A 550,042-nucleotide genomic window follows, 5' to 3' on the forward strand; every position below is an offset into this window, starting at 1 on the left:
TGGATCTGGGCACCCAAGGGTGGTCTCTCCTGGGAAAGACACTGTGTTATAGGAGGCAGCGGTATAGGTTTGGCTCTTACGTCACCTAATGCCCAGGAACAGGAGGATTTTGGGTGCATGGGATGGCTTGAGCTGCCTGGGTGGTCCTTTCTCTGGTTAGCAATCTCATGTTCCAGAAAGCAAGGAACCAGCAGGAGCCCCACAGGCTTTGCCACTGTGCCCTGAATGTTTCATGAAAATCGCTGGTCAGATGCAACAGGTAGCCCCAGAAGGATTGCCCTAGGTCCTCCTGCCCCACCCGCTGCTCCCCTGGCTCAAGGCAATGCTGAGATAACTTCCGGGTTAGCGCCATCGGCTAATGGCGGATTCCCTCCGAGCTCCGGAGGGAATCGGCTCCGCAGGAGTTGGGTCTTGCCGCGGCGGCGACGCGGGGACCCTCAGAAATCACAGGCGGTGAAGCCTGTGAACTTGGTGACTTGGCGGGCAGCATTTGCGCCCCCCGACCCGTGAAGGAGCCTTTTTAATGGCTTCGGAACGGGGGAGGGGTGAGCGGCGCAGTGCTGAGAGTCAACTGCTTCTCCTGCAGAGTGAAGCCGCATGCCATGGTCGGAGAGCGCTGACTTCTTCTTGTGAACAATTGGACTTTAAAAGCAACAACCCGTGAGTAGTACGGAAATTGGATTTACAAAGAATTTTTTTTTTTTTTTTTAATTAGGCACGATCGGGGAAGGCGCAAACAGGAAGTCCGTCTCCCCGGCTTGTAAATAATCTAAAGCAAGGATCAGCTAACTAAGGTTGAGAGAATTTTTTCTTGTTTATTGGGTAAAAGACATTAATTTCACGATTTGGCAGTATAAGTAATTTTACTGGAGGATAAGAGCTAATTTTGGAAGCTGAAGTGCCACCCCCCCGGACCCGGCAGTGATCCGCGAGAGAGCCTGTTGAAGAGGTATTGAAGAGTTTGACAGCTGTCAAATTAGCTGTCAAGGCTGAAAAAGAGAACTTTGTTTCTGTTGTCTCTGCTGGTTATATTTGTTACAATTTGGTTATAATTTGTTGAAAACAAGGAAGAATTGATACAAACTAACTTGACTTTTGGATTTGAACTGGAAGGAATTTTTAAGTAACCAAAATCCCTCTAGAGGGGGTTTTGGGACATTACAAGAATGGCTGAAGGAGGGAAAATACATGCTAAATTGGACAGAGTTTTTGTTCTCTTGGGAAAGTTACAAGGCCAAATTGATGTTTTGGCTACAAATGTTGCAACTCTGGATTTAACAGTAAATAAACTCATTGAATTTGATAAGGACTTGACTCAGGAAGTCCATGCAGCTGGTCAAGAAGAGAAACTTGAGAACTTTGAGAGTGTGGAGAAAGAGATATATGTTGTTCCTGAGGAAAAGGAAGGAGGAGCTGTAATGCTGCAGATGACAAAGGAGAGCCAGAGGCCTGACATGATGGCTACAAAGGAAAATAAGAACTTGATGTTGAAAATCTGGTTTTAATTGGAGATTGAAGAATGGAGAGATCTCCTTATGTGGAGATCTGAAGATCCAAGGATTACAAATCTGATTAAGGTGGAAGTTGGAGCTTTGGGGACATTTGGACTTGAAAGGAGTAAGAAACAAGATTCGGGCTCCACTTTTAAGTATGGAGGTCTGGCTGGAAGAAACATGGATCCCATTCGGCTAGAGCTTCTCTGAGATCTGGTGTTTAATATTAAGGACTATCAAAAAAACCGGCAGAGAGGAATTGAGAGAGAATTAAGAGCCTCGGACGTGAGATCTCCAAGCTGATAGTAGATTAAGACTGATGGACATTTGTTGGGGATTGAAACCGGGAAAGGGGGGGGGTGGAGTTTGGGGATCCAAAGGGTGCATAATTACAATCTGTTTTTGCTTTTACTCTGTTTTGCTATTCGTATGAAAATTGGGGAAGTCGTGGAAGGGAATTTGGGTCAACTTTAGAAAGAGGTTTTAAGAATGAGTATTGATATATAAATATTGATGTTTATAAGGTAAAATTGGCTTCTTTTAAAATGAACTAAATAGAAAAAGGTCAAAAATTGGGGATAAGAACTTGTTGAACTAACAATTTGAATTGGAATATAAGAAGGGGAGGTGTGGGGAACTCAGGGAAATATGTTATAGAAAAATAAGGATTGTAAACTTTATGTGTTTTTAACTTTTTTTGTTTTTTGATTTTTTAATGTATTAAAGTGGAAAATTTCAATAAATATCTTATTTTTTAAAAAAAGGCAATGCTGAGATAGGGGCAGGAACCTGTACAGAGGCCACTTTGAGAGAGGGGTCAGTGAGCTCCCCCTTCGTCCAGTGTAGGGTGGCTTTCTCAGCCCTACATGAGCCCCACCCCATCCAGAAGACAGAGGGTGCTAGAGAGGAATGTGTGTGTGTGTGCCTGGCTATGCGCAACACACATGCACATGCACATAGAGATGGGAGATTGACTCGAGGAGCAGCCTGTTTTATCTTAAGCAAGGTCACCATGGAAACCACAAGCAGAGTGGGGAAGACTTGCCAAAACGAAGGCATGGGAGAGGTGGGGGGGGGAGGCTAGCAGGAAGGAGCCCTCATGGGTGCCAAGTGGAAGGGGTAGCGCAGGCAAGGGCGAGGGTGCCCTCTAAGGTGGTGAGGGGGGAGCAGGAGAGCTGTATCTCAAGTGTGGCCATAGCTGGCAGGGCATCCCTAGCTGGGGTTATGCACCTCTAGCCTCTGAGGCCAACTGGGCACCAAGCCTTGATGCTGGATCAAGTGGTCTGGGCATGCTGTGTGCCAGCTCCTTCAACGAGAGCCCAAGCACAGCTGAACCCCACTGCCCTGAGATGGGAAATGCCCACAATGGTGCCCCTGTCTTTTCAGGATCCTAGATCCTTTGCAAGGACTGAAAACAGCCCCTCAGTCCTGCGCAAGCTGTTCGCAGCTGCTTCAGGAAACGGTGTGTGTTTGTAACCATCCATCGCTGCTTCACCTGCTTCCCCTGGGAATGAGAGCCAACCTTGTCTGTTTGCTTTGAATCTTAGCTATGTGGGAACTGATTGAGGGCAGTGAGATCATGGGTGTTTGGCGATGGCTACTGGACCCACCAGGGATGCGGGTGGCGCTGTGGGTTAAACCACAGAGCCTAGGACTTGCTGATCAGAAGGTCAGCGGTGATGGGATGAGCTCCCGTTGCTCGGTCCCTGCTCCTGCCAACCTAGCAGTTCAAAAGCACATCAAAGTGCAAGTAGATAAATAGGCACCGCTCTGGCAAGAAGGTAAACGGTGTTTCCGTGCGCTGCTCTGGTTTGCCAGAAGCGGCTTAGTCATGCTGGCCACATGACCCAGAAGCTGTACGCCGGGTCCCTCGGCCAGTAAAGCGAGATGAGCACCACAACCCTAGAGTCAGCCATGACTGGACCTAATGGTCAGGGGTCCCTTTACCTTTACTGGACCCACCAGCCTTTTTTGCTGCCAGTGGGGATGCCCAAGAACCAGCATTTTAAGAGCCCGTGTGCTGTAGTGGATAGAGTTTTGGACTACTACAACCTGGGATAGCTGGGTTCGAATCCATGATTGGCCATGAAACTCACTGGGTGACACCTTGGCCAGCCACCATCTCCTGCCTGAACCTACCTCTCAAGGTTGTGGAGATGATGAAAACCAGGCAGGAGGACCCTGAGTGGCACCTTGAGCCCCTTGAAGGGAAGGGTTGGTAGGGCATAATTGCCACAGAGAAAGAAACAGGAGCCAGGACCCCAGTCAAGCTTGCAAAAATCTATCATTTGCCCGACAATAAATGTTGGAAATGCAAGGAAACTGAAGGTACATTCTTTCACCTTTGGTGGACGTGCCCTAGGATTAAGGCTTTCTGGGAAATGATATATAATGAATTGAAAAAGGTATTTAAATATACCTTTCTGAAGAAACCAGAGGCCTTTCTTCTGGGCATAGTCGGCCAATTGGTGCCAAAGAAGGATAGAATTTTCTTTATGTATGCTACAACAGCAGCAAGAATACTCATTGCAAAATATTGGAAGACACAAGATTTACCCACTCTGGAAGAATGGCAGATGAAGGTGATCGACTACATGGAATTGGCGGAAATGACTGGCAGAATCCGAGACCAGGGAGAAGAGTCGGTGGAAGAAGATTGGAAGAAATTTAAAGACTATTTACGGAAATATTGTAAAATTAATGAATGTTAGAAGGATGTTGGATAGAAAATAAGTGGTTTCCAGCTGTAATGCTTTAAGAGATATGGAAAAAAAAGGTTTACAAATGGGTTAAAGTTTAATGGTAAGGATTTGCTGAACTAACAAACTGAACTGGAATTCAAAAAAGGGAGGTATGAGGAGGTCTGGGGAAATAAGCGTAAGGAAGATATGTTATGAAAATTAATGTGTTTTTAACTGTTTTTATTTTGTATGTTTCTTTTTATTTTTCATCTTTTTTGTTATACTTTAAAAACTTTAATAAATATCTTTAAAAAAAGAAACAAAGAAAGAAACAGGAGCCAGGAGCCCATGAACTAGGGAGCCCCTTTCTGCTCTCAGGGAGAATCTGCTTGACCCAGGAAGACTCAGTTCAGAGGAGAATTGGCCCAGCACTGTGCACTTCCTCTGTATCCAGGCAGCCGAGCCAGCAGCTGTTCTCCCAATTCAGTCCCCAGCAGCTTGGCTTGCCGTTTGCCACCCTTTTGGCTGAGCTCATTTCCTGTTGCTTTGCTCATGTCTGTTTTTAGCTCTGGCTACGCACCCTCTGACCTTCCATTCAAATGGCACAATGCGAAAAGGCGGGGAGGGGGAGAGAAGGTGGGGGGCAGAAACAAGCAGGGAGACGGACTCCTTGGCCAAAGTCCTCTGACATACCTTTGCCCCCAAATGACATAATAAATGACTAAGGTGGGCCCATCTCTCCCAGAGCTGCTGCTGGGTCTCTGAAGTGGGGCCTTCTCCAGACCTGTGTTCTTTTGGGACGTGGGTGATGCTGTGGTCTAAACCCATGAGCCTCTTGTGAGAGCCAGTGTGGTGTAGTGGTTAAGAGCGGTGGACTCGTAATCTGGGGAACCGGGTTCGCATCTCCGCTCCTCCACATGCAACTGCTGGGTGACCTTGGGCTAGTCACACTTCTCTGAAGTCTCTCAGCCCCACTCACCTCACAGAGTGTTTGTTGTGGGGGATGATGGGAAAGGAGAATGTTAGCCGCTTTGAGACTCCTTCAGGTAGTGATAAAGTGGGATGTCAAATCCAAACTCTTCTTCTCTTCTTCTTGGCTTACCAATCAGAAGGTCGGAGGTTCAAATCCCCATGACAGAGTGAGCTACCCTTGCTCTGTCCCAGCTCCTGCCAATCTATCAGTTTGAAAGCACACCAGCGCAAGTAGATAAATAGGTACCACTGCGGCGGGAAGGTAAACAGCATTTCCTCGCACTCTGCCTTCTGTCATGGTCCTCCATGCACCAGAAGTGGATTAGTCCAGCTGGCCACATTACCTGGAAAGCTGTCTGTGGACAAACTCCGGTTCCCTTGGCCTGAAGGTGAGATGAGCGCCGCAACCCCATAGTCGCCTTTGACTGGACTTAACCGTCCAGGGGTCAAAGAAAGAAAGAAAACTCAGGGATACCAGGGATTCAACCCGCCAACTTCTGCACATTTGAAAGGGCTGATGCTCATCAAGTCATTGAATCATAGAGCTGAAAGGGAGCCTGGGGGTACTCTAGTCCAAGCCCCTGTGATGCCAGAATCTCAACTAAAGCATCCTTGATAGATGACCACCCATCCTCTGCTTTAAAACATTCCGTGAAGGAGAGTCCAGTGGCAAAACACCTGCCGTGCATGCAGAAGGTCTCAGATTCAGTCCCCAACGTCATCTCCAGCCAGGTCTGGGGGAGACTCTGAGAGCCAAGGGTAGACAATCCTGAGCTCAATTGTGATGGCCTGGGACTCGGGCTCAGACTTGGAACCAGAGGAGTCTCAGTCTTCACCGGATCCTTTGCCTCAGGCGGCATCTGAACCTAGTCTGGGGTCTGATTCTGAAGAGCCCCAGTATGCACTGTTCCCCTGCAACAAGCACCAGCTGGGCCGAGTCAGGGGCCTGAGCCTGCCCTGGCTCCAGATGCGGGGATTACCTCGTTGCCTCCAGCTGGGCCATCGCTTACAGCTGCTCCACTACCTGTTGGGTCAGGGTAGGCTGAGGCGGCCTCTCGGTCCAGTAACCCACCGACATCTCCCGAGCTGCAGAGACTGAGGTCTGAGAGAAGGAGAGACCTGAGTACTTGCAGGAGGAGTGCTCGCCTTTGGGCAAGACAGGGAGGTGAGTCACCGGGGGATCAGGGCTGGCCGTTACCCCGACAAAGATAAAAGGCTATCGGACCCCACCCCAGGTTGTGGGAGCAATGTTGCTGTTTGCCAGAACCTGCCTGTGATCCTGTGCCTGACCTTGCTTGGTTTCCTGCCTTGTGTGCTGCCTTGGCCCTGTTGGGCTGATTCTTCTCGGAACCCTTGGATTCGGGACTGGACCTGGACAGTGTGGCTCAGGCTACCCCCGGGCCCAGCACATCCATGAACCAATGGCCTGAGTCAGCTTCCTATGTCCCTATGGCTTCAAGGAATTGGCTTCCTTCTGCCTTGGCAGTAGATAAGCAGAACAAAGTGAACAGAGTCTTCTTGCCAGGTAGAATTTTTTAATAACCACAGTGAGGGATAACGAACATCTCCTTCTAATTAAGGCCACCCCATCCTGCTCAAACCACGTCACCCCTACATCTGTTAACCCTCTCCCTTCCAGTATTTCTTCTCCTAGCTGCTCTACATCCAGTATTTCCCAGCTTCTGCCTTCTGAACTATGCCCCTCTGCAAACCACTGTTCTAAATCTATACTGTCCTCCTGCCCCTGGGAGAACAGCCATGCCTCCTCATTATAGACCTCCTCAGCATGGTCCCTGACACTATTTGGGAAGGGCCATAGGGCAGAGCATGTGTGATGAATGCAGATGGTCCACGTTGGGCTGTTGGGAATTTCGGAGGGCCATAGCTGGTCAATGGAGACAATCCCGGGTTAACCAATGGTCTGGCTAAGGGCTCATCCATACGTGTTTGCTTCATGATTTGTAGACATGGGTCTGAGAGGATTTTGCTGGATCAGAGCAAACAGTGATCGGGTTTTCTATGGACTGACGTTTGTTCCGATTCAGTGGTAAACAGCAGGTTTTCGTAGGGAGAGTGGCAGGACAAAAAAAACAACAAAAAACTATTGGATCCATGCCTGGAAATCATGGGACAAATGGAATAAATTGCAGGACGAAGGAAAGTATGGACGAGCCCTAAGTACAGTGGTTCTCAAACTTTTTCTTCTCTGGGCCACACTTTCAGAATAAAAATTTGCTCATGCCGCACTGAATTCTTTATTGATAAGAGATACACTGGAAAACAAAACTAAGCAACTCCTAGCAGTGTTTGATTTGTAATGCAGAACACAACTGCTTTATAATACAATCACAAGACACCCAGAAAACATAAAATGCAGATACAAAAGAACAGGCATAATTTTCAAAATATAATTATAAACAAGCCTCTTACATATGCACCTTAAGTAGGTCTGCAAACTCAGTGAGAGATGGCAACTTGCTTTGGCAGAGTAATCTCCTTTACATTAGGTTTAATCTGAGAAAGAAGAAACTCGAATCTCCTCAACAACCCAAAGAAGCCTTTCTGTTTTCTGATCTTTCCTATGTGTCAGAGTTGAAAATTCCTGGAGAACTGTAGAAAAATAGCCAAGGCTCTGGAAAAGAAGCCTGGATACTGTTTCTGGTTGTGTGTGTCTGTCTATATATATATACATATACACCGTATTTTTCGCTCTATAAGACGCACCAGACCACAAGACGCACTTAGTTTTTGGAGGAGGAAAACAAGAAAAAAAATATTCTGAATCTCGGAAGCCAGAACAGCAAGAGGGATCGCTGTGCAGTGAAAACAGCAATCCCTCTTGCTGTTCTGGCTTCTGGGATAGCTGCGCAGCCTGCATTCGCTCCATAAGATGCACACACATTTCCCCTTACTTTTTAGGAGGGAAAAAGTGAGTCTTATAGAACAAAAAATACGGTATATATTGTATAAAGGTGCAAAGCCCTGCTTTCGCACCCTGTGAAACACAAATGCGCAGAGTTTTTTTTTAAAAAACTGGGCAATGGCACGCCACCCGCTCATGCTCCCGAGCCTTCCTCGGTCTCCTTCCCCCTCCCCCTTTGTTTTGACAGATCAGGGGATGCTCTGGAGTCACAGGTGGGCGGCCGTTGCCCAGGAGGGGCCAGCCTGGTAGTGCAGTTGGCTCTGGCTGGCTTCAGGAGCTGCTGACTGCTGTGGCACCCACCATTTCCCCTGTGCCATGGCAGCGAGCAGCTCCGGAAGCCAGCCAGAACCAGCTGTGCTACCAGGCTGGCTCCAGGCTGCTGAGGCTGCCGCTGCCACATTTCCTGGGGACAGATTTGCAAATCTGGGGACTGTTCCCAGGAACCCTATTCTAGATGGGTCTGACCCAGCACAGCACTTCTTACATCCTTATGACGTAAATGGTGCTGTATAAGAACATAGCACACTCATGGCTTTGGGACAAACTGCAGGGATCTATGGGGGGAAATGTTGTGGTCCGATCCTGCTGGCACATGGGCCGCCGAAACTCCAAAAGGTGTGTTTTCCCGTCATCTCGATGTGTGTGTGCATTTTAAATAAATGTCACCGATGTGGGTATAATGCTGTGTGCTGTGCAAGTCTATCTCCAAAATACGGACATTTGAAGTATTCCAAAATTCAGCCTAGTTGCTCGATGGGGAGACACAGAACTGGCGCATTGTACCAGCCGAGCAGTTGTGTCGTTAAGAGGATATGCACCAGTATTATGTGCCCCGGCTCCTCTAGGAAATGGGTTACACAGAGAGAAAATAGTGGCTGCTCCTAGGAAATCAATATAACTCTGGGGTTGCTTACATAATCCGCACTCAAGAGGCTGTTACCTCGGATTTGTTCTCCTGAGATAACAGGCTCTGTTTGCCCAGATGTGGAATCCTGTGGTGTCTGGAGCCCTGCCTCCTTGCCAGTCTTCCTCAGGCTCTTCCAGATGACCTGTTTACTGAGCATGCATCTTGACTTCTTTGCACAAAATGTGTGCAGGGGCTATACAGTGCCACTGTCGATTGAGCATGCATCCTGACTTGTTTGCAAAGGTCACCATTACCCCACTCTTCCCACGGCATTTTCCCTCCCACAAAAAAACTTTTTTGAAAGAGTGGGTTTGTTGCCCAAGAGTGCCAAGCTCACCTTTAACAGTGCAGCCTCCATAATTCCCCAGTACAGTGGTGCCTCGGGTTAAGTACTTAATTCGTTCTGGAGGTCCATTCTTAACCTGAAACTGTTCTTAACCTGAAGCACCACTTTAGCCAATGGGGCCTCCTGCTGCTGCCAGAGCATGGTCTTGCTGCTGCTGGATAGCTCTGCTGGTAGACCGTGAGACTCTTAATCACATGGTTGTAGGTTTGAGCCCTGCGCTGGGCAAAAGATTCCTGCATTGCAAGGGGTTGGACTAGATCAGGCACGTCCAGCTCCCAAGATACTGCAATCTACTCCCAGTATATATAAAAAAGGCAGTGATCTACACATTGGCATTTGGGGGAGGGGAGGGGAGGGTTGACCAGAGTTGTCAAGCTTTTTTTGGGGGGGAGTTATTGAGTTTTTTGGGGACAGCGTTTCACAGAGTTAATGTGCTTCTTTTAGGGGGGTTTGCAAAAAATACGCTCATACAATTATCCACTGCTTAAAATAGCACGCAGCGCTCCACCCGCCAGCAGACAAACGACTGCCAGTCTCCTTAACCACCTCAGCCTCCAGCACCAGGGAAGGAGGGAAAAGTCAGCGCACCACGCCCTCTAATTTGGGTCCCGCAATCGACAGCAAGCACCCCAGAGATCTACCTGTAGATCACGATCGACTGGTTGGACATGCCTGGACTAGAATCATAGAATCATAGAATCATAGAATCATAGAATCATAGAATCATAGAATCATAGAATCATAGAGTTGGAAGAGACCACAAGGGCCATCGAGTCCAACCCCCTGCCAAGCAGGAAACACCAACAGAGCACTCCTGACATATGGTTGTCAAGCCTCTGCTTAAAGACCTCCAAAGAAGGAGACTCCACCACACTCCTTGGCAGCAAATTCCACTGTCGAACAGCTCTTACTGTCAGGAAGTTCTTCCTAATGTTTAGGTGGAATCTTCTTTCCTGCAGTTTGGATCCATTGCTCCGTGTCTGTTTCTCTGGAGCAGCAGAAAACAACCTTTCTCCCTCCTTTATGTGACATCCTTTTATATATTTGAACATGGCTATCATATCACCCCTTAACATCCTCTTCTCCAGGCTAAACATGCCCAGCTCCCTTAGCCGTTCCTCATAAGGCATCGTTTCCAGGCCTTTGACCATTTTGGTTGCCCTCCTCTGGACACGTTCCAGTTTGTCAGTGTCCTTCTTGAACTGTGGTGCCCAGAACTGGACACAGTACTCCAGGTGAGGTCTGACCAGAGCAGAATACAGTGGCACTCTGACTTCCCTTGATCTAGATGCTATACTCCTATTGATGCAGCCCAGAATTGCATTGGCTTTTTTAGCTGCCGCGTCACACTGTTGGCTCATGTCAAGTTTGTGGTCAACCAAGACTCCTAGATCCTTTTCACATGTACTGCTCTCAAGCCAGGTGTCACCCATCTTGTATTTGTGCCTCTCATTTTTTTTGCCCAAGTGCAATACTTTACATTTCTCCCTGTTAAAATTCATCTTGTTTGTTTTGGCCCAGTTCTCCAATCTGTCAAGGTCGTTTTGAAGTGTGATCCTGTCCTCTGGGGTGTTAGCCACCCCTCCCAGTTTGGAGTCATCTGCAAATTTGATCAGGATGCCCTTGAGTCCATAATCCAAGTCGTTGATAAAGATGTTGAATAAGACCGGGCCCAAGACAGAACCCTGTGGCACCCCACTAGTCACTCTTCTCCAGGATGAAGAGGAACCATTGATGAGCATCCTTTGGGTTTGGTCAGTCAGCCAGTTACAAATCCACTGAGTGGTAGCATAGTCAAGACCGCATTTTACCAGCTTCTTTACAAGAATATCATGGGGCACCTTGTCAAATGCCTTGCTGAAATAAAGGTAGGCTACATCCACTGTGTTCCCTTCATCTACCAGGCTTGTAATTCTGTCAAAAAATGAGATCAGGTTAGTCTGACATGACTTATTTTTCAGAAATCCATGCTGACTATTGGTGATCACAGCATTCCTTTCTAGGTGCTCACAGACTGTTTGCTTAATGATCTGCTCCAGAATCTTCCCTGGTATTGATGTCAGACTGACTGGGCAGTAATTATTTGGGTCCTCTCTTTTCCCCTTTTTGAAAATAGGGACAACATTTGCCCTCCTCCAGTCTGCCGGGACTTCGTCTGTTCTCCAGGAATTCTCAAAGATGACTGCCAGTGGTTCTGAAATCACATCTGCCAGTTCTCTTAATACTCTTGGATGGAGTTCATCTGGCCCTGGAGACTTGAAGACATCTAGACTAGCCAAGTATTCTTGTACTATCTCCTTAGTTATTCTGGGCTGTGTTTCCTCTGCTGAATCCTTTGCTCCAAATTCTTCAGGTCGGGCATTGTTTTCTTTATCGGAGAAGACTGAGGCAAAGAAGGCATTGAGGAGTTCAGCCCTTTCTGTGTCCCCTGTTTGCATTTCACCATCTTCTCCTCTGAGTGACCCCACTGTTTCTTTGTTCTTCCTTTTGCTACGAACATACCCATAAAAGCCTTTTTTGTTGCTTTTAACCTCTCTAGCAAGCCTGAGTTCATTCTGTGCTTTAGCTTTTCTGACTTTGTGTCTACACGTGCTGGCTATTTGTTTGAATTCCTCTTTGGTGGTTTCCCCCCTTTTCCATTTTTTGTACACATCCTTTTTTAATCTTAACTCAGTTAAAAGTTAAGATTAAAAGTTAAGACTAGATGAACCAGATGCCTGTGAGGAACCTGCAATTGCCGCATAGGAGCCCTCCGTCCTCCATTAGTTTCCATTGCTGCCTCCGGTTGTGAAGGCAGAGCATAGACATTATGGCTAGTAACCTTGGATGATGGTCCTCTTCTCCATGGATTTGTCCCGTCCAGTTTGGAAGTCCTCCACCTTGGGGGCCATCGCTGCTTCCCCTGTGGCAGGGAGTTCCATAGCTCAACTCTGTGCTGCTTCCTGTGATCTGTCCTGAATCTTCTGTTACGGAAATTACGGTGGGGGGCAGATCTTTAAAATTGTTAAATGTTACAAATATTGTGCCTGAATGTATGCTTTTGACTTGACAGCTCAGAGAAGTTACCTAGCTTTAAAAATCATATAAAATCAACTCCTTTGCCAGTTTCCTCTATTCCACTGCCAATTTGCTTCATTGGCCAAGGACTTGTAAACCACTCAGTCCACACCATAATCCCTCAAGTGGGAGGTCAAGTACTCACAGGAAGGTACTCATAGGTGTCAATCGCTGGGCAAAGGCGCTCCTCCGGACTTGCCCAGGTGGCAGACTATGTAAACCAAGTTCTATTGTTCTTTTGTAGTAGGTGTTTAGAATGTACTTCCCAATACATATCCTGTATTTGCCTGTTCCCCTGACACATTCCTCCTATGTGAATCATGTATAACCCTCCCCTTTTCTGATGTAGCAATGATGTAGTGATGATGCTCCACGAACTGCATGCTGGGATAAGATAGAAACTTTTAAAAGTCCTTGTCACCCCATCCTCGGGGTTCAATTCCTCTTTGAACCTCTTGCGCAATAAACTTTGGTCTACAGCTATTTGCTCCGGTTGGTGGAATCCTTCCTTTATTCCGCAGGGACCCACGGGCTCTGCCCGACCAGCTGGGTGGCTGAGCAGCCTCGCACCTAGATTTTTCCGTAACACTTCCAGCATTCAGCATGGCAGCCTTTACAGGGGCATCTTTGGAGTTTGTTTATCAGGTGACGTGATGGGGGTGAGCACAGGTGTACACACCTGGGAGGGGTTTTGCTTTCTCTCGGTTTCTGGTTTGCATATTGTTTTGGCTATTGTGAATGAAGAATGTTCCCCTTTTCAGTAGAAGCAAACAGCATCCACTTCTTCCCCCTGACCCTTATGCACATGCACACAGATGCACAGACCATTTTGAGGGGTCCAGGAAGAGACATCCTGGCAGGCTCCTGGGTCAACTTCCCCTTCTAGCCTCCTTTGTTCTCTCCATGTTTGCAGCCCTGATCAGGGCGACTTCCTCCCCAAGGTCTCTTCCTGTCCTCCCAGAGTGGATGGCTGACGTCATCCATATCTCCCGAGTGACTCAGTTCCCTCCCCCACCCCCAGGTGGCTTTGTCTGTGCACATCCGGTCCTTCACAAGGCTTGCCGTCATCTCCATGAACTGCAGCCCTGCTAGTCTCTTGCCTGAAAGAACAAGGTGGCTGCGTCGCCCACTTCTCAACTCTTCACCAGGAATCGGGCTTCTTCGGAGCCAAGCTGTGCCTTCTGCCCTGCAGATAAACCTCCTTGTAATCCAGGGCCCCTCCAAATAAATGTCCTTTTAAAATTTTTATTATTATTATTTATTTATTCCATTTAAACATATATAATCACATCATTATTATCCATTTTACTTCTTTGGCTCTTTAGAGCCTGTTGATTTCCTTCCCTCCCACCTCTTAGTTTTCAAAACTAACCTTTATATCACAGAGTTTCGTATATTTTCCAGTTCTAGTATAACTCATTACTAAATACCTCAAAATTTAATTTCTCAAAAAATTCTCATTACAAGTCTTCAGATAACCCTACCAGTGTTGTTAATTGCTTACAACAATCTTTCAAATATTGTATGAATTTACTCCAGTCCTTTTGGAACACTTGATCGCGCTGGTTTCGGGTTTTTCCCATCAGCTTCGCCAGTTCCATCATCTTCACATGCCACTCTTCTTTCGTTGGTACTTCTTGTTGTTCCATTTTTGGGCTAAAAGGATTCTTGCCGCAGTGGTTGCATACATGAACAGTCTTTTATCTTTTTTTGGTATCTCTTCACCTACTATACCCAGTAAAAAGGCTTCTGGTTTTTTAACAAAAGTGTTTTTAAACAGTTTCTTTAACGCATTATATCATTTCCCAGAAAGCCTTTACCTCTTTACAAGTCCACCACATGTGGTAAAAGATACCTTCCTTTTCTTTGCATTTCCAACACTTGTTAGATCTCCAAATGCCCTTTCCATTGTGCATTCATGATGAGCTGTGCTCAGGATGGTGTTGGGGTAGTTATATGTGATTCTGCGTTCAAGACAGTTTACACTTGGAAAAGTTACATGGATGTCTGTGTGCCACCTCCAAAGTCAGACAGAGAGGGCAACATGCCCTCTTTCTGGGCTTCTCATGGTCATTTGACTGGTCACTGTGGAGAAGTATAGAGGGTTTTTGAAATATACTCGGAGTCGAGTGTGAATTTTGTGCTCTTTATTCAGCTCATAGTAGCAATGAATGAATCTTTCATCCAAACGTCTAGCTATATATACATTATTTACACAATGGGCCCCACGTGATTGGCTAATTCCGGGCTGCTCCTGTAGGCCAATCAGGTTGCAGATTCACCTCCTCCAGAAGCCTGATTGGCTGCTCCTGCAGGCCAATCAAGTTGCTGATTCACTTCATTCAGGAGCCTGATTGGCTGCTCCTGCAGGCCAATCAGGTCCCTGATTGGGTGGCTCCTGCGGACCAATCAGACTGCTGCATTCTGGATCCTATTGTTCTAGGATTCAGCTCAGTACAGAACACCTTTGTCCAGGACTTTGTCCCCTTCCCACCATAAGTGGCTGGTCTTGGCCCCTGGCCTCTGCCTGCAAGTGTCACAGGCTTCACACATTACTTTGATCTTCAGTGCAGGCAACCCCACACCTCCCTGGTGCTCCTAAGACATTTATTTTTTTATTTTTTTAAAAAAATCCATTTTATGGACCTCTTATTACACACAGACCCTGAAGCAGTTTGCCTGGGTTGTTTGCTCTGACAGACGGGCAGGCTGAGAACTTCCTCCTCGTTAGGGAGCCCAGCTAAGTGAAGATATCTCAGAGGGTGGCACAAACATCAAGGAACAATAATTTGTGGCATTGCCTCCTTGCAACAATTGGGTGTTGGAACCTTTGTTAACGGAGAAATCCGAGGGCTCCCTTGGACAAAAAACAAGGACACCAGCCAGGAATAGCAGAGCAAAACAGCAGCCAGTAGGCTTGGTCTTTATTGAAGACTGTCGCGACAGGACTTCCACCTGCCACCAGGTGAAACAAGATGGAAGCCCAGAACAAAAGAGGACCCCAACTTTTATTAGTTACTAATCTCCTGTTATGTACTGAGTTGAATAGCATCCAAACTGCAGCAGTCTGATTGGTCCTAGAACAATAGGATCCAAAAGGCAGCAGTCTGATTGGTCCTAGAACAATAGGATTCAGAATGCAGCAGTCTGATTGGTCCTAGAACAATGCAGCAGTATGATTGGTTGGCAGGAACCACCCAATCATGCTCCAGATAGAAGTGAATCCACAACCTGATTGGCTTACAGTAGAATTCCAGAATTAGCCAATCATGTGCAGCCCATTGTGTAAATAATGTATATAAAGCAGATACTTTGAGGGGACATTCATTCATTCCTCCTCACCACTATGAGGTGAATAAAGAGCATGAAATCACTTTGCGACTCTGAGTATATTTCATCTCCCAAGCTACACCCCTAGAACTACATCACAACTGCATCATGACTACATCATTGACACATCACAAACAGGAGAGGTTGAGGGATGAGTTGTGGAGGTAACCTGAGTGTCCTGTCACCTGGCTGGTTCATCTTTCCCCCTCCCCATGAGTTATTTCCAGAGGACAAAGGGGAGCTTGCAGTTTCCTGCCCCCAGAGGGAAGATCTGATCATTGTCCTTTGTTCCAGTCCATGTTGAATCCACTCCCATATGCAAGTCCTTTGTGACCTTGATGGTCTTCTGTCTGGGACCATCAAGGTTGTCATGCCAACTGGGTAGGGCTCCTGAGTACGTGTTGGTATGCTTAAGGGAATATGGCCATCCTGTATCAAACCATCCTTCCTTCATGTAGCAAAATAAAAGTGGACCGGTGTAAATCCGATATACGGTTGATTTACTATGAATTTATAACAGAAACGTCGCGTATGTCGTGTGTGTGTGTGTGTGTGTGTGTGTGTTGTGCTTGTACAAACTGAATGATGGGGGGGGGGGTTCTGCGACACCTTCCACAGGAAAGGGGCAGAAGCATGCTGTCAAGAGAAGTGGGCACCCCTCTTCAGTGCCACAGGGAGCTTTCCCTCTTATTTTTCCTAGGCCCATAGTGAGGGCCCCGAGAATGTGGCTCTTGGAAGAAGCAGCTGCAGAAATGCATGGCTCTCTCTGAGCCTCCTGCATTATTATCTTGCTGTGTGTCAAGCACAGCAAAGAGTGAGCTGGGTCCATTGGCCAGCAGACCTACCGCCTCTGCCTTTTGAGTGGGGGCACCACGGTTTCAAAGCACTCCTGCCCCCCTTTGAAATATGCCCTCTTGACTCTGCCTTTATTCCGATCCGTTTTTATCTTCAATCTGCTTCCTGCATGATATTTCCTGGGCAATTAAGGTGAGCGCAGAGAGGGGTGGGTTTGATGTGCACTTTGCAAGACTGCTGATCCTTTGCAAGCAAATTTAAGGGAAGCATCACAGGCCTCAGGTTGTTGCGTTGCAACACACAGTTCCCGGCAAGGCCTCAAGGTAAGGTAGGGGACACTTTGCTAAACCTGAGCTGCCAAGTTTTGATTAGCAGGCTAAGGAGGAACAGGGTGAAATAAGAAGAGATGCTTATGCAGGGATTCTGGGAATGAGGTGTGACCTCAGGAGGAACCACAGTTGCTAAGGCTGGGCTCTGGGCCATTGCCATGAGCCTGCAGCAGGGAAAGTATTGCAATACCCAAAGGTTGCAAGAGCAGCACAATGAGGCTGGATGGACTTGGCTCCTTTGCTGTGACCTGTGAGCTGCTAACCTGTGGGGTGGGGAACGAGGGTGTGCAGGCAGCAGAACAGGACAGCTTCCATTTTAAGGAGAAAAGTTGGGTTCCTTTAACTGAAATTGAGGTGCTTTTGCTCTTGCTGTATCTCTGTGCTCTTGATTTAAAGGCAGAGTGTCTCTGCTGTGCAATTCGAGGAGGAGGAGGTCTGGCAAGGCTTTTCCCGCCAAGCTGGAGGTCTGGGGGCTTTTCAGCTCAGCTGCCTTAGAGCAAGAGGAAGTCACAATCACGGCTCCGGAAAGCTGTCCAGATACTTTATCCGGCCTGCATCCTGAGACAAGAGGCCCTGACAACAGCCAGATCTTCCTCTCCTTCACCCAGTCTCCAGCATTGGCCCCTCCCCTTTGACTTGCAAATGCCACATGGCCAGGACTGAGCTCTATGTTATCTTGAATCATGCAGTTGGAAGGGACACTGAGGTTCATCCAGTCCAGCCCCAGCCCCCGTCCCTCGCTGCAATGCAGAAATAGGCAGCTGTCCCTTATGGGGATTGGACTTACAACCTTGGTGTTATCAGCCCCTTGCCGTAATTAGCTGAGCCATCCAGCCATCCAATAGGACTTACCTGTCCTGGGAATTCCAAACTCTGCTTAGTACTGTATCTCCAGTCCACCTGGAAGGAGGAGCAAGTGCTTGGTTTTGCTGCAGTCCTTCAGGAGCTGGAGCCAAAGGAAAGCCCTCTGATTCTGAAGGTGCTCTAAGAAAGAGCCCTGATGACCCAGCCATTGAGATCCAGTTCCGCCATGGATGAATTCAGCAATGTGAAGATGTGCCTGAAAGGAATCACAGTGCCCGCCAAAGATCCCAGAAGCCAGTGGGGTGGTGGAGCAGGATTCTCAGGGGTTATGGGTGGAGCTTCAGTGTTTTTGGCTCCTTGACCAGCAAAACCAGGATAAATTGTACAAAAACATGCACACAATTGCCACTTACTCCCAGTTGTGGAGCTGAGCTTTTCCTTGATCATTGTGCCCCATTTGCCTGAGGCGTGGTCAGCAGGTTGACTCTCCAGTTGTCGTCTTCTTCTTCTTCTTCTTCTTCTTCTTCTTCTTCTTCTTCTTCTTCTTTAGGCAAACTAAGGCCTGGGGGCCAGATCCGGCCCAATCACCTTCTCAATCCGGCCCACGGACGGTCCGGGAATCAGTGTGTTTTTACATGAGTAGAATGTGTCCTTTTATTTCAAATGCATCTCTGGGTTATTTGTGGGGCAGAGGAATTAGTTCACCCCCCAAATATATATATATATATATATATAGTCCGGCCCCCCAAAAGGTCTGAGGGACACTGGACTGGCCCCCTGCTGAAAAAGTTTGCTGGCCCCTGTTCTCCTTCTCCTTCTTCTCCCTCTCCCTCTCCCTCTTCCTCTTCATTGAATTTTTATGCTGCCTTATACCTGGAGGTCTCAGGGCAGTTCACAGAATAGAATAAGACATAAAACCACAAAATAAGTAATCGAAATAAAAACAACAACCCAATAACCCCTCCCCCTCCCCAAAAACCCACATTTTAAAAGGACATAGGATCCTCACAACATTTAAAGTAAGGCAGAAGCCACTCGTTGGAGTCAACCCTCCTGGGGGCCACTAACCCCCACCAGACCTGCTATTGCTGCCTTTCCAGGTGGGCAAATATGCCACAAAACGTGGGTGGAACTGGGAAGAGGGAAGTGGGGTGTGCCTAAGAGTCTGGTGTGCGCCTTTTTTATTTTCATTTTCCTGGCAGGGAGGCAAGCGGGCTGGAGGAAGGAAGGAAGGGGGCTGAGCTGGGAGCTGCAGCTCTCCTCTCAGAGCCCATCCTGAGTCCAGAGGGAAGCTGGACTCGGAGTGTGAGCCTCTGCAAGGTAAGGGACGGGACTTTTGCAGGACTGGGAGGTGGCGGCGATGCAAGGACAGGGGGTCCGTGTAAGGCTGCTGTAGTGCTGGGCTTGTTGGACCCGGAGCCTTGCAGCTTCCCTTGTTTTCTCTAGGGAAAGCTCACTGCAAATGGCAATTGTCAGATAAAAAATATTGGGGCGGCAGGGCGGGAAGTGAAACTGCCAAGATCGTAATGCTGCTGTACAAATCCATGGAGAGAGCATGCTTGGAATACGGTTCTGGTTTCCTCACTTGTTGAAGGATGCTGTAGAGATGGGAGACATCTAGAGAAGGTCAGGGAAATTGACCAAGAGGATGGAGCAGCTATTCCCTTGTGACAAAAGGTTGCAAAACGTGGGCCTTTTAATGCAATGAGGTTTTGAAGCAATGAGGTAGAGGGAACGTTCTTTCACATGTGGTGGACTTGTAAAAGGGACATGGGTGGCTGCTGCTTCTTCTTTGGCGATCCCTCGTAGCCGAGTAAGATTGTCTTCCATGAACACGGTTTTAACAGTGAGTCTGTAAGTGACTGTGGAGGCCAATTCTGGATCCACACGTCCTTCCACAGTGGGGACATTGGTTTCCGGATGGGAGTTGATCACGGTGTGGATTTGCCAAGCGTGCCTTCCTCTTAGCACGTTTCTCCCTTGCGTCCTGAGTTTGAGTGTCTTCAAAGCCCATGACACCTTTGGTCAAGGCTGCTCTCCAACTGGAGCGCTCACAGGCCAGTGTTTCCCAGTTGTCGGTGTTTATACTAAAATTTTTAAGATTTGCCTTGAGACAAATCTTCCCCACAACAGGGTGAGCTCCCGTTGCCGTGTCCAAGCTCCTGCCAATGGCGGGAAGGTAAATGGCGTTTCTGTGCACTCTGGTTTCCGTCACAGTGTTCCACCACAAGCGGTTTAGTCATGCTGGCCACATGACCTGGAAAACTGTGGACAAACACCGGTTCCCTTGGCCTGAAAGCGAGATGTGTGCCACAACCCCATAGTTGCCTTTGACTGGACTTAACCGTCCAAGGGTCCTTTACCTCTTTACCGAACTTGTAAAAGGATAAAAGAGTATTGGGAAATAATCCATAATGAACTGGGGGAGGGAATGTTTAAAAGTACTTTTCAAAAACAACAACAACCCTCCCCCCCAAAACCAGAGTCCTTTCTGTTGGGGATAATTCAGACTGAAATTCCCAGGTGTCAAAAAAGGTTATTTATTTATGCCACTACTGCGGCCCGCGTTTTGTAAGCCCCAAAATGGAAAACGAACGAGGTCCCAACCAAAGAAGATTGGCAACTTAAGTTGACGGAAATTCGCAGCTTGCAGGTTTAACTTATAGAATCAGAAAACAAGGTGAACATACGTTCAGAGAGGATTGGAAGACGTTTATTGAATGTATGGGAAATAATTGTGGACAGCTGAAAACGCTGGCAGCATTAAGATAACTTCAACAGTGTAAATATGTTTTGATGGCTGCAATAATGGAATACTGAATGGTATAGTTTTTGTAAAATATACAGGGATTTAAGATATGTAAAATGAACCATGGAAAGAGAAGAAGGGAAGTCACTGATATTTTAAGGATGTAAAAATGAGTATTTAAAACTGTAAAACAGAAAATGTAATAATATATATATCTCCAGACAGGCAGCACCTGTTCCCTTTGGGTGGGCTTGGCTCAGGGCAGGTCATCTTTGGCAATGCAGAAGGCATTGGGGAATAGTTCAGAACAGGATTAGTGGTTCCTGGGAGAAAAGGTGAGGTTCCAAGTGGTGTTTGCCTGCGCCAAATCTCTTGACCCTGGGCTTCAAGGTGAGCAACAGCCTCCCACATGTGTGGTGACCCTCAGCAGTTTGCTCCCTGTGGGTTTATGGCAGGGCCGGCTGGCCCATGACGTGGACAGAGGCGACCACCTCAGGAAGCCAAATCCCATGGGTGGCACCCGCACAAGCACCCTGCCCACCCCAGCTGCCCCTGCTGCCCCTGGAGAAGCTTGTGTTTTGTTGTCACCTATACAATAGCTCATGACGCGGGTGGCGCTGTGGGTAAAAGCCTCAGCGCCTAGGGCTTGCCGATCGAAAGGTCGGCGGTTCGAATCCCCGCGGCGGGGTGCGCTCCCGCTGCTCGGTCCCAGCGCCTGCCAACCTAGCAGTTCGAAAGCACCCCTGGGTGCAAGTAGATAAATAGGGACCGCTTACTGGCGGGAAGGTAAACGGCATTCCGTGTGCTGCGCTGGCTTGCCAGATGCAGCTTTGTCACGCTGGCCACGTGACCCGGAAGTGTCTGTGGACAGCGCTGGCCCCCGGCCTCTTGAGTGAGATGGGCGCACAACCCCAGAGTCTGTCAAGACTGGCCCGTACGGGCAGGGGTACCTTTACCTTTACTTATACAATAGCTCAGTCAATAGAGCATGAGACTCTTAATCCCAGTTGTCACGGTCCGGTTCACGGGCGATCGAAGTCCTGGCAGGGGACGTCGGGACCGGGGGCAAGATGGCGGGGTGGGAGCAGGAACGGGGGTCCAGAAGCCAGGATTCAGGAAGCCAAGAGTCCGAGAGTCAGAGAGCTGGGAGTCATGAAGTCAAGGGTCTGAGGATCAGGAATCAAAGGCAGGAAGTGTGTTGCTGTGGCAAAGAGCCAAAGGAAAAATGCTGACCTTATATCCCTTCCCAGCTCTTGCCACCAGGTGCAGTCAGTTACCAATCGGCCTCACCTGTGTGGCTGCACCTTGCCTCTTAGGAAGGCCCCAGTCCTGCAAAGTCCTACTGGTCCCAGGGCCTGGCTCCTGCACGCACACCTGACACCAGGCTTGTGGGTTTGAGCCCCATGTTGGATGACATATTTCTGCATTGCAGGGGGTTCCCTAGATGACCCCTGGTGACCCCTTCCAAGTCTACAGTTCTGTGAGGACACTTGATTTGTTTTTGATGTACCCAGTTTAAAGATGCATCTTTGCTTTTGGTCTCGACGATGACAGGAGAAGGTAATTGAATGACATTTATCTTACGTGTTGGTGCAACAAGAAGGTGTGATGAAATCAATGTTAAAAGTGGCCCCCCCTTCTAATTAGAGTTTGCTTTTATTACTTAACCTGAAAATTACTTTCCCCTTCCTTCAACAGCTGCCAAAAGACAGGTGCAATGAGCTTTGGATAACAGGCAACTATTTTTTTAAGATTATTGAGTTAACTAGCTAAAAGGCAGATGATTAACTCTGTCTTGCTCAGTTGATTCCCTCTGAGTGTTGTGAAACTTCAGCTTCCGTCTCCCTTGACCATGGGTTGTGCCAACTGGGGCCGATGAGAGTTACAATCCAACAGCATCTGGAGGGCACCAGGTTGGGGAAAGCTGGCTTGCTCATCTGTTGGTTCACTGCCCTTGTACCAACAAGAGCTTCACGCAAATTCCTTGCTGTGCATCGTTAGGTCTGTGGAGACTCCATTTCCAGAACCATGGCTGGGTTCAGCGCAAGGTCTGTGCTCTTTGCATGCAGCATTTAAGTCCAATTGAAGTGAAGCCAAACACCAAGAGGTTGGGTATTCTGGAGGGAGACTCAGCAAATATTGTTCTCAAAGAGCCAAGTAAAATAACACGCGCTGGAAATGACTTTTGTTGTCGCACGCCTTGCCAGAAGCAGCCGTAACCTTTTCACGTGGTGTTTGCTGGGGCCCAGATCTTCTCCTATGAATTACTTCTGTGCTCCCAAAGGCTTTTCGCGGCTGACCGAGGTTCTTGGTTTACTCTGTGTGGGAGAAAGTGTGTGTGTGTGTGTGTGTGTGTGTGTGTGTGTGTGTGTGAGAGAGAGAGAGAGAGAGAGAGAGAGAGAGAGAGAGAGAGAGAGAGAGAAGAGATTGGAGGATACACTTTTGGTCCTTATTCTCTGTACTTTGTGTCAATTTGCTGGTCGACGCAACTGCCTAAGGAACACAAAACAATGGTGTGCAGATCCAGAAGGGTTGTCCCTTGTCAAGAGATTTTTGGAGGGTGGTCAATTGGGCTTCCTTGCAGATTGTTTAGGCATCATATCAGTGCTGCCTGGATAGCTCATTTGGTTAGAGCATGGTGCTGCAGGTTCGATTCCCCGTACGGGACAGCTGCATATTCCTGCATTGCAGGGAGACTAGCTGATCCTTGGGGTCCCTCCCAACTCTGCAATTCTATGAAAAGCCTTGGGTGTCCACGCTGGCTTCTGAGAGATTTTCTGATTTCTTTGTCAGGTTCAGGAGGGTTCTAATGATGTCAGGCCCCTAGCTTTCAAAGGGGATTCAAAAAATAAAATAAAATTAAAAAGGATTGGAAAGCTTGCTGTTGGAGAACAGTGTTTAGCTGTGCAAACTGTGTGGCAACTCCATGCCTCTGAGGCCAGTCTGCTCTGCTCGTGGGCTCCCCCTAAGTTTGTTCTGAAGAGACAAGGCACGGCCGCACAGGTGAGGCCAGTTGGTAACTCACAGAACCTGGTGGCAAGAGCCGGGAAGGGATATAAGGCCAGCATTTCCCTTGGCTCTTTGCCACAGCAACACGCTTCCTGCCTTGCTGCGTTTGGCTTCTTGACTTCCGGCTCTCTGACCCTTGACTTCTTGACTCCTGGCTTCCTGACTCTTCTTCCTGCTCCTACTCTTCCATCTTGCCCCCGGTCCCACCGTCCTCTGCCAGGACTTCAACCACCCGTAAACTGGACCGTGACAGTTTGCTGTGGCCAACCTATGACCTGGCCAGGGTGCAAAATGAACGGAGCCCAGCCCATAGATCTCACCACTGTGCTGCAGAACCTCCACGGCAGGTAGCTATGCTCCAGGGGGAGGTTCAAACACTTCAAGCGGCCCCTGCTGCGGCTCCAGCCCAATGTGCTCCCCCCCCGCCCCATCACTGGAGAGGTTCAGGGGGGAGCGTGGGGCCCTTTGAGGCTTTGTAAGCCAGTGCCGGGGACACGGGTGGCGCTGTGGGTAAAAGCCTCAGTGCCTAGGGCTTGCCGATCGAAAGGTTGGCGGTTCGAATCCCCGCGGCGGGGTGCGCTCCCGTTGCTCGGTCCCAGCGCCTGCCAACCTAGCAGTTCGAAAGCACTCTCGGGTGCAAGTAGATAAATAGGGACCGCTTACTGGCGGGAAGGTAAACGGCGTTTCCGTGTGCTGCGCTGGCTCACCAGAGCAGCGATGTCACGCTGGCCACGTGACCCGGAAGTGTCTCCGGACAGCGCTGGCCCCCGGCCTCTTAAGTGAGATGGGCGCACAACCCCAGAGTCTGTCAAGACTGGCCCGTACGGGCAGGGGTACCTTTACCTTTACCTTTAAGCCAGTGCCGGCTGATGTTTGCCTCTTGTGGAGCAGACTTTCCCACCCCACGGAGCCAGGAGTGCTTTATGCTCAGTCTACTCATGGGCACAGCACTTTCTTGGGTCACTGTATACCTTGAGGCTGACGACCCTCTGCTGGGGAATTTGGATGACTTCATTGCTGCCCTGGAGGGCATTTTCAGGGAGCTGAATTGCGCCCAGATGGCTGAGATGGCCCTGCAGAACCTCCAGCAGGGGGCTCGCCCAGTTACCGAGTACAGTGGTACCTCGGGTTACATACGCTTCAGGTTACATACGCTTCAGGTTACAGACTCCGCTAACCCAGAAATGGTGCTTCAGGTTAAGAACTTTGCTTCAGGATGAGAACAGAAATCGTGTTCTGGCGGTGCGGCGGCAGCAGAAGGCCCCATTAGCTAAAGTGGTGCTTCAGGTTAAGAACGGATCTCTGGAACGAATTAAGTACTTAACCCGAGGTACCACTGTACGCCGCAGAGTTCCGTCGGTGGGTTGCAGACACCCTGTGGAATGAAGCTGCCTGTCGGTTCCACTTCCATCAGGGACTTCATCCCCGCATTAAGGATGAACTGGCACGGGTGATCCCCCCAGCAGCCCTGACGGACTTTATCACGTTGTGTATTAACATTGACACGCACCTGTCCGAGAGAGATTCCGAGCGCCGATCGAGGGAGTCCCTGGGGTCCAGCGCTGCAGTGGGGCTGGAAGAGGAGCCCATGCAAGTAGATGCGGCCCAGACCGTGACACCATTCCCCCGTTGAACAGGTCTCACTGTCCAGCAATCTGTCTGCTCAGTGATCAAGCATCTGCCCCAATGAGAATCCCATGGTCAGCTACAACAGCAGCAAGGATACTCATCGCAAAGTATTGGAAGACGCAAGATCTACCCACTCTGGAAGAATGGCAGATGAAAATGATCGACTGTATGGGACTGGCAGAATTGACGAGCAGAATCCGTGACCAGGGAGAAGAGTCGGCTGAAGAAGATTGGAAAAAATTTAAGGACTATTTACAGAAACATTGTAAAATTTAAGAAAGTTAGATGGTGTTGGATTGAAACTGAGAGGTTTCTAGCTGCAATAATATATAAGAACATAGATGGGGAAAAGAAAGGGTTTGAAAAATAAGGTAATGTTATAAGCTGTAATGCTTTAAATGAAGGATTTGCTGAACAAATAATCTTAATTGGGATACAAGAAGGAGAAGTATGAGGAGGTCTGAGAAATTTGTTATTTAAAAGTATGGTTTATGAATTTTATGTCTGTGTTTAATGTTTCTGTTTGTTTTGTTTGTTTGTTTGTTTAAAAAATTGGAAAATTTAATAAATATTCTTTTTTAAAAAAAAGAATCCCATGGTCAGGACCCAAGCCCAAGAGTAGCGTCCAGCAGCTGGCATTCAGAAGCCTCGCTGCTCCCGACTGTGGAGGCAGAACAAATCCATCAAGGTTAGCAGCCATTGATAGCCTTACCCTCCATGAATTTGTCTAATCCTCTTTTAAAGCACTCTTCGAATGCCTGAAGGGCTCTCTGGCATAGAATGGGGAAAATATTTCTTCTCTGCAAATCAAGAGGGTAGTGCTAAATTTAATGGATCTGAGTTACAGGGAGGTTGATCTCGGTTTAGCAACAGGAGAACTGTCTTAGCGCTCGTCCGGACTTCCTATTGTGCCACGTTCCTAGGCACAGGTCAGCGCTTTAAAGCACCCTGTCTGAGTGCCTTAAATTTTTGCCTTAGTCCTTTTCCTGCAAAACCTGCTTTTTACTGCAAATGGCAGTCCGTGGGGAACCTAAGAGCATTTAAACCAAGGCATCAATGAGTTGGAGGGACGAACGGATGGGCTCTCTCCACTGTTGGAGGTCTTCAAGCCTCTGTTGGAGATGCTCTGGACTTCCTACATGGAGCAGGAGCCTGGGCCCCTTCTGAAGACCCCCCTCCCCCTGAGGGAGACCCCACAGGGAGGCAGTTGTACCCCAAGGAGGAGCAGCTCAAGTAACCATTTCTAATGGAAGTTTAACAAGGCATTTTCGAAAGGCAAAAACAGGATGAGTGGTTTAGCAGGGCCAGTGATATATCCCCAGTAAATTGGGATGGTTAAGCATAATGCTCTTAAGGTACAGCCATCCAAATGGATCATTTTGCTCATTTAATTTGCAAGCTCTGTTAGCTTGGGAAAGAGCAGCACCCTGGAGATGTCTGTGCTGTTTCAGAAGGCGGTGCCCCCTTGAACACAGGCAGCAGGTTGATGTTGTGAGAGCTCTGGGGATTTGCATGCTGTAATCATCAAGATCCCTGGAGCTGATGGGTGTTGTAGTTCAAAATCTGGAGGCAATGGGTTGGGGGGAAGGCTGCATTCGGAGGTGATGATTGTCTTGGTTTAAGTCACTTCTGCATTGCAGGGGGGTTGGATGACCTCGGGGTTCCCTTCCAGCTCTATAATTCTATGATTCATTCAGGCCTGTTAAATTCATGTATAGCTTCCACTTTTAAAAATGATGTTTTCCCCAGGGGAAAGCTGCAGGGCAAGTCTGGACGAGCCCTAAAACAATCTCAGCGACCTCTGATCACACCAGGGCTCTTCCTCCAGCCTCCCTTTCTTCACCATTACTGTGATTGCCTGGGTCTCAGGCTCGGACTCAGAGCCATACGAGTCTCAGTCCGCACCAGATCCTTTGCCTCAGGCATCATCTGAACCAAGTCTGGGGCCTGATCCTGAAGAGTCCCAGTCTGCACAGGTTCCCCTGCAACAAGCACCAGCTTACACGTAAATCTGGCACTGGGGCTGACCGTGACAGGATCTTGCCCAAGCCCCCACCTTCCCCAGTGTTATGTACTGAGTTGAATAGGATCCAAAAGGCAGCAGTCTGATTGGTCCTAGAACAATAGGATCCAAAAGGCAGCAGTCTGATTGGTCCTAGAACAATAGGATTCAGAATGCAGCAGTCTGATTGGTCCTAGAACAATGCAGTAGTATGATTGGTTGGCAGGAACTACCCAATCATGCTCCAGATAGAAGTGAATCCACAACCTGATTGGCTTACAGTAGAATTCTGGAATTAGCCAATCATGTGCAGCCCATTGTGTAAATAATGTATATAAAGCAGGTACTTTGAGGGGACATTCATTCAGTGGCGTAGCGTGGGTTGTCAGCACCCGGGGCAAGGCAAGTAATTTGCGCCCCCTAACCCGTGGATTTGCGCCCCCTAACCCTACAAATCTATGCCTATGAATGATGGTCCCCCTCTCTCTCTCTTTCTCATATTCCAATTGATTCCCATTTCCGCCGATCGATCCCCGAAGCTCTCACCCAGCGAAATTCGTGCGTAATTATGCTTTGTCATCCCTAATCCTGCCGCTTCCACCGGGAAATCATGACGGTGCATTTCTCCTCTCCAAACTTTCCCCGGCCTTTGCCGGCCAGCGCAGCGCTTTTGGCTACGAGCTCCCCTCCTTCTCTGCCCGCTTCCGACCCCACCTCCCCGTCCAGCCTCCCTACCTCCTGAAAAAAGGCGCCGGCGCCGAGCAGGACACCCCCCGCGGCCATTGGAGAGAGGCGGGGCCGAGGGAGGCGAGCCAATGGGTGAGGCGGGGCGGGGTAGGTGGCCACGGGGGCGGGCGCTGCCGCAGTCCTCGGGTGGGCAAGGTAGGAGCAGGCGGAGGCTGGCCGGCCGCTCTGACAATAGGGGCAGGCCGAGGGCACGACGCGGCTGGGCCCTCTGGACTCGCGCCCCCCCAGATGTTGCGCCCGGTGCGGCTGGCACCCCTGGCACCCCCCACGCTACGCCACTGCATTCATTCATTCCTCCTCACCACTATGAGCTGAATAAAGAGCATGAAATCACTTTGCGACTCTGAGTATATTTCACCCAGACCTGGAGCCGTCTTTGCAACCAGCCGTTGCTCATGGGGAGGAAGGCTTTGGGTGGGGGAATGGCGGCCCTGACTCTGATTCAGCTTCCGGAGGGTCTCCGCTCTCCCTTTCCTTTTCTCGGAAAGTTTCGATGTCACAGAGTGCTTGAAATAGGTTCCAGGGAGTGCCTGGGAAGTCCCGGTGCTCAGCTGAGCCAGGCAGCCTTTGGATAAATGGGTCTTTGCGTGTGTGTCTCTTCCATGGAAAACCCCACAGACTCTCTGGCACCCCAAAATGCCCTTCTTTCCTCTTTCGCCTCCTTTCGCCACCTGCTAGCTTTCACAGTGGCGGCTGTGGGAAGCCAGAGACCACCCTGAAACTGCATTTGAAAGCTTAGCATTCATAGAGCCATAGAACTGTAGAGCTGTGGGAGGGACCCAGGGGTCATTTAGTTCAAAGCCCCTCCTCTGCAATGCAGGAATCCCAACAAAAGCATAAAAGCAGGCTGGTCTTTGGACAGCAATATTTTAGCATGAGCAGGAGTGCCTTACCTACGGTTACCAGATTTTTTTCAATGAATCGGGGACACTGTTGTTGTTTTTTTTAAGCTGAGTAGCAACAGGGAGTCAGTAGGGGGGATGGTGAGGCAAAAGACCCTGGGCCCAAGCACACATGCATATTGTATAAAGGCGCAAAGCCCTTCTTTCACACCCTGTGAAACATAAATGCGCAGAGTTTTTTAAAAAATTGGGCAACTGCGCACTGCCTGCCCGTGACTCCCAAACCTTCCCCAATCTCCTGCCCCCTTTCCCCTTCCATTTTGAGAGATCGTGGGTGGGTGGCCGTTGCCCAGGAGGGGCACAAGGTGTGTGGTATCTCTGCCAGGCAAGTGCGGCTATTCACTTAGAAATGAAGATCCCCTCAGTGGAGCTAGTTATATGGAGGAGAGTTTTGATTTATTAGATATCCCTATGGCATAAACTCCTGAACCACTATCTCATTCAATGCATGTGGCGAGATGACTTCACAAATTTGTGGTCAGGAAAAATCCATGCCAAATTGCTGTCCTATGAGATTTCGCCCACTGAATTGCTCAAACTGGATCTAAATGTGGCAAAAAGGTGTATAAATCAAAGGCTGGATGATGTGGAGCTATACCAAAATTTCGTAGCTGGTGGTGGAGCCTGCTCGCCGTTAAATTTCGGCATAACCCCTATCTACCGCGCTCCGTCCTACTTAACTTCGCTTATGGCCACGTCTCACCGATATGCCTTCATTAGAGCTAGGTTCAATGTCTTTCCAACAAACGTGCTGAGACATAGATTCACCAAGGGCCAAGTCCCTTCTATGTGTGTTTGTGAAATGAAAACATCTGAATCTCTACATCATGTCATGTTTATCTGCCCTTTGTACAGTACAGCCCGTGCTAGTATACTAAACTCCATAATCCAGCCTATGGCTGACAAACCAGTAGACCTACAGCTTGTCTGGGTTCTTCAAGATGTGGATCCTTATATTACCCTACAGGTTGCTAAATTCCTAACAGCCGTCCTCTCGTACAAGAGATGGAATGGAATGTTAGCTGATTATTGATAGGTATAAGAATTTTCTATAATGACATCAGATATTGATTTTAGTGTAGTGCCTAAAATTTTAAATCTTAATCTTAAACTTTTTTTTTTATGAACGGCTAATATCTGTCCTTGTGAGTTGTGAACTGTGTTATACTACTTGTGGTTTGTACGAGTCCGCTGTTTTATTTGATTTGTTTTGTTGTGTTGTGTTTCATGATGGGCGTAAAGCCGAATAAACATTTTGAATTCTGCCAGGCAAGGTGCAAAGCCCTTCTTTTTCACCCTCTGAAACATAAATGTGCAGAGTTTTTAAAAAAACTGGGCAACGGCAACTCCTAAGCCTCCCCCGATCAGTCAAAACAAAGGGGGCAGAAGATCTGTGCCACTGGACATTCCCAGTACAGCACACAAGACACATCATATGAGGATTCCGGCGGGGGAAAATGGCAGGTGCCACAGCAGTGAGCAGCTCCTGAAGCCAGCCAGAGCCAACTGTGCTACCAGTCTGGCTCCGGGCTGCTGAGGCTGCCGCTGCCATGTTTCCCGAGGGCAGATTTGCAAATCTGGGGACATTCCAGGGACGGAATTTGTCCGGGGACAGATTTGCAAATCTGGGCCTGGGAACCGGGGACGCTGCAAAGTCCCTGCTGGACTTGCCTCTACGATGCCTGAGTCCTGAGTGTCTCCTTCTCTGCAGAAGGTCACAGCCCAAATCCTCTCTGGTGAAAAGGGTCAAGTAGCAGGAAACCCTGCGCTGCAGGGGGTTGGATTAGATGACCGCTGGGGAACCCCTTCTAACTTTCCAGTTCTGTGATCCCGTGAAACCCTTCTTCCTGACACCCCCAGGAAGAAGAAGAAGAAGAAGAGGAAGAAGAAGAGGAAGAAGAAGAAGAAGAGGAGGAAGAAGAAGAGGAAGAAGAGGAAGAAGAGGAAGAAGAAGAAGAAGAAGAAGAGGAGGAGGAGGAGGAGTAGTTTGGATTTGATATCCCGCCTTTCACTCCCTTTAAGGAGTCTCAAAGTGGCTAACATTCTCCTTTCCCTTCCTCCCCCACAACAAACACTCTGTGAGGTGAGTGGGGCTGAGAGACTTCAAAGAAGTGTGACTGGCCCAAGGTCACCCAGCAGCTGCAGGTGGAGGAGCGGAGACGTGAACCCGGTTCCCCAGATTACGAGACTACCGCTCTTAACCACTACACCACACTGGCTCAGTCAGCACAGACCATGTTGTGTTAGGTCAGCTGCCCCCAAACCTGGTGCCCACCAGCTGTTTTGGACTACAGTTCCCTTGAGTCCTGCTAGACGGAGTGTTTCTCAACCTGTGGGTCCCCAGATGCTGTTGGACTACAACTCCCATCATCCCTGACCACTGCTCATGCTGGCTAGGAATGATGGGAGTTGTAGTCCAACAACATCTGGGGACCCACAGGTTGAGAAAGACTGTGCTAGAGACAAAAACACTTGCAGGGCACCTGGCATAAGTCAGATTCTGATGCTCTGCCTTGTTTTCTGCAGCCATTACTGACACTCAGGCAAGCCCAGCATGGTCAGGGGCTGGAGATCCGCCTCACCCAACCTGGCAACCTTCAGGTGTTATGGATAGTTAACCTGTGGAACTCCCTCCCACGGGAGGCAGAGACGGCCAGCTACTTGGATGGCTTTAGAAGAAGGTTGGACCAATTCATGGAGGAGGAGAGGGCTGCCAAGGGCTTCTAGCCAGGATGCCTATGCCTATACTGGACTAGGTGGGCCATGGGCCTGATCCAGCAGGTTCTTCCACGGAGCATGCACAAAGTGCCCATCCCTTCAGATTCCAATAGCAACAATCAGTTCCTTCCAGGCCAGACTCTGTAACTTCCTGGTGAGCCGGAGACCAGCAGCAATCTCCTGCAAGAGGCAGGAGGGAAACGGACAAATATTTCAGTGGGGGTCGGGAAAGGGGCAATGCCCCCCCTCCCCTAAGGCCTGGTCTCTCTTCACCCAGGGATCCATCCCTCCGTCTTTGCCTGCTAGCCTGCCTTCCTGCTTGGCCCTGCTTGGCTGCAGCCTGGAGAGGCTTCCAACAGCCAGCTCTGAACTTTTCCTGCTTCTCTCTCCCGCCCCCCCATCACACATACCCCCGTTGCCATGACAACACTTTAAACTAACACTCTGTTCCCCAGGCTGCCGAGGGGGCTGAGTTCGCAGCAGAAAATTTATCTTTCTGGTTTCTTTCCTCTCCAGACACTCTCTCCCCCTCCCTCTCTCTCTCTCTTTCTCTCTCTCTCCCCCCCCCCAACTCCATCCGCCCCCCCTGTTCCCTCCCTCCTTCCCTTACTCTCCAGCAAGCGAGGGAGCAAGCAAGCGCTGCTATGGTTGCTCAGGTCCTGACAGTCCACCCCAGAACTGCCACTGGTCTCTCCTCCAAAGGTAAGTGTCCCTCCGGGCAGGAGGGCTCCAAACGGCTCCTTGGCACACTGTGGGGGCACCTGCCAAACTCTGGGCAAAGAGGCGGAAGCAACATGTGTGGGCACTGGAGAAGCAGAGGGCGGAATGGGGCCAACTCACTCACCGCCAGAAGAAAGTGAGTGGCGTGCGATGGGGAGGAAGGCAAGGTGGGCATGGAAGAGTCAGAAGACCCCCGGTCAGCATGTGAACTCCTGAGAGTGGACACAGAGTGTTCTGCACCGGGATGGCAGTTGCAGCTGGGCAGGCAGGCAGGCAGGGGGAAGAGTGTGCCAGGGAGAGGGTGCCTGGCACAGGATGCCCAGGGGGACATGCACGGGGTTAGCAGGAGTGTGCAAAAAGTAGGAAGTACTTTTGCGTTAGTGTGCCAGCCGGAAGTGCACTCGGGAAAGTGTGGCAAGGTGAGAGTGAGGGAGACGTGCGCTAGGATGACTCAAGTGTTGTGGCTGCACAACGAGGGTTGTGCCAACATATGGGCGCAGGGGGTCAGCTCCGTGCCCTAGTGAGAGAATCGGCATGTGGGTGGCAAGGGCTTGTGGGAGGCTGTACGCCTGTGTGAGTTGCAGTATCAATGTGCGATCGCACACTGGCACACCCTCTCTGTGCCCAGTGGACCCGCGTCTAAGTACTTCTTCTTCTGCGATCCCTCGTAGCCAAGTAAGATTGTCTTCCATAAACACAGTTTTAACTGTGAGTCCGTAAGTGACTGTGGAGGCCAATTCTGGATCCACACGTCCTTCCACAGTGGGGACATTGGTTTCCGGGTGGGAGAGAAGCCTAAGGAAGATAAAATTATCCTCCTGGGGGATTTTAATGCAAGAGTTGGGTGAGATTTCATCTCGGTACAGGGGAGTGGTGGAAGAGTCCTGGAGGTGGGGACTAATGCCCCCCTCTCTCTGGGTCCACATCTGTATGAAAGAGTAGCATGTGTGGGTCACAGGCCTATAGAACAGCAGGTGTGACTTGCACTATACAGAGAACCTCTCCTGCCCCTGCTGACCTTGGTTTTAGGGCTGTCTAGGGCATGAAGGAAGGACTCAGAATGCCTGTGGCAAGCTGGGAAATGTAGTCCGCCACATCTGGCACTGTTGCACTCCTCCTTGTGGCAAGAGAAATTATTGGGGAAAGGGTGAAACACCGATGGGAGGCAGGTTGAAGCAGACGGCAGCTTGAGGCTGCTTTGGCTCTCCTCTGGAAAATGCCCTTGTCAGACGTGACCAGCCGCCTTGAGCCCTGCTGGCAGGTTGGCACTCGATGTGGGAAGTTTTAGGAGAGCTTTGTGGGGTTCGGGGTTGGGCTGGGCTCAGCTGGCAGGCAGGCAGGCAGTGTTGCACAAGGACTGAACGATGGTTCTGCTAGGAAGGTGTGTTCTGTTGACCTTGCACGGTGTGGTGCTTTAATTTTGGCAGGTGTGGCTTGTTTTCATTCCAGCATTGCCCCTTGGTTGGGTGGAGGATGCCCAGATCCTGATCTGCAAATGAAGTAGACAAATCTAATGTTTGCCACCACCATTATTATCACATTTACACCCCACTTTTCCTTCAAGGAGCTGAAGGTGGGGAACATAGTTCTTCCCCTCTCCATTTTGTCTTCACAACAACCTTGTGAGGTAGGTTAGGCAAAGAAAGTGCAACTGGCCCCACGGTCACCCAGTGAGCTTCATGACTCTGTTAGGGTTTCAAGCCCAACCTGCCAGCACCCCACATTCCGGCTGCTATAATAAAAGAATAATAAAATTTTATTTATATCCCGCCCTCCCCAGCCAAAGCCGGGCTCAGAGCGGCTAACAACAATAAAAGTAACACAGCATTCTAAAATCAGTTCATTTTAAAATCAATTCAAAATCAAATAATACCATCCTGGCAAAATACAAATGGGCTGCTCAGCCAGTTTCAGGAAGGGCCTTAGCTGGTTTGCTTTTAAGGGTCATGGTTAAGGAGTACGATAAGCATGCAGTCAAAAGGTCACTTTCTTGTTGCTCCAATAGCAGGTTCTTCCTTCTTCTTTTTTGGAAATGCCCCATCCAGCCAGTGACCCTTCCTGGAATGGGAATCACAGGAAAAACAGCCTCGCATTGGGTCCAGGGCCTGTATGATGATAATGATAATGATAATGATAAATAATTTATTATTTATTCTCCCACCCATCTGGCTGGGTTTCCCCAGCCACTCTGGGCGGCTTCCAACAAAATATTAAAATCAAACATTAAAAGCTTCCCTAAACAGGGCAGCCTTCAGATGTCTTCTAAAAGTCTATACTAATTTATTTGTTTGCCTTGAGACAGTCTTTATTTTTTTAAAAAAAATATTTTTATTAAACAATTTTTTATACAAACAAAACATACATAAACAAACAAAGGACAACAGAACAAAAAAAAAAAAAAACAAGTACCATTTCATGTCCTAATTTCTTAAACCTTTCTTCTTCGACTTCCTCATGCCTCCCATTTCTGTATTCCAAATTCTAGTCAATTGCTCAGCAAATCTTCCCTTATTTTACTATAAATTTAAGCTAATCATTCTTATTCTCCTTGTCTTAACCATTACTAATAGTAACCATTTACTTTAGTCCAACATCATTCTAACTGTCGTTGATTTTGTAGTATTTCTTTAGATAGTCCTTGAACTTTTTCCATTCTTCTTCCGCTGCTTCTCTTCCCTGGTTTCGGATTCTGCTCGTCATTTCTGCCAAGCCCATGTAGTCCATCACCTTCATCTGCCATTCTTCCAGTGTGGGTAGATCCTGTGTCTTCCAGTACTTTGCAATGAGTATTCTAGCTGCTGTTGTAGCATACATAAAAAAAGTTATATCTGTCTTTAACACCCCTTGGCCGACAATGCCCAAGAGAAAGGCCTCTGGTTTCTTAGGGAAGGTATATTTAAATACCTTTTTCAGTTCATTATAAATCGTTTCCCAGAATGCCTTAATCTTCGGGCACGTCCACCAGAGGTGAAAGAATGTGCCTTCCTTTTCCTTACATTTCCAACATTTATTGTCAGGCAAATGGTAGATCTTTGCAAGCTTGACTGGGGTTATGTACCACCTATAAATCATTTTCATAATATTTTCTCTTAAGGCATTACATGCCGTGAATTTCATCCCGGTGGTCCACAACTTTTCCCAGTCAGCAAACAAAATATTATGACCAATGTCCTGAGCCCATTTAATCATAGTTGATTTAACCATTTCATCTTGTGTATTCCATTTCAGCAGCAAATTGTACATTTTTGACAAGTTCTTAGTACTGGATTCTAACAATTCAGTCTCTAATTTTGATTTTTCCACCTGGAAGCCAATTTTACTGTCCAATTTAAACACTTCGTTTATTTGATGATAGTGCAACCAATCTCTCACCTTCCCTTTTAATTTCTCAAAACTCTGCAATCTCAGTTTGTCCCCTTCCTTTTCCAAAATTTCCCAATATCTTGGCCACTCCGACTCCATATTTAACTTTTTAACTGCCTTGGCTTCCATTGGCGACAACCACCTTGGAGTTTTATTTTCCAGCAAATCTTTATATCTGACCCAGACATTTAATAGTGCTTTTCTGACAATATGGTTTTTAAAACTTTTATGCGCTTTAACCTTGTCATACCACAGATATGCATGCCACCCAAAAATATTGTTAAAACCTTCCAAATCCAAAATGTCTGTGTTTTCAAGAAGCAGCCAATCTTTTAGCCAGCAGAAAGCTGCCGCTTCATAGTACAGTTTAAGGTCTGGCAGGGCAAACCCCCCTCTTTCCTTTGAATCCGTTAATATCTTAAATTTTATTCTGGGCTTCTTGCCCTGCCAGACAAATTTAGATATGTCTTTCTGCCACTTCTTGAAACAGTCCATTTTATCCATTATTTGTAATGCTTGGAACAAAAACAACATTCTTGGCAATACATTCATTTTTATAACTGCAATTCGACCTAACAAGGAAAGCTTCAAGTTTGACCAAATCTCCAGATCTTTTTTCACTTCTGTCCAAGTTTTTTCATAATTGTCTTTAAATAAATTCACATTCTTAGCTGTCATGTTTACACCCAGATATTTCACTTTTTTAACCACAGTCAACCCCGTCTCATTCTGAAACCTTTCTTTTTCAATCTGTGTTAAATTTTTCTCCAATACCTTAGTCTTTAACTTATTCAATTTAAATCCTGCCATTTGACCAAACTCTTGAATTATTTCCAAAACTCTTTTCGTACTAGCTTCTGGCTCCTGTAAAGTAAGTACTAGGTCATCTGCAAATGCTCTCAATTTATATTGTTTAGCTCCGACCTGAACCCCTTTGACCAACTGGTCCTTCCTAATCATATTAAGCAAAACCTCCAGGACCGATGCCTTGAGACAGTCTTTAAACCTCTTTTGTTGACCACCAGCATTACGCTTTCCATTTCTAAGTTCGGAAGAGAGTAGTTTCTTTGGAAGACGATAATAAGGCATCCGCACAACATGACCAGTCCAGCGAAGTTGACGTTGAAGAATCATTGCTTCAACACTGGTGATCTTTGCTTCTTCCAGTACACTGGCATTACTTCGCCTGTCTTCCCAAGTGATGCATAAATTTTTTTGGAGACACTGTTGATGGAATCTTTCAAGGAGTTGGAGGTGATGTTTATAAGTGGTCCACGTTTCACAAGCGTACAGTAAGGTTGGTAGTACAATAGCTTTGTAAACAAGCCCTACAGGCCCTTTTGCAAGGGATGGACCAGTGGCTACGTCAACCCTCGTCAATCCCCGTGCAATTGCAGGTGAATGGAGAGGGGCAATGATTTCCCATCTTGGTAATCTTGAGAGATCTCTAGGGGGTTCTGCTCAGCCACTGTAGGGCAGAGGCCCCTCTGTTGAGACTGTACCGTTCACAGGACTCTGCTTAAAAAAAAGACCCTTTCCTGGTGGACCTGTCCCTGAACTGGCCCACGTGCTGCCGACACTTGTTCCTATGTGATCACAGCCACAAGGCAAATGCATTCCACACTCACAAACCCCGTTCCTCTTGCAGGCATCTCAAGAGGTCTCACTCTGACCATGGGTTGTGGTCAGAGAGCAAACAACTGGCAGGTGGACGAACTTAACCAAAGGCCCACTTCTGACCGCAGTTGCATGAAGCGGCGTGGCCTGAGGTGGCCCATGCGAGGGTCACGCTGCCCCCTTCCCGGAGTGTCTCTGCTATGTCACCAACTGCATTCTGAAGATTCCCAGCTGCATAGTTGCAACCCGTGCAGGAGAGGCGTAAACGGGCGCTGCCCGTCACTTCTGAAAGCATCCCCTGGACTTGCCCCGTAATCTTAGCCTGCGTCTCTGGTCGCCACGGGAGACACTGTTATCGGAGAAGGAAGGTTCGCGGGGAGGCTCGGGGAGGTCATTAAAGATTGAAAACGTCGCCGTTGTTCATTCCCCCCCTCTGGGTTCGCCACCGACGAGTCTGCGGTGGCCGTGCAAAGCGCTTGGGGCAGATGCGAGACTGGTAAGAGGCTGGCAGCCCCGTGGGGTGCTGAGTGTGTGACTTTCCACCCATATCCTCTTCCTGCCTCCTGCCCCACCTGTAATTGTAGCTCTTGCTCACGCCCAGCATCTTCCGCTCGGTGCCCACAGCCCCCCACTTGGGGGAGAGGTTCCTTTGCAAGCTGCCTGGCAAAGGGGTCTCTCTGTTCAGACCTGTTTCCCACCCCCTCCTTGGTCTTCTCTTTCTCTGCTCCTTCCCATCCTGGGGGCGGCTTTCCATAAAAAGCCCAGCAGTGTGCCGCGTGGCTGTTCCAAAGGCAGAGCTGAATAAAGGGAGCAGAAATGTTCTGCCCCCTCCCCTATAAAAGGTAGCAAGCTGCATGGAAATGCCAGGCTTCCCTTGCAGCCTGGCCTCAAAGCAAAATTAACTCTTTGGATGGGATGCAGGGAAACACAGGGAAAATATTTTAAGGCAAAAGGGGTGGGAGGGGAGAAACATCATTTTTTTCTCTGGAGGGAAAACGCCGCCTGCGCCATGTCTTAAAAATATGGCAATATTTGCAGCATTTACTTGACTATCAGTTGTTGTTGTTTTAGTGTGGAGAGCCAGTGTGGTGTAGTGGTTAAGAGCGGTAGTCTCGTAATCTGGGGGACCGGGTTCGCTTCCCCACTCCTCCACATGCAGCTGCTGGGTGACCTTGGGCTAGTCACACTTCTGTGAAGTCTCTAAGCCCCACTCACCTCACAGAGTGTTTGTTGTGGGGGAGGAAGGGAAAGGAGAATGTTAGCCGCTTTGAGACTCCTTAAAGGGAGTGAAAGGCGGGATATCAAATCCAAACTCTTCTTCTTCTTCTAGTGAAATTGTAGGGCACTCTTGGGAGAAGCAGTTTGTCTAGACCCATCCCAGTCTGGGCTCAGGTCTGGTTTGGGGACGGAATCAACTTTGGCTGCCCTGATAGATGACCTGTAATGGGGCAGAGACAGGAGAAAATGTAACCCAGCTGGTCCCCCTTGATCACGTTGAGGCCTTTACCGCCCTTGGTGCTCTAGCATCCCTCTGGAGAAGATTTGGAGCTTGGGAAGTTGTGAGCGCAGCTTTGCCATGGTTTCTGCTCCTCCCTGCAAGGCTGCTGCCAGAGTGGCTTAGGATGACAGTGGCCCGATCCCTCGGCTTCTGGGTTGTGGGCTGTCACAGGTTGCATTCTGACCCTGGCACTGTGTGGCATCTATATGATGCCATTGAGAGCAGTCAAGGCATCTGGAAATGGTGGTGGAGGTCACCAATATGCTGCAGATACCCAGTTTTATTTCTCTACCAAATGCATCCGGTGAGGCTGTGCAGGTCTTGGGCTGATGCTTGGATGCAGGGGCTGAATCTGGATCCTGACAAAATAGAGGCACTGGGAGTGGATGTGCTCAGGTCTGGGAATTGGGGAGGTTGCCTCTTCTAGATGGGGCTGCCCTGCCTCTGAGGGACCTGGTGCACAGTCTGAGGGTGCTTCTGGAGCCATGAAACTGAAGTGGCCTCTGTGGCAGATCTGTGGCAGATCCAGCTGGTTTGCTAGCTCTGGCTGTTTCTAGACAAGGAGAGCCACCCTGTGGTCCTGAATGGGGTAACTGTGCCCCTGAAGGACCAGGTGTGCAGCCTGAGAGTCATTTTGGACTCCCAGCTGTCCATGGAGGCGCAGGTCAGTTCTGTGTCCAGGGCAGCTTTCTACCAGCTCCATCTGGTACACAGGCTGAGACCCTCCCTGCCCCAGACTGTCTCGCCAGAGTGGTGCATGCTCTAGTTATCTCCTGCTTGGACTACTGCAATATGCTCTACATGGAGCTGCCTTTGAAGGTGACCCAGAAACTACAACTAATCCAGAATGCGGCAGCTAGACTGGGGACTGGGGGGTGGCTGCTGAGACCATATAACACTGGTCCTGAAAGACCTACATAGGCTCCCAGTACGTTTCTGAGCACAATTCAAAGTGTTGGTGCTTTAAAACCCTAAACAGCCTTGGCCCAGTATAGCTGAAGGAGTATCTCCATCCTCATTGTTCAGCCCAGACACTGAGGTCCAGCTCTGAGGGCCTTCTGGCAGTTCGCTCGCTGCGAGAAATGAAGTTACAGGGCACCAGACAGAGGGCCTTCTTGGTGGTGGCTCCCTCCCTGTGGAACGCCCTCCCATCAGATGTCAAGGAAATAAACCACTATCTGACTTTTTGAAGACATCTGAAGGCAGCCCTGTTTAGGGAAGTTTTCAATGTTTGATGGATTTATCGTGTTTTTAATATTCTGTTGGGAGCTGCCCAGAGTGGCTGGGGAAACCCAGCCAGATGGGTCGGGTATTAATAATAATAATAATAATAATAATAATAATAATAATTTATTATTATTATTTTATTTTAATACTGGGCTACGGTTAGGCTTGTCTCCAGGGCTCCCTACCAAGAACATAGGACACCACTTTCAGGTACTTGCATGGGCTTACAAAAGGCCTATAGAACCTGCTCAGGTTTGGGGTTGGCAGCCCGGCAGCCCTGGAGCAGGGAAAGCCTAGAGGGAGAGAGAAAACGCGTCCTTTGTTGTTGTTTAGTCATTTAGTCGTGTCCGACTCTTCGTGACCCCCTGGACCAGAGCACGCCAGGCACTCCTGTCTTCCACTGCCTCCCGCAGTTTGGTCAAACTCATGCTGGTAACTTCAAGAACACGTCCTTTACCCCTTCCTTATTCTGCGTCTGAAGAGCATCACATGCCCCCTGTTCCAGAGTCCTCCTTTTGCAGGGCAAAGATGCCTCATTTTGTGCCAGGTCCAGCTTGTGCTACTGAGTTCATTCACAGAGTCCACAATGAGTGTGGCACTTTGCAGAAGGCGAGGCCCTGCTGCCCCGGGAGGCTGGCAATCAGAATGTTCAATATAGGGGGAATTAAAGAGGGAGTTGGAAAGGGCTGGTGTGCATTCTGAGCTTCGCGTGTCTCAGGCAGGGATGAGATGGGGTTTTGCTGGAGGCTTTGTAGAAAAGGTGGACATTGTGGAAACCCAGAGAGAGAGAGAGAGAGCACAGCGTGTCTGAGCTGGCAAGACCCTGCCCTCGAGGCGCCAGCCATGGGTGGCTCCCCTCCTCCGGAAGAACGGCTGTTCTCATTCCATTGAAGTGGTGGCTGCAGCTTCCTGCCCGCGATCCTCCACCTTTTTTTAGATACTCTGGGGGCCTTGAAGAATGTCAGGAAAAGCTGCCGCCAAGCCAGCGCTGGACCCAGGCTGCATTGTTTAAGGGAGGCCAGGAGCTGTATCCAGCCAGGCTGGGCCTTGGCCAAAGGTCTTAGGAGGCTTGTTGTTGAAATCCCACCTGCTCTGCCCTGCCAAGCAGCCTCCTCGACCCAGGACTGGTCCAAGAGGGCTCTGGCTTCATGGGCAATCTTCTCTTTGTGCACTGCCATGGCCTGGTCTGAGGATTATGGGTCAGCATCCTTCAGGGCAGGGATGGGAGGGATCCTGGGGCGGCAAAATGCATCTTGAAGACTGGGGTGGGCAGCCTCTCATCTCCCCCAATGACATTTATTGGTTTCAGGGAAATGCAACTAGCAATCAAAGAGGATCTTTGCTTTGCATCTTCTGGGGAGCGGTGAGAGGGCTTCTTTTCCTTCCTCTTCTGAAACCTGGTGAAAAACTGGCTTCTCATTGTGCCCTCCGTCCCACCCACCGCGAGCGACACATGCACCCTTCTCGGCTACAGGCAGAAGCGACCAGCGAAACCACGATGTTTACATTTCAGGGGTTGCATTTGCTCAGATAATCTAATTCTCTGCTAAAAGTGGGAGCTTTGTTATGGAGGAGTTTGACATTATTAACGGTTTCGGGCTGAGAAATAGGCATATAAGCTCTTCTTTATTATTCCGTTATGTTTGTCACTTGTGTAAATTAGACAGCTCCTGCTTAGCTTGCTGAAAAAAGCAACTAATTAAGAAACTTGGCTAAACCTGAATTGACAGGTAGTTCAGGCCGAGAGTCTTGCAAAATCTGTAAACCGGGACAGAATTATGTTGGCGCATCGTGAGGGAGCCAAGGGCAGAGCGGATCTCTCTCTCTCTCTCTCTCTCTCTCTCTCTCTCTCTCTCTCTCTCTCTCCACTTTCTCTTTCCCTCTGTGTAACAATTGCTTCCTCTTACGTGAGCATTTGTTCTCCGATGTGATGCATTTCAGTTTGAATTTACTCGTGGCTGGCTGAGTGTCATACATTAAAGGGAGGAGGAGGAGGTTGGAGAGGAAGTGGAGCTTAAGGAAAGAGGGGTTTTGGTGCTTCTGTGGAGGCCGCAGGTCTGTGAGGGACAGAGAAGCATGACTGTTCTCCCTTCAAGGTCTGGATATCACCCATAATGGAAGGCAGCCTGGCATCAGATGCCAGGGTAGGACTGGGGTTTAGTTGGTGTCCTGGGCCTGGGGGTAACCCATGAAACGTGGTCCAGGACCGGTCCAGAATCTGAAGGTTCCGCTGGGAGTCAGTCCCACAGGGCCAAGGCAGGACACGAGGCAGGAAACTAGGCAAGGACAGGTACAGGATCTCAGGCAGGATCTGGCATACAGCAATGTTGCTCCTGCAACCTGGGGCAACAGCCTTTGTTAAGAGCAGTAGACTCGTAATCTGGGGAACTGGATTCGCATCTCTGCTCCTCCACATGCAGCTGCTGGGTGTCCTTGGACTAGTCACACTTCTCTGAAGTCTCTCAACCTCACTCACCTCACAGAGTGTTTGTTGTGGGGGAGGAAGGGAAAGGAGATTGTGAGCCACTTTGAGACTCCTGAAGGGGAGTGATAAAGCGGGATATCAAATCCAAACTCTTCTTCTTTTATCTTTGTTGGGGTAACGGCCGGTCCTAATCCGCCGGCGACTCACCCCGCTGTTTCACCCGAAGGCGAGCACTCCTCCTGCGAGTACTCAGGTCTCTTCTTCTCTCAGACCTGAGTCTCTGCAGCTTGGGAGATGTTGGTGGGTTACTAGACCCAGAGGCCGCGTCAGCCTCCCCTGACCCAACCGGTAGTGGAGCAGCTGTAAGTGATGGCCCAGCTGAAGGCAACAAGGTCATCCCTGCATCTGGAGTCAGGGCAGGCTCAGGCCCCTGACTCGGCCCAGCTGGTGTTTGTTTCAGGGGAACCTGTGCAGACTGGGACTCTTCAGGATCAGGCCCCAGACTTGGTTCAGATGATGCCTGAGGCAAAGGATCCAGTGCAGACTGAGTCTCCTCTGGTTCTGAGTCCGAGCCCGAGTCCCAGGCCATCACAGTTGGAGCCAGAGCCCACCAGGGGTTCTGTAAGCTCAGACCTGCAACTCGTTTCCATGCCAAGGCTCTGCCCAGGTACATGGAGGGTTAATTATGAACGATGGCAGTGCTTCTGACCATGTGCCAATGGCTGTTCCCTCCCTGCAGGATAGCCAGAGTCCACCCACAGGTCACTGGGATTAGCCAGCAGGGCTTTCAGATTGGAATTCCAGGCAGCTTCCAGCCCTGGCAAGATTCTTTTTCAGAAATCAACCCTTCTTGGGAACTCTAGACGTAGCCTTACAAGCATAGTCTCAGTCCTCCTCATTAAGGCTCCTCTTCCAGGTACCAAAGAACAAAATATTGAATAAAACCCATTCATCCTTTCTTCTCCTGGGGCTTCCACGAGAAACCATGGATGATTCCGATAGTAACTTCCGCAATACATTTTCATAGGGACACCCTGCCCATCCTGATTTTTATTTTTTAAATCAGTCGGGGTTTCCCAGAGTTATTGGCAGATGCTGAACAATTTAATTAAAGCACATCGAGACTGCAACTCATTTAGGATGTGGTAGGAAGCCGCAATTTGGACATGCATCACTGTTGAACCATTCACAAGCTCAGTGAGGTGTGTTAAGGTCCCCTGAAAAGAAAATAGCCAAGGATCCCGCCATATTGAAAGATGGCTTTCAGGGAGATTAAAACATGCTGGCTTGAAAGGCCTCGAATTGTGGAGATCCTGGCTATACAAGAGACCAGCGCTGGTAGTTCTGCCCTGCTGGTTCTTCTTGCTCAGACACCATCTTCCAGATTTGTTCCATGATCAGGCCTTTCTGTGCAGGAGCAAACTTCATCCTGCAAAACCTTTGCCTCTTTGCCTTGAAAAAGCGCTTGAGTAGCCTGGGAAAAGCCGCTCACTGGCTCTAAATCGGAACAAACTTTTATGCTCCAGACCACCCTGAGGTCTTTGGATGAAGAGCGGCATACAAATTCAGTAAATAAATATGCAATAAATAAATAAATGGCAAACTGCAGAAAACTTGATTGCTATTTGCTCTGATTGAGCGCTAAAGAGCAATTTCCCTGGGGGAAAGCAGTGGGACAAGACCTCTGGGTCCAGGGCAGTATATAAATTCAATAAACAAATAAAATAAATAAATAAATTAGTCTTTGCATATGTTGAATTGCACCTGCCATTTTAATGCCCATTGATGCAGTTTGGAGAGGTCCTTTTTGAACTCCTCACAACCCCTTCCTGTCTTTATGATCGTCCCTTGAGACCCTCCTTCTCTGTGACAGCAGAGAAATCTCTCGTTCCCGGAGATCCTTTTAGAGGTTTCACTGCCGGCTTCTGCTTTTAGCGCCTCTCTCTCTCTTCCTCTCTGCTTCATCATCTCTCTAAATCTGTGTTCGCTTGGTTCTTATTTTGCTGTCTTGTTTCATGTAAAGCACCCAGAATACCAGCCGCTACATGAAGAGGTGGTGGCTGTTGTAAATAGGCTGCTGTTCTTGTGCTGGAGACATAGCAAGAGGTAAACTGGGTCCATCTTGCTTCTGAAGACCCTGCAGGGAAGGAGATCAGTTTCTCCAGTAAGGGCTGCTTCCTGACAGCCTGGGAGATGGGCTAGAGCAGCCTTCCCCATCTGGTGCCCTCCAGATGTTTTGGACTTCAGCTGTTATCACCTCCAGCTGGCACAGTCATGCTTCCATCAACCTCAGGCAGTATCTGGAGGGCATAAGGATGGGAAAGGTTGGGTTGGAAGAAAGGTGGGTGAGCAGGATCGTGCCTTCTACACATCTGCCCAACTTGTCCAGGGCCTGTGGTGGAATCACTGAGATAAAGGGCTTACCCTCACTTGCTCTCGTTCTGCTGCTTTCCCCTGGGGAAAGCTGCTCTTTAGTGCTCAATTGGAGCAAACAGCAATTTGGGTTTTCTGAATTTTGCCATTTGTTCCCATTCAGAGCTAAAGAGTGGGTTTTCCCTGGGGAAGTTGCTGGGCCAGGGGAAAATTGCTCAGATCCGTTCCTAGAAAGGACAGGTCAAGCAGAAAACCCCTCAGACACGTCCTTTCTAGGCACGGGTCAAGCAGAAGTGTGGACAAGTGCAGAGTTACAATAAGGGGTGCCCAAAAGGAATTTGGGGGGCACATTGCTAAAACAGTGAAGACCAACAACAAAAATGCAAAGAAAGATCTGTGTTGGGTTGTGATGAGAGTGAACTAGATCGGTGGGGTATAAACAATAAAATTATTAATTATTATTACTTGTTCTGAAGTGATCTGCTATGCACAGCTAAGCTAGGGGATTGGCTCCCACAAGAAATGCCGATGGCCACCAACTTTTGGGTGGCTTTAAAAGAGGATTAGACAAATTAACGGAGTGGAATAAAGCTCTCAGCAGCTACTGGCTGTGCTGGCTATTCTGCCTCTGCTGTCGGAGGCTGCATGCGCCAAGATCGCCAGCTTCTGGGCATTGCACATGGTCCGAGTGCTGCTGTGCTCAGGTGCCGCCCAGTGGGGCTTCTCGTTGGTCACTGTGGGAAGAGCATGCTGGACTCGATGGGCCCCGCTGTGGCCTGATCCAAATGTAGGCCTCTTCTGCTGTTCTTGTGTATTGAGTCCAAAGAATGCCGCAGAGCAACGAAGCTGTGTGCTACTTAAATTTTAATTGTGGAGATGAAGGGAGAATGAAAGCGAAGATGCCTCTGGCTGTGTGAGAACCCACAGCGGCAGGCGCTGCAGCTGGCAGAATGCATGGAGCTCGCAGGGGGCGTGCAAGAGCATCAACGGCTGTTGCAGGTGCTCCTGAGAGGTGGCCATCATGAGCAGCAGAACCCAAAGGTTCTGGATACTGGCAACAGAAACTCATTTGGGTTGCACCCCCCACTAGTTCCTAGCACTCAGGAGCCTCATCTCCTGGTCATGTTTCCATGATTCTGCCATGCCAGCAGGACAAAGCCAATGCAAATGGACCTTTCCTTAGGATTGACGAATAGGGGAACAGAAAACCCTCTTGCAGTGGGGGGCTTGCAGGGTGGTGTCACAAGCTGACAGCATCCGTTTCTTTATTTGCTTATTCGTGTATTGCATTTATATCCCACCTTGCCTCCAATAATAAGAATAATAATAAAATTTAATTTATATCCCGCCCTCCCCAGCCAAAGCCGGGCTCAGAGCGGCTAACAACAGTAAAAGTAACACAGTTTACATAAAATCACAATCATTTAATAGAAATACATTCTAAAATCAATTCATTCTAAAATCAATTCAGAGTCAAATTAATGGCAACCATTGGGCTAGAGTTCTATGAGGATTACAGAAGGAGAGAGGGGGTCAGACAGTGCCTTGGTCAAAGGCCAGGCAGAACAGCTCTGTCTTGCAGGCCCTAGGAAAGATGTCAGGTCCCGCAGGGCCCTGGTCTCTTGGGACAGAGCGTTCCACCAGATCGGGGCCACGGCCGAAAAAGCCCTGGCTCTGCTTGAGGCCAGCCTAACCTCCCTGTGGCCCAGGACCTCCAAGATGTTTTTGTTTGAAGACCGTAAGGTCCTCCGTGGGACATACCAGGAGAGGTGGTCCCATAGGTACGAGGGTCCTAGGCTGTATAGGGCTTTAAAGGTTAAAACCAGCACCTTGAATCTGATCCTGTACTCCACCAGGAGCCAGTGCAGCTGGTATAGTAATGGATGAATGTGATCCTGCGGCAAGGACCCCGTAAGGAGTCTCGCACAGCATTCTGCACCCACTGGAGTTTTTGGGTCAGTCTCAAGGGCAGCCCCACGTAGAGCGAGTTACAATAATCCAGTCTGGAGGTGACCGTCATGTGGATCACAGTGGCTAGGTGAGGTCCAAGGAGCTCGAAGTGGCGTACTGAGTTCTCTTCCTTCCCACTTTGTCCTCCGAATAACCCTGCAAGGTAGGTTAGGCTGAGAGTCAGTGACTGACTCCAACGTCACCCAGTCAGCTTCATGGCCAAGTGGGGATTCGAACCCTGCTCTCCCAGGTCCTAGGCTGACATTGCAACCACTGCACCACACTGGCTCTGAGGGCATATTGGATAATTCACAAAATTCAGCAAAATCATCATCTTATCTGGCCAGTTGTGCCGAGTGTGAATGTTCCCCATCTTGTTCAACGCTGTCTGCTTTGACCAGTAGCAGCCCCAAGGTTTGGGTCTTATTTTAGCGAGTTTAGCGAGAGCATAGCCACTTACCCCAACCTGGTGCCCTACAAGTCTGGCTGGGGCTGATGGGAATTACAGTCCAGAGAGCACCTGAAGGGCGCCACTTTGGGTGAAGCCATCCCATGCCCTCTGTTCCCTTTCAATAAATGCGCACCTAGCTAGAGCCTAGTGTGCCTCTGGGAAGGTTTTAAAATGCACCCAGAACTGTCATCACATGCTGGATGTTTTCCTTCATATCGCAACACCAGCTCATCTGCATAATTTATACTCCTCCGAAGAGATTTAATCTATCGGTTCCAATAATAAACTCGTAAATCTCCCTCCCAGTTAGGAGGAGCCGGATAACGACAAGATGCATATGAAATAAGCATTTAATTTATTACCCACACGGCCCCCTGGGTGGATTAATGCCTCGGACGCTGGATCTTTGGGTTTCATCTAAGCCAAGGGGACAGAGAGAGTAATTTGCCTATTTGTCTCCAAAGCCATTATGTGGTCCGGAGGACTTGATGCGCTGTCAGGTGTGTGCACGAGAGAGTCGGGGAGTGTGAGCTCAGGGTCTAGCGCTGTCCTTGAGGCCAGAGTCCTATTTGCCTGCTGCTGCCTGGAGTGGGGGGGTGGAATAACTCCATTCCACCAGATGGGTGGAGGAAATATTGGGCATTTGAGCATAGATGCCTCCCCCAGGGCCTCCTCTTCCTGTGCCTCAACCACAGACTCGGACCCGAGAGCCCTGATTTTTCACCCAACCATCTCCCCACCCCCAACCCTATTCATTTATGATTTATTTGACGCATTTCTTACAAGGCTCATGGAGCAGATTCAAGGTCAGTTTTTAAAAAGGGACAGGTCTTGCCTTCTGCCAAAAAGACACAGCACAAAAGGAGAAAGGCACGGGTAGGGAAGAGGAAAAAAGCCAACTCAGGTACCAGGGCCTGGAGTTACAGTTCTTACAATGAGCAGCTAGGGTAGAAAGGGTTCAGGAAGCTTGGTGACAGAGGAGGGAGGGCAGGAAGGTTTTCCCTCTGCAAAACCAACAGAACAGATCTGCTTCACGTCCCGCTGTCTGTCTCTGCTGCAGCCTCTTCCCACCTTCATCGCTGCACCTTTCAGAAGTCACTCACCCAAGGGCATGTGGGCAGTGGAGTAGCATGAGGGTGCCAGGTGGCCCGTGGCCCTGGGTGCACATTTTGAAGGGCCTGAACCAGGCACCCCCATGCAGGCTCCCCCAGCTCATCGGGGCCCAGTGATCCTCTCCGCCTGCGAAGGGCTGTGTTGACCAGCCGGGATCCCCCCAGCACAGGCAAGCAGGCAGACAGGCAGCTCAGCGGTGCTTATTCAACACATCCTGTGTGCTGACGGCTGCAAGCCAGGGAGCTGAGTGCAGGTGTATATCTCTCCCACCTGGCTAGGATCGAGCTTACAGCGTTGTGGTAGCAAGACACTGTTTGGCGATAAAAGGTAAAGGGACCCCTGACCATCAGGTCCAGTTGTGGCTGTCTCATCTCGCTTTATTGGCCGAGGGAGCTGGTGTACAGCTTCTGGCGAACCAGAGTAGTGCGCGGAAATGCCGTTTACCTTCCGCCGGAGCGGTACCTATTTATCTACTTGCACTGACATGCTTTTGAACTGCTAGGTTGGCAGAAGCAGGGACCGAGCAACGGGAGCTCACCCTGTCGTGGGGATTCGAACCGCCGACCTTCTGATCGGCAAGTCCTGGGCTCTGTGGTTACAGATGCTTAAAAAAGGATGTCCTCAGAATACGGATGTGCATTTTGCGTGGTAAAGGGAAATGCATGTTTAGAAAAGCGTACTCCCGGTGCTTATCTTGTGAGGCAAGCCTCTGCCACCCGACAGGGCAGAAGGTGCTTGCGTGTGTGTTTTTGCTGGCTACATGCTATCCGAAAGACTCCTCCGTCTCTTCATGTCTCCAGCCTGCAGCCAGAGGGCAGCTCCAGACTCCTGTTTCCCACGTTCATGAATACAGGGTAGGGGGTGAAGTAGGAGAGGTTCCCCCCCCCACCCTAGATGCTGGGGATGGCAGACAGCCTGGGCTCGGAGACCCTACCTGTTGCTATGGCAACCGTGCTGCAGGAAGCTCCTGCCTGCCTCAGGGCCCCGCTCTGGTGCTGCTCGATGGAGCGCCTGTTCCCTGCCTTCTGCGCCATAGGAAGTTGGGCCTTGTGTCTGATGAGTTCTCCGAGGAGACCTGCCGGGGGCAACCTCAATGGAAGGCCCCCAAAGCAGCTCCCGGAGCGTGTCCATTGAGTCACCCAGGCAGTTCAGAAGAACAAGAGGTTTGACACCCCAAGAATGGGGCAGCGGATGTTGTTTCCTCTCTGTTTTGCTCACCAGGCACATAATGATTCTTCTCCTCCTGGGATCCTGGCTCTTTTTGGCCAGAAGTGACAAGAGAAGCCATGGCAGCTTGAGGACTCGTTTCCTAGAATGCCAGAGTTCGGAGGGACCAAGAGGGCCATTTTGTCCCTTGAAATATACTCGGAGTCCAGAGTGGATTTCGTGCTCTTTATTCAGCTCATAGTGGTGAGGAGGAATGGAAGTTCCCCCAGAATGTCTGCTACATATATACATTATTTACACAATGGGTCCCACGTGATTGGCTAATTCCAGGATTCTCCTGTAGGCCAATCAGGTTGCGGATTCACTTCCACCTGGAGCTGGATTGGGTGGCTCCTGTGGACCAATCAGACTGCTGCATTCTGAATCCTATTGTACTAGGACCAATCAGACTGCTGCATTCTGAATCCTATTGTACTAGGACCAATCAGACTGCTGCTTTCTGAATCCTATTGTTCTAGGACCAATAAGACTGCTGCCTTTTGGATCCTATTCAACTCAGTACATAACATCCCTGAACTGCAGGAATTTTCTGCCCAGCCTGGGGCTCAAACCCATAAACCTTAGATTAAGAGTCTCATACCCTACTGACTGAACTATCCCAGGTCAAAAGGGGGGCTTGAGCGTGGCAAGGGCATGGAGCATGGATGAAGGCCAAGGCCCTTTCTCCCTTTCCTCCAGGAATGTAGGAAGCTGAGTTAGGGCTCAGCCACACTTTCGTTGGTGCCATGATTTCTTGGCACACGTCCATCTTCGGATGCGTCTCCCATCGCTTCGAAATGCAAATCCCATTTATTCCTCCCGTTCCTGATCCAGGAAGGGACTTAGGTGTGAGGAATGTGCTCATGTGCAGAGATCTCCTGAGTCGGGGGAAACCTGGAATCAAAAGTGGCCCATTTGTACCTGCCTTGGTGGAAAAATCTTGTTAATTAATTAGAGGTTTAAAAAATTAAAGAATCATTTGGGAAGTTTATTGCAGCCGTTTTAAACCGCAGTTACGCAAGGGTCACAGGAAGGAAGGTAACTGTCTTGCGGCACCTTAAAGACCATTTATTGTAGTCTAGCTTGTTTGTCACACTCCAGTGCTTTCCCTTTTACTCTCCTGTCTTCTTTCATACCTGAGTAGTGGCGACTCCATACTCCACCCCCACTGAAAATACTTTCACAGCACTGGCCTGTCCAGTGGACTAGCTGAGTGATATTTTGGCTCTTGGGGGGCTTGTTGTTTAGTCGTTTAGTCATGTCGGACTCTTTGTGGCCCCCTGGACCAGAGCACGCCAGGCACTCCTGTCTTCCGCTGCCTCCCACAGTTTGGTCAAACTCATGCTGGTAGCTTCGAGAACACTGTCCCACCATCTTGTCCTCTGTCGTCCCCTTCTCCTTGTGCCCTCCATCTTTCCCAACATCAGGGTCTTTTCCAGGGAGTCTTCTCTTCTCCTGAGGTGGCCAAAGTCTTGGAGCCTCGGCTTCAGGATCTGGCCTTCCAGTGAGCACTCAGGGCTGATTTCCTTCAGAATGGAGAGGTTTGATCTTCTTGCAGTCCATGGGACTCTCAAGAGTCTCCTCCAGCACCATAATTCAAAAGCATCAATTCTTCGGCAATCAGCCTTCTTTGTGGTCCAGCTCTCACTTCCATACACCACTACTGGGAAAACCACAGCTTTAACTTGCCTTTGTTGGCAAGGTGATGTCTCTTTTTAAGGGGGCTACTATGCCTTTAATTAGGCTACTATGCCTTGGGGGTCTACTATGCCTTTAATTAGAAGCTCCTTCATTTTGGCTCCTTCCTCTCTTTACTACCTGTTCAGCATGGCCAGGGCATTCATAGTAAACTGATGCTCAACTTTCCTTTAATTAGTCATTTCCTGTTAACCCACTGGCTGAGAAGGGAGGGGGGAGCTTTAATTACTACTTTCCCTCGCTTTGCACTGAGATGTAGTGTTGCTGAGGCAACTGGGCCCAGACTCCCTCGCATCCCAATGTGCATCTGATGAAAATAATGTAGTGCAGATATCCACATGCAAAGGTGCATCATCGTGTGCGGCGACGGCGGGGGGTGTTGGTTGCCGTGACAATGGAGGCGAGTCCCCTCTCCCTTGCCTCTGCCCTAGAAGCAGTTAAGGGGAGCGGTGACTGCCAACATTTCCCAGAAATGTGCAAAAGATCAGGCATCTCTCAGGCATTACTGGGTGCCAAACCCCCCCCCCTTCCACTTTGGCAACTTTCTCAGCAAAAACTGAGCGCAGCCTTCTTTTTATCTGTAAAAATCACAGGTAGAAAGGCATCAATGCGCAGTCCGAGAAAACAGGGTGTGTCCCAGTGCACTGATGGTTTTGGGTGGGTGTGCCAACTGAGTCAGGGCCCAGGAAAGGATGTGAGAACCTTGTGGCAAGTGAAAGGTAAAAAGGTTTTTATCCAAATGCAATTTTGGTTTAAATGCAGTGTAAGGTAGTCTCTGTGGGAGTATAAAGGTAAAGGGACCCCTGACCATTAGGTCCAGTCGTAGCTGACTCTGGGGTTGCGGCGCTCATCCCGCTTTATTGGCCGAGGGAGCCGGCGTACAGCTTCCAGGTCATGTGGCCAGCATGACTAAGCTGCTTCTGGCGAACCAGAGCAGCGCACGGAAACGCCGTTTACCTTCCCACCGGAGTGGTACCTATTTATCTACTTGCACTTTGACGTGCTTTCAAACTGCTAGGTGGGCAGGAGCAGGGACCGAACAACGGGAGCTCACCCCGTCGTGGGGATTTGAACCGCCGATCTTCTGGTCGGCAAGCCCTAGGCTCTGTGGTTTAACCCACAGCCAGTGGCGTAGCGTGGGGGGTGCCAGGGGTGCCGGCCGCACCGCGCGCAACATCTGGGGGGGCGCGAGTCCAGAGGGAAGGGACAAGTTCCTTCCTCCGCCGGGCTCCCCGCCGCCACCGCCAGCCTTGCGCCCTAGCGCGCGCGCGCCCCCCGCCGCTGCTGCGGCTGCGCTCCACTCACTGCTCGCAGGAGGAGCAGCCGCTGCAGCAGCGCCGCCGCCGCTACCGATGCCTGGCTGGGCACTGGCAGCCTCCGCACCCCGCCGCCGCCGCCGCCATCCCCTCGGCCCAGCCACAGCTGCTTCTGCTGACTGGAAGGGAGGAGAGCTCCGAGGGGCCTTGACACGCCCTGCCCTCCCCAAAACCCTCCGAGAGGAAGCCGGCGGGCGGGCGAGGGTCTCCCAGCGGAAGGGGGTGCTGCTGGCTCCGGCTCTCAGCGCAAGTCTCAGCCGCGGGGGGGGGGGGCGAGGACGGAGCGCGGCTGGAAGCCCCTGGACCCGGCCGGGAGGAGGAGAGGCACTCGCCAAGCCCGGATCTGGAGCGCCTCGGAGCGCGGGCTCCACCTACAGCCCAAGGAGAGGAGGGGGCGGGGAGGTGCCTGAGGGGAGGGGGCTTCGGCTGCCTCAGCTCGCGGGGGCTCCGCAAATAATAAATTTAATAAATTCCTGCTGAGCCTTTGGGGGGGTCCTTGGCTCCTTCGCTCACCCCCAGCCCCAGTGGCGTAGCGTGGGGGGTGCAGGGGGGGCCGGCCGCACCGGCCGCAACATCTGGGGGGGGGCGCGCTCGTACTCGAGTGCTAAAATCCACGGGTTAGGGGGCGCAAATTACTTGCCTTGCCCCGGGTGCTGACAACCCACGCTACGCCACTGCCCACAGTGCCACCCGCATCCCTCTGTGGAAGTATATTGTATTTAATTATGGGGTATCAGAGTTTTTAGGGGTTAACCAGGCTGGGATAGCTGGGATAGCAGGCTTGTTGGTTTTTGAATGTCTGATGTAGATTTTTTCAATCTTGTTGTATTGGACAATGACAATAAAGATTATCGTATCGTATCGTAAAGGACCCCTGGACGGTTAAGTCTAGTCAAATGTGAATATGGAGTTGCAGCGCTCAGCTCACTTCAGGCTAAGGGAGCCGGCGTTTGTCCACAGGCAGCTTTCCGGGTCATGTGGCCAGCAAGACTAAACCACTTCTGGCGCAACGGAATACAGTGACAGAAGCCAGAGCACATGGAAACACCGTTTATCTTCCCTCCAGAGAGGTACCTATTTATCTACTTGTGCTGGTGTGTTTTTGAACTGCTAGGTTGGCAGGAGCTGGGAGCAATGGAAGCTCACCCCATCGTGGTGCCTGCCTGTTTCCTGCTTCCTTTGTGCTGCCAAGGCAAAAGCAGCTCACTACGTGGGGACAATCCTCTACGGCCTCTTCACCAGTGAAATGGATTCCTCCCCAGCCTTGGGCAGCTGGGGGACAGCTTCATTTGTTTGTGTGCCTGATAATAAATCAGTTTAGAGCATGGCAGTGAGTGGCTAGTGAGTGGCTAGATAAGGAAGACACCTCCCATTGGGTCCCATGGCATTAGAGTGACCGCTTGCACATTGCCCAATACAAAATAGGAAGGAGAATGAAAGGGGGAACACATTTGCATACAATTTGCGTATGTAAACATGTTGAAATAGATCCAGGGAAAGGGAGGTAGCTCAGGGGAGGAGCATCTGCTTTGTGTGCAAGAGGTTGCAGGTTTGATTCCTGGCATTTTCCTGGCTCCTACTGAATTTTTTTTTTTATTATTATTCCAGCAGGCTTTTGATTGATTTCTGATTTTATAGTTTTAGCTCATTTCTACTCTCTTGTACATTATTTCAAGATGACTGTGATTAAGCGGGATCATTGAAATAAATAAATACATTTCCAGGTAGGGCTAGGAAAGACCCTATCTGGAGCCCTGGAGAGCTGCTGTCAGTAGCCAATAATGCATTTTAAAAGAAAGAAAGAAAGAAAGAAAGAAAGAAAGAAAGAAAGAAAGAAAGAAAGAAAGAAAGAATTGCTTTAGTCTAAATAGAATTGTGACACCTCTCACTGTGCTGGGGAAGACTGTGTCCAGGTGCTTGCTGAGCCTGTTGCAATTCCAAGTGCCTCCTGCCCACCTGCCTTAGGGGTCTTGGTCTTCCCACTGGGCTAGAGAGCCCTTCAGATAGAAGACACGCCCAAAGAGGTCATTCAAATGTAGGACTGTACAGCGGGACATGTCGGCCCTCTTGGTTTCATACCCCTCCATGCACAGTCTGAGTGCTTTATAAGTGGCCGTTTTGGGAGAGATTCTGGCTGCAACTCTTGGGCTCTACTGTCCCCCCTCTGGACCACTCTCTCTCTTGTGCCCAGTGGTCATCTCCATGTGGGAAGGAAGCACCCTCCCAGGGGAGGGCTCTGTTTCTTGCTGGCAGGTTGATGCTCCAAGAACTCAACTTCTTCCTAGGGCAGATGCAAACTGAGCTTTGCATTGTGGGAAGGTTGTTGGGTCCCCCAGGGCTGGAATTGCCTTTGGTTTCTTTCGAAATGTCTTGGCTTTCTGAGAAGCTGTCTTTTCAGTTAAAAGCCGGCGGTCGATGGGGGTGAGGAGACGGAGCGAGATGGATCAAGCTTGTTTGCTGTTGCTCTGGAGAGGAGGACCCGAACCTGTTGTTGCAAATGACAAGAAGGGAAATTCGAACTAAACCATAGCAATAACTTTCTGACAGTAATAGCTGTTTGACAGTGGAACGGTCTCCCTCAGGAGGTTGTGAACTCTCCTTCCGTGGAGGTTTTTAAGCAGAGGTGGGATGGCCATCTGTCACAGATGCTTTCATTGAGATTCCTGCATGGCAGGGGGCTGGACTAGATGACCCTTGGGGGACCTGCCAACTGAACAATTCTACGATTCTGTGAGAAGAGCTGGGCATAGTCTCCAGGCCAGGTTTCAAATGTATCCAGTAAATGTGGTGGAGCACCTTCATGCCACCTTATGAATCTGGGCTTCTATAAGCATGGAGATGATTGCTACTGACTTGATTTGACTGCTCCCTTCTGATTCTTCAACATCAACTTTGTTGGACTGGTCATGTTGTGCGGATGCCTGATGATCGTCTTCCAAAGCAACTACTCTATTCTGAACTTAAAAATGGAAAGCGTAATGCTGGTGGTCAACAAAAGAGCTTTAAAGACTCTCTCAAGGCAAATTTAAATAAATGTAGTATGAACACCGGCAACTGGGAAACGCTGGTCTGCAAGCGCTCCACTTGGAGAACAGCCTTGACCAAAGGTGTCATGGGCTTTGAAGACACTGGAACTCAGGACGCAAGGGAGAAATGTGCCAAGAGGAAGGCACACTTGGCAAACCCTCACCATGATCAATTCCCGTCCAGAAACCAATGTCCCTACTGTGGAAGGATGTGTGGATCCAGAACTGGTCTCCACAGTCACTTACGGACTCACTGTAAAACCATGTTTATGGAAGGCAATCTTACTCGCCAAAGAGGAGAAGAGAAAGAGGCTCCTTGTGTTGCTTTGGGAACTGCCCCATTTCAGCAGGGTCTCCCCCCCCCATTGCCTCTTGCCCCCTTCCCCTTGGCTGCCACCCTGCTGCCCTTCTACATGGCATCCTCTTGTCTAATCTTCCCTCCTGTGCTGTTGCTGCCACTGCCAAGACTCGCTTTGCAGCCCAAGCGCTGCTTGTAGAAATTCCAAGTCATGCATTTTTAATTTCCTACAAGACAGCCGCCATCTTGCCTGCCTTGCAGGGAGAGGGAGGGGACAGAACATGGCTGGAGTGTGTGTGTGTGTGTGTTTGCACGCGTCTAGTTTGGATCTGCAGCACAGAGAAGTGGCAGAAGCCTTCTCAAAGCTCAGTCTCCCCCTTGCTGACTGCAGCCCTGGGGAAACTCTAATCTCATCCAGGCTCTAGCAGATCTTCCCCATGGATGTGGCAGGGAGTGTGCTGGACCGCAGCATGATGCTTGCAGGTTCCCACGGTGCATAGGTGCTGGGAGAGGAGCAAGTGTCAGGATAATGGTGGCTTCCCCACTCCCTCCACCTCCTGTGGATTTTCTGCTTGTTTCAGCCGACCTGGAACTCTGTTTGATGTGCTGAGCAGCAGGTAAAAAAAGGAAAGAGTGCATCTGAGCATGCACAGGGTACCTTCCGGGACGGAGCACATCCACACACTCTGACTGCTGTGCAGGGAGTCCCAAGGCTGGCTCTTCTTTAGGGCTGGGGGCTCTGTTCACTTTAGCAACAGCAGAGGACCAGGAATCAGCAGGTGGAGCTTTTCCTGGTACTGAGGGGGCTGCAACAGGTCATGCATCAGCTGTTGATTGACACCTGCCTATCTTGCATCTGCTTAACACACTGAACCTCTGCTCCCTAGGAAAGGGGGCAGCCCTTAACTAACTGACTGCTGGGGTGGGGAACAGGTGGGTGAGGCTGATGGGAGTCATAGTCAAAAACACCTGGAGGGCACCAGAATGAAGAAGGCTGGTCTCCGTTACCCATCTGTACATCTTAAATTAGGCTACCGTATCTCTCTGTTCTGCAATACTTTCATTATGCAAAGAGCTTTCCAGTCTGGGATGCATTTATGGTCACAGCATTTGAATCCATCAGCTAAGGTGCTTCTCGGGTGAAGATTCCTCTTTGCTCCCCATCCCAGTCACTGAATCTGTGCCACTAGTTGCTCAGAAAAGCACGCGGTCCGTGCAATAACAACGTAAGCTCTGTGTGCCAAAACAGACATTGTGCTCTGGTGCTACAGACCATCTGCAGCTCGTTTCCACATGCCTCCCCTCCCACTAAGTATGCATGTTCTCAAGGATATGAGGGAAGTGGACACTCTGGCATGGGCAGGGAGGGAGAAGAAGACCCTTGGGTCCTTGGCATCCCTTCTCTACTAGGATTGACTCAGCCAAGGTCCGGTTTACACAACCGAATTAGTCCCTTGAGAATGTGGACTCAGAGGTTCAGTGCAGATTGCAGTAGCGTAAGACGCCATGTCTGGTGCCAGTGCATCCGGCTAGGCAGCTGTGGGCAGCCTTTGGCCTCAAAGATGTTGTTGAACGACACATCGGCCCTTGGCCATTCTTGCTGGGGCTGGTGGGGATTCTTCAGCAGCGTTTGGGGCACCAAAGCTTCCCCACTCCTGGACTAGATGATCTGGAGGGTCTCTCTGCTAGCTCTTTGTCGATTTTTAGGTCCTCTGAATAGGGACCAGGTCCTGGTTGGGCATTCTGCACGGTGCCTAGCAGGCGACTGGTGCTGGTACCAGAAGGAAAGCACAATGCCTGCATAGCCTTTGAGGATTCTCTGTAGCTCAGCGGTAGAGAGTCTGCCTTACAAGCTGAAGGCCTCAGGTTCAATCCCCGGCATCTCCAGTAGGGATGGGAGAGACTCCTGCCTGAAATCTTGGAGAGCTGCTACCAGTCAGTGTAGACAATGCTGATGTAGAAAGCCAAAAGGGTCTGACAATGTAAGGAAGCTTCCTATGTTCCTTCTGTGCACACTTAACTTTTGGGCATCTCTTTCAAGCCAGAGGTGTGAGATTTAATCTCCATATCTGAACGTTTTGAGTTTCTTTGCTCTGAGCGTTCCCCACAAAAACCTGCTCTTTAAAGCTGGATTGGAGCAAACGTCAATTCAGGTGTTCTGTGGATTTCTGTTTGCTCCAATTGAGCTTTAAAGAGCGGGTTTTTGTGGGAAAGCACCAGAGCAAAAATAAAAAGGGGGGGTCCTTGGACACAGAGCTTTAACGTGTAGACCAGGGGTGTCCAACAGGTCGATCGCGATTGACTGGTTGATCCCCGGGAGGCTCTGGTCGATCCTGGTCGATCGCGGGCTCCTTTTCATTTGCGGTGGAATAAGAGCATCTGGCCTCGCCCCGCCCTCTATTTTTGCATGATTGCTGGAACGGAAGACGGCGTTTCCGTTGTGAGCCAGATTGTTTCCCTAGTGATCTTTTAGTGAGCGGCTTTTGACATTTTCCTCTGCATCACTGGACCTTTCTTCTTAAAAATTGCTCAGCAACTTTGCCCTGAACCCCCCCCCCAATAAAAAGGTGTAGATCACTGCCAGGTTTTTATTCTGTGAGTTGATCACAGTCTCTTGGGAGTTGGACGTCCCTGGTGTAGACCATGCCTGGAAAGAGGAGAGGAAAAGGACACGTGGGTAAACCCTGGTGGGTGTTTAAAAGTCTACCCATTTCTGCAAACTGCAAAGTGGCACCATTTGGCAGGCCGTTTTGCATCCTTCTTTCCATTTACACCCACTCACACCGGCCTTGAGGTTGCAGCTGTGGACATTACGTCAGCACTGTTGAGAAGAGGACTTTTGCCTGCCTGCGTTTCTCAGAGAGCATTAAATCAGCTATCTTCAGATCCTCTCTTTCTCTCTTCCCAAAGGCCCTTGCCCTCCACTGGCTCCTTGGCTTATGTGCCATTTTACTGACCCAGTTACAGCCTGCATCTTGGAATCTGTATTATTAGACTGCCAGAGTTGGCAAGCAAGGGTTAGCCTGCCTTGTGGAAGAATTTAAGACTGTGTGTGCCTATGAGCAAGGGAAAATTAAGTGGAGCCTCCATGTTCGGAAACAATCTACCTCCGGATATCAGAATGTGGGGACAAACAACTGGGGAGGGCTTCCGGGTCATGTGGCCAGCATGACTAAACCGCTTCTGGAGAACCAGAGCAGCACACGGAAATGCCGTTTACCTTCCCGCTGGAGCGGTACCTATTTATCTACTTGCACTTTGACGTGCTTTCGAACTGCTAGGTTGGCAGGAGCAGGGACCGAGCAACGGGAGCTCACCCCATCACAGGGATTCGAACCGCTGACCTTCTGTTCGGCAAGTCCTAGTCTCTGTGGTTTAGACCACAGCGCCACCATTGTGTGTGTGTGTGTGTGTGTGTGTGTGTGTGTATGAGAGATCCATGCGATGGTCACCTCCAGGCTTGACTACTGTAATTCGCTCTATGTGGGGCTGCCCTTGAAACTGTCCCAGAAACTCCAGTGAGTGCAGAATGCTGCAGCGAGGCTCCTCACGGGGTCTCTGCCATGGGAGCATATTCACGCAGTGCTTTTCCAGCTTTATGCTGTTTTATGCAGTTTTTAAGTCACATGTTTTATATTTGATGTTAGTGGCCCTGAGACCGGTTGTTAAACCCGGAAGGGTGGGGTATAAATAAGATATTATATTATTATTATATATAAACATAATAAAACATTAAACATTCTTAAAAACACTTCCCCATACAATACAACTTGGGGGTTGGATAATTCCAAGATTTCCCCAATGAAAATAGGGACATCCTAAGGAAAAGTGGGACATTCCAGGATAAAATCAGTAACTGGGGCGCCTTCTCTAAATCAGGGACGTCCCTGGAAAATAGGAACCCTTGGTGGGTCTGGCAGTGTCTGGCCCACGGTCACACCCGAGCCGGGCCAGATTTCGGTTTGATGAGGCCCTCAGCTCCTGAAGGTAATGGGGCCCTTTATATGTCCAGCTGTCCTTTGTCAACAACAAATTGTCACTGTTTTTTGTGTTGAATATATGCTATGTGGTAATTGATGGACCTAATAGGTATCTAAAGCCATTTGCACATAACAAAATATTTATTTTATCAAAGTAATACACTAAACAGAACACTCTTGCTGTATGTAGGTTTTATTTTATTTGGTTTATATTTCGGAAACGTACATCCAGGTTTTTTCCCCCCTTTAAATTTTTAGGAGGCCCCCAAGAGAGTGGGGCCCTAAGCTATACCTTGTTTAGCTTATACCTTAATCCGGCAATGCACCCAAGTGGGGATTTGAACCTTGATCTCCCAGGTCCCAGTCTGACACCTCTGTGCAAGGTAAAAAGGTAAAGGGACCCCTGACCATTAGGTCCAGTTGTGGCCGACTCTGGGGTTGCAGCGCTCATCTTGCTTTATTGGCCGAGGGAGCCGGCATACAGCTTCCGGGTCATGTGGACAGCATGACTAAGCTGCTTCTGGCAAAACCAGAGCAGTGCATGGAAACGCCGTTTACCTTCCCACCGGAGTGGTACCTATTTATCTACTTGCACTCTGACGTGCTTTCAAACTGCTAGGTTGGCAGGAGCAGGGACCGAGCAATGGGAGCTCCCCCCCCCCCCCGTTGAGGGGATTTGAACCGCTGACCTTCTGATCGGCAAGTCCTAGGCTCTGTGGTTTAACCCACAGCGCCACCCGCGTCCCACACCCTGTGCAAGGTGGGCAGATCTTAATACAATATTGCAGGTGGAAGGCTGCCTAGCAGAAATAAGATTTGACCCAAGGAGACTCCCAGAACTTGGCCTTTTGCACTGGCTCTGCCACTGGGACAGAGTTTTGTGCTTTGTGATAAAGGTGGTTCAGGTGATCTCTCCTGCCCCCCCCACCCCAGGGATGGAGATGGCTGAGAGTGGGAGGGGCCAGGGAGGGAGAGGAGAGGAGATTAGCTGCTCAAGTCCAGACAAACAGATGGAGGCTCCTTGATCCTGATTAGCATAGCTGGGCTCACTCCAGGCAACTGCTGGAAGGTGGCTTGGGTTGGGCAAAAAAGCCCTCTCTGACCCACGCCCTGCCCTTGCCACATGCACAATGCTTTGTCTGGCCCCCCAAGAGATGGACGATGCACCTGGGAGTCTGGAGAAGACGCCCTCCTTGGCCGCACGGTGACATCTGCAGGTCAGTTTCATGTCCTTTGGTTTCTGAAGGAGGGATTGGCCCTGTCCACTCTCAGGTGGAGAAAGGGAGTGGGGGGGGGGGCGTCTGGGCTGCCTTGCTGAGGGGGGTGGGTTTGGGCTCTGGGCCTCTGCTCACGACTGCCCTTTGGTCCCTGGGTGCTGGCCGGGGTGTGATCATGTCAGGGCTGGCTAGCTGCCCCAGCCCTAGCCGATTCCAGATGGTCATTTCACAATAGATCTCTTCTCCCCCACACTAAAATTTCTACACCATTTGATTGTAAAAAAAAAAAAACCCCTCTCAGTTTACAAAAAGGATAAAATGATACAACTATCCGCAAGAAGAATTAGCAACAACAGTTTAAGACTTTCAGAGAGTTAACATGAAACGGAAAACAGATTAAAACCCGCACCAGCTTTTAAAAGCGTCGAACCAGGCTTGTTGAAACTAAAACGCTTTTAGCAGGGGCCCCATCCATAGCACCTGCTGTAAGCAAACAAACACATGCCGCAGATCCTCCCGGCCACCTATGCCATGGCACCACTGCTTTTGCTCTCTCGTGAGTCTCATCCAGGCAGAGATTTGAGGCAGAGGAATGTCTGGCAAAGTGTAATGTGGGGTGTGCTTCTGCAGGTTGTCTTACTCATTCAGACAAACAGACATCATTTTATTTCCACGTCTCTTTTCCGCAGTTCAAGGGACACGGGTGGCGCTGTGGGTTAAACCACAAAGCCTAGGACTTGCCGATTAGAAGGTCGGCGGTTCAAATCCCCACGACGGGGTGAGCTCCCATTGCTTGGTCCCTACTCCTGCCAACCTAGCAATTCGAAAGCACACCAGTGCAAGTAGATAAATAGATAATGGTCAGGGGTCCCTTTACCTTTCTGCCGTTCAAACCATGCTCAAGGAGGCTTACAGCATGGGAAAAAACTACATAACAAAAGTCAGAAACAGCAAATAAAACTTTGTGCCTGAGGATCTGAGAAGTTGGAACGTTTGGGTAGGACCGAGGGAGCAGGGCTCCTTTGGAAGTCCCTTTGAGTTCCCTTTCATTACAAAAAAACAAACCCTGACAAATAAGTGCAATAAATAATAATTAATACTAATGAATGCGCCAGAGAGGACTGTATGAGGGAGCATAATTGGGGACTGGTGCAGTGAGCAGGGGTATATTTGGGGAGTCGGGGGAGCCCTGAGGCTGAAATATTCTGCAGCTGCTGCCTCTACTTTTCCAGAGGGTTTTCTGGAACTAGGGGCTGAATCTGAATCTGACACTTTCTGAATCTGAAATTCTCCAAAATCCAAATTCAGCGCCAGATGGTGCTTCCTGGGGTAAAGCAACCCTTTTGCAGAAACGAACATGTAACCTCAAGCTTCCTTCCACGTTGCTATGGAAGTATCTATTTGATTTGGCCGTCTCCGTATTCTGCTTTGTGTTGTAATGCTCTTTTTCATTTGTTGCCTGCCTTGAGCCTCTAGGATAGCCATTTATTTATTTATACCCCACCTTTCTAACAAACAGAGCAGGATATATGTTTCCAATAAATATTAGAAAGAGGAAGCCCTTGTTTGTTGCTGTTGTTGAATTGCCTTTAACTGCTCACATCTGAACCCCTGAGACCGGGATCATGTTCCTAAGTTAAAGTTCTGCACTCTCTCTGAAATACCCACCTCTCCAACTGCTGTTAGGAACCCTCCGCTCTCCCAGGGAGAGGGTCTGCGCCATGTTTTCTGTTTGGCAGAAGAGATGTATTGACGGTAAGGTTGCCTCGTTGGTTGGGTGCTTGGGGACAGGAAAATGGGCTTCCTGCAAATCATTCCTAGGAAGAACGCTGTGTTCCAGAAGAGTTGTGGAAATAATAATAATGTTGTTGTTGTTGTTGTTGTTGTTTAGTCGTTTAGTCGTGTCCGACTCTCTGTGACTGCATGGACCAAAGTATGCCAGGCACTTCTGTCTTCCACTGGCTCCTGCAGTTTGGTCAAACTCATGCTGGTCTCTTCGAGAACACTATCCAACCATCTCGTCCTCTGTCGTCCCCTTCTCCTTGGGGCCTCCATCTTTCCCAACATCAGGGTCTTTTCCAGGGAGTCTTCTCTTCTCATGAAGTGGCCCAAAATATTGGAGCCTCAACTTCAGGATCTGTCCTTCCAATGAGCACTCAGGGCTGATTTCCTTTAGAATGGATGCGTTTGATCTTCTCGCAGTCCATGGGACTCTCAAGAGTCTCCTCCAGCACCAGAATTCAAAAGCATCCATTCTTCGGCGATCAGCCTTCTTTATGGTCCAGTTCTCACTTCCATACATCACTACTGGGGAAACCATGGCTTTAACTATACGGACCTTTGTTGGCAAGGTGATGTCTCTACTTTTTAAGATGCTGTCATAATAATAATAATAATAATAATAATAATAATAATAATAATTATTTATTTATATCCCGCCCTCCCCAGCCGAAGCCTGGCTCAGAGGGAGAATGCCTTGTGGGGAATCTGGTGGCCATCCAGTCTACCCCCTCTTGTCGCGAGGCAAGACTAGAGACCATCCACCAACCCCTGCCACCCACACCGCAAACAGGGAGCAGGTGGTTGTGCCGCAAGAGGTGTTTGCAGGGACAAGAACTCCTAAGGATGGCTGCAAGTGAGCTATGGGGAGGGCAATACCTAGGTAAAATCGGGACCCCCCGAGGATCATCTAATCCAGCCCCCTGCAATACAGGAATCTTTCACCGAATGCCGGGCTCGAACTCAAGAGGCTTTGGAGAACTGTTTTTGAGGAAAGGGCTGGTGCTGTGCTGTTTTTTGTTGTTGCTATCGGCTGTGTTTTTAACAGATCTGTTTTACATTTTCAAAATTCTATTTGTGTTTAATTACCGTATTGGCTCGAATAGAAGCCGCACCTGAATATAAGCTGCACCTTTAAAATTCATGGAGGGGGAAAAAAGACAATACCCAAATATAAGCCGCTCTCTTAAAATTCCGCAGGCACTCACACCCGTCCCCTTTTACTGCATGTCTGTTTCAGCAGCGATATCGTAAAAGCCAATTTTTGTAAGGTCGCGAATTTAAGCCGCATTTGAACTTTTCATGGTGGGAATTTGGGGGGGGGGGAGTGAGGCTCATATTCAGGCCAATACGGTACATCTTAACAATGGCATTTTCTATGTTATTAGCTTTTCCTATTTTACCAGCATAAGCCGCCTTGAGTCCCAGGGTGGAAAAAATGAGGGATATATAAATATTATACAGTGGCACCTCGGGTTATAGATGCTTCAGGTTACATACGCTTCAGGTTACAGGCTCCGCTAACCCAGAAATAGTGCTTCAGGTTAAGAACTTTGCTTCAGGATGAGAACGGAAATCGTGCAGCACCAGCGGGAGGCCCCATTAGCTAAAGTGGTGCTTCAGGTTAAGAACAGTTTCAGGTTAAGAACGGACCTCCAGAATGAATTAAGTTCTTAACCCGAGGTACCACTGTAATAATAATTTCCTGACATCTGCAGGTAGGACTGAGAATGGCCCGTTTGGTACCCTGGAGAGAGCTTCTGAAAATCGGTGTGGACAGCACTGGGCTAGATGGAGCAGTGCTCTAACTCCCCTATTATAATTCAGAATAAAAACTGCTGCTTCCCACAGGACATGTCTGGTTAAAAAAAGGAAAGTCAGGGCCAAAGAAGAAAATAAAGAATAGCCTGGACATTTTCTGAAAATAGTTGTTTTTGGGGGGTGGGGGGCTTGGTGGAAAGACCCCCCCAACTGGGGCAGGCCCCCTTTCCCCGAGTTTTCTCCGCTGTGATGCTGCACCCGGGTTCCCATGGTTACGCAGGTTAGTGTGTTAACTGATGTTCCTATGGCTACAGAGGCAGCTTTTGCTCCACACGGTTCCTGTGCCAAGAAGATGCACTGAACATGTTAAAAGACCCCCTCCCCACCCACCCACCACTTGCCAAACCTGAACCCCCCCCACAGCGCACTGGGCCATGCCTCCTCTCACAGGTCAGAGGACAGGTGTCCTGCCAGTGGGGCAGCCTAAGGACCACAGGTTGGGGTAGGGAATTACTGTACTGGCACAATTTTGCTGGCCGCCTGCCCTCCAGTCATGGCTTCCTGGTGGCATCCTGCCCCCATGACACTGGCGGCCTGACCCTGGCATTCCCAGTGAGGCCTTGCGGCAGCCATGTTTGTGCATACCACCCTTTGAGTGACATCCGCTGCCTTTTAACAGCTGCAGAGACATTCAACAGGTAGGGCATTCTTTTTAGCATAATGGTAGATGCAGAGCTTGGGGAAGCACTCACTTAAGTCAGAAGCGGCAAGCTGGTCCCTTTAGCTGGGAACAGCCGAGAGGAAAATATGCCCCCTTTCTCCTCCACCTCCATAAGTTTGGTCAGTACCGGTGTTCCTCTGTGGCTCACCGGTAGAGCAGCTGCCTTGCATGTCGAAGGTCCCACATTCATCCCCCAACAGCATCTCTGAGGAATATCCCTTCTCTGAAACCTTCACTGGAGGGTTTTTTAAGAGGGATTAGGTGGCCACCTGCCAGGGAGGCTGCAGTTGCGATTCCTGCATCACAGGGGGTTGGACTAGATGGCCTTTGGGTGTCCCTTCTATAAAGTCCTGGAGATGCACTACTGGAAAGTGAAGACGGCTGGCTTTCTGCTGATGCATTGGAAGCCGGTGGCCTGCTTTGTCCAGCATCCTGTTTTCAGATTGGCCAACCAGGTGGACCAGTAGTCTAAGCCTAAGGAAGCTTCCTTTGTGCTGGGACTCTGTTTTCACAATGCCAGGAGTGACAGGATGCCGGCCACTCTGAGGCAGAGTCGGATATTAAAAGGGCCACCCTGGAGGGGTGGAGGGGAGTGCTATTGCCACCACCGCTTCCTGGTAAGCCAGAAGGGCCCACTGGTGTCACAGGGACCCCAGCCCCTTCCCCCTGGAGTCCCCTTTTCCCTGTTGCTCAGCACCCACCCTCTCCCCCACCCCGAGCACTAATCCTGCCATTGTTCCGCAGGCAGATTTCTCTAGAGTGGCATCTTCTGCCAACTATGGAGCCAGTGCCAGATTTACGTATAAGCTAAACAAGCTATAGCTTAGGGCCCCACTCTCTGGGGGGGGGGGATTTAAAGGGGGGAAAAACTGGATGTACATTTCCAAAATATAAGATAAAAAAACAAATAACATAAAACCTACATACAGCAGCAGTGTTTTGTGTTGTGTTGGCTTCTATGATGTACGTAATGGGTCCCACCTGCTAGCCTGCTCCCCAAAATATCACTGGTTTGCTCATTTCTATATATAGGGTGCCTACATTCTGCATGGACTGAGTGCATGGCAACATGTACAAATGGCTTGAGATACCTATGAGGTCCATAAATTACCATATAGCATATATTCAACACAAAAAACAGTGACAATTTGTTGTTGACAAAGGACAGCTGGACATAGAAAGGGCCACATTCCCTTCAGTAGCTTAGGTAAAGGGATCCCTGACGGTTAAGTCCAGTCGCAAACGACTCTGGGGTTGTGGCACTCATCTCGCTCTATAGGCCAAGGGAGCCGGTGTTTGTCCGCAGACAGCTTCTGGAACATATGGCCAGCATGACTAAGCCGCTTCTGGCGAACCAGAGCAGCACACGGAAACGCCGTTTACCTTCCCACCAGAGCGGTATCTATTTATCTACTTGCACTTTGAGGTGCTTTCGAATTGCTAGGTTGGCAGGAGCAGGGATGGAGCAACGGGAGCTCACCCCATCGCGGGCATTTGGACCACCGACCTTCTGATTGGCAAGTCCAAGAGGCTCTGTGATTTAGACCACAGCGTCACCTGGGTCAGTAGCTTAGGGCCTCATCAAACCTAAATCCGGCCCTGGACGGAGCCCCTGTTTCTTCAAAGGCTTAGGGGAAGGCACACCCTTGTACCTGATGTTCTGTGCCCAGTTTCCACCTGCAAACAAATCTTCTGTGAAAAGGCACTTAGCTTGAGTGCGGGGCTGGAGAACTGCAGCCCAGAACCCGCTCAGCTGCTCTGGAGTTCCTCTTCTCCCTTGCAAAACAGGAAGTGTGGCTGACAATTCCTGGAAAAAGCTGGCACATGTGTGTGGCAGAGAGAGTCTCCTCGGAGAGTGAAATGTAGCTGTGCAGGGGAGACTTGGCTGGAGGGAAACTGAGGGACTGCTGTATTAGGGAAACCAACGCCAAGATGCAGAGAACTGGGGCTGCACTGTGTCCCTTCAACCTCTAGGTGGCACCACCCATGTGGCAGCAGGCCATGTAATGGACTGGATTAGAAAGTCCACATGGGGGAATTAGGAAACTGCCTGATGCTGAAGGCTGAGCCACACACATTTCCCTAAGTGCTTTCTAGGGACAGCTCCACACTTTTCCTCCCCGTGTCTGTGTGTGTGTGTGTGTGTGTCTGTGTGGGTTTTTTTGCCCTGCTGGTTTCCCCGCAAACCCCCACGCTTTAATGCTCTCATCAATCTGCGGGAAATCCATATTGCTGTTTGTTCCGATTCAGCATTAAAGAGCAGGTTTTCCTGGGGAAAGAGGGGCGAAGAAAAAAGCACTCGGACACAGTCTGAGAAAGCACAGGCCTTTGCCTGGTAAGCGCCGGGCAAAAGTGTGGGTGAAAATTAACTCTCAAAATATCAGCAAACAACATAAACTCTCTCTTAACAATTCAATAAATTCTTACTAAGCTATAATCAATAAAATAGCAGCAAGTCACAATCATAAAATACCTGTATAAAGAAACAATGACACACAATGTATAAAATTATTGTCGTTCTTTAAATCCCTGTTTCACTTGCCCCTCCCTTCCCTCTCTGGCCTGCCCCGTATTTTACGTTGAATTTGTAAGCTCCTCGGGGCAGAGGCCTCTTCTGGCGTCATCGTTGTTCGTTCCGGTAAAATATAGATAAATGGAGAAGTGGGTTGGAAACAGTTGTGAGATCATGTGTTGCTGGAATGGTAAGGCGTGAATCTGATCCCTGCAATTGGTGTCTCATTGCTGGACGTAGCCAAGCCCTGTTGGCTGTTTACAGTATGGTAGCGCAGCAGAGAGCTTGCTGGGGAGACCATGCATTAAAAAATAAAGGACTCAAAAATAACTTAAACAAGGCTTTAATAAGAAAAACAAAAACTCCTTTTACACTAAATACAATAACAACCAAACCAGACCCAACCACCAACCCATCCCCCAGGGTAATGGGAGAGCTAGGTGCTGCTCCTTATATACTACACCCAAATGCTGACACACCTTAATCAAATACAACTCAGCAGCACCTGCTATGTTTCACAGCTGTAAAGCTGGCTCTCGTTATCTTGCTCTGGCCCTTGCTCTGGCCCCTTAAAGACATACACATCGGGTGGAACAATGATGAACCTTTACATTTAAAGAAACCATTCAACATTCAACAAGCCCAGCAAGGCCTTGGGATGACTTGCCGCTCTTCCTGCAAAACAGGAAAATGAACTCAGGAATTTCCTCTCCGCTTTGGAAGACCAGGCATATCTGAGGCCCTTTGGGAATTAGCTTGTTGCAGTTTGAATACAGAATGAGTCAGGATGTGCCCTGGTAAGGCTGGAGTTGGGGCGTGTGGCTTGTGGAGTCCTCTACAGTTTCCAGGATCAGAAATGAAGAGGCAGGAGGGGGAGGGGGGAGGTAGCACAGGGCGAGCGGAAGAGGAGGAGGAGGAGGCTTCGCACCTTGAACCACCCAGGACAAAGCACTGCAATGGATGTTGCAACGTGGTTCACACCTGGCTTGAAGAACCACAGAGACATCCTTCTCGTTTCTTGAAAGAGAACTCTTGCTTCTGGGTCACAAGCAAACAATTATTATTACCACTTTATATGCCAGTTAATGCCTCAACAGTGGTGTACAAAATAGAAAAACTGAATACATGTGTTATGTACTGAGTTGAATAGGATCCAAAAGGCAGCAGTCTGATTGGTCCTAGAACAGTAGGATTCAGAATGCAGCAGTCTGATTGGTCCACAGGAGCCACCCAATCCAGCTCCAGGTGGCAGTGAATCCGCAACCTGATTGGCCTACAGGTGAATCCCAGAATTAGCCAATCACGTGGGGCCCATTGTGTAAATAATGTATATAAAGCAGACATCCTGGGGGAACTTCCATTCCTCCTCACCACTATGATCTGAATAAAGAGCATGAAATCCACTCTCGACTCCGAGTATATTTCAACATGAAACCAGTTAAAAGCCACAATTAAAATACCAAGCAATATAGCATCTTGAAAACACAACGGTAAAAACAGCCAAATCCAAATCAAGGGATTAGGGAAATGCTTGTGTAAACAGGTGTGTCTTCGAGAGCTGGATGGGCCTCTGGCGTTCACACAGAGGGCATTCAGTAGACCCTGTACAATCAATGGCAAAGTCTACCTTTCTGTTCTCACAAGCTGATAATTGTTGGGCCATGTTGGGCCATGTCGTGAATATGGAAGAAGGTGGTGGGTTCAACCACAGAGCCTAGGACTTGCCGATCAGAAGGTGATGAGCTCCCGTTGCTCGGTCCCTGCTCCTGCCAACCTAGCAGTTTGAAAGCACGTCAAAGTGCAAGTAGATAAATAGGTACCACTATGGTGGGAAGGTAAATGGCATTTCTGTGCACTGCTCTGGTTCGCCAGAAGTGGCTTAGTCCTGCTGGCCACATGACCCAGAAGCTGTGCGCCGGCTCCCTTGGCCAGTAAAGCGAGATGAGCGCCGCAACCCCAGAGTCGGTCACGACTGGACCTAATGGTCAGGGGTCCCCTTTACCTTTACTAGCGAAAAATTTAAACTGTTGGCATGGGAAGCAGCTGTCTGAAAACCCTTGTTTTGTACAGGCACGCTCTTCAGAGAGGCCAGGACTAGCTGAGGCTGTCAGATGAGCCTGTGACCAACTGCAAGCCCAGGTTGGGTGAAGTATAATGCATTAAACCCCCCAGAGGCAGGGCACCTAAGGACCACAAGTGAAACCTGGAGATGAGAGCTGCAGATGATGCTAAAATAGGGCAGGGGTCGGTGCAAATGCTGCGTGCTGATGCCCTCATGATGAAAATCCATGTGTCTTCCGTATACAGAAGGTGGGTGGACCTGCATGTTTGACGGGGTCATGTCTGAATGCATCCAGAGTCCCGGCGGTGAAGGGGGGCCGTGGGCCCAAGCACCTCCGTACCTGGATCAAGGAGCCAGCGTTCTCCTTGGAAGGGAAGGAACTCTGGGTCCCCTTCTCCCTGCAGATCAGGTGGGCGAGATGCTGCCAAGATGCCTGCCACGCTTTTATTCCCATTTGCTCACCCCCCTCCTCCCTCGCAATGCCTTTCTCCTCGCTATTCACTCCCTTTCTCTTTCTCTTACTCACTCATTCACACACTGCTTTTTCAGTCCGCTTCCTCTGTCTCCCTCCTGGATCTGTGTCCTTGACTGAACTGCCTCGTTTAAGGCCTGAGGATGAAAGTGTGTGTGTGTGTGTGTGTGTGTGTGTGTGTGTGTGTGTGCAAGCAAGAGAGACAATGTGCAAATCTACAGGCCTGCAGAGCGGCAGCCTGGGCTTGCCATTACTCTCCCCGGTCACACCTCCAGCCAAGGGGGTTCTGTAGCGCAGCCAGTCCCAGCTTGCCGGGGCTCTCCATCCTCTCCTCTCCTGCCATGTGGATTCCTGATCCCTCCTTTGTCCACCCACGGGCCAACAGAGTGGTTTATCTGCCACCATAATTTTTGAATTATGGTACTAGAGGAGACTCTTGAGAGTCCCATGGACTGCAAGAAGATCAAACCTATCCGTTCTGAAGGAAATCAGCCCTGAGTGCTCACTGGAAGGACAGATCCTGAAGCTGAGGCTCCAATACTTTGGCCACCTCATGAGAAGAGAAGACCCCCTGGAAAAGAGCCTGATGTTGGGAAAGATTGAGGGCACAAGGAGAAGGGGACGACAGAGGATGAGATGGTTGGATGGTGTTCTTGAAGCTACCAGCATGAGTTTGACCAAACTGCGGGAGGCAGTGGAAGGCAGGAGTGCCTGGCATGCTCTGGTCCAGGGGGTCACGAAGAGTCGGACACGACTAAACAACTAAACAACAACAACATCCACCGCCTCCCATGCTAGATTCTTCCAGGTAGTTGCTAGATTCTTCAGCAGCGCATTTTGCAAAAGCAGCCGATGTCTCTTGGTGATCTGCCAGCGGGCAGGTGCGGCCTTTGGGGAGAGAAAGAGAGAGCTCTGGGAAGATGGCTGAGGGCTCTGGCTGGGGGCCAAAACTGTGTCGCTCAGTCAGCAGAGGAGGGAGGTCTCTCGGCTATCAGTGGCGCATCATTGTTTGCTGTCGGGAAGATGAGGCAGCAGCTGTTGCCTAACCACAAGCCCCAGCGAGGCATGCCTTGCCAAAGAGCTGCTCTGGGTCAGGAGGCAGGAGTTGGGAAGCCCAGGGAGTCACCACCACAGCATATGCCCATGTTCCCCACCAACCCCTCTTCTGTGGCTGCAGTGGTAGAGAAGCACTTTTGAGCTTGAGGGCCACATTCCCGCCTTGTTAACCTTCCAAGGGCCACATGGCAGTGGTGGGTGGGGCCAGAGGCAAAAGCAGGCGGAGCGGCAAATGTACAATTTCCACATTCCTGCCGTTCTCTGGTTTCAACTTCCTCCACCCTCGCACCCACTCCCTCTGTGCTTCATCCCAGCAACAGAGAGGCATCAGAGTTCCAAGGGCATGTTCTAGCCAGGCAAAGTCATTCCGGAAGGATGCAAAGCAGGGCCGGTGAGGGAGGATTGTGTCCTGGGGAGAGGCTGGCCACACTTGACCTCGGGGCCTGAGGTTCTCCACCCCATTCGAGGTCTTCAAGAGACCTAATAGGGATGTGGGTGGTGCTGTGGGTTAAACCACGGAGCCTAGGACTTGCCGATCAGAAGGTCGGCAGTTCAAATCCCCGTGACGGGGTGAGCTCCCATTGCTCGGTCCCAGCTCCTGCCAACCTAGCAGTTCGAAAGCACATCAAAGTGCAAGTAGATAAATAGGTACCGCTCTGGCGGGAAGGTAAACGGCATTTCCGTGCGCTGCTCTGGTTCGCCAGAAGCGGCTTAGTCATGCTGGCTCCCTCGGCCAATAAAGCGAGATGAGCACCGCAACCCCAGAGTCGGCCACGACTGGACCTAATGGCCAGGGGTCCCTTTACCTTTAATATATTGATCATGTCAGTAGCCCAAATCATCTGCCTTTGGAGGTGATGGAAGGGAAACATTGGCGTGAGAAGTGCCAGCCTGATCCAGGCTATGCATAATAATAATAATAATAATAATAATAATAATAATAATAATAATAATAATTTATTATTTATACCCCACCCATCTGGCTGGGTTTCCCCACCCACTCTGGGCGGCTTCCAACAAAACACTAAAATACAATAACCTATTAAGCATTAAAAGCTTCCCTAAACAGGGCTGCCTTCAGAACCCCAGACCTCACTTAGGGACCAGACCAGGATGGCAACCAGCCTCCCAAGGTCCTGCTTGGCTCTTCCTCACACACAGGTGTATGTGGTTGCAGGTCCAGGGACCCTCAGGGCAGAGACGGGGGAAAGTAGTGGCAGCAGCTGAGCTGCAAAGAACTCACTCCGGGCTGGGTGTCCGGAATGGCAATATTATATGGACCAATGTACCAATTAGAAGGTGGCTGAGAAGAAGCACCTGATGGTGACTCAGTATCTCCTTAACGCTCCATGCTTTGACAGCTCTACAGGGCCTTGCCTGATGGGGAAACTTCTGGGTACGCCGATTGCCCGGGGATCGGATCCGGCAAGTGTGACTCTGGGTTTGGGTGGCTCGGCTTGTGGCTGACGCTGCGTTGCCACTGTCTCCATCAAGCAAGCGCTGTTATCCGCCCGCTGACGAGCCGCAATTGGCAGGCCTTTGGCTTTTAATCAGTTGCGCATCCCTGGTGACCCACTAACCTTGGCAGGAAGAGGGAATGAAAATCAATTGGCTGTGGAATTACCCATCAAGCTCCGTCATGTGCTCTGTAACCGGGCGTGATCAATGCTCTTGCCAGCCCCAAGCCCCCCTGTCCTTGCAGTGCATGGAGTCTCCAGCCCCTCTCATAGTGGGGAGGGACCATGCGGACAATCTCCTGCATTAGGGGGTTGCAGTAGTAGCAGCAGCAAACTTGGAGGGATGCGCATAATGAGCCATTCGTGCTTCCTGCAATGACTGGCGCCACTGTTTCAGACCTCACTTGCCCACACGTCACAAGCTGTCATGGAACAGTTCTGCAAAGTCCTTCCTCCAGCCCTCACAGCAGCCAAAGGAGCCCCAAAAGTGAGGCTGAGCCCAAATGGGGCATGCTTGCGGGGCGTCCCCCAGTGGAGGAAAGGGGTCTCCTGTTGCTCCTGCTTAGGACCCTGCTCCAATCTCTGCACATGCTCCCTTGCCAAACCCTTCTCCTGGAATGGACGGACATCTCCCTGCTGCCCTTCCCTTCAAGACACACACACACACCTCTCTCCTTCTCCTCCTCCAGCCATTTTGCCCCAGCTCCTTTGCTCCACAGAGCAATGCTTGGCCTAAGAGCTCTTTCCTCACCTTACTCGGCAGGCCTTTGTTGCCACCTGCCTCTCTGGCCCCTCACTTGTCAGCCCCCCTCCCCCCTCCCTCGCCTCTTCATCTAAGGGTGTTTTCACACATGACACTCAAAACACTTTCTGCCTATCTGAATTTGGTGACGCGGTTGCCAAACTGGCCAGGAAGGAGAAGGCATGTGATTCCGTTTCCGAGGGGGTCTCTTTCTGCTTTCAGTCCTCCCACGTTTGCAGTGTTCAGTGAGGCAGGACGGCTCGGAGGTGCTTTTTAGTGGTGAGTGTGAAAACCGCCTAAAAGGGCACCAACCCTCCTGGGCAGAGATTTAAAGCGGTGAACCGAAGCCCACTTAAGTCAGGTTCACTGGAACCTGTTGGACATAATGCCAATGCAATCGGGATGTGTTTGGCTTCCGGACGACGTGTTTGTTGAGCATTCATCTTGACTTGCTCAAAGTTTGCAGGGAAGTTGCGTGGCGTTCCGCTCTGCTTTGTGTTCGGTTCTGGACAGCATCTTGCACTTGGGGCGATGGTTGCCAACGACAACAGGCCAGCCACTCTTCCTGGAGGGGAAATCCTAAGAATGTAAGACAAGCTGGCTGGGTCAGGCCAGAGGTGGCTCATTGAAAGGAAACGCTGTTTACCTTCCCGCCGGAGTGGTACCTATTTATCTACTTGCACTTTGACGTGCTTTCGAACTGCTAGGTTGACAGGAGCAGGGACCGAGCAACAGGAGCTCACCCCGTTGCAGGGATTTGAACCGCCGACCTTCTGATCGGCTCTGTAGTAGTAGTAGTAGTAATAATAATAATAATAATAATAATAATAATAATAATATCTTTATTGTCATTGCCCCCTCTCAGGGACAACGAAATTACTTTAGATGTCTTTAAATTGTGCTCTTATATCAAATTTCCTTTTTTGCGTATACTGTAATGTTTTACTGTTGCTATGGCCATTGGCTAATGTGAATAAAGTTTTATCTTATCTTATTCATATCTCTTCTTTTGGAAACGGGCCAGTAAGACTCTGCTTCCTCAGAGCCTTCACTGCAAAGCTCTTTGAAGCCAAGAAGAGACCACATGTGGGCTTCTCGCTGCCTCTCCCAGAGAGGTCATCCGGTCAGCCTGCATGTTTGCACAAGCGTTTCTGCCCAAGAGGGTGGTGTGTCTCCTTTTTGTCCCAGTACCTATGCTAGGAAACGGGCGCACTGCAGTCCAGCAGACCTTTGAGCACTGGCGGCCCCTCACTGGGTTTTTGGCAAGAGCAGTGCAGTGCTGCTGGCAACGGGCGCTTGAGGACAAGGTCAGGCAGGTAGCAGCTGGGCCTGTGCCAACCGAGTGGCAAAGTGAGTGGGCCTTTCTGGCCAATGAGCGGTGATCATTGGGAGGCCTTCTGGCCCGTCCCCTGCAGGGGCTGTGGTGGCAGATGTGCCCCTGCCCAGCCCACTAGGGTTGGCACCTCCCAGGAAGGGCAAGGGAAGTTATTCATTGAGAGTTCTGCATTCCGCCTAGCCTGCTGAGAGCTTCAAGGCCGGTGTTTCTAAGCTGCCCGTCTCTCTCACTGTTGGGTCTGCCCACTTTCACGGTGCCCACCTCCCGGGCATGCCTGTCTTCCGGAATGGCTGAAATTGGAGGCAGTTCTCCCTCCCCTAAGGTCAATCAGTAACTCTTCTCAAGCAAGCCGGGAGGGACTTGCGGCAGCTCTGGCGTGGAGGTTGGTCATTGTTTGTGCATGTTTTCTTTGGAAAGCTGTGGAGGGACATCTTGAGGAGTCGAGGAGGGGAGTGTAAAGGGTCAGGAAGTTCAGAATCCAGCGCATGAGCAGCCCCAACGAAAGAAAACTCTTCTTTTATTGAGCAGCTTCATTGAATTTCTCTGTGCTCACTTGTCTGTGTAGTTAGAGGCCCAGGCAAATGACTTTGAATGCAGGCAAGTGCTGCGTTCTCTACAACCGCTAGGCAATGCTACCAAATTTGACTTTTGCAAAAACAACAGCAGCAGCAACTTGGTGTATCACCTAAAACGAGCCTGTAGCTTGCTCTTGCAACCCCTGCAATGCTCCTCTTTAAGGTTCTCTGCCTAACAAGGAATCTCTGCTTTAATTTTTCATGGCTCGAGGCAGATCTGTATAATTGCTGCATTTTAGATTTCCAAAAAATGGGGCAGCAGCCACAAGGCGTTTCTTTGCCCCAGGAGTCCTAGGTACAATTTGGAGCCGACATAACGTCTAGTAGAACCTAGTCGGGTCTTCTTCATCTTGCTGTGCTTCATCCTAAGAAATGGACAGAAGACACACTTTGCTGCTTTAACCCTGAAAGCTTGCTCACAGCACTGTGCATTTGGCTTGGCGGAGCTACTGTTTACTTTAGTTTTATTTATTTATTGAATCTGTATGGCGTCCTTTATCTGTAGATCTCAGGGCGGTTTGCAACATAAAAATACAGCATAAAAAACCCCACAAATTGCATAATAAAAGCAAAACCAAACCTATTGCGTCCCCCATTAAAGGTATTGCCTAAGGGTGATGGATTTTGGGTTTTTTTCCTTAGCAATCAGCATGACTTCCTGCTGTTCTTGTTGTTTTGTCAGTTTGCAGGTCTGTTGAATCTGCCCCTTGGTGGCCCCCAACCTATGCCAGTGGGTTTAGAGGAGTCAGTGGGTTTTGAAGAGGGATTTGAAGGAAAGCAGAGCTTACCTGAGGGACGCGGGTGGCGCTGTGGGTTAAACCACAGAGCCTGGGGCTTGTCGATCAGAAGGTCGGCGGTTAGAATCCCTGCGACGGGTGAGCTCCCGTTGCTCGGTCCCTGCTCCTGCCAACCTCGCAGTTCAAAAGCATGTCAAAGTGCAAGTAGATAAATAGGCACCGCTCTGGTGGGAAGGTAAACGGCGTTTCCATGTGCTGCTCTGGTTGGCCAGAAGAGGCTTAGTCCTGCTGGCCACATGACCCGGAAGCTGTCTGCAGACAAACGCCGTCTCCCTTGGCCAGTAAAACAAGATGAGCGCCGCAACCCCAGAGTCGGCCACGACTGGACCTAATGGTCAGGGGTCCCTTTACCTTTACCTTTTAGAGCATACCTGACCAGGGAGGAAGCTCCTCCTGGAAGCGCCTTGAGGAAGATTGGGCCAAGTCAGGGCTCATCCATATTTTCCTTTGGCCTTGCTCTTTCCAGGTACAGAGCTGCTCTTTAAAGCTCTGTGTCCAAGCGGTCCGCCCCCATGAGCCTTCCCTGTGAAAACCAACTATTAAACCCCCATATTTTATTGCTGAATTGGAGCAAATGGGAACCAGGTTTTCTACGGATTGCCATTTGCTCTGATTCAGTGATAAAATGCAGGTTTTCCTGGACTCGTGGCCCAAGAGACAATTATCAGCGGCGAGAGACAAGGCACTCTGCACTTGTGCTAAACAGTATGATAAAGTCCTCGCCCAAGAGACGTGGAACACATTTGCAAGATATCACTAAAACCGCATGCCCTTTTTATTGACTTGAGCTCGTGTGGTTATACGTCACGACCCGACTTCCTATGCTCTTTGTTCCTGGGTGGACCTACTGCTTCGCTTCCAATTAGTGTGTTCCCTGTGTTCTGGTTTTGTTTTCAGTCTCACTTTGGTTGTGCTATCGCACAAGAGTGCTCTCCAGATGGCAACAATGGGGCAATATGGAGTAAGCATCACTGGAAAACCAATGCGAGGATATGGGGCTGGGCTGGCGTGTACCCGCCACTAATAGCAAATTGTGGAATCCACCCACCAAAGACTAGTCCATATTTAATCCTGGTCTCAGAGCAAACTCTGGTGCCGTGCTGCATCGCAGGAGTTGGACTGGATGACCCTCGGAGACCCCTTCCTACTCCACAATTTTATGATTCTATGATTTTCTCTGCTTGCTGAAGGGCCATTGAGATGGGAGTTCATGGCGGTGAAAGGAAAGCAAGTGAGGGCTTGGCAATATTTTAATTAATAATCTGGCGGGTGGGAAAAGTGGCCCTTAGCACCTTGCAACTCTCTTCCTGGAGTGTGTTTACCTGCCTGAAATGTGTTTTTGCCTCCTTGGATAGAGGATAGAGAGGAGTGGATGAGAAGATGTAGAAAACTAGCCAACTGCACATAGGTGAATGCTACACTGAGTGCCTAACTGTCAGGCTCTGGGGACCCGTCTTCTCTGCCCTTCCCTGCCCCCCCCCCGGCCATAGATAAGCTGGACAAAGCGAAAAGAGACCCTTACCATTTAAAGAGTCTTTGTGATGGCCTTGGACCTGGGCTCAGACTCGGAGCCAGAGGAGTCTCAGTCCGCACCAGATCCTTTGCCTCAGGCATCATCTGAACCAAGTCTGGGGCCTGATCCTGAAGAGCCCCAGTCTGCACAGGTTCCCCTGCAACAAGCAGCAGCTGGGCCAAGTCAGGGCTCTCTGGCCGCAGGCTCCCCATCGAATGAGGGACGCTAATGTAGCACATCTGATATGCACAGAGAGCATGCTGATCATGCAAATTGTGCGTCGCCCAGGCTTGGAACTGTGATATGGAAATGTTGCACACAGTTGGGGGTTGTGCATTTGGAATGCGTCCACAAGGCAGCTTCTGGAGTGCCCGCTGGGGCAAACCCAGGATTGTGAGGAACACGGGACATTCCTGCACTGCCACATCCCCTGAATGGGGCACCATGAACTGGCTGACGTGCTCCCGCTCCAAAGGTCACACATGGAACGCTCCAGCTGCAGAGTCTTGCTCAAGCCTCCATCCTCTAAGCTGCTGGGTTCCTCCAAACACCTTTTTTGTTTGTTTGTAGGCATAGGAATCTAAGAAGAGCCATGCGCCTGGATCAGGCCAAAGGAGGCTCATCTGGTCCGGCATTGTATACTCAGTGTGGCTAACCAGGTGCCCCAGAGGGAGGCTGAACATAGATGAGCCTACTAAGGTAAAGGTAAAGGGACCCCTGACCATTAGGTCCACTCATGGCCGACTCTGGGGTTGCGGCGCTCATCTCGCTTTACTGGCTGAGGGAGCCGGTGTACAGCTTCTGGGTCATGTGGCCAGCATGACTAAGCCGCTTCTGGCGAACCAGAGCAGCACATGGAAACGCAGTTTACCTTCCCGCCGGAGTGGTACCTATTTATCTACTTGCACTTGACATGTTTTCAAACTGCTAGGTTCGCAGGAGCTGGGACAGAGCAACAGGAGCTCACCCCGTCGCGGGGATTTGAACCACCAACCTTCTGATCGGCAAGCCCTAGGCTCTGTGGTTTAACCCACAGCGCCACCCGTGTCCCAAGATGAGCCTTCTAGATCAGGTCAAAGGGAGCCCATATCGTCCAGCGTCCTCTTCTCCCAGTGGCCAACCAAATGCCCCATTGGGAAACCAGCAAGCAGTCCTCTCTCCTCCTGCAATTTTCAGCGATTGGGATTCAGAAGCATTGCTGCCTCTGACGTTGGAGGTAGACCACAGACACTGAACCCTCTCCTGCCCCAGTCAGGTAGCTGCTGCCAGCTCAAGGGAGTTGCTGCCATTTACGGCTCCGCTGCTGCTGCAGCCAGTGCTCAGCTGAGATTGGAGCAGAACGCTTTGCCGACCAGCTTAGCTCTGGGCAAGCTTCGCAAGATCTCAGCTGATTAATAAGTCGATTTCAGATAGCAATGGCTGAACCCGGGCTGCGAGAGAACTGCGAGAGCCACGTTTACCTTTCCTTTGCACTTTCCAGGCACGATCCACACTTTCAGGCTCTGTGTCCGAGTGCTGTTTCCCCTCTAACACCCACTCTTTACTGCGGAATTGGAGCAAACAGCAATCCGCAGAAAACCCAAACAGCTGTTTGTTGTGCTTAAGCTTTAAAGAGTGGGTTTTTGCAGGGAAAGCTCCAGGGAGAAGAAAAGAGCAGTTGGACATGGAGCTTGAAAGCACCTGGCCTGTGCCTGGAAAGCGTGGGGCGAAAGTTAAGTCTGGTCAAATTTGATTTTGCACATTATGAGATGCAAGTGCTCTTGCAGCTCAGTCTTAGCAAAGTTTTCTAATGAACTCCTTTGCCAGGTAGCTCAGCACAACAGACTGGGATTGGGCCCCACAGAGTTGAATGAATAGGGCTTAAGAATCTATTTAAGATGATGAAGGGAACTAAAGTAAATATTGGAATGTCTTCTATACTGTCCTTGAGTTTCATCTCAGGTCAAAGCAGAGCAGGCAGCAGGCTAGGGAAGCAAAAGCTGCCACTTTTTTAGTGAAGCTGAATGCTGGAGGATTTGAGACGGATAAAAGAAATGCTGTTTTCACATAGTGCATTATTAAACTGTGGAACTCCCTCCCACAAGGTAGTGAAAACCACCAACACGGATGGCTTTAAGAGAGGATTAGACAAATTCATGGAGGAGGAGAGAACTATCAACCATGATGGCCACGCTGTGCCTGCGTGGTTGCTGGAAACCCTGCGAAGGGAGAGGGCTCTTGTTCTTGGGTCTTGCTTGGGGGTTTCCCAATAGAGGCATCTGCTTGGCCACTGTTGAAGAAGATGCTAGATGAAATGATGATGATGATTGTCAGGAGACTGCCATTGGAACAGGGGAGGGGGGCAGGGGAATACAGAGAGGCAGCCACCTTTCTCCAACCCGGTGCCCACTGGATCAGACTCAGGCAGTGTGGTTGAAGCTGTGTAGTCAAAAGCCTTTGAAGCGCACTAGGTTGGTGAAGGTTTGTGCAGGCGAACATTGGTGTAGAAATGCAGGCTGTGGATTGATTAACAGCCAAAGGCTTGGTTGAAGAGCAATGTTTTTGCCGAAAGATATGAGGAGAGCATGCCACAAATGGGGAGCCACTGCAAAAAAGGCCCTGTTCTCATGCTATCACTCTCTGGAACTCTCATGGAGGAGGCACATGAAGAAGGGCCTCAGAAGATGATCGCAGGGTCTGGGTTGGTTCCTCTGGAGAGAGGCAGTTCTTGAGGCATTGTGGTCCTGAGCCATTTAAGACTTTATGGGTCAAAACACATGCATTTACTCAGGCAGTTAGTTAAATGAGCTGGAACGAAGGAGGAGTCTACTGAGGCTGATGTTGATTTGCTTGTGATTGTTTTGATTAGTTTTTTGGATGGTTTTTCTTGTTGAATATGTATTAAGAGTTACTGTCCTAAGCCACTCTGGGATTGATTTTAATAAAGAGCGGGCTAAAAGGCCTCAAATGAATGAATGAAATGAAATGAGCACTTTGAATTGGGGCCGGAGGCTACATGGCAGTCAGTGCAGTGGGGCCAGGATCAGTGCAATAAGCTCAAACCGTCTTGCCCCACTGAGCAACCTGGCTGCCGAATTCTGCACCAGCTGAAGTTTCTGAACAGACTTCAGAGGCAGCCCTACATAGAGCAGTGCTGCCTGCCGAGGGGGGCTGGCCCTATTGACAATCGGGGCTCAGCACCCCCTCCCTCTCTTCTTGCTCTTGCTCTTGGGCCTTTCTTCTGGGGATATTTTTGCCACCTCTCTTGCGCTTCTTCCCACCTTCCTTGATGTCCTCCTGAGCCGAAGAGCCTTTAGAAGGAAGATCTCCTTTGTGAGTCATTCTTCCCTTCTGTGCCCCAACTTTCTCCCTGGCCTTCCTTGCTCCCCCAACCCGCTCGCTTGGCCCAGTACTGCCACGAAGTCTTTTGCTGTTGCAGCTGGTGAAACTCTTCCATGCTGCGCCTGAGAGCCGCGGAAATGAATGCGAGCAGGATTGCAGCGTCTGCAGGAAGGCAAAGCGGCAGAAACAAAAGGGGAGAATCTCCTTAGTTGCCAGCTATTGAAAATCTAGGCCTTTTCACTCCCATCTCCACACTCTGCGTCTTTTCAGATCTTTCTCAGAGGCAAACCTGGCTTTGCCTCTGGAAGAAGGCTCCACAGGGGGCCTCGGCCAGTCTGGGCTCTCTGACAGCTGCACCTAGGCGAAGCAAACACTCATTTGTCACATTCACACTTTGCACTTTTGGGTGCGCTCTTGCAGGGCTGGGGATCATAAAATCTGTGAAGAGACACTTCAGCTCATAAACAGCCCCTCCCAATAGAGTGGATATGTTAATATTTGTGCCCAGTCATTAGGAAGCCTTGTGATATAATCCACTGGTAAATTTGGGTGCTGGTGTCTGAAACATTGCCAAAGAAAATAAGGGCTTTTTACTAGATGTGCAACCGGATCCAGTGTGCTTACTCTGAGGAAAGGTCTATTCTCACCTGGGCAAATGTGTTCTGTGAGCTGTAGGGTTCTAGCCTTAGATCTCAGCAAGCCAGCAACTCAGGTTTAGCAAAGTTAATTTTAAAAAAATAAATTGGCAGTATTTCAGAGCCTGAATCAAACCGTTTTAGACTGCTGAGGCATTACCCCTGCCTGAATTTGCTTCAGACATTTGGATTTGATGAGTTGTTTTAGAAAGTATGGAACTTAGCCCTTGTTTTTGAATTTAAAGGCAGTAAGTATCTGCTTGCAATACTTCATTACTTTTGCACCACGTCCGTTGTGAAACCCCTGATTGCCAAGAACTGGTCATGCTGGGAGGCGGCCGGGTGGGAATTATAATCAGAAGGCCATGTTTTGCAAGCTCATCCACACTTAACTTTTGCCCTGCTCTTTCCAGGCACAGGCCTGTGCTTTAAAATGACACATCCAATCTGTTTTCCTTTTCCTTTTGCTCTGGTGCTTTCCCCTTGGGAACCTGCTCTTTAATGCCAAACCAGACCAAAGAGCAATGCAGGCTGCCACTGACTGGTTAAGAGCCGGTTTCCATGGGGGAAAGTGCTGGGATGGAAGAGTCATGGGTTGAGGAGGAGAGCATACCCAAAGGAAAGGGTAAACTTCTGGGCTGCCGTGTGGAGCCCTCACTCAATCTGTGCATTGGCACAGTTGACCTGAGGGAGCTGAACCTCAAGAGCCAATGACTTGAAAGAGGCAATGGAGTTGGGGGGGACGGACTCGTACATGGGCCTGGGGGAGCAGTGTATCTACAGGGATCATCCAGACACACCAGGATTCTTTATGACTCCTGGATTCGCAGCTCCCTAATGCTAGGTGAGTTGGGGCTGACTCTGGTGACAAGTTCCTCTGTGCACTCTGCACTTGCTCAGCAGAACTCTTGTCCTGAGCGTTGTCTCCTGCCTTTGGGTACCCCGCCTTCTGAAAAGCAGTTCCTGTCCTTTTGCTGCACTGTTTTGCGGCCCCACAGGTGTGTGCCCCAGGACCCCTTGCAGTGTTGCAGAGCATGCTGGGGGCGCAGCTCTCAATGCCCTTGCCTCTTGCTCTCCCAGAATCCTTCCTGATGTTGCAAAGGATTCCAGGAAACGCCTCTTCACTTGCACGCAGCTTGCTCAGGGGCTGGGGAGCGTGTATATGCTTTGCTTCCCAAATCAGTTGACTCTCTGACACGGAGGGATTCTTTTGTCCCGGGGCCTTCCTTTTCTGCGGCCAATTTCCCATTTCCTAAGTTCATCAGCAACAGCGAAGGGTTGCCAATTGCCGGCGCAGCATTAGGGCGGCATGGCATCCTCCAAGTCGTGAGCTTCCTTTTTTTTTTTTTTTTTTGGCTAAACACCGTGCTAGTGAAAAGCACATGCTCGACTGGGCGGCTTTCTCGGGCACCAGGAAATCTCCCTGACGACGCAAATTGCCCAATGCAGTTCAGAAATTCCCAGAAAGTCCACATCGCAGCTTTGGCAGGGATGGGAACAATTGCTGGCAGGGTTTTAATGTGTGTATATCTGTTCTTTCTCTCTTCCCCACCCCACTCCCGTTTCTCTCTCTTTCCCTCCCACGCCGTGCAATCATTCCCCACACTACCCCTGCCCCTCTCTTTTTTGCCCTGCCCTGGCATGGGGCGCTGTGGCCCCCTCCTCCCCTTGTGGCCCTTACCTGTGTGCCCATTTCTCTGTGCATGGCCTTGTGCGCCCATTCGGCTGCCCTGCTTGCCCTCCTGCCCGGTGCCTCCTTTCCCTGCCCCCTTTGCGCCCCCTTCCTGATGCCCCATGGCTCCCCGTTGCTGCTGCCGCGTACCCCTTGCCCCCCACCCCGCCCCCCGCTGCTGCTGCTGCCCTTCCTGCCTCCACCCCACCTGTGTGCTTGTGCCCCAGGAGTGTGATGTGCTTTCCTTAGTTTCCCTGCCTACTCTCCGTGCTCTCACCCTCGCCCACTCTCACGCACGCTCGCCGCCGCCGCCGCACACTCCTCTGGCGCACAGAGCATGCCTCTTAGTCCAGCGAGCAGCAAACATGAGACTCCGGAGCAGCAGCAGCAGCAGCAGGAGAAAGCAGAGCAGCAGCATCAGGAAGAGGAGGAGGAGGAGGACGACGAGGACGACGAGGAGCAGCGGCGGCAGCAGCAGCATCCTCCTCCTCCTGCGCTCCAGCACCACCAGCTCTGCGTTGTCAACGGCGATCCCGGGGAGAGCAGCGCGGCGGAAGGCAGCCTCAAGGAGGAGACCCTGTATGATACCATCAAGCCCCCCGCCACCGCCGGCCCCGGCCCTTGCTCCGACAAGCTGGCATCACCGCCCGGGCGGATGGACGAGCCGGCGCCCAATGCCCTTGTCGTGCGCATCGGGATCCCAGACCTCCAGCAAACGGTGAGTGCTTCTCGCTCTGCTCGCCTTGCGCGCCTCGGACCGGGGAGGGAGGCTGCAGGCTCGGCCGCCGGCCTGGTCCCCGCACGCCGGAGGGACACCCGGGGCTGGCGGTGGGGTGGGGGGCAGACCCGCCGGAGGCCCCAGAGATGCGCAAGTTCCCCGGGATGGGGCAGCGAGAGCCGCCTCCGCCTCCTGCTCGCCTTCCGCTGCCTGTGGAATGGCTGGCGAAACTTTTACGGCAACTGCAGTCTCACGAGGGGGGTGTGGGATGGAGAGGGGGTGGGGAGGTGACCAGCCCCACTGGGATTTCCCTGCTCTCCTGGCAGGCGGCACCCTCCGCCTCCGAGATGCCCCTTTCTCCAGGCAGGAGGGTGCTCCGCAGCCTGGGCGAGGGGGTGCCCCCACCCAGGTTTTGGTTCCAGTGATGGAATGGGCGGGTGGGTGGGGGCTGGGGTGGGGAGCAGGAGAGAGAGCGGAGCGTTTCCTGGAGGACCGGCTTGCATCTGAGCGGCACGGAGAGATAGAGATAGAGGCTGGGGCCATATTGGAAGGCCCCCTCCCAGTCGAAGCAGGATGGGGCTCAGGGCGGAGTAGGAAAAGGCCCCTGCGCTTTTGCTCTCCCAAGGGGCCAACAGCCACCCGCTTCTGCCCCAAACAGCTGAGGGAGAATGTTGATGGATGGGCAGAGGGTGCCCAGCTGCCCTGAGAGGAGTTCTTGAAAGGGGGGGGAGAGATATGCAATGGGGGGTGGCTGTCCCACTCCAGAGCTGGGGGTGGTGTTCATGTTTTTTGTGTGGCTGGACTTCTACAACTGTTTCTGAGCATTTTGAAGAAGGGACAGTTTGCCTGTCCTAGCAAACTGAAGAGGGTGTATTTGTGGCCCTGAGAAGCTGGGCTGTGTCTTCTTCTCTTTTTTTTGGGGGGGGGGGGGTGTCCATCCTTCTATGCTGCTGATGAGGGATGTGCTTTCTGTGGGGCCAAGCTTCCAAGGGTCTGGCAGCTCGTCTGCTGATCCTGTGGGGTGTTTCTGTTGGATGGTTGGGGGCTTAGAGGGAGCGCCTTCTCTTCTTCTGTGGGGCTTTGGGCTATCCTCCCCACACCCCACCCCGGCTCTGGCCACATCTATTCTGTGGGGACTGTGCCAGATCTATGGGGTGGGGAATGTGTGTGTGCCCTTTGAGGCGAGTTGCCTGTCCTGTGCAGATTTCGGACCCACTGAAGATCCGTGGGGCTGCCCTATTGGTGGTGTTGGTGTGATACGAAGGCAGAGGGGTCCCTGCATGTGCCTCCTGTGATCTTGAGACCCCTGATCTGTGGGGGGCTCTACAGGTTCCCACACAAGGACCCGAACATCCCAGTCCCTGGTTCTTGACAGCCTTCTCTCCCCCCAGATGCTGATGGGTGGAGTGGGGGGGGGACACACACGGCTCAGCCCCCTCTGCTTCATGGGTGGGTGATGGTGGGGGTGAATTTCTCTTTGCACCATCTGGGTGGGAATGCAGAGGTGATGGGGAAGGAGAATGTTTGGGGTGATGTATGCTGATCTTGGTTGTGGGGGCTGGGGTGGGGGTAGGAGCTCCCTGAGGCTCCTTTTGGCTGACCCAGAGAGGAGAGCCTGCCCCCCATCCCCCACCCCTTTGCTTGGCTTCCTTACAGAGCTGCTCTCAACAGGGTTGGGGAGAAAACCGGCAGCGGTACAAACCATCAGGTGGGCTTCCTAGAACTCACCTGGTAGAGGCAGCAAAGGAAAGGAGCCTGGAAATGAACGGAGGGCTGTGGTTTTGCTGCACAGCCAGATGCAAGAGCAGAGAAGAGGTTTTTGGGGAGGTGGGGTGATGCTTGGGGGGGGGGTCCACTTTGCCGCCAGCCAGCCCCTCCTCAATCTCCTCCTGCTCAGCAAAGCTCTTCCTGCACTTACCTGGTCTTCTTTCACATGCCTATCCCTTCCCACCCCCCACCCCCACTCAAAACTGCCCCCCCAGCTGGTTAGCTGCCTCTGCTAGGAAGCAGAATGCCTATTCCTGGCTCAGAGTTCTCCTGAGGGTGGAAATAAGAGAGGGAGGATATCTGTTCCGGGTGGCATTGCCTTTGGGTGCTGTGAATTTGGGTGCCGTGAATTTGGGTGAAGGCAGGGATTCTTACGAGGGGTTCTTTGTTGCTGCTCAGCTGCCGTGGGGACTCTCTGCCACTTGGAGGCTCTCCAAAGTCACAGCTTGAGCATAGTTTGGAAAAGTTATTATGATCCCTTCTTCCTGGAACAAACATGGGGTGGTGAGGTTTTGGCAAAAGTCTTATTGGCTGAGGATGGCTTCGAAATGGCAGCCATCCAAGGAATGTGGCAAATATTCCCCCCCCTTTTTTTAATCAGAAAGTGGCATTATGAGTGAGTTCGGGATCAAAAACAGCATTTGCACCCTGCTTTTCTTGTGTCCGTTTTATGATATTCTTGCAGGGAACCAGGCAGAGGGCCTTCTCGGTGGTGGCGCCCGCCCTGTGGAACGCCCTACCATTAGATGTCAAGGAAATAAAGAACTATCTGACTTTTAGAAGTCATCTGAAGGCAGCCCTGTTTAGGGGAGTTTTTAATGTTTGATGTATTTATCGTGCTTTTAATATTCTATTGAAAGCCGCCCAAAGTGGCAGGGGAAACCAGATGGGTGGGGTATAAATAATAAATTATCACCATCATCATCACAACAGCCTTCCCAGGTAGGCCAGAAGTTTTTATTAGTGCCATTTTTGACCCTCTCCCTCTCTAAAAGTACACAATGCCCTAGAGTTCCCTTTCAGAGGGAAGAAGGAGATGCTGGAACAGCGCAGTTTTTAAAGCAGAGGTTGCATGGCCATCTGTCATGGATGCATTTGTTGAGATTCCTGCATTGCAGGGGGTTGGGCTGGATAACCCTCAGGGTTCCCTTCCAACTACGATTCCATGATTCTAGGTGGGGAAGGAGACATTGTCAGCAATGAAGGCAAAGACAGACCTGTTCAGTGCCAGCTCCGGAGCCCCTCAGGCCATGGGCACACTCCAAATAAATTACAGTCATACCTTCATGTTACGTTCTTTCAGGTTACGTCCTGTGGTGACCCAGAAGTACTGGAAACGGTTGCTTCTGGGTTTCGCCGCTCGCACATGCGCAGAAGCGCTAAATCACGCTTCGTGCATGTGCACAAGCGCCAAATCACGCCACGCACCTGCGCAGATATGGTGCTTCAGGTTGCGCTCTTTTCATGTTACGAACGGGCCTCCGGAACGGATCCGGTTCGCAACCAGAGGTACCACTGTATGAATCTCTCTTCAGGGCAAGGAAGCATGAAGGAATGTGGCGAGCACAGTAGTGTGGAATTGGCCATTTGGCTGCCTTTGCCACCAAGCTGTGGTGTGCGCACGGTCTGTGATAAGCAGAGAAGAACTGGGATGTTTGGCCCATGGGGGAGAGGTTTTGGCAAGTGGGAGGTTTGAGCAGGGCGCTCAGTCCTCAGAAGGACAGAGCCGGCCACTGAGGGAGGTGCTGCTAACTCTGCCATGGCTCACCTGAGGCTCTCCAGCTGTTGCTGGACTCCAGCTCCCATCAGTCCCGGCCAGCACTCAGGACTGCTGGGAGTTGTAGTCCAACAATGTCTGGAGTGTAACAGGTTCCCTGTCCCTGAGTGGGAAGACACAACCCAGCAGGCTTGGAGGATGAGGGGCATTTTGATCAATTTGCCATCAAAACTGGCTATTTGTGTGGGTGGAAAGTTTGGGCACAGCTTTGGTGTGCCTGTTGGAGGTGGTGGTTGGAATCGTCCCGGCAAACTGCCCCATCCCGGAAATAAATTCCCTGTTTGCTGCACGGAGGGAGCAACCAAGCAAGGCATGGGTGAGAGGGTGGCAGTGCCAGCGGGGCTTGGCTAAGCCTTGCTTTCATGGGATGGCTGCCTTCTCTGCCCTATAGCTTCAACTTGAGCAAAGCCCTTAACCTTAGCAGTGAAACCAGAGGGTGGTGCCACAGAGATGCCCTGGGAAATGGGGAGCCAGGAAGAGAGGAGGGAGCCTCAAAGTGTAATTGACTTGCTACCGACAAGTGCTAGCTGGCCTTCTGCTGCGGATCCGGAGGCCATTTAGGTCTGTGCCCCAGAGCCTCCCCTCTATGGGGTTAAGTTTCTACTTTGTACCCCCATCAACTCCAAGTAGGAGTGGGAGAGACCCCTGCCTGAAATCCTGGCGAGCCACGGCTGCCAATCAGTGTGGACATTTGTTATTGTTGTTTAGTCGTTTTTGACTCTTCGTGACCCCCTGGACCAGAGCACGCCAGGCACTCCTGTCTTCCACTGCCTCCTGCAGTTTGGTCAAACTCATGTTTGTAGCTTCGAGAACACTGTCCCACCATCTTGTCCTCTGTCGTCCCCTTCTCCTTGTGCCCTCCATCTTTCCCAACATCAGGGTCTTTTCCAGGGAGTCTTCTCTTCTCATGAGGTGGCCAAACTGATCTAGACTGACCAATGGGGCCTAGATTGGGATAAACCAGTTTCTTACATTCCTTTTTTATATATATATAAAAAAATATATTGATTTTCCAATACAAAACATCCAGTTAATATATCCAATCATAATACTCCAATTAAAATAAAAAAGACCAAATTATAGTCCCAAATTATAATTATTAATTTTTCAGAGCTCCCCACAGTCTGGATCTCTGAAGCGTATCTCCACATCTCAGTCCTGCTACTCCTCATTGTTTCCATATTTTCCAAATCTCGATTTTGACGCTTTATGATTCTCCGTCCCTGAGTTCACGATTCTCAATCATCTGCTTCTTACATTCCTGAGACTGGACATGTTGCGCATGTTTGCGCACGTTTGGGGGCTGAGGCTCTGCAGTTTCTTGGATCCTGCAGTGTGCTGCCCTCCCCTCAGTGTGGAAGCAGGTGTGTGTGTGTGTGTCCTCACGTGATTTGATCTACACAGGTATCCAGGCCAGTGGGCATCTCTGGGGCTCCTTGAGGATGCTTGCAGAGCTGGGGCAGGGCCTGCCTGCTCTGCCAGTTGCAGGGGGCTTCTGTTGGCTGGGGGTTATTTCCTGCTTCACCCACCCTTGCCACAGAGGGCTGGGGGGGGGGACTGGCGCCAGCAGCTCCTCGGCTCACAGGGAACTGGGTGTGCTGAACTGGGAGCCCAGCAGGAAGCTGTGCCAGATGTTTAGCATGCATGCAAGACTGCTGGGTGACATCAGGGAGGGGTGGGAGTTGTGTGCGCCGATGCTCCCAGCTGTGCTCCGGCAACTCTTGGGGGGGGGGCTTCCGTCAGTACAGCGCAACGTTGCCGGCTTAGAGGGCGAATGGCACCCCCCACCCTCAGCAGAAACGGCTTGGAGCTGTGGGGTCCTAGCAGCCACGTTGGAGCGACTCCTGTGCAGGCAAGGCCTCCAGAGCAGCATCCCCCAAGCTGGTGCCCTCAGCTGTTTCGGACTACAACTCCCATCAGCCCCAAGCAAGCTGATGGGAGTTGTAGTCCAAAACTTCTGGAGAGTAGCAGGTTGGGTAAATTTGCCATGGGTGTCCAGGACTGGCACTTTTCTGGCCCTTGCTTTGATGTGTGTGCCGGAGATCGCTGGAAGAGACTTGCGCTTGCTTATGGTACAGTTGATGGGCATTGCCCAGGTCAGGAGTAGTTGCCAAATTTGGGGGGGAGGGTGGAAGGAGAAGAGTTTGCTCATCGGTTCAGATTGGCCAGTGACCTCAAGTGTTTTTCATTTTCATTTTTTTTTTATAATATGGATTTATAAAAGCACAAAATACAGAACTGAAGAATAGAAGGAAAAAGTGAAAGGAGAAAAAATATTCCATCAATCCATAATTCCATTCCATCGACTTCCCATCCATCCTTCCATGGCTCATCAAAGTTTACCATTCCTGCTGCACATTCTATTTTTTCTAACTATTTAAACATTCAAATTCTTCTCATTATAAACTATGAATGCTTAGCTTATGCCAAACCAACAAAAGTTCTAACATTTTTGCAATGGTTTTTTTAGGTAGTCTGCAAATGGCTTCCATTCCTCTTTAAAACTTTTCTTGCTCTTTAATTTTGCTGGCTAAGCTTGCTCATTCTGCATCTTCCATTAATTCCATCTGCCACTCCTTCTTGGTAGGGACTGTTTCCTCTCTCCATCTTTGTGCATATGGGATTCTCGCCATAAACGGCCTTAGCCCAGTATACCTGAAGGAGCGTCTCCACCCCCATCCTCCATCCCAGACACTGAGGTAAAGCTCTGAGGGCCTTCTGGCAGTTCCCTCACTGCGAGAAGCAAAGTTACAGGGAACCAGGCAGAGGGCCTTCTCGGTGGTGGCGCCCTCCATGTGGAACACACTCCCATCAGATGTCAAGGAAATAAACAAGTATCCAACTTTTAGAAGACATCTGAAGGCAGCCCTGTTTAGGGAAGTTTTTGATGTTTGATGTACAGTGGTATCTTGGGTTACAGACACTTCAGGTTACAGACTCCGCTAACCCAGAAATAGTATCTCGGGTTAAGAACTTTGCTTCAGGATGAGAACAGAATTCGTGCGGCAGCAGCAGGAGACCCCATTAGCTAAAGTGGTGCTTCAGATTAAGAACAGTTTCAGGTTAAGAATGGACCTCCGGAATGAATTAAATTCTTAACCAGAGGTACCACTGTATTTGTCGTGTTTTTAATATTCTATTGGGAGCCGGCCAGAGTGGCTGGGGAAACCCAGCCAGATGGGCTAGGCATAAATAATAAATTATTATTATTATTATATGGACTCTCCCTCATTGGAAGTTTTAAAGTAGAATTTGGATGGCCAAGGATTCTTGAGCCGTGATTCCTGCATTGCAGGGGGCTGGACTAGATGACTTTAAGGGCCCATACCAACTCTAGAATCCTACCATTCTGTGATTGGCTCTGTGCTGGTTCTTGCCGTGTGTGGCTCACATTTCCCGGTGTTCTTCAGCAGCTGTGCTGTGCAAGTTGTTGTCAGTTTCAGAGTGGTGATTGTACATTTTAGCCATTGCACACCCAGAGGTGATGTTGCAGAGTATAGGAAGGGAGGTCTGGGGTGTGTGTGCTCCACTGCCCCCCCAGCCCCTCCAGGGCCATCACTGGCATCCTGATAAGAGCTGAGCCAGTACAAGGGCGTCCGTCTAGGAACACTGAATGTAGGTCATGCCGAAGGAAGACAGCCTGGATCCTGGAAAGCGGCAAGCAAGGAAGAAATGGAGAGGAGGAGGAGGATCGGGCTGGATATCAGGGGAGGTTTTTAATCAGCCCAGAGCATCACCATTGAAAAGGATCAGGTTGTGGAGGCAAAGAGCCTGGTCCCTGCCAGGAAGGAGGTTCATCAAGCAAAGTGCCCCAGAGCCACGGGGACGGTGGGTGGAGGACGAACGGCTATGTGGGCACCACGAGATTCGTGACCTAGCTGATGTGAACCAGGAGCTCCTCAACCAAGACCCCACTTTTGGAAAACACTTTGAATCACATCTGTGTGTGCTGCTGCCCATTCAGATTGGGACCGCTGCACTGGGGGAGAGTGATGATGGAAACCCACACGAGGGGCAGAACTGGGTTTTATTTTACTCGGGTCAAAGACCCAGTTGGGGGCACACACACACCCTTGCGTGTTTGCGTGCGCGCACACACACAGGCAGGCTGGCAGCCTGAATGGAGCTCCTCTGGAGGCTTCACCTGGCTAGCCCCTCCCCAGCTATGGTTCTGCCCTCCCCACATCATTTTCTTAATTAAAAGTCTTTCCACCCCCCCCAAAAAAAAATCTATTGCATTTGCCCCATGGGTACCTAAATGGTACCTGTATCTTTTTGCCCCATGGGCAATTATCAGCTTTTGGGTAGGGGGGGGATTTTGCTTGTTTCAGGGTTAAAAGGGTTAAAAGTCCCATCGCCATGGTTTCCATTGAAACAACCCCCCAGCTATTAACACTTTTAAAGGGGAAACATCCCACTTGCCCAGCTGCTTCCCCCTGGGAAAACCCATCTTTAGTGCCAAATTGGAGCAAAGGTCCATCCCGGGTTTCTTAGGGTTGATGTTTGTCTCATGCATAGAAAGCATGGGAGAAGCGGAAAACTGCTTGTACCCCTGCTTTTCAGGCATGGCGCAAGGGGAAGTGTGCATGAGCCCTCAGAGGTGACGTGATATGGTGCCAAAGAAGGATAGAACGTTCTTTATGTATGCAACAACAGCAGCAAGAATACTTATTGCAAAGTATTGGAAGACACAAGATCTACCCACCCTGGAAGAATGGCAGATGAAGGTGATGGACTATATGGAATTGGCGGAAATGACTGGCAGAATCCGAGACCTGGGAAAAGAGTTGGTGGAAGAAGATTGGAAGAAATTTAAAGATTATTTGCAGAAACATTGTAAAATTAATGAATGTTAAAATGATGTTGGATTGAAAATAAGAGGCACTAGCAACAAAGTTAATGAGAATTTGCAAAAATGAGTTGATAATGGATGAAAATATAGAGTTATAAAATGTTAAGATATAGAGTTAAGATAAATGAAAGAGGGTAAGGATTTGCTGATTTGATTATTTAAATGGGAATACAAGAAGGGGAGGTGTGAGGAGGTCAAAGAAACAAGCAAATGAGTTTTAAGTTATGAAAAATGGAATTGTTTTTAATTTTTCTTATTTTTTCTTTGCTTTTGTATGTTGTATCTTTATTTTTTATTTTTTATTTTATTATGTGTTTCTGTATTTATGTTTTTGTAAATCTTCAATAAATATTTCTTTAAAAAAAAACCAGAGGTGACGTGCTAGAGGTTTATAAAATGACGCTTGTCAGGGAGAAAGGGGAGAGAGAAAAGTTTTGCTCCTCATCTCATATCACTAGAACCAATGGCCATCCAATGAAGCCCAGATAAAAGAAAGGACTTGTTCATGCAGCACATAGTTCAACTGTGGAACTCCCTGCCACAGGAGGCAGCGATGGGCATCAACTTGGATGGCTTTAAAAGAGGGCTAGTCAAATTCATGAAGGATAAGATTCTCAGTGGCTACTAGACATGATGGTTCTCTATGTTCTACCTCCACTCTTGGAGGCAGTTGCCATTCCTGCATTGCACGGGGGTGGGCTGGATGACCCTCGGGGTCCCTTCCAACTCTAGAGTTCTATGATTCTAATTGCCAGTTGCTAGACGTCCAGCAGGGAGTGCTGTTGCTTTCAGGTTTCTTGGGTGCTGGATTAGACAGGTCTGCTTTGCCCTGATCCAGCTGCCTCCAGGCTCCTCTTAGCTTCTCAGAAACATTAGGAACAGACAGAATGAGACCAACAGTTTCTCTCTGAACTAGTTTCAGAAAGGGCGACAGCTGGACCCCTTCATAATTTGTGCCTAGCTCAACCTGGGAGGGAATCCTATATTTCATTCCTTGGTTGCCTTCAGGACAGGCCCAGCTGAGGGATTCCTTCTTAAGATCTCTGGTATTTTGTGTGATATCTGTGCCTTCAGGGGTACATTGGATGGGGTGTCTTTTTTCCTGCTACGGTGGCCTGATCCAGAGTCTGGTTTTGCTTTCAAAGTGGTGCTGAGGAGGCTGCTGAGCGCTGCCGTTCCTATGCCACATGGTGTATGGAGATATGCCAGGGCAAACCTTTTTGACTGGCACCTATGACTGGCACCTAAGTCTTCCAGATTCTGGGTTTGTTCCTGTTTTTGGTTTGCACATTTCGTTCTTGTAATGCAGCCTGGCCAAACCTAGGAGGTAAAGGGTAAAGGGACCCCTGACCATTAGGTCCAGTCGTGACTGACTCTGGGGTTGCAGCGCTCATCTCGCTATATTGGCCGAGGGAGCCGGCGTACAGCTTCCGGGTCATGTGGCCAGCAGGACTAAGCCACTTCTGGCGAACCAAATGCCGTTTACCTTCCCACCAGAGTGGTACCTATTTATCTACTTGCACTTCGTGCTTCTGAACTGCTAGGTTGGCAGGAGCAGGGACCGAGCAACGGGAGCTCACCCTGTCGCGGGGATTCGAACCGCCGACCTTCTGATCATCAATTCCTAGACTCTGTGCTTTAACCCACAGCACCACCCGTGTCCTAGGAGAATGTTGCATAAATTTGCAAGAGGGCCTTGCTTTGTTGACGGAGCTCAAGCAAGCTCCGGGAAGTAAGGTGAGGCTGTTTCTGGGCACAGAGTTAGGTAAAGTTTCTGACTGGGAAACTTTGAGGGCTTAAATCTTCGCCATCGAATCTGGTGGGGCTGATTCGGCTCGGTAGGTTCTGCTTACAGTTGGCAGTGTGGCAGTATGAAATACGCTATTGAGCATCACAGCAAATCTTGAAATTAAATCATTGTCATGACTAATCCACAGCAAATGAATACTTACTCACTCAGGTGAGTTGAGTGGGGTGAACTTAGCTGTCACAAATGATGTGCTGGAACAAAATAAATAAGATGTGAGGAACAGTGAAAGAGGAAAGAAAAGAGCTGGTGTGAGAGGTTGGGGTTGAGAGGGTGAGAAATTCCATCTATCTGTTGGCACCACGGGGAAGGAGAGACCAGATCAGAGTGCTTTGCCCCAAGAGCCCATCACCCAGGGCTGCTATTCACATTTCCGACATTTAAAAGAGATTTGATGAGAGTGGGGAGATCTGCTTGGAAATTGGCTCCCTGTGGGAGACCTTGTGCTCTTTCCCTGCAAATACTCCAGCATGTCATTTCTCTTGATCATGGGGGGAAATCCCAAGAGGAAACGCCTCATGAGTTTAACTTCGCAAGCAAAAGCTCAGTGGGCACCTAATGGTATTGGGTGAAAACTCAAAAATCTAGGACTGAAGGACACAGGAAGGCAGCCCCAGCGCTGTGGGCGGATGTGCATGAGTTATGCAAAGTCAAAAAAAGACAACTGCACTCCAGTTGTCCACCAATATTGAATTTTTTTAAAAAATGCATAATTGATGGTAATTGCAGGATTTGCTTTTCTTAGAAGCTGGGAGTATTTTGGCAAGCACTGGTGAGGCAAAGGGCAAAGATATTTTGAAGGACTTGGGCAGGGACGCAAGTGCCCCAAAGCCTCCTGGAAGCTGCATCTTGATTATTATTATTATTATTATTATTATTATTATTATTATTATTTATTTGTACCCCGCCCATCTGGCTGGGTTTCCCCAGCCACTCTGGGCAGCTTCCACAAAGACCAAAAATACACTAAGATGTCACACATTAAAAACTTCCCTGAATAGGGCTGCCTTAAGATGTCTTCTGAATGTCAGGTAGTTGTTTATCTCTTTGACATCTGGTGGGAGGGAGTTCCACAGGGTGGGCGCCACCACCGAGAAGGCCCTCTGCCTGGTTCCCTGTAGCTTTGCTTCTCGCAACGAGGGAACCGCCAGAAGGCCCTCGGCGCTGGACCTCAGTGTCTGGGCAGAACGATGGGGGTGGAGACACTCCTTGAGTTCCAATTGCACTTTGTCCAAGACTTGCCTGGTAGTCATGAGGTCTAGAATCTTATTTCTGCCCTCCTCTCCCCCTGCCCTCATAACCTGGGGAGGTTTTTAGGGATCGTGCGTATGCATTAATTGAAGACAATTCAGGCTGTGAGGTGACCTAGTCTACGTCACTATACCCAGACCATATCCTTCATGTTACAACAACAGCTCCTTCCATAGTCTCACATGAGAGTTTGGGTTTGATATCCCGCTTTATCACTACCCTAAGGAGTCTCAAAGCGGCTCACATTCTCCTTTCCCTTCCTCCCCCACAACAAACACTCTGTGAGGTGAGGGGGGCTGAGAGACTTCAGAGAAGTGTGACTCCGCGTAATCCACATCTTTTTAATCATCCAATTTGTCATCTATTAAATACTCTTTATCTATTTCATCTGTGCTGGATTTAAATGAGACCTGCTAAGCTATGCATTTGTCCATGCGGGTTCTTGAAATAGTCAATAACCATTGTCCATACCTCCTTATATTCATTTTCTCTTATTCTGTTTGTCAGACCAGCCAGTTCAGCATATTCAAACGTTTTACTCAGCCATTCTTCCTTAGTACTAGACTTGTTCTCCAGCTTTGTGCCCATAAGGTTCTAGCTGTGGAGGCGGCGTATAGTAGTAAACTCTTTCGTTTTTTGGGGGACCTCTGTTGTTCCCATCCGCAAGAGGAAAATCTCAGGTGTCATTGGGAATGTTTTTTAAGTTTCTTTTTTAATTCATAATATGCACTTGCCCAATATTCCTTAACTATTTTACAGGACCACCACGTGTGAATAAAAGATCCCTCAATTTCATACACTTCCAACATTTACCGTCTTCTTTTTTAGACCATTTCTGGTGGGTGTTAAATACCATCTGTGAGCCATTTTCACCATGTTTTTGTTTATCGCATAACATGCCGTAAGATTCATATTTATTTTCCATGACACTTTTTTTTCTTTTCAGGGTGACTATGTGCCTCTATAAACCAGGCTGCAAACAGAGCATGCGCTTAGAGCGCATTGACTTCTTAAAGAACCGAGGGAGCTGTAGCTTGTGAGTGCTAGGAATTGTATCTTGGTGACATTCCCAGGATTCTTTGGGGCAGCCATGTGCTTTTAATGCACGGTGTGTCTGTGGCCCCAGCTGCCGGGAATTTGAGTTGCTGTTGTGTCCATGTCCTTGTCCTTGCAGGTTTCCTACTGTCATTTGGGTGGCCACTGAGAACAGGATACCGGACTTGGTGGGCCTCCTTTGGCTTGATCCGGGAGCCCGGATCTTCTTACATTCCTAGGGTTGGCCCCTGCAGCAGAGACTGGCCAGAGCTCTTCAGCTCAGATTCGCAGGTGCCATTTCTGATTCCCACGTTGCCATATGGCAAGCTGTTTCTGTTTTGAGCGACAAGCGATCGGAGCCGTTTCTTTTGGGTTAGCAGTGGAGAAACTGGCCTGATTTACTCAACGTAACACCAAATGGTTAACTAAACTAGGCTAACGACCAACCTTTAAAATGGTCTGTTAACATTCCAATAACTCATCCACAGAATTGGCAAAGAAAATTGCATTTAATGCAACACTAAGCATCTTCGGCACTCTGGGCAGCTGAATAACCCTGGAAAAGCAGAGACAGAGAGGAGATATGATAGCCATAGTCAAATATCTTCAGGGCTGTCACATGGAAGAGGGAGCAAGCTTGTTTTCTCCTGCTCTGGAGGGGAGGAACCAAGCCAATGGCTTCAAGTGAGAAGAAAGCAGATTCCAACCAAACATCAGGAAGAACTTTCTGAGGGCAAGAGCTGTGCGGCCATGGAAGGGACTCCACTGAAAGGTGGTGGACTCTACTTCATTGGAGGTTTTTAAGCACAGGTTGGATGGCCATCTTTTAGGGATGCTTTAGCCGAGATTCCAGCACTGCAGAGGGTTGGACTAGATAACCCTAGGGGTCTCTTCCAACCCTACATTTTTATGGTTCTATGATGCCTTTAGGTCCTTCTTATCCAAGAGCCTTGTGGCTTACAATACTCTCTGGATGACAATTTTTGAAGAGTTAACTGTTTACATTCTCAGAATGCATGTGGGGAATTTGGGGCATGTGTGTGTGTGCTTCCATATTGGCCAGAGGTGAGGATGTGGTCCTCCCCTCACAAGACTCCTGAGAGCTGCTTTGCCATTTATGTGGCTTCTAGTAACAACTGAGCCCCCAGCAGTAAGAAGGGTGCCATTTTATTTCTGCTTTCCTCCGTGCTGCTTCGAAAGAGGAGTGCGGAAATAGTCCGCTGGAAAAATAATGTGCTGGGTGAACCAGCTACGAAGCGTTGTGTTTTGGGTGCGAGGAGTTATCGCTGCTCTCCACTCATGGACTCCCCTGCCCTGCGACCCCAACTACTTTGATCTGTAGCCTGTCCAAAGCCCAAAGGAATTTGGAAATCCCCTCGCTGTTCCCCTTATGCACTAGACTGATCCCATGTGCATGTGTTTGTATGTGTGCGCACCGTGAATCTGCCGGAATGTGGAATGCAGGATTAAGCCACCAACTTGTGGTTTTTGGTTTGTTTGATTTTTTTTGGGGGGGGGGGGAGCACAACAGAACAAGGCTGGTTTCTTCTCTTTCTGGCAGCAAAGGAATGCTTGGAAACGTGTGTGGGTGATTCCTGCTGAAAGGAACCCCGGAAGCCAGAGGGATGGGTGCTGAGCAAGGCTTCCAGGCAGGGGGGCAGAGTCACCTGGGTGCTCCCAGTCTGTCACACTTTTGCTGGTGGTTTTCACTCACATACAGTGGTACCTCTGGTTACGTACTTACCGTATTTTTTGCTCTATAAGACTCACTTTTTCCCTCCTAAAAAGTAAGGGGAAATGTGTGTGCGTCTTATGGAGAGAATGCAGGCTGCGCAGGTATTCCAGAAGCCAGAACAGCAAGAGGGATTGCTGCTTTCACTGCGCAGCGATCCCTCTTGCTGTTCTGGCTTCTGAGATTCAGAATATTTTTTTTCTTGTTTTCCTTCTCCAAAAACTAGGTGTGACTTGTGGTCTGGTGCGTCTTATAGAGCGAAAAATACGGTAATTCATTCCGTAGGTCCGTTCTGTAACCTGAGTTACCACTGTAGTTTCTTTGGAAGACGATCATCAGGCATCCACACAACATGACCAGTCCAACAAAGTTGATGTTGAAGAATCATTGCTTCCACAGTGGCAATCTTCACTTCATCCAGTACACTGATATTAGTTTGCCTGTCTTCCCAAGTGATGTGTAAGATTTTTCGGGGACACCGTTGATGGAATCTTTCGAGGAGTTGGAGATGGTGTTTATAAGTGCTCCATGTTTCACAAGCATACAGTAGGGTTGGTAGTACAATAGTACACAGAGGCTGGGAGGGGCCTCTGGTTTCCTGCCTTATTTGCATTTCATAAAATGTATCTACTATAGTAGTACCTCGGGGTAAGAACTTAATTCGTTCCGGAGGTCCGTTCTTAACCTGAAACTGTTCTTAACCTGAGATACCACTTTAGCTAATGGGGCCTCCTGCTGCCGCTGCACGATTTCTGTTCACATCCTGAAGCAAAGTTCTTAACCTGAGGTACTATTTCTGGGTTAGCGGAGTCTGTAACCTGAAGTGTATGTAACCTGAAGTGTATGTAACCTGAAGTGTATGTAACCTGAGGTACCACTGTATAGGCAAATCAGTTGGCGCCATTAATGCCAGTTTGGTGCTCTTGCCCAACAGACCCGCTTCCCCCGCAAAAAGCAGATAATGATGATGATGATGATAATAATAAATTTATTATTTGTACCCCGCCCACCTCGCTGGGTTTCCCCAGCCACTCTGGGCGGCTTCCACAGAGACCAAAAATACACTAAAATGTCACACATTAAAAACTTCCCTGAACAGGGCTGCCTTAAGATGTCTTCTGAATGTCAGATAGTTGTTTATCGCTTTGACATCTGGTGGGAGGGCGTTTCACAGGGTGGGCGTCACTACCGAAAAGGCTCTCTGCCTGGTTCTCTGTAGCTTTGCTTCTCGCAATGAGGGAACCGCCAGAAGGCCCTCGGCGCTGGACCTCAGCGTCCGGGCAGAACGATGGGGGTGGAGACGCTCCTTCAGGTATACAGATGCTTTGTGATAAGGAAAGAGAGGGGGAAATTTATTGGAAAATGCTGTGCTTTATTTGACATGATGCCATCTAACCGCTCCGTGGACAAATTGGGATGAATCAGGTCACCTGAAAGTGCCCCATGTCCCTCTTTTGCCTTCCCAACAACGACCAAACCAGGACACTTTCAGCAACAGGGGGAAGCTTGCAAAATGAATTATGCACAAAGGACAACGCGGAAATCTGCTCCATTTGCATAATTCATGCGGGTCACAGAATCCAGCTTTCCTCGGCACCAAATCTTTCCCTATTTTTAGTCTACACAGCCATCTCCTGGTCACTGCGCGAGAGCTTCTGTGGAGAGAGCTTTTGCTTGCTGTCTCTGCAGAGGTGTAGCCCTCGTGGACCAGCACCGAGTTCCGGTTTGGCCGCAGAGGCCTGGCACAAAACTCTGTAAATCAGGAAGCAAATTGGCGACATGGTGTAGTAGATTAGCAACCATCTGTCCCAAGACAGCCGTCCTCTGTGCTGATGGAAAGGGGGTCCCCTGCTGGACAGAGTTGGGGGAGAACGTCAAGGAAGAAACAGGTGGTGGCAGCAGCGAGGAGTTTGACGCCCCCTTCCTACAAAGAATTGCAGCAATGGAAGAGCCAGGTTTGGGGGTGGCTACAGTTTTTCCTCCGGCAAAGGAGGTTTTTGAAATATACTCAGAGTAGAGAGTGGATTTCATGCTCTTTATTCAGCTCATAGTGGTGAGGAGGAATGGAAGTTCCCCCAGAATGTCTGCCTTATATACATTATTTACACAACGGTCCCCACGTGATTGGCTAATTCCGGGATTCACCTGTAGGCCAATCAGGGTGAGGATTCACTTCCACCTGGAGCTGGATTGGGTGGCTCCTGTGGACCAATCAGACTGCTGCATTCTGAATCCTATTGTTCTAGGACCAACCAGGCTGCTGCATTCTGGATCCTATTGTTCTAGGACCAATCAGACTGCTGCCTTTTGGATCCTATTCAACTCAGTACATAACAGTTTGCATGACATTCGTCCTCAAACTCTGTTCAGTGGGGCAGGCCAGGACCATATCTTACCCAGGACACCTGTTGCTTGTGGGTCTGTCTGTGGTCCAAGGCCCTGGGGGGCGCGACACTCAATTTGTGCCCCCTCCACTGTTCCCACTGCACTCGGCACCAGTGACACTTTCGTCTCAGTTGGGGGGGGGGGACATCTACAGCCTCCTCTAATCTAGTCCAGCATCTTCTGTTTCGTTGCCAGAGATCTCTTTGCCCACAGGTGGCAGGAGCTGAGTCTGGTGGTTTTTGCCTGCAGTGGACGTGCTTCACCCCTGAGCTCTAACCAAGGACATGGAAAGGAATTGGTGCTGAGTGTGATTCCAGGTTATGCATTTGTGGCTGTCCCTGGATGTGTGCTCCTTGGGGAGGCCCTCCTGGATTGCAAGGTGGGTGTATGGATCAGAGGACTTGCGTGGGAAGGCAGAGAGCCTGGCGATGAAGTTCCAATCTCTGCCTAGAGGAGGTATCAAGCGGTGTGTGTGTGTTTCAAGGCAATGAAAGGAGAGTGTTCCCTCCCCCCCCCCATCTGAATGAAAAAAGGAAAGCAGCTGGCTGAGTGGAACATGAAGAGGTGTACTTTCTCTGAGCAACTGTGTGTGCAAGTACAGACTCTGTGTCTGTCTCTGTGTGCACGCACACACACACCAGGGGGGCAGAGCTGTCATGCTGCTCCTTGCAACTTCAATAATAATAATAATAATAATAATAATAATAATAATAATAAATCTTTATTTATACCCCGCCCTTCCCAGTTCAAAAAACTAGGCTCAGAGCAGCTAACAGCAAATTTAAAACACTTAATTGATGCTACAAAAAAACAGCATAAAATACGGTATAAAATATGAATAACAATAAAATCAAAAATCAATTTAGGGGGGATATCCATCCAATAAACATTAGATGATCACCAGGGCTAGCTGGCTGAATTGGTCCTACTTGGGCCAGTGAGGAGACCAGGGGAGAATTAGCTGTGGGATCCCAGAGCGGGTAATCTTCATAAAAAGGGGAGGGGGAGGGAAGGAAGGGGAATAAAAGATCAGGCTAAGTTCAAATTGAAAGCCAGGCGGAATAGCTCTGTCTTACAGGCCCTGTGGAAGGAAGTTAAATCCTGCAGGGCCCTGGTCTTATGGGACAGAGCATTCCACCAGGTCGGAGCCATCACTGAAAAGGCCCTGGCCATGGTGGAGGGTAGTCTGACTTCCTTAGGGATCTCTAAACTATGGTTATTCATGGACCTTAAGGTCCTCTGCGGGGCAGACCAGGAGAGGCGGCCCCATAGATACGAGGGCCCTAAGCCAGCTCCACACCCAGAAAGGTATTTGCAGGTAGGCCTCAGAAGGGAGCTGAAGGCTGAGCCTGGGCCCCCGTGCTTAGAAAGGGAGGCTTTAAGCACACAAGGAGTGCCTGCCTGCTGGGTCAGGCCAACCGAGGCCCACCTAGTCCAGCCTCCTGTTCTCCCAGTGGCCAGCCAGGTGTGCCAGTGGGGAGCCTGACAGAAGGGCCTGAAGGCGAGAGCGGCAGCAACATGCTCCCCACCTGTAGTTCCGACCGTGGCGGCTGAGCAGAGCCACCTTAGCTCCTTGCATGGGAAACCCCCAGGAGAGATGCTGCAAGAGAGTGGCCTCCAAGTATCACAAAGCAAAGCAAGGTTTTAAGAGTAAAAGGAGCATCTGAGCGTGTGCAGAGTGCTTCCCCCCCCCACCGATGCAGAAAACACAGCTGAACCTCCTCCCCACTCCCAAAGTGCTCATGTGCACATGGGTTGGTGCAGGCTCATCTCATGCGCAGGCGCTTTTAGCTGAACCCTGTCAGAGCGTTTCTCATCCATCCATGTGGCTGTGTTTGACGGGATGCATTTGCACCGTGTGTTATGGTCTCCTCTCGTTTCGTATTTCTCCACCCTCCACGAGGCACGCACAGAGGCATTTTGTTGACTTGTTACTTAAGAATCACCCCCCTAAGATGCAAGTACTGTGGTTTTGCAAATAATAATAATAATTTATTATTTGTACCCCGCCCATCTGGCTGGGTTTCCCCAGCCACTCTGGGCAGCTTCCAACAAAGATTAAAAATACATTAAAATGTCACACATTAAAAACTTCCCTGAACAGGGCTGCCTTCAGATGTCTTCTAAATGTCAGGTAGTTGTTTATTTCCTTGACATCTGATGGGAGGGCGTTCCACAGGGCGGGCGCCACCATCGAAAAGGCCCTATGCCCGCTTCCCTGTAGCTTTGCTTCTCGCAGTGAGGGAACTGCCAGAAGGCCCTTGGTGCTGGACCTCAGTGTTTGGGCAGAACAATGGGGGTGGAGACGCTCCTTCAGGTATACTGGGCCAAAGCCATTTAGGGCTTTAAAGGTCAGCACCAACACTTTGAATTGTGCTCGGAAACGTCCTGGGAGCCAATGCAGATCTCTCAGGACCCGGTGGCCGCTCCCAGTCACCAGTCTACCTGCCGCATTCTGGATTAGTTGTAGTTTCCGGGTCACCTTCAAAGGCAGCCCCACATAGATTGCATTGCAGTAGTCCAAGCGGGAGATAACTAGAGCATGCACCACTCTGGCAAGACAGTCTGCGGGCAGGGAGGGTCTCATCCTGTGTACCAGGTGGAGCTGATAAAGAGCTGCCCTGGATACAGAACTGACTTGCGATAAAAGGAACTTCCGGGTTGGCGCTTCCGGCAATGGTGAAGCTCCTCCGATCGGGAGGAACTTGCTCTGTGAAAAGCAGGGTCTGATCGCCACGGCGAAGGCGGAGACCCATTGAAATCACAAGCGGGAGAAGCTTGTGAACTTGGGATTCGGCTGGCACCTTTTGCGCCTCCCCTACTCACGGGGAAACCCGGTTTCGGGGATCCGGAGTGACGTGGGGTGAGTGGTGCGGTGCTTTGAATCGACCGCTTCTTTCACAGAGTGAAGCCGCATTGCTGTTGCTGGAGAGTGCTGACTTTTTCCTGTGGACAATTGGATTTTAAACAACTACCCGTGAGTAGAACGGAAAATTGGATTTTTAAATACCTTAATTTGGCACCGAAACGGGAAAGGTCTTAAACAGGAAGTCCGCCTTCCCCTTTTGTAAATAGATGGAAGCAAAGACGTTATAAGCTAAAGCCTTTGAAAGCTTTTGGCAAAGGATTAAATTTTCATCGGTTAAAACTACAAAACCCCCCTTGGAAGTGGGAGAAGAGGGGGGTATTTTGGACTTAGTGAGCCTGCAGGAGAGAGTGAAAAACCAAATTACCACTGCTCCGAACCTGGAAAGGGCTGCCAGAAAGAGTGAAGTTTTGGGAGAGTTCATTGACTGTGAACAAAACATTTTTGACAGCTAGTTAAATAAGAGAAAGAGACTGTTTCCATTGTCCTCTTCTGCGTTTAAAAAGGAGGAAAAGTAACTGGAAATTGAAACTATTTCTATGGCTTGAATTGTGTCTGAAAGGAATGATACAAGTGGAGACTGTTTCCCTCTAGAGGGAGTTTTTGAAACTGTTACAGGAGTGCAACTGGGGAATCACCAGCTGCAAGATAAGTTATTGTGAGAACCAGAGATTGACCTTGGACCACTCAAAATGTTGACAGGAGAAGCCATTGTGACGGTATTATGCAAGATAAGCGACTCGCTGGAACGGATGACATGTCTTTTAAAATTGACAATTTGGATCAAAAAGTGACTTAATTGGAGTCAAAAAGTGAGCACCAACACAGAAATAATTCAGGACTTGGTACAAGAATTTACTTTGGCAGGACAAATTGTGGAGGAGAAAGAGAAAGCTGTGGTTGTTGAGCCTAAAGTAATACAAGCGGGATCCTCCGTCTTACAGAAGCAAATTGAGGATTATAAGTTGAGGCCTTCTATGATTGAATCTAGAAAAAGCCAGATTTTGAGGATTGGATCCCGGCTTGGACGGAAGAAGGAAAGTTGGAAAGATCCCTCTATGCAGGGATTAACTGACTTTTGGGACATGGACTTGGGTCTGGAGGAGATTGGAGTTCTGGGGGCCTTGGGATTTCGAGGAATTTTGAAACATGTCATGAAACATCTTATAGACCTCAGCTTCAACCATGGAAATTGGGCTGACCTGCCTGGAAGGAATAAAAGCATCGTTAGGTTGGAGTCTTCCCGAGACCTGCTCTTTGACATTAAAGAATATGAAGAAAACCTGCAGAAGGGACCTGGAAAAGAGTTAAGAGCCTCGGACATAAGATCTCCAGGTTGATGGACTATATGGAACTGACAGAAAGGACTGGCAGAATCCGAAACCAGGGGGAGGAGATGGTGGAAGAAGATTAGAGAATTTAAAGTTTATATATAGAAATACTGTAAAATTAATGAATGACAGAAAAACGGTGGAAAGAAATTCTATGGCCTTAGCAGAAATGTTATAAGGAGTTAAGCGTATATAAGTATTTTAGTTTTAATGATAAAAAATATGTCAAGATATTTATAATATGACAGAAAATAGAGAAAGATGGAAAGGATTTGCTGAAACAATTAATAGAAGTGGATACAAAAAGGGAGGTGAGAGGAAGTCGAGGAAACAAGGGAATGAAAGACAGAGTATGGAAAAGGTGGGTTGTATGTTTTTAAATGGTTATTGTTTTGTTTTGTTTAGGGTTAAGGTGGGTTAGGGTTATGTTTTGTTTAGTTTAATGCGTTTAGGTTGTGTTTTGTATTGTTTATATATTGTATTGTATTGTTTTTGCTTTCTTTCTTTGTTTTTTCTCCTTTGTTTTTTTTTTCCTTTTTCTTTTCCTTTTCTGTAAACTTTAAAAGTAATAAATATTTTTTTTTAAAAAAAAGGGTACAGAACTGACTTGCGCCTCCATGGACAGCTGTTTTGCTTTTTTAAAGTGTGTGTCGCTACCCAGGAGCACCTTTGTCAAGGGATGTAGGAGGTGTGGTGATCAATGGCGTCCCCACTCCCCCCATGTGCTTCAGTACATACACAGCTGGATAAAATGCAAGTTTGGTGCCGTGGTTAGAGTGTCAGACTATAAATAATTTTTTATTTGTACCCCGCCCTCCCCGGCCGGAGCCGGGCTCAGGGTGGCTAACATCATGAAACTAAGACAGTATAGAAAGAATGTAAGAACATAAAAACAGGCAATCAGTTAGTTAAAATACATCTTAAAATTAGTTCAGAGCAAATTAAAATCTGGACAGATGGTAGTCCACAGGTAAAATTGAGAGTGGTTAATATTCTCCAGGGCCAACTGTTACCACTGGTCTTATAAAGGACCTGTGAGTGGGCTAGGAGGCCTCTTTAATGCTTGTTCTTAGACAGAATGAGAAGAATCAGACCGAACCCCGACCAAAGGCCTGGCGGAACAGCTCCATCTTGCAGGCCCTGCGGAAAGATGTCAAATTCCGCAGGGCCCTGGTCTCTTGTGAGAGAGCGTTCCACCAGGCCGGGGCCACGGCTGAAAAGGCCCTGGCTCTGGTCGAGGCCAGTCTAATCTCTCTGGGGCCTGGGATCTTCAGGGTGTTATTATTTGCAGACCTTAAGGTCCTCTGTGGGGCATACCAGGAGAGGTGGTCCTGTAGGTACAAGGGTCCTAGGCCCGTAAGTACGAGGGTCCTATGACCTGGGAGAGAGCAGGGTTCAAATCCCCACCTCAGCAATGAAGCTCACCTTGGGCCAGTCACTCACTCTCAGCCTAACCTACCTCACTGGGTTGTTGTGAGCATAAAAAGAGGAAGGGGAGAACCACGTACAACACATTGAGTTTCTTAGAGGAAAGCTGGGATATAAATGTAAATGTTTCACATTAGCCCCTGCCCCTGCACTTACTGCATAGTTCCCCCATTGGGAAAACCCAAATTAAATATGGGGGAAGTGTGAGCTGCCACCTGGACGAGGCAACTTGACAAATGTGCACACCTTGGAGGCACAGAATTCGCTTTGAGTCACCGTGTGTGCAGAGCCAAAATTACCAAATTTGCAGCTCTGATGGTGGATTGCTTCAGACGGCGGAGCCTCTAAGGCAGCCTCTGAATTGTAAGAATGAGCTTGCGCAGCCCTGAGAGGGTTGGCAGCGCCAAACAGCAGACGCAAAATTCAGTTTTGATACATGCAAAGAGAAGCACGCAAGGAGTTTTGTGCATGGCGGGGTTTCGAATCAGCTATTACCATTTGCCAGGGAGGGGGAGAGAGAGAAGAGAACTCGGAGTAATTACTAATTGCTCTCGGTTCACATGCTGCAGCAATCCAGAATGCCAACAGGCAGTTAGGGGAAGTAAATGGGATGCTATGGAAATGTAGCTCCTTCATTATTCATCAGTGATGCACCCATGGACTGAATACTTTGTGTGCAATTCTGGTCAGTGTCCTTCCAAGAGGATATAATCACAGGAGAAAGGTGCTGAGAGGAGCCTCAGAAGCAGGTGGGGAGAAGGCTGTGCAGATGAAGGGTTTATGTTATGTTACAGGAAAAAAATTCTGGGTGTGGGTTTACTGCGCTGCCCAGCTCGTCGGGGTGCTATTCCCCACGGGTCTCTCCTGGTCAGCAAAATAAGGAATCTCCAGCCAAGTAAAGAAGCAAATCAGCGGTCAGTAGTAAAGGGACCCCTGACCATTAGGTCCAGTCGTGGCTGACTCTGGAGTTGCGGCGCTCATCTCGCTTTACTGGCCAAGGAAGCCGGCATACAGCTTCCAGGTCATGTGGCCAGCATGACTAAGCCACTTCTGGCAAACCAGAGCAGCGCACGGAAACGCTGTTTACCTTCCCGCCTGAGTGGTACCTATTTATCTATTTGCACTTTGACATGCTTTCAAACTGCTAGGTTGGCAGGACAGCGGTTAGTAGAACTGATCTTTATTGTTGCAATGAGGTTGACAAACACAATCCTGAGCATGGGGTTGCATGAACTTTTAAAACTTCCCCCCTCCAATAATACATTTCCAGATACACCACCGACACATCACCAACGTGTCACCAGGAAGGAGGGAGGAGGGGATCTTGTGCAGTAACATGGGTCCATCATTCAGATTCACCAAGAGAACAATAAAACTATTTACACCTGTCCATGCCCTTCAGCCTTCCCAAGGATGGGCTTTGGGAACACCTGGCCTCAGCAAACCCATCAGCGGATGTCCATTGTTTCCCTCAAGAGAGGGGTGCTGTGTACGGGACTCTGTGCCCCAGGGATTATGGAGGAGTCATTAGCCATTGGAACCAAGGAAATGGGTCAAACCGTTGAATTTTGGCAATTATTTGATTCTGTATTGGATAGTCAGAGGAAACAGTACGATACATGGTATCTGCTTATTGCTACAGTTTTATAGACTACTTTTTAGAGGCTGTGGTGGGGACTTGGGATTTGGGGGAAGTCGTTTAACTGAAACACACACCCACACCCCTGCCACACATACACCGTTCCTGGTTTTAGCAGTTAAGACCTGTTTTTGCGCATTGCAAGGAAGAGGGCAGAAATTTCTTTCCATGCTTCTTTGCTTCTGAATGGGCATTTCTGGGCATACTTGCCATGTGACATAGGACGCTCCCACATATCTCTCTCTCTCTGTGTATTTAACACTGACTGGCAGCAGTAGTTCTCTGGGGAATGGGGCAGGCGACACTCCCATCAATTCCTGGAGATTGCAGGGGTTGAATTTGGGGCTTTCTGCATGTAGAGCAACTGATCTACCCCAAGCTACAGGCCTTCTTCATTTGTCACAAGTACACACTCGCATGCGCCACAGTTTTAAGCCCCCCCCCCAAGGGCATTCAGTGAAGGTAATGTTGTGCCTGGCAGCAGCATACTGCAAACTTGAAGGCAGCATAGTTCCCCAGCACACAGCAAATGGGTAACTTGTGGAACTCTTTGCCACCAGAATCAGCAGTGGAAAAGAGTCTTTCTAATTCTGAAGTAGAGCCCATATGATCATTGCTGCAAAATAAGCTCAAGACATCTTGTCTCTTTCTCGTTGAGTTGCATCTGAGCCTAGAGTTGCTGGAGGTGGCAAATGCATGACCTGGGTTGCTGCGATTATGCTTGATGTCTGCTGTGGTTTCCCTTCAGCCCTTGGACCTGTCTGATGCAGGATACTGGCGTCTGGGTGAACCATCAGTTTGAGACAGGCTGAACAGTTTGCATTTGGGGGGGGGATGAGAGTAATCTCTGTTCTTTCCTGGCATGGAAAGAAATGGGAAGGATTTTGCTCTTAAAGAGAGAGAAAAGAAAGAAAAGGAAGAGAGAGAAAAGAAAGAAAAGGAAGAGAGAGAAAAGGAAGAAATTCCCAAATGTTTGTGTATTTGCCTGAAGACTGAGTTGAGCCTCTTCAAAGTCCAGACTCTGCCTTGAGCCACTTGCGCAGCTGTGTAAAAATAGCCCAATCTCTTGGGCAGTCTTGAGAGGCAGTAGGACCACCTGCTGGGGGAAGAGAAGGATCCAGGCGATAAGGGCAGGCAGACCTTTCAGGACCTTGGAAAGCTCCCTCTGAAGGTAGACGTTGCTTTGACAACCAAGCACCTACAGAGCAAAGCCGGCCTGCCAAGCACCCAAATCTCATTCCTTTGCTAACAGCTACAAGGGACGTGGGTGGCATTGTGGGTTAAACCACAGAGCCTAGGGCTTGCCGATCAGAAGGTCAGCAGTTCGAATCCCCGCAACGGGGTGAGCTCCTGTTGCTCGGTCCCAGCTCCTGCCAGCCTAGCAGTTCGAAAGCACGTCAAAGTGCAAGTAGATAAATACCTTCTGGCGGGAAGGTAAACGGCGTTTCCGTGTGCTGCTCTGGTTCGCCAGAAGCAGCTTAGTCATGCTGGCCACATGACCCGGAAGCTGTACGTCAGCTCCCTCGGCCAGTAAAGCGAGATGAGCGCCATAACCCCAGAGTCATCCGCAACTGGACCTAACGGTCAGGGGGCCTTTTACATTTACCAGGAATTTTATGGGCATATGTGTGCTTGTGCGTGCATGTGCGCGCATGCACGTGCACACACACACCCCTTCCCTACCTCAATGGCCCCTAGGTATTTTGGACTACCACTCCTGACAGCCCCAGGTAGCACCTATGCATATATACATGCATTTATTTATGTTTGTATTACATGTATCTCTTGCCCTTCCTCCAAGAAGCCTAGAGTATCATTTGCGGCCCTCTCCCCTTGCTATAGTCCTCACATGGCAGCATGACCTCTGTGGTCACTGTGTGGGCTCAGGTATTCCCTCTGCTGGAAGATGACAGGAGAGCTGGAAAGGTGTCAGAGCTGTGGGTCCTGAAGAGCATGGCCAGTTCAGTGTCAGGTAGCCTCTTCCTGTGACGCTTCCTCCCTTGGACTGGCCTTTGAGGTCGGTGAGATTCTTGAGGCAGACTCTTCCGACCTTCACCAGCTGAGGCTGCCTCTGTCTCATAGCATCCCTGTCCAAGGCATCTGGACTTGGGAAGTGACCATGGTCCCTTCCAGCTCTCTAGCTCTACTGGGACGCACTAAATAAGGGGGGAGAGTTTGGCTTCAGGGGGGTCCACAGAGGAGCAACTGGGGTTCTTGTGAAAGCAGTGTGGTCGTCCTAAGGCAGCCACGAGGACTTGTCAGGCTTAGGCCTGTGCCAGGACAACCCTCTTGGACTGGATGCTTCCTGGCATCTGGTGGCCCCACGTGAGACCAGGATGCTGGACTGGATGGGCCATTGGCCTGATCTTGCTGGCTCTTCTTAGGTCCTTATGTTCTGTGTGCAAGTTCAGTGCCTCTGATGCAAAGGGCTGCTAATTCAGGAGAAGCTGGGAGGCCTCTGGAAGAGAGTAGAAATGTCATTCTGTGCTCCTGGATGAAGTCTCATAAAGTTGCAAGGGACCTCAGAGGTCAACTTGTCCAACTCGGTGCAGTGTCTTTGGTGCAGGATGCGACTACAGCATCCCTGAGAGGTGGGCCACCTGAATCTTGCTGAATCCCTCCAGGCACATGGCTCTGCCAACAGTTAAAATAAGAAAATCTCCCCTGAATGGCATGCAATCTAAAATCATGTCTCTTCTTAACGTTCTCTTCTCCAGGCTACTTCACGCACTGCAATAATAATAATAATAATAATAATAATAATAATAATAATAATAATAATAATTTATTATTTATACCCCACCCATCTGGCTGGATTTCCCCAGCCACTCTGGAAGGCTTCCAATAAAATACTAAAATACAATAACCTATTAAACATTAAAAGCTTCCCTAAACAGGGCTGCCTTCAGATGTCTTCTAAAAGTTTGGTAGTTATTTTTCTCTTTGACATCTGATGGGAGGGTGTTCCACAGGGCGGGTGCCACTACCAAGAAGGCCCTCTGCCTGGTTCCCTGTAACTTGGCTTCTCGCAGCGAGGGAACCACCAGAAGGCCCTCAGCACTGGACCTCAGTGTCTGGGTAGAACGATGGAGGTGGAGACGCTCCTTCAGGTATACTGGACCGTTTAGGGCTTTAAAGGTCAACACCAACACTTTGAATTGTGCTCGGAAACGTACTGGGAGCCAGTGTAGGTCTTTCAAGACGGGTGTTATATGGTCTCGGCGGCCGCTCCCAGTCACCAGTCTAGCTGCCGCATTCTGGATTAGTTGTAGTTGTAGTCCAAGTGGGAGATAATTAGAGCATGCACCACTCTGGCGAGACAGACAGCAGGCAGGGAGGGTCTCATCCTGTGTCCCAGATGGAGCTGGCAGACAGCTGCACTGGACATAGAATTGACCTCCACCTCCATGGACAGCTGTGAGTCCAGAATGACTCCCAGGCTGCGCACCTGGTTCTTCAGGGGCACAGTTACCCCATTCAGGACCAGGGAGTCCTCCACACCCACCCGCCTCCTGTCCCCCAAGAACAGTACTTCTGTCTTGTCAGGATTCAACCTCAATCTGTTAGCCACCATCCATCCTCCAACCGCCTCCAGACACTCACACAGGACTTTTACCGCCTTCACTGGTTCCAATTTGGAAGAGAGGTAGAGCTGGGTATCATCCGCATACACTGCAAGGACCAGTGGTTCTTCTCCTGCTTCAGCTCAGCAGCTCCAGCACTGCTGCACTAGCTCCGGCATGGGGCTCAGCCCCTCCACACCTCCCAGCCAATGCATTCGGGTTTCACTCCATTGACCCATTTTGTACGGTAACGGTAGGCAATGGGATGGATTTGTTTTGACAGCGCTGCTGTTCTGCGTGCTTCTGCTGTCATTGGTGAGGCTGTTATCTGCTCGGAGTTTGTGAGCGCAGAAACATGGCTTCCCTCCTTCCCCTTGGCCTTCTAAAGCTGAAGAGCTCTTCCCTCACCCCCCCACACCTTCCCTGAAGGGGCCTGGTGGAGCAGTCTCAGCTGTGGATCCCGCTTCCGGCCGTGTAGGCGCAGAGCGGATTGAAGCAAGGTGGGGAAAGCAGAGGCCTAAGTGAGGGGAGTCCTTCCATCTTGGGTGAAGCCAGACTCATTCTACTGAATCAGGGCAGAAAGGTAGCCGTGTTGGTCTGCCATAGTCAAAACAAAAAATTTTTTTCTTTCCAGTAGCACCTTAAAGACCAACTAAGTTAGTTCTTTGTATGAGCTTTCGTGTGCATGCACACTTCTTCAGATACACTGAAAGAGAAGTTGCCAGATCCTTCTGTCCTTCAGCTCTCTATATTGGACAAACAGGCCAAACCTTACGCCAAAGAATAAACGGACATAAATCGGACATCAAGAATCACAAGACAGAGAAACCAGTAGGAGAACACTTCAATCTCCCAGGACATTCTATACAAGATCTCAAAGTAGCTGTTTTACTACAAAGGAATTTCAGAAATAGACTGGAAAGAGAAGCTGCTGAATTGCAACTCATTACCAAACTTAAAACCATGGAGAGACCTGGTCTGAACAAAGACATTGGATTCTTATCTCATTATACATGACAAAGCCATTTTTCACCTTCTCACCCCTTGCTTTTTCCTGTAAGACCTATTGCAGTCGTTAAGAGTCGTCAACAGGCTCATCACAGCTATCTGCCAATCACCCATTCCCACCACCCTTCTGAGGAATACCCCTCCCCACCTTCTCACTATACAGAAGGATCTGGCAACTTCTGTTTCAGTGTATCTGAAGAAGTGTGCATGCACACGAAAGCTCATACCAAGAACTAACTTAGTTGGTCTTTAAGGTGCTACTGGAAAGAAAAAAAAATTTTGTACTGAATCAGGGGTGGACTCTAGATGTTGCTGGACTACAACTCCCATCATTCCTGGTCATCTGAGGACCTTTCGGTTGGACTGATGCTAAATATCAGCAGCAGCTCTGGAAGTAATGATGACCAAGTGGGGGCAGAGAGGAAAGGGGTCAGAAAGGAAGGTGATGCAGGAGGACTAAGAGGGTGCAGAATGAGCTATAAGGATGAAGGAAACTGGCCATTTGGGGGCAGGGGGAGGGTACGAGTGAAATCTTAAAGCGGACTAAAGGACAGGAGATGAGCGACGATACACTGAGAGGCATGTTGGGCAGAGGAGGGAAAATACAGAACAAGAAGCCTTTTTTACTTGGAGCCTCTGGGTCAGGAGAGAGGCTCTTGTGGAGCTGAGCCACAGGACCTCCAGAGCCAAGGGCTGCAATTAGCCCAGAGGGAAGTTGCCCTGTGGAACTCCCTGCCACAGTTTCTAATTTGTAAGTTTTACTTTCTATGGAAAGGCACATGATGAATATTGCAGAACTTAATAAAGAAGCATCCTGTGGCCTTCTAGCAGCAATTGCCCAGTGGTCCAGGCCAGTGAAGAGAGCCCTGAGGTTGGCCCTGGAGACCTGATGGGAGAGAACCAGGTGGAGGAAGAGAAGAACAAAGGAAGGGGGTAGTAGCAGGAATAATAGCAAGAAGGAGGAGGAGGAGGAGGAGGAGGAGGAGGAGGAGGAGAAGTAGTCATGGCATTTTGCAGGGGGTCAAGGTTCTTTCTGTGCATTATTATATTTTACATCAGGTGGTTGTTGTTGTTGGTTTTTTTAAAAAAAATACAAACTGCATAGGCTGCTCAAATAAAAATGAATTGATCTCAGCAGTGCATGCAACAATTTGGTAAGGCAGGGCAGTGTTGCTTATCCCAGCCTCCACCAACCGGGTGCTCTCCAGATGTACTACAACTCCCATCAGCCCCAGAGAGCCCTGACCTTGCTAGCTGGGGCTGATGAGAGTGCAGCAACATCTGGAGCCCAACAGATGTTTCCTCTAGTGGCTTGCTGGAATGTTACCTATGTATTCCCCGTGCACACACCTGTTGGAGGAAATCGCAGCAGGATTTAAAGCAGGAAGATGGTGTGCATGTAGAGGTGACCACCCCCAGTGCCAATGCGCACACATGCATGCTTCCCTTTCACGCCCCCGCCTCCCTGATCATTTGGGACAATTCCTGACTTTCCTGGTTTGGCTGCCTGGAGGTTTCATGGGCATTTGAACTAGGAGTTTCCTCCTGGCTCCCAGCAGACCCTTTTAGTTGCTCTGTTATTCAGTGAACTGCACCCCCCCCCAGCAGTGAAAGTCAACCCCCCCTCAAAAAATAACCGTGTACCCGCAAAGCAGCATCACATAATCTCCAGGCTCAGCCTGTCAGATGCTCGGCTACGCAGCGATCCCAGAAATCATGCTTCAGAGGGAATATTAATCACAATGAAAAAATAACGAGGAAGGGAAGATGAGAATATATTAGCCGCCAGAAAGAGGGTGCTCACTTGGAGGATAGAAACAAACTGAGTGTTTATCTGGTAGGCAGAGAGAAAGAGAAGCCGAGACTGAGCTGGCCAGAGGGCATTTCACAGGAGTGGCTGGGTGGTATTATTAATTAGAATGAATGAATGGATAAATTAATTAATTGTATTTCTTACTTGTCCTAGGGCAGGTTGCAGCATATAAAAATACAATTAGCACAGTTGGGGGGGGGACACCACCTCCATAACCCCTGGATCATAATTCACAGAACAGGGAGGATACCCAAAATAACTTCTTTGGTTTTCAAAGGACAGGAGCTATAAAGAGTGGGAGAAGGTTCCACATTCTGGGGGCCACCACCAAACAGTCCCCTTCAGCAGCTGTGATCCCTAAACCTCTGAAAGTAGCAGAACCACTAGTAGGGTTTCCTCCACTGATCTTAATTCCCTGGGCTGGGGTAGATGACATGGATGCTCAGGCGAGCACTCCACAAGAAAACGGAACCCAGTTTGGCTCAGAAAGGGAGTGAGCCAAAGGGGCTTCATCCTGTAGAAAATGATCCAGTGGCTTCTCAACAGGGCAGCCCCTGTCAAGCTGGCATCCTCCAAGAGGCCATGGACTACAGTAGAAGATGCCTGCGACTCATAGGCACAAGTATAGAACTGCAGTCCTGGAATCTAGTTGAGGTTTCCCCAGGCCAACTCCCAAACGTGCAACAAGATAAGATCAGCAATAGCTGCCGGCTGGCAGTAAGGAGAATGCCAGGCATTTATAAAGCATGTTTTGAGTGTTCCAGAGGTATCACATAACTTCCCTTTCTGCAATCTTCCTAACAAACCTGTAAGGTTATAATTATCCCCCCGTTGCGGATGGGAAGGGGTGGGATAAGATTATAGCAGCTTGGCTCAAGCCACCTAGCAAGAGCACGATGGCGACAAAGCACCGTAGCTCAGTGGCAGAACACCTGTTTGGCATGCAGAAGGCCCCAAGTAGATCTGGAAAGACCTTCCTCCTGCCTGAGAGCTGCTGCTGCTGCTGGCCAGTGCAGACAGTCCTGAGCTGGGTGGACCAAGGGTCTCACTCGACATAAAGCAGCTTCCTAGGGGAGTCAAAGTGCAGGCTGGAAGGAGGCTGAAAGGCTGAGAAGACCCCAGAGCACAGCATGTTGTGTAAGGAATGTTCAGGAAGATGGATTTGAGCTGCTCGCCTGTCGTGTTATGTGGAGCAGCTACTCAGCTGAAGGCTGGAGCAGAGCCAGAGAGCAGAAGCTGAGACAGGATGATAGAATTGTCTCCTTCCAAAGAGCACAGCCCTTATTTTAGAACCCCTAATGAAAAGGTACCGTATTTTTTGCTCTATAGGACGCACCCGACCATAGGACGCACCTTGTTTTAGAGGGGGAGAACAAGAAAAAAAATTCTCCCCCTCTCAGCTCAGCACCCCTTCAGCGAAGCGGCAGGAGAAACTGAGCCCCTTCCAGTTCTCCTCCCGCTTCGCTGAAGGGGCGCTGCGCAGCTCTCCCTCTCTGCTGAAGCCAGGAGAGTCTTGCTCTCCCAGCTTCAGCAAAAGGAACCCGAAGCCTTCGGAGTGCAGCGCGAGTTCCCGCTGTGCTCCAAAGGCTTCAGGCGGCTATCCCTGAAGCCTGGAGAGTGAGAGGGGTCGGTGCGCACCCTCTGCGCTACGGAGGCTTCGCGTTGCTATCGCTGAAGCCAAGGAGCTTGCATTCGCTCCATAGGATGCACACACATTTCCCCTTAATTTTTGGAGGGGGAAAAGTGCATCCTATAGAGTGAAAAATACGGTATCTTTAAACGTGGACAGAAGCTGCGGGCCTCTTTCCATTTCCGAAGGGCCTCCCCAAAGAATGGCACCCTCTCAGCTCAGCATCTTCTGTGCTAAACAGGAAGCCGCCCAGATGGGACCCATCAAAGTTTAGGTACCTTATTATTTGGGCTGCCTGTTGATTGAGTGACACCTGCTCTGTCATCTGTGCCACTGGCCACCCGTTGGAACTGGATGGTTATGCCCATTTCAGTAAACATTAAAGCCAGTTTTCCACATATCCATGTCATATTTTTATCTGTTTATTTAACACGCTTCTCATGGAAATTTGCCAGCATTTCACTGCAAATTTCTCCTAATATAGCTATTTTTGTTTCCAGTTTCCCCCTAATGCACACATGTTTGCAAAGCAATTTCCCCTAATGCATAATGCATTGTTGCATGCTGTGCACACTAAAGACATGCGTTTTCCCACATGTGTTACTTGGCTGGAGAACTGCTCTGCAAAATCTGGAGAACTGTGGGTTTGAAGGGTGCCTCATGGTCTGGGAAAGTGCAAATTGGGCAGGTTTGCCTATAAATGAGAACTGAATTGAATTCTGCCCTCCACTCATCCCTACTGGCCATGCCTACAGACAGGAAGTGGGGCACCAGAGCAAGGCTTAGAGTTGCCATCTTTGAGGTGAGCTCAGCATTCTGCTCCTGTCACTGCCCCCACCACCAGGGTCACGCATCAAGCAGGACATATTTGTAAAAAGGTAAAGGGACCCCTGACTATTAGGTCCAGTCGTGGCCGACTCTGGGGTTGCTGCGCTCATCTCGCTTTATTGGCCGAGGGAGCCGGCGTACAGCTTCCGGGTCATGTGGCCAGCATGACTAAGCCGCTTCTGGCGAACCAGAGCAGCGTACGGAAACGCCGTTTACCTTCCCGCTGGAGCAGTACCTATTTATCTACTTGCACTTTGACATGCTTTCGAACTGCTAGGTTGGCAGGAGCAGGGACCGAGCAACGGGAGCTCACCCCATCACGGGGATTCGAACCGCTGACCACCTGATTGGCAAGTCCTAGGCTCTGTGATTTAACCCACAGCACCACCTGTGTCCTGGACATATTTGTAGGGGGACCCAAAAGGGCAGGGAACTGAGAGGTGCACCCCGACTTCCTTGCACAGCCATAGCCTGGCACCAGCTCTCTGTGAGAGCTCTCCCTTTCTTCTCAGTGTTTTCTTCACCATTTCCCCACACTACTGTGTGCAAGTAGTTTCCCTCTGGCCTTATCCAGGGATCCTCTTTTAAACCCAAATAGTGCGCAGGAAGGCCAAGAGCACTGATTCCCTGACATTCCTGTAGAAGGCCAGCAAACAGCAGCGAAGAACTTATTGTCTGAGAGGGGGAGAGGGCTGTCTTTTGCCATTTCCAGGAGCCAAGGGGAGAATGTGCACAGTCAAGAGTCTTTTCTGTTTGGAGCTGTGCCCTTTGTCCTTACTCTGGAGGAGACCTGTGCTGCAATGTAGCAGGTTGCATTCGGGCACCTGCCGCATGCCGCCAGCTCTCTAGGGTGCGTCCTTGTTTGTCAAAGCAAGTTTCTAGATCTCAGCATCTGAATTGAGTGCCTTGCAAGAGGGTGTTATGCTGCGATGGCATCCCTGGTGGCCATGAACAAACTGCTTGCACAGACCACGTGAAGTCTACTTCATTAATTCGTTACAGAAGCAGGCATCCTGCTGCAGCCCTTGGGCTCAGTATTCCCCTTTGACGGCTGTGTGATGTGGAGAAGATGAAAAGGGAATGTAGCCCATGAGAGTCCAAACTGTGCAAAGCAAAGCATAGAGTGTTCTCCAAAGAGTGCAGTTTGGGGGTGGCAGACGGACAGGGAGTTGGGAAAGAGAGGGGGGAGGGGGGACAGATGCAAGTTCATGTGAGAAGCGTGGGAATGTTCAGGGTGGCAGGAGAGAATATATTGTTCATTCATATCCTTCCTAACTTGCACTTGCAAGTTCTTTTACTTAGCAGAGTTTAGATTCCCTTTTCTTACATGCACAGCAGATAGCTGGTTGCAGGCTCTTGTGAGCCTTGTACAATTCAGTCTGTCAGATCGAATTGTATGCTTCTGGTAAGTTTCCTTTAATCCCTCTTAAAAAGAATAAAGACATGACAATCTTATTCAAAGTCAATAAAACAAGTTTACTCACATCAGTTCACAGCTGGATTCCTGAAGGCAGACTTGGTTACAAATATGTACATGTGGATCTACCCCATATGGGGGAATAATCCCAGTGCTTCTGTTAGCTGAGAGCTAGCAGAGGAGTCCTAGCTAAAAAGCTGGTCAAATGAAGAAGGAAGTCAAAAAGAGGGAAGGGTGCTGCGTGACTTGTCCTTTTGTTACCTGGACAGGTAAAGTCACGCCCACCTTCTGTCACATGCAAAAGGAAGGATGCTCCAGCCAGGAGGAAACAGGAAGTTTTTGACTGGCTGGACTAAACATTTCCTCACATGTCTTCTCTAGCATTACAAGGAATGTTGTACTAGACTGCTCTCGGTGGATTACATCCCACAGGAGGCTATGCAGCAGAGGGTCGCCCTCCCCACCTGTGCTGGAAGGGCAGCCCAAATGACCAGAGAAGGGAAGGAGAAAAACGTTTGTGGCTTTATAGTTTAGGAACTAAGGATGATTGAAAGGCACGGGGTGATGATTGTGGTTTGCAAAGTGAAGTGTGGTGTGCAGAAAGTCTATAGAGCAGCCTTTCTCAACCTGTGGGTCCCCAGATGTTGTTGAATTACAACTCTTATCACCCCTAGTTGCAAGGCCAGAGCTCAGGGATGATGGGAGTTGTATTTCAACAACATCTGGGGACCCACAGGTTGAGAACTGCTGCTATAGAGGAAAGTTTTTTTCCTCCCTCTATTTTAGAAAACCGGAACTTGGAGCGCTCCCACACACACCTGGTAGGAGATTCTGGCCAGGCCAAATGAAGCTCTGATTCATGAAACAAACTTACGGGATTTGCTGCTATGAGATGTGGTGAAGGCAACAGAGTGGGATGGCTTCAAGGGAGAACTCCGTGGAGAGGAGCAGCAGGAGGAGTTGATCTGTCAATGGCTGCATGGAGCCTCCATGTGCAATGGCAGTCTACCAAAGGGGTCAAAGAGCAGGTGGGGGGAGGGGAGCTATTGCCTTCATGATCTGCTTGGGGGCCTCACAGAGGCACGTGGCTGACCACCACTGCAAATATTTGATCCGGCTGCAGGACAAAGTCCAGGCTTTGCGGCACTTTGCATGGGGTGGGGACCTGTTCTCTGGTGATCCTGGTTGCCATGTTGGCTGTGGCTTGAGCAAGGCCTTGCTGGACAGCGTTTGCATAGTGGGCTTAGCAATGGGACCCCTGCTTTGGAAGACTGGGAGAGTGATGGTGCAGTTAGTTTCAGTGCGTGTATTTTTGGCAAAATCCGTAGGGCTGTCAGCGGTTCCTAGCCATCATGGCTCTACTCTGTCTCCACAAATGGAGGCAGCAATGCTTTCAAACACCAGTTGCTCGAAACCGTAGGAAGGGAGAGTACTGCTCTTCTGCTCGGATCCTGCTCATGGGTTTCCCTTGTGGGGGGGGCATCCAGTCAGCCACTGGGAGAGCCAGATGCCCAACTAGAGGGGCCCCCTTTGGCCAGACCCAAACATTCTTACAAAACGCTCGTGTTTTCCAGGCGCTTTCTCCTGATTTCCACACACAAATCGCCGCCCCCCATCCTGCATCCCCCCCAGCGATTGCGATGGATGAGGCCCCCCCATGTGTGTGTGGGGGGGGAATGGATGCTTTATGACACCCTCTTTAATTTCGTGATGACAGCCCATTTTCCCCCTGCAGCCCCCCTGGCTCATTCCGAGTGGAAGATGGATGGTGCAGAGAGAATGAGGCAGCTGTTCGGCCTTTCTTTGCATCTCCCTAATTTGCTCGGCAGCCTGCCTTACGCTTCATTTGCCGGATGCCGTCCAAATGCAGCGCCGTGGAAGTGCAACCGAAGGCTGCTTTTTGGCGCCCGTCAGCCAGGGATGATAAGGCCAGCTGCTTCCCATGTGTGTGTCCTGGATGCAGGCACCCAGTGGCATAGCGGGGGGGTTGCTGCCAGCCGCTCCGAGGCTTCCTGTCTCCAAGTAACTTTCCACCTAGGTGTCTTTGTTTCCTGAAGGGAGAGTGGGACGTTTCTGGAGTCAGGAAAAAGGGGCTTGTGGTGTCCATGGGAACACACAAATCTGTTGACTTCTCTTTCATTTTGCCTCTCTCTATATATATTTTTGCGGCTTTTACATTATTTATTTTCAAAATGCAGAAGAACCATCATTTCCACCTTCTCCCATCCCAGCAATCGGAACACCGTAACATGTACCATTTCAGATCCACGTATTTCTTGCCTTCCAAAAGCTCTGCTATTTGATCCAATGCTGTCCTTAAAGGGTTTGGCTGCAGAGGAATTGATATTCCCATGTCGGCCTCTTTCCCACAACCTCAGGAAGGCTGAGCCACATCATGTTCCTCATCTTAAATTCACTTATTCACAGCAACTTTCAGTTTGTTTGTCTTTTCTCAAGAAGATTCACCAGCTATTAAGTGCAAACTTCTCTTAATGCACACAAGTTTGTATGCCATTTTAACTAACGTGAATGTTTTTTTTAAAGCAATTCCCTCCAATATATACGTTTTAATGCACACTCCCCTCCCCCAATAAATGCATTTTTGTGCATGTTGTTTGACTGAAGGAAGGAATCACTGAATTCAGAGAAGTGCAAGTTCTGAAGGATGATTGTGTTTTGATTTGTGTTTTGGTTCAAGAAGTGCAGGTTGGATAGTTGCTGGCTATAATGCAAACAAAATCAAATTTTTCCCTCATCCCTGAGCATCAGAAGGGTTTGTGAGCTGAGAGTGTGCATGTATGTGTGAACCTCCCTTCTTTGCAATGTTCTACCCCCAATTTTCAGCTTTCTTTTCTTTCTGAAGAACACATACCGGTATTTCTAGTCCCCCCCCCCCCCCTGTAGAGATATAAGGGGGAAAATTCTGCCCATTCACTCAGTAAACATCCAAAAAACCACGACCAGAATATGGGCCTCCTATTGCAAGATGCTACTATCAAAGTTTTTCTTTTTGAAAAACACCATTTAGTTTAAGATTTTGCACACAGTGCAGCTGTGTTGTGGTAAATGCAAAGAGTTTTGCTTTTCTGCATTTCCTAGACAGGTATAATAATAATAATAATAATAATAATAATAATAATAATAATAATTTCATTTATGAATTTCTTCCCATGGGGCATCCTGAAGCAATCTACAGTATAACAGAGACATATATGAAACAGTTACATATTGTTATGGAAATAACAAGGGGGGCACATCTTTAAAGTTGTTGCAATGTTACAAATATTATGCCTGAATGTATCCTTTAACTTGACAGCTCAGGGAAGATACCTAGCTTTATAAATTCGTAGAAAATCCATACTTTAACCGACCCTCCTCATTCCAATGCCATTTTAACCCTAAAAGAAAGGGGAATTTGGGCTACACCTCCCTCTATGAACCAAGAAGCAGGAAGTCATGTAGGCAGCAGGAACACAGCTGTCAACTTTCCCCTTTTTTAAAGGGAAATTCCCTTCTTCCGAATAGGATTCCTCGCAAGAAAAGAGAAAAGCTGACAGCTATGAGCAGGAATAGGGCATTCTACCATAATCCCCCAAGCATGAGAGCACAGACACGGCCCCCCACCCAGGGAGTGACCAGGTGGCCAACGCCACGCTAGACATCCGCAGAGGCAGTTGAGCAAGTCAGGTGTTCTGAAAGCCCATCTCCAGACAAGTCCTGAGGGCAAGGAGATGTCAAGAGTTTATTGTTCTTCCGGTGATGGGGACTTAAGAGGTATTGGGGAAGGTGTCTGATAAAGGGACCTCATGTTGAACTTGTGTCACCCTTGTATTACTTGGCTGGAGCTTCCTTCTTTTACTGACTGCATGGACCCCCAGGGGACTTGCACCCCGACCAGCTGGGCTGTTGAGTAGTCTCTCATCCAGGAATTTCCCCCTACCCCATAACAATATATACAAAACAATTGATATAGAAAGGCATTCCCTAGAAAGCACAGGAAAAGCAGAAAACGGCTTGGACCAGCTTTTTCTAGGTCAGCCTTTTGAACTACAACTCCCATCACCCCTAGCTAGCAATGCCAGAGCTCAAGAATGATGGGAGTTGTAGTCTAACAACATCTGGGGACCCACAGATTGAGAACCGCTGTTCTAGGTAGAGCAAAAATGTGGACGAGCCCTGGGTGGTCCCTCTTTGGCCTGAACTTGCTGCTGTGGGGCTCTTCTTCTGTTCTTGTGAATGATTTGGGGGGGGTGGAGGACATATTCAGCCAGGCGAGGGGTTCAGGGATCCTGCCACTAACAGTGTGCTTCATCCTCTCAGACCGTCTTCACAGCGGCAGGATAAGATCCATTTGCCCTGCTGAATCTGCTGTTCCGTGGCGGCCTCTTCATTTGACTCCTTGACAGAAACGGGAAATGCCCAATGGGAGCAGGCTCGGCCAGGGCTGCAGGAAAGGGAAAATAAAGAGCAGGCGAAGAGAGAGGGAGATGAGCAGAAAGCAGGGGTTTTTTCTGAAGGGAGGGTGTTGTGTGTCATTGTGATCAAGAGCGTTAGGAGATGAGTGTGTTTCTGGAAACAAGCTGTTAGAAATCTGGCCGGCTTGCTCTTCCAGCGATGATTTATTCCTTAGCTCACAACACCATGGCAGCTTTGGGTGTGGTAAGTTCCCCATGTGAGTAGTGGCAAAGGAATAGGGTGGGGGGCAGTCTGCCCCAGGTGCCATCTCTAAGGAGGGTGACAAGAAGACACCCAATGGGGGGGTTGACTCACCGGCCCCGGGTGGAGATGCTCCTTCAGGTATACTGGACAGAGGCCATTTAGGGCTTTCAAGGTCAGCACCAACACTTTGAATTGTGCTCGGAAACGTACTGGGAGCCCATGTAGGTCTTTTAGGACCAGTGTTATATGGTCCCGGCAGCTGCTCCCAGTCACCAGTCTAGCTGCCGCGTTCTGGATTAGTTGTAGTTTCCGGGTCACCTTCAAAGGTAGCCCCACATAGAGCGCATTGCAGTAGTCCAAGCAGGAGATAACCATAGCATGCACCACTCTGGCGAGACAGTCCGCGGGCAGATAGGGTCTCATCCTGCATACCAGATGGAGCTGGTAGATAGCTGTCCTGGGCACAGAATTGACCTGTGCCTCTGTGAGTCCAACTGTGAGTCCAAAATGACTCCCAGGCTACGCACCTGGTTTTTCAGGGACACAGTGGCCCCATTCAGGACCAGAGAGTCCTCCACACCAGCCCGCCCCCTGTCCCCCAAGAACAGTACTCCTGTCTTGTCAGGATTCAACCTCAATCCATTAGCTGCCATCCATCCTTCAACCGCCTCCAGGCACTCACACAGGACCTTCACAGCCTTCACTGGTTCCGATTTGGAAGAGAGGTAGAGCTGGGTGTCATCCACATATTGATGATCCTTGGAGGTCCTGAAAGAGCACCCCCTCTGTGTGTGGGAATGAGCGTGCAAGAGCAGAGAGCGGGGGACAGGGCTAGGGGGATTCACGATTGTGCAGCCTCCCTCCTCTCGATACTGGCTCTGCCTAGAGGACAGTGTGAGCATAATTGAGCCATAACTCAGTGTTACTGGAGAAAACCTGGGCCGTAATGTGAGGAGCGGCACTGCAGCTCTATATCACAGCCCTCTCCAGGGGAGATTATTTTTATTAAAATCTGGGTTGATGGCAAACGCTGAGATTAACTTCATCCTTAATGGATGGCTCCCTGTGGATGCTGGTGAGCGCTGCCTCTCAAGGCTCCCTTCTGTGCACTGGGGCTCAGCTGCTGGGGCTTTCTTGCCTAGTGAGTTGGACACAAAAGACTCTCCAAAGATCCCCTGGAGCAGCAGTTTCTCCAAACTAATTAGAGGGTTGTTGCAGAGAAGAAGTAGCGCCCAAACGAAACGGGCCTGGATGAAACAACAGATGCTACTGAAAGGCAGGCTGGGAGTCAAACAAAGCTAGACTCTCCCTTGCCCACCATGAACATTAAGCAGAGAAGGAAAAGAAAAGATGAGGAAGGTATCTCCTTCAAAGGATTTCCTCCTTCAGCTGCAGAACAGGAGGAAATGGAGAAAGGCTGGAGCCATGAGCTACTCTGCCCGGCTCTGGGAACCGTGTTTTATGGAGGATGTTGTCCACGCAGTGCATGTCTCAAGGAAGGTGACCAGGATGGGGATGAGGAGCTTAGAAGCTCTGGGAGCATCTCCACCCCCATCGTTCTACCTGGACACCGAGGTCCAGCGCCGAGGGCCTTCTGGCCGTTCCCTCACTGGGAGAAGCCAAGTTACAGGGAACCAGACAGAGGGCCTTCTCGGTAGTGGCACCCACCCTGTGGAACGCCCTCCCACCAGATGTCAAAGAGAACAACAACTACCAGACTTTTAGAAGACATCTGAAGGCAGCCCTATTTAGGGAAGCGTTTAATGTTTGATGCATTACTGTATTTTAATATCGTGTTGGAAGCCGCCCAGAGTGGCTGGGGAAACCCAGCTAGATGGGTGGGGTATAAATAATAAATTATTATTATTATTATTATTATTATTATTATTATTATTATTATTATTATTGAAGTGCGTGAAGTACCCTGGAGAAGAGAACGTTAAGAAGAGACATGATTTTAGATTGCATGCCATTCAGGGGAGATTTTCTTATTTTAACTGTTGGCAGAGCCATGTGCCTGGAGGGATTCAGCAAGATTCAGGTGGCCCACCTCTCAGGGATGCTGTAGTCGCATCCTGCACCAAAGACACTGCACCGAGTTGGACAAGTTGACCTTTGAGGTCCCTTGCAACTTTATGAGACTTCATCCAGGAGCACAGAATGACATTTCTACTCTGTTACACCCAAGAAGGAAGTTTTCAGATGCTGGCAACAGCTAAGGGGGGGGGGGGAAGGGTCAGATGCTGGTTATTGTTTTTGCCGTTGGAGCTGCAAATTTAGGAGAGACTGCAAACCCTTTTGGGTCAACCTTGGAGGAAACTTTGTGCAGGGGAAATGAATCCAATGCATACATGAAAATCGTGGGCATTTGGTTGAGACATGGCATGGCTGTATTGAGTTAGGAGTTGAAAGGAATTGGAAGAAATGCCTGCTCTCTCATGGAAAACTTCCATTCTCTTGCCGGATTGTATCTGGTGCGAGTCCTGTGAGCCTCTATCTCTTGGCTTGGAAGCTTGAGTTCTGCTCCGCTGGGAACTGTGCTGAGTCTGAGCTATTTGGAAGCCCATCTCGCCTGGCCACAGGGTTGAAATTTGCCACAGGGTTGAGATTTGGGCTGCGGACTGTAAATCAGGCAAATGGGGTGCGTGTATCTATTTAGCTTAGCTAGGCTGCAAAGGCGCTGAAAGCACACAGATTCCAGAGCTTTACAAGATGTTTTAAGAAAACGCAGTTAGGAACTGATTGAACAAGAGGCCCCAGTGAGGAGGAACATCCTTTGTTCATTTCGCAGGCAGGTGTTGCCTTGCAGGCCTGAAGAGTCAGCCTGAGCTATTCAGCTTCCTCCACGTTGGCTGTGCTTGTTATATCAATTCTTTGCTACCCCACATCTCCAGCTTACGGAGACTGTGGCGAAGGTTTAACAGTTTAGCTGCTCTCGTTTGGTTGGCGGACTGGGATGAACCCTAACCATAACATTGCTGCGAGGTTCTGTTCTTTGACGACACCTTCCAATCAGCGGCGGAGCAAATCGATTGGGCCCCTGGGGCAGTGCGCACACCCTGCACCCAAGGCAGAGCCAGCCGGGGCAGGATGCTCTGTGGGGCCACCAAGGAGTCTGCCTGCCTCCTCCCACGCAGCTGCCCTACAGCTGAGGGGAAGGCAACAGGTGGACTGTCTGGGGCAGTGCAGAGACTGCGGGCGCCCAAACCACCGCGTCACTTGCAGGAGAGACACGTGGCTCAGGCGTGGTGCAGGCCCCGTGGTGAGTGCCGCCCAGCATTTTGTCACCCCCCTCAGTGGTGACACCTGGGGTGGCCTGCCCCCACCACACCCCCTTCCTCTACCCCTGCCCATGCAATGCACATCCGTCTTGCCTTGCCTCTTGGAAGAGTCCTCTGAGCTGCCCTTCCTGTTGCCTTGCTCTAATCGGCTCAAAGTTCAGAAGCAAAGCACACGTTTTGCAGGCGGGGGGTCCCCGGCTCTGAATCCTGGCAGCATCTCCAGCAGAAAGGATCAGGCAGTAGCAGCAGCAGTGTTGGGAAAAAGACGCTTCTCTGCTGAGAGAATCCAGAGATCTGCTGCCGGTTTGACTAGACTACATGGACCAAGGGTCTGACTCAGCTCCCTACATTTCTCACATGATGGCATCAGCTGGCCGCAGCTCCGCTCCCGGGTCAGGCCTGATGCAGGGGGCAGAGGTGGTGGAGAGCCCCCTGTGCTGCTTTGAGATGCTAGGATCAGACAGTCTGACCCAAGCCACGCAGGGCTGCCAGGGTGGACTGAGTGCGCCCTGATGTTATCAGACCAAAGAATAGACATAGGGACTGAATTGGTATCTGGCTCTGCCACAGAGTCTGGTCCTTGCTTCGGTACCTCTCTGACCTGTTGCTGTTGGTGAATGCATAATAGTAATTGAGGATAACCTTTTCATGCATAGGATCTGGGGGTCTTAGTAGACCACAAGCTGAACATGAGTCTGCAGATGATGCAGCAGCAAAAAAGCCTAATGCTATTCTAGGTTGCATCCACAGAAGTCTAGTGTCCAGATCAAGAGAACTCATAGTACCACTCTGTTCAGCCTTGGTCAGATCACACATGGAATCCTGTGTCCAATTCTGGGCTCCACAATTTAAGAAGGATGTTAATAAGCTGGAAGGTGTGCAGAGGAGGGTGACCAAGATAACCAAAGGTCTGGAAACCAAGCCTGATGAGGAATGGTGGAGGGAGTTGGGGGTGACTAAAGATTAGGAAGAACTTTTGGACGGTAAGAGCTGTTTGACAGTGGAACGGACTATCTGGGAAGTGTGTGGGCCCTCCATCCTTGAAGAATTTTAAGCAGAGGTTGGATGGCCACTTGCTATGTGTTCTTTAGCTGTGATTCCTTCAGTGAGGTGGGCAGCAGCTGCCATCACTCATTCCAGGCAAATTCACAGAGAATATGACTGTCAGCAGCTGTGAGCCATGAAAGGATCTCCCAGGAAGCAGAGCCCTGGTAACTAGAGAGCAGCCTCTCCCATAGAATCTGCTCCGCTGTAGTTCCTTGTTTCTTTTGAACGGGAATATGGTGTGTGAGAGAGAGAGAGAGAGAGAGAGAGAGAGAGAGAGAGAGAGAGAGAGAGAGTTCTATCTGGCGTTTGCAGGGTTTGATGTGGGTGATCCTCTGGGCACAGATCATGTTCGATATGTGGGGAAGTGGGAAAGGACACATGTAGCCTTGTTCCAGAATCATGTCGAGGCTTCATTGCAATCAAGTCGTATATCAATCTTGTGAAACACACACACATGTTTGGGAGGGAGATGTGCTGGTTTCTGATGTCCTGATCTGGGGAGCAGGAATGTGCTGCCTGGTAAAGGACGGAGCCTGTGCTGTGCCTCATTGCTGCTTCTCCTGTCTCTGCCCAGGGGTGTGGCACTGCCCAGATGGCCCATTCCAGCTTAGATTCTCTGTGTGTGCGTCTCCGGACACCAAAATGAGGCATTTCTAAGCCAAGCAAAGGGGTCTTTAAAAATTGACAGGTGGCATGGATTATAATGATGATGAAAATGAAGATGAAGATGATGATAATTTATTATTTATACCCCGCCCATCTGGTTGGGTTTCCCCAGGCACCCTGGGCGGCTTCCAACAGGAGATTAAAACATCAGTCATTTAAAAACTTCCCTAAACAGGGCTGCCTTCAGATGTCTTCTAAACATCAGATAGTTGTTTATCTCTTTGACATCTGATGGGAGGGCGTTCCACAGGGCGGGCGCCACCACCGAGAAGGCCCTCTGCCTGGTTCCCTGTAACTTTGCTTCTCCCAGGGAGGGAACCGCCAGAAGGCCCTTGGAGCTGGACCTCAGTGTCCGGGCAGAACGATGACGGTGTAGACGCTCCTTCAGGGATACTGGACCGAGGCCGTTTAGGGATTTAAAGGTCAACACCAACACTTTGAATTGTGCTCGGAAACGTACTGGTAGCTTCCCTCAGTGGCAGGCAGGAGGCAAAGAGGGAAAGGGGATTGTTTGCTGCCTTAAAAAGCCACCAGCTCCTTGCACATGAAGGTGTTTAGAGCCAAGAAACTTGTGCAGAACTTGCTCACCAGGCTCAGATCAGGGGGCCAGATGCAAAAAAGGATGAAGCTCTCGGAACTTTAATAGCTGCTTATTAAAGGAGGAAACTTCAGCAGGTAAAGGTGGTGTTTTTTGTAAGGAACTGCAAGAGGGGATCACATAGTGAAATAGCGATACGCTGTCATGCTGGTTATGCCTGCCGAAATTCCATCTTGCTCCCAGCTACTCAGAGTGCAGGAGTAGCTTCTGTCCCCTGACACATCTGGGCACCTGAGCTCAGAGCGAGGATTTCTACAAAAGCCCCCTTCCTCCCTTGAAAAGAACGGAGGCTGCATGTTGTTTCCCGCCCTGTACCTTTGCGTTGTGATCCATTTCTTTCTTTTTTACGGTTGAAGCAGGAAGAGAGGGGGAAGCAGCCCCAGAAAATAAAATCTCAAAGTCCTTGTACACCCGGCGTATTGCTGTTGCAATCTCAAATTCCCTCTTACGCTTCGCAACTGAAACTTTGCATCCTTCTAAGTATGATTGGCATAACTCTTCCTTTCTGTTGGAAGAGCAAAAAGGAAATGTAATACTGTGCCTTGTTCAGCTAATCTCGTCTTACATTAGTCACTTAGCGCTCATAAACGCTTGTCTATTTTCTTTGAAACCCAGCAGTTTACAGATGCCTCCTTCTGAGTGTTGGGAATCCATACTTGAACAGGGCGAGGAGGCAGAAAACCCACCAAGGGACTTCCAAGCTGCCTGGCTGGGTCAGTTCAAAGGTCCATCTCGTCCAGAGGTGGCCAGTCAGGTGACTCAGGAACGACCCCCAAGCAGAACTAGCCACACAACTGACTTTTGGTCTCCCACTTTTCCTACCCAGAGGTCGACTGCCTATGAATATGGAAGTTCCATTTTTAGCTGCCCTGACTAGCAGCCGTGAATGGATTTGCCCACTGATTTTCTCTAATCCTTTACGCCAGAGCTTTCCAGACATTTCATGCTGGTGACTTTTTAGACGTGCATCATTTTGCAGCACAGTATTGTCAGGTGGTGGTGGAGGAAGGGGGGTGTTTGGGGTGTGGGCTGCCCCGGGTTTCATCACTGGGGTGGGTGTGACAAAATGACAAAAATATGAGTCTTTGGTTTTTTAAAAAATGGGCTCATGGAACTTTTTAAAAATTCATTTTCCATTTTAACAATCCAATCCAATCACATTAAATATTCCAAATTATACAAATACATATCAAATAATCAAAATATTCTGCAAAATTATAAATTTTGTAATGGGACTTCCCATGCTTCAAGTTCGGAGGCTTCTGATCATCTCATATCTCTACTGCTTTTCATAGTCATGGTTCACAAAACTTTTTAGTTCAATCAAGAAACTGAACGAAACGCGGCTGGCACTGGGCACCACACCACGGGGTCCAGCACTTACCATGGGGCCTGAAGCATGCCCGAGCCACGCATCTTTCCTGGGAGTGACGTGGTGGATTGGGCACCTACAAGATCCGTGCTGCCTAAAACAGCAGTGTGAGACTTGTGGCTGCCCACCACCCCTCCCTTGGCTGCCCTACAGCTGAGGGCGAGGCGGCGGAGAGGCTCCACGCAGCACACCCCACCCCCATGGCTGGCTTGCCCCCAGCTGCAGGACACGCGTACCGCACCCGGTGGCCGAGCGGCTAGATACACCGCTGCAGTCGTACTTTGGTTTTCAAACAGCTTAGTTCACGAACAATTTGGAACCGGAAGTAGGTGTTCCGGTTTGCGAACTTTGCCTTGGAAGCCAAACGTCCGGCGCAGCTTCCGTGGCTGCTCCTGCAGCCAATCGGAAGCTGCACCTTGGTTTCCGGATGTTTCAGAAATTGAACGGACTCTCAGAATGCATTCTGTTCAAAAAGCAAGGTACTACAGTGGTACCTCGGGTTAAGTACTTACTGTAATTCATTCCAGAGGTCCATTCTTAACCTGAAAATGTTCTTAACCTGAAGCACCACTTTAGCTAATGGGGCCTCCCGCTGCCGCTGGAGCACGATTTCTGTTCTCATCCTGAAGCAAAGTTCTTAACCCGAGGTACTATTTCTGGGTTAGCGGAGTCTGTAACCTGAAGCGTATGTAACCTGAAGCGTATGTAACCCGAAGTACCACTGTACTGTAATTCAGTTTTACTAGCGAACCAGAGGTTAAACGAACCCCTTTCCAGCCCTGGGAACGTTCGTGTGACAAACCTACACACTGCGGCTGACACACTAATGTGTTGCAACACACGGTTTGGAAAGCTCTGCTTTACGCACACATTTAGCCATCATGGCATCATATGGCAATGAATTTTCTCTATTATAAACTCCCTCTCCTTTTAGTTCTTTCTCACCCCACTGCAGGTTCATTTCCTTGGACTGACTCCAAGCTCCTGTGTGTTGAGACTGCGAGGAGACATCCTCTCTTTACTCTCTCCACACCACTCACAGATTTATACACCATTCCTCCTTTGAGAGGCCCCTTACCCATCGTTCATCAGTGCGCTGGGCATGTGCAGGGGCACAATTGTTCCTGCGGCAAGCTAGACAGCTCAAGCCCCTTCCTGACTAGGGACACACATCAGGGCTTGGCTGGCAAGGGGACCCAGAACCTCTCTTTTGTGTAGGGATGAGGTGCTGGGGTGACTGCCCACAGCTGCCCAGTGTTAAGCTGGCAAGCAAAGCAGAGGTGAATGCTCCAGCAGCCAAGGTGTGGCTTGGAGCCTGCTGCATAATGTGGCATCATGTTGCTTCACCTATTAAGAAACCTGCACAGCCTTGTGTCCAATTTGATTTGTCTCACCTTCGTGCCTCTTTTCCAGCGACCCTGTTGCTGTGCTCGGAGGAGGCTGCCTGAGAAGCGGGCCAGTCCTTAGCCTTGGCCCTCCTCACCCCAAAGGCTGGTCCTGAGTGTCAGGAGCTCAGCCTACACTCAAGTAGGACCCTGGCAGAGACACATGCCTGACTGGAATGTTCTCTCCCTCCTGGAAGATCATTCAGGAGCTTCAAAAGCTTTCTTCAGCCCGAACATCACAGACACCGATGCCAACAGACACCAGCACACTTAGGGATCCGCAGAGTTTATATGTAAATAAAGTAGATTAGCCAAAATGCTGAGTTGCTGAGGTCTGTTACGCAACTCAGCATTTTGGCTAATCTACTTTATTTACATATAAAAACACACAGAGCACTGCAACATGGCTCCCTCTCTCTCTAGCATCAGGTCAACCAAAGGCCTGGTTAAAAAGAAACATTTTTGCCTGGCGCCAAAAGGTGTATAGTGAAGGCGCCAGGCGAACTTCCCTGGGGAGAGCATTCCAGAGAAGGGGAGCCACTGCAGAGAAGGCCCTGTTTTCATGTTGCCACCCTCCAAACCTCTCGAGGAGGAGGCACACAAAGAAGGGCCTCAGAAGATGATCTAAGGGTCCGGGTAGGCTCATATAGAAAGAGGCAGTCCTTAAGGTATTGCGGTCCTGAGCCGTTTAAGGCTTTATAGGTCAAAACCAGCACTTTGGATTGGGCCTGGAAACTAATCGATAGCCAGTGTAGTTGGACCAGGATTGGTGTAAAATGCTCAAACCATCTTGCTCCAGTGAGCAACCTGGCCGCTGAATTCTGCACTTTATAAAATATCAGCAAAACATCCATATGAGTAAAATGTCCCATCGTAAAATCAGGGGAGCTGCGTAAAAAGCTGCAATGATAAAATACATAACAGAAGAAGCAGAAATTCCCTGATGATGCTGTGCTAAGACTTGGGAGGGGAGAGTGTGGATTTCTGGGGCAAAAGAGGCTTCCTTGGCCTCTTCTAGGCCAGCCACCTAGAAGCTGGTTGGCTGCACAGCTCTGTGAAAGGACTTCCAGAACGGGGATCCACCACCGAAAAGGCCCTGCCATGTGGCAGGCAGGGTGGCATGCCTTATTTACAGTATGGCGTGATTTAATTGGGACGGTACACTTTTGGTATAGTAATCCAATAATGGGGCATCCCTGGATCCAATTATATGAGGCATCGCTGGATCACCTGACCAGCTAAGTCAAAACAAGGAATTACTCAACCCCTGATGACTCAGCAGCCGTATGTCTGAACCAGCTCAGCTGTGTTTGAGACGCTCTGAAAGCCCCATCCGCAGGGTTGGGTCGATGAAATCTCAGTCATACACAAACATCCTCACTCGATACTAGTTTTATCACAGGAAATGATGAGGGCTTTTTAGCTTAGCGGAGGGTGGGAATGGTGAGTAAGCGAGGAGTATGTTAAAGGTATATAAAACCACGTAATGTGTGGAGAAAGGTTTGTCCTCCCTCTCTCGTGACGCTAGAACTTGGAGGATGTGCAACGAAGCTGAGTTTTGGAAGTTTCATCATAGGAAACAGAAAATACCGTATTTTTCGCTCTATAGGACGCACCCAACCATCGGACGCACCTTGTTTTAGAGGGGGAGAACAAGAAAAAAATAATCTCCCCCTCTCTGCTCAATGCCCCTTCAGCAAAGCGGCAGGAGAAACAGAGCCCCTTACAGTTCTCCTCCCGCTTCGCTGAAGGGGCGCTGCACAGCTCTCCCTCTCTGCTGAAGCCAGGAGAGTCTTGCTCTCCCGGCTTCAGCAAAAGGAACCCGAAGCCTTCGGAGCGCAGCGCGAGGTCCCACTGCACTCCAAAGGCTTCAGGCGGCTATCCCTGAAGCCTCCCTCTGCGCTTTGGAGGCTTTGTGTTGCTATCGCTGAAGCCAAGGAGCCTGCATTCGCTCCATAGGACGTACACACATTTCCCCTTAATTTTTGGAGGGGGAAAAGTGCGTCCTATAGAGCGAAAAATACGGTACCTATTCAACGTGAAATAGTTAAGCTGTGGAATTCACTGCTGCAAGGAGTCACCGACTTCTTTGGGTTAGTGGGCAGCTTTGGAATAACGGAAGACTGCTTTGTGTGTGTGGCAAAAAGCAAAATAGCTGCGTTCTCTGTGTGTTTGGGTTTGTGTGTGATAAGACCTTTCTTTATCCAGGACCTTGAAGAGTTGTTTCCACTTGCAGTTCTATGTCCAGTTCTGGACACCACAGTTTAAGAAGGATGTTGACAAGCTGGAAGTTGTGCAGATGAGGGCAGATGAGATGGTCAAGGGTCTGGAAAACAAGCCTGATGAGGAGTGGTTGAAGGAGCTGGGTATGTTTTGCCTGGAAAAGAGGACACCGAGAAGAGATAGGAAAGCCATCTTCAAATATCTCAAGGGCTGTCCCATGGAGGAGGGAGCAAGCATGTTTGTTCCTGCTCCAGAGGGAAGGACCCAAGCCAATGGCTTCAAGTGAGAAGAAAGGAGATTCCAACCAAACATCAGGAGGAACTTTCTGATGTCAGGAGTTGTTTGAAAGTAGAATGGTCTCCCTTGGGAGGTGGTGGGCTCTCCTTCTCTGGAGGTTTTTAAACACAGGTGGGTTGGCCATTTGTCAGGGATTCTTTAGCTGAGACTTCTGCATTGCAGGGGGTTGGACTAGATGACCCTCGGGGTCCCTTCCAATTCTACAGTTTTATGATTCTGTTTCAGAAACAGACATGGGCCAGTGTTCTAACTGGGAGCCAGAGGGAACAACCTCCCCCAATTTAACACTCTTTGGATATTTTTGGACTACAACTCCCATCAGTCCCAGTTGGCATGGACGTACAACGCTGGGGCAGATGGGAGCACAGCGTGCCTGGCTGGGGCTGATGGGAATTGTAGTCCAAAACATCTGGAGGGAACCAGGTTGGCGAAGGCTGGTATGCATCATCTCTGCCTGCTCAATGCAACATGTGGCAGAGCCCTTCTCACTCTCATTTCGCACACAGCATAAATCTGAAGCACACTTAAACTCTAGTGGCTGAACCGAAGGTTACTTACAGAGTTTTTATTAATGTTTGGTGGGTGTGATGGCACAGGTCAGAATTAACGACGAGGCAATAATAATGGAGAGAAATAACTGATTATCCACAAGCATTTACCTGGAGGGTGGGATGTTGTTTGTGCAAAATAAATTAAGAAATAATGTTGTGCGTGCGTATATGAAAAGAGATTAAAAAGAAAAGGAAACTGGTTGTTGTTTTTCTAATGAGAGAGAAAGATTATGGTATATATTGGAGGATGAGCTCAGAGGCATGGAGGAATGAAATAAGCAGTTGCGGGTTGGAATCCTATGACTTGGGAATATGTCCTATTGAGCTCAGCACAACTCGCTTCTAAGCAAATTTTCATAGGATGCTTGAGAGACGAGCTGTAGCTCAGCAGTAGAGCCCCTGGTTTCCATGCAGAAGGTTCCAGGATCAGACCCCAATGGCATCTCCAGTTGTGCTGGGAGGCAACCCTTTGGCTGAAACCCAGGAGAGTCACTGCCGGTCAGTGTGGGCTGTATTGCCCTGGATGGTCAAAGGGTCTGACTCAGCATTGTAAGGCACCTTCCTCTGTTCCTACAGCTGGCCTGCACACCTCTCTTGTGAAACCCTAAAGGCACAGAAATTCACAAGACCCCGTGCTTTGGGGTGGCTGCATTGTGTTGGATTTCGCCAGGCGTTTGTGGGTTGTTCCCAGATCCAATGATAGACATTGACTTATCCACCTTTTGCCCCACGTAGGTCCAAGCTTTAAAGCTTCCTTGTCTGAAGGCTCTTCTTTGCACCCCTGAGCTTTCCCTATGAAAACCTGCTCTTTAACGCTCAATCAGAGCAAATGGCAATTCGGGTTTGCCATGGATTGCCATTTGCTCCAATTGAGCATTAAAGAGCGGGATTTTGCGGAGAAAGCTCCAGAGCAAAAAAAGGGGGGTGCACTCAGAAATAAAGCATGAATAAGCCCTTTCTTCAGTGAGACCTGGACCATAAAGAAGGCTGATCACCGAAGAATTGATGCTTTTGAATTCTGGTGCTGCAGGAGACTCTTGAGAGTCCCATGGATTGCAAGAAGATCAAACCTCTCCATTCTGAAGGAAATCAGCCCTGAGTGCTCACTGGAAGGACAGATCATGAAGCTGAGGCTCCAAGACTTTGGCCACCTCATGAGAAGAGAAGACTCCCTGGAAAAGACCCTGATGTTGAGAAAGATGGAGGGCACAAGGAGAAGGGACGACAGAGGACGAGATGGTGGGACAATGTTCTCGAAGCTACCAGCATAAGTTTGACCAAACTGCGGGAGGCAGTGGAAGACAGGAGTGCCTGGCGTGCTCTGGTCCAGGGGGTCACGAAGAGTTGGACACGACTAAACAACAACAAGTCCATTCTTTTGACAAACCAAGTTGCAGGTTATTCTGTTTGACTGTAGCAGGAGCCATGCCAATCTTCATTGCAGAGTACCCGGGGCACACTCCACCCCTTGTCTCCATGACCTTTGCATCGTCAACCCCCCTGCATTGCAGCTGAGTGGCAGCTTGCCCACGACATCCCCTGCCCTGCGCATACCCCCTCAGGCCAGGAGGACTTCCCCGTGGCTTGTTTTCCCTCTGCGTGGGCTCCAGCGGCTTGTGGATGAGTCATGCTTCATGCCTTCATTCCTTTTCAAGCGAGCCGCCACCTGGGGCCACCCGAAATGTGTTAGAAGGAGGCCCCAGGCTGATCATCACACCCACCTGTAGGCTAATTACAGAGAAAAGGTTTCTCTTCGACAAGACGTGTTTTTCCCACAAGGTCAGGGCTGAGCGGAGTTGATCCTGTCGTTGCCAGATACATGTCGGCACAGCCTGCTCATCTTCCTGGCACTCTTGTGCACAGTGCTATATGCAGGGCATATGCAGTGTGTGGGAAGATGCTCCATCCTTTGATTCCTGACAGGCGGAGGCATAAACATCAGGGCATCTGCCTGTCCACTGTAAGAACAGAATGCTCTGCTAGGTGGGCCATAGGTCGGATCCAGCACCCAGACTCTTATGGTCAGTCTCTCAGTGACCAAACATGGGGAAAGGGGGGACATGAATCTGTGCAGAGAAGGGTGACCAAGATGATCGATGGTCTGGAAGCCAAGCCTTATGAAGAACAGTTGAGGGACTTGGGCATGTTTAGCCTGGAGAAGACGAGACCAAGAGATGGTCAGGTCTCCATCTTCAAATATCTGGAGGATTGCCATGTGGAAGATGGAGCAAGCTTGTTTTCTGCTGCTCTGGAGCAGGCACCCCCAAACTCGGCCCTCCAGATGTTTGGGGACTACAACTCCCATCATCCCTAGCTAACAGGACCAGTGGTCAGGGATGATGGGAATTGTAGTCCCAAAACATTTGGAGGGCCGAGTTTGGGGATGCTTGCTCTGGAGGGTAGAACCCAGACTAATGGATTCAGGTGACAAGAAAGGAAATAGCTCAGTTGGTTAGAGCATGGTGCTGATAATGCCAAGGTTGCAGGTTTCATTCCCATATGGGACAGATGCATATTCCTGCATTACAGGGGGTTGGACTAGATGACCCTTGTGGTCCCTTCCAGCTCTACAGTTATATGATTCTATATGAAATTCTGACTGAACACTGGGATGAAATTTCTGAGGCTGGGAGCCGTTCAGCAGTGGAACAGACCTCCTCAGAAAGTGGTGGGCTCTCCTTCATGGCAGGTTCTTAAGCAGAGTATGGGGGGGGGGAATCTGTCAGGGATTTTCCAGTTGTGATTCCTGCACTGCAGGGGGTTGTCTGGATGACCCTTGGGGGTCCCATCCAACTCTACAATTCCTTTATTCTATGCTGGTGGCAGGCCCTACCCCCCAATGAATTCAGGGTGGAAATCCCCAGGCCTCCAAGAACAGCTTTCCCCAGGCCGCTCCTCTCCAGATATTCTGGACTAGGATGGGCAGGATCCTTGACTATCTGTCACACAGTCTGAGGCTGATGGGAGTTGCAGTCCAAAGCATCTGGAAGGCAGCAGGATGGGGAAGACTGCAAGGAACATTTCTAGGGTGGGTGGGTGGGTGGGTGGGTGTAAAATAGACAGACAGACAGACCACCTTGATCTGAGTATACCCAGAGAGCTGGCTACCCCCAGGGTTAAAGAGCAATGTTTCCTGGGTTGGGGGAACTAGCATTCTTCATCTTAGAGGTGCTCTTAGAGCAGGGATCAGCAAACTTTTTCAGCAGGGGGCCAGCCCACTGTCCCTAAGACCTTGTGGGGAGCCGGACTATATTTTGGAGGAGGGCGGGAAGAATTCCTATGTCACACAAATAATCCATAGATGCATTTTAAATAAAGCACACATTCTATTCATGTAAAAACACCAGGCAGGCCCCACAAATAACCCAGAGATGCATTTTAAATAAAAGGACACATTCCACTCATGTAAAAACATGCTGATTCCCGGATCGTCCATGGGCTGGCTGGGTTGAGAAGGCGATTGGGCCGGATCTGGCCCCCGGGCCTTAGTTTGCCTACCCATGTCTTAGAGGGTCTTTGCAGTGTGTGTCTGTATATTTTTCTTTTTCTTTCTTTCTCTCTCCCCCTCTCCCCCGCCCTCTCTCTCTTTCTTCAGTGAATGTTACCAGGCTCTCTGGGTTTAGAACTACTTTGCTTCAGGAGATGCTGTTTAACATCTGCACCAGCTCCTGCTGTTGGAATAGAAATCATGTCACTGTTCCTATGAAACATGAATATATCATCTGACTTAAAGAAAAATAGATGAGAAATATTTATAGAACAGGGCCTGCTCCCCTTTTTTCTGCACGGTGGTGCCTTTTGCATACACCACACTTAAAAGCCTCCTTTCTGCCGCCGCCTACCCTGGCCCAATATATTCACAGGAATCAGAAAGGGAAGATTTATCCAAAGACTCTCTGTAAAAAAGGGGCTGCCTGTCTGAATGTGGAAGCCACACTTGTTTTGCATGACAAAGGAGTCTGTTGAGCTTTGCAGTGGTGACACCCACATCTCACAAGGAACCCCCCCCCCATGTGACTTGCATTGCTAATGCCGGTCATTGCTCCCAGGGGAGAGTTTCTCCCTGTCACCCGAGTGCCACCACCGAGAAGGCCCTCTGCCTGGTTCCCTGTAGCTTTGCTTCTCACAGTGAGCGAACCGCCAGAAAGCCCTCGGAGCTGGACCTCAGTGTCTGGGCAGAACGATGGGGGTAGAGATGCTCCTTCAGGTATACTGGACCGAGGCCGTTTAGGGCTTTCAAGGTCAGCACCAACACTTTGAATTGTGTTCGGAAACGTACCAACCCCCTGCAATGCAGGAATCTCGACTGAAGCATCGCTGACAGAAGGCCCTCCAACCTCTGCTTAAAAACCTCCAAGGAAGGAGAGCCCACCACCTTCTGAGTCACCTCTGCACCATTGTTGGAAGGTGCAGGATCCTTGCAGTCCATTTGCATCCATCCACTCTCATCCACACTGATAGAATATTTGGTGGAGGAAGTGATCGTTTCGGGCTGGGAGGCAAGCATTGGGTAGTTTCGGGGGGGGGCAGCAGCAGTTATTGTATTATTTATCACATTCCTGTCCCTCCCTTTGTCTAAGGGAGGCTTGGGGTGGGGTACATGGCTCCCCCCTCTCTCTTATCCTCAGAACAGCCCTGTGAGGCAGGCTAGGGGGAGGGAGAGAGAGAGTTGCCAAGCCCAGGACACGCAGTGAGTTTCATGGCTTGGCCTGAATTTGGACCCGTTGACTCTTTTTCAGCCACCCCTACCCAACTGACCCCACCCCTGACATTCTGCGGGCATGTTTGAAGGGCTGGCTTGACCACCCCCCTGCACTTGGATTCACAGCTGTCAACTTTTCCCTTTTCTTGCGAGGAATCCTATTCGGAATAAGGGAATTTCCCTTAAAAAAAGGAAAACGTTGACAGCTACGCTTGGGTTTGGCGAAGCAGCGCCGTCTGCTTCTGTGGTGCTTTCCGGAGCCCAAGACGGCATCTTCCTGCCCTGAAAGGCTGGTGCTCCCCCCACACCCAGGATCTCCAGGATCCAGTGGGAGGATCCTGCGAAATCCACTGCCTGCGAACTTGAAACGTAGCCCCTGAGAACCAAAGCAGAAGAGCGCAGCCTTTAACGGTTGCTGAGGAGAAGGAATCCTCCTGTTTTGCTTTTAACGGGTCCCTTTAATTGTTGCGCACCCGGAGTCCTTGGGATAGGGGGGCTGAGATGCACCGGGTGCTTTTTGACCAGTTCCTGAGGCTGCTAGGCGCCTCTCCAGCTAAGCCTCTGCTCCTCCACCTGGAATAACTTCGCTCTGCAACGAGCAGATCCCTCCTCCTCGTCTCGACATCTGGGCTGGGAGTTGCTTTCCCCCTCGCTGGATTAACCTGAATACGCCCTGGGTGCATTTCTGGTTTACCTCCCTCCCTCCGCTCCCTGCATCCTCCTCCACCAGTGCCAGGATTCTCATCTCTCCTGGTCCCACTGGGCTGCGTCCCTGTTTTCATTGACATGAGAAAAATTAGAGACTGCGCGACGAGCGTCTTGGGCCGTATCTTCCCGACTTTGTCTATTGCGCCCAGTGATGTTCTTTGCTCTCAGAAGGAAGGAAATGTTGCTCATTTTTCAAGTCCGTGTGTGTGTGTGTGTGTGTGTGTGTGTGTGTCTGTGTGTCTGTGTGTGTGTGTGTGTGTTAACCTTATGTGGAGCCAGTCATAAAGGTCTCCTCTAAAGCAAACATTCTAGAGATAAGGGCTTTTTCTTGGTAATGGTTTAACGTTTCATTCATGAATTTAACTTATTTTTTTCCCCTCGGGTGGCCTGGCACTCTCTGCCAGCTGATTTCTGTTCTCCCTGCCTTGGTGCTTGTGGTGTTCTGGGTTCTGCTGGGCGATACTAGGCATGGGCTGGCAGGTGAGGGCAGGTCCTGGCATTGTGGGGGCTGAAGAGGTGGCCCTGGAGACCCGCTGGGTACCTTCCGGTGCTCTGAATTCTCGAGGTTGGCCTTTGGCTCTCAAGATGGCGGGGGGGGGGTCTGCTTTGGGCAAGCCTTTCTCCCCCCCCCCCACCAAAAAAAAGTCAGGCCCTGCGGCAGCTCGGCTTCGTGAGGCTACGACCTCCCGGGTGTTCTGTTTGCGTGCGCGTGTTGGTGAGGCTGCTTCCAAGTTAATTTGAATCGAATTTATAAGGAACACTCTGTGAGTCAGCGTGGGCACTTTATTAAAATCCAGATGGGCAGCCGCTACCCGCCCCCCCGCCCCCCCCCGCCACTTTCTCTCCAGCAGTTCGTGATTACATCAAACGAAGGCAGGGGGGAAATAACCAAATTTGTTGGCGTGATTAGATCCCACACCTCCTCTGTCCTCCCTCAAGCTGCTTCATTTATGAAGCAGGCTTTGCCAACCTGGTGCCCCCTGGGCGCTTCGCTCCCTATCCGGAGACCCTCAGCGCCTGAGGCTGGTAAGAGCCACCGCCCAAAACATCTGCAGGGCACCAGGTTAGCAAAGGCTGGTTTCTGCAGCTCTGATTTGCTCCTGATCTGGGGAAGGTGGACGCCTCCCACCCCAACGCTCAGGAGGCCTTTATTGATCAGCAACAGGAGGCTGGGAGCATGCACAGCTCACCTGCCCGGCTCTCTCGCCACCAGGCTCAGGTGTGCCCACCGGCTTTGGCCCGCTGGGTTGATTAAGCCTCCCCTTCCTCCAGGGACTCCGTGGCGCACGGCCGAGAGTGGCAACGTGCGCCTCCTGGCCGCACGCTTGATTCCAGCAGGACCCGGGAGGTGCCGGAGCGGGAGGGCTGTTTTGTGGGCACTTTCCGCTTCCAAGTATCCAGATGGAGCCGTTTTGAATTCCAGAGAGACCAAAACGCGGCTTTAATTGCTTCGCGGAAGCAGGGCCTTAATTTAAACCGTGTCCTGCCAGAGAGCGTTAATCGCCCGGACTTTCCCCTTTTTGTTAGCTTGTTAAAGAGCCTGCCTTAAATATGCAGTTCAGCAGCCGGCTTTCTTTCGATTCAGCATTAATTCCGCCCCGCTCCTCACGTATTAATGATCGCAGCTCTCCCTCTGCCCCTGAATGTATTAGCAAAAAAAAGCCCTCCGTATTTCTCGTACACACTGTTGGTGCTGCGGGAACGCCAAACCCCGCACCCCGCTGCCTCCCATTTTGGGGCTGTGGTTACCTTTCCCCTGCAGTGCAGCTGAGTTAATCGCAGGGTTAAAATGGACCAAACACTGTCATTGGTACTTAGCATTCACTCCCGCTGCCCCTCTCGGGGGGAGCACACGGTTTCTGTATTGACAGGGGGAATTTTAGCCTCTCTGTGTGCAATAGCTGTTTCCCAACATTCTGGCTGTTTATCGTGCTTTGAACTGGCAGGAGTGAGGAGAAGTAAGCGAGTTTTCTAGTACACAGAATCTGGCTTCGGAGGGAGCAAGGCGGGGCGGGGGGGGGGCACAAATAAGCAGCTCTACAGAGTTGCCAGTTGTCTTTGTCCACGGAGTTTTCTTGGCAGGGATACTGGAGTGGCTTGCCGGTTCCTGCTGCAGGTGGATCACGTTTGGTCAAAACTCTCCATTATGACCTGTCCATCTTGGGTGGCCCTGCACGGCATAGCTCATAGCTTCTCTGAGTTATTCAACCCCCTTCGCCACAGCAAGGCTGCTTCTTGGGAGAAAAGCAATGACAAACCAGGACAGCATCTTAAAAAGCAGAGACATCACCTTGCCAACAAAGGTCCGTATAGTGAAAGCTATGGCTTTCCCAGTAGTGATGTATGGAAGTGAGAGCTGGACCATAAAGAAGGCTGATCGCTGAAGAATGTATGCTTTTGAATTATGGTGCTGGAGGAGACTCTTGAGAGTCCCATGGACTGCAAGAAAATCAAACCTGTCCATTCTGAAGGAAATCAGCCCTGAGTGCTCATTGGAAGGACAGATCCTGAAGCTGAGACTCCAAGACTTTGGCCACCTCATGAGAAGAGAAGACTCCCTGGAAAAGACCCTGATGTTGGGAAAGATGGAGGGCACAAGGAGAAGGGGACGACAGAGGATGAGATGGTGGGACAGTGTTCTCAAAGCTACCAGCATGAGTTTGACCAAACTGCGGGAGGCAGTGGAAGACAGGAGTGCCTGGCGTGCTCTGGTCCAGGGGCTCACGAAGAGGCGGACACGACTAAACGACTCAACAACAAAGCAACAACAACACAAAGTTGCCAAGCTGGGGCAGAGAGCGCATCTTTGATTGTCATCATTGCGACCCCGTGTCCCCAAAAGAAGTAGACTTTCGAAGTAAGGAGAGGAGTGCTTCAGAGCAGAGGGCCCAAACCAACAGATTCGAGTTACTAAAATAATAATAATAATAATAATAATAATAATAATAATAATAATAATAATAATAATGGAGATTCTGGCAGAACCTTAGGGCGAAATTCCTTAGGGTAGGAGCCATTCTCCCCCACCCCACTTCCTTTGTTGCCATATCTTGAAGAGCAAAGAAGAGGACAGCCTGAGCCGCTGCCAGCCCAAGATGGGGAAAGAGGTGCACACAGGGCCGCCACTGCCGTGCCCACATGCCTCTTTCCCCAGCTCGGTTTGGCAGCAGCCGTGGCATGCAGAGCAGCCTCCCCCAAACAAAAAACATTTTCTTTAAATGTAAAAATCCACCCTGATGGGCATGTTGGCCCCGCAAAACAGGACATGTCCAGGTTTTTCCGGATGTATGGCAACCCTCCTGTTGGAGGGCCATGGATGCTTTAGTTGAGATTCGTGCATTGCAGGAGCTGGGCTAGAGGTCCCTTCTGACTCTACAATTCTGTGATTCTGTTGCATGCACCTTTCAGCAGGAGCTGCATCTTAGACCTTCTTTCTGCGTGTGATGCCAGCGTGCTCCACTCTCTCTGAGCTGTGACCCCTTCCAACTTTGCATCTGGTCCTGTCACATTGGCTTTCACGGAGCCTGTGCAACTGAAAGAAATCTGTTGCGCTTTTAATTCAATAAACACCTTGCAGAACTTTTCTGCAGGGTGCCAGGCAGGCTCCAAACCCAAAGGCTCCCCCCCCCAGTGGTTCATAATTAGTACGGGGGGGGGACACACCCCACACCCCACATTGATGAAAGGCTCCTCTATTCATTAGAGCAGCTGTTTCTCCTTTGATCACCCATCAGTGGGCTGTTGAAGAACAAGCAGGCGGCTTCAGTGAACAGAGGAGACCTTGACCGTCCTCTTGCATGTCGGAGTATATATAGATATATCTAAAACGTACTTTATCAAACAAACATTATGGGTGTGAATGTAATTGTCAAAGTGTCGATAGTGCACATATTAGTTTATGTCCTTTGATGTTCAGTGTTGAGTTTTATAGGGAATCTTAACACATAGAAAAGTTATTTGCAGAGGGTGCACACACACACTCACACTCACACAAACACAAACACACACAAACACACACTATACAGTTCCCCTGCCTTCCTCAGCCTGGTGCCCTCCAGAACTCTTAGCCCCTTACACTGTCACTATTTTTGGGTGGGATTCAGCCACAACCTGGCAAATCCAGGCTGCACAACTGAAGCCAGCTTGAAAGCTCTTGCGAAACAAAGCGACTCCCCGGAAGATTTCCTTCTTTTTCCGGTAAGGGAAAGGACAGCAGAACACTCTGGGAATGAGGAGCGGACGCTTCCTTTGATGCTGGCTGTGGCTGATGGGAGCTGTAGTCCAAAGTATCTTGAGAGCGCTGGGTTGGGGAAGGCTGCTTTCGTCAGCAAAGAGCAATTACCTCAAGCCAGTGAACCAAGCCACTTGCAACACCCCACCTGGAGTCCTGTGTCCATTTCTAGGCATTGAAGACATAAGAAGGATATTGACAATCTGCAGACAGAGCAAGGAGACAAGGATGATCAGGGGTCTGGAAACCAAGCCTGATGAGGAACGGTTGAGGGAGTCAGGTATGTTTAGCCCAGAGAAGAAGAGACCGAGAGCTGTCATGAGAGCCATCTACAAATATTTTAAGGACAGAGCAAGCTTGTTTTCCACTGCTCTAGAGGGGAGGACCCAAACCAATGGATGAAAGTGATAAGGAAGGAGGTTCTGACTAAACATCAGGAGGAACTTTCTGATGGTAAGAGCTGTTTGACAGTGGAACAGTCTCCTTTGGTAGGTTGTAGACTCTCAGGAGTGCATGCAGGAGCCAGGCCCTGTGACTAGTAGGGCCTTGCAGGACTGGGGCCTTCCTAAGTTTGTTCTGAAGAGGCAAGGTGTGGCTGCACAGGTGAGGCCGATTGGTAACTCACAGCACCTGGTGGCAAGAGCTGGGAAGGGATATAAGGTCAGCATTTCCCTTTGGCTCTTTGCCACAGCAACATGCTTCCTGCCTTGCTGTGTTTCCTGATCCTTGGACCTTGGCTTCTTGACTCCTGGCTTCCTGACCCTTGGACCCTTGGCTTCTTGATCCCTGGCTCTTTGACCCTTGGACTCCTGGCTTCCTGACTCCTGGCTTCTGGTTTCTCATTCCTGCTCCCACCCCGCCATCTTGCCCCCGTTCTGACATCCTCAGCTGGGACTTCGATCACCTGTAAACCAGACCATAACATAGACTCGCCTTCCTTGGAGGTTTTTAAGCAGGGGTTGGATGGTCTTCTGTTATGGATGCTTTAGCTGAGATACCTGTATTGCAGGGGGTTGGACTGGATGACCCTCGGGGGTCCCTTCCAACTCTACAGTTCTATGATTCTGTGATGAGGGACAATCCCACCTCTTCGCTCTGGGAAACCTGGGCTGAGGAAGTCCCTTTTTGGCACTGCAACGGCAATCTGCTGAGATTTCCAAAACGGAAATGTTGGGATGGCAGCTGTTCTCCATGCTTTTCAACCCTTTCATTCCTCAATGTAAGAATCGGCAGCTTTTCGGAAGAAGGGCGAACCAGCTCCCCCCTCCCCTCCCCACCCCCAGATAATATGGGTTTTAAAAGCAAGCTGGTCAAGCACTCCCAAGGCAGGCGGTCACCTGGGGTCGGCCATATTGTCCAGGCTGGTTGGCTAATTAGGCAGCTCCCTGCACCCAAGTGCTCTCTGCCACTGAGCCGCTGCCTTCACCAGTCATTTAGCATTTAACGAGGGCTCAGATCTCGCAAGACAGCCCTGCCAGGCGGCCTTTGATGTCCGCTCATTTGCTGGCAGTGATTGTCGGTGTTCGGAGGCCGGGAGATTCTGCTGGCACCCCTGTGACAAAGGCTTTGCCTTTTAAAAGAGGCATAATGCAGAACCCTTACCAGAATGAGAAGCAAAGGGAGAGAGGCATGGTTGGCCCGTGTGGCACAATTTCCCACCAGGAAGGGGGGAGTGCTCCATCGCAAAAGGGTGTGATGGCTTGGGATTCGGACTCAGAGGCTGAACCTGAGGAATCCCAGCCTGCACAGGAGTCCCCGCCTCCAGAACCAGCTGAGCCAGGGCTGGGGCCTGAGCCTGAAGGGTCCTCACCTGTGCTGGATCATCAGGTGCAGGCACCAGCTGAGTCTGCTCTGGCTCCTGAGGTGATGGAAGACCCATTGCCTGCAGGTGCTCCACTCTCAGCCCCGTCAGGGGAAGAGGAGGTTGCCTCTGGGTCCGGTAACCCGCCAGCCTCTCCTGAGCTGCAGAGGCTCAGGGCAGAGAGGCGGAGGGAACTAAGTTCCCATAGGAGGAGTGCTCGCCTCCAGGGCAGGAGAGGCAAGTCACCTGTGGACCGGGGCCGCCCTATGCCTCGGGGCAGATAAAAGGCAGCCAGCCCCAGTCCCAGGTTGTGGGAGCAACATTGTTGGTAGCCTGTTCCTGCCTGCACCCTGACCTGCTCTTCTGCCAGAGTTCCTGACCTCACCCGACTCCCTGTCTTGGATCCCATGCTTCAGCTTTGACGGACAGCCTCCATACTGAATCCTCGACCTCGGACTGGACTCAGACCTCGCCGCATGGATAACCCTCGGGACCAGCACAGTGAGGCTCCTGATTCCCAAAAGGCCAGAGTGGCAGTGTTTTGCTGTGCCCATTGACCCTCCCACTGGGAGGCTCTTGAACCCCCTCCTGCCCACTGCCATGGAAGAGCAGCAGAGGCTCTGGCAAAGGCCTTTGCCCTCATGGCAATGGCTTGTGACTTGGATCGCTCCTGGGAGAGAGCAGTTAAGGTGCACGGTGGGAGACTGGCAACATCGCCTTGCCCAAAACGTGTCCACTTGTCAGGAATGAGCCAGCTCCCAGTGAAGGTTTGCAGCCAACGAAAGAAAGCAGCCAGGAACAGAAAGAGTTAACTTCCGTGCAGGATGAACAGCAACTGGTGCCAACTCCCCCGCCCCTTGGAATGCCGGGTGATAATCGAACTGCTGAGAGCGGGCGGGAACCCAGCCAAAGCTCTCGGGAAGTTCAGAAAGGCCCAAACAGAGATGGAAGTAGTTTGTCAGAAAGGGAGGAGGGGGGAGCTGATCCAATCCCTCCTCAGAGTCGCCTAAGGGGAGGGCTGTTGGACCGGAAAGAAAGCAAGCAACGTAAGATGCGAAGGTTCTCCATTTTCAGTAGAAACTGGAAGCAGTCTTCAGAAGGGTCATCTTGACTGATGATGTCAGAGGCTGTGTTAGAGCGGCTGGAGCTATCTGTTTGTTTTGACAGTAAATCAACCTTTTTAATTAACTATGATTACTGTGCTATCAAGCAGGGAACCTGGACTCCTGACACCACTTGACCGCTTTGATCGGGGAGGGGGGAAAGGTAGCAGAGAAATGGACTACAGTAGGGAAGGGTAGCTATTTCTCTGTTCCAAATTGTGCCTCCCACATTAAGGTTCCCCTATGGGGGGGCAGATCAGAATTGCCACATTTTAAAAAACAACAACACATTTTTATTTATTTTTATTGATTTTACAATTACAAAGTACAAATAAACACACACTAGGAAAGATATATATACACACAAAGAGATTCTTTGAATCTTGGGACTCCCCCCCCCCCAATTCCCTCTATTTTAAGAACCTGCGCCTGCATATTCATCAGTACTCCAGTGTTATATCAAACCACATTATCCATAGTATTTTTACACTACAAGTGAATCAAGACCCTGCTCTTGTTTCCATCTGCTTACAGTGACCACTGTGGTCACCACTACAGAATTGCCACATTTTGAAGCAGGGGGTCGTGGGAAAAGAGAACAGAGACATGGCAGATGGGGACAGGATTCAGGAGCCTCCTTCCATCTCTTCGCCACCCCAAGTCACCTTCCCTACAAAGCTGCCATTCTACTCTGTGAAAAGCAAGAACGGTGGTGCCGTCCATCTCAGACATTTGCGCATAATGCTCAGCTAGCTTTCTTCCTTTTCCCAACTCCTTGTGGCAGAAGACAGCAGCACCATCCCGGCCTCAGCCTCCCTGCCCTCTCTGTCCTTGTGCAGCAAAGAACTCCCTGGAAACGGAGGGCTGCCCTGCCTCTCCCATGCCCTGAATCTGTCAAGCCGTCCTCTGCTGGCACTTTGAGGGGTGCTTGGCCCCTCTGCGCCCGTCAGCGGCTGTGACAGCCTGCGCCCCAATTTGTGCAGCTAGAGTAAAGAGGCTGCTGGCTGCCAACATCTTGGATTTTCTTTTAAGATGAGCTTCTTGCAGATGGCAGGAGGGGGCCAATTTATGCTTAGGCTAACTTGCCACAAAAGAGCACAAACCAGCCTCACAGCTTTGTGGGGAAAGGTATTTCTTGTAATATTTTGGAACAACAAGTTGTGGGATAGTGTCCAACCTTATGCCACGTTCAACCTGCTGCAACAGGACTTCATAATAATAATAATAATAATAATAATAATAATAATAATAATAATACCTTTATTGTCAATGTACAACTTTAAGGTACAACCTGTGTACAATGCTTTTTGGTTAATTTTGCTTATTAATAAAATAAAATTATTATTCTTTTAAAGAAAAGTTCTTTATCAGGGGCTTGCTTGGGGCTAGGAGGCCCCAAAGAGCCACACCTCCAGAGGAGGTTTGCAAAAGGACCTCCTGGCTGCAGGGTGCGGTTCCTGCCTCACTTTTTGTTCTTGCGGAAGGCCAAGCATTGTGGGAATGTTCAGGGTGGCAGGAGAGGATATACTGTTTATTAATATCCTTCCTAACTTGAGCTAGCAAGTTCCTGTACTTAGCAGAGTCCATTCCCCTTTACACAACAGAAAACTAGTTGCAAACTCGTGTGAGTTTCTTAAGACAATACACAATTCCATCTGGCTTGTCCAGATTGAAATGTGTTCTAATATTTTCCTGGTGAGACCCCTTGAATCCCTCCTAAAAGAATAAAGGCACCACAGTCTTATTCATAAGTGAAATATACTCAGAGTCGCAAAGTGATTTCATGCTCTTTATTCAGCTCATAGTGGTGAGGAGGAATGAATGAATGTCCCCTCAAAGTATCTGCTTTATATACATTATTTACACAATGGGCTGCACATGATTGGCTAATTCCGGAATTCTACTGTAAGCCAATCAGGTTGTGGATTCGCTTCTATCTGGAGAATGATTGGGTAGTTCCTGCCAACCAATCATACTGCTGCATTGTTCTAGGACCAATCAGACTGCTGCATTCTGAATCCTATTGTTCTAGGACCAATCAGACTGCTGCGTTTTGGATCCTATTGTTCTAGGACCAATCAGACTGCTGCCTTTTAGATCCTATTGTTCTAGGACCAATCAGACTGCTGCAGTTTGGATCCTATTCAACTCAGTACATAACAATAAGCAATAAAAAGTAAGTTTGCTCATGATCAGGCAAAGCACAGTGTGATCCCTGAAGGCAGGCCTTAGGCTTAAAGTCACAAACATGTACAAACAGGTTTACCCCATAAAGGAGATGACCTGGGGGACTGCTTGGCTGGCAGCCAGCAGTTCAGTCCAGGAAGTTTGCAGGATGAAAGGAAGATGGAACAGAGAGAGAGCGGCAGCATGCCTTGTCCTTTTACCTGGACAGGTTAGGTCACGCCCACCCACTAGTCATATGCAAAAGGAAGGATGCTCCAGGCCAGGAGGAACAGGAAGTTTCAGCTGCCTGGACCAAGCATCCCCTTGCATGTCCACTCTAGCAAAACAAGGAATGCTGTACTTGACTGCTCCCAGTGGATGACATCCTACAGGTTTGTCAAGGCAGCTGGAGACCTTTGGTGTGTCAGCTGCTTCCACTGTGTCTACCAATGAGGTGGCTTTGTGTAGGGGAATTGTAGGGGATGCATCTCAGAGGGGAAGGACCCCTTGAAGGCTTGCAGATGATTGTCCCTCACATCCTGAGGACCAACATAAGACCGAGTCACCGAGATGGGGTGTTGTGGGGTGCTTCCACCCCCATGTTAAAAAATACTTGCCTGTGAAGTAATTGCGGCCACAGGAGTGGAGCATGATTTTTTTTCCACAATGTTGACCGTTCCTCGACAGGGGCTTGTGGGAAAGAGTCTGGCAGGGGTGGCGAGGAGAGAGCAGGTACACCATGAGTGTTGCAGATAAGCACCAGCCTTGCCGCCTCCTCTTGCCTTGTTCACAACCCTCAGAGTTGGTGAGAATTTCCAGGTGCCAAATAGGGTGGTTTTTGCTGGGCTTGGGCAAAAGAGGCCTTTTCAAAAACATCCGCAGAAGCCTTCTGCAAGGATGTGTGAGTGGGCAAAACTTCAGGATGCAAGTGGTCTTTTGTCAAAGCTGATCTGGGGGTGAGGTTGGGGGACACAGGCCTGCCAAATTATTATTATTATTTATTAAAGGTGCTGAGCACCATTGCCAGACTTCCCAATCTCCTGGATTTCTGGGGAAGCTTCACGAAGAGTAACTGCTCCACTGGATGCATTATGGAAGCAGTTAGTCCGATCAGCGCACATCCCTTTGTATTATTCATTTTGATTCTAAATTCAGAGCGTCCCCCACATCCTGTCCTGGGCTTTCAGTAGAAATAGATCTTTCACTTTGTGATGTAGCAATCAAGTACCAGAAAAGCATTTTCTCTAGCTGCTCCCCCTCCTGAGCACCAGGGATGGGATCATGGGCTGCATTTCCATCCCATTTTTGGGTCAGGTGGGGAGAGGCATGGTTGTGGCTTCTTGTGGGCAGAGGAGGCTGGCAGCACTTGCAAAACATGCTAAGCAATGACTGCTGTGCACAACCACCTCCTGCAATGAAAGGGCTTCAAACCGTTGGGGGTTGAAGGCAGCTGCCCATGTTTCCAGAGCAAGGCAGAGTAAGGTGTTCATTTCCTGAAACCAGGGTCTTGGGCTGGTTTGAGACATGGAGAAAGAGCAGCTGCAAAAGACAAAACAGTTATCATAATTAAATAAGTTAATACCAAGAAATGAAAAACATTTCAAGAAGGCAGTTAAGGAAAGAAAAAAATGACTCAAATTGAGGTGGTGGACGGAAGTCAATACAAAAGACTAGAGTACTTGGGTTTGATAATTCAGAATAATAACCATAGGTTATTGGTGGAGAGAAAGATATTTAGTTGTTATTGTTTAGTCGTTTAGTCATGTCCGCCTCTTAGTGACCCCCTGGACCAGAGCACGCCAGGCCCTCCTGTCTTCCACTGCCTCCTGCAGTTTGGTCAAACTCATGCTGGTAGCTTCGAGAACACTGTCCCACCATCTCATCCTCTGTCGTCCTCTTCTCCTTGTGGCCTCCATCTTTCCCAACATCAGGGTCTTTTCCAGGGAGTCTTCTCTTCTCATGAGGTGGCCAGAGTCTTGGAGCCTCAGCTTCAGGATCTGTCCTTCCAGTGAGCACTCAGGGCTGATTTCCTTCAGAATGGAGAGGTTTGATCTTCTTGCAGTCCATGGGACTCTCAAGAGTCTCCTCCAGCACCAGAATTCAAAAGCATCAATTCTTCGGCAATCAGCCTTCTTTATGGTCCAGCTCTCTCTTCCATACATCAGAATAATAACCACAGGTTGTTGGTGGGGCGAAAGATATTTAGTTATTATGTATTTTTATGCATTTGTTTATTCTTAGTTTTAGTTTGAATTTTGGATGGAATCTTTCTGTGGATGTATGTAAAGCAAAACTCAATAAAAATTATATTAAAAAGAAAAGAAAGAAAGAAAGAAAGAAAGAAAGAAAGAAAGAAAGAAAGAAAGAAAGAAAGCGAGCAGCTGCCTCTAGCTTGTGTTGAGAAAGGTAGACTCGAATCTACCTTGTTTGAAAAACTCAGGACAGCTTAAAAGAAGGTCCTTCTTCAAGCCGTGCACAGTCCAACTATGGATCTCCCTTCTGTAGGAGGCAGTCATGGCCACCAACTTGCTTGACTTTAATAGAGGATTGGACAAATCCATGGAGGAGAGGGCCATGCGTGGCTATCAGCCATGATGTGATTCCAATGCTCTGCCAGCAGTGCTTCTGAAACCACAGGAGGACCCTTGTGCTTGACTCCTGGTTTCTGGCTTCCCATCATGGCCATCTTGGTTGCCAGTGTGAGAAGAAGATGCTGGACTAGGTGGGCCATTGGCCTGATCCAGCAGGACTCCTTCTTATGCTCTAGACTGAAGTCTCAAATTTTAACATACGATACCAGATGAAGAACGACAGTGTACTGAGATCCCTTCCTTAATCCCTCACGCACTTCAGAAGAGGCTACAGGGTATCCCTCCTTTGTTGGCATCACCCTTGGGCAGCGTCCGCTGAAGCAGAAAATGTGTCCCTCAAGCAGTTTTCATTAAAAAGCATTAGCAACATTTTGCCTGCTGGGACCTCACCTGTTCTCCAAGAATCCTCAAAGATTATAAACACAGGTGCTGAGATTACATCCACAAGCTCCCGTTGTGGGCAGCTCATCAGACCCTGGAGATTTGAATTTATCTAAAGTAGCCTGGTGTTCCCTTACTACCTCTTTGCCTATCTTAGGCTGCAGCTTCCTCCTTACATCATTTATTCATCATTATTATCACCAGGTTGGACATTGCTTTCCTTTTGGGCGAAGACAGAGCAGTTCCATCTCTTCTCTGTCACCCAGTAGCACTTCTCCATCTTCTCCATGCAGAGGACCTACAACTTGCTTGTTCTTCTTCTTGCTTCGAAGATAGCCAAATAAACTTCTTTTCCAACCTTACTTGCAAGCCGGAGCTGATTCTCAGTTTTAGCCCTCCTGACCTTCTCCCTGAAACTATTGGCTACACGTGTGTACTCCTCCTTTGTTATTTCCCCTTTCTCCCGTTTCTTATACAAGCCCTTCTAACATCTCAGCTCATCTTTAAGCTTCTAATTTAGCCACACCAGTTTCTTTAGATGCCTCTTGCTTTTCTTTCTCATTGGAATTGTCTGCATTCAGAATTTCAGTGTTTCTCATTTTAGAAACTCCCATCCAACTTGGACTCTGTTCTCTTTGAGTATTTCTGGCCACGGGATCACACCCAGTAGCTCCTTCAGCTTTTTGAAATTGGCCTTCTTAAAAGTCTAGACTGCAACTCCAACTCCAACTACACTCAGCTTTTCCTTTGCTCTGTATCCTGAAACCCAGGAGAATATGAGCACTTCCTCCAAAGTTTCTGAGCCCTTCCACTTCATCTATCAGTTCCTCCCTATTGGTGAGGACCAGGTCCAAGGTAGATGATCCCCTTGTTGTTTCTTCCATCTTCTGGGAAATGAAATTGTCAGCAAGGCAACGGAGGAATTTGTTGGACCTTACATTCTTGAGTCCCAACAAATATCGAGGAAGTTGAAGTCCCCCATGATTACTATTTCTCTCCTTTTTGAATGTTGGGTAATCTGCTCTAGGAAGACATCATCCAAGTCTTCAGTCTGGCTTGGCGGTCTATAGCAGACACCCACAGTAAGGTCACTGTTGTTCCTCTCTCCTACAATTTTTACCCCTATACAGTGGTACCTCGGGTTACATACCCTTCAGGTTACATATGCTTCAGGTTACAGACTCGGCTAACCCAGAAATAGTACCTCGGGTTAAGAACTTTGCTTCAGGATGAGAACAGAAATCATGCTCCGGTGCCACGGCGGCAGAGGGAGGCCCCATTAGCTAAAGTGGTGCTTCAGGTTAAGAACAGTTTCAGGTTAAGAACGGACCTCTGGAACGAATTAAGTACTTAACCTGAGGTACCACTGTAGTCTCAATCTTCCTTCCATGCTCTAGATCATATAATGCTACTCCTTCTCCCTTCTTGTTTGTTCTATTTCCTCTGAGTAGGTTATATTTCTCAGTTCCTACATTCCAGTCATGTGTCTCATCCCACCAGGATTTAGTAATGCCTCCTAGGTCCTATTTGCCATCCTGAATGAGCTCAAATTCGTTGTGTTTTTTCCCATGCTCTGTATGTTAGTATAGAGACAACGGATACTATTTATCTCTTAATATTTCCTCACAACATGTTGGGAGCCAGGCCCACCTGCACAGGTAATCGCTGTGCATTTCAGACTCTGGGGACGCTCTTTCTGCCTGCCCTGAAAAGGATCGCCTGCTGTTTTGTGTGCAAAGGGAAGGGCAGTTCATTTCGTTCTCTCCCAATAGCTCGTTTTTTCAGCCTTAAGTTTATTTCTCCACATTTCAACATCCTTTCTATAAGATAAATGAATATATTTAATAATCCCTCATGAAAATTCATCAGCATTTAAATTAGAATTTCTCTTAATATGCACATGTTTGTTTGCAATTTTGCTTGATCCTATTTTGTTTAGCCTACCCAGATATTTAGAATGCTGGTTCATGTTTTAATTTGTTTTTCGTTTATTGTTGAGTTTAATAATTTTTTTTGGACGCTTTAAGTAATTGTTGTTCATTCTGTTTAAACAGCAATGTTATTTGTCTTATCTTTTTCGTCAACCACTTGAAAGTTTTTTATGACAAAGTGTATGGATTTTATGAAATAAGTAAATAGGCTAACAATGTAGCTGTTTAAAACTGTTTTTATAGATAATTTTATGGTCCGTCAAGGACAGGGAAGATGCTGACAAGTGTGCACTGGGGGAAGTGGGGCTGGCGTCTGACTCGGGAGAGAGGGGCAGTGACTTGTGGGCGACTGTACCGGCCAGAAGGCGAGAGCTGGAGAAGCTTCACAGCTGGAGGGTGGAGCGCAGGATGGGTCAGAAGAAGAGGAGGAAGAGGCAGGTCAGGCAAATGAAGGGCTGGAGGCTTCCCCATCCTCTCCTGCACCACTGTCTCCCAGAACCAGGAGGGGACTGAAAAGGGAGGAGCAGAGGCAGTTTCCAGGCAGGCATAGTCTCTGGCTGCGTGCGTGCAGCCCATTGGTAGAAGGTTCCTAAGCTGGCGGGGGGGGTGGACCTCCTTCTGCTGCAACTGCTCCATAGGGTACAGACCTGGGAATAGCTCCCTAGACTCTTAACATGGGTAGGCAAACTAAGGCCTGGGGGCCGGATCCAGCCCATTTGCCTTCTAAATCCAGCCCGCAGACAGTCCAGGAATCAGCATGTTTTTACATGAGTAGAGTGTGTGCTTTTATTTAAAATGGATTTCTGGGGTATTTGTGGGGCGTAGGAATTTGTTCATTTCTCCCCCCCCCCAAAAAAAATATATAGTCCAGCCCCCCACAAGGTCTGTGGGACAGTGGACCGGCCCCCTGCTGACCCCTGCACTAAATTGATGTGTGTGGTATCTGGAGCCATGGAAACTACAGTTAAGTGTCAGCTTTGTCCTTAAAAAGTTAACAATCTTCCATTTGCATTCCTTTGTGTGAGGAGACCCTTGACATTGTTTTATTCTTTTCGTAAACCACGTTGAGGTTTTTTCCCTCTACAATAAAGTGACATATAAATTTAACGAGGCAAATAAATAAAAATAAATAATGTGCACGTTTTTGCAAAGCGGGTTCCCCTAATATAATGCATTTTTAGTTGGGAGATTTTTTGTTTGTTTGTTTTTTAACTTGCATATGTATTTTAATGCACACTCCCTCCCCCACTCCAACGCAATTTATTTCTGCGCACTTTTGCTGGAGAACTGCATTGCAAAATGCAGGCAAGTGTGGCTTTTGAAGGATAGCTGTGCTTCACTTTGCATATTGGTTCAAGAAGAGTGAACATGGTGGCTTCTCATTAAAATGCAAACAAAACCCAATGCCTCTCCCTCTCCCTGCCCACATTTTGTACCAATTGCCTACATTTGCTCAGCAGTGTCTCTCTCTGTCTCTCTCTTCCCCTTGACAGAAGTGTATGCGTCTGAACCCCGATGTCCCCGTCTGGGTCTCCAAGCAGCGCATCCTCTGCACCTTGAACCACAGCCTGAAGGACGTGCTGAACTATGGCCTCTTCCAGCCAGCCTTCAACGGCAGGGCTGGGAAGTTCCTGGACGAAGAGCGGCTGTTGAGGGAGTACCCCCTGAACCCGGACACCCCGGTCCCTTACCTGGAGGTACCGACCTGCAGACCTGCCTCGTTTTCCGTAGCTACCACCCCCAGCCCCACTTGGGCCTGGCTTGGGGCATGGGGGCCATGTTGAGCTGGGGTGGAAGAGAAACAACAGGGGTGCAGTCCTTCTCCAGAGAGCAAGCTTCTGAATGGCATGGGGATTGCCAGCCGTTGCTCACTGGCGGAGGAAGGGGGGGGCAGGGGGAGCGTACTGCACTGGATCCTGGTGGAGTACAGGATCAGGTTTAATGTGCTGGTTTTAACCATCAATTTCCTAGAATCATAGAATCTTAGAGTTGGAAGGGACCCAGGGGTCATCTAATCCAACCGCCTGCAATGCAGGAATCTCAGCTTCATTTATTTCTATGTATTGCAATGTATGGATGACTGTCAGAGAAGCTGACAGAAGTCCAAATAGAGTTAAATTTGTGAAATTTTGATAAGATTGTATATTTGTGTTGAAAAAATAAAAATTACTTTTAAAAAAAGAAAAAGAAAAGTGCCCCAGTGTCCAGAATCTTCCACTAAGAAATTGTGCCACAACCCCAAACCTTCCCTTGACTCGTGGACTCAGCCACTGTGATCCACACAATGGTCACCTCCAGGCTGGATTATTGTAACTCACTCTACGTGGGGCTGCCCTTGAGACTGAGCCAGAAACTCCAGTGGGTGCAGAATGCCGCAGCGAGGCTCCTTATGGGGTCCTTGCCGGGGGATCACATTCACCCAGTCCTATACCAACTGCACTGGCTCCCAGTGGAGTACAGGATCAGGTTTAAGGTGCTGGTTTTGACCTTTAAAGCCCTCTATGGCCTAGGACCCTCGTATTTACAGGACTGCCTCTCCTGGTATGTCCCACGGAGGACCTTACGGTCTTCAAACAAAAACATCTTGGAGGTCCTGGGCCATAGGGAGGTTAGGCTGGCATCGACCACAGCCAGGGCCTTTTCGGCCATGGCCCAGATCTGGTGGAACGTTCTGTCACAAGAGACTAGGGCCCTGTGGGACTTGACATCTTTCTGCAGGGTCTGCAAGACAGAGCTGTTCCACCAGACCTTTGGCCAAGGCACAGTCTGACGCCCTCCTTTGGTAATCCTCATAGAACTCTAGCCCAATGGTTGCCATTAATTTGAGTCTGAATTGATTTTAAAATGAATTGATTTTAGAATGCTGTATTACTTTTATTGTTGTTGGCCACTCTGAGCCCGGCTTCAGCTGGGGAGGGCGGGATATAAAAAAAAAAAAATATTATTATTATTACCCCGGCACCATGATCCTGGTGGGGTTCCATCACAGCTGCCCCTCCGCGCTGGGCACCACGCCCCCGCAGGCAGCGCACCATGCCCCCAGGATGCGCCCCAGCCACGCCCACGCCTGCTCCCCGCCCCCCCCCGGTGCTGGAGCATGAAGCTCCACCACTGCCTTTGCTAGAATACCTGGCTCCTGGTGGTCTTACTTGTGAGTAGGTGGGAGGTTTCTTCAGGATCAGGGCCTAAGAGGACAAGTGCATGGGCATAAAGTCCAAAATGCAAGCGAAAGGTTCAAGACAGGGAAGGGACGTCGGTCAATGGCTCAGCACCCACTTGGCATGCATTGTTTTTTAAGGATTGTTTCTTCCCTATAGGATGTGGGTGGCGCTGTGGGTTAAGCCATGGAACCTAGGACTTGCTGATCAGAAGGTCAGTGGTTCAAATCTCCGCGACGGGGTGAGCTCCCGTTGCTCAGTCCCTGCTCCTGCCAACCTAGCAGTTCGAAAGCACATCAAAGTGCAAGTAGATAAATAAGTACTGCTCTGGTGGGAAGGTAAACAGTGTTTCCGTGCGCTGCTCTGGTTTCACCAGAAGCGGTTTAGTCATGCTGGCCACATGACCCGGAAGCTGCACGCTGGCTCCCTCGGCCAGTAAAGTGAGATGAGCGCCGCAACCCCAGAATCATTCGCGACTGGACCTAATGTTCAGGGATCCCTTTACCTTTACCTTTTCTTCCCTATGTTTTTAGCTGTTCCTGTTTTTATCTATAAGCCACCTTGAGCCCCTGTCAGCAGAAATGGCAAGGTTGTTGTTCTTGACATCTGTCTGTCCTGAGAGACAACAGAATGTGCCTCCGGAGCATAAGGCTGGGCTGTGTGTATGGAGGTCCTGAGCTATCCAAAGGACAGGACCCTCCTCTCGACCTGGCTGATGGGCTCCCAAGGAAGCAGAGCAAGACATTTGGCTCCAGCTTGGCTGCAGGAGTTGCTGGAAGGAGGTGTGCAGGACACCATCCAACCATCTTAGAGACTCCACTCTGGATTTGTGTGTGGTTTACTCCCAAGCCATATCTTCTCCCGAAGATATTCCACAAGGCAGTGGAGGTTTAGGATGAGAGTTTTCCTTCTCCTAGATGGGCTCCCTTCCCAGGCTGACAAGCCCCATCTTAATAATAATAATGTGGAAAGATGTCAAGTCCCACAGGGCTCTAGACTCTTGTTCCACCAGATCGGGGCCACGGCTGAAAAAGCTAGCCTAACCTTTCTATGGCCCAGATCTCCAAGATGTTTTCGTTTGAAGACCGTAACGTCCTCCGTGGGACATACCAGGAGAGGCGGTCCCGTAGGTACGAGGGTCCTAGGCCGTATAGGGCTTTAAAGGTTAAAACCAGCACCTTAAACCTGATCCTGTACTCCACCGGGAGCCAGTGCAGCTGGTATAGTACCGGGTGAATGTGATCTCACAGCAAAGACCCCGTAAGGAGCCTCGCCACGGCATTCTGCACCCACTGGAGTTTCTGGGTCAGTCTCAAGGGCAGTCCCACGTAGAGCAAGTTACAATAATCAAGTCTGGAGGTGTCTGTCGCGTGGATCACAGTGGTTGAGTCCATGAGTCAAGGGAAGGTTTGGGGTTGTGGCACGACTTCTTAGTGGAAGATTCTGGCCACTGGGGCACTTTTCTAGCCCATACATTGCAACAAATAGAAATAAATGAAGCTGAGATTCCTGCATTGCAGGCGGTTGGACTAGATGACCCCTGGGTCCCTTCCAACTCTTAAGATTCTATGATTCTAGGAAATCGATGGTTGACCCCATTGCTGTACCGGAGGTCAGGCTGGGTGCTCTCAGTAACCACTTACTTGGACCTCAAAGATCTATTAAAATCCCATTTAGAAATACTGGCTTAGCATTTAATTCTTGCAGCAGAGGCCCTGTGGGTCACCTTTGCCCATCCTGGCCTGTGATCTTTTGCCTCCAAAAGCAGCTGCACCATGTGGTCTAAATGTAGATGTGTGGGATGCATCTGGTGCCTTGGCACCCGACAAATGTTGCCACCCCAATCAGATTTGGGCATGAAATATACTCGGAGTCAAGAGTGGATTTCATGCTCTTTATTCAGCTCATAGTGGTGAGGAAGAATGGAAGTTCCCCCAGAATGTCTGCTTTATATACAGTGGTGCCTCTGGTTATGTACTTAATTTCTTCTGGAGGTCCGTTCTTAACCTGAAACTGTTCTTAACCTGAAGCACCACTTTAGCTAATGGGACCTCCTGCTGCCACCATGCCGCTGCCGCACGATTTTTGTTCTCATTCTGAAGCAAAGCTCTTAACCCGAGGTAATATTTCTGGGTTAGCGGAGTCTGTAACCTGAAGCATCTGTAACCTGAAGTATATGTAACCCGAGGTACCACTGTAAATTATTTACACAATGGGCCCCATGTGATTGGCTAATTCCGGGATTCTCCTCTAGGCCAATCACTTCTGGATTCACTTCCACCTGGAGCTGGATTGGGTGGCTCCTGTGGACCAATCAGACTGCTGCATTCTGAATCCTATTGTTCTAGGACCAATCAGACTGCTGCATTTTGGATCCTATTGTTCTAGGACCAATCAGACTGCTGCATTTTGGATCCTATTCAACTCAGTACATAACAGGGGGATTGCAGCTGTTTCCCACCAATTTAACGCAGGCACCCACTTCCCCCCCATATCTTCCCCGCTCCCCAAATCCCTTTCCAAAAGCAGATGCTGCAGAACTTCTCTGCAAGCCTCAGGTATTGGTGTGTGTGTGTGTGTGTGCTAATGTTAGGCATGTCTTTTAGCAAAAGAGATCAACGCTTTCACACCGGAGTCCCTCAAGAGCTCCTTGGTGAATGCCAAGCGGGCCCAGCAGCCTGCTCCTTCTCTGATTTGTCAGTTAGTTCTAAAATGCCAACCTTTGCCACCTCTTCTTCACATAGCTCTTCAGGTACGCTGCTTCAAAAACAATGAATCACCACCGAGCTAAATTTAGGAAAGGGAGGGAGGGAGGAGAAGAGCTGGATGGGTTTTTGTGCTTGGAAAATGGGAAGGACGGACTGATGCCAGCCACACAGGACCTGCTCAGGGCCCCAAACACTTTCACAGGACTCTTCCTGGATGGGGGCTAATTTTTATCTCTCTCCCATGACAACTGGAAGTTTGGTCTTCCTTCCTTCCTTCCTTCCTTCCTTCCTTCCTTCCTTCCTTCCTTCCTTCCTTCCTTTCTCAAAAAGCTCAGTTCACAGGAAGTTAAATCCTACACAGTATTCCATGCTGAACTGATTTCTAAGCACAGGTCCGAGATACTTTCCATTTGCCCCACCCCTTTTCTGGGGAACACCCATTGTTTACTGCTGAATCGCAACGCAGGTCAGTTGGTTTTTCTGTGGATTAAACACTTCCTCTTGTCCTGCTGCTTTCCCCCAGGGAAAACCGCTGTTTTGCCCTCCATCAGAGCAAGTGGCAATCATGTTTTCTGCAGGTTGCTGTTTGTTCCCATTCCACGCCAAAGAGCAGCTTTTCCCTGGGAAAGGAGCAAGGTAAGGGAGAGGCTGCTTGCAGCTGACCCGCTCAGAGCCATGATTTCTAGACCCGAGACAGGCGGATGTGTGGGGTATCCCTCAGCAGTCAACAGCAGGTTTTCCCAGAAAAAGCGGTGGAAAAAAGAAAAACCTCTCAGACCCACGCCTAGAAATCACGGACCAAACGGAAGTGTGAATGAGCCCCGTGTTGGATTTGGACCAGTTCCCTGTGAACATGGTTTTAACCTATAAATCCCCAGGCCCAACAGACCTAACCATTTTCCCCCTTCCTCTGTGCCCGCCCAGGTGAATGGACTTGCCCGTTTTCCCAACTCTCAGTATGGATTGTGTTTGCTCTGGTGGGAGAGAGGGTGACACTAGAATTCCTCTACCCTGGCAATTCATCAGAGCCCAAGAACATTCTTAGGAGAGTACTGACTTCTTCTCTGAGCCTTTTTACAGCCAAGATTGAGCAGGCATGGAGTGATTCGGTCCTACTCATACATTACTTTTTTAAAAAATAATGGGGGTGGTTCCCACGTCCAATTTTAAAGCTCTGTGTCCAAGTGCCCTTTTCCCTGTGAAAACCCGTTCTTTGAAGCTGAATTGGAGCAAACAGCCATTTGGGTTTTCTGCGGATTGATGTTTGCTCTGATTCAGCTTTAAAGAGAAGCTTTAAATCTCTGAATCTGAAAAAAGGGTGCTCAGAGAGAGCTTTAAAGTGTGGACCTGTGTGAAAACAGCGGAGGAAAGGTAAGCATGGATAAGCTCTGAGCTTTGGAGCTGCTGTTATATCCCCCAAGATTCGGGGAAAGAACTTGCAATGCTTCCAAAGGGAAGGAACTGAACCAAGATGGTGAGCCGCCGAATACCTTCTCCTGGGAATCGCAGGTGGGGAGAGGTCCTGCTTGTGGACTTTCCATTCAGGCACCTGGTTGGACAGTGGGAGAACAAGATGCTAGACTAAAGCCCACACACCGCTTGGTCCTGATCCTGCAACTGGGCTTTCTTGACATTCTTCAATGCCTCTGAAGGCTGTGGGCTGCCCTTGGCACAGGGCCTGTTTTGGCGATTTGTGGGTGACGCTCCTTTCTCCCCTCTGCTCTTGTTCTCCAGTTCCGGTACAAGAGGCGAGTTTACATCCAGAGCCTGCTGGACGACAAGCAGTTTGCCAAGTTGCACACGAAGGTAAGAAGAGACCGCCATCCTCAAGGCGAGCAGAGGAGGCCCTTGCACGTGACCCAGCCCCTGGTAGTCTGGCCATTCCTTTGAGATGGTGATTTCCCAATTCCTGAGTCAATGGGAAGGTTCCCTCACCCCTCCCTCCTTGCAGAGAAAACGTTTGGTCAGTTTGGGAGTCAAAATGGTTTCAGGGCTGTTTTCCTGGCTGTTTTCCAGACATGTGGTTTATATATTTATGTACGTGTTTGCTTGGTACATTTATGAACATTTATTATATATCTAAGACCTTATTTTCTTTATTTCAAGACACATTCATAGCTACTACCCAGCATGGTTTTATCCTTTTGAGTACCAGTTGCTGGAAACTATGGGAAGGCAGAGGGCTAATGTGCTCGGATCCTGCTTTCAGGCTTCTCATAATGGGCACCTGGTTGGCCTATGTGAGAAGAACAGGATGTTGGACCAGCTGGGCCACTGGCCTGATCCAGCAGCAGGTTCTCATTACGTTCTTTTATCTACACTGGCTGGCAGCTGTTCTCCATGGTTTCAGACCAGGGCAGGTTGGAGACATTCCTTGCCCGACCTGGAGATCCCAGGAATTAAATGTGGATTTGTTTTCATGCAAAGCAGGCAATCTGTTTTCATGCAAAGCAGGGAAGCGGTGGCGCTGTGGGTTAAACCACTGAGCCTCTTGGGCTTGCCGATCAGAAGGTCGGCGGTTCGAATCCCAGCGACGGGATGAGCTCCCGTTGCTCGGACCCTGCTCCTGCCAACCTAGCAGTTTGAAAGCACGTCCAAGTGCAAGTAGATAAATAGGTACCGCTCTGGCGGGAAGGCAAACGGCATTTCCATGCGCTGCTCTGGTTCGCCAGAAGCGGCTTAGTCCTGCTGGCTACAGGACCCGGAAGCTGTACGCTGGCTCCCTCGGCCAGTAAAGTGAGATGAGCGCCGCAACCCCAGAGTCGACCACAACTGGACCTAATGGTCAGGGGTCCCTTTACCTTTAGGCAATCTGCCACTGAGCAGCAGCCCTTCCATTGGAGAGTGCCAGTCAGACGCCTCCCTGGTCTTCAAGCCATGGACTGCCTAAGAGAGGGCTCCAACACTTGGCCCCATGAAGTATGCCTCAGCTGCTGAAGTCATAAAATGATGCCCGTTCCCCCTTCTCCCCTCCTGCCTGCACCCCTCCCTTTTGCTCACAGCAGGGCCGCTCAATTTGGCCGCCGGCTCCAGGGGTGCCGGCCTGGTTTCTGGCGCTCTTGTGCAGGGAGAAGGAGGGGGAGAGGGCCTCTGAGGTTTCAGTCCATCTAGGAAACAGCAGCTGTTGGGCGGAGGGGGAAAGGCTGCAGATGGAAAGCTGGGAGAGGGAGAGAAATGATGATCTCTCCCCGCTGCCCCCCCCCGCCCTGTATGTCCAGATGGATCCCTCCAACCCACCCAGAGGCATCCAGCAGGCAAGATCATAGACTAGTGCACTTGGAAGGGACACCCAGGGATCATCTAGTCCAGCGGTTCTCAACCTGTGGGTCCCCAGATGTTTTTGGACTACAACTCCCATCATCCCTAGCTAGCAAGGCCAGAGCTCAGGGATGATGGGAGTTGTAGTCCAACAACATCCGGGGACCCAAAGGTTGGGTCTGCTGCTGTAGAGCCTGGCAGGAAGCTTGTTGTCCTTGTGGCCGAGGCCACAAACCGATTGGGTTGGTCCCTTGTCCGTTCCAAGGGTTGAGGACCTGCTGGACTAAATCCCGATCTTGTTTTGTTAGAAAGAGCCTTGCAGAATCGGGCCAAAGGGGCACATTTGGCCTGGCCTTCTGCCTCTAGCAATGGCGAGCCCTCACCTTGAGGAAGCTCCAGGAAGTACCAGAGTGATGTTCATCCCAAGGGAAGGCTGGCTTGTTTCTCTCCTGCCTCCGAAGCAGCTCACGTCTGGTGCTCTGAGCTCCTTGGAGGAAAAGGCAGGAGAAGCCCTGCAGATGTACAAATACCAGCCTTCGGAATTTTGAAGAGTTGGCCAGCGGAGCCTCTTGCCACCCTTCCTCGTCGGTCTTTTTGTGTGTGCATGAGCAATATCGCAGAGCAGCCTTTATTTTATTTTGCAAGGAGCTGTCTTTGCTCCGTGCGGTTGGCAGTGTGCTCCCCCCTCCGCCCCCTGCAATTCCCTCTGATTGGGTTAAGATAGCAGTTTTCATCTGTGCCCTTTTGGCAACGAAAGCAGCCTTCAGAAAATGATTGCAAAGTGGCACTTGGTAAGCAGCCGCAAATATTGACTTGGTCTGTGGACGGCTTCTGTGCAGTTCAGAATACTTTGAGACTCCGTTCCGTTCAATGAGCGTTATCTTGGTGCGGATACAAATCTTCTGCAGAGTTAATTACCTCTAGGCCAGTGTGAGCCATTTTGAACTTCTCATCATGAGTCAGAGGAGATAGCTTGATACCCTCTATAATTAAGGAAATGTTGTTAGTAAAATCATCACAGAATTGTGGGGTTTTTTTGAAGGCTTGCGATCCCTGGAGGTGCTTTTAGGAGCACACTTTGATTTCCACTGCTGCAATTCTGCACAAGGAAACCCAGCTCTCCTTTTAAGCAGGCTGTGCGGGTGGCGCTGTGGGTTCAATTGCAGAGCCTAGGGCTTGATGATCAGAAGGTCGGCGGTTCAAATCCCCATAACGGGGTGAGCTCCCGTTGCTCGGTCCCTGCTCCTGCCAATCTAGCAGTTCGAAAGCACACCAAAGTGCAAGTAGATAAATAGGTCCCGCTCCAGCGGGAAGGTAAACGGCGTTTCTGTGTGTTGCTCTGGTTCGCCCGAAGCGGCTTAGTCATGCTGGCTACATGACCCGGAAGCTGTACACTGGCTCCCTCAGCCAGTGAGATGAGCGCCGCAACCCCAGAGTCGGCCACGATTGGACCTGGAATCATAGAATCATAGAATCCTAGAGTTGGAAGAGACCACAAGGGCCATCGAGTCCAACCCCCTGCCAAGCAGGAAACACCATCAGAGCACTCCTGACATATGGTTGTCAAGCCTCTGCTTAAAGACCTCCAAAGAAGGAGACTCCACCACACTCCTTGGCAGCAAATTCCACTGTCGAACAGCTCTTACTGTCAGGAAGTTCTTCCTAATGTTTAGGTGGAATCTTCTTTCCTGCAGTTTGGATCCATTGCTCCATGTCTGCTTCTCTGGAGCAGCAGAAAACAACCTTTCTCCCTCCTCTATGTGACATCCTTTTATATATTTGAACATGGCTATCATATCACCCCTTAACCTCCTCCAGGCTAAACATGCCCAGCTCCCTTAGCCGTTCCTCATAAGGCATCATTTCCAGACCTTTGACCATTTTGGTTGCCCTCCTCTGGACACGTTCCAGTTTGTCAGTGTCCTTCTTGAACTGTGGTGCCCAGAACTGGACACAGTACTCCAGGTGAGGTCTGACCAGAGCAGAATACAGTGGCACTATTACTTCCCTTGATCTAGATGCTATACTCCTATTGATGCAGCCCAGAATTGCATTGGCTTTTTTAGCTGCCACATCACACTGTTGGCTCATGTCAAGTTTGTGGTCAACCAAGACGCCTAATGGTCAGGGGTCCCTTTACCTTTACCTTTACACTTTTGTGATGGCTAAAGGTGCAGAAATCTCTGAAGAATGTCTCACGGAATGGGGAGCGTCATGTGGCAGCGATGTGAGCCAGTGTCTGGATTGTGACCTGTCCATGGATATGCTGAATGGAGCAGACCTTGCTGCTCTTTTCAGGAGGGGTTTTCAATTGGGTTTTGAAACAGTTTCTCACCGTGGTTCTGCTTGAGGCTGGGCAATGATGTCTAGCAAAGGCCTGATCTTTCCAGGAGCTTCTGTTCCCTTCCATAAGGAAAGCCTGACAGCGAGAATCCAGGCAATGCTGTCCCCCAGAGACTTGCCTGTGACAGAGGACATAGGTCCATCTTAGGGCTCAGCCACACTTAAGTTTTGCCGCACAGTTTCTAGACCCAGGCCCACACAGGTCCATGTCTGAGCTCTTTTTAAATTTCCCCTGCCACTTTTCCCACTCTCAAATGCTGAATAAAAAAACTACATATGATTTATTATTTATTATCATTATTTATTAAATTTATATTTATTGGTCCTGCCAGCTAGGAATGATGGGAACTGTGGTCTTTTAGAAGACATCTGAAGGCAGCCCTGTTTAGGGAAGCTTTTAATGTTTGATAGATTATTGTATTTTAATATTTTGTTGGAAGCCACCCAGATGGGTGGAGTATAGATATATTATTATTATTATTATTATTATTATTATTATTATTATTATTATTATCCAAAAGCAGCTGGAGACCAGTTTGGGAAGCCCTGCTAGGCTGTATTACTCACTTTAGAGCCCTATTATATGGCTTGCTTAGTTAATCTTCTGGTACTGGGATTAAATAAGATCTCATTATATACCATTTCATTACAGTCATACCTTGGATCTCAAACACCTTGACTCCTGAACAAATCGGCTCCCGAACGATGGAAACCCAGAAGTGAGTGTTCTGGTTTTCAGAAGCTGAATGTCCAGTGTGGCTTCCGATTGGCTGCAGGACGCTCCCGCAGCCAATCAGAAGCTGCGCCTTGGTTTTCAAACGGTTCTGGGAGTCAAATGGTCCTGGAACGCATTCTGTTTGAGAACCAAGGTACGACTGTATATTTTTCCAGAACTTCACGTGCAGATCTCAGGGCACACCACAACATAAAAATACAATACGAGTGGCACAGATTTCTGGTGGTGTGTAACAGTGTATTTCCCCAGTTGGTTAAAGCATTGAAGCTCTTTGAGGGAGGTTGATGTCTGATATACGGCAGTGCGGCAGCTCAAGTCTAGCACCACAGAGCCCCATCCTGCCTGCGTCCCAGAGGTCCCTTGGGCTAGCCGCTCTCTTAACCCAGCCTACTTCGCAGGGTCGTTGTGACGAGGTGACTCTGTGGGCCACCTTGAGCTCCTCGGAGTAGAGGCAGGGACAAATGAAGCAAACCGGCAAAGAAGCGCGTTCTGCTGCTGGGATGATATCGATCCTGCTGTGGCTGCCTCTTTCATGACACTGTTTTATTGATCTGAATGTCTTGTCGTTGGCTGCTTTGGAGGAAAAGCAGGACAGCATTTTTTAAAAAATAAACAAATGACTAAATGAGAGGGAGGGCATTGTCTCCACACCCCCCCCAGCCCCAGCCCATCCTTTTCTGGGCTCTCTGTCCTCTGGAACCTCACATGGTGTTGAGTTTCAGCCTTTGGAGCTGATGGCAGGTGGTTGGCAGTTGCCCCCTTCCTTCTGGGTCAGGCAGCACCAGAGGGGCCGTTCGGGACAGCTGGCCTGAGAGAGGAGAGAGAGGCAGAGGTCTGGCCGGGCGAGGGGGGAGGCAGGAAGGGAGGAAAGACGCAAACGTCTCCTGCAACAGCAGCAGCAGTGAGGGGCTTGCAGAAGGGTCATTTGCAAAGCTGGCCATGGTGCATCCCCTCAGCACAGCCGCTGCTGTTTTGCTTGGACGGAGGGAAGGTTGTGGAATGTGTGTGTGTGTGTGCCTGACAGTGAGCATTTGTGTGCGTGTGTGTCCGTCCGGGTGTGAGCTCTACGCCCTGTCCTCAAGCCAGTGTGGAGATGAGCGAGGGACAGAGTCAGCACCGTGGGGAGGAAGATGGGCGCCTCTCTGGGAAGGAAACCGACCCCGCGGGGAGACCAGGAGCAAAAGCCGAGGCGTGGCAGGTCCAGAGCCAAAAGCAAGGTACCCCACCCTCACTTAGCCACACACTCTGGGTTTCACCTTCCTCACTGCCACTCCGTTGGTGGGGAAAGGGATGGGGACTTCCTCCAGGCTGCCTGGGCTGGCCTCCACTTTTGACACGTGGCCTTGCTGTGGGCGTGCGTTGGCCATTTGTGCCCCTCCGCTGCCCTCCAGCTGGATTTCTGCCCTTGGCTGATAACTAGGGCACTGTTCTCTCGCCCCTGGGGGTGGAAGGGTGCTAGCAGGATGGAAATGAAGCTAACTTCTGCACAGAGGCTGGTTCTCAGCCACCGTTAAGGGTGGCAGAGTCACAGGGCATGCATGGATTGGAGCCTCAGGGCACCAGTTTGCCGGCAAATTGTTCTCTGCAGCCGCTCTGAAATGTCCTCAGGCTCCGGGGGCTGGACGAGGGGACCTGGGGGTCCCTTCCAACTCTCTAGTTCTGTGATTCCGTGCTGCAAGGCCCGATCGCTCCTGTTTTGAGCAAAGCCTGTGGGGGGCGGGAAGCAGACTTTTAGCCTCATTCTCCAGCATGGCCTTGCGGCCTCTTACTATTTCATGGGTATTTCATTGTTCAACACTGTCTGCTTCACACTGGGGGGTGCAGTGGAGGGGGGAGCAGGGGGAGGGGGCAGGATACGAACCTGCATCTTATCCTGGAGTCTCAGCCCATGGAGATGACACCTCGGAACCTGTGCGGATCCTTGGTGCGCTGGCGCAGGAGTCAATCTGGGGTGGTGGTCTGCGAGGGGCTCTGTCCCCAATCCTGAGGCCAGACTGGGTTTCTCCACCCAGAATAGAGGCTCCCCCCCTCCTCCTTTGAGATTTCCCTGCTGGGGTGGCAGCTAAAGACACCTCTCTCTCTCTCTCTCTCTCTCTCTCTCTCTCCCTCTCTCTGGGTTTTTCTTTCTTTTTCATTGTGCGTCAGGGAATTGATTATCTGACAGCTCGTGGTGGCAAACAGATGAGATGCACCTACTTGCTTGCTGTTTAACCTCAAGCTTCCTCCGTGACAGCAGGCGGGCTGGATTGGGGGGGGGCTTGTCCTTGGACACCTGTGGGCAGGGGCTGCACCGGTGGTGGTGGGCTTCAGCCCACCTGCAGCTTCCCTTCCGCACACACAGATCCTGTCCCTGTCCTGGACTTTCCTGCCTTGCCAGCTGGTGATAATTCCTGAAGGGCAGTTGGAGTCAGTTCCCTGCAAGAAGAACATCTCATTTCCTCCCTTCCATTGCAGTTTGGGGGAGAGAAAAGGAGCCTCTGCTACATGCACTCCTTCTTTCCTTCCTTCCTCTGTTTCTCTCCCTCCCTCTTTCCTTTTTGTAATGAGCTGGATCCCCCCGCCCTGCCCTTTTCTGGAGGCTGTTGATTTTCCTTACAATTCCTTCCTAATGGAGGATAATGGGCTGCTTCGCCAAGGGCCACCAGCTGGGCAGCTGTGAGCCAAACACCCCCACAACATCTCCACCCCCCATTCCAGCCCCTCCTTTCATCTACCAGCACATTCTTGACTATTAACTCCATATTCCGACTTTGGCAGCCGCCCCTCCAAGCACACTTAACAGAGTTGTCTGCTGACGCCAAGCAGTTTCGTGCAAATGAGATGCGATCTGGGCCAGCCTGCCACAGTTACCTGGAGCCCAGAGAAGGCCTGAGAGGTGCCCTGAGGGTCTCAGCACCCCTGGGTGGGGGCCAGGAACACAAGAGTCAGCCTGGCCAATTGCTTACTAACCCTTAATGCACCAAATGATTTGTAGCTGTGTCAAAATGTGTCCGTCTGAATTCTGAGTGCCAAAATAGAGTTTATCTGTGCAAGGAAGAAGGAGGGGGCCCTGAAAAGCCTGTTCACCTTCTGCCCCACCCTGAGCCTCACCATGTACTCAGTGCTGTTATTTCCTCCTCCGCTGAGGCGTTGATGCCACCTTTTCACAAATTGCCATATTCATTCTTGGATGAAGGAATTGAGGGGATGCTCAGCAAATTTGCAGGTGGCACCAAACTGGGAGGGGCAGCTAATGCCGCAGAAGACAGAATCAGAATTCAAGATGACCGGCAACAGATTGGAGGACTGGGCACAAAATGGTTTTCAATAGGGAGAAATCAAACGTCAGGTTCTTTGCTTAGGCAGGAAGAACCAGATGCACAAATATAGGATGGAGGACATCTGGTTTGCCAGTAGTACATGTGGAAAGGATCTAGGGGTCTTGGTGGACTACAAACTTAACATGAGCCAACACTGTGATGCAGCAGCAAAAAAGGCGGATGCTATTCTAGGCTGCATCAATTCCAGATCAAGGGAAGTCATAGTACCAATTCTGTGCACCACAATTTGAGAAGGCTGTTGACAAGCTGGAAGGTGTGCAAAGGAGGGCAACCAAGATGATGTGTGGTTGAGCTGGGGATCCTGGTTTTCAGGCAAGCTCTGCTGCAGCTGTGGGAACGAAAGACACGGCAAGGCTTCTCTCACCTTGCTTCTCACCAGCCGAGCTGCAGCGGAGCACAGACCATTTCCCTGGCGTTCAGCTGACCCGCTCATAACTCTTTCCTCGAAGCCCGGAGATAAATCCCAGGTTGTGATGGGAGCGATCGGTAATTCTGGCATGGCGCCTTCAGCGTTCACGAACTATTAGGCCTCCATTCTTGTGAAAGAGCAATAAGGGGCAGCCTTCATGGATGAGGTTTGCTATTTCCCTCCTCATTGCAGGCTCTGCTCCTGTTTCTGCTGCACTGGGGGTCTCCCACTCGCCGGCTTCTTGTCTTTACCGCTGCGTATTTCACCGGAGTTTTTTTACTGTGAGCGTTCCTCGGCCTGCCTAGTACCAAACTACCAACCCTTCACATTGCTTCTTCCTAACGTGAATGGATGCAATTGTGGTAGCCACAAAAAAAAGGACAACCAATATTAGTAAAGGGAAGGGGTTTTTTATACGGCCTAGGACCCTTGTACCTACGGGACCGCCTCTCCTGGTATGTCCCATGGAGTACCCTACGGTCTTCAAACAAAAACATCTTGGAGATCCCAGGCCACAGGGAGGTTAGGCTGGCCTCGACCAGAGCCAGGGCTTTTTCAGCTGTGGCCCCGATCTGGTGGAACGCTCTGTCACAAGAGACTAGGGCCCTGCGGGATTCGACATCTTTCCGCAGGGCCTGCAAGACGGAGCTGTTCCACCAGGCCTTTGGCCAAGGCACAGTCTGACCGCCTCCTTCGGTAATCCTCATAGAACTCTAGTCCAATGGTTGCCATTGATTTGATTCTGAATTGATTTTAGAATGAATTGATTTTAGAACGCTGCGTTACTTTTATTGTTGTTAGCCGCTCTGAGCTTCAGCTGGGGAGGGCGGGATAAAATAAATTATTATTATTGTTATTATTAAGCAGAGATTGGGTAGCCATCTGTCATGGATGCTTTAGCTGAGATTCCTGCAGTGCAGGGGGTCGGACTGAATGACCCTCAGGGGTCCCTTCCAACTCTATGATTCTGATTCTGCCTCTGACTATCAGATGCTGAGGGCAAACACTGGAGGTGACACTTGGTTGTCCTTGTGCCCTCCTCAGTCTCTCTCTTTCTTTCTCTGTGTGTGTCTGGAGGAACCTGGCCAGCTGTTTATGGGCAAGGCGGCCCTTTTTGACCCAGCAAGCCTGTTTTTAAGAAGTCAGTTGAGGCAGTGCAAGGGTTAAACCAGAATCCAGGACGGACCGAAACAGATGTCCGTATTCCAAGGCACTAAATCGCCAACAGTACAGCCAGTGGAATTGCAGGGAGACTAAGGTGCAGGGGAGATTGCAAAATAATGGCAGGTAACGCCACTAACGCGTCAAACGCCGTAAGCAAAATATAAGATTGAGAGGGAGGTGAGAGAAATAAAGACAAAAGGGCAGGGATGCAGCGGTTGGAGGAGGGTGCATTGATGAAACTGGGAAATCCGTGAAATACAGAACATCAGGCAAAGCCAGGTAAGGAAAGGAAAGAAACTTTTTTTAAAAGAAAGAGGCAGGAAGGTGGGATGCAAACTCTTAGCGGCGACGCAGCCCTGATGAGCCAGCTCTGCCTTCAGAGGGTTGTGGTGCTGGGATTTTATGGGAAGGCAGGAGTGTTTCCCATAAAATCCTGATTGGAAGCAAGCGTGTGGGCGGTCAAGTGAAGTGTCAATGGGCACTCAATTGAAGACTTGTCCAGTCAATGATTTCCTTCCTTCCTTCCTTCCTTCCTTCCTTCCTTCCTTCCTTCCTTCCTTATTTCATTCCACCTTTCATGAAATTAAAAGACGCCTGCTTCTTGGGAGAAAAGCAATGACAAACCTAGACAGCATCTTAAAAAGCAGAGACATCACCTTGCCAACAAAGGTCTGTATAGTTCAAGCTATGGTTTTCCCAGTAGTGATGTATGGAAGTGAGAGCTGGACCATCAAGAAGGCTGATCGCCGAAGAATTGATGCTTTTGAATTATGGAGCTGGAGGAGGCTCTTGAGAGTCCCATGGACTGCAAGAAGATCAAACCTCTCCATTCTGAAGGAAATCAGCCCTTTTAATGTACAGTCATACCTCAGGTTACAGATGCTTCAGGTTGCGTTTTTTTGGGTTACGGACCGCCAAAACCCAGAAGTACCAGAATGGGTTACTTCCAGGTTTCGGTGGTTGCACATGCGCAGAAGTGCTAAATTACGCTTTGCGCATGTGCAGAAGCATCAAGTCGCAACACGCGCATGCACACAGATCATGTTCACAACCCAAGCGTCCACTGTATAACACGCTGCAAATGACCATAATTTTTCCCATCCTGAAAATTGTATATTGTGCCCAAAGTCCCTTGCCCAAAAATATTTTGATTTCTAACACACCCTTTGACATAGCCCTGGTGTTTCTCACTGCCATCCAGTTAACTCAGGCATTTGATCCCTAAACCGCGTGCATCAGGCAGACCCCATCATACAGTTGGCAACAGGTTCTCATCCCTTGGCTTTATTTAGACCAAGTTGGGCGGAGAAGCTGGAGGGTGTCTAAGTTAGTCATGCAGGACAGAATGCCATTGGTTACACTTCCATGAACCCCCATGAAACCTGATTGCTTGCTTGCTGAGTTTATAAATTCATAAGTCTCTCTCTCTCTGGTTAAAGGAAAATACATGAAGCATTGCACATGAAATATGCAAAACGATGAACAATAGAGGCTAGCAATCATGGCATAAAAAGCACACTTCGCTCAAATGAAACGTCTAAAACCCACTTCCCAGTGGCATCCCTATAAACACGGACTGGAGAATGGGAGCCAAGGAAACCGCACTCTCATTTGCTGCTGAAACTAAAAGCCAGCCAGAGGAGCCTCTTTGGGGAGGGTGTTCCAAAACAGGGGGGCCACTACGCATTATTCTGGTGTGAACAGAATTGGACTGTGGAGGAGGAGGAGAGCAGTTGGAGGAAATGGGAGTGGCTACAGAATGTTGTGGGTGGCACTGTGGGTTAAACCACAGAGCCTAGGACTTGCTGATCAGAAGGTCGGCAGTTCGAATCCCCGCAATGGTCCCTGCTCCTGCCAACCTAGCAGTTCGAAAGCACGTCAAAGTGCAAGTAGATAAATAGGTAGAGCTCCGGTGGGAAGGTAAACAGCGTCCTTTACCTTTACCTTTTACAGAATGTCTACAGAATGGCTCCCTACCCAGCTCTACATCTCTTAAATCAGAACCAGTGAAGGCAGTGAAGGTCTTGTGTGAGTGCCTGGAGGCGGTTAGAGGATGGATGCTGGCTAACAGATTGAGGCTAAATCCTGACAAGATAGAAGTACTGTTTTGGGGGACAGGGGGCGGGCTGGTGTGGAGGACTCCCTGGTCCTGAGTGGGGTAACTGTGCCCCTGAAGGACCAGGTGCGCAGCCGCCTGGGAGTCATTCTGGACTCACAGCTGTCCATGGAGGCGCAGGTGAATTCTGTGTCCAGGGCAGCTGTTTACCAGCTTCATCTGGTACGCAGGATGAGACCCTACCTGCCCACGGACTGTCTCGCCAGAGTGGTGCATGCTCTGGTTATCTCCCGCTTGGACTACTGCAGTGCGCTCTATGTGGGGCTACCTTTGAAGGTGACCCGGAAACTACAACTAATCCAGAATGCGGCAGCTAGACTGGTGACTGGGAGCGGCCGTCGAGACCACATAACACTGGTCTTGAAAGACCTACACTGGCTCCCAGTACGTTTCCAAGCACAATTCAAAGTGTTGGCGCTGACCTTTAAAGCCCTAAACGGCCTTGGCCCAGTAGACCTGAAGGAGCGTCTCCACCCCCATCATTCAGCCCAGACTTTGAGATCCAGCTCCGAGGGCCTTCTGGCAGTTCCCTCCCTGCGAGAAGTGAAGTTACAGGGAACCAGGCAGAGGGCCTTCTCAGTGGTGGCGCCCACCCTGTAGAACGCCCTCCTGTCAGATGTCAAGGAAATAAACATCTATCTGACTTTTAGAAGACACCTGAAGGCAGCCCTGTTCAGGGAAATTTTTAATGTTTGATGTTTTATTGTGTTTTTAATATTTTGCTGGGAGCCGCCCAGAGTGGCTGGGGAAACCCAACCAGATGGGCGGGGAATAAATAATAAATTGTTGTTGTTGTTGTTGTTGTTACTGTTACCCCTCCATAGAATCCTTCACTGATGCCAAGAGATATCAGTGGCACAGCCAGCTCCCATTTTACAAGGACTCTCAGGGGACAGGCCAGGGCTCCCCTGACAGTTCCAAGTGGCTGCCTTAGGACCTCTTCTCCCTGCAAATGGAAGCGGAGTTCAGGTCATGAGAAGAGGCAATAATTGACCATACACATTGACTGTACCAGGCAGTGTGTGTGTGTATGTGTGTGTGTGCTTCTATAATGTGTGCAGCAGCATGCTATGCAAGGCCTGCGACCAAAGGCAAGGTATCACCCTACAGGTGACAGCGCTGACACAGCCGAGAGGGTAATTGGGTCCGTCCGTCGGTTTCCTTTTCTTCCCGGCTCCCTCGTTTGTTCCTTGCAAGACTGCAGAAATCTCTCAGAGACTTCATCGAGCAGCTTGCTGTCAGCTTCAGTGGAATGGAATGTACGGTTTGATTCCAGCTCATCTGGAGCTGCCATATGGAGTAACACGAGAAAAGGATTCCGCACGACTGCCTTGTTTATTTTGCTGCTGCTCTCCAGATTTTCGCTTTGGCCCAAGATCCTCCTTCGCTCCTGACACAGTTTCAATAGCATTTGACCCGCCGGACGCTGACAAGGTCACAAGAGGCAAAGCTCTAATGTTACACACAAACAGGATCTCTGTTGGGGTAACATCTGGAGGGGGTTTCTCCAGGGGGTTCTCTGTTGACCAGAGACCCGGCTCCTCTCTGCTGCTCCTTTCACAGGTTTGTGGGACATAATTTCGGAATTGTGTAACCGAAGCATCCAAGGAAAGCCAAGACTGGCCTTTGAAAGCCTTGCCAAGTTTCCCACCCTCAAGGAGGAATGATGTCCCAGCTGGGGCTCAAGGATGATGCCATCAGGCCAAAAGGGAAAGGGTGTGTTTTTATAAGGGGCGCCGGCAGAACACAGCGCATAGATCAGGTTTATTTCTGTGCCGCAAAAGCTGGCGCATGATGCAGCCCTTGAAACAACACTCCAGACGCCGGCGCTTGGGGAAAATCTCTCCAGCAGATCAGCGCTCCTTAGAGCCGAGCCAAATTGGTGTCAGCGTGAGCCTCTGAACATTTTCCTTAAATGAAAGCTGTTTACGGGCTTTGCAATTAAGCAGTCATATCTCTATCCTGGTCTTCTTCCTGCTGTCTGAGAGGTCACCCTCATTATGAGGCATCATCTTTCTCGCGATCAGAGAGAAGTGCCTTGAAAACGGGCAAAGTTGTGAAAAATAAATAAATGGGCTGCCTTCCCTGGGGAACAAACCGCTTGTACGTTTGCCTCTGTTGCCTTCTAACTGGGACTCCTGACAACTTTTGTAACACATGCTGGAAGTTAGTTAGTCACTAACAGCTCGATCCTGCTTAGAGATGCAAGAAGGCAACAGTTTCTTTTTCTCCCAGAATCGGTGCTGTTTCTGTGCTGTTACAACAAAAAAAAATTTTCCTTTCAGTAGCACCTTAAAGACCAACTAAGTTAGTTCTTGGTTTGAGCTTTTGGGTGCATGCACACTTCTTCAGATACAGTGTGCATGCACACGAAAGCTCATGCCAAGAACTAACTTAGTTGGTCTTTAAGGTGCTACTGAGGAAAAAAAATTTTTGTTTTGACCATGGCAGACCAACACGGCTACCTTTCTGTAACTGTGCTGTTACAGTTTGACTTCTGCTAAAACCTACATTGCTTGCTCTGCTCCCCACTCATCCACAGCCCCAGGAAAACCAGTGGTTTAGCACTGAACTGGACCACCGAAGATTGCCATTTGTTCCAATTTAGCTCCAAAGAGTGGTTTTTAGGGGGGAAACATCAAGGCAAAGGCAAAACCACACAAGCGGAAGTCTGGACCAAACCTGAGGGGTGATGTGTTTGCATTCTTCAAATAGCTTTCCCATGGAAGGTGGACCAACCTTGTTTTCTGCTGCTCCAGAGGGCTCCTTAGCCAGTGGTTTCAAATGACAAGGAAGGAGATTCTGACTAAGCAGTGGGAATAACTTTCTGACAGTAAGAGCCATTCCACAGTAGAGCAGACAACCTCGGGAGACGGTGGGCTCTCCTTCCTTGGAGGTTTTTAAGCAGAGGTTGGATGGCCATCTGCCAAGGATTCTTTAGAATGCGACTCCAGCATTGCAGGGGGGTTGGACTAGATGTCCTTTGATGTTTCTTCCAATTCTACGATTCCATGATTCTGTGACTCTTGGTGAATGCCACTTATATTTGCTTGCATGATATCTGCTCTAATGCTTCTCCCAGACTTGTCTGAGCAAATATTTCTATAGTTTGTTTTTTATTTTTTAAGCAAGCCATAATAAAATAATAATAATAATAATAATAATAATAATAATAATAATAATAATAATTTCAGAGTCCCTGAATCCTTGGCTGCCTGCAGCTCTTGTGCCCCCAAAGGCTGACGGCTCCTTTCTCTGCATGCTGCCCTTTTGCAGAGGCTCTAGCAGGAAGCAAATTAATTTCCAGAAGCTGTTTTAGTACTCCGAACATTTCATGAGCCAGCTCTTCAGCGGTGGAGCCCTGCCAGGCCAAGCAAAGGACGGAATTGGCCCTCCGCTCCTTCCCTGGTTGGCGAGGAGTGAGCCGAGGACTGCTGGTGTTTTAACTCTTGCCCCATAAGACTGGATCGGATTGTGGTCAGAGTGTGACCCTGAGGGCATCAATCAATAGGGAAGAGGCCCTTGGTCAGAGAGAGTGGACCAGGGGGCACAGTTGGCATGGGCCAACTTTCTCCCGCAAGAGGCAGAAGCCAAACTGCAGTGACTTTGCTTGGATTCCTGGATTGGCTTCCAGGCTTTTAAAGCTAAAACAGCAGGGCTTCTGTTTTCCAGGGAATGGAAGGTTGTTTCAAAGAGCGTTCACTGCTCACGGTACATTTGTCCTCTTCTGCTTCTGGTCAATGGACTTGGCAGGTTTTGGAACTGGTTTGAAGTCCTGCGCCGCCTCTTCTTGACGTGGGATGAACATGGGGCGAGAAGGAACAGACAACCTCACCTGCCTTTGTTGATCAGGTGCCCTTCAGATGCTCTGGACCACAGTTCCCACCAGCCTCAGAGCTATTCTGGCTGGGGCTCTTGGGGGCATATGGATGTTCTACACTGTGGGAAGCAAAATCTCTTCCCAATTTCACACCCTGGAAAACTAGAGTCTCCTTAGCAGATCAATTGATGCAGGGAGTGCATGCCTTGAAGGTAGAAGGTTCACGGGTAGAAGGGACATGTGGTCTAAACCACTGAGCCTCTTGGGCTTGCTGATCAGAAGGTCGGCGGTTCGAATCTCCATGATGAGCTGAGCTCCCGTTGCTCTGTCCCAGCTCCTGCCAACCTAGCAGTTCGAAAGCATGCCAGTGCAAGTAGATAAATTGGTACCACTGCAGTGGGAAGGTAAACGGTGTTTCCTTGTGCTCTTGTTTCCATCACGGTGTTCCGTTGCACCAGAAGTGGTTTTGTCCTGCTGGCTACATGACCCGGAAAGCTGTCTGTGGACAAACACCGGCTCCCTCAGCCTGAAAGTGAGAGGAGCGCCGCACCCCAGAGTCGCCTTTGATTGGACTCAACAATCCAGGAGTCCTTTACCTTTTCTTCTTCTTCTTCTTCTTCTTCTTCTTCTTCTTCTTCTTCTTCTTCTTCTTCTTCTTCTTCTTCTTCTTCTTTACCTTTAGAAGGTTCAAAAGCCTTTGGGACAACGGTAGATGCAACTGCAGCAAGGCTCGGGGGCCAGATATATCTGTTCAGGTCTCTCTACTTGGCCCTCAGAAGTCTCCCCAGGCCACACCTGTCCTCAATTGCCCCTCTCTCCCCAGACACACACAGACACACACCCCAGCCACATGGCTCTGTGGACTGCACCCTTTCCATCAAACAAGCCTGCAGCTGCTTTGCAGACGAAGCTTGTCTGCCCTCTGAATTTCCAGTGCTGCTGCCTTTGGTTTGTTATGAATTTTTTTAATACGGAGTGTCTCGAGAGTTTGAGGCTGCCTCTCCCTTCCCCTCCATCCTTGCATGCCGGCTGGGGGCCGTAGGGGAGGCGAAAGGCATCTCAATTGTCAGGGATTCTCGGGTTCTGCTAAGTGTACAGGGCCAGAGCGGTGGCAACTGAGAGTCAGCTCCCCAGGCAGAGATGTAGTGTATTATTGACAGATCGCCCTCATGTCCACGGCTGATGGGAGAGCAGAGGGGCAGCAGCAGGCGTTCCCAGAGCCAGATTGATCGGCCTGAGATTGATTGGTGCGAAGGGATGTGCGTGTGTGTTTGTGTGTGTGTCCGTGCGACAAGCAAGCAGAGTTCCTGATTACACGATTCGGGATTGGAGGGAAAACATCTCTTGCCCTGCTTTCGCGCTTCTCCATCTCTCTCTTCTCCCTCATTTAAAACATCTTTAAAAATAATCAAAGGGGAATCTTGCAAAGCAGCAGGCATGTTCCAGAAGAGTAGCCATGTTTATCTGCAGTAAAAACTACAAGGAAGGAATAAACACATATTCTTTATTCGTGACACCAAAGCCATTACAGGAAAAGAAAACAAAATATCACATAGAACATGATAAAACACATTATGTGGTTAAAATAATGATTGAAACGAGGCATTATGTCGGATAAGAGTTTGCTCCCATGAAGAATTTAGCTTACCATCCCTGCAAACTTTTCTCCTTAAAGTTGCCGCTCTAAAGACAAACAGGCCACTTTTTTTCAGAGGTGTAGCAGGGGCCTGTCCCCTAAAAAGTTGGCCCAATCGATCTCCCAATTGGTAGACCCCAAAATTTTAAGCATGTGGACTAAAGCCACGTCTGGGGACCCTCTGGGATTAGGGGTCCTGAAGCTCAAGCTTCATTCATTCCATAGTGGATCCATTGGGATCCACTTGCAAGGGAAGGATTGCTCTTCCCAGGTCCACCCAATGTTGGCTCAATGTGATTCCTCCCCACAGATCTGGGGCCTGGAGGGGAGGCATCCAGACCCTGTGGACCTCAAGGTCAGCTTTCCACAACCTGTTCTTTCTGGAATCAGAAGGTGCAGAGGGGCGAAAAAGGAGTCATGTTGATACTGAAAATAAAAGCCCTGCACCAAGTTGTTAAGGAAAAAAATTCCTACTCAACAGCCCAGCTTGTCAGGGTGCAAGTCCTTCGCTGGTCCATGTGGTCAGTAAAAGAAGGAAGTTCCAGCCAAGTAATTTGGAGCAAAACAGCGGTCAGTAGACCACGATCTTTATTGTTGTGCAACAGGTCCCCACAGGAGCAAGAACCCCAAGCATGGGGTGACCTCCTCTTTGAAAACTTCCCTCTTTTCCCCAGAATACACTTTGAGCAGCATCATTGATACATCATCACTACATCACTTTGTTGTTGAGTCATTTAGTCGTGTCCGACTCTTTGTGACCCCCTGGACCAGAGCACGCCAGGCCCTCCTGTCTTCCACTGCCTTCTGCAGTTTGGTCAAACTCATGCTGGTAGCTTCGAGAACAGTATCCAACCATCTCGTCCTCTGTCGTCCCCTTCTCCTTGTGCCCTCCATCTTCCCCAGCATCAGGGTCTTTTCCAAAGAGTCTTCTCTTCTCATGAGTTGGCCAAAGTCTTGGAGCCTCAGCTTCAGGATCTGTCCTTCCAGTGAGCACTCAGGGCTGATTTCCTTCAGAATGGATAAGTTTGATCTTCTTGCAGTCCATGGGACTCTCAAGAGTCTCCTCCAGCACCATAATTCAAAAGCATCCATTCTTCGGCGATCAGCCTTCTTTATGGTCCAGCTCTCACTTCCATACATCGCTACTGGGAAAACCATAGTTTTGACTATACGGACCTTTGTCAGCAAGGTGATAGCATGTCACAAATGGGGAGGGGTCTACAAGGGTGACACAAGTTCAACATTAGGTCCCTTTATCAGACACCTTTCCCAACACCTCTCAAGTCCCCATCACTGAAGAACAATAAAACTTTTGACATCTCCTTGCCCTCAGGACTTGTCTGGAGATGGGCTTTCAGAACACCTGACTTGCTCAACTGCAGGGGTTGGCAAGGTTTACCTCGCCTGGGCTAGTTCACTCCAGCGGAGATCTCTCTGGGGACTGGATTGCACGGACGCATGAGTGCGCACACCCGCGATTTCCGGCGTCTGCGCAGACACGATTTTCAACTTCCTGCACCGCAGAAGTGAGTCCCCATGCTGTGGTGCACTGCTTTAGCGGGCAGCTCAGTTCAGGGGCGGCTTGTGGGCCGGTTAAACGACCCCTGTGGGCCACTTGTGGCCCATGGGCCTTAGGTTGCCTACCCCTGCTCAACTGTCTCTGTGGATGTCTATTGTTGCCCCCTTGGTCACTTGCTGGGTGTGTGACCCCACCCCGTCATTTCTGTAACAAAATGAAGGAAATGGTGACTCTGACATACAAAGCCCTTCTTATAATTTTGCAGGAAAATGTAAGCAATCCACTTTAAATTCTTTAATTGCAATGCTTTAGCAGCCAGCAGCTTTTAGGAAAAAGGTGTGGAGTGTTTATTCCTTTATTAGAAATGGAGCCTTACCCTGCAAGCCTAAGCAGTTTTACTCAGAAGTAAGTCCCACTGAGTTTAATAGGATTTACTCTCTGGTATGTTCCTGATGATTTTCGCAATTTTTCAAGCAGCTCAGAGGTAGAAATTTATTGTATTCCATTTACCTGTGGAAGGTGTCGCACACGACCCCTTCCCTCACACATTTGTTCTTGACAAGAATCCTGCGAGGTAGGCTAGGCTGAGGTTGTAACTGGCTCAAGGTGACAGACGTATATGTGCAAATGATGTATGTGGGTGCGGGAGATCAGACATGGGAGAAACGTCCTGAGGTAGTGCAGAAGGTCCCTATTTTCATCAGAGAAATGTTGGAGGGTATGGGAGGGGTTTTTTCTGCAGCAACAGCCAGATTCTGCTGCCAGGTCTGAGATGGGAGGAAAAGGCTTCAGGGTTTAGTAAATAATTGCATACCTTGTAATCACAAAGAATATTAGGAGAAGAAGGAAATTTAATTAAATATCAATTGCATATCTTTGGAACGCATATAAATTATAGATGCATATTTATATGTAAAATTAGTGGTGAGCTGCATTAGAATATCAGAAGCAGTTGGATTTTTTTTCCAGCACCAGCAACTTTAATGAAAATCCACAACTCCTCAGCAAAATGCATAATAATAAATTAATAACTTTTTAGTGTGTCGGCTCATGACTTAGCCTCTGGGATATTCCCTCGGTGGGTCTCTCTGGCTGAGAGCTGGCGGGCAAGTGGGCAAGCGGCAGGCCACCACATGTTGGAAAGCAAAGCGACGTTGTCATAAAACCACTGTGCATATTGTGAAGTTAGCATCTATTTGTCTCTTGTTCCGTTTCTATCCTGCCTCTTCCTTCAAGTGGGCCGAGGCAACATCCGTGGTTCTCCCTGCTCCTCGCAACAACCTTGTAAGGCGGTTTAGGTTGAGAGGCAGTGACTGCCCCTTAAAATCTGAGTGTGGCTTTGAACCCTCGTCTCTCCCAGCTCCTAATCTGACACTCTTAAGCACTGCAGCACAATAGCATATGTGATACTTTAAGAAAAGTTTAAGAAAGTTTCTGCCTTTGGTGGGTGTGGCAATCACACAGGGCCCCCGGACGTTTGACGGTCTATTGACCCTGTGCCACCACTGTGATTGCCTTTTCCGCTGCCACCATCCAGTTTCTCACGGGGGGACACGGAGTCCAGACAGTTGTTAACATAAACAAATAATCAAGTTCATTTTTAAATGCAGGAACAAGCTTATGGTTTCAAAACAAAAAAATTTTTTTCCTTCCAGTAGCACCTTAAAGACCAACTAAGTTAGTTCTTGGTATGAGCTTTCGTGTGCATGCACACTTCTTCAGATTCTTTCCAGTGTATCTGAAGAAGTGTGCATGCACACGAAAGCTCATACCAAGAACTAACTTAGTTGGTCTTTAAGGTGCTACTGGAAGGAAAAAAAATTTTTTGTTTTGACTATGGCAGACCAACACGGCTACCTATCTGTAACTGGACTTATGGTTTCAGTTAGTTTTTCTTCACAGTTTCTTAATCTTAGTTCCTAACAACTTCAAACTGATTATTCCCAACTATCTATCTGACTCCACCTAACAATTCCTCTCACTCTCTTACAATACAACTCTACCCACCCACTGCCTATCCCTCCCTCTTCCTTCTTCAACTCCCAAACCTCAACTCCAACTCAACTCACTTTCAAAACCTCCCACTCTAACTTTTATTCCCCCCCTTGCATTCTTACTAGCCAATCACATCACACCTATTTTAACCCTTTCCTTATGACCCACCCTAGGAGGAAACCACCACAGTGGGCCTTTGTCTGTGGGCCTTTGTGGATGGCACCCATAAGCAGCCCCCGGCTAGATCAGGCCAAAGGCCCACCCAGTCCAATGCCCTCTTCTCATTGTGGTCAAGTTGTGGAGGACTCCCTGGTCCTGAATGGGGTAACTGTGTCCCTGAAGGACCAGGTGTGCAGCCTGGGAGTCATTCTGGACTCACAGCTGTCCATGGAGGCGCAGGTCAATTCTGTGTCCAGGGCAGCTGTCTACCAGCTCCATCGGGTATGCCGACTGAGACCCTCCCTGCCTACAGACTGTCTTGCCAGATTGGTGCATGCTCTGTTTATCTCCCGCTTGGACTCCTGCAATGCGCTCTACGTGGGGCTACCTTTGAAGGTGACTCAGAAACTACAACTAATCCAGAATGCGGCAGCTAGACTGGTGACTGGGAGCGGCCGCCGAGACCATATAGCACCAGTCTTGAAAGACCTACACTGGCTCCCAGTATGTTTCCGAGCACAATTCAAAGTGTTGGTGCTGACTTTTAAAGCCCTAAACGGCCTCGGTCCAGTATACCTGAAGGAGCGTCTCCACCCCCATTGTTCAGCCCGGACACTGAGGTCCAGCTCCGAGGGCCTTTTGGCACTTCCCTCCCTGCGAGAAGTGAAGTTACAGGGAACCAGGCAGAGGGCCTTCCTGGTGGTGGCGCCCGCCATGTGCAACGCCCTCCCACCAGATGTCAAAGAGGAAAACAACCACCAGACTTTTAGAAGACATCTGAAGGTAGCACTGTTTAGGGAAGCTTTTAATGTTTAATAGATTATTGTATTTTAATATTAAGATGGAAGCCTCCCAGAGTGGCTGGGGAAACCCAGCCAGATGGGCAGGGTATAAATAATAAATTGTTGTTGTTGTTGTTGGAAACCAGAAACCAGGCAGGATTCGAAAACAGGAGCCCGCTCTCCTCCAGTGGTTTCCAACTGGTATTCAGAAGCATGGCTGCCTGGGCCACAGCAGAGCCAAAGTGGCGAGTAGCCATCAATAGCCCTTTCCTCGAGGATCTTTTTCATTTTTATTGATTGATTGATAATAATTTTTGTTAGCTTTCAATTACAGTCCAATAATAGCCTCATTATAACAATGCCAAATCATAATATCATTACTAATACCAATCATTCAGATACCAAATTACCGTATTTTTTGCACCATAACACTCACTTTTTTCCTCCTAAAAAGTAAGGGGAAATGTCTGTGCGTGTTATGGAGGGAATGCCTACGGGTGGCATGCCTACGGATTTTCCTCCTCTAAAAACTATGTGCGTGTTATGGTCGGGTGCGTGTTATAGAGCGAAAAATACGGTATATAATTTAGGTGCCCCCCCACGTGCTAGAATTGATGGTTTGATGGTTTGCAGTCATACCTCGGGTTGAATGTGCTTCAGTTTGAGCGCTTTTGGGTTGTGCTCCACGGCAACCCGGAAGTAATGGAACGTGTTACTTCCAGGTTTTGCCACTCGCGCATGCACAGATGGTCAAAATGACGTCATGCGCATGCGCAGAAGTGGTGAATCACGAACCTGCGCATGCGCAGACGCAGGTTGCGTTTACTTCAGGATGTGAATGGGGCTCTGGAATGGATCCCATTCGTATCCAGAGGTACCACTGTACTTTATTTCTGCGTTTTCAAGATCTTATTAATTTCAATTACACTCCAGTCAAAATAGCAATCCCTTCTACAAAAACTGCAGTATTAACAACTTCCATTTGTATTGACACATTGTTGTTGTTATTGTTGAGTCCTTTAGTCGTGTCCGCCTCTTCGTGACCCCCTGGACCAGAGCACGCCAGGCACTCCTGTCTTCCACTGCCTCCCGCAGTTTGGTCAAACTCATGCTGGTAGCTTCGAGAACACTGTCCAACCATCTCGTCCTCTGTCGTCCCCTTCTCCTTGTGCCCTCCATCTTTCCCAACATCAGGGTCTTTTCCAGGGATTGACCCATATATATATATATATATATATATATATATATATATATATCCACTTTTAAAACTAAATTTTAAAAAATCCTTCCAGTAGAACCTTAGAGACCAACTAAGTTTGTTATTGGTATGAGCTTTTGTGTGCACACTTCTTCAGATACCAATAACAAACTTAGTTGGTCTCTAAGGTGCTACCTCCCGCAGTTTGGTCAAACTCATGCTCGAAGCTACCAGCAGGAGTCTGACCAAACTGCGAGAGGCAGTGGAAGACAGGAGTGCCTGGCGTGCTCTGGTCCAGGGGGTCACAGAGAGTCAGACACGACTGAATGACTCAACAACAAGGTGCTACCGGAAGGAATTTTTTAATTTTATTTCACCTACAGCAGACCAACACGGCCACCTACCTGTAGCTTTTAAAGCTGTCCAAGTTGGTAGCCATCACTGCCTCCTGTGGCAGGGAGTTCCGTAGTTTCACTCTGTGCTGCTCTTTCTTTCTTTCTTTCTTTCTTTCTTTCTTTCTTTCTTTCTTTCTTTCTTTCTTTCTTTCTTTACCTGTCTGGCTGCCACTGCCTTTGTAGAGATGGCTCCCCTGCCCCTTCCTTTGTCTGCCCCAAGAGAGATGCAGCCTCTGTCTTGCACCCCACGGGCTACTTCCATCCTCGCCCCCCGCTCTTCCCTTTCCAAGATGCTCTTTGCAGAACAGCACAGGCTTCCGCCGGGCTTTGGACGCTGCCCTGAGCTTTCTCCCTGTGGTTTCGCCTTTCCCTTGGCTGGAGATCAGAGGAGGAGCCAGCAGCAGGGAGTCCCTTGCCAAGCAGGCAGCAGGGCGCATGGGACGGGGGCCAAGGCTCTGGAGTTGCGCAGGAGGGCTGCTCGCCTCTGTCTGAGCGCCTGCTGAGCCTCAAGAACAGCTGGAACGGATTGCAATTCTAGAATCAGAGCACGGGCCAGCCCTCCCAAGCCTTTCCGCTACAGAATCATAGCATTGCAGAGTCTGAGGGAACCCCAAGGGACATCTAGTCCAACCCCCTGAAATGCAGGAGTCTCAGCCACAGCTTTCCTGACCGATGGTCATTCAACCTCTGCTTCAAAACCTGCAAGGAAGGAGAGCCCACCACTTTCCGAGGGAGAGCTTTCCACTGTTGATCAGCTCTTACTGTCAGAAAATTCTGGTGTTTAATAGGAATCTACAGTCATACCTCATGTTACGTTTGCTTCAGGTTGCGCATTTTCATGTTGCATCCCTCAGGTATCCGGAAGTACCGGAGAAGGTTACTTCCGGGTTTCGTCCCTCACGCATGCACAGAAGCGCAAAATGATGTCACGTGCATGCGCAGAAGCGGCAAATTGCGACCCACACACACGCAGACGTGGGTTGCGTTCTTTTCAGGTTGCAAATGGGCCTCCAGAATGGATCCTGTTTGCAACCAGAGGTACCACTGTACTTGTAACTTGAAGCCATTGGTTCGGGATCTAGTTTCAGGAGCAGGAGAAAACAAGCTTGTTCCCTCTTCCATGTGACAGCCCTTGAGATATTTGCAGAGGGCTATCATATCTTCTTTCAGTCTCCTCTTATCCAGGCTAAACATACCCTAATCCCTCAACCATTCCTCATAAGGCTTGGTTTCCAGACCCTTGATCGCCCTCCTCTGCTCACGTTCCAGCTTGTCAACATCCTTCTTAAATTGTGGTGCCCAGAACTGGACACAGGACTCCATGTGAGGCCCTGACCAAGGCAGGACACAACGGTTCATGTGCGGCTTGTGATGCCCACATGTTCCAAAACAAAACATCTGCAGTGGCATGTTAGAGCTGCGTTTGCACAGGATAATCTCGGAGCCTTGCCCAGAGGCTCCGAAGGAAGATGCCCATGGTGTAGTTGGCCTTGCAAGGGGAAGAAAGCACAATTCTAGAACACCAAAGTGGTGAGGGAGAGATTTTGAAAAGCTGTGTTCCATCAACCCTGAGAGCTGTTCTTTGGTGTCCAGGGAGCAAGGAACACACACTGTGATGGCCTGGGATTCGGACTCAGAGGTTGAACCTGAGGAATCCCAGCCTGCACAGGAGTCCCCGCCTCCAGAACCAGCTGAGCTGGGGCTGGGGAATGAGCCTGAAGGGTCCTCACCTGTGCTGGATCCTCAGGTGCAGGCACCAGCTGAGTCTGCTCTGGCCCCTGAGGTGATGGAGGATCCATTGCCTGCAGGTGCTCCACTCTCAGCCCCGTCAGGGGAAGAGGACGTTGCCTCTGGGTCCGGTAACCCTCCAGCCTCTCCTGAGCTGCAGATGCTCAGGGCAGAGAGGTGGAGGGAACTAAGTTCCCACAGGAGGAGTGCTCGCCTCTAGGCCAGGAGAGGCAAGTCACCTGTGGACCGGGGCCGCCCTATGCCTCGGGGCAGATAAAAGCCAGCCAGCCCCAGTCCCAGGTTGCGGGAGCAACGTTGTTGCTAGCCTGTTCCTGCCTGCACCCTGTCCTGCTCTTCTGCCAGAGTTCCTGACCCCACCCGACTCCCTGCCTTGTACCCAGCTACAGCTTTGATGGACAGCCTCCATACGGCACCATCGACCTTGGACTGGACTCGGACCCGCCTCTCGGTTAGCCCCCGGGACCAGCACACACACCTTCACTCAGCCACCTTCCAGCAGCCATCTCAAAGTCACTTAAATGGAGTCATCCACATGCCAAGCTGTCTAATTGGGGTGGTGGGCAGGGCACGGCAAGCTAAATACATGAGCAAAGCCCTCCATCTGCCCATGTTCTCCTGGGGAGAGGCGTACCAGTGAAATCTGCGCAGGAGCCTGAAGGCAGAAGGTGCCGCTGGCAAGCAAAACATGGTCAAGAGCGACTCCCACCGGCTGGCCCCCGATGAAGAGGTGCCTTGAGGGGTCTGATCTTGTCTGTCTGAGTGCTTTTGATTTGAGAGGCAGCCGTGGGGAAGATTGTGCCACTTAAGAGTGGTGGTTCTAGCTGCAGCGCCATGCGAACAAGGGATATAAATAAAAGGAGGCAGCCCCTGCGACGTCTTCTGGCAGATCCGCAGATGTCCTGTGGTCCCCCCAGAGAAGCTGTTGCTGAGAGGCAAGAGGCCGGAAACAGATTGCTAGTCTTGGTTGTTTAGTTGTACAGCAAATGTCCGCAATGACAGGAGAATGGGGAAGCTTCTTCTGGCGCATGGTACAAATTCACTGGAAGTACAGGGAGATGTATGAGTGCCATCAATCACCCAGTGGTTGTGAGAATGTTCAGGCTTGCAGGAGAGGATATATTGTTTATTATTATCCTTCCTAACTTGTGCTAGCAAGTTCCTTTATGGAGCAGAGTTACACCCCCCTTTTTTTTTACATGCACAGCATGTTGCAGGCTCGTGTGAGCCTCTCAATCTGTCTCAGATTGAATTGCACGTTCCTGGTAAGTTCCCTTGAATCGCTCTTAAAAACATGAAGATGCCACAATCTTATTCAAAGTCAATAAAAGAAGTTTACTCACATCAGTTCAGAGTTGGATTCCTGAAGGTAGACTTAGTTACAAATATGTACGTGTGACTCTACCCCATATGGGGGAATAATCCCAATGCTTTTGCTAGCTGAGCGCTAACAGAGGAGTCCTAGCTGAAAAGCTGTTCAAACGAAGAAGGAAATCAAAAAGAGGGAGGTGTGCTGCGTGACTTGTCCTTTTGTTACCTGGACAGGTGAGGTCACGCCCACCTTCTATCACATGCAAAAGGAAGGATGATCCAGCCAGGAGGAGCAGGAAGTTCCGACTGGCTGGACCAAACATTCCCTCACATGTCTTCTCTAGCATTACAAGGAAAGTTGCACTTGACTGTCTCTCATGGATCACATCCCACAGTGGTCGTGGGAGACAGCATCTTGCCAACAAGCCATATTTTTCTGCATGCACAACTGGTATGTGAGGGCCCTCATCTATGCGCTCTAAGGCTGCGTGCAATTTAAGGCTCCAGTGTGCTCCCCTCACAGGTGTTTTAAACCATGTGCACATGGCAATTGCCACAATCCGTATCTCCCCTGTAGTTTCATGAGAAATGTTTCTTGGCACGTTTCCCCTCAAAGCAGCTTCCATCCGATTCGAAAACATCAGCCACCTTAAGCTGAGGCGCGTACATTTGAAAAAGCTGCTCTCGGGGCCGGCCCACCCATGAGGCAAGGTGAGAGGGCTGCCTCAGGCGGCAGAATCCACAGGAGCAGCAGATCCCAATGGAGCTCTTCATTTCCCCCTCGTTCTTGATTTCCACTCACCCCTTCTTCCCTAGCAGGGAGCGGGCAGCATTTTTGCCTCAGGTGCTAAAATGTCTGCGAGGGCAAGTGCTGTTTGATAGTGGAACAGACTCCCTCGGAAGGTGGCCGATTCTCCTTCATTGGAGGATTCTAAGCACAAGGTACCTGGCCATCTTTAGCTGTGATTCCTGTATTGCAGCAGGTTGGACTAGATGACCCACAAGGTCCCTTCTACAATTCAGTGACTCCATGAAACGTAACTTGAAATGCAACGAGGGGCAGGAAATAGCATTGTTAGATTTCAAGCTGCTAATATACATGTATCGATGATGATGATGATGATGATGATGATGATGATGATTATACCAGCCTTCTTCTGAAGACCTTTCTTTTTCTTCTTCTTCTTCTTCTTCTTCTTCTTCTTCTTCTTCTTCTTCTTCTTCTTCTTCTTCTTCTTCTTCTTCTTCTTCTTCTTCTTCCTTCCTCGGCGATCGCTCATAGCCGAGTAAGATTGTCTTCCATAAACACGGTTTTAACAATGAGTCCGTAAGTGACTGTGGAGGCCAATTCTGGATCCACACGTCCTTCCACAGTGGGGACATTGGTTTCTGGGTGGGAGTTGATCCTGGTGTGGATTTGCCAAGCGTGCCTTCCTCTTAGCATGTTTCTCCTTTGCGTCCTGAGTTCGGGTGTCTTCAAAGCCCATGACACCTTTGGGAAAGGCTGTTCTCCAACTGGAGCACTTGCAGGCCAGTTTTCCCCAATTGTCGGTGTTTATACTACATTTTTATATATATATTTGCCTTGAGACAGTCTTTAAACCTCTTTTGTCGACCACCAGCATTACACTTTCCATATTTAAGTTCAGAAGAGAGTAGTTGCTTTGGAAGACAATCATCAGGCATCCACACAACATCACCAGTCCAACAAAGCTGATGTTGAAGAATCATGGCTATAAAATGAGAACACAAAATACATAACAAAAACAAACCCAAAGCTATAAGTGTTTAGTGAGTCTATAAATGTTGTAAATCAGCGTTAATACGTCTTTCTTCTGGGGTTTTCTGACCGCAGGCGAATTTGAAGAAGTTCATGGAATATGTGCAGACGCTGAATGTGGAGAAGGTCAGCAGGCTGCTGGAGAAGGGACTGGACCCCAACTTCCACGACCCGGATAGCGGAGGTGAGAAGAGGGATGTCTGCAAGGAGAGGCTCTGGGTGGTGCTTGGTCAAGGGAAGCTGGAGGGGGGGTCAGGAAAGCAAGAAGGAAAAGGACCAGGCAGGGGCTTAGCTCAGGGGTGGGGAGCCTCAGACCCTGAAGCTGAATGTGGCCCTCAAAGCCTCCATTCTTGGCCCTTGGGACTCTCCCCAGGCCACAGCTCTTACTGGCCCTGCTTTGCTGCCCGACTCCTTGTGGGATGAGCTCCTGCACTCTGTTCATGCCTCTTGCTTGCCTAGGTGGGGGGGACAGAGGGGTCTGGGGGTCTGCATGTAGAAACCAGCCTAGTGTTCAGAGTAAAGATGACACATGCTGCTCTTCCTGCTTCTGTCTGTGGCCCTGCCCACCATTCCCGTGTGGCCCCCAGAAGGTTGCTGAGAAGGGTGTGTGGCCCTCAGGCTGAGAAAGGTTCCTCCGCCTCTGGATTAGCTCAAAGCTGTGCTGGTTTCCTTTACAATAAACAAAGCAATAGAGTCCTTTCTGTTGGGGATAATTCAGACTGGAATTCCCAGGTGCCCAAAAAGGTTGTTTAAGTATGCAACAACTGCGGCCCATGTTTGGTTAGCCCAAAAATGGAAAACAAGCGAGGTCCCAACTGAAGAAGGATGATAACTAAAGTTGACAGAACATGCACAACTCGCAGACTTAACCTATAGAATAAGAGAACAAGAAGAACATACGTTTAGAGAAGATTGGAAAACATTTATTGAATACAGTGGTACCTCTACTTACAGATGCAATCCGTTCCGGGGTGTCGTTCACACCCCAAAAAGTCCGTAAGTAGAGCGCCACTTTTGTGCATGTGCGTGACTCAATAGAGCACTCCTGCACATGCGCAAAGCATGCAGAATGCTTCTGTGCATGCAAGCGCAGCGAAACCCGGAAGTATACACTTCTGGGTTTGCCACGTTTGCAACCCGAAAATCCGCAGCCTGAACCTAACGCAACTAGAGATATGACTGTATATGGGAAATAACTCTGTACAGCTGAAAATGCTGGCAGCATTAAGATAAATTCAACAGTGTAAGCAAGCTTTGATGGATGCAATAAGCAGGCATGTCCAACAGGTAGATCAGTTATCTCCCCCCCCCCAAAAAAAGGGGAAACAATAACTGTGGCTTCCTAAAAAGCTCACCAACTTTAGTCCATCCAACAACAATGGTTAGATCACTGCGAGTTTTTTTATGCTATGAGTAGATCGCAGTCTATCAGGAGTTGGACGTCTGAAATATACTCAGAGTCGCAAAGTGATTTCATGCTCTTTATTCAGCTCATAGTGGTGAGGAGGAATGAATGAATGTCCCCTCAAAGTATCTGCTTTATATACATTATTTACACAATGGGCTGCACATGATTGGCTAATTCCGGAATTCTACTGTAAGCCAATCAGGTTGTGGATTCACTTCTATCTGGAGCATGATTGGGTGGTTCCTGCCAACCAATCATACTGCTGCATTGTTCTAGGACCAATCAGACTGCTGCATTCTGAATCCTATTGTTCTAGGACCAATCAGACTGCTGCCTTTTGGATCCTATTGTTCTAGGACCAATCAGACTGCTGCCTTTTGGATCCTATTCAACTCAGTACATAACAACGTCCCTGTGTGGAATGCTGAATGCTATAGTTTTTGTAAAATATGCAGGGATTTGTGATATGTAAAATGAACCATGGAAAGAGGAGAAGGGAAGTCATTGATACCTAAAGGATGTAAAACGAGTATTTAAAATTGTAGAACAGAAAATATAATAAAAAATATGTTAAAAAATATAAGAAACTAAACTAAATCCCTTAGATGTTGGAAGATCTGGAGCCCAGAAGTCCTGGGTCTCCCCTTTCCTGTCGGGAGGTGAGACTAGCTGACACCAGCTCTTTCCTCCAGGGGTTTTCTCTACCAGGCTGTGGTCAGATCTTGCTGAACTCCCACCAGCATCTCGCAAGCATCTGTTTGGCAACTGCGAGAACAGGATGCTGGACTGAACAGGCTTCCTTTGGCCTCATCCAGCAGGCTCTTCCTCTGTTTTTTTTCCCATTGGTCAGTGTGACCAATGGCCAGGGATGGTGGTGGCTGCATTGCAGCAGCATTGGGGGGGCACCCTTGCTTCCCACCCCTCCTTCAAAGGTCCCATTGAGGAATCTCTAGTGGGTGCGGAAGGGGGCAGGAGGCCACGGCGAAGGGACCAAAGGAGGCGCGGGCTTAATAAGCAATAAGGGCAAGCTTAACAAACTTCATTTAGCCCTTTAAGGAGACAAAATGCGTTATGTATAATTTAAGCAAATGGTTAGCTGGCCCGATATTGCTGCCTGTTATATTTATGAAGCAAAAGCGTGCAAGTTCCCTGCTCGCACCCGAACAACAATTAATTACCGAGAGATGCAGTGCTGGAGCGGAGGGGGACGATCAGCACACACCGCAACGTTGGTCGATCTCCTTGCCAGTTGGCAAACAGGAGAAAAATAAAATAAAAGCCGAAAATAGAAACCATCAATATCTCCTTATCTGGGACTGTGGAGTTCAGCCTTGCTGTGCAGAATCGCTTCACGTGCCACCAGTGCCATTTGGCTGGGCGTCTGGAAAAAGGAGAGAGTTCTGTTGGGATCTTTCGTTCCTTGTCCCTTTCATTTTCTGTCCTCTCTACCACTCAGCAGCTGGGAGAAAGGATCAAGCCCTGTCCCCAGAGTGTCTCCCTCTGCCACTCCCAGCCTCCTCTAAAGGAGAGATGAGGAGAGGCCTCAGCTTGGCTCAGCTGGCAGCGTCTTCAGGAAGGACTGGGGAGGAATCTAGACACACACAAAAAAACGCTGTGAAAAAGCTTTAAAAAAAAGTTTTGAAAAATATATCGAATTTGCCATAAGCTCACCATTGCCATCTCATGTCACATTTGTATAATGCACTTAAAATACACTTAAAACATTATATTTGCAGCTGTATAGCTGAGTCCTGAGAAAGGTTCCCTGCCTGCAGCGGCGTTCCGAGGGGGGGCAGGGGCGCGGTCCGCTCCGGCTACCATTCCGAAGGGGGTGACAGAATGCTGACCCCCAAATGGCGATACCCCCCCCCCCCCGAGGCATGCGCCGTTTGCTGCACACACCCGGGATTCGCGTCATGCACTGTGGGCAGTGGGCCACGCCCCCTGGGATGAGCGCCGCAGAAGTCTAGGGTCCAGATGAAGGGAAGTCATAAAGGGAAAGGTGCCCCTGACCATTAAGTCCAGTCACGGACGACTCTGGGGTTGCACACTCATCTCGCTCTATAGGCCGAGGGAGCCGATGTTTGTCTGCATACAGCTTCCAGGTCATGTGACCAGCTTGACTAAGCTGCTTCTGATGAACCAGAGCAGCACACAGAAACGCCGTTTACCTTCCTGCCGGAGTGGTACCTATTTATCTACTTGCACTTGATGTGCTTTCGAACTGCTAGGTGGGCAGGAGCAGGGACCGAGCAACGGGAGCTCGCCCCATTGCGGGGATTCAAACCGCCGACCTTCTGATCAGCAAGGCTTTGTGGTTTAGACCACAGTGCCACCCGCGTCCCAGGGAAGTTATGGTCCCACTCTAGTCTGCCTTAGTCAGACCACATCTGGAATACTGTGTCCAGTTCTGGGTGCCACAATTTAAGAAGGATGTTGATAAACTGGAAGATGGGCAGAGGAGGGCAACCAAGGTGATCAAGGATCTAGAAACCAAGCCTTGTAAGGAATGGTTGAAGGAGCTGGGTGTGTTTTGCCTGGAGAAGAGGAGGCTGAGAGGAGATATGATGTATCAAGGACTGTCCCATGGAAGACGGAGAAACTTTGCAATTCCATGATTCTCCTTTCCAAGCGGGAGGTGGCAAGGCCCTTTTGCCAGGAAAGGAGCCGTTGGGTTGCTGTGGCTACAAAGCCAGGTCTCCAACATTTTGCATGCGCTTCAGAGATTTCATGCTCCCGTACTGAATCCTCAAATGACCCACCAAAAATATCAGGCTTTCTCTAGCGAGAGAGAGATTCTGCCCTTGGATTTATCCATCCCAGTGTCATTCAAAGCCAGACTATCCCTCCAGGCTCCTGAGAGCTTTCTGACTCCCCAAGTGCAGAAGGGATCTTAGCGGCTTGTTGGGGTTTTGGGAAAGGTCGGGTTCAGAGGCTCCGGACGAGATGCTGAGTCCACAGCAGGCCGGGGCGGCTCTGTGCTCCATTTCTGGCATGCAGAGGCTTCAGGGGACTTGCAGCTGTGAGCTCATAAACCTTTATGGGCTGGAAATAATCCAGCTTCTGCTGCTGTTTGCACCTCACGCTTTGTGCAGGAAGGGAGAAACGCTGGGATGGAAAAGGCTTTTAGGAGATGTGATTTGTTGGAGTGAGGTTTCTGTTCCTCTGCCTACCTTTCAAGTGAAGACCCAGGGAGATGGGCAGTGGGTTGATTATTTACCATTATTATTATTACTATTACTACTATTATTATTATTTTGGGGAGAGGCATCCCAGCTCTGCAAAAGACTTAAGTCCCAAACTGAAAAGCTGAAGATCACTAATGCCTAACTCCACTCTAGGGACGCGGGTGGCACTGTGGGTTAAACCACAGAGCCTAGGACTTGCCGATCAGAAGGTCGGCGGTTCGAATCCCCGCCACGGGGTGAGCTCCCATTGCTCGGTCCCTGTTCCTGCCCACCTAGCAGTTCGAAAGCACGTCAAAGTGCAAGTAGATAAATAGGTACCGCTCCGGCGGGAAGGTAAACGGCGTTTCCGTGCGCAGCTCTGGTTCACCAGAAGTGGCTTAGTCATGCTGGCCACATGACCTGAAAGCTGTACGCCGGCTCCCTTGGCCAATAAAGTGAGATGAGCGCTGCAACCCCAGAGTCAGCCATGACTGGACTTAATGGTCAGGGGTCCCTTTACCTTTTAACTCCACTCTGGCTTTTCCCCCAAAGATAAAGCCATCACAGCAAACTGCAACCCTGAGCAAAACTTTCCCCTCTCTGTTCCAATTAACATTTGTAAAAAAGCCTGAAGCATTTTTGTTAGGGATTGTAGGGAAAGACCTGCCAAGGAAATTGAAGAACATATTCATGTATGTGACAACGGCGGCAAGAGTCTTAATAGCACAAGGATGGAAGAATGAAGAAATCCCGACAAAAGAACTGTGGCAAGGGAAACTGATGGACTATGTGGAACTGGCGAAACTGACACATAAATTGCGTGGAAAGGACAACTGTGATTTTAAAGAAGAATGGGAACCTTTTACAAAGTATTTAAAGAAACAACCAAACGAACTGGTCTCCTTGGCAGGTTTTGAATAAACAAACACAAAATTATTATTGGTAATGTACAGACAGATACATTAAGGATCATTACAATTTTATAATATGCAGAGAATAACATGTGCTCAAAAACCAGAGAGAGGAGCTGAGGGAAGTCCGGGAGGGGTGGTAGGGTGGGATTTCTTAGGGAGGGAAAATCGGGGGGCGGGGAATGAGGATATTTGATAAATTGTTATGTTGAAATTTTTAATAAAAACTATTTTTTTAAAAAAAGGGTGGTGCGGGTGGTGCTGTGGGTTTAACCACAGAGCCTAGGACTTGCCGATCAGAAGGTTGGCGGTTCGAATCCCTGTGATGGGGTGAGCTCCCGTTGCTCGGTCCCTGCTCCTGCCAACCTAGCAGTTCGAAAGCATGAAGTGCAAGTAGATAAATAGGTACCGCTCCGGCGGGAAGGTAAACGGCATTTCCGTACGCTGCTCTGGTTCGCCAGAAGCGGCTTTGTCATGCTGGCTACATGACCCAGAAGCTGTACGCCGGCTCCCTCGGCCAATAAAGCGAGATGAGCGCCACAACCCCAGAGTCGGCCACAACTGGACCTAAGGGTCAGGGGTCCCTTTACCTTTACCTATTTTTAAAAAACAAAAACTTTCCCCTCTCAGACAAACTCTCCTGTGTGTGTGTCTGTGAGAGAGAAGGAAGGGGGAAGAGAGGGAGATCTTGAGCAAAGCCTCACTGGATGGCTGTGTTCTGCCTCTGCCGCCCTTTGAATGATAGCTGCTCAGAATTGCAGAGATCTTCGGCTGTTGCACTCAGGTGCTGCTTAATTTTGGGGGTTCTCTTTGGGGCATCTGACTGGCCATTGTGAGGCAGGATGCTGGCCCAGAGGGGCCCCCTATGGTCAGATGAGACAGGGCTCTTCTGATGAGCAGGAAAAAATGGCCTGGGAGGAGTGGGGTTAGCTGCCCCTTCTAACTTTGGGTGACAAACCCAAAACTGCAGTTTTCCATGGCTGCATTTTCATTTTGCTTTTCAATGGGGGGGTGCCCGAGTGGCTGAGCATCCCACACACTTTGAGAATTAGTCACCTGAGCTTCTGAGCTCCACCATCCTGACTTTCTGCTTTTGTTGCCGGGGGTGGGTGGGGTGGAGGGAGATAGATGAACTCAATGAGAGGGGGCATCTGAATTACTTCCACCTGTGAGCAGGAGACTGCTAGGCCTGTGGGAATGTTCAGGGATGCAGGAGAGGATATATTGTTTGATTATAGCCTTTCCAACTTGCGTAAACAAGTTCACAATTTAGCAGAGTAACATTCCCCTTTTTAAACTTGCAGCGGATGCATTTGCTCAGGCTCGCTTAAGCCTCTATAATAACTGTTCTGGTATTTCCCCCTTATTCCCTCATAAAAGATAAGATACAACACAGCCTTCTATAAAAGTATAAAAAGAGTTTACTTACATTCTGCTCACAATCGGATCCCAGAAGGCAGACTTAGCTTCGAAAAGTAACATACACCTGGAAACTATCTCATAAGGAGACAGTCCCTCTGTCCTCTCTTGGCTAAGAGAGCATCTTTGGCTAAGCAGATGTTGCTTCTTCGATGCATGTAGTCAAAGAGAGAGAGATGGCTGTCCTGCCCTGTGCTTTTGTCATTACCTGCACAGGTGAGGCCACGCCCACCTCTAGTCACATGCAGAGGAAGTCTGTCCCAGCCCAGAAGGAAACAGAAAGTTGACCTGCTGGCTGGACAAACATTCCTCCCCATGTGTAAACATGTCCACTCTAGGAATGTTGTACTTGACTGCTGTTGTGTTTCACATCCCACAAGGCCAACCCCCATGCAGAGGAAATGCCCCCACAAGAATGAAACAGCTTCACTTCAGACACGTTTAGCAAACCACCCCAAGGCTAGCCAGCAAGACATGGATGCAAACATCTGTTGCACTTTGCTTTAAAGAATAACGAAAACTGATGCACTTATTTCCTACTATTCTTTCGGAAACGCCACTGGTCTCCCCTCCATGCCCAAAGACCTCCTGATATTTCCAGACTTTACTGTGCCCCTGGGGCAAATCCTGCTGCCCCTGTTGGTGTCAGGATGTGCCCAGTTAAAGGATATGAAGCAGCATCTGTTGGGGGTGCTTTGGGAGGTTTCCTTCCAATTCCTGCTTGGACCAGGTGATCCCTCCAAGCGATCCAATAGCTCACCCTCTTTTAGTGCTCACTTGACAACTCTCAGCCTCTCTCTCTGAGGAGGAAGAGCCATAGCTCAGTGATGCAGAGCACCTGCAAAACCAGGTGGGTCTGAGCATCTTCCTTGCCTGAAGCCCTGGAACTAGTCCTTTTTAAATATATTTTTATTGGTTTTTTCATCATTTTATACATCTTAACATAACCATTTCAAACATTAAAGTACAAGGTTCTTGAACCTTCGGACCTCTTTCGCTCCCTCCATGGGTTCGACGTTAAAAATTAAATATTTGCTGCGTCTTTTACCCTTATCCATCTGTTAAATAACCATAATTATCCAAAATATTTCCACATTACAAGTGTCATTGCATCCCTGTCACAGATTTTAGCTGTTTAAAGTGGTCTTTTAAATAAATTACAAATTTACTCCAGTCTTTAGAAAATACTTGATCTTCCTGGTTTCAGATCTTCCCCGTCAGTTTTGCCATCTCTGCATACTCCATCAGTTTCGCCTGCCATTCTTCTTTTGTTGGTACTTCTCCTTCCTTCCATCTCTGGGCTAGAAGCATTCTCGCTGCTGTCGTTGTGTACATAAAAAGTCTTTTGTCTTCTCTTGGTAACTCTTCACCCATTATACCTAGTAAGAAGGCTTCTGGCGATTTGACATGTATTTTTGAACATTTTCTTTAATTCATTATATATCATTTTCCAGTATGTCTTTACCAATGTACATGTCCACCACATAGGGTAAAAAGTGCCCTCTTTCTCTTTACATTTCCAAGACAGTTTTGAACTTGTTTTGTACAGTTTAGCAATTTTACTCGGTGTTAGATACCAGCAATGAACTGGGACCAGTCCTGACCTGTCTGCAGCTCCTTGCTCTCTCTCCCATCCCAGACCCAACTGTTTCCCAGCAGAAAGAGCAGGAGATCTAGGGCAGGTCCCGGCAGGAGGGGAGGGGGCGGGTTTCAGCGGGATGGGGGCTGCGAAGCAAGCCCACCCCTCCTCAGTTGTGGGGATGGGCCAAGAGTTCATGGGGCGCTTCTTCCGAACGCGTTTCTCAGATGTGCACCTTCTCTTTCCTGGGGCGGGGTGGGGGCCTCTCCAGAATGCCCCCTGACGATGGCCGCCCAGCTGGAGTACTGTATCGACATGATCAAAGCCCTGAGGAACGGAGGTGCCCACCTGGATTTCCGGACGCGAGAGGGCATGACGGCTCTGCACAAAGCCGTCCGGTGCCGGAATCACACTGCCCTGATGGTGAGTTTGCCTGGAGCCGCTTTCCTGTTCCTCCTGCTGCTCTCGGTTTGCTTTACTTATTAGCCCCCCCCCCCAATTCCACCGCGCCTCCTCTCCCCCTTATGAGTTTGCCACCCCTGGGCAGAGGGTCTTGGAGCTGACTGGCCTCCCTTGCATCTGCCCAGCACCTCTGCCTAATCTCGTGCTTTTTTGGGATGGGAGGTTTCCACTCACCATACTGGGGGCCACATTCCTGTGTCTGGGGGTGTCACAACTGTGGGAATGTTCTGGGGCACAGGAGAGGATATATTGACTAATTATATCCTTATCCAACTTGTGCTAACAAGTTCCCAAAATATCAGCAGAGTTTATAGACATTCCCCTTTAAGTTCGCAACGGTAACGCTTGCACAGGTTCGCTAGAACCTCTATAATAATTACTCTGGTAATTCCCCCTTTTGTTCCCTCTTAAAATACAAGACACAACACAGTCTTTATAAAAGTATAAAAGAGTTTACTCACGTTCTGTTCACAATATGATCCCAGAAGGCAGACAGGCTTAAAAAGGTAAAATACATTTAGAATCTATCTTGTAGCAAGATAGTCCTTATCTCCTCTCTTGGCTGGGAGCCAAGAGAGCATCCTTAGATGTTTCCTCATCGAAAGAAGATGGCAGAGAGAGAGAGATGGCTGCCTGCCCTGTGCTTTTGTCATTTACCTGCACAGGTGAGGCCACACCCACCTCTGGTCACATGCGGAGGAAGTCCGTCCCCAGGAAGTTTACCTGCTTGCTAGACAGACATCCCTCCCCATATTCTAACATGTACACTCTAGGAATGTTGTCATTGACTGCTCCTGTGTTTACATCCCACAACAACTGGCTGCTTTGCAGGTTCTGGATGTTCTTGGTGGGTGGGGGGAGGTAAGCATGGGGAGGTTGCTTAGCACCAGCCTAGCACACTGCCCCCGAACGGGATGGGGGCGACTGCCTTGATTCTCATCGCCGCATCCTGCTTGCTCCTCCCGTAGAGACTGGAGACCGCTCTCCCTTGCCCTGTAGAGGCGGACCATCCAGCACTGAGTTAACCTATGGAACTCCCTGCCACAAGAGGCAGTGCTGGCCACCCACCTAGGTGGCTTTAGAAGATGATTAGTCAAATTCAAGGAGGAGGAGAGAGCTACCAGTGGTTACTTGCCAGGATGGCTCTGCTCTGTCTCCAGTGCCAGAGGCAGCAATCCTTCTGAATCCCAGTTGCTGGAAAACACAGGAGGGAAGTTGCCATTTTGGGGTTTGCCTTGGGCACCAGCATGTCTTGGGCCGGCCCTGCCATCCCCTTAATAAAATTGGGGATGTGGAAATGAAGCTCTGAGGCCCACTAGGGCGATCTGACGGTGCGCACTGCACCATTTACATGTCCGTCATCATCACCGTCGTTTATTTGCACGCCGCCTTTCTGTCGCTTGAAACCTCGCTCAAGGCGGCTTACAGCATGCAAAGATTTGCACGGCTGCAAAAATATATTGTGAAACTATAACGAAAGTGGTCATGAGCGGCAAACTGAAACAGAAAAAAGGTGCACAGCAAAATTAAACAATCCCCATGCAAGTCATAATAAGACGAAAGATGCAAAAATTAAAAGAACAACAGCAAAATCAACATCTCCAAGATTAAGTTATGAATTCCCCCCCCCCAAAGAAAATACACCAACTCCAAGAATGGTGATGATGGTTCATATAACACATTTTATGCATTCATGAAATGCTCTGTTTACATTAAGTCAGTAATGTGTGCAACGTTCTTGTATGGTAGGCCACTTTAGTCTTCCTGGGCCGCAAATGGGGATCTGATGCCAATAGAGATTTTTCCTTGCCTAAAGCCACCAATTGAATTCATTTCGGGACTTGGAGAAGGGAGACCACCTTTTCTCACACCCTGAGCCATGCCAGGAAACCAACTCTTGCCACTTCCACCTCATGCCCAGGCATTCCTGGACTGCAACCCGCCTCCCTCCAAATTCCTAGCGGTGCTCCTGCAGGTCCTGGAACGGCGCCCTGGCATTTTGGGTGTGTGGTCTGCCTCTGCCCCGCCCCCTCGCCTTTCTTGCGCCGAGAGGTCCAGCAACCACTGACCGACACCCCCTGCCTGCCTGTGACTGTGTTTGCGCAGACGCTGTTAGACCTGGGTGCCTCTACAGATTACAAGGACAGCCGTGGATTAACGCCTCTGTACCACAGTGCCATGGTTGGAGGGGACCCCTACTGCTGTGAGCTCCTCTTGCACGACTACGCCAAGGTGGGCTGCATCGACGAAAACGGCTGGCAAGAAATCCATCAGGTGAGGCTGCAAGGCGGCTGCAGGTGGGTGGGTGGGGAGGCTAGCACCCTGGGGGGGGCTCAGCCCCCACGCAGTTGCCTGGTGGAATAATAATAATAATAATAATAATAATAATAATAATAATAATAATTTATTATTTATACCCCGCCCATCTGGCTGAGTTTCCCCAGCCACTCTGGCCGGCTCCCAATCAGTGTTAAAAACAGCACAGCGTTACATATTAAAAACTTCCCTGAACAGGGCTGCCTTAAGATGTCTTCTGAATGTCAGGTAATTATTTATCTCTTTGACATCTGATGGGAGGGCGTTCCACAGGGCGGGCACCACTACCAAGAAGGCCCTCTGTCTGGTTCCCTGTAGCCTCACTTCTCGCAATGAGGGAACCGCAAGAAGGCCCTCGGCGCTGGATCTCAGTGTCCGGGCTGAACGATGGGGGTGGAGACGCTCCTTCAGGTGGAAGAAGCCCCACGTTGGGGAAAGTGAGGTAGCTGCTACACTGGGTTATGGTGGCATTTTGGAGCAGGAGGCCATTGGCTCTGCTTGGCTCTGCTTTTCCGCAACACTTGAGTCTGGAGAGGCCATACATCATCTGGGCTGTTGTCTGGGGTGGGGTGGATGAAGGCCAATAAACTGAACTTGATGGAGTTGTGATGATTGTTCCCATGTCCAGGAAACTGACTGGTTGCCCGTTCTGGATTGGGTTGACCTCCCTCTGAAAAAACACAGTGGCAGTTTGCAGGCTGCTCCGAGATCAATCTTTGTCACCAGAGGCTCAGTTAGCCTCAGAGGCCGGGAGTGCCTTTGAATGGTTTTGGCTGGCACGTCAACCATGGCTGTCCTTGGGACTGGGAGAATCTGACCTTAGTGGAAGGCAGCCCCATGATGTTTGGCCCATGATACGAAGCACAAGGAGCCTCCATTGTCTCCCAGTACGTTTCGAAGCACAATTCAAGGTGTTGGTGCTGACCTTTAAAGCCCTAAACGGCCTCGGTCCAGTAGACCTGAAGGAGCGTCTTCACCTCCATCGTTCAGCCCAAACACTGAGGTCCAGCACCGAGGGCCTTCTGGCAGTTCCCTCCCTGCAAGAAGTGAGGTGACGGGGAACCAGGCAGAGGGCCTTCTCGGTGGTGGCGCACGTCCTGTGGAATGCCCTCCCATCAGATGTCAAGGAAATAAACAACTATCTGACTTTTGGAAGACATCGGAAGGCAGCCCTGTTTAGGGTCGTTTTTAATGTTTTATGTTTTACAGTGTTGTTATTATTATTATTATTATTATTATCATCATCATCATCATCATCTTGGGGGATCCCCCTCACCCCCCCTGCCCCCCACCAAAATAACACATTTCTAAAGTGTTATTTCAACTATGGAATCATGTCTGCAAAATGCGGCATAGATGATTCAGAATAAGTAATTCAATGTTGGAGGAAGGCAAGCCTGTGGTGTGTGTGTGTGTTTCGGAGGGTGATGGTGGAGGGCCATGGAGAGTGGGGGGCACGGTTGATGTGGTTTGTTGAGTCCAGCACTTGCTGCTGTCTCCCGTCTGACCAACCACCTGAACTGAGACTTCTCTGCCCCCCTTCCTTCCTTCCCCAAACAGGCCTGTCGCTATGGGCATGTTCAACACCTAGAGCACCTTCTTTTCTATGGGGCGGACATGACCGCGCAGAACGCATCTGGGAACACAGCTCTCCATGTCTGTGCTCTCTACAACCAGGTGAGTCCTGCCTCCCCTCTCTCTGACCTTGGGCCCCCTCCCCTGGCAGATCAGCCCTTGAAGGGGATCAAGAGCCCTCCTCCTTCTGCACCCATGCAGCTACCCATGGAGTTCTGCAGGCAGGCAGGTTGGAATAGATGAAGCTTGGGGTCCCTTCCAACGTGACAATTTTGTGATTCTGCATCCCTTTTGCCTGCATGAAGGGAAAGGGGTGTTCAAGGGGGTTCTTCCCAGCTGGCCCTCCTCAAGATTCAGCTCCAGGATATGCAGAGCAGTTTAAAGGAAACCACTGAGTGCATTCCCCTTACGACTTGAAAGTGTAGCTGAAGCTGAGTCTTGGGTCCAGGGATTCCAAGTCAGCAGAGGTTCAAGCCTACTCTGCAAGTGCTGACACCTCTCCTTCTTTCCCAGAAAGTAAAATACTTGTTCTCAAACCTTTTCAGGGAACACTCCCTCCCCCCCAGTTCCAGAAACTCATCCTCTGTGCCCCCAACCCTACCCTACCCTACCTCGGGTTACAAACGCTTCGGGTTACGTGCTTTCAGGTTGTGGACCACGGGAAACCCAGAAGTTCCTCGGCCTCTGACTCGGCTCTGAATTGCCAGTCTGGCAGTGCAGGCTGTTCCCATGTTTCTCCCCCACCCAAAAAATAAAAATCAAAAAAAATCAGGAGAGTTCACTCTGCCTTTCTTTTTCCCCTGCCAGGAAAGCTGCGCTCGGGTCCTTCTCTTCCGCGGTGCAAGCAAGGAGATCCGGAACTACAACAGCCAGACAGCATTCCAGGTAGGAGAGCCCAGCAGTGGGGCCAGGGAAAGGGTCTCTGCCTCCTGGGCTGCCCTCCCACTCCCACCCTTCCATGTCTCCCTCGGAAGGTGCGGCAGAGGCCCCCCATGTGGGTTCTTGCCCATCCGTGCCATCGGCCTCCTCTCTTGGGGGGGCCAACCGCGCAGGCAGCAAACGGAAAGGGAGGCAGTATTTGCCCAGGAGGGAGAGGCATGCTAAGAATGGGAGTTTTATCGGGGAAGGGGCCAGCCAGATCTGCGCCCCTTGGCAGAAATCCTATAGAGTCAGCGGTGCCTCGGACCCACCCTGCTTACTGTGGGGCGAGGGAAGAAGAACCACACTCTAGAGCAGAGCTGGACCCTCCTGCAGACGCTATAGGGCACCCCACCACAACAGGCAGCAGGGTGAGCATTTGGGCCACACCCAGACTCAGGGTATTTTATTGAGGTAATAGCAACAATAAGTAATAATAATAATACAATATTTATTTATACCCTGCTCATCTGGTTCCCCAGCCACTCTAGGCAGTTTACAGCAAAATATTAAAATACAATAATTCATCAAACATTAAAAACTTCCCTAAGCAGAGCTGCCTTCAGATGTCTTCTAAAAGTCAAATAGTTGTTTGTTTCTACGGGGCGGGAGCCACCACCAAAAAGGCCCTCTGCCTGGTTCCCCATAATCTCACTTCTCACAGGGAGGGAACCGCCAGAAGGCCCTTGGAACTGGACCTCAGTGTGTGGGCAGAATGATGGGGGTGGAGATGCTCCCTCAGGTATACTGGGCTGAGGTCGTTTAGGGCTTTAAAGGTCAGCACCAACACTTGGAATTGTTCCTCTCAATTATAATTATAATAATGCATCTCAAAGCTCATCCTCAATGGCTGCCAATTAACTATCTGGCTAAGGGCTTACCTCACAGCTTTCCTTCGGTTTACTGCTGAATCTGAGCAAACATGGATTGGGTTTTCTCCAGATTGGCGATTGCTCCAATTTAGCACTAAAGAGCGGCTTTCCCAGGTTGGGGGAGGGGAGGGGAAATGGCAGGGCCAAGTCAGAAACCCACTTGGATCTGAGTGCAGAAAGCATGGCATAAGGCTTGAAGACTTGCAAGACTCACCTTGAAGACTTGCAAGGAAGGAAATTTTTGCCAAAAAACCATGTCTGCATCCTCAATGCACCCCACCCGGGCAACCTCACCATGCCACAGGTGACCTTCTCTGCGGCTAACAGCAAGGAGCCTCATTCTGTACCCCTACAATTTAAAGCAACTACTCCCTTCCCTTCTTATTCTCAGAGGAAAGAGTGAAAAGGTCCTTCTTATCTAGGGGGCGGGTTGCTTCCAAATTGGCGGGTTTTGTGGTGGGGGAGATTGAATTATTCAACATTTATTACAAACCACTTAGAGGCTTTTATTGCAATCAAGGTTTTAAATATATACGGATAGATGATAGATAGATGATAGATAGATATAGATAGATAGATAGATAGATAGATAGATGATGATAGATAGATATAGATGATAGATAGATAGATAGATAGATAGATAGATAGATAGATAGATGATAGATAGATAGATGATAGATAGATAGATAGATAGATAGATGATAGAGATAGATAGATAGATAGATTAGATGATAGATATAGATAGATAGATAGATAGATAGATAGATAGATAGATAGATAGATAGATATAGATAGATGATAGACAGTCTTGTTTGTCTTTCTGGAAGACAGATAGATGATAGATAATAGATAGATCTATCTATCTAACAAGACAGTCTTGTTAATTGTTCTGGAAGACAGATAGATAGATGATAGAGAGATGGAGAGATGATAGATAGATATAGATAATGGAGGGGGGGGGAGAGGGAGAGGGAGAGAGATACCAACAAGCAAGCATGTCATTGATGCAATAACAACACATTGGCGTGGATTTACCCTGGCCTGTCTGCACATAAGGCTGCTTCACTCATTGTTCTGCAATGCTTCCCCAATGTTACTGCGTTGTTTCTTGTTCCTGCTGGCCAAGGAAACAGAGAAGGGGCAATGGGGAGTCATGTTCCCCCAGGAGAACATGAGAAGAGGCTACCGGATCAGGCCAATGGCCCATCTCGTCCAGCATCCTGTTCTTCTCACAGTGGCTGAGCAGGTGCCTCAGCTTTGAAGCCCACAAAAGCAGGATCTGAACACAAGAACAACTCTCCCCTCGCGTGGTCTCAACAACTGCCATCCAGAAACATTAGCCATCCATAGCCCTCTACTCCTCTGTGAATTTTCCTAATCTTCTTTTGAAGCCACCCAAGTTGCTGGCCATCACCGCCTCCTGTGGCAGGGAGTTCCATAGGTTAACTGTGCTGTGCAAAGTGCCTCCTCCCCACCACCACCTTGACCCCAAACCTGCTAGAGCAAGAAGGGCAGGACTCACCTTCTGTCAGGAGTGCGTGCAGGAGCCAGGCCCTGTGACTAATAGGGCTTCGCAGGACTGGGGCCTTCCTAAGTTTGTTCTGGAGAGGCAAGGTGCAGCTGCACAGGTGAGGCCTATTGTTAACTCACAGTACCTGGTGGCAAGAGCCGGGAAGGGATATAAGTCAGCATTTCCATTTGGCTCTTTGCCACAGTGACTCATTTCCTGCCTTGCTGCGTTTGGCTTCTTGCTTCCTGATCCTCGGACCTCGGCTCCTTGCTTCTCAACCCTTGGACCCTTGACTTCATGACTCCTTGCTTCTCAACCCTCGGACCCTTGACTTCATGACTCCTTGCTTCTCGACCCTCGGACCCTTGACTTCGTGACTCCTTGCTTCTCGACCCTCGGACCCTTGACTTCGTGACTCCTTGCTTCTCGACCCTCGGACCCTTGACTTTGTGACTCCTTGCTTCTCGACCCTCGGACCCTTGACCTTGTAACTCCTTGCTTCTCAACCCTCGGACCCTTGACTTCATGACTCCTTGCTTCTAGACCCTCAGACCCTTGACTTCGTGACTCCTTGCTTCTCGACCCTCAGACCCTTGACTTCGTGACTCCTTGCTTCTCGACCCTTGGACCCCTGACTTCGTGACTCCTTGCTTCTCAACCCTCGGACCCTTGACTTTGTGACTCCTTGCTTCTCAACCCTTGGACCCCTGACTTCGTGACTCCTTGCTTCTCGACCCTCGGACCCTTGACTTTGTGACTCCTTGCTTCTCGACCCTCGGATCCTTGACTTTGTGACTCCTTGCTTCTCGACCCTCGGACCCCTGACTTTGTGACTCCCTGCTTCCTGACCCTCAGACCCCTGGCTTCTGGACTCTCGTTCCTGCTCCCACCCCGCCATCTTGCCCCCGGTCCCGACGTCCTCAGCTGGGACTTCAATCGCCTGTAGACTGGACCTTGACACCTTGCCTAAAGGTCTGGGGTGGGCAGCCGCCCTGTTTTGATTGCACTTTCAGCCAGTCAGAAAGTCCTAGGAAAAGCGGAGCGCTGAGCTCAATTTGGGCATTGGAAAGCTGTTTCTCCAGCCTCTGGTTCCTCATTCCTGTCTTCCCATTGTGAGTCATGAAATCTAGTTTAGGAGGCAGTTTCTGACAATGTCTGAAAGAGCTGCCTCTCATCTCCATCCCAATCTTGGGCTCCTTTGGCCCAGGATGGAGGCCACCCCAGGGTGCCCAGTGAGGCCAGTGGCCCTCTTGGCTTGGGCATGGAGGGGCAGGTGACAATGGAGAAGCCACAAGACCTGCGCTTTGGAGATGGCCCCCTTCACGCATCCCCCCGGTTCTGCTTTGGCATGCCGACAGCGTGAGTGATAAATCCAGGGCTATTTTTATCGCAGGCCTTTGTCAGCAAGTCTCCCGTGGGAAGGGCAGCAAGAAGCAGCAGCAGGAGGAGCAGGATTCGCTTCGCCAAGGAAGGATCTCTATGACTTAAGGAAGGGCACAGGCCCTGACTCTTCCTCAGATGCCTGGAGAGTGGGCTGATGGGGTAGACTTTGCGCAAGCTGCAGCTCAGGAGCACTGTTTGTGCAATGGCGCCGCTGAGGAGCCCCATGCTCTGCTTCCAGAGCTCAGCTTTGGCATGTGTGAATAGGGGGTGCCCCTGGGTCCCTGACCCCCAACTGGAGCTCCTCTGAGCACCTGCAAGCTGGACCCTACCCAGAGCAGCTCTCCCACAACCAGACCTTGCCATAGCTGAAAGTTGTGACTCCCAAAGGAGCTTGTGGCATGCAGTGTGTTTCAGAAGCCGAGCACAAATGTTGGGGCAGCCGAGAGCTCCTGAACCATTTCCAAGTCTGCATCAGCCTAACTTGTCGGAGGCAGCAATTTTGTTTCTGAATGCCAGTTGGTGGAAACCAAAGAAGAAGAGAAGGCTCTGGTGCTGGTGTTCTCCTTGCAAGTTTGCCCAAAGTGCATTCTGGCCGGCCGCTGTGAGAGCAGGATACTGGACTGGAAGGGACACGAGTCAGCAGGGCTCTTCTTAGGCTCTTTATGCCCAAGCACTTGTGAGTCAACAGCTTATGCTGCTTCTGGCATTTCAGTGCCCTGTGTTCTGTGCAAACAAGGGAAGACCATGAGATCCCTCTCCAGGTGAATAAGATGTCAGGCTGTAAGCCCAGGGGAGCTCTTGGTGAGTCATGGCTGCTTAGAGCAAGACCGGCCTGGATGGACCAGAGGGAGAATCCTGCATAGGGTCTGGAATCTTAAGCCTGACGAAGAACAGTTGAGGGAGGTGGGTTTGTTTAGCCTGGAAAAGAGGAGACATGAAAGCCATATTCAAATATCTTAAGGGCTATAATATGGAAGGTGGAAGAAACTTGGTTTCCGACCCAAACCAATGGATTCAAATGGCCAGAAAGGACATTCTGACCCAACGTCAGATGGGAAGAGCCCTTTGGCAGCGGAATGGACTCCCTTGGAAGAGGGACTGTCCTTCATTGGAGGTTTTTCAGCAAAGGTTGAGTGACAGCTGTCATGGATGCCTTAGTGGAGATTCCTGCACTGCAGGGGGTTGGACTAGATGATCCTTGGGGGCCCTTCCAACCCTACAGCTCTTATGATTCTGTGAAGTGGGCACTTCTGCAGGCGCTGGCCTGTCTGTCTCATTCTGCTTCCACTTCCTTGGTGGTGATCAACATCTGACCGCCTCCGCCTCCCCCGCTGCCAGGGATTCATCTGGCCTCTCCATCTCTGCTAATGTGTGCCATTTTGTGAGTTTCCATTACGGTGGCAGCATTTCATGGTCTTCTGCATCCATTTCATACTTGAGATCAGACTGCTGCATCTTGGATCTGTTTCAGTTCCATTTTGTCAGAAGCAATTATTAACAGCCCTCCCTCTCTTGTCCCTCCCCCCGCCTTTGTGGACTCCAGAGGAAAGAAGCAGCTGAACTTTCATCCTGTTTCTCAGCTCCCTCTGGGGTCTCTGTTGGGTCCTGTCGAGAGGATGTGGCAGCCGTCAGGGAATGACAGATCCGTACATTTGTAGACCACTCTTTCAATAAGTTCCAGGGTGCCATCCCTGATCACAGAATTGTATAATTGTAGAGTTGGAAGGGACTGTGAGCGTAATCTAGCCCAACCGCCTGAAATGCAGAAATCACTGCTAAAGACTCCCCGAAGGACGCCACCCAACCTTTGCCTAAAAACCTCCAAGGAGGGAGAGTCCATCACCTTTTGAGGTCGTCTGCTCCACTGTCGAAAGTTCTTCCTAATGATCAATCAGAATCTCCTTCCTTACAGTTTGAATCTGTTGGTCTGGCTCCCTCTGGAGCAGCGAAAAACAAGCTTGCTCCATCTTCTAACTGACAGCCTTTGAGGTATTTTAAAGTGGCTCTCATATCTCCAAAAGGGACGCAGGTGGGGCTGTGGGTTAAACCACAGAGCCTAGGACTTGCCGATCAGAAGGTTGGCGGTTCGAATCCCCGCGACGGGGTGAGCTCCCGTTGCTCGGTCCCTGCTCCTGCCCACCTAGCAGTTTGAAAGCACGTCAAAGTGCAAGTAGATAAATAGGTACCGCTCCGGCGGGAAGGTAAATGGCGTTTCCGTGCGCTGCTCTGTTCACCAGAAGCGGCTTAGTCATGCTGGCCACATGACCCGGAAGCTGTACACTGGCTCCCTTGGTCAGTAAAGCGAGATGAGCGCCGCAACCCCAGAGTCGGCCATGACTGGATCTAATGGTCAGGGGTCCCTTTACCTTTACCTCATATTCCTCTCAGTCTCTTCTTTTCCAGGCTAAACCTACCCAGCTCCTTTAACTGTTCCTCATCAGTCTTGGTTGCCAGACCCTTAATCATCTTGGTTGCCTTCCTCTGCACGCCTTCCATCTTGTCAACATCCTTCCTAAATCATGGTGCCCAGAACTGAACACAGTATTTCAGATGTGGTCTGATCAAGGCAGAAGAGAGTGGGTCTTTGACGACCTGGACACTAGACCTGTTGAGGCAGCCTAGAATAGCCTTACCCTTTTTTTGTTACTGCATCACTCTGTTGACTCATTGTGCTTGTAAGTGGAACAGGAGACTGAGGAGAGGGTACCTGGACCAGTGTCACCTGGGGGGTTTTATGACTGTGGTCCCATCCACACTTCTGCCTAGAAAGCATGGGTCCAAGCAGTTTTCTGGCACAAGTCTGAGCTGTTTCAAGGCACAAGTCTGAGCTGTTTTCTCCTTGCCCCAGCACCCTTGCACGAGCTCCTTAGTATTGCATCAGAAAAAACATCAATCCTGAGGAAACCCGAATTGCCATTTGCTCTGAGTGCTAAAGAGCAGTTTCCCCGAGGGAAACCAGTGGGATGAGAGGAATCATGGATAGGCCCTGGGTTGGGATTTAAAACCCAGGTCTTCCTCATCCAGGTCCAGCACTGTAACCCATGCACAACACTGTGCCTCATGCCGCAATAAACCCACTGCCAGCCTTCCCAACACAGGACCCTCCAGATGGTGTTTATTTAGGGAACTCAGGGAACTCATTTGCACCTGTTGATCTGCCCACATCCCAGAAAATGCCTGAGTTGGGCTTGTGGGGCCATTGCCATGCCCCATATCTCTTTGTTCCCTGTTCTAGGTATCAGGGCAGCAGAATGGGTGAATCAGGGCATCACTGTGTTCTTACATGAGTAGAATGTGTCCTTTTATTTAAATTCATCTCTAGATTATTTGTGGGGCCTGCCTGGTGTTTTTACATGAGTAGAATGTGTGCTTTTATTTAAAATGCATCTTTGGGTTATTTGTGGGGCTTAGGGATTTGTTCATTCCCCCCCAAAAAATATAGTCCGGTCCCCCACAAGGTCTGAGGGACAGTGGGCCGGCTCCCTGCTGAAAAAGTTTGCTGAAACCTTGCTTGGGGATCATAGCCACCTCTTCATCCCTGTTCAGAAAGGACATCATTGCAAAGGCTTTGGAAGACCTTTGCCTTCTAGCTTGGCAATTCTGATGGGGGAATGAAATTGCAGACTATGCTCTGGGGAGGGTGCAGGAGCATGCAGAGTTCATTAAGGGATGAGAAAGTAAAAGGGTGCTGCTGCAAGTGGCCTACCTTACAGGGTCGTTGTAAGATTTAACAATATAAATTTCTCTAGTCCTTAATTTTGCTTAAAAAAACCTTGACACATCTGGATTCGCAGCCCCACCTGACTCCTGTTCTTTGTCCTCTTCCCTCGTTTCAGGTGGCCATAATTGCGGGGAATTTTGAACTGGCCGAAATCATCAAAACCCACAAAGAGTCCGACGTTGGTGAGTGAGAGTGTTTGGCTTTTCCCGCACTTCTTATCTCCTTGTGCAGCTGAGAGGCCCTTTGACCATCAATGGTGGGAGGTTGGGGCATGACAGTTGTGGTCCTTGTGCCAGGCCAACCCCTGGCCAAGAGGGCCAAGGAGGAGATGCCAGGAGGACCAGAGAACTTGAGAAAGGGCCAGCCTGGCTACCTTGTTAACACTGCCCTGCTTGGAAACGTCTCCCTGGTTTCCCTGAAGTGACCTTGAGTTGGCAGCTTAAGGGCACCTACCCATTGAAGTGGATGAGAGGTGGAACATCACCCTTGGAGATTTTTGTCCCATGACTTCTGGGTTTCCTGGGGGTGGGGAGCCCCTTGATCAGGAGACTCGCCACCCTGCAGTGGATTTTGAACCGGTGACCTCCTTGGGAATCTCTGGCAGCGAGTCTAGCTCTGCCATAAAGTCCTCTCTGGAGTGCCAGCCTGGGCCTGTTTCCCTGGTCATTCTGGGAAGGAGAGGAGCCAGCTTGGGCTAGGTTCTCCACCACGGGCCCTTTGTGGGGCACAGATGCCACGCAACCTGCCCACCTCTCCTTTGCCACCCAGCTGCCAAAAGAAGGGACCTTTTGCATTCCTTGTGGGGCTGCAATGCAGACTGGATACCTCTGGAACTTCTGGCCTAGCCTGTCTAGTGTGTGGAGGGTGACTCTGGGAGGAGGAACAGAAGGTGACAAGGTGGCATCTTTTTATCTTGTGGTTGGCTTGAGGTAGGCGATTGGCTGTGCCTCTTCGGGGTGTCTTCTGCCTTGCTCCCCACACCCCTTCCATCTCATATGCAGCTCCTGAGAATGCATGCAATGATCTGCCTCTGGGGTGCAGCTACATTTAGAATGGCTTTTGCTCTTCTGGGCTCCCGCTTGGCAGAGACTGAAGGAAATGATCAGGGGAAGGTGGGTGCATCTCGCATAGAAGGGAGGCTGGAGGAGACACAGGCTTTTCAGCTTGGGCAGAGGAAATTCAATGGCAGGAGACAAGAGAGCATTGCATGAAATGATGAGCAGCACAGAAGGAGGAATCCGGGAGCAAACGGTTCATTTCTGTGGGAATGTTCAGGGATGTGGGAGAGGATATATTGTTTGATTATAGCCTTTCCAACTTGTGTTAACAAGTTCACAATTTAGCAGAGTAACATTCCCCTTTTTTAAACTCACAGCGGATGCGTTTGCTCAGGCTCGCTTAAGCCTCTATAATAACTGTTCTGGTATTTTCCCCTTATTCCCTCATAAAAGATGAGACACGACACAGTCTTCTATAAAAGTATAAAAAGAGTTTACTCACATTCTGTTCACAATCGGATCCCAGAAGGCAGACTTATCTTAGAAAAGTAACATACACTTGGAAACTATCTCGTAAGGAGACAGTCCCTTTGTCCTCTCTTGGCTGGAAGCCAAGAGAGCATCTTTAGCTAAGCAGATGTTGCTTCTTCGATGTATGTAGTCAAAGAGAGAGAGATGGCTGCCCTGCCCTGTGCTTTTGCCGTTACCTGCACAGGTGAGGCCACGCCCACCTCTAGTCACATGCAGAGGAAGTCTGTCCCAGCCCAGAAGGAAACAGAAAGTTGACCTGGTGGCTGAACAAACATTCCTCCCCATGTGTAAAACATGTTCACTCTAGGATGTTGTACTTGACTTCTCTTGTGTTTCACATTGCACAATTTCTGAGTCACGGCAGCTGCTGTGCTGGGTTGCACCAAGAGACCAAACCAGCGTCTGGCTCCCAACCAGTATGTGGGCTGCCCCTCTCATGACTGGGAGGTGACAAAATTCCCTCTGCATTGAGAACAGCACCTTCAGACCAAGGTGAAGGCTTCCAACTACGTCTTCTTCTTGACAGGCTAGCTTTCTGCAGGCGTGGCATTTTTGTTTCAAACGGAGGGGTGTCCCATCAAGGGAGCCCCCACACCACAGCCTGGAGGAGTGCAGTCCAGATGACAGGCAAGGAAGTTCATTCAGACAGGAGCTTTGCAACCTCAAGGCCTCTGGAGTTTTGTACTCAGGCGGAGACGAAAACCCCAAGCTTGTCTCTCCTCCCTTTCCAGGGAGTTGCTTCGGTTTCCCGCGAGAGAAGAATGGCAGTTTCTTGAGCACCTATCAGGCGCAGGATCAGAGGCAGAGAGCAGGGCCCATTAACAAATGAAAGGGAGATTACATTAATGAGAATTGTCAAATGGCTTGGCTACCAAAACCGACTTATTTAATTTTGTTCCATTGAGAGGGCGGAGGCGGCACGAGATCAATTAAAGGCGGAAAGGCTGCCTTGGCGAGAGGTGGCTATCAGTCCAAGTAGGTCAAATAGCACTGGGGGGGGGGGGAAGGGAGGGTGAGAGGGACTGGGAGCGGGCAGGCGGGCAGCGGGTCCAGATGGCCAGCTCCTGCAAGCCAAGGGAATTGGCGAAGGAACAGCCTGAAGCGAACCCTCAGAAAGGTTCTTGAAATGCCTGCAGAGAAGTGGGATTAGGAGCCAAGGAAGGGCCTGCGGGGCTTGGAGGGGCCAGGTGGCAAGGGAGGGGGGACAGGCCACATCCAGACCTGTGCTGGGCACCTCATCCCAGCTCCTGGGAAGGTGAAGGCAAGGGCAGGTATCAGGGCCAGGAGAAACACCTGCGAGGAGCGGGGACTGAGTTGGACTCAAAGTGCCATTTGCAGGGCTGGGCATCCATTGGCATTGCCAAGGTCATGGCTGTTTCTGCCAGTGGCATGACCCCCTCCCAGTGGTTGAAAGGTCCATTCTCCCAGCAGATCCCTCCTTTGGCCAGTGCTGGGGGAGGGGTGCTCAAGGAAGGCCACGGCCAAGCCCTGATCGGCGCTGTGCTTCTGCACTCAGCACAGAAGTGATAATATTTATTTCCTGTACTTTTCGAACACATAGAGGAACTTGCAGGGCCACTAAGTGTTTGTGTGTGTGTGTTTGCAAGAGTGTTTTGTGTTGTGTATTACTTTGATAAAATAAATATTTTGTTATGTGCAACTGGCTTGAGATACCTATTAAGTCCATAAATTACCATATAGCATATATTCAACACAAAAATCAGCGACCATTCGTTGTTGACAAAGGACAGCTGGACATAGAAAGGGCCCCGTTACCTTCAGGAGCTTAGGGCCTCATCAAACCTAAATCCGGCTGAAATATGCTTGGAGTCGAGAGTGGATTTCATGCTCTTTATTCAGCTCATAGTGGTGAGGAGGAATGGAAGTTCCCCCAGAATGTCTGCTTTATATACATTATTTACGTGATTGGCTAATTCCGGGATTCTCCTGTAGGCCAATCAGGTTGCAGATTCACTTCCACCTGGAGCTGGATTGGGTGGCTCCTCTGGACCAATCAAACTGCTGCATTCTGAATCCTATTGTTCTAGGACCAATCAGACTGCTGCATTCTGAATCCTATTGTTCTAGGACAAATCAGACTGCTGCCTTTGGGATCCTATTCAACTCAGTACATAACAGCAATAATGAAATGGAGAGCAGTGAAATTTAAAATGCAGCGTAACCACACAAAGGTCCTTGACTAAGCCTCTTACTCCTTGGCCATTGGAGCCTGCTGGCCTCTGTGCCTCCTGCGGATTCTCCCAGCCTCTGAGGAGACAGGTAGCTGCAATCTCGTGGTTGTGGAATCCCTCCTGAAACCATGTGCTCCTTAAAAAGATCCGTTCAGAAAGCTGCCACCAAAATCAGGGAGAGAGGGGGACAAAGTCAACACAACGGCTTTCCAGCTAAGGTGATCTGCCCCTCCCTGCCAGTTCTTGGAACTCCAGACAAGCCTTCTTGGGGTGACCTCTACTTAGTGCAGCAGATACGGTATATGAGGACCTGGCAGAGCAGCCTGGGATCATAGTCTCTCAGACTGGCCTACCTCACAGGGTTATTTTGAGGCTAGAATAATAAAAATAATAATTTATTATTTATACCCCACCCATCTGGCTGGGTTTCCCCAGCCACTCTGGGCAGCTTTCAACAGAATATTAAAATACAGTAGTCTATTAAACATTAAAAGCTTCCCTAAACAGGGCTGCCTTCAGATGTCTTCTAAAAGTCTGGTAGTTGTTTATTCCTTTGACATCTGGTGGGAGGGCGTTGCACAGCGCAGGTGCCACCACCGAGAAGGCCCTCTGCCTGGTTCCCTGTAGCTTTGCTTCTCGTAAGAAGGGAACCGCCAGAAGGCCCTCAGAGCTGGACCTCAGTGTCCGGGCAGAACGATGGAGGTGGAGACGCTCCTTCAGGTATACTGGACCGAGCCCGTTTAGGGCTTTAAAGGTCAGTACCAACCCTTTGAATTGTGCTCGGAAACATACTGGGAGACAGTGTAGGTCTTTCAAGACCAGTATGTGGTCTTGCCGGCCGCCCCCAGTCACCAGTCTAGCTGCCGCATTCTGGATTAGTTGTAGTTTCTGGGTCACCTTCAAAGGTAGCCCCACATAGAGTGCATTGCAGTAGTCCAAGCGAGAGGTAACTAGAGCATGCACCACTCTGGCGAGACAGTCTGCAGGCAGGGAGGGTCTTAGCCTGTGTACCAGATGGAGCTGGTAGACAGCTGCCCTGTACACAGAATTCACCGGCACCTCTGTGGACAGCTGTGAGTCCAGAATGACCCCCAGGCTCCGCGCCTGGTCCTTCAGGGGCACAGTTGCCCCATTCAGGACCAGGCTAGAACAGAGAGCGTTCTGGTAGAACCACAATGAGCTCTTTGGAGGAAAGGTGGGATAGAAATCATAGCACCATAGAGTTGGAAGGGAAACCCGGGGGCCATCTAGTCTGACCCCCTGCAATGTGGGAATCACAATGCAGCAGGATCCGTACAAGGCAATTTTCTATGTTGCTTCCTGTCGTCTGATGCAGTGATGTGGCTCTTTGGTTTGCAGTCAGAACCAGATCATCCACTCGGCCTGAGCCCTTTGTGCGCCACTGTTGGCCGTGTGCTTCATGTGCCTCGCCCCATCCCACGGGGTCAATCTCTCCCACGTCTTCCGAGGCCCATCCTGGCTCTGGCGATGTGACGTCCCCTCCTTCCCAGGGTTGACGATTCTCACGGCTGCTCTTGATCACAGGGAACGCTCCTTCTTCCCTTCCTCGTTTGAACTTTGTTCTCTTCATCTTCCAGTCGCTGGATCTTAGCGATGCTGTTTCCTGCCAGATAGCTGTAAAAGGAAAAAAAGCGCCCATATCCAAAAGCTGACCTCTCGCTTGAGTGGCGCCTTTTCTCCGCATGGGTAATGAGAGGCTCTGTTCCAGCTGCCACTTGACCTTCTCCTGGATACGCTCATGGCTCAGAGCTGCTGCAGGCTCTGTAGGACTCAGGTTTTGCAGACCGAGAGAATCAATCTGCCAACTGCCTTCCGAATTCCTCCACGAATCTGCCGCCCGTCCCGCTTCCTCCCTGCCCTTCACAGAACCGGCCGCGGTGCTCATTATGCTATTCCCAGCTCTGAATGCAGAGGTCATTCCATATGTGCACATGCAGCTGGAAAGCTAGCAACGGTTGCCTGCAATTAGAAAACAACCCCATCAGTCCTTCACGGCCATTTGCAGCCCTCTTCCCTCAGTTCCACCTGAAGTCCTTTCCCCTAAAGAACCAAGAGACTTGTGGCACCTTCAGGATTAGCACATTTGTTTTATCTGCTTTTATTTATTCCATACACATCCCACCTTGGTTTCCTAGGAGCTCCGGGGGGGCTAGGTGGTTCTCCCCCTCTTCATTTAATCCCTACAGCAACCCTGTGAGGGTAAGTTTGGCTGAGAGACAGCAACTGGCTCAAGGTCATTCCTCGTGAGCTTAATAATAATAATAATAATAATAATAATAATAATAATTTATTATTTATACCACGTCCATCTGGCTGGGTTTCCCCAGCCACTCTGGGCAGCTCACAACAGAATTTGTTGTTGTTGTTTAGTCATTTAGTCGTGTCCGACTCTTCGTGACCCCCTGGACCAGAGCACGCCAGGCCCTCCTGTCCTCCACTGCCTCCCGCAGTTTGGTCAAACTCATGCTGGTAGCTTTGAGAACACTGTCCCACCATCTCATCCTCTGTCGTCCCCTTCTCCTTGTGCCCTCCATCTTTCCCAGCATCAGGGTCTTTTCCAGGGAGTCTTCTCTTCTCATGAGGTGGCCAAAGTATTGGAGCCTCAGCTTCACGATCTGTCCTTCCAGTGAGCACTCAGGGCTGATTTCCTTCAGAATGGAGAGGTTTGATCTTCTTGCAGTCCATGGGACCCTCAAGAGTCTCCTCCAGCACCATAATTCAAAAGCATCAATTCTTCGGCGATCAGCCTTCTTTATGGTCCAGCTCTCACTTCCATACATCACTACTGGAAAACCATAGCTTTAACTATACGAACCTTTGTTGGCAAGGTGATGTCTCTACTTCTCAAGATGCTGTCTAGGCCTGTCATTGCCCTTCTCCCAAGAAGCAGGCGTCTTTTAATTTCGTGACTTCTGTCACCATCTGCAGTGATCATGGAGCCCAAGAAAGTAAAATCTCTCACTGCCTCCATTTCTTCCCCTTCTATTTGCCAGGAGGTGATGGGACCAGTGGCCATGATCTTCGTTTTTTTGATGTTGAGCTTCAGACCATATTTTGCGCTCTCCTCTTTCACCCTCATTAAAAGGTTCTTTAATTCCTCCTCACTTTCTGCCATCAAGGTTGTGTAATGATAATAAAAAAAGCAATAAAACATCAGACATTAAAAACTTCCCTAAGCAGGGCTGCCTTCAGATGTCTTCTAAAAGTCAGATACAGGTAGGTAGCCGTGTTGGTCTGCCATAGTCAAAACAAAATAAAAAAATTCCTTCCAGTAGCACCTTAGAGACCAACTAAGTTTGTTCTTGGTAGGGGCTTCTGTGTGCATGCACACTTCTTCAGATACACTGAAACAGAAGTCACCAGACCCTTATATATGGTGAGGAAGTGGGGAGGGGTATTACTCAGAAGGTTGGTGGGAGATGGCTGATTGGCTTTTATCTCATTATACATGATAAAGCTATTTTTAGCCATCTCACCCCTTGCTTTTCCTGTAAGACCAATTGCAGTCGTTAACAGTCAACAGGTTCACCACACCTATCAGCCAATCATCCATTCCCACCACCCTGAAGTGACAACATAGCAGATTCTTCCTAAATATTAGGAAGAATTTTCTAAGGGTAAGAGATGTTTGGTGGTGGGATGGCCTCCCTCGGAAGATGGTGAAGGTTCTTGAAGGTTTTTAAGGATGGCCGCCTGTCAGGGATTCCTTAACTGTGATTCCTGCTTTGCAGGGAGTTGGACTGGATGACCCTTGGGGTCCCTTCCAACTCTATGTTGTTGTTGTTGTTGTTGTTGTTGTTGTTGTTGTTGTTGTTGTTGTTGTTTGTTGTTTAGTCATTTAGTCGTGTCCGACTCTTCGTGACCCCCTGGACCAGAGCACGCCAGGCACTCCTGTCTTCCACTGCCTCCTGCAGTTTGGTCAAACTCATGCTGGTAGCTTTGAGAACACTGTCCCACCATCTCATCCTCTGTCCTCCTCTTCTCCTTGTGCCCTCCATTTTTCCCAACATCAGGGTCTTTTCCAGGGAGTCTTCTCTTCTCATGAGGTGGCCAAAGTACTGGAGCCTCAGCTTCACAATCTGTCCTTCCAGTGAGCACTCAGGGCTGATTTCCTTCAGAATGGATTTTTTCTTCAGAATGGATAGGTTTGATCTTCTTGCAGTCCATGGGACTCTCAAGAGTCTCCTCCAGCACCAGAATTCAAGAGCATCAATTCTTCGGTGATCAGCCTTCTTCATGGTCCAGCTCTCACTCTATGTTTCTGTGTTTCTATGATTCTCGGATATGGCCTCTTCCTGCCACATGCAATTTACCACCCGAAATAGCTTCTTCGGGCTGAAGACTCCTCACCTGCAGCCCCGTCTTCTTTCCTGGCCTCCCTCTCACTTAAGCACCCCTCTCCCTCCATCGCTTTGGGCCTTGCTCACTGCCAGATTTGCCACACCTTGGGCTGCGCTTGACTCTGGGAGCTGCTACGGAAGGATGGAGATTGAAGGGCTGCAGGGCTGAGAGTGTGACGGGGGGGGGCAGCTGCAAGAGTCTGAAAGCGCCTGGAGCCCCTGCGAGAGAAGCTTTGTGCAGGACCTGGACCTCTGCAGCTGAATCACTCAGCAGCGTGACAAGCTGTTCCCACTGCCTCAGTGCACAGTCACGTGCAGGATGTGTCCTTGACAGGAGTGGCCAGCATGGAGGGACTCCTTTAAAAGCCCCCCTTCCCCTTTTGCAAAGCCGTTGGCAATCTGCTTCATAATCAAGGGCGAGAAATAGATCTTTATTATTTCACAGTTAGGAGTACTCGTGGACATAGCATGAAGCTCGATGCTGGAAGATTCAGGACAGGTTTTAAAAAGTTACCTTGTGACAGTTAACTCTGCAAGTGAGACACCTTTACTCTGAGGGCTACTTTGAATTTGGAACTGTTGTTTCCCTCCTTTGTAAAAAGGGGGACTTTGGAAAATCGGAAGGACTTTATTGTATCATTACCGATTATTACTGTGTCCCCCTAGAGGAATCTTGAAATTGTTGTAACCAGCCAGGGGATTTTCCACTCCTGACTGGTTTGGGAAATTTCCATAGCAAAACAAGTTCGGACTGTGGGATCGACCTTGACTTCCAGACTTTAGATAAAGGGGTATGGCAGACTTGCTTCAAGAAAAGAGAACAAGATCGGGAAAGGTTAGACAACAGCAGACTACTGGAACGCAGCAGCGTAGAGCATCGGTACCTGCCCCTGCATCTGCACTTGCCCCTTCTGTACCACAAGGGAAAGATTCTGTACAAGGGAAAGATCCTGTGCAAGTTGGGCCTAAAGGAATGGCTACTGAAGAGGGATTTACTTCAGTATTAAATAAAATTTTTGAAAGTTTGGAAAAATTAAGTAACCAAGTTACTGAAGCGACTACTAAAATTGACCAGAACACTTCTAGCCTTAATAATTTGGGGCAGAAGGTAAATTCTAACACAGAAGCTATCGAAAGACTATTGCAAGAATCCGCTTCGAACCAAAAGACAGCTGAGGAAGCAAAGGAAAAAGTGCTGGCGGTAGAGGAAAAGATTTCACCTATATGCAAAGAGCTTAAGGACCACAGGTCGCTTCTGTCTATGATTGAACTTAAGGAAAAACAGATTAATCTGAGAATTAGGTCGGTCCCTGAGTTGGAAAAGGACAGCTTGAGTGATTTCCTTATGAAGGAATTTGCAGAATTTTGGAACTTGGATGCTAATCAAGATTTCAAGATAGTAACAGCCTTCAGACTTGGAAAAGGAGGGAGAAAGAACAGAGCGAGAGACTGTCTGGTTACCCTTCGATTGAAAGAAGAGAGAGACAAAATATTGAGCCTGCACTTCCAGAAGTCCTTGGAAATAAACGATTCAAGAGTGGAGATATTTAAGGATATTCCAAAATATTTACTGGATCTTAGAGCTAACTACGGAGATTTGGTGGCCTTGCTGAGAAGTAACAGAATTGTTTTCAGGTGGGAATTCCCTCAAGGCCTTTTTCCTTTACTTTTAAAGGGGAAAAGTTTAAAATAAGATCAGTGGAAGACAAGGAAAAATTCCTGAGAGCCTATGAAGAAGACCTGCAAAAAGAGGTTATAGAAGAGCTAAGAGCTTTGAAACCAGGAGTACTAGACAAAGTGCCACCATCCTTGGGTTTTGACAAACTAGAAAAAGTGATACCACCGTCGGAACAAGAGGAATTATTGGGAGCAGTTGGAGGAAAGTAGAACAAATACACCATGTCTCTGCAATTATTAAGCTGGAATATTCATGGACTGAATTCCCCGGAGAAGAGGAGGAAAGTTTTTTATTTATTGAAAAAGGAACAATTGGACTTAATTTGTTTACAGGAAACACATGTGACAAGGCTACATAGGAAAGTACTGATCAATAAAAGATTGGGACAAGAGTTTATTTCATCAGATAAGGTCAAAAAGAGAGGAGTTGTAATTTACGCCAAAGAGAGCCTGTCACCGAAATTTGTTATTAAAGATGATCAAGGAAGATATGTGGCAATTGGAATCCAATCACAAGGAGAAAAATTCTTAATAATAGCAGAGTTAATCTGTGGAACTCCCTCCCACAGGGATGGCCACAAACCTTGATGGCTTTCAAAGAGGATTAGACAGATTCATGGAGGATGCCATCAATGGCTTGTAGCTACGATGACCCTACTCTTCCTCCACAGTTGGAGGCAGCAATGTTTGTGGATACCAGTTGCTGAAAAACACAGAGATGGGCATGGATCCATTAGCTGAGATTCCTGCATTTCAGGGGGTTGGACTAGATGACCCTCAGGGTCCCTTCCAACATTTCTACGATTCTTGTGCTCGAATCCTGCTCATGGGCTTCCCACCGGGGCATTTGGTTGGCCTCTGTGAGAACAGGAGGCTGGACTGGGTAGGCTGTGGGTCGGATCCAGCCATGCTCCACTTACATTCTTGTGTGCTTTGTACCAAGTGAGGCCATTGGTCCTTCCAGCCCAGCATTGTCTGCACTGACTGGCAGCGTCTCTCCAGGGTTTCAGATGGGATACTTTTCCTTGTCAGGATTCGAACTTGTGCTCTGCTGGTGAGCTGCAGTACAGCACAACTAAAACTTCTCAATGGAAACTTCTCACTGCTGCATTCTGTGGCTTTTGGAAGCTTGAAAAGGAGGAGTGAGGAAGGTAGGCCACCCTCCCCCAAGCTTGTGCCCTTCAAATGTTTTGCGTGACAACGGCCACCAGCCCCAGCCAGCACAGCCACTGCGTAGGAGAGCAGGTGTAGTAGGACATAGACGGCAGGCACACTCTGGATTCATCCACAGTTCCCCTTGTCCCACTGCTTTTCCAAGGGAAAAACCACTCTTTAGTGCTCAATCAGAGTAAACAGCCATCGAGTTTCCTGCAGATTGTCGTTTGTTCCGATTTAGAGCGAAAGAGTAGATTTCCCCCGGAGGAATACAGCTCCTCGAACTCCTGCTTTCTAGTCATCGGGTAATTGGAAGTGTGGACAAGCCCTCTGTCCTTAAAGCACATCTGAAGCACAATTCCAACCCCCCCCCAAAAAAAAAGAGAATTCTGGGTTTGTCAAGGGTTGCAGGGAATTGTAACTCTGGGTTCACCACCCTTCTGCCTGTCCTGTGATTTCTAAGCACAGGTGTGAGACGTTTTGCTTTTTTCCTCCTGTGGTTTCCTGCTGATTCCGAACAAATATGAGTTGGGTTTTCTGTGGATTCACGTTTGATCCAATTCAGCAGTAAACTCTGGGTTTTCCTGGGGAAATAGGTGAGAACAAAGAAAAATCTCCCAAATTGGTGCCCAGAATTCTTTGACAGAAGGAATGTCCACCACCATCCAAGTTGTCCATCTTGTTTCTGCTACTCTCAGAAAGTTCTTCCTGATGTTCAGTCTCCTTTCTTGTAGTTTGAATCCATTGGTTTGGGTCCGACCCTCCGGAGCAGGAGAAAACCAGCTTCCTCCACCTTCCATGTTTGAGCCATCCAGGTATTTGAAGATGGCTCTCATGTCCCCTCTCAGTCTTCTGTTCTCCAGGCTAAACAGACCCAGCCCCTCCGTGATCACTGAGCCTAACCAGCTTCCCAGGAAAGCAAAACCCTGTCAGGGATTGTCCAGCTGTGATACCTGCACAGCAGAGGGCTGGACTAGATGAGTTTTGGGGTCCCTTCCAGTTCCATGATTCACTTTTGTACACTGAAAGCATTCCGCATAAGATGGTCATTGTACCCAAAGGGCAAGGCAAAAAGGGCAGTGGAGGTACTGACCCCCCAATCTGCACCCAAAACATCTGCCGTGCTCCTTTTGTGCCAGCACGTAGATGAGCCCAAGAGGAACCCATAAACCAAAAGCTGCTCCCAGAGGAAATGGGGGCCTGGCCAGGCCCCTCTGTTTTCTTCCTGGCACCCAAGCTGCTCATTCACGGGTCCCAGATTCTCTAGCGGTTGGGCTTTTGAAGAAAGCGAGTGGCTTCTGCCAGGAGCCTGAACTCCCAGCTGCCGTGGCTGCACCATTACAGCTGCTCGGCTCCTGCCTGCGCAGAAACGAGGCTGGCGCGAGCCCTTCGCTTGCCAAAAATTGCCTGTGACACTGCCAGCCTGCCTGTGATCAGACCGACATGCAATTAAGCATTTTCCCCAAGCGGCTGATGGTGGGGAAATAATGATTACCTTGCTCGGCTCATTGAGCACAAGCCCAAACTGCCGCCTCCCACGGAGAGCTCTCCTGGCCCCTCCGCTTGGCAAGCCCCCTCCCTCACTGTCAAGGTGCCCAGAGGGTGGCACTGGCTGGTAGCGCCATCAGGGGATCCTGGTGGGTGTGGTGTATGGAAGCACGCAAGACACAAATCTGCCTCTGCTGACCTCAAGCTCTTAAAGGCGTTCCGCTCCCCTGGGCCAAAATAGTTGCTTTCTTTCCGTGGTTTCAGAGAGCTTTTATAAGAAGGGTATGATGGCCTAGGACTCAGGGTCAGACTCAGAGCCAGAGGAGTCTAAGTCTGCACCAGATCCTTTGACTCAGGCGGCAGCTGAACCGAGTCTGGGGCCTGATTCTGAAGAGCCCCAGTCTGCACAGTTTCCCCTGTAACAAGCACCAGCTGGGCCGAGTCAGGGGCCTGAGCCTGCCCTGGCTCCAGATGTGGGGATGACCTCATTGCCTTCAGCTGGGCCATCGCTTACAGCTGCTCCACTACTGGTTTGGTCAGGGGAGGCTGAGGCGGCCTCTGGGTCTAGTAACCCACTGACATCTCCTGAGCTGCAGAGACTGAGATCTGAGAGAAGGGGAGACCTGAGTACTCACAGGAGGAGTGCTCGCCTTCGGGTGAAACAGGGAGGTGAGTCACCGGGGGATCAGGACCGGCCGTTACCTCAACAGAGATAAAAGGTGGTCGGACCCCGCCCCAGGTTGTGGGAGCAACATTGCTGTATGCAGGATCCTGCCTGAGATCCTGTGCCTGACCTTGCCTGGTTTCCTGCCTTGGCCCTGTTGAACTGACTCCTCATGGAACCCTTGGATTCAGAACCGGAACTGGACCGCATTACTCGGGTTACCCTTGGACCCAGCACAAACAGCCAGATCAATACCCAACTAGCCACATAAGAGGAGCCTGCAGGATCAGGCCAGTGGTCTACCCAGTCCAGCACCCATCTGCCATGGTGGCCAACCAGATACCTGTGGAAAACCTGAAAGAAGGATTTGACCACAAGAGCAATTCTCTCCCCTCCTGTGCTTTCCAGCAACTGTATTCAGAAGCATTGCCAGCCCCTGCAATGCTGGAGTTTCAGCTAAAGTATGAATCTCAGCTAAAGCCATCGTGGTGAGGAGCCGTTTCTACTTCAGCCACTTACCCTGATGGATGTCTTTTTTTCTTCCTGAGTTCCAACTGGATGGAGGCTGGCTGTGATTACTTTCCAAAGGGGGACGGGACACTCTGCACATGCTCTGGGGCATGCTTGTCATTATTTCTTTACAGGCACCTCTCGGAATTTTTCTGTCCTGGGAAAAACTGTTAGCGTGAGACCTTAGTGCAGGCATGTCCAAAGCCCAGCTCAGGGGCCTAATCTGGCCCACCAGTCGGTTTAATCCAGCCCCTGTGACAGTCCTTAAAAAAGCTCAATGACTTCAATCCTAAAAAAACCACAACTTTGGGGTAAAATCTGTTAGGATATTTCTGTTCCACCTTAAAAGGGAGCAGGATGTTTGTATAACAGCCTGCGTAAGTTCCTGTCTCACAGGATGTTTATGTTGTAAGTTCCTTTCGTTCCTTTCGTTTTTGGCTGTTTTGCCTGAGCAGTCGGAGCAGACGGTCATGCCTTCTTTGTTCTGACCAACGCTGAATAAAACTGTAAATATGCATGTCCTGCTCTCATGCTTGTGCAACTTTTTGCTGTGTGAATTCTGCTGTTATAGTGTGCACTAAGCCTGAGGCTTAGTGTCGCTGAATTGCTGATATTGCCTGACTACGGGAGGTTGATGGATCGTCCGGCACCGAGCTTGGGGGCTCAGATGGACTTTATCTCCCTGGCAGTATCCCAACAAAATCATCGGCCCTCATGCATGTTCACTTCATCATATCTGGCCCTGTTTGAAAAAAGTTTGGACTTAGTGAATCACAGCCCATCAGGGAGAGTAGCGCTGGGCTCTCTGACTCAACACTCCGATTGAACAGTTTCACAGGATATACACACCCCATAGTTTAATCAGCATTTACCTAAGTTCTTTAAGTCTTTACTAAAAAAAAGTTTTATTTTTTTAATGAATACATTTGGCTCTCAGAATTTTTCTGCTCCTAAACATTCATTTACAGTCTTTGTCGCTGCAGGGTTTTTCTGTGAGATTTTTAAGGCTTTAATTGAGCAAAAGCCTCTTTGGAGCAGGGGATTTGGAAGTTCTGAGCAGATAAGTGCCTTGAACGCTGAGCTACAAGCTGTGTCCTCTCAGCAGGAAAACATGGACCTGGGAGAGACCAGGGTTCGAATTCAGCCATGATGCTCACTGGGGTGACCCTGGGGGCCAGTCCCTGCCCTGTCTCAGCCTTACCTACCTCACAGGGTCCTTGTGGGTCAGGAGAGGCTGAGGCAGCCTTTGGGTCTAGTAATCCACCGACAGCTCCTGAGCTGCAGAGACTGAGGTCTGAGAGAAGGAGAGATTTGAGTACTCGCAGGAGGAGTGCTCCCCTTCAGGTGAGACAGGGAAGTGAGTCGCTGGGGGATCAGGACCAGCCGCTACCCCAACAGAGTTAAAAGGCTGCTGGACCCCACCCCAGGTTGCGGGAGCAACGTTGCTGTTTGCCAGAATCTGCCTGTGATCCTGTGCCTGACCTTGCCTGGTTTCCTGCCTGGTTTCCTGCCTTGGCCCTGTCAGACTGACTCCTCGCGGAACCCTTGGATTCGGGACCGGACCTGGACCGTGTTACTGGGGTTACCCCGGGCCCAGCACACCAGTGCAGGCAACCGACTTACCACTGCAGAAAAGAGGGTGATGCAGTAATTAAATGGACCGGTCTCGATCACATCCACTGGGAAGGGGGATGGCTTCCTTCTTTTTTATATAAAAAAATGGGATCCAGATGAGGCTCGATCATCAAGAAGGGAGCATGGAGGGCTTGGAATGAATCCCCTGAAAACCAGAGCCATTAGACTGATAGCAGTCGGGATAAATGCATCAGGTTGCCATGGCGACGGAGAGGCGGGCAAGCGCTTGCAATCTACGGATCTTTGAGGCAAGAGTCACAGATGCAGAAAGCAACCGGGAAGATGAAGGAATGAAAGAGGCCGGCTCGCAGAGGATTCCTTGGCTAGCTGGGTTGGGAAGTGGTTTGGGGGGGGGCGAGGGGCCTTCCTCTGGAGGGCAGGAAGCCATGTCAAGAGCTGTCAGTGTCCTTGTCTGCCCCCAGCAACTGTTTAGGCTGAAATCCTGCAGGCACCTTGCCTGGAAAGGAGCCCCAATGAATACCACAACTGTCCTCCGGTTTTCAGTGCAGGTTTTCAGATTTCGCAGTAAAAGATGGCAGAGCCCAGAGAGGCCTCAAATGCTTCTGGGGCCACACTAGCCTTTGAGGGCGGCTTTTGCTAGGCTGGGATACGGATCCTAGGAATGGGACCAGGCCTCTTGCTTGGCTGGGCAGAGGGCAGAGTCTGGGTATGCAAAAAAAAAAAATCTCTTGACTTCAGCCTGGCTGGAATGTAGTTTGTTGACTGACATTTCCACTCCACCCACTTTTTGCCTTTGGCCCCACCTGGCTGTGTGGCCCCCAGAAAGCTTTCTACAGACTGAAAGCATTCCCCATATCTGTCAGGCTTCGGGGAATCGGAATAAGCGTTCTTACCAGTTAGTTTCTTTAATAATCACAGCAAGAGACAAAGGAATGCACATCTTTCTAGAAATAGCGTTGCTCCCAGTTAAGGTTTACCCCCTCCATCCCCATTAATCTACGCCACTCCTACGTTGAGTAATCTGAGCTTGTTGCCTCTGCGCTCTCTGTTCTATGTCTCTCAGAGCCCGTCTAGTCTTAGGCGAAGGGGGGGAGGTCAGGAATGCTGTCCAAGGACACTGAATTTGCCAGTCTCTCTCTCCCCCGGTGTTTCCTCTTCTAGCTGCTCCTCACCCAGTATTTCCCAGCTTTTCCCCTCTGGACTATGCCCTTCTGCAAACCACTGTTCTAAATTCATACTGTCCTCCTGCCCTTGGGAAGGTTCAAGAAAAGTGATGGGCGGGGGGCGATTGCTCCCACCATTCCTCCTCATTCCAGGCCCTGACAATTTCTTTGGCCTATAGGCAGAGTAACACACACCTAACACCCCCCTGCCTTTGCCTGGGTAGCAAGTATGTCAGGGAGATGGGTTTCCGCTTAGCCTTGACATTCCGATGTCCTGAATCAGGGCCCCATTTAGGTTTGATGAAGCCCTAAGCTACTGAAGGTAATGAGGCCCTTGATATGTCCAGCTGTCCTTTGTCAACAACAAATTGTGGCTGGTTGTTTTTGTGTGTGTGTGTGTTGAATATATACTATATGGTCATTGATGGACCTAATAGGTATCTAAAGCCATTTGCACATGTTGCAACCAGTCCATGCAGAATGTAGGCATATATATATATATATATATATATATGCCTATATATATATCTATATATATATAGAAATGAGCAAACCAGTGATATTTTAGGGAGCAGGTGGGGCCCATGACTTACATCACAGGAGCCTACACAACACAAGACACTGTTGCTGTATGTAGGTTTTATTTTATTTGTTTTTATCTTATATTTTGGAAATGTACATCCAGTATTTTTTTCCTTTAAAATTTTTTGGGGCCCCCAAGAGAGTGGGCCCCTAAGCTAGATCTTGTTTAGCTTATACGTAAATCTGGCACTGTCCTGAATGCAGGAAGACGCTTAACAACAGAGATCGTTTCTTTCCTGTGCAGCAGCAGCTGTGTGGCTGGGGAATGAGAAGGGTGTGGCAGAATAGCAGCCTTTAAAGTGGGCAGGAGTTTGCTGCAACCAGCTCCAGGTGGTGCATTGCATACTGGCACAAGTTGGCATTTTATGGGAATGCTGCTCCCATGGGTGTCTAACACACACTCTCCCAGTCTGGTACTATCGATGGCTCTGCTCTGCCTCCACAGTCAAGAGCAGCGATGCATCTGAATCCCAGTTGCTGGAAACAATACAGCGTCAGACATTAAAAACTTCCCTAAATAGGGCTGCCTTCAGATGTCTTCTGAAAGTCAGATAGTTGTTTATCTCCCTGACATCTGATGGGCGGGCACCACCACCGAGAAGGCCCTCTGCCTGGTTCCCTGAAACCTCATTTCTCTCAGGGAGGGAACCACCAGAAGGCCCTTGGAGCTGGACCTCAGTGTTTGGGCTGAACGATGGGGGTGGAGACGCTCCTTCAGGTCTACTGGGCCAAGGATGTTTAGTGCTTTAAAGGTCAGCACTTTGAATTGTGCCTGGAAACGTACTGGGTATTTCAGGACCGGTGTTATATGGTCTCGGCGGCCGCTCCCAGTCACCAGTCTGGCTGCCACATTCTGGATTAGTTGTAGTTTCTGGGTCCCCTTCAAAGGTAGCCCCATATAGAGGGCATTGCAGTAGTCCAAGCAGGTGCCACCACCGAGAAGGCCCTTTGCCTGGTTCCCTGTGACTTGGCTTCTGCCTGGTTCCCTGTAACCTCATTTCTCGCAGGGAGGGAACCACCAGAAGGCCCTCAGAGCTGGACCTCAGCGTCCGGGCTGAATGATGGGGGTGGAGACGCTCCTTCAGGTCTACTGGGCCAAGACCATTTAGGGCTTTTAAGGTCAGCACCAACACTTGGAATTGAATGTGCTTTGTCCTTCATAGTAAAGGTACCTCTGCCCGTACGGGCCAGTCGTGTCTGACCCTAGGGTTGTGCGCCCATCTCACTTAAGAGGCCGGGGGCCAGCGCTGTCCGGAGACACTTCTGGGTCACGTGGACAGCGTGACGAAGCTGCTCTGGCGAGCCAGCACCAGCACCGCACACGGAAACGCTGTTTACCTTCCCGCTATAAAGCAGTACCTATTTATCTACTTGCACTTAGGGGTGCTTTTGAACTGCTAGGTGGGCAGGAGCTGGGACCGAAAGACGGGAGCTCACCCCGCCGCGGGGATTCGAACCGCCGACCATGCAATCGGCAAGCCCTAGGCACTGAGGTTTTACCCACAGTGCCACCTACGTCCCTTTGTCCTTCATAGTTGGATGCAATAAATGCTTCTGGATCCCAGTTGCTGGAAACCACAGGAGGTGAAAGTGTTGCTCTTGTGCTCAGATCCTGCTTGCGGGTTTCCCATTGGCCACTGTGAGAACAGGATCCTGCACTGGATGGGCCATTGGCGCGGCGTGTTATGTCCCTAGAAACGAGAGAAGACTGGCAAGCAGAAACAGTTATTTGCAGCCTACTTACTGAGGGTGACATTTATCACACGCGGGCCGATATCCGCTGTAGCTCTGAGAAACTGGCACCGACAATTTGTGGCTGAGACGAAAGCAGTGTTCGCATCCCTTGGGCTGCATTTAAATCCTCTCCATACCTGGAGTTTTAGGTCATTGTTTTAATCTTTGCTGTACAGCACCCCAGGTGCCCCCTAACGGCAGAGGACATGGCAGAAAAGTTTTAAACAAACAGCTGTGCACAAATAAATAAATCATGCGCCTTTAAAAGGAATGTGTTCCTCTGATAGCCTTTTTAAAGGGAGCTGTCACATTCCTTGCGACGGATGTTTTCAATACCAGGAGCTGCTTCTTGGGGGCTACCCATATTCAGGTCATTTTTTTCTTGAGATGCTGTGGAGGGGAAATGCAATTTTTGTGTGAAGCCCCAGAGGGGCGTAGAAACGCCTCCTTGGTCTTTTTGCTGTGAAACTGTGGAAGCAGAGAAGGGTGGGCAGGGCCGCCGGATGGGGAGAACTGGAAAGCTGGCTGTTTAAGCTCCTGGCGTAGCAGGCAGGCAATATCTTTGCAGCACAGCCAGATCTTGAGCTGTTCTCCTGTTGCCATCGGCCTGGGAAAACTTGAGCAATCTCAGGGGGAAAATGGGATCTGGGTACACAGTGCAGGAATCGCACGACTGCTTGCAGAGATAATCTCAACCCAAGAGGGGACAGGAGTGTGGAGCCAGATATGGTTCTAATCTTCCTCTCCAGATTTGCAGTGGGAGTTTTTGTTTCTGAGTGAGGTGGTCTGCTTCGTTGTGTCCCCTGCTGCTCCCACTTCTATGAGCTGGCCAGACCCACTGCAACCAAGCTCCCCCTTATTCTTCTCCTTTGGCCAAGCAACCTCCCACTCTGGGGAGGAGCCTGTCTTCTCTTCCTTGAGGAACTGTAGCAGGGCCTTCCGTGAATTGGCCCCACAGTTACCAATTGCTGCTCTAATTAGCAGGAGCTCACCTTAGGCTCTCCACTTCCCATCCTGCTTTGTAACATTTGTGCAACAGTGGCAGTGATCCCTTCTGGGGGGCCATTTACATCTCAACAGTCCTCCAGCAGTCCTCTTAGTAGGCGAAATCAAAGTGCGTTGGAGTTAACTTAGCAGCCCTAAGGCGAATCGAAGCGCGTTGCTGTTTTGTGTTGTTGAACGCCGATGGGCAGAGCTGATGTCCCTAATTCATCCTGGGTCTCCCCTCCTCTTCTCTTTCTCCCCTGCAGTGCCTTTTAGAGAAACTCCCAGCTACACGAAGAGGAGGCGGATCATCGGCACGGGCGGCCTCTCCTCCCCCCGCCTGCTGCAGCGGTCTGCCAGCGACAACAATTTGAAGTCCGAGAGCCGCCCGTCCTACTCCCCAGTGCCCTCGCTCCGCGGCCTGCCCCAACAGCTGCTGGCTCAGATGCAGGAAGCCGCTGTCGGGGTGGGGTTGGGGGACAGCAGCCTGGTGAGCACGGGCAGCTCCCGGAGCGCCCACAGCCGCTCCCCGTCGCTGCAGCGCGTGCGGGAAGAGAAGGAGGCCGATGCCCACACACTCAGGAGAAGCAGCCGCGGCAAGGCCAGGTGAGAGAAGCCACGCGAGAGAGGGAGGAAAGGGGGGGACCCCCTGGGACCACCCAGGGTCACACACAACTGCTTCCTGGCTGACTTGGCTGCTTCCTGGGGGGGCATGAGGGAAGTTCTGGTGGTGGCCGAGTTCCTCTGGGGGTCCGCAAGCTGGGGAGAGGGCTCCAGCCACATTTGTGGTTCTAATGTAGGAGGGGTGGGCTGGCCAGTGGCGCTGCTGAAATGCTGGACAGCTCCCTCTTCTCCCTCAGGGGTCTGCATCTATCCCTTCCATTGACTGGCGCCTCTGAGGATGGGGGAGCTGTCCAGCGTGCTGAAGAGGCTGCCTTAAAGGCCTGTCCTCCCCTCCGAGGGAGGTGGGTACCTCTGCTGCCCATCTCCCCTCCCTCCAGACCCATCTGGTCAATGCAAGCTTTTGGGTCCATCGTGATACTTGCCAACCGCCAAGGGTTGGGTCTTGAAAGCGATCCACAGTGGTGTATTTCAGACTATGAACCAACACAATGGCCAACTGGGTGTTCCCCTCGTCTACATTGGGTCCAGTTTTTGGTGGGGTGAGAAAGCGATCACGCGGGGGAGATTCTGGGGAGCAGCCATTGCACCCTTTGGCATCTTGGCAAAGTTGTGGGGACAGGGAGAGGCCATGGAAGATGGCATCTCTCATGTCCTTTTATGTAACCTTCACACGCAGGGGAAGTTGACGCAAACGGTGGTTACAGCCAGTTGCAAGTTACACCTGCCTTGGCCAACTTGCTGCCCCCTCCCCATATGTTTTGGAAAACAGCTTTCATCAGCCCCAGCCACTGCTGTATGGGCATTGTTGGATCTATAGGGCAACAGGTTAGCCAATTCTGATGTATGAAATCACAGCCACGCTGTTCCAATATCAAGAATTTCAGTGGCTGCGCCTGTACCTCCATACTGCCTGCTTTTCTCTAGCCTTTTCTGGTGCGCTTGAGTGGTGGGCATGGCTATTCCTTGCTGCTTCTGACCAGTGGACCTGGGGGACAAATTAATAAGGGGTCTCAAAACCCCCTCAGTTGGTATCTGGGGAGGGGAAGCGATTGCCCTTGAACTAACATGGAGAAGAATCTCTTGGGATGGTGCCTGGACAGACCTGGGAGAAGGAAGTGACCAGTCTGGACTTGTCGAGTTTCTTTCGGTATTAATAACCACCTCCGATGGTCTGTCCCAGTTTTGGTTATTAATTCCCAGCTTGTTCAGTGTCACGCTATGAGTGACAGGCAGCATGCCACAAAGGGCTTTGCTGGGGACAGGATGTCCTTGTCGCTGTAGTGCTCTGCATAGGAATGTTAAACCTATAAAAACAGAGGAAAACCCTCCCTTTCCTGTAAATGTCTTTGTCACTAGTTCCTTTTGTAATTATTCGCCCATCAGCACCACTACGTTCCCCAGAAGTTAATGCACTGTCAGGCATGTTGTTTCTTGATTAACGATTCATTACTTATTGTTATTATTATTCATTTAATTTCTATACCGCTTTATATAAAGATCCCAAAGCAGTTTACAACACATTAAAGCATCAAATAAAACAACCCAGAATAAAACATTACTGAAGAAACTCAAATATACATTTAAAGCAACGTAATTAACAGGAAACTAACATGTTATCTTAAAGATTTGAAAAGAAAACATTACAAAGGAGGTCAACTGCAGAATGTACAGTTAACAAGGCAAAGCTTTTAAAAATATATCTTAAATGTTTCAAAAGAAAACATTACAGTGGTACCTCGAGTTACAGATGCTTCAGGTTACAGACTCCGCTAACCCAGAAATAGTATCTCGGGTAAAGAACTTTGCTTCAGTATGAGAACAGAAATCGTGCGGCGGCCCCATTAGCTAAAGTGGTGTTAAGAACAGTTTCAGGTTAAGAACGGACCTCCAGAACAAATTAAGTTCTTAACCCGAGGTACTACTGTACTAAAGGCAGTCAAATATAAAATGCACATTTAAAACAGCATTCTTAGCAAGAGACTAGAATATTATCTTAAGCATAGAACATTGCTGCTACGAGTGTACTAGAAGAAGCAAAGATCACCAGTATCAAAGCAATGATTCTTCAACATCAACTTCGTTGGACTGGTCATGTTGTGCACATGCCTGATGATCGTCTTCCAAAGCAACTACTCTATTCTGAACTTAAAAATGGAAAGCGTAATGCTGGTGGTCAACAAAAGATGTTTAAAGACTGTATCAAGGCAAATCTTTAAAAATGTAGTATAAACACTGACAACTGGGAAACACTGGCCTGCGAGCGCTCCAGTTGGAGAACATCCTTTCCCAAAGGTGTCATGGGCTTTGAAGACACTCGAACTCAGGACGCAAGGGAGAAACGCGCTAAGAGGAAGACACGCTTGGCAAATCCACACTGTGATCAACTCCCATCAGGAAACCTATGTCCCCACTGTGGAAGGACCTGTGGATCCAGAATTGGCCTCCGCAGTCACTTACGGACTCACTGTTAAAACCATGTTTATGGAAGACAATCTACAAGCGATCGCCTAAGAAGAAGAAGAAGAAGGTGGTTCATGGAGGCTGTGGAACCTCAGGCTTGATGACCTGGGTTTGCATTAAGAGACAGCGAAGATGGTCAGGACTCACCAGGTGGCAAATAACCAATTGGGAGAAATATCACTATCGGAGGACTGTGAACAAGACAGTCCTGAAGTTCAAGAATGCTGTAGACACGGAGCATAAAAAATGCCATCAGTTTCCGACTTTTTTTTATAAAAAATAATAATAATCACAGAGTGCCTTCCATCCAGCCAACCTGAGGGCGCTGTCAGGCAGGCTAACACAATCCTGCACCAAGGAAAGAGAGTTGGCCCAGCATCTGTTAGCAATCCTTGATGCTCAGGATACCCTGCCTTAGAGACAGTGAGTATCTGGGAAAGAGCTGCCTGTGTCATAATCAGAATGAGCCACCAGGTGGCAGTCTGATGGAATGATGTGATTACTCGGCAAGGAAGGGAATAATTCTTATTGAGACTGATCCAACTTGGGGCAAACAGAGTAGACTGTGGCTCCCTGATGCCCCTTCCTCTTCAGAGCAGCCTTCCCCAGAAAGAACGAGCTGGATTCCAAGAGTTTGGGCTCCAAGGAGGTGTGCAGTACAGTACAGTACAGTCATAGAATCATAGAATCATAGAGTTGGAAGAGACCACAAGGGCCATCGAGTCCAACCCCCTGCCAAGCAGGAAACACCATCAGAGCACTCCTGACATATGGTTGTCAAGCCTCTGCTTAAAGACCTCCAAAGAAGGAGACTCCACCACACTCCTTGGCAGCAAATTCCACTGTCGAACAGCTCTTACTGTCAGGAAGTTCTTCCTAATCATACCTTCCTAGTCATACCTCGTGTTGAGTTTGCTTCAGGTTGCGCGTTTTCAGGTTACGTCCTATGGTGACCCAGAAATACTGGAAAGGGTTACTTCTGGGTTTCGCCACTCGCGCATGTGCAGACGTGCAAAATAACGTCACGCGCATGCACAGAAGCGGCGAATCGCGATCCGCGTGTGCGCAGATGCGGGTTGCGTTCTGCTCATGTTGCGTTCTGCTCATGTGATCTGGAACGGATCCCGTTCGCAACCAGAGGTACCACTGTATTAAATAAAACAGCAAAATACCAGCAAAATACAAATGTTTCAAAAATAACACAGGCAAGCAACAAGGGGGAGGAGAGCGAGGAAGTATCAACACCAGTGCAATTGTATAAAAACTGAAGTCCTAACTGGTAGTTAAAATTATTTGCCATCCGATTAAACCAGGTTAAAATTAAAGATGTTGAAATAACATAAATATAGCAGAAGGTTTGGGAGAGTGAGAAGGTTTTTGGCACAAAAATGACATTGCAGCAGGAACCAGGTGAGGCTCTTGGGGGAGAGCATTTGACAAAGAAGGCTCCCTCTCTCCTGTTAACGGAGAAATCGGAGGGCTTCCTTGGACAAAAAACAAGGATACCAGCCAGGAATACCAGAGCAAAGCAGCAGCCAGATGGCTTGGTCTTTACTGAAGACTGTCATGACAGGACTCCCACCTGCCACCAGGTGGAACAAGATGGAAGCCCCAAACAAAAGAGAACCCAAACTTTTATTAGTTGCTAATCCCCATGTTACAGCCCCCCAAATACATCACTAATACGTCATGGTTACATCATGAAAGGGGAGGTCTGGTGGCAGTAATCTGAGCATCCTGGACCCTGCCCCATGGTTCTCCTTGCCCTCCACCAAACACCCATCAAGTGAAGCAAAAGAGCTATTTACTGTTTCCCAGCCAAGTGAATCACACCCTTTTGTCTTCATCTGGGTTTGTTATTTCTGGAATGGCTACCTGTCTAGCACTCAGGTATCAGGTTGCCGGGGATTATCACTCAGGCAGAGGGACTGCTGAGTAGCTGAGCTCACATGTCTATACAAATTTCTGAAGTTTTCCCAGTGAGCCAGTATATAGAGACATTTATCAGTGAATTGGTACATTTGGTATCGTGCAGCAGAGGCCCTTTGAATAGATAGGAAGAAACTGTGATGAAGTGTTTTGTGGGGACAAATCACAAAAGTGATTGTGCTGATTTTGGTAGTGGGCTGCATGTGCATGATATCTGCTGGAGGGGCACCTGCCCCAACCTATACATAAATTCCTGCAACAGGACATGCAGGAAGAGATGTTCCGTTGGGTAACCTTTTGTGCTACTTAAAATCTTAGTCCAGGAAACTCTGTTGAAATGCTTGTGAAGTCACTTTGATCCAGCGTGGGCAGAAGATCTCTGGGTGATTTGTGTAAATTGGCAAGAGTTCCTGGCTGCCGGTTGTTCAACAATAGGAACAGTGGCAGTGGCAGCGAAGAAAGCTTGGGTAAAGTGGGAGTGGAAGGACTGTGAGCAAACTCCTGGGTTTGGAATGTGCTCGGAGACACCCTGTTCTTTAATTCTGTGTCTTTTGTACCTGGCTTTGATGGATAGATCCTGGGGTTCTCATAAGAAAACCACACAGTCGATCCCATCAGCCTGAAGTTTGCCCACACCTGTTATGATCCCTCTCTGAATGCACTGATGGCGGTAACAGAGGCAGGATGCTTGCCCAGATATGGGACCTCCTCTCCATTTGAGTAGTGGGATATTCTGGAGTAAGGGGCTTCCCCTACCAGGTAGAAATTAAAAGGCCATGGGGTGGTTTGTTTTTATGGCAAAATAGGATGTTCTTCCCTCTATGGTTGCGGGGCTCTTTTTCCACCTGTTGACAGAGACTTTGCGGGAAAATAAAAACCCCTGCGTCCAGTCACGCTTCCCTTACGTTGCTCTGCTTGGAAGCTGACCTGGCAGGAGAGCAGAGTAGCAGCGGTCCTGTGTCCGTGTGAGATGAGGGATAAATCAAGTCCAGAGACAGTTCGGTTCTTATCTCTAGAAGCGTTTATTTACAAGCTATAAATCAGTCACACTCCATCGGAACTTGGTGACATTCTCAGCCGTGCTCCAAAAGCACACACGCAGCCTCTGAGCTGAGCTGCTGCTCAGGCAGAAGCGAAAGCAAGTCTGAAAGCAGAGAGACGCTGTGACTCACTACTCTGCGACAAGCTCCTCCTCCTCCTCCCAGATACAGGACACCACGGAGTTTTGACCCTGTCAGTTCCAAACTCCACACCCCCTCTTGTCCTCCATCTGGGGACAGTAGCCATCAATGCTTTCCCCATACACAGACCCTCACAGAACTCCTCGTGCTTCTGGAAGGTTAATGGTTTTGTGAAACCATCAGCGAGGTTCTTGGTTGAGGGACAGTATTTCAGAGCAACTAGCCCCTCATGAACGCTCTGACATACATTCTGGAACCGTATGTCCAAATGTTTGGTCCTCGCCTTGAATTGCCCTGTCTCAGCCAATTTGAGGCATGGTTGATTGTCTTCATGCACCACAACGGGCAGACAATTCTCTCCACAGAGTTCCTCGACCAAACACACATAGAACTCCAGTTCTCTGCAAACCTCTGATAGCGCACTGAACTCAGCTTCAGTAGATGAAAGCGCTATGAGACTTTGCTTCCGGGACCTCCACCCAATCACTGAGTCCCCAAACTTCACCACTAGGCCTGACACTGATTTGCGGTCCTCAAGGTTAGCCCAATCCGAATCCACCCAGGCGGTCAGCTTGACATCGCCCTCAGCTGACATCTTGAGGCAAAGGTCTTTGGTATCTTGCAGGTAACGTAGCACCCGCTTAACACCATTCCAGGCCTGCACACTAGGACTTGAAGCCTCTCTACTGAGCAGATTGACAGCAAACGCTATGTCTGGTCTGCTCCACTGTGACAGATACAGCAGACTACCCAGAGCTGACTGAAAGAGCTCAGTATTTTCGAACACCACGCGTTCTACTTGCTGACACTCCTTCACGTACCCAGTCTCCATGGGTGATCTGACACCTGCACATTCAGACATCCTGAACTTCTCAAGCAACTGTTCAATCTTGCCTTTCTGGCGAAGCAAAAAGCTTCCATCACTTGCTCTTGTGATCTCTACGCCTAGATAGGACTTGACATCTCCAAGTTGCTTCAGCTTGAACCGCTTTCCAAGCTCCTTAGCAAACTTCTCTACCTGTTCACCTGTCCGTGTCATGAGCAAGATATCATCAACAAACACCTGAGCCACTTGCTGTTGCAAGCCTGAATCTCTAATGTAAAGACAACTGTCTGCAAGAGATCTCTTAAAACCTAGCTCTTCTAAGGCTTCATGTAGGCACATATTCCAATTCCTGGCAGATTGGCGTAATCCATAGATGGATTTGTGCAACCGCCACACGACGCCTGGCTCACTGACTTCAAACCCTGGAGGAGGAAGCATGTACAACTCCTCCTGGAGATCTGAGTTCAGGTAGGCGACATCTACATCAAAATGGTTCACCTTCCAACCTCTCTGTGCTGCTATCGCCAAAAGCGTTCTCAAAGTCTCCGCCCTTGAGGTCGGCGAATATACCTCTGTGAAGTGGACACCCCTTCTCTGTGTGAATCCACGGGCCACTAATCTCGCTTTGTACTGTGGTTCTCCTGCTTCTGTGGGTTTAAGTCGGTAAACCCATCTGCAGCCTACAGCTTGCTGGTTAGCCGGCAGCTGTGTGAGTGAGAACACTCCAAGAGACTCCATTGAGTTCATCTCCTTCTGCATCGCCTCATGCCATTTGCTGGCTTCTTCCCGAGGCAACTTCTGAACATCCTCAAAGGATTCAGGTTCACATCTAGCCACACCAACCCAGACACTCGTGGCTTCATACCTTTCAGGTGGCTTCCCTTTGGTTGATCTTGCTGACCTCCTCAGCGTGAATTCTGGAACTGCGCCTGATTCACCTGGATCAACCCTACTATCCTCTGTGTCAGAAACATCCCCCTCTGACCTGCTGCGCCGTTTAGGGCGAACAGCTGGTTCTGCTGGCGAGGATGGTTCACTCCTTAGCTCAGACTTGACAGAGACCTGTGGAGGGGTCCTGGGACTCCCTTTCGGAGAGATACGGAGCCTCTCCCTTGGAGATCCCGGCTCTGGACTCTGTGGCTGTGGACTGTGCACCTCAGCAACAGGTTCAGCCTCGCCCTCCTCCTCTTCCTCATCTGAGTCTAACAGAACATCCGGGTTCCCGTGAAGACGCTTCCACCCACTCTGCTCGCAAAACTCAGCACTGCCGCTAATAAGCAGCTTGGACTGGTTGCCAGTAGGGTATGCGAAGCGCCACGCCTTTGAACCCGGCTCATAGCCTACAAAGATCATCTTCCTAGACCTTGGCTCACCTTTTCTGCGCATGGCCTTTGGAATGAGAACCCAAGCCGTAGACCCAAACACTCTCAGGAAGTCCACTTTAGGTTGCTTCCCATGCAGCAGAAAGTACGGTGTGTCCCCTACACTTGAATTGAACACCCTGTTCTGCAGGAAACATGCTGTTTTATAACTCTCAGCCCAAAAGCGCTGTGGCAGACCCGAGTCTGCCAGCATAGCATTCGCTGACTCCTGTAGCGTGCGAAATTTTCTCTCTGCAACCCCATTCTGTTGCGGAGAGTGGGGGGCCGTCAGTCGATGACTGATACCCTTCTGCCTGAAAAACGATTGCAGCGCAGAACCTGTGAACTCCCCCCCCCCCCGATCAGATTGAAAGGAAATCACCTTGGTAGAGAACCGTAGCTCTACCGCTGTGATCCAATCCCTGATCAGTGCAGCTGCCTCTGACTTCTGTTGCAGCGCAAAAACCCAAGAATGTTTAGAAAAATCGTCAACCAGAAGCAAAACCCATTTAGATCCAGCTAACGAAGGTGTCGGCATGGGGCCCGACAAATCTGCATGGACAAGTTCAAAGGGTTTACTGGTTCTCCTCTCAGACCTGGGGTATGAGCATGTTGTGACCTTTGATTGCTTACAGGCTTGACAATCTAGGTATTTGTCACATGCTTTGAACCTGCACCCAATGGTGTTGCCTGTGGCCTTCCTCACATATGACCACCCAACGTGCCCAAATCTCCTGTGCCATAAGTGTATACAATCATGGTGTGGTGGGACATTAGCACACTGCCCTTGGGCATCTTCAATGGACTCTCCACTAGCCCCATTTTCCACCAGCCCCATTTTCCCACCAGCCCCATCTTCAATGGGCATCTCAACCAGAAAGAGCCTGTCTCTTCTCTGGACACTGTAGATCTTCTTCCCATCCCTGTAGAAGGAACACAAATTGTTAGAGAACAGAACATCGAACCCATCAGCCATAAGAGCTGGCACACTTAAAAGAGAATGGGCAAGCTCTGGAACCACATAAGCTTGCACCCAATGATCTATAAAAGAACAATAAAGAAACCCAGATTCAGTCAGTGGTCTTTGAGACCCATCTGCTAAGGTAACATAGCGTCCAGTTTTAACTGTCTTGCAGTTCCTCAGGAGCCCTTTAGAGGTCACTAGACAATGCGAAGCTCCCGAATCGACCACGAGAGATAAAGAGTGTCTCTGGCTGTTCTCCAAAGATGCCGTGGCGTTGCTCGCACTCCCATCGGTTGCCATGGCCACAGCCTCCCCCCGACTGAGGCTTTTGCCTTTTCTCAGAGACACCATCGCAGCTGTGAGGTGATAAGACGCCTTGTCTTTGTTTTTCTCCTGGCCTGCTGCTTTCCCACGTCTTTGCTGGGAACTGGCCTTGGGAACCTGCTTTGTTGACATTCCACGCCGGCCGGTGTCCTTGGCAGCCTGGGCCTCTAGCAGATGCTTCCCAGCGCTGTTGGACGTCGTCTCAAAGCACAAACAACTTTCAGAGCCTTTGGCTTTCTCAGAGCTCTTGGAATGGCCTGCCTGGCCTGCCCCCCCACTTCTTCTTGGGGTGCAGCCTGTGCCCACTTTCACAGCTCTCAGCCGCTCTTCAGCACCATCACACAGACGTGTCGAAGCATAGAAACAGCTTCCTGGAACAGCCCCCTCTGGTCTGGCTCCCACTTCGGCCTGAGGCTTGCTCCCTTGGCCCTCGGCTTCCTCCCGGCCCTTGGCTCCTGCTGAGCTTTCGCACAGACTCCTCAGCACCTGCCAGGCGGCCTGAGCCGATTTAACGCCCTCCAGGTGGGGCAACAGCAAAGCGTCCACACTTGCTTTCAACAGGCAGAGCTCTCTCTGCTCTCTCTCACGCAGCAGAGCAGTAGCATGCATGGGTGGGGCCGGCTCCTTCTGGACTGGACTCCAGAGCCCTGTGGCCACAAACCACCCCCTTGCTCTTCTTGACCAGGCCTCCCAGTTGGCCCCATTCAGTCTCTCACCGGGGTAGCTCTCTTGGCTCTGCTGTGCCTGTGCAGCAGCCATTCTTCCTCCCCCCAGGGCTTCAGCGTACTCACAAGTTTGCCAGCAAGCCGGACTCTCGAAGCAGCCGTCCCTCTTGGCTCTTGGCTCCACTCTCCAGCATCCTCCCACTGCCCTTCCTGGCAGGAGATGACAGCAACTCACCGCTGGCAGCCTTCTCCCTTCTCACACTTGTCAGGAAACACGTACCGCCATAACCTTTGCGGGAAAATAAAAACCCCTGCGTCCAGTCACGCTTCCCTTACGTTGCTCTGCTTGGAAGCTGACCTGGCAGGAGAGCAGAGTAGCAGCGGTCCTGTGTCCGTGTGAGATGAGGGATAAATCAAGTCCAGAGACAGTTCGGTTCTTATCTCTAGAAGCGTTTATTTACAAGCTATAAATCAGTCACACTCCATCGGAACTTGGTGACATTCTCAGCCGTGCTCCAAAAGCACACACGCAGCCTCTGAGCTGAGCTGCTGCTCAGGCAGAAGCGAAAGCAAGTCTGAAAGCAGAGAGACGCTGTGACTCACTACTCTGCGACAAGCTCCTCCTCCTCCTCCCAGATACAGGACACCACGGAGTTTTGACCCTGTCAGTTCCAAACTCCACAGAGACAACTCAGAAACCTGCTGATGACACCCAAATCGGTGAGCCTTTTCCCCAATGGCTTCCTTGCTGATCTCAAGGTCAACAGCTTCCCTCATACACTGAAACGCTCATTGGAGTAAATAATAATCATTGTAAAAAATACAAAGCTTGTATCTGTTGTTCTGCTTCCTATTCTGGGGGACCAACGTGGTTGCTAAGATCTTCAAAGGGATCTTAGCAACCGTGTTAGCGCCACCGAGCAAGAAGCAAAGTGTGGATGTTGTTTTTAAACCCAACCGTCATTTAAGAAACAGGAGGCAAAGTGGTTGAGTTGTGCAGAAATCTTCCTGCAGCCTCTGGAAAGATTCTGCGTAACTTGCAATGGAGCCACCTGCCCTTTAAGTCATGGCTCCGTGGTCGATCACTCACTTTGCAGGCAGAAGGTGCTGGGTTCAATTCCTAGTGGTATTAAAGGAAGGGCTGAGAAGGAAGATCCTCTGAGCTCCGGAGCCCAGAAGGGCAGAGACATTCCTTAGGCTCGTCGGCAGGATGGTTGCGAGTCACCATAAGGCACCTCCATGTCATCATATCAACAGGCCTGCCTGGTTTATTTCTTCTTGTGGGACTAGTTGATCCAGATGGAGGCAGTGTGGTGTAGCAGTTAGTGTCAGAGTTGGACTAGGATCTGGGAGAGACCAGGGCTCCAATCTCCACTTGGCGGTGAAGCTCACAGCCAGTCACTGCCTCTAAGTCTAATCTGCCTCACAGGGCTGTTGCGGGCATGAAATAAGGAGGGGTGGAGGACCATGTACAGCACCTTGCACTCCTGGGAGAAAATGGTGGGATCTAAATGCAATAAGTACGTAAGTAAATAATAAACAGTGAAGTTTGGGGTTTGTAAAAATACATTCAGATTAGGAGAATGAATTTCTTTCTTTTAAATATTAATTACCGTATTTTTTGCTCTATAAGACGCACCAGATGACAAGACGCACCTAGTTTTTGGAGGAGGAAAACAAGAAACAAAATATTCTGAATCTCAGAAGCCAGAACACCAAGAGGGATCGCTGCACAGCAATCCCTCTTGCTGTTCTGGCTTCTGGGATAGCTGCACAGCCTGCATTCGCTCCATAAGATGCACACACATTTCCCCTTACTTTTTAGGAGGGAAAAAGTGAGTTATAGGGGAAAAAATACGGTAGTGTTTTCTTTTCAAAAGGAAAGAAAAAGGTTATACACTATTCTGCAAAATACAATGTTATCAAACAGGATCTGGCAATGGGAGAATGAGACAACTAACCACGTCAGACGTGTGCGTCTCCTGTGTCACTGATATTCTGAGCCATCTCTGGTGTTTCTGCTGGACCAAGTCAGAGGCTCTGCAGCCCTTCCTTGGGGTTTCTCAGCCTGTTCCCAAGACGTTTCCAGGGACCCTCGGAGAACTTTGCAGGAGCCATTCTGAAATCTACTCTGAGCTGAGTGTGGATTTCATGCTCCTTATTCAGCTCATAGTAGTGAGGAATGCCAGTTCCCCCAAAATGTCTTCTTTATATACATTATTTACACAATGGGCCCCACGTGATTGGCTAATTCCAGGATTCTCCTGTAGGCCAATCAGGTTGCGGCTTCACTTCCACCTGGAGTTGGATTGGGTGGCTCCTGCGGACCAATCAGACTGCTGTATTCTGGATCCTATTGTTCTGGGACCAATCAGACTGCTGCATTCTGAATCCTATTGTTCTAGGACCAATCAGACTGCTGCAATTTGGATCCTATTCAACTCAGTACATAACACATTCATTTTCTCGATCTGTGGTGGCCTTTGGCATCCCTTGCCATGCTGGAGCTCTGTGGCAAAGTGATAAAGCATTTACATCCAATAGAAAGAAGCTGCAGCTCGGAAGAGAACATATCAAAAACCGGGGAATCTCCTCCAGGACCCCATTCCTTAGTCCAACCTTCCCCAACCAGGTGCTCCCCAGATCTTTTGAACCATCAGCCCTAGCTGAGAGCCAGTGTGGTGTAGTGGTTAAGAGCAGTGGACTCGTAATCTGGTGAACCGGGTTCGCTTCCCTGCTCCTCCACAGGCAGCTGCTGGGTGGCCTTGGGCCAGTCACACTTCTCTGAAGTCTCTCAGCCTCACTCACCTCACAGAGTGTTTGTTGTGGGGGAGGAAGGGAAAGGAGAATGTTAGCCACTTTGAGACTCCTTTGGGTAGTGATATAGCGGGATATCAAACCCAAGCTCTTCTTCTTCTAGCCATCTTGCCTGTGTTGGGAAAGGGTGGCCCGGATTCTCACTCCTTTGAGTAGGCAGGGCCCAGCAAAATGCATTGCTCTCCAACCTCTCTCTTTCCTCTTCCGTAGGATTTCTGCCAACCATCCTTCCCCCTCATTCCTCTTGTTCACTCAGACCTTCAGCTGGTGCTCCCCCCCCCCAAAAAAAGCAGCGGTGGAAAACCTTGGGGTTTTATTTTTAATATTCTCTCGCCCATCCCCAGAGGCCCCACCATAATCAAGTGCCTGTCTCTGGCTGTTTGCGTGTGTGTTTGTTAGTCATGTGAATTAATTTCCTCGCCCGCCCACAATCCATTTATTGAATTTCAACCACAGGAGTCAGAAGCCAGCCTCAGAAATGGCCTCTCTACCTCAAGGCGGAGGTGCTCTGCGCAGACAGCACCCTCCCACACACAGCCCCACACCCCACCCATCCCAGAATCTCACTGGCAGCAGGCCCACACCCCAACCATCCCAATGGGGGTCTGATCCACCGGGAAGTTCTCCCCCGCAAGCCCCATTGAAATGAACAGGAGCTGCCTGCTCTTCGTTTCAGTGGGGCCTGTGCAGAAGAACCTCCCAGTGGATCGGGACCTGTAACGTGTCCAGTTTGTCACTTGGCCACTTTCAGTTGCATCCTAAATTATTAGTATTTTTTAAAAGATTTGTTTTAAACCCTGCTTTTGGTTGTGGGGTGTGGGTTTTGTTTTGTTTTGATTGCAAATTGCCTTGAGTCTTGTGTGAAAGGAGATTCATAAATTCAGAAACAAGTCAATAAACCCTGTGGTCAAAAAATCACAGGATTGTAGAGTTGGAAGGGACCCCAAGAATCCTCTGGTGGTCCAATCCCACGCAATGCACTTGTGGGTAGAATTGCCTCAGCACCCTCCCTGGGGCATAGCTGTCAACGTTTCCCTTTTTTTAAGGAAAATTCCCTTATTGCGAATAGGATTCCTCGCAAGAAAAGGGAAAAGTTGACAGCTATGCCCTGGGGTTTCCAAAAGAACTTGCTGGAGCAAGAGAGAGAAACACACAGAGAAAGCGAGGTAGCCCACTGGCAAAACTTTTGCTTGCCTGTTTATTAGATTTATAGACCGCCCTTCATCAAAAGAGAAGAAAAAGAAGAGTTTGGATTTGATATCCCACTTTATCACTACCCAAAGGAGTCTCAAAGCGGCTCACATTCTCCTTTCCCTTCCTCCCCCACAACAAACACTCTGTGAGGTGAGTGGGGCTGAGAGACTTCAGAGAAGTGTGACTGGCCCAAGGTCACCCAGCAGCTGCATGTGGAGGAGTGGAGACGCGAACCCGGTTCCCCAGATTACGAGTCTACTGCTCTTAACCACTACACCACACTGGCTCTCTGAACAATGGCTCAGGGCCATTCACAAGTTAAAGCGTCTCCTTTCAATGGAGAAGGCTCTGGGGTCAATTCCCAATGGTGGCTTCTCTAGGTATGGCTGGGAAGGTCTCCTGCCTACCTGTGGGAAAGCTTCCTCCCAGAGCTTTCTGGGCTGAGGTGCTCCCAGCAGAGAGTGGGGATTGCACCAGCAGCTGCTGGCGAGGCGGTGCAAGGAGGGTGGTGTTCCCCAGCCGCCGCCTTCCCAGCACCAAGCGTCACTGCCAGTTCCGGAGATGGGGAGGGAAGAGGCATGAAGGACTTAGTGCTACTGCTGCTGCTTCTTTGGCGATCACTCGTAGCCGACTAAGATTGTCTTCCATAAACATGGTTTTAACAATGAGTCCGTAAGTGACTGTGGAGGTCAATTCTGGATCCACACGTCCTTCCACAGTGGGGACATTGGTTACCGGGCGGGAGTTGATTACGGTGTGGATTTGCCAAGCGTTGAAGAATCATTGCTTCAACACTGGACAGATCCTGAAGCTGAGGCTCCAATACTTTGGCCACCTCATGAGAAGAGAAGACTCTCTGGAAAAGACCCTGATGTTGGGAAAGATGGAGGACACAAGGAGAAGGGGACAACGGAGGACTACCACCATGAGTTTGACCAAACTGCGGGAGGCAGTGGAGGACAGGAGGGCCTGGTGTGCTCTGGTCCAGGGGGTCACGAAGAGTCGGACACAACGAAACAACTAAACAACAAACTAACAGTTCTTTAGGGAGAATGCAAAGGCCAGAGGACAGCCTCTGAGCCCATAAGAAACTGTTCTCACTCTTTCTTGTCAATAATAATAATAATAATAATAATAATAATAATAATATTTATACCCAGCCTCTTCGCCTGACATTGACTCAAGGCGGCCTACAGATAAAAATAAGAACAGCTAAAAAACATAGAAATAAAATCCTTTAAAAAGAAATTAAACGTGGATAGAATTAAAACTCTCTATATACATTTAAAAGAACCATACAAATAATTGCAATAACAACAGCCTGGCAGCCAAATCATTATCTTCCCCCACATCTTGTGTTAAGTGTACCAAGGTTTCAGCGCCACAAGCTCAATGCAAAACAAGATTAATAGCTCATACAATCTTTGCACCGATATCATTACTGCTGTTACTGCTATTATTTCATATTAGGGTTGTCGCCCAATAAATGGAAATCTTAGCTGATTAATTGCATGAGTCTTGCTCGGTTAATCAATTGATTAAATTTTCCTACTTGTACATGTGAGAAAACAACAGCCCCTGTGGTTCTGAAGCAGAAAGACCAGCTTCCCAGGTGAGGCTGGCCAGAAAGCAGCGAGGGAAGCAAATGACTTTTTATTGTGTGTATTTTATATGTGCTGTACTTATTGCTGTTGTTGTTGTTATTATTATTCTTATTATTCTTATTATTTATCTAAAGCACCTAACATCTGCGAGAACGGGGAAAGGGCTATAATGATAGTCATAATCACAGTCATCAAGTGTTTTGCTTAAAGCTGTTGTGGTTTTTGGGTTGCGGTGTTTTCATGGGGAGTTAAATAATCCAAGCAGCCTTGGAAGCAAGGAATGTTTCTGCTGGTTTTCTGCAAATGCTTTGACTCGTGTCTACATGGAACAGAGCCTCGTCATGGCTACAGACATGGGGTTTGGGGTATCTCTCATGCTGTGTGAATGTTCAGGGAGGCAGGAGAGGATATGTTGTTTATCAATAACCTTCCTAACTTGCGCTAGCAAGTTCTGTAACTTAGCAGAGTTTTACATTCCCCTTTTCAGGGAAGTTTTTAATGTGTGACATTTTAATGTATTTTTAATCTTTGTTGGAAGCCGCCCAGAGTGGCTGGGGAAACCCAGCCAGATGGGCGGAGTACAAATAATAAATTATTCTATTATTCTATTATTATTATTATTATTATTAAATGCACAGCAGGTAGCTGGATGCAGGCTTGTTTCAGCCTCTTAATATCAGATTCCTGGTAATTCCCCTTAAATCCCCCTTAAAAGAATAAACACGCCACAATCTTGTGTAAAGTAAATAAAAGAAGTTTACTCACACATTCAGTTCACAGTCCAACCCCCTGCTCTGCAGGAATCTTGAGTAGATCATAGAAGGCTAGAGACCACCCAACCCGTGTTTGGAAACTTCTAAGGAGGAGAGCCCACTGCCTTCTGAGCAGTGGCGTAGCGTGGGGGGTGCCAGGGGTGCCGGCCGCACCGGGCGCAACATCTGGGGGGGGCAAGTCCAGAGGGAAGGGACAAGCAATCGAGGCTTGGTTGGGGTGGGGGGTCGTCGTCTCTGCCACTGCTTCTGTTTCCCGCGAGCTGGGCGCGGCTAGCCATGCAAGCGCGGCGCCTGGCCAAGCGCTCCAGCCTGGGGAGCCAGCGCCTTAGCGCCTCGCCGTCGGCCGCGCAGCCGTTGCCCAAGCTCGACAACTCGTGGAGGCCGCCCCGGCGGAGGGCTCGGCGGCCGCCCTCGGAAGACGTGGTGGTCAACGTGGAGGAGGACGACGACGACGACGAGGCGGAGGCGGGCGGAGGAGGAGCGGGAGGCAGCGGCAGCCCGCCGCCACCGGCGGAGCACGCCGGGCCGGGCAAGGGCCACGCGGCCGCCCGGGCGAGCCTCAAGGTGCGTCGGCGTCGCTGGGCGGGAAAAGCGCTGTCAAAGCCGCCGCCTGCCTGGGCCGGCGGGGTCGTCGTTCGTTGCTCTAGTCTCCGGGCTGCGTTCCGGAGGGGCTTCGTAGGGCGACCTCTTGGAAGTTGCGCGGGAGGCGGGCCTCGCTTGCGCCCCCACTTGCTTGTAACCCCGAATTCCAGCTCTGGGTAGGAAGAGAATGGGTGGTTAAGAAAGGGGAAGGGGGCATCGGGGCATACGCAGAGTGCCTTCCCAGCACGAGGCTGGAGGGACGGGGCACCAACTCCATTGCAAGGCAGGCTTGCACATCTGACTGCCCTGCCAAACTGGACGGGAGAACCACCGCATACCACCCCCGCTGCATAACTGTCCCCCCCACCCCCCTACCTACCCACCCACGTTTATTGCGAGGGAAATCTAGCTGTCTGCAGGGAAGGGGTTGGGTGCATGTAATGTGTGACAAAGGCATCAGGTGTACGTCTACCGTATTGGGTGGAAAGGGTATAAGGGTGGGGAGGTAGAGTGCATTTAAAAAAACCAAAACATTGTGGATTTAAACAAGGAAAATGTAGCATAATCTACTGTTTGTAAGGGTCCTTTGGGATTGGTTTTACCCATCTCAGACAGTTAGCTCATAGTGTAAATAAAGATGGCTGTTGTTTACATTTTTTTAATAAAAGCATCAACAACGATCCTTTTGCACGGTCTGTTGTGCTGTGTTGCAGAACTTTTTGCGGTTGCAGGATTAGGGATGGTGTTCTGTGCTACAGTGGCGTAGCGTGGGGGGTGCAGGGGGGGCCGGCCACACCGGGCGCAACATCTGGGGGGGGCGCGCTCCACGGGTTAGGGGGCGCAAAATCCACGGGTTAGCGGGCACAAATTACTTGCCTTGCCCCGGGTGCTGACAACCCACGCTACGCCACTGCTTCTGAGGCAGCCCGTTCCACTGTCGAAAACAGCTCTTACCGTCAGGAAATATTCCCTGGCCAAGTCATAAAACCTTGGCAGCTGCTTCTCCACGTCAGTGCTGAGATATCACGTCTCCTCCCTTTAGCGGCAGGATTGCTAGCCTTGGTCCTGAAACCCACATGCCTGTTTGGAGCTTAGTATCTCCAGCCTGGAGGGCACAAGGAGAAGGGGACGGCAGAGGACGAGATGGTGGGACAGTGTTCTCGAAGCTACCGACATGAGTTTGACCAAACTGCGGGAGACAGTGGAAGACAGGAGGGCCTGGCGTGCTCTGGTCCAGGGGGTCACAAAGAGTCAGACACGACTAAACAACAACAACAATCTCCAGCCTAGTCTAGGGTCCTGATTGTTCACATACTTCCTCCAACTTTAGCTGTGCCTCTTAGCGCCTCACCTGAGCCTTTGCTTCTCTATGGCGGGGCATGTGATGGGTCAGGCGGACACATGGGTGGAATGGGCAACAGCTTGTCCAATCTGGAGATGGTGATGCAGCAGGTTTCCATTGCTTCACCATTACTTGGATCCGTTGGGATATGGTTTAGGACCTTACTTCAGTAGTGTGTCCCTGGGCAATCCTTTTCTTGCTTCCATATGACTGAATGGCTGCCTTGCTACCTTCTGTGGGAGCTGCTGTTGTTGCTGGGGGAGGGCAAAAGCCAAGGCTGGCTCCAGAAAGTGGCACCACTGAGCCCTTGCCAGGGCCCCAAGACCAGCAAAGGACCATGCACTGCTGTCGCTTTGCATAGACTATCCCATCTGGTGAACCGGGTTATCTTCCCTGCTCCTCCACATGCAGCTGCTGGGTGACCTTGGGCTAGTCACATTTCTCTGAAGTCTCTCAGCCTCACTCACCTCACAGAGGGACCCCTGACCATTAGCTCCATTCGTGGCCGACTCTGGGGTTGCGGCGCTCATCTCGCTTTAGTGGCTGAGGGAGCTGGCGTACAGCTTCCGGGTCATGTGGCCAGCATGACTAAGCCGCTTCTGGCAAACCAGAGCAGTGCACGGAAATGCCGTTTACCTTCCCACCGGAGCGGTACCTATTTATCTACTTGCACTTTGATGTGCTTTTGAACTGCTAGGTTGGCAGGAGCAGGGACAGGGCAACGGGAGCTCACCCCGTCACAGGGATTCGAACCGCCGACCTTCTGATCAGCAAGTCCTAGGCTCTTTGGTTTAACCCACAGTGCCACCCGTGTCCCTTGAGACTCCTTAGGGTAGTGATAAAGTGGGATATGAAATCCAAACTCTTCTTCTTCTTTATTGAGGATTCTAATGTTTTGAGGGTAATTGGTAGAACAAGGTGCAGTTTGAGCTTTCTTTCCCAATGTGGGCTGTGGCATTGCAAGGCATTCTGGGGCGTGTGATTCAGCCATTTGGAACAGCAGAAAGATTCGCCCTGGTCAGGAAATCATCCTCTTGTGGAAATCACTTCAGTTGGGTGTGCACGTGAAGCGATGCTTCATTGTTTCTTTACCAAATTGCCATCATTTCTCAGCTCCTTTCACAAAGGGGCACTCTGATTAAAATCTCTCTTAGAATTCACTTTCATAGCGAATGAGGAATCGGCTAATTGCTTATGCAAACCGATTCATTCCTCCTGCCCTGGGCAGAACTGCTCAATTCATCTCAGGAAGTGGGTAACTCTCACATTTAAGTGGGGGAGGGGGCAAAATGGCTTGTTTTTATTTATGCATTCGTTTGTTCCGCTAAAGATCTAGAGCAGCGGTTCTCAACCTGTGGGTCCCCAGATGTTGTTGGACTACAACTCCCATCATCCCTGAGCTCTGGCCTTGCTAGCTAGGGTTGATGGGAGTTGTAGTTCAACAACATCTGGGGACCCACAGGTTGAGAAAGGCTGATCTAGAGCATCGCTGTGGGTGTTGTCAATTCTGTAAATTAACTTTAGGTTCAGGAGTGCTGACAGCAGCATGTGTGGCTTGCATCAGATTTTGGGGGGAGCCCAAGATCCACTTCTTCAAATGGCTAACTTTCCTGGGGAAGTGGCTCTCTGTACAGAAGCAACAATTTGTTGTGGACTTCAGCCCCCATCCCTACTCCCTCCCAGAGGCCAAAAAAGCCATCACCAAGTGTGAATTAAAAACCTTGGTTGAGTGGGCAGTGGAAGATGTCGATCCCCTATTCCCTGAGCATGCAGACTTGAGCATCCAGTCGAAGGCTACCAGACTTTCTGAGTTGCATTCCCTGGAGAAAAGTCCAGTTTTGGCCTTCCTGTGGCTGAACTGGTCCAGTCTTGGAAGCCTGGGAAACAAGCATTCAATGCCATTTTGTCATCAAGCGGGCCCAACTGGGGGTGTCAGTGCCAGACTTCTCAAACCAGCTCCCTCCCCAGGAGCAAGTGATGCTTCAAGTCTCTGCCCTGTCAGGCTTTGTTTGAGGGAGGCATCCCTAGAAGGTCCAAGTCATTGAATTATTATTATTATTATTATTATTATTATTATTATTATTATTATTATTTTGCTCACAGACCAGTTCCAGCCCACATACAATATCAAGGAAGTCATAAAACACGATAGGGATACATTTGAATTAGTAATTAGGTATAGCAGGGACACTACAGGTATAGCAACAGTTAAAAAAAATATATAAATTAAAACTTAGTCACTAACATATAACCTAAAATTATCATTTAAGGCCTTACTCATTACAATAGCACAGCTTGTTCCCTAAGTTTTATGGCAATCGCACATAATTTGTCTACCCTTAACATGATCTCAGGATCCTTGTCCTCTACCAGGGATTTTAGACACTGAAGTCCAGATTCATTTGGAGATTTTTGAATAGCAGGGGTAATAAATACCGAGCGTCTATCCCCGTAGAAACGACAGCGTAACAAGGCATGAGAGACAGTTTCTACCTCCATCCAGCCGCAGGGGCAGACTCGTTCCGCGTACGGTTTACCCTCGAATCTGCCCTGCAATAAGGCAGGTGGCAGCACGTTGAATCTAGCGAGGGTAAATGACCGTCTGTATTTAGGTATTTGTAATTTTGACAAATAATTTGCTGGGGTAAATCCTCTCCCATCATCTTTTATTGCTGGGTGTTTATTCATCTCGCTCACGTGGCATTGCAGTTCCACATCCCGAATTCGTTGGTGGATTATTGCTCTAGCTTTCTCATAACCTACAGCTATGAGGGCCTGTGGGGAAAACCCCAAGCCTCTTAGCTCTTCATGCAGTGTAGCTTTCCATTTGGATTGGTAGGAATCCAGTAGGGTTTAGGGTGCCAACCCAACAGGGGAAAAGGTAAGTTTTAACCAATAATGGATCTTCAGAATCCATATCCGAGGGCTAACAGGGATTTGCCCGACCTTCAAGTGATGCTTCAAGTCTCTGCCCTGTCAGGCTTCCGTTGAGAGAGGCATCCTTAGAAGGTCCAAGTCCCTCTTGGCATCTTCGCTCTCCAAGCACGTCACCTGGGGAGAAAGGAGACCAAGCAGCCTTCTGCCCGTGGGGTTGAAGTGGGTGGTGGTGGGGCTTCTGTGAGATTTGAAGCTTTTGAGCAGGTTGAACAGGTGGCTGCTGCCTCAGAGAGACCTGATCCTGGCAAGGGAGAAGGAAGCCTGCCGTTTGAACGTCAGCCTGGAAGCAGGATACAATGTTCTGCTCCCACAGGGTGCTGGAAAGGCAAACTCCTCTCTCTTGTGGCGCGTGATGGCGGATTGACTTTGTGAAATCTTTCCCAGGGAGGCGGGGAGATGGAGCGGAGGTGTTGCTCTTCGCAGGCCTTGTTTGGCCATCTGTCTGTCCTCCATTTGGTATGGTGTGAAGCTGACAGATTCTACCTTGCAGCTCAAAGGGGGAGGGTTGGGGAAGGGACCGGAAGAAAGCCATCTCTCGGGTGTTTTCTACCACCCAAAGCAAGAAAAATGTTGCTCGCAAGCAAATATCTCGGCCAACTGAGATGAACTGCAAAAATGGATCCTTTAGAAAGGGAAATGGATGTCTTTCCTTGGTATTTCAATCACCATCATCATAATAATCATCATTATTATTGTTCAGCTTTGTTTAATGCAAAAGAAATGCAGGTGAAAACAATGCAAATGATAAAAATTCAAAACAAAATCTTAACATTTCAAAAGTGTTAAAAGCCAAATAGATTCATGTTTTTGCCACTTAAGTAGCAGAGCTGGGGGAAACCAATCTTTGTCTGAGACCTTGGAGAGTTGCTATTCAGTGGCGTAGCATGGGTTGTCAGCACCCGGGGCAAGGCAAGTAATTTGCGCCCCCTAACCCGTGGATTTGCGCCCCCTAACCCTAACCCCCAGATGTTGCGGCCGGTGCAGCCGGCCCCCCCCTGCACCCCCCACGCTACGCCACTGTTGCTATTAAAACAACAACAAAACAACAACAACATTTTATACCCCACCCATCTGGTCGGGCCTCCCCAGCCACTCTGGGTGGCTTCCAACAGGATATTAAAAACACAATAAAAGATTAAACATTAAAATCTTCCCTAAACAGGGCTGCCTTCAGATGTCTTCTAAAAAACAGATAGTTGTTTATTTCCTTGACATCTGGTAGGAGGGCATTCCACAGGGTGGGCGCCACCACCAAGAAGGCCCTCTGCCTCGTCAGAGTTTGCAACGCTGCCTTAAGGAGCAGGGCCATCTGTAGCATATGTGCTGCCAGCAGGGTGCAAAGATCCGCCCAACACCCCCAAATTTCATTTCGCCCCCTAATTAACTATTATTATGCTTATGTCAGACACCACACTTTTTTAACAAATTCTCTAAACAAATTTGAACAGTAAGTGATGAAATTAAAATGCAATTTGCAATGTTTCACTCGGGGTCAGCAGCACCTTTGACCCAACTGATCTCGCACGGCTTGACAAGTGCTGCTGTTGTGAAGCGCCACCGCTTGCACGACATGTCTTTGGCAAATGAGCACACAAAGTCGAAAGTCCTTTCATAAAACAGTAGGTATACATTTTGGTAATACTTAGGTATATACAGTGGTAACTCGTGTTACAGACGCTTCAGGTTACGCGATTTCAGGTTGTGCACCGCACTGAACCTGGAAGTACCGAAACGGGTTACTTCTGGGTTTTGGTGCTCGCACATGCGCAGAAGTGCTAAATCGTGCTTTGCGCATGCACAGAAGTGTCGAATCACAACCTACGCATGCACAGACATGGCGCTGTGGGTTGCGAATGCTGCGGGTTGCGATCGTGCCTCCCACACGGTTCACGTTCACAACCCGAGGTTCCACTGTATATATTTTGTTTTTCTAGCTTGATCAAAATTATTTATTATTTCATAACAGGTAGATAAGGGGACGCGGGTGGCACTGTGGGTAAAAGCCTCAGCGCCTAGGGCTTGCCGATCGAAAGGTCGGCGGTTCGAATCCCCGCGGCGGGGTGCGCTCCCGTTGTTCGGTCCCAGCGCCTGCCAACATAGCAGTTCGAAAGCACCCTCGGGTGCAAGTAGATAAATAGGTACCGCTTTATAGCGGAAAGGTAAACGGCGTTCCGCGTGCTGCACTGGCTCGCCAGATGCAGCTTTGTCACGCTGGCCACGTGACCCGGAAGTGTCTCCGGACAGCGCTGGCCCCTGGCCTCTTAAGTGAGATGGGCGCACAACCCTAGAGTCTGTCAAGACTGGCCCGTACGGGCAGGGGTACCTTTACCTTTTTTTAACAGGAAGATAGTTAAGAGCTTAGGTGGCTTCAGCGATGGGTGCCTGGCGCCCCCCAGAATTCGGTGCCCCACACCCCTTGCACCTCTGGGTAAAGACGGCCCTGTTAAGGAGGCCAACGGCCGGAGTCAACCAAAGGCAGCTCTAGATCCCTATTTTGCCTTCCTTCCTGGCTGCTTGCCTGTACAAGCTGGCAACGACCCTCCAAATTAGCACTGGAAGAACCTCCAGATCTGTTGTGGGTCTTAGAATGATTTGGTGGACCTTATGGTTGCAAAATTCTTGGTCTTTTCATTGTTCTTATGTTATGATTTTAGTCTTGGGTTTCAGGTAACTACGTAATAGGCTACGGGACCAAGAGGTTCCAGCACCTCTTTCTGAGCAGCTTTTTGGGGTTGGGGAAGAACAAGTATCTAGATGACCACTAGAGGGGCCTTTGGCCTCATCCAGCAGGCTCTCCTTATGTTCTTAAGCTGTAGTCATAGAGACCTGAAATTACCATACAGTAATTTTCCCTTAAGGGGGAAAACAAAATGAAAAGCCTCTCTTCAAAGCCTTCTTCCAGGAATTTTCATGGGTGAATATTCTACAAATGTTCTCTGGGTGTACGAATGCTGAGCAAATATTTGATAGACAGGATCATCATTTGATACTTCAAGATCAAAATTTGATAACGGCTGACGCGCAATAACATTTAGCAGGTTTTGTACTTGCTTCGTTCATTTCGTTAAGCCGCTGAGGGAAATCCCCTTGAACTGGGGCCATAAACAAAAAGAATCAAATTACGATGTCAGATTTCTAACCTGAATAGTCTTGCACGATGGAGAGGTTCCCCCTCTACTGCTGGAGGCAGTGAAGCCTCTGGATTCGAGTTTCTGTGAATCACAGGCAGGCAGAGCCTTCCTCCGGCTGCTTGTGGGCTTCCCCAATGGGGGCATCTGTGTGGCCACATGAGGAGAACAGGATGCTATACTTGATGGACCATTGTGGACATCTGAAGCTGCAAAACATCAAGAGTCTCTTGAGGCCAACAGTGATGGAATTGGATGTGTCTGGTAGGATTGAGCTGGAACATGCTGGCTTCCATGCTCTCCCCTGTCTCCTGTCTCCTGCCCCTGACTCATGAAATAATATTGGTTTTACAAATACAAAATATAAATGAACACAAACTGTGAGAACAAATTTGTACAGTCATACCTTGGGTTGAAGTAGCTTCAGGTTAAGCATTTTCAGGTTGCGCTCCACAGCGACCCGGAAGTAACAGAGCGCATTACTTCTGGGTTTCACCGCTCGCGCATGCGCAGGCGCTCACAATGATGTCACGTGCATGCGCGGAAGCGGCGAAATGCGACCCACGCACACGCAGATGTGCAGTCGCGTGTTATATTCTACTCAGGATGCAAACGGGGCTTTGGAATGGATCCTGTTCGCATCCAGAGGTACCACTGTATAAAGAGATTCTCCAAATCTCGAGACTTGCCCCCATCCCCTCCAATGGGGTCAATTTTTAAATGTCTACAACTGCATATTCATCCATACTCCAATTTTTATCTCAAACCATGTTATCCATAATAATTTTTACACTACGAGTCAAAATCCTGCTCTTGTTTCCATCTGCTTACAGGCGTCTTCTAAATAACTTATAAAAAATTTCCCATTCTTTTATAAAGTTTTTATCCTTTTGGTTTCTGAGTTTTCCATTAAGCTTTGCCATCTTGGAATAGTCAATCAGCTTAGTCTTCTCTGGTAGGGACTTTATCTTCTTTCCAGCTCTGGGCTAGTAACATCTGGGCGGCCGTTGTTCCATACATGAAGAGTCTTTTCTGCTCCTTTGGTATGTCAGTACCTGTAATTCCTAATAAAAACACTTCTTGTTTTACAACAAAAGTTATTTTAAACATTTATTTTCATTTCATTATATATCATCTCCCAGAAAGCTTTTATTACCTTACAAGTTCACTGCATATGATAAAAGGTACCTCCTTTTTCTTGACATATCCTGGCTCCCATGCTTTTGATGGGCTCATACAGATTTGCCTTTCCTTCAACTCTTTCCCCTGGGAAAACCTGATCTTTACTGCTGAATTGGAGCTAACGTCAACTGGATTTTCTCCAGACTGATGTTTGCTCTGAATTATCACCAAAGTGGGTTTCTTTCCCCCCAGGGGAAGCAGTGGAAGAAGTGGCAAATGGCTCAAACTCGCACTTTCTAGACATGGGACAAGTGCAAGCATGGATGAGCCCTAGTGGCGAGGATCTGGAGTGATTGAGGTTTCAGTATCTTTCAGCCTCTGGCTGCCTCCTCCAAGAGTTGAGTGTGACTCTTGTCACTAATTGCCTCTAATTAGCAGAGGGCTGAGTTGTTCTCCCTTCTGATGCAAGGAAGGGAATCTGGGACTGAAATTTTCCAAAGAGGCTGTGAAGATGTTCAAGGCAATTTAGAAGCTGGTAGGAGCAAAGACTACAGAAGCAATTAACTGAGGGCACGGTGGGGCAGGGGGAGGGAATGCCGCAGCCAGCAGAAGTCAGGTTCCACTTGGTTTGTGTCCTCGGAAATTTCCTGTCTCTAAGGAGCCTCTCCCCCACAAGACCAGGCGCTGCTTTTCCACGACTGGGAGCCTGTCTTGAAGGCCAGCATTTCAAGAACTTGACCCCTTGGCAGCCAAGCTCTTCGCCTGTCTTGGAGGTCCTTGAACATTCATTTTCCCCGTTGATATATTAGCTCCTTTCAGCGGCTCAAGGTGGCCTTTGTAAGCATGCGATAAAGCAATGTAAAACTTGAGTATAGACAATAAAGCACTGCAACAACAACAACAAAATTGAATTGAACATCTTAGAGCAACCCCACCCTCCACTGGCCTCCAAACCCACCAGAAACTGGGTGTGTTTTGCAGCCCCTTTAGGACTTCAGAGGTGACCCGCTGCCCAACATTGTCTCCCTCCCTTGCAAAGGTGCCCCTTGTCCCTCAGCCCTGTATTGGAGGGAGAGGGGGTTGCAGCACCCATGTTCTCCTTCCGGGGTTGGGATCCTGGCACCAGCGAGGCCAAAGGGGGGGCAGTTTGCTCCTGTCTTCAAACGCTTCTTGACAGCTTGATGCCCAAGCACCTAGGTGTCCTTTCTCGAGTGACACCTGCAGGGCAGGGAGGGGGCTGTCTTGGAGGACCCCTCTTTTGGTCTTTGATGAAAATGAAAATGGGCAGAGGGTCCATTTCCTTAGCCCCTGAGCAGCCACCACAACCCCAAGATCTGCTCCCTCAGTGTAGGTGTAAAATGAAGTCTTCCTTACGAAGAAGTTCCTCTGCCATTCTGCCTGCCCCATTCTCCCTTCCCTAAAATAGCTACAGAGGGGGAGACATGGGGGGGGGGGCAAACACACCCACTTACTTTGCAGAAACCAGTCTCAAGAAGGTGCAGTAGCCCCATGTGCAGCGAATTCTATCTACCGTATTTTTCGCTCGATAACATGCACCTGACCATAACACGCACATAGTTTTTACAGAAGGAAAACAGGGGGGGGGGAATCTGAATGAAACAGTGGATGTATCATTTTTTTGCTTCATGCTGTGGCCGCAGACATGTGATTTGATGGTGAATTGGGGGTAGCCCAATGCAAAAATCCTGAGGATCCATGTGGATCTGTGCTTTGTAACCACGTTTTTGCACCATTGCAGCCCTGTTTTTGCATCAGATCATTGCTATGTGATCTGATGGTGAATTTGGGGTGACCCAATGCAAAGATCCTGAGGATCCATGTGGATCCGTGCTTTGTAATCACGTTTTAAGTGGGGAGGGAAGGAAAAACATAGAAGGGACAAGGAGCACGAGAGGGGTGTGCGGAGAAGCAGCTGGCTAAGAATGCAAGAGAGGGGTTTAAAGGGGGGGAAAGGAAGGCAAAAGCCCCCCCCCAAGCCAGCCCTCCCCCCCCTCTCTCTCTCTCTCTCTCTCTCTCCTGCATGTTTTCCGCTGCCTGCGAGTCCCTAGACGCAGCAGCAGCAGCACCGGAACACGGAGAGGAATTAGAGGGAAGGACGCTCTGCTTTCCCCTCTGCTTGCCTGGAGGGGAGGGGATTTGCCTGCTCTTTGTTCCATTTGAGCAAACACAGCAACGAAACAGAAGAGGGTGGGCAGTAAGACCCTGAGGCAGAATGCAGGAAAGCAGCAGCCTCCTCTCCTCCGTGACGGCTCGATATGATTTTTGCCTGATTTTTGCCCTGTACTTGGGACAGTCAGCTCCAGGGACCACACATTCGCTCAATAACACGCACAGACATTTCCCCTTACTTTTTAGGAGAAAAAATCTGCGTGTTATAGAGGGGGAAATACGGTACCTTGTGCCCCTCAGCCCTGCCTTTTCAATCAGCAATGCTGGAGGAAAATAGGACATTTCTGAGCGTGGTCCAAAGTTATGTTTTGAGCAAAGATTGCAGGCTGCAGCTGCAGGGCCAGAGATCACACCTGGGGAATCTGCGAGTCAGAAGAGTCCTCTGGCGAGCGATGGATCCAACCAAGTCGTCAGCTTAGGACGGGCAGCTTGTCAAACCACGCAGGGCCAGAGCCGTCTTGAAGCCTGACTACAAACCCACCTGACCCGTCTGGGGAATTCCCTCCAGCTCTGGCTGGACGCATTCCACATGCAGTTGGCATCGGCGGATGTGGTGGTTGAGCTCCCTTGCCAAACGAAAGCCAAAATCAAAACAAAAAATTTTTTTTCCTTCCAGTAGCACCTTAAAGACCAACTAAGTTAGTTCTTGGTATGAGCTTTCGTGTGCATGCACACTTCTTCAGATACACTTGAAACAGAAGTTGCCAGATCCCTCTATATAGTGAGAAGGTGGGGAGGGGTATTACTCAGAAGGGTGGTGGGAATGGGTGATTGGCAGATAGCTGTGATGAGCCTGTTGACGACTCTTAACGACTGCAATAGGTCTTACAGGAAAAAGCAAGGGGTGAGAAGGTGAAAAATGGCTTTGTCATGTAATACCCCTCCCCACCTTCTCACTATATAGAAGGATCTGGCAACTTCTGTTTCAGTGTATCTGAAGAAGTGTGCATGCACACGAAAGCTCATACCAAGAACTAACTTAGTTGGTCTTTAAGGTGCTACTGGAAGGGGGAAAATTTTTTTGTTTTGACTATGGCAGACCAACACGGCTACCTATCTGTAACTGAAAGCCAAAATGTTCTTGAAAAGCAACCAGAAACCTTTGCTTGGCAGTTCGTCCCAAGTGGTCACCTACGTGTTGCTGTTGTCGTTTCTCTTGTTCTTAAGGACATAGGAAGAGCCATGCTGGATTCGGCCAAAGGCTAGTCATCTTCTTTTTTTGCTATGTAACAAGCTTTATTAATAGTCTTACAATGCATTACATATATATAGTACATCTCGTAAATTGAGATTTCAATCATATACATGCACACACAAAAAAACCCCATATACTTGTCTTTTCTTACATAGTTATAAACCTTAAGCTTCAGCTGTGTTTATGCTACTTTTTATGCGCTTATTAACAAAGATTATTAACAAAAGTTATTAACAAAAAAGATCATAAAATCTCTGGACTCCCTGTCAATTCCCATTGCATGCTTTTCTTATAATAGTGAATGTACCTACCATTATTAATCTATTCTTATATATTCCCTAATACATTCTTACAACAATTTGTACCATTAATCTTATTTCTCCTATATTTCTTTATCCAAGATCATTCAAATGCTACCTTGGGCAAAAAATCATTTGCACAAAATGGGATAAATACAAGAGATATGTACAAAAATATGCCAAAGGCTAGTCTTAATGTCCGGCTCTCGCAGTGGCCACGCAGATGCTCATTTGGGGAGGCCCACAGGCTGGATTTGAGGGCAGCATTCGCGGCAGTGTTCTCCCATCTTGCCATTCCCAGCTTCTTTCTTCTTCTTTGGAGATCCCTCGTAGCCAAGTAAGAACGTCTTCCATAAACACGGTCTTGAGTCTGTAAGTGACTGTGGAGGCCAGTTCTGGATCCACACGTCCTTCCACAGTGTGACATTGGTTTCCAGACAGGAGCTGATTACAATGAGGGTTTGCCAAGCGTGCCTTCCTCTTAGCATGTTTCTCCCTTGCGTCCTGAGTTCGAGTGTCTTCACAGCCCATGACACCTTTGGCAAAGGCTGTTCTCCAGCTTGGAGCACTCGCAGACCAGTGTTTCCCAGTTGACAGTGTTTATACAGTGGTACCTCGGGTTACAGACGCTTCAGGTTACAGACTCCGCTAACCCAAAAATAGTACCTCGGGTTAAGAACTTTGCTTCAGGATGAGAACAGAAATCGTGCTCCGGCGGCACAGCAGCAGCAGGAGGCCCTATTAGCTAAAGTGGTGCTTCAGGTTAAGAACAGTTTCAGGTTAAGAATGGACCTCCAGAACGAATTAAGTACTTAACCTGAGGTACCACTGTACAGTCATACCTCGGGTTACAGCCACTTCAGGTTGCATTTTTTTGGGTTGCAGACCGCCAAAACCCGGAAGTACCAGAACAGGTTACTTCCTGGTTTCGGCAGTTGTGCATGCACAGAAGTGCCGAATTGCAACCCACGCGTGCGCAGATATTCACAACCCGAGCGTCCACTGTACTACATTTTTTTTAGATTTGCCTTGAGGGAGTCTTTAAACCTCTCTTGTTGACCACCAGCATTACGCTTTCCATTTTTAAGTGATGATCCAGCGAGTGAGTCAATTCCCAGCAACTGCTATTATTCAGAGGCAGTCTGAAGAGAGAAAACATTCTGGTGGAGAGAAAACATCACCATTATGTCTAGGAGCCATTCATGCCTCTGTCCTCCATGTTGTAGTTGTTGTTTTGTGTTTTAAAGGGGGAAATATTGCTGGTAACCATGAAACTCCCACTCTCATGGAAACAGGGAATGATAGAATTGCAGGGTTGGATAGCTTTAAAAGATGATTAGATGAATTCATTTTGCATCCCCGGTCAGAGGCAGCAATGCGTCTGAACATCAGCTGCAGGAAATCCCTGTGCTCAGATCCTGCTATTGGATTTTCCATTGGGGCATCTGGTTGGCCAGTGTGAGAACAGGATGCTTGACCAGATGGGCCATGGGCCTGATCCAGCACAGGCTCTCTTAATGTTCTCAAGTACTGGCTGCTCCCTACAAAGCCCTAAATGGCTTGGGACTTGGTTACCTGAAGGCTCGGTTACCTGCAGCTTTCACCCCCCCCGGCGCCCTCCAAATGTTGGGTACTACTAGCCCATGGGCCTCAGCCAGCACCTCCCCAGACTGGGGGTTGCTCTGCCCTGTGAATCTTTCCAAATCTTACAGTATTCTTGAAATACACTTCCCAGGGCGTGAATCAGTGTATACTGGTAGCCAGCAAGGAAAATTGACCACCTGAGGATGCGAGGAGACAGCACTTGGGGGGGTCTTCTTTTCAGGGGCAAACAAACCAAGCAATGGCTTGTGGTCAGTCACCACGGTGAAGGGGCGCCCGTACAAGATATCATGGAATGGCCTCTGCAAAGAAGCTCACCGGGCACCAACATCACCAGGTGAAGTCTTCTTCCGTTGCACCAGCATTCCTGCATTTCTTGTAGCTGGTTTGCATCCTTGTTTCCTGCTCAGTTTTGCCAGCTGACATTGCTTTCATCGTCGCCTTTTATCCCATTGTTTTGTTCTTTTAATTGTGCGGCACCTGAGGAGCTCGTGCTCATGAGGGGGGCTCACAGATTGACTTAAGGAACAAGCAAGGACACCAGTGGCCTCCTCCCTTTGGAGCCCTGGTGTTATGTACTGAGTTGAATAGGATCCAAAATGCAGCAGTCTGATTGGTCCTAGAACAATAGGATTCAGAATGCAGCAGTCTGATTGGTTCTAGAGCAATAGGACCCAGAATGCAGCAGTCTGATTGGTCCTAGAACAATAGGATCTAGAATGCAGCAGTCTGATTGGTCCTAGAACAATAGGATTCAGAATCCAGCAGTGTGATTGGTCCTAGAGCAATAGGACCCAGAATGCAGCAGTCTGATTGGTCCTAGAGCAATAGGACCCAGAATGCAGCAGTCTGATTGGTCCTAGAACAATAGGATTCAGAATGCAGCAGTCTGATTGGTCCTAGAGCAATAGGACCCAGAATGCAGCAGTCTGATTGGTCCTAGAGCAATAGGACCCAGAATGCAGCAGTCTGATTCGTCCTAGAACAATAGGACCCAGAATGCAGCAGTCTGATTGGTCATAGAACAATAGGACCCAGAATGCAGCAGTCTGATTGGTCATAGAACAATAGGACCCAGAATGCAGCAGTCTGATTGGTCCTAGAACAATAGGATCTAGAATGCAGCAGTCTGATTGGTCCTAGAACAATAGGGTCCAGAATGCAGCAGTCTGATTGGTCCACAGGAGCCACCCAATCCAGCTCCAGGTGGAAGTGAATCCACAACCTGATTGGCCTACAGGAGAATCCCAGAATTAGCCAACCACGTGGGCCCATTGTGTAAATAATGTATATAAAGCAGACATTCTGGGGGAACTTCCATTCCTCCTCACCACTATGAGCTGAATAAAGAGCATGAAATCCACTCTTGAATCCGAGTATATTTCACCTGGCCTTCCTGGAGCCAGCTGCTCAAACCCTCAGAGGACTGTAGGCCAGCAAAAGGGCATTGGGCACCCGGCTCGCCTCCCATTCTCTCCTCGTCCTCTGGCGTATCCTCTGCTGGTTTTAAATCAGTCTGAAGTGCCGTCAGTGCCTCTCTGATTTCCTCCGTGCCAGCCTGCGATGCGCCTTCCCTTCCTCCTTTCCCTTTCCTGTACGGCTCCCTTCTTGATTTGGGGGTGATTAAGCAGCTGTTTATGCAGGCACATTGCTCTCTGGTGATTCTCTGCTCATTTCCTCTGGGTTCCAATACGCTGCAGTCGTGCCTCCGATTTGCTCCCTTTGAACACGGCAAGCTCCCCCCCAACTTGGAGGCTTTTGTCTATCTTGTTTTCCTTCTCCCCCTTATTTGCAAGTTTTCTCTGATTTCTGAATTGCATCGTCCTGATTCTGCCATTCCAGGCGAGTCTCTGGGCTTGTTCAGATAGCTCTCCCTTTGGGGGGAACGGCAGGTGTTGTTGCTTCAATGTGTCTCCCCCTTGTCTGTTAGAGAATTTTAAAATATTTGTTTTATTATTTATTGCTTTTTTCCCCTCCAAAGAGTGACGTACATGGCTCTGCCCCTCCTTGTTCAACATCCTCACGACAACCCAATGAAGTAGGTTAGGCTGAGAGGCTTTGATTGGCCCTCCAAGGCCCGCCAAGGCAGTTTATGACCAAGTTGGGATTCGAACCCTAGTCTCCCAGGTCCTAGTCCATACTGGCTCTCAGAACACTGGTCTACCATGAACCCAGAACTGTCCACAATGACTTTCAGCAGCTCTCCACCCCCATCGTTCTACCCGGACGCTGAGGTCCAGCTCCGAGGGCCTTGTGGCGGTTTCCTCCCTGCGAGAAGCAAAGCTACAGGGAACCAGGCAGAGGGCCTTCTCGGTGGTGGCTCCCTACCTGTGGAACGCCCTCCCATCAGATGTCAAGGAAATAAACAACTGCCTGACATTTAGAAGACGTCTGAAGGCAGCCCTGTTCAGGGAAGTTTTTAATGTGTGACATTTTAATGTATTTTTAATCTTTGTTGGAAGCCGCCCAGAGTGGCTGGGAAACCCAGCCAGATGGGCGGGGTACAAATAATTATTATTATATTATATTATTATTTTAAGGCAGGAGGTGTAGCCCCAGCTCTTCCCTGGGAAAGGAACCCGGGACATTCTTCTCCTTATTTGTGTATTTTATCTGCTTTCTGAACTGCATTGTCCCGATTCTGCCATTCTAGGGGAGTCAGCTCTCATTTGAGGGACTGGCGCTGTTGCTTTTTAGTGGGCCTTCAACATGAATGCTGGACTAGGGATGGGAGAAGATATCTGTGCTCCCCCCTCCCCAAGGCATTTTTGCATCAGCCCCAGAAGCCAGCAGGGCCAATGGTCAAGTCACGCTTCCTGGAAGGATGCAGGAGTCACCCACCCCACCTGCATGGGCTGGTCCAGCAGGATCCTCTGGAGCTTTTAGGACTGACCCCTGGGAAGAGACAAACCACCAGCAAGTTCTCTTGTGCAGGCCCCATGGCAAGAAAAATGGGAGCTGTACAAGGTAGAGGGTGTCCTTTGAGACATCTGTCTCACGCGGTGGGCCTGATCTGGCAGAGGTACTGCGCTCTCCTGTCATGGGCTCTCTTTGGGACTTCCCCCGAGGATATGGTTACCAGATTTTTTTCAATGAATCCGGGGACAATTTTTTCTTTTTGAAGCTCAGAAGCAACAGGGAGTCAGTAGCGGGGATGGTGGGGCAAAAGACCCTGGGCCCAAGCACACATGCATATTGTATAAAGGTGCAAAGCCCTTCTTTCGCACCCTGTTGTTACGGCTAAAATCTGGGTGCGGGGCTACTCTGCCACCCAGCTCGTCGGACTAAGTCCGCGGGTCCCTGTGGAAGAAAATGAGCTCAGCCGGGCACAGGAGCAAACTGCAGAAGATCCAAGTTTATTGCGCAACAGGTTCAAGACAAGATTGAACAGCGAGAAAGGGGTGACATGAACTTTTGAAACTCCCTCCATGTCCCAGAATACAGTGCAAAATACATCCCAGTTACATCATGAATACATTAAGGAGAGGTTGGGTTACACCGGATTAACATATGGAGGAGGGAGGGGGGAATATGCAGAGCTGGAGATATGCACAGATAAGCGCTTCCTGAGTGCCGGTGATGGGAAGACAATGGTCCATGTATGCATAGTCTGCCACTTGGCATTGCCCGGAGGAAAGGGTTGGCAGAGTGATTTGACAGGATTAGGGTCTTGACACCTTACTTGAGGGATTATGGAGGACAGGGGAGGTGTCATGGAGTCCTAGAGAAATTGAGCAAATTGGCACGTTGATTTTCTATGAATTTTATAGATTTTAGTCCCTTTTGACATTGATAATTGGGAATAAATGGATATATTGTAGCGAAAAAGAAGGTGAAGAAGACATGCCCCCCCTTCCGTAACACTGTGAAACATAGATGCGCAGAGTTTTTAAAAAACTGGGCAACAGCTGTCCGCCTGCAACTCCTGAGCCTCCCCTAATCAGTCAAAACAAAGGGGGAAGGGGGCAGGAGATCTGTACCACCAGACGTCCCTCGTTCCCCTTTGGCAGTGGCGGCGGCAGCGGCAGTCAGTAGCCCGGAGCCAGCCTGGTAGCGCAGTTGGTTCTGGCTGGCTTCAGCAGCTGCTCGCTGCCATGGGACCCACCATTTTTCCTCACTGTAAGTCCCCATATAATGTGTCTTGTGTGCAACACATCATATGGGAACTTCCGGTGAGGAAAAATGGCAGGCGCCACAGCAGTGAGCAGCTCCTGAAGCCAACCAGAGCCAACTGCGCTACCAGTCTGGCTCCGGGCTGCTGAGGCTGCCGCTGCCACATTTCCCAGGGACAGATTTGCAAATCCAGGGACTGTCCCCGGGAACTGGGGACGTCTGGTAACCCTACGTGAGGAGTCTTCAGGAGTTTCAGTTGGTGCAGGAGGTCCTGCTCCAGCTCCTGAAGAAACGTCTCCACCATCTCCACTGGCTTTCATGCACAGCCATGAAACTATGAACATGAAACTATGAGCTACAACGGCTGCCTCCTCTGTTGGAGGCGGTTATGCCTTTGAATGTTGGCTGCTGGAAGTCGCAGGTGGGGAGACAGCTGCCACTGTTGTGCTAGGGTCCTGCTTGCGGGCATCTGAGAAGAGGATGCTCAGCTACTGGTAAGTGGATCCCCTTTGGCCAGATCCAGCTGTAGGGTTTCTCTTGTATACTTGTGTTTGCTCTGGACTCCAGTTCCTTAGAGACTATCTCCTACCATCTGTTCCATTTGCAGGAGCTTATCTGCACTGGACCCTCATACTCAGAGGGCCAAGCCAGAATATCACACACACACACACACACACACACAAGTTTTAATGCTTAATTCCCTGTCCCCAGAGTTGCTTTCAGAGGGTGGACTCTCCAGGTGGGGCAATGGGTCAGTGCATCTAGTTGTTAACCAGATAGTTGGTGGTTCGAGGCCACCCAGGGAAGACTTGGGGTAAGATTCCTGCTTTGCAAGGGGTTAGGCTAGATGACCATTGAGATGCCTCCCAACTCAACAATTCTATGACTTTATGGTAAGGGTAAAGGTAAAGGACCCCTGGACGGTTAAGTCCAGTCAAAGGCGACTATGAGGTTGCGGTGCTCATCTCGCTTTCAGGCCGAGGGAGCTGGCATTTGTCCACAGACAGCTTTCCAGGCCATGTGGCCAGCATGACTAAGCTGCTTCTGGAGCAATGGAACACTGTGACGAAAACCAGAGTGCACAGAAGTGCTGTTTACCTTCCCACCGCAGCGGTACCTAGTGATCCACTTTCACTAGCGTGCTTTCGAAGTGCTAGGTTGGCAGGAGCTGGGACCAAGCAACAGGAGCTCACCCTGAGCCCAAGAGGCTCCATGGTTTAGACCACAGCACCACCCACATCCCTATGACCCCAATGACTTTATGACCACAGTCTTTCTCCAGAGCAGGCACATTTAAATCTTTGAGCATGCTTCTGAGTTTGCATTGGTGTGACATTGTTGTTTAGGAGCACATGGACATTTTTTTTCAGGGTATAAATGTCTCTTGTGAAAGCAGGTTGAGAAGCCAGGCAGAGTTGCTGGTTATCGTCGTTGTTCTTGTTTTGGAGAAATGCTCTCTGCCCCTGAGTGACAAGCTGTTCTTCTCCATGTCCCTTTTCTCTCTCTCTCTAAGTTTCTTCTGCATCTTATAGATCAGCCTTTCTCAAACTGTGGGTCCCTAGATGTTGTTGGACTACAACTCCCATCAACCCTAGCTAGCAAGGCTAGAGCTCAGGGATGATGGGAGTTGTGCTCCAACAAGATCTGGGGACCCACAGGTTGAGAACCGCGATGGCTCAGACTTGCCCACGTAGCTACCGATGGGCCATTGCGCAAGGTCCATCGCATGTGGTGATAATCCTGTCGCTTCTCTCAGAATCGGTTGTTGTGGAAGTGGGGGCTGGGCGGGGGTTGGTTTATCTATTTACCTCCTTGCCTGTGATCTCTGCGGGCAGGTTTTGCTCGTGAGCCATGGTGTCAAACCCATTCTGCGGGCGAAGGCCATATCAGAAATGCGTCGTCGTAAGCCAGAGAGGCCTGCAGCTAATTGGCTATTCTGCTGCATGCAGCCAACATCGTTTGCAAATCAATCTCACGGACCCGGCAAATGACAAAACTGCCCTTGATAGTTTCTCATGTCCCTGTTTTTGAAATCGCCGTCTTCCCTTGTGTGCCGGTGGAAGGGAGAGGGCCTGGTCTTAAAAAACACACACTGAAAGACAGATTTAGAAATAGCAAGAATGGCGGGAGGGGCCCGGGGGGGGGGGGACGGGCAGCAGGCTATCTGTATTCCTCATAGTTTAGCACAGCTAGCATTGGTACCAAGTGGCAAAGGCAACTGTGCTTAGAGATGCAGCACAAAAGTCTGTGTGAATGAGCTCTCAACTGCTAAATCGGAACAAACATCCATCTTCAGAAAACCTGATTGACGTTTGTTCCAATTCAGTGGGAAACAGAGCGTTTTCCTGGGGACAGTATAAAAACCTCTTGGACCCGGTCTAGAAGTCATGGAGTATATGGAAGACAGGGTAAATCCTTAGTCACCACTTCCAAAACCATTCCTGAGCAGCCTCTTTCAGGCGCTGCCACCCTCCTTGGTAAGCATCCGATATCAGCGCCAGGGAGGGGTTCAGATCCAGCTCCCCCCACCCAGGTGGTACCAGCCGGGCTCAGCAGCAAACGAGTCTCTTGGGAGCCCGAATGCCACCTGGCCCTGTTCAGTTTGTCTGGTTGCTTTAAGACCTCACGCACGGATGCATGGATGTGTGGAAATGGCTCAGATTTATCACCTGCAGAAAGTGGGGGAGGGGGGTTGACTGGGAGGAAGAGCAAGGCGGAGAATATACGGAGTGCACCCCCCCTCCCTCGAATGAGTCTGCATTTTCCTGAAATGGCTTCAGCCACTCTAGAGCTGCCTTCCTTCCCCCACGCATGACCATAGAATCATTGGCATTGTGGCATTTCTGCAGCCGGATCCTGTGCACATTTACTCAGGAGTCGGCTCCACTGAGTTAGATCCCAAACAAAGTATGCTTAGGAGCACCAGGCTCAGTGTGCAAATACTTTTACAATACGATTGATTATCGATTGATTGATTGATTGATTGATTGATTGCATTCATATCCCACCTTTCCTCCAAGGAACTCAAGGTGGCATAGGTCTTCTCCTCCCCATTTTATGCTGTGAGGTAGGTTAGAATGAGAGACTGTGGGGATTTGAACCCTGTTTTCATGTTGCCACCCTCCGGACCTCTTGGGGTGGAGGCACATGAAGAAGGGCCTCAAAATATGATTTCGGGGTCTTCATAGGTTCTTAAATGCTAGGTAGAGGTAAAGGGACCTCTGACCATTAGGTCCAGTCGTGGCCGACTCTGGGGTTGTGGCGCTCATCTTGCTTTACTGGCCGAGGGAGCCGGCGTACAGCTTCCGGGTCATGTGGCCAGCATGACTAAGCCGCTTCTGGCAAACCAGAGCAGCGCACGGAAACGCCGTTTACCTTCCCGCCGGAGTGGTACCTATTTATCTACCATATTTTTCGCCCTATAGGACGCACTTTTCCCCCTCCAAAAATGAAGGGGAAATGTGTGTGCATCCTATGGGGCGAATGCAGGCTTTCGCTGAAGCCTGGAAAGCGAGAGGGATCAGTGCGCACCAACCCCTCTCGCTCTCCAGGCTTCAAGAAGCTATCCGCAAGCCGTGGGAGAGCTGCGCGACTTCGCGCAGCTCTCCCACCTCTTGTCGAGAGCTGCCTGCACCCAGAAGCCTGGGGCGCGCTGAGCTCAGCGCCCCCCAGGCTTCGCACTTTGCGCGGCTCTCTGCAAGCCGTGGGAGAGCTGCACGACTTCGAGCAACTCTCCCACGGCTTGCGGATAGCAGCCTGTTCTGGGGGCTGGGGTCGGGGGAATCTCGGGCTTCCCCCGCCCCAGCCCCATGCCTGGGGGGGGAAATAATTTTTTCCCCTTTATTTCCCCCCCAAAAAAACTAGGTGCGCCTTATGGGCCGGTGCGCCCTATGGGGCGAAAAATACGGTACTTGCACTGGCGTGCTTTCGAACCGCTAGGTTGGCAGGAGCAGGGACCGAGGAACGGGAGCTCACCCCGTCATGGGGATTCAAATCGCCGACCTTCTGATCAGCAAGTCCTAGGCTCTGTGGGTTAACCCACAGCGCCACCCGCGTCCCTTCTTAAATGCTAGCTGATACCATAACAGAATTCACTTAAAGAGGTATGGCTAAATTTTACTCAGAATAGATGCATTGAAATTAGTGCACTCAACTTCATCATGTTAGTTGATGCTGTTTTATTGCATGCGGGTTCCTTTATTAACACAACACACCACAACACAACACAACACAACACAGGGCTTTCTCACATATTGTTCCTGTCCTCGCAACAGAGACACAGGCCCGTGTCTTAGCCCTGAATGAACAGCCTGGAGAACTTACTGATTAACCACAGTGGGGTCCTGGGCGAAATGGCTCTGTGTACCTTCCCCGCTTTTGAACAGTCATCATCACTCTGACTTCAAAGGCCTTTCAAGGTAGAGGAGCCTTGTTATCACTTGAAGGATCCTTTCCTGGAGGCAAAATATGACTTTGATCAGCTCAGGGATGGCTCCCTGTTTGTCTATCCTTCAGTTGCTTTCAAAGCTCCCCCTGTTGATCCCTAATCTGGCCAGGTGTCCCCTGTGGAGAGGAGGTGCTGTGGGTTAATGGAGAGGGAGCAGCTCTCTGCAGGGGGTGGGTGTCCGTATTTTAACCCCCGAGTCTCCGGTAAAGACAGGTGAGGGGAAAGGCAAAGGCTTTTCTCCAGCTGAAACCCTAGAGAGCAGCTGCCAGTTAGAGTTAGCAGCACTAGGCTGGATGGTCAAGGAGCTTGGCCTGGCGTAACAAGCACTAGGCTGGATGGTCAAGGAGCTTGGCCTGGCGTAACAATTGATATACTTAGCCGAGTCCCATTTCGTACAAAGGTTACCATAATAAAGGACAAAAGTGGTAAGGACCTAACAGAAGCAGAAGACATCAAGAAGAGGTGGCAAGAATACACAGAGGAATTATACCAGAAAGATATGGATGTCTCGTGCACCCCAGGTAGTGTGGTTGCTGACCTTGAGCCAGACATCCTGGAAAGTGAAGTCAAATGGGCCTTAGAAAGCACTGCAAATAACAAGGTCGGTGGAAGTGATGGTATTCCAGCTGAACTATTTAAAATTTTAAAAGATGATGCTGTTAAGGTGCTACACTCAATATGCCAGCAAATTTGGAAAACTCAGCAGTGGCCAGAAGATTGGAGAAGATCAGTCTACATCCCAATCCCAAAGAAGGGCAGTGCCAAAGAATGTTCCAACTACTGCACAATTGCACTCATTTCACACGCTAGCAAGGTTATGCTTAAAATTCTACAAGGAAGGCTCAAGCAGTATGTGGATCGAGAACTCCCAGAAGTGCAAGCTGGATTTAGAAGAGGCAGAGGAACCAGAGACCAAATTGCAAACATGCGCTGGATTATGGAGAAAGCTAGAGAGTTCCAGAAAGACATCTACTTCTGCTTCATTGACTATGCAAAAGCCTTTGACTGTGTCGACCACAGCAAACTATGGCAAGTTCTTAAAGAAATGGGAGTGCCTGATCACCTCATCTGTCTCCTGAGAAATCTCTATGTGGGACAAGAAGCTACAGTTAGAACTGGATATGGAACAACTGATTGGTTCAAAATTGGGAAAGGAGTACGACAAGGCTGTATTTTATCTCCCTGCTTATTTAATTTATATGCAGAATACATCATGCGAAAGGCTGGGCTGGATGAATCCCAAACTGGAATTAAGATTGCCGGAAGAAATATCAACAACCTCAGATATGCAGATGACACAACCTTGATGGCAGAAAGTGAGGAGGAATTAAAGAACCTTTTAATGGGGGTGAAAGAGGAGAGCGCAAAATATGGTCTGAAGCTCAACATCAAAAAAACGAAGATCATGGCCACTGGTCCCATCACCTCCTGGCAAATAGAAGGAGAAGAAATGGAGGCAGTGAGAGATTTTACTTTCTTGGGCTCCATGATCACTGCAGATGGTGACAGCAGCCACAAAATTAAAAGACGCCTGCTTCTTGGGAGAAGGGCAATGACAGGCCTAGATAGCATCTTGAAAAGTAGAGATGTCACCTCGACAACAAAGGTCCGTATAGTTAAAGCCATGGTTTTCCCAGTAGTGATGTATGGAAGTGAGAGCTGGACCATAAAGAAGGCTGATCGCCGAAGAATTGATGCTTTTGAATTATGGTGCTGGAGAAGACTCTTGAGAGTCCCATGGACTGCAAGAAGATCAAACGCATCCATTCTTAAGGAAATCAGCCCTGAGTGCTCACTGGAAGGACAGATCGTGAAGCTGAGGCTCCAGTACTCTGGCCACCTCATGAGAAGAGAAGACTCCCTGGAGAAGACACTGATGCTGGGAAAGATGGAGGGCACAAGGAGAAGGGGGCGACAGAGGACGAGATGGTTGGATAGTGTTTTTGAGGTTACCAGCATGAGTTTGACCAAACTGCGGGAGGTAGTGGAGGACAGAGGTGCCTGGCGTGCTCTGGTCCATGGGGTCACGAAGAGTTGGACACGACTAAACGACTAAACAACAACAACAACAACAAAAGCCGAGTCCAGGTATCCTGAGCAGGAGGGTGAAGGTCCTGTGTGAGTATCTGGAGGCAGCTGGAGGATGGATGGTGGCTAACAGCCACTTTTAAAATGAGGCTGCATTTTAAATTGCATTTTAACCTGTATTTTAAATTTGTTTCTCCCCCTCCTGTTATGTTTTTACTGTAATTTTACTGGTGATAGCTGCCCTGAGCCCAGCTCTGGCCAGGGAGGGCGAGGTATAAATAAAAAAAATTATTATTATTATTATTATTATTATTATTATTCATGTTGGTGGCCATCACTGCCTCCTGTGGCAGGGAGTTCCACAGTTTAACTATGCTCTGGGTGAAGAAGGACTTCCTTTTATGAGTTTGGAATCTTCCAACATTCGACTTCATTGGAGGTTCACAAGTTCTGGCGTTGGGCATTAGGGAGCAAAAGCCAAGCAGCCCTATTTGTTTTTGTTTTTTTCTATTATCAGGAGGGAGAAAACATGTTCACTCTCCACTTTCTCGATGCCTTGCATAATTTTACAAACTTCTATCTTTACCTTTACTCTAAACCAGAAAGTCTCCCCAATGCAGCAAGCTGCCTGCTTGGTTCGTCTTCCCCTTCTTGGAACATAACATTGCCCTTCTGTGGCTTACCTTCAGTTTCCCCATTGCTCTTCTCCTGGCTAACTTTGCCGGCCTTCCTCATCCTGTTACTGGAAAAATCCGAGGGCTCCCTTGGACAAAAAGTAAAGACACCAACCAGGATAACTTGGAGCAAAACAGCAGCCTGTAGGCTTGGCCTTATTGAACTGTTGCAACAGGGTGTTCCCCTCACTTGCAAGAGAGAGGAAAGACCCCGAAAAATAGTGTGCAAGGTCTTATAAAAACTTTTTGAAATTCCCCTCCTCCAGGTCAAGCCCACCCCCAGAAACATCATGCATACATTACAGAAAGGAGGGGTTGAGGGAGGAGTTGGTGGTAACCTGAGTGTCCTGTCACCTGGCTAGTTCCTCCTTTCCCCCCTCCCCATGAGTCACTTCCAGGAGACAAAGGGGAGTTTGCAGTTTCCTGCCCCCAGAGGGAAGATCTGATCATTGTCCTTTGTTTCAGCCCATGCTGAATCCACTCCCATATGCAACTTCTTTGTGATCTTGATTGTCTTCTGTCTGGGATCATCAGGGTTGGCATAGCAACTGGGCAGGGCTCCTGTGGATGTGCTGTGACGGTGAAGGGATTATGGCTGACCAGGACCAAGCCACCCCCCTTTGATAGTTCTTGTCATATGGAGTAAAATAAAATGGAACAGTGCAAATCCGATGTATGGTTGATTTTCTATGAATTTATAACAGAAATGTGGCGTATGTAGTGTGTGAGTGTGTGTGTGTGTGAAGTTTGTACAAACAGAATGATTGGGGGGGGGCTCCTGCTACATCCCCCTTCGCTCCTCGCAGAGGCTGTCGCTCCTGGACAGGTGGTCAGGAACAGAGGAAGGGGGGCTGGCCTCCCCCCTTTTTTTTAACCTTGTGTCACCATCTGCTTCCTCTCACAAACAGAACTGTTGCCCTACCAGCCAGCAGAGGCAGCCAGCCAGCTTGGCCACTGCTGCCTACGGTCGTTGGAGCTTCACTAATTTAGCTTCATTCCACCAAGTGCCTGGGCTGCCTCTTGTCAGATCAGGAATGCCCCTATGATCACAGGGCGCCCTCAGAGATTTAGCTGAAACCGTTTAGCTTCTACTTACAAGTGGGTGGGTGCCTCAGACACCGTCTTTGTGCTTTTCTGCAGGACATACCACCAATTACAGTGTTAGATCGCCGGCGAAAAGCACCCTTGTTTTTATATTAAAATTGCACCCCTACGGATTGCTTTCTTCGGTTATTAAAGTTAGCTTTACTTACTGCTCAATGTGCATTGGGGTGGGCACAGAATTCTCAGCATGGAGCGGGTGGGGGCGAGCGATAAGAGGCAACTCCAGCCCAGCGGAGGCGGGCACAAACCGTGTAATTAACAGTTGAAGCTCTTGGGGGAAATAATGTAAAAAACAGGTGAGTGAAAACAAGCCCTTTGCATCTCAGATGAGGAGATGGGGAACGGCAGGCCAGATACTGAGCTCTCCCTCCCCAATGCCCCCACACACACACCACAAGCAACTTTAGCTGGTGGGCAGGACTGTCTGCCTGTCATTCTCCTTGACATCAGGGACAGATCCACGCATTTAGAGCACATGGCTTTCCACAAAGAATTCTGGGAACTGTAGTTTAGCATAAAGGTAAAGGGACCCCTGACCATTAGGTCCAGTCGTGACCAACACTGGGGTTGTGGCGCTCATCTCGCTTTATTGGCCGAGGGAGCCGGCGTACAGCTTCTGGATCATGTGGCCAGCATGACTAAGCTACTTCTGTTGAACCAGAGCAGTAAACGCCGTTTACCTTCCCTCCGGAGCAGTACCTATTTATCTACTTGCACTTAACGTGCTTTTTGAACTGCTAGGTTGGCAGGAGCAGGGACCAAGCAATGGGAGCTCACCCCGTCGCGGAGATTCGAACCGCCGACCTTCTGATCGGCAAGTCCTGGGCTCTGTGGTTTAACCCACAGCGCCACCCGCGTAGTTTAGCATGCACAGCTGCAATCACCATTGCCCTTGACAAACTACAGTTCCCGGGATTCTTTGGTGCAGAGCGACACAACTCCATTGGGAGGGTCTGTTGTTCTGGCATGTACTCTCCCTGTCCCCCAGCTTTTGGAAAGCCACAGTCCACTTTTGCCTGACCCATATTTTGTTTTGCATTGTGTGCTGGTTAGTTCCCTTGGGTCTGAGATGATTCTCTGGCTGAGCCTTTTTGGAAACCCTATCTTACCCTCTGAACCAGATCTTATCGGATGCACATAAGATCCACAGAGGGATTTTGCTTAATGAAGCTTCAGTTCAACAAGTACAGTGGTACCTCAGATTACATACGCTTCAGGTTACATACGCTTCAGGTTACAGACTCCGCTAACTCAGAAATAGTACCTCAGGTCAAGAACTTTGCTTCAGGATGAGAACAGAAATCGTGCAGCGGTGGTGCAGTGGCAGCAAGAGGCCCCATTAGCTAAAGTGGTGCTTCAGGTTAAGAACAGTTACAGGTTAAGAACAGACCTCCAGAACGAATTAAGTTCTTAACCCGAGGTACCACTGTATATGGTCAGGATAATAATAATAATAATAATAATAATAATAATAATAATAATAATAATAATTTATTATTTGTACCCCGCCCATCTGGCTGGGTTTCCCCAGCCACTCTGGGCAGCTTCCAACAAAGATTAAAAATACACTAAAATGTCACACATTAAAAACTTCCCTGACAAGGCTACCTTCAGATGTCTTCTAAATGTCAGGTAGTTGTTTATCTCTTTCATATCGGAAGGGAGGGTGTTCCACAGGGAGGGTGCCACTACTGAGAAGGCCCTCTGCTTGGTTCCCTGTAGCTTTGCTTCTCGCAATGAGGCAACCGCCAGAAGGCCCTCGGCGCTGGACCTCAGTGTCCGGGCAGAATGATGGGGGTGGAGAAGCTCCTTCAGGTATACTGGGCCGAGGCCGTTTAGGGCTTTAGAAGTCAACACCAACCCTTTGAATTGTGCTCGGAAACGTACTGGGAGCCAATGTAGGTCTTTCAATAATGGTGTTAGGTGGTCTCAGCGGCCGCCCCCAGTCACCAGTCTGGCTGCCGCATTCTGGATTAATTTCAGTTTCTGAGTCACCCTCAAAGGTAGCCCCACATAGAGCACATTGCAGTAGTCCAAGCGGGAGATAACCAAAGCATGCACCACTCTGGCGAGACAGTCCACAGGCAGTTAAGGTCTCAGCCTACATACCAGATGGAGCTGGTAAACAGCTGCCCTGGACACAGAATTGACCTGCGCCTCCATGGACAGCTTTGAGTCCAAAATGACTCCCAGGCTGCGCACCTATTCCTTCAGGGGCAGAGTAGCCCCATTCAGGACCAGGGAGTCCTCCACACCTGCCCACACCCTGTCCCCCCAAAACAGTACTTCTGTCTTGTCAGAATGTGGGTCAAGCAAAAGTGTGGGTGAGAGTCTCTGACCTGGAGGCGAGGCTGCACACTTTTGTGCTCAGTCTGGACACAGGAACTTCTGTCCCTAAAGTATGTTATCTGAGCTTCTTCTTTTTAAAAAAATCTTTATGGCATGAGATTTCTGCCCATCCCTGTGTGCCTTTATCCTTTGCCGAATGGCCTTTGGGAAGATTCCCCTCAGCCTTCCTTCCTTGCTTACATCTCCTCCTAACCCCTTTAGATCTAGTGAGCAGTTGCTTTCTCTGTTCCTGCCAAATGTTGCCAGGGAGACCTTGAGCTGAAGCCTCTTCCTTAACAACCCACGTTGCCTCCAGCAACCATCTCTGCCTTGGTCTCCAGCATCCTTGCAACCCTCCAGCATCACCATCACCTGCTCTCCCCTCGCAGGTGGGAGTGCTTTTCTTTCCCTTGCTGCGAAGGCAACTCCCTTTCACCCCTGAAAAAAAAATCCCTTTTGTCTTCCCCTTCGTCTTCCCCAAATTTGAAGCTGGAGAAATTACATGGGATCATAGAATTGTGGAGTTGGGAGGACTCCTCCAAGGGCCCATCTGGTCCAAGGCAGGAATCGCAGCTAAAGAATCATATCATAGAATCATAGAATCATAGAGTTGGAAGAGACCACAAGGGCCATCGAGTCCAACCCCCTGCCAAGCAGGAAACACCATCAGAGCACTCCTGACATATGGTTGTCAAGCCTCTGCTTAAAGACCTCCAAAGAAGGAGACTCCACCACACTCCTTGGCAGCAAATTCCACTGTCAAACAGCTCTTACTGTCAGGAAGTTCTTCCTAATGTTTAGGTGGAATCGTCTTTCTTATAGTTTGGATCCATTGCTCCGTGTCCGCTTCTCTGGAGCAGCAGAAAACAACCTTTCTCCCTCCTCTATGTGACATCCTTTTATATATTTGAACATGGCTATCATATCACCCCTTAACCTCCTTTTCTCCAGGCTAAACATGCCCAGCTCCCTTAGCCGTTCCTCATAAGGCATCGTTTCCAGGCCTTTGACCATTTTGGTTGCCCTCCTCTGGACACGTTCCAGTTGGTCAGTGTCCTTCTTGAACTGTGGTGCCCCGAACTGGACACAGTACTCCAGGTGAGGTCTGACCAGAGCAGAATACAGTGGCACTATTACTTCCCTTGATCTAGATGCTATACTCCTATTGATGCAGCCCAGAATTGCATTGGCTTTTTTAGCTGCCGCGTCACACTGTTGGCTCATGTCAAGTTTGTGGTCAACCAAGACTCCTAGATCCTTTTCACATGTAGTGCTCTCAAACCAGGTGTCACCCATCTTGTATTTGTGCCTCTCATTTTTTTTGCCCAAGTGCAATACTTTACATTTCTCCCTGTTAAAATTCCTCTTGTTTGTTTTGGCCCAGTTCTCTAATCTGTCAAGGTCGTTTTGAAGTGTGATCCTGTCCTTTGGGGTGTTAGCCACCCCTCCCAGTTTGGTGTCATCTGAAAATTTGATCAGGATGCCCTTGAGTCCATCATCCAAGTCGTTGATAAAGATGTTGAATAAGACCGGGCCCAAGACAGAACCCTGTGGCACCCCACTAGTCACTCTTCTCCAGGATGAAGAGGAACCATTGATGAGCACCCTTTGGGTTCGGTCAGTCAGCCAGTTACAAATCCACTGAGTGGTAGCATAGTCAAGACCGCATTTTACCAGCTTCTTTACAAGAATATCATGGGGCACCTTGTCAAATGCCTTGCTGAAATCAAGGTAGGCTACATCCACTGCGTTCCCTTCATCTACCAGGCTTGTAATTCTGTCAAAAAACGAGATCAGGTTAGTCTGACATGACTTATTTTTCAGAAATCCATGCTGACTATTGGTGATCACAGCATTCCTTTCTAGGTGCTCACAGACTGTTTGCTTAATGATCTGCTCCAGAATCTTCCCTGGTATTGATGTCAGACTGACTGGGCGGTAATTATTTGGGTCCTCTCTTTCCCCCTTTTTGAAAATAGGGACAACATTTGCCCTCCTCCAGTCTGCCGGGACTTCGCCTGTTTTCCAGGAATTCTCAAAGATGACTGCCAGTGGTTCTGAAATCACATCTGCCAGTTCTTTTAATACTCTTGGATGCAGTTCATCTGGCCCTGGAGACTTGAATACATCTAGACTAGCCAAGTATTCTTGTACTATCTCCTTAGTTATTCTGGGCTGTGTTTCCTCTGCTGAATTATTTGCTCCAAATTCTTCAGGTCGGGCATTGTTTTCTTTATCGGAGAAGACAGGCAAAGAAGGCATTGAGGAGTTCAGCCCTTTCTGTGTCCCCTGTTTGCATTTCACCATCTTCTCCTTTGAGTGACCCCACTGCTTCTTTGTTCTTCCTTTTGCTACGAACATACCCATAAAAGCCTTTTTTGTTGCTTTTAACCTCTCTAGCAAGCCTGAGTTCATTCTGTGCTTTAGCTTTTCTGACTTTGTGTCTACACGTGCTGGCTATTTGTTTGAATTCCTCTTTGGTGGTTTCCCCCCTTTTCCATTTTTTGTACACATCCTTTTTTAATCTTAACTCAGTTAAAAGTTCTTTAGATAGCCACCTTGGCTTCTTTAGGCACCTTCCATGTTTCCGTCTCATTGGTATTGCCTGAAGTTGTGCTTTTACTATCTCCCTCTTAACAAACTCCCAGCCATCATGAACTCCCTTTCCTTTTAGTATTACTGTCCATGGGATCTCACCCAGCACTTCTAAACTCCCTAAACTCTGCTGCTCTCTAAAACCTTTTGCCTCAGAAGATTCAATGGTGACTAGACAGACCTTATTTGGCCACTGAGACCAGCCTGTCTGGATGGGTTCCCCTCCCTCATCCCATTCTTCATTTCTCCAGAGGGTTTGCCTGCTCTCTGTCCCTTGTGCCATCGGCCAACACGTAAGGAAGCATCACATTCTTACTAAGGATGGACTAGAACAGTCTTCCCCAGGCACAGGCAAACTCCGGCCCTCCAGATGACCACTGGTCCTGTTAGCTAGGGATGATGGGAATTGTAGTCCCAAACGTTGTTCTACCCGGACACTGAGGTCCAGTACCAAGGGCCTTCTGGCGGTTCCCTCACTGCGAGAAGTCAAGTTACAGGGAGCCAGGCAGAGGGCTTTCTCGGTAGTGGCACCTGCCCTGTGGAACGCCCTCCCACCAGATGTCGAAGAGAAGAACAACTACCAGACTTTTAGAAGACATCTGAAGGCAGCCCTGTTTAGGGAAGCTTTTAATGTTTGATGCATTACGGTATTTTAATATTTTGTTGGAAGCCGCCCAGAGTGGCTGGGGAAGCCCAGCCAGATGGGCGGGGTATGTATGTATGTATGTATGTATGTATGTATAAATAAATAAATAAATAAATAGAAGATAGATAGAAGATAGATAGATGATAGATAGATGATAGATAGATAGATAGATGATAGATAGATAGATAGATAGATAGATAGATAGATAGATAGATGATAGATAGATAGATGATAGATAGATAAATAAATAAATAATCTGGAGGGCTGGTTTGTCTATGCCTGGTCTTCCCCAACCTGGAGCCCTCCAGATGTTGCTAGACTTCTGTCCCAGCCAAGAAGGATGTGAGCCATGGTCCACCAACATCTGGAGGTCACTGGGCTGGCAAAAGTTGGCACCTGAGCTCATTGTTTCCTGATCTGGCGGGCACATGTGTCCAGCCTATAACACTCAGCTAAATTGTGTATTGACTCAACAGGCATCTAGTCTGCCACTGTGAGAATGGGATGCTGGACTGGATGGGCCCATGACCTGAAGGCTCAGGTGTTCTGATGAGGGCTCTTTGCCCCCAGAATTTCTTCTCTAGCTCTTAATATTAAACATTGAATGATGTGTTTCAGGGGGTTGGACTAGATGACCCTCGGGGTCCCTTCCAGCTCTACAGTTCTATGATTCTATGTGCCTTCAGCCTTTGTAGGCCAGGTGCCCAAAGCCAGCTGCTTGGGAGGGGCAGACACTGAAGGTCTTGGTACTTGCGAAAGCAAACTCATGCCCATGAGATTATAACATGCTGAACGCACCTGCACAGAGCCCCATTTAACGTTCCAAGCCAGAGAAAAGATTCTGGGACCTGCGGCTCTCTTTGGTCAATAGGCAGCGCAGCTGAACATGACAAGCTGGGCAAACGAGCCAGCCAAATTGTGAGCTTCTGTGCCAAACCTTTTACTCTTGCTGATGAAAGGCCCGTTGATTGCTCTGAAACTGAGTGAGCTTTTTAAATGGGCATGGGGTTTACAAAACTATCCTGAGCCTGGGATGAACGGGGAAGTGGGAGGGCAGGACGTGTTGAGAATCGCACTATTTGCCCATTGGTGCCCATCTGGCACCAAAGCAGACTCCAGAGTGGCGCCAAGCCCGAGTGTGGCACCATCAGCATGGGTGTGCCAACACCACAGGCCAGGAGAAGACTTGGACGTTGTGAAAAACTCACAAACACCAAGGTGATTCTGAGCAGAGCTGCGGAGGGTTTTCTCCCTGCTACTTCTAAGAAATACGGCACATTTACTCAAACCACAGAGTTTTCCCACTGCGGCTCTCGACCTGAGCATGCCGTACTTCACTTAAACAGTTAATGTACGTCTAAGAGCAATTTTTGCCAGTGCCTTATGAGTGACTAATCTGCATTTATTTATTTTTAAGCAAAGCAGGTCTTCTCTGGTGGCTTCGCAGCAAAGCCAGAAGCGGCGATGCCCTAGGGAGGGCCTCAGGCTGACCCAGGGAGGCTGTAATTGAGGCCAGATGCAAAATCTGTGTCAGGCAGCTAACTCAGAGCTGCCTCCCTTCACAGCCAGCGGCCCCCAAATAATTCCTTTAGCTGTGATAGGACCTTCCTGCCTCTAGATTAACTCTTTCGCTTCAGGTATGCTCCACTAGGATCCGGAAAGTTTCTTTCGCGCTGCACAGGGCATCCTTGGGCAACCGGGTGCCCTACAGATGTTTCCCACCAGCTGTGCTTTCTTGGACTACAGCTGCCATCAAACCTATGAGGTGCAAAGCATGTGACTGTTTCGCATGTTTTCAAGTGTGCTCTATTTTATTCTTAATCGCATTGTTTTATTGCTTCGGTATTTTAATAAGTAAAGGAAGTACAGTAGTGAGGAGTTGCAACTTTAGTAGCTGTCTGATCTACACCTGAGTCTTTGCTTGCAGCAGTCCTGGATTTTTATTTAGGGGAGGAGGAGATGCATCGAACCCCGAGCTTGTGAAATGGCTAGAGAGAGGCAGTGTGGTGTAGTGGTTAGAGTGTTGGAATTAAGGAATGCTGAATGATGTTGGATTGAAATTGAGTGGTTTCTAGCTGTAATGATATAAAGGAATATGGATGAAAAAAAGGGTTTGGATAGAAAACAAGGTGATATTATAAGCTGTAATGCTTTAAGTTAAGGATTTGCTGAACAAATAATCTGAAATGGAATACAAGAAGGGGAGGTATGAGGAGGTCAGAGAAATTTGTTATTGAAAAGTATGTTTTACGAACTATATGGTTTTTTTTTAATCTCTTTGTTTGTTTTTTGTTTGTATAAAAAATTGGAAACTTTCATAAATATCTTTTTTTTAAAAAAAAATAGAGTGTTGGACTAGCACCTGGCAGAGACTAGGGTTCAAATCCCCTCACTAAGCCATGAAGCTCACTGGGGTGCCCTTAGGGGGCAGTTGTGATAATAATAATAATAATAATAACAATAATAACAATAATAATAATAACAATAATTTATTTATTTATACTTATACGTAAATCAAGCACTACCCTAAGTTGTGTCGTTCTTGTTTTGTTCAACAACAAAGGTTCAGGATCCAACTAATGGACCACTTGAGCCCTTATATCCCAGCTTGATCACTTAGATCACCTGCAGGAATGTTGTTGGTGAGGCTTGTTTGACAACAAGAAAAAGAGACCAAGTCTTTAGTACCCTCAGCCTAGTCCTGTGGAACTCTCTGCCAATAGAGATTCAGCAGGCTCCTTCTGCGCCAACCTTTAAATGCCTGCTGGAAACTTTTCTATTCTGTCAAGCTTATGCAGGCAGCAGTGGTGTAATGGTTAGAGTGTCAGGCTATCATCTGGGGGACCAGGGTTGAAATCCTCACTCTGCCACGAAGCTCACTGGGGTGGCCTTGGGTGCCAGTCGCTGCCTCCCAGCCTAATCTACCTCCCAGGATTGTTGCGCAGGTTAAATGGAGTAGTGGGTAGAACCACAAAACCACCTTGAGCTCCTTCAAGGAAAAGGTGGGGTGCAAATTCAGTCAATAAAATTCAGTAATAGTGGCCTTGAAGAAATGGAGGCACTGAGAGATTTTACTTTCTTGGGCTCCATGATCACTGCAGATGGTGACAGCAGTCATGAAATTAAAAGATGCCTGCTTCTTGGGAGGAAAGCAATGACAAACCTAGACAGCATCCTAAAAAGCAGAGACATCACCTTGCCAACAAAGGTCCATATAGTTAAAGCTATGGTTTTCCCAGTAGTGGTGTATGGAAGTGAGAGCTGGACCATAAAGAAGGCTGATCGCCGAAGAATGGATGCTTTTGAATTCTGGTGCTGGAGGAGACTCTTGAGAGTCCCATGGACTGCAAGAAGATCAAACTTATCCATTCTTAAGGAAATCAGCCCTGGGTGCTCACTGGAAGGACAGATCGTGAAGCTGAGGTTCCAATACTTTGGCCACCTCATGAGAAGAGAAGACTCCCTGGAAAAGACCGATGTTGGGAAAGATGGAGGGCACAAGGAGAAGGGGACGACAGAGGACGAGATGGTTGGACAGTGTTCTTGAAGCTACCAGCATGAGTTTGACCAAACTGCGGGAGGCAGTGGAAGACAGGAGTGGCTGGCGCGCTCTGGTCCATGGGGTCACGAAGAGTCGGACACAACTAAACGACTAAACAACAACAACAATAGTGGCCTTGGCCTTGAAGATACAACAAACCCAGAAGTTAAGAGAACAACTACAAGTCACAGAATCACATTTAATAGGAATGAATAAAATGTATAAGAAATGCCTAGGGATGGTCCACAAATTAACAATGAAAAGTGAAGAAATTCAGTGAAGCGGCATGCCCATATAATATGTTATATGAAGAAGAATATTGAAAACCCAAATGCATTTTAACTCATATAAGTCTTCGTCAGCGGCCAAAAATGCGTCAATAATACCACCATCTCCATCAAACTGCTTAGAAGTCGATACATACAGGAATACAAATGAAATCCATACCGTTTCGGCTTTTGCAGGGCCTGAAGAATGGAATTAAAATTTATGTTTATACTTGGAACACCCAAAACGACGGCCCTCGGATAAAAGGAATGCAATGTACAACCCAGTCAATGTCATAGCAGAATCTGATTGCAAGTTATCACTGGGAAAGGGCCACTCGGCCACAGCTGTCGGTGAAGACCTTAACAACAACAATTATGAAAACCAGGGAGCTGCAACCCCTACCCCCCCCCCCACAGTGGTACCTCAGGTTAAGAACTTAATTCGTTCCGGAGGTCCGTTCTTAACCTGAAGCTGTTCTTAACTTGAAACACCACTTTAGCTAATGGGGCCTCCTGCTGCCGCCGCGCCACCGGAACACGATTTCTGTTCTCATCCTGAAGCAAAGTTCTTAACCTGAGGTACTATTTCTGGGTTAGCGGAGTCTGTAACCTGAAGCGTATGTAACCTGAAGCGTATGTAACCCAAGGTACCACTGTATATATATACACAGTGGTACCTCTGGATACGAACGGGATCCGTTCTGGAGCCCCATTTGCATCCAGAAGCAAACGTAACTAGAGACGGCACATCTGCTCATGCGCGTGTCGCTTTTCGTTGCTTCTGCGCATGCGTGTGACGTCATTTTGAGCATCTGTGCATGCGCGAGCGGCGGAACCCGGAAGTAACTCGCTCTGTTACTTCCGGGTTGCCGTGGAGCGCAGCTCAAACACGCTCAACATGAAGCATATTCAACCTGAGGTATGACTGTATTGAAACAAAGAGAGAGGATAAGGTCTTTGGTCTCATTTCCCAAGCAACCCCCCCCCCCCCGCAACCTGGGGTTATTGAAGAAACCTGCTCTCAAGTAAACCTTACCAATGCCACTCATTTCAAAACCTGCCACCCAAAATGCAAACGTGGAGCTAGAATGACTTTGCAAAATCTACTTGCTCGAGATTCATGGAAGTTGTTGTCTGGCTTCCGGAGCACCAAGTGGGGGGGCCACCACCTTCCTCCTCCCCTCTTCAGCCTGCCATCCTCTTCCTCTTTCCCCTGCAGCTGGGGGGGCAGAGGGGGGAGAGAGACTCCATTAGCATTCAGATGCTGTTCTGGCTGCCCTTCTTGTACTTTTGCTGCTGATTCTCCTCACCTACCATGACTAAGCAGAGAAGGGCAAGAAGCTGGAGGAGGAGGAATGGCAAGCTTTGGGGGCTTGCCGGCAGAGGGACACCCCCCTCCCATAAAAAATAATCCCTCAGTTTCCAAGCGAGAAGCTGCAGTGTGGACTCAGCCTTGCTTGGAAATTCCACCTCTTAACCACTCTCCATCCTCCTCTCAGATACGTAGGGGCTAAACTCTGCACATCCTCAGAGACGGTTATTTATATGTCTACCAGGGGGTGTGAGTGGCACTGTGGTCTAAACCACAGAGCCTAGGACTTGCCGATCGGAAAGGTGGCAATTTGAATCCCCGCGACGGAGTGAGCTCCCGTTGCTCGGTCCCTGCTCCTGCCAACCTAGCAGTTCGAAAGCATGCCAGTGCAAGTAGATAAATAGGTACCGTTGCGGCAGGAAGGTAAACTGCGTTTCTGTGCGTTCTGGTTTCCACCATGCTGTCCCATTGCTGGCCACATGACCCAGTAAGCTGTCTGTGGACAAACACCAGCTCTCTCGGTGTGAAAGGGAGATGAGTGCCGCAACTCCATAGTTGCATTGACTGGACTTAACCGTGACTGGACTTTACCTTTTTTAAATATCACTACATGGCATGACAGTGGAACAAACTTCCTTGGAAAATAGTGGACTCTCCTTCAGTAGCCTTTTTTACCTCCCCCACTCCTCCCCCACCCTTTGAAGATGGGGACAACTGTTGCCCACCTCCGGTCTTCAGGGACCTCACCTGTTCTCCAATAATTCTCAAAGATTATAGACAGAGGCTCTGAGATTACACCCGCAAGCTCCTTTGGTACCCTTGGGTGCAGTTTATCAGGCCCTGCCTGGAGATTTGAATTCATTTAAAGTAGCTAGGTGCTCCCTAGCTAGGTGCTCCTAAAGCTATGGTTTTCCCGGTAGTGATGTATGGAAGTGAGAGCTGGACCATCAAGAAGGCTGATCACTGAAGAATGGATGCTTTTGAATTCTGGTGCTGGAGGAGACTCTTGAGAGTCCCATGGACTGCAAGAAGATCAAACCTCTCCATTCTTAAGGAAATCAGCCCTGGGTGCTCACTGGAAGGACAGATTGTGAAGCTGAGGCTCCAATACTTTGGCCACCTCATGAGAAGAGAAGACTCCCTGGAAAAGACCCTGATGTTGGGGAAAATGGAGGGCACAAGGAGAAGGGGACGACAGAGGATGAGATGGCTGGACAGTGTTCTCAAAGCTACAAACATGAGTTTGACCAAACTGCGGGAGGCAGTGGAAGACAGGAGTGCCTGGCGTGCTCTGGTCCAGGGGGTCACGAAGAGGCGGACACGACTAAACGACAACAAGAAGGTGCTCCCTTACCACACTTTCCCCCCTATCTTGGGCTGCAGCTTCCTCCTTACACCACTTGTTCGGTTATCACCAGGTTGGGCATCACTTTCCTTTTGGGTGACGACAAGAGGCAAAGTTGTCACCCAGTAACATTTTCTAGTCTTCTCCATGCAGAGGACCTACTAGCACTTGCTTGTTCTTTCTCTTGCTTCGAACGCAGCTGGAGAAACCTTTTATTATTGTTTCTAACCTTTCTTGCAAGGGCTTGCCAAGGGCTGTAAAAAGAGAAGGTGCATTGCGGGAATGCGTCCTCCTCTTGGAATTTCAGGGAGGAGACAGTGGTTGATTTCAACCAAACAGAGATTTGTGGGCCTTAGGTTTTCATGGAAAACCCTCCCTCATTTCCCGGGAGGCTCCCTTCGCCTAGCTTTGTGGCAAACAGTCAATATTTCTGAAACCCTGGAGAGCTGCTACTGCCAGCCAGTGCAGACTGTATGGAGCTAGGTGGAGCAGTGGTCTGACTCAGTAGGAGGAAGCTCCCTCTCTTGTAAATTACTGGAGAGGGGAGGACACACTTGTGGGTGCTTGCTCCTCCATCATTGTGTTGCCGCTTGTTTGGTTCCATCTCTGAAGCTGGGAGCCCATCAAGGGTCAAGATGGGCACTAGGAAGGGGGGCCAGGAGGTAGCACTTGGGCAGAGCCATAGCCTCCTGCATCCCAGAAAGGGGGCTGTCCAGATTTCTGCTCTTTAACTGGCCGCCTGCCCCCAACAGCTTGTTGCTATTATTACATCTCATTCTCTCTCTCTCTCTCTCTCTCTCTCTCTCTCTCTCTCACACACACACACACACACATATTTTAGGTTTTTCATATATCATTTACATTCAAATAAAAACTTTTTTTTTTACATTTATAGGGTTCATTGAATCCTTAGACCTCCTCTTGCCCCACCATGGTTTCCATTGCAAATCTTTTCCCGCCGCATCTTATAACATTTATCCAAATTTTTGCTCATATCCTGTTTTAACCATAAAATTCATACATTACAAGTGTTATATCAGACCTGTTAACATTTTAAAACTTTTACAGTGCTTTCTAAGGTAATCTATAAATTTTTCCAATTCTTTATTAAATTTCTTGTCTTCTTGGTTTCTGATTCTCCCGGTCAATTTAACCATTTCAGCATAGTCCCTCATCTTGAGTATCCTTTCTTCTCTGGTTTGAACTTTGTCTTCCTTCCATCTCTGGGGGAAAAGCATCCTCGCAGCTGTCGTCACACACATAAAAAGTCTTTTCTGCTCCCTTGGTATTTCTTCGATTCATTATACATCATTTCCTAGAATGCTTTTGTTGTTTTGCACATCCACCACATGTGGTGGAAAGTGCCTTCTTTCTCTTTACATTTCCAACATATATTGGTAGCAATTCTATACATTTTTGCTAACCTAGTAGGAGTTAGATACCAACTGGACATAGATTTCATATATGGTAGTTCTCTTTCAATGTACAGCATGCTATTATTACATCCAAGAAACTCTTTCACTCCTCATTTAATCCCCACAACGACCCCATGAGGAAGGCTCAGCTGAGAGGCAGTGACTGGCCTATGGTCCCCCCAGGGAGCTTTGTGGCCAAGTGGGGATTCGAACCCTGGTCTCCTGGGTCCTGTTCCAACACGATAACCACTACAAGACGCTGCGTCTAATTGTCCTCTTAGTCTAAATCCTTTTTCTTGGGCACAGAGGGCAGGAAGTGAGAAGGAACTAGGCAGGAAAGGGCTTGGGTGGGGGGCAGCTGAGGAGACAGGAAAGGGAGATGTGTTGGAGGGGTGGAGTCTGTGAGCTCCTGCCAACCTGGGAGTCTTGCTCTCTGGCTTGGAGGAGCTTCCCTTCAGCCCAAATACTGTGTTGCTGTAGCTGAGCATCCTTTCCGGATTTGTGATATTAGCTGCCCTGAGCCTGGCTCCGACCGGGGAGGGTGGGGTACAAATAAAAATGTATTTTTATTATTTTTATTAAACGCACTCTGCACATGCTCTGCCTTTACTGCCACTTCACCATTTTTTGGGGCCTGAGGAGGCCTTGGGTCATGGCGGGGAATGATAAAATTATCAGGAATAACGTGGGGGGGGGGGTACGTGGAGGAGAGAACCAAGGAGGCAGCTTCTATGGGGCGGAATCCGCCTCCCCGCCCCCTAGCCGCGGTTTCTGTCTTGCGGAGATGGGCGCTCATCCGCCTCCAGCACCAGCAGGAATCCAACAGGTGCCAGCTCCCGTTGCCAGGAAAGAAAGCTCCACCTGTTGGAAGCCTGCCTGCTGCGTTCCTTTTTAAGACGGCAGCCTTTCCCTCCTTTCCCCGCTAAAAACCCTTGCAGCCCCGGTTGTGCGGGAAGGGGAGGGGGCGGCTTCGAGGTGGAGAAGGAGGGTCTTCGGTGGGCAAAGCAGGCCGGCCGCGTCCAGCCGCGGACACTCGAGAGCAGCTCCAGAGAGGCTGGGAAGGGCAAGCCAGGCAGGCAAGGAAGGGAGCAGGAGTGCCAGCTTGGGCCCGTGACCGTGGGTGCCCCTGGCTCCGAAATTTGTGGGTGCCCGGCCGCTCCATGGGGAATTTTGTGGGTGCTCGGGCGCCCAGGGCGTTGGCACCCATGGAAGGGAGGGTCTGCACGATGCCAACGCGTCTCCCGGGGTTGCCAGCTTCGTTCAGCCGGGCGGCGAGGTCCTGGCTGCCCATAACACCACGTAGGGAGGGGACATGTGTGTTCAAAGCCCCATTGCCTTGGGAGCGCGGGCAGAAGGCAGCGCTAACGCTGGCGCATCCCTGCCTTGCCGGGGGTTGGACTAGATGACCCGGCGGGGTCCGTCGCCACGCTACGCTCCTCCGATTCCCGTCGGCAGGCAGGGAGGGGTCCGGCCCGGGTGGGTCCCCGCCTCCCGCCGGAGGAAGAGGAGGAGCCGCTTGGCGGCGGCGGCACCTGCAGCATCCCGGCATCAGCAGCATCAGCACCACCAGGCTCCGCCAGAGCCGGCCGGGGTTTGTCGGTGGCCGAGCCGCCCCGTCGTCGCCATGTGGCGGCGGGAGGCGCAGCGGCGGGCGCGGCGCGGAGGCGCAGCGGAGGCGGCGGGCGGCGGGCGCCGTCGGCGGGCGAGCTGAGCCGGGCGGCGCGAAGCAGGGGCCGGCGCGGGGCGCGGGGCCGGCCGAGCCATGGCGCTGCCCTGGGCGGAGGCGGCGGAGCGCGGAGGCGGACGCTGCGCCCGGCCGCAGCCTCGCTGGCCCGGCGGCGCCCCGGGCGGACGACGAGCGGCGGGCCCCGTCTCGTGGCGGCGGCCCCGGCGGAGGCTGGTGGCGCCGCTGCCCGGGATGCGCTGAGCCCCGACCAGCCCCCTCCCCTCGCTCGCCGAGCCCTCCCTCTGCGCTCCTCCTGCCTTCTTCCCGGGCGGGCCCCGATCCAAGGAGGGCTCCCTCGGGGCGGCCATGGCGCTCCCGCAGCAGCAGCAGCAGCAGCAGACGCCGCCACCGCCGGGCAACACCACCGTAACGTATATTTTCGTTTACAGCCCCAGCGGGAGCGGCAGCGGGCCGGGGGGCGCGCCGGGGGCCGGTCCGGGCGTGGAGCCCACCCCGCACGCCGCGCCGGCCCCGCTGCGAGGGCCCAAGAGGAAGCTGTACAGCGCCGTGCCCGGCCGCAAGTTCATCGCCGTCAAGAGCTACACGCCGCAGGGCGAGGGCGAGATCCAGCTCAACCGAGGAGAAGCCGTCAAGGGTGAGTGCCAGAGCGGGGTGGGGGGTTGGGGGCACGTGGGAGGAAGAGGGGGCAGTTTGACACACCTCCTTCATGGCGGGGGGGGGGGCGACGGAGGGAGGAGGAGGAGCTGGGAAGATGCGCGGCCCACCCACTCATCTGGTACCCAATTTGCTGGAGCATCCTTAGATGGACTTGGCACTGGCAGATAACTTTTGGGAAAGTGGGGTGGGTGGGTACAGGAAGCCTAGGCTGGGCAGGGTCACCCAGAGGAGATGTTGCCCATAATGTGCTTTGGGAAGTAGAGGCAATGGGTTCAAGGGAATGGGCAGGGGATTCTTCTGGGTGGGGGGAAGGGTTCGGTCTGGGTGATTGGGGAGCATTTGTGTTTAGAGTGGACTCTGGGTCAGAGGGTCTTCCTGGACCCAACAGCAGCCAGGGAGATGTCTCTGAACGATGGGTAGGTGGTGGCACCACAAGTCCTTCCCCCACCCCGATATACTGTGGGTCTGAAATCTGGGAATTTCCCACCTGCCAGGTTGTAGAGGTGGTTTTCGTGGGCCACGTTGACCTTCCCTCCCGTGAGATGGCAAAAGAGGTCTTGTTTTCCTTCGGCCACTGTTGGCACAGATGCATTTTCTGGGCAAAGGATGGTCAGATCTGGCAATTGAGATTTGCTTGGTGCTTGACTTTATCCCTGCGGGATGGGGGTGGGCGGAGAGAGAGATTTATTGCAAATAGGAGAATTACCCTTACGTCTGCGTACTCATTAAAAATGTGCCACTGTGAATCGCTGGCAAATGGATTGTGTCTCTGGCCAGATTGATGAATCTCCAGGGTTCATTTTAGGACACGGGTGACCCGACTGCACCTGCCAGCAATTTTTGTTGTCGCTTTTAGCAGATATGGAGCAGCACTCCTTCCACTTGTGGGTGCAAGTAACCGGGGGTCTGAGCACAACTTCTGTGCTTGTGCAATGCAACAGATGGGTGAAGAGCTGGCAACTCGTCTGGGCTTATGCAGCAGGCGGATGTCAGCAGATCTGTCGCATCTGGGTTTCGTGTGAGATGCCTGGTTCACCTCCCCCAGTCCCTGGGGAAGTGTGCTTGCGAGGGTCTCGGTTGCAGCTCACTGTTCTGTTGCGAGTTCCTGGTGCAAAGGAAAGAATGCACTTTGTAAGCTACCATTTTTCGTGGAGGTGTAGTATCGCCTGCTGGTTGAAATTGTGACATGTGAAGCAGCTCTTCTGGCTGGAAGCAACACAGCAAGTGGTTTCTTAGAACTTGGAGCCAGAACGCTCTATGCCTCGAGAGTGTCCCCTAAACGGCCTCGGTCCAGTATACCTGAAGGAGCGCCTCCACCCCCATCATTCTGCCCGGACGCTGAGGTCCAGCGCTGAGGGCCTTCTGGCGGTTCCCTCATTGCGAGAAGCAAAGCTACAGGGAACCAGGCAGAGGGCCTTCTCGGTAGTGGCGCCCGCCCTGTGGAACGCCCTTCCAGCAGATGTCAAAGCGATAAACAACTACCTGACATTCAGAAGACATCTTAAGGCAGCCCTGTTCAGGGAAGTTTTTAACGTGTGATATTTTACTGTATTTTTGGTTTTTATGGAAGCCGCCCAGAGTGGCTGGGGAGGCCCAGCCAGATGGGTGGGGTATAAATTATTATTATTATTATTATTATTATTATTATTATTATTATTATTCCTGACAGGTGGCTATTCCTTGCAAACGTCCAAGGAAACGGGAATCTGCAGCTTCCCTCACTGGGTATCCACTCCTGCTGCTGAACCGCACTAGTTTCCAAGCTGTTTTAACCCTCAGGACCCTAACCCAAATCAGGCTTGGGGCTAACTAAGCCTGCTTAAGAAGACCTTTGCAAAGGTGTGCCTGTGCCTTTACCCAGATACACCTCCGATCTTCCCTCTTGTCTTCTGAATGCTGCCATTCTGGGTTATCCTCTGCCAGGTGGTAAAGAGTCAGTCGGTCAGTGCATTACTCCAAAGCCTTGGGGGCTGGCCAGTCCGACCTTCTGAACTGGAGACTCGGTGCCAAGCTGGGCATGATGCTCATCGTACCATTTGCCTTTGCTTGGCTGTTTTAAAGAGTGGGTAGTTGAAGAAGAGAGCTGGATCGCGCGCATAGCATGGCACAGGGGAGCATTGATCCTTTGCTTCTGCTGTGGTCAGAATCGGAGCCAGACCCCCAAACACCTGCTGGGGAAACTGCCTTGCCACCAATCAGAGCCTTCCTCCCGTTGCCTGCGGCAGGTGCTTCGGACGTGCATTGGCAAGCAGCAAATGTCATGCTTGGCTCGGTCCTCACTTTGCCCTCCATGCCCGCTGCTTGCGGTGGCTGTTGTTACCAGGGCACTGATGAGCATCTTGAGCTGCAGAGAAAAGTGGGGATAGCGAGCTGTGATGTAGCTCATGGCTTAACCTCCTTAAGAAACTCAGAAGCGCTCCCCTGGGTGGGCCCAGAGGCCAGTTCTTCACGGTGGCCAAACAGGTCTTCTGCAAAGCCAGCAAGCAGGACCTCCACGTGGCAGAACTTTCCACATTGTTGAGTTCCAAGAACTGGTATTCTGAAACATCCTGCTTCAGGCAGTGGAGGGCAGGACACAGCCATTGTGGCTGGACCTTCCCTGAGGAATGAAGGTGCAAAAGAGCAGAACATTTGCAGAATCAGGGAGAAGAACTTGGCTGGCACAGTAAAAAATAAACCCGGCTGGGGAAGAGTCAGGATGATGAGCAAGTCTAAAGACCTTTCTGGCTGATGGCTTCAAAGTCATTCTAGCTGGGTCAAAGCTTACATGGAATCCAGTCAGTGGCACAGAGGAGAGAGTACAGGCTGTGTCACAAGAACGAAGGCACAACAAAGTTGGCTTTTTAAAGATACTAAGGAGTTGCTGAGAAATTCTGCAGGACCAATGGTCTGACTGTACAAGGTAGCGTCTTGAGTTCACTTATGGTTGGGCTACTCCTGCACATGTAAAATCCAGCAAATTTTCTCCTTGAAATTTTGCATATCTTCTGATTTTGAAGCTTTTGTTTGTTTGGAGGCACCTATAGAAAACGGGATGGGGGGTGTTGTTGCTATGATTTATCTAGAAAATATCAATTTATTCTATAATCTGCCTTTCAGCCAAAATATTCTCAAAGCAGAGCAATGATAAAACGCCTCTCTAATAAAACAATGAGCTAATCACAATGAGAAAAAGCCAAAAACAAAACTAAAAAACCCAGCAGGAAAAATTAAAATAGCATTACAGAGAACTAAGCCTACTCAGGTTAGAAGCCTGCCTGCAAATTAAAAAGACTTAATTACACACACCTAAATCGACTAAGCTCTTGAGTGTGAACCTAGGGAAGGGTTAATGTTTACCACGTGATCACCACCCTGATTTCTTCCCTGGATTTGCATCTCCAAATAATTGATACTCTTTCCAGAGTTGCGTGGATCTGTTATTCTGCAGAATTCTGAGACTTGATTCTGACCATTCTGCGTGTGCAGAATTTGTATTTCCCGGCCCCACTTGCTGTAAGACTGTGGGACATATGGCTGAAAGGTCCTGCTTTTTGCCAGGAGATTGTTCCAGGTGACTTCTGGTCCCTTTGCATGAAGATAGGAATTCAGAGGAGCAAAGTGCAGTGAAGCCTGGAAAAGGGGGCAAATGAGCTAAGCCAAGACCAGCGCTATCATGCAGACAAACCTTTGGAGATGGTGAAATGGGTTCAGGGCCTGGTTAGTAGAAGACCAAGCAAGCACTGAGGTGCAGAGGTGGGGCCTATCTGTGGTCCTCCAGATGTGGCTGTACTCCAGCTCCCAAGGATGGTCCATGGGCAGGGATGATGGGAGCCCCCTCCCCAGGTTCCCTAGCCCTACCCTACAGCAAAATCCATGTTCTGCACGGAGGACGGTGTTTGTGTGATGGCTTTGTGAATTCCGCATGCGGATCAGGCTTTGCTGGAGCTGTTGCCAGGACTTGCGTCTCACTGCCATGGTTACGGGGAAAGCTCTCTTCAGAGCATCGTCTGATGCGGGTGGCCTGTCAAAGGGTGTAAGAGGAATGGAGAGGATTGCACAAGATGGGTTTTTTTTGTACCACCTGCTTTGAACGATCCAGGTGCATGCCAAAAACAAAACTCCAAAGAAGAACGTCCTTACTAATTTGAAATTGAAATTTGAAATTGCAGCCCCACCTAGAAACCTAAATCTGTTGGTCCCACTGCTGATATGACCACAAATTCCTTTCCACCTCTTTGAAGCTCTCTGGTATATGTCAAGGTGGTGTTCATGTTGTGTGTGTTACCCCTGGAAAAGATAACTCCTGCTTTTCACCAGCCTTCTGATTTCACTCATTGGCTCAAATCACTGACAGGCAGAAGCAGCCAGGCTGGCTCATTCCACAAAAATTTCCTAGAAGGATGCCTGCACCTTTTGCTTTATAACTTTCTTTCTAAGAGGGCTAGATGCTTTTTAAAAAATTATTTTATTTTGACAAACTAATGATCATAAATAAATAAGAATAAAAATATGCACCCCACCACCGAGACCGTTCCATTGTAACTATGCAACCTCCCAAAATTTCAACACCTCTTGCGATGGTTTGACCCTTTTCCGTTTTAACAGTACAGATTCTACAAACACCTTCCAGAGCTCATCAAAATCATTTCTCCTGCATATTCCCCGTCTTACCTTAACTTGATGCTTTTCTTACAAAAATGAAAGTTCTGAGCCTGGGGTCCCCAATGAAGGTCTTCATGGCCACTGGGTTGGCAACCCCAGTTTTAAGAGGAGACGCTGCCAGAGACTGAATCTGGGACCTTCTTCTGAACTATGCTCCCAATCTTCCTGCCCTTTGACCTTCCCACGAGCTCCTTCCCCAGAGCTCTTGGCATTTTCCTTCCCTTTCAGCCCCTGCTGCCCTATGATTGGGCCCTTGCCTGTTCTGTTGCCCTTCCTCATCTGCCCTGGCTGCTCTGCCCCTGAGTCCTCCTGGTCTCCTTCCTCTAGAGTTTATGCCTTCTGCTATGCTGCTCTGGTTCCTCTTCTGCACACTCCTTTTGAGGGTTTTTCTGCAGCCAAAGTGCTCCCATCCCTCCCAGTGTCCTTTTGCGTTGCTTTCTGCCATGGCGGAAAGGGGCCTGCACAGCCAAAGCCCCATTGCAACCCCCTTCCCTGCCTATGGGCGGCCCTCATTGGGCGTTCCTCATAACCTTGCTAGAGGCCCATTCCTGCTTCTAAAGCCTGCTTCAGCCCATCAAAAATGAGAGGCTGCCTGCATCGCTCTGTCTTTGTCGCCCCTCCTCCCCTCTTTGGCTTCAGAGGCCACATATGGCAGAATTGGCACCAGGCTTTCCAAACTCTTGCAGCCAGCCAGCCAGCCAAGCTGCACGGACCAACCGTGTCTCTTGAGAGCCCCACGTGCTGCTCTTGCTGCTAAACTGGGAAAGTAGGAAACTGCCTTGTGCTCAGGCTGCTACTGTGCAATCGTGGTTGTGCTTCCGTAATCTCAGGGTTGTGTGTTTGAGCCCCACACTGTGCAAAAGATCCCTGCATTGCAGGGCGCCCCTTCCAACTCTACAATCCTATGATTCCATTATTCTAATATGCACCCAGCACATATCCAGTGTAAACCAGTGAAAAGACCCACAAATATAATAATAATTTGTTATTTCTACCCCGCCCATCTGGCTGGGCCTCCCCAGCCACTCTGGGAAGCTTCCAACAAAAGATTAAAAATACATTAAAACATCAGTCATTAAAAACGTCCCTAAAGAGGGCTGCCTTCAGATGTCTTCTAAAGGTCAGATAGTTGTTTTTCTCTTTGACATCTGATGGGAGGGCACTCCATAGGGTGGGCGCCACCACTGAGAAGGCCCTCTGCCTATGAAATGTTACCTGTACTATACAGTCATAAAAGGTAAAGGTAAAGGTACCCCTGCCCGTACGGGCCAGTCTTGACAGACGCTGGGGTTGTGCGCCCATCTCACTTAAGAGGCCAGGGGCCAGCGCTGTCCGGAGACACTTCCGGGTCACGTGGCCAACGTGACAAGCTGCATCTGGCGAGCCAGCGCAGCACACGGAAACGCCGTTTACCTTCCCGCTAGTAAGCGGTCCCTATTTATCTACTTGCACCCGGGGGTGCTTTCGAACTGTTAGGTTGGCAGGCGCTGGGACCGAGCAACGGGAGCGCACCCCGCCGCGGGGATTCGAACCGCCGACCTTTCGATCGGCAAACCTTGGGATAAATACGCTTCAGGTTAAGTATTTTTGGGTTGCGCTCCATGGTGACCCGGAAGTAACAAGCGCATTACTTCCGGGTTTCGCCACTTGCACATGTGCAGACGGTCAAAATGATGTCACACGCATGCGCAGAAGCGGCGAAACGCAACCCACACAAACGCGCAGTCGTGTCTTACATTCTGCTCAGGATGCAAATGGGGCTCCGGAACGGATCCCGTTCGCATCCTGAGGTCCCACTGTACTTCCAAAAAAGGACAACAGACAATAATCCAGCAGAAGGATCAGTTTCACATGCCTTTTCCTGCCTTGTGAAGGACTGCTGTTTCTGTTGAAAAGCCCAGTCTGCAACTTGAAAAGAAGAGCTTCTCAGGAAAAAGAAAATTGCTCAGCTGAAAGACTTCTTATCAGCTGCAGATATATAAAAGGAATAAGAAGGTTATTGGCAACCTAGAAGGTGTGCAGAGGACAGCGACCAAAATGACCAATTGTCTGGAAACCAACCCTGATGAGGAGCGCTGGAAGGAGCTGGGTATGTTTAGCCTGGAAAAGAGGAGGCTGTGAGGAGATAGGAGAGCCATCTTCAAATATCTCAAAGGCTGGCACATGGAAGACGGAGTTAGCTTTTTTTCCTGCTGGTCTAGGGGTAGGCCCTGAACCAACAGACTCAAGTTACAAGAAAGGAGATGGTGATTAAACATCAGGAAGAACTTTCTGGTGGAAAGAGCTATTCGACAGTGAATTGGACTCTCTCAGGAAGTGGTGAACCCTCCTTCCTTGGAGGTTGTTAAGCAGAGATTGGATGGTCACCTATATTCCTGCACTGAAGGGGGTTGGACTAGATGACCCTTGGGGTACCTTCCCATTTTATGATTTTTTGAATTGTTTGGACACGTTCCCCCAAAGAAGATGGTTAAGAAAAAGTTGCTCACAGACTCTGAACTAAACAGGACATACAGTGGTACCTCGGTTTACGAACATAATTCGTTCCGGAAGTCCGTTCTTAAACCAAAACTGTTCTTAAACCGAGACGCGCTTTCCCTAATGAGGCGTCCTGCCGCCGGTGCCCTTCCACCTTCTTCCTGCAACTCCTGCAGCCAAGCTGGTGCCAAACATCTTGCTCTGTTTTCCTTTGGGCCACATCCGTGAGGTCGAGAAGAGAGTCTTGTCATCTGAGCAGCCCAGCACCTCCAGACACATTGCCCAGCCTTGTGACATGGATGTTAGTTGCAGCTAGGATTTCAATAGCCCAGCAATGGAAAACCTGGAAAAATCTAAATTTGCCTCTGTGGCCTAAGAACTTACAGACTTTGGCTAGTGGGGGGGTGTGTGTGTGGAATCATACACGGGGGGTTGGGATCCAGAACACTTTTATGTCACCTGGTGGGATTTTATTACTTAATGCTTCAGACTTAAATGCTCAGCGTTCACCAAGAAAACCAGCTTGGGAAATATGGCTGTCTTGTGTCGCCATTTCTTTCTCTTATCTCACTTGCTTTGTATGTGCTATGACACCATAGCCTGCTTTGCATGTGTTATGACATCATAGCCTGCTGCCAAACATTTTTTTAAGACCTCAAAAAATAAGTTTCAGGAGAGATGGTGCCCACTCAGAATTGAAGGTGGTGCAGTTGACGTTTTCCCCCCCGCTGCAGGGGTTAAGTTGCCAGATGAATGCAAAGAGGAACTTGTTAACAAATTAGAACAAGGTTGTTAAAAGAGCAGTGTGGCAGTGGAGAGGGCTTCCCAGGAAGGCTGTGGGATCCTTTTTGCTGAATGTATGATTTGTGTGTGCCTTGCCCCAGCAGTGGGACACATGCGACTTTGGTGCCACCAGGAGAACGTCGGGTTCAAAAGAGCCTTCCTCAACCTGCCGTCCTCTAGCTTTCTGGACCAAGACTGCCACTAGCCACAGTGTCCCATAGCTGTGGTTTCCTGGGGCCGATGAGAGTTGTATTTCAATCATCTGGAGGGCATCAGCTTAGGAAAGCCTGGTGCAAGGGGCTGCCAATTCTGAACAGATTGAGAGATGCTGAGATGCCCGTGCCCCTAGTGCCTTCCCACCTGAACTGTAGCCCCTTGCTCTACATGAGGCTTTCCTTGAAGATGGTCTGCTAGTGCAGAATGCAGTTTCTGAAACCAGAGGCTTTTCTCCTGGGCATGGTAGGCCAATTGGTGTCAAAGAAAGATAGGACGTTTTTTATGTATGCTACAACAGCAGCAAGAGTCCTACTAGCAAAGTATTGGAAGACACAAGAACTACCCACACTGGAAGAGTGGCAGACGAAGGTGATCGAGTATATGGGACTAGCAGAGATGACGAGCAGAATCCGTGACCAAGGAAAAGAGACGGTGGAAGATTGGAAGAAATTTAAACTTTATCTTAAAATTTTTTGTAAAATTATTGAGTGTTAAAATGCCATGGGTAAAGCATAACAGATTTGCAGCGACAAATGATTGGATAAGAGGAAAGAAAGGGGTTAAAGAAAGGAATTAATAAGTAATTTAGACCAGGGGTTGCTGAAAAAAAAGTTCAAAACAGGGATGCAGAAAAGGGAGGCATGGGGAAGTCGCTGAAATTGGGTACATGAAAAAATTTATGAAATTATACATGTTTATATGTTTGTTTGTTTGTTAGTGTTTGTTGTTTGTATTGTCTTATATTATATGTTGAAAAACCAATAAAAATTTTATAAAAAAAACAACAACAGAATGCAGTTTCTGGGGTGCTGTGGGGGGGCATCCCAGCGGGACCCTGTATCAACAGTCCCAAAAGCTCTTCACTAGCATCCATTGAGCCACTGGGCCCATTTCAAAGTGTTTATCGTAGTGCACAAAGGCCGTAACAGCTTGGGGGCCAAGCACCTCTCTCAAGATCAGCCTTCAGTGATTGGCAGGGGAGGCCGTCTTGGCCTCTGGGTTGGTGCTGATGCCTGGAGGGGCCTTCTCGGTGGCAGCCCCCCCCCCCACTTGTGGAACACCCTGTCTCAGGAGGTACAAGAGATGTGCTTCATCCTGGCATTTGATGTCTGGAAGATCCCCTTCATTGCAACCTTGAAGTTATGAGATGTGGGACTGTTTTTGAAATATTCTCAGATTGTTCTTAAGGTTTTTGAAATGCATTGTTTGTTTGTTTTTATTTTAAAAAAAACCTTTCTTATTTTGCTGCTTTGCTTGCTTGCCGCCCTGGGGTCCTTTGGGAGGATCAGAATTGGCAGGAGCCAAGGATGCAGGGGCCTGGGGGCAGGAGCGGAATTAATGAGAGGAAGGGGGTGGCAGGAGGGGCTTCTCCTTATAAACCTAGTTAAAACCTCAAGGGGGTTGGGGGAGGGCTGGAGGACTGCCTGTATCCGTGTGGGTGGTGCAGAAGTTGAACTTTCCCCAGGATGGGCTGGGCAGGCCAGAGGTTGTTCTGTTTGGTGACCGTTTTTCTGTCTCTGACCATCTGCTTTGTTGCCAGCCGGACGCTCTCCCCCATCTCTCTCTCTGCTTTCTCATCCTCATCCATGCTCCTCTCTAGACGAATCGCCTCATCAGCTGGGTAACTATGGCTTTCCTCATCCTCCTCTCTTTTCTCCTCCTCGATCATCCCCACCCCTTTTGCCTCGTCCTGTCTCTTGTCACCCGATGGCATCTTTGGGGGGCTGGGTGGGGGGAGTCGGCTGCTTGGGGGTCCACACTCCTTTGCCTCCCTCCCTTGATGCCTCCTTGTCCCTAGCAGACTGTAGCTAGCATGGGTGTAGAGAGAGAAAGAAGGGGGTGCAAAGAGTTGCTCTCCAGCAGGGATTTGGGGTGATGCAATGCCCTGATGCCATTTGAAGAGCAGAGGAAAACAGAAGACGCCTGCCCAGCCCTGCCCAGCCACATAGTGGACATGGAAGGCCCTCAACACTGCTCTTTGGGGTTTGAAGGATCTGCACCTTCCTCAACAAAGGAGTGCAAGTCCCAACCATAACTAACCTGAGTGGTGAGTTCTGATTTCAATCCTTTGGCCATGCAATGTGTGGTAGGCATTGACTTGTTCTGTCAGCCGGTCACAAGTTAAGCATTCCTGGGTGGACTCTAGTCCCCGAGAGGTATGGGGTTGGCATTAGGGCTGCCCTCCAGGTGGCATCAGGGCTCCAAATGTGGTGGTCAGAACATGCTATGTCGATGTTGCTTTGATGCCTCTTTCATTGCAGTGGGTGGCATAGAGGGGAGGGGTGGGGTGGGGTCCTGGCAGTGGTGCTGAGATCTTGGTAAAGGAGGAGTCTGGAGGACGGTGGATTTGCCCCTCCTGGGCCACCTGTTTTTCTCATAGCTCTTCCATATCCTGCCCCGTTCTCCATGCAAGAGTTTGGCCACCATTTGTGCTTATAACGAGAGGAGGGGTGTTAGACTCCCAAAGTGGTGCTCTCTCTGTGTATGTGTTTAGCTGGTGCTCATGGTAGTAACATAAAAGCATGCAGGTATCTGGGAGCGAGATCCTCTGGTGGCTACAGGTAAGTGTGGTTGAAAAGGTGCGTTTGGGGGGAGCTGACAAGCATATTGCCTGTCTGTATGCAATGTGGGTTGTTTCGCTGTGAGGCTCCTTTGCATAACCTATGAAAAGTTGCAGAATTGTTTTGGAAATCTCATGCCGAGGACAGAGGGTGAGGGGTTTCCATACCATCGCGCTTGTGTGTGCAAACACTTTGCAGGTGTCTCCTGGGGCTTACTGCGCCATGGGGCTGGGGTCTCTCCTCCGCCCTCCACCTGGCAGTGTCGCTCACCTGAAATCCTGCTTCCTGCTGCTTATCTCATCATCTCAACCCCCACTGAAGCTGCCACCTTCTTGGACCTGAATTGGCCTTCAGGCAGCAGGGCTTCTGCCTTCCTTGCTCCTCTCCCTCTGGCAGGGATGGACCTGGTTTATTTAGCCGGGATCTTTAACCTAGGGTGGCAGGGGCACTTAAGCTCTGGAACTCCTCGCCTGTTGACATCAGAAAGGCAACTTCTATGTACTCTTTTTTGATGCCTGCTAAAAACGTTTTTGCTTAGATGAGTCCATCCAGACACGTAGAGAATGAATGTGTGTTTTAATCTGCCTTTACAGTGGAACCTCGGTTCTCAAACGTAATCCGTTCCGGAAGACCGTTCAAGTTCCGAAAACCAAAAACTCAATACGGAAGCCTCAATACAATAGGGGAACTCAAAACCGAAGCTGTGCGGCATGTTCGACATCCAAAAAGTGTTCGAAAACCAAAGCATTTACAGTTTATGGTGCTTGAGTTCTGAAACGTTCGTCAACAGAGACGTTTGAAAACTGAGGTTCCACTGTATTGTTGATTTTATGTTTTGAATGATTCAAATAGTTATTTTAAGTGTTAATTTTAACTGATAATCTTCTTGCTTTATTCTCTTGATAACCACTTCGAGTCTTTTTTTAAAACAATCAGTTGGTAAATATATCTTATGAAACAAACAAACAAACAAACAAACAAACAAACAAACCTGCCCTGGCTCCTCTCCTTGCCTTGGTTCTGCTCATAACCTGCAATTAAACAACACATTGATTTATTTTTTGGTGACACCACAAGGAACACCTGGTGTTTGCCCCGATCTAGGGAACTTCCAAGGAGAAAACGGGTTCAGGGGTCTATGATTGCTTCTGGAAGATGCCTGACCTTTGACCTCCTGAGGCCTCTTCAGAAAGAGTGTGTTTTTGCTGAGCTGTGGCTCAGTACTAGAGGGTCTGCTTTGCATGAGGGTGGTTCTGGGTTCGAGTCTCTATGACATCTCTGGGTGTGACTGGGGAGACTGCTACCTGGAGAGGTGCAGCTGCCAGTCAGTAATACTGACAATACTGATCTAGATGGACCAGTCCTCTGACTCGGCGTCAGGCAGATTCCTGTATTCCTTCCAGCTTTAGCGTTGGAAGAGGTTCAGAAAAGGGCACCCCAAACTCCCAAGGGGATGGAGCGATTCCCCTGGGAAGAAACGCTGCAGTGTTTGGTCGAGGGGACATAAGAAATCTCAATGTATAAAGGAGGGGTCAGACCTTGTGGGGGGCTGGGCTATATTTTGAAGAAAAAAATGAACGAATTCCTACGCCCCACAAATAACCCAGAGATGCATTCTACTTGTTATGTACTAAAGTTCTCACCCTGGGCCAGCAGGGGGATACTGTAGATAGTTTTCACTCAGGTCCACATATGCAAATAAGGGATTGGAAGTGACGTTCAGTGATTGGATAGTTACAGAAAGTGGTTACTGTTGCGTTGTAGTGGAGCTCTATATAAGCAGGCTGGCTGAACCCTTCAGTTCAGTGCTGTTCTGGCCTGTGAATAAACAAGAGCTGTTTGAAGAATCGCTGTGCCATCTGATATGTTCACCCACAACTTAACACTACTCATGTAAAAACACGCTGATTCCCGGACTGTCCGCAAGTCTCTGTGGCTTTCTTTAATGTTTTGTCTTTTTCTCAGAAGGTTGATAAAGAATGTATAGTTATTGTTCTGTGTATATTAATTGCCAACGTGTTGCATGAGTCGCACTACTTCTAGCAGCAGCACAGGTTGCATTTTTCTCGCCCTGAGGTGTGGGCTTGCACATGTGAGAGTGCAATTCAAGACAGGCTTGATCCACAACCCGTCTAGATTCCCCCAGGAATCCCTACTCCCCCCCCCAGTGGAGCCCAGGAACTCTTGCTGTTCCATCAGGACTTGGCCACCTCTGGCGAGTGGGTGGCTGTCGAAGCAGTTGAGAGGCAGGCGGGCAGCCAGGCTGTGCTTGAGGCTCCCTCGGTGAGTCAGGGATTCCTCCCTTGGAAACGGGCAGTGCTCCTTCCTTGCCACGGCTTCGAAGTGGCTCCCTGGCTCTCCTCACCCACCTCGCCCTCAAGGGCTGCCCCCGGCATAATTGGAGAGCAGGGCTTGCCCACCTTGGCAGCAGGTTCCTTGAGGGTGCCAGCAGGCACTCGCATGCCATCGCCTCTCAACTGGCCTCCCTCTGACAAACTCTTCTGCCACCTGAGTGATGCAAACACTCTCGGAGCCTGCCAGTGGCAGTTCCCATCTCGGATTATCAGGCTTCCTCATCTCGGGGGATCCCCTGCCTCCAGCGAGAGGCACCCCCCCACACACACACACACCATGAGCCTCTCCAGCTGCCTCTTCAATTACGTCTGTGGAAAAAGGCCTGCTCTCTCCGCAGGCTCTCAAGACCCCCTCCTCCTCCTTCTTTGGCAATCCCTCATAGCTGAGTAAGATTGTCTTTCATAAACATAGTTTTATCAATGAGTCCATAAGTGACTGTGGAGGCCAGTTCTGGATCCACATGTCCTTCCACAGTGGGGACATTGGTTTCCGGGCAGGAGTTGATCACTGTGTGGATTTGCCAAGCGTACCTTCCTCTTAGCACGTTTCTCCCTTGCGTCCTGAGTTCGAGTGTCTTCAAAGTCCATGATACCTTTGGGAAAGGCTGTTCTCCAATCGGAGAACTCGCAGGCCAGTGTTTCCCAATTGTTGGTGTTTATACTACATATTTTAAAACTTGCCTTGAGACAGTCTTTAAGCCTCTTTTGTTGACCACCAGCATTACGCTTTACATTTTTAAATTCAGAATAGAGTGGTTGCTTTGGAAGACGATAATCAGGCATCCACAAAACATGACCAGTCCAACGAAGTCGATGGTGACATGCGTCACATCTGCATGTGGTTTAAGGAAGGCTGTGCGTGCCTTGAACCAGTGGTAGCGAAATCTGATGAGCCAACAAATTGCAAATCCTGTCACTGGAATTGGGCAGGTTGAGCAAGCTTACCCTTGTGTAGTTAGTGCAGCTGCCTCATCTTCCAAAGGCCCATCTAGTCCAGCATTGTGTTCTCATAGTGGACAACCAGGGTCCTTTTTGCCCCGCTCTTTCCAGGCACAGGTCTGCTCTGTATTTGAGTGCTCTTTTTTCCTGTTCTGGAGCTTTCCTTGCAAAAACCTGCTCTTTAAAGCTGAATCGGAGCAAATGGCAATCTGCAGAAAACCGAATTGCCATTTGCTCCGATGGAGCTCTAAGGAGCTGGTTTTCCTGGGGAAAGCTCCAGGGCTTAAAAAGGTGCTTAGACATGGAGCTTTCCTGTGCCTGGAAAGTGTGGGGCAAAAAGGTAAATATGGATAAGCCTTAAGGGGGAATCTCACAAGCAGGATTTAAGCACAAGAGTCTTCTCCCCTTCTGCGGTTTCCAGGAACTGGTACCCAGAAGCATTGCTGCTTCCAGCTGCGGAGGAAGAACACAGACAACATGACTGACAGCCATCAATAGCCCTCTCCTCCACGAATTTGCCTAATCCTCTTTTAATGTTCTCTAGGTTAGTGGCCATCCCTGCCTCCTGTGGCAGTGAGTTCCACAGGTTAACTTTGAGCTGCATGAAGAAGGACGTCATTTTATACTGTCCTGAATTTTCCAGACAGTGTCTTCCCATGAACTGGATTTTCTTTGGATAAGAAAGGGGAGGCAGTTCTTGACAGTGACAGTATCTAGACTGTGGGGGGCAAGGACCCGGGGATGAAAGAAGAGGAGAGGAGCAAGGAAGGGAGAAGCCCTGCTACCTGAAGGTCCAAGAAGGGACCCCAAGGGTCATCTAACCCAACCTCTTGCAATGTAGGAATCACAGCGAAAGAACCCCTATCAGATAAGCCACTTGTTGGAAATGCAGTGAGGCTGAAGGCACATGGGTGCACACGTGGTGGAACTGTAAAAAGATCAGACAATTTTGGGATATGATTTATAATGAGCTGAAGAAAATGTTCAAATGCTCCTTCCATAAAAAATCTGAAGCCTTCCTGTTAGGAATTATGGGCAACAAAATCCGAAAAACGTTCAGGAGAGTCTTTATGTATTTCACAGTCGCTGCCAGAATTATAATCGCAAAAGGCTGGAAGGGAGAGGATATTTCATCCAAATTAGACTGGCAGAATAAAATAAGAGAGTACACTGAACTGGTGAGATTATCAGCAAGCTTAAGAGACGTTTCAGACGAAAAATTTATCAGAGTGAGATATATACAGAGTCTTATGTAAAAGAACACTGTCAAAAGATCAATCCGTTGGCAGGTCTTCATTGAGCTTCAATGTGCAATTAGGATAATTTTATCAAATAAAATTGATAGTAAGTTAAATAACATGGAGAAAGTAAAGTCTAAGCGTGTATTTAAGGAATTTAATTCGGGGACGCGAGGGGAAAATCAGAAGCCTTGTAAAATTTAATCACAAATGTATACACAAAGCAAGTATGAATAATTGTTTGGTTTTTTTATTTCTCAATTTGCCTATAACATCTATTGTACATTTCTGTTATAAAGTTTTCAGCTGATAAAGCATATTAAAAGAGAGAGAGGTTCACACGTGGCAGTGCCGCCTTAGGGTCTGTACTGATGCAGAAGTCAGAGTCCAGAGGATTCTTGCTTTTCAAAGATGGGCATAGGATGCCAGGAGTGATGAGGAACGCAGGCTGGGCTGGGGCTGATGGGAATTACAGTCCAAATATTGGCCAAGGGTGCGATTGGGGTGGGGGAGAAGCAAGGTGGTGAAGGCTGCCCAGTGCAGTTGGCAGGCTGAAATTAGCCTCTGGAGCCTTTCCTGATCAATCAGGACTCCTGCATAGCTTAGATGGTAGAGCATGAAGTACCGTATTTTTCGCTCTATAAGACGCACCAGACCACAAGAGGCACCTAGTTTTTGGAGGAGGAAAACAAGGGAAAAAAATTCTGAATCTCAGAAGCCAGAACAGCAAGAGGGATCGCTGTGCAGTGAAAGCAGCAATCCCTCTTGCTGTTCTGGCTTCTGGGATAGCTGCGCAGCCTGCATTCGCTCCATAAGACGCACACACATTTCCCCTTACTTTTTAGGAGGGCAAAAGTGAGTCTTATAGAGCAAAAAATACGGTACTCTTTTGGGTGGACAGGGGGGTGAGCTGGTGTGGAGGATTCCCTGGTCCTGAATGGGGCAACTGTGCCCCTGAAGGACCAGGTGCGCAGCCTGGGGGTCATTTTGGACTCACAGCTGTCCATGGAGGCGCACGTCAGTTCTGTGTCCAGGGCAGCTGTCTGCCAGCTCCATCTGGGACACAGGATGAGACCCTTCCTGCCCACAGACTGTCTCGCCAGAGTGGTGCATGCTCTAGTTATCTCCCGCTTGGACTACTGCAGTGCGCTCTACGTGGGGCTGCCTTTGAAGGTGACCCGGAAACTACAACTAATCCAGAATGTGGCAGCTAGACTGGGGACTGGGAGTGGCCACCAAGACCATATAACACTGGTCCCGAAAGACCTACATTGGCCCCCAGTATGTTTCCGAGCACAGTTCAAAGTGTTGGTGCCGACCTTGAAAGCCCTAAACAGCCTCGGTCCAGTATACCTAAAGGAGCGTCTCCACCCTCATCGTTCAGCCTGGACACTGAGGTCCATCTCCGGGGACCTTCTGGTGGTTCCCTCCCTGTAAGAAGCCAAGTTACAGGGAACCAGGCAGGGGGCCTTCTCGATGGTGGCGCCTGCCCTGTGGAACGCCCTCCCACCAGATGTCAAAGAGATGAACAACTATCTGACATTTAGAAGACGTCTGAAGGCAGCCCTGTTTAGGGAAGTTTTTAATGACTGATGTTTTAATGTATTTTTAATCTTTGTTGGAAGCTGCCCAGATGGGTGGGGTACAAATAAATTATTATTATTAACAACAACAACAACAATATTTCCCAGGAACATGGGTTTGAGCCCCACACTGGGCAAAAATATTCCTGCATTTCACGGGGTTGGACTAGATGACCCTTAGGACCCCTTCCAATCTATGATTCTATAATCTTCTGCTAGTTGAGCTTCAGCCTCCGACCCAAGTTGGGTGACCACGTGAACCCTAAGATGGAGAATGCACACAAATCTCAAGTATAGATCTCAGGTATAGATTCAACCAGCCTTTTCCTTGTTCTCAAACAAGCTCCTCCACTTCCATGAAATCTTTTCAGCATCATTTTAAGAGGACCCCCCCCCAAAAAATCCCTCCTGATTCCACCCCCCCCCTACTTCCTGGATGGTGTGTTTAAAATCCCAACCCTCCAGGAGGAAGAAAGTTCTGTGTTCGGGGCAGCACCCAGCTTTCTGTGGGTGGCAAACGAACATTACCTGAGAATAGCAGCTGTAGCCAGGCTGTTTGGGAAAATTGGGTGCTTTTAGGCAATGCAGAAGAGGGGAATTAAGTAGGTCAGGGTGCCACGCTCTGGGGGACAGAGGCTGTGCATCTGGGTTTTGATGATGGCCCAGGTTGTGTCTCAAAAGGCAAGTGATGCTTCGATTCATTTATATAGAATGGCATCTAATAGCTGCTGCTCTGCGGGCACCATATAAAAAAACGTTGAAAGAATTTCCCCAAAGCGAGAACATACATTATGGTAAAAGGTAAAGGGACCCCTGACCATTAGGTCCAGTTGTGGCCGACTCTGGGGCTGCAGTGCTCATTTCGCTTTATTGGCCAAAGGAGCCGGCGTACAGCTTCCAGGTCATGTGGCCAGCATGACTAAGCCGCTTCTGGCGAACCAGAGCAGCGCACGGAAACACCGTTTACCTTCCTGCCAGAGCGATACCTATTGATCTACTTGCACTTTGACGTGCTTTCGAACTGCTAGGTTGGCAGGAGCAGGGACTGAGCAACGGGAGCTCACCCCGTTGCGGGGATTCGAACCACCGACCTTCTGATTGGCAAGTCCTAGGCTCTGTGGTTTAACCCACAGCGCCACCCGCGTCCCCTGTACAGTATGGAAGCAGAGTCAAAAAATTATAAAGAGCAGCTTTAAAGTGGGGAAAGGCAAGCGCTGCAATGTCGGAGTGTAAAAAGAAATGTAAAAGCAGCAGATTTTCAAATCTTGGGTGCCAGAAAGGGTTTTCCTTAGCGCTGACAGCACAGTGAAGCAGGTGCCAGGCGGACATCTCTGGGGAGGGCGTTCCATAGACAAGGGGCCACCACTGGGAAGGCTCTTTTTCCCCTGCCATAATTCAGCAGGCCAAGGCACTCCTAGCTGGGGGGGGCTGTGTTGAAGGTCTCTGAGGACAGGAAGAAGCCATCCTTCAGATCCTTGTGACCCCAAACCCTAAAAACCAGCCCTTTTGAATTGTGCCCATAATCTGACCGGTGGCTCAGAGAGTAAATCTTAGCTGCTGGGATCACAGATCCGTGGCAGTGGGGGCCATACAAGGGACCTGAGCAGAATGGCCAACGAGCCACGTCCCGTCTGAGCACAGGGCATGGGCCTCCTCCAAGCATCCTACCTCTCTTTTAAATCAGAACCAGTGAAGGCAGTGAATGTCCTGTGTGAGTGCCTGGAAGTGGTTGGAGAATGGATGGCGGCTAATAGATTGAGGTTGAATCCTGACAAGACAGAAGGACTGTTTTTTGGGGGAAAGGGGGTGGGTGGGAGTGGGGGACTCCCTGGTCCTGAATGGGGTAACTGTGCCCCTGAGTCATTTTGAGAAGCACAGGTCAATTCTGTGTCCAGGGCAGCTGTCTACCAGCTCCATCTAGTACGCAGGCTGAGACCCTCCCTTCCTGCAGACTGTCTCGCCAGAGTGTACATGCTCTAGTTATCTCCCGCTTGGACTACTGCAATCTGCTCTATGTGGGGCTACCTTAGAAGGTGACCTGGAAAGTGCAATTAATCCAGAATGCGGCAGCTAGACTGGTGACTGGGAGCGGCTGCTGGAACCACATAACACTGGCCCTGAGAGATCTGCACTGGCTCCCAGTATGTTTCTGACACAATTCAAAGTGTTGGTGCTGACATTAAAACCCCTAAAAGGCCTTGGTCCAGTAGACCTGAAGGAGCGTCTCCACCCCCATCGTTCAGCCCTGACACTGAGGTCCAGCTCTGAGGGCCTTCTGGTGGTTTCCTCACTGTGAGAAGTAAAGTTACAGGGAACCAGGCAGAGGGCCTTCTCGGTGGTGGCGCCTGCCCTGTGGAATGCCCTCCCATCAGATGTCAAAGAGGGAAACAACTACCTGACTTTTTTAAGACATCTGAAGGCAGCCCTGTTTAGGGAGGTTTTTAATATTTAATGCTGTATTGTTTTTAACACTCAATTGGGAGCCGCCCAGAGTGGCTGGGGAAACTCAGCCAGATGGGTGGGGTATAAATAATAAATTATTGTTATTATTATTATTATTATTATTATTATTATTATTATTATTATTGTTATTCTAGTTCCCGGTGAACATAAAAAGAGCCCTGCTGGATCAGGCCAGCAGCCTATTTAGTCCAGCATTCTGTTCTCACAGTGAATAACCAGACTCTCATGGGAAACCCACAGCCCGGATTCGAGCACAAGAGCCCTCTCCCCTCCCATGTTTTATATCCAGAAGCATTTCTGTCTTCAGCTGTGGAAGCAGAGCAGAGCCATCTTGTCTAGAAGACATCGATCTATTTCTTTTCCATGAATTTGTCCGGTCCTCTTTTAAAGCCATCAAGGTTGGGGGCTGCCCCCGCCTCCTGTGGCAGACAGTTCCAAAGATTAACTATGTGCTGTGGGAAGAAGGACTTTCTTGTCTGTCCCGAATCTCCCAACATTCAGCTTCGTTGCATGTCTACGAGGATTTCGTGCTGCGAGGGAGGGAGAAAACCTTTTCTGTCTCCATTTCCTCCATGCCGTGCAGAATTTTATAAAGTTCTTCCATGTCGCCTCTTCCAATGAAAAAGTTGGAAACACGGCCATCTTTCTTCGTAAGGTGGTCACTCCACCCCCTCAATTGTTTTGATGGCACTTTTCTAAACCGTTTTCCAGTTCTGCAATATCCTTTTTTGAGGTGAGGCAAGCAAGATCTTTATTGCATCTTTTCTTGCAAACTGGTCCTGGAGCTCAGTGGCTACTCCTTCAGTTGCACCCACTTCGGGGGGGGGGCAGGCCTGCCCTTCTCCATTCTGGCTATGGGGCCCCCCTTTCAGCAAGCCTTAAATTCTTCCTCAGAGCAATTAACCCACCCTCCTCTTTGGTGGCCCCCGTCTTCTCATGAGCACAGATAGCAATCAGAGCTTCTGCATTATTGATCTGTTTGGGGAATAATTTTGCATCTTTCCCTTCCATGAGTCTGCTGACATGCTAGAAGCAACAAGGAACAGGGATCCCCAGTGCTGCCACGTGGGATCTTGCAAGGCGTGAAGCAGCGTTTGCAAAATTTGGGCAGATTTTCTGCCCTGGCGCCTAATCGATACACAAGGTGGTTGCTGAATGGTAGAAGGGACCCTCAAAGCCACTCTTGTCGTTTAAAAGAAATAATTCCATCCACAAGGATAATTAGCTGTGTGTGTGTTCTCACTGGTGTGTGACATGACCTCTGGAACTCACTGCTGCAGTAGAGAGTTGAAAGCATGGGCTTTCATGACTAGTTACTGTGGGTGGGTGCGTGTGAGTGCATTCGCACATGCAATGCACAGATTCACATGGCAGCCTTTTGCCATTTTAGCATCACTGGTGGTGATGTTAAAATCTGCCTCATTGTCTTACCCACCCACACGCAAACCCCTTGTTTGCTGCTTTAAGGAAAAGGGTAAAGGGACCCCTGACCATTAGGTCCAGTTGTGGCTGACTCTGGGGTTGCGGCACTCATCTCGCTTTACTGGCCAAGGGAGCCTGCGTACAGCTTCCGGCTCATGTGGCCAGCATGACTAAGCCGCTTCTGGCGAACCAGAGCAGCGCACAGAAACTCCGTTTACCTTCCCACTGGAGCGGTACCTATTTATCTACTTGCGCTTTGTGCTTTCAAACTGCTAGGCTGGCTGGAGGAGGGACCAAGCAATGGGAGCTCACCCCATTGCGGGGATTCGAACCGCCAACCTTCTGATCGGCAAGTTCTAGGCTCTGTGGTTCAACCCACAGTGCCACCCATGTCCTTCTTGCTGCTTAGGTCCTCGCTTATCCTTTCCTGGTCCTGAGGGCCTCACAGGTTGAGCTCAACTTGAGCAGCCGCCTGCAGCATCAGCAGGAATCCAACAGGTGCCAGCTCCTGTTGCCAGGAGAGAAAGCTCCACCTGTTGTAAGCCTGCCTGCTGCGTTCCTTTTTAAGACATCAGCCTTTCCCTCCTTTCTTTCTTTCCCCACTAAAAACCCTTGCAGCCCTGGTTGTGCCGGGAAGGGGGGGCGGCTTCGAGGTGGAGAAGGAGGGTCTTCTGTGGGCAAAGCAGGCCGGCCGCGTCCAGCCGTGGACACTCGAGAGCAGCTCCAGAGAGGGATGGGAAGGGCGAGCCAGGCAGGCAAGGAAGGGAGCAGGAGTGCCAGCTTGAGCCCGTAGACATGGGCACCACGCAGCGTGCATGGCCCTGTCTCCAAAATTTGTGGGTTCCTCGCCCCTTCATGGGGAACTTTGTGGGGGGGGGTTCGCAGCTGTAGTGCAAAGATAGAAGGGTCCTTGGTTCCAATTGTTGCAGGGAGAGCACTGTGCCCTTGAGCAAGAGCCCACGGATGGGTGTGTTTGAATGAAAAGCCCCATAATTCTTGACTTTAAATTGAAGGGACCCTATGGGTCATCTAGTCCAACCCGCTGCAATACAGGAATCACAGCTAAAGCTTGCTCCCTCTTCCACAGGAGAGCCCTTGTGATATTTGAATTCAGTCATCACATCTCTTTGCCCTCCATGAATTTGTCTCCATGAATCTTCCAAAGCCATCCAAGTTGGCCATCCCTGCCTCATGGGGCAGGGAGTTCCATAGTTTAGCCACGAGCTGCGTGAAGAAGGATTCGCATTCGGGGGAGAGTTGCCTGCCTGATTTCATCTGGGCCTCTTGGGAGGGAGGGGGAGGAATAGGTTTAAGGAATCTCAGGCCCAGCCATCCCTCGCTCCCTCGCTTTTGTGCCCCACTGGGGGGAAGATGGGAGCTAAACTGACTTTGCTTGAGTCTCACATAAAGAGGCCACCAAGCCAAGCAGCACCAAAGCCCACGGTCAGAGGAGATGTGCCGGGAGGAGTGCCGCCGTGCCACCCCTTCCCTGGCACCCAGCGCCATCCTTGGCCGGCTTGTGTGGTTGGCGCTGCGGACCTGACCCTGCATTTAAAATCGAGCTTGTCAATTCCAAGGGACTAATGAATTGTTAAAGCTGAAAAAGTGCTCATTAGCTTTGGGGGGAATAAATTAATTCCCTTCTAGGCTGGCTTGCCTTGATTGGCATCTCTTGTATACATAAATGTTTAATTAAAATACATAATGAGTGTGAAATGATCAGCCGCCTGAGCAGCTGGAGACCTGGGTGTGAGCGGATCTCTCGGAGTGAATGCACACACAAGCACACAGCCGTGCACCCAGAGTTTGGTGCGCCTTCACCTTCCTGCTGTGAGCGTGCGACGGTCCACTATAGTGAACTGGTTATGGGAAGAAGCAGAAAAGTTCCACGCCTTGGTCCCTGCGCATTTATTTATTTCAAATATTTTTACTCTGCTTTGCCCACTGAGCGCGTTCAAACTGGTTTACAAATGCAAGCAGTAATTTGAAAGGAGCAGCTCCGAGCACAATAGCAAATTAATAGGCCATCAATAAAACAAACACTTTGGAAGCAGCTTTCGGCAAGGAGCTTTAGCTTATGCTGTCTGCCTCCACCGACACAGGAATCTGTTATAATTGATTTATGGTTACCATTAAATTGACTATGACATTATTAAGGTGTTTCAGGGCTGTGTGTTAGATTAATACAATTATTAATTTTAAAAGCAGGGCGCTGTATTCAAGCCTCCGTTGCCATTTGTCTGTGTAGCTGAAATATTTATATCCCTCAACGTGACAGAAACGTAGACAGTGTCTTGGAAAAGGAGCATAAATAAGGCATCATTTGAAATCCACAAAAATGCAAAATTCATGCAGTGTGTTCTTGCCTGGTGGGGGGAGGTTGTGGGCAGAGTCAACACTGGGGGGCGGGTCCCGACGACCTTTGCCAGTTCATTGTAGGACAAGATTAATGGCCTAGCAGGACTCTTTTAAGATCTGTGGGTTGAAGTTGCTGGGGGGGGGGCGGATAGCTTGCGGTGGGGGCTGATGCCTTCGTGCCCTGACTTTGGGGGCTTCCTTGTGGGCACATCTGGAAGACGGTGAACTCTCCTTCCTTGGAGGTTTTTAAGCAGAGTTTGGCTGGCCATCTGTCCTGGATATTTAAGCTGTGATATCTGCATTGCAGAATAGAGCGCTACTAGGACTTCCCATGACCTGGACATTCAACTTCTGTTGATGCAGCCTAAAATTGCTTTGGCCTTTTTTTGCTGCTGCATCACACTCCAGGCTCCTTCAACCACACCTAATCAGGCTTGGTTTCCAGACCCTTGGTCATCTTTGTCGCCCTCCTCTGCACACATTCCAGTTTGTCAACATCCTTCTTAAATTGTGGCGCCCAGAACTGGACACAGGATTCCAGGTGGGATCTGACCAAGGCAGAATAGAGTGGGACCAAGACTTCCCTTGATCTGGACACTAGACTTCTGTTGATGCAGCCTAGAATGTTGTTGTTTAGTCGTGTCTGCCTCTTCGTGACCCCCTGGACCAGAGCACGCCAGGCACTCCTGTCTTCCACTGCCTCCCGCAGTTTGGTCAAACTCATGCTGGTAGCTTCAAGAACACTGTCCCACCATCTCGTCCTCTGTCCTCCCCTTCTCCTTGTGCCCTCCATCTTTCCCAGCATCAGGGTCTTGTCCAGGGAGTCTTCTCTTCTCATGAGGTGGCCAAAGTATTGGAGCCTCAGCTTCAGGATCTGTCCTTCTAGTGAGCACTCAGAGCTGAATTCCTTCAGAATGGATACGTTTGATCTTCTTGCAGTCCATGGGACTCTCAAGAGTCTCCTCCAGCACCACAATTCAAAAGCATCCATTTTTCAGTGATCAGCCTTCTTTATGGTCCAGCTCTTACTTCCATACATCACTACTGGGAAAACCATAGCTTTAGCTAGAATAGCATTGGCCTAGAATCAGCATTGGCCTTTTTTTGCTGCTGCATCACACTGTGGACTCATGTTCAGCTTGTGGTCCACCAAGGCCCCCAGATCCTTCTCACATGTCCTGCTAGTAAACCAGGGGTCCCCCATCTTATATTTGTGCATCTGGTTCTTCCTGCCTCAGCGCAGAACCTGACATTTGCCCCTATTGAAATTCATTCTTTCAGCTGAGGCAGTTGAGCCATCAGACAGATGTTCCATGATGTGTTTTGTCAATAAAAGGACCAGTGCAGGTTTGTGTCCTGGTGTGTGCGTGTGTGTGTTTGTGAATTGCATTCCTCTGTGTCCGTGCAGAGCTGTGCTGACATCATCACAGGTATGCTAAGATAACAGTGGGAGGTATTTAACTCTGCAGCTTGCCCAGCCATTTCCCGCCCCCTCCGAACAAGCCATTTCCCTTTGCTCAAACCTGCCTCTGTTGAAATTAGCCAGCCCCACACACAGGCCTGCCAGAGGCTCAGCGTGCAGCCTGTTTATTAGATTAATTGGGCATTTGCAAATGCGCTTCTCTGATTACATTCTGAATTGCTAACAAGCGAGGCTGCCGCATGGAACAGCTTGTAGGGCAGGCGGGGGTGGGGGGGAGGCAGGTCTGCAGGCCAGCTGCCACTGCGCCAATGACCAGTCTGTTGGTCACGCTTGCAGGATTGCTGCATCGCTGTGGAGGGTGGGTGTAAGAGAGCGCGGCTGCAGGATCCGGCCAAACGTAGTCCAGAATCCTGTTCTCACAGTGGCCAAGCAAATGTCCCAGTGAGGAGCCTGCAAGTAGGGTCCAGAGCAAGGAGGATAAAAATCAATGATTTTTAAAGAAAAAAAATAATAAAAATTGAATTTTTCTGATTTAAGTCAGATTTTTTAAATTTAAATTGTATTTTTAAAATAAAATGCTTTTGGAGGAAAAATCTTTCTAACGATAGTTTTCTACAGAAGTTACATTATAGTCCAAAGGCTATTCATCGGGAAATAAGAATTTGTTCCAAGTTTTTCATGTGGGCTGAAACTCAGTCTAAGGTTATTGTTGTTGTTTTTTAAATCGTTCATCTGCAACAGTTAACAAACATGGATACATATGCTGTAATGTTTTTGTTTTAGTTAAATAAATTGTTTAATTTGTTAATAAGGAAATGATTGTTTTTCTCCTTCCAATAAAGTACAGCAGAAAAGTTGCCCAGATATAAACAGTGAACTTATTAAACCTCACAATCATTTCATAATTATCTGCCTGTGTATTTCTAATAGCATAACCAAATCAGTAATTTTTGATATAACAGTAAAAACTACTCTGAAAATTTATTATTCCAAAAATGAAACCTTCACCTGGTTGTAAATATTAAGGTGATACCAGCAAGAATGAGTCTTTCCGTAAAATAAATAAATAAATAGATAGATAAATAAATAAATAAAGTCTTGCTGACTAGTGACTTAAATCGTGATTTAAACTGATTTGATTTAAATCAAACCCACCCTAGTCCAGAGTTTTGCGTCACTGGGGGTGTGTGGTCTAGATCAAGGGAAGTAATAGTGCCACTGTATTCTGCTCTGGTCAGACCTCACCTGGAGTACTGTGTCCAGTTCTGGGCACCACAGTTCAAGAAGGACACTGACAAACTGGAACGTGTCCAGAGGAGGGCAACCAAAATGGTCAAAGGCCTGGAAACGATGCCTTATGAGGAACGGCTAAGGGAGCTGGGCATGTTTAGCCTGGAGAAAAGGAGGTTAAGGGGTGATATGATAGCCATGTTCAAATATATAAAAGGATGTCACATAGAGGAGGGAGAAAGGTTGTTTTCTGCTGCTCCAGAGAAGCGGACACGGAGCAATGGATCCAAACTGCAGGAAAGAAGATTCCACCTAAACATTAGGAAGAACTTCCTGACAGTAAGAGCTGTTTGACAGTGGAATTTGCTGCCAAGGAGTGTGGTGGAGTCTCCTTCTTTGGAGGTCTTTAAGCAGAGGCTTGACAACCATATGTCAGGAGTGCTCTGGTGGTGTTTCCTGCTTGGCAGGGGGTTGGACTCGATGGCCCTTGTGGTCTCTTCCAACTCTATGATTCTATGATTCTATTCTATGATTCTATGATTTCCTTTTGTGCACCTTCCTTCCACCTCTGCATTTCCACAATTCTCGTGCCCAGCCCAGGCATTCCTCACAACTTCCCTGGGGGCCCAGCCAAGCATAGGATAGAATAGAATTTATTATTTATACCCCGTCCATCTGGCTGGGTTGTGCTTCCAACAAAGCACTAAAATACAATAACCTATTAAACATTAAACGCTTCCCTAAACAGGACTGCCTTCAGAGGTCTTCTAAAAGTCTGGTAGTAGTTTTTCTCTTTGACCTCTGGTGGGAAGGCGTTCCACAGGGCGGGTGCCACCACCGAGAAGGCCCTCTGCCGGGTTCCCTGTAACTTGGCTTCTCGCAATGAGGGAACCACCAGAAGGCCTTCGGCGCTGGACCTCAGTGTCCGGGCAGAACAATGGGGGTGGAGATGCTCCTTCAGGTCTACTGGACTGAGGCCGTTTAGGGCTTTCAAGGTCAGCACCAACACTTTGAATTGTGCTCGGAAACGTACTGGGAGCATGGCACTGGGGAACTCGTAGCATTTGCTTTCAGGACTTCCTGACAGTTGCTGGTGGAGAGGTGCAGGATCTGACCGGCCCAGCAGCCTGCATTGTTTCTGCACAAGTGTGGATGGCTCAACTCTCTCTCCCCATTATTCCCTTCTCCAGCTGCTTTTCCAATGGCCAGGAAGAAGATTCCAGGTTTGTGTGTCTTCTCCCCTGTAGGAAGAATATCAGCTGTGTGCTTTTAGTGGGAGAGGATGAATTGGCTCCTTCCCCCAAGGGCTGTGTCAGAGAGGAAGCTGGATGTTATGAGGAAAAAACTGCTCCTTTTCCCTTACAGGGTACCCAAGAACCCATATAGAGTCCTTTTGTAGCTTCTCTACTGGTAGGAGAAAATAACAGAGGCCAACTAGAGAATATTGAGAAGCAAAGCAGCTAGTAAGCCTGATCTTTATTAAAGCTGTTTCAACAGGGTGTTCCCCCCCCCCACACACACACAGGAGAGCGGCGGACCCCTAACAAAGGTGTGCAAGTCCTTATATAGACATTTTGAAATTGCCCACCCTGGAGTCCAAGACCGCCCCCCAGAAACATCATACATACATCACCGAAGGGGTGGAAATCTGGGTGTGTTGCTTCTTCCTGTCTGCCAGGTTACCTGATTGGATTACTTGGGCATCCTGGCCACTCTTTTGTTATGATAACTACTCAATTCCTGAATCCAGGTCACAGGCTCACCCTATTCATATCTTAAATTTGCCCTTAAGACAGGATTTGTGAGCAAAGAGACAACGGGGAGATTTCCCCATTTCCTTGGACCTTGCAGAGAAATATTTGGTCATTTTGGGAGAGAGAAAATGGTTCCAGGACTTTTTCTGTGGGCTTCAGACATGTGGTTTACATATTTATATGTGTTTGCTTGGTACATTTATGAACAACGAATTTATATATATGGGACGCAGGTGGCACTGTGGGTTAAATCCCAGAGCTTAGGACTTGCCGATCAGAAGGTCGGCAGTTCGAATACCCGCAACGGAGTGAGCTCCCGTTGCTCGGTCCCTGCTCCTGCCAACCTAGCAGTTCGAAAGCACGTCAAAGTGCAAGTAGATAAATAGGTACCGCTCCGGCGGGAAGGTAAACGGTGTTTCCTTCCCGCCAGAGTGGTTCGCCAGAAGTGGCTTAGTCATGCTGGCCACATGACCCAGAAGCTGTACGCCGGCTCCCTTGGCCAGCAAAGCGAGATGAGCGCCGCAACCCCAGAGTCGGCCATGACTGGACCTAACGGTCAGAGTCCCTTTACCTTTTTATTTTATATATATAAGACCTTAAAATTCTTATAACACTGGACATAATCCAGATCTCAAAATTCTGCGGCAGCAGGATATTTTGGCCCTGGAAAGTGCCACCATCCAGCACTGGTCGCAAGGGGTTAGCCGTTTAGGCTTTCCCTGTTTTAGATATTCGCATCCCCCGAATCCCTGTTTCGTGTGCTTTTAGGATACCATTTTGTTGGTCTTAGGTTGTGTTTCCTTTGAATGTGATTAGCTGTGATTCCTGCATTGCAGGAGGGTGGACTAGATGAACCTGGGTGTCCCTTCCAACTCTACAGTCCTGCGATTGCATGGTATTGGTTGCTTTTTACGCCCTACACCACTTGCGTATTGCAAAAAAACAATAATCTATTAAGTGGCTTATAAATGCTTTTAAATAAACCAATATTGGGTTGTAATCAGCTGACTTTTAACTCGGTCCTGTTGATGTTAATGACCATGAGTAACTTAATTTCAGATTAACGCTTAATCTGTTAATTTCACCCGATTGACTCTGAGTAAAAGTTAGTTTGAATGCACCTCGTTATTTTATAAAGCCACCAATATCAGCACAAATTTAGAGTGGAAGCAGAAAAGGGAGGTCCCTGCACCCAAGGAGCTTACAATATACATTTTGCTTGGGTGGGAGTCAAGAGAGGAAGAAGAAATTCTGTGTGTGTGTGTGTGTGAGAGAGAGAGAGAGAGAGAGAGAGAGAGAGAGAGAGAGAGAATGTATCTGCATTCATTTCATTTACACACAGTTGGCTCAGTTTCATTACAGGCTGAGGGCTGAGAGTTTAACCCGTTGGTTTCCAAAGTGGGGCAGTGGGGTTACTGGGGTGGGGTTTCTAAGAGGCAGGTGGGTGGCACTGGGGGAGTGTGTGTTAAAGGTGTCATTTACTCCCAGACTTTGAAAAGCTGGTATCACTGGGTTAAGTTCATCAGTTTTGTTGAATTAATGGCACCAAATAATTTTAATTGGATTTTGAATTAAAGTGCAGTGAGTTGTTACTGTTTTGCATTTTGTGTGTGTGATGCTGTAGCACCCTGCTTGTGGTTAACGCTTAGCTGGAATGAAATATTCAACGCAGCAATAGAGAAATTAAAATAATAATTTATTTGTCGGACAAATAAATAAGAGTCACAGTGGTATATGGTTACCAAAGCTCTGCCCTTCCAGCCCTGATGGCCAGCACTTATATTCCCTCAGCCCAGCCCCCTTGCTCCTCCTTTGGCTGCCTCTGTCCAATCAGCCTGGTTGAAATTCCTATTGGCTGTTTGCTAGAACCAATCATAAAAGATACACCCATTTCCTATTACCTTTTATGGGAGACAGAGAGTTATATTTTCTTCTATTTATAAATGGCAAACAAGTAGCCATACATCTTACATTAGCCTCGACAAGGCACCTTAATTACCAGATCACCTTTGCCCCCTTCATTCTAAAATAGAGCAGATGGCTAAAACAGATGGTGGGGTATTTTTATCTGAACAGATCTTTTGTTCACCTTTTCACACACAGCATCAATGAAATAAGTATCTAACATAAGAATCTAACATTTATCACTTTCCTTTGCTTACTGCATTTAGACAACAAAATATCATACATAACATAAGATAAATAACTTTTTAAAAGGAAAAGACCTTTGCAGAGTAAAAAGTCTCAAGTTTAAAAGGAACAAGGAACAGCTTAAAAAACGGCTCTTTACTCCCCCTCTTGCCAGCCAGATGCTTTGACCTTTTGGCTCTATATCTGATGAGAGGCCAAATGGTATTATTTTCTGTTAAACAATAAACCTTACTATTTACCAACTCTTAATTTAGCAGCTTTTATTACAGCTTAATTATATTCTGTAATATGTAGGGTCAGTGACCTTTTGCTCTCAGCCTTTTTATGACCGCAATAAACCAGAGGGGCCCTCTGCCCAAGAGCTTGCCAGCTGCCTGCTGGTTTCCTGCCTCGAAAGAAACATTTTGTGAATTTTTAAGCTCATTTTTAGAATACAGGAATCTGATCAAAATATAAACCTTGATCAAGAATACCAATTTTGCCTTATCTAAACTTAAACATCAATACTTATACATCAATACTCATTCTTAAATCATTTTTCTAACGTCGACCCAAATTCCCTTCCACGAATTCCCCAATTTTCATACAAATAACAAAGTAAAGTAAAAACAAAACAGATTGTAATTATGCACCCTTTGGATTCCCAAACTCCACCCCCCCCTTTCCCGGTTTCAATCCCCAACAAATGTCCATCAGTCTTAGTCTACTATCAGCCTGGAGATCTCACGTCCGAGGCTCTTAATTCTCTCTCAATTCCTCTCTGCCGGCTTTTTTGATAGTCCTTAATATTAAACACCAGATCTCGGAGAAGCTCTGGCCCAACGGGATCCATGTTTCTTCCAGCCAGACCTCCATACTTAAAAGTGGAGCCCGAATCATGTTTCTTACTCCTTTCAAGTCCAAATGTCCCCAAAGCTCCAACTTCCACCTTAAGCAAATTTGTAATCCTTGGGTCTTCAGATCTCCACATAAGGAGATCTCCCCATTCTTCAATCTCCAATTCAGACCAGATTTTCAACATCAATTTCTTATTTTCCTTTGTAGCCATCATGTCAGGCCTCTGGCTCTCCTTTGTCATCTGCAAAATTACAGCTCCTCCTTCCTTTTCCTCAGGAACAACATATATCTCCTTCTCCACACTCTCAAAACTCTTAAGTTTCTCTTTTTGTCCAGCTGCATGGGCTTCCTGAGTCAAATCCTTATCAAATTCAGTGATGTTATTTACTGTTAAGTTCAGAGTTGCAACATTTGTAGCCAAAACATCAATTTGGCCTTGTAGCTTTCCCAAGAGAACAAAACCTCTGTCCAACCCAGCCTGAATTTTCCCTCCTCCAGCCATTCTTGTAATGTCCCAAATCCCCCTCTAGAGGGATTTTGGTAACTTAGTATTCTTTCCAGTTCAAATCCAAAAATCAAGTTAGTTTGTAACAGTTCTTCCTTGTTTTCAACAAATTGTAACCAAATTGTAACAAATATAGCCAGCAGAAGCAACAAAAACAAAGTTCTCTTTTCCCGTCTTGACAGCTAATTTGACAGCTGTCAAACTCTTCAATACCTCATCAGCAGGCTCTCTCGCGGAGCACTCCCGGGTCCGGGGGGGTGGCACTTCAGCTCCCAAAATTAGCTCTTTATCCTCCAGTAAGATTTCTTATATTGCCAAATCGTGAAATTAATGTCTTTTACCAAGTAAAAAAGAAAGGGTTCTCTCGACCTTAGTTAGCAGGTCCTTGCTTTAGATTATTTACAAGACGGGGAGACGGACTTCCTGTTTGCGCCTTCCCCGATCGTGCCTAATTCAAAAGAAAATTTTTTCTTTCCAATTTCCGTACTACTCACGGGTTGTTGCTTTGAAGTCCAATTGCTCACAAGAAGAAGTCAGCGCTCTCCAACCATGGCAATGTGGCTTCACTCCGCAGGAGAAGCAGTCGACTCTCAGCACCGCGCCGCTCACCCCGTCCCCCGTTCTGAAGCCTTTAAAAAGGCTCCTTCACAGGTCGGGGGGCGCAAATGGTGCCCGCCGAGTCACCAGGCTCACAGGCTTCACCACCTGTGATTTTTGAGGGTCCCCGCGTCGCCGCAGCGGTCAAGACCCAATCCTGCGGAGCCGATTCCCTCCGGAGCTCGGAGGGAATCCGCCATTAGCCGATGGCGCTAACCCGGAAGTCCATTTTGTGAATTTTTTAAGCTCATTTTTAGAATACAGGAATCTGATCAAAATATAAACCTTGATCAAGAATACAGGCTTTGATCAGATGCCTCAATGCAAACCACGATCCTGAATAATCGGTTTTATAGGGACGAATTTATGGAACCAAACAGGGTGGGGGCAGATGCATAGAGAAAAGGGGCTGGTGTTCCTCTGCAGGGGCTGCAAATTCCAGCTTGCCAGGAAGGCAGACTGGGGGCAGGAACCACCGGGCAGCGAAATCCAGGCACTTGGCATCTCCCTGGAAGCCACCAGCTGCAGGCTTAAAATGTTGGAGCTTTAACCAGCTTCCCCATCTGCATTCCTGCCTCTGATGCAGCCATTAATACATATTGATTTACAACCCCCAAGAGGCTTTTAATGCTGGGTTTCCTCTCCCGCCTCCCCCCCCCCGCCTTCCTTACCCACTTCTGCACGGTCAATATGGCAGCGTAGTGCTTCTGTTCCAGCGAGTGTGTGGCCCGAGTCCTTTCCTTGGTCTTGTTAACCAAATCTTTTGGGTTAAATTGTGTGGAATGATACAATGCCGTTAATTGGAAGGAGACGTAATCATTTGGGAGAAAAGGGCAGCTGCTGGCTTGCACCCAGATCTCTCTCTCTCGCTCTCTCTCTCTCTCTCTCTCTCTCTCCCACCCACCCTCTCCCGGTGTCTTTCCCGATGAGCTAGAGAGTTAAATTGTGCATCTCCAAATCTAATTTGGTGGTTCTGAACAGACAAGGGAGCACTGATGTGCAAATACAGGGGCAGAAAGAGGCGGGGTGCAGGCCACCCACCCAAAAATAATGGAGAAACAGGATTGTATAGGAGTCTGGATCTGTGATGCATCTTCACTCGGTCCCGATTCAGGAAACAGAGTAAAAGAAAAGGTCCCTCCCCTCTGTCTCAAGGGACTGTGTCTGTACAGAGGCTGCTTCTGTGATACTGCATTGCTTCAGAAAGAGTTTGCTGGGCGGTGGGTTCCCACAGGTGCTCACGGGACACCCCCCCCCAATATGGCCTCAAGTTTCAGTTGGCCTCCAGAAGGGACAGAGCCTTTAGTGTGGTGGGCCTTGTCCTGTGGAACTCCCTGCCGGTGGATATTCACCAGGAACTGCCCCTGACTTCTTTCAGACGTCTTTTGAAAGCCCTGTCGTTTAGGCAAGCCTATGCAATATACATTTTGTCTGCAGTGTGGTGTAGTGGTTAGAGCAGGAGTAGGCAACCTAAGGCCCAGGGGCCGGATGTGGCCCATTCGCCTTCTCAATCCGGCCCACGGACGGTCTGGGAATCAGCGTGTTTTTACATGAGTAGAATGTGTCCTTTTATTTAAAACGGATCTCTGGGTTATTTGTGGGACCTGCCTGGTGTTTTTACGTGAGTAGAATGTATCCTTTTATTTAAAACACATCTCTGGGTTATTTGTGGGGCATAGGAATTCATGCATATATTTTTTTTCAAAATATAGTCTGGCCCACCACATGGTCTGAGGGACGGTGGACTGGCCCACAGCTGGAAAAGGTTGCTGATCCCAGGGTTAGAGTGTCAAACTGTGACCTGGGAGAAGTATCAAAAAGGGTTTTTAAAAAAATAAAATAAATGTTTTTATATTTTATATTTTTTTATATTTTACTGGAAGGGACGCGGGTGGCGCTGTGGGTAAAACCTCAGCGCCTAGGACTTGCCGATCGCATGGTCGGCGGTTCGAATCCCCGCAGCGGGGTACGCTCCCGTCGTTCGGTTCCAGCGCCTGCCAACCTAGCAGTTCGAAAGCACCTCCGGGTGCAAGTAGACAAATAGGGACCGCTTACCAGCGGGAAGGTAAACGGCGTTCCGTGTGCTGCGCTGGCTCGCCAGATGCAGCTTGTCACGCTGGCCACGTGACACGGAAGTGTCTCCAGACAGCGCTGGCTCCCGGCCTATAGAGTGAGATGAGCGCACAACCCTAGAGTCTGTCAAGACTGGTCCGTACGGGCAGGGGTACCTTTACCTTTACCTTTATATTTTACTGGAAGCCTCCTAGAGTGGCTGGGGAAACCCAGCCAGATGGGTGGGGTATCATCATCATCATCATCATCATCATCATCATCTGCTATTTGGCCACACAGCTCACAGGGTGGGACCTTTCAGGGCAGACCAGCCGCTGCATCTCTCAGCCTAGCCTACCTCACAGGGTTGTAAAGCTAAAGGGACCCCTGACCATTAGGTCCAGTCGTGGCCGACTCTGGGGTTGCGGCGCTCATCTCACTTTACCGGCTGAGGGAGCCGGCGCACAGCTTCCGGGTCATGTGGCCAGCATGACTAAGCCGCTTCTGGCGAACCAGAGCAGCGCACGGAAACGCCGTTTACCTTCCCGCCGGAGCGGTGCCTATTTATCTACTTGCACTTTGACGTGCCTTTGAACTGCTAGGTTGGCAGGAGCAGGGACCAAGCAATGGGAGCTCACCCCATTGCAGGGATTCGAACCGCCGACCTTCTGATCAGCAAGCCCTAGGCTCTGTGGTTTAACCCGCAGCGCCACCCGCGTCCCTCACAAGGTTGCGGTTAGGATTAAATGAGAGAAGAACCACACATGTCCCCTTGAGCTCTGTGCAGAAAATGGTGGGATGCAAATGCCATGATGAACAAATAAATGATAGAGGTTTAGGAATGCCTTTTGCTGGTTGTAGTCTTCCGTAAGCATGGATTATAAATATGTACATAGATAGATAGGGGCCCCAGGCAGCTGCCTCTCTGAGAAGCAGTCATAATATAGGAAGCTGCCTTGCGTGGAGCAAAACCCCTGGTCCACACACACACACACACACACACCCCTCAAGCCCTGTCAACTTCCAGCTGAGGCCAGGGTCTTCAGCCCAAGATCCTTTTTTGTAGCACATGGGACCTGAGACTTTGTGAATGGCCTTTCTCACTCCTCAAGTCACGGCTCCTCACTTTCATTTAGGAAACTTGAGGCTTTGCCCCTTCAAGGCATTTGCATAGCTCAGGGGCGGGGGGCTTCTCACCACGAAAAAAGGACGACATTCCCATCAGATCATAAACCAACGGCATTAAAATGGGAACTGGCTCTGGAAGTGGGCCGTTTGCTGGAACTCGAAAGTTTTAACCGGTCGGCGAAACAGAAGAAGAGGCTGCAGGGTTCAACCAATGGTCCATCTAGTCCAGTATCCTGTTTTCAGAGTGGGCAGCCAGAAAAACAGCAAGCGCAGGGGCTAGGCAGATCTCAGGGTGGGGTGAGAATCTCCAATATTGCTATTTGAAATATACTCGGAGTCGAGAGTGGATTTCATGCTCTTTATTCAGCTCATAGTGGTGAGGAGGAATGGAAGTTCCCCTGAAATGTCTGCTTTATATACATTATTTACACAATGGGCCCAGAGTGATTGGCTAATTTCGGGATTCACCTGTAGGCCAATCAGGTTGCGGATTCACTTCCACCTGGAGCTGGATTGGGTGGCTCCTGTGGACCAATCAGACTGCTGCATTCTGGACCCTATTGTTCTAGGACCAATCAGACTGCTGCATTCTGGATCCTATTGTTCTAGGACCAATCAGACTGCTGCATTCTGGACCCTATTGTTCTAGGACCAATCAGACTGCTGCATTCTGGATCCTATTGTTCTAGGACCAATCAGACTGCTGCATTCTGGACCCTATTGTTCTAGGACCAATCAGACTGCTGCATTCTGGATGCTATTGTTCTAGGACCAATCAGACTGCTGCCTTTTGGATCCTTTTCAACTCAGTACATAACACTATTGATGGCTGACAGCCATTACGACTTCCTTCTTCCTCTAATACCAGAAACAATATACCTCTAAATCTCAGTTGCTGGGAATTGCAACTTTTCTTGCACTCAAGTACTGCTTGCAGGATTATTCTTGGGGCTACTGAGGGCCAGCTGTGAGATCACAGTGTTGGACTAAATGGGCTGGTGGCCTGATTCTGAAGCCTCTCCTAATGTTCCTAAGGCATTCCACAACTTGGGTGCCATCACCAAGAAGCCCACCCAAACTAGTTGAGAGGGATGATTTAAAAAATGCCTTTTGAAATTCTCACCCCACCCTTTTTTTTTTGCAAAACACCTTGGAAAATAAGCCCAGCTAGGGTTGCCCATATTTTGAAAAGCAAAAAAGAGGATGCTGTGACGACTCTAATTTTAAATACCCCTGCTGTATGTATAGAAGCTGTGATCTATTGCTGAGGGGGCCAGGAGAAGACAATAGGAAAGCAACTCTTCAGCCACCAGTTATGTCTGTATCTCATCCAGAAAAGAATAGCCAGACATTTTGGCAAATTTAAAAAAAAAATCTGCATTAAAAATGTGGCTCCCTTCTATGATTGGATTGAAGACTTATGCAAACTCGCAACATATGAGCAACTTGCATATACTGTAAATGCAGACGTGCCATGGACAAATTCAATGATATTTGGAATCCATTCTTACAAATACTGTAATAGATTAAGATCTGGTGAAGTGCAATAACAACCTTGTGTACAGTTTTGGGTGTCCCCCCCTTTATTTTCCATTCTACACGGGTTCTGTTTCTCTGTTTCTTTCTCTCTCTTTTATTTACGTCCCACAATGTTTAGTGCATATATAATTATGTACTTTTTGAAGATTTTTTGATAAAAAAACAAAAAACAAAAATCCACCAGGACAGAAATTTTACTCCTGAAAAAGAGGACGTGTCCTGGAAAAAGAGGACACATGGCAACTCTGCATAATGACAGGGCTGAAGCAAACTAGCCAGTCTTACCCGGGGCCCTAGGAAAGGAGTATTGGGGAACCAGGGCCCAGGAGGGAGAGTCGTGGCAGCAAAGTCCAGGGAGAAAACTCAGCCAGGGAGAATGGGCGCTGTTGAATCCAAGTGATTTGTTATTCTGGAGCCATCTCTGTTTTGGGGTACATGGGCGCAACTGGGGGGCCTGTGGTTTGGTGGCTCCTCTCTGCTCTATTCCAGGGCGCTCCCTGACCTCTCTTCCTCTCTTTCCCACAGTGCTCAGCATCGGAGAAGGAGGCTTTTGGGAAGGAACCGTGAAGGGGCGGACGGGCTGGTTCCCGGCAGAATGTGTTGAGGAGGTGCAGATGAGACAGTACGACTCGAGGCAAGGTAAGGTCCCCCGTGACTCCACGCAGCTGAGGAGGAGGAAGAGCTCGCTTGCAGAAACCTGCCTGGTCCTGCTCAGAGAAGGCATCATAAGGGACCCCAGGGCGTTGCTCAGGGTGGGGTGGGGAGGGGTTTGTCTTGGCTCAAGGAGAAGTCCCTTGAATGTAAAAACCACTTTTCCAGGTGGTCCACATAGCTCAGCGTTTTATCTTCTGGTGGATGCTAGACTTTGACCACAGGGCAGTTCCCCAAGTGGGGGGGTGATGACAAGTTTTACTATTTGTACCCCGCCCATCTGGGAGGCTTGCAACATTCCGCATTTTTCTGTGTATAGTACTCCCCCATATATAAGAGGGAGATTGCCCTGAGTTGTTGAGGGTTTTTTCCTGGGGAATTGTCGAAAATCGCTCACCCGCCTGACATACACTCGCACGCATCACAAAAGCCTGCTGTCGTCTGTCCCCGCGCCGACAGAAGCTGCCAATCGCCCGCCCTAGTGTCACAGCGACAGCAAATCAACACCAGCCATTGCCGCAGTCACCAATAACATGCCAAATACCCACTGACAATCTCTGGCTAGCGGCAGCAACCAATCACACGTCTCCCCTATGCACTATCCGTGTATAATACGACCCCCAATTTTTAATATACTTTTAAAATAAAAAAGGTCATCTTATACACGGAAAAGTATGGTATATAAAAACACAATAAAAAAAATCAAACGTTAAAAAGCTTCCGAAGACAGGGCTGCCTTCAGACGTCTTCTAAAGGTTATATAGTTACTCATCTCCTTGACATCTAATGGGAGGGCGTTCCATGGGGCGGCTGCCCTCTGCCTGGTTCCCTGCAACCTCACTTCTTGCAACGAGGGAGCTACCAGAAGATCCTTGGAGCTGGACCTCTGTGTCCGGGCTGGACGATGGGGGTGGAGATGCTCCTTCAGATCTATAGGGCCAAAGCTGTATATGATGGCGAAAACCATTCTGTTTTAAGGTCTCCAGTAGCTTGTGCTTCCTGATAAAGGTAAAGGTACCCCTGCCCATACGGGCCAGTCGTGTCCGACTCTAGGGTTGTGCGCCCATCTCACTTAAGAGGCCGGGGGCCAACGCTGTCCGGAGACACTTCCGGGTCACGTGGCCAGCGTGACGAAGCTGCTCTGGTGAGCCAGCACCAGCGCAGCACACGGAAACACCGTTTACCTTCCCGCTATAAAGCGGTACCTATTTATCTACTTGCACTTAGGGGTGCTTTCGAACTGCTAGGTGGGCAGGAGCTGGGACCGAAAGACGGGAGCTCACCCCGCCGCGGGGATTCGAACCGCCGACCATACGATCGGCAAGTCCTGGGCACTGAGGTTTTACCCACAGCGCCACCCGCGTCCGTGCTTCCTGATACACCGTCTCTTATCAAGGAAGCTTTCCTTCTGGTGATTCTAGCTAGCTGCCACCAAACCCTCTTCTGCTATCCCCACCCCAACCAAAAAAACGGCTCTGAAAACCATTTGCATCCGTGGCCTTCTTCCCAAGGAGAGCTGCCTCACTGAGCAGGCAGGTTCTGCTTTCTTTCTCCAACAAAGACCAGAAGATATATTCCGGGTTCCTTGTCAGAGGAACAGCTTAGTTCTTTCGCAGATGCCTCCTAGGTCAGCCCTGGTTTCAGCTGCTGGCTGCTCTTCCACCTTCTTCTTTTGCAACACATTGTTACGACATTCCTATTGTTACAGAAAAATCTAGGTGCGAGGCTGCTCAGTCCCCCAGCTCGTCGGGCTCCCTGCGGAATAAAGGAAGGAGTCCAGCCACCAACTGGAGCAAATAGCTGTAGACCAAAGTTTATGGCACAACAGGTTCAAAGAGGAATTTTGAACCCTGAGGATGGGGTGTTAAGGACTTTAAAAAGTTTCTATCTTATCCCAGCATACAGTTTGTTGAGCATCATCACTACATCATTGCTACATCAGAAAAGGGGAGGGTTATACATGATTAACATTGGAGGAATGTCAAAACAAAATTTTTTTTTTCCTTCCAGTAGCACCTTAAAGACCAACTAAGTTAGTTCTTGGTATGAGCTTTCGTGTGCATGCACACTTCTTCAGATACTTCAGTGCATGCACACGAAAGCTCATACCAAGAACTAACTTAGTTGGTCTTTAAGGTGCTACTGGAAGGAAAAAAATTTTTTTGTTTTGACTATGGCAGACCAACACGGCTACCTATCTGTAATTGGAGGAATGTGTTTGGGCAACAGGCGGATACAGGATATGTATTGGGAAGTACATTCTAAGCACCTACTGCAAAAGAACAACAGAACTTTGGTTTGCATAGTCTGGCACCTGGGCAAGTCCGGAGGAGAGCTTTTGCCCAGCGATTGTCACCTACGAGTACCTTCCTGTGAGTACGTGACCTCTCGCTTGAGGGATTATGGTGGGACAGAGTGGTTTCCAAGCCCTTAGCCAATGACACAAATTGGCGGTGGAATGAAGGAAACTGGCAAAGGAGTTGATTTTATATGATTTTGAAAGCTAGGTAACTTCCCTGAGCTGTCAAGTCGAAAGGATACGTTTATGCATAATATTTGTAACATTTAACAACTTTAAAGATGTGCCCCCCCCCCATAACACTATGAAGCATGCCTGTGAGTGTGATGGCTTGCCGGTTTTGTGTACACCTGTGGGCTCAACTCCTGGCACTTGCAATGAAGTTTAGTTAAAGGAAAGCTGTTGAGAGGTGCAGAAAGATTAGAAGTCGGTGCCACATGCAGACTTGCTGAGCAACAGGCTTCTGAAACCCCCGAGCAGCAGCTGGAAGCCAGGTTCAGACACTCTCTTCTGATATTTCATGGAGGGCTAGAAACTTAAAAAAGCAAGCGCCGAGACTCTCAGCAGTGTGTGATCTGCACAGCGCTGTCCCACAGCTTTTGGACAGTGGAAAAAGTGGTGTTTGGCAGCTGTTGCCTTCCTCTGCAAGATCACCTCGCTTTGAAGGCAGATCAGTCTTAGGAAACCTTCCACCCTTTCCTCCTTGCCGCCTTTCTGGAGCTGCTCAGATAAATGTTTCTGGCAATTCAGCCTCTGAGTGTATTGGCACAGACCCAGGCGGGTGCAGTAGTGGAGAGGAGCTGAAAAGGGCTTCTGTTTGCTGAAGTGGGGAGTCTGAAGAGCACCCACACGTCCGCCAGATGAAAGACACTTCTTTTCTTTTCTTTTTACAATTTTCTTTATTAGATTTCCCACAATTACAGCAAATATCACATAACAGAATAACAAAAAGACAAGAAAGTACATCAAAAATGAAAACAATAAACAAGTGAACAATAAAAACAAACTTAATTCTTTAAAAATCCAACCTTATAAACATATTATTGACTTCCCCTAGTCCCTCCCTTCTGAGTTTCCTTGTATCTGAATGTAACAGCTTTCCAATATCATCATTAAACAAAAATATTTCCAATTGTAATCTAATTTATTCACCTTTCTTACTGTTGTAAATCCCACTTATTTAGTTGAATCCTAATTTAATCCTAGGCCTATTTGGTACTTTCAAGTAATTTCTAATTTTTCAGATGAAAGACATTTCTATTGAAAACCTCTCAATCTCTCTCTGCCCCTTTCAAGCTTCGTCTGGTTGTGTAGGAGGCCTTTGTAAATGGACAGTGAACTACAATGCCATATACAGAAGCCAGAACCTGGTTTGTATTTGAGAAAAGAGGTGGGCTGTTGGAGAAAATGGTTTCTGCCCAAACCAAGTTTCAACCCATCAAGATTTCAATTTGACATTTCGAGACGGGAAATGTCTGGACTGGAATGGTGGCCAGTTCAGGGGAAAGGCTCTTCGTTCTCAACAATTCCCAAGGGAATTGGCCGCCGGTGCCACCCAGAGGCGCTCTGTGCTGCAGGATCCGTCCCTAGCCCCACATGGTGCCCTTTCCTTAAATACGGAGGTGCGGGAGCCCGCTGTAGGGTGTGCTTCTGCTGGTGTGGGGTGCAAGGGGCCTACGAGAGAGGGGAGACTTTGCTGTTGGCTGTTTCCATCACAGGCAAATGAGCAGCTCCTTGGTATTCTTGATAACTTGACAGGCTCCTCTGCAACGCTCATTTTCTGGTGACGCTCATTCCTCCTGGGTGGCTTTTAAAGGTCACCCTTCTCTTTCCCTATCCTTCGATTGTCTCATTGTGCGCCGAAAAAGCGGGGGGGGGGAACCAAAGGGTGCAAAATGTAAACGCTCCACAAAGGCACTTCAAAGGCCCGGAGTGACTCGCAAGGGGACAGAGGCAGGTTAGAAGAGGATCTTTGAGTCTGGAGAGGCACTTGCCAGGGTAGCGCAACTCATTCATTAGGGTACGTTCAGGGCAGAGATGTGGAGCCTCAGGTCCACAGACAAAATGTGGCCCTCCAGGAAGCTTTAAGCGGCCCTTGGGACTCTCCTTTCACTGGCCTTGCTGCACATCTTCCTCTAGTGTTTTCTCCAAGCTGGGATCTGTGTCTTTGAACTCTGTTGACCATAGAATTGTAGCGTGGGAAGGGGTCGCCAAGGGTCATCTAGTCCAACCCCCTGCAAAGCAGGAATCTCAGCGAAAGCATCCAGGACAGATGGCCATCCAACCTCTGCTTAACACCTCCAAGGAAGGAGGATAATTCAGACGGAAATTCCCAGGTGTCAAAAAAGGTTATTTATGTATGCTACTACTGCAGCCCGTGTTTGGTTAGCCCAAAAATGGAAAACGAGCGAGGTCCCAGCCAAAGAAGAATGGCAACTTAAGTTGACGGAATATGCACAACTTGCAGACTCACATATAGAATAAAACAAGAAGAACACACATTTAAGGAAGATTGGAAAATGTTGACTTGATATATGGGAAATAATTGTGCACAGCTGAAAACGCTGGCATCATTAAGAAAAATTCAACAGTGTAAATAATCTTTGATGGATGTAATAATGGAAAATTAATGGGTATAGTTTTTGTAAAATATGCAGGGATTTGTGATATGTAACATGAACCATGGAAAGAGAAGAAGGGAAATCATTGATATCTAGGCTTAGGACCCGTGTGCCTATGGGACTGCCTCTCCTGGTATGCCCCACAGAGGACCTTAAGGTCCACAAATGACAATACTTTGGAGGTCCCAAGTCGCAAGGTGGTTAGATTGGTCTCAACTAGGGCCAGGGCCTTTTCAGTACTGGCCCCAACTTGGTGGAACGCTCTGTCACAAGAGACCAGGGCCCTGCGGGACTTGACATCTTTCCGCAGGGCCTGCAAGACAGAGCTGTTCCTCCTGGCCTTTGGTTTGGACTCAGTCTGACCCTTATGTTTCCCTCCCTTATGGTTTTGATCTATGGGCTACAGTGGTACCTCAGGTTACATACAATTTAGGTTACATACGCTTCAGGTTACAGACTCTACTAACCCAGAAATACTGCTTCAGGTTAAGAACTTTGCTTCAGGATGAGAACAGAAATCGTGCTCCGGCAGTGCGGCGGCAGCAGGAGGCCCCATTAGCTAAAGTAGTGCTTCAGGTTAAGAACAGCTTCAGGTTAAGAACGGACCTCTGGAACGAATTAAGTACTTAACCTGAGGTACCACTGTACTATTAAAATGAGGCTGCATTTTAAATTATATTTTAACCTGTATTTTAAATTGTGGTGTTGTTTTTTAATTGTAGTTTTACTGGTGTTAGCCGCCCTGAGCCCGGCTCTGGCCGGGGCAGGCGGGGTATAAATAAAAAATTATTATTATTATTATTATTATTATTATTATTATTATTATTATTGACGTTAAAATGAGTACTTCTAGTCCAGCTTCCTGTCCTTTCAGCAGTTTGCAGCCACTGGGATTCAGAAGTGCCGCTGCCTCTCAACGTTGGAGTCAGAGCTGAGCCATTGTGTCTGGGAACCATCAACAGCCCTGTCCTCTACGAAGGTGTCCATTCCTCTTTCAGAAGTTGGTAGCCCTCCCTGCCTCCTGCAGGGGCCAGATCCACAGTGTGACCACGTGCTGCATGGAGAAGCGTTTTGCAAAAGTTTGCTCTGGAGGCCGTGCGCATCTCCGCGCTGGGCTTGAGCGTTGTGCATGCAGCGCACGGACTGATAACGCAGTGGAGCCCCACTGGCTGCCGAGCTGTGATTGACAAGGCCAGTCAGCTGCCTCCGAGAGAAGTGGGCAAATTAAAAAACGTCCTTCTCAAAACACAGATAACCTCTCGCCTCCCGGCAGGCGAGGCTGGATCCCAAGCAGGGCTCCCTCCCAGAGGCACCTGGCGGATGTGCAGTGAGAGCCAGAGCCACAGAATCACAGAAGTGCAGAGTTGGAAGGGACACTGAGGGTCATCTAGTCCAACCCCCCCTGCAATGCAGGAATTGCAGCGAAAGCTCGGCAGCCCGCGGGGCTCCACTGTGTTATCAGTCCGTGCGCTGCATGCACAACGCTCAAGCCCAGCGCGGAGATGCGCACGGCCTCCAGAGCAAACTTTTATGTATAAATTTATTTATTTGTTTTTTCAGATTTTTTTTTTTTACAATTACATATTCAACAATATTCAATAATTCAGCTTTTGAATTCTGGTGCTGGAGGAGACTCTTGAGAGTCCCATGGACTGCAAGAAGATCAAACGCATCCATGCTTAAGGAAATCAGCCCTGAGTGCTCACTGGAAGGACAGATCGTGAAGCTGAGGCTCCAGTACTTTGGCCACCTCATGAGAAGAGAAGACTCCCTGGAGAAGACCCTGATGTTGGGAAAGATGGAGGGCACAAGGAGAAGGGGGCGACAGAGGACGAGATGGTTGGATAGTGTTTTCGAGGTTACCAGCATGAGTTTGACCAAACTGCAGGAGGTAGTGGAGGACAGAAGTGCCTGGCGTGCTCTGGTCCATGGGGTCACAAAGAGTCGGACACGACTAAACGACTAAACAACAACAACATTGAACATACAGCATAAAAACAAGATTCCAAGGCATCTCCTGGACTTCCCTCCTGCCCTTTGCGGGTCCTATTGTTAATCATTTCCTCCTGCATCTTTTATGATAATCCAAACCTTTCACATCTCCATTGTATCCAAAATTCACCATTAAACTGCAAGTGTTTTTCCAATCCTACTAATGATTTTAGCCAGGGCTCAGCAAACTTTTTCAGCAGGGGGCCGGTCCACTGTCCCTCAGACCTTGTGGGGGGCTGGACTATTTTTTGGGGGGGAATGAATGAATTCCTATGCCCCACAAATAACCCAGAGATGCATTTTAGATAAAAGCACACATTCTACTCATGTAAAAACACACTGATTCCCTGACCATCCATGGGCTGGATCCGGCCCCCGGGCCTTAGTTTGCCTACACACGATTTTAGCTGTTTACAATGATTTTAAAGATAAAGTATAAATTTCTCCTATTCCTTATTAAAATTTTGGTCTTCCTGATTTCTGACTCTTCCGTACATTTTAGCCATTTCGGCATAGTCCATCAACTTCACCTGCCATTCCTCTCTGGTAGGGACTTTATCTTCTTTCCATCTCTGGGCCAATAACATCTGCGCAGCCGTGGTCACAAACATAAATAGCCTTTTCTGCTCCCTTGGGATTTCAGCACCTAGAATTCCTAAAAGAAAGGCTTCAGGGTTTGTTTTTTAAGAAAAAGTGATTTTAAACATCCCCCCCCAACTCATTATATATCATTTCCCAAAATAATTTTACTACTTTACATTTCCATCTTCTTTTTCCGAAAGCATCCCTTCTTGACCGTCATCTCACTTCTCCATCACACACCGCTGGCCACAGTCGAGGCCTGTCACTCAAAGGAATGGCTGTTTTCTCCAGGCCTTTATACCTGGCGCTGAGGGCCCTGAGCAAGCCCTCCTTCAGTCAGGATGAGGCCTTGGGCACTGAGAAGGCCTCTTCCTTCCTGTATGGAGGACAAGGGGGCAGGGAGAGTGTGCAGAGAAAACAGGCAGCTCACAAAGGAGAAATGGATTGCTCAGCCTGCTTTTGCCTATGGCTTTCTCCACAGCTGGTGTGCGGCCCTCGGGAGCTTGCCCTGGACAGGATGCGGCCCTCGGCCTGAAAAAGCTCCCCCTTCCCCCTACTCCAGATGCTGAAAGATGCTGCTAATCACAATGGCTCCTCTCTGCCCCCCCACAGTCAGAGGCAGCCAGGTTTATGAAAATCCCGGTTGCTGGAAACCACAGGAGGGGAGAGTTGCTCTTGCGCCCGAATCCTGCTTGCGGGTTTCCCATTTGGGCATCTGGTTGGCCCCTGTGAGAATGATCGGACACAGTGAGGATTGGGTCTATTAAAGCTACCTCCCTGAAGCTCAGCACTGGTGCCGCACAGGGATGTGTGCTGAGTCTCCTACCTCTACTCATTGTATGCATATGACTGTACAGTGGTACCTTGGGTTACATACACCTTAGGTTACATATGCTTCAGGTTACAGACTCCGCTAACCCAGAAATAGTACCTCGGGTTAAGAACTTTGCTTCAGGATGAAAACAGAAATCGTGCTCCGGCGACAGCGGGAGGCCCCATTAGCTAAAGTGGTGTTTCAGGTTAAGAACAGTTTCAGGTTAAGAATGGACCTCCAGAACGAATTAAGTACTTAACCCGAGGTACCACTGTATTTCATCTGATCCATCCACTGTAATTACTAAGTTTGCAGATGATACTACCATAATTGGGTCTAATTACAGGTGGAGATGAATCAGCGTACAGGGGGAGGTTCAAAAAGCATCTACATGGTGCTTAGAGAATAACTTGCACCTAAATATTAGCAAGATAAAGGAGAAGGTGTTGGACTTTCGGAGGAAGAGAGGGGAACTAGCCCCATTGTACATGGGGGTGTGTGTGTAGAGAGAGTCTCTTCTTTTAAATTCCTGGGAGTTTACCTTAGTGAAGACCTCACTTGGAAAAACAATATAACTCAGGTGGTTAGGAAGACCCAACAGAGACTCCATTTCTTCAAGGTCTTGCAAAAGAACAATGCTAAACGACAATTGATGACCTCCTTCTACCAGTGCACAACAGAAAGTTCCCTCTCGTATTGTATCACAGTGTGGTATGCTGGCTTGACAGCCACAGACAGAAAGTCTTTACAGAGGGTGGTGAACACAGCACATGATATTATGGGCTGCCCCCTGAGCCCGCTAGATGACATCACAAGGGATCATTGCCTTAGGAGAGTGAGGAAAATTCTCAGGGACGATTCACACCCTGGCCACCACCTCTTTAATCTTCCACCCTCGGGCAGGAGATATAGAAGTATAATCAGCCAACAGGCTAAAAAACAGTTTCTATCCGTGGGCTGTTAGGCTGCTGAACGGAAAATAATATAGTGCAACTGACTTTCGGGGTTGGTGTGTTGTGCGACAAGCACACAGAGTGCAATGAGATTGAGTGTTTGTGTGGGGGGGGAGGCTAGGTTAATTTTATTGTACACAGGTTGTACATTGACAATAAAGGTATTATTACAGTCATACTTCGGGTTACAGACACTTCAGGTTGTGTTTTTTCGGGTTGTGGACCGCCGAAACCCGGAAGTATTGGGACGGGTTTCGGCGGTCGTGCATGTGCAGAAGCGCTAAATCACGCTTTGCGCATGTGCAGAAGCGCTGAATCGCAACCCGCACATGCGCAAACGCGCCGCTGTGGTTCGTGAATGAGCATACCGCATGGATCACGTTTGCAACCCGAGCATGCACATTATTATTATTATTACCGTTTTTTTGCTCTATAAGACTCACTTTTTCCCTCCTAAAAAGTAAGGGGAAATGTGTGTGCGTCTTATGGAGCGAATGCAGGCTGCGCAGCTATCCCAGAAACCAGAACAGCAAGAGGGATTGCTGCTTTCACTGCGCAGCGATCCCTCTTGCTGTTCTGGCTTCTGAGATTCAGAATATTTTTTTTCTTGTTTTCCTCCTCCAAAAACTAGATGTGTCTTGTGGTCTAGTGCGTCTTATAGAGCGAAAAATACGGTATTATTATTACTACTACTACTACTACTACCACTACTACTACTATTATTATTACATGGACCCTTGGCCTGATCCTGCAGAGCTCTTTTATAAGGTTTCATGGCAGGATCAGAGCTGCTCTATAAACTTCCTCCAGACTTACTGCAATAATAAATGATGGCCTGGCTGCATGCTCTCGGAAGGCTGCCAGGGCAGGTGTGTCGCAGTCCTTCCGTTCCAGAACGAGAATGGCCAGAGACGTTGGGCTCTGCTCTGCTGTTCCCTGCTAAGTGAGAGATCTTGGACAGTGGGACAGACTCCCTCAGAATGGGGGGGGGGCGTGGACTCTCCTTCACCTGAGATTTCCCAATAGAGGTAGGATCAGTGGTCAGGGATTCCTTAGGTGTGATCCCTGTGCTACATGAACCTCAGGGGTCTCTTCAAACTCTTCAGCTCTATGATTCTAAGTGTGTGTAAACTCTGTACATGCACAGAGACACTTTTATTTATCATGTAGCATTGCCTCATATTAAAGACAGAACGGGGGGTTCAGGCCAGCATACAAAGAAACAACAGATGGCAAGCAAAATATAGTGGTACCTTGGTTCTCAAATGCCTTGGTACTCAAACAACTTGGAACCCGAACATTGCAAACCCGGAAGTAAGTGTTCCGGTTTGCAAACTTTTTTCGGAAGCCGAATATGCTCCGTTTTGAGTGTTACTCTTCCGATGTGAGTGCCACACTTCCATTTTGAGTGTTACGCTGAGGTCTGTCTGTTTTTGCTATTTATTTTGCATTTTTGCAGCTTTTTCGTTTTGTTTTTGTGACTGTGTGGAACCCAGTTCAGCTACTGATTGATTGATTGTGTGACTGCAGTACATTGTTTATTGCTTTCATTTTATGGATCTGTGGGCTTGTTAGATAGTAAAATCCATGTTAAATTGCTGTTTTAGGGGTGGTTTTTAAAAGTCTGGAAAGGATTAATTCATTTTGCATCACGGAATTGTATCCGTCACAATGTACCCTCTTATTACAAGGCATGCAGTACATATAAGCGGTGCTCCAGAATCATCAAAATAAGTACCATATTACAATTAATGATATATTTTCATTATCTCCGGCGCAAGAAAATTCTTGTATCGGCGGAGCAGATGTAGCAAGCAGAACTGGAGTCTGGAGATCTCAAGTTTCAAAGAGAAACTCCTTCTTCAGCCTGTGTGGGCCTGAATCCCTGTTTTTTTCTCTACAGTGGACGCTTGGGTTGCAAACGTGATCCATGCAGGATGCACGTTCACAACCCGCAGCATTCGCAACCCATATCTGCGCACCTGCGCACGCACTGGTTGCAATTCGGCACTTCTGCGCATGCACAATGCACGATTTAGCGCTTCTGTGCATGCGCATGCGCCGAAAAGCGAAAGTAACCTGTTCCGGTACTTCCGGGTTTTGGCGGGTCCGTAACCCAAAAAATCGCAACCTGAAGTGTCTGTAACCCGAGGTATGACTGTATTTGTGTGTTTTTACACAGTGGGCTCCTCATTTTAAAGATGAGGCATGGGCAAGTATCGCAAGGAAGGATGTTTAGTCAGCCCATCAAGCCCCACTGAAGTTGCTTTAGTCCAGATTCCTGCATTGCAAGGGGTTGGACAGGATAACCCTCTGGGGTCCCTTCCCTAGGTATAATTCCACACACACCCCGGTGACATCACTGCGCCTGTCAGCTTTGCAGCTATCTTGCTGGTAGAGCCAGGAGGATTCCCAGCTCTGGGCTGAGAGTCTTGTTTTCTGCCGCTGGCACCAGTGGCGTGTTTCTGCTGCCCTGACGCATGTCCCTTCGCAAAGCTCTCCAGGAGCTGAGCTGTGCATCTTTTGTGACGTTGCACAAGGGAGCACCTGCAACTCCTTGCATCGCACACGGCTGCTGCATGGGCAACTCTTGGGGAACCCCCCCTTGCACCCACAACTCCTTAGTGGTTCTGTGGACTCCGTCAATATCCCTCCCCCCCCATGTAAATGTGACTCACCCCTGGCAACGCTCCACCTGTCAGGGTGATGGATTGCCCTCCTTGGCGCTCCGTGTGCAAAGGGCTGGCAGAGACCAGGAAGGAAGGAGTCTCTTAAGGAGAAACGGGCTCTCAGGCCAGGCCAGCACAGAGGCAGCAAGAGATGAGCTTTCCTGCCTTCTCTGTGCCTAAGACAGGGGAAGAGCCCAAAGGGTCAGGGGGGCAGCAGCTGCCCCCACAGATGAACTTTGCAGCCCCCTCCCCAGAGAAGCCAGGCTGACCATCCTTGCTGTCCTTCTGCCTCCAGGTGAAGGCTTTTGGGAATTGGCTGCTTTAAAGGGGAGGGCTGCATGATCACTGCAGATGGTGACAGCAGTCACGAAATTAAAAGACGCCTGCTTCTTGGGAGAAAAGCAATGACAAACCTAGACAGCATCTTAAAAAGCAGAGACATCACCTTGCCGACAAAGGTCCGTATAGTTAAAGCTATGGTTTTCCCAGTAGTGATGTATGGAAGTGAAAGCTGCACCGTAAAGAAGGCTGATCGCCGAAGAATGGATGCTTTTGAATTCTGGTGCTGGAGGAGACTCTTGAGAGTCCCATGGACTGCAAGAAGATCAAACCTCTCCATTCTGAAGGAAATCAGCCCTGAGTGCTCACTGGAAGGACAGATCCTGAAGCTGAGGCTCCAAGACTTTGGCCACCTCATGAGAAGAGAAGACTCCCTGGAAAAGACCCTGATGTTGGGAAAGATTGAGGGCACAAGAAGAAGGGGATGCCAGAGGACGAGATGGTGGGACAGTGTTCTCGAAGCTACAAACATAAGTCTGACCAAACTGCAGGAGGCAGTGGAAGACAGGAGTGCCTGGCGTGCTCTGGTCCATGGGGTCACGAAGAGTCGGACATGACTAAACGACTAAACAACAACATGGTTTTCCCAGCAGTGATGTATGGAAGTGAGAGCTGGACCATAAAGAAGGCTGATCGCCGAAGAATGGATGCTTTTGAAGTCTGGTGCTGGAGGAGACTCTTGGGAGTCCCATGGACTGCAAGAAGAACAAACCTCTCCATTCTGAAGGAAATCAGCCCTGAGTGCTCACTGGAAGGACAGATCATGAAGCTGAGGCTCCAAGACTTTGGCCACCTCATGAGAAGAGAAGACTCCCTGGAAAAGACCCTGATGTTGGGAAAGATGGAGGGCACAAGGAGAAGGGGACGACAGAGGAGGAGATGGTGGGACAGTGTTCTCGAAGCTACGAACATGAGTCTGACCAAACTGTGTTAGGCAGTGGAAGACAGGAGTGCCTGGCGTGCTCTGGTCCAGGGGGTCACAAAGAGTCGGACACGACTAAACGACTAAACAACAAGGGGAGGGCTGTTTTTGTCATGATGCTCTGTTTCAATAGAATACACGCATAAATATATATGGGGTGTTAGGAGAGGTGGGGGACCTCCAGTGGGGGACATGTTGTGCTCCTTCTGAGGCAGTTTGTCCACCTTTGGTCCCCACCCTGCACTCACCTCTCACCTGTGGCTCCTAGAAGCTGGCAGCATGCCACAGCAGCCACAATCCCAGGAGCAGCTTTGACTGGCCGGCTAAACCAGGGGAGGGTAGCCAATTAGTCTGGAACCCTCAGGGAGTTAGGGGCTTCCCCTTCGTGTGAAATACAGCGTATGGCAGATTGAGTGGACAGGACCCAACATGGGTCCAATGGTCAAGAAGGCGGTTTCTGCAGAGGGAAGTGAGGAGCAGGTGGGGCTCACCCACCTGGGAAGGGAGCCCGTCTAGGAGAAGGAGAACTCTGACCTTAAACCTCCACTGCTTTGCAGGATATCTTTGGGGCAAACCCTAGACAAATACAGAGCAGAGTCCCTAAGACAATTAGATGGATTGTTAGAATTCCTGCTCCATGATTGCAGTCATGGGATTGTTGTCTTTCACATGACAGTGTATGATTTGACTCCACAGAGTGGGAAGTGATGGAGACAGGATGTTTGTGTTCCTGTGTTCTGTGAAGTGGGGCGATTGTCCTTTGTTCTTTTTCTCTTTGCTGTCTGATGCTAGAGAGAGAGGGGGCCATGTTGCAGTGCTCCGTGTGGTTTTATATGCAAATAAAGTAGATTAGCCAAAATGCTGAGTTCTGTTACGCAACTGCGCAAACTCTGCGGATCCCTAAGTGTGCCGGTGTTGGTTGGCATCAGTCGCTGTGATGTTCTGGCTGAAGAAAGCTTCTGAAGCTCCCGAATGATCGACCAGGAGGAAGGGAACATGCCAGTCAGGCATGGGTCTCTACCAGGGTCCTACTCAAGAATAGGCTGAACTCCTGACACCTTGTACGCCTCCTTCCGGCAACTCCTGCAGCCAAGCTGGTGCCAAATGCCTTGCTGTGTTTTCCTTTGGACCCCATCAGCAAGACCTAGATGGGTGTCTTGTCAACTGGGCAGCTCAGGATCTCCAGACACACAGCCCAGGCCTGCACCCCAGGAAGTCACTTTGCTGCTGCTAAGACAGTGGCTGGACCTCCCAATGCACACTTCATTGTCACACAAGATAGACAGATGCCAACAATAACAACATTCTCTCTCTGTGTGAGTGTCTCTCGATAGATGATAGATAGATGATAGATGGATATAGATAGATGATAGATAGATAGATAGATAGATAGATGATAGATAGATAGATATCCACCTTGAGTCCCTGTCAGGGAAAAAGCTGGGAGAAATAAAATAATAACAAATACTTATTAGCAGACTTTAATTACCAGACTTTAATTTGCTCTGAACTAATTTTAAGATGTATTTTAATTAATAGATTGCCTGTTTTTCTGTTCTTTATATACTGTGTTAGTTTTATGATGTTAGCGGGGCACAAATAAAAAATTATTATTATTTATTTATTAAAGCATTGGGTAGGGGAGTGCTATTTGGCAAAATAAATCAATAAATAAAGATACGACACAATGAATAACAGGCGGATCAGAGGGAGGGGGTTCATCAGTGCTAGAGCGTCAGAAGAAGCTGCTGGATCCGGCCAAGGGCCCATCTAGTCCCGCATCCTGTTCTCACAGTGGACAGCCGGATGCCCCCATGGGAAACTGCAAGCAGGATTCAAACTCAAGATACCTCTCCCATCCTGTGGTGTCCTGCACGTGGCATAGAGAGCAGCACCTCTCCCTTTAGCCATGGAGGCAGAGCCTAGAAGCCATTCATGGTCCTCCACCCTCAATCTACCTCGTCCTCTTTAAAGCCCTCGGACGGAGTTAACCTGTGGAACTCTCTCCCACAGGAAGCAGTGATGACCACCAGCTTGTATGGTTTTAAAGAAAGATAAGGCAAATCCATGGGATACGTCTATCGATGGTTGCCAGGCACAATGGTCAGAGGCAGTGATGCTTCTGCATTCCAGCTGTTGGAAACCCCAGGAGGGGAGAGGGCTCTCATTCTTGGGTGTTGCTTTTAGGTTTCCCAGGATGGGCATCTGGTTGGCTCCTTGGCCTGACCCAGCAGGCTCTTCTTAGGTTCTTAAGAAACTGCCCCCCAGGACACTTCTCCATAGGAAAGGCTGCTCCCTTAAGGTCTATGGGGCAGTGCCCATCTCAGTCATCCTGCCCTCAGCTGCCTACCTTTTTCCTTAAAACTCATCCAAAACCTGTTGGCCTCCTCCTTCTTCTTTGCCTTGGTCTTGAGGAGAATGGAAAGAAAGCTAGAATGCCTTGGCTCTGCTTTGCCATGGGCTCTGGCACCACCTGGGGACGTGGGTGGCGCTGTGGTCTAAACCACAGAGCCCAGGGCTTGCCAATCAGAAGGTCGGCTGTTTGAATTCCCGAGACGGGGTAAGCTCCCGTTGCTTGGTCCCTTCTCCTGCCAACCTAGCAGTTCGAAAGCACATCAAAGTGCAAGTAGATCAATAGGTACCACTCCAGCGGGAAGGTAACGGTGTTTCCGTGCGCTGCTGTGGTTCGCCAGAAACAGCTTAGTCATGCTGGCCACATGACCCGGAAGCTGTATGTCGGCTCCCTTGGCCAGTAAAGAGAGATGAGCGCCGCAACCCCAGAGTCGGTATTGACTGGACCTAATGGTCAGGGGTCCCTTTACCTTTACCTGGCGCCACCTACTGCTGGCCTCCCTCCCAGTCCCGGTGGGCACCTGCCCCCTCTGCTTCCCCATGTCCAGGAAGTCTCCTTAAAGTTCCTGCCTTTCTTTCTTAGCACAGAGGCTTGCAACCTGAGGGCTGCCTCTGGCCGGCGTAGACTCCTCTCCCTGGGTTGCTGAATCCTGTTCTCCTGCTCTAGAAACCGGCAGGTTTGGCCTAGGTAGGGAGAGAGGGGGGCGCTGACTTAATTTCGGTGACTTGGCACGGTCCTCCAATTTAGAATTAGCGAGCAGATGGTGGGAACGGACTGCAGCAGCCGCTGAATAATGAGAGCAAGGGAAGCAGGAACGTGGGGAGATGTCTGTACACAAATACAAGGAGCTTGGGGCGCCAGCAAGGAATCTGCAGGCACACTGGGCCTGCAACAGGATTTGGACTGGGTCCGTCGGGGCAGCTGGGGGTGGCCGAGGGCAGCTGGCGCTGGGTACAGGAGGGACCTTGTTGTAGGCAGAAGAGGGCGGATGTTGATGGGCAGCAGAGATTTCAAGGAGGGGACTCTCCTGGCTGCAGACAGGCAGCCTGGCTGGCTGGCGATGCTGATGAGTCCCTGGCCCTGCATTAATTTGCACGGCTTTCTGTTAGCTGCAACCACCTGCTCAATGGCTCCGCGCCAGCAAGGCTTGTTGAGGTGTGCTGAGGCAGGGATCTCGGCCCCGCCTGGGGTGATCTGCGGCAGCTCACTAATTGCAGTCAGAAGTAGCGGAACGCAAGGCAGGGCAAGCAGGCTGCCTCCCAGGCCTCACTGAAGCCTCCTTGGAAAGAGAGCAGGATGCTACTGCTCATTGCCAGACATTCTTTGTCACAGGGGGTTGGGCTGGATGACCCTTGGGGTTCCCTTTCAGCTCCGCAGTTCTGTGGTTCTTTGGCCCCATGCACACACCGCCAGCAAGTGGTCATGGTTGGGCGTAGGAGGTGGCGCAGAGAAGAGAAAAGAAATCCCAGCCAGCTTAGACTTCTTAGGTATGTGATACACACACACACATTTTCTGCTTTGCAATTTAGAATATTCATTTAAACAACCTTAAAATATCAATGACTTCCCTTCTTCTCTTTCCAGGGTTCATTTTGTATAACATAAACCCCTGCAAAATAAAAAAAATAAAAAAAAAGCGGTCTAGTAGCACCTTATAGATCATGGGTAGGCAAACTAAGGCCCGGGGACCGGATCCGGCCCAATCGCCTTCTCAATCTGGCCCACGGACGGTCCGGGAATCAGCGTGTTTTTACATGAGTAGAATGTGTCCTTTTATTTAAAATGCCTCTCTGGGTTATTTGTGGGGCCTGTCTGGTATTTTTACATGAGTAAAATGTGTCCTTTTATTTAAAATGCATCTCTGGGTTATTTGTGGGGCATAGGAATTCGTTCATTTCTCCCCAAAAAGATATAGTCCGGCCCCCCACAAGGTCTGAGGGACAGTGGACCGGCCCCCTACTGAAAAAGTTTGCTGACCCCTGTTATAGACCAACTAAGTTTGTTCTGGTATAAGCTTTCGTGGGCATGCACGCTTCTTCCCTGCATATTTTACATGAACTAAACTGTTCAGTATTCCATTATTACATCCATCAAAACTTATTTACACTGTTGAATTTATCTTAATGGGCTTCTTACGTATGTTACTTATTTCATAAAATTTATATACCACTCTGTTGTGGTATATAAACAAAACAAAACACTTAGGAGGTAAAATCAGAAATAAACTAAACTAAAAACAAATACATCAACGTTCTGCATGTCTGGACAGGCTTGTCTAAGCAGAAATGTTTTTGCAGGCACCAAACAGTGAAGTATCAATAGGCAGGGAGTTCCAAAGTGTGCTTGCTGCCACCCAGAAAGATCAAGGTCTTACGAAGGCAGAACAGCACCTGCAGCAGTGTCCATTCTGCCGATTGAAGCTGTCGAGTGGCAAGGCGATCTCACAGGTCAACTGGTCCCAAACTGTTAAGAGTTTTACAGACTAATAGTAATGCCTTGCACCTGGCCTGGCAGCAAATGGGCAACCTCTGCCAATCTCTGAGCACAAGTGCTATGTGCTAAGAAGGCCTCACTCCTGTCAGCAGTGTTGCTGCAGCATCCTGCACTAACTTGCAGCTGCAGAATCAGGCGCGAGGGAAGCCCCACATGGAGCGCATGGCAGCAATCCAGCCTCATCTTCCTCTGGGCATGGTGCCCACCCATTTTCAAGGGCCAAAGGTGGCCCAGACACCCTGACTGAGCCCGGCTTCGCTCCTGGGCTGCTTGTCTTTTCTCCCTCTCTTGCCAGCTACAGCCAGCGAAGTCCGAATGTCACTCTGCGTTAGGGAATTGGTGGAGCAGCTGGCTGGGACCTGCCACTGTGGACTGATTGATTGATTGATTGATTGATTGATTGATTGAGTTTACTTATATGCCTCTTTTCCACTCTCAGCTGTGCCAAAAGCGGCTTACAGCAAACATTCGAAACATCAAAATATACAAAACGTCAGTACTGTGGAACCTCGGGTTACATACGCTTCGGGTTACAGACTCCTCTAACCCAGAAATATTACCTCAGGTTAAGAACTTTGCTTCAGGATGAGAACAGAAATTGTACTCTGGCGGCGCGGCGGCAGCAGGAGGCCCCATTAGCTAAAGTGGTGCTTCAGGTTAAGAACAGTTTCAGGTTAAGAACGGACCTCCAGAACAAATTAAGTACAACAAAACTGCTCGCACATTCGTATAAGGTATGGCCTCACACTGGATGGGGGAAATTCCTGCATTGCAGGGGGTTGGACTAGATGACCCTCGGGTCCCACCCAGCTCTACGATTCTATGAAAGCAAAATGAGAGCTAACTGGCAATGGCGTTTCTGGTCTTCCTGCGCTCCTGGGCTAGATTGTGTGTGGTTGAGTCCCACTTCCTTATTCCAGAGGAGTCTGGCAGCAACAAAAGGCAAATGTGTGGGGGTTTTTTTTGGGGGGGGCAATGATGGCCAGTCTCTTCCCCAGCGTCCTGGAAGTACCAGCTGCCGCTGCTGTTGCAGGTCTTATTGCAGCCACTTTCCCAACCTCAGAGGTCCACATTCACTGGATTCACATGGGGGCCGTGAGGCAGCAGCAGGGACTTTGTGGGGTGCAGTGAGGAAGGTCCAGCTCCCCTGCAATCTCCTCTCCCTTTGCTCCCCGCGGGAGCCATTGAGAATCGGTGCCCTTGCCTGAAGGGCGCTTGAGCCGAATGGAGTTGGCACCGGGGGGGGGGGGAGAGGATCTAGAGGCCCCCAGTTGATAGATGAGGAGGCAAACCCGACTCGATTTTCCATCTCTCCCTCAGCCTCTGTCATTATTATCAATTACGCCGGGAGGGGAGCAGCCTGCCGGCCGCTGGAGCAGCCGCCCCATCCTTCCTGCGGCCCAGAGGGGCAGCTAGGGAGCTGGGATCCAGAAGGACCGCCAGTCCTAGGCTAAACCCCCTGGAAGTGGGCTTTCACATCAGGGAAGGCTGTGTGGCTGTGGGACCATAAAACCATAGAATTGTAGGGTGGGGAAGGCACCCCAGTCCACCCCCCCACACACAGGCAGCCGTCCAACCTGAAAGTGAGAGTCATTTGGCAGTGGAACGAAGAATCCCAGAAGGTGGGGGAGTCTATTTCCTTGGATAACCATCTGCCAGGATTTCATTAGTTCCTACTTCGCAGAGGGTTGGTCTAGAGGTCAGTGCTTCCTAAACTCTATCTATCATCTATCATCTATCATTTATCTATCTATCTATCTATCTATCATCTATCTATCTATCTATCTATCTATCTATCTATCATCATCATCTATCTATCTATATATCTATCATCTATCTATCTATCATCTATCATCTATCTATCTATCATCTATCTATCTATCTATCTATCTATCTATCTATATCTATCTATCATCTATCATCTATCATCTATCTATCTATCTATCTATCTATCTATCTATCTATCATCTATCTATATCTATCTATCTCTATCATCTATCTATCTATCTATCATCTATCTATCTATCTATCTATCTATCTATCTATCTATCTATCATCTATCTATCTATCTATCTATCTATCTATCTATCATCTATTTATTTTTATACCCCAGCCTCCCCGGCCAAGCCCGAGCTCAGGGTGACTGACATCAGGTATAAAAACAATTGATTAAAATACAACTTAAAAACAAGATTAAAATACTACAGTGGTACCTCAGGTTACATACGCTTCAGGTTACATACACTTCAGGTTACAGACTCCGCTAACCCAGAAATAGTACCTCTGGTTAAGAACTTTGCTTCAGGATGAGAACAGAAATCGTGTTCCGGCGGCGTGGCAGCAGCGGGAGGCCCCATTAGCTAAAGTGGTGCTTCAGGTTAAGAACAGTTTCAGGTTAAGAACGGACCTCCGGAACGAATTAAGTATGTAACCAGAGGTACCACTATACTTAAAATGCAGCCTCATTTCAGTGGAAACCCAGATCAAAAACTTTTTGGGGGAATAAAACGTCAAATCTTCACCAAGGACAACTATCCAGACTGGTCCTACGTGGGCCAGAAAAGCCAGGGAACAACTCTGTCTTACAGGCCCTGTGGAAAGAAATCAGATCCCGCAGGGCCCTGGTCTCATGAGGCAGAGCGTTCCACCAGGCTGGAGCGAGTGTTGAAAAGGCCCTGGCTCTGGTGAGGCTAATCTGACTTCCTTAGGGCCCGGGACCTCTAGGGTGTTGCTATTTATGGACCTTAAGGTTCTCCATGGGGCATACCAGGAGAGGCAGTCCCATAGGTACGAGGGTCCTGAAACTAGAACTCCTATCATCCTTAGCCAGCAGGATGGTCAGGGGTGAAGGGAACTGTAGTCCAAAAACACCAGGAGACCCAAGTTTGGGAAAGATTGGTCTTAGATGCGAGTGCCTTCCAGCGTTGCAATTCCACGATTCTCTCTCCTGCAATCACCACCAGCTTTTGCTCTGCCTGCATGATTGGCACACACAGGCCGCCCGACGTTTCTCTAAAGCGCCTCTTTGCCTGGGAGGCTTGGCGTGACTCGCCCTTCGTTTTCTTCCCAGCACTTGGTTGTGGGTCGAGGGCACTGTCTAATTGCCGCCTCGGCCGCCTCTTCTCCCGTGCAAAATGGTGACGGTCGGGGTGACAGCGGCTTCTTGATAGCTCTCTTACGGAAGGCCAAACCCTGTGGACTCGACACAGCTGATCGCGTATGCGGTGCTACTGCCTGTGATTCATTTCCAGGGGGCGCACAGCCTCAGCAGTCCTCTGGCCTCTGGGAAATTGCACGTGGTGACCCCTGGCTTCTCAAGGACCCATCTCTCCAGAGGAAGGAGAACGATACAGATCGGAGACGAGTATGGGAGCTGGGGAATCAGCCAGAGTCCGAGGCAGATTGCTTGCATATGCAGCCCAATGTTGTCTGCACAGATTGCCACCAGCATTTCAGAGCTTTTTTTCTCCAGCCCTACCATTGGGGATTCAGAGTCCTCCTTTGCACAGCGCATAGTTAAATTGAGGAAGTCACTCCTGCAGGAGGCAGGCCTGGCCCCCAACCCAGATGGCTTTAGAAGAGGTTCAGACACATTCATGGAAGATAAGGCTATGTATGCTCAGAGGCAGCCATACTCCCTGGTGCTGAATGGGGTAACTGTGCCCCTGAAGGACCAGGTGCGCAGCCTGGGAGTCATTTTGGACTCACAGCTGTCCATGGAGGTGCAGGTCAATTCTGTATCCAGGGCAGCTGTCTACCAGCTCCATCTGGTACGCAGGCTGAGACCCTACTTGCCCGCGGACTGCGTCGCCAGAGTGGTGCATGCTCTAGTTATCTCTCGCTTGGACTACTGCAATGTGCTCTATGTGGGGCTACCTTTGAAGGTGACCCGGAAACTACAACTAATCCAGAAAGTGGGGTCTTGGGCATCGTTGGGAGTTGCAGGATCCTGTCTGGGCACCATGTCAGGTGCAGTGGATGAGGTAGATATTTTTTGGGGGGGCAGCAATTGGGGACATGACTGACAAGTAGCTTCAAAAATCAGAGGAAAATTCCAGGGATGAGTCAGGTCCCTTAGAAAAAAGGAGGGAAGGAAAAAGAAAGAAAGAAAGAAAGAAAGAAAGAAAGAAAGAAAGGACATGACTGATTTCCTCCCCCTTTGATACTCCCCCCCCTTTTTCTGCCAGATATTTTGCATTTTCTAGTAAATTGCTGCCTCTCCCTTTCTCTCCAAATCAGGAACATTTAATTGCTGAAGGCTTCATGTGCAATTGTGGATTTCAGTCATCTAGCTAATTACTCTTAAGCAGCTCTTGATTATCATTAACATTTCCGTATTCAAATGTTACCATCAGGTTTGCTCACAATCAATGCGAGTTAAGGGCCATTTTTAACTAGGGCCCACGGATGTGGGGGTGTCACTGACTGGGGGGGGCGCAAACCTATTTGTCGCCCATAAGGAATGGAACAAAGGGTGGGGGACTCATTTGTATCTGTCCTAGAAATGCTGAGAGTATCAGCTGCTTCCAAGTAGCGTTTTAGACACTCTCTGCTGTTTTATGTTTTCTTTGCGGCCAGAAGGAAGGTCCTTGGAATATTGCAAATGTCACAGACCAATTCTGGCCCATTCCTCTACTCTGGTTCAGACAGTAGTACAAAACAGCTGGAGGCATTGGGTTGGGCAAAGCAGGGGAAACCGTTTCTGCATTAAACAGAGCATAGAACCTTGTCTGACCAGAAGCGAAGTGGGTCAGGCACCCGCCCCATGATAGGGGCAGCTACCCCTCTTCCAAGCTGCCTTTCGCTCTGTGGGGAGAGCCGCCCCCTCCCCTTCTCGAAGCTGGGTGATATTTTATTCTGGTTCCACCTATACGTATTCTTCACGTGTGTGTGGCGCTGTGGTCTAAACCACTGAACCTCTTGGGCTTGCCCATTGGAAGTTCGGCAGTTCAAATCCCTGCAATGGAGTGAGCTCCTGTTGCTCTGTTCCAGCTCCTGCCAACCTAGCAGTTCCAAAGCACACCAGCGCAAGTAGATAAATAGGTACCGCTCCGGTGGGAAGGTAAACGGCATTTCTGTGCACACTGGTTTTCATCACTGTGTCCCATTGCACCGGAAGTGGTTTAGTTCTGCTGGCCACATGACCCGGAAAGCCATCTGTGGACAAACACCAGCTCCCTCGGCCTGAAAGGGAGATAAGCGCCGCAACCCCATAGTTGTCTTTGACTGGACTTAACTGTCCAGGGGTCCTTTACCTTTTTAAAAAGGTAAAGGGGACCCCTGACCATTAGGTCCAGTCGTGACTGACTCTGGGGTTGCGGCGCTCATCTCGCTTTACTGGCCGAGGGAGCCAGTGTACAGCTTCCGGGTCATGTGGCCAGCATGACTAAGCCGCTTCTGGTGAACCAGAGCAGCGCACAGAAAAGCCATTGACGTGCTTTTGAACTGCTAGATTGGCAGGAGCAGGGACCAAGCAATGGGAGCTCACCCCGTCGCAGGGCTGATCGGCAAGTCCTAGGCTCTGTGGTTTAACCCACAGTGCCACCTGCATCCTTTATCTATTCTTCATCCACTTCCAGTAACAGAAATGTAGGCTTGAGAGGGACCCAGAGAATCACTTTGCGACATAGGAGCAATCCTTCCCCTCCTATTACCAAACCTATTCTAAATTTGAGAACCCCAATATTTGCCAGATTAAACCTAACCGGTGTTTTCATGATTGGCCTCCTGGACTTTGAGCAAAGTTTCCATCCACCTTGAGCCTCCTTCAAGCTTCCCAGCTTTTGGAAACATTTAGCACAATCGATGCTAAGATTGGATCGCAAGATAACATCGCGGTCATTAAGTCCCAGCCAGCTCTGCTTGGGTGAAGTTCAACCCCATGAGCTTCCTGGGGAGACTCGGGTTCAAGTCACCTCTCAGCTGTGATTTAAGGCAAGGTACTACCTCCAGGGGACGCGGGTGGCACTGTGGTCTAAACCACAGAGCCTAGGACTTGCCGATCAGAAGGTCGGTGGTTCGAATCCCCGTGACGGGGTGAGCTCCCGTTGCTCAGTCCCTGCTCCTGCCAACCTAGCAGTTTGAAAGCACATCAAAGTGCAAGTAGATAAATAGGTACCGCTCCAGCGGGAAGGTAAACGGCGTTTCCGTGCGCTGCTCTGGTTTGCCAGAAGCAGCTTAGTCATGCTGGCCACGTGACCTGGAAGCTGTACGCCAGCTCCCTCGGCCAATAAAGCGAGATGAGTGCCATAACCCCAGAGTCATCTGCGACTCGACCTAATGGTCAGGGGTCCCCTTTACCTTTACCTTTAAGCAGCAAGAAAGGGTTTTGCGTGTGGGTGGGTAAGACAATGAGGTGGATTTTAACACCTTTACCTTTACTACCTCCAGCCTAACCTGCCTCACAGGGTTGTCACTGAATTTGAAACTCGGTTGAGTAAATGTTGGGTGCAAGCATAGCACAGTTTTCATTTTCATCCTTTCTCTTCTTTTTGGGGTGTTTTTTTTACCCCCTCCTGGGGTTTCTTGCAGGGGGAGCGAGGGGAACATGTAGTCCTGCAAACCTCTGGGTTTCCCTGAGCAGGCTGACGCCCCCCCCATGTAGTGGGTGGGGCTGGTTCTGGCTGCATAAGTACCGGTTGCCAAGCCTGAAGTTGGAAAAGAGTGGGGATTAAAGCGGTAGTGTTTTGTTACCCTACATCCCAGAAGCTGCATCAATTGTGCTCCCTGCTGTCGTGCCGGCAGAGGAGCATGCGAGGGCTACGCGATAAGCATGCCCAAGGGGCAGAGTTGGGTTTTCTGGCCCAGCCTTTCTTTGACTGCGCCCCAGACTCTCTCTCTCCACGCCTGTCGCTGCACCATGAAATCCTTCATGTTCTCCTCCTGCAGATTTGCATTAAATCAAAAGGCTTTAAGGAGCTTGCTTAGCGGGGATTGTTTTGGGGAAGAAATTGGTTTTAAGGAGAGGTTTAAGGATTCTTCTCTCTAATTGTTTGCGTTAAGCACTTTTAATGTGCAAAAGTGGTTTCCCCGGTTCGTTGTGTGTGGAAGGTCATTGCAATGCCTGTTTCCTCCAAATCCACACGCGAATGAGAGGAAGGATCCGTCCTGAGTCAAATGTTGCATGAGCATTTCTAGATCAGGGACCAAGGGGGCCATTCCTTATTACCGTAACATTTACAGTTTAACCCTAATAATAATAATAATAATAATAATAATAATAATAATAATAATTTATTATTTGTACCCCGCCCATCTGGCTGGGTTTCCCCAGCCACTCTGGGCGGCTTCCAACAAAGATGAAAGATGAAAGATGTTGTTGTTTAGTCGTTTAGTCGTGTCTGACTCTTCGTGACCCCCTGGACCAGAGCACGCCAGGCACTCCTGTCTTCCACTGCCTCCCGCAGTTTGGTCAAACTCATGTTGGTCTCTTCGAGAACACTGTCCCACCATCTCCTCCTCTGTCGTCCCCTTCTCCTTGCGCCCTCCACCTTTCCCAACATCAGGGTCTTTTCCAGGGAGTCTTCTCTTCTCATGAGGTGGCCAAAGTATTGGAGCCTCAGCTTCAGGATCTGTCCTTCCAGTGAGCACTCAGGGCTGATTTCCTTCAGAATGGAGAGGACTGATCTTCTTGCAGTCCATGGGACTCTCAAGAGTCTCCTCCAGCACCAGAATTCAAAAGCATCAATTCTTCGGCGATCAGCCTTCTTTATGGTCCAGCTCTCACTTCCATACATCACTACTGGGAAAACCATAGCTTTTACTATACAGACCTTTGTTGGCAAGGTGATGTCTCTACTTTTTAAGACGCTGTTTAACACAGGGGTCTCCAAACTAAGGTCCGCAGGCCGGATAAGGCCCGTGGGACTTGTTTATCCAGCCTGCGGTGACCCACGCCACCCGCTGCCGCTGCCTGCTCTTACCGGCGCTGCGCTGCACAGCTACCCACTTCCGGGTTGGAGGAGCATCAGAAATAGCTTGCATGCATGTGCAACTGTTATTTGTGTATGCGTTATTTCCGGTGGACATCCGGTCGTAGGAGGCCCGTGCACATGCACACAAGCTTTTTCCAGTGCTCCTCCGACCCAGAAGTGCGCCAGAAATAGCGTGTGCGCACACGTAGGGGGACATGCTCCCCCGCGCAATCAGTGCTGGAGACACCGGCCCGAGGTGCGGTAAGTTTACTGACCCCTGGTTTAACCCAAACCTTCCTCCCTCCCAAAGGAGCCCAGACGCCTTTCAACAGTACAACAACATCATAAAAAGTCAAAGGAATTGTCTGCCGGATGAGGCCAGTGGCCCACCTAATCCAGCATCCACTTCTCATAGGGTGGCACCAAATACCCGTGGGAAATCCCAATGGCACATGCCCATCCTCAGTTGGCAGAGCAATTGCCACATTAATTCCAATAGCGAACAAGGCCCTGACATGCTAACTAGTGATTTCACCTGAGCATGAGTTAATTTTAATCTGTTTAAAAATTTTGACTTTTGTTTGTATTTTTAAAGTAGGGTTGTAAATATTATTTTTTGGGAGGGTCATCAACTTTGAGGTTGTTGTTGTTTTACAATCCATCAGTAATTAGATTTTTTTATGTAAATAAATACATTGAAAAGCAATCAATAAATACTACTACTAATAATAAAAATGCCAGCCTGCCCTCTGGTTGGTTTTGGGCAGTGGGACCATGAGTGTAGCCAGAGGGGTGCAGGGGGTGCAGCTGCCCCCCCCCGAATCAAGTAAATAAATTAAAAAATACTTAACTAATTGACCAATTGCATCACAGATAACTTGGTTCTGCCCCCTCCTAAAAAAGCCCATGAGTAGGACCTAAATCAGGCATAGGCAAACTCAGCTGTTTTGGGACTACAACTCCCATCATCCCTAGCTAACAGGAGCAGTGGTCAGGGATGATGGGAACTGTAGTCCCAAAACATCTGGAGGGCCGAGTTTGGCCATGCCTGACCTAAATCCAGCACCCATAATGCTGTCCTGGATTCTGGTCCTTGTCTTCAATGAAGTGGTCTTGCTTAGTGTCCTTGTTTGAGAGCAGAGAACCAAGAGCCGAGCGCGAGTCTGTTCATTTCACGCCTCTCGGCTCTTATTTCTAGAGAGATGGCCTTGTGTTTTGCGAAAGGCACATGGGAGCTGTGTGGGCACAGGTTTGGGGTGGTGCTTCTGGGTAGCACGAGAGTGTCATTCGCTTGCAAGCCCTTATGTATCAATAATAACAGCAACCCGTTAAGATGCCATGTCAGGAAAGGCCATGAGTTGTAAAACGGGAAGCTTGAGATAAACCTGTCGTTTAAATCTGACTCTCTCTTTTCTTGGTGATTCGAAATCTCTGCTTTCAATTGCCTTGCTTCAGATCAATGTTGTGTGCACATTCACACATGCACAAACAGTTGGCCTGGTCCTGTTTGCTGTCTGGCCTGCCAGACCGTGAGCGCCCTCCTGCTGCCTCCCTATATAGAGCCTGGCTGCATGTCTCTCTCTTCCCCGCCTGCCTGCCCATCCTCTCCTCCTCCTCCTCTTCTTCCTCCTCCTCCTGTTCGCTCCATCCATCAACCCCAATCCCCGGTGCCTCCTTGACGGCTCCATTAAGTACCAGCTCAGCAGCAGCTAAATTTAGAAGTCGGGAAGAGAATGAGCCTTCTGGCTGCGGACAGCCCATAAATCCAGCTTCCGTCACGAAGTCACGCCGCTTCTATTCTCTTATCTGGAATGAGATCGATAGGAGCGTGTGTGTTTTTTCAAAGGAGGACCAAGTGCCCGGAGGCGAGAGGCAGGGAAGTGGGGCAGGAGGCAGAGCGGTGGAGGGAGAAGCAGTGAGCTTAACCTGGAAGGGGAGGGCAAAGAAAGGGGAGGCAAAACTCAGCACCAGCCCCTACTCTCCTTCCTGCAGCGCTCCTGCCAACCCCTGCCAGGATCAGGCCCTCTGCCACCTCACCCACTTCACAGTTCCTTGAGGGACATTGTGTGGCACTAGCTGTTAGTACTGAATAATGTCCCCATTGGAGAGGCTTGCAAGGACAGGTCACTAAGGGCAGGTTGAAAGTATGGAGAATTTCTATTCTTTGGTGATCCCTCGTAGCCAAGTAAGATTGCCTTCCATAAACACGGTTTTAACAAGTGAGTAAGTGACTGTGGAGGCCAGTTCTGGATCCACACGTCCTTCCACAGTGGGGGCATTGGTTTCCAGGTGGGAGTTGATCACAGTGTGGATTTGTCAAGCGTGTCTTCCTCTTAGCGCGTTTCTCCCTTGCGCCCTAAGTTCGAGTGTCTTCAAAGCCCATGACACCTTTGGTAAAGGCTGTTCTCCAACTGGAGCGCTCACAGGCCAGTGTTTCCCAATTCTTGGTGTTTCTACTACATTTTTTTAGATTTGCCTTGAGACAGTCTTTAAACCTCTTTTGTTGACCACCAGCATGACGCTTTCCATGTTTAAGTTTGGAATAGAGTAGTTGCTTTGGAAGGCGATCATCAGGCATCCGCCCAACATAGCCAGTCCAACGAATTTGGTGTTGAAGAATCAACATAATTGAATCAGCGTAATATAATTGAGAATTATTATAATAATAACTACACACACACACACACACACACACACATTGTCAGGGGCACTTCATCCAAAGGAATGCATACAGCAGAAAGTTATCTCTTTATTATCTAAAGCACACACTTCAAATACCCCCACACACACTCCAGACTAGCATCTAAGCAGCTATTCCTTGGTCTATGGAGCAGTTACAGCAACTGGGGACCACTCCCCCCCCATCCATTTACCTACCTTCCCCAAAGGGCGTTCATAGAGTTGGAAGAGACCACAAGGGCCATCGAGTTCATGCAGCCAGAGACTGTGCCTGGGTGGAAACGTACTGTGCTCCCCGCCTTTCACACACCTCCTGGTTCTGGGAGATGGTGGGGAAGTACCTGACTTCGCTTTCCTCTCCTGCCTCTTCCTCCTCTTCTTCCAACCCATCCTGTGCTCCACCCTCCAGCTCTGAAGCTTCCCCTGACTCTGCCTCTTGCCTCCTGGCCAGCACAGGTCCCCACAAATCACTGCGCCCCTCTCCCCAGTCATACTCCAGCCCAGTTCCCCCAGTGTCCTGCCGCTCCCTGGCACTGGGTGGGTGGGAGGAGGGTGTAAGTTAGGGTGAAGGTGGAGAACCTGCACAGATCCTGCCCCTAAGAGTGAGAAGTGTTGGAGAAGGCATTCTGTTCTACCCTCCCCGACCCTTGACGGCATGTGTATTCCGGGTGCCTCTTCATTCTCAAGCACCAGGATCATAAAGTTGACTTTTTGCAATGCTCCAAGGGAGAGTTTGGATGCCGGCCTGCATTTTGTGCAGGGAAAACCGGCAGAAAGAAGCAGTTGTGACCTTGCCACAGACTTTGCGAGGTGCAAAGTTTTAGGCAAAGGATTCAGCCCTGCAGGAGATCCTTGCGGAAAGTAGGCTAGAAGTCACCAACCACCAACAATTCCAAGCCCTGTGGACTGGCTGCACAACTCAAAGCCTGTGCAAGGGGGGAGGGGGAGGAGAGCTATATAAACCGGGGGGAGGGGGTGTCCCCTGTTGCTGCAACTGCTCCCTAGAGTCCCAACCTGGGAATTGCTCCCTAGTCGCTGGGGGGCACATATGCAGCTGTAGAAGCAACTGTGTTACCTTTGACAAGAAAGAGTTGTCCATCTGCCGTGCACATTAGTGCCCTTGACACCTCTTTGCGGGAAGATCCCTTGCAGCGGCGACACCCAGAGTGTGTCAGCTGGCTCGCTGCAAGATGCCAGGACAGAGCAGCTGTTTCCAGAAGCCTCTGCAGCCAAAGGGGCAGGGGGGAGCGGGAGGCCAAAGGCCAGCGTTTGACCGATGGAGGGCAGCATAATAATCTGGCAGGCAAATGCGGCCAGAACCCTTGACATTCGATGGCCTGAGCCTGGAAGGTTAATGGGATATTCACCCTCTGTGCCGCAAGGGACCAAGGGGGTTCTGGGAAGCCACAGAGCCCAGCAGCTTTTCAGGGGCTTCGTTGCAGGCAGGAAGCAGATGAACTCCTGTGCCGACCCCCTCTTTGCTTTGCAGAAGAGGTCAAAGCACCCCAGGAGATGGTTCCTCTTCCAGGCTTTCCCCAGTTGGCTCTCAGGGCTGCCAAATGTCTTGGGGTGTGTGGGTGGGTGGGTGGGTGTGTAAATGGGGGGACCCCATCCATTTGTGTAGCCCTGTCTCCTGAAGGGGCAACAAGTTGTCTCTCCCAGTCCTGCGATCTAAGTGTGGCTCCAGGGCAGGCTGTTCCTTCAGGGCAAATCCCCACTTTTCACTGTTTGCTCCCAGCCAGCCCTCTCCTGCCTACCTTCAACCTTGCACCCAGTCCTGGGGGGCGGGGGGGGGAATCTCCACATCCTTCTCAGTCCCAGTGTTGCCCCATGTGGGACTCAGCAGGGACAAGGAGGAGGATGGGGGGGGAGAGACGAGAGTGAGATGGTAACACCTGCCTCTTCTGTTTTCCTTTCCTTTTAAAAATAATTTTTATTAGTTTTACATAAAGATTACACGTACAAAAAAAGAAACAGGAAAAGGTTCTCTCGAACCTTCAGACCTCCATCCCTCCATGGCTTCCATTTCTTTTTCTTTTTTTTAATAAGATATTTATTAAAGTTTTTGAAAATACAACAAAAAAATCAAGAAAAAACCTCATTTAAACAAGAAAAGATAAGAAAGAAAAAAGAGAAAAATCAAAAAGAAAAAAACAGAGATTTGAAATCCGTTAAGCAAAAAAAGAAAAATCAATAAAGAATACAGCCAATCTTCCCATTACTGATCTTTCATTAACTTATTTCCCTGACCTCCTCACACCTCCCTTTTTGTATTCTAAGTCAATTATCCATTTCAGCATATCCTTTCCCTCTTTTCAAATTTTTGTCCTGTAAATTTATCTTGAAATTAATATAACTTTACCTTCCCTCCTTTCACCAATTAACAGTCTATTTTTCCTAAATCTTTATAACATTTCTGCTAAAATCACATAAATTCATTCCAACATCATTCTAACATTCAATAATCTTACAATGTTTCTGTAAATAGTCTTTGAATTTCTTCCAATCTTCCTCCGCCGACTCTTCTCCCTGGTCACGGATTCTGCCAGTCATTTCCGCCAGTTCCATGTAGTCCATCACCTTCATCTGCCATTCTTCCAGGGTGGGTAGATCTTGTGTCTTCCAATACTTTGCAATAAGTATTCTTGCTGCTGTTGTAGCATACATAAAGAAAGTTCTATCCTTCTTTGGCACCAATTGGCCGACCATGCCCAGGAGAAAGGCCTCTGGTTTCTTCAGAAAGGTATATTTAAATACCTTTTTCATTTCATTATAGATCATCTCCCAGAAAGCCTTAATCCGTGGGCATGTCCACCAAAGGTGAAAGAACGTACCTTCAGTCTCTTTACATTTCCAGCATTTGTTATCGGGCAAATGATAAATTTTCGCAAGCTTGACTAGTGTCATGTACCACCTGTATATCATTTTCATTATATTCTCTCTTAAGGCATTACATGCCGTAAACTTCATACCTGTGGTCCATAACTGTTCTCAGTCAGCCATCATAATGTTATGTCCAACATCTTGTGCCCATTTAATCATAACAGATTTCACCGTTTCATCCTGAGTGTTCCATTTCAACAGCAAGTTATACATTCTTGACAAATTCTTAGTTTTTGAATCTAACAGTTCTGTTTCCAATTTTGATTTTTCCACCTTCCATTTCTAAATTTTATTCCTGCATCTTTTCCTGCAGTCTATCTATCGTATCCAAAGTTCATGTTACTTTACAAATGTCGTCGTATTCCTGCCAATGATGTCAACCAGGCATAGGCAAACTCCAGATGTTTGGGACTACAGTTCCCATCATCCCTAGCTAACCGAATCAGTGGTCTGGGATGATGGGAATTGTAGTCCCAAACATCTGGAGGGCCAGAGTTTGCCTGTGCCTGATTCAACTGTTTACAGTCGTCTCTCAGGTCTGTTAAAAAGTTATTCCAGTCTTTCACAAATACTTGGTCTTCCTGGTTTCTGATCTTTCCCGTCAGTCTTGCAATTTCAGCATATTCTATCAACTTGATCTGCTACTCTTCTCTGGTCGGAACTATTTCTTCTTTCCACCTCTGGGCTAAGAGCATCCTTCTGCTGTTGTTGCATACAGAAACAGTCTTTTCTTTTCTTTTGGTAGTTCCTCACTTATAATTCCTAACAAACAAACAAAAGCCTCTTTTTTGGTCAAAAGTTATCTTAAACATTTTTTTCAATTCATTATATATCATTTCCCAGAATGATTTTACCACCACATATGATAAAAAGTACCTTCTTTGTTTTTACATTCCCAACAACTTCTTCTATTTCCCCCACGAGCTTTCCCCAGCAATTAATGGCCTCCCTTCCAGATTAGGATACAATTTGTACATAGAATCAAACATCCATGGAGTTAGAAGGGTTCTCCGAGGGTCATCTAGTCCAGCCCCTTGCGATGCAGGGATCGCTGTTCATGAATCCCTGACAGATGGCCACCAAGGAAGGAGAGTCCACCACCTTCTGAGGGAGTCTGTCTCAAACTCAAACAGCTCTTACCCTCAAGGTTTAGTCAGAATCCCCTTTCTTGTGACTTGAAGCCATGGGTTCGAGTCCTCCCCTCCAGAGCAGGAGAAAACGAGCATGCTCCATCTTCCATAGGGCAGCCCTTGAGATATTTGAAGATCACAAGTGCTCTCAAGTCTCCTCTTTTCCAGGCTAACCATACCCAGCTCTCTCAATCATTCCTCATAACTCTTGGTTTCCAGGCCCTTTGTTGTAGTATAATTGTATGTGGTCAACAAAGGGCTTTTTAAAAACAACACTTAGGGCTCTTACTACAAATTGTGGTTTGCATTTATTTCACAGCTTGTAGGAAACCCTGACAATTGCGAATCACACATTTTTAAACAACGTCACACACAAAACATAAAACACCTTGGGCATACATGTGTGTTTGCATACCCCGATACCTCTGTTTCATTGTTTGTGCAGCTCCAGAAAATGGACATGTGGTCAGGAAGTCAGCTGATTGGGTCGTCCCCCCAGCGACCATTTACTCCTGCAGAGTAAATGAAGCCTCAGAGAAAAATTGTTGCTGTCTTTAGCATATGCACCGCCGGGGTGGAAAGATCCGCCCAGCGCCCCCAAATTTAGTTTAGCCCCCAAATTAACTTTTATTATGCTTATGTCAGACACCATGCTTACGCCTTATCTCTTGTTTACGAAAGAAGGGAGGAAAAAGAAACAAACTTTTTTATTTGCTCATTCATTTAGATATACATACATATCTATATCTATATCTATATCTATCTATTTATTATGTATATATATACACACACACACACATATACATACATATATGTTTTTTAATATATCATTTCAACAATTATTAAACATACTTTTATATCTTATACACTTTTTTTTACTTCCATCAATCACATCTGAAAATTTCCCAATCTTTTTCACTTAATTTACATTTCTTACTTTCACTATTACATTTAAATATCATACCGTATTTTTCGTTCTATAGGGCGCACTGGCCCATAGGACGCACCTCGTTTTGGGGGGGGGGAAATGAATAAAAAAAAATTATTCCCCCCCCAGCCGCGGCTGCCGCCCCAAGCCTTGCGCACACCTGCCCGAAGCATGGGGCACCCTCCGGAGGGCTCCGCATGCTTCGGGCTGCAGGCTGCCGCCCCAAGTCTTGCGCGCCCGGCGGGACCTCCCGCCGGGCGCGCAAGGCTTGCGAACACTCGCCCAAAGCACGGGGAGCCCTCCGGAGGGCTCCCCGTGCTTCGGGCGACAGGTTGCCGCGCCAAGCCTCGCGCGCTCCCGCCGGGCGCGCAAGGCTTGCGGACACTCGCCGGGGCTGCAGGCTGCTGCCCGCAAGCCTTGTGAGCCCGCGGAAACTCCCACCGGGCTTGCAAGGCTTGCGGATAGCTTCCTGAAGCCTGGAGAGCGAGAGGGGTCAGTGCGCACCGATGCCTCTCGCTCTCTAGGCTTCAGCGAAAGCCTGCATTCGCCCCATAGGACGCACACACATTTCCCCTTCATTTTTGGAGGGGGAAAAGTGCATCCTATGGGGCGAAAAATACGGTAACTAACTTCTCTCTTCTTTGCAATATTTCATATATTCCTCCTTACAAAACTTCTTGTAGTCCTACTAGTGTAATTTGTTGATTACAGTTGCTCTTCAAATAGTTCGTATATTTCTTCCATTCTTCTGTAAATCTCTGGTCCCGCCGCTTTCAAATCCTTCCTGTCATTTTATCCAGTTCTGTATAGTCCATTAATTTCGTCGGCCATTCTTCTTTAGTCGGAATTTCTTCTTGCTTCCATTTCTGGGCCAACAATACTCTAGCAGCTGTTGTTGCATATAAAAACAATTTAACATCCTGTCTATTAATGTCCTCACTTATAATACCAAGTAAAAAATGCTTCTGGTTTTTTAAAAAAATGTATATTCATTCATTTACAATACACTTGTACTTAAGTATACAACACCAACACACTTAAACTTATAAGTATCGTTTAGGCACCTACTTAGGAGAAATATCAGTCGTGTCAAAGGTGCCGCTGACTCGCCCTGCTGCCGCATAGCAGCTCAATACAATACGTAACATAATATTTTGATTTAAGAGTTTATTTCGCGTGCACGGCGCCGTTGTGAATGACAAGTGCCATTGTTGAGTCTGAAGTGCCGCCATTGTGAATGACAAGTGCTGCTGGTGGTGTGGCGTGTCTTTGGTAAATGAGCGCACAAAATCGAAAGTCCTTTAGCGAAACAGTAGGTATACATTTCGGTAATACCTAGCTATATATGTATTTTGTTTTTCTAGCGCGATCAAAATTATTTATTTCATAATAGGTAGATAGTTAAGAGCTTAGGCGGCTTCAGCGATGGGTGGCAGGTGCCCCCCAGAATTTGGCACCCGGGTGCCCCGCACCCCTTGCACCCCCGGGTAAAGATGGCCCTGGTTGCTGCCTTCAGCATCACTGCTGCTGCTATGTTGTGCTGGAATAGGCACCATGGTTCTTCTTGGTCCAGGCTTGCCCTCCCCCACTCCACAGCCTTTGGTTTGGGAAAGGTCACATGCCAGGAAAATGAAAGAAAACGTGATTGTGCCAAAATAGCCAATCTGTCCCGTGCCGGATGCAGAAAGCAAAGCCGTCCAGCCAACCGGCACTCTCTGTCGTCAATTCCTTGGCTCTCAGGGTCGGCTTCCTCCATGGTCGCAGCAGCAAAGTCAAGCAACAGATTCGCCAAGCATGGAAGGAAGAGGATCCGTGTGGAAGGCTTGGCCCTGCCCAACCCTCCGCTTCCCACCAGGAGGTCCTTCTCGGGAGCAGGTAAACGGTCCGTGCCTTTGAGGCACAAGGGAGCAGAGCTGCATGGTGCGAGTCGAGGGCCGCACAGACGTCCCTGGAGTGCTCCTCTCACAAAGCACAGGGGAGGGCACCACGTCCGACACCCGTCCCCACAGCCTTCTGCACTCAGTAGCATCTCTGGACTGCACGTTTGCAACTTCGGAAATTGGCCTTGCTGCTTCTACTAATTTCACCATTTCCCCTGGGATCTGGTCCACCTGATCTCCACCTGCACAGCACACCCCACCCTCTCCCCAAAGGACTTGGGCACTCGGCGTACTTCAGATGGGGCGTTTGCTCCTGCATGGAACCTGGGCACTTTGAGGGAGGTCGGATTGCCTGTTGCACACCATGTATGAATGCACCACCGAGAGCGACAAAGACCGCAGCAGCGTTGAGGGAAATACGGCGGGGTGCTTGCGTGTGGGGCGGCTAAAAAAACCTCCCAGTGAGTCTGGCCCCTCGGCCAGAAAGGGGCCTGGCCCCTCGGCCAGCTAGAGTGATGCATGCAAGGAAAAGCCAAGTATCTGGGTGATTTGGCTAGGCATTAGGACCCTGGTAAGGTCCTGCATTTTCCCAAGGGGTCCAGCAATTGCCGTTTCCTCTGTGGTACCACAAGGGTTATAATAATAATTTATTATTTATACCTCGCCCATCTGGCTGGGTTTCCCCAGCCACTCTGGGCAGTTTCCGACCGAATATTAAAAACAATACAGCGTCAGACATTAAAAACTTCCCTAAACAGGGCTGTCTTCAGTTGTCTTTTAAAAGTAAAATAGTTGTTTATTGCTTTGACATCTGGTGGGAGGGCATTCCACAGGGCGGGTGCCACTACCGAGAAGGCCCTCTGCCTGGTTCCCTGTAACCTCACTTCTTGCAGTGAGGGAACCGTCAGAAGGCCTTCAGTGCTGGACCTCAGTGTCCGGGCACTATGGAGGTGGAGACCCTCCTTCGGGTATACAGTAGTTCAGTAGGTAAGCCACGACTACATGCCCCACGAGCAGAAATAGTTTGCAAACCCCCTCCTGGCCACAGAATATTTCTGCATGCAGAGCTGTGGAATATGGGCAGGACACTGACAAACTGGAACGTGTCCAGAGGAGGGCAACCAAAATGGTCAAAGGCCTGGAAACAATGCCTTATGAGGAACGGCTAAGGGAGCTGGGCATGTTTAGCCTGGAGAAGAGGAGGTTAAGGGGTGATATGATAGCCATGTTCAAATATATAAAAGGATGTCACATAGAGGAGGGAGAAAGGTTGTTTTCTGCTGCTCCAGAGAAGCGGACACGGAGCAATGGATCCAAACTGCAGGAAAGAAGATTCCACCTAAACATTAGGAAGAACTTCCTGACAGTAAGAGCTGTTGGACAGTGGAATTTGCTGCCAAGGAGTGTGGTGGAGTCTCCTTCTTTGGAGGTCTTTAAGCAGAGGCTTGACAACCATATATATGTCAGGAGTGCTCTGATGGTGTTTCCTGCTTGGCAGGGGGTTGGACTCGATGGCCCTTGTGGTCTCTTCCAACTCTATGATTCTATGATTCTATGCTACGCTTTTTGCTAGCATGGATGGGAACGGGGAGAGCAGGTACAATTCGGCCATGTATTATGTACATTTAACTTTTGCGATTTCAACCTGGCGTGGTTGAAGGCCAGCCTGAAATTGCAGAAATTAAAGGCATGCAAGTTTTGCTCAGTGCAGAAAGAGCGTTTAAGCTTTCTGCCTTGCTTCCTGGGCTTCGAAAGAGTAAGGATGGTCACAAGGGGGAAGTTTTTGAGTATATGCTTTTTTGAGTCTGCACAGAACTCATGGAACCAAGCTCCCCATATGAGATGCAATTGTGGTAGGTTTCATCCTCTCTTGGCGCGGTGTGGAAGGAAGCTGTCGCTCCTTGAAGCTGGAGGTGGCGATGCCCCTCCCCTTCTGCCCCAATGTCTTTTGTGCCCACCAAGTGTGGCACAGCAGCCTGGGCAGCTTTGAGCAGCAACCTGGCACATTCCTGCCCTTCCACTTGGCCACAGCTGCAGATACCTTCTCAGAACCAACTGCCGTCTAACCTCACCTGCCCTCGCAGGCCTGGCTGGCGCTGGCCTCCATTTGGAACATCTGTTTGCTCAAAGGGCCGCTTATTATCGGAGATGCGGAGATGAGAGACCTGAGGGTAAGCAGGTTAAACACTTCAGAAGCAGTAGCCCAGGTGCTTTCTCCAGAGTAGGGGAAGTGCCCCACCTGCTGGTGGCGAGGGGGAATGGCACCTCTCTGCTTGCAGTCTGGGGCTGGTCACTTTTGCCGGAGTTGCGTTTAGACTTTGCCAGGAAAGCTCTTGCCCTCAGAAATGCCACCCCAAAGGACTTTGGAGTCCGAGCTCCGATGCTCCACGATGCCCCCGTCTTTCTCTGTGGCACAGAGGGCGAGGGCTGGAGCCGTGCTGTGCTTCGCCAACCATTTCTCACAAGCTGAACAGCTCTCCTTCGAAAATGGCTCCTTCCCATGGAGCAAGCGGCCTGGATTTCATGGACGAGTTCCAGGAGAAGGAATTGGGGAGCAAGCAAGCTTCTGTGTTGTGGCTTCAGAAAGGGCCTCATCCTGCCTGCCTGGGTGGTGCTGCCTGGACTCTGCATCGGTCAATAGCATCCTTCTTCCAGGAGCAGAAGAGGCCACCTCACATCAGCTATGTGAGGGATGAGAAGCAACTCCCAAACCAAGATCGCTGAAGCCAGCCATGAATCCTCCTCCTCCTCCCAAACATTTGCTCCTTCCTGCCTTTCCATGATGATCCGAGTCACCCCTTTGCTGGAGACACCGGACAGCTGGCCTGCCAGAGAGGAAACTTAAGAAGCTTTTCTCACTGGTCCTTGATCCATCTTAGCTTCAGAGACGAAAAAGTAAAGCTTTTGGAGAGTGCAGAGGAGTCAGGGGGCTGTTGGTGAGGTCCTGCTCCAGGTCAACTCTCCTGTTGCACGTCTGCAGGCTACACATCAAAGACATCAACTTCCAGACACTCGGTTGCAGCCTGTCTCAAGCTCCAGCTCATGGCTTGAGGGTCTCCACTTCTTAGGGGTCCTGAACGTTCTCCCAGCATTCCTGGTCCAGACCAGACTCGCTTCCTTCCTTGGAGGGCACACACCACGCCCCTTGAGGTCAGCCACGCAGACAGATCCCTCTGGCTTAGCCTGGTGGCAGAACTTGGTGTAGCTTTCCTCAGGGAATCAACCTTGCAGGCGGCCCACCGATACTAACCATTTACTTATTTCTTTGCAGGGTTTGTAAACCCATCCTTCCAAATTACCATGGTATTGTGCAGGGGGGGAAATAAAAAGCAAAATGCAATGCAAAACAATACATTAAGCCCACATGTAAAGCCAACAGGTGGAACATCAAAGAGTTTTGAGATTAAAAGTAGAAATTGTTGGTGCAAACCTAATATTCAGTTTGCCAATGGCCCCTATCCCTCCCCACCTATTTTTCTTCTTGCTTCATAGCTACCCTGGCACCATTGTGGTAGCAGCAGCTATCATGCTGGTTTAAAGGCCAGTTATAGTCCATGTGGATCTCTCTGGATGTGATCTGTCACATTGGGGGCTGGGGGATTAAGTGCAGGGCAAGACTTGCTCACCACGTGCCCACTTCTCAATTTGGCCCGCTTTTGGCGAGATGGCAACATGCATCCGAGTAGTAGAAGCCCGGGAGTTGGGTGCCCAAGGAAGTGGCCCTGCCAGTCCTTCGCCACATCCCTGGGGTTTCATCCCGTCCAGACGTATCTCCCCACCTGTCCCTACACCTAGAATCTCCAGGTGGACCTTCATAAACACCAGGAGCTTGGGATGAGCACGTCCCATGGGAGGTGAGGGTAGGGAAGGGGTTGAAATTGGTGCTTCCCGACTTTCAACGTCTCTGAGAAACATTTGCTCTTTCCTTCCAGAAACCCGAGAAGACAGGACCAAGAGGCTCTTCCGACACTACACTGTGGGCTCGTACGACAACTTCACTTCTCACAGGTAAGGACCTTCCTGGCATATATTGGCTGCCCCACAGCCAGGATTTCCACGCCAGGGAAAAGAAGGTCCGTGGGGCAGTCGTGGGCTGGCAGAGCAGGTTTCCTTCCGCAATGGTGCCAGGTGTGAGTGTGAGTGTGTGGAGCCTCGTGTGAATCTTGTTTCTGAGTTGGCAATCTTGCATTCTGCGTTGCATCGACCTAGAAGGCGGGGAGAGCTTTGCGGTGTGTACAAGAGAAGTCGCGTTTCCGAGGTGGCAGAGCTAACGTGGAGCACAGAATCAAAGAATCGTAGTGTCAGACATCTAGATCTACCACCTGCATTGCTACCCAAGGCACTCAAACCTGCTAGGATGTTCCATGTGTGTTGGCATTGTGCCAGTTCTAGACTGGTGACACATGGCAGGGCATTCTTGGTGGCAGCCCCATTCTACTTCATCCCCGATTTCACTCTACTGTCTCCCTTTCTGGCTACTTTTAGCTACTTTTTTGTTACTTCCTTTTATATCTCACCTTCCTTCTGTTAAGGAAAAAAATTCTGGGGTCAGAGCCTACTCAACAGCCCAGCTTGTCGGGGTGCAAGTCCCTCGTGGGTCCATGCGGCCAGTAAAAGAAGGAAGTTCCAGCCAAGTAATCTGGAGCAAAACAGTGGTCAGTAGACCATGATCTTTATTGTTGTGCAACAGGCCCCCACAGGAGTAAGAACCCTGAGTAAGGGGTGACCTCCTCTTTTAAAACTTCCCTCTTTCCCCCAGAATACACTTCAAGAAGCATCACTGATACATCATCACTACATCACTAGCATGTCACAAATGGGGAGGGGTATACAAGGGTTACACAAGTTCAACATGAGGTCCCTTTATCAGACACCTCTTAACTCCCCATCACCGGAAGAACAATAAAACTCTTTACAGATCCTTGCCCTCAGGATTTGTCTGGAGATGGGCTTTCAGAACACCTGACTTGCTCCTGTTCTCTCTCTCTCTCTCAGCTATTCCACCCATTGCCACCCAGATGTGTGCAGTGCTCATCAGCTGATAGGCAGGGGTTAAATCCTGCTCTGCTTCACTGTACACCCCTCTTCCCCTCCTGGGAACAGCTGAGCATGAGGCTGTTTGAAAGCCCTTTTGCAAACAGTCCTTCTGCACTGCACTTTCAACCTCTGATTTTCAGGCTCTCAAAGAGCAGGGTGGGGACTTTTTTTTGCAAGAGGACTTTCAAACAGCCTTTCGTGATGCTTTGAAGCTGCTGCCATTGAGGTTTTAAAAGAGGATTGGACAAATATATGGAGGAGAAGCCTATTGATGGCTACTAGTCAGAATAACCATGTTTCACCTCCACAGCTGGAGGCGGCAAAGCTGCCAAATAACAGTTGCTGGGAACCGCAGGAGAGGAGAGTTGCTCTTGTGTTCGAATCCTGCTTGTGGGTTTCTCATTTGGGCATCTGGTTGGTCCCTATGAAAAAAAGGGTGCTGGAGAAGATGGGTCATTGCCCTGATCCATACCATTTTTTCTGTTCTGGAAGTCTTTCTGCATGATTGTCACCCTAAGGTTTGGGGAAAACATCGAGACCGAAGAACCCAGGAGTCCACAAAGAAGGGAAGCCCTCCGTTCCTTTGCTGCAGCTGACGGGCGGGCGGAAGCGATCTGAGATCAGGCCTGGAAATGAAGGCGCTGGGAATAAGCAGATAATTTAGGGATTGTTTTGACTCAATCAGGAGGCTTAGCTCTCCAGGAGGAGAGATTAAAGGAGTGACTGTTCACGGGGCCATCTGGATGGAGCTGGGCTCAGGAGAGGTGGAGGAAGGAGAGAGCAACAGCCTCCGGGTCCTCGCCAGCAGACAATAGGCTTACTCTCGTGTCACTGGGATAATGGCAGGCCGTAGCTGGCTGGTTTCTTGCATTCTGGTGGGGCAGGGGCTGCCCTCCTCATCAGAACACCAGAGCAGCCTCCCCACAACTTGATGCCTCCCCCCCACCCCAGGTATTTTGGACTAAAACTCACAACACCCTGAATATTGGTCAGGCTGGCTGAGAATAATTCTTAGTCAGCCATCCAGGTCTAACTTTCCCTTTGCCACTTGATATCTGTGATGATGATGATGATGATGATGATATAATTTTATTTATACCCCACCCTTCCCAGTTCAGGGCAGGGCGGGTCTCATCCTGCATACAAGAGGGAGCTGGTAGACAGCCGCCCTGGACACGGATTTGACCTGTGCCTCCATGGACAGCTGTGAGTCCAAAATGACTCCCAGGCTGCGCAGCTGGTCCTTCAGGGGCACAGTTGCCCCATTCAGAACCAGGGAATCCCCCACACCCACCCGCCCTCTGTCCCCCAAAACAGTACTTCTGTCTTGTCAGGATTCAACCTCAATCTGTTAGCCGCCATCCATCCTCCAACCGCCTCCAGGCACTCACACAGAACCTTCACTGCCTTCACTGGTTCCGATTTGAAAGAGAGGTAGAGCTGGGTATCAGAAGAAACTGCATGATGCACCAGTAGCAGCGCAGCCAGATGCCTTCCTCTGCCCCACCTGCAGCAAAACCTCTCTCTCCCCTGTTGGTCTCTGCAGCCACAGCAGGTGCTGCAAGCTCCCAACACTTTGACTTCACCCCAAGGTGCTCTCCTCCATTGTCTCCCGATGCAGACGGATGCCGGCCGTTTGCTCAGAGCTGCCTTTGCCAACCAGTGATAATTTTAGCCCTCAAACATCTGGAGGGTGCCAGGTTGGAAAAGCCTTGTTCAGACCTCTGTGATTCCTGCATTGCAGGGGGTTGAGCTGGATGACCTTTGGGGTTCCTTCCGACCCTACAGTTCTGTGATTCTATGATTCTGCGAAGTAGCACCAGGTCTGCAAGCTCTGGTCTGCTCTTAACTTTGGCCTTTGCTCCCTATTCCTCCCCCTCCTCAGGGTGGACTTGATTTCAATCAAATCAATTTAAATCACGATTTAAGTCACTAGTCAGTAAGACTTGATTTAAATCATTTTTTTATTTTTTTTTACGGAAAGACTCATTCTTGCTGGTATCACCTTAATATTTACAACCAGATGAAGATTTCGTTTTTGGAATAATAAATTTTCAGAGTAGTTTTTACCGTTATATCAAAAATTACTGATTTGGTTATACTATTAGAAATACATAGGCAGATAATTATGAAATCGTTCGGAGGTTTAATAAGTTCACTGTTTATATTTGGACAACTTTTCTGCTTTGCTTTATTGGCAGGAGAAAAATAATCATTTCCTTAATGACAAGTTAAAGAAATTATTTAACTAAAACAATAACGTAATAGCATATGTATGTATGTTTGTTAACTGATGTGGTTAAACAATTAAAAAAAACCACAACTTAGACTGAGTTTTAGCCCACATGAAAACTTAAAACAAATCCTTCTTTCCTGATGAATAGCCTTTGGACTATAATGTAACTTCAATAGAAAACTATCTTTAGAAAGATTTTTCCTCCGAGAGCATTTTATTTTAAAAATCTGATTTAAATTTTTAAAAAATCTGATTTAAATCAAAGAAATCTGATTTAAATCAAAGAAATCCGATTTAAATCAAAGAAATCCAATTTAAATAATTAAAAAATCTGATTTTTATTTTTAAAAATCATTGATTTGTATCCACCCTGCCCTTCCTCCCAAGAGGAAGGGCTATAGCTCAGCGGTCGGGCATCCGTTCAGTCCCCAAAAGCATCTCTAATTGGGGCTGGGAGAGCCTCCTTGAGTCTGAAACCCTGGAGAGCCATTTCTGTCCGTCTGTGCAGATAGCAAAGTCTCAGATGAAGGCACTTGCTTGCTACATTCCTCCGTTTGAGCGCAGCGCCTCTTCCTTCCTCCACAGGCTCCTCCTTTGTCAATTTCCTCTTCTCCCTCTGCTTCTCTGATCCTTGAAGTGCTCTGGCGTGGTTTCCACGGCAACCGATATGTCAGCGTAGACTCGCATATCCCCCCCCCCAAAAAAACACAGCTTCAAGTCAACTGAGGCTGGAGTTGAAGGCAGCTGTGGGGTGATCTGCATGTTCTAGCAAGAGCGGAAGGGCAGGATCCAGGCATCAAACCCTCCATCCCACCTGTGGCCTCCCAGATCTTCTGGACCTCCCATCATTAGCCTCGGCCAGTGGTGGGCATTTGTGGTCCAGAACATCTGGAAGACATCTGGTTGGGGAAGATTGGGCTTGGTTTTGGGGATATTTCATTTGGTCCGGGATCATTAGAGGGTCACTGCCCTCGACCCGTGCATTCTATTTTTCTTTTCCCAGCAGGGATGGGTGGGAAGTAATAGAATTATAGAGTTATAAAGTTGTGAGGGACCCCCAAAGGTCATCCAGCCCAACCCCCTGCAATGCAAGCTTCACAGCTTAATGTGGATCATCTCTCTGTAGTGATGTAGGGATATAGGAAAAGGTGAACAGGTTCTTACTTTTTTATTGTTAACTGCCTTGGGAATAATAATAATAATAATAATAATAATAATAATAATAATAATAATTTATTATTTCTACCCCGCCTATATGGAGGTTAAAAATACATTAAAACATCAGTCGTTAAAAACTTCCCTAAATAGGCCTGCCTTCAGATGTCTTCTAAAAGTCAGATAGTGGTTTATTTCCTTGACGTCTGATGGAAGGGCATTCCACAGGGAGGGCGTCCCTTCCTCTTAGCACGTTTCTCCCTTGCGTCCCGAGTTCGAGTGTCTTCAAAGTCCATGACACCTTTGGTCAAGAATGTTCTCCAACTGGGCCGCTCGCAGGCCAGTGTTTCCCAGTTGTTGGTGTTTATACTACATTTTTTAAGATTTCCCTCGAGAGAGTCTTTGAACCTCTTTTGTTGACCACCAGCATTACACTTTCCCAATAATATCCCAATAGTATCATCCAGGGAACCTGAATGTTGGAAAATTCAGGACAGATTAAAAAAGTCTTTCTTTATGCAGCACATAAACTATGGAACTCCTTGCCACTGGAGACAGTGATGGCCACAAACTTGGATGGCTTTGAAAGAGAATTAGGCAAATTCCTGGAGGAGGAGAGGGCTATCAATGGCTACCAGCCCAGTCAGGGGCAGCAATGCTTCTGAATACCAGTTGCTGGAAACCACAGGTTGAGAAGAGGGGTCTTGTGCACAAATCCTGCCTGCTGGTTTTGCTATGGGGCATCTGGTCGACCTCTGATCAGGTTGCCCCAAAGGCCAAAGGTTTGAAGAAAACCTTAGGAGTCTTGCAAGGCTTGGAGGTGACTGCTGGCTTGGCCAAGGACTGTGGAAGGAGAATGGAGGGGTTTTGGGTCTACGAAGACCTTGGGCTGCAATAGGCCCGAGTTTGTTCCTGTCCTAAGGCCCAGTCTCTTTTAGAATGGACATGGGTGGCGCTGTGGTCTAAACCACTGAGCCTCTTGGGCTTGCTGATCAGAAGGTCAGCAGTTCGAATCCCTGAGACAAGGTGAGCTTGTGTTGGTCTGTCCCAGCTCCTGCCAACCTAGCAGTTCGAAAGCACGCCAGTACAAGTAGATCGGGGTTAGGCAACCTAAGGCCTGTGGGCTGGTCCAGGAATCAGCATGTTTTTAGATGAGTAGAATGTGTCCTTTTATTTAAAATGCATCTCTGGGTTATTTGTGGGGCATAGGAATTCGTTCATTCCCCCCCCCAAAAAAATATATAGTCCGGCCCACCACATGGTCTGTGGACCAGCCCACGGCTGAAAAAGGTTGCTAACCCCTGAAGTAGATAAATAGGTACTGCTGTGGCGGGAAGGTAAACAGTGTTTCCATGTGCTCTGGTTTCCATCACGGTGTCCCGTTGCGCCAGAAGGGGTTTAGTCCTGCTGGTCACATGACCCAGAAAACTGTGGACAAACGCCGGCTCCCTCGGCCTGAAAGCGAGATGAGTGCCGCAATCCCATAGTCGCCTTTGACTGGACTTAACCATCCAGGGGTCCTTTGCCTTTACCTTACCTCTTTTAGAGTGCAAAAATAGAGCCAGCAGGGAGATCGGGAGGAAGACTGGAGGAAGTATAGAATATCTGAGGTTTTTAAACCAGCATTTCTGTTTTCCTGTGTTTTTCATGCAAAACTAGTTTATTGTGGTCTCTTATTAACCAGATTTCAATAACTTTCTCATCCCTATAAAAGCTGGCAAGTTCTGTCTGTAGACAGAACAGCTTATCAGTCGGCTTAAAGAGAGTCTGGCTGGTGGGAGACTTCTCCAGCAAAATTGCCTTGTCTTGATAAACAGGGGTTTGAATAAACCTTTCCCCCCTGACCACAGCACGGAGGCTGGGTTTTCTTCCACAGTCATCCCAACCCAACTGAACAAACTTTACGCTGTGGGTGGGTGGGGGGGACTGGCAGGCTTCAGCCTTTTCAGGTCTACTTTCCTTTTTACTGGAACTCCCAAGATCTGCCACTTGGAACCAAGCGCTGAAAACGTTTTGTTGTTTAATCGTTTAGTCATATCCGCCTCTTCGTGACCCCCTGGACCAGAGCACGCCAGGCACTCCTGTCTTCCACTGCCTCCCACAGTTTGGTCAGACTCATGTTTGTAGCTTCAAGAACACTGTCCCACCATCTCGTCCTCTGTCGTCCCCTTCTCCTTGTGCCCTCCATCTTCCCCAACACCAGGGTCTTTTCCAGGGAGTCTTCTCTTCTCATGAGGTGGCCAAAGTCTTGGAGCCTCAGCTTCAGGATCTGTCCTTCCAGTGAGCACTCAGGGCTGATTTCCTTCAGAATGGAGAGGTTTGATCTTCTTGCAGTCCATGGGACTCTCAAGAGTCTCCTCCAGCACCACAATTCAAAAGCATCAATTCTTCAGCGATCAGCCTTCTTTATGGTCCAGCTCTCACTCTCTCACTTCCATACATCACTACTGGGAAAACCATAGCTTGAACTATATGGACCATTGTTGGCAAGGTGATGTCTCTGCTGAAAACATTAGAGCTAGAATTAAAAGGCGAAGTGTGTCTCTGAGCACATCCTGAGACCCAAAATTCATTTTCAGCACCAGAGTGGGTTCCCCCCCCCCGCTAGCTTCCTGTGTCCCAGCGGCCCAGTTTTAGGTTTCAAAAGCCACTTCACTGTCCCCAGGAACCCTTTCTGCCAGCTGATTGCAAACCACTCAGAAGTCTCCCATCCTTCCCTGTCTGTCTACCTCCTTCCCACACCTGGTTCACAGGTGGCCCTTTGAACCCCTGCACCACTCGCACAGCCCTGGAGAGGGCAGCAGCACGCAGGTCCCCGGCTTCCACCTGAGGGTGTGTGCCTGAGCTGAGCGTGGATTCCAGAGAACCCTGGCAAGCGGAGAGACCGTGGGGGGGGGCTGGTGCGTGCAAGAGCGTGTGTGGGTGTTGGGCGTGTGTCTCTGCTGCAGTGTGCATGCATGCATGAGTGAGTGAGAGAGAAAGGAAGCATGGCACCTGCCAGCACACCTCATGTGCAAGAGCCACACATGGCAACCTTCTCTGCCATGCCCCTTGACCAGGTGGAGAAGGGAGGGTTTGCACAGCAGCCTTTCACGCTGGGCTCTGTCTCAGGCAGGGGGGCTTTCTTCTCCCCTCTCCCCACCACCAACCGCCATACTGGCCCCCTTCCCCAAAATGATGGATTTGCCTGCGCTCTCTCCTTCCTTCCTCCCCCCCTCTCTTCTCTCCCTCCCTCCCTCTTTCTTCCATTGAGAAATAGCATCAGCTTTGTTAAAAGCAAGGCAGTGGAGCACAGCTCTGCCTCACCCCCCCTTCCCTCTCCCCTCTCTCTTTTTTTAATGACAGACAGTTACTTAGCAACAGAGGGGAGTTTTAGGAGAAGGTGAGAGTGACAGCAGAAAGAAACTCCACAGTCGCCCTCTCCCGGTGCACACTCCCCCCCCTTACACCCCACATGCACACGAACACGCAACCGCTGGGCACCTTCCCTCCCTCTCCCTTTGGGTTCCCCTCCTAGTGGGGGGGGCCGAGAGAGAGAGAGAGAGAGAGTGTCTCTTTGCGACGGGTGGCTTCTTGCCCGCCCCCACCCCCCAGCTAAGGCGGCTCCGTTGAAAGGAAAGCCCCCCTCGCGCACGGGATCAGTAAGCGCTCTGCATCCACATGCAGGTGACTGAGCGGGGGTGGGGGGAGCGGGCGGTGGGGAGGGGGGAGGGCCCGGCGCCCCCCCCCCCCTCCGAAGCAGGGAGGGGAAGGAAAGAGCCTTCTTTGCCCGGGGAGAGCGGGAGGGCGAGAGCCTCTGCCCGCCTCCCCTCCTGACGGGCTCCTGCCTGCGATGAGCGCCTGGCTGGGAAGAGGCCCCCCCCTCGAAGGCAGGGCGCGATGGTGCTGACGGCTCCCCCCGGCTTCATTTTCTTGTGCTCTTTCCTGCCCAGTGACTACATCATCGAGGAGAAGGCGGCCGTCCTGCAGAAGAGGGAGCATGAGGGCTTTGGCTTCGTCCTCCGGGGCGCCAAAGGTAAGACCCGGCGGACTGGGGGGGGGGCGGTGGGAGGACAGGGAGAGGGCTGGCTGCAGGATGGGAGTGGCATGGAGTTGGCCCCAGGTGATGGCGGGGCTCCCTGGCACTGGGTCCTGCCCGCCAGAGGGGTCTGGTGGCAGCGTTTCTCCGGGAAAGGGTGTGTGAGAGAGACAAAGATGGTGCCCCCTCGGATGCCCGAGAGGGCTAGGGATCCTTTGTGTGTGTGGCACAGGTTGTGCCCTCTCCTCCTGCATGCTCCTCCCCAAAACGGCCACCCCACAGCAAAGGGGGCGCCTCTCCCTGAGAAATGCTCCTTTCTCCCAAATACCTTGGGTGCAGCTCTCCTCCGCCAACAGGGCTTCCCTGCTCCTCTCTCGGAGGGGGCGGGTTGCCGTGACCCACATGCTCATTGCCAGGAATTGGAAAGCACTTCTCCCCCCCCCCCCAAGCTGTGGCTTCTTTGCCAAGGGGGGGTGGTGGTCGGCTAGATTCCCGCTGGAAGAGGGCTTTGTGTCTGGAATGGAGAGAGAGAGAGAGAGAGAGAGAGAGAGAGAGAGAGAGAGAGAGAGAGAGAGAGAGAGAGCACTCGCGGTCTGGGGAAATTTGTTCCTGGGAGTGGGGGTGGGGTTTTTTTGGGGGGTGGGGGCATACCCAGGGAGACTGAAGTCTGGGCTTTGGGGTGGGGACCAAGAGGGATGTCGGTGTGTGATTTGGGGAGACTGCCAAGCGATTGCCTCCACTCCAGATGCGAAGGAATCAGGACACCCCCTGGGTGGGTTTACGGTTGGCAGGAAAAAGGAGGAGGGGGCCCCTGAGAGTTTGCAGCCTCCTCTCTGCTATTTCCCAGCCCTTCACGTAGAGGGAGCTTCTTCCCAAAGCTGTGTGAGCGATTCTGCCTTACCCCCCCCCACCCCCACCACATTCATTTGCAGGCTCCCTTTGTAACATGTGAGAAGCCCACCAGGCCCACCCCCTTCCCCCTTGGGGGAATATACACACACTCACACACAAGTACATACACATACACATACACATACACATACACATATACATATACACATACACATACACATATACATATACACATACACATACACATATACATATACACATACACATACATATACACATATACACATACACATATACACATACACATACACATATACATATACACATACATATACACATACACATATACACATACACATATACATATACACATACACATATACATATACACATACACATACACATATACATATACACATACACATACATATACACATATACACATACACATACACATATACATATACACATACACATACACATACACATACACATATACATATACATATACACATACACATATACATATACACATATACATATACACATACACATATACATATACACATACATATACACATACACATACACATATACATATACACATATACATATACACATATACATATACACATATACACATACACATACACATATACATATACATATACACATACATATACACATACACATATACACATACACATACACATACACATATACATATACACATACACATATACATATACATGTGCATATACACATATACATATACATATACATATACATATACATATACATATACATATACATATATATTCCATTTGCTTCCATTGCTCCAAAAAGCTCAAGGTGGTGCACATGGTTCTTCCTCTCCCCATTTTATCCTCACAACAACCCTGTGAGGTAGGTCTGCCAGGGAGAAGGCAATGACTGGTCCACGGCCATCCGGTGTGAGCTTCATGATGGCTGAGTGTGGGATTTGAACCCTGGTTTCTCAGGTCCTGGGTGGGTGGCGCTGTGGGTTAAACTGCAGAGCCTAGGACTTGCCAATCAGAGGGTTGGCGGTTCGAATCCCCGCAACGGGGTGAGCTCCCATTGCTCCGTCCCTGCTCCTGCCAGCCTAGCAGATCGAAAGCACGTCAAAGTGCAAGTAGATCAATAGGTACCACTCCGGCGGGAAGGTAAACAGCATTTCCGTGCACTGCTCTGGTTCGCCAGAAGCGGCTTAGTCCTGCTGGCCACGACCCGGAAGCTGTACGCCAGCTCCCTCGGCCAATAAAACGAGATGTGCGCCGCAACCCCAGAGTCGGCCGTGACTGGACCTAATGGTCAGGGGTCCCTTTACCTTTACCTCTCAGGTCCTAGTCCAGAACTCTTAACCACTGCACCACCAGGCGGTTCAGCAGGAAAGGAAGGAGTAGCTGCCTGGAGCCAGGAGTTGCTTTCTGCTCTCCAGGTGTGGGGAGAGAACCTCCAGCTCTTGCAGGAGATGTCTCCCTGAGCCCTGGTGCTAGCGCCGCTGGAGATCCCAGCTCACGCGATGGTGCCCTTCCCTGGCCTCTGCCACAGGTTGCGGGGTGCTGCCAGGGCCCATTTTCTGACTCACAATGGCAAGATCCCAGTGTGCAAAATTCCCATCATGCCGGGATGACATCTCAACAGCTTTGGTGTCCTGAGGGAGACCACAACCACCTTGGTCCTAGTGATGGGAGACACCCAACCACCCAGGTGATGATGGGAATAATAATAATAATTTATTATTTGTACCCCGCCCATCTGGCTGGGTTTCCCCAGCCACTGTGGGTGGCTTCTAACAAAGACCAAAAACACACTAAAATGTCACACATTAAAAACTTCCCTGAACAGGGCTGCCTTCAGAGATCTTCTGAATGTCATGTAGTTGCTTACCTCTTTGACATCTGGTGGGAGGGCGTTCCACAGGGAGGGCGCCACCACTGAGAAGGCCCTCTGCCTGGTTCCCTGTAGCTTTGGTTCTCACAACTAGGGAACTGCCAGAAGGCCCTCAGCGCTGGACCTCAGCGTCCGAGCAGAATGATGGGGGTGGAGACGCTCCTTCAGGATGGTCCTGTCAATATGTGCAAGGGAACATGAGCGGCTGGGGGGGGTGGGCTTTGTCCTATGGGGTGGGCAGGAGGGCAAAGACAAGCATCTCAAGAGAACTGCCTTTTGCCTGATGGGGCAGGGAGAATGAGTATTGCTGTAGCATCTCTGTGTCCTTGCGATCCTGAGCTTTCCTTTGCTTAAAGCCAAGCGGGTTTTCCCAGCCCTGCTGTGCCTGCAGAGAGTGGCTTGGCAAAGAGGTCAGCAAGCAAACAAGTGGCCTCCCCTTTGCCAGGGTGGAGTGGTCTTGGGGTCCAGAGGCTTGCAAGAGCCTCTCCCACCAAAGAGGAAAGCCACACACACACACACACACACACACACACCCCTTGAACAAAAGCAAGGGAATGGGTGCTGGCGTTTCCGAACAATAAGAGGACGGATACAATTTCTCTTTGCTTGCATTTTCATATCGTTGGAGCCAAACATGAGTGATAAAGGCAACCATCTCTTCTAGGGATGGCATCTCTGATAGTGGGGAGCAAAGCTATTTCTATACCTATGTGTTTCTATTTGGGGTGATTCCCATAGCTGTGCGACTGCCTCTTGCTGTTGCCTTCAAGGGACAGGCCCTCAGTAGCCCGGAGAGAATCCTTTTGCCCTCCGCTCATCCATTTGGCTCAACCGTGCCCCCAAACACACATTTCTTTGGAAAGCCGAATCACGAAAATACAATAAATTATTCAAAAGAAAGCAAACGTATGTATCTGTGCTTTGCATATTTATGGTGGGCCTTGACTCGGAGAACAGCATCTGGGCCAAAGATGATATGCCCCTGATTTGAAGGTCTGTAGCCTACATTGATATCCCCAAAGCTCCTGGGAGGTGGAGAGGTCACCTAGGGTCATAGAACCTTTGGGTCATCTGAGCCAATCCTTTGCAATATAGGAATTCCTGCTAAAGAATCCCTGACAAATGGCCATCCAAGCTCTGTTGAGAAACCTCCAAGGAAGGAGAGACCGCTACTTCCTGAGGGAGTCTGTTCCACTGTCAACCACTCTTACCCTCAAAAAGTTCTTCCTTTGAATCCATTGGTTTGGGTCCTACCCCTTTTAACAGCTCCATCTTCCATGGAAGAGCCCTTGTGATCATTTGAAGGTGCCCATTGTATCACCTCTCAGTCTTCTCTTCTCCAGGCCAAAGGTGCCCAACTTCCTTCACCGTTCCTCACAAGACCCCTTTATGGTCTTGGTTCCCCTCCTCTGCCCACCTTCCAGCTTGTCAATATCCTTCTAAAACTATGGTGCCCAGAACCGGATATCGGGCCCCAGGTGTGACCTGACCAAGGCAGAAGAGAACGGTTCTGTGCCTTCCCTTGATCTGGACTTCTCCATAAAAGTTCTCTCTGCCCAAGAACCCAGTTCCATTGGGGGAAACTGAGCAGCCAGCTGCCAGAGTAGCATTGCGACTAAGAGGTCAGCCCCAGTTCGAATCTCACTTCTTTAGCAGTGGGTGGCTTTAGGCCAGCCCCCCCTCCTTTCTCAGAGCCTCCTGTGTGCATGGGATGATGACAGTGACCTACCTTGCAGGGTCAGCGCAATAACTGCAGTGTGATTATGAGAAACCAGTAGGAGAACACTTCAATCTCCCAGGACATTCTATACAAGATCTCAAAGTAGCTGTCTTATTATTACAAAAGAATTTCAGAAATAGACTGGAAAGAGAAGTTGCTGAATTGCAACTTATTACCAAACTTAATAGGACGTGGGTGGCGCTGTGGGTTAAACCACAGAGCCTAGGACTTGCTGATTGGAAGGTCAGCGGTTCGAATCTCTGCAACAGGGTGAGCTCCCGTTGCTCGGTCCCTGCTCCTGCCAACCTAGCAGTTCGAAAGCACGTCTAAGTGCAAGTAGATCAATAGGTACCACTCCGGCGGGAAGGTAAACGGCGTTTCCGTGCGCTGCTCTGGTTTGCCAGAAGTGGCTTAGTCCTGCTGGCCACATGACCCGGAAGCTGTACGCCGGCTCCCTCGGCCAGTAAAGCGAGATGAGCGCCGCAACCCCAGAGTCGGCCACAACTGGACCTAATGGTCAGGGGTCCCTTTACCTTTACCAAACTTAAAACCATGGAAAGACCTGGTCTGAATAGAAACACTGGATTCTTATCTTATTATACACGATAAAGCTGTTTTTAGCCATCTCACCCCTTGCTTTTTCTGTAAGACCAATTGCAGTGGTTAACAGTCGTCAACAAGCTTATCACACCTGTCTGCCAATCACCCATTCCCACCACCCTTCTGAGTAATACCCCTCCCTACCCTCTCACTATCTTTTTAAAAATAATAATAATAATAATTTTTATTAAATTTTCTATTTTAATAATCCAATCAAATCACATTGAATATTCCACATTATACAAATACATATCATATAGTCCAAATATTCTGCCAAATTATAAAAAATTTTGTTGGGACTTCCCATGCTTCACTATCTATAAGGGTCTGGTGACTTCTGTTTCAGTGTATCTAAAGAAGTGTGCATGCAAGCTCATACCAAGAACAAACTTAGTTGGTCTCTAAGGTGCCACTGGTAAAAGGTAAAGGGACCCCTGACCATTAGGTGCAGTCGTGGCCGACTCTGGGGTTGTGGCACTCATCTTGCTTTACTGGCTGAGGGAGCCGGCATACAGCTTCTGGGTCATGTGGCCAGCAGGACTAAGCCACTTCTGGTGAACCAGAGCAGCACACGGAAACGCCATTTACCTTCCCGCCAGAGCGGTACCTATTTATCTACTTGCACTTTGACGTGCTTTCAAACTGCTAGGTGGGCAGGAGCAGGGACCGAGCAACGGGAGCTCACCCCGTTGTGGGGATTCGAACTGCCGACCTTCTGATCGGCAAGCCCTAGGCTCTGTGGTTTAACCCACAGCGCCACCCGCGTCCCTAAGGTGCCACTGGACTGGAAGGATTTTTTCAAAAAATATATGTTTTGTTTTGTTTTGACTACGGCAGACCAACACGGCTACCTGCCTGTAACTATGATTATCTGGGGCATTTTAAGCACAATGTGGGTTCTGAAGAGGGTGCTGATGGGTGCCTGCGATGAACGAAGGCTGCCCAATTCTAGGCCTAGCTGGACATTGTGAGTCCTGCCAAGGGGCTTTTGCCTTGGGAGCTGAAGCGGTTTTTCTTGGTTCTTTCCCTTCCTCCCCCACAACAAACACTCTGTGAGGTGAGGGGGGCTGAGAGACTTCAGAGAAGTGTGACTGGCCCAAGGTCATCCAGCAGCTGCATGTGGAGGAGCGGGGATGCAAACCCAGTTTACCAGATTATGAGTCCACCGCTCTTAACCACTACACCACACTGGCTCTCAGTGCTGTCTACACTGGCTAGCAGGCAGCAGTTCTCCAGGGATTCCTTCCAGCAAGGACTAAACCTGGGACCTTCCGCATGCCGAGCTACGATGGCTCTTTCCGTTCCAAGACAACATTGCCAAGCCTAGGCAGCAGACACGACCCCTCTCCCTCGCACTTCCCCAAGGGGGGCTTTTGTCTCTTGAAGCTCCAGAGACTGATGGCATCCCGACAATCCGCATTTACATTCTCACTCTCCCTTGTTGTCCAAGTGGAAGCAGCTAAACATCTGCACTTGGGAGGTGATGGCACTTCCCGGGCAGGAGGGCTCGCCCACGCTTCCGCTTGTTCTGTTCCCAGAAAGCACTGGTCCGAGGATTTCTCTGCTTGACCCGCAGTTTCTAGGCATGGATTTTTTTGCTAAATCAGAGCAAACGTCAATCTGGAGAAAACCTGAACTGCTATTTGTTCCTATCAAGCACTAGAGAGTGAGTTTTTCCCCGGAGGAAAGCAGAGCACAAGGGGAAGTGTACGTAGATAAGCCCTGAGAGCCTTTGAGAGCTCCAGACTGTTGCTATTGCCTCTGCATGAGGCTCTACTTAAGAACCAAAGAGCCAGCTGGATCAGGCCAATAGCCCATCTGTTCTCAGAGGGGCCAGCCAGGTGTCGGTGGAAAACCAGCAAGCAGGATTAAAGTGCAAGAGCACCTTTGACTGTGTTGGCAGAGCACAGCCTTGGATATCTCTCTCCTCCTCCATCAATTTGTCTGATCCCCTTTCAAAGCCACCTAGATCAGTGGTCATCTCTGCCCCCTGTGGGAGGGAGTTCCATAGGTTAAATATGCGCTCTGTGAGGCTGGAATAAGCCTGTTTTCTCCTACTCAGGAGGGTAGGACCCAAACCAAGGGCTTCAAGTTACGAGAAAGGAGTTTGCAGCTAAACATTAGGAAGAACTTTCTGAGGGTAACGGCTTTTCACACTGGAATGAACTTCCACAAGAGGTGGTGGACTCTCTTTCCTTGGAGCTTTTAAGAAGAGGTTGGGTGGCCACCCGTCATGTATGATCTAGTTGAGATTCCTGCATTGCAGGGGGTAAGACTAGATGGCCTTTGGAGGTCCCTTCCAAGTCAACAATTCTATGACTCTATTATTCTATCCACCCTGAATCTTCCAACAGTCAGCTGTGATGGTTGTCCATAAGTTGTCTTATGAGATGGTTGTCTTATGAGAGAGGAAGAAAAACTTCATCTCTGTTGTGCATAATTTTATGATCTTCTTTCATGTTGCCTCTTCCTCTCCGTTTCCCGAAACCGTGCGACCGTTCCTCATTGTGGAGTGGCTCCATCCCTCCCCCCGCTCCAAATTTGTCTATTTCATTTTACATATTAAAATTTACAGTCATACCACAACACCTTCCATAAGTACAAGATTCCCACAAATCTCAATACTTTCCTCCTCCCCGGGTCCCATTGTTAAACTTTTTCTACTGCATCTTTTTATAAAAATCCACATTTTTTTAACATCTCCATTGTATCCATAGTTCCTCTTACATTACTAGTGTTACTGCAATCCCGCTAACAATTTTAACTGTTTACATTGGTCTCCCAGGTCAATTATAATTTCACCCCATTCCTTATTAAATTTTTGGTCTCCCTGATTTCTGATTTTTCCAGTCATTTTTGCCATTTTGGCATAGTCCAACAATTTGATCTGCCATTCTTCTCTGGTAGGGATTTTGTCTTCTTTCCATCTCTGGGCCAATATAATCTGTGCAGCTGTGGTTGCATACATAAACAATCTTTTCTGTTCCCTTGGGATTTCGGCACCTAAAATTACTAATAAGAAAGCTTCTGGGTTTTTTGTAAAAGTTATTTGAAACATTTTTTTTCAATTCAATATATATCATTTCCCAGAACTCTTTTATTACCTTGCATGTCCACCACATCTAATAGAAGGTGCCTTCCTTTTCTTTACATTTCCAACAGATATTTGTACCTATCTTCTTCATTTTTGCTAATTTACTGGGAGTTAAATACCAATGGTACATCATTTTCATATCATTTCCTTTCAACGTACAACATGCCGTAAATTTCAAATTGTGTCTCCATAATTTCTCCCGTGATGAAAGCTGTATATCAGTGTTTCCCAACCTTGGGCCTCCAGCTGTTTTTGAACTACAATTCCCATCATCCCTGACCACTGGTCTTGCTAGCTAGGGATGATGGGAGTTGTAGTCCAAAAACAGCTGGAGGCCCAAGGTTGGGAAACACTGCTGTATATTATACCCCAAATCTCTTGCCCAGTGTATCTGTCCCTTCCCAGTCCCAGCGGGTACCAGACACAGCAACAGTAATATATTTGTACCCTGCCCATCTGGCTGGGTTTCCCCAGCCACTCTGGGCGGCTTCCAACAAACACCAAAAATAAACTAAAATGTCACACATTAAAAACTTCCCTGAACAGAGCTGCCTTCAGATGTCTTCTGAATGTCAGGTAGTTGTTTATCTCTTTGACATCTGATGTGAGGGTGTTCCACAGGGAGGGCGCCACCACTGAGAAGGCCCTCTGCATGGTTCCCTGTAGCTTTGCTTCCCGGAGTGAGGGAACCGCCAGAAGGCCCACCAGTAGCGGTTTAGTCCTGCTGGCCACATGACCCAGAAAGCTGTCTGTGGACAATGCCGGCTCCCTTGGCCTGAAAGCAAGAGGAGCGCTGCAACCCCATAGTTGCCTTTGACTGGACTTAACCTTCCAGGGGTCCTTTACCTTTTTACCTAAGATTTGCTCCTGAGCCTTTTGTTCTCCTGAAGATACCCCACAAGGTTTCGGAGGTTTAGAATCAGAGTTCTCCAAGATAGGCTACCTGGTAGAAGTTTATAAATCGTGCATAGCATTGAGAAAGTGGATGAGAAAAGGTTTTCTCCTGCTCTCATGAGACTAGAACTCATGAGCTCCCAGGGTTTCTAACTGGCAGGGATCTGACGTTTTCCTTTCTGGGGGCTGAGTCTCAACTTTCAGCACATCCAGTCTCTCTTCAGACATGCATCACTTCCGAGGTTGAACCTGCCGATGACTCACGGCTGCTTCATCAAAAGTGCAGCCTTCTTGCCCATCACTATTCATCCGAAAACCCCACAGCCCTTCAGAAATTAGAACCAGCAGCTTGCAAAACCAGCTGCAAAATAATGCAAAGCAGTTTTCTAAATATATGTGTCTATATGGCATGCAATTGGACAATGAAACTGCTATGCAATTCAAGAAGAGCAGCATTTGGTCTAAGCTGGAAGTCAGACCGGGGGTCGCGAGCCCAAAGAGGGCTTCTGGGCCAGGACAGAGAAGACAAAACTGGGTTGCAGGTGGTTGTGGGATCAACACCATTGCCAGAGCTATATTTAAGGTGGTGTGGGTGGTTCTGCCTCACGGGACGCCAAGCCAATGGGGGGGAGGCAAAATTGAGACAACTCATATGTGAGAAGATCCATTTGGGGATGCCAAATATTGGACATGCATAGTGCACCGTATTACAAAAGATTGCTAAATTTTGCCCCTGCCATTGCTTGATTAACCATGTGCAACCCCTGCTTTGCCGCCGAACCGGCATTTTGCCTGTGTGCCACACCGATCTGAGCTTTAAAAGTTTTTTGGTAGGAACAGCAACCTGAGTTCCAAGTTCTTCATGGAGTGGGAACCAGGACAGGTCCAGGGCATCAGGGACTCTGCCAGCCATCCTAGTGGAAGTCAGTTGAGCCCCCGGGCAACACAGTCTTTGGAACTGGGGCTTGTCGAAAGGTCTCAGGCTTTAGGGTTTTTCTGTTTGCCTCGTCTGGGCCAAAGCTAAATCTGCACAGCGCCAATTGGCTGCCGTTTCTGTCAATCACAAAGCTGCCTTGCCTCTACTTGGAGCCGGCAGTCCATAGCACTGATTGGCCAGCCCTCATGTCACTCACAAAGGCATCCTCCCTTCACCGTACAGTTTTCAAAGTGTTTGGAAACAGTGGAAAAACTATGGACAAAACAAACATTTCATCAGATAGACGTATCAGGCACTCAAGTGATTGAGAAGGATTAATACGAAAAAGGGATATCAAAGATCCAAAAGGATCTCTCCAAATTGGAGAAACAGGCATTTGAATCAGAGAATCCTAGAGTTGGAAGGTACCCTGAGTCCTCTGCAGTGCAGAAATCTTGCCCATAGCCATTCTTGGGCTCGAACCACCAACCTTTTGGTTAACAGCCAGACGCACCGAGGCAAAAAGTAATAATCCAATTTTGCGTGTAAACTTATGGGGTTGGCAGTGACCGATGAGGACTAGCGTCTTGGGGGTCATCGACAATGCTTTTGGTAGAAGACCGATAGCTTTTGCTGCTAACTCAGTGATTGCACAGGAATTTAACGTTTTAGTCAAGAATGGGAAATATTTTAGTCGAGAGCCGGAGACGTCGTTGGACCCCAGCCAGTGGTCAAAATGATGGGAGCTGCAGTTCCACAACGTCTGGAGGGGCTCCCCTCCCCCAGGTTCGCCATCCCTGGTTTAAGTTCATAAATTCGGCAAGAGCTCCCAAAAGCCCCCTGGATCCACTCCTTTTTAGCTTGTGGGCTAACCTCTGTTCTTCACAGTTTCTGCAATCCTTCGGTTATGCTAATCTCTTTATCATATCTTGCCATTGCGACCATCTCAGATCATTTGCTGGGCTCTTCTGCCTTATTTCGCTCCTTCTCTTACCCCCTCCCCGTTGCCTCTCTGGGTGGTTTCCTGCTTCTGAGGCACTTGCTATTTGTTTTCAGATTTGTGCTCCTCCTTTCTTCCTCGTAAAGTGTTTGCGCTCTTTCTTCTGCTCACTGGGGCAAGACATTCCCTTTTCAAAGGCAGCCTCACCTCCCTCCCTCGCCTCTCCTTCTCCTGGACCCCTTTCTTCTCCGCGACGCACCTTTTAGCTGGAGCCTCTTTCTTTGCGTTAACTGAGACCTTCAAAGGATGCTAAACGCCTTTTGGAAGGCAGATTTCCTTTGCAGGCAGCCATGGAACAATTCTAGCCTTTAGAAATATTTTCAACCACTTCATACGGTGCAGGAATCAGGGCTCCTCCAGTCGACCTCATTATTCAGCATCTGTCCCGATTCCTTCGCACAAGGCTTGTGCGGAGAGTAGATCACAATGAGCCTTTATCAAACATTTATTCCGATTTGCTTGCAGGGAGGTTACATGGCAATGAGCAACCATCCTGATTTGCTTACAGGGTTTTTAAACAGCATCCCGTTCATCATTTGATCATCTCCCACTTTTCAATGTCCCTTTGTTGTTGTTTAAGTGGGATTGTTGCACTTGGTCAACACAGCTCTGTAATCCAGTTGTGTTGCAGAAATCTAAATTTCTGAAATGTCCTTCATTCCCTCCTTGCAAATCCTGAGAGCCTGAATGTGACCTTAGGCTGAAAGTAATATCTTTGATGCGGGTGGTGCTGTGGTTGAAACCACTGAGCCTAGGTCTTGCCGATCAGAAGGTTGGCAGTTCGAATCCCCGCGATGGGGTGAGCTCCTGTTGCTCGGTCCCTGCTCCTGCCAACCTAGCAGTTTGAAAGCACGTCAAAGTGCAAGTAGATAAATAGGTACCGCTCCGGTGGGAAGGTAAACGGCATTTCCGTGCGCTGCTCTGGTTCGCCAGAAGCGGCTTAGTCATGCTGGCCACATGAACCAGAAGCTGTACGCCGGCTCCCTCGGCCAAGAAAGCGAGATGAGCGCCACAACCCCAGAGTCAGCCACGACAGGACCTAATGGTCAGGGGTCCCTTTACCTTTTTAAGGTGCTACTGGACAATTTTATTTATTTATTTCGACAACGTAGGCGATGCTTCTATTTTTAAAATAGTAAAAGCACTTGTCAAGGTGGAGAGCAGGGGTCAGGGCCCCTTTACCTTTACCTACCGTATTTTTCGCTCTATAACACGCACCCGACCATAACACGCACATAGTTTTTAGAGGAAGAAAACAAGAAAAAAAATATTCTAACGAAACAGCGGATGTATGATTTTTGTGGTTCATGCTGTGGCCACAGACGTGATCTGACGGTGAGTTTGGGGTAGCCCAATGCAAAAATCCTGAGGATCCATCTGAACCCATGCTTTGTAACCACGTTTTTGCACCACTGTGGCCCCAGGCAACAGTGGGTGCGTGATTTTTTGTGTGCAAGCTGTAGCCATGGACATGCTATGTGATCTGATGGTGAATTTGGGGTGACCCAGTGCAAAAATCCTGAGGATCCATGTGGATCTGTGCTTTGTAACCACGTTTTGAGTGGGGAGGGAAGGAAAAGCACTCAAGGGACAAGGGACACGCGTGGGGTGGGTGGAGAAGGATGCTGTTAATAATGCAGAAGAGGGGTATAAGAGGAGAAGGCTCCTCTCCTCTCCCGCTTTGCTCCTTTAAAGCAAGCAGGCTCTCTGTCCCTCTCTCCTCCCCACTCAGCGGCTCTTCTCCCGCTTTGCTGTTTCAAAGCGAGCCACGGAGGAGGGAAGGAAGGGGAACCATGGATCCTCTGCTCACGACTGCAGCAGATCCCCCCGCCATCCGTAGGCATTCGCTCCATAACACGCACAGACATTTCCCCTTACTTTCTAGGAGGAAAAAAGTGAGTGTTATGGTGCAAAAAATACGGTAATATCTTTGAATTTCCCCTAAATCCCACCCTTGCCAAAATAAGTTTGCTACATGGCTACCTTCCAGCCACCATGGAGGCAGATTTTAGCAATTAAGTTAAATACTTTCCTCGAAGTAGCTACAGTTTCATTTTTGGATTCTTTAAAACCGTGATGGAAGCCATCGGCTGGGTGTCTAAATGGTTCTGACAGTCAGTGTTCCTTGGACAGACTCCAGAACATCTGCGTTTGTCAACATGCTTTAACACCAGAACTTGTGGACATGTAATGAAGCCGAATGCTGGAAGGTTCAGGACAGATTAAAAAAAGTCCTTCATGCAGTGCATAGTTTATTTTATTTTATTTTATTTGTGCTTTTCAGGTTCATACATTTTACTAAATTTGCAATCATTTTAACACTTCAAAACTTGACTTCCTTCCCCCTCTTTCTGCAGTTCCTTAAATTTATTTTTAATATCTTCTGCATATCCAAATTAACTTAATTTGCTCATTTATTCATCTGCTTTAATTATATACTCTTATAAAACTGCAGGTTATCACAACAACCCTGCCAATGTTCTTATCTGTTTGCAATTTATCTGTAAATATTCAACAAACCATTTCCCTTCTTTTATAAAAAGTTTGTTATCTTGATATATTTTTCTTCCGGTAAGTTTGGCCATTTCTGCATATTCCCTAAGTTTTTGTATCCATTCTTCCTTTGCTGGGACTTCTGCTTCTTTCCAGTTTGGCGCGAGTAACATTTTTGCTGCTGTAGCAGCATGCATGAATAAGTTTCTATACAGTTTAGGTAGTTCTGTCCCTATAATTCCGAAAAGAAAAGCTTTGGGTTGTTGTTTTTGTTAACAGAAAAATCTGAGGGCTCCCTTGGACAAAAGCAAAGACACCAACCAGGATAACTTGGAGCAAAACAGCAGCCTGTAGGCTTGGTCTTTATTGATCTGTTGCAACAGGGTGTTCCCCTCACCCGCAGGAGAGAGGAAGGACCCAGAAAAATGGTGTGCAAGACCTTATAAAGACTTTTGAAATTCCCCTCCTCTAGGTCAAGCCCACCCCCAGAAACATCATACATACATCACAGAAAGGAGGGGTTGAGGGAGGAGTTGTGGTGGTAACCTGAGTGTCCTGTCACCTGGCTGGTTCCCCCTTTCCCTCTCCCCATGAGTACTTTCCAGGTGACAGAGGGGAGTTTGCAGTTTCCTGCCCCCAGAGGGAAGAGCTGATCATTGTCCTTTGTTCCAGTCTGTGCTGAATCCACTCCCATATGGAAGTTCTTTGTGATCTTGATGGTCTTCTGTCTAGGACCATCAGGGTTGGCATAGCAACTGGGCAGGGCTCCTGTGGATGTGCTGGTATGGTCAAGGGATTATGGCTGCCCTGTATCAAACCTTCCCCATTTTGTAGTCCTTCCTTCATGGAGTAAAATAAAAGTGGAACAGTGCAAATCCGACGTATGGTTGATTTTCTATGAATTTATAACAGAAGCGTAGCGTGTGTGAGTGTGTGTGAAGTTTGTACAAACTGAATGATGGGGGGGGGGCGTTTCCTGTGACATTTTTTACAAACATTATTTTAAACATCCTTTTAATTTCATTATATAGCATTTCCCAGTAAACTACCTTACTATAGTCCATAGTTAAACTTTGGAACTCCCTTCCACAAGAGGCAGGGATGGTTATGAACTTGGGTGGCTTTCAAAGAGGATTGGGCAAATGTATAGGGTTTTACAATTTAATGTTCAACACAATCATCGTAAACACAATACAAAGAATAAAAATATACTGATTGATTTTTTTTTAAGGAAAAACCAACCCAAACACATAAAAGATGAATGATAAAATTCTTGCTAAATAGAAATAATGATAATACTACAGTCGTACCTTGGAAGTCGAATGGGTAATCCATTCCGGAAGTCTGTTTGACTTCCAAAACATTCGGAAACCAAAGCGCAACTTCTGATTGGCTGCAGGAAGCTCCCACAGCCAATCGGAAGCCACAGAAGCCCCATCAGACGTTCAGCTTCCAAAAGAACGTTCGGAAACCGGAACACTCCCTTCTGGGTTTCGATCGTTCAGGAGCTGATTTGTTCAGGAGCCAAGGCGTTCAAGATCCAAGGTATAGCACTAACAACAGCTGCCTCTTCCATTTAAGTGGGAAACATTGAAATAATAAATGTAAAAGACCTTCTCTTTTGTGTAGGCCTTGAATGTGGTTAGGAAGCTGCCTGGCAGCTGAGCAAACTGTGGCCTGGGAACATTTTGCAGTCTCCAGGAATTGCTCGCTGGCACCCGTCTCTCCTCCTCCCCACATTTGGAGGTGCAAATCCCAGCTTCCTCCCCTCTGACCGAGGGTCTCTCTTCGTTTCAGCGGAGACTCCGATTGAGGAGTTCACCCCGACGCCCGCATTCCCGGCTCTCCAATACCTGGAGTCCGTGGACGTGGAAGGTGTGGCCTGGCGAGCAGGACTTCGTACGGGAGACTTCCTGATTGAGGTGAGTCCCGGAAAAGCGTGGCCGGCAAAGGAGGAGGGTTGAATCTGCCAGCCGTGGGAACTGGGGTTCTTCTCTGCCCTAGATAACGGCACTCTTTATTTATTGCGTTTTTCTGTTACATTTCTGTTAACGGAAAAATCCGAGGGCTCCCTTGGACAAAAACAAAGACACCAACCAGGATTACTTGGAGCAAAACAGCAGCCTGTAGGCTTGGCCTTTATTGATCTGTTGCAACAGGGTGCTCCCCTCACTTGCAGGAGAGAGGAAGGACTCCGAAAAATGGTGTGCAAGGTCTTATAAAAACTTTTGAAATTGCCACCCTGTAGATCAAGACCACCCCCAGAAACATCATACATGCATCACAGAAGGGGTGTAACCTAAGACCACCCCTCTGATACATCACACCTACATCACAGAAAAGGCGGTCTAAAACAGAAATTTGAATATTGTTTATCTCCTGTTGTTGTTTATCTCCTGTCTGGCAGGTTACTTGATTGGATTGCCTGGGGAGCCTGGCCATTCTTTTGTAGTGATAAATACTTAGTTCCTGGACCAGGTCACAGGCTCACACCCTATTCAAACACAGGCATACCCTAAGACAGGATTTGTGAAGGAAAAGACAATGGGGAGGCTTTTCCATTTTGACCTTGCAGAGAAAAGATTTAGGCAGTTTAGGAATCAAAATGGTTCCAGGTTTGCCTTCCTGTGCTGATCTATGTATGTGCTTGGTTGGTACACTTATGAACATTACCATATATCTAAGACCATAAAATTCATATCACAATTTCTATGCCACCTTTCCCCCCCAAGGAGCAAAGAGTGGAGTAAATGGTTCTCATCCTCGTTTTGTTCTCACGACAGCCCTGTGAGGTAGGCTAGGCTGAGAGATGAGGACTGGCCCAAGGTCACCCAGGGCCTGAATGGGGATTTGAACCCCAGTTTCACAGGTCCTAGTCTGACACGCTGAGCACTACACCCCACTGGTTGTATCAGAAACATCAGCGCAGGGTGCCTTCTTACGTCTCGCATGCTGGTTGCTTGGGGATCAACTGCTCTCTCGCATTGCTCCTGCCTGATCCCTGCGGTCCACAGTCCCTCCAGGGTTGCTGTTTTTTGCAGAAGTGCCTGGTTTTTATGTCAGTGTAAACCAAACTAAAGTAAAATTTCCTGTAAATGTGTAAACGTGCTGGTACCAAGAGGGCCAGTAATAGCCACTTGCCTTCTGCATTGGTCTTGACGCTGCAGTACTGGGAGCTAAAGGGGAGCGGGTGGTGCTGTGGTCTAAACCACTGAGCCTCTTGGGCTTGCCAATCGGAAGGTCGGCAGTTCGAATCCACACCACAGGGTGAGCTCCCGTTGCTCTGTCCCAGCTCCTGCCAGCCTAGCAGTTCGAAAGCACGTCAAAGTGCAAGTAGATAAATAGGTACCACTCCAGCGGGAAGGTAAACAGCGTTTCCGTGTGCTCTGGTTTCCATCACGGTGTTCCACTGCACCAGAAGCGGTTTAGTCCTGCTGGCCACATGACTTGGAAAGCTGTCTGTGGACAAACGCCAGCTCCCTCGGCCTGAAGTGAGATGAGTGCCGCAACCCAATAATATTAATAATAATAATAATAATAATAATAATAATAATAATAATAATAATTTATTTATACCCTGCCCATCTGGCTGGGTTTCCCCAGCCACTTTGGGTGGCTTCCAGCAGAATATAAAAATACAAAACCTATTTAACATTAAAAGCTTCCCTAAATAAGGCTGCCTTCAGATGTCTTCTAAAAGTCTGGTCGTTTGTCTCTTGGACATCTGGTGGAAGGGCATTCCACAGGGCGGGTTTTGGTTCTGCCTGGTTCCCTGTAACTTGGCTTCTTGCAGGGAGGGAACCGCCAGAAGGCCCTCAGCGCTGGACCTCAGCGTCCGGGCTGAACAATGGGGGTGGAGACGCTCCTTCAGGTATACCGGACCGAGGCAGTTTAGGGCTTTAAAGGTCAGCAACACCATAGTCTCCTTGACTGGACTTAACCGTCCAGGGGTCCTTTACCCTTTTTTACCTTTTTACTGGGAGCCAAGCCAGGGTCTGGCTTCATGTTACAGGCAAACCTGAAGCTGCCTTGCTCCAAACAAACCACCACCTGCAACCAAGGTGTGCTTTGCCGCTCATGCCTTGTTTGGGGGAGGCAAACCGCTGGTCGATCCCTGGGAAAATTACCGTATTTTTTGCTGTATAAGACTCACTTTTTCCCTCCTAAAAATAAGGGGAAATGTGTGTGCGTCTTAGGGAACAAATGCAGGCTGCGCAGCTATCCCAGAAGCCAGAACAGCAAGAAGGATCGCTTCGATCCTTCTTGCTGTTCTGGCTTCTGGGATTCAGATTCTCCCCCCCCCCCCGTTTTCCTCCTCAAAAAACTAGGTGTGTCTTGTGGTCTGGTGCTTCTTACAGAGCGAAAAATACAGTAGGTAGATCACGTTCGATCGCTGGCTCCTCCATCCGGCCTCACCCCCTCACCCCACCCTCTAGATCACTAGAACGAAAGACGGAGGCCTCGCTGACAGTTTCATTAGCCATCTGTCAGTGAGCGGTTTTTCGTCCCCTAAGAAAAGCTCGACAACTTTGACCTGAACCCCCAGAAAATGGGGTAGATCACTGCCAGTTTTTTAATGTGTGAGTAGATTGCAGTCTCTTGGAAGTTGGCTATCCCTGGACTAGACGGTCCTTAGGGACTCTTCCAACTCTGAAGTCCATTGGTTCTTTGACAAACCACGGCTTAGCTATTGATACTGCAGCACCAGAAGTGGGGAATGAGTGACAGCTGCCGCCATTTCTCTCTGGGCGCCAGCATGCCTTCTTCTTCATGGCAAGTCACAGTTTGGATGACGCTTACGTGCGATCAGGCCAATGTGCTCTGCTGTTCTCTGTCCTTGAGGCCAAATTCCAGATTTCCTGAAGCATCAAGTTTGTTCAGTCGTGCTGCCACAATGGAGAAGGCTCCTGTTTTGTAATTTAAGGAGTCGGGTGGAAAAAAGCTTCTGTTTACAAGACAAATGCACAGTTGTAAGCTTCTGCACTTAGGCAGGAAGAAACAGCTGCACAAATATGAGATGGGAGACAATGGGCTTACTAGCAGTGCATGTGAAAAGGATCTCGGGGTCTTAGTAGACCACAAGCTGAACACGAGTCCACAGTGTGATGCAGCAGCAAAAAAGGCTAATGCTATTCTAGGCTGCATCAACAGAGGTCTAGTGTCCAGGTCAAGGGAAGTCATTGTACTGCTCTGTTCTGCCTTGGTCAAGAGTTCTGCATCCAATTCTGGGCTCCACAATTTAAGAAGGATGTTGATAAGCTGGAAGATGTGGAGAGGAGGGCAACCAAGATGATCAAGGGTCTGGAAATCAAGCCATATGGGGAACGGTTGAGGGATTTGGGTATGCTTAACTGGAAAAGAGGAGATATGAGAGCCACCTTCAGATGTCTCCAGGGCTGTCACATGGAAGAGGGAGCCAGCAATATTTCGCAATATATTGCGAAGCAAGCCCATAGGGAAATTCGTCTTGCGGAACGACTCAAAAACGGAAAACTCTTTCGTCTTGCGAGTTTTTCGTTTTGCGAGGCGTTCGTCTTGCGAGGCACCACTGTACAGTTCTATGAAAATCTTCCATAGGTGTCGCCATGCTTGTCCATTGCAAGTGGAGTCTCATCCATGAATCAATGCGCTAGCATTAGGGTACTCCAGAATGTCCTGTTGTTGAGAAAGGCTCGCAGTGTTGGAACCTTGCTGCTCTGTCTATTGCAGATTTTAAAACTTTTTGTTGTTACATTTCTTGTTTTAGGATTTGGCAAGTGGTTGTTTTGAGTCCTTAATGCATGAGTTTGTGTTTTTAAGAATGCCGTGTACAAATATTTAACAGCAGTAGGTACAGTGGTACCTTGGTTCTCAAATGCCTCGGTACTCAAACACCTTAGTTCCCAAACACCAAAAACCTGGAAGTAAGTGTTCTGGTTTTCAAACATTTTTTGGAAGTTGAACGTCTTCTGCGGTTGTCGGCAATTGTTTCCAGGGCGCTTGCACCAATCAGAAGGTGCGCCTTGGTTTTCGAACATTTCAGAAGTCAAACGGACTTCCAGAACAGATTAAGTTTGGCACTTTTGTTTTTGCTCTCTTATTTATTTTATAGGATAGTACATTGATTATTGCTTTCATTTTATGAATCAATATGCTTTTATTTTATGAATCAACAGTCTCATTAAAGAGTAAAATTCATGTTAAACGGCTTTTTTTAAGGGGTTGTTTTTAAAAGTCTGAAACGGATTAATCCATTTTGCATTACTTTCTATGGGAATGTGTGCCTTGGTTTTGGAACGCTTTGGTTTTGGAATGGATTAAGTTTGAGAACCAAGGTACCACTGTATTGTGAGATGTCGTCATCATAGCCATTGCAAACCCCTTTCGCAATCGAAGGAAAAGGTGAGCATCTTTTCGGGCAGTTTAAAAAGCAGACCCTTCCCTCTGCCCTCTTCTTGCACCAGCCTTGACCCTTGGTCCAGCTACACATTTTCTTGCCCCTATGGGGTGGTGAGAGGGGGCTTGCTATGCCCTTTGCCAATGAGTTGTGGGGTGCTTTGGCACTGGGCAGAGGGAGGAAGCTTCAGCCTCCGGAGTAAGCAAATGCATCATAGGAAGAAAGGTCACAAAAGGGCAGAAGGAGCTGGTCTGATAACGTTTATTTAAAATCCATCCTTGCTGCCTGCCTCCTTTGCAACAGGGCCTCCCAAGGCAGCTGGCAATAAGAGATGAACTTGCAATAGATGCACGGTCTGCGCTTGCTTTTGTTTTAAGGCAGTTGGCAGCGGTGAAGACGAACGGCGTTTTATGGTGCCGTTTGTCACTAGCGATACCACCAGCCGAATCCCAGAAGTGTGGCCGTATTTCACGCATTACTCAACAGCAGCCAGGGAGCGGCTGGCGAGAGGGAGACTCATGTTTCCCAGCTGGTGGGATGCGCAAAGGCAAAGTCCAGGGGAGGCACGCCTGGATCTGGTGGAGCAGGAAACTTGTGCATTTTGGTGCATGAAGAAAAGGTCTTCCTCCAGCCCTGTCCTCCTGCAGCTAAGGTCTGTGGGTCATGCATGGAGAAGGCCTGGGGTTCAGTTGTGTGGCGAGTTCCCGCTCCGCCCCCCAGACAGAAATAATGGCCCATGACACAATTATTAAAGTTAATGGGCTGAAAAAGGCCACAACTTCATTGGTTACAGGTGATGAGCGGTATTGGCTTAGGCATTGGACCTAACCGACTACCGTATTTTTCGCTCTATAAGATGCACCAGACCACAAGACGCACCTTGTTTTTGGAGGGGGAAAACAAGAAAAAAAATATTCTGAATCCCAGAAGCCAGACCAGCAAGAGGGATCGCTGTGCAGTGAAAACAGCAATCCCTCTTGCTGTTCTGGCTTCTGGGATAGCTGCACAGCCTGCATTCACTCCATAACACACACACACATTTCCCCTTACTTTTTAGGAGGGGAAGAAGTGAGTCTTATAGAGCAAAAAATACGGTATATCTGACTCCAGCCCGTCTGCTTGAAGTCCGGGAAGGGTTAACCACCAGTAGGGGGAGTCCTGCTGATGCACATCAACTAGGAGCCCCCCGGGGTCACTGATAGGGGGCGTGCCTTAGGCCCTCACCTCCCTAGGCTTCAGACAGGGCCACCCCCCCAGAATCCTTTACCGGACTACCCTTCAATATGATGGCATTACCTCCCCTTTTCCATCTACAGAACTTTTCCAATGCCTAACCGCCAATACCCAGAAAGTTGTGACGATTTGCTACGAGGTAGGCAAAAACCAAGTGGCTGGTGCCAATTTACCAAGTGGAAAAATTTCTACCAGGCCCAGGTGGCGCTGTGGGTTAAACCACAGAGCCTAGGACTTGCCCATCAGAAGGTCAGTGGTTCGAATCCCCGCGACAGGATGAGCTCCCGTTGCTCGGTCCCTGCTCCTGCCAACCTAGCAGTTCCAAATCACGTCAAAGTGCAAGTAGATAAATAGGCACCGCTCTGGTGGGAAGGTAAACGGTGTTTCCATGCGCTGCTCTGGTTCGCCAGAAGCGGCTTAGTCATGCTGGCCACATGACCCGGAAGCTGTACGCCGGCTCCCATGGCCAATAAAGCGAGATGAGCGCTGCAACCGCAGAGTCTTCCACAACTGGACCTATTGGTCAGGGGTCCCTTTACCTTTACCTTTAGGTGAAAACCAAGTGGCTGGTGCCAATTTGCCAAGTGGAAAAATTCCTACCAGGCCCCTCAATGGCGGCCAACCTAGGTCCATAGCAAGGTCAAGGAATGAAAACCTTATAGGGTGGAAGGGTGGGAAAAACAGGAAAAGCTGGCAGGCGGGCAAAGAGGGAGATCCCCGGCTGCGTCCTGCCTTAAATAGGGCAGGCCACACCCCCAGAGCATCCCAACTGGCCAGCCAGAGGGTGACACAGCTGGGAGTCCCCCAGTCGTGCAGGGGCTGGCCTCCCACCCCTGGGTACGTGGAGGGGCCGTGAAGCCTGCAACCCCACCTCCTCCCTAAGGCAGAAGTGGCTTTCCCAGAAAGAACAGCAGGCACAACTGAGGTGCCCCCAAGGCTAGGAGGTGCCCCCTCTATGACGACCCAAACACAAGTCTTCTTTCCTCCTGTGTTTTCGAGCAACTGATATTCGGAAGCATTTCTGCCTCCGACCACGGAAGCACAGCCATCTTGGCTAGTAGTCATTGGTAACCCTCATTATTATTATTTTGTACCTTTGCTCTGCACATAGCAGCTAGTGTCAAGGTAATGCGATTTCCCCCTATTACTTGACCTTGGTCCAGTATACCTGAAGGAGCATCTCCACCCCCATCGTTCAGCCCAGACACTGAGGTCCAGATCTAAGTGCCTTCTGGCGGTTCCCTCCCTGCAAGAAGTGAAGTTGCTGGGAACCAGGCAGAGGGCCTTCTCGGTGGTGGCTCCCTCCTGTGGAACGCCCTCCCATCAGATGTCAAGGAAATAAACAACTACCTGACTTTTAGAAGACATCTGAAGGCAGCCCTGTTTAGGGAAGTTTTTAATGTTTGACGTTTTATTGTGTTTTTAATATTCTGTTGGGAGTTGCCCAGAGTGGCTGGGGAAACTCAGCCAGATGGTTGGGGTATGAATAATAAATGATGATGATGATGATGATGATGATGATGTGCTGGAGAGAGGAGAGCTTCTGTGTGCTTTGGCATGGCCTCTTCATCACCAGACACCTAGAACTTCCATCCAGGTTTGAGCACTGGGAAATCTCCCTTTGAGTTTTCCCTCTGGCTAGGCACAGTTAAGTTCCTCTCCTGCTGCATCTTCAGAGTTGGCCAATTCATAGAATCACAGCATTGCCGTTTTGGAAGGGACTCTGAGGGTCATCTAGTCCAACCCCCCTGCAATGCAGGAATCTCAACTTGATCACACATGACATTCACAAAGGCAGCCTCCAAGGAGTCCATCAGAGGGGCTGCATTCTCGGAAAGCAACTTTATATTTCGGGGCAGAGGGCAAAATCTGGAATTGTCTTCCTGCTGCTCCTCTTTTTGATAAGAGGGCTCCTCATCGCTCCCAGAAAACTTGTTTCTGGATCAGCGACAGAGCTATTAGCACAGCGCTACAAAAGCAAAGGGCTGCGAAGAAACGTCTTCACCATTGACCAGATAAAAGATTAATTTTTGAATGAAGATTAATTTTGCATTTGTTCAAGCGAAGGCCACTGCAGAGCAGCCTCAGAGCTCAAGAATTTTGCTGTTTATCTGTGACATGTAATGTGGCTTCTAGCACAGCAGGCGGTCCTTTTGAACCATCATCCCTAGAAAAAGAAGGAAGACTGGTTCTCTGGAATGACATCCTGGTGAGCCTGTTCAGACATGGCGCTGGCCACAACCCTGGGTTGGGCAAATGGGGAAGTAACTGAGCACTGGCTTTCCCTCTTCGGAGCATAACCATTGTGGCAATTAGCCACCCAGAGCCCTCTCCTCCTCCATGAATTTGCCCAATCCTCTTTAAAGTCATTCAAGTTGGCAGCCATCCCAGTCTCCTGTGGCAGGGAGTTCCACAGTTTAACTATGAGCTTCATAAAGAAGTCCTTTCTTTTTATCTGTCCTGAATCTTCCAACATTCATCTTCAGTGGCCGTCTACCAATTCCAGTGTTAAAAGAGAAGGGTTGTTCAAGCTGCTTTCTCCATGCCAGGCATAATTTTATAAACTTCTGTTGTGTCGCCTCTTTACTCACCTTTTCTCTAATCTAAAAAGTCGCCAAAGCCAGTGGCTGTCCCACCATCATGTGCTAGGGAGCGCCATAGCTTAAGCATGTGCTTTGTGAAGAACTCCCTTTCGTTTCTCTTGAGTCTCCTGCCACACAATTTGGCTGAATAATAATAATAATAATAATAATAATAATAATAATAATAATAATTTATACCCCACCCATCTAGCTGGGTTTTCCCAGCCAGTCTGGGCGGCTTTCAGCGGAATATTAAAATACAATGATTCATCAAATATTAAAAGCTTCCCTAAAGACAGCCTTCAGATGTCTTCTAAAGGTCAGGTAGTTGTTTATCTCTTTGATATCTGACAGGAGGGCATTCCACAGGATGGATGCCACCACCGAGAAGGCCCTCTGCCTGGTTCCCTGTAACCTCACTTCTTTCAGGGAGGGAACCGCCAGAAGGCCCTCGGCGCTGGACCTCAGTGTCCGGGTTGGATGATGGGGGTGGAGACGCTCCTTCAGGGATACTGGGCTGAGGCCGTTTAGGGCTTTCAAGGTCAGCACCAGCACTTTGAATTGTGCTTGGAAACATCCTGGGAGCCAATGTAAGTCTTTCAAGACCGGTGTTATGTGGTCTCGGTGGCTGCTCCCAGTCACCAATCTAGCTGCCATATTCTGGATTAGTTGCAGTTTCCGGGTCACCTCCAAAGGTAGCCCCATGTAGAGCGCATTGCAGTAGTCCAAGTGGGAGATAATCTTTAGGTTCAGTATTAGGAGGTGTGGGGACCAGGCTAGCATTTTTGTTGTTGTGCAGTATTCTGCAACATGTCCATGATGCAATTATTGGAGGAGGTTTGACTCTGCGGCCATGGTTCAAGGCAGCCATGCTTTGGAATCCTAGTTGGTGGAAACCACAGGAGGGGAGAGTTGCTCTTGTGCTCGAATCCTGCTTGTGAGTTCCCCATAATGGCATCTGGTTGGCCACTGTGAGATCAGGATGCTGAACTCGATGGACCTGTTCTAGATGGTTCTTCTTATGCTCTTATGTCAGAGTTGAGGGATCTGCCAGGACGGTTTGGTCTCCACCTTGCCACCCCGGCTGGCAGAACTCCAGCATATCTGGGGAGACCCTAAAGAGACCCCCCAAGTGATTTTTGTCCAAGCGCCTTTCATTAAATTTCATCTTTTGTTGCTATTGCTGCTGCTGCTGATGCCTTCTTTTCAGTGTGCAAAACCGGCTATTTTTGCAAGTCTAATTAAGAGGAATGACATTCAACACTTTTGAGCAAGATTTTCTATTTTGAACCAACATTTCAGTTTTCTGACTGGGGAGAGAAAGGAAGCTGAAGGATGTCATTGGGAGAAGCAGGCATTTGAAGCAAACAGCTTTTGTTTCAGAAGCGTTGACTCACCGCAAGCCCACCTCTGTCTCAGACGCTGCGGCCTTCAGGGCTCAGGTGTGCTTTGGGAAGGTTCATCTGGCTAGGTGGTACCTAGCTGCTAGACTCTGGGACTGGCATGGCACCACTGAGCCCAGCTGGCTCTGAGCACTGGAGCAGCTGGTGCAGAGACATAGTGAGCAGCCCCCTTAGTCCGCAGCTGCCACCAGGCCTGCCTCAGTTTCTCCTCTGGTTAAAAGGGCATTCTAAGGCTCAGACTTCCGGAGCCACGTCCCAGAAGCCACACTGCCATCAACATGCAGGACTCTTAATTAGACAAGAATCTACCGTATTTTTTGCTCCATAAGACACACTTTTTTCCTCCTGAAAAGTAAGGAGAAATGTCTGTGCATCTTATGGAGTGAATGCATGGTCCCTGGAGCTGAATTGCCCAGGGGCAAAAAGCAGATCGTCCTTTTTTTTTTTTTTTTAAGAAAGAGGGAAGGGGGTGTTGAAACGAAGCTGCTGAGCGATCAGGAGGCAAGTGATCAGGAGGGAGATAAAGGATGCTAGCGATAAAGGAGGCTGCATGGGAGGAGGGAGGTAAAAGCACATGGATCCTCAGGATTTTTGCATTGGGTCACCCCAAATTCACCATCAGATCCCATAGCATGTCCATAGCTACAGTCTGCACCCAAAAAACCACTCATCCACTGTTTTGTGGGGCCGCAATGGCGCGAAAACATGGTTACAAAGCACGGATCCATATGGATCCTCAGGATTTTTGCATTGGCCTACCCCAAACTCACCATAAAATCACATGTCTGTGGCCACACCATGAACCACAAAAATCATACATCCACTGTTTTGTTCAGAATATATATTTTTTTCTTGCTTTCCTCCTCTAAAAACTAGGTGCGTCTTATGGTCAGGTGCGTCTTATGGAACGAAGAATGTGGCAATCACATTGGAAGAAGAGATTAGGTTTATTTAGGGTGGTAGAACAAGGGAAACTTCCACGCTGCCACTTTTGTGGGGGGTGGGATTCAGTTATATGCCTGCAAATTTAGGCTATGCAGTTAAACATTGGCTTGGAGCTCTTTGCGCAACATGCTCACATCCCTCAAAGGTGGGACTTTTTGCAATGAAGGGGAATTGCGGTGGGAAGTGCGAAAGAACTGCTGCTCAGCACAAGGTCATCTGAATCACCTGCAAGCCACCAGAAGGAATGCCATCTAGCCTCCCCGCAAACTTTGTGCAAGCAAATAATAAGGAACGCTGAAGAAAACAGGTTTCCTCGGTCATGCTGGGCATTAGGGTAAGAGGCAGGTCAACAGCAAAGGACCCAAAGTTTTTAAAAAGGAGGGGGAAAGTGGTGCCTTACTCCCAACTGAAGCTCCAGCCTTGCTAAGTACATAGGAAGAGATTGGCTGCTGCATCAGGCCAAAGGGGGCCCATCTGGTACAGCACTCTGTCCTCACAGTAGTCAACCAGATTTCCTGCAGTGTAGCGGGTTGGACTAGATGATCCTTGGGTGCCTTCCAGCTCTTCAAGTCTGTGATTCTACTGCTTTATAAACGGTGTTCCAGATTATCATCCTCCTGCCAGTGTTTCTCATTTGAAACTTAGAATACAGATGTGCATGAGCTCCTCACCTCCCAAGCTGCTCCTGGATGAATTTAAATATGTTTGCTGTTTAGAATAATAGAATCATGGAACTGTAGGCAAAGGTCCTTATCGTTAAAGCTATGATTTCCCCAGTAGTGATGTATGGAAGTGAGAGCTGGACCATAAAGAAGGCTGATTGCCGAAGAATGGATGCTTTTGAGTTATGGTGCTGGAGGAGACTCTGGAGAGTCCCATGGACTGCAAGAAGATCAAACCTCTCCATTCTGAAGAAAATCAGTCCTGAGTGCTCACTGGAAGGACAGATCCTGAAGCTGAGGCTCCAATACTTTGGCCACCTCATGAGAAGACCCTGGAAAAGACCTGGATGTTGGGAAAGATGGAGGGCACAAGGAGAAGGACAGAGGACGAGATGGTTGGATAGTGTTCTTGAAGTTACCAGCATGAGTTTGACCAAACTGCGGGAGGCAGTGGAAGACAGGAGGGCACGGCGTGCTCTGGTCCAGGGGGTCACGAAGAGTCGGGCACAACTAAACAACGACAGAACTGTAGAGTTGGAAGGGACATTGATCTAGTCCAACCCCTGGAATGCATGTATCTCAGCTAGAGCATCCATGACAGTCGGCCATCCATTCTCTGCTTAAAAACCTCCAAGGAAGGAGAGTCCACCATCTCCCAAAGGAGACCATTCCACTGTAAAACGGCTCTTGCAGTCAGAAATTTCTTCCAGTTGTTCAGTCGGAATCTCCTTCCTTGTCACTTGAAGCCATTTTTTTAAACCATTGAGCAGGGTTAGGCATAGGGACAGAGGAGAAGTTTGATTTTGTTTGAATTTTCTTGTGAAACTGCCTAACTTGCATCTTTTGAACCAACACACAAGCACAGAGGCAGCAGCGATCCTTTGAAATTGAATTTTGTGACGCGGTTCTCCAGTGTGCGAAAAAGATGCATATACAGTGGTACCTCTGGTTGTGAACAGAATCCATTCCAGAGGCCCATTTGCAACCTGAAAAGAATGCAACCCGTGTCTGTGCGTGCACAGGTCACAATTCGACGCCTCTGTGCATGCGTGTGGTGTCATTCTGCTTGTCTGCGCATGCATGAGTGGTGAAACCCGGAAGTAACCCTTTCCGGGTTGCCACAGGACACAACTTGAAAATGCGCAACCTGAAGCAAACGCAACACGAGGTATGACTGTATTAATGAAAACAACTGGGTGGAACAAAAAAACAAGAGATTCGGCTGTCCCTGTCTTTAGGCCTGAGAGTGTGGGACAAAAAAAGATTTTTTTAGGGGGGGTGTTGGAGCAGGGAAGAAACCTCCTGAGTTTGGATGCAATTCTGGGCTGCATCAATAGGAGTATAGCATCTAGATCAAGGGAAGTAATAGTGCCACTGTATTCTGCTCTGGTCAGACCTCACCTGGAGTACTGTGTCCAGTTCTGGGCACCACAGTTCAAGAAGGACACTGACAAACTGGAACGTGTCCAGAGGAGGGCAACCAAAATGGTCAAAGGCCTGGAAACGATGCCTTATGAGGAACGGCTAAGGGAGCTGGGCATGTTTAGCCTGGAGAAGAGGAGGTTAAGGGGTGATATGATAGCCATGTTCAAATATATAAAAGGATGTCACATAGAGGAGGGAGAAAGGTTGTTTTCTGCTGCTCCAGAGAAGCGGACATGGAGCAATGGATCCAAACTGCAGGAAAGAAGATTCCACCTAAACATTAGGAAGAACTTCCTGACAGTAAGAGCTGTTTGACAGTGGAATTTGCTGCCAAGGAGTGTGGTGGAGTCTCCTTCTTTGGAGGTCTTTAAGCAGAGGCTTGACAACCATATGTCAGGAGTGCTCTGATGGTGTTTCCTGCTTGGCAGGGGGTTGGACTCGATGGCCCTTGTGGTCTCTTCCAACTCTATGATTCTATGATTCTATGATTCTATGGATGGAGAAAGAAGTCTGAGCAGTCTGGCAAGGGGGGGGGGTCCTGGGGGGGGCCTGGTGCTGTATTTGGCCCTCACACCACCCTCCCTGAGCACCTGCTTCCCGTCTGTTCCACCTGTAAACAGTTATTCCCCAAAATGAGCAGAAGCTTCTCAAGCAAACGGCCGCTCCTGGAACATCGAGGAGTGGGGGAGGGAGGACTATTAATGGGGCAAAAAGTGGCGCTTTGTCCTAAATATTGGATTACTATTTTATTAAGTTTACACTTCATAATATATAAACAACATCCATATTACTCACAATAAATTTTTGCTCGTATGAGCTGGTCGACTTCCCCCCTCACTCCTTTAATATTTATTTATATATATATATATAGGATTATTTTGCCCCGTCTTTTTGTGCCTGCCAAACAGCCGTTATTCTCTTGTTAATTATGCTGCTTTAAATATGCATTTTATATTTGACTTCACTTTAGCAATAGTTTTTTTGGGGGGGGGTTGAAATGTTTAAGATTTTTTGTTTGTTAACTTCGTTTCTGTTAAATATGTATTCTGTAGTTGGCCTCCTTTGTAATGTTTTATTTTGAAATCTTTTAAGGTAATATTTTTAGTTTTCCATTAATTATGTTGCTTTGACTGTATATTTGCCTTTCTTCAGAAATTTTTGATTCTGGATTGTTTGGTTGATGTTTTAGTATGCTGTGAACCGCTTTGAAGTTTTTCTTAAAAAATATAAAAAAGTATAGAAATGAAATGAATAATAATAATAATCCTGGCCACCTCCTCTCCCATCTTGCTGGACCTTTTGTTTCCCAAGCGGCGGGCTGGACTGGATGACCTTTGGGGGTCCCTCACAAGTCTACAAAACAGGCCCCCAGCTTCCTCCTCCTCCTCACTGTTGCTTCCTTCCCTCCCCAGGTGAACGGTGTGAACGTGGTGAAGGTTGGGCACAAGCAGGTGGTGTCTTTGATCCGCCAGGGGGGAAACCACCTGGTGATGAAAGTGGTCTCTGTCAGCCGCAAGCCAGAGTCGGAGGACATTGTTCGGAAGAAAGGTGAGTGCAGAGCGCGCGCCCCCCAAAACACCCCAGCCTTGGCCCCTCTCTGCCCCTCTCTCCTCCAGGTCTCCTGCTTCTCCCCCTGGCACCCAGCCCAGCCTGGCTCTCATGCCCCCTTCCTAGGAACTGGCTCTCATGCCCCCATCTTTGGGGTGGCTCTGGGGGCCGTCAACTGCCCTCCTCGTACATCCCACCATCCGGCCGCCCTAGGGCCTATCAGGAAAGCAGCCTCGGTGACCCACGTCACGTGGGGTGGCCCACAAGTAGCTACCCACACTTCCAAGGAGAGGCCTGAGGTGTCGGAAGGTGCACTGGATGAAGCCCTACCAAGAGAGCAGGGAGAGAGAGAGAGAGAAGGAGACACCATGCAACGCACAACCCCTTGTGGAACGGGCCGGCCCAGGGGTCAATGTGGCTCAGGACCAGATCCAGGGGACCCCGGACCGCCTTCCCAAGATCCTGCAGAGGGGCTGCAAGGCCCAGGACCTCAGAGAGATCCGCTGCACCGGAAGCTGCTTGCTCCGGAGCAGGAGGGAGACGCACCAGCGTGGGTGGCCAGTGGGGTCAGACCAGTTGGCCCACATTGCTGGAGAGTCGGAAGCCTCCCTGGGGCCTCAGCGCTGGAGAGAAGAGTGCAGGGTGATGCCCCAGGGCTGACTGCGATGGAGCAGAGCGCCTGGGTGTGGATTTTAGCCTGTGGGAGATGCTGCGCTGAGGACAGGGCTATGGCAGCTTCAGAGAGGAGCCGCGTCGACAGGACAGCTCCGAGCTCCTCCTCTGGGGACTTTTTCGTTCAGAGCAAAGGCAAAGAAGAGGCGACGTGATCGAAGTTTGTAAGATCCTGCACGGCTTGGAGAGTGCGGAAAGAGGCTTTTCTCTGCCTCTCCAAAGACTAAAACTTGTGGGCGTTCCATGAAGCCGAATGTTGGGAAAAATCATTCTTAAACTGCGGAACTCTCTGCAAAAGGAGGCAGGGAGGGCCGACTTGGATGCCTTTGAAAGAGGATTAGAAAAATGCATAGAGGAGAAGGTGGTTGGAGCGTGAGACTCTTAAACTCTAGGTTATGGGTTCGAGTCCCTTCGTTGGCAAAGGATTCCTGCTTACCAGGGGGTTGGACTAGATGGCACTCGTGGTCCCTTCCCAATGCTGCTGAATACCAATGGCTGGAAAATGCAGGAGGGGAGAGGGTTCCTCTTGCGCTCAGATCCTGCTCCTGGGCTTCCCTCGGGGGCATCTGGTCAGCCAGGGTGCTGGACTAGATGGGCCAAGGGCCTAAACCGGCAGGCTCTTCCGATATTCTAATTTGCAAAGCTTCCTAGCAGGGATAAATTGTACCTGCAGAGCTGACCTCTGGCAGGTGTGCAGACCAAGCACTCGACAGGGTCAGCCTCCAGGGACCTCCTGGCAAACCCCTGCCAGCCTAACATGGGCTTTGGGGGCTCTATGGGGTGCACAAGGCTGTCGGGGGCAGACAAAAGAAAACCCTTCTTCGCACTGCATTCCGTTAGACTTTGGAACTTCGAAGGAGGATTAGACGATTCCTGGGCAATAAGGCTTCCAAGGGCTGTTAGCCAAAGGGCCTGAATTCCGTCTCCCCTGTGCCTGTGAATGCCACATGGCTGGCCTGCTGTCATCTCTTGGACTTCATTTATTTTATAAAAAAAAATTATTAGTTTTTCAACATATCATTTTCAACAATAATTAAACATACTTTTACATCTTGCACAATTTTTTTTTTTACTTCCATCCATCACATCTGAAAATTCTCCAATCTATTTACTTAATTTACATTTCTTATTTTCACTATTACATTTAAATCTCATAACTAATGTCTCTCTTCTTTGCAATATTTCATGTATTTCTCCTTACAAAACTTCTTGTAGCCCTACTAGCGTAATTTGTTGATTACAGCTGCTCTTCAAATAATTCGTTTATTTCTTCCAATCTTCTGTAAGTCTCTGGTCCCGCAAGTTTCGAATCCTGACAGTCATTTTATCCAATTCTGCATAGTCCATTAATTTTGTCTGCCATCTGATGGGCTTCATGAGTGGGTAGGAATTCAAACCCAGACGCCCATGCTGCCAGCCAGGCTCTCTGCCCAGTGGTGGAGCATATGCCCACACTGCTCAGGGCGGGCACACTCTCAAGGGGTGCGGGACACGGAGAGTGCCCTCATAGGCGCGGGATAGCCACTCGGTTGCATGGAGTGATGCGCGCACCCTGCAGCCAGGGGCAGAGTGAGCCAGCGATGGTGGACATTTGGTGCACCGCATGCCCGCGACTCCCAAGCTTCCCCCGAGCTGTCAAAACAAAGGGGGAAGGGGCGAATACCACTGGCAAAGTGGGGCAGCTACCCCCCTTCCCCTGATGGCTAGGGGTAGGCTTGTCACCCCCCTCAGCGAAGACACCCAGGATGGTCCACCTCACCTCACCCCCTTCCTCTGCCCCATCTGCCCACCAGGCAGTGACCTTTGCTGTGGAGGACTCCTTGTGTGAAGTGAAGCCTCTGGTTCTCACGGCCAGCCAGTGAGAATTTTTTTTTCTTTTTTTGAGGGGGACCCAGGCTCCCATCACAAGCAAAGGTCAACCTGGCAGCACTCTAGGAAGCTGCCTGCACATTGGCCCCTTGGGATGGTCCACAGGATTCAACCGCGATTAAAAAACAGGCCAATATTTGACTGATCAATATGGATGGGTGTGCCCACCGTCCATAGAGCCTGCCTGTTGGGTTTTTTTTTTAAAATATTTTATTTAGGATTTTCTTGTTTTACAGAAGTGTAATGCCTCGTGTATTTTTCCCCCCCATGTAACATTTTTACAAATCCGTTTCATTTGTTGAGGCATTAGGGGGAGAAGAAAAAAAAAGGGGGGAAAGAAAGGGGGTGGAGAGAGGGAAGATGGATGGGGGTGGGGTCGGGTGGCGGTGTTTCTATTATGTTTAATGTATGTAGAGTTTGGTGTCAGCGTTGCTTGTGTTGTTCACTTGTGTTCCTTTGGTGGTGAGAGAGGTTGGGGTTGGCCTAGGGTGTGATTGTTTGCTTGTGATTGGCTGTGGTGATCTTTGTTTTCGTGTGTGAGTGGGGTGGGTGGGTGTTTTGGATCAGGTTAGCCATATTGATTTGTATGCTGTTGGTGGATTATTGTCATTGTCTTGTTGGGCTGTGTATGTGATAAAGGGGAGCCATACCGGGGTGAAGGTGTCTTCTTCTGTTTGTCCCCGTTTCAGTTTCAGTTTATTAGTTAATTTTTCCAGTAGGGCTGTTTCCCATACTATTTGGTACCGTTGGTCCATGCTTACTCCAGTGTCTGGTTATGGTGTTTCTGGCTGCTGAAAGTAGGTGGGTTATGAGTTCTTTGTGGTGTAAATGGGCATTGTTGTCTTGGAAGATGTTTAGTAGGGCCAATTCTGGGGTGATATCTAATACTTGTTTAGTTATTTTACATATTTCTCGTATGGCTGTTGCCCAGAGTAGTTGGATTTTGGGACACTCCCACCACACGTGGAGGTATGTGCCTGTGGAGGTGCACCCTCTCCAGCATTTTGGTGAGGTTCCTGGGCGTATTAGCGCTAGTTTCCTTGGTGTTAGGTACCACCTGTAGGTGAGTTTCAGTGTGAGTTCTTTTCTTTTCATTGATATGGATTTAAAGGGAGGTTTAGACCACATTCTGGTCCATTGCATGGGGTTAATCTCATAGCCTATGTCATTCTCCCATTGTTTTTTGATTGCGTCTAGGGGGTTTGTGGGATTTTGGAGTAGTATTTTGTATATTGCGGATACCGTCCCTTTACTGTTTCCCTTTGTTGTTAGGAGGAGGTTTTCGAAGGTTGTCAGGGGCCTAGTTGCTGCTAATTTTACTGTTGGGTTGTTTAAGAGGGCATGTAGTTGGTGTTGTGTTAACCAGGGCATTTGGGTGTCTTCTAGTTTGTCTTGTATTTCTTGTGTTGACAAAGGTTTGTTATTTTTATAAAAGTCTATTAGGCGATATAAGCCTTTGGTTCGCCAGGTTTTTATCTGGAGGTTTTGTGCTGCATGGTGGAATAATGGGTGGTACGCCAGGGGGATTAGTGGGGATGGGGTTGGGGATAGTTTGCCTATTTGTGTTTTCCATGCTTTGAGCATGGTCTGTGTGTACCTGTTGAGTGTTGTGGGAATTTTCTTTAGTTTGTTTGGGAGGAGTGGGTATGCTGTGGTGCAGGTATTTTCAATTGTGTCCCTCTCTAGGTGTACCCATTGTTTTGTCTCATCTTTGAGTATATATGGGATTATATGGCGTATTTGGTTGGCATTGTAATATGCTTCTATGTTGGGGATTCCCCATCCTCCTTCTGAGGTGGGGAGGTGCAGGTATTTGGGGCTTATTCTTGGTTTTTTATGTGAGAAGATGAAAGAGTGTAGTTTTCTCTGCCAACTGCGAAGTTGGGTTGGGGGGATCCAGATTGGGAGGGTTTGGAATAGGTAGGTTAGTTTTGGGAGTGTGATCATTTTGATCATGGCTATTTTGTCTGAGAGAGTGAAATTCATGTTATTCCATCTCTTTAGGTCTTTGTTAATTTGTCGCCACAGGGGCTTGTAGTTGTGGAGGTGCAATTTATTGAGGTTTCTGGTTATTTGTACCCCTAGGTATCTGAACTTGGTGTGGCAAAGTTTTATTTTGGTGACCTTCGTGAGTTCTTTTTGGGTGTGAGGAGGGGTGTTGAAGCACATAGTTTCTGACTTTGTGAAATTTACCTGTAGGCCCGACACCATTGCAAATGTGTTGAGTTCTCTGATTAGGGAGGTTGCTGTGCTTATGGGGTCTGGTGTTGTGATCATTAGGTCATCTGCAAAGAGCCCTAATTTATAGGTTCTGCCTTTTATTTCCACTCCCTTGATGTCTGTGGCTGCTCGGATGTGGATTGCTAGGGGTTCCAGAGCCAGGATAAATAAGAAGGGAGACAGTGGGCATCCTTGTTTCGTGCCTCTTTGGATAGCTATAGTATTAGAATCCATATTATTAGTTCTGCATCTTGCTGAGGCTTGGGAGTATATTTGTTTGAGGATTTGTAGGAAGTTGGGGCCAAATTTCATGTTAGTTAGTACTGCTAATATGTATTTCCACTCTAAGCAATCAAAGGCTTTGAGGATGTCTAAGGACATAATTGTCAATGGGAGTTTCGTTGCCTTGCTGTGTTCAATCAGGTTCAGTAATTTCCTGATGGGGTCTGTTATATTGCGGCCATGGACAAAGCCAGTCTGGTCTGGGGCTATTAACTTGTGTAGGAAGATTTTAGGCGGTTGGCCAAGATTGATGTGAATATCTTGTAGTCTTGGTTTATTAATGAGATTGGGCAGTATGATTCTACTTTGAGGCTATCTTTTAGTGGTTTTGGGATGGAGACTATTTTGGAGTGGGTCCAGGTTTTGGGGATGGGGCCCCCTTTTATGATGTCGTTGAATAGGCGGGTCATGTAGGGCATCAAGGGTTCTTTGAATTTCCTATAGAATTCTGCTGTGAAGCCATCTGGGCCTGGGGCTTTGTGTGGTTTCAGGTTTTTGAGGACCGCATCTATTTCTTCTGGGGTGATAGGGCTGTCCATGAATTCCTGTTCCTCATCAGTTAGGGTAGGCATGGTCAGTCCTGCTAGAAATTTTTTGATTTCCCTCTCTGGTGGGTTATGGGAGGTGTATAGGCTGGAGTAGAATTCTGCAAATTCTGAGATTATTTCTTTGGGGGAGAATGTTATGTTGCCGTCTTTTTTGGTGACACAGTGTATTCTTGTTTTGAGTGCTTTTTTCCTACATCTATTTGCTAGTAATCTGGAGTTTTCCCCTCCATATTCATAGAAACGTTGTTTAGAGTATAGAATGTTGATCATTGTTTTGTTGATTTCTAAGGAGTCTAGTTCTCTCCTTTTTTGTTCTATAAGTTTGAGGAGTTTTTTAGATCCTGTTTGTTTGTAGCGTGATGAGAGGACTGTGATGTCTTGTTCTATTTTGCTAATTTTTGAGGTGGTTTGTTTTTTTAAGGAATGTTTTCTCTTTTATGCAAGCTCCTCTGGTGACCGCTTTCATTGCGTCTCATAGGAGGGGGGTTGTTATATTGTCTACATCGTTTTCCTCGAAGTAGTTTTGGAGGGTTTTTGTGAGACTCTCTCTAATTTGTTTGTTTGTAGTTAGGATGGGACTGAAGGACCATGATGGGGTGGTTTGTGTTCCCTCTCCTATTTTAATGGTGACTTCTACTGGGGCGTGATCTGTGATTTTAATGTTACCTATGTTTGTTGATTCCACTGAGGGGATCAGACCCTGTGTGAGTAGAATGCTGTCCAGTCTGGACACTGTATCATGGCCTCCCGATTGGAATGTATGGCTGATGTCTCCCGGGTTTTGCTCACCCCAGATGTCGTAGAGACCCCTGTTTTTTAGCAATTTTAGTAATTTGTAAGAGTTCCTAGTTGTTGGAGGTTTCCTTCGGAGGAAGGTTGCCCATGGGGTTGTAGGGTGGATATCTTTCAGGGATATACCTTTCATATTTAGATTGAGGTCCCCTCCTAGGATTGCTTCCCCTTCAGAGAAGGAGAGGAATTTGTTTAGTGTATTCTGGAAGAATTCTAATTGTTTCGCCTTTGGGGCATATATGGAGCCGATTGTCAGTTTGATTTTGCCGTCTAGTGTCCCTTTAGCGAAAATGAATCTGCCTTTTTTGTCCTTGAGGACTGTTGTGGCAGTGAAGTGCAGGTCTCTACTAAGTATTATGGCTACACCACGTGCTTTCCCTGAGCCTCGTGCGACCCACTGTTGACTGAAGCGGGGGTCGCTCAGGAGTTTGCTGCCTTTGGGTGGGTTGTGTATTTCTTGTAGGAAGGTGATGTGTGGTTTCATGGTGTTTATGTATGAGGTGATGCGCTTTCTTTTGATGGGGTTTCCCAGCCCCCTCACATTTAATGTAATTGCTTTTAGGTTAGCCATCTTGCTTATCTATTATGTGGGGCGATTCCCTGCCAACCCGTTCGGGTTGTCTTGTGTGTCTCTCTTCATGTTGTTTAAAGAACCAGTGGGGTTGCGCTGACCTAGGGTGTGGTGGGTGGGGGGCTAGTGGGATTAGAGTAAGATTTGGGTTAAAGAGTAGGGGGTAAGTTGTGGAGAGTTTCCTATATGTAGTCATATAGGTGTTTGTTTGGGGTATTTTGGGCCATCTGGCATTTAGCCAGTTGGTCCTAGGTCTCAGCTGGTGTGGAGGGCCGTGTTCAAGGGCAGGCCAGGCCATCCCCCCTGTTGTTTGCGATGGGGGGTGATCAGCGAGACAGTGTGAAGTGACTTTGTAACGTCGCTGTCAAGTATAAGGTTCATAAGCAATGTTGCCAATGTTTTGAGCAACATTGTTGGTGTGTTGGGGTGGGGATGTGGGTGCTGGTACGCTCTGGTGCCACCATAGTGCTGGTTGGGTATCAGATTTTAGCCTGATTGTGGGTTGTGTTATTAAGGTTGGAGTTGTTTTTCCTTAGTATGGAGTATGGGGATGTTGAAGGTGTGGGTGATGGGGAGTGTGGTTGAGGTCGTCTGGACTGGTGTTGGGGTGAGGATTTCTGTGGGGGTGCAGGGCTGGGGGGGATGTTGATGGTGTTAACTAAATCTATGTTTTGGGGGGGGGAGAGAGGGGGAAAGGGGGGGGAATCACCAGTCCTTCAGTTTGTGGTTTTTTCCTGGTTGCTTCATTCAGCTGGGGTTGTTGTTGTTGTAGGGTTGTCCATCTGCGATGAATTGGTTTGGTTAATCTTGGTCTGGTTTCTTGTGTCGTATGGCTGGCGGGACGATTCTGAGCGTGATGCTTGCCTGTATTGGTTTGCGTTGTTGTGCCGCTTCTGTTGTTTCTTTTTCTTCTGTACCGTCGTCCAGTTGTTTGCTGTTGTTTCCTCGTGGTTGGGGCTGTCACTTGGTGGGTTTGTCGGTTGCCATTCCGGTGGGAGGTCGAGTTCAAGGTTCTTTAGTAGTTGCAGGGCCTCAGATATGTTGGTGGCCGTGTGTTGTGTTGTATTAGTTGTTACAATGAGGCGGAAGGGGAAGCCCCATCGGTATTTGATCCCTGCTTGTTGGAGACGCTGGGTGAATGGGCGCAGGCTTTTCCTCCGGTTTAGGGTATCCTGGGATAAGTCCTGTAAGGCCAGGATGGGGGTTTCTCCATATCGAAGGTTGGTTAAGTTTCTGATGTTGTTCCATACCTCTTCCTTCTTTTTGTAGCGTGTGAAGCATACAATGATGTCTCTTGGGGGGGGGGCGCTGGGTTTTGGCATAGGTTTTAGGGCTCTGTGAGCCCTCTCCAAGTCATCTGCCTCAAGTTTCAGGCTTGGGATTGTGTTTTTCAGCCAGCGTATAATTAGGTCTGCTGGGCTTTTCTCCTCTGTTTTTTCAGGAAAGTTGCGGAAGCGGATGTTACAACGTCTATTGCGGTCTTCAAGGTCGGCTTGCTTAATTTTCATCTCTCTGTGTTCTGCTTCCATTTGGTTTACCAGTTCGTCCAGTTTCTTGTTCACACGTGCGTTCTCCTCCCGGTATTGCTCTATTATTCTTTCTTGCATTTGGTTCTTGTTCTCTAGAGCTTCCACTTTGGAGGTTAGATTGTTGATTAGTACCTGCATGGGAGCCATTGTGGCCTTCAGTGTTTCTTCTAATCGTGCTTCTAATCTTGCTTCCATTTCCCTCAGGTCTCGTTTCGTTACTGGGCGGTCATCATCTTGAAGGGGAGTTACGGTCTTAGCATTCTGTGTATCTGTGTATCTGAAGGTCTGTGTATCTGAAGAAGTGTGCATGCACACGAAAGCTCATACCAAGAACTAACTTAGTTGGTCTTTAAGGTGCTACTGGAAGGAAAAAATTTTTTTTGTTTGGTCTTAGCATTGTTTGCCATCTCCCTGGTTGGTGTCATCTCAGTCTCCCTAATGGTTTTGGTTTGAGGTTGGCTTGGCATCCTCTTGGAGTAGAGCGATGGTTAGGAGTTGTGGCAGTGGTGGTTCCTGGGTATTGTTGGGTTGCTGAGCTGATCAGGCATTGCTGGCTGGTGGCTTGTGCAGAGCGTTTGGATTAGGTGGTCATTTGTGTCACTTCTAGCCTGTGTTTTAAGAACTTCTGTAGGGCTTCTGTAGTTGCCTCAGCGGTGCCGCCAAAGCGGGGGGGGGCAGGTAAGAAGATGAGTAGACTAACGGACAGACAGTTCATATAAAGGGAGGGGGTCAGCAGGTAGAGATGCAAAAGATTAGGGGGTGGGGCCAGGGGAAATATTTGTTTCGGAGGGGGTTGTATATACCCCAAAGGGGTACTGTACTGGGGTCCAGTTAAGGTGGAAGTTGGGGTTGGGAGTGCACTCAGAAGCAGAGACAGACAAATAGGCTATATGTAAAGGGTGGAGGGAGTAAAAGGAAGAAGAAGAAAGAAGAAGGGGGAGCGGGGGGGGAGAGGAGAGATTGGAGTATAAGAGAAGAGAGAGAGAGAGACAAAAAGAGAGTTGAAATATCAGCGGTAATAGATTGCAGCAATAGTTTTAGCTATAGTATGAGGGGGCAAAGTATGATACAGTGATATGAATGTGTGTATGTGTTTCCTTTAGGGGAAGGGGAGGGGGGGGAGAAAGGGAGGAGGGAGAGAAAAGGAGAGGAGGAGGGGGAATGGTGGGAAAAGGAAGGAGAACAAAAGAGAGGGGAGAGGGAGGGAGGGAGGGTGAACTGTGGCAATGGTATGGGGAAAAGAGGGGTGGGGGGAGAGGGCTCCCTCCTCAAAAACAATCTGACGAACAGGCTAAAAAAAGGGGGGGTTGATTTTTTTAAAGTAAAGGGGATAGAAAACAAAATTGGGGATGGAAAGTGAAAAGTGGGATAGAAGGAAAAAATAAGGAGGGGTGAAGAGAGAGAGAGGGGAGAGAAAAAAGGAAGAGAAAAATAAAAGGGGAGAGTTGAGGGGGAGAGTAGCAATAGCAATAGCAGTGATATGGAGAAAAATTTTGTTTTAAAAGAGAGTGGTGGTCGTAGCAGGGGGGCGAAGGATTCCCCCCTCAAGAAGAAGCTGACAATTAGAATAGAAAGGGCTCTAAAGGGGGGGGGATTGTGTGTGTGTGTGTGTGTGTGTTGTTGTTGTTGTTTTTAAAAAAACTATTTCCCCCTAATTATTATTATTATCTTTTGTTTGTAAATAATAATAATAATTAAAATGGTACGGGTAGAAGATAAAAATGAGAATTAAAGGTTTAAAAAATGTGTTTTTGTGTGTATATATATATATATATAAAGTTATTTTATTTTAAAAAATGAGTAAGGTACGAAGAGGATAGGTAAAAGAGAGTGGAAAGTCTGGGGCGAAGTGGCAGTCCCAGGAAATGACCTGTGTTGTTTCAGGGCTCTTTTCTGGGTTGTTGTTGTTGTTTAGTCGTTTAGTCGTGTCCGACTCTTCGTGACCCCCTGGACCAGAGCACGCCAGGCACTCCTGTCTTCCACTGCCTCCCGCAGTTTGGTCAAACTCATGCTGGTCGCTTCAAGAACACTGTCCCACCATCTCGTCCTCTGTCGTCCCCTTCTCCTTGTGCCCTCCATCTTTCCCAACATCAGGGTCTTTTCCAGGGAGTCTTCTCTTCTCCTGAGGTGGCCAAAGTATTGGAGCCTCAGCTTCAGGATCTGTCCTTCCAGTGAGCACTCAGGGCTGATTTCCTTCAGAATGGATGCGTTTGATCTTCTTGCAGTCCATGGGACTCTCAAGAGTCTCCTCCAGCACCAAAATTCAAAAGCAAAATTCAAAAGCATCTTTTCTGGGTACTGCCATTTTAATTCTTAAGAGGGGAGTTTGAGGTGAAAATAAAATGAGATTTAAGTTGGGGTGTGTGTGTGGAAAAGGGTGTCTTTAAATAGTGTAGAAAAGGTAGAAACAACAATTAAAGTTCAAGTAAAGGGTGGCTGCAGCAGCAGTGGCCCCTCTTTTAAAAAGAAGAATGATAAAAGTAGGTATATGGGGGGGGATAAAAAAGATTTTTAATTTTTTTTTAAAAAAAGGGAGAGGGGGGAGGAGGAAGGGGTTAACAAAAAGGGGGTTAAAAAAAAAGAAAAAGAAAGGGGGGGAAAGGGTAGTTTCTTCCTTTCTGTGATCTCCTTTGTCATGCGGCTTTTCGCTGTTTTCCTTGCCGCTGGGGGCTCAGCCACGTGTTTTTTCGGAGCCTCTTTTTCCTTCCTGGTGCTCACCTACCTCTCCTCTTTTTTCCCGTCGGCAGAGATGGGGGCAGCAGCGGTAAAGTTGGGGCTCCTTTTTCTGTCTTTCTTTTTCTTCCTCTCTCCCCCTTTCTTTCTCCCTCTTTGCTTTAGCTCCATTGTTCTCCTGGTTTTGGAGCTCCTCTGGGCTGTTGGGGGGGGGTCGGGTGCCTTTCCGGCTCAATCTCAGTCCTGGGGGGGGGGGGTTGGCTCCTTTGATAGACTCCCGGGCACCCCCGATTCCTCTCCGCTGGCGGTGCTGGCGGCAGCAGTCTTGGGAGCCCGGGAATCGGCCAGACAGCCTTTTACTCTGGCTGGCTTCAGGAGCTCTTTTCTGCTGTTGCAGCTGCCATGCTGCCTCGCCGGAAGGAGCGAGCCTGCCTGTTGTTTAGTCGTTGTGTCCGCCTCTTCGTGACCCCCTGGACCACAACACGCCAGGCACTCCTGTCTTCCACTGCCTCCTGCAGTTTGGTCAAACTCATGCTGGTAGCTTCAAGAACACTGTCCCACCATCTCGTCCTCTGTCGTCCCCTTCTCCTTGTGCCCTCCATCTTTCACAGCATCAGGGTCTTTTCCAGGGAGTCTTCTCTTCTCATGAGGTGGCCAAACTTTGGAGCCTCAGCTTCAGGATCTGTCCTTCCAGTGAGCACTCAGGGCTGATTTCCTTCAGAATGGAGAGGTTGGATCTTCTTGCAGTCCATGGGACTCTCAAGAGTCTCCTCCAGCAACAGAATTCAAAAACATCAATTCTTCGGCGATCAGCCTTCTTTATGGTCCAGCTTTCACTTCCATACATCACTACTGGGAAAACCATGGCTTGAACTATACGGACCTTTGTTGGCAAGGTGATGTCTCTGCTTTTGAAGATGCTGTCTAGGTTTGTCATTGCTTTTCTCCCAAGAAGCAGGCATCTGCCCCTCCTAAAAGTTGTGCCAGAGGCGTCGCCGCCCAAAATAGACAGATCAGGAGGATTGCTCAGTGTGCGCGCGCATTGGAGGTTTTTAAGCAGAAGGTTGGGTGGCCCTCTGTTGGGGATGAGATTCCTGCATTGCAGCAGGTTGGACTTGATGATGCTTGGGGGTCCCTTATGACTCTACCGTTGGCTTTGTCAAGAAGCTAGCCCTGAGGAAGGACTGGGTGGGAAATGAAGCCGTAGTTCTGGCATGAGAGCCAGCCAGTCACATCTCATGCGCCTCCCATGCTCCATGTGAGCAGCACCTGCCCATTACAAGCTCCCCTTTGTGGCTGAGGCCGCACCACACCACCTCTCCTTCCGGGTATGGGGTGGGGCAGTGCCTGCCTTTGCCCCCCCCCACTCCCTGGTGCCACAGAAGCCTCGCCTGTGGCGAGTCAGGAGGGAGCTGGGAAAGCGAGGCAGCTTCCCTCCCACACAGCGGAGACAGAGCGAGGGGGAGGGTGGGCTCGGCTCCTATTTTTAGCCCCGTGGGTCTGTGCTGTGGGGAAGGAGGAGACGGCTGTGGGGGGAGCTCCAGGGTCCCTCTGTGCCTGCTTGGGTGGCAGGGAGCCAGGCGGCTTGGAGAGCCAGCAGCGGGGAGAGGAAGGGAGGCAACTTGCCACCCAGAGCTGTAATTATCCTGCGCGCTGCCAGAGTGCGCGAGTGCGAGTCGTGGGGAAAGACGGAGCCGTGCGGTGGGCATCGCGCTGCTGACTCCGCTCACTGCCTCCTGGGGGGTCTGCTCATTCCCCGGCTGGAGGGAGAGAGAGAGAGAGAGAGAGAGAGAGACGTCTCTGAGCTTTCGGCACCTCCGGCAGACGTGGCGATCCGTCCCTGAGCACCCAGGTGGCCGGCACCCAGCAAAGCATCTGTCTCCTGCTGTCAGAAAGCGCACCCTCTGGGCTGGGCACCGCGAAGACCTTCTCCGGCAGTGAAGACCCCGGGCACCTCCTGCACAAGCCGGCTGGCACCCATCTCCTGGCAGGAGACAGCCCAATTGCTCGCTGCTTCAGCAAGGGCAGGACCGCGTGGCGGTCGGAGGTCTTCCCGCCCCCCTCGACTCTCTGGCCTTGCCCCCACCCCACCCCGACTGGGCTCACAGCTTCCTCCCCGGCTCGCCTTGTGTGAGAATCGTGCTTCTTCTCTGCTCCCCCCCCCTCCGCCCCTGTTTTGGGGGTCTCTGATGCAGGCGCCTCCGGCAGCAGCTCGGAGCTCCGGTTTCCATGGCGACGGGGAGCGTTGAAGCCCGCATTGTTACGGATCTCGGGGCGAGGGAGAGCGGAGCGACGAGCCAGCCTTTCTGCTCCTCCGCTCTGTCACAAACCCCATGGCAGATGGAGCCTCGCTCTGGCATCGCCGCCGCTGGACGGGCTGGCTAGGGAGAGCCGGGGACCAGCCCTGCCCTCTGCCGCCGCCTCGGAGCGAGGTCTCCACATGCCCTAGCTGCTTGGCAGCACTGCCGCTGGGCAGAGGCCCCGAGGGCAGTGCCAGCCCCCAGAGTTAATGGAGAGCCAGGCCAGGCGGGGGAACAAGAACCTGGCCATGAAAACGAGGACCTAGGACCAGCGATATCACCTTGGTGCCGTCCCCCCTTTGCCCATGGCCTGCCTGGCAGGGAGAGGGCCACCAGCCAGGGAGAGGGTGCGCTGAGCGGCAGGATTGGGCAGACCATGCCTGGGAGCCCCCTGAGCTGAGGGTCCCGGCCAGAACGCTCTCCTGCCCCTGCCCCGATTGCCCTCCCTGCTCTCACCCCGGCCGGCCGCGGGACCATGAAGAAGTTTGCCTCCACTCGCAGCCTGAACAAAATCCTTCAGCAGTGCGACTCCTCTTCCTCCCGCGAGTACGAGGAGATCCAGGCCGTGGAGAAGAAGTGGCACCTGCACCTGGCAACGCCCAGGAAGCTGCTGGACCGCAAGTGCAAAATGCCCTCCCTCTTCCTTTCAGCCCCGCCGCCGCCCAAGAGGGCGCCCAGCACCACCCTGACGCTGCGATCCAAGTCTATGACCGCCGAGCTGGAGGAGCTGGGTGAGTCCTGGCAAGAGGGCGGGAGGTCGAGGGGGTGGACCCAAAGGAGAGCACGCATGGCGGGCGGGGCGGAGGGTTGCTGCCCCCACTCCTCAGGCTTACCACACACACCCCAAGAGAGGTTTGGGGGTGCCCTGGCCACACCCACCTGCCCTCCAGCTCCGAGGCTGTTTCAAGGCCACTGCCCTCCCAAATATAACCCTGCAAGGTAGATGAGACTGGCGGTGCAGCAAGGTCACGCCCAGTGAGCCTCATGGCCAAGGGAGTTTCGAACCCTGGCCCCTCCCACCTCATTTAACCAGCACAACAACCCTGCGAGGTGGGTTGGCCCGAGAGAGGCAGCAACTAGCCTCCAAAGTCACGTCCGGTGAGCTGAGAGCGGGTGGGCGGGATTTGAACCCAGGCCTCTCCCAGGTCCTGGCCCAACACTCTCCCAGCGTTTCCCCTCTCCCGACTCCCCTGGCGTGGTCCTTGTGGGGCCCGGTTTCCCCTCCTGGTCCTGCGTCGCTGTGCCCATTCCTGCCACCAGCAACATGCTGCTGAGACTCCCTGCTTAATGCCAGACTGCTTTCCCTGGCGCTTCCAGCAGAACTTCCCTCTCTGTGCCCAGCTCTGGGCCTTTGCCCTCGTGGTGCCCGGGCACAGCCATCCCCCCTCCAAGCCTGTCATCCTTTTGACTCATTCTCACCTTGCACTCTCCCACCTTCCTTCCTCCCCGGACCTCGAGATGGCATAGTGTTGTGTTGGGTGCCCAAGAGGTCTCTCACCCGGGCATTGAGCAGGCCTGGACCTGCTTAGCTGGGCTAACGGGGCTGTACCCCTGTGCCTGCCCCGCTAACTGCCTCCCCCAACCCATCTCCAGACTCAGGAATGCTTTGCTCTTTCTCTGAGCAGGGAAGGTTTGGTGGAGTGCGAAAGTTGGTGCCCTATGGGGGGGAGAGAACCATGGTTTTCTGTGCCCCATGGCTTCCACCCCACTCCAGAGAAAAGTCCTGGCATCCCAGGGGGGTCACTGTTCCCACCTTTGGGGTGGCATACTCAGAGTGCTCCTTGGAAAATCACCAGCTTCTTCGGCAATTCGGGGGGGGGGGCGGGCGGGCAGCTTCCTGGCCCGAAAGTGAGGAGATAATGGGAGGGGCAGGTTGTGCCTGAATGCTACACCCGCACCCCACCCCATTCCATGCACAGCCTCATGCACAGCAGATGTGGGGCTGGCCTGGGTGGCTCAGGGAACCCTGTATGTGCCGAAAGGCTGGGGAAACTGAGCCCCCAAAGGGGTCCCTCCCTTCCTCTCCCCCCCACCGGCCTGTGAGGACATTCTCTGCTGAGGGGGGGGCTATTTTCCAGTGCTTGGGCTCCAATCCGCTCAGAACCCCTGTCCCTAGACTCTGTGTGGAAGGGGAAGGCAGTCAGCACATGCCCAGAGACCCCCCTCCCTTTCCAAAACTGAGTTTTGGCAGTAGAGGGGGTGACTCAAACTGAGCTGGCCTGCTGTGGGGGGGGGCCGAAATCCCCCAGTGCTGCTATTTGAGGCTGGGAAGGCAGGTGAGAGGGTGCATGACGGGGTGGGGGCTTGCATGGACACCTCGCTGGGAAGCATCACAGAATGCAGCTTGCCACCCCCCAAAAAACTTGGGGGCAGACCCTTCCCTATAGAGCCATCTTACCTTGGCAGAGGCAGCAGACAAGGGGGCACAGCATGCCAGGGGTGTGGGGGCAAGGGGGGGAGTGCACCCTGCACACCATTGATGTCCTGTACTTTTGTTTCTTGATTCCAAGCCTCAATGCGGAGGAGGAAAGGGGGTGAGTTCAGCCGCCCATCTCCAGGGCTCGTCCATACCCCTCTTGATCCAAACTGCCCCTTCCTCCCTCCCTCCCCCTCTCCCCAGCATGATGGGAAGGTGCACTGGGACCCCAGTCCATGCTAATGGCCGCAGGACACATGGGAGAGTGGACCTTTTGCTCTCCTAAGCCGTTTCTGGTCTTTGCAATGTTCCGTTTGTGGAAGGAGGGAGGTTCGGGAGAGGAAGGCTTCGTGCCAGCATGGCAAACCACGTCCTAAGTTCACGTTGTTTGTTGGTGGGGAGGACGGCAGTGCAGCCCATGGAATGAGAGGTCCATCCGTGCAGCCTCTACAAAGTTTTCCTGGGGATTGTGAGGTCAGCTTCTTGAAGACCGGCCAGTGTGTCCGTGTGGATTTCCGGATGTAGCGCTCTTGTTGAGCTCAGGGGCAACCCCCCCGCCAGACACCGCTTCAGGTTCAAAGAACGACGAGGGCTTAGGGTGTTTTGTTTGCTTGCATGACTGTGGCTGCGTTGTGCAAAGATCTGTGTGCACACCCACGTACGCATGCAAAACGTATACCCAAACAACACACCCCATGTATAGGCTTCCTCCATTCCAGCAGAAAATAAACAGCGATGGCTATTAGTTAAAAACAGTAATCAATGCCTTCATTAGCATTGCAGAGGGGTGTACAAGCTGACCTCTAGGGGTCCCTTGAGATCTGCAGTTCTATGGTAACTCAGGGCCATGGTGACCCCACAGCGGCAGCCCTGGGCCTTTCAGGTTTTGCACGCTCTCCGAAAGCCAACAAGATGAGAGGAACCACTAAACTAATTGGGGACACCGTTTCCTCAGCCTCAGAGCAATTGCCTCAAGGCTCCTGTTCCCCTTTCTTATAGCTTTTTAATGGCTGTTTCTATTGCCAGAGCTCCGTATCCACATGATAAAATGTAAAGAGCAATAAAAGAATTACATAAATAGATCGGTGCGACCTTATCGTGGCTTAAAACCACACCAGGAGGGAGTTCTTGGGTTTGCTCTTTTCCAGATTCCCAAACATAGATGGCTAGAAGTTGCTGGTAAAAGGTAAAGGTAAAGGTACCCCTGCCCGTACGGGCCAGTCTTGACAGACTCTGGGGTTGTGCGCCCATCTCACTCTATAGGCCGGGGGCCAGCGCTGTCCGCAGACACTTCCGGGTCATGTGGCCAGCGTGACAAGCTGCATCTGGCGAGCCAGCGCAGCACACGGAACGCCGTTTACCTTCCCGCTGGTAAGCGGTCCCTATTTATCTACTTGCACCCGGGGGTGCTTTCAAACTGCTAGGTTGGCAGGCGCTGGGACCGAGCAGCGGGAGCGCACCCCGCCACGGGGATTCGAACCGCCGACCTTTCGATCGGCAAGCCCTAGGCGCTGAGGCTTTTACCCACAGCGCCACCCGCGTCCCTCAGAAGTTGCTGGTAGCCAACTGCAAATTCCACAGGCATTAAAATTGTCAAGAGAGTGTGAAACAGCAGCTCCTTCAGCCACGCCAATTGTGAGCTTCAGGCTGGAGTCCTCAGGCATTCAGAAGGGAACTGGGTGGTTTCGCACACTTAATCCTCCTTGAGGATTTCCCATAATGAGCATCTGATGGTCGCTTCCTGTGAATACAGGTTGCTGGACTAGCTGGGCCCCTGGCCTGATCCAGCAGGCTTTTTAGTAGAATAAAATAATCACAGAACTGTAGCATTGGAAGGGAACCCAGTGGTCATCTAATCCAAGCCTCTGCAATGCAGGAATCACATCCCAAACATCCATGGACACATGGCCAGCCAAGCTCCAATGATGGAGAGTCCACCACCTTCCGAGGGAGACCATTTCACTGCCAAACATCTCTTCAGCATCTTGGTCCCCATGACCCCGGGTTCAGACATCACACTAAGGGCTTCTCCAGACTTAGCTTTTGTCCTGTTCTTTCCAGGCAGAGGTCCACAATTTATTAAGGCTCTGTGTCCGAGCGGTCTTTGTTTTTTATTTTGCTCCGAGCTTTCTCCACAAAAACCCATTCTTTAAAGCTGAATCGGGGCAAACATCCATTTGGGTTTTCTGTGGATTGACATTTGCTCCAACTGAGCTTTAAAGAGCGGGTTTTCATGGAGAATGCTCTGGAAAAATTAAAAGGGCACTGAGACATGGAGCTTTAAAGAGCAGAAAGCCAAGCCGGAGCTCAGGTGCGCATCGGCCATAAGCCGTGTTTTGGCATGGCGTTATGCGCAAACATGTTCGCTGATGTGCTGAGAGATGTCCACCTTTATCCTGCCATCACACCCTGGTCTAGGCAGAGCATAGCAGGGGGTGCTCCCAAGGAAAGTGCATGCCCTATGCAAAGCATTGAAAATCAGCTCCAATTCCACTTGCAGTTAACGGCACAATAACAGAGGATTTTAAACACCATAAGGCAACAGTCTATAACCACCCAGAGACAAGCAAATCCGGCTAATATGCCACATAGGAGATTTTTCTCGCGTGCCCTTGTATTTACAGGACCACCTCTCCTGGTATGCCCTGCAGAGGACCTTGAGGCCCGGGCCCTAAGGAAGTCAGATTATCCTCCACCAGGGCCAGGGCCTTCTCAGTGATGGCTCCGACATGGTGGAATGCTCTGTCCCATGAGACCAGGGCCCTGCAGGGTTTAACCTCCTTCCGTTGGGCCTGTAAGACAGAGCTATTCTGCCTGGCTTTCAATTTGAACTTCGCCTGATCTTTTATTCCCCTTCCTTCCATCCCCCTCCCCTTTATATGAAGATTCCCCGCTCTGGGATCCCACAGTTAATTCTCCCCTGGTCTCCTCGCTGGCCCAAGTAGGACTAATTTAGCCAGCTAGCCCTGGTGATCATCTAATGTTTATTGGATGGATTTTCCCCCTAAATTGATTTTTGAATTCTGAATTGATTGTTATTCACGTTTTATACTGTATTTTATGCTGTTTTTTGTTGCATCAGTTAAGTGTTTTTAATTTGTTGTTAGCCCCCCTGAGCCCGGTTTTCTGAACCGGGAAGGGCGGGGTATAAATAATTTTATTATTATTATTATTACAACAAGCTTTTAAAGGATTCACCTGGGTGCTTGCTTTCATCAGTAGTCCTCAAGCAATGAAGCAACGGGCTGTTTCTTTCTTTACGACTGCCGCGGTTCTAATGGTGAAAGCAACTCCCTGATCGCATAACGGTGGCTGGCAGGTGTGTTGCCATATTCTTTGGGGGGGGAGAGGCACCTCTTCGATTCAGAGCCTGGGCATGAAAGTGAGCCCATCAGACCGGGCAGCAGTGAGACTCGAAGGGGGAAGGGGCTTCAGGCAGAGAAAGGATGCCCAAAACAGGGCCAGCAGACGAATGTGCCCAAACAAGCAGCAGTGAGATGTTTGCTGGCAGCTCCTGGCAGGAAGTGGTGGGTGTGCCATACGGTCTCATCCAGAGGGATGAAGGGGCCTGAGAGGAGGAGAGAGGAGGAGGGGAGGCTGTGATGAGAAACCATGGGGAAACCAGCCTTTTGCGCTGGCCCAACCATTGGTTCAGCTTTCTAAAAGCAAACTGCAGCAAGTCTCCAGCCCAGACAGAACCCTGTGTGGCTGGCAGCAGCAACCGAGTCTGGAACAACCCATGACGGTCACTCGCTCCGTTTAAGAGGAACGCCACAGGTGCCCCATAGCCTGAGAGTGCCCTACTAGGCATCAGTGTTGGCTATTTGCAGATTAGTTACATAGGTTCACAGCGGGTGGCGCTGTGGGTTAAACCACAGAGCCTAGGACTTGCCGATCAGAAGGTCGGCAGTTCAAATCCCCGCGACGGGGTGAGCTCCCGTTGCTCGGTCCCTGCTCCTGCCAACCTAGCAGTTTGAAAGCACGTCAAAGTGCAAGTAGATAAATAGGTACCACTCCAGCGGGAAGGTAAACGGCGTTTCCGTGCGCTGCTCTGGTTCGCCAGAAGCGGCTCAGTCCTGCTGGCCACATGACCTGGAAGCTGTATGCCGGCTCCCTTGGCCAGTAAAGCGAGATGAGTGTCGCAACCCCAGAGTCGGCCACGACTGGACCTAATGGTCAGGGGTCCCTTTACCTTTACATAGGTTCACACTTTTTGAGAGGTCAAAAGTGCCTCCACCCAAAACCACCATAAACTGTAGTTTTCATCTGTCAGCTGTGGGAACGTCAGAGCTTTCTCGGCTTCTGACGGTCAACCATTCTGGAACTCTTCCAGACCCACACCAACAGGAGGAGGAGTTTTCAAACCTTTCTCAAAGTCCAAAAATGTGCAGTCACCCACTCAGCAGCTGGGCCCATAACCAAAGATGTTGGCTATTTGCAAATTAGTCGCGCTGCAGAAGGCGTGCTGGGGAGACCACACATTACAAGGAATGCAAAAGTAACTTTCGCTAGGTTTTAATAACAAAAACATAAACTCCTTTTACAATATATCAATGAGCATGACCCAACTCATCCACCAGGGTACTGAGAGAGCTAGGTGCTGCTCTTTATATACTATACCCAGGGACACAGGTGGCTCTGTGGGTTAAACCACTGAGCCTAAGACTTGCCAATCAGAAGGTCGGCGGTTCAAATCCCCGCAACAGGGTGAGCTCCCATTGCTCGGTCCCTGCTCCTGCCAACCTAGCAGTTCAAAAGCACGTCAAAGTGCAAGTAAACAAATAGGTACCGCTCCGGCGGGAAGGTAAACGGCGTTTCTGTGTGCTGCTCTGGTTTGCCAGACGCGGCTTAGTCATGCTGGCCACATGACCCAGAAGCAACCCCAGAGTTGTCTGCTACTGGACCTAATGGTCAGGGGTACCTTTACCCAGTGGCGTAGCGTGGGTTGTCAGCACCCGGGGCAAGGCAAGTAATTTGCGCCCCCTAACCCGTGGATTTGCGCCCCCTAACCCGTGGATTTGCACACCCTAACCCTAACCCCCAGATGTTGCGCCTGGTGTGGCCGGCCCCCTGCACCCCCCCACGCTACGTCACTGCCTTTACCTTTACCTTTACCTTTAACAGCTTAGTTAACGTAACAGCACCTGCTATACTGCTTCACAGCTGTAAAACTAGGTCACGTTATTTGCTCTGGCCCTTAAAGACATACACATCTTGCGGAACAATAATGAACCTTCATATTTAAAGAGACCATTCAACAGTCAGTTGTTGCTTAGAGAAGCAGCTTAGGGACACTGTGATTTAGACTGCTGGTTTTCCCTCTGTAGAGTTCCAGGTGCCCTGCAGGGGGGAAGCTGCTCGGGAAACTTCAGAGCAGAAGGGCGTCACGTAGGGCAGAGGTTCAAGCAACCTCCAGGTGTTGGGGAACTGCAACTTCAACCAGCTGTGCTGGCCGGGACTCATGGGGAGTTGTAGCGCACCCCCCAAAAACCCTGTGCATTTGGAGGGCACTAGGTTGGCAAATGCCGCACTAAAACTGGAGGCGGCCAGCTTTCGGGGAGGGCTGCGCTGATGGAGAAGGCAGCTTCTGTCTGAAGGAGACCAAAAGAAGTCCTTTTTCATGCAGTGCGTAGTTATTAAACTGTGGAACTCCCTGCCACTGGAGGCAGGTAAAGGTAAAGGGACCCCTGACCATTAGGTCCAGTCGTGACCGACTCTAGGGTTGCGGCACTCATCTCACTTTATTGGCCGAGGGAGCCGGCGTTTGTCCGCAGACAGCTTCCGGGTCACATGGCCAGCATGACTAAGCTCTCTCTCTCTATCTCCCCCACCTTGCAGAATTTAATAAGAGAGCACGATTGTGACAAAATTAAGCACTTTCAAGTCCCGGCCGCTTCGATGGGAAGCATTTGAGCATGTGCTTAATGCTCCCAGTGGAACACAGATTGGGGAGAGTCAAAAGTGCTTAAAAAGGTAAAGGTAAAGGACCCCTGACAGTTAAGTCCAGTCGTGAACGACTCTGGGGTTGCGACACTCATCTCACTTTACTGGCCGAGGGAGCCAACGTTTGTCCACAGACAGTTTTTCTGGGTCATGTGGCCAGCATGACTAAGCCGCTTCTGGTGAAACCAGAGCAGCACGCTGAAATGCCGTTTACCTTCCCACCGGAGCGGTACCTATTTATCTACTTGCCCTTTGACGTGCTTTCAAACTGCTAGGTTGACAGGAGCAGGGACCGAGCAACGGAAGCTCACCCCGTTGCGGGGATTCGAACCGCCAACCTTCTGATCGGCAAGTCCTAGGCTCTGTTTGATCTTCTTGCAGTCCATGGGACTCTCAAGAGTCTCCTCCAGCACCAGAATTCAAAAGCATCAATTCTCTGGCGGTCAGCCTTCTTTATGGTCCAGCTCTCACTTCCATGGAACAGGTGCTTAGGCGATCTCATGGACCCAATTGTGGCCCTTTGGGTGCTGATCCTTTCAAGGAGCTGTGGGGAGCGATGCCTCGCCAGCCACCCAGAAGGCCGCAGGGCTCCCTTGCTGGCATGCAAGCACAGCCTCCCCCTGGCAGCACACCCAGCCCATCTCTGTGTCCAGTTCCTTCTTTCAGAGGCCAAGCCTGGCTCACAGGGATGCTGTGTCTTGACTTTGCAGAGAAGCTGGACGAGATCTTGGCAGCCGCCGAGCCCTCGCTGAGAGCGGACATCGTGGAGGCAGATTCCAGGGCAGCCACTGTGAAGCAGAGACCCACCAGCAGAAGAATCACCCCTGCGGAGATCAGTGTGAGAGATACGGGAGCACGGCGGGCAGGGGGGGGCAGGGCAGGGGGTGCGGCAAGGAAAGCCACAAACTGGGAAGGATTCCAGGGGTTGCGGGGGGAGAAGCCTTCCGCTGACACGAAGCCAGAGAGAGCTAAGGACACAGCCCATCTCACTGGAATTCTTTGCCCTGGTTGAACAGTAAGGAATGGGGGGGGTCTATTTATTTCATGAAATTTATACACCAAACACCCACCCCTCAAAGAGGTTTACAAAAAGATACGGCATGAAAATCAAGGTGGGAAATTGCAACCTACTGAAAATTAAAATACAGTGGTACCTCTGGTTGCGAACGGGATCCGTTCCGGAGGCCCATTCGCAACATGAAAGGAACACAACCTGCAGTGGCGTGTCTGCACACGTGCTGGTTGCAATTCGCCGCTTCTGCGCATGTGCGTGATGTCATTTTGTGCGTCTGCGCATGTGCGAGCAGCGAAACCTGGAAGTAACCCTTTCTGGTACTTCTGGGTCACCGTGGGACATATCCTGAAAGGACGTAACATGAAGCAAACGTAACATGAGATATGACTGTAGTAAAACAAGTTAGAATTCACATCAACTTCCTATGCTTCTGGGTTGTCTAAACAAGAATGTAGCAGGAACCAAAAAGAGTACAGTGAAGCTCCTGTTTGATATCAATAGGCAGGGAGTTCCAAAGGTGATGCCACACTAAACTATCAAGTGCTTAGAAACGTGGAATGGGTGTTATGGGGCACCTGCAGTACAGTGGTACCTTGGTTCTCAAACTTAATCCATTCTGGAAGTCTGCTCCAAAACCAAAGCGTTCCAAAACCAAGGCGCACTTTCCCATAGAAAGTAATGTAAAATGGCTTAATTTGCTCCAGACTTTTAAAAACAACCCCAAAAACAGCAATTTAACGTGAATTTTACTATCTAACGAGACCATGGATCCATAAAATGAAAGCAACAGACAATGTACTGCAGTCACACAGACAATCAATCAGTAGCTGGATTGGGTTCCACACAGTCACAAAAACAAAACAAAAAAGAGCCACAAGAACGCAAAATAAATAGCAAAAACAGACAGACCTCAGCGTAACACTCAAAATGGAAGTGAGGCACTCAAATTGGAAGCGTAACACTCAAAACAGAGGATGTTCGGCTTCCGAAAACAGTTCGCAAACCGGAACACTTACTTCCGGGTTTGCAGTGTTTCGGTTCCAAGTTGTTTGAGTACCAAGGCATTTGAGAGCCAAGGTACCACTGTAGTGCCGATTCCACCAACTGAAGCGGTCAAGGTGGTCTTGACAACGTAGATTCAGATAGGTAGCCATGTTGGTCTGACGCAGTCAAAATAAAGTAAAAAATTGTCCAGTAGCACTTTAGAGACCACTAAGTTTGTTCTGAGTGTAAACTTTTGTCTGCAAGCTTTCTATCCCATGCTTTTTCCTGTAGGACTAACTGCAGTCGTTAACAGCTTTACCATACCCATTGAGTCAATCACCCATCTCCCACTACCCTACTGAGAAAAACCCCACCCCACCCTACCACTATATATAAGGGTCTGGCGACTTCTGTTCCAGTGTATCTGAAGAAGTGGGCATGCACACGAAAGCTTATACCCAGAACATACTTAGTTGGTCTCAAAGGTTCTACTGGACAATTTTATTTATTTATTTCGACAGCTTAGGCGATGCATCCATTTTTAAAATAGTAAAAGCACTTGTCAAGGTGGAGAGCAGCCTCCCTTCAAAGCCTCGCTGTTCTTTCTCCAGAGCTGGCGGAAACCAAAGTCCCAGGGATTGTGGAATTGTAGAATTGGGAGGGAGCCAGACGGGGCATCTAGCCCAGCTCACAAATGCCTGAGCATAGCTGTCAATTTTCAGATTTGAAAATACAGTGGTACCTCGGGTTAAGTACTTAATTCGTTCCAGAGGTCCGTTCTTAACCTGAAACTGTTCTTAACCTGAAACACCACTTTAGGTAATGGGGCCTCCTGCTGCCGCCGCACCTTCAGAGAACGATTTCTGTTCTCATCCTGAAGCAAAGTTCTTAACTTGAAGCACTATTTCTGGGTTAGCGGAGTCTGTAACCTGAAGTGTATGTAACCTGAGGTACCACTGTAAGGGATCGACAGCCTCAAAAATAAGGGATAAGCAGCCTCACCTGTCCCGGGGACAGTCTACGGGATATCTAACAATCCGGGATAGCAGCGGGAAGCAGCGGGAAACAGCGCTGAAATAAGGGAATTTCCCGCAAACAAGGGAAGGTTGACAGCTATGTGCTTGAGACCTGGCCATCGAACTGCCAGGCATTCTTGAGCTGGGATTCCTGCATCTCATGGGGGGCGATGACCTCTTAAGGTTCCTTCCACCTCCACAAAACTATGATGCAGGGCTGGCCCTGTTTACGGCCAGGCAGGAGAGTGACCCTTGTCCCTCTCTCTTTTTTTCCAGTCTCTGTTTGAGCGGCAGGGGATGGCAGCCCACACTGGTCCAGAGAAACCCCACATTTCCCTGCGCAAAGGAATTCCGCGGACAAAATCTGTAGGTAGGTGTGATGCTTCTACACGACCCCAGACCACCACCCCAGGCTTCTCCCTTGGGTGCCAAGACCGTTGCGCCACAGCTTCCAGGGGCGCAGACACTCCTCTCTGGCATTCAGAAAAGAAATGAAATACCCTGAAAATCCCTGAAACGAGAAGTAACCGACTAGAAATATTATTTTATAGAATTAAACTAAATAATAAAAATCGAAAAGTTTAAGGAAAAAATTAGAAAAACCTAGAATTGAGCCAAGCCTTAAGGGGATGCCAGCTACAAAACTCGTTTCACTGAGCTATTCGGTTTCCTCAGAAGGAAATAGAGAAACCATAAACCTTAAATGACCAAATTCAAAGAAAGGGGGTAAAACTCCCAAAAATTCTGAAGTGTTATAATCCTAGCTCAACCTAGGTGAAGCAAAGCGCAGTAATAAAGGATTGAGGACTCAAAAGTACAGTTTCTAAAACTGAGTTTACAAAAAAGGTTTGGAAACCTAAATGGCAAGTTTTAGACGCAGCCCAACTTGAAGAAAGCCAAGCAGTAGTAATGAGGAGTTGAGGACTCGGCTGTGAAAACTCTAGTATTGCCTTTACAAAAAGGTTTTAAAAACCTAAATAGCACAAATTCAAAGAAAGGAATGCCAGATAAGCTGTTTTAGATTTTAAACAAACTCAAGAACAGGGCTGAAACGCTCCCATGGTCTAGACGTTACTGCTGATGTTAAAGATTACGAGTCGATTACTTCTCGTTTCAGGGATTTTCACGGTATTTCATTTGTTTTGTGTAATTTCTGGGTTCCGTGACTGTCTTTTTTCTACTGACTCCTCTCTGGCATTCGGCTGCCCTGTCTCTCAGCTTTTCTTTTAAAAACCAGCATCTCTTTTACCCCTGGGTCTGAGGAAAGATAGGAATATCAGCTATTAGGGAGGCCTTCTCTATCTCCCCTGCTTTGCCTCCTTGTCTTTAAAGAACCACTGGCCCTTTTAAAATGCCAGAAAAGAAACAGTGGTTCATGCACCCGCCATAGCGCTGCCTCTGCGCACTCTTATCTCAGAGGAGGAGCTGCCCCTTGGAATGTGTATCTCATGTTTGTCATCTGTGCTTCCCGAATGCGCAGCCCTCGGATTCTAGCAAGAGCAGGGTGGACAGACAGGTGCAGAAGGGCTGTGTGGCTCAGTGGTGGAGCGCATGGTTTGCATGCAAAATGCCACAGGTTTGATCAGGGACAGGCCCCTGTCTAAAACCCCAGAGAGCTGCTGCCAACCCATGCAGACAGAGCTGGGCTAGATGGGCCAATGGGTCGACTCGGTACAGGGCAGCTTCTCTAGGGTGTTTTTGTGTTGGGTCCCAGAGGGCAGCTTGCAGCCTCTTTGTTCCCCTCTGGTCTTTGGGGCTCAGCGCAGTGCAGCCAACTTCCAGCTTTACGATTCTGTGGTTCTACGATTTGCTGTCGCGACGGTTCTAAGTTTTGCCGTCGTAAAAAATGTCTCCCTTGCTGTTGCTGTGCGTTAGACCTGTGGGGCCACAATACGATAAGGGGGAGAGAGCTTCGGTCAGTCAAGGTAGACATCGCCGTTCCAGATGACCAAAGGCCTGACCTGGTCTGAGGCAGCTTGTGTCCCGTCCGTTGCCGCTGCCTCCACACTCCTGGCCATGTGGGAATATGGCTCTGCGCCTCTCCCCCCTCCCTGCCTTGTGGACATGCAATGAAACTGAATGTTGGGGGATTCAAGACAGGCAAAAGAAAGTCCTCCTTCTTCATTTTTAAAAAATGCTTTTTATTGGTTTTACCTTTAATACAGACAAACAAAATACGGTGAAATTTAACAGTCATTTGCCCACTTTCTTCCCCCACACTCTGCCGAACGTTGACTTCCTTCCCTCCCTTCAACAGGTTTTCTTACTTCAGTTACTTTTACACAGTTCCTTATTGTATCCAATCCTATCTACGTCGTAAGATTTATTTCATTCCTGCCAGAGTCTTCAAGTTTCTACAGTTATTACTTATATATTTTATAAATTTACTCCAATCTCTTTGGAATTTTGTTTCCTCCTGATTTGGGATCCTACAGGTCAGTTTTGCTAGTTCCGCATAGTCAACAAAAAGTCCTTCTTCAGGCAGTGCAGATTGAAATTGTGGCAGAAGCCGTGATGGCTCCCAACTTGGACTGGACATGGAGACATCCATGGCTACTAGATGTGAGGGCTCAGCTCTTCCTCCACAGTTGGAGGGAGCAATGCACCTGAATACCTGTTGCTGGACACCACAGGAGCTCTTGAGCTGCTCAGCCTCTGGGAGAACAGGATATTGGAGGGGATGAGCCATTGGCCTGACACATCAAGCTCTTCCTGTGATCTTATTCCGCCTCGTCCTACCTTCTCCTCCTCCCAGGAAGCAACTGTGACTCATCGACAGGGAGGCCTGATGGGGCACCTCTGCCCTCCCATGCCATCCACTGCTGACCAGAACCACTACAAGCAGCCCACAGACATGGCAAATGGGTTGGATGCAGGGAGAGCTCAAGGGACAACCTGGCCCATCTATGATGTGGCTGAGATGTTTGTACCTTGGAGACTATAGGGACGCGGGTGGCACTGTGGTCTAAACCGCTGAGCCTCTTGGCCTTGCCGATCAGAAGTTCAGCGGTTTAAATCCCCATGACTGAGTGAGCTCCCGTTGCTCTATTCCAGCTCCTGCCAACCTAGCAGTTCGAAAGCATGCCAGTGTGAGTAGATAAATAGGTACCACGGCGGCAGGAAGGTAAAGTGTGTTTCCATGCGCTCTGGCACTCGTCACGGTGTCCTGTTGCTCCAGAAGCAGTTTAGTCCTGCTGGCCACATGACCCAGAAAGCTGTCTGCGGACAAACACTGGCTCCCTTAGCCTGAAAGGAAGATGAGTGCCGCAACCCCATAGTCGCCTTTGACTGGACTTAACCGTCCAGGGGTCCTTTACCTTTACCTTCTTTCTTTTTTTAACCTTGGAGACCTCAGCAGGTGGAAGAACCTTTTGAGGAAGGTTCATCCTCCTGACAAGGAGCCAGCTGGGAGCCAAGCCACTCGCCATCCTTCTGGTGCAATAAGAGACTTGGCATCTGGTAGCCGCTCTGTGTGACTGTCGAGGCAAATCTTTTCCTGGCTTTTGTAGCGGAGAGCTCCATGCTTTGGTCTGTGGCCTGATGGAGCATATGCGCGGCAAGGGTGTCCCTGCCCAGTCAGTCCTTTGGAAGGCAGGTTTGATTCACTGGCCACAAAACCAGCCCTGCTCACTCACGCGGCTCAGAAGCCTTTGTCTTAGCAGAAATGAAATAGTCTCTTCGGAATGCCTTGGGCAGGAGGGAAACAGTGCCAGCTTAAAGGACCTCTGGCCTTATAACCAGGGCTCAAATGAAAGGTTGTTTTGGGTATGCAATTGGAGTGCAATTATAAGAACATAGAGAGAGTCTTGCTGGATCCAAGTTGGTGGTCTCCTGTGGGAGGGAGTTCCACAGTTTAACTAAGTGCTGCATGAAAAAATTCTTTTTTTCTGTTCTGAATCTTCCTACAATCAGTTTCAAAATATATAAAAGAAGTTGGTTTGGCCTGAGTTCACTGTGCTGCAGAATTGAAGCTATCGCTGATTCGAACTGCAAACATTGCAGAGGAAGAGTATGAGCAGCCCTGCTCACAGCTGGCAGGAGAAGAGAACAAATGGCTTTCACCAACCTGGTGCCCTCCAGATGTTTCAGGCTCCAGATGTCCCATCAGCTCGCACAGCAAGCCTGAGATTTGTAAGATGGCTGCACTTGTAGGCCACAGCTGAGAGTCCCAAGGGCCAGAGTTTCTGGCAGCGGCTGATGGGAGCTGTGTCCAGCAACATCTGGATGGGACCAGGTTAATCATAGACTCACTGTAGAGTTGGAAGGGATCTCCAGGGGTCATCTCCCTGTATGCTCCATGGAGGACCTTAAGGTCCATAAATAGCAACACCCTAGAGGTCCCTAAGGAAGTCAGATTAGCCTCAACCAGAGCCAGGGCCTTTTCAACACTGGCCCCGGCCTGGTGTAACACTCTGTCTCATGAGACCAGGGCCCTGCGGGATCTGATTTCTTTCCGCAGGGCCTGCAAGACAGAGTTGTTCCACCTGGCCTTCGGCTTGGAATCAACTTGATCCCCTTCCCCTCTTCCTTTTTCCTTTCTCCTTCTGTGATGGAACTCTTATTTGGGGACTTCCCTGGCTTTTTTCTGCCCCACGTAGGGCCAGTCTGGATAGTCAGCCTTGGTGAAGACTTGACGTTTTCATCCCCCCAAAAGTTTTTGATTGGAGTTTCCATTGAAATGAGGCTGTATTTTAATGTTTTAATGTTGTATTTTAATCTTGTTTTTAAGTTGTATTTCAACCAATTTGTTTTTATATCGGGTGTTAGCCGCCCTGAGCCCAGTCTTGACTGGGGAGGGCGGGGTATAAATAAAATATTATTATTATTATTATTATTATTATTATTATTATTATTAAGCCCAGTGCCTTGCAATGCAGGAATCTCAGCTAAAGCATCCATGACAATCCAACCTCTGCTTAAAAACCTCCAAGGAAGGAGAGTCCACAACCTCCCGAATAGCTCTTACTTTCAGAAAATTAACATACCCAGCTCCTTCAACCATTCCTCATCAGGCTTAGCTTCCACACCCTCGATCATCTTCGTTGCCCTCCTCTGCACACCTTCCAGCTTGTCAACATCCTTCACAAATTGTGTTGTGCAGAACTGGACACAGTATTCCAGGCATGCTCTGATCAAGGCAGAATAAAGTGGTACTATTACTTCCCTTGATCTGGGCACCACACTTCTCTTGATGCAGCCTAGAACAGCATTCAGCTTTTTCACTGCTGGCTGCCTCTCCCTGGTCTTGAGCATCCTTGAAGTTAAGGGCCTTGAGAAGCAAATGCCCATCAGATAGATAAGGAACCCCAAATGGTATTTGGTGGCATTCAGGAGACCCAAAGAATTCTCTGCTCAATCCCCATCATGGCCACAATGCCGCTCCCATTGAGAAAGTGAGGAAGGGCGACCTCATGGTGTGAGACATTTCTGGGCGCCTGGAAATGTTCTGGAGGCGCTGATGAATAAATGGCTGTGAGTCACAGCCCAGCATCTCCCGAACTGTTCCTCCTCGGCGTGACACTGAGGCACACGAATGGGGAAGCAGAGATCCAAGATTGGCTTTCCATAGTGGAACCCTTCCAGGTAGACCCAGAATTAGAATTTTAAAAGGCAATGATTGGCATTATTTTTTTTAAAGGAAGTGGATTCAGAGCAGGCTGCAGCAGGATCTGAGGAGGAGGGCAAAGGAGGAGGGCAGTCATCAAGCTCTGATATTTTTATTCCAAAAGCAAATTACCTGCATCTGAAGAAGGGAGCAGTTGCCACAATAGGCGTTGACCTCTGTGGGGCCTGAAGGGGCTCTTCTGCGTTGGCTGTTGCAGACTGTTGTAGCTGCTCTTTTAGAATTAAGTCCTAGTTCATATCCTAGAATTGCAGAGTTGGAGGGACCCTGAGGGTCATCTAGTCCAACCCCCTGCAATACAGGGATTTTAGCTAAAGCATCCATGACAGACGTCCGTTCAACCTCTGCTAAAAAACCTCCAAGGAAGGGCTATCCTTTTATCTGCCCTCAATCTTCCAGCCTTCAGCTTGGTTCATTTGATGTCCATGACTTCTAGAGTTAGGAGAGATGGAGAAAAACTCTTCCGTATCCTCTTTCTCCATGCCATGCACGATTTCAGAAACTTCTATCATGTCACTTCTTACTTGCCTTTGAGATTAGGACATTGGCAGTTTTCTTTTCACTTCCTCGTATTCTTTTTGTTCTCTTCCTTTGGGCAAGTCTTCCGTGCTTTTTTTGAAGGAAGCCTTATTGCCTCTAACAGCATCTTTGACTAAACTCATCAACCATTCCGTTGTCCCCCTAGCCCTCACAGTACCTGATCTACGCTCCGGTTGAGTCAAACCTTGGTTTGCGAATGCCTCCGTTATCTTACGTTTCGGCTCCCGGACGCCGGAAACCCGGAAGCAAATGCTCCGGTTTTCAAACGTTTTTCGGAACCTGAACATCCGTTGCCTCGGTTGTTGAATGTTTCTGAAGTTGAACGGTCTTCCGGAATGGATTATATTTGACAACCGAGGTTTGACTGTATTGTGTTTTTGTAAACAACACCCAAGCTTTTGGGAGTGATTTAACCCTCTTAACTTTGCCTTTCAACTTCCCTTTTTACCAACCTCCTCGTTTTGGGGACATTTCCTCTTTTTGAACTGTTGAGAAGAGGATGTTGTGTTAGATGGACCACTGGCCTCATCCAGCGACCCTCCTGCCTCTTTTTGAGTTGGTTATCCAAGTGCTGTCCCTGGAAAAGAAACCAGTGAAGGTGTATAAAAGCGTTGGTCATGGGCTCTTCCTGCCAAGTGAATTGTACCACAGGGCAAAAGAGTAGAACACATGGCCTCTTCCTCTCTGGCTCTGTGATTTCATGAGATCCCTGCGCATCCTCTGACCCACTTTGACTCAGCTCTGTTGGTATTAAAAAGGACTAATTGCCTCCGATTAGCACCCTGCTAGTCACTGGCGCGCTTTTAATGATATGTTGGACAACACAGAGAACAGCCCCGTCGTCAGGCATTGTGAGCCACCACGTCTTCCCTCCAGGGATTCCCAAAGAGTTAATTATGGACAATGGCAACAATCCGCCAGTGATTCACTTCGGAGCTGAGGGCTGGCATTCCCAGATACTCCAGGAATCTGGTTCGACAGAGTCACAAAACACTCAGGGAAAGAGGCACGATGGCAAGATTCGTGGAGCAGCAGAATCATAGAATGGTAGAGGGACCCCAGGGCTAATCTAGTCCAGCCCCTTGCTTGCAAACCTTCAAGGAAGGTTTCTGAGGGAGTCCGTTCCACAGTTGAAGAGCTCTCACAGCTCGAAGGTTCTTCCATGTGGCCTCTTTTTTCCAGGACACGTCCTCGTTTTCATGGGAATGTGAAATGAGAGTCCTCATAGCAATAGATACCGTATTTTTCATTCTATAAGACACACTTTTCCCCTCCTAAAAAGTAAGGGGAAATGTGTGTGTGTGTCTTATGGAGCGAATGCAGGCTGCGCGGTTATCCCGGGCTATTGTTCTGCCTGGACACTGAGGTCCAGTGCTGAGGGCCTTCTGGTGGTTCCCTCCCTGTGAGAAGTGGAGCTACAGGGAACCAGGCACAGGGCCTTCTTGGTGGTGGCGCCCGCCCTGTGGAACGCCCTCCCTTCAGATGTCAAGGAGATAAAGAACTATATGACTTTTGGATGACATCTGAAGGCAGCCCTGTTTGGCAAAGTTTTTAATGTTTGATGTTTTATCGTGTTTTTAGTGTTCTGTTGGGAGCCACCCAGAGTGGCTGGGGAAACCCAGCCAGATGGGTGAGGTATAAATTCTTATTCTTATCCAGTGGGGTTGGTCTGTCTTGATCCCACAGAGCAAGCAAGTCGGGGTTTCCAAAGTTGCACAGAACTCCCTCCTCTTCAGCGCACACCCAAAAATTGTGCTGTTTCTTTTTTCAAAGGGAATGGAAGATTCTGGTTGAATCTAGACCAAAGTTTTTAATGTTTTAGTATGCTTTTATATTTGTTGGAAACAGCCCAGTGAGGCTGCAGTAACCTAGTGAGATGGGTAGGGGACACGTATTATTATTATTATTATTATTATTATTATTATTATTATTATTATTATTTCAATAAGAGATTTCCAAATACTGCAGCCATTTTCTTTCCTTTTATTATTTATGCAAATCTGCATATACCACTAAGTCATAAACAACATCAAAGTGGTTGACAATAATACCTATATATAATGAAAATACATAAAAATTAAGAGGCCCATCAACGAGCTGGAAAGGTATTCTTAATTGTCTGATGGAATGAAGAAGTTTTCGGCAGACGTCTCAAAACTGAGGCAGAAGTTGCCTTCTCGGCTTCCCTTGGCAGAGCTCCCTAAAGACTGGGCCAATGACACTGAAGGCTCTATTTCATGTTTCTGTCAATGAGCCTCGCCAACTCAGGGGTCAACCAAGGACAGTCGTTGCCCTGGCAGTCCAGCCTCTCTCCCCATCCCATTCAAGTTAATGGCAGGATTGCTTTCTCAATTAACTTGCTTGCGGAGAAATAATAGACTGCACCCCCCCACACACAAGAGACAGGTGAAGGTGGAAGCCCACCTGCCCTGCTAAGGAACCTTGGTGTGAAACAAAGTTCACGCTGAGGGGCTGCGATTCCTTTTCCTTGCCCTTTCTGGGGATTCGAACTCTCTATTCTCCCACCCCATGTAGGTTAATGGAGATATTTTCTCCACTGAATTGCATGGTGAGCGAGGCAGAGAAGAGTTTGCACACATACCCCAAAAACAACTGCCAAGAAGGATATGCCCAGTCCTGTTCTCTTCTTCTTCTTTGGCAATCCCTTGTAGCCGAGTCAGATTGCCTTCCATAAACACGGTTTTAACAATGAGTCTGTAAGTGACTGTGGAGACCAGTTCTGGATCCACACGTCCTTCCACAGTGGGGACATTGGTTCCCGGGTGGGAGTTGATCACAGTGTGGATTTGCCAGTGTGGATTTGCCAAGCGTGTCTTCCTCTTAGCACGTTTCTCCCTTGCGTCCTGTGTCTTCAAAGCCCATGACACCTTTGGTCAAGGCTGTTCTCCAAGTGGAGCACTCGCAGGCCAGTGTTTCCCAGTTGTCGGTGTTTATACTACATTTTTTTAGATTTGCCTTGAGAGGGGTTGGTGCGCACTGACCCCTCTCGCTCTCCAGGCTTCAGGAAGCTATCCGCAAGCCTTCGGAACCCGCAGGAGTTGGCCAGGTTGCAGCTCTGTGCCCCAGATGAGCTGTGTGAAACTCGGCAGTTTGCTTTGGGCTTACAGGTTTATTTGTGTAGTAGACCCCACCTTCTGGTGGTGCAGAAATGCCACTGGCCTGTCCAGAAAGAGGAGCACGATAGACAGTATAATGGAGGGGTGTTTGCAGGAAAGAGAAGGTTTGTAACTGCTGTGTTGTGAGCCTCTCTTTGAGGGCTTTGGGGCCTGGATGCCGGGGCCTGAATTAGTAAATTCACCTCCAGCTGGTGGCTCTCAGGACAGGTCCACTTGTAGGGGGACTTCCAACGCCAACTGTCTTTTTAGGGGATTTTGAGGTGCTTCAGTTTCACTTGTAGAGGCTGCAGTGTGTGTTGAAATGCAATCGTAGCAAGGGGTGTGCAAATTCGCCAGCTTACTGTTTCTCGTTTTGCCAATCTAAAATCCAGTTCTCCACATTTCCACATCAGTTAGCCATTTTATATATTCTTTAAAAACATCCTCATGAAAATTCATCAGCCTTTTAGTGGGAGTTTCTGCTAATATGCACGTTTTTGCAAAGCGATTCCCCATAATATATTTGTATGTTTTTTTCACCAAGATCATCATCATAGAATCATAGAATCATAGAGTTGGAAGAGACCACAAGGGCCATCGAGTCCAACCCCCTGCCAAGCAGGAAACACCATCAGAGCACTCCTGACATATGGTTGTCAAGCCTCTGCTTAAAGACCTCCAAAGGAGGAGACTCCACCACACTCCTTGGCAGCAAATTCCACTGTCAAACAGCTCTTACTGTCAGGAAGTTCTTCCTAATGTTTAGGTGGAATCTTCTTTCTTGTAGTTTGGATCCATTGCTCCGTGTCCGCTTCTCTGGAGCAGCAGAAAACAACCTTTCATCTTCTTCCTCTTCTTCTTCTTCTTCCTCTTCCTCTTCCTCTTCCTCTTCTTCCTCTTCCTCTTCCGGCACACTTTATCCTGGGTGTTTACATAGGTGGAAAACTACATTGCAAAATTCAGAGCAGTTTGAACTCTGAAGGGCAGTGGCCTGAATTCTGTGTGCTGTTTTGGGGAGGGCTAAGTAGCTAAGTTCTAAGTACCATATGTTCCGGCGTACAAGACGACTTTTTATCCCTGGAAAATCATCCCAAAAGTCGGAGGTCGTCTTATACGCCAGGTATACGGGTTGGGAAGGAAGAGAGGGAGCCGATGAGCAGAGGCACCCCTTCTGCCGTCGCTCCTCCTCCCTCCCCACAGAAGGGGACGTGGAAAGTCCTTCTGAGCGTGGCGCTCACCCGCCTGCCCGTCAAACGCCTCACCGCGGGCTGCTGCTGCTGCAATGGCAGAGGCAGCAGAAGGGTGCGCGCTCTGCCCCTTGCAGCGCTCAAACTTTATAACTCTAAAACTCTAAAATTGAACAGCAAAAGTTGGGGGTCGTCTTATATGCCCAGTCGCCTAATACGCCAGAATCTACAGTGGCAACTTCTCCTTAACAAGGCCGGCTGGAGTTGAAGAGCAGGATGACCACATGGATGAGTGGCTGAAACAGACTGGCTCTTCTTGGCCTTTTCCTTAGGAAACCTGTTCTTGCTGGCCCCTCTCTGGGGCTCCTGCTGCTGCACCTTGTCTGTTGAGGTTGCCAGTCCTGAATGTGCCATGTTCCTTGGCTCTCGCTTTTGTGTGCATGGCCAGCGTCCTACAGGACTGGGACACTGACGGCATTTCTTTCAAAGTCTTTATTGAAGTAAATCAAAGAAATGGATACAATAAAAATAATAGAAGTGCCAAAGAAAAAAAGCAGCACATTATATCCAGAAGAGACTTAATATTAGGTTGGCAGAGTACTTAAGACGATTAGGAAAGCCAAATTTCACATTGTACTGTGGAGATGGAGTCCTGGGGCTGTGTTTGTTTTATAGAAGATAAACCCCCATCAAGCAGCATAAGATTTTTCAGGGCTCTCCAAGCCATTGGCAACACATAATTTGTGACTTGTTTTCCCCGCCCAGCTAATGCTAAGCTCCGTGTATTTTTATACTGAAGCAAAAGCTGGGGCAACTGAGGATGTGGGCAGCTGCCAGGATCCATGTCAAGAACTCCAGAGAGCAGAAACTTTTCAATGGATCGTCCCAGAGATTTAGCAAACAAAACCACAGTAAAGTTGCAAATGTTTGAGCATTTTAGACTGGCAGCAAGTCCTTGCTTTAGGTGGATGGGACAGGGGACTGCAGTGGTATCACATAGTTTTGGCAAACAGCCTTACTGGAAAAGTTATCGCACAAATTAAAAGTGTCAAGGGGACAAGAGAAACGTGACAATTTCCATGATGTCTGGCATGGTTTTATTGCATATACAAACAGGGGAGCACATGGCTGGAAAGTATCCCCAAGTAATGGGACGGTTTAGCTTGCAGAAACCAGGGAGGATTTCTTGCTTTTGGGGGTTTTTTTAAATATCACCATCATCATTCTATCCCACCATCTGCATCCTGTAGCAGCAAAGAAGTCTATGCAATAAGTAAAACGCTGCAAAGTTAATGGTAAAGTTTATTATAATTTCTCTTGGCATTACAGTGGTACCTCGGTTTACGAACTTCCATTCTAGAAGTCCATTCTTAAACCAAAACTGTTCTTAAACCAAGGTGCACTTTCCCTAATGAGGCCTCCCGCCGCCGCTGCCCTTTCACCGTTCAGATTCTGTTCTTAGACCGGGGTAAAGTTCGCAAACTGGGACACTACTTCTGGTTTTGCGGCGTTTGTAAACCAAATCGTTCTTAAACTGGACTGTTCTTAAACCAAGATGCCACTGTTCCGGAGGCCCGTTCGCAACATGAGCAGAATGCAACCCGCATCTGCACGTTTGCGCCTGTGTGGGTCGTAATTTGCCGCTTCTGCGCACGCGCGTGACATCGTTCTGAACATCTGTGCATGCACAAGTGGCGAAACCCAGAAGTAACCCGTTCCGTTATTTCCGGGTCACTGTAGGACGCAATCTGAAAAGACGTAACCTGAACTGAACGTAACAAGAAGTATGACCGTACAATGTTAGTTCCTAAAATCGCCCTCTTCCAAGGACCCCCTCATCAATTGGAAATGCCTAAAATGGCCGTTGCCTGTATGTCTGAGAAACTCGTTTGTTAATATTTTGAAGTTCCATAAAACCATTTGAAAAGAAAACTAAAGAGGGAGGCCAGCCCGCCCTACATACCACTGAGGCTTCTCCTAAACAGGCACTAGGTGAGGTTTTGCTTAGAAAAGTGTTCTAGAAGAGCCCTTCAGGCAGCAGCTGGGTCAGGCCAAAGGGGGCTCATCATCCAGGACCAGCGTGGCTAGCTAAATGCCTGAATGGGAAATGATTGGGTAAGAGAAAAAGGTTAAAGAAAGTGAATTATAAGTAATGGAGATCAGGGGTTGCTGAAAAAGTTTAAAACATGAATGCAGAAAAGGGAGGCATGGGGAAGTCGTTGAAATTGGGTTTAAGGAAAAAAGATTATGAAATTATACATGTTTATATGTTTGTTTGTTTTTGTATTGTCAGTTGTAATGTGTTATAATTTATGTTGGAAAATCAATAAAAAAATTTTTTAAAAAAATAAATAAATGCCTGAATGGGAAGCCCACAAGTGGCGGGTTGCATGAAGGCACAAGCCCAACCAGACCTGGGCTCCCATTTGCCTACTGGCAGCCAGTATCCACCGCTGAACACAGATGATAATAATAATAGCAATAATAATTTTATTATCTATACCCCGCCCATCTGGCCGGGTTTCCCCAGCCACTCTGGGCGGCTTCTAACAGAACGCTGAAAACAGAATAAAACTTCAAACATTAAACAGAAACTCCCCTAAACAGGGCTGCCTTCAGATGTCTTCTAAAAGTCCGGTAGTTCTTTATTTCCTTGACAGCTGATGGGAGGGTGTCCACAGGGTGGGCGCCACCACTGAGAAGGCCCTCTGCCTGGTTCCCTGTAACTTGGCTTCTGGCAGGGAGGGAACTACCAGAAGGCCCTCGGCACTGGACCTCAGTGTCCGGGCAGAACGATGGGGGAGGAGACGCTCCTTCAGGTATACTGGACCGAGGCCGTTTAGGGCTTTCTAGGTCAGCACAAACCCTTTGAATTGTGCTCAGAAACGTACTGGGAGCCAATGTAGGTCTTTAAGGACCGGTGTAATATGGTCTCAGCGGCAACTCGGATGCCCTACACAGCCATTGGGTGGAGTCCAACAGCATCTGGGGGGCACCACAAGCTGCCCAACCCGGTTCAACCTGAGCCTTAGGAAGGGGAGTGGCCAGCAGGACCAGGGGCAGCCTATGAGGGGGTCTGTGACTCACTTCCTGCTTTGCCAACCCGTTGTTTCCTTTCCCGCTGAGCAATCCTTGACATTTCCTCTTGTGCTGGTTTGCAGGTGAAGATGAGAAATTTGCTGCTTCCCTAATGGACGGGAAGTTCCCCCGGAGCACCTCCATGCAAGACACGGTCCGGGAAGGGCATGGCATCCCACCCCCGCCCCAGACGGCCCCTCCCCCTCCGCCGTCCCCCTATTACTTTGACACGGGCCCTCCCCCGTCCTTCTCCCCCCCTCCGCCCCCAGGAAGGGTCTACGACACGATCCGCTCCAGCTTCAAGCCGGGCTTGGAGGCCAAGCTCCATGGGCTGCCGCAGGTGATCAGCGCGGCCGAGATGTACGACCAGGCGAGGACGCCCCTCCCTTACCCCGAGCGGCAGAAGCGGGCACGCTCCATGATCATCCTGCAGGACTCCTCGCACGTCCCCGTGGAGCCCACCGACATCCCCCGCCCCGCCCCCTCGGCCACCCCGCCCGAGAAGCTGAAGCGGAAGGGGCGCGCCGTGGACAACCCCTACGCCAACATGGGCCAGTTCAACGTCAGCCTCTTCACCCCCGCCAAGCCCCAGAGGAAGAAGAGCCCGCTGGTGAAGCAGCTGCAGGTGGAGGACGCCCAGGAGCGGGCGGCCCTCTCCATCATGGGGGGCTTCACACGGGAGCCGTCCCCCACCCGGCGCAGCCACCGCCTGGGCATGGAGTACCAGCCGCAGCAGGTGGACGCCTCCAGCCTCCCCTTCGCCACTGCCATCGCCGGGGTCATGAAGGACAGAGATCGGCGCCTCGACGAAAAGCGGAAATCCACTGTCTTCCTCTCGGTCGGGGCCATTGAAGGCAGCCCCCCCACCATCGAGATGCCATCGCTGCAGCAGTCGAGGTCGATTGATGAGCGGCTCCTGGGCAGCCGGGACGTCCTTCTGCCTTCCCCCGTCTCAGCTTTAAAGCCATTGATCAGCAGCTCCTCGTCGACGTTCATCCACCCTCTCACGGGGAAGCCCCTGGATCCCAACTCGCCTCTGGCGCTTGCGCTGGCCGCAAGGGAGCGGGCGCTGTCCACCCAGGTCCCCTCCAGGGCGCCCACCCCCATCCACAGCCCGGACTCGGACCGCGCGGCGCCCCTGTTTGTGGACATCCAAACCAAAGAGCACGAGAGGGGGGAGCTGGAGGGAGGGGCCCTCGGCTCACCCGCCTACTCGCCCGGGGTCAAGGCGCCCACACCGGGAGTCTTGTCCCCGGCGCAGAGCCACTGGGGGATGCCAGCTGCGGCGAGGAAAGAGGGCGAGGCGCGGGCCGAGACCCCCGCCAAGGAGGAGAGGAAAGCGGAGGACCGGAAGTCAATGATCATCAGCATCGTGGACACGTCGCAGCAGAAGACGGCCGGCCTCGTCATGGTCCACGCCACGAGCAATGGCCAGGACCTCGGTCTCGAGGCGAAAGAGGAGAAGCCGCCCATTCCCGAGGGGGGCCTGGAGCCCACGGAGGCATCCCTGGCCGAGGCACAGCCCAGCCCCGTGGCTGGGGTGGCACCCGTCAGCCCGGTCTCTGACAAGACCCTGGGTCAAGGGAGCTCAGAGGAGGAGGTGGAGCCCTACACGGTCACCCTGCCACCCGCCCAGCTGTCTTCGAGCGACGAGGAGACGCGAGAGGAGCTGGCCAAGATCGGTCTGGTTCCTCCGCCGGACGAGTTTGCGAACGGGGTCCTGGTCACCACCCCCGGCACCCCCATCAGCCAGCTGGCCTCTCCCGTCATCGCCACGCCATCCATGCCAGCGGCCGCTGTAGCACCTTCTACCGCTGGTGGAACACCCTCAGGGAAGCCCTCTGATGCCCCCACAGCCCCGGAGTCCGCGGCGGACTCTGGAGTGGAAGAGGTGGACACCAGGAGCTCGAGCGATCACCACCTGGAGACCACAAGCACCATCTCCACCGTCTCCAGCATGTCCACTCTGTCCTCCGAGAGCGGGGAGCCCACCGACACCTACACTTCCTTTGCGGACGGACAAACTTTTATACTCGAGAAGCCACCAGTGCCTCCAAAGCCAAAACTCAAGTCCCAGCTCAGCAAGGGGCCGGTTACTTTCAGGGACCCTCTCTTGAAGCAGTCTTCGGACAGCGAGCTCATCTCCCAGCAACACGCGGCCATGCTGGCTTCCGCCAGCATCGGCCGGCCACGCTACCTCTTTCAGCGAAGGTCCAAGCTGTGGGGGGACCCCCTGGACAGCAGGCCAACGCATGGGGCTGAGGATGACAAACCAACTGTGATCAGCGAGCTCAGCTCCCGGCTCCAGCAGCTGAACAAGGACACGCGCTCCCTGGGGGAGGAGCCCGCTGGGAGCGTGTTGGATCCTGGGAAGAAGTCCCCCGTGGTCGCAGCACGGTAAGCCAGACGGGTGGCTGGGAAAGGGGGCGGGGGAAGGGGGCGGGAGAGCAGGCAGAAGGAAATCCCAGATTCGATTCCCCGGTGGCATCACCTCCAGGCAGAGCTGGGCCGCTTCCTGAAGCTCTGGAGAGTCACGGCTGCCGGCCGGTGTAGAAAATACAGTACGATCGCATCTCACGCGTGTTTCACCTGTGACATTTCAGCCATACATGGCTGGAGGTTGTCTGGTTGGAATTGTGCAGGTTACAAGTCAGGAGAGCTGGGAAACACTTTTGGTTCCGGGAAATGCCACATCTGTAAAACTCTGTGATTTGCTTGCGGGGCGGGCAGAGGCAAGGCCCTCTTGGTGCACTGCTTATGGGATGCTCTCACAAGACCATCTGAATTCCTATTAGGTTTTGTGCTAGGTTCGTCCTGCGCAAAAAGAACTTTTAAGCTCTCTGCCTCACTTGGGGGGCAAGGTCTTCCCAGTGCGCCAGCTCTAGGGAACTTGGGTGGGATTGCCATATGTCCTCTTTTCCCAGGACACGCCCTCTTTTTCACAGGTAGAGCCATCATAGCAATCCATAGTTAAAAGGAGAAGTCAGAAAATATGTCCTCTTTTTCAAAATATGGCAACCCTGAACTAGGGGTGCTCGCACGGGGAGGTGGATCCAAGTGCGCAGTATACGTGATTCTGCACATATGCAGAACCCTTGGAACCGAACCCCCGTGTGAGATGCGATCGTACCGTACCCAGCTTGATGCGCCAAGGGGCGTGGGTGCCAGTATAAGGCAGAAGCTCTCCACGGCTCCAGCCAGCATGGTAGGACTGGGGGACAGCAGGCAGAACCCCTGGAGGTTGTTTTTGAAGGTGGTGGGGGCAGAGGCAGGGGGAGATGAGGGAAAGGCTGATCCCCTCCCCCACTCGGGCATTCCCTCCCTCCTTCCCCTGCCCTTGGAGTGTGTCCAGACCAGCCTTCTCCTCCCATGCTCCCGTCCCCTGTTCCCCTACTGTCCTAAAATGATGAGCCTGGGTGCATTCCTAGCACTTGGGTGTGTCTGTTCTCACCTTAAAAATAATCAAACCCTTATTTGTTTGTTTGTTACATTGGTTAGTTGATTTATCTTGCCCCAGACAATCTAAAGCAACTTACACATTTGCTCAACTGCACCCATGTGCCGCCCGGAGGGAAAGTGGGGAGCCAAACCAGTTTCACAGGTCTCATTAGGTTTGGCCCAGGCTGAGGAGACCTTGGCTCGCCAAATGAGGCTGGGCTCAAAGCCCTGGAAGCCAGTGTGGCCTTGCCCCTCCTCCTGCCCACCAGAGTCTCCTCGCCGGCTCCTGCAGCAGAGATTCCTTTTTGCTTGATTGTTAAAAAACCTCAAGGCCATTTACGAGAAGAAAATGTCACAGCAATGCTTTAAAGCATGCAAACGGTTAAGCTACTGAAACAGGAAAAGATTCTCACCAACTTTCTACGCCTCTAGGTAGGCTTGCCCAAACAATAATGTTTTCAGCAGGCGCTGAAAAGAATGCAGTGAAGGCACCTACTTGAGATCAGTAGGCAGGGAGTTCCAGAGTTTAGGTCAGGCATAGGCAAACTCGGCCCTCCAGATGTTTTGGGACTACAACCCCCATCATCCCTGACCACTGGTCCTGTTAGCTAGGGATGATGGGAGTTGTAGTTCCAAAACATCTGGAGGGCCGAGTTTGCCTATGCCTGGTTTAGGTGTTGCCACACTAATCGATCGAATGCTTGCAAAGGCAGAATGGGTATTATGTCGCAACTGCAATAGTACAAATTCCTCCAATGGAAGCAGTCAGATGAGATTATATGGAGCAAAGCAATCTCTCAGGTAGACTGGTCTCAAGTTGTTAAGTGCTTTATATGCCAGCAGTAGCACCTTGAACCTGGCCTGGTAGCAAATTGGCAGCCAGTACAGGTCTCTTGAGCACAAGTGCTGTTTGCTAACAACTTCATGCTGCAGCATCTTGCCCCAACCGTAGCCTCTGGATCATGTGCAAGGGAAGCCCCACAGAGTGCACATGGCAGTAATCTATGCCTGTCTGTCAACCCCTGCACACATGCATTGTGGGCCCTCCGGCTGCTTTAAGGATGGACTAGACGTGGAGCTGCTCTCCAAGAGAAAGTCTGAGTGCAGTGCGTAAAAGTTTGGGCAGGGAAGGAGGAAATGCGAGACAGCAGCTAGGGAAAGGGGCATGTGCCCCACACTGGAGACAGCATGATTATGGGATGCAGCTAGGACAATGCCTCCGAGGAGCAGATTACACAGAAGTTGCTTGTCTGGACAGACTCTACCCTCCCACAAATGACCCTCTCCTTTGCCATTTCCCATCAAACTTCAGACCTTCCCGTGGGTTGTTTTTAATTGAAATCAACCCCCTTTGCTGATAAGACTCTTCAACACAGTCCATGCTGCTGCGTGGTTCATTTCATATCCATTTATAAGCTTCAGAGTCACAGCTTGGTGTCACCAAGAAGGGTGGCAAGAGCAAGCCCTTTGAATCATAGTCTTGTAGAGTTGGAAGGGAAACCCAAGGGTCCTCTAGTCCAACCCCTGCAATGCAGGAATCTTTCCCCAACGTGGGGCTCAAACCCATATTGCCATATTGACTGAGCTACTGACAATGAACTGGCAAGATTTCTGACTAGTCATAGAATTGTAGCATCTGAGCCAACCCTCTGCAAGGCAGAAGAGCATCAACATCATGACATGAGTGACAGCAATGTTTTGAAAACAATGCCCGCATTATTTCTCCCTGGTCCCTAAAAGTGCATGCCGCATGCCGTGATAAATATATCTTATCGATTTCTGTGTTTGTGTGTCTGTATAGATATTGCAAATCCTTTGTGAGTTCTGTATGGAACTTCAAAGAGGCAGCCCTCCCTAAGACTGACCTCCTCCCTCCATCCTGACCTTCCCACCTTTCTGCCCTTTCCCGGCTTTCCAATCCCAAGAGCTCTGAAGCGAAAGGGAGCCCTGTCTTTACTGGCCTTCCTTGCCACGCAGACATCTTGCCCAGGCCAGAGCATCACCTACCCTTTGACTCTAGGACTGTGTCGGAACACTGGGGGCAAGGCTGAGGTCAGCACAGGAGCCCAGCCACATCCTCCGGTCCAGGTCCCAAGGTCAAAGGGCGCAGAGAAGAGCCCTCGCCTCCCACTAGGCGACCCTGCTCAAGACACAGTGCCGCCTGAGGCCAGCTCATCCCCAAAGCGAAGGTCCATTTCACAATTGGTTCTCTCTTAAACAACAGTTGGGGGCTCTGGATGTGTGACTTTGGAGTCAGTTCCTAAATGTGGAAAAAGAGAGGAGGATTTATATCTATATCTATTTATTTATATATTCAGTGTGCTGTTTGGAAAACCCGCAATTGCTTTGTATTCCTACAGATCGGAAAAAGAGAGTGAAGAGAAATAAGCCTTTTAGGCATTTAGCTCCTAGGGTAACGCTTCCTCTTTCTATATGCTCTCATCAATTAATTCTGTCTTCGGTCAAAAGGCGTCCATGTCCCTGACGTGAGCTTCCAGCTGCTGAGGTTAACAACACCCCCATTTCCTTGTAGGCTTTGCTGCTGCGTCCGTCTCCTGCAAAGAGCCAAAACAGACCGGCAGGCCCCAGGTCAGGCAAAGGCAGGTGCACAGAAACAGGAGAATCATCGAATCTCAGAATTGGAAGGGACCCCCTGGGGTCAAGGCAGGAATCCCAGAGGAAGAATCCCTGTTTGGTGGCCATCCAATCTCCAGTGAAGGAGAGTTCACCACCCCCTGAGGTGCCCGGGTGTGCCACACAGCCTTTGCTTGCCATAGTTATGCTATGAGGCAAAAGAGCAGGCTTATTGGGTATGGCGATGCTGCGATTACTCCCCTGCAAGCCAACTTTGGCATTCTTACATCTTGCCATCACCAGCTAAGTCATGTGGCTTGAGCCAGGAGATTCCTGAGCCTTGTTTTTTATTATTGTGGCTGGTCCGTTGGGAGTATTCACAAGACTGGTTTCCATTGCAGAAGGTTGGCTCTTGGGGTTATTGCCTTGTGGCATCCAGCCCACACAAACAGCAGTCTCCGGAAAACCTTGAGATATCAAAGGTGAAATGAGGAGAAGGGCTGTGGTTTTGTGGCACAGCATATTCTAAAGGTGGAGAGGGCCATCCGCAAGCCACAATGGCTCTCCTGCACCTCCACTGTCAGAGGAAGCAATGCTTCTGAACCACAAGAGGGGAGAGGGGTCTTGTGCTGGGATCCTGCTAGTGGGTTTCCCATAATAGACACCTGGTCGGCCACTGTGAGAAGAGGATTCTGGGCTAAGACTCTCCTTAGCTTCTTACTTCCTTGTTTCTTTTTCTGAGAATGTGAGATCCTAAATCAGATACAGTCCATAGTGCCTTCCTTGGCAATGGCATTTAATTACAAGCCACGCCACTTCGCACCCCGGCCACAGACATGTGGTCTGCCGATGCTTTCTTTGGCAGAGAGGGTGCCAAACTTCTCCCAAGACACAGCAGGGACCCGCAAGGCTGGTGCCAAGCCGTTCCCCACCCTTTGGGCAACGCAGAGTCTCAAGGAGCAGAACCTGATGTTTGCCATGGGACGGGGAAGAGAGAAAATGCCTCTTGGAGACTGTGGGTTACTGGGTGCTCACTTTCTGCAGAACTCAGAGGCAACCCAGCAGATACAGGAGAGGCCCCAATCCAAAAGCAGCCAAGGGGAGGGGAAGGGCTCTTTGCCAGAGAGAGGAGGAGGCGTCTTCCTGATTTTGCAGGCACACAGCCTACAAGGATCCAGGGGCATTGTGGGTAACAAATCACAGCATGCATGCGTAACCTACCGACCCCTGACAGCTTCACTTCATCCGCTCACTAACGTCTCTTCGTTCCCAGCTCATGTGCCCCATTGCTCAGCCCAGCGAGTGGGGAGATGAGCAATGGGTCGTGGCCTCTGGCTCCTGCATGTTCATGGAGGGGGGTGGAGGGGGGCAGGGGGTGGTGTTACATCTGTTCCCTAGGAGTGTCTCTTTCACAGAGCTGTGCCCCTGAGAGATGGCTCTAAATTTTGAAAGGGTGCAAAACCACAGGGGATGTGGTTTCCCTCCAGGGAAACCGAGGCAGCAAGCAAAAGAATTATTCCAAACAGTGCTCCTGGGTTTTGAGGGCGTTTTTCAGAGACAAGACATTTGACAGGCCTGACCCATTCAAACTATTCCGGTGCGTCTTGCGCAGCTCTTGCAGCGACTTTTGGATGTCGTCTCCTGAGCGTGCCTCCCCCCCCTGGGATTACGTGAGGGTGCTTCAGCTATGTGCCATTTCTGGGACTCCGCCTTGATGCTGAGTCTCAGTTCACTGGCGCATCCCTGGAAATGATGCTCAAGCAGTGCAGTATAATGGTATCTCACACTGTTGCGCTGTTTCAACCATGCGCCAATGACAGCTGGCTGGAATCGCGCGAGTAAAATCCACAGAAACCAAAGAACTGGAAAGCTCTTTTTGCACCAGGTCTGCTTGGGGTTACCTGGTGCGTAAGGAGCTTTTGATCTCTGCTGTGCAGTCCAAGTCCAGGCTGTAGGTGGGGGTAGGGACAGGGCCCGTCTAGCGTGTCAGCCCTGGGGTGCTCTTGCAGGACCTGGCGGAGCCATCCAAGTTCCTGCGAGATCTTGCAGGAGCATCCCTCGCCACTCAGCAAGCAGCGCCCACTCAGTGCATGGGCTTTGGGAGGACTGCGGTTTCACTCTGCATATGCAAAACCCTTGCCGCTGTGCCCCGCGTAAAATGCAGCCATACTCTATTTCTCAAAGTCAACTTTGTGACACTAAATGCGGTGTCCAAAGTGGCTTTTGTGTGGCAACCTCCTCCTGGAATCTTTGGCACACAGCTAAAATGCGTGTTTGTGAACACTAGGAGCAGGTTGAAGCTAAAGACTAAACTATTTTTCGTCCCCACACCACCCTTGCCAAGATCCCCAATCCAGAAAGATTTTTTCCCCCAGGTGACCCCATTGAACTTCTCCGGATGTGTCTCTGGATGGGGCCCTGCAGCTACCCTCAGGGATGTCTTGCACCCAGTGGGAGCTGAATGGCAGAGGGAGGGCCATAAGGCAGCGTCAGCCAATCCCATAGCCTCCCAAACGCTTTGGACTCCCATCTCCTAACAGCCCTGGCCATCATTTGCAGGCCAGAGGCACCAGGTTGGCAAAGGCTGCCTTCCTCCTTCCTTTCTCCAATTCGCACCCTGCTTCGTGTGTGGGGCTCTCGTGCTGACAAGGAGATGGTAGTCAAGCTGCCATGGCAACTAGAAAATTTGGCTTCTGTTCCTCAGAAGATGAGCTGGGTGGGGCAAGCGGGGGGGATGCAGCAAGCGGAAAACCTCTCTTGCCAGCAGGAGAAAACTGTCTCCTGGCAGGCAAGCAAGCAGAGGGCAGCAAGGGTTAAATGCACCCCACAGCTTCTCCATCTCAGCCCTAGGTGCAGCAGGGCAAGGATGTCTAAGCTCAGGTGTGGGTTTTGCAGTGGCAGGAGGCAACATTGTGAAGCACCTTCTTGGACGAATGCCCAAGACCCACTGGTGACCCGCTGCTGTGCCTGGTGACCCAGTGAGTAAACAGTGTGCCATGGATTAAGGCCTGGGTCTAGACCGTGCTCAGAAGGGTTCCCTCAACACGCCAACTTTGCGTGTTGTGGCCTCTTAATTCAACGGGTGACCCTGGAGGAAGGGTTGGAAAGGTGTGTGTCTCTCTAAATTTGTCTCTCTAAATCATCATTAGAAAGCTTTGCAAATATAGAGGAAAGGACTCACCAGAGAGAAGTTTTGTGGAAAGAGTGGTCTCCTGAACTAGAAACCATCAGGGTGGGATAGCCTGGGGTGCGCAGGGGTGCAGGGTGGAAGGACAGGCCTTTGGGGAAGGGGGGAAGGAAGGAAGGAAGGAAGGAAGGAAAGGAGCACCTGGAAGCAGCCAAGAAGGAAAGAAACCCAGGGAAGGTGGCTGATGAGACAGGGTAATAATAATAATAATAATAGCAATAATAATAATAATAATTTTATCATTTATGCCCCACCCATCTGTCTGAGCTTCCCCAGCTACTTTGGGTGGCTCACACCATATTTAAAAACAACAAAACATCAAACATTAAAAACTTCCTGATAAAGGGCTGCCTTCAGATGTATTCTAGAAGTTGTTTAGATCTTTATCTCCTTGCCATCTGAAGGGAAGGTGTTCCACAGGGAGGGTGCCACTACCGAGAAGACCCTCTGCCTGGTTCCTTCTCACAGCGAGGGAACCAGCAGAAGACCCTCAGAGGAGGACCTCAGTGTCCTCAGTGATGGGCTCTTGCAGACAGTGAGTCTTCAGGGACCTGGAGATGTGCTCACCTCCCCCATGTTCTGTGAGAGACACACGACTCCCCCCTCGCCCCTCTTGCGCTACCACCTCTGCCAGTGGCTCACAGGCTTTCCTGTGTTGGCACCCGACCTCAGAAGGTGCTTCGGGAGACCCTCTGCAAAATTCCTCAGGTACACAACCATCCCTTCACCACCATTTCAAGAGGATCCGCAGGGTGGTCCTGGCTGTGCCCCCCAAAAGAGACTGCAGTGCTGGGGGGGGGGAGTTTTGGATGTGGTTCCAAGGGCAGCTGGAGGTTCCCCAAAGGGTGCATGAAGATCCATGAGAGCCGCAAAGTGCAGACAGCTTTGTTTGGAAAGAGGGGGGACAGTTAACGGTTGCACCCACACATTTAGAGAGCTTCATTTTTATTTTTTAAAGAATGTGTGCTCCACCCTCTGGAGCAAGAAGGTGCACTGCTGGGATTTTGTTTGGGGGCCCCGCTTCCCCCCCAAAACACACACGCTCTTCCTAAAAGAGCAAACTGGTTTTCACAAACACACAAACATCATCTTATCCCAACCAAACCAAGGCCATATCCAGTGTCCTTGTGTGACAATCACACTGTTGCTCTAGCAGGCATGGGGCTGTCACTGCTTTGCATTGAAAGAGAAAGCCATCCCCATTCGTCCGAAGAAAACATGGCCTGTACAAACCTCCCGATCAGGCCTGGACATCCGCAGAGGCTCCAAAAAGCTTCAGAATTCTGCTTCTGGTCCTCATGATTGCAGAGATGATGTGCTTGAATGCAACGTTGGCCCTTGTAGATGAAATTCAAGAGCCAGGTAGGAGACTAAGAGATGAACTAGAGCAGCTTTTCTCAACCTGTGGGTCCCCAGATGTTGTTGGACTACAACTCCCATCACCCCTAGCTAGCAAGGCCAGAGCTCAGGGATGATGGGAGTTGTAGTCCAACAACATCTGGGAACCCACAGGTTGAGAAACGCTGAACTAGAGGGTAAGAGAGGGATTTGGAGGGTAAGTGATGGGTTTCAGGAGCCAGAGCATTGCCAGGAGTGGGGCTCCCAATGGCCTCTAGGCTCATGTGCCCCTCTCCCTTTGACCACCAGACGATCAATTCCCACCCAGAAGTCAGTCCCCATATTCCCAGATTAAGTGCCAAGTCCCTCTCCCTTTGACCACCAGACGATCAGCACAACCCTACAAATTCCCACCCAGAAGTCAGTCCCCATATTCCCATATTAAGTGCCAAGTCCAGGACCACAACCTCCATTTTGCAAAGCGGTCAACTTCTCCGTTCACACTTTGCAACTGGTGTGAACCCAATAGGGCATGGGGGCGGGCAGCTTTTTCTTATTGCCGGGGGGGTTCCGGGGAGGTTCCCTGTGGCATCCAAGAACTTTTAGAGATCTTTGCTGTCACTGCAAGAGCTTCGCTGCCCTGCCGGGGAGCATCCCGCGCAATGGTGGAGCTGCAACGATGGCAGGTGCAATCTTAGGATGTGTGGCACATGGGAGGGAGGGTCTGGCAAAGCCCTTCTGGGCTTCCGAGTTGCCCGCTGGCTCTCTGCATTCAAGGAGGTTGGATTTCAGCCTTCGCTTCCCAAAAGCCCCTTCCTGCTTTCTGGAGAGGGGGACCTGCTGCTGCTTTCTCCCCAGGGAATAGACGCCACCTCCCACAGTTGATTCTCTCAGGGGCACATGATCCTCTCCCAGAGCCTTTCGCTCTTCCAACCTCTGGCTCTGCATACAAATGCGCTCTCCAACCCTTCCGCACATTCCTGGGGTAAGCAGGTGCCGTGCCAAATTGTGATGCATCCTTCTCATTTCGAGTCCTCTCCCCCTCTCCCAGCCTCTGTCTCTGTTCTCCCCCCTGCCCCCAAACCCTCCTCCCTCCACCCATTTTGCCTGACCCCACATCCATGACCCGACCCTAAATCTCCCCCCCCTTGTTTTGCTTTGTCTCTGGCTTTGGCTGTTGAATCCATGCGATGATGAATGTCCCATTTCCTCTAGCAGATGTGACTCAATGAATACCAGGAACTGACCAGAACTGAGCTGCCTCCCAGAATCCTTGGTGCCACTGGCCTGGATCCCTTGACCATCTCGCTTCCCAAGTGGCTTGACCCCCTGCCCCCCCCCACTTGGCCAGTTATTCACTGCCCACCCTGGTGGCAGATCAGCTCCATCCCCAGAGAGAAAGGCAAGCAGCTTGGGGTGGACAGGCACACCTGAGCAGGTGACCAGTACCAGGGGTGGGAAGTCAGAGTCCAGCTGGCTCTCCACCCCAGCAGCTTTCTCCGCACGGCCTATCACAGAGAGGAGGAGGGGTGTCTTCCGCAGCACCCCTGCCCTCGAAGGCCTTCCTCCTGACCTCACCCACCGGCCCTCCCATTCCCCAGCCGGCCCCCCGGCCAGGAGGCAAGTTGGCTTCTGGGAGCTGCAGCGGCCCCAGCCTGGTTTGTGACCGACGTCTGTTCGTTCTTCTCTGTTGTTCCTGGCGCCTTGGACTGATGCTAACATTTCTCTCATTGCCTCTCTTCCTGCTCTCCCATCTGCATGTCTCCGCTGCTCTGTCTAGAACCGCCTCAGGCCTCAGGAGGGTGGGCGAGTTGTGTAAGTGAGCATGTTCTCATCTCATAGCAACCCCATGTCTTCCGTCCCTCCGTACGTCTGTCTGTGACGCCGCTGCTGCTGCTGCTACTTTGTGCAACGGGCTGGGGCTGGGGCTGGGCTTGGGGGCGCCGGGAGGAGGGCGGCGGCAACGCTTGCTGTGCAGTGTGGGTCTGTCCCCTTCCTGCCCCTCTGTGCCCCCTTAGCATGTCTGTCTCCCTGTCTCGTGATGTTCTGTGCCACCGAGTCCCAGGAGGAAGCCCCCGTCAGCCTCCCAAGGGACGCGGAGCGTGGCCAAGGAGAGCTGTTTCCGGTGGGGAGGGAAGCGGGGAACAAGGGGGTCTGGAAAGCAGGTCACCACCAGTGGGTTGTGGGCAGGGGTTCCCCTTCTTTACAACCCCCCACACCCAATTCCCATCTCGAGGAAGAAGTTCGACCTCCTACCCACGAGGGGGAGGCAAGCAGGCCTCCCAAACTGCACTGCATCCTCTTTCTGACATCCAGGAAAGAACTCTGTGGTTTAGAGGACGGTGGGAGTTTGGTAGGGTTGTGTGGACCCTCGCTCATGTGGCTGTTCCCCTAATAGGGGTGCCGGTGCCCTGCAGGGCTTTCTGACATGCCCCGCAAAGCCTGCCACTTGTCCCTCTGTGGTGACCCAGAGTCCCTGGCCAAGCGTTTTGCCCTCAGGAGCACCTTGGGGTCTGCCTGTCCCCACCCAAAAGCACCTCTTGTGCTCCAGTTATGCGAGTGTAGGTGTGTATCCTGGGTGTGTTGTTGCTGCTGTTCCGTGTGTGTGTGTGTGTGTGTGTGTGTGTGTGTGATGTTGATCAGTTGAGCCAACCTGAGGTCCTCCCGCTGGAGGAGGCAGCTCCCAGGAATTAAGGTGTGCCTCCTCCACACTGTCTTCTTCATGCTCCTACCACTGCGCAAAGCAGACCCATGAAATCGTGGCCACGAAGCCCTTCCCTGCCATAAGCGACAAATGGGGCCCACCATTTATAAGCCAGAGGGGTGTGAGATGTTCATCCTTCTGCTGAGAGCAGTCTTGGAAAGGGCCAGGAGAGGTCGGGCCGAGGTGCCTTATGAGTAGGGCCTGAGGGTGCTGCCCCCTTGAGCATCAGGCATGGATTATGTTCCAGGTCACTCAAGAGATCAGCGGACAACCTCTCGGGTCTGCAGAGTGCTGGTCTTCCGCTTCCACATGAGCCCAGCTGAGCTCCACTAAGCGGCTGAAACCCACCTGCCGCAAACCCTGTCCCATCCCTCTGCCCATGCCACCTGGCAATGTTTCCAGGTCCCCCCCCCAAAAAAAACCCTTGCTGTCCATGTTGCTGCAAACATGAGCTCATTTTGTCCCATGTCTGCCACATCCAGTCATGTGTGATCTCGGAACCGCGTCTTGTCTCCATCCCATCCGTGGCTGTGGCAGCACTTTTGCTTGGGGCGAGCGAACGTCCGCTTGGCTGGTGTCTCAGTGCTGAGGCTTCTCATCGGCTGTTTCTTCCACACACCTGAAAATAGCCCCCTCCCACCCCTGCCCCAGGGCCCTTTCACCTCCGGCAAGCCTGGCTGGGCAAACCTGGCTTGGTCCCGACACTTTCTGCCCTGAGCCCAGAAAGGGAGATGGCGTGAGGGACGAGCACCAAAGGAGAGCAAAAGGCAGTCCTTAGCACGGATGAGGGCAACCTTAGCATAGTTATCAACTTTTAATAACTCCAGGGAGGTTGAAAAAAGAGGCAAGGGGATGCCCTCTGCTCCTGGAAGTCCCTGTCCACAGTTTCTCTAGGTTCTCCTGAGTCCTTTCCTCCAAACAAGGCACTTGCAATCAGCACCTGAGGCTCAGTCATCTTCTTCCCCACCCTGATCCTGAAGAGGTCAGCTACCCAGGCTCTGCACTCAGGCTCCAGACCTCATAGATTCATAGAATTGGAAGGGACCCCAAGAGTCATCTAGTCCAACCCCCTGCAATGCATCCATGATAGATGGCACTCAGGCAGAGATCCTTTTTAACCCGACATAAATCTGGTTCATTGAATTGTCTCCATTTTCTCTTGCAAAGCGTCTGTGGGGAATGTTTAAGGTCCAGCTAAGCACTTTTGAGGGATGTGGGTGGCGCTGTGGTCTAAACCACAGAGCCTAGGGCTTGCCAATCAGAAGGTCGGTGGCTCAAATCCCCGCGATGGGGTGAGCTCCCGTTGCTCGGTCCCAGCTCCTGCCAACCTAGCAGTTCGAAAGCACGTAAAAGTGCAAGTAGATAAATAGGTACAGCTCCGGTGGGAAGGTAAACGGCATTTCAGCGTGCTGCTCTGGTTTCACCAGAAGCGGCTTAGTCCTGCTGGCCACATGACCCAGAAAAACTGTCTGTGGACAAACGTTGGCTCCCTCAGCCAGTAAAGTGAGATGAGTGTCGCAACCCCAGAGTCGTTCACGACTGGACTTAACTGTCAGGGGTCCTTTACCTTTACCTTTTTAAGCACTTTTGACTCTCCCCAATCTGTGTTCCACTGGGAGCATTAAGCACATGCTCAAATGCTTCCCATCGAAGCGGCCGGGACTTGAAAGTGCTTAATTTTGTCACAATCGTGCTCTCTTATTAAATTCTGCAAGGTGGGGGAGATAGAGAGAGCACTTAAATGTTTGTGGTTTGACACCTCCCTAGTCCATATTGATCTGTTCAGGATCTAGTGGGAATGAAAATGATGCTCACTTAACTGAAGAGCACTCGGGGTGTGTCGGATTCCACATTCCGGCTCAGAAAGAGGCACCTAGAAGATTCTCTCCTCCAACCACCATTAACACCTTCAGGCTCCAAGGAAAACTCCCCCCACCCTGGCACCTTGTCTCCATTTGGTCAGCAAGAGCCAGCAAAGATCAAGTGCAAAACCCTTTTTGGCCCTGAAAGCCACTTTGTCCATTTATTTTATTGCATTTCTATCCCGCCTTTTTCTCCAAGGAGTTCCAGGTGAAGCATACACACACACACACACACACACACACACACACACACACACCGCTTAATGCCCACAAGAGCCCTGTGACTGAGAGGCAGGGGACCGTCCTCCAAATTTACACCCCCAGTGAGCATGGCCAAGTTGGGATTCGAACTCTGGTCTCTCCCAGATCCTAGCCCAGCCCTCTGACCATGACACCACCACCGGCTCTGGCTTACAACCACATTTCTCTCCCCTGTGACCCTGGGGCTGCCCAGTTCTCTGCCCCGATTTCCTGAAGCGAAGGGGGGGGCGGTGCTGTGAAGAGCCAGCCCCACCTCTCAGTTGGCAAGGCCAGCACAGGGGTTGGGGCTCAGCAGAGTAGATGGGGGTTATTATGGGCATCATTTCCCTAGCACTTGACAGGCCGCAAACCACTTAACAACGCTGTGAGTCCTCACAGTTGCCTTCTGAATAGGATGGCTATTGTTTGCATGTTACTGGTGGCAAAGCAGAACTCGGGGAGGGAGAGAAAGAGCGAGTTGTCCATGGCAATTGCAGCCTACCCAGGGCCTCATCCAAACACACAAGCCTCTCAAAAGGCCCTTGTGCTACCTAGGGTTCCCCAAGGTTTTCTCCTTGGTCAACATAATTTGAGTAAAGTGTGGGCAGGGGAGATTTAAGAGAGATTCCTAGAGTGAGGTCAAAGCCCTTAAGCTGGGTCCATGTTGTTCCACAGCTGCCTTCACGGTCTTCTTGTATAACAGGCTTAAAAAATGGGCCACACCATGTGCTACGGCCAGAATCATAGAATCGTAGACCCCAAGGGTCATCTAGTCCCAACTCTCCCAATGCAGGAATCTCAGCTAAAACATCCCTGACAGATGACCATCCAACTTCTGCTTATAAACCTTCAAGGAAGGAGAGTTCACCACCTCTTGAGGGACACCTGTCCACTGTCAAAAAGCACTTACTGCCAGAAAGTTCTTCCTGATGTTTTGTTGGAACCTTCCTTCTTGTAACTTGAAGCCATTGGCTTGGGTCCTGTACTCCAGAGCAGGAGAAAACAAATCTCTTCCATCCGACAGCCCTTCAGTTACCTGAAGAGGGCTATGATATCTCTCAGTCTCATCTTTTCCGAGCTAAACATACCCAGCTGCTTCAGCCATTCCTCATCAGGCTTGGTTTCCAGACCCTTGACCATCTTGGTTGCCCTCCACAGCACACGTTCCAGCTTGTCAACAACCTTCTTGAATTGTGGTGCCCAGAATTGGATGCAGTATTCCAGTATTCCAGGTGTGGTCTGACCAAGGCAGAATCGAGTGGGGCTATTAGTTTCCTTTGACCTGGACACTAGACTTCTGTGGATGCAGTCTAGAAAATGGTGTCCTCCAATGGCTAAACTGGCCAGTGTAGTCCACAGGAGGCCACCAACCTGGATGGCTTTAAAAAAGGATTAGACAAATTCATGCAGGAGAAGACTATCCAGGGCTGCTAGCCATGCTGGCCACGTTCCACCTCCACAGTTGGAGGCAGCAATGCTTCTGAATAGCAGTTGTTGGGAAACTCAGGATGAGAGAGCGTCCTTGTGCTCTGATCCTGCTTGGTGGCCACTGTGAAAACAGGATGGTGGACCCCATGGGCCTTTAGCCTGATCCTGCAGTCTCTTCTTATGTTCTTGCAACATCAAGAAGGTCCCAGGTTGGCTGTCCCTGTGCTGTGGACCACCCCATCATGGGTCACTCCTGTCAACCAAGCCAATCCCAAGAGTAGAAGATTGTGATCCTGACACTCTCTGCAGCTCTAGACGAACAGGTCCTTCTCCTGCCCAACAGCCAATTCAAATGGACTCTCAGCGGAGCTTGTATTCTGAGAGGACAGCATGGCAGGTGCTGGCTGGATGCTACACCATCTGCCCTGGTCTTTTGTTCGGCATGCGTGGAGATGCGTGAGGAAATGAATCCCTCTTTGGGCACTGAGCTGGTCACACAGCCCACCCATGAAAAGAAGGACCTCCCTGTTGTAAGGCTCCCTGCGAACACACCCCATGACTTCTGCTGAACTACTGCATGCCAAGGACAGTTCCTGACTGCCAAGATCAGTCTCCAACGCAGGCAGTCGTGAAAAGCAACGAGTTCTTAGACTTTCCGTGCCAATACAATGCACAGGTGGTTTCGATGCAAAGGGGGTTTTAATAATTGTTAGTGTTTGCAAGCAGAAAGGCAGACAGTCCACTTTAATCCTTGGCTAGCCCAGAATAAGTTGTCTTGAAGTGGCTGCCAAGATTAGGAAAGCTGTAATAACATAACAGCTGGGTCAGGCCAACAACCCAGCTCTTCTTCCTTTCCTGCACTTGACTTGAAGAGTTGAGGGCCTTCCTGCCTTCGTGGCACAGCTGCTAAGAAACGTTTGCAGGTTTTCAAGAGCTTTTCCAGGAGGGATTCTATTGCTGGCTGCTCTTAGAGTAGAACAGCTAGAAGCTGCAGCACCTTCTGGAAGAGGCCAAGCAGGTAGATCGAGAAATGCAAAACTAGGAGATTAAAAATGCTACGACACATGGTTCCCACTGGTCAAGCCCTGTAAGGTAGGGTAAAGGGCTGAGCTCAGGGCTCTCTCTCAGGTCCTCAAGAGCCAGCTCTTGCTAGATGGCAGCCCCATGAAGAAGCCGTATGAATGAAATGCTTTCCACATTCGCCCATCTCCATCCATGCACACCACATATCCCAAGGCATCTGCTTTAGGCTTCAGTCATAGAATTGTTGAGTTGGGGGAATCTCCCTAAGGGTCATCTAATCCAACCCCATGCAATGCAGTAATTCCAATTAGAGAATCTCTGAGGGATGGCCATCCAACTGCTGCTTTGAAACCTTCCGAGAAAGGAGAGACCACCACCTTCCAAGGGAGTCCAGAATCTCCTTCCTTGTAACTTGAAACTATGAGTTTGGGTCCTACCCTCGAGAGCAGGAGAAAACAAGCCTGCTCCCATCTTCCATGGGACAGCCCTTGAGGTATTTGAAGATGGCTCTCATATCTCCCCACAGCCTCCTCTTTTTCCAGGCTCAACATACCCAACTCCCTCAACCGAAATTGTGGTGCCCAGAATTGGACACAGTACTCCAGGCGTGATCTGACTAAGGCAGAATAGAGCAGTCCTATCACTTTCTTGACCTGGACACTATATTTCTGTGGATGCAACCTAGATTATTATTTTTAATATTATTATTAATTTACTGCTGCATCTCACTGTTGACTCATCTGAAGCTTGTGGTCTACTAACATCCCTAGATCCTTTTCACATGTACTTCTATGGTGCTTAAAGCATCACTCATTCCCTTCGCTAGGAGATGAAGCATTCGCCAAAGCTCCCCGAATAACACTTGCCTTTGTTCCCACTTTCATGCCTGTGGCCACCATTTGCCCTCCCCACCCCACACCCCAGAGGAACCCCAATGCCCGCCAATCTTGAGCTCTTAAGACAAGTCCCCAGGCTTCCATCATACTTCAGCCCCAATCCCTACACTGGGGAGGAAGCCTGGCCTAGAGGCAAGTGGCCCTTTGACCCTTCCTTTCCCAGGGTTCGGCAGGGGCTCTCAGCAGCAGAGGGACCAGGTGAGCAGGTGGTTTCCTGTTCAAAGGAACATCCAGGGGACGCGGTATATGAGCAAGCCTCAAGGCACATTGACATATCCAGCAAAATTCAGCAGGCAATAATGCAGATTAGCAATGGAAGGTGTTGGTGCAACAAGGGTGTTGGTTCAACCTTTAGGACTGTGGCGGCGGCCCAAGCCTTTCTGTTAGCCTGGAGGGCATGGGCAATGAAGCATTGAGGATTCGTAGCCTGAAGACAAGAGTCGCTCCATTCCAACTCCACAATGTCCTTTTTGAGTTTAGGGGGCCAAAACTCTGCACAGTATTCCAAGTGCGGACACTTCACAAATTTGTACAATGGCATATGACATTGGCAGTTTTAGGTTTGGTTCCAGACAGCCAGTGTGGTGTAGTGGTTAAGAGCAGTGGACTCGTAATCTGGTGAACCGGGTTTGCTTCCCTGCTCCTCCACATGCAGCTGCTGGGTGACACTTGGGCCAGTCACACTTCTCTGAAGTCTCTCAGCCCCACTCACCTCACAGAGTGTTTGTTGTGGGGAAGGAAGGGAAAGGAAATTGTTAGCCGCTTTGAGACTCCTTCGGATAGTGATAAAGCAGGATATAAAATCCAAACTCCTCTTCTTTCTGGTGATCCGTAGCATGGAATTCACCTTTTTTGCAGCGTGCTCTCCGCTGTGGCCTCAAGGTCTCATTCCTGGCCAAACACCTCCAGCTCAGACCCCATTTGTGTGTCCCAGCCCCTTTTGGTTTGAACAATTCAGGGTCATTAGCAAACTTGACCACCTCACTTCTCCTATGTCATTTATGAACAAGTTAAAATGTGCAGGTCCGAACACCGATCCTTGGGAGACTCCACTTCCTACTTCTCTACATTTGGAGAACAGTCCATCTGCTTCCTGCAACTTAACCAATTCCAGGTCCACAAGCAGACCTCTCCTCTTTTTCCTTGACTGATAAGCTTACTCAGGAGTCTTTTGTCAAAAGCATTTTGAAAATCCAAGTCCTCTATGTCCAGCGAACCACCTTTGTCTAAACACTCCTTGACAAACTATTCTAAAAGGTTAATGAGACAGCACTTGCACTTGTTCTGCGTCAGCAAAACTTGCTCTTATCAATGCTTGGTAATTCTGCCTCTCATAATGCTTTCTACCATTCTTTTCGGGAACAAAACGAACTGGACAGTCATTTCCCAGCCCCCATAGATCCTGATTGTTTGTTTTTTTAAAAAAATGTTACAGGGGCCAATCTTTGGAACAAGCAGCATATTTCTTTATTCTTAGAAAACCAGCAATTACACTCTTGGGGGATAGCAGAAAAGCAAGGAGGGCTCTCCCTTGCCCAAATCACATTTCCTTGAAGATCCGCCCCCTGTGCAAATCTCTGCTGCATGTCCTCAGAGATAATAATAATAATAATTATATATATATATATATATATATATATATATATATATATATATATATCCTGCCCTCCCCAGCCAAAGCTGGGCTCAGAGCGGCTAACAACAATAAAAGTAACACAGCATTCTAAAATCAATTCATTCTAAAATCAATTCAGAATCAAATCAATGGCAACCATTGGGCTAGAGTTCTATGAGGATTACCAAAGGAGGGGGTCAGACTGTGCCTTGGCCCAAGGCCTGGTGGAACAGCTCTGTCTTGCAGGCCCTGTGGAAAGATGTCAAGTCCTGCAGGGCCCTAGTCTCTTGGGACAGAGCGTTCCACCAGATCGGGGCCACGGCCGAAAAGGCCCTGGCTCTGGTTGAGGCCAGCCTAACCTCCCTGTGGCCTGGGACCTCCAAGATGTTTTTGTTTGAAGACCGTAAGGTCCTCCGTGGGACATACCAGGAGATGCAGGTGCCCTAGTCATGATAGACTTCTTGCTTTGGGCATGTCCAGGACCTCTTGATCTCTGGGCAGATTTGGGGGCTAGCAGGAGGAGATTCCCCGGACCACCCTAGGAAAGGCCAGCAATTTAGAGATAGGAGGTGCACATTCTAGAGAACTACCTGAGAGGTTTGTCTCTGTGACTGGACAAGAAGAGAGTCTGAGGCCTCTGGGCTTCTGACTGCCATGGGAGTGGCTGAGGTAGCATCAGCTGTGGGCTCTGCAGAACCACAACCACCCTACTCTCCTGTGTAGATTGTGTGCTTGTGTGTGTGTGCTTGTGTGTGTGTGTCTGTGTGTGTTCTGGTGTCTGAGGATTTCTCCCTCACCACTGCTTTCTCTCTCTCTGTCTCTCTCTCTCTGTGTGTGTCTGTCCCATTCTCTCTCTGCAGACTTTTCAGTAGTCTAGGAGAATTGAGCACCATTTCGCAGCGCAGCTCGGGCACCACCTACACCGTCCGTCCCGGCAGCCGCTACCCTGTGACCCGCCGCACCCCCAGCCCGGTAAAGCCCACCCTGGATAGGACAGACCCGCTGAGCTCCGTGCGTCCCTACGGGCTCACCCCGCCCACCATCCTCAAATCTTCCAGCCTCTCCATCCCGCACGAACCCAAGGAGGTGCGCTTTGTGGTGAAGAGCATCAGCGCCCGGAGCCGGTCCCCATCCCCCTCGCCTTCCTCGGGGGGGCCCCTGCACGCCCTCCACCCGCCTCGGCCCTTCATGCAGAAGCCCCTCCAGCTGTGGAACAAGTACGACGTCGGGGACTGGCTGGAGAGCATCAACCTGGTGGAACACCGGGACAAATTTGAGGACAACGAGATCGAGGGCACCCACCTGCCGGCCCTGACCAAGGAGGATTTTGTGGAGCTGGGGGTGACGCGGGTCGGGCACCGCATGAACATTGAGCGGGCGCTCAAGCAGCTGGTGGACAGCTGACCGTCCCGGGCGGCGCTGCTGGCCTCCTCCGCCGGGGCCGACTCCCTAGAGGGTGGGGTGGGGCACTTCTACCACTAGACTAGCAAACAGGAACCAAATGGCTTCTATTCTACTCTGGCCACTGCACTGAAGGGCGGGGAACTGGTGAGCGCCCACTCTCTCTTTCCCTCTCTCTCGACACCCCAGGGTGGGCTGGGGTCCCTAGCATCCGTGCAATCAGAGCCACGATGCCTCAGGGAGCAGGAATGTTGCATGAAGATGCCCGGCCCTTTTGTTGGGCAGGGTGGGGAAGCCTGGGCTGTACATCGCTTGATGCACCTTTGCCCAAGAGAGTTGCTACAGGGCGGGCGGTTATTGGGGGGACAGGAAGGGGTGCTCCTCCTGAGATTTTGCACCCATGTGGAGCATGCTGGCATAGGCTGGCAGGCAGGTGGCACAGAGGAGGAGGAAGAGGGCTATTTAGCAGGACAGGAACCCATTGGTTTAGGTTCGCTGGGTTGAGGCAGGCGGAGATGGTGTCCCAGAAGAGCTCTCCGCTAGTGGCTCTGGGGTGGCTTCACTGGCCATTCCAGAGGTCAGGTGCCAGCTTGGAGGCGTCTTCATGGCCAGGTGTGCATCTTGCAGGTACCGATAGACCATCATCAGTGGCTGTCCCCTGGGGATTCCTGGGAAGCTGAGCAGAGCGCTGGAGCTCTTGCTGGACAGCAGCTTCTGAGCGGGGACAGCGTTGGGACAGGCCCAGGGCGCACTCTCGGGGCATTGTCCTGGCCTCCAGGAGTCCTGTTGGGAAGGGCAGAAAAGGAGACCCTTGCCCTAGGCTGAGTCAGCAGGCCTTTCTCCCCCACGCAACATGCATACATATTGCCCCTAAGAGCGTCATCCCATTGCCAGGAAGACCAGAAGATTAATGTGCCCGGGGGGGAGAGAGAGAGAGAGAGAGAGCAACGCTCACACACAGAGAGAGAGATGAGAAGGACCTGCCTTTTTGAGGACTCTGTTCCTTTTGCCCTGGGGAGAGGGGGACTGAAGTCGCATGGATAGGAAAGCATGTTTGGGGCATCCGAGGGAGGCAAGTGGGGAACCCAGCAGCTCCTGCTTTGCCAACATTCGTGGGGGAGGGGGGGAGGTCACGTTTTCTCTGGGGGGTTGTCGTGGGGACGCGTCGAAGGGAGTCTCTATAATCTCTGTGCATTTCCATAGATCTGCTGGTGATCCAAGCGAGGAGATGCCAACGCCAGGGGATCTCGCCCACTCCGTCCTGGTCACTCATCTTTTGCATCTTTTTAATCAGCTATATATTTGAAAAGGAAAAAAAAAAGAACAAATATCTATATATCTATATCTCTATAGCCACCTTGTTTTGTTATGGTTTACTAAAGCTATATCTTGCTAGAGGATGAGGGGCCCTCGCTGCTCCTTCCTGCGACACTTATGGGAGTTTTTAGTGACTGACAATGAATGTGAAGAAGAAGAAGAAGAGAGAGAGAGAGTCTTTTTAAGAGCTCCTTTCAGGCGCTCTGAATTTTAAAGAATTGCCGGGGGTGGGGTGGGGGTGGGATGATTTAAAAAAAGACAACTTTGCACTTGGTTTTGGGGACACACCAAGTCTTCCATTCTTGCTGGGCAGAGCTGCAGGGCTGGTCCTGGTCCTGGGGAGTGGCCACACCCCCCCAAAAAAAATGCCCCTGCCAATCTGTTCTTTGCTGGGGGGAGATAGATGCACCTAACCCTTTAGCATCTCCTTCAAATTGCCCTGGAAGTCCCGGCTGTGGAGGCGGGAAAAGTCTGAGGTGGAGCCGCACCTTTAGGGAAAGCGATTAGGCTGTGGGTGGTCACAAAGCCCCTTCCCCAAAAAAATCCAGGCCCAGGTGCTGGAGGAGGCAGTAAAGGGAAGCCCTCTGAACTGGGGCCAGGTAGGAGGATTACTCTACCTATATTGAAACACCCTGGCCATCTAGGGATGGCACCAACTCTTGCTGGTCTCTGCTAGTGAAGACTACAAACCAGGGGGCTGGCACAGCTGAAACGAAGGGTTGTTGTCACCTGTGCAACTGGGTGCCTCTTATTGCTCCTTATGCACTCCGCCTGGCCCTAACTGCACAGCTGGAGGTGCAACTCTGCTCCCACCTAGAGGCGAGGCTGCCCTGAGCTGCCTTCCCCCAGCACACTGAGCTTGGAAAGGGGACCCCACAGTTTTTTGCTGGCGACACACTTTTCATACTGCCTTCCCTCTTTGGGGCCTAGGAGGAGGGAGTGGGTAGCTCTTTAACCAGAGGAAGCCCACTCCCCCAGAGACGCTTCTGCTCCACCCGTGGGTGCTGATCTCCATGTCCTTTATCATTCCACCGTGGCTGTATGTAGGCCCTTTTCCAACCCATGCGCCAAATGGCCCAGTCCATGCAAGAATGGTTGGGAATGGTTCCCCTCCAAAGAGGGTATGGGGGCTTTGGGAAGCAGACTGCCAACCCCCCTGTCAGTTTCCTCTGTAAAAGGCATTACTTCTTCTGGTGCTAGAGGGGAGGAGAAGAGAAATCCTCACCAACCCTCACACATCTCTGAACTTTTCCGAGTTTATTTCAGTAGAGGAGTGAGCAAGCTGTCAGAGAGCTGGCCAGTCTCCTCACCCCAGGGCACCCTCGCTTGCAAACTGCTCCTGCTGCTGGGCGAGGATGGGGGGTTGCTGTTCCAAGTTTCTTCTCTGTAGTCAAGGCTTAGGGCAGAGCCTGGGTGGCTGGGGGCTTCTCCTTCTGCCCTTTCAGAGCAGGGCACTACCACTTGGGATTAAATACTTGCCTAGTAAAAGACAGTACCAAGTAGAACTGCTAATTTCTCTGGTGGGAAGGTCTGTGTGTGTGAGGGGAGGGGGAACCAACTCAACATCAGGAAGGAGCTCAACAGGTATTTGCACCTGTGTGGACTTCCGTGCCATAGAGCTCTTAAAAGCACAGGAGCCTCTTCTGAGCTTCAAGGGGACTGAAAATTCTATCCACAGTGGCCCTTGCACAGCGATTGCCCCTTCACTGCCTCCGTAGCCATGATGGGAGGGAAGGCATTCGATTCACTTGAATGGGCAATCAATGTGAATTGCACACTCTAGCTCGCTTCCTCCCTCTCACTCACACACTTTTTCACAATAGTGGGAAGTTAAGAAGATGGAACAATTGTGCTCCATCCAAAATTTCGAACCTTTCTAAACCAAATGAAACCCAACTTGCCAATGGAATATATCGTAACACAGAAAAGTTTGACTTAACACAGGTGGTGGTTCCCCCCCACTCCTGCTGCCACCACCCCACTTCTCAAAGTTATGTGTGGGCTTTTTTCGTCTGTGTTTGCCTTAGCTACACATTTCACTTTTTCACATCTGATTTCTAAAGAGCACATTTGAGAAAAGGGAATATGAATTGACCTGGTATATCTAATCCTTCCAAGCTTGTTCCCAGACTGTAACCTGTCTTACACACCTGCTATAAGCTGAATCATGCCTTCTGCTACCCACAGCATTCTCTGAGCACACAGCATAAGCACCATCTTGGCACATCACGCTCCATCACCCTAGTGCTGAATAGTCGAGCATTTATAGCACCATCTTCTGTGTGGGTATCGAGAAGCAAATCCCACTGTGTTCATTAGAGCTTACTCCATGGTGTGTTTAGGATTGCGGAATTAGTCCGGTGTCAGTTTCTCCTTTTCAAACAACAGGACATTGAGCTATGAAATGCAAAGCCACATCACCCAGCACTGAGAACTACCAGCCCACAAAACACCAGGTCAGTGTTGTCATCTCTGTCAATCCACGATCTTGACAACTGACGCCCTACTTTGTTTGGAGTAAAACAGAAGTTTGGAAGAGAATTGGAGTAATTCATGTAGGAAGATAAGGCTATTGGTCGCTTGTAGTCATGATGGCTCTGCTCTGCTCCTGCAGTTGGAGGCAGCAATGCTTCTGGACACCGTTTGCTGGAAACCATGGGAGGGGAGAGCGCTCTTGCGCTCTGCCCCTGCTTTCGGGCTTGCCAATGTGGCATCTTGGTGGCCACTGTGAGAACAGGATGCTGGACTAAATGGGCTACTTGCCTAATCTGACAGGGCTCATCTTCCATTCTTACAGTCTAGGCAGGAGAGAGTTCCACAAACAGGGCATTTCAAGGTGGCCCTGATCCAAGGCATGGCCAGCGTCACCTCTGACATTGCTAAAACCTAGAACAATTTTGTTGTGGAGAGTCCTAACCTGGTGCTGTCTAGAGGCCTTGGACTCTAACTTGGCATTCTACGGCAGCACTGGTTGTACTCCGAAACATCTGGAAAGCACAAGGATAAGGAAGGCTGCCATAAAGCACAAACATATGCTGTGTTCCAACATCCCACCATCATATACTGTTTTCTGGTGCTGCCACTACCAGATCATACCGTCTTAAGATTGGTTTGCCATTGGCATTGGCATTCATTGCGAAACTGTCCTCAGATACCCAGCTGTGGAATGATAATAACCCATATACATTGCCTTGGTCTACCTAACTCTTGCATCATCTGATATGTTCTCCATTGCTACGCTTCCCAAGCCCTTTACATTTGCATACTCTAGCATGCGAATATACTGCAACTCGGGGTTTTTGCAGGTGGCACTTCATGAAGCAATTCTCTCTCAATGCCTTCTCTCATTTCCGTTTGCATTTAAAGGCAGACCTACCCGAGTCCCACTTGCCAAAATGAGACGTCAACCAAAGCACAGCCATCCTTTGAAATTTGCACTTCTACAAATTTTGCAACGTAGTTCTCCAACCAAGTAATCTGTGTCAAGATGTATGTGCTAGGGTAAAGCATGCATAAAATGTGCTTGCTATGCATAAAATAGCATAAGAAAATTTTGGGGGAAATCGTATACAAAAATGTGTTTCTTAGGAGAAATTTGCACTAAAACGCTGGTGAATTTTCATGCATACTTTGTTCCTTTTTAAAAAAAAAAGGCATGATTGAGAGATTTGCTCATTCCCTAGTCCTAACGCACCCTCATGCTTTATCAGTGTCTCATTGATCCTGCTCCACCCCCAAACCCCTCACCACACTGTCAGGCCAACCACCACTTCCCTGACCCGAAGGTGCCTCTCTGCCTTCCACATTGATGCAGGACAAGCATGTTCTGAGAAGGTCCTCTGCTCCCATCACAGCACTGCAGAGATCTGGAGAATGAGCAGCTCTCCTCTCCCACCAGCTACCCTGCACTTGCCTACTTCAGTCCACCCCAATAACTCACCCTGGTCCCCACATCACCTTTGCCTTCACAGTTAAGTTACATGCCAACCCGTTTAAAGCCCAACCTGGCCATCTGTCATGGATGCTTTCGTTGACATTCCTGCATCATGGGGGGGGGGACTAGAGGATGCTTTGTGTCCCTCCCAATGTTTCAGTGCCATGATCATGCGAGGGGGTTATTTCTGCTGCCTTGCAAGCCAGAGATGGCATTTGTTTCTCTAAGACACCCCAGGCCCACAGTATTTCCTCAGAGGCAGCCACCTCGGTTGCTTCCCTCTAATGTCCCGGACCAGTTCCTGGAAACCACAGGAGGGAAGAGTCCTCCTTGATGGTTTCCTGCAGGCATCTGATTGGTCACTGTGAGAACAGGATCTAAGACTAGGTGGGCCATTGGCCTGAGCCAGTAGACTCGTGGTCTCATGCCTGCTAATCCTACAGAAACGAATGCCATCTCCAGGTTGCCATCCCATTCCTGGCTCTTTCCTTCTGGCTTCTGCTCCATTGCGCTGCTCAGTCCCGCCGCATGCTTGCCAAACCTCCCTCCAACTGCAAGCCAACATTTTCCTCCCATCATCCCCACCCAGCTAGCACCCCTCACGTGGGCAGAGAAACTGTGACCATTTTCAGCCCACCGCTCTAGAATGGCTATGGCCGCCTCACTTGATGGAAACTGACTTCCCTTCCTCCACCCCCCTACTCCCTCCCTCATGGTATCTGCCGCCTGTGAGACCGGTTGGAGTCTCTCTGGTTGTCTATTCGCCTGAGTGCAGGTGCCTTGTTGCAGCCCGTGGCTGCCGCGGGCTCTGGGTCTCTGTCCTTTCTGCAGCTGCTTCTGGGACCACACAAGGAGACCCTGCCTGCCCGCCCGCCTGCACACAGCCTCATCCCGCGGATGTAGGCTTGAAGACTGCAGAACGGAACTTGTCTGCAGGAAGTTCACTCCAGGACTGGGAAAGCTGGACGCCTTCTTGCTTCCTTCCTCAGGAAAGCCCTCTGACCCTGCAACGCTTCTGTCCCTTCTTCATGAGGGCTGGAGAACCTCAGGGCTCTTGTTTCCTGCCTCTTGTCTCGAAGGCCAGCTGAGCCTCCCCTTGGGCGGAGGCTTCTCAGCTTCTTCCCCTCTAAGCAGCTGCAGCCGTAACTGTGTTTGCAAACACTGCGTGATCCCCTCGATGCACAGCCTGAGGCATTGCGCCATTGGCCACGGGGACACCACGGCTAAGTCCTGGTCAGGCATAGCACAAAGGAAAGTGATTCCCAACCGAAATCCTGCAGCTGCCACATTGTAACCTGATGCTGGACCCCTTCTTGATACTGGTTGCTGTCCACCTCATTCTGAAGACATTAGAATCCGATGTAGACCACCTAAGAACGTCAGAAGAAGCCTGTTGGATCAGGCCAATGGTCCATCTTAGTCCAGCATCCTCTTCTCACAGGGCCCAGAAACTTCCCTGTGGGGGAGACCAGGAAGCAGAACCCAAGAGCAAGAGCACTGTTCTCTTCCATGGTACCCAGCAACCTTGGGTGCCTAGTCCAGAACGTGCTCTCATATGGTAGCAAATAGGGAAACACAATGGTCGAGTTTCGAGCCGCTGAACGCAAGGGCTGAAGGAGACTTTGAATCATTTCATCACTCCTTACATTCTTGAATTGAACTCCCGGCTCTCCCACTGACCCCAAACAACGTAGAGTCCAAATGCTTGGCCAATTTTACCTGCCAAATCCTATGGGGACATTTCAAAGGCCTCCCCTTTTCGCAAGATTAATACCCCTGAAATAAATGCCACCCAGAATTTTGGCTGTCTCAGGCTGAAACCCCCTTTGCGCGTTTCCCATGGAGTAAGCCCTACTGAAGTCAATGGGACTTGGGTCCAAGTCAACATGCAAAGCTGTGCACCGATCCTACAGCAGGTTAGAATCATGGTTCCAGACTTGGCAACGTGTCTTCAAGGTTGTTTAGAGTGAAGCCCTCAGTTCGTCACATTCTCCTCATTTTCACTTTTTCATTTGCACAGTTGGGAAGGTTAAAGGCTCCATCTCCCTCCTCTCATTATGGGACATTGCTCATCGTTTGGCTCTGTGTTAAAGTCATTGAAACTCAGCTCCTAAAGTAGGGCCATTGCATCTAGCAAATGGAAGCTCTGTTCAGCTGAGCTCTGTCTGGCTGTGAGCACAAAAAGTGTCTTGCGGGGGAAAGGGGTGTCTCTCTGAACCAGCCCCTTTTGATCCGGCCATAGTTAAAGGGTAAAACGCCACTTCCAAGTATTCAAGCCAAATGGGTATAAATAATAACATTGTTATTAAATTATTAAGACAGTTTTCTGGGCTGGGACTTCATTCGCCTGGGTGGGAAACAGCATCCTTCTCCTGCCCTTGCCCCCAGCAGGAGCGAAAGATCAGGGGCACAAGGCCCTCTTCTCCTTTGATGGGGGAGACCTAAAAAATTCAAATGGTCCCATCATCAAATGAAAAGAGCCAAGGCAGCTACTGTTCTTGGAAGACCCCTTGCTTCCCAAGTCTCCCTTGTTCAGCCAGTCCAGGCTGCTTTTAGGTGGGCTTGGGAAACCAAGGCTGCATCCAACATGGAGCTTTCCCGCTTTTGTCTTGGCAAGAGGGATTGACAGGAGAGGGAATTTGTGGCCTGAGATGGAAGACAAAAGAAGGAAAGTGTCCCACGGAGCTGCAGGCTCTGCCTCAAGTTCCTTGTTCCGTGGCCTGAGTCTCTCGTGAGTCTCGCGCCACGTAAGCAGGAAGAAACGCTTTTGTGCTGTTCCTTTCCCATGTACTCCCTCCAAGATGGCGGCTCTGCCAGAAGGAACCATTTTGCATCTGCAGAGGCCCCTGGCAGCTCAGTGGCTTGACCTTCCCTCCCTGTTTCATTCCCAGCTGAAGCAAAAGGACCCTTTGGCTGGTCTCTGTTTGTAGATAGATCTGTCCGGATTTTATTCTGCCCTCCTGGGTGAGGTGACCCCAAATCTCTCTCCAGAGCATTCCATTCCAAAAAGCCATTTTGGGGAAGGCAGGAAAAGAGAGCCTGACTAGGACATCTTGAGGGAGAGGGTCATCCTGAGAACCAACACAACCCCCCCTCCCCAGTATGCAGCAGTGGGGAGGGGGCCGCAGGAGGCGATAACAACAGCTGCACACGGAGCTAACTGTGATTTCTCATTGGCTTCTCAATGACTTTTGTTACCTTCTGTACAAAATTAGGGACAAGGGTTTTTGTTTTTTTGCTCTGGAATATTTTTATTTCATTTTCAGGGTGTTGGGTTTCTGGTCCTGACTCAAAATCCATCACTTCTCTGTACTCCTCCATCTCCAGACTTTTAAAGCAAGCAAGGCATCAACCTTCCCCCCCCCCCCCAACTCGCCATTATCCCCACCTGTCTGAGGTGAGATGCTGTTTTGGCTGCTGCCCCGAAACTTAAGGGCGGTTTTGAATTTCCCGTCCCTGGAAAAACCCACCCACGTCCGCAGAAGAGGCACACCCACCCTCACCCAAAGCAGCCCCCGGTCTCACCCTCCCCTGTCTGTCACCCCACCCACCCACCCACCTGTGCCCTTTGGTTTCTTTGATTGTTTTTTATTGACAGGGTCTCTTTGAATTCACCCCTTATTTTATATGGATTTCCTGAGGAGATGTCTCCTTCCGCAGAGTAAGGGAGTGGGGAGGGAGCTCACACACCTCCTGACCCCTGACCTTGTGATACGCCCCCCACACAGAGAGATCTATGTTTCTTATATTATTATTATGATTATTATTATGATTATTATTATTATGACAATTATTATGTAATAAATTTATAAGAAATCTATTGGCTGCTTCTTAGCTCTTTGTTCCGTCAAGGGGAGAAGGAATATAATCCTGCGTGTTTTGTACCTTGGATGAGGTGCAGACCAAGGAGTCATCTTAAATTTGCATATGCAAATACATCTATGCAGACATTGAGACAGACAGTGTGGTGTAGTGGTTAGAGTCTAGGGGACTACCAGGGCCTGGTTCAAATCCTCCCACTCAGCCATGATGTTTCCTGGGTGGTGATGGAGGCCAGTCGCTCCCTCTCAGCCTAGCCTACTTCACAAGGTTGTTGTGGTGACCAGTGTGAAGACAGGCATGTCCAAAGTCTGTTTTGGGGGCCTGCCAGTTGGTTTAATCCGGCCCCTGTGGCAGTTTCTTTCCTTGTGTAAAATCCTAAAAAACCGTCAACAACTTCAACCCTTAAAAAGCTCAACAACTTCAATCCTAAAAAATGGTTAACAACTTTGGTCGGCCCTCACGGCCCTTCACTTCCTCAAATCTGGCCCTCTTTGAAAAAAGTTGGGACACCACTGACCTAGGAAGCCAGGTTTTGAATGCCCACTTGGACATAAAGCTCTCACTGGGTGACCTTGTTGATAGCCACTGCCTCCCAGCTTGGCCTGCCTCAAAGCAGAGTTGTTTGGGGGATTGATTGGGATGGGGGACAGAGTCATGCATGGCCCCTAGAGCTCCTTGGGGAGAGAGGTGGGGTGTACATGCCATGAAACAAACAAAATTGGAGACTATAAACAGAAATCCAATACAGAGTCAACTCCTTATGAGAGCCTTTCTCAACCTGTGGGTCCCCAGATGTTGTTGAACTCCCATCACCCTTCAAGGCTATCAAGGCCAGAGCTCAGGGATGATGGGAGTTGTAGTCCAACAACATCTGGGGACCCACAGGTTGAGAACCATTGCCTTATGAGGAACGGTTGAGGGAGATGGGTCTGTTTCGCCCGGAGAAGAGGCTGAGAGGTAATGTGATAGCCATCTTCAAATATCTGAAGGTCCGACCCGTGGAAGACACAGCAGGCTTGCTTTCTGCTGCTCCGGAGGGTCGGACCCGAACCAATGGATGGAAATTACAAAGAAGGACGAAATTCCGGGAGGAAAGAGCTGTTTGCCTGTGGAGCGGACTCTCTCGGCTGGTACTGGGCTCCCTTTCACAGGAGGATTTTAAGCAGAGGTTGGATGGCCACCTGTCAGGAATTATTGAGTTGTAATTTCTGCATTGCTGGGGGGTTGGACTAAATGATCCTTTGTGTTCCCTTCTACGACTGCTTCTTCTGCTATTTTGTTAGGCTGGTTTGTGGTCTGAAGGCTTGTGCAGCAACCCTCATAGAAATGCGAGGAATAAGTCTGATGCAAAAGGCTCCAAGATGAATCTTCCTTTTTCTCCAGTGACAAACTCTGCACGAGCCAGGATTGGTTCAGACATGACCTCCTGGCTGCAAACAAAAGATTCAGAGTCTGTTGTGCAGGTCTTCCAGATGTACTTCCTGTTCCTTCTTACTCAGCAGTAGCAACAGGTGAGTAGTTTAGCACAGCAGTTGCCTTTTGGACCTAAAAAGATCGTTGTGACCTCTCTGGTCAATATGGACTAGCATCTGGCAGACACACACACAGAGCGCTGTCAGAATCGAGAGCAAAGCAGGGCTGCACATATTAGGAGCAGGGTTTTCAGAGAAGGGCGCCTTCCCCAAGCTGGGGCTTTCTGTTTCGAACCACGTTCCATCAGCCACAGGCAGCATGGCCATATGTTGTGGCCACTGATGGGTGCTATAAATTCAAAATATGCAGAGGAAGGCCTGTGCAGAGATGGCCTGAGGCAGGAGCCTCGCTTGACTCAAGTTATAAACCAGCGCTTTTTTCTGGGGGTACACAGGGGTACATATACCTCAAAACATTTTGTGAATTCTTGTCCTTTTGTCCATTTACTTCCCCTGATTAGAACTATAAAATGGTGATTTTCTTGAGTCAAAATGAGAGTACCCCTGAACAGCATCTCCACCCCCATCATTCTGCCCAGACGCTGAGGTCCAGTTCTGAGGGCCTTTCGGTGGTTCCCTTGGTACAAGAAGTGAGGTTACAGGGAACCAGGCAGAGGGCCTTCTCGGTGGTGGTGCCCGCCCTGAGGAACAGCCTCTCATCAGATGTAAAGGAAATAAACAACTTTCTGACTTTTAGAAGACATCTGAAGGCAGCCCTGTTTAGGGAAGCTTTTAATGTTTAATAGACTATTGTATTTTAATATTCTGTTGAAAGCCGCCCAGAGTGGCTGGGGAAACTCAGCCACATGGGTGGGGTACTAATAAATTATTATTATTATTATTATTATTATTATTATTATTATTATTATTAAACATTATTTTGTGGGGGGAGCTCTGTTTTAAACTAAATCAAAAAAGGGACGTGGGGCAAGTCTACCCAGCCATCCCCCCCCCTTGGCATGGGCCCCCTGCCTGGAGGGCATCCGCTCCAGGCTGCCACAGCGAACGCTGGGACTGACTTTGTGAATGGCAGGTGGGTTGTGGTGACCTGAAAAGGCATACAGCAAAATGTTGCAACAAAATGAAGTCTTCTTGGAAAGGCCAGCTTCTGCTTGCGACTCAAACTGCAACGTGCGTCTGGCCCTGGCCCATCCTCTGGGAGGACTTCCTTGGAAGCCTCGGCAGCCAGACTGGTGACTGGGAGCGGCCGCCGAGAGAACATAACACCGGTCTGAAAAGACCTACATTGGCTCCCAGTAAGTTTCCAAGCACAATTTAAGGTGTTGGTGCTGACCTTTAAAGCCCTAAATGGCCTCGGCCCAGTAGACCTGAAGGAGCGTCTCCTCCCCATCGTTATGCCCGCACACTGAGGTCCAGCTCCAAGGGCCTTCTGGCAGTTCCCTCCCTGCAAGAAGCCAAATTACAGGGAACCAGGCAGAGGGCCTTCTCGGTGGTGGTGCCCGCCCTCCCACCAGATGTCAAAGAGAAGAACAACTACCAAACTTTTAGAAGACTACTGTATTTTAATACTTTGTTGGAAGCCACCCAGAGTGGCTGGGGAAACCCAGCTAGATGGGCGGGATATAAATAAATTATTATTATTATTATTATCATTATCATTATCATTATCATTATCATTATCATTATCATCATCATCATCATCATCATCATCATCAGGACATAAGAAGAGGCTGCTGGATCTGACCAATGGCCCAGCTGGTCCAGGATCCAGCCAGATGCTTGTCATGGTGAACCCACAAGCAGGATCCGAGCACAAGAGCCCTCTCCTTTCTGTGGTTTTCCAGCAGCATTGCTGCCTCCGACTGTGGAGACAGAGCAGAGCCATTGTGGCTAGAAGCCATGGGTAGTCCTATCCTCCTCCAGGATTTTCTCTCACCCTCTTTTAAAGTCTTCTAGGCTGGTGGCTATCACTGTCTCAGGTGTGAGAGAGTTCCATAGTTTAAGTAAAAAGGTAAAGGTAAAGGTACCCCTGCCCGTACTGGCCAGTCTTGACAGACTCTAGGGTTGTGCGCTCATCTCACTCTAGAGGCTGGGAGCCAGCGCTGTCCGCAGACACTTCCGGATCACGTGGCCAGAGTGACGAAGCTACTCTGGCGAGCCAGCGCAGCACATGGAAATGCCGTTTACCTTCCTGCTAGTAAGCGGTACCTATTTATCTACTTGCACTTTGAGGTGCTTTCAAACTGCTAGGTTGGCAGGCGCTGGGACCGAGCAACGGGAGCGCACCCCGCCGCGGGGATTCGAACCGCCGACCATGCGATCGGCAAGTCCTAGGTGCTGAGGTTTAACCCACAGCGCCACCCGCATCCCCATAGTTTAAGTAGGCAGTGCATAAAGAAGAACTTCCTAAAAATCTGTCCTGAAACTTCATTGGACAGGTCAGTGTTTGAAACAGAAAAGGTTCTGACCTCGTTTTTACTCCTTTGCCTAGTCCTCAGACCTTAGTTGACACAAAAGAGTCTTTGAGAAAGAATATTCTTGCAGAGTATTGCTGCTTTTATTCTTAAAATGTCGTCTTCTCCAACCACGACCGACAGCTTTTACACACACCAAACGCAACCAGCTTTCTACCATCCAACCAACCCACACCAACAAAAAACACTAACATTGACCACTCTATATATGCAGGTACAATTTGGTGAAAGGTTGTATGAGTCATTGTAGGCCACTGACTCATGCTTAGTTCTTTTAGCATTAAAGAAACAGCGGTCAATTTTTAGCCGTGACAGGACATCCAAGAGTTCTAGTGCCATGAGGGAGGAAAAACCTGCACTTCGCCAGTGCCATCCTCCAGCAGCAGGGTTGACCCTGAGGAGTCCCAGTAGACCTGAAGGAGCGTCTCCTCCCCCATCATTCTACCCGGACACTGAGGTCCAGCGCTGAGGGCCTTCTGATGGTTCCCTCACTGCGTGAAGCCAAATTACAGAGAACCAGGCAGAGGGCCTTCTCGGTGGTGGCGCCCGCCCTGTGGAACGCCCTCCCACCAGATGTCAAAGAGAAAAACAACTACCAAACTTTTAGAAGACATCTGAAGGCAGCCCTCTTTAGGGAAGCTTTTAATGTTTGATGTATTGCTGTATTTTAATATTTGGTTGGAAGCCGCCCAGAGTGGCTGGGGAGACTCAGCCAAACGGGCGGGGTATAAATATATTATTATTATTATTATTATTATTATTATTATTATTATTATTATTATTATTATTTCCCTCTTTCCTGGAGTGATCTGTTCTCTTGCTCCCTCCTATGCTCAGGTTGTTATTGCTGCTACTGCTGCTGTTGGCACCCATCTGTTTTGAGAGACAATGGGGTGCAGCACGCACTATGGCTGCAGGGACTGGTAACTTATAACGGCTTCCTCCTGCGTTGTTTCTGCTGTCTTAACAGCACTGAAGTGGCCTCCCTAGGGCACAAGGCTGGTGTCTGGGACCAGGCTGAGGAGGACTGCACTGAGGAGGGAAGGTGGGAGCCACCCATTCCCCCTGATCCTGAATCTTCCCAGGAGCAGGAGGGCTGCATAGATTTAGAACAGTGGCTTGCAGAGGGGCATAGTTCAGAAGGCGGAAGCTGGGAAATACTGGATGGGGAACAGCTAGGAGAAGAAACACTGGAAGAGAGAGGGTTAACAGATTCACTGTCTCTGGACAGCATTCCTCCACCACCCTCCCCAAGTTCAAGAAGAACTCAGAAAGTCTCGGAACAGAAAGCACAGAGAGTACAAACTCAGGTTACAAGACGTAGGAGTGACGTAGATTAATAGGGATGGGGGTGTGTGGACCTTACTTGGGAGCACCACCATTTCTAGGGAGACACGGTATTTTGTCTCTCACTGTGATTATTAAAGAATCTAACTGGTAAGATGTTGCTTTCATTTGAGTCTCTTATTTACTGCCACGGAGGAGGAAGACGATTGCCCAAAGCCTGACAGCTGGGCAGTGTGTCTGAAGGCCCTGGGCTGCCCAGATGACAAGACCCCCAGCCTTTTGGACTTGCTGATGTGGTCCAAAAGAAAGCAGAGCAATGGCACCAGCTTGGCTGCAGGAGTTGCCAGAAGGGGGTCGTACAAGGTGCCAAATTCAGGACTCCACTCCACTCAGATTGTATATATGCGGAAATAAAACCATACATCCTAAAGACGTCACAGTCTGAAACGCACCTTTGTTCCAAGGAAAACAAACCCTGGGTGTAAGCGCCGTGAACTCCTGGATTCTCTCACCACCCAGAGATCAGGGTGATGCATAACAATGAATAAATATATTAATAAAACAACGACAAGACAGAGCAGACCAGGCACAACCTGTGGTGACACCAAGCGTATATTTTATTGAAAGACCAACTCCATGACAAGGCAGTGAGAAGGAAGGGCCTTTGAACCGGGGTTTGTACAGGTCACTTCGCTGCTCGGTTAAGGTTACGGATAAATATCGTCGTTACATACACGGACAGCAGTGAGCGCTACGTCAGTCAGCTAGCACTGAGTGGAAACAGGCGGGGCTGGCAAGCAAAGGAGGTCACCAGGCACAGCAGTGGGGGGCGAGGCAGGAGGCGGCAAGGAGAGCCATGGTGGGGGGGGGTAGGGGGAGAGAAGGCCAAGAAAGAGAAGAGGGCGCCTGAGCTGGACAAGCAACCCCCCAGATATGCTCTGATTCAGCGACAGAGGAAGAACGGGAAGATGGCAGCGCTGGGGAAGGACACGGGACTGCGGGGCGAGATCCCAGCTGGCCATGGGCCACGGAGCCAGATCAGTCGCCCCCTGACCCATCCTCTGGGGGAATTCGCCAGATTATGAATGGTCGATGCCATGGGGCACATTGACTCGGATGCCTCCGCAGGCAGGACAAGCCATAGGAAGCTGGCACATACGGAGACCACTGGTCCATCTAGTGGCTCTGCAAGAATTTGGGCAGCCCTGTGAGGAAATGCTACTGGGCATGGAACCTGGGACCTTCTGCTTGTGAGGTGGACAGCCTACCAGCTGAACCCTGCCCCACACATGCTCATCGCTCACACACACCCCAAGGGCCCTATCTGGGGGGCTCCTTTCAGCTCCCAGCACCCCGCCCCCCATGCAGCATGCAGGCTGTTCCGCCTCCGGCAACCCAACAGTGTCTCTGGCAGGGTGAGTGATAGCAGCGAGGGATGCAGATTTTGGGGAAAGGGTGGGGCGGGGGCGGTGTAGTTTCCTATGGCACTGCATGAGCTGGAGTTGCATGCACTGCCCCCCCCAGGGGATGGCAATGGGGCAGCCCACATGGCAAGTGTGGAGCTGGGGCAATGGGGGCCGAGAAGCAGGGAAGGGAGAGAGCAGAGTGCCCTGGCCCAGGGATGGCCGCACGCTGTGGGGGGGGGGCCAGGGAGGGGGGGTCCTTGTTCCCTCTCCCCACACACACCTCTCACACAGAAGAAATGAATTTAGCCTGGAAGCAGGTGAGGTATGGGAGCTCCCCGCAGCCCCAGAGTGTGTTTCTAGAGGACCGGGGTGGGCGTGGGGGCAGAGTGATGGCTGCCATTGTGCCCCAAGCCTTCCTCCCAGCCCCTGAGAAGGGGGGCGCCATGCAAAGGCTGGAGCTTTCCTGGAAAGCCCCGACTCCTGGCTTCGCCACTCCCAAATTCATCCTCCAGCCCCATCACTGGTCTCTACCTGCTTCAAGGAGGAAGGCTCCCTCCCCAGAGATTTGCTCCCGGGTGTTTTGGGAGAGGGGCTCCAGGAGAGGGGGAGGGCAGGGGGCAACTGCACACAGCCAGCGCCTGCCGCCCTCCCCATCTCTCTGCCCCCTCGCCTGCCCCACCCCACCTCCCCTCTGCTGCAGCAGGGTGCCGGGTTGAAAAATGGTGGCATGGGTGGTGTCGAGGCTGGCGGAGCCGAGGGTCCTGGGGCACTGGGTCAGAGTCTCTGGAGGGGGTGCAGAAGCTGGAGGCACTCCGGGCTCAGGTCCTACTCCAGGTAAATGTCTTCTGTGGGGCAAGCAAACTCCAGGTGCTCTTGGTAGTATTCCTGAAAGGCGCGGCTGGAAGGGGAAGGAAGGAAGAACCAATCAGCACTTATGGGAGCAAAGAACGTAGTAAGATTCTCCTGGATCAGGCCAACGGCCCAGCTAGGCCAGCATCCTGTTCTCACAGAGGCCAACTAGGTGCCCCAATAGGAAACAGCAGGCAGGATCCAAGCATCATCATCATCATCATAAATAATTTTATTTATATATATTTTTTAAAGATATTTATTGAGTTTTTCCACCTTTATACATTAAAAAATCAAAAACAAAAAACAAAAAAGTTAAAAACACATAAAGTTTACAATCCTTATTTTCAATAACATATTTCCCTGACTTCCCCACACCTCCCCATCTTATATTCCAATTCAAATTGTTAATTCAACAAGTTCTTGTCCCCAATTTTTGACCTTTTTATATTTAATTCATTTTAAAAAAAAAACAATTTTAACTTATAAACATATAAATAATTTTATTTATACCCCGCCCTCCCTGGCCAGAGATGGGCTCAGGGCTCCTAACATCAGTAAAATTACAGTAAAAAACATAATGGGGGGGCCCAATTTAAAATACAGCTTAAAATGCAATTTAAAATGCAGCCTCATTTTAAAAGTAGCCCATAAAACAAAACCATAAGGGGAGAGAAACATAAGGGTCAGACTGAGTCTGAACCAAAGACCAGGCGGAACAGCTCTGTCTTGCAGGCCCTGCGGAAAGATGTCAAGTCCCGCAGGGCCCTAGTCTCTTGTGACAGAGCGTTCCACCAAGTCGGGGCCAGTACTGAAAAGGCCCTGGCCCAAGTTGAGACCAATCTAACCACCTTGCAACCTGGGACCTCCAAAATGTTGTCATTTGTGGACCTTAAGGTCCTCTATGGGGCATACCAGGAGAGGCGGTCCCATAGGTACATGGGTCCTAGGCCACATAGGGCTTTAAAGGTCAAAACCAGCACCTTAAACCTGACCCTGTGCTCCACCAGGAGCCAGTGCAGTTGGTAAAGCACTGGATGAATGTAATCCCGTGGCAAGGACCCCATAAGGAGTCTTGCTGCGGCCTTCTCCACCCACTGGAGTTTCTGGGTCAGCTTCAAGGGTGCTCTCAATACCTTGGACAGCTCCCATCAGACCACAGCCCAAGACGTCCGCAGGGGCTCATCCCCAACCCGCTCTGTGACCCCCTCCACTCACCCAACGCACTCCGCAACGTGCCGCATGGACTCCTGGGATACGAAGACGTGGCAGGCAAAGCGACTCAGCACGGGGTGTTTTGTGATGAAGCCAAAGTAGCTGGAAGGGAAGGGAAGGGTCAGCACCAAAAGTGGGAACCATGAAAGGGTCCCGAAAGGTCATCAATGCAGGAACTGGTAGGACCTCTCTAGCCAGCCAGCTCGCAAGGCCCACCCTCAGCTGACCATCTTGCATGCACCAGTTTTAAAGGTAGCCCTAAAATTTTAACGTAAGAATGTAAGAAGAGCCCCCCAGCGGTGGTTTGGGGTGTCAGGAAAGAGCAACCAACAGGCTAGTTCTTTTCCTCTGCCATTGCTGTATTTTTACGGCCAAGGAGGGTATTCCTGCCTGAGGTGCTGCAGCAAGGAAACCTCATGTCCTGAGGGCAAGCAGCCCTCCTGCCCCCGGAGCCGGGCTTTTCCCCTAGGGGAGGGGGGTGCAACTTACCAGCTGTTGCGGGGATGGCAGCCGCAGAAGGAGATGTTCTTCATCTGGAAGAAATGGCTGCAGCGCTCAAACTGGAACGAGAAGAGGGAGGGCTTGAAGGACACCCCAGGAAGAAACCCCCCCGCAATCGTTTCAAGGCCAAGGGGCTCCTGAAATCTTCAGCAGGGGTACTACTGGGAACTCCTGTGTCTGCTGACCCCCCTCCAGTCTAGAATCATAGAACAAGTCCAATCACAGCATGTTGTGAAGCACCCTGTGATCTTTGGATGAAGGCTGTTTTGCAGAAAACTGTCTGAGTGAGTTTCTGTTAATTGGAAGTGGAGCGTGTTCCAGAAACTGACCCAAGAAGCCTAATTGCTTAAACAGGAGCGAGATAAGGTTCAGGAGTTAATTGGATTCTTTCGCACAGTGTCAGGAACTTGTAGCCTTAAAAAGGCTGGTCTTTTCGTTTCTCTTTTGGCAGCAGAAAGAGTCAGTGAGAGTGTGTGTTAAGTCTCTCTCCTCGCCTGCCAACCGATGAACCTGCTGCTACAACCGCTTGCAGCTATGGACGGATGCCGAAGGCGGCTGCATTTTGTATGAGATGCCTTGCTGCCGGGACCAGTAGCTTAAATGGACTACTCTGCACATATTGCAACCGTGAACTCTTCATACCGTCCATAAAGAGCTAACGGCCTGGACTGCTACTGTGTCTTGAGCATTATCTCTTAGAGCAGCCTTTCTCAACCTGTGCGTCCCCAGATGTTGTTGAACTACAACTCCCATCACCCCTAGCTAGCAAGGCCAGAGCTCAGGGATGATGGGAATTGTAGTCCAACAACATCTGGGGACCCACAGGTTGAGAACCGCTGTCTTAGAGCAACTGCCACCGGCAACTAACTCTGCCGGAAGTGATTTATGCCAAGAGGTGAAGGCAATAAACCATCACAAGGTGGTATACAAAGAAAGAAAGAAATGACACCTTTACAGGGATGAGGAGAGGAGATGCCTGCGGGGAGCCACCTGGGTCTCAAACTGGGTGCTCAAAACCTGTTCCCTGCAATGTGGGTCTATCACGCCACTCCTCCTTTGTAGGACTGAGCCAGAGGAAAATGGGGCAGAAACAGGCTCCCCTTCCCCCCTAAATCCACTTTCCCATTAGGCCCCCGACGGCTGCACCTGCCCCCTCCTTGCTCAAGTTCTCCCTCTGGGCAGGGGGCTCTTCCGACAGAAACAGACTCTGCCACGTGAGACCACGGGCATGCAAGACCACGCTTACGCAAGTGCCCTGAACACATCCTGCCTCCTGCTCAGCTGGGCACCTCGCCAAAGTCTTTGGGGACCTGGACCCCAAAGGCCTTCTCAGCTGCACAGGCCCACCCCAGTGCTGCCTCCTCCTGCTGCCGCCACTCACCTCCTCGTCTCGGCTGTATTCATTCACGGTCAGGATGAGCTTGATGCCTTGCAGGCTGATTTCCAGGTCACAGGTGGCTGGGGGTCTCAGGTGTACTGTGAGCTTGCGGGTGGTAGCAATCTGCAAAGGACAGGGGTGACAGGGGTGCGGGTTCAGACGGGAAGGGGTCCACCGAGTTTAGACGGCGTATCCCAAGGGAAAAGGGCAAGGGGACATCGCACCAGGCAGACATAGTGTGGGATGTACTGTATTTTTCGCTCTATAGGATGCACCCAACCATAAGACGCACCTAGTTTTAGAGGGGGAGAACAAGAAAAAATATATATCTCCCTCTCTGTGCAGCGCCCCTTCAGTGAAGCGGCAGGAGACACAGAGCCCCTTCCATTTCTCCTCCTGCTTCGCTGAAGGGGCACTGGCCAGAGAGGGAAAGCTGTGCAGCGCCTCCCCAGCGAAGCGAAGCCAGGAGAGCAAGAGGGATCGGTGCGCACCAACCCCTCTCGCTCTCCTGGTTTCAGGGATAGCTGCCCGAAGCCTCTGGAGTGCAGCGGGAATGGCCCCGCTGCGCTCCGGAGGCTTTGCGTTGCTTTCATAGAATCATAGAATCATAGAGTTGGAAGAGACCACAAGGGCCATCGAGTCCAACCCCCTGCCAAGCAGGAAACACCATCAGAGCACTCCTGACATATGGTTGTCAAGCCTCTGCTTAAAGACCTCCAAAGAAGGAGACTCCACCACACTCCTTGGCAGCAAATTCCACTGTCGAACAGCTCTTACTGTCAGGAAGTTCTTCCTAATGTTTCACTGAAGCCATGGAGCCTGCATTAGCTCCATAAGATGCACACACATTTCCCCTTAATTTTTGGAGGGGGGAAGTGCGTCTTATAGAGCGAAAAATACGGTAATCCACTGAGAGCAGTCAAGTACAGCATTCCTTGAAATGCTAGAGAAGACATGTGAGGGAATGTTTGGTCCAGCCAGTCGAAACTTCGTGTTCCTCCTGGCTAGGGCATCCTTCCTTTTGCATGTGATAGAAGGCGGGCGTGACCTTACCTGTCCAGGTAACCAAAGGTCAAGTCACGCAGACACTTCCCTCTCTTTTTTGACTTCCTCCTTCGTTTGACCAGCTTTTAGCTAGAACTGCTCTGCTAGCTCTCAGCTAGCAGAAGCACTGGGATTATTCCCCCATACGGGGTAGATCCACACATACCTATTTGTAACTAAGTCTGCCTTCAGGGATCCAACTGTGAACTGATGTGAGTAAACTTCTTTTATAGACTTTGAATAATATTGTGGCATCTTTATTCTTTTAAGAGGGATTCAAGGGAACTTACCAGGAACTTACAATTCAATCTGAGACAGACTGAATTGTATAACAGTGAGAGGCTCACACGAGCCTGCAACCAGCTTTCTGCTGTGCATGTAAAAAGGGGGATGTAACTCTCCTAAGTAAAGGAACTTGCTAGCGCAAGTTAGGAAGGATATTAATAAACAATATATCCTCTCCTGCCACCCTCAACATTCCCACACGTAGCAGGTTGGATTTTGTGTCCTGGCAGCAGCCCAAGAGAGCATTGCAAGGACAGACAGACACACACACACACAGCCCTTCTTCCCGGCCTCACCTTCTGCATAGCGGCACACAAGATGCCATTGCCCTGATGGTAAGGAACTTCCACGGAGCCCAAGAACTGGACGTTGAAGCGCTCCACCCAGCACGGATTCCGCTTCAGGCCTGCAAGCAACCCAGCAGAGAGTCAAGGTGCAGTTCCCATCTCCTCGCCACTCCCACTTTTGCAGAAAAGGGCAGGCTGGCCCCCGTCCCAGGGGAACTAGGCTGGGTGGCATGCCAGAGACACCCATATACCCCCAGTCTCCACCTGAAACCACTTTTTTCTAGTTTATTCTCTTGCAGTAGAGTTTGGAAGAACTTTCCTCAAACGGGATCCAGTAAATGGGTTTCTCTGCTGAGCTCAGATGGCCCAAATTCTTACAGTGCCCATCACGAAACACCCCAAAGCCTTTCCCTTTCTCCCCCACAACAAACACTCTGTGAAGTGAGTGGGGCTGAGAGACTTCAGAAAAGTGTGACTGGCCCAAGGTCACCCAGCAGCTGCAGGTGGAGGAGCGGGGAAGCGAACCCGGTTCCCCAGATTACAAATCCACCGCTCCTACCCACTACACCACACTATACCATACTTCCCTCGACCCAATTCCTCCTCCTCCCTCTTCTGGCCTTTGTGCAGCCAACCTCTGGCACTGGGCAACCAGGAAGCTTCTTCTGCCCCCCTCTGCCGCCACCTCCCAGCCTGGCAGCGCCACCGGCACACACACCCCGGCTCACCTGTCACTTCCTTGGCCTGGCTCACCACCTCGTGGGCATAGAAGGCCGGGAAGATGCCCCTCTCCCCCGTGCGCATGTTGTAGCCCCGGTACCAGTAGTCGTCCTCCTCCAGCTCCACTAGAATGGGGTCGTCCACGTCCAGCTCCAGCTCGTCCTCGTGGCGAGGGATGAACCTGGAGGCAGGAGAAGGAGCCAGTTGGGGAAGGAACATGGCAGCAGCTCAGCAGCAGAAGGGCCCCAAGTGGGGCTGGGAGAGCTGCGGCTGGCAACCAGTGTAGCCTAGACTGAGCCGGATGGGCCAATGGGTCTGACTCAGTAGAAAGCAGCTTCTTGATGTTATCTCAGAAGCACTAGGTTTGGGGGAGAATTTGGGGGCCCACAGCCGACACGCTGCTTCCCTTCCCTGTAGGACTTTAGGCCTGCCATAATAATAATGATAATAATAATAATAATATATTATTTCTACCCCGCCCATCTGGCTGGGTTTCCCCAGCCACTCTGGGCAACTTCCAACAAAAGATTAAAAACACACTAAAACTTGTGATGCATTACTGTATTTTAATATTTTGTTGGAAGCCGCCCAGAGTGGCTGGGGAAGCCCGGCCAGATGGGCGGGGTATGAATAATAAATTATTATTATTATTATTATTATTCAAACATTAAAAACTTCCCTAAACAGGGCTGCCTTCAGATGTCTTCTAAAAGTCAGATAGTTCTTTATCTCCTTGACATCTGGTGGGAGGGGGTTCCACAGGGAGGGAGCCACCACCAAGAAGGCCCTCTGCCTGGTTCCCTGTAACTTTGCTTCTGGCAATGAGTGAACCGCCAGAAGGCCCTCAGAGCTGGACTTCAGCATCCGGGCTGGACGATGGGGGTGGAGACGCTCCTTCAGATATACTGGGCTGAGGCTGTTTAGGGCTTTCAAGGTCAGCACCAACACTTTGAGTTCTGCTTGGAAACCTACTGGGAGCAGGATCCAAGCAGGAGTGCCCCAAATACCCCTCTCCTCCTCCATGAATTTATCTAACCCTCTTTTAAAGCCATCTAGGTGGGTAGCCACCCCTGCCTCCTGTGGCAGGGAGTTCCATAGATTAACTCTGTGGTCTTCCAGCATTCAGCTTCACCACGTGTCCACAGGTTCTAGCCTTATGACAGATGGAGAAAAACTTCTCTCTGTCCTCTTTCCAGCTCAGTTCTTTATTAGTTCTTGTGTGTGTTCGCGCTGCTTTCCAAAAGGCAGTGGGGTGCTGGGATTATGGAATAGGAGGCTCCAAAAAGTTTGGGATCCTGGGATTTACATGATAATTATTGCTGCAATCCTTAGATAACTCTTGCTACTGCAAGAGTTGGCGTGAGCTACTGGGAAATTACTCTGGTTCCAAGCCAACTGCTTTAGACTCCTTGGGTCACTGAGCCTACTGACCATAAAGTTTCTTCCTTTTTTTAGGCTGCGGAACTCCCTGCCACAGGAAGCAGCGATGGCCACCAACTTAGATGGCTTTAAAAGAGGATTGGGCAAATTCATGGAGGGGGCGCCACCACCAAGAAGGCCCTCTGCCTGGTTCGGTTCCCTGTAACCTCACTTCTCACAGGGAGGGAACCCCCAGAAGGCCCTCGGAGCTGGACCTGATAGAATAATCTATCAGTGGCTGCTGACCACAATAGGAAAGAGGGCTCGTGCTCGGATCCTGCTTCTGGATATCGCCAAAGGGGCATCTGCTGTGAGGACAAGATGCTGGGCGAGATGGGCCCCCTTTGATCCAGGCACTTCCGAGGTTCTTAAATTTCTCATTCCCTGGATTCCTGAATGTGGACCCCTCTTGGTCTGTACACCAGCAGGTGGTGTGGTGGTTTACCTTTGAGCAGGGGCTGGTGTTTTTAATTGACTCGGGACCCTGGGTCCTGGCAGCACCCTCTGTCATATTAGAGTGCTGCTGAGTTCCACAGAGTTGAAAAGCCTCTTCTGGAGCCACAGTTAAGCCTTGACTGGCGTGTCCCTGGCAAACAGCGTAAGTGGGGCCGGGTTCCCTCTTCTCAAGGGGGTTTCTCGAATGCTCTTCTGCTTTGCTGGGGAGTGTGGGAGCCCCCCCCCCCAAGACAGCCCTGCAGGACTGATCTCCTGGCCTGAAGGAGCCTCAAAGGGCTGGGGAACCCTCAGGCCTCTCCCCTCTCCCTTCTCACCTGAAGACGGCTCGGTGGGTCTGTTCCCGCTCCTCCCCGTTCACCATGCAAGAAAAGAGGCCAAAGGACTCTGTACCTGGTTGAGGGGGCAGAGAAAGGATCACAGCAGGCTGCAGACAATTACCCAAAGCAAGGGGCTAACCAATCAGGGATGGGGGGGCTGCACTGGTTAGGAATGGGGGCGCCTGCTGCACCAATCGGGTAAGGGGTTTCACATCTGTACCAATCAGGGATTGGGTGTGGCATCTGTACCAATCAGGGATGCGGTGCAGCACCTCTACCAATCAAGGGCAGGGTGTGGCATCTTTACCAATCAGGGATGCGGTGCAGCACCTCTACCAATCAAGGGCAGGGTGTGGCGTCCGTACCAATTAGGGATGCAGTGCAGCACCTCTACCAATCAAGGACAGGGTGTGGCATCTGTACCAATCAGGGATGCGGTGCAGCACCTCTACCAATCAAGGGCAGGGTGTGGCATCTGTACCAATCAGGGATGCGGTGCAGCACCTCTACCAATCAAGGGCAGGGTGTGGCATCTTTACCAATCAGGGATGCGGTGCAGCACCTCTACCAATCAAGGGCAGGGTGTGGCATGCGTACCAATCAGGGATGCGGTGCAGCACCTCTACCAATCAAGGGCAGGGTGTGGCATGCGTACCAATCAGGGATGCGGTGCAGCACCTCTACCAATCAAGGACAGGGTGTGGCATCTGTACCAATCAGGGATGCGGTGCAGCACCTCTACCAATCAAGGGCAGGGTGTGGCATGCGTACCAATCAGGGATGCGGTGCAGCACCTCTACTAATCAAGGGCAGGGTGTGGCATCTGTACCAATCAGGGATGGGATGGGGCACCTCTACCAATCAAGGGCAGGGTGTGGCATCCGTACCAATTAGGGATGCGGTGCAGCACCTCTACCAATCAAGGGCAGGGTGTGGCATCTGTACCAATCAGGGATGCGGTGCAGCACCTCTACCAATCAAGGGCAGGGTGTGGCATGCGTACCAATCAGGGATGCGGTGCAGCACCTCTACTAATCAAGGGCAGGGTGTGGCATCTGTACCAATTAGGGATGCGGTGCAGCACCTCTACCAATCAAGGGCAGGGTGTGGCATCCGTACCAATTAGGGATGCGGTGCAGCACCTCTACCAATCAAGGGCAGGGTGTGGCATCTGTACCAATCAGGGATGCGGTGCAGCACCTCTACCAATCAAGGGCAGGGTGTGGCATCTGTACCAATCAGGGATGCGGTGCAGCACCTCTACCAATCAAGGGCAGGGTGTGGCATCTGTACCAATCAGGGATGCGGTGCAGCACCTCTACCAATCAAGGGCAGGGTGTGGCGTCCGTACCAATTAGGGATGCAGTGCAGCACCTCTACCAATCAAGGACAGGGTGTGGCATCTGTACCAATCAGGGATGCGGTGCAGCACCTCTACCAATCAAGGGCAGGGTGTGGCATCTGTACCAATCAGGGATGCGGTGCAGCACCTCTACCAATCAAGGGCAGGGTGTGCCGTCCGTACCAATTAGGGATGCAGTGCAGCACCTCTACCAATCAAGGGCAGGGTGTGGCATCCGTACCAATTAGGGATGCGGTGCAGCACCTCTACCAATCAAGGGCAGGGTGTGGCATGCGTACCAATTAGGGATGCAGTGCAGCACCTCTACCAATCAAGGGCAGGGTGTGGCATGCGTACCAATCAGGGATGCGGTGCAGCACCTCTACTAATCAAGGGCAGGGTGTGGCATGCGTACCAATCAGGGATGGGATGGGGCACCTCTACCAATCAAGGGCAGGGTGTGGCATCCGTACCAATTAGGGATGCGGTGCAGCACCTCTACCAATCAAGGGCAGGGTGTGGCATCCGTACCAATTAGGGATGCAGTGCAGCACCTCTACCAATCAAGGGCAGGGTGTGGCATCTGTACCAATCAGGGATGGGATGGGGCACCTCTACCAATCAAAGGCAGGGTGTGGCATCTGTACCAATCACACTGTTAGGACAGAGGGCTTCTTCTTCTGAGGATAGGAAGCCACTTGCAGAGGCCTGCCTCTCGGCAGGAAGACAGCCAATCCAGACCATCTGTGGCCACATTGGGGCAGCAGCAGCTGAGGCCCTGAGGGGGTCCCTGTTGCTTGGGAGCCAGGAGACCAAAGCAGAACAGCCCCTGGATCTTGCGTCCAGGTGACTGGGGTGGCAACAGGCAGTTGTGTGCTGGTCTCAGGAAGTGCCCTCCCTCCCTCCCTCCCTCCCTCCCACACCACCCACCCCGCCCCCTCCAGCCACAGAGGGGGTGGCACTCACTGGAGGAACGGGAGGTGCTGTTGACAAAGATGTTGAGGAACTTCTTTGAGAAGTGGAGGTCAGCCTCGGGCGAGGAGTCCTCCGAGGAAGAGCTGCGCCCGTCCGGGGCCACCAGCCCTTCCCCAAAGTCACTGCCCGCGTCCTCCAGGTCGGCAGCATCGCAGGCCCGCAGGAGCTCGCTGTCGTCGCTCAGCACCGATGTGCAACGCTTGAGGCTGACCAGCTCCAGCTGGGTGTTTTCGTCCACGACGAGGGTGTACTTGACAGAGTCGTAGGCCAGGGAGTCGTCCAGCGCTATGGTGGGCGGGGGCAGGGGCATCTCCTCGGAGAAGGGGGAGTCCTTCAGGCTGCCTAGGGAAGGGGCCTCCCTGTCCTCCTCTTCCTCAGGAGAGTAGGCGAAGCTGAAGCAACGGTTGGTCTTGGCGGTGGAGACGTCCAGCCCCTCGCTGCCCTCTAACCGGACGTCGTCAATCATGTCGTTGTCCTCCAAGATGCCAGAGTCCAGGTCCCCGTCGATCGCCCAGTCCTCGGGCCCCGTGGCTGGGTCGGCCTTGACCGCGACCTCCCTGGGGGGCAAGCCCTTGGCTGGGGTGCCGCCGCCGCTCTTGCAGCAGCCAGAGAGTGGCCTCCCAGGAAAGACGGGAGCAATGGTGTCGTTGGTCAGGTTGCTCATGAACAGGTAGGGCCCCACCTCGTCCGCCGGGCCCCCTGGCTCGGTGGGCTTCTCCTCGTCCCGTAGTGAACACCGGAGGGTCTCCATGTCCACCAGCTCGATGCTCTGCGGAGGGCCAGGCTGCGCCTCCCCCAGGGCCTCGCTGGGGATCTCGGGCTCCAGGTCGGAGGCGGGAGAGATGGTGTCCGAAAGGGAGTGGGCCGCTGGGAAGCATTCGTCGGCGCACTTGATGGGGTACGAGCCTTCTGAGATCATCTTGTTCACCAGGTTGCTGAGCAGCCACGGGGAGTCGGAATCCTCACTCAGGTCCGGCTCCGACTCAGAGTCGGAATCGGAGTCGTACTCGCTGTTCCCCGCTCGGTCGTCGCTGTCGCTGCGGCCCTTGGGCACCAGCTTGGCCCCCACCGGCAAGTAGAAGGAGCGCCGCAGGGTCTCCCGGCTGTGGTCGGGGTCGATCTCCAGGTCCAGCGAGTCCGAGAGGGGCCTGTCAATTGGCTCGATGGGAGCGGACGGGTCCTCGTAGAACTCCTCTATCTTGAGGGCCGCCAGGCTGTCCCTCTGCACCACTGCGCTCTCCGGGGCCACCGCCACCCCGTCCTCCTCCTCCTCTTTGCCGACATCTAGCAGGAGGGTGTCCTTCAGGCCCAGAACCCCCCGGGACTCCAGGTCCGCCTCCAGCTCGGCCTCTGAGCCCGGGGAGCTGGCCTCCTCGATGGAGTTGGTGAGGTGGGAGGAGCGTCCGCTGCTGCTGTCGCTGCTCAGGTCCAGCTCCGTCTCCGAAATGCTGGAGATCATGTTGCTGGCCAGGCGGTTCCCGCTGCAGGCAAAGGCCGCCTCAATCTCGCCCTCCACGTCCGAGTCGGAGCCAGGCGAGCTGAGGTCCTCGCTGTGCCGGCTGCACGGCGGGAAGGATTTGGAGTTGCGGCTGGTGAGGTCTGCCTCAATACCGGGGTCTGACGAGGGGGACGTGGTGTCCGAGGAGGCGGAAGGTGGCCCTCGCACACTGAGCGCCCGGCCCCTGTGGGCGCTTTCTCCTTCGGAGCTCAGGGATTCCGTCGCCGTTCTGGTCGGGGCGGCATGGTCTCCCGTGGGGTGGCTCCTTCCAGACCCGGCATCTCGGCGGCCCTTGGGAGCCTCGTCGTCTGACAGCGGGGAGCCTCCCTGGTCAATCAGTGAGATGGGGGACCCGTGCCCCGATTTCCCGCCAGCAAAGATGACAGGGGAGCCCCCAGCTACCTTCTCTGCCTCCTGGCATCCTGCCGCATCCCTCTGGAACCTGGCGCAGTAGATCTCCGTTGCCGGTGACCTGTGGGGGCTGAAGATGGGTGTCTGGGACGCCAGGCGTGCGACGGGACCTTGGGGGTCTTCTGCAACCTCCCTGGGGGCCTGGACAGATGAAGCTGAAGGAGGCTGAGAGCAGGGCATGGAGGAGACGATGTTCATGTTGTAGTCCTCCCCAGGTCGGGCAGGGGGAGGGGCCTCCCGCAGCTGCTCCTGGCTGTTCCCTTCGGCATCATAAAGCGGTGGTTTGCAAGGAGGTTGGGCTCGGCCAGGGCCTGTGCCACTCCGAGCGTCCGAGCAGGGTCCGTCCTGGAGACATGGGTGCACAGGGGAGGATCGCTCTGGAAAGGGAAGGAGCAGGTGGCAAAGTTCAGGACTCAGGAACCATCCCGACAACACGCTAGTGAGGTCAAAGCCAGCAATCTGGGGGAGTCTACACAACCACCCAGACCTGAAGCTTCCTGCTCACCCTGGGCCTTATCTAGTTGGACCGACCTATCACCAGACCTCCAAAGGCCTTTGCTGTTGCCATTCCATGGCCCAGACCCTGACTGGCAAGTCCTGTGGCTCTTGTACTCCACAGCCCATCCCTTGAGTCCCTCTAGTACAGAAGAGGGGAGTTGGATTCATCATCATCATCATCATCATCATCATCATCATAATAATAATAATATTTATTTATACCCCACCCTCCCCGGCCAGAGTCGGGCTCAGGGCGGCTAACACCCATAAAATTACAATAAAAACATAATGGGGGGGGGAGACCAATTTAAGACACAGGTTAAAATGCAATTTAAATAGATCAAAACTGCAAGCGGAGTTTCTGGGTCAGCTTCAAGGGCAGCCCCGCGTAGAGCAAGTTACAATAATCAAGCCTGGAGGTGACTGTCACATGGATCACTATCCCACAACCCCTGCTGTGCACCAACTTGGACAAGGGGATGGGGCCGCCCACCTGTGACTCAATTGCCTGATGCCTTAACAACAACAGGTGACTAACAGCTGCCAACGCTCAGCTGATTGGCAGTTGCAGCAACCTTCATTGGAGACACACTTTCTGCACCAATCAGCTGATTGGCACTGGGAGGGCGCCTTGAAAGGGGACTTGCAGTCGGGATGGAGGAAGCCATGTCCATGCAGGCAGATTCCTCTGCAGAAGGAAGAATGCAGAGGGGGCCAAGGAATGAATGCAAACAGCTTCCTGCAAATGGAGAAAGCGGGACTGACAAATCAGGCTGTGCTATGGAGTTCCTGGAGCCAGCAGGATTCCCTGTCGGCTGATCAACACCAACGGTGAGCCCTGCTTGCAAGGAACCATTGTCAGCTTTCAGCTGTTCCTCTGCAGCCTCTTCCATACCTGACCCCACGCAGAATAATAATAATAAAAATCCTTCCATTAGCACCTTAGAGACCAACTAAGTTTGTTCTTGGTATGAGCTTTTGTGTGCATGCACACAAAAACTCATACCAAGAACAAACTTAGTTGGTCTCTAAGGTGCTACTTTCCTGCCAACCTAGCAGTTCGAAAGCACATCAAAGTGCAAGTAGATCAATAGGTACCACTTCGGCGGGAAGGTAAACGGTGTTTCCATGCACTGCTCTGGTTCACCAGAAGCGGCTTAGTCATGCTGCCCACATGACCTGGAAGCTGTACGCCGGTTCCCCCGGCCAATAAAGCGAGATGAGCACCGCAGCCCCAGAGTTGGCCACGACTGGACCTAATGGTCAGGGGTCCCTTTAAAGTATAGCTGTCAACCTTTCCTTTTTTTGTGGGAAATTCCCTTATTTCAGCGCCGTTTCCTGCTGCTTCCCACTGCTATCCCGGATTGTTAGATATCCCGTAGACTGTCTCTCTGATCCCTTATTTTCAAATCTGAAAGTTGACAGCTACGCTTTAAGGTGCTACTGGAAGGATTTTTTATTATTATTTTGTTTCGAATACGGCAGACCAACACTGCTACCTACCTGTAACCACACAGAATGTGATTTGTTGGAGTGAAGGCCAAGTGATCTAACTGGGATGCACACTGGGGTTATTTAGACCTGTGAGCTGAAAGTCTCTGTACCTCTGAACCTCCACCCTCCTGCACAGTTTCTGCTTGCTGTGGAGAGCCAGTTCATCCCAGGGGGCCAGGGGTACGGGAGAGCACTCACCAGCATGGGGCACTGAAGAGGAGGAGGAGGAAGAAGAAGTGTGGAGCAGAGTCTCCTGCCAGGTGGCCCTTTGCAAGGGAGGCGCTGGGTTGCAGCCACTGTTGTTGTTCAGGGAGTCCTGGTCACGCAGGGGAGGAAAAGAGAGCAAAGGTGAGTTAAAGAAAATGTTTAAAAGTACTTTTGTGGGGGAAACCAGAGGCATTTCTGTTAGCTGTAGCAGGGGAAGAGACCCCAAGGAGAGACATTAAGTGGTTAATGTATGTGACAATAGCAGCAAGAACTCTTTTGGCCCAAAAATGGAAGCGACAGGAAATCGCTTCGTAAAAAGAGTGGCGGAGGAAGATGATGGACTATGCAGAACTGGCAACGCTGACCGGGAAAATCCGAAACCGGCGTGACCAAGCTTTCCAAAAAGACTGGAGTAAATCTGTACAATATCCAAAGGATAACTGTAAACAATTAACAACACTAGCAGGGTTGTTGTAAGAAAACTTACAAGGTGTATGATTTGTACCTTCTGCATATTTATTTGAAATTTTGTGATAAACGGAAGGAGTGAAACGTAAACTGGAAAACGTATAACTGCTATGAAGTAATAATGCTATGAAGTAATAATGAACTATGAAAGTCATGAGACGGGAGGGAGGGAAGTTGAAGCTCGATAGAGCAAATATGTAAAGAGCATACAATAATAAGAATGTGTTTAAATGTGATAAAATGGAAATTTAATAAGAAGAGTCACAGAATCATAGGTTTGATACACCCAAAGGTCACCTATTCCAACCGCCTGCAATAACGGAATCACAGCTTAGGAACCCTGACAGAAGCCCCACTTCTTCTTGTTGTTTAGTCGTTTAGTCGTTGTAATGGTTCTAGGGGTTGCTCGTGCATAAGCCGGTGCTTATCTCCCCAGCTGGGTGCAAACACCTGGCTGGGTTGCCTAAGTGAACCTTTTCTGTCCGGACAGCCACTCACCCGTGGCTGACTCAATCGCTGGCAGAATCCGTCAGTGGGCGTTTCTTAAACTTCTTCCAGCAAAGAAGCTCTTTGACGCCCAGTCTCCTCCTACTCTCTCTGCGCAAAAGCCTTCTGTGCAAGGAGGGCGTGGGCAATGGAGGACCTCTACTCTCCCCGCTGGTCCCAGGCAAGGAGTCACGGGACCGCCTCGCCGCTTCCCCCATCTCCCCCCTTCTCCACTGGTGCTACGCTGATTCTCTTCCCCAGAAGATGGGCTGCTCCTCCCGATCCCTGGACGCTCTCTGGAATCTCTCTGGCTTTTGCTCTCTCCCACCGGCACTGATGGCAGTTCCCTGACAGTCGTGTCTGCCTCTTTGTGACCCCCTGGACCAGAGCACGCCAGGCACTCCTGTCTTCCACTGCCTCCCACAGTTTGGTCAAACTCATGTCGGTCTCTTCAATAACACCATCCAACCATCTCGTCCTCTGTCGTCCCCTTCTCCTTTTGCCCTCCATCTTTCCCAACATCAGGGTCTTTTCCAGGGAGTCTTCTCTTCTCATGAGGTGGCCAAAGTACTGGAGCCTCAGCTTCAGGATCTGTCCTTCCAGTGAGCACTCAGGGCTGATTTCCTTCAGAATGGATCGGTTTGATCTTCTTGCAGTCCACGGGACTCTCAAGAGTCTCCTCCAGCAAGAAGCCCCACAACCCCTGTTTAAAACCCTCCAATGAATCATAGAACTGTAGGGTTTGAAGGGACACCTAGAGTCATCTAGTCCAACCCCTGCCATGAAGGGATCACAACAAACTGTGCCGAAGGAGAGAGCTTCTCAGTCAGGGATTGCTGCAGTCTACCGTTCCAAGAGAGGATCCACCTCTGTTTTGGGGCCTACAGTTGAGAGCACTTTTGCAGCGCTGAATCGGAAAAGGAGCACTTCCAAAATCACGATGGAAAAGAAGGAGTTGACTCAAAGAATGAGAGCAGCCCTTGCTCCTTTCGGAGTCCCACCTGACTCGCAGGATCTGGGGCACGAAGTGGGTTGACGGAGCGGGTTGATGGAGCCGCAAAAGATTGTGACACTAGATATCAGATTAAGTCACTTAACCGGCAGCTCTAGCAGTGGGAAAGGAAGACACCTGCTTTGATTGCAGAAAGCCCCAGGTGAGTGTTGGCTTTTCCAGATAGGACTGGTGCAGGTTTGTCAAGGGTCACCAGCCACGATGGCTATGCTCAAGAATCATCATCATCATCATCTAATGATAATTTGTTTTTTATACCCCGCCCATCTGGCTGGGTTTCCCCAGCCACTCTGGGCAGCTTCCAACAGAATATTAAAAACATGATAAATACATCAAACATTACAAACTTCCCTAAACAGGGCTGTCTTCAGATGTCTTCTAAAAGTCGGATAGTTGTTTCTTTCCTTGACATCTAACAGGAGGGCGTTCCACAGGGCAGGTGCCACCACCGAGAAGGCCCTCTGCCTGGTTCCCTATAACTTGGCTTCTCGCAGGGAGGGAACCACCAGAAGGCCCTCAGAGCTGGACTTCAGTTTCCAGGCAGAACAATGGGGGTGGAGACGCTCCTTCAGGTCTACTGGGCCTTTGAGGCTGTTTAGGGCTTTAAAAGTCAGCACCAACACTTTGAATTGTGCTCGGAAACGTACTGGGAGCCAATGTAGGTCTTTCAAGACCGGTGTTATGTGGTCTCGGCGGCCCCTCCCAGTCACCAGTCTAGCTGCCGCATGAAGCACAAAGACTCCAAATTCTGGTATGAGTTTACCTGATCTGGATCAGAACGTAGATGAATTTTGTGAAGCAACTCTTGAATTGGAGAAGTATCCAAGGGGATTTAAAATAGTGCCTTTCCAGGTGAAATGTGTTTGGGAATGCCTGTTTTTGGTGAAAAACCGCTGTATCGCCAAACTTTTCTGCGTTGTTTAATTATTTCATAAAATTTGCACAACGCTTGATTGCAAAAAAAACCCTCCCAGTTTTTTCGCCATTGGAGTCATTGGATGATGGCCTGTCATGAATTGCAGAGGGTTAGACTAGATGATCCTCAGGTTCCCTTCCAACTCTACAATTCTATGATTTCATGAAAACAAAACAAAAACGCCTCAAAGAGGTTTACAAAAAAGGATAGATTAATAAAATTATCTTAGAAATGCAGAGTTGTAAGGTAATCCAGCCCAAGTCTCTGAAATGCAGAAATCACAACTAAATTATCCATGACAAAAGACCATCATTAATAAGAAAAGCTAATAATTAAAAACTCTTAAAAAGTTAACAACGGACTAAGAACAGAATTAAAACTCGCACCAACTTTCTAAACATCTGGACAGGCTTGTCTAAGCAAAAATGTTTTCAGCAGGCTCCAAAAAGCGTGCAGTGATATCAAGAGGCAGGGAGTTCCACAGTGCAAGCGCTGCCCACTGCACGAAAATAACTGAGTTCTTGCAAGTGTCCTCATGTTTATTCCAGCCTGATCTGTGCACTGCCATGAGTGGCTTTCGGAAAGGGTTTCTATGTGAATGAATCGGAACCCGTCCGTTCGCTGTTGACAGAAAAAAAAAGGGCACTGGTGGTTTAACCAGGAATGTTTTCATTCATCTTTTGGAATGCTAAGGTGCTTTCAGAAAGCAAGGCCTCTTTGCCGCTCCTCTGCCTTCCTTCCTCTCTTCCGTACGGCACATTATTCGGAAGGCATATTTCGGGAAATTGCACTTACAGCCTTGCCGACAGAGCCCTCTAGGGAGGGTTAATGACACAGCAGATTAAAGTGTGGGGGGGAGATTGGGAAAGATTAATTCCAAAAGGGGCTTAGTGACAAGCACATGAACTGACACGAGATGGGGGGGGGGAGAGGATGGTTTGAAGCAGCTGCTTCCAGGGGAAAGAAGGGAAGACTAAAGATGCCGGACCCAACACCCAGTTGGGTGCCTTTTGGAAGAAGGAATCGGAGAATCGGAGAATTTTAGACTTGGAAGGGGGCTGAGGATCATCTAGTCCAACCCCCTGCAATGAAAGAGGCAGAGCTCAGCCTGTTTGAGTTGCTATCAGTTTCCCATTGTTCAAAAGTTCACTTGAATTTGCCATTAGCTCAATATTGCCATCTAATGGCACATTTGAACAATGCACTTAAAACATTATATTTGCAGCTATGTTTGTGGCCATCCCTGCCTTCTGGGGGAGTGAGCGCCATAGTTTAATTGTGCGCTGTGTGAAGGACTTTCTTCCCTCTGTCCCGAATGCTGTGACAGAATTGTCCCCGAAACTAGGCAGCTTCCTCTGTTTCTGACTATTAATCCTGGAAAAGCAACAAATGCCCGACCCGGTTTTTGTAGAGCATTGCAAAACCTTCCTGTGGCGTTTGCCTGTTCTTTTTAAAATGTCTGTACAGGGGGAGAGAAAGAGTCATTAGGTAGACCAACAGAAAAGTCAGAGGCTGATAAAAGGGCTTAACCCGAGGTTTGGGTTGGTTGGTTTTAGTTGGTTGGTTGGGAAAGGCAGTTGGGAAAGCAGTTGGCAGGCAGTTGGAATTAGAGAGACAGTTAGTGCAGCTGGTTCTTGTGTGAGAGGAGGTAGAAGAGTTAGAGGCAGGATAAAAATAAGACTAAGAAGGTAAAGAGTAACAACGTTTTGAATGCAGTTAGAGTTTATTTGTGTCTGCAATAAACTACACTCTTCTTTGCTAACTTAAGAACCTGACTGAGATGAAGTGATTTACTGGGAAGAACCTGGTTGGTGGCAGCGAATTAGTGGTGTACGGGTCAATAGTCCGTGAGACCACCGGGGGCTGCGTACAAACACCACACTGCCCCTCTGGGCATCCCAGGCGCTGCCATCCAAATGCTTGGACACCCTGTCAGATCTGGAAGCCCATCTGTGCATCAAATAGGCCAGTGGGGGCAGCAGCAGTGGCCAGGCAGGGAAGACTCCCTTCCCCCAGCCTCATTTGGGGGGTGCATAGCAGGACTCTGCTCTCTGCTTGCAGCTTTTAATGCAGATGAAGAGCGACTCCTTCCTGGTTTATTTATGATGCGAAATGCTCCTGGAGTCAGTCCGTCTCTCTCTCTCTTTTGCTTGGATGGCTCAGGATGTGGGAATGTTCAGGGAGTCAGAAGAGGATATATTGTTTATTAATATCCTTCCTAACCTGCGCTAGCAAGTTCCTTTACTTAGCAGAGTTTTACATTCCCCTTTTGCATGCATAGCAGATAGCTGGTTGCAGGCTTGTGTAAGCATCTCAATATTAGATTCCTGGTAAGTCCCCTTTATCGCGGGTGAATGGATGATTTTGAATTGGGTTGCTGGAGGAGACTCCTGAGTGTCCCATGGACTGCAAGAAGATCAAACCTCTCCATTCTGAAGGAAAGCAGCCCTGAGTGCTCACTGGAAGGACAGATCCTGAAGCTGAGGCTCCAAGACTTTGGCCACCTCATGAGAAGAGAAGACTCCCTAGAAAAGACCCTGATGTTGGGAAAGATGGAGGGCACAAGGAGAAGGGGATGACAGAGGACGAGATGGTTGGATAGTGTTGTCGAAGCTACCAGCATGAGGGAGGCAGTGGAAGACAGGAGTGCCTGGCGTGCTCTGGTCCAGGGGGTCACGAAGAGTCGGACACGACTAAACGACTAAACAACAACAACAACAAACCTGCTGTTGCAGAATGCTTTGGGACCAAGTTGCTTCCAGGAGTTGCAAAACTCTGGGTGCCCAAGGTTCTCCTCCCGGACTCACCTGTGTCCCCGTCACGGTCAGATTGAGAGTGGTGGGGCGATGCTTCTGGGTCTCCTCTGGGGTGGGCGAAGGGATTGGAGACCCCGAGGGTGAGGGGGGCACCTCCTCCAGTCCATTCCCTTCCTCTTCCTCTTCGTTGTCATCGATCATCTCAAACTCCTGGAAATCGTCCTGGAAGGTGGAGATGGGGTTGGGCTGCTCACATCTCTCCAGCACCAGGCAGTCCTGGCAGGGGGAGAAAAACAAAATCCTGTCAGATATTTGGATATATTTGGGAATATGGGCTACAAATAAATTAAAAAATGTAGTCAAGCTGTTTTGTGGCTTGGAGAAAGAGCTGGAGTTTTGGGATTCCTTACCCATCTCACAGTATGGGAGAATATCTACAGTAAACATTCCATTAGTTGTTCCATTTGAAATATAGCTTAGGGCCGCACTCTCTTGGGGGCCCCCAAAAAAAATTAAATGGGAAAAAAACCTGGATGTACATTTCCAAAATAGAAGATAAAAAACAAATAAAATAAAAGCTACATACAGCAACAGTGTTTTGTGTTGTGGAGGCTCCTCTGATGTAAGTCATGGGCCCCGCCTGCTAGCCTGCTCCCTAAAATATCACTGGTTTGCTCCTTTCTATATATAGGGTGCCTACATTCTGCTCTTTATAATTATTAATAGTTTGCATCACATATTTACACCTATTATTATTTCATGTTATAGCAAGTTTCTAGAGACTAGATTATGAGTCTTTGTAAATTGTGTTTCAAAAGGAACTTTTGTTATTGCCAAATGTCAATGTGTTTGCATTATTAAGTTTGGTATGAATAAAAAACCATTTTAAGTTAGAGCTTAAGAATTATTTCACTATTAATATACTTCTTCCTAATTGTATTTCAGTTCAACAATTACTTTGATTAAAAAAAACATATTTTGTTATGTGCAAATGGCATGAGATACCCATGAGGTCCATAAATAACCATAGAGCATACATTCAACACAAAAAACAGCGCCAATTTATTGTGGACAGCTGGACATATCAAGGGCCCAATTACTTTCAGCAGCTGAGGGACTCATCAAACCTAAATCCAGCCCTGAGCCATATTCATGGAGAAGAGGGCTGTCAATGGTTATTCGCCAGAATGGCTCTGCTCTGCCCTCCAGAGTAAGAGGCAGCCATAATAGCAAAAACAAAAACAAACACAAACACAAAAACAAACAATAACAATAACAATAATAAATTTATTATTTATACCCCACCCATCTGTCTGGGTTTCCCCAGCCACTCGGGGTGGCTTCCAAGAAAATATTAAAATACAATAGTCTATTAAACATTAAAAGCTTCCCTAAACAGGGCTGCCTTCAGATGTCTTCTAAAAGTCTGGTAGTTGTTGTTCTCTTTATATGGTCTCGGCGGCTGCTCCCTGTCCCCAGTCTAGCTGCCACATTCTGGATTAGTTGTAGTTTCTGGGTCACCTTCCAAGGTAGCCCCACGGAGAGCGCATTGCAGTAGTCCAAGCGGGAGATAACCAGAGCATGCACCACTCTGGCCAGACAGTCTGTGGGCAGGGAGGGTCTCATCCTGTGTCCCAGATGGAGCTGGCAGACAGCCGCCCTGGACACAGAGTTAACCTGCGCCTCCATGGACAGCTGTGAGTCCAAAATGACCCCCAGGCTGCGCACCTGGTCCTTTAGAGGTACAGTTACCCCATTCAGGATCAGGGAATCCTCCACACCTGCCCGCCTCCTGTCCCCCAAAAACAGTACTTCTGTCTTGTCAGGATTCAACCTCAATCTGTTAGCCGCCATCCATCCTCCAACCGCCTCCAGGCACTCACACAGGACCTTCACCACCTTCCCAGTTGCTGGAAACCCCAGGAGGAGAGTGTTGCTCTGGTGGTCAAATCCTGCTTTCAAGCTTCCCATAATGGGCATCTGGGTTGCCTCTGTGAGAAGAACAGGATGCAGGACCATGCTGGCCACTGGCCTGATCCAGCAGCAACCTCTTCTTGTGTCCTTATGGGATCTTCTGCTCCGCAATTTCCCAAGGCGGAAAGTGCTGACCGCCTTGTGCCTTCGCAGGGTGCGAAAGAGCTGGCAGGGAAGTCTCTCTCCCTGACTCAGCGGCAGGGAACAGGCACTGACTCAGCAAACGCACCGCAGGTGACCTGTCAACCGCCTGCTTGGCCGACGGTGGCCTCCGAGCTCCAGCGAGAGACCCACATGGGCTGAACAAGGAAGGAAAAGTCTTCAGACCCTCTTAAGCAGGGGTAGGCACCCTAAGCCCCGGGGGCCGGATGCGGCCCAATCACCTTCTCAATCCGGCCCACGGACGGTCTGGGAATCAGCGTGTTTTTACATGAGTAGAATGTGTCCTTTTATTTCAAATGCATCTCTGGGTTATTTGTGGGGCCTGCCTGGTGTTTTTACATGAGTAGAATGTGTGCTTTTATTTAAAATGCATCCCTGGGTTATTTTATTATCTTGGCCCAGTATACCTGAAGGAGCATCTCCACCCCCATCGTTCTGCCCAGACACTGAGGTCCAGCTCCGAGGGCCTTCTGGCGGTTCCCTCCCTGCGAGAAGCGAGGGTACAGGGAACGAAGCAGAGGGCCTTATCGGTGGTGGCACCCACCCTGTGGACGCCCTCCCATCAGATGTCAAGGAAATAAACAACGATCTGACATTTAGAAGACATCTGAAGGCAGCCCTGTTTGGGGAAGTTTTTAATGATTGATGTTTTATTGTCTTTTTAATATTCTGTTGGGAGCAGCCCAGAGTGGCTGGGGAAACCCAGCCAGATATGCGGGGTCATAAATAATAAATTATTATTAGTAGTAGTATTAGTATTATTATTACTCCAGGGGAAGGTGTAAAAATTGCTCCCCCCTCCCCCCACACCCCTGGGGCTTCAGTGATGCTCCTTGCGAGATCAAAGCTGCTTCTGTTTTGCTCTCCTGTACCTTTAACAGTAGCCTAAAGCACAGGAAATAAACAGGAATTTTCACCTCCTGTTGCAGGATCTGGTTCACCTGGGTTAATATTAATAATAATAATTAATAATTGTGTGTGTGTGTGTGCATGGCAAAAAGACATTCCTTAGACACCTTTTCCCAAGTCTCACTGTAAAGGGCACCAAACATTTATCTAAGGCAGTTTTGGCCCTAAATTGCTGTGATTTCTGCATCGCAGGGGGTTGGACTAAATGCCCCTTGGGGTCCCTTCCCACTCTACAATTCTATGATTCTATGACTGGGAATCGCAAGCAGGGTCTGAGGCATCCAATTGGCCACTGCGAGATGGGCCTCCTTTGGCCTGGCCAAGCCGCTGCAGGGCTCTCTTTAGTTCCTCGTGATTCCTAAATGGAACCTCCATGGACAGAGCCAGTCTACCTGAGGATGGCAGCCAGCAAGAGGGGTGGAAGCTATCACTCTTGCATCCCACTTGTGTATGAGAAAGGGAGGCTGGCCTGATCCAGCAGGAAGATTCTGACATTCCTATTTTCATTGAAAGCAAACGGAAAACCTGGGAAACTAAAGTTTTGAGAGTTATTCGGGAGCAGAGGAGCTGCAAGTTGTGGAGCTCCCACAGAGCTGGGCTCCGGGGCTTCTGCAAGAAAGAGGACGCCGGTCACAGATCTGGTGTCCAAACGCCACCGATCCCTCCTTGACCCCGTCCACTGCCCCTCTCACCTTCTCATAGTGGTCCGAGTCGTAGTTAAGGCCGATGCCACAGTCGTCGGTGATCTCAGACAGATCTTCGTCATCAAATTCCTCCAGGCTGATGTCCTGAGGAGGCCTGGAGAAGAGAAAGGAGAGAGGGGGTGCCTGTTAGTGGAACGTTTTGAGATGGGGGGCAGGGGCAGGGCCGGATTTCGGTTTGATGAGGCCCTCAGCTCCTGAAGGTAATGGGGGCCTTCATATGTCCAGCTGTCCTTTGTCAAGAACAAATTGTCACTGTTTTTTGTGTGGAATATATGCTAGATGGTAATTTGTGGACCTAATAAGTATTTCAAGATTCTCAAGAGTCCATGGAGTTTTCTTGGCAGGGATACGGGAGTGGCTTGCCGGTTCCTGCTCCAGGTGGACTTGAGAGTCCCATGGACTGCAAGAAGATCAAACCTATCTATTCTTAAGGAAATCAGCCCTGAGTGCTCACTGGAAGGACAGATCCTGAAGCTGAGGCTCCAATACTTTGGCCACCTCATGAGAATAGAAGACTCCCTGGGAAAGACCCTGATGTTGGGAAAGATGGAGGGCACAAGGAGAAGGGGACGACAGAGGAGGAGATGGTTGGACAGTGTTCTCGAAGCTACCAACATGAGTTTGACCAAACTGCGGGAGGCAGTGAAAGACAGGAGTGCCTGGCGTGCTCTGGTCTGGGGGTCATGAAGAGTCGGACACGACTAAACGATTAAACAACAACAATAGGTATCTCAAGCCATTTGCACATGTTGCCATCCAACCAGTCCATGCAGAATGTAGGCACCCTATATATAGAAAGGAGCAAACCAGTGATATTTTAGGGAGCAGGCAAGCAGGCGGGGCCCATGACTTACATCATAGGAGCCTACACAACACAAAACACGGTTGCTGTATGTAGGTTTTATTTTATTTGCTTTTTATCTTATAGTTTGGAAATCCAGTTGTTTTTTCCCCTTTAACTTTTTTTGGGGCCCCCAAGAGAGTGGGGCCCTAAGCTGTAGGTTGTTTAGCTTATACATAAATCCGGCACTGGGCAGGACTGTGGAATAAGGGACCACCAGGAAGGCTCCAGGCATCTCAACATTAAATTCAAAAGGGATCTTAACTGCCCTGAAAAATGCTGCTCTATCATGGAACTGCAGAGTTGGAAGGGACCCCAAGTGTCATCTAGTCTAACCCCCTGCAAAAAGTGTTCTTAAGATGCTGCTTCATAAGTTAGAAGAATCATAGAGCTGGAAGAGACCACGAGGGTCATCTAGTCCAGCCCCTGCAATTCAGGAATCTTTTGCTCAACACGGGTCTTCAACCCACAACCTGGAAATTAACAGCCTCATACTCTACCCAATCAGCTGTCCCAGAGCATCTCTGAACAGTTCCGCCTTCTCACTCACAGCCTAAGCCCAGTCTCCTTCCCTGCTCTTCCATAAATTAGCCAAGCGTTTTCCTCCAACTCTTAAGAAACTCATGCCTGGGAGGACTCTCCCAAAGCTGTTTATCAGCGGAACAGACACACCCCTCCCTGGACTCTCTAACCCAGGGGTCAGCAAACTTTTTCAGCAGGGGGCTGGTTCACTGTCCCTCAGATCTTGGGGGGGGGGGCAGACTATATTTTGAAGAAAAAAGATGAACGAATTCCTATGCCCCACAAATAACCCAGAGATGCATTTTAAATAAAAGCACACATTCTACTCATGTAAAAACATGCTGATTCCTGGACCGTCCGCGGGCCGGATTCAGAAGGCGTTTGGGCTGGATCCGGCCCCCAGGCCTAAGTTTGCCTACCCATGCTCTAACCAGCTGAGCCTACCCACCTGCGGGCTCACTTCTGTGGTGGTTCTCCACACTGTTTTATCTTAGAAGGTGAATTCATCTTTTGCACAAATGCAAAATCTCTCTGCCCACGCAGCAAAAGTCTCTCCCAATCCTCTCCCAGGTGGTGGACCCAGAGAGAAATAGTGGTCCTTTGTGGGGGGCGAAATAATTATACGCCCGTCTTTCTCCCAACTCACTGGCTCAGTGGGGTGGGGAAAGCAATTGGGAGACCCCCAGCTGTGCTCTCCTCCTTGCAGACAAAACAGCAGCTGCCCTCAATCTTCCTTCATTATCCCATGTGTTATTAAGTACATCGTACTTGCAGCATCCCTGCAAGCTTACAATCTGAGCCAGCGGTTTCCAAAGCGGGGAGGGGACTCTAAGAGGCAAGGGGTGGTGGCGATGGGGGGAAGCGCTGGAGGTGTAAACGGCTATCAGACTTCGAAAAACTGGTATCCCAGCACCCAGTTCATCCATTTTGTTGCCTTAATCAAGGTAACTAGTTTTAACCGGATCCTGCATAAATGTGCAGTTTCTTGTTCTGAATTTCGTGGGGGTGTTGCCTTCCTAAGTAGGCCTGAAGCAAAGCACTGTTCTGAACCATGCTTTTTGTGGGGTGCATTTGGGGTGAGATTATGGAACCGACGAGGCAGTGGTTTCGCAGGAACCCCCCCCAATCATTCAGTTTGTACAAACTTCACACATACTCACACACTACATACGCTATGCTCCTGCTATAAATTCATAGAAAATCAACCATACATCGGATTTGCACTGTTCCACTTCTATTTTACTCCATGAAGGAAGGACTACAAAATGGGGAAGGTTTGATACAGGCCAGCCATAATCCCTTGAGCATAGCAGCACATACACAGGAGCCCTGCCCAGTTGCTATGCCAACCCTGATGGTCCTAGACAGAAGACAATCAAGATCACAAAGAACTTGCATATGGGTATGGATTCAGCATGGACTGGAACAAAGGACAATGATCAGATCTTCCCTCTGGGGGCAGGAAACTGCAAACTCCCCTCTGTCACCTGGAAAGTACTCATGGGGAGGGGGAAAGGGGGAACCAGCCAGGTGACAGGACACTCAGGTTACCACCACAACTCCTCCCTCAACCCCTCCTTTCTGTGATGCATGTATGATGTTTCTGGGGGTGGTCTTGATCTACAGGGTGGCAATTTCAAAAGTCTTTATAAGGCCTTGCACACCATTTTTCTGGGTCCCTCCTCTCTCCTACAAGTGAGGGGAGCACCCTGTTGCAACAGTTCAATAAAGGCCAAGCCTACAGGCTGCTGTTTTGCTCCAAGTAATCCTGGTTGGTGTCTTTGTTTTTTGTCCAAGGGAGCCCTCGGATTTTTCCGTTAACAGTGGCCGCAAAAGGTTTGGGAACCACAGGTCTAAAAAAAAAAAAAATTCATCAGAATGTACTGTTTCTGATACATCTGGCATTTCTTCTGCTCCTTAGATAAGCCCGTTATCTCATCTGCCTTCCACACTTCCTTGCCAAGCCCTGGGCTCTCTGCACCAGCCAGGCCTTAATTGCCCGACATGCCATCATTAATGTTTCTTGCAATTAACATTTTCACAGTAGTAATACGATTTCCCCGCAAATCCTCATGTATGTTAACCACAGGCTTTATATAACCAGAGAAATGCTTGGCTGCTGTACAAGCGCCAGAGATTCCGGTGGAGCCGGGCTGCCCCAGTGCCAGCTGCAGACCTCCCCTGCAAGGGGCAAGGGGCACCCACTGCGTGGCATGGAGGAAATTGACAGAGAGAAGAAGTCTTTCTCCCTCTCTCATAACACCATAACAGGGACATCCGATGAAGCTGAATGTTGTGGGGGTTCAGGACAGCTAAAAGAAAGCACTTCTTTGGGTGCCGCATAAACTATGGAACTCACTGCCACAGGGAGCATCCTAAAATAGGATTGGAAAAATTCATGGAGGAATGGGCTATATATATATATGATTTCTTAGTTTACAAAAATGCGTGCATTGTCTCTTTTTTCAAGTTGTGTTTTCTACAGATCAGTTTCATTTGTTGTGAGGCATTAGTGTTGCATACAGTGTTAGGTTAGGAAGAAAAGGGGGGGAGGGAATGGTGAGTGGGGTGGGGTTGGGGGGCAATACTTCTATTCTTCTACTTAGTGTATGTGTGGGGTTTTGTGTCGGCGTCACTTGTGGGGGTTTAACAATAATAATAATTTATTTGTACCCCGCCCATCTGGCTGGGTTTCCCCAGCCACTCTGGGCGGCTTCCAACAGAAATTAAAAATACATTAAAACTATTTGCTTGTTGTATTTTCTTGGTGGTGAGACAGGTTGGGGGTGGCCTAAGGCATGAGTAGGCAACCTAAGGCCCAGGGGCCAAATCCGGCCCAATCGCCTTCTCAATCCGGCCCGCAGACGGTCTGGGATTCAGCATGTTTTTACATGAGTAGAATGTATCCTTTTATTTAAAATGCATCTCTGGGTTATTTGGGGGGCATAGGAATTTGTTCATATCCCCCCCCCATATAGTCCAGTCCCCCCACAAGGTCTGAGGGACAGTGGACCGGCCCTCTGCAGAAAAAGTTTGCTGACCCCTAGCCTAGGGTGTGGTTGGTAGTCTTTGGTTGGCTATAGTGAGATTTGTTTTTGTGTGTGAGTGGGGTGTGTGTGTGTGTGTGTGTATTTTTGGATCAGGTTAGCCCTATTGATTCGTATGCTGTCGGCCGATTCTCGTCGTTGTCTTGTTGGGCTACATATGCGATAAAGGGGACCCATACCGGGGTGAAGGTGTCCTCTTCTATTTGTCCCCATGTCAGTTTCAGTTTACAGTGGACGCTCAGGTTGCGATTCGGTGCTTCTGCACATGCGCAAAGCATGATTTAGCGCTTCTGCGCATGCGCAACTGCCGAAACCCGGAAGTAACCCATCCAGTACTTCCTGGTTTCAGCACGTCCGTAACCCAAAAAAACCTGAAGCGTCTGTAAACCAAGGTATGAGTGTAGTGGTTAGTTTTCCTAATAAGGCTGTTTCCCATACTATTTGATACCATTGGTCCATGCTTATTCCTGACAAGTCTCTCCAGTGTCTGGCTATGATGCTTCTGGCTGCTGAGAGTAGGTGGGCTATGAGCTTTTTGTGTTGCGAGTGGGCATTATTGTCTGGGAAGATGTTCAGTAGGGTCAGTTCTGGGGTGACGTCTAACACTTGCTTAGTTATTTTGCATATTTCTGGTATGATTGATGTCCAGAAGAGTTGGATTTTGGGGTGCCTACTAGCCGGGAAGGCTGTGTTCTGCCTCCACAGTGGGAGACGGCGAAGCTTCAGAATGCAAGTTGCTGGAAATTGCAGTGGGGGAGAGTTGTTCTTGCACTCGAATCCTGCTTGCTGGTTTCCCACAGCACATGCAGTTGTCCAGCCGCTATGAGAACAGGATGCTGGAGGAGATGGGCCAGACTGAGGTTTGATGAGGCCTTAAGCTACTGAAGGTCATGGGGCCCTTAATGCCCAGCTGTCCTTTGTCAACAACAAATGGTCACTGTTTTTTGTGTTGAATATATGCTATATGGTAATTGATGGACCTAATAGGTATCTCAAGCCATTTGCACATGTTGCCACACAACCAGTCCATGCAGAAGGTAAAGGTAAAGGTAAAAGTAAAGGGACCCCTGACCATTAGGTCCAGTCGTGGCCGACTCTGGGGTTGCGGCGCTCATCTCGATTTATTGGCTGAGGGAGCCGGCATACAGCTTCCGGGTCATGTGGCCAGCATGACTAAGCTGCTTCTGGCGAACCAGAGCAGCACACGGAAACGCCGTTTACCTTCCCGCCAGAGTGGTACCTATTTATCTACTTGCACTTTGATGTGCTTTCGAACTGCTAGGTTGGCAGGAGCAGGGACCGAGCAACGGGAGCTCACCCTGTTGTGGCAGTTCGAACCGTCAACCTTCTGATTGGCAAGCCCTAGGCTCTGTGGTTTAACCCACAGCGCAGAATGTAGGCACCTGATACGGAAGGGGGGGGCATGTCTTCTTCACCTTCTTCTTCGCTACAATATATCCATTTATTTCCGAGTCCAATTGTCAATGCCAAAAGGGACTAAAATCTATAAAATTCATAGAAAATCAACATGCCAATTTGCTCAATTTCTCTAGGACTCCATGACACCTCCCCTGTCCTCCATAATCCCTCAAGCAAGGTGTCAAGACCCTAATCCTGTCAAATCACTCTGCCAAGCCTTTCCTCCGGGCAATGCCAGGTGGCAGATCATGCATACAGGGACCATTGTCTTCTCATCACCGATACTCAGGATGTGCTTATCTGCGCATATCTCCAGCTCTGCATGTTCCCCCTCCCTCCTCCATATGTTAATCCTGTGTAACCCAACCTCTTCTTAATGTATTCATGATGTAACTGGGATGTATTTTGCACTGTATTCTGGGACATGGAGGGAAGTTTCAAAAGTTCATGTCACCCCTTCCTCGCTGTTCAATCTCGCCTTGAACCTGTTGCGCAATAAACTTGGATCTTCTGCAGCTTGCTCCTGTCTCTGGCTGAGCTCATTTTCCTCCGCAGGGACCCGCGGACTTAGTCCGATGAGCTGGGTGGCAGAGCAGCCTCGCACCCAGATTTTACCGTAACACACCCTATATATAGAAATGAGCAAACCAGTGATATTTTAGGGAGCAGGCTAGCAGGCGGGGCCCATGACTTACATCAGAGGAACCTACACAACACAAAACACTGTTGCTGCATGTAGGTTTTATTTTATTGGTTTTTTATCTTCTATTTTGGAAATGTACATCCAGTTCTTTTTTCCCTTTAATTTTTTTTTTGGGGGGGGGCTAAGCTATAGCTTGTTTAGCTTATACGTAAATGTGGCACTGAGGTGGGCCATGGGCCTGATCCACCAGGCTCTTTTCATGCTCTTATTAAATCTGGTAGCAGTGGACGGGCGAGGCCTGAGCGAAAGGGCCCATCCCCCCACACCAGCTTGGCTGACCTGCTTCCATCTTCGGGCATCATGGCTCTTTGGAGATCCTCCGCAACCCGACACCCTCCAGGTGTTCTGAACTACAATTCCCATCAGGCCCAGCCAGCCACAGCTGAAGGTGATGGGAGTTGCGTACATAGTCCAAAACTCGATCTTGCCTCTTCCTCTTCCTCTCAGGTCGACCCTGCCTGCTCCCTCACTCATTCAGCATCTGATGCTGCAGAGGTTAGCGGCAGAGGTAAGAATCTGCCCAATGGGACCTGTGCCAGATCCATCTTCCTCTCCTGATTTATTAGGCTCTGCGCTTGCCCTTCCTCCTCTAATAGCTTGCAGTGCTTTCCAGCCTCTTGAAGAGAGAAAAGCATTAGCCTGCGACTCAAACGGTCAGCAGTAGCAACGCCAAGGTTTCATTTAAGCCGAGGCTTGAATCCGGTTTTCAGGGTCAGACTCAGCACTGGCAAAACTGTTGTTGTTTAGTTGTTTAGTCGTGTCCGACTCTTCGTGACCCCCTGGACCAGAGCACGCCAGGCCCTCCTGTCTTCCACTGCCTCCCGCAGTTTGGTCAAACTCATGCTGGTAGCTTCGAGAACGCTGTCTAACCATCTCGTCCTCTGTCGTCCCCTTCTCCTTGTGCCCTCCATCTTTCCCAGCATCAGGGTCTTTTCCAGGGAGTCTTCTCTTCTCATGAGGTGGCCAAAGTATTGGAGTCTCAGCTTCAGGATCCGTCCTTCCAGTGAGCACTCAGGGCTGATTTCCTTCAGAATGGAGAGGTCTGATCTTCTTGCAGTCCATGGGACTCTCAAGAGTCTCCTCCAGTGCCATAATTCAAAAGCATTCATTCTTCGGCGATCAGCCTTCTTTATGGTCCAGCTCTCACTTCCATACATCACTATTGGGAACACCATAGCTTTAACTATACGGATTTTTGTCGGCACTATACTGCTTCAAAATTCATAAACAGAAGACATATAGTATGTGCACAGAGTCACAAACTAATAAAAATCGAATAAATGTTCCATGAACAGGAATGGTAGGAGTGGTAAATCACTGTCAAGGATCACTGAAATGGAGGCAGAAGGCCTTTCCACAGTCAATATCCTACAAACATGAGATGATGGGTGCTCCGAACACCACAATAGGGTGCTCTGGGCACAGCAGCAGACAGAACAGTTCTTCCAAGGTAACGAACTGTTTCAATGATAAATCTTCATCAGCAAATTAATAGTCCCCAAAAGTACATCAAATGGCCATGGATCAGTTATCACTAAAAAGTGCAGTAAGCTGATGTATTTGATATACTTTTGGGGACTATTAATCCATTTCAGGGATCTTTGATAGTGACTTACCACTCCAACCATTCCTGTTCATGGAACATTTATTTGATTCTTATTAGTTTGTGACTCCATGCACATATTACATGTCTTCTGTTTATGAATTCTGAAACGGTATAGTGCTATAAAAATATTGTCAGTATATTATTAGCCAACATGTTGCTTGTTGCTGCTCAGAGAAGAATGGCAGACGAAACTGATGGAGTATGCGGAGATGGCGAAACGACGGGGAAGATCAGAAACCAGGAAGATCAAGTATTTTTAAAAGACTGGAGTAAATTCCTAATTTACACAAAAGACCACTGTAAGCATTGGCAGGGATGTGATGACACTTGTAATGTGGAATTAACTACAGTAACTATGGATATGTAACAGATGGATAATGGTAAAAGATGCAGAAAATCTAATTTTAAATATGGAACCCAGGGAGGGAAGGAAGGAGGCCCGAAGGTTCAAAAGAACCTTTTATTTTAATCTTTGAAATGGTGAAAGTTAAAATGTATAAAATTATGTAAAACATATATATAAAGTTTTTCTGCCCTCGTCACTTTCAAAACCATTTCCTTTGGCCATTTACGATTCTGAGTCATCACAAGATAGCCAATTATTGGGAATAGCTGGCGCCGGTGGATCAAGTTCAGTTTAGCTGAATTAATTAAACGAAGTAGTTTTAATTGGAGTTTGACTAAAGGTGCAATTGATTCTTCCTGTTTGAATTTCTTTGTGTTATTATCTTCCTTAGTGGGTCGTGCAAACCGCTATTTGGAATAATGCTTTTTTTATCGGGTAGGATGGGGGCCCTGGGGATGGGTTTATGCCGTGCTAATTTTCTAGAAAAAGAGGTGCTGGAACTCACCATGAACGCCTAACTCAGGGGTCGGTAACCTAAGGCCCATGGGCCAAAAGTGGCCCACGGAGGCCGTTTAACCAGCCCATGAGCCGACCCCGAACTGAGTCGCCCGCTTGATGAGTCCCCATGCGCTGCGCTAAACCGGCACAGCGAAGTGTGGGAATTCTCTTCAGCGGCTCTGGAAATTGCTTCTGCACATGCACAGACGCCGGAAATCACTTCTGCGCAGACGCGATTTTCGGTGTCTGGGCATGCACAGAAGTGATTTCTGGCGCCACGGACATGCGCAAATGTGATTTCTGGTGTTGCACTGCGCCAGTACGGCCCACGGAGGATCTCCACAGGCCCATGCCCAGTAAAGCCTTGCCAACCTCTGACCTAACTAGTTCTCTTAGAATGGCAATGGTGCCCACCTGAGAGGCGCTGGAATTGAGTTTTGGTGAGTTCCGGCTGAAAAAAAAACCCCTGGGTTTATGGAACCGTGGGGGAACCAACCCCCCCAAAAAATTTGGTTGCCACTGGTGTAGCCTGACAAGGAGGAATTGGGCCTTTGGCTGTTTCCAGCCTTCTGAAGCTATTTTCTTCAGTCGGGGGAGAGGATAAAATGAGAAGGAACTGCCCACTAGAGTCTGAAAGGGACTGGAAACTGACAAGACAGGCCAGAAACTGACAAGACAGGCCAGAGGCAGGACTCCAGGCACAGCTGTGTTGTTAGTATTGTTCCATGCCACCCCAATCTCTCCTGGGGTTCTGGGCTCTTACCCAGGTTTGGCTTCCTTGGAATGAAGCTCATCGGAGACCATGGCGTCTTCAGGAGATCTGGTTTTATTTGCAAATATATAGAACCTGAACATAAGATAGAGCTCAGTGCATTAAGACCTGCTCCCTGCCTTGCAGGCTTTTCCCACATGGCCTGGGAGGGAGGGGCCCAGACGGACTCCAGCTACAAAAGCTGAGGTCGCTGAACAGACTCTTGGGCTAGGGCAGGCATCCCCAAACTCGGCCCTCCAGATGTTTTGGGACTACAATTCCCATCATCCCTGACCACTGGTCCTGTTAGCTAGGGATGACGGGAGTTGTAGTCCCAAAACATCTGGAGGGCCGAGTTTGCCTATGGATGAGCTAGGGGATTGTTTAGGGGTTTTCGTTGGGTAGGTTTGTTGTTGTTACTGATACAGTCGTACCTTGGCTTTTGAACAGCTTAGTTCTTGAACGTTTTGGCTCCTGAACACCACAAACCTGGGAGCGACGGTTCCAGTCTGGGTACTATTTTTGGAAGCCAAACATCTGACGGGGCTTCCACAGCTTCCAATTAGAAACCACGCTTTGGTTTTCAAACGTTTTGGAAGTCGAACCGACTTCTGGAACGGATTTGGTTTGACTTCCAAGGTACGACTGTATTAATTTTCGGTATCTTTAGTTTAGATCTTATGATTTATGTGGAAATCGCTCTGTTTGGTTGTGTGCTTTTTGATATTTTATTTATTGTATATGACTACTTTTGCTACGTTTGTAATTATGTAATTGTTCATATTTTGTAAGCCACCTTGAGGATGGTTTTATGTTTGGAGAGGTGGCATACAAATAAAATGATTGGTTGCTTAACACTCCAGCAGATCTTGCTTCTCTATTACACACAGCTTTTGATCCACCAAAGAGCAGTTTGATCTCTGTTTCTCCATCTTCTCGCCACTTTCTAGCTCAGCTCACATAAAACCCTTTGGCGATTGTTCTCCCAACTAGTAATTAGGTGAGGGGGGCAGTAAAGGCACACCCGTTAGCCTTGGTTATAGCTCTTGCAACCTGATTCCTTCTTTTGGGATGTTGGTGAGGACACTTGTGGCCACTCTCTTACAAAGAAACTTTTCTGGCTAGTTCAGCAATGGAGTCCTCTATTGGGTTCTAACTCTCACTGGGTGCAGGACCCCAAGAATTGGAAGGGAGCCAAGGGTGTCATCCAGACAGACCCCCCAAACCCACATCGTTATTATTGCCCCCCCAAGTCCCAGATAAGAGGCTCCCATTAAAAGGTAAAGGGTGAAGGGACCCATCGCGGATGACTCTGGGGTTGTGGTGCTCATCTCGCTTTACTGGCTGAGGGAGCTGGCGTACAGCTTCCGGGTCATGTGGCCAGCAGGACTAAGCCGCTTCTGGCAAACCAGAGCAGCACATGGAAACGCTGTTTACCTTCCCGCCACAGCAGTACCTATTTATCTACTTGCACTTTGACGTGCTTTCGAACTGCTAGGTTGGCAGGAGCTGGGACCGAGCAATGGGAGCTCACCCCGTTGCAGGGATTCGAACTGCCGACCTTCTGATTGGCAAGCCCTAGGCTCTGTGGTTTAACCCACAGCGCCATCCATGTCCCAGATGAGAGTCCCGCATCCCAGATAAGAGGCTCCCATTAATGTAATCCAAAATGCCACCAGTCCACTGATGCCAGGACAGTCCTTGGCACCAGCTGGGCAAGGTGGTTCTGCTGCCTAGGGGCGAGGACAGGCTGGCTGATGTAACGGGAAGGCAAAGCAAATCCTTCTCAGCTTGGCAAGTCACCACCACAGTCCCTTGAGCTGCACATTTGTGACCACCCAGCAAATTCTGACCCTCCGTCAGATGTCTTGCCCGCTTGGCGAAGGAAGGAGGCGGAGCGGGAGCAGTGCCAAAGTTGCTTAAATGACTCGGCAGTGGAAAAGAGGCTCATTTTCTCTGGCAGCCGAGCAAGGCTCAGGTCTTCTGATAAGGTTAGCCTTGTGGATAAGAAAAGAAATTGACCCCCAGGGAATTTACTCTGAGCTCTCCTGTGGGTCTCCTGAGGGATGGATGGAAGGATGCCTGAGATCTGTGTGAGAGATTTGAACAAGATTCCGCAATATGACCTTCACAGACTGGAGAACTGGGCACAAGCTAACAAAATGAATTTCAATAGGGGCAAATGTAAGGTCCTGCCCTTAGGCAGGGAAAACCAGATGCACAGATATAGGATGGGGAAACATCTGCCTTGATAAGGGTACATGTGAAAAAAATCTAGGGCTCTAGGTAGGTGCCCTTTAGGGTTTGTTTGTTTGTTTGTTTGTTTGTTTGTTTGTTTCATAAAATTTATACCCAGTTTGACCTTAAAAACAAACAAGCCTCAAAGCAGTTTACAAAAAGATGCAAACAAGAAAATAAAAATATATATTACAACTGTGCCTTAAAAAGGTAAAGGGACCCCTGACCGTCAGGTCTAGTCGTGGCCGACTCTGGGGTTGCGGTGCTCATCTCGCTTTATTGGCCGAGGGAGCTGGCATATAGCTTCCGACCAGAGCAGCACACGGAAACGCTGTTTACCTTCCCGCCGGAGTGGTGCCTATTTATCTACTTGCACTTTGACGTGCTTTCGAACTGCTATGTTGGCAGGAGCAGGGACCGAGCAACAGGAGTTCACTCTGTTGTGGGGATTCGAACCGTCAACCTTCTGATCGGCAAGTCCTAGGCTCTGTGGTTTAGACCACAGCGCCACCCTCGTCCCTCAGCTGTACCTTAAAACAGACAAAAGCTAAAATATAAAAATGGATTGAAATCAACAACTTCCTAAGCATCTGGGTAAGTTTGGCTAAAGAAGGTTTTTAGCAGTGCCAAAGAGAGAAGGGTGAAGGTGACTGCCAGATTTCAACAGGCAGGGAGTTCCAAAGTGCAGGTGCTGCCACGCTGAATGATCAGGTTCTTACATATACGGATTGGGCACTATGTGTCACCAGTAAGAATGCCATGCATTCAAGCAGTTGTGTGGGCCACGCATTGAAGCAGTTGTGTGGGCTAGGTTTTTGTTATTTTAAAATCTGCCTAATGCTAAATATCGTATTTTTTGCTCTATAAGACGCACCAGACCATAAAGCACACCTAGTTTTTGGAGGAGGAAAACAAAAAAATATATATATTCTGAATCCCAGAAGCCAGAACAGCAAGAGGGATCGCTGCTTTCGCTGTGCAGCGAAAGCAGCGATCCCTCTTGCTGTTCTGGCTTCTGGGATAGCTGCGCAGCCTGCATTTGCTCCATAACACACACACATTTCCCCTTACTTTTTAGGAGGGGAAAAGTGCATCTTATAGAGCGAAAAATACGGTATGTGCACACCCAGCTAGGCAGGCATAACTTTGAGAGGGTCAGATGTGCAAAAAAAGAAAAGGGGGGGGGGAGAGTGAAATATACAACCAGAAGCCTTCCTACTTATTATTGTAAGTAATGAAATACATAAGCAAGATTAAAGAGTGTTTTTATATGCAGCAACAGCAGCAAGATTATGATTAGCCCAACGATGGAAGCAGAAAGAGATGCCGACAAAAGAAGAGTGGCAGACAAAATTGATGGACTACGCTGAGTTGGCTAAATTAACTGGGGAAATTCAGAACTAGCAAGACCAAACTTTCCTGAAAGACTGGAATAAATTTATGGTATATTTGAAAGACAACTGTAAACAACTGAGATTGCTAGTAGGGTTACAAGAAGTTTTGTAAGGATGATTTTATTAATTATTGCAAAATATAATTTATAATTTTTATTTATGAAAAGGATTTAATAGTATTAACTATAATATCTGTTTAGGGAAGTTTTTAATATTTAATGCTGTATTGTTTTTAACACTCGATTGGGAGCCGCCAAGAGTGGCTGGGGAAACTCAGCCAGATGGGCGGGGTATAAATTAATAATAATAATAATAATAATAATAATAATAATAATGAAATGCAATATCAGAGAGTAAGTTGGAAAACCATCAGCCGAGGAGGATGGAAGCCGTAGGCTAGGGTAGCCAAATGTTTGCTATTTTATATATAAGTCTGAAGTTATTTTTAAAAATATGCGGGAAAATCTATTAAAATTATTATTTTTTAAAAAACGAGATCAGAAATGAACCAGGAAAAGAGTGGAACAAAGACAGACATGTGCACCATCTGGTAAAAAAGGAAAAGAAAAACTAAGCTCTGCCAACAGACGAAGGAAGAAGTCGAGGCGAAGGTGAAAACAAGCAGGTACAGTCCGGCCCCTGGGGAGCAATTTCTCTCTGCTGCCTGCTCTCCACCATTAAGTGTTGCTAGCAACTAATGCAAGGATGTTCTTGGATTCAACTCCTGCAGCACAATATTCCCGGCACGAGCAAAACAGTTCCTAGGGGGCAGACCCCCCGCCATATGCTGAAAGCACATTCAGTGCAGAGGCAAAGCACATGATCTATAGGAAAGGAGAATCCGGCTCAACATTGGGAAGAACTTTCTGAAAGTAAGAGCAGAACGGACTCTCTTGAAAGGCGGCAGACTCCTCACCGCTGGAGATTTTAAAATAGAAGTTGGGGGGTCATCTGTTATGAGTTCTTTAGCTGTGATTCCTACATTGCTGGGGGTTGGACAAAATGATCCTTGGGTGAGGGGTGGTGGTGGTTTGGATCTAATAGAGTATTCTGTTGCTGAACCAACCCGCAGGTTTCTTGGTAAAAGAGTAAAAAAAGGTAAAGGACCCCTGGACGGTTAAGTCCAGTCAAAGGTGACTATGGGGTTGCGGCCAGTGTGGTGTAGTGATTAAGAGTGGTAGACTCATAATCTGGTGAACCGGGTTCGCTTCCCCGCTCCTCCACATGCAGTTGCTGGGTGACCTTGGGCTAGTTACACATCTCTGAAGTCTCTCAGCCCCACTCACCTCACTGAGTGTTTTTTGTGGGGGAGGAAGGGAAAGGAGATTGTTGGCCGCTTTGAGACTCCTTCGGGTAGTGATAAAGCGGGATATCAAATCCAAACTCTTCATCTCGCTTTCAGGCCGAGCGAACCAGCACTTGTCCACGGAAAGTTGTCCATGTCATGTGGCTAGCAGGACTAAACCACTACTGGTGCATGGAGGACCGTGATGAGTGCCAAAGCGCACGGAAATGCTGTTTACCTTCCCGCTGGAGCGGTACCTATTTATCTACTTGCACTTTGACGTGCTTTCAAACTGCTAGGTTGGCAGGAGCTGGGATAGAGCAACGGGAGCTCACCCCGTTACGGGGATTCGAACTGCCGACCTTCCGATCAGCAAGCCCAAGAGGCTCAGTGGTTTAGACCACAGCGCCACCCGCACCCCTTGGTAAAACAGTGACCTTAGCTGGCCACTTAAGTGTCTTCATCAGCATCCCAAAAGAATGGGTTCAATTGGGAAAGCTACAACTAACTGAGGGGGCCTCCCAGGCTACTGGATGGGCCTTTCCTCCACCCTCTTCACCTAGCTGCGAGGTTGGAAAACAATAGCCAGAGAGGTGTGAGAGAGAGAGCGGGATGCAAGCTAGAAGATGGATCCACAAGAGACCCGCATGCTTTGTGCTGGATCCAAAGTTGCGACTGATGGAGAAGCAGTATCTGTTGGGAGGTTAATGCACTGAGACCCCAGTCCTATGCCCAGGTTATATATGTGTGTGTGTGTAGATAAAACCATCTATCCTAAGGACACCACAGTCTCTGCTGACCTTCATTCCAAAGAAGCGCAACCTGGGTATGCGCCTGGAACCCCGGGAGTCTCTCAGCACTTGGAGATCAGGGTGGCGTTTAACCAGGGGACCACCAGCTCCAAAACACAACTCCCTGCTTTCTTCTCCTTCCCTCCTAAGGCCTTTCACCACATGAGTCAGCCCTGGGTCCATTCAGCCATGCCGTTGGCAACCGTGTGAGTTAACCTCCTACCAAGACTCGTAACAGTTCCTTGTGTGAAAAGAGCCAGGAATTATTGCCAGGAATGGATCGCGTGAAGCCTCTGAATGCTTTGCAGAGCTGCGTTCTCAGGGTCCTTTGTCGGAAACTCTGGGTGGCGGGGGCCAGTCGCCATGCGCAGTGTGCATGTACCATTAGATCAGAGGCAGTCCATGTGGTGCATGCCAGGTGTTAGGGTTAGGGTCCCATGAAGCCCCAGAAAAGAGTTCAATTACTCCAGGAAGGCCCCGGATGCTGAGGTTGGATGAACCTGTTTGAAAGTACAGCTCCCATCAACGCACCATGCGGATTGTGACTGATGGGAGTTGTGGTGTTTGACAGTGGAATGCATTGCTGCTGCTGTTGTTGTTGTTGTTGTGTGCTTTTTATTATTTTTATCCCACCTTTTCCCAAGACAGGGACTCAAGGCTGTTTACAGACAAAACAGAAAGAGCTAAAACCATGGAAAATGCAATAATTAAAAAGCAATTTAAGACACACACAATCTGTTAAGGATACAGATAATACCACGGAAGCACCATGGCGCCAGCTCTTTCATTAAAAGCAGCCAGTTCCCCAAAAAACCCATTGAAACAAGAAAGGTCTTAACCTGCTGGCTTTCTTAGGCAGGGAGTTCCAAAGTTGCCTGGGAGCAGTCACCGAGAAGGCCCCTCTCACAATATCCCCACCAAGCAGACCTGTGAGGGTGGCAGGACCAAGAGACGGGCCTCTCCCATCCCTGTCATCTCTATGTAGGCCTGGGAAAGACTCTCCCCGGAGGCTTTGCAGAACATCTTCCAGTCCACAGAGACTGGGGTTAATGAACCTTCTTGAGACTGAGGGCCGCAGTTCCTTCTGGGTAGCCTTGCAGGGGCCACATGGTGGGAGCCAGAAGCAAAAGTGGCAAAGCAACAAATGTGATATTTTTTAAAAAAATCTTTGTATAGTAGACTGGTAAATCTATACACACAAACACACAAACACCCTAAACAGCTCTAACCCCTATCCGGACAAGCAAGAAGCATGATCGGAGGTCGAGGACACATCGCAGCTGTCCCAAATCATGCAACGAGAGTCAAAAGTTGGCCAGTGAGATGCATAGCTTGGGGACAACAGTCCAAAGAAATCTCTGGAGAGACCTGATGGGTCACTACCCTCGCCACCAGTCTGAGGACCGCACGGTCAGTACAGACAGTACAGTGGTACCTTGGTTCTCAAACGCCTTGGTTCTCAAACAACTTGGAACCCAAACACTGCAAACCTGTTACAGAAAGGTAGCCGTGTTGGTCTGCCATAGTCAAAACAAAACAAAATTTTCCTTCCAGTAGCACCTTAAAGACCAACTAAGTTAGTTCTTGGTATGAGCTTTCGTGTGCATGCACACTTCTTCAGATACTGCAAACCTGGATTTTGCGAACCTTTTTCAGAAGCCGAACGTGCTCTGTTTTGAGTGTTACGCTTCCAATTTGAATGTTACGCGGAGGTCTGTCTGTTTTTGCTATTTATTTTGCGTTTTTGCAGCTCTTTTTGTTTTGTTTTTGTGACTGTGTGGAACCCAGATAGATTGTCCGGCTGCAGTACATTGTTTATTGCTTTCATTTTATGGATGAATGGTCTTCTCGTTAGATAGTAAAATCCAGGGGTCAGCAACCTTTTTCAGCAGGGGACCGGTCCACTGTCCCTCAGACCTTGTGGGGGGCTGGACTATATTTTTTGGGGGGAAATGAACGGATTCCTATGCCCCACAAATAACCCAGAAATGCATTTTAAATAAAAGGACACATTCTACTCATGTAAAAACACACTGATTCCCAGACAGTCCATGGGCCGGATTTAGAAGCCGATTGGGCCATATCTGGCCCCCGGGCCTTAGTTTGCCTACCCATGGTAAAATCCATGTTAAACTGCTGTTTTAGGGGGTTTTAAAAGTCTGGAACGGATTAATCCATTTTTCATTACTTTCTATGGGAAAGCACGCCTTGGTTTTGGAACGCCTTGGTTTTGGAACGGACTTCCAGAACGGAATAAGTTTGAGAACCAAGGGACCACTATACTGAAGGAACCAAGGGTCCAGTCTGATAGAAGGCAACCTCCCCATGTTCCCATGCGCCCAGTGCATTCTCAAGATCCCACTCATGGCCATGGGGTGTGACCTTGACTGCTAGTGAGAAGGACCCAGGAGCCATTCCCTCCACAACATGGTGTCAGAAGTGACCGGAAGGGTCTGGTCAACAGAAGTCAGAGGGGCTTGCTTAGCTAGCTGCATGATGAAGGTGGGGGACAGGGAAGCTTCCGACAGGGTTCCCATTTTGTAATTAAGATTCAGAAATATTAAAGGGGGAGAACTGATTTGATATGAAGAGAATCCAAAGGAAGGAGCCCTTGTATTCCAGATAAACACCCACCATCAACTACTTTGTCATTGGACGGTCTTATTGCCCTTTCCATTTATTTCATAAAATTTGCACACCGCACACGGGCAGCCCTCTTCTCCTTCATGAGTTTGCCCAATCCCCTTCTGAGGCCATCTAGGTTGGGCCCCCATAGTTTAACTATGCGCTGCATGAAGAAGGACTTTCTTTTCCCTTGGGATGTGTGTATGTGGGGGGTCCTGCTCTGGCTGCCGGTGCCCCTGGCCCACCAGAACATGGCCGCTATGTGCTGTGCCCACCCATACAGACCCAGCAATGCCTTTATGCTCTCGTGGCTCATGCACCAGGGCACATCTGTGTTCACTTCTGGTTGGGTCTGTCATGCAGCAGAGCCAGCCACAGGCCACAGGTGGGGCAGCACATGGAGATTTGGCCCCACATCCCCAAGCCTGTCTTTTCCATTACTCCTCAGTCTTTGCAGATAATACCCCGCCCATCTGGCTGGGTTTCCGCAGCCACTCTGGGCAGCTTCCAAATGAATATTAAAAACAATACAGCATCAGACATTAAAAACTTCCCTAAACAGGGCCACCTACAGATGTCTTTTAAAAGTAGAATCGTTGTTTATTGCCTTGACATCTGCTGGGAGGGTGTTCCACAGGGTGGGCACCACTACCGAGAAGGCCCTCTGCCTGCTTCCCTGCAACCTCACTTCTCACAAGGAGGGAACCACCAGAAGGCCCTCGGCGCTGGACCTCAGTGTCCGGGCTGGACAATGGGGGTGGAGACGCTCCTTCAGGTATACTGGACTGAGGCCTTTTAGGGCTTTAAAGGTCAGTACTAACACTTTGAATTATGCTCAGAAATGTACTGGGAGCCAAAGATGTTGCCAAAACCTAGTCAGACAAGTTTCGATGCGATGGCATGAACTGGCCACTGAACTATCCTCATCCCAAAAGAATGAGCCATGCTGCAAGAGCTACAACTAAGCGATGGGGCCCTCCAAACTAATGGGTGGGCCTTTTCCCCACACCCTGCCCTCACCCAGCAATAGCTAGAGGAGTGAGTCTGAGCAGAGCTGTGGAGAGGTTGGAAGATGGATACACAGAGACCTGCTTGCTCTGTGCTGGGCCCAAAGCCATGACTAATGGAGAAGTAAGATCTGTTGGGGTGTTAATGCTGTGAACCCCTCTTCCTTAGCCTCAGGCTGTATATATGTGTAGATAAAACCACACAATCTCTGTTGACCTTCTTTCCAAGGAAAGAGAACCTGGGTAACTGCTTCTGGAACTCCTGGAATCTCTCACCCCCAGGAGATTTGGGTGGTGTGTAACAATACTGGCTTACAAAGCCCGACACTGCCTGAAGCCTGGTTACCTGACAGAATGGCTTCTCCTGGGCAGATCTGGGCAAGATCACATTCACCCAGTGCTTTACCAACTGCACTGGCTCCCAGTGGAGTACAGGGCCAGGTTCAAGGTGCTGGTTTTGACCTTTAAGGCTCTATGCGGTCTAGGACCCTCGTACCTACGGGACTACCTCTCCTGGTATGCCCTGCAGAGGATCTTAAGGTCCACAAATAACAACACTTTGGAGGTCCAAGTCGCAAGGTGGTTTCATTGGTCTCAACAAGGGCCAGGGCCTTTTCAGTACTGGCCCCAACTTGGTGGAATGCTCTGCCACAAGAGACTAGGGCCCTGCGGGACTTGACATCTTTCCGCAGGGCCTGCAAGACAGAGCTGTTCCACCTGGCCTTTGGTTTGGACTCAGTCTGACCCTAACGTTTCCCTCCTCTTATGGTTTTGACTTTTAAAATGAGGCTGCATTTTAAATTGCATTTTAACCTGTCCTGTATTTTAAATTGCTTTTTTTTCTTTTTCTTTTTTCCCCTTATTATGTTTTTACTGAAATTTTATTGATGTTGGCTGCCCTGAGCCTGGCTCTGGCCAGGGAGGGTGGGGTATAAATAAAATTTATTATTATTTATTATTATTATTATTTATTATTATTATTATTATTATTATTATTATTATTATTATTATTATTATCTGTCCATTTCTCAGGATCTGCAAGGGAGACTCTCTTAGTTGTTCTGTACAACAATAGCCAAGGTCTACCATAATTTTTGAATTCTGGTGCTGGAGGAGACTCTTGAGAGTCCCATGGACTGCAAGAAGATCCAACCTCTCCATTCTGAAGGAAATCAGCCCTGAGTGCTCACTGGAAGGACAGATCCTGACTCTGAGGCTCCAAGACTTTGGCCACCTCAGGAGAAGAGAAGACTCCCTGGAAAAGACCCTCAGCTGGGAAAGATGGAGGGCACAAGGAGAAGGGGATGACAGAGGACGAGATGGTTGGACAGTGTTCTCGAAGAGACCAGCATGAGTTTGACCAAACTGCGGGAGGCAGTGGAGGACAGAGGTGCCTGGCGTTCTCTGGTCCATGGGGTCACGAAGAGTTGGACACGACTGAATGACTAAACAACAACAGCAGCAGCAGCCATGTGGCAGCATAAAGGAGAGCTTCCTCAGTCGCCAGGCTCAACCCTTGGAACGTCCTCCACTCTGCCTTCTCCTTTCACCTTAAGATGCCCATTGGTTATCTAGCTAGGCTTTTGGTGGACTTCATTGCCGGAGCTGAACTTTATATAAGCTGGCCATGGGGACTGGGGTTGATGGGAGTTGAAGGACAAAACATCTGGAGGGCACCAGGTTAAGGAAGGCTGCTGCTCTCTTAGCCCTCATATGGGGAAGGGGCAGTCTATTCTGCTATGTAAGCTCCTGGAGGTGTTGGAGAAATTAAGTAAGAACCTGCCGGATCAGGCCAAAGGAGGCCAACCGAGTCCAGCATCCTGCCCTCACATTGGCCAACCAAATGCCTGTGGGAAACCAACAAGCAGGATTCGAGCACCAGAACACTCTCCCCTCCCTGTGGTTTCCATCAACTGGGATTCAGAAGCATCGCTACCTTTGACCGTGGAGGCAGAGCAGAGCTATTGTGGCTGGGAGCCAACAATAAATAGCTTTATCCTCCACAAATTTGTTTGATCCTTTTTTAAAGCCACCCCAGTTGGTGGCTCAAGAGGCAGGGAGTTCCACAGTCGCTCCCCAGCACATCCACAAACGTCCATTCCTTTGGTAGGTGCATCCTTTCCCACAATAAGTGAAAAAGTCTCGAAATGTAACTGCCGTTAAAAGGAAGGTCATCGCAGAGCCTGCTTTACCTAGAGAGGGATATGGTGCTCCTTTCACATTTGAGTATGAGAACAGCAGACATCATGAGAGACCCTCTTGCCACCTCCTCCTTCAGAGAAACAGCTGATGAGAGCCATGGGCAGCCAGTCATCTCTCTCCTCAACGTAGTCCATACCTTTTGGCCACCCCACCATCCCCAAATGCTCCCTGTGGGCCCATGTGACAACCGCCAGGGACCCCTGGACATAATCTCTTCCCCTTGACCTGACCTGCGATGGTTGCTGGAGTCCAGCACAGTCCTCACCCGACACAACCTTGGAGGTTGAGGCAAGGAAAAGCATCCCTTGGTTTTTCCCCAGGACCCTCACGCCCGGAAGCTCCATCTCTCCAGCTCTAGAGAGCCCCACAGAACAGACACCAACTCCTAACTTCCTCTCCCTTATTCAGGAAGCCCAAGATTTGCTTCCCCGTCTCCCGGGTGACGCCTCTCCAAGCACTGATGATGGAGAGGTAGGATCTAAAAGCAGCAGCAGCAGCAGCAACCGCGACACATCACTATACCAGCTCTGCAGCAGTTACCAGGGGTTACAAGAGGAACGTGCTGGATCTCCCCGCCCCTGGGGGGAGGCAGCAGGATCCCCTGTGGCATCGCTGCATCAAGGTTGATCTGGCTTCCTGGACTCAAGAGATGGGGGTGGGGAGAGAGTACCTGGCGCCTCCCAGGTACTCTGAACATCACCAATGCTTTTTAGGCCACGATGGTGCCCTGCACACAGTTAGGGACCTCGTTCCCTGATGCAACTCCCCAGGTGTGGGGCCTCACATCAGCCACCTGCCGCCACCTGCCTGTGGAACCAGGTGTGGTTCTTGCCTTATTAGAGCCCTGGGCAGTGGGCACAGCTACTCTTTGGCCTGGCCAGGCCCCGTCCTCTTCCGCACCAGTGCTTTGGGAGGGCAGGAGGCCAAGCCAGGAAGCACCTGTTCCCACTGCCTCCCAGATCCATTTGAAGGAGTCCCATCTCTGCAAATGGGATCCAAGTGGGGACAGGAAGGGAAGAAGGAGATAAAAGCCTGGAGCGTGAGAGAAAGGGGGGGGGAGGTTCGAGGGATGGCTGGGGCTTTGCCAAGGGATCCACTTTGCTTGCAAAGCAGCGGGGCAAGGAGATTAATCAAGCGAAATCTGCTGGGTTTGGCAACAAACACATTAAAGGATTGGATGGATGGGAGGGGGAGGAGAGGGAGGCAGAAAATATGTGGGGGAGCTTGCAAAGCTCTGCACGGTTTTGATCCCAAGGGCACGTTGGGGCGGGGCAGAGGGGGTGGCGGCTTCCAGCGTTGCAGCAGTCTCTGAATTGGGAATTCCCCAAGGGACCCCCCCCAGCCCCCGAAAACAGCAAGGGATGGATCCAATGGGAGGGGTTCTCAGCACGGAAGGGATGCGGCCAGCCCTTTGTAAGGGTAGGCCGTGGGGGGGGCTTTGCCTGGGACCCGAAGCAGGCCCAGAGTCTGGTGGTAGGAGGTATGGGGCCGGCCCAGGCCTCCGGGACGAGGCAGAGCCCAGCAGATGCTCTTCCGAGGGGGGCGAGAGCAGAGAACAGCCAGACTTTGGGGGTATATTTCCCCCTGTCCACTCTGTCTTCCTGAGGTCGAGAGCCTGTCTCTACGTCCTAGAAGGCCTCGGGGGCAAATGTGGGGAGGCCAACCTGACGACACCCCCACCCCCACTCTTTGCAGGGTGAGCTCCCAGCTCTAGATTAAGGCAACCTTCCAGCCCCCAACCTCATCAATCCGGGGTGGGGTTTGATGCCGAGCGGGGGATTCCGCGCCTGCCCGCCCGCCCCCATTCCCCCACCCCCGGGCACCCCGGAGCCCGGGCGGGCGGGGCTGCGCCAAGCGAAGCGCGTCGGCTTACCTGCAGCCCGGCGGGGAGAGCGAATGGAAGGTGGACAGCGAGAACATCTCCGCCCGATCCGCCATCTTCTCCGCGGCGCAGCCGAGCCGGGCTGGGGCTGGGGCTGGCGGGGCGCACGGCAGGGCGAGGCTGGCGGGGGCCGGGCGGGGCGGCGGCGAGGGCCGGGCTGCGCTGGAGCGGGCAGGCGGGCGGGGGCTGTCACTGCGGAGGCTGCTGATGCTGATGCCCGGAGCCGCTCGCCACTGCAGCCATCACGCGCGCTCCGTCCGGCAAGGCCCGAGTAAACAGCGGCCGGGGGGCGGAGGTGGGGGGGCCGCTGGCTGCGGAGAGGAGCGGAGGGAGGCGGCCTGAGCCAATACCCACCAGCCCGGCGCTCTCCGGCTCGACGACGCCGGGGGAGGAGGGGCGAGGCTCAACAGCGCCCCCCCCCATGCAGATGCGGCGCCGCTATAGCAAAGGCGGCGCACGAGGGGCGGGGGGGGGAGGAGAGAAGGACTCGCGCCCTGAGCCTCCGATCCCCGCCTCCCCACAAGACAAAGGAAGGAAGGCTTTGGATGAGCCAGTGCACGGAACTTCTCCTCTCGCCCCCCGCTTTTTGGGAGTTGGGCACCCCACTTAGCAACCTCCCCGCTTCTCCGCCGCCAACCGCTCCGCGCGGAGCCTGGCAAGAGGATGGGGAGCTGTCCGCTGGCTCTGGTGCTGAAACAACGGCCGTAGGGAGCTGTCCGCCTGCCCGGTGCTGAAGTGGGAAGGACGGCGCGCCACCGTGGGCGAAAGGGCAACCTCCGACAGGCCTGGGTCTCCTATGCCTCTATGTACGCAGCGAGGGTCTCCATTCTCCCCAGCGAGGGGAAGGAGCTGAAAAAAGGGGGGTGTCGTACCCCCACCGCCAGGGCTGGGCACTAATTGGTTTCCCCTAGTTTGCCAGCTTCTCCTGGAGAGAGGTAGCAATGTGGGCGTCCCAGCTGCCCCGTGACTCCTCCCCGGAGGCCGGGGGAGGCGGGCGCATTGCCATAGTGATGCAGCCGACGGATAGGGATGTATCTGCAAACCAGCTTCACGCCCCGTGGTTTTCTACATGGGGGTGGGGTATTTTAGGACCAAGCAACTCTTGGAGGAATCTGGGCCAGCCCGGCTGCTGAAGGGACTGGCCTCCTCATGGCAAGAGCCACTGGGTGGCTGTTTGGATGAGAGACATGCTTTATGGCTTCGGGCTCAGTCGTCTTTGCGGGGCTCCCAGGAGCCTCAGGCCACGTCTCCGGGTTGCTAAGGTGGTGTTTGGTGGCTGCAAGGCGGGCAGGCCTTACATCCAGCGAAGGGCACCAGCTGCTCCCTTGAGGCAGCGGATAGGCTGCTCTTGGTGGCGTGACGGACACATGCAATGGCCCACCTGCACCTTATGCCGACCAGCCTCCTCAGCTGCCAACACTGATCTCATCACCGCTCAAATGATAGGGTCATCAGAGCTGTCAGTTTGGATGAAAGACTGGAATGGGATGAGGAGTCTGCCCACACAGCACCCTGTCTCTTCACAGCAGCACCTGATGCTCTAAAGACACCTGGCAGTAGTCACAGAAGCACACACTTCCTCTCATAATAGTATTACTTCAGTGTAAGGAATGTGTACACCAGTCCTCCATAAGGATATGAGGAGAGAGCCTGCAGGGTCAGGGAAAAGGGGGCCCAGCTAGTTGTGGTAAGAATTTTAAAGTCTTCTTGTTGTTATTTAGTCATGTCTGACTCTTCGTGACCCCACGGACCAGAGCACGCCAGGCACTCCTGTCTTCCACTGCCTCCCACAGTTTGGTCAAACTCATGTTGGTAGCTTCAAGAACGCTATCCAACCATCTCGTCTTAGATATATAATAAATGTTCATAAATGTACCAACCAAGCACGTACATAGATCAGCACAGGAAGACCAACCTGAAACCATTTTTGATTCTCAAACTGACCAAATGTTTTCTCTGCAGGGTCAAAGGAAAATGGAAAAGCCTCCCCATTGTCTTTTCCTTCACAAATCCTGTCTTAAGGGTATGTCTGTCTGTGTTTGAAGAGGGTGAGCCTGTGACCTGGCTCAGGTACAGTGGTGCCTCGCAAGACAAAATTAATTCGTTCCGCGAGTTTTTTCGTCTAGCGAATTTTTCGTCTAGCGAATCACAGTTTCCCATAGGAATGCATTGAAAATCAATTAATGCGTTCCTATGGTCAAAAAAAGTCCAAACAAAGCCAAATTTGGTACAACAAGAGTTTATTAAGTGCTCTTTAAAGTCACACATACTGTAAAGAGCATTTCAAAAATTGAAGGAACAATAAATTAAGTTTCTAAACATGACAGAAAAACCTTTAAAAATCAACAAAGTGTACAGTACATTTTCTAAGACTCTGGGGGACAACTCGAAGAAGGTTCCTCTTCCACTCTTTGCTTCTTGCTGAAGAACCTGTCCATGGTCTGCTGCTTCATCCGCCTTTTCAGCACCTCCCTGAAAGGCGACATGACCCTCGTATCAAAAGTGTTCGCAAGGTCATGTGCCATGTGCTTGTCAGGGTGGTGCCGCTGTGCAAAAGCCTGCACCTCCTTCCACTTCTGGCAAATGTCCCTCAGTTCTTTGGAGGACAGCCGTTCCTCAGTTACTTCCTCCTCTTCCAGCGAGGCCTGCTCCTGCGTAGCCTCTGCCTGCAGTTCGACCAGCTCCTGGGTGGTCAGCTCGTGGTCGTGCTCCTCCACCAGCTCGCTGATGTCCTCCTCTGTGACCTCCAGGCCCATGGTCCTCCCCAAGGCAACAATGTCCTGCACCACTGTTGACTCTGGTGCATCAGAGTCACTTGGTGCCACACAGTCCGGCCACAGGCTGCGCCAAGCGCAATTCAAATTTCTCTGGCTGATCCCGTTCCAGGCCGTGGTGATCATCTTCAAGCAGGTGACAATGTCGAAGTGGTCCTTCCAGAATTCCCGCAGGGTGATGGTGGTGCAATCAGTCACCTCGAAGCATCGCCTGAAAAGCTCCTCCAGCCCCTCCCCAACTGTTGCAAACCCCTCCCCAACTGTTCCCCCAGCCCCTCCCCAACTGTTGCAAACCCCTCCCCAACTGTTCCCCCAGTCACCCAGCACACAGAAATTCAAATCCAGAATTTTTTTAAAAAAACAGCAGTGGCCCAATGGTCACAGAAAATCATAAAAATGCAGAAAAAAACCACACAAGCTTCCAGATTCTTGCAAATCCCTCCTCAACTGTTCCCCCAGCCATCCAGCACACAGAAATTCAAATCCAGAATTTTTTTTAACAACAGCAGAGTGGCCCAATGGTCACAGAAAATCATAAAAATGCAGAAAAAAACCACACAAGCTTCCAGATTCTTGCAAACCCCTCCCAACTGTTCCCCCAGCCACCCACCACACAGAAATTTAAATCCAGATTTTTTTTAAAAAAAAACACCAGAGTGGCCCAATGGTCACAGAAAATCATAAAAATGCAGAAAAAAACACACAAGCTTCCAGATTCTTGCAAACCCCTCCCCAACTGTTCCCCCAGCCACCCACCACACAGAAATTCAAACCCAGAATTTTTTTCGTCTTGCGAAGCAAGCCCATAGGGAAATTCGTCTTGCGAAGCAGCTTGAAAAACGGAAAACCCTTTCGTCTAGCGAGTTTTTCGTCTTGCGGGGCACCACTGTACTAAATATTTATCACTACAAAACACTGGCCAGGCTCCCCAGGGTATCCAATCAAGTGAGCATTAACAGGTAACAGGTCAGACGAGATAAACACACTCAGATTTCTGCTGTAGACCACCTTTTCTGTGATATAAGTATGATGTTTGTGGGGGGTGGTCTTGAGCTCCAGGGCAGGGAATTTAAAATGTCTATAGAAGGCCTTGCGCACCATTGTTCTGGGTTCCTCCTCCCTCCTGCGTGTGGTGAGTGAGGACCCTGTTGCAACAGATCAATAAAGATCAGGCTTACTAGCTGCTTTGCTTCTCAGTATTCTCTGGTTGGCCTCTGTTATTTTCTCCTACTAATAGGGAACCTATGTAAGGACTCTATATGGGCTCTTGGATACCCCATAAGGGAAAAAGGGCAGATTGATTTTGTTTACAACATAGTTCAGCATCTCCCAGTGGCCAACCAGATGCAGGATTTGAGCACAGGAGCCCCTCCTTGTCCTGCGGTTTCCAGCAACTGGGATTCAGAAGCGTTGCTGTGAAGGCGCAGGGCAGACATCACTGCTAGCAGCCATTTTTAGCCCTCTCCTCCTCCATGAATTTATATAAACTTCTTTTAAAGTCACCCCCCCGGTGGCCCTCACGGCCTCTGGTGCAAATGAATTCCGTAGTACAGGCAACGCCCCCCCCCACTCCATTTACGTGCATTCAGTATGTGTGCGACTGTGCATATGCACATCGTTCCAAACCCAGAAGTCACCCCAAAACACCACAAAAATATGTAGGGTGTGTGGGGGGGCAGGGATTGGAATGGGGTGTTTGCAGGCTTTTCCACTGGTGTTTCAAATATGCATACTTTTACTGACACGTGTGGTGCCTTCGACCATAACCCCCATGTAAATGGAGGGGGGTTGCCTGTGGTCAGGGCAGATGGGAGTCCACAACAGCTGGAAGGCACCAGGTCGGGTGGTGTACAGCTACACAGACAATAGACACAGAAGCATCTGCCTCGCTGTTACAAGGCTAACACAAATAGAGGCTGAGAAGCGATGGCACGACTAGGGTTGCCATACATCCAGATTTCCCCCCCGGTCAGAAGCAGCATCTGGGCGAAAATTGCGCAAAATGTCGGCAGTGTTGTTTTTGGCGATATTCCTTAATAATAGCTCAAAAACTTCATTTATTTATTTTTTGCGATTTTGCCAAAAAAAATCTCAACATTGGCAAAACAAAAAACAAAAAAACCTTTGCCAATAAATCTTCCTGGAATTTCACTGTTTTGAACATGGCAACCCTGACCGGCTTCACTTGAAGTTCGGTAGTAAGGTAAAGGTAAAGGGACCCCTGACCATTCGGTCCAGTCGTGGCCGACTCTGGGGTTGCGGCGCTCATCTCGCTTTACTGGCTGAGGGAGACGGCGTTCAGCTTCCGGGTCATGTGGCCAGCATGACTAAGCCGCTTCTGGCGAACCAGAGCAGCGCATGGGAACGCTGTTTACCTTCCCGCCGGAGCGGTACCTATTTATCTACTTGCACTTTGACGTGCTTCCAAACTGCTAGGTTGGCAGGAGCAGGGACCGAGCAATGGGGGCTCACCCCGTCACGGGGATTCGAATTGCCGACCTTCTGATCGGCAAGTCCTAGGCTCTGTGGTTTAACCCACAGCGCCACCCACACCCCCTGAAGTTCTGTAGTAGTAGTAGTAGTAGTAGTAATAATAATAATAATAATAACATAATAATAATAATAATAATAATAATAATAATAATAATAATAATAATAATTTATTACTTATACCCCGTCCATCTGGCTGGGTTTCCCCAGCCACTCTGGGCGGCTTCCACCAGGAGATTAAAAATACATTAAAACATCTGTGCCTGGTTCTGGCAGAGGGAAGGAGGTCACTCCCCAGTGCAGGGGCAAAAACAGAGAACGTCTGTTTTCAGGTCACCACCCTGATAAGGTGGTGGTGCCACGAGAATTTCCCCATGTGAACTTCACTGGTCTGTGCAGCGGCAGGAGGTATTTCGGGTCACCTGAGCACGGATTTGTGCTTTAGCATCAATACCTTGAACATGTCCCAGTCGTTCGCTCAGCATCAGTGTAACGGTTTGCTTTCTGGCTTCTCTTGCCCTTCCTTGTATGCTTTTGGCCGCTTTGCTGGATGGCCTTGCTTTGCAGGGATTTCTGCACTCCTGGGCCATGCCTCAAATGGGTAATGAGTGCCCCATCTGGTCAAATGGGCCCACCAAGAAGAAGACCCTGCCTTGGGGAAGGTACTTGGATCCAATGACACAAGGACCCCTTTGCTGCTTCAGGCAAAGCTCCATCTAAGCCCAGGATCATGTTTCCAACTATATTTGGAATTTAATTACTATATTTGAAGTTTTCCCCAGGTAAGGCTGACCTGTTTCCGCTCACTGTTCCTCTCCCTATACATTGGCTCACCATCTTGAACCACCTGGGACAATCTGTTCTGGCAGTCTCATTCCAAAGAGCCCCTCCTGTGGTTCTCTGCTGGTGGCACACTGGGATCTGCTGAGATTGGTGGAAGGTCCCTCAGACCTTGTGGGGGGCCAGGCTATATTTTGGGGGGGAATGAATGAATTCCTATGCCCCACAAATAACCCAGGGATGCAATTCAAATAAAAGCACACATTCTACTCATGTAAAAACACACTGATGCCCAGACTGGCCGCGGCCAGATTGAGAAGGCGATTGGGCCAGATCCAGCCCCTGGGCCTTAGTTTGCCTACCCATAGACTAGACTGACGCTCGGGGTCCCTTTCAACTCTGCAATTCTGTGATTTTTATCAATGCACTACACACAATGACTGGCTGCACTTCCACCTGACGCAGTTTGGCTTCACTGAAACCACCCCCCCTTTTTTTTTGCATCGCTTTGCTGCTAGGAGAAAACAACAGCAGCCTGGTGGTTAGGAAAGTCACCTGTACAGGTGGGAAGGGAGGAGGCCCAGCTGGCAAGCACATCTCTGCTCCAGTGGGAGAAACATGAAGGTAAGCAACCAAGCAGACCTGTGAGTTCAGCACTTGTGTGAGGAGCAGGCTCAGATTTTCCCCCTGCTTGAATTTACAAACGCCAGTCTAATGGTTATGGGGTTGCTCGTGCGTAAGTTGCCGCCACTCCTGGGTAGGTGGCCTGGTTAAACCTTTCCTGGCTGGACAGCCCCTCACTTCGTGGCTGCTCAGTCGCTGGCAGAATCCGACAGTGGGCGTTTCTTCAACCTTTTCCAACATAAAAGTTGTTTGACGCCCAGTCTCCTCCTAGCCTCCCTGCGCGGAAGCCTTCTGCGCAGGGTGGGCGTGGGTAGCGGAGGACCTGTGCTCTCTCCGCTGGTGTCCAGTGAAGAGTCTCTGAGCCTGCTCTCCACTTCCCCCATTGGCCCCCCTCCATCCCTGGTGTCGCGCTGAATTTCTTCCCCAACAGGAGACCTGCCTCTCTCCCTACTTGGCCCCTCTCCAGCATCGTCGTGGAGCCCCTCCTCCTCCTCTCGTTCCGATGGCAGTTCCCTGACAGCCAGGAAGAGCAATCTCAAGTTCACTGCACATTATTCATTGAAGGACAACTACCTGAAAATGATTTATAGATGCTGACTTGCTAAAATGTTTTAAGTCTGAATCAGATAAGTGCTGGAGGTGCAATGAGGTAGAGGGTATGTTTTATCATCTGTAGCTTCCTTCCTTTCCTGGAACAGCTTAGCGCACAGCTGGAGGAGCTCGCAGACCACAACTGCTCATCACCTGTGTTGACATCTTATGCCAGGGGTCAGCAACCTTTTGCAGCCGTGGGCCGGTCCACCACCCCTCAGACCATGTGGTGGGCCGGACTATATTTTGAAAAAAAATATGAACAAATTCCTATGCCCCACAAATAACCCAGAGATGCATTTTAATTAAAAGGACACATTCTATTACGTACCTACGGGACCGCCTCTCCCGGTATGCCCCGCGGAGGACCTTAAGGTCCCCAAATGACAACACTTTGGAGGTCCCAAGTTGCAAGGTGGTTAGATTGGTCTCAACTAGTGCCAGGGCCTTTTCAGTACTGGCCCCGACTTGGTGGAACGCTCTGTCACAAGAGACCAGGGCCCTGCGGGACTTGACATCTTTCCGCAGGGCCTGCAAGACAGAGCTGTTCCGCCTGGCCTTTGGTTTGGACTCAGTCTGACCCTTATGTTTCCCTCCCCTTATGGTTTGATCTATGGGCTAATTTAAAAAGGGCTGCATTTTAAATTGCATTTTAACCTGTATTTCAAATTGGGTCCCCTCCCCTTATGTTTTTATTGTAATTTTACTGGTGTTAGCTGCCCTGAGCCTGGCTCTGGCTGGGGAGGGTGGGGTATAAATAAAATTTATTATTATTATTACTCATGTAAAAACACACTGATTCCTGGACCGTCCACGGCCCAGATTGAGAAGGCGATTGGGCTGCATCCGGCCCCTGGGCCTTAGGTTGCCTACGCCTGTCTTATGCGGCCACCGCTCTGCACATTAAGCCAGCCACAGGGTCATGGAAACGAAACCACACGGAGCCTGGCAACCAGTTGCACATGCTGGCTGTGAGACAGAGCACCCAGGATCCAGAGGGGTCAGTGCGGTTGCAGAGGGGCACATTTGCAGATAAAACAACAAAGACCCTTGCAGCGCCTTCGTGATAAACAGGTTTATTGTGATATATGTTTCAGCAGAGGCATTTTGCTGGGGCCTGGGTGGTGCACTCTGGGTACCCTTGAAATGACACAGAGAACTCTAGGATTGTGTGAAGCCACTTTTCATGCCCCAGCACTGCTGCTGCCGCCCAAGAGAATCGCCTGGGCTGCTAGTATATTTGGGGTGGGGCAGGGAGGCTAAATCCAAAGGACATTCTGGCCACAAAAGGCAACACAGTTTTGAGCTCTGGGCTTTTCAGTCCATTTGAAGCTGGAGTAGATTTCTGTAAATTAAGTGAGTATATCGAATTGGCAAAATTAACTTCAATTATAAGATATCAATCAAATCTTTTTTTTTCTAATAATGTTTATTACTTTTACAACAGTTTAAACAAAAAAGAAAAAGCACAGAAAAAAACAATACATTACAATACAAAGAAACACTAAAACATTAAACTAACAAGACAAAACAAAAACAGTTTAAAAACACATCAAAGAAAAAAAGAAAAAAAGAAATTTTTTTCAATATCTTATCTTTCTTTCTTTCACATATTTCCACGACCTCCTCACACCTCCCTTTTTGTATTCCACATCTATTAATTATTTCAGCAATTCCTTTCCATCTTCCCCTGTTTTCTATCCTATGATTATCTTAACACATTTTAACCTTATTTTTCCTTTAATACTCTATTAATCTATTTATACTTAATTCCTTATAACATTTCTACTAAAGCCATATCACTTCATTCCAACATTCTTCTAGCATTCATTAATTTTACAATGTTTCTGTAGATAATCTTTAAACTTCTTCCAGTCTTCTTCCACCGACTCTTCTCCCTGGTCTCGGATTTTGCCAGTCATTTCCGCCAGTTCCATATAGTCCATCAACTTCATCTGCCATTCTTCCCGGGTGGGTAAATCTTGTGTCTTCCAGTACTTCGCGATGAGTATTCTTGCTGCTGTTGTTGCATACATAAAAAAAGTTCTGTCCTTCTTTAGCACCAATTGGCCGACCATGCCCAGGAGAGAGGCCTCTGGTTTCTTCAGGAAGGTATATTTAAATACCTTTTTCATTTCGTTACAAATCATCTCCCAGAATGTCTTAATCCTTGGGCACGTCCACCAAAGGTGAAAGAATGTACCTTCAGTCTCATTACATTTCCAACATTTATTATCGGGTAAATTTTTTCAAGCTTGACTGGTGTCATGTACCACCTGTAGATCATTTTCATTAAATTTTCTCTTAGGGCATTGCATACCGTGAATTTCATACCTGTGGTCCATAACTGTTCCTAGTCAGCCATCATTATGTTATGTCCAACATCTTGTGCCCATTTAATCATAGCTGATTTCACTGTTTCATCCTGTGTGTTCCATTTCAACAGCAAGTTATACATTCTTGACAAATTCTTGATTTTTGGATCTAACAATTCTGTTTCCAATTTTGATTTTTCCACCTGGAAACCAACTTTTTTGTCCAATTTGTATGCCTCCATTATTTGGTAATAATGGAGCCAATCTCGCACTTTATTTTTCAATTTTTCAAAGCTCTGCAATTTTATTCTGTCTTCATCTTGTTCCAGGATTTCCCAATATTTCGGCCATTTGGCCTCCATATTGAGTTTTTTCTGTGCCTTCGCTTCCATTGATGACAACCACCTTGGGGTTTTCTTTTCTAATATATCCTTGTATCTTATCCAAACATTAAACAATGCTTTTCTAACAATATGATTTTTAAACGCTTTATGTACTTTTACCTTATCGTACCAGAAGTATGCATGCCAACCAAATACATTATTAAAACCTTCTAAATCCAACACTTCAGTATTTTCAAGAAGCAGCCATTCTCTCAGCCAACAAGAAGCGGCTGATTCATAATAAAGTTTAAGGTCTGGCAGGGCAAATCCACCTCTTTCTTTAGCATCGGTTAATATCTTAAATTTTATTCGAGGCTTCTTGCCCTGCCAGACAAATCTGGAGATATCTCTCTGCCACTTCTTGAAACAGTCCATTTTGTCCAAAATTTGCAATGTTTGAAACAGAAACTGCATTCTTGGCAATACATTCATTTTTATCACAGCAATTCGGCCTAGCAACGATAACTTCAAATTTGTCCATACTTCTAAATCCTTTTTCACTTCAATCCAACATTTTTCATAATTATCCTTAAATAAGTTCACATTTTTAGCAGTCATGTTAACCCCTAAGTATTTTACTTTTTTGACCAATGTTATCCCTGTCTCCTCCTGAAACTTCTCTCTCTCATTCACAGTTAAATTTTTCTCTAAAACCTTGGTTTTCATCTTATTCAACTTGAAACCTGCAACCTGTCCAAATTCTTGAATCAATTCTAATACCCTTTTAGTACTGGGTTCTGGCTCCTGTAGAGTCAATACTAAATTATCAGCAAACGCTTTCAGTTTGTACTGTTTAGCACCCACTTGTATACCTTTAACCTCTTGATCCTTTCTAATCATGTTTAACAAAACCTCGAGGACCGATATAAAAAGCAATGGAGAAATTGGGCAACCTTGTCGTGTCCCTTTTTCAATCTTAAACTCTTCTATCATCACATTGTTCACAATTAATTTTGCCTTTTGTTCTGAATAAATTGCACCTATACCATTTTCAAAACCTTGTCCTACCCCCATCCCCTGTAGATTCTTCTTCATAAAACTCCAAGAAATGTTGTCAAAGGCTTTCTCTGCGTCCACAAATATCAAGACTGCTTTAGTATTGATGTTCACTTGTAGTTTTTCTAGAATATTAATTATATTCCTCGTATTATCAGACAAATGTCTGCCCGGGAGAAAGCCCGCTTGGTCTTTATGAATTTCTTCTGCTAACACCTTTTTTAATCTTTTAGCCAAAATATCTGCAAAGATTATAAAAGATTATTATAAGATATCAATCAAATCAAAAGTTAAGAATGGAGTGGAAGTATTTCAAAGATTATGTGTCAAAATATTGTTCTAAAAATGCTATGCTAATAGGCTTAGAATGAAAAATATAAGCAATAACAAAACCAATAAAGAAAGAAGGAAAAATCAGAATTTAACAAAAATATAGAATGCAAGGAAAAAGGTAGAAAGAAATATAAAGAAGTCGAATTGCTGTGGAGGGAAGCAGAGGGTGGGAGGTGGGTTTTAAAATTAAGTGTATAATTATGCAGCTGTTGTAATTTAGATATTATATTTTATGTGAGGGAATCATTGGGAATTTTGGTTATTGTGTATATATGTTAAGTTTCAGTAAAGATCTTTGAAGGGGGGGAAATAGATTTTTGACTTTATTTAAGACCAAGTCTGGACCACGGAGGTGAGATGAACCGCAGATGTGAAAAGAAGCCACCTTCTCTGCTGAGCCCAGCTCAACTCCCAGCCCTTGTTGTGTTTTGATTTGTTTATCTAGCAGACAAGGAGACACAATCCCGAAAGAGGACCTTCCAATGGGCCAGGAAGGTCCAGCGTCAGGGGCGAGGCTCTCCTCCCGCCAGCAGCAGGTCCAGGTAGGCCCCTGCCAGAAGGTCCTCCTGGCAAACGCCCAGCTCCTTCATCAGCTGCCGGGCCACCTCTTCGCCATCCTGGGGGCTCTGTTGTTCCTGAAGAACCACCTACGGGGATGGAACAGAACCTAAGAAGAGGCTGCAGGGCCAGGCCAAGGGCCCTTCCAGTCCACCATCCTGCTCTCACGGTGGCCAACCAGATACCCCAAAGGCAAACCCACAAGCACAGTTTGAGCACAAGAGCAGCTCTCCCCTCCTGAGGTTTCAAGCAACTGGGATTCAGAAGCATTTACTGCCTCCAACCATGGAGGCAAAGTCTAGCTATCCTGGCTTGTGGTCATCGCTATCCCTCTCCCCCTCCATGAGTTTCTCTAACCCTCTTTGAAAGCCATCCAAGTTGGTGGCCGGGATTCCACGTAACGTGTTGTTGGGACGTCTTCTGTGTTTCCTGCACTAGGGGGAGATCCCCTTGGGCAAGTTGAGTGGGCTGGTCTACCAGTGAGGTGGAAAACCTAGACTGAAGCCAATTCTAAGTGTGCATGTCAATAATAATAATAATAATAATAATACATTATTTATACCACGCCCATCTGGCTGGGCTTCCCCAGCCACTCTGGGCAGCTTCTAGAAAAATATTAAAATACTGTAATACATCAAACATTAAAAGCTTCCCTAAACAGGGCTGCCTTCAGATGTCTTCTAAAAGTCTGGTAGTTGTTTTTCTCTTTGACATCCGATGGGAGGGCGTTCCACAGGGCGGGCGCCACTACCGAGAAGGCCCTCTGCCTGGTTCCCTATAACTTGGCTTCTCGCAGCGAGGGAACCGCCAGAAGGCCCTCGGAGCTGGACCTCAGCGTCCGGGCAGAACGATGGGGGAGGAGACGCTCCTTCAGATATACTGGACCAAGGCCGTTTAGGGCTTTAAAGGTCAGCACCAACACTTTGAATTGTGCTTGGAAACGTACTGGGAGCCAATGTAGGTCTTTCAAGACCAGTGTTATGTGGTCTCAGCGGCCGCTCCCAGTCACCAGTCTAGCTGCTGTATTCTGGATTAGTTGCAGTTTCTGGATCACCTTCAAAGGTAGCCCCATGTAGAGCTGTCTGCGGACAGGTAGGGTCTCAGCCTGCTTACCAGATGGAGCTGGCAGACAGCTGCCCTGGACACAGACCTGACTTGCGCCTCCATGGACACCTGGGAGTCCATAATGACTCCCAGGCTGCGCACCTGGTCCTTCGGGGGCACAGTTACCCCATTCAGGACCAGGGAATCCTCCACACCTGCCCGCCTCCTGTCCCCCCAAAACAGTACTTCTGTCTTGTCAGGATTTAACCTCAATCTGTTAGCCGCCATCCATCCTCCAACCGCCTCCAGACATTCACACAGGACCTTCACCGCCCTCACTGGTTCTGATTTGAAAGAGAGGTAGAGCTGGGTATCATCCGCCTGCTGATGAACACCCAGCCCAAAACCCCGTGATGATCTCTCCCAGGGGCTGTATGTAGATGTTGAAAAGCATGGGGGAGAGGACAGAACTCTGAGGCACCCCACAAGTGAGACCCCAGGGTCTGAACACTCATCCCCCAACACCACTTTCTGAACATGGCCCAGGAGGAAGGAGCGAAACCACTGCATAACAGTGCCCCCAGCTCCCAGCCTCCATCTTCAAAGCAGAGTCTGCTGCAGTCCTGGTAGGGTGGTTCTGGATGGGGCCTCATCAGGTCTTGGCAGGGAGCTGCAGCGATTAAACAAAAGCACCCCTATGCTGCCCCCTCACCTGTATAGATAATATAGAGGACTCTCTGCCCAACTCCATAACTAGAACCCAATTTAGCAAGACGGTTTGATTTGGTTTCTTGGCTTCTGGTTTCCTCGCATCCCTTGCCAAAAGAAGCTGGAAGAACTCTGCCTGCACTTCTGTTTAGTCCCCCTGACCTGCGTAGATTTCTTCCACCTCCCCTCGGATCTGCTACCTTGACCAGATTCCTCTCCCCTGGTGCAACCGATCCCACTGGGCCTTTATTCTGCTTTGCTCCTTCTCCAGGCCAAATCCTGCCTTTGGTCTCAACTCCCAAGCCTCTTGTCTGAGCAATGCCTCCCTCCAGGGTCAAATTTCACGTCCGCCGGCTGACCTAGCACCTGGGAAGTGCGTTGGGAAGATCCCCAAAGGTGCTACGCACCCCCAGCTACCCTCACCTCCAGTTCCATGAAGTCGCCCAGCCCTTCCACGCGATCCACATGGACACGCGTCTGGCCCACCAGGTAGAGGCGCCGCTCCTTCTTCACCATCCCCTGCACCCCAAGGGCCTGGGACAGCACAGCCTGCAAGGGGAAGAGCGAGTGGGTCAGTCAGAGGGAGAGCAGCATTCACACATGCATAAATCAGGTTCTCCACCAGGTCTACCAACCAGCCTGCGCATGCCACACGAAAGGTCCTGAGTTTGGACCCGTTTAAAGGCTCTCAAGGGAGAAGAGCTGGGAAAGGGCTCTCCTCCTCTGCATCTCAGATTAAGTTTGGCGCTTTTGTTTTTGCTATTTATTTTGCGTTTTTGTTTTTTGAGGCTTTTTCGGTTAATTTGTTTTTGTGGCTGTGTGGAGCCCAGTTCAGCTACTGATTGATTGATTGATTGTGTGACTGCGGAAACATTGACTATCATCAGTGCAGGTAAGAAAAAAAATTAATTTTAATTTTTATCATTTACAATACCATCCTATTTATTTTATTGTACAGCACAGTGTTACCTCGGGTTAAGTACTTAATTCGTTCCGGAGGTCCGTTCTTAACCTGAAACTGTTCCTAACCTGAAGCACCACTTTAGCTAATGGGGCCTCCTGCTGCCGCTGTGCAATTTCTGTTCTCATCCTGAAGCAAAGTTCTTAACCTGAGGTAATATTTCTGGGTTAACGGAGTCTGTAACCTGAAGCGTATGTAACCTGAAGCATATGTAACCCGAGGTATGACTGTACATTGATTATTGCTTTCATTTTATGAATCAATGGTCTCGTTAGATAGTAAAATTCATGTTAAATTGCTGTTTTAGGGGTTGTTTTTAAAAGTCTGGAATGGATTAATTCGTTTTGCATTACTTTCTATGGGAAAGCGTGCCTTGGTTTTGGAACGCTTTGGTTTTGGAATGGACTTCCGGAACGGATTAAAGTTTGAGAACCAAGGGACCACTGTATATAAAACACAATAGACATTTATAAAGTTATGTACAGCATGGAAAAGAGGATACAGAAAAGCTTTTCTCCCTCTCTCCTCACACTAGAAGTCGCAGACATCCAAGGACCCATCCAAGGAGAGAGAAAAGGAAGTCCTTCTTTGTGCAAAGCAGAGCTAAACTATGGAACTCCCTGCCACAGGAGGCAGGGATGGCCACTAACTTGGCTACCAGGCATTGGTGGTTATGTTCTGCCTCCAAGGCTGGAGGTAGCAATGATTCTGGAAACCACAGGAGGGGAGAGAGCTCTTGCGCTCAGACATCTGGTTGCATGAACAGGACACTGGACTAGTTGGGCCATTGGCCTGATCCAGCGGGCTCATCTTATGTTTATATGCACACACACACACACACACACACACAGTCATACCTCAGATTACAGACACTTCAGGTTACATTTTTTCAGGTTACGGATGTTCCGAAACCCGGAAGTACCAGAACGGGTTACTTCCAGGTTTCACAGGTCGCACATGCGCAGAAGCGCTAAACCACGCTTTGCGCATGTGCAGAAGTGCCGAATCGCAACCCGTGCGTGCACACACGCACCACTGCGGGTTGCGAACGCTGCGGGTTGCGAATGTGCATCCCGCACGGATCACGTTCGCAACCCAAGTGTCCACTGTGTGTGTGTGTGTGTGTGTGTGTGTGTGTGTATATAAATGGTTTTACAAATTAAAAATTGCATCCAAAATCATGAATAGCAAAAAGATAAACAAACATTCAACCAAATCTCTGGACTTCCCCCCACCCCTCCGTGGGTTCCGTCACTAGTCTTTTTCTGCTGCATATATTAAGTCACTTCAATTTTTTAAACATCCCATGCATTCCTAGTTCTTGTTACATTACGAGTGTTATTCAAATCCTGCTAAAGTGCTCAACTGTTTACAGTGGTTTCCAAGGTAAGTTATACATTTCCTCCATTCTTTACTGAAACTCTGTTCTTCCTGGTTTCTGATTTCTGAAACCAAGCTCTTCTTATGCAGGGTCCTGGGCAGAAAGAACAGCCAGTCCACTCGGACTGACCTCAAGAGGCAAGATGGGAAGAGCTCAGCTTCCAAGAGAAGGGGAGCCACTCCTGAGGGGGTAACTGTGCCCCTAACGGACCAGGTGTGCAGTCTGGGAGTCATTTTGGACTCACAGCGGTCCATGGAGGCGCAGGTCAAGTCTGTGTCCAGGGCAGCTGTTTACCAGCTCCACCTCGTACGCAGGATGAGACCCTCCCTGCCCGCAGACTCTCTCGCCAGAGTGGTACATGCTCTAGTTATCTCTCGCTTGGATTACTGCAATGTGCTCTATGTGGGGCTACCTTTGAAGGTGACCCGGAAACTACAACTAATGCAGAATGCGGCATCTAGACTGGTGACTGGGAGCGGCTGCCGAGACCACATAACACCGGTCCTGAAAGACCTACATTGGCTCCCAGTACGTTTCCAAGCACAATTCAAAGTGTTGGTGTCAACCTTTAAAGCCCTAAACGGCCTCGGTCCAGTATCCCTGAAGGAGCGTCTCCACCCCCATCATTCTGCTCGGACACTGAGGTCCAGCTCCAAGGGCCTTCTGGCGGTTCCCTCCCTGTGAGAAGTGAGGTTACTGGGAACCAGGCAGAGGGCCTTCTCGGTGGTGGCGCCCGCCCTGTGGAACGCCCTCCCACCAGATGTGAAAGAGAAAAAGAACTACCAGACCTTTAGAAGACATCTGAAGGCAGCCCTGTTTAGGGAAGCTTTTAATGTTTAATAGGTTAATGTATTTTAGTGTTCTTTTTTTATTTATTTATTTATTTTATTTTTTTTATATTTTCAATGCAGAATCATAACAAAAATTACAAACATTGAATCCAAAATAACACTATACAAACAAAAATCCCCGGAACATATAGGAAAAAAAACAGAAAATGAAAGAAAAGAAAAATAAAAAAAAGCACAAGAAACAAGACTAAACTAAACAAAAACGAAGACGCACACATCTACAGAAAAAAACCATATCATTACGTACATAAACACAAATTGACTTCCTTTCTTTGTTCTAAGACCTCAAAAAATTTACTCTTACTGTGTTGTTGTGTCTAATTAGATTACTTCCACCTTGGTACTTTCTTTTCCTTTAACCCTGTAAAGCATCATTCATTACATACCAATATACTAACTCCAGAACAATGTTTTTTCATATACTCTTTAGCACAACCCCATTCTTTTAATAATTTCTGGTCCGATTGTCCCCTTATGTAAGCTGTGAGTCTTGCCAGATTTATGTATTCACAAAATTTAATTTGCCAATCTTTCACTGATGGAATTTTTCTGCCTTTCCAGTTTTTAGCTATAAGCATCCTGGCAGCTGTTGTTGCATAAAGGAATACTTTCCTTTGATTTTCGGGGATATCATTTGTAATTAAACCTAAAAGGAATGCCTCCGGTTTTTTTCTGAAAGATATTTTAAACATCTTTTTGAGTTCTTCATAGATTTCATTCCAGAATTGTTTAATAGGTCGGCATTCCCACCACATATGAAACATTGTTCCTATTTCTTTTTTACATCTCCAACAGGTATTCGATTTTAATTTGTAAATTTTAGCCATTTTTACCGGAGTTAAGTACCATTGGTACACCATTTTCATAAAATTTTCTCTTATTGTATAACATGCCGTGAATTTAATATCATATTTCCATAATTTCTCCCATTGGTCCAGCCGAATTACATATCCTATATCACATGCCAATTTAATCATAACTTCTTTTATTTCTTCATCCTTTAATTCCCATTCTAATAATAAATTATACATTTTAGATATATTTTTTTTGAGTTTTGTAATAATACTTTTTGTAATTTTGATTCTTCTTTTTCAAATCCTATTACTTTATCCTGGTTGAATATTTGTGCAATTTGGTGATATTGTAACCATGTGGTACAGTATTGGGTCACCTCATCGTATGGTCTTAGTTTTAATTGGCCCTGTTCTTCCTTTAGGAGCTGCTGGTATGTTGCCATTCTTCCTATAGTATTTATCTTTTTAACCGATATTACTTCTAGCGGTGAGACCCACCATGGGGTTTTTGGTTCTAACAACCTTCTATGTCTCACCCAGACCTTGTATAATGCATTTCTAATTACGTGGCTTAGAAATTCTTTATGGACTGCCACTTTGTTATAAATTAGATAGGCATGCCAACCATATCTGTTGTTCCATCCCTCCAAATCCAAAATGTCACTGTTATCCAATTTGATCCAATCCTTGATCCAAGTAAAGCATGCTGCATCGTAATATAGTCTCAGGTCTGGGAGTCCAAAACCTCCCCGCTCTTTTATGTCGGTTAATAATTTATGTTTGATCCGTGGCTTTTTGCCTTGCCATATAAACTTTGTTAGGTCCGTTTTCCATTTTTTAAAACAATCATCTTTACCTATTATGGGAATCATTTGAAAAAGGAACAGAAGTTTTGGTAAGATATTCATTTTAATAGCCGAAATTCTACCCCAGAGTGTTAATTTCAATCTTGTCCAAGTTTCCATTTCTCTTTTTGTTTCTTCCCAATTTTTTTTATAATTATCTTCAAACAAATTTATATTTTTCATTGTTATTTGTATACCTAAATATTGCACTTTTTTTACAATTTGTAATCCGAATTTTTCTACCAGTTCCTTTTTCTCTTGATCTCCCATGTTTTTTACCATTAGTTTCGTTTTTTCTTTATTCAAAGCAAAACCTGATACCCTTCCAAAGTTTTCCATTTTTTCTAGAGCCTTTGCTATGCTTTCCTTTGGATTTTCCACCATTAAAACTAAATCATCTGCAAATGCCCTTATTTTGTATATTTTCTCTCCTAGGGATATTCCATTTATTTCTTGATCCAATCTGATTTCTTGATTTAATATTTCCAAAACCAAAATGAATAATAAAGGTGAAAATGGGCACCCTTGTCTGGTGCCCTTCTGTATTTTAAAATAATCAGTCGTGTCATTATTTATTATTATATTTGCTTCTTGTTGTTCGTAAATTGCTTTTAACCCTCTTGTAATTTGGTCACCCATGTCCATCTGGTCTAATAATGTTTTTAGAAATTTCCATGATACTTTGTCAAACGCCTTTTCCGCGTCCACAAAAACAAAGGCTACCTTCTTACTTGGTTTCATGTCTAAATACTCGATCATATCAATCACTGTTCTTATATTGTCACTCATTTTCCTGCCCGGCAAGAACCCTGCCTGCTCTTTATTTATACAATCCTGCAAAACTGTCTTTAATCTTGTTGCCAATATTTGTGCGTATATCTTGTAATCATTATTTAGTAATGATATTGGTCTATAATTGGTTATAAACTCTTTATTTCGTCCTTGTTTTGGGATTACTACTATGTGCGCCTGTTTCCAGGTGTTGGGAATCTTCCCGTCTTCTAATATTCTATTTAAGAGTGTCTTCATAGGTAATAATAGTGGTTCCTCTAATTTTTTGTAATGTATTGCGGTAAGACCATCTGGACCTGGGGATTTTCCCAGTTTCATCTTAATTATCGCTTGATGAAGCTCTGTTGTGGTTATTGGGGAGTTTAGCTCTTGAATCTTTTCTTTCTTAATTTTAGGTATATCCTTTCCACATAAATACTCTTTTATTTCAACCTCTGTCTCATTTCCTGGTTTATATAGCTTATTATAATATTTTGTAAAACACTTTTTAATTTCCTCAGGGTTATCTAAAGTTCTCCCCTCTTCCACTATTTTATCAATCAGTTTTTCCTTTTGTCTCTTTTTCAGTTGCCAGGCTAGCATCTTTCCGGGTTTATTTGCAAATTCGAACGACCTTTGTTTCATCCATTTAATATTGTCCTCAATTTCACTATTTAATATTGCTGAAGCCTGGATTTGTAATATTTTTAGTTTTTGGTTTATTAATTCATTTTTTGGTTGTTTTGCTAATAATTTTTCATTTACTCCTATTTCTTTCCTTATTTGTTCTAGTTTTTGCTCTCTGTTTCTTTTCCTTATTGCACTTTGTTGTATGTAAAAGCCTCTTATGAAAGCTTTACTTGCATCCCATATTGTCCTGAAGTCTGTATCCTGTTCTTTATTTAATTCAAAAAATTCTTTCAGTAGTTCTTGCGCTTTTTTCACAATCTTTTTGTCATTTAATAATATTTCATTAAGTATTTTAGTGTTCTATTGGAAGCCGCCCAGAGTGTCTGGGGAAGCCCAGCCAGATGGGTGGGGTATAAATAAATTATTATTATTATTATTATTATTATTATGGAGCCCCCATCCAGGTGGGCTGCTGGGCAGCATCCAGGAGCCCTTAGAAAGCACAGCAAGAAACAGCTCCCACCCCAAAAGGAATTACCGTAAGCCCGGTGGGATCATCTGTGGGTGAGATGGCGTAATGCGAGAGCTTGGGGCCTTCGGCGTCAGGGCGGTTGTAGAAGACCAGCTGCCCATGGCCGTCCTGGGAAGAGAAGATCTGGCATCAGCCCATGGGAGATGAAACCACCGCCTCCCTGAGAGGAAAGGAAGTTCATGGCATGACCATTTTCATTCATCAGGATGTGAAGTATGAACCTCTTTCCCCCCTGCACCGTCCTATTTCCCAGAATTCAGTCTGAGAAGAAATGCAACATGCCACAAATGGATTCCCTCCCCCTCTGGGGCAGTGTACAAATAATAAAAGCATTATTATTATAATCTCATTTTTGCAAATGTGGCTTTTCTTTCTTTTTATTTATGATTTTCAATTTTAGACACTTCAATAAATTTACAATCATTTTAACATTTCTTCCTTCCCCCCTCTTTCCTTAAATTTATTTTTATATTTTCTGCATACAGTCATACCTCGGGTTACAGACACTTCAGGTTGTGCGTTTTTGGGTTGCGCACCGTGCCGAACCCAGAAGTACCGGAACGGGTTACTTCCGGGTTTTGGCACTTATGCATGCGCAGAAGCATTAAACCGCGCTTTGCTCATGTGCAGAAGCGGCGAATCATGACCTGCGCGTGCACAGACATGGCGCTGCGGGTTGCAAACGTGCCTCCCGCACGGATCACGTTTGCAACCCAAGCGTCCACCGTATTCAAAATTAACTTAACTTATTCATTTATTCATCTACTTTAAATATACAGTGGTACCTTGGGTTAAGTACTTAATTTGTTCCGGAGGTCCATTCTTAACCTGAAACTGTTCTTAACCTGAAGCACCACTTTAGCAAATGGGGCCTCCTGCTGCTGCCACGCCGCCGAAGCACAATTTCTGTTCTCATCCTGAAGCGTATGTAACCTGAGGTACCACTGTATATTCTTATAAAACTGCAGGTTATTACAATAATCCTGCCTATGTTCTTATCTGTTTACAGTGTGTTTGTAAATATTCAACAAACCATTTCCATTCTTTTATAAAAAGTTTGTTATCTTGATTTCCTATTCTTCCGTTAAGTTTCGCCATTTCTGCGTATTCCCTAGGTTTTTGTATCCATTCTTCCTTTTGCTTCTTTCCACTTTTGGGCGAGTGACAGTCTTGCTGCTGTTGTCGCATACATGAATAAATTTCTATACCTTTTAGGTAGTTCTGTCCTTATAATTCCTGAAAGAAAAGCTTCTGGGTTTTTTTACAAAGGTTATTTCAAGCATCCTTTTCAATTCATTATGCATCATTTCCCAGTAAGCTTTAACCTTACTACATATGATAAAAAGAACCTTTTTTCTCTTGCAAATGTGGCTTTTCAATCACCACTACCTAAAAGGAATGGAGATTTTTCAGCTCCCCACCTGTAAAAATGGGTCCTGGCCTCTCCCTCACAAGATCTTTGGGAAGAAAAATCATACGAGTCCACAAAGCACTCTGGAAACTGAAAGGATCCTTGAGAAGGGATTTAAAGTACTACTAGAGATGGTTATCAGGCTCTTGACTTTGACCGCTGCCTAGTTCTGAGCTAAGAGAACTCCAGAATGGCCTCACCCTTGGACTGACGATAGATTTCTTGTCTAATAATTTATCCACCCACCCGCAGAGTTTGAGCTTTGGTCTCCTGGAGGCTGACAGCTCGCTTGTGAGGTCAGTCTAATCAAGCAGGGGAAATCGGGCAGCAGTTGGAAGTTCAAGGCCAGGGCTGGGGACCCGTCTTAAGCTCAAGGGCCACGTGTCAATGGTGGGTGGAGCCAGAGGTAAAAGTGGGTGGGGCAATAAAAAGAGATGCTTACCTGTGTGCAGTAAGGTAAAGTTAAAGGTGAAGGGACCCCTGACCCTTAGATCCAGTCACAGATGACTCTGGGGTTGCGACGCACATCTCGCTTTACTGGCCAAGGGAGCCGGCGTACAGCTTCCAGGTCATGTGGCCAGCAGGACTAAGCCGCTTCTGGCGAACCAGAGCAGCACACGGAAACGCCGTTTACCTTCCCGCCAGAGCAGTACCTATTTATCTACTTGCACTTGCTTTCGACGTGCTTTCGAACTGCTAGGTTGTCAGGAGCAGGGACTGAGCAATGGGAGCTCACTCCGTCGCGGGGATTCGAACCACCGACCTTCTGATCGGCAAGTCCTGGGCTTTGTGGTTTAACCCACAGCACCACCCGCATCAATGGTGGAAGGAGCCAGAGGCGAAAGTGGGTGGGGCAATAAAAAGAGATGTGCAGTAGGTACACACAAAACAACCCGCTCTATCGTCTGACCCAGTGGTTCTCAAAGGGAGTGGTGTGCCATATCGGTGTGGCAGGGAGATTCAAGGATAATCAAAGAAACATTCAAATATTTCGATGTAGTATAGCATAGTATCATTTTACATATATCTATATCTATACACAATGGTACCTTGGGTTAAGTACTTAATTTGTTCTGGAGGTCTGTTC

The 550,042-nt window shown here is 49.4% G+C and overlaps 2 protein-coding genes across 14 annotated transcripts; one reads left to right on the plus strand and one right to left on the minus strand.

The window, feature by feature from the left end:
- Positions 1 to 18,847: 18,847 nt before the first annotated feature.
- Positions 18,848 to 465,414, plus strand: SHANK3 (SH3 and multiple ankyrin repeat domains 3). 13 transcript variants are annotated; one of them, XR_008332510.1, is made up of 25 exons: positions 31,989 to 32,095; positions 83,510 to 84,000; positions 155,316 to 155,519; positions 161,423 to 161,494; positions 189,451 to 189,559; positions 198,131 to 198,282; positions 200,428 to 200,595; positions 202,198 to 202,314; positions 203,020 to 203,097; positions 210,732 to 210,798; positions 230,518 to 230,857; positions 289,303 to 289,508; positions 326,312 to 326,425; positions 365,820 to 365,895; positions 374,248 to 374,330; positions 389,614 to 389,738; positions 403,855 to 403,990; positions 418,097 to 418,177; positions 419,957 to 419,980; positions 426,516 to 426,643; positions 429,097 to 429,190; positions 442,448 to 444,761; positions 448,163 to 448,215; positions 454,120 to 454,716; positions 463,530 to 463,609. XR_008332510.1 is itself a non-coding variant. In XM_053406555.1 (24 exons), the coding sequence occupies exons 2-24, from the start codon at positions 83,620 to 83,622 to the stop codon at positions 463,544 to 463,546; spliced, it is 5,121 nt and encodes a 1,706-aa protein (XP_053262530.1). In that variant the 5' UTR covers positions 31,989 to 32,095; positions 83,510 to 83,619; the 3' UTR covers positions 463,547 to 463,650. The 13 variants fall into 13 exon arrangements, 10 of the variants coding, with proteins under 10 accessions (XP_053262526.1, XP_053262530.1, XP_053262531.1 ...); XR_008332511.1 differs by having other exon boundaries at positions 454,682 to 454,716; positions 463,530 to 463,599; XR_008332512.1 differs by lacking the exon at positions 448,163 to 448,215.
- Positions 465,415 to 479,543: 14,129 nt separating this feature from the next.
- Positions 479,544 to 528,100, minus strand: MAPK8IP2 (mitogen-activated protein kinase 8 interacting protein 2). The gene is made up of 12 exons (XM_053406561.1): positions 527,175 to 528,100; positions 504,015 to 504,120; positions 500,329 to 500,553; positions 494,631 to 494,748; positions 490,523 to 492,817; positions 488,212 to 488,287; positions 486,031 to 486,203; positions 485,312 to 485,421; positions 483,690 to 483,809; positions 482,297 to 482,367; positions 481,811 to 481,909; positions 479,544 to 480,641 (listed from the first exon to the last, which is right to left on the minus strand). The coding sequence occupies exons 1-12, from the start codon at positions 527,237 to 527,239 to the stop codon at positions 480,569 to 480,571; spliced, it is 3,531 nt and encodes a 1,176-aa protein (XP_053262536.1). The 5' UTR covers positions 527,240 to 528,100; the 3' UTR covers positions 479,544 to 480,568.
- Positions 528,101 to 550,042: the final 21,942 nt, after the last annotated feature.

Source organism: Podarcis raffonei, chromosome 10 (assembly GCF_027172205.1).
Source record: "Podarcis raffonei isolate rPodRaf1 chromosome 10, rPodRaf1.pri, whole genome shotgun sequence".
In the NCBI taxonomy this organism is placed as follows: domain Eukaryota; kingdom Metazoa; phylum Chordata; class Lepidosauria; order Squamata; family Lacertidae; genus Podarcis; species Podarcis raffonei.

What these genes read in the sequence shown, in the direction of transcription:
- MAPK8IP2 (XM_053406561.1), bottom strand. Translation starts at nt 527,239, where the DNA reads ATGGCGGATCGGGCGGAGATGTTCTCGCTGTCCACCTTCCATTCGCTC. An exon ending in ACTCGGACCACTATGAGAAG is followed by an intron (nt 500,554 to 504,014) that starts GTGAGAGGGGCA and finishes TCCCCCTGCCAG; the next exon opens with GACTGCCTGGTGCTGGAGAG. An exon ending in TGTGTGCCGCTATGCAGAAG is followed by an intron (nt 483,810 to 485,311) that starts GTGAGGCCGGGA and finishes TGTCCTTTGCAG; the next exon opens with ATTGCTACCACCCGCAAGCT.
- SHANK3 (XM_053406551.1), top strand. Translation starts at nt 83,620, where the DNA reads ATGCCTCTTAGTCCAGCGAGCAGCAAACATGAGACTCCGGAGCAGCAG. An exon ending in GACAACTTCACTTCTCACAG is followed by an intron (nt 365,896 to 374,247) that starts GTAAGGACCTTC and finishes TTTCCTGCCCAG; the next exon opens with TGACTACATCATCGAGGAGA. An exon ending in CGTCCTCCGGGGCGCCAAAG is followed by an intron (nt 374,331 to 389,613) that starts GTAAGACCCGGC and finishes TCTTCGTTTCAG; the next exon opens with CGGAGACTCCGATTGAGGAG.